Here is a 521,097-nt window from a genome sequence, read left to right as displayed (position 1 = left end):
GGATGGAAGAGATGGTTCTTAATTCAGATGAGTATTTTTTATTATTTGTTATTTAAATGTGTCAGGCTAGTGTGTGGAAACCTGCTTTGCACTTGGCCAGCTGGGATCTGTTCACAGGAGAGGCAGGGGGATTCTGAGCCAACTTAGAGCATCACGTCCCTTATAGCAGGGGTCTTTTAGTGGTGTAGAAATCAGTGGCCTTGAACTCCAGCAAAGCAGGATAAAGAAAATGGTGAATTTGTTAGGAAAGGGAAGTTTGAAAGACTGATTGGGAAGGGTTGAGAAGGCAGATCCAGCTGCCCAGTGGGCAGAGTTTGGATCCACTTGGGTCACCATTGGGGCATTTGCCCCAATGGATCTGGTTCTTTGTACACTTGGCATATATAGACATCTTTGTTGGAAGAAGGGCAGATTTCCACACATGGACAGTCACATTCTCACCATTCAATCATTGCCCTTTAGCATGATGCTCACGATAAGCAGTTAACAATACTATAATTCAATTAATGCCTTACCCACAGGTGCCATTATTGATCATCTGGGAGAAAGCAAGGGATTTTCTTAGAAGTTAAATCACCCATCATTTTGGTCAAATTGATTGACGTAGAATTCCCCTGGCTAACTGCACTTGGTTTTTAAGTTGAATCCATTTTGTGATTTGATTCACTTAGAACATCAAAGGTCCAGAATTTTCTTTCCTCCTCGGTCCAGGTTACAAAACAATCAGGGACAGGAAAAAAAAGGAAAAGATCGGAGAAGGGTCAGTACCCTCCTTCACTCAGCTTGAATGTGTCCTGAAAAGAGACGGCCATGTTCTGAAACTGATCATTAATTTCCAGGACTGCTTGAAAAATGATGGTGTATATAATCTTGCTCAGGGAGTTACTCAAATCATTCCCTCATTAATAGTGTAGGATAGATTGTTCCACAGGGCAATGGTGGAGCATTTGATTTAATTAGGTTGCAAATGCAACGCGCTTTTTTACTGCAAGGGCCCTTGTACCTCATTTTCTTTATGAGCTTTTTCCAGAAGAGGAAACCTGGGTCCTTATGTGGAAAGGTTGGCACCTTCCCCAGGAAACCTTTTCTAAATAGTGGCCTCTGCACGTGCTCTTGCCTGGTTCTTGCTTTTCTGCACCTGGATGTCCAGAGCAAGATCTTAAAAGCAGCCAGCTGCCAACTTCCACTTGGAATCCTTTGTAGAGACTTGTAGCCGTAGCTGACAGGAAGCACAGGAGGAGTCCAAGAGACTCGGTTCCCCTTCAGAATGCTGGCTCTACAGTGCACTGCTGCAACAATGAGAGCTGCTCACTTGATACTGAAAGGCCATTAGCCAAGCTGTGGTCAGTGGAGAGCCTCCCTCCACTGCTGAAGCTCCCAGCAATGAGGTCTTGAAGAATTACTCCCAAGAGTCTCCCCAGTCATTCTCTTATAGCCATCTGGGGAGGAGCCAGACCTTAATAGCCTCAGGGGCAGCTAGGTGGCGCAGTGGATAGAGCACCAGCACTGAAGTCAGGAGGACCTGAGTTCAAATCTAACCTCAGACATTTAACACTTCCTAGCTGCATGACTCTGGGCAAGTCACTTAACCCCATTTGCTTCAGCAAAAAAATAATAATAATAACAATAGCCCCACTTTCGCAAAGCATGCTTCGTAAATCTGTGCTGGTGTCTCCTATTTGTAGAAGAAGGAATTGAAGCTTAGCAGAGTTGAAGGAAACTTCCTGGCTTTCCACAGATACTGTTCAAAGCTGGATTCAAATCTAGATCTCCTGTGATAAAATCCAGCTCTTTCACACTAACCCATCTTGCCTGCCAAACCCTCGAGCACTTTGCAGGCTGACACTTGAGAAATGGTATTTGAATGTACTCATGGGCCAAAAAAGGGGAAAGGTTTGAACTTAATTGCAGATAATAATCCTGTATTATTCTGGTCGCTGCACGTTTGGCCCTAGTGGTCGGCTTGCCCAGTGGTTAGCCTCTTCCACTTATGGTCACCACGTGCCGCTCCTTTTGATGTGAGGAAATAGGAAAATAAAAGCAGTGGACTGTACCACCTCATTGGAGGGAAGGCGTTCCAGCGGCTCATTTCTTTGTTAGGAAGAACAAGAAGAGCTCGCTTATTGGTATGTTGCTCCAAGCCGGCCTGTGAGGTAGGGAACGGAGGTGCCATGCCCTTTTTATAGATAAGGAAGTAGAAATTGTAGAAATGATGCAAATTGCTGATGGTCACAGACCTCGTGTCAGGGGGGGTCCCCAAAACTGGGACTGCCCAGACCTAGTGCTTTTAGTAGCAACTTGGGGACAGCGGCTCCCTGGAGACATTCCATGCACAACAGTACCTCACTAACACGCACTGCCAGGAAACGGTAGCTGCTCGGGGAGGTTTGAGTCTCTAGGAAGGATAATAGTGAGGTGAGATGGGCAGAAAAAGGAGGGAAGGAAAAGGCCTTCCAGGGAGCCCTGTCCTGGAGCATCCCAGATTCCAGAGAGTGCAAATGACTTCAGCTCCCCCATCACAAGACTTGAGAATACCAAGCTGACATGGGGCCATCTCCATCTTTTCCCGTGAAGCTCCTAGTAACAGACAAAGGATCCAGTGGGAAATGTTTGAGGATCTTCCAGTGAGACCTCTCCTTTATACAACTCCCGTCTCTTTCTCCCTTCCTCCCCATCCTGTAGTCCACAGTCCAGAGACAGCAGCCTCCTTGCTCTTCTTTGCAGCCCACGAGCCGTTTCCCTTCCACTTCTAACCTGTATGGCTGCACATGGTGTCCTTCTGGCTGACTGGAGACTCTTGGAGGGCATCACCTATTTCCTTCTGTCTTTGCATCCATCCGGCTAATGATGTCTGCCATGCAGCAGATGCTTAAATACTTTTAGTTTGGCCCAGTGCACTAAGAGAAAGACAAGCCATGGCTAGCATCATCTCCTTGCAAAGTAGGGAAGGGGAGGGTGGAGAGAATGAAGCTGCAGAAAACTGAGGAAGAAGCCCCCTGAGCCATATCATCCCAAGAGCATTTGCTCATTTAAGTTTTTTCAATGAATAAAAATCAATTCTTTCTCCCTCTCAACCTCCCCCCTCATGCTGAGAAAATGGAAACCAGCCCTTGTAACAAATACCAAAAATGGAGCAAAACAGATTCCCTCCTTGGCCACGTAACATGTAAGTCAGTGACACCGGGCTCTTTGGTCTTTTTGTACAAGACCCTTCATCTCCTGGTTCGGGCCATTTTTACTGGTTGGCCCCCATGCTTGGAAAGCTCACCTCCTCTGCACTTCCTGAATCCTCTGACCTTGGCTTTCTTCATGGCCCAGCTAAAAATCTTCCTTTCTACAGGAAACCTTTTCTTTTTTTTTTCCTTTGCTGAGGCAATTGGGGTTAAGTGACTTGCCCAGGTTCACATAGCCAAGAAGTGTTAAGTATCTGAGACCAGGCACAGGTCCTCCTGACTTCAGGGCTGGTGCTCTATCCACTGCGCCACCTTAATAGCCTCAGGGGCAGCTAGGTGGCGCAGTGGATAGAGCACCAGCCCTGAAGTCAGGAGGACCTGTGCCTGGTCTCAGATACTTAAGCTTTTTCTCATCTTCCTCAATTCTAACACCTTTCCTGCATTATTTAAAATATATCCAGTCTTTAGCTTGTTTGTACTTGAGCATTTTTCATACCATCTCGTCGTCAGGCCGAGTTTCTTAAGATTGTTTTTTGATCTGTCTTTTTATTCCCAATGTTTAGCACTTATAATATAGTAGGCAATGAATCTTTAGCAATTGACTGACTATCCCCTCTCCAGGAGGTAGATAATATGCTTTAGCATAGGTCACGGGGAACCCTGCTTGGTCATAGATCAGTGTTGTCAGGTTTTTCAGAGATGTTTGTCTCGCCGTTGTTGTCAGTATTAAGGACATCGTTGGAACAGGAGAACATTTTGAGAGCTCCACACCTCTGCACAGACCATGAACCCCCCCCCCCCGTTCCTGGAATGTTCTCCTTCATTATTTAGGCTTTTGGGGGATCTCTGGCTTCCTTCAAGGCCCAAGTGGAGGACTGTCTTCTACACAAAGGCTATCCTGATCCTCCTGGTTACTGTCCTCCTGCACTCCTTTACTTTGTTTAGATTTTGCATTTAATTAGCTGTGTTCTTTGAATGGAAAGGAAGCTTCTTGAGGGCAAGGGCTTTGATTTTTGTGTTTGCCTTAGCACTAGCACAAAACCTTGGTGCTTGTTGCCCTGGGGTGAATCCCTTGCTGAGCCTCTTCCTCCCTCCCCATCTGGGGGCAGTGCTCTGTGAACACACATCCATTGCTTGCTTTGAATATTGGCTCATGTAGTACAGAGATTGCTGAAGGTGAGAGCGGGTAGAGTGGCCATGACCCTGGCCCATCCTGTGGAAGCCCCAAGCAGATTGTTTATGGGTGGATAGATAGAAAATTAAGTTCCTGTCTTTCAATTCACTTCAACCCGTGTTAATTGAGTCCTGTACCAAAAGTTGAAGTGAGATTTCCTGTCCTCTAGGAGGTCAAGGGGAAATTACCTACCAAAATATCAACCCGTTCCAAAAGTAGCCAAGTGCAGTCAACATACCTTCATTTTTGTCTTTAAATTTGAAGCAATAGCATTTATTAAAGTTCTATGGCGGCTAGGTGGCCCTGTGGTGGATAGAGTTCTGGGCCTGCAGTCAGTCTTCCTGAATTCAAATCTAGCCTCAGATATTTCCTTTCAGTAGGACCATGGGTAAGTCATTCCACCCTGTTTGCCTTGCATCAGTAAAATGAGCTGGAGAAGGAAATGGCAACCCAAGAAAATGGACTTGTGAACAGTCAGACATGACTTGAAAAATGCTGACTGAAGGTGATGGGCCAGGCGCTGTCCTAAGTGCTGGAGCTACAAAGACCAAAATGAGACATTTTCTGCTCGAAGGTGCAAAGGGTGCTGGGCTTGGAGTTAAGAAGACCTGAGTTCAAGTCCAGCTTCAGAATTTAACGATCACTTAATCTCCATATGCCTTGCTTTCCTCAATTCCAAAATGGGGATATGACGGTAACGTCTGCCTCCTGAGGTTGTGAAAATAAAAGGAGGAAAATAAAAGCACGTAGCATTATGCCTGACATGTAGCAGGTGCTTAATAAAGGCTCACTCCTTCCTTCCCTTAAGGAACTACTTGTACTTGGAGTTTTTCTACTTTCACTCCAAGCATAGGGTTTGCTATATGTATTTTTGAGTGAAATTTAATCGAGTCTGTGTGGGCTTGGTACCTGTGTGGAGGCGGGCTATTGATTGCCCTAGGAGGGCAGGGAAGGACAGGGAAGGTGAGGGATCCTAATGGGCTGGACTGGAATGGAAGAGAATACTCATAGAGGGTCCTGAACAGACCGTGAGGAATGGGTAGGACTTGGGTCCTGGCTTTGGGTCCCTGGGAAGATGGGCTTCCTCATTGAACCCTCCAACTGACAGTATCTTGAAAAGACGGAAGGCTGTGGCTGTAGAAGGATGAAAAGTGCCATCTTCTCAAGGCCATGCTCAGCTGAACTTTGGGATTGGGCCTGACTGAGCCCATGACAGCCCAAGAAGCTTTTACCATTGCTTTAGAGCAGGATTTGTTCCTCCAAAGATCTCTACTGTAGGCACTTGCAGTTAAGGAAAGCAGACCCTCTTTTCTCTGACTCTATTTTCCTTGTATCGCTATTACTCCAGAAGGACTCCCAGGAAATCAGAGCATTTGCTTCAGGGCTAATGTTCTTACTGTTCTAGTAGGGAAGAAGGCATTGAACATGGTGACTCATTTCCCCATTTTCTGGGCCTCCACATGAGCTTTTGCCAGCAGGGGAGTTCAACTAAATGGTGGTTTTGTTAAAACTAGAAGAGGAGAAAAAAACCCTCTTCTCTATTTATTGGAGGCATTTTTCTAACCCTGCTTAGAGACAGAACCAGTCTAGTGATGGTATCAAGTACGTATGTTTCAGTGATGGGTGATAGCCCATCCTCACCCTCACCCCTTTTTACACCTCTTGGGCTCACCCTTAGGTGCCCTGTGCCTCTGGTCTCTTGCACGACCAAAACCTGCTGTGAGGTGAGGTTCCAGTGAACCCACTCCTATGGATGGATAAATGGGTAATGAGCTGATCACTTCAAGCAGATATTTGTGTTCAATGGGAGACAGAGATCCCTTTGGGTAAAATCTTGAGTGGTAGAATTTCATGCAGCAGCAAAGGTATGGCAGGACCAGTGGGGGCTAAGGGGCCTAGCACAACTCAACCAGGCTTAAACACGGGCTAAACCACACATAGGCAAAGCTGGCTGTTAAGTGCTGGGAATCAAAAGGCCCAAATGAACAAAACCAGTTCTGCCTACAAGTAGTATAGACAACAGCCCGCTTTGCCAAGCCACCCTTGTGCTTCGCTTCCATCACTCACTGCACAGCAGCCGGAAGGGGGTCGTCCTCGCAGTGATCAGTGACTGGCTAAGTCTGTTTCTACAAACTTGGACTAGGACCCTTGTGGGCTAGCTGTTTCTATCACTTGGCTTTTTTCTTCAGATCCATTTCCTTAGGCCAGTTCCTAGTTAATTAAACCCAGCCTGCATGGAGCAAGTACCTACTATGTTGGTTTTCATTTGGGTTAACGAGGGAACTTGAACCCCAAAGTGAAGTGAAGTATTTGGAGTTCCCATGCCAAACAAGTCAGCTCTTTCCCCAATAACTGAATCACCTCAGAGTTACTGTGGAGAGAAATGGAGTAGAGGACCGGGGGGAGGGCTCCCAACTAGCCACCTTACTCTCCCTCTCCTACTCTTTCAGTGCCCCAGGAGAAAAGAATTTTGGAAGCGACTGTGTGTTGTGGCCCATCTTCTCTATAGCCTCCTGCTACATCACTGTGAGCATTCGAGGCGCTGTCCTCTGCTCCCGGCTTTTCTCCCTCAGAGGTACATGTACCCTTTGCCGATGATCCCCGAGTCTCCAGCTCTAGCTCTCACTCTCCTAAGCTCCAGACCCACTTGTCTGACAGCTCCATTTGGCTCAAGCTGGTTGAATCATCTTCCTCCTTAAGTCACCTCCTCTCTGCCATTTCCCAGGTCCTCTTAATGGCACCATGAGCATTTCACTTTTTTTCTCAATAGTATTTTCTTTTTCCAATTACATGTAAAGATAGTTTTCAACATTCATTTTTAAGGTTTTTTATTTATTATTATTATTATTATTTTATTATAGCTTTTTATTGACAGAATATATGCATGGGTAATTATTCAACATTGACCCTTGCAATCACTTCTGTTCCAACTTTTCCCCTCCTTCCCTCCACCCCCTCCCCTACACGGCAGGCTGTCTCATACACCAATATTTGTTTTTGTAAGATTTTGGGTTCCCAGTTTTTTCTCTCTCCCTCCTTCGCTTCCCTCCCCATTCCCCAAGACAGCCAGCAATCCGATACAACTTACATGTATCATCATTTAAAACATTTCCATATTAGTCATGTTGAGAAAGAAGAATCGGAACCCAAGGGAAAAACCACGAGAAAGAAAACAAAGCAAAAAGTGTTTTTCAATCCACATTCAGCCTCCATAGTTATTTCTCTGGATGTGGCTGCCATTTTCTAAATCGCGTCTATTAGAATTGTCTTGATTCATTACTGTATCGCTGAGAAAAGCTAAGTCAATCATAGTTGACCATCACACAATCTTACTGTTATACCACCTCCATTTTCAGTCACTCAGGCTCCAAACATCCAAGTTCTCAACTTCTCCCTCTCTTCAGAACCAAACAAGCCTCAAAGACATTTGGTTTCTTCCTTCCCTTCCATCCTGGCTGACTCCACTCTAGCTCTGCCCTTCTTCACTGACTGCCTGGAGGATTTCAGTGATCTCCATACTCAACTCTTGATTTCCAGAATCTCTCCTTTTACCTCATCCTGGGCAGACTAATCAGCCAAGAAAATGATAGAGGAAATTCTTTGGTTGTTATTAATCTCCTTGAATATCTGTACATTCCCTTTCACACCCTCAACTCATTTCACTGTTTTGGGAGCCAACCTTTCAAATAAAATCCTGTGATTTTATCCACAAAACAGACAAAAATTCCCGATAGGATCAAATCAGAGGGATTTTGGTCAAATGTAAAAACTGAACTTGACAAACCTCACATCAACATTCTCAAATCCCAAACCGCTCTCTTCTAGAAAGTACTTTGAGGATGCTTGTTTTAACAAAGACTTCTGATTTGCATTTGGGAGGAAGTATAGTTAATTGCAAGAAAATTCTGAAATAGAAAAGCTATGGAAGCCACCTCCACAGTGATATTTTAAGATGGTGGGATACACAATATAATTGAAATGAATTTTCTTTTGCAAATCTATTGTTTTCAGTGATGCCACTTTGAATTCTTTAATTCTAAAGATGTTTCTGTGTAAAAGCATGTAGCCATCCCTGCTGGTGTTTAACACTGCAATATTATTATGCAATGTCACAACCGGAAGAGTTCCGAGTGGCCATCTAGTTTAGCTCCTTCATTTGACCATTCATTAATTCATTGGTCTTTTCTCATTTTTTTTCCTCCCGAGATCCAAAGAGACTTTTTTGCTTGTTCTATTTATTTATTTTTTGCTGAGGCAGTTGGGGTTGTCCATGGTCATACAGCCAGGAACCATTAAGTGTCTGAGGCCAGATTTGAACTCAGGTCCTCCTGACTTCAGGACTGGCGCTCTAACCACTACACCAACTAGTTGTTCCCTTCGTTTTTTAAAATAAGTTTTATTGACAACTTTTGGGTAATGATGAAAATTTATGGATATATCCTTTCTGGTCCTGCATCCTCACTCCTCATATTGAATCTTTCCTTGAAAGAAGTAAAAAGTAGTGATCAGTGATCTCGTCCAACAATGTTTGCAATACCCTGTAATCCTAGTAATCCCCTGCCTCTATGCCAAGAGGACCAAAGGAACTTGAAGAACTTAAAGGAATGCTGGAGTCCATCTATAGTGCAACCCCTTCCTTCTCCCTTTTACAGGTAAGAAAACAGGGAACTTGTCAAAGGTCACACAGGAAGTAGGTTTCCCCACCTCTATTACTGTTACTGATTTTTTCAGTTACAGTTGAAGTTGGGCTTCATTTTAATGATCTTTTCATTAACATCACTGTCATTGTTGAGTATTGTGTTCTTTGGGTTATGATTACTTCACTCTGTGTCATTTCATACAGATCTTCCCACATTTCCTCGAATTCCCCCTAGTCATAGTTCCTTAAAGTATACTCTTTGATGCCATTCTATTCAGGAACTATAGTCTATTCAATTATTCCCTGACCAACAGACACCCACTTTGTTTCCAGTTCTTTAGTACCACAAAATGTGCTATTAGGGTGATTTGATCTATATGTTGAAAATGGGTTTCTACTTTAGACCTCCTTGGAGTAAAGATCTAGTAGTGATATTGTTACAAACCTTTCAGCTTCCAAAGGTGAAAAGTCAGTGAAGGGAAGTGCCTTGCCCAGGTCATACAGTGAGATAACAGCATAAGCCAGGACTTGGAGTTGACCTTGGCTTGACTTCCAGTTCAGTCTCTTTTCTACGTGACACCTTTTTTCATTAATTGCAATTTTCAATCTTCAAGTAGCGTTGCTCCTTTCCTATGTTGCCTTCCTTCCATACCTGCTCTACAAAGTCTGTCTGACATATTTATAAATTATAAAATGATTTGAATAGATCGGTTTGTAAACTTCATCACTGACCATCATCCCATGAAGATTTGATATAATTGGGAGCTTTGGAGTTGTGCTCCAGAGTATATTGAAAGACATGCTGGCCATGAAGAAAGAAAGAGGCAAGGAATAGAGTAGCTTTTCAGGGAGTGGCGAAAGAAAACAAAGAGAAATCATTCTGACATAATTGAGGCAGCATAGTTGATGGGGTACTGGACTTGGAAAAGAGGAGGCCTGAATTTAGTTTCCACCTCAGACACTAGTTACTAGTTGTATGATCCCATGGAAATCACTTAATCTCTCTGTGCTTCAGTGTAGACAAGGTTTGACTCATTGGTTTCCTAGGTTTCTTCTAGCTCTAGAAACCCAATCCAATGTTCCTGTTTTTGTTTCAACAAATTTTGAGGAATGGCCAATATATAGACATTCAGAGCTTGCAAACTGCTCACCTGACTCTATTTGCAACTCCCTCTTTCTCTCAGGGACAGTTCACTTCCATCTTACATCATTTTAGTGGAGTGCCGATTGTGACTGGTTAATTTGCAGTGAAAAATAGCACCCCACCAGTCCTCCCCAAAGCATTCCCATAAGACCTCCTGCTGTTTCTGACTACAGTCTCCTTTCATTGCCAAAATCAAATCTTTATTTGGAGCCCCCATTGGAAATAATGGCTTTAGGCTCAGATCACATTCATATGTTTTTCTGGGGGAAAAACACCACCATCACCAAAACAAAAACAGAAAACCAACAATAGTTCCATTAGGCTGGTTGGAGAGGCAATGATGGCTCCAGCTGGTTTTCGTTTGGGGGTTCATTTCAGTTCCCTAGGGAAAAATATGGTCCCAAGACTGCCTAAATGAGCTGACAGGCAGCTTCTTGAGCCAAAAAGCTATTGTGAGGAAGTTCGCTCTTTTCAGTGGGAGAGAACTGATTAATGAGACAGTAATCACCATGTTTGGTAGCAGAAACCATGCATTATATTATATTATATATTATATGATATCCTACTTTAGCAATTCAAACTGGGCTCTCAGTCTATAGACAGTGAAGATCATGGGGCTATGACTGAACCCACCAGGGAAGGAACAACTAACTCCAGCAGGTCAAGGGGCTGTGGCAGATTCAGAGATGAAATGGAGGGGAAAGCAAAGTAGTCAAAACAGGTTTTCTGAAGAGAGAAAACCAAGAAATGGAAGGTTAAATAAAGTCAGCGATGCTTTCAGCACCATGGATAGAGAGCAGACATAAAAATAAGGGTCTTAACCCAAGTCATTTCTACAGCAAAAGAGTGCTGAACTAGGTCAAACTGATCTGCCCTCCTTGTAGATATATGGGGAAAGATGGTATTGAAGAGGTTTGAGGAGAAGGAGCTTCTTGCCAGTAGTGAAGAAAATGTAAATGATTATAGCCCTGGGGCCGATTTGGTTGCTTGGAGAGAATGATTCAAACCCAAGATACCCACTTGAGTTTGGGAAGGAAGTGATGACGTTGTTTGGGATTCCCAGGAGCCATTGCTCATGTGGGCCTTTTTGTTGGTTTCTTCCAGTAAATAAAACCTTAGGGAGATAGCTGTGGGTACACAAATCTAATATAAGTGCAAGGAACTTTCCCAAATGATTTGCTTTAGAAGCCTGCTGTTTTGACTATTAGTGGGTCATAAATGGGTCACCATCCTCAATTTAGAAATCTTTCTGTTTGCACAAAGATTTTTCTTGTAATGCTATTTTCTGACCTCTAGTTCAGATAAAGATAAGGGCCATGTGTGCAATTATAACAGCTCTGAAATTTTGTTAACTGCTGAGAAAAAAGGGAAATGGGGAAAAGTAAATATTTTCATCAGTTTTGCGACGCCAAGTAGTTGCCACAACAGTGAGGCTAAAGCAGCCCAGAAACGAGCGTCATCTAGCGAGTACAGAGATGCACCGGTCCACAGCCACATTGCTTCAGGATACAGGCTCATTTACAAAATGTGACAGAAGTAGATTTTCAAATATTATGAGTATCTGTGGCTCACAACAGTGTCAGTAGTGCTGGAGAGAGGGACAAGACTCACAGAAAGATTTTCATGATACATAACTAAGAAACTTCATCCCAAGGTTATAGATGGAACTGGCAGGATAACAAATAGATGGGAAATGGATCCAGGATGCCAGTGTTTCAACAGTTTTAAAGACATGGAGGGATTCATTTTAAGGCCCAGAAGATTCCAAAGCATGAAAAGAGATCACTCTGATGACCATTATCACCAGCACCCAAAGGCAAAGGAAAAGACATTAAGAGACTCTTGTCTATATCTCTATTTTCTAATTTCTAGAAAATATTTATAAAAATGGTCTATGAATATATAATAGCCATGGTGAAAATAGGAGGATACAGAAAGGTTTTCATAGATGATTTTCCACAACAGATCCACATACTCAAAAACTATTCAGTTGACTAAAAGGTACATGGAATACATGTTCTAAGTCTAGGTTCTTTTAGCCTCACACAGCAGAAGCAAAGAGAACCTCACTATTTCCATATACCGATGCACAAAGTATTGGCAACAAGCCAATTGAATTAGCATTCCTCATGTAAGGAGACAAATATGATATCAAAAGCATTGCTTAAGATTGGGTGGGGTAGGACCTGTGGCTAGAAAATGATAGCGGAATAACAAAGGAACAGAGGAGTTTTGAGGGGATAGAATTACATATTCAGAAGGTATGCTCATGAGGCAATAAAGGAGCTAAAGGGGGAAGCATAGCGAGAATCCGGCAGAAATGGAAGCAATATTATCAAGATATGTGCTACAGGCTATCAAATCAATAAGAAATTTGCAGACTTGGGACAGAGTGATGATACAAATGATACATGATATAAAACTGGTACTGGATCAAGTGATGAGGCACTTGAATTATTGAGATATCTACCAAAGTGTTCTCTCACTCCTTCCTTCCTTTCCCCTCCTCTCCCCCCCCACTCTCCAGAAAAGGAATAATTAATAATTTCTTGACTCGTCTTTTTTAAAGAAAAAAATTAACAAGAAGTGCTGGAAAAAACAAAATAGCAGTCTTGTAGAAAATAGATTTATATCAGTTTTTATTCCATATAACAGTAAATTCTACATGGATGAACAAGTTAAATATAAAAATGTCTCTCATTAAAATTTTGAGGTGATATCTCTCATATCTGTGGGTGATAAATTTATAACTAGCCATTACAGAGAGAAAATAGACTACTCGAATCAGATATTTTAAAAAATCCATTTCAGAAACAACTTTTATTCATCTATAATAATTAGAGATAATATATAGTGGGAAAAATTTATGTGAAAAATCTGATAAAGCCTTGGCTTGCTTAATATAGTTTTATTCTTCAAAAGGAGGGATAATCAACAAGAGCTGTTAGAATTAAGAGTAATAGCGGTATTTTTGGTCATGGAGATTCGGTATAAAGAAAACCTGCTTAAAAATCAGAAGACTTGATGTCACATAGGATGAGGATTCTCATAGAATGAGAGTAGCATTTGTATGGGCAAGAATGGAAAGGGAGAGAGTCATCAGCATTTCTAGAATATTTTAATATCGTTATTTTTTTTTAAATCTTGAAATTTCTCTCCTGTTTTTGCATCTCAGTAAAGTCTAGAAATATTCTTCCCCATTCCCTCTAGGATAGACCCATATTTTGTAACAAAGATAAACACTGAGGCAAAAACACCCAAAGGTAACCATGGCTGTTTCTGTATCTGGTATTCTATCCCGGTAACCCCTCACTTCTCTATTAGTAATTATCTTCTGGGATCATGATTGGGTCTTCATTTCCTCAGAGCTCAACTTCCTGTTGCTGTTGATTGCACCTCATTATTGTAGTCATTTGTTTTCCCATTGATTCTGTTGATTTTCCTTTACTGCATCAGTTCATAGTCATTGCTTAATGTACCAGTTGGGCCTTTTCCTCAGCTTCAATCAATGAACATATATTTGGTTTTCAGTTTTTTGCTACCTTAAGCAGTTTTGAAGGTACTTTTTCAAAATTTAAACTTTTTAATTATAATTATTTGGGGAATTTTAAAAGTTTATGAAACACTTTTCTCACAGTAATTCTGCGATGTCCAAAAAAGTATTTATGTCCCCATGTTACAGATGAGGACATTGAGGCTCAAAGAGCCTTGCCAGGGTGACACCGCTAACTTCATAGCCAGGGATGAAATCTATGTCTTCTCACTCTAAGAATACTGCTTCCATTCACTCTGCCAATCTTTGTGGTCCCTAGGAAGTGCTCCACATAGGTTTTTGGACTTCCTGCTTACCTAATCATGACGTATGTGAAGGCTAGTGAGAAGCCCATCCTGGTTGGAGCCTGGAAATGAAAGCAGTGGTTTTGGACCAATGGGTGACTCTTGATGCACTTGTGGGAACAAGGAACCTCAACTGGCCCCATTCTGCAAGACACTTGGATTCTGGAATTCTGCGTGGGGATGCTCTCCCTATCCCTTCTGCTCCCCTTCAGCTTAATTGATGGAGACTATAGATGCATGTAGAGTATATGCCTGAGGGAGGAGAACTGGGATGTTTATTAAGAGACGCTGATAATTAAGATCTCTCTCAGAAGCATTGCCTTAACTCCAACTCTCTTGGGAATGGAGTCCTTTAGGGGTGATTGCCCATTCTCTGTAGGGAGGAAGAACTTTTTTCCTAGCCATGATTTCACAGGAGCATGTTTGGGGCTTAAAACATAAAAATCCCTATACATAGTTTTATTTTCATTACATCCCTGTATGAGAGTTACACTCCAAGATCAATGTAGTTTGGCCAGAAGTCATAAAAGAAATCATAAAAAGCAAGACTAAATATCATTTACACGGGTTGGTAACAACAATAAAAATAATCTACTACACTACTAGAGAACAGTCCCAGCCTATCATACCCAGAAGCTTCAGTGTCTATGACATGGATCTTAGGATTCTAGATTTAGAGCTGGAAGGGATCTGAGACCAAACCTGTCCTGTTTAGGAGGAGAAACTGAGGCCCACAGAGGTGGAGTGATGTGCCCAGGATCATTTGGGTACTAAGAATATAAGGCAGGATTTGTAGCCGAGATTCCCTAACTCCCAGCCCAAGGATTGAACAACTACATCAGAATCTCTCTCCAGATATTCATCTGACACTTGTTGGGTTACTGAGTCATTCATTTTCAGTAGGTTTTGCTTATGAATAACCCTGTAGGTTTCTGGAAGCCTGATGCTGTAGAGAACGAATTCCTTTCCGATCTCCTCATGGTATTGGGGTCCCCAAGCCAGGGATGGTACGTGAGTAATGACATGGCGATAATTCCGTGGTAGGGCAAAGGCAGTAAAACTTCCCAGAAAGGCCTTATCTTCTCCTTTCTTGGTTGAGGCACAGATCCTGCTCTCGGGGCCTTTACAGCTGGCTGGAGTTCCGGGAAACTGAAAGGTTGGAGTTCCAGAAGGGACACCAATGAAAAATCATTTTCAGTGACCTTCATTTGAGTTGGGAATGTCAGTGATACCAAAAAAGGTTAAATTAAGAGAGGGGAAGAGTCGAGGTGACTTGGCAAAACTGTGAAGTAGGGGAACTTTGCCACCTTCCTACCTCCCCTTCCAGTGCATCTGTAGCTCTTGATGTCACCACTGACCTTGTTTGTCTCCTCACAATTAAGAACTTCCTATTCTTTTGACCAAATCTCCCTTGTAGAATTTCAGGCCATCACATTTGCCCTCTCGTTCTTCTGGCTGCCCAAATCCATCCATGGACGTGTGGCAGACCATACCTGGCCTTTCTCTTCTTTGTTAGGGATTCAAAGATCCCCCCATGTTGTAGAGTACTGACTTGGGAAAGAGCAAAAGTGGAGGATGATTTGCCATAGTCTAATGTGCCAAGTCTATGAAACAACACTGTCTTGCTGGAACATCTTGGACTCCTTTCTCTCATCATGTCCCAAAGGCCACCATAGCCAAAGCTCTAGGGGTTTGGGGACTCTTCCCCATTCCACTTCAGACAAGTTGTCTGCTGCCCTGGCTTGGGCGTGGGCTCCTTCCCTGATATTGGAGGTGCTGGCTGATGCTCCTGGCCTGGGGGACAAATGGCTAGCCTTCTGTTTGCTTATTGGTCTCGCCTCCCTGTTTACACTCCTATCCATGGGTATTTCAAGGGGAGTTGAGTCACTTTTCCTTGTGAGGGCTAAACCATGCTGAGTGAGGGCCTCCTGTTTTCTTTCTTGAATCTACTTCTTTTGCAAAGTCCCTTCTAAGCCCTGCAGTGGACTGGAATGAATGTATTGAGTAGATCAGTGGAGGAATGAGAGAGTTTGGGCAGCAATACCTCCTGTGGATGTTACAGGGAGGATCGATCAGTCTGGGCCGTTAGGGAAAAGAACGATTTTGACAAGAGGAAATTTGTGTTTTCTAAACCTGACTGGAGACGCTGGGTAAAGTTGTCTGGGAAGGGCGAGTGGATAAGGAAAGGCGAGTTTAAGCTGGATTCTGAGCACCTGAAATGCCAGACTAAGGACTTGGTTTGAATTGTTTCCTGCAGACACCAGAGAAGCATTGTAGGCCCCAGAGAGGCAGCTGGTGGGTTCAGTGGATAGGATACTGCATGTGGGGTCAGGGAGACCTCCCGCCTCAAGTCCAATCCTGCCTCAGATACTTACTAGCTTGACAGCTCAAACAAGTCACTTCACCTGCCACTGATACTTCAGTTTCCTCATCTGTCAAATGAGGGTTATAATAGCATCATTCTCCCGGGGTTGTTATGAGAATCAAATGAGATAATATTTGTAATTTGCTTTTGCAACCTTCAGGTGCCATATCAATACTTAAAAATAATGATGCTTATCATACACGTGTATCAGTAAAATGATTTTTGGCCCCTGTGGGGATCAGAACAGGGACAAGCTGCCTGGGATAAGCAGGGCAGTTAAGATACGGGTGTTCTGCTGAGGAGGTTTCCCAGGTTGTTGTCACCGAGCCCCCAAGGGAGATGAGGAAGAGGCCACGGATGGTAGCAGGAGGTCAGAGGGCGCTGATGAGCCAGCACGAGGACTACTTCTGGATAACTGAGGCTAACAGACTCTTGTGACTGCTCTGGCTTCTGGATGCATATGTGTGGCTCATATCTACCACATAGGGTGACAAGGGCCAGGCTCTTCTAATTGCTTTCCTCCTCTGATGTCCTAGGCCTGGTACCAGATGGGCGGCAGGACACCTAGGAGAAGGGCAGGTGATCAATTCTCTCGTGGACGTGTTGTGTGTGAGGTGGGTGTTGGGGGGCCAGCCAGAGGGAGATGCTCAGTTAGTTGGTGGAGATGTCCATTGGGGCGTGCAACCTTAGGAGAGAGACTTCCATGATGCTGATTGCTCAGAAAGCCCTCTGGGGAAAAGGCCTCTTGCACTTCCTTTGGGGACTTAGCTCTTCCTCCATCCTTTGCTGGGGGCAAAGCACACACACGGCCAAGGTGAGGGAAAGTTATGCATAATGTATAGTGCAGCCGGCTAGATGCGGACACTCACAGTCCAGCTCCCGTGGGCCTCTGGGACATTGCCGTTATTGAGCAAAATCCCAAAATGTCTTGTCTTCCCATGTTAGACTGAGGCCTTCTCGAGGCCCTCTTGTCAGCGCCAATCACCACAAGCTTCATTCATGCACTGCATTTCCTGCTGTTTCCCTCAAATAGCAGACCCTAGAATATAGCCTACTCTCTGCGGCTGTTCAGATGAAACCACCAGTTTTATTTTTTCACTTGGAAACTTTGGCCCATAGAAGGTAGCATGTGATCCCTGTTAATGATTTCCAATTCTGGGCTTTGGGGCAGAGAAAGCATTTTGCTAAATCCCATTGTTTTGGGGATGGGACTCCAGAACCCTGCACTCTCTGAAGAATCCAAACTGTAGGTATCCTGAAGGGCGGGGGAAGCGTGCATGGTGGCTATACATGGGGGATGGTACGTGTGTGGGAGATCCCCACAGAACTGTGTGGCCAGAAAAGGAGGTGGGTGACTCACATAAGCCAAGTGAATGAGAGCAACTGGAGAGCCGGAGCATATTAGGTGAACCCCCTCCCCTAGAGGATTTCCAGAGTTGTCTGTTACCATCTGCCCCCATGAAAAGTGTGCCACTCCAACCGATCCACAAACGTCGATCAAGTGCCTACTGTGTGCCACCTAGCAACAAGAGATGTTCTGCCTGTCTCCTCTCCTTGGCACTTGGAGTCATCTTAGAGGGAACTTCTGAATGGTGGAACTGAAACCTACCACTCACCAATGACAGGTAGCTACTCAAAGTTTCTTTTCCAAAAATGTATTGATGTCTTTGGTTTTTCTGTGATGGTCATTTCTAGAAATAACCCCCCTCCTCTGCCTGAGCTTAACTGAACCGTCCCTTGTAACAAAGAAAAAAAATGAAACAAAAATACCAGTAGAGAGCCCATCTGGGGAAGTGTTGAAGGCCTTCTACCCTAGGGGGACCCCTAATACTCTGCCCAAAGACAACATTCTCTTTTCCTGGAGTGTCCCTGATGACTTTCTTCACTATTACATAATATTTTTCTTCTCTGGGCAATGTGCGGCTTTTCTCTCTCATCCCCAACCTCTGAAGGATCTCTTCTTTCTAGGGAAGGGTCCCTAACAAGTGCCCAACAAGTTTGCTCTCCCGTGCCTGTAGTTTGAAGGTCTCAAACTTGTCTCCTTCCTCACCCTGCACTACAGTGCTTCTGCCTGTGTTTAAGGAGGCAACTCTCCTCATGTATGGAGAGCCATGATGCTAGTCTGTCCCCAAGGAGCTATCTAGTCATTTCTCTCGGGGGAAACTCCCTGATCTTTCTTTCTTATCCCCTTCTAGCGCAACCTCCTGGAAGGGTAATTCCCTGTATCAGTGGAAGTTACCACCATCAGATCATCCAGAAATATTCTCCATCCACCTCAAAGTCTCAAGGTGACCAAGACATCAAGGAACACAGGAAAAAGAGTCCCCAGGTCAGCTCTGTCCTGAAGGAAGGCTCAAAGAATGCCTTTGGAACTAGACAATGGACTGATGAGCACCTAATCATGCATGAATAAAGCTTAATTGGGCCTGCCACTTAACAGTATCTATGAAGCCTTTCTGAAGTTGTCATTTGACAACTTCAATTTTGCATCTTCCATCATTTATTTATCTGTTCATTTATTCATTCATTCACTCATTCACTTAGCCCTGCAGCACTTCAGGATTTGCAGAGCACTTGAAAAACCTGGTCCCATTTGATTCTCACCACTGCCCTGCCGTTTTTACAGAACAAGCCACTGAGGCCAGAGAGGTGAGTAACTCACAGGTATTTCTGGGTTCCCAGAGTAGCACCCGTCACTACGCCATGCTCTCTTGTGTCCATGAGACTCTCCTGTGATTTGATTGCTCAAATGGAATGATGACATTAACTACCTGATTGGTGGCAGCATGGTGTCGTGCAGTGACTTCCCCTTAATCTATATGGACCTTAGTTTCCTCCACTGTAGATGAGGAGGGTTGGACTGTATGACATCTCAGTTCCCTTCCAGAGGAAACCTAGGGTTTTATGACCTACTTCCATAGGGATTAGCTCTTTGCATGCTGCCATCAGCCCGAGGAGATGTGCAGGGAAGAATTATCATCCTCTTTTGACAGATGAGGGAAGTGGGGTCCTGAAAGGTGGGGTGCCCAGCAGCTGAGGGGAGATGGGAGCTTGGACCTTTGCTTTTCTTTTCATGTTTCTAGTGCCTTTTAATCAGACTTTTTCTGAACAGGTCTAGCTTCTCCCCAATTTTGGGCACATCTCGGGGTCTTTCTCCACTTCAGCTTTGGATGTTTTTCTGGGCCTCCCAGAACATTTCTGAAAATAGTCTGGGATAAGATCAAAAACAGGTGTTGGGCCTCAGGAAACTGGCTCCATTTTAGATGTGATCACAAATCTCAAATTGGAGGTGGCTCTGTGAGCGCTGCAGTGAAAATTGGTTACATGGGCTGAGCTTCTTGTGTGATGAACCTGGCTCGTGGCCACTTCCTTCATTCCATGGGCAAACCCAGAAGCTTCTGACTACATAGAATGGGCACATCTTTATCAGACAATAGAAAGTGTTTGGAAAAGCAAAGGCTCTTGTACTCTTCATCCAAAGTCAAAATATACATCAGTTATTTTGTTGGCAGAATTATCAGTGATTTCCACTGTCTCTCAAATCTTACCTTTAGCCAGCCAGGCCTGCATAGCTGTGGTCCCAGTGTGAGGAAGCAGTCATCCAGATGTCTAATCTCTCTGGAAGGACATGCAGCTACAACACAATCCCAGGGGGCTACAGCTGTAGCGTACGTTAGGAGACAACGTGACCTGGAGGATAGAGGACCATATTAAGAATTCGAGTCCAGCCTTTGACATATACTAGTTGTGTGCCTTTGGCTAAGACAGAGTCTCAGAGTCTCAGGCAGCTCCTTAAGACTAGTTGTTAAGACAGGCCGCCAATCTTTGTGGATAGCAGGCAATGCTATGTTTGTAGTTCCCCACACTATTGAAATTGCATGTCCAGACCCCCGAATAACTAACAAAACCACCTCCAATAGCTGCCTGTGCAATTGTTTGGGGAAGGGGGTCAAGTGTCGTATGTGAATTATTGTGACTGATCCTGTCCATGTCCTCAAATGTGTCTTTAGAGTGACGGGGTAATCTCTTGGGAAGGACATGTCCTGCCCCTGAAAGGCTCCTCTGCTTGCAGTGATGTACCACAGGCATACCCAAGACGCCTCGCTCCATAGGGGTGACGAGTGGATGCTCTTTCCCCACATGTTCATGTGCTTTTATGTGAGTACACCAAAACAAGATATCCATGGAAGGAAAACTTCCTTCTGGGAGCCCCACATAATGTTGCTGCCCCTTCCCATACTCCGGGCACATGTGGATTTGGTCCTTATTCTGTGGATGACCAAAACCATCTAAAAGCATCAGGATCAGCCAGTTTAGTGATCCATAGTAACCCTTCTCCCTTCTCCTCTTCCTCTCCTCTCTCCTTTAGTGCATGGCAGGCTAGCTTCCAACTCCCCTTACTTCTCCCTGTCTCCTGAATGGGAATCCCTGACCATGGTGCTGACCACTTCTGGAACAATACTCCTAGTTTCCCGCTTTACCTACATGAAGATTTCCTAAGGTCTCTTCTGCTTTAAATCCTCAGAACCTATCATTTTATTGAATAATAGCAGCAAGTTCTCCAGCAAGCATTTGGGTGTACTTTGAGGCTTAGACTGCATTATGGGTTTCTGGCATTCTGGGAGTCCATCACAAGTCAAATAAAATTAGGGAGCTGCCACTGGGAAGATGTGTTTGCTCCGATGCCGAGAACTCAGAGGTGGAAGAGTGAGAAAATGTGGGGTTTTTTCTTCTTCCTTTCTTCTCTGTCTCACTGAGAAGTGTAAAAGTTTCATTCTCTCCTCACAGCAAGCAGCCGGTTGCTTAACTATTTATCATCTGAAAGAAAAGAGCCCGAAGTTTGGAGTCACAGTCTCTGGGAACAAATTCTGGCTCATGCTATTTGCGTGAGCTTGGGTAAGTGACTCCTCCTTTCTTGGTCTCAGTTTCCTTCTCTGCCCAGTGTGGATGAGAATACTTGCTTTCCCCCTCACACAAGTATAAGACTCAAATGAATTAATATATGGAAAGCCTTTTGCAAGCCATAAGGTCTGGTATAATTGTAAGTTATTATTATTATTATTATTGAGAAGGATACACTTGCCCCTAAAGTCATACGGTACTGTGGGCCCCTCTTTTTCTCCTGTATACTCTCTCTTCTCTAGGTTTCGGTGACATAGATTTTTCATGGGTTTCCTTCTCTTCTCGCTCCATCCTCTCACTTCGTAATCTCATCAGGTCCCCTGGGTTCAATTATCAAGTTTCTGCCTATGACTTGTAAGTCTAATCTTTCTCCTGAGTTCCTGCTTCATGGCCCAGACTTCCAACTGGACATTTCGGACTGAAGGTCTCATGGGCATCTCTCAGATTTAGCATGTCTTAAACAGAAGTAAAAGGAGATAGTGCTTTTGGAGTCAATGGACCCAAATTTGAATCTTACCTTTGGCTACTTCTTAGCTGTGTGACCTCAGACAAGTTCCTTTCCCTCTCTGGGCCTCAGTCTTCTCATCTGTAAAATGCAAGGGTGGTCCTCTAAAGGGTCCTTCTCACTCTAAATCTGACAGTTGTTTCCTAGAATTCACTTTTCCTTTGAGCTGCCCTATTACCTCAGAGAGTGCCACCATCTTTTGAGTCACCCGGACTTCTATCCTTGTTTTCAGCCTTGACTGAGGTCACTCAACCTTCCACTATACACCCAGTCAGTTGCCAAATCTAATGTTTTCCCCACCCTCCCTCTCTCTCATGTCTGTCCCCTTCTCTCTAACCCCCAGGTCGCCCCCTCAGTTCAGGCCCTCTGGACTCTGGCCACAGCCTGGTCTCTGCTCTAAGCCATCCCCTCTGTACAAATAGCTACCAAAGTGATCTTCCTGAAATGTAGGTCGGACCATGTCACCCCTCTGCTCATAACTGTGGCAGCTCCTTATTAATTGAAAGACAAGTAGAAGTGTCAAAAGCATGTTTGCAGACATTTCCTATGAGCACTTGAGCTGTGTGCTGTAAAGACAAAAAAAGGCAGAACTAGTCCTTGCCCCCAAGGAACCCACAGTTTAATGAGCTTTAGAATGTGAATCTAGCCCGGAACGTAGTAGCTCTATGCAGAACAGTCATGTCAGAGAAGGTTGTAGCAGCTGGGGGGGGTATTGTGAAAGGCTGCCTGCAGGAGGTTGCGTTTGAGCTGAGTCTCAAGAGGGAAAACATTCCAGGACTTTGGGACAAGTGGGGTTAGTGCACAGAGATAGCTCAGAGACTGTGGAGGGAATGGCCAAGTAGAAGGCTAGAGAAGGGGGCGGGGCTCTGTTGGGAAGAGCCCCAATCCCAAACAGAAAAGTTCTGGATTTGTTAGGGAGTCATTAGTGTGTGTGTGTGTGTGTGTGTGTGTGTGTGTGTGTGTGTGTGTGTGTGTTAGAGAGAGAGAGACAGAGAAAGAGGGAGAGACAGAGGGAGAAAGAGAGAGAAAGGGGAGGGAGGGAGGGAGAGAAAAGGTCAGATCTAGATTTGACAGCTGTATGGAGCATGAATTGGATGTGGGCAGAGTGGATGTTGAAAGACCATTTGGGAAGCTCTTACAATAGTCCAGGGGAAAGGCAATGAAGGCCTGAATTTGAATGGTGGCTGTGGGAATAGAGAGAGTGAGAACATATGAAAGATGCTGGGAATGTGAAAATGACAAGGTTTGACAACTGCATATGTGGGATGAGGGAGAAGTTAAGGATGGTCCCAGTGTGCCGATGCCATGGTGGCATCCCCCATGTTCACAGGAAAGGTGAGGAGACAGAGGACATGGGAGAAAAGCCAGTTGCTTTTCTTTGGGACATGCCTCTGGTATGTTTGGTTCAAGATGTCCCAAAGGCTGTTGGGGATGGAGCTCAGGCAAGAGGCCAGGGTTAATTAGGGGTCATTCATCATCGAGATCATAACCAAATGTATTGGTAGCTGATATAATCACCGATGAAATAGTAAAGGGAAAAGATAAGAAAGCCCGGGACAGAGCTTTGGGAGACTCAGGATGTCCAACAAGCTTGACTGTTTTGCCTTTAAAGTTTTTCATATTGGTTTCCATCTCCCTTTCCATGCAGTCATACTAGACTTCTTGCTGCGACACAAATATATCCTTTTATGGCACACACAGTCAAGAAGCTTCCTCTTCTTCACTTCAAATGTGGCCTTAGATGCTTCCTAACCATGTGAGCCTGGACATATCACTTAACTGAATTTGTCTCAGTTTCCACATCTCTAAAATGAGCTGGAAAAGGAAATGGGCGACCACTCTGGTATTTCTGCCAAGAAAACCCTAAATGAGGTCAAAGCGAGTTGAATATGACTGAAATGGCCCAGCAACAACAGAAATAATTCTTATCTAGGTAAAAAGTCTATTTGACTAATCTGGGAAGAAGGGAGTGATGAGTGCAAAGAGGAGGCAGGGCCAGCTGATGCTCAGACAGGATGGAGGGGGGGGCAGAGGAAAAGCCTGTTGGTACAGGCCCTGCAGCTTGCCAGCCCATCTGTAGTGAGATGATACTTGCCTCAGGACAGATTTCTGTTTGTGCTCCATAAACTCTTCAATTATTTCATTTGCTTTATTTCCCATCCCCTCATTTTTAGAAAAATAGCCGGCTTGTCTGGGTTGAATCAGAGAGATGGGGGATTTGGCTGCACCTGGGCCAGAGCAGTAGTGGAGGATGCCGGGAGAGGCCCAGAGGCCAGTCAGGTGTCTGCCGAAACATGCAGGGTTCTGAGCTGGGGAGGGAAAAGCAGATCCTTGGCTTCCACCAGGGCCGTTCCCTGATAGGCTCTAATTTAGACAGATCTCTAATGGGCAGTGCCAGGCCGGGTGGCCAGTGCCAGGTTGGGGGCCGCATAGCCAGGTTGTTGCATCCCTTCAGCCGCCCCCTCCCTCCCTCCTTGCAGTCGCCAGAGAGAATGGGCTTTGTTTCCCCAAACCTTCTTTCCCTCGTTACTTTCTGGGGCCTTGTTATTCTTTGGCTAAATCTGTCCAAGATGACTGTCCATCAGCAATCCTCTCTGGCTTTCCCTGCACTTGCTCTTTGTTGCTTTCATTTGGTGTCAGCTCATGGCAAGTTGTGGGTTCCCTAATTAAATGGAGGAAGGCAGCACCAGAGTCCTTGGGAACTGGTCTTAAAACAATCAGTTTCTTAGACGCCAACAGGGCAGCCCACTAGCCTTATCTGAAAGTAGTTCTGGACAGAATGGCTCCCCAGAACATAGCCCCCTCCCTTCTAGAGCTCCCCCCTCCAGCTGTGGGCCAGGGGCCTTGCTGCAGTGAACCACAAGGATGGCACTATGCTTCTGCTCCTGCTTCTTACAGGACTCATTACTTACAGACATCTCCCATATCACTCCCCTGGCTCAGCTCTCCCCTGTCTTCCCCCTGCCAGTATTCCTGCCCCAAGAAGAAGATAAGTTCTTTCCCTTGCATTTGGTATCTCAAAGCTTTCAAACTCAGCAGGGACAGGCTTTTAAATTTCAAAGCAACTACAAAAGCTATTATTGTTGGTATGATCGACATTTAGAAGGCTGGGCAAGGAATATTTGAATTTCTCCTGTAGTTATTGCTAATGGCTTTGAAACAGACTGTTCTTCGTTGTCCTGCAAAATCAAAGCTAAAAGGTTTTCAATTATGTTCATGTAGTATTCACAAATGGCGCATTGGGAAAAGGGAGGCCCTAGGTTCCAAATCTGGGTCTTGTATGACCTTTGGCTGGCTACTTCATTCCCTTTGGTGGGATTCACTTTCTTCCTCTGTAAAAGGAAGAATTTGGACTAGATTTTCTCTGAGGCATGGGGTCCTCTGAGATTTTGGTAGAAAACAATGTGAATCCCTTCTGAAAGCTTATCTAGTGGGTTTGATGGGGTTGCAAGTGCCTCTGGGAAGCGGCGGAAGCCGAGACCAGCCTGTGGTATATTGGAACGTCAACCCACAGGCTAACTGGAAAGATGGCTCACTTTCCTATTTGCATTCACCATCATCATATTTCCATTTTCATTGGCTATTTGCTATCATAAGTAAAAAAAAAAGGTGCCAGATTTCCAGGCATCTTCCAAATAATGTGTGGGCCCTTTGGAATGTTTACAACCTAAATGGGAAAAGAATGGTAATTTGCAGCAATATGAGGCATGTGGCGTTCTGCTTGGCCCCAGAGGGCAGAACTAACAGCAGTGGCGGGGTGGGGGTGGCAGGGGAAGAATCTGGAGAGAGATTTCCATTCTGTTGATTGTTATAAATATAAAAACAACATCCTAACAGGAGTTAGAATGGGCCGACTCAGGAGGTGATGAGCACACTGAGGCATAAAGAGTTTTATAGCTGGGAAGTGGCAGATGGGACATTCGAACCCGTGTCCTCTGGTGCCAAGGCCAGGTCAATTCTCTGTATTTCACCATAAGTCTTGACCACCCCTTATTAAGGATATGTGCTCTGGTAGGTCACCACTCTGGGACTCCATTTGGAAAATGAGGCCAGAGGCAGCCCACATGGGGCAGGTCAAATGAGAGGATGCAGCATGTTCAGAAACCATTTATCAGGAGCCATTCTCCGTGCCCAAGAAGCTTGCAGTTCAGCGTGGGGGCCATGGCAGTGTAAAAAATAGCTAGACTATGGTTAAAATAGTATCTGAGTAAAATGAGAGACTTGGGAGGGATTGAGGAGTCACTTCCTGGGGGAACAGAGTGGAGGATCAAGAAAGACTTCCTAAAGGGTGAGCTGAATATGGAAGGAAGGGAAAGCTGGGAAAGCATTTTGTTAAACAAATAAGCATCAGGGAGTCTATAACTGACTCATTAAATAGGCAAAGTAAGGTCACATACAGATGATTGAGTGGAGAACATGGATCGAGCTCTGGACTTGTAATCAGAAAGATTGTAGTTCAAATCCCATCTTGGATGTTTACTACCTGCAGCACTCTGGGCAGGTTCCTTGACCTCTGTGAGACTGTTTCTCCATCTGTAAAATGGGGATTATATCAGCACCTCCCTTGATTATGCTATCCTAAGTTACATGGCGTTGCCTTTAATTGGTAGGAAGCCATGGAAGCTGCTAGGGGGAGATGGGCATAATCGTGAGTCTCTTAGTTTTTGACTGTAGCCCACGTAATGTGCTGAACTTGAAACCTTTCTTTTGTGCTTTTTGCCCGGTATTCAGACTGTATTAATTTGCTTTTTTTCAGCCAGCAAGCCATGTTCAGCTGAGCCCTCATTACCTGCAAGTCTCCCTCTTCCTTATGCTTAAAACTAACAGTACATCACACTTATTATCAGCTCAGCTGGGAACACCTGGAGCCCAGCCAACTGGCAGGCCCTGCTAGCTTCTCTCTGTTCATCAGTCTCCTGCTGCTGCCTCCAAAGTTCAAACTTCTTTTGTGTTTATCTGGAGGCTCCTTTTGACTCACTCCTCCCAGGGGGACTGTAACATTGATGCTGTCATTAGGGGAACAGTTGTGCTAAGAATTCAGCCTTGCATGTGATGTGTGATTTCCAAGTAATTTTCTTCTGGGGGGTTGACTACAATGGGGACGTGGGGGCAAGATATGTCACAGAATCAAGAGAATCTCAGAGCTGAAAGGGACCTCAGATCAGGGACCACCCACCTTGAGACAAGGATCTCCTCTTCAGCATCCCCCAGAAGCAGTCCTTCTTCAAGCTTTTGCTGGCTTGATTATCTCCAGTGAGAGGGAAGCTACTCAGTCCAGTCAGGCTGTTGGTGAACAGCTCCCATTGGTCGGAAGTTTATGTTTTTGCAACTTGCAGTTCATCCTAGTTCAGTCCTTGGTTTTCTAGCAGAATGCATCTAATCCTTCCTCCACTGGCCAGCTCTTCAATCACATGACAGCTCTCATGTCCTTCCTCCTGTGGGGAATAGAGAGATAAGGTGAAGAACTTACAAGAATATGTGAATTCTTTTTCTGTATTTTATTTTCATTATTTCTGTGTTTCCCCCGTGACCTGTATAATGTGTGCAGGCCCATATTTACTTGAGCCTTGGTCAGCTATAACCATATTTACTGAACCTGAGCTGATGACATTTATCAGTATTTGACAATCATCGATATTTAGCCTATTAGCTGGACCACTATCTGCTTGATTAAGCCTGAGGGCCTGATTTTTCTGTTTTCTAGAAATCAGGAGATTTTGGGGAAACAGAAACCTTCCATTCCAATCTCTCCAGATAGCAACAACCAATGAGATGTCTCCCCCTCCCCTTCTCAGTGCTCTCTTCCTTGTGATGTAATTTCTTGTGTAAAAGCTGTGTCTCTTGACTCCTTCTTTAGCCCTCCTACCATGATCTTTCTCTTTCTTATCTGGTGATGGGACGGCTCATCCTCCGGAGGTTTTCAATAAACAACTTTTCTGCCTTCTACTGAGTGATCTGTGAGTAGTCATTTTGGGTAAGGGTCTTCTCCATCCCTCACGCTCCCCACTCTGATTTTCTTTTTTCTAGCCTAAGTATCCCCCAATCCATAAACCACATGAATTCCAGCCTCTGACCCATCTCGGTCACCCTGCTCTGGACACTGTCTCTCTAATCAATGTCCTGCTTAAATTGTGGTTGCCCAAACTGACTGTAATACTCTGGATGTGGCCTGCTCAGGGTAAAGGCCAGAGGATCGGGCCCCACCTTATTCCTCTATTAGAGTTCCTGATCATCTTAGCTTTTTGTAGATCCTGGACCTAATTGAATGAAATTTTAAAATTAATTCACTTTTAAATTCATTTTGTAGACATTCAATTGAGTTCCATTCAATAAGCACTTATTAAGCTCCTACTGTGTGCCCAGCACATAATAGTATGTGTTACACAAAGACAAAAAAGAAGATAGCCCCTGTCCTTGAGTGAATTATAGTTTCTTTTTTTTTGTGGGGGGGAATTCCAAAAAGTTGAGGTAAGAAGGCAGATAAGGGGTAAATGTATGGAAGTAGGAGGTTCTTGCTTATAGCCAACAGCTACTATTTTGAAGTGAAATATGAGTTCACAATCTTGGCCTTCTGGGACATAAAATACAGCATGAAATAAATCTATATTCAAATTGCAAAAGGCTTTAAATGTGAAACAAGAGAGGGTTTTTTTCCCCCCTAGAGGCAACAGGGAATCTTAAATGCTTTTTGAACATGGCTATATGTGTGAAGGAAAGAGACAAGCATTTATTAAGCACCTACTATATACCAGGCAGTGGGCTAAACAGTACCTGTTTTCACAAATATTATCTCAGCTGGTTGTTATGGTAACACTGGGAGGGGTGATAGCATCACCCCCTTTTATAGTTGAGGAAACTGAGGCAGAAGTTACATGAGTTACTCAGGGTCCAATAGCAAGTGTCTGAGGCCACATTTGGATTCCAGGTGGCAAGCTCTATCACTGGGCCACCCAGCAGTCGGTATTTTAGGAGTTCCCCTTTGGCAGCTGTGTGGACAATGGATTGGGATCTGTGGGGGGGGGAGGGGTATGAAGTTGGATGAAAAGAGACAGGTTATGAGCAATTAAGATGCAGGGTGATGAGGGCCTTGGGAGAAGAGAGGAGATGAATGGGAGCGATGTCCAGCTCATTCCCCCCCCCCCTTGGCCCTGTGCCTCGGGGCTAAGTGATCTGACTTGGCCGGGGACCCAAGACCTGCCCTATCTGGCTCCAGATTATGCTCGGGCCATCTCCCAGTTAGCCAGGTCTCCCTGTCTCCTTGGGCTGATAGCGATAATCAAATCAATGCTATCGTTGTTATTGAAAAGGGCTTCTTGGCTCTCTTCGTAATCCTTTCAATTGCCCAGAACAAAGACCTGGGTTGAAAACAGAGCAGGCGCTTAATGGGTGTTTATTGACTGACCCGTTCCAATCTCGCTTCAGACACTAGCTCCCTTGGACTCAAGATCCTTCCAAGTCCCTTCTGCTTGTGAATCACTGCTTCCAGTATGGGACGCAGCTCCCGGCTCTCGGGGGCCAGGGACAGCTTGGACTTCCTCTCTTGGTACCCACTCAGAGGCCGAGCGGGAGGCCTGGCCCCGGGGGAGGAAGAGAGGGGGTGAGCACAGGGGACTGGCGGTGTGGGCTTGGAGAGGAGGCACAGGGACCCTGAGAGCCCAGAGCCAGTCAGAGAAAGAGAATCACAGACAGAGAGACAGGAAGAGAGGGGCAGGGAAGAAGAGGGGGGGGTGGGAGGGACGGAGGATGTCTGTGTGCGTCTGTGTGCCCCCAAGCCTCTACCTGCCAGCCCCCTGTCTCCTGCTCTTCTCTTCCTCCCCTGGGGCTCTACTGCGACTCATTTCACTTCCCCTGCCCTTGTATTGGTTTTTTCCACACCTTCCCTGGGCCTGCGCTCTGTTCCCGCCTCCTTCCACCTACAGCCTCGTTCTCACACACATTTCCTTTCTGCTTCCTGTTCTCTTCCCCTGACAGACTTCCGGCCCAGGCTCGCGCGCTTTGCTGTTTCCGCCCCCCCCCCCACCTCTTTCCTCTCCCTGGCCTGTTCTCTTCCCACCTACTTCCTGTTTTACCTCAGGAATGCCCTTCCTGCTTCCTCCCCTGTCAGCTACTGGTGCCGCTTCCCCCGCACACTCCCAGAAGACCAGGCCCACAGGGAAGAGAGCCCAGGTTGGGACCCTGCGCCCCTCACTGGAAACAGGTGAAAAGTGGGAAGACATGGACCCCTCCCCCACCCCAGCCCCTCAGGTGGCCCTGAGGTGACACGGGCAACTGAGAGCCTGGGCCCGCCATTAAGTTAATTAGTTAAGTTCAATAATATGAACTAGTTGAATAATAAATAGAGAAATAAAGAAAGGAAAAAAGTAGACACACCGTTAACCAAGTTCTTTCCCCCAAACTTGCCTGCTTTTTGCTTTTCTTCCCTGTGAATCTGCCTGGGGGGCAACAGGGCAGCGGTGCCTGAAGATGTCTGTGCTATCCTGCCCGGGAGGCCGGGAAGGCGTGTGCCAGGTGACTGGGGAGAGCCCCGGGCTTTTCAGAGTTCCTCTTGTTCCTTCCCACCCGTGTGTGGGGAGTCAAAGTAGTCAAAATTGGACACTTAATCTCCTCAGGGTTTAGTGTCCCCTTTATTCCCTTCCCACTTCCTAAAGTCTGGCTGCTAAGAAAAAAAAATCTAGAGAATACCGATGTATTCAAAAATACATTTCTTCAGCCATCTAAAAAGAAATGCTCTGTCTTCTTCCCTGCCCGTTCTCTCTCTCTCCCTTGCCTCCTCTCCCCTCTCCGTCCTCTCCCCTTTTTCCTCTCTTTCTCTTCCCTTTCCCCTTTTCCCTGCCCTTCCCTCTCCCTCTTGTCCCTTCTTCTTTCCCTTTTCCTTCCCTCCTCTTCCCTTCTCCTTTTCCCCTCTCTCCTCATTTTCCCTTCTCTTTTTCCCCTGCCTCTCCCCTTTCCCTTTTCCTCCCCTGTCCTCTTTTCTCTTCCTCTCCCCCTTCCCATTCCCTTCCTTCTCCCCCTTCTCCCTCCTTTTCCCCTCCCCCTTTCCCTTTCTTTTCCCCTTCCCCCTTTCCCTTCCTCTTTCCCATCTCCCTTCTTCTGCTGCTTTTCCCTTCCCTGTTCCTCTTTTCCTCCCTCTCCCCTTTTCCCCTCCCTCCCCCTTCTCCTTCCCCTTTTCTCCCCCTTTCCCCTCCCTCTCCCCCTTTTTTCTCCCTCTCCCCCTTTTCCCTCCCTCCCACTTCTCCTTCTCTCTCTCCTTTCTCCCTCCCTTCTTCTTCCTTTCCCTCTTCCCCTAAACAAACAGATTTTGATAGACATAAGGCATCTCAGCCAATGGTCATCTCATCTAGCCCACAGGCCAAAGGAACATCCATTCTGACTCAGCCATCAGGAGGTAGGCCGGCCTCTGCTTGACTATGTACAAGAAGGGACACTGGCGTGAAACTTGGTCGTCCAGATTCCCCTTCCAGCTCTGGCATTTTCTACTTGGTGACCGTAAGTAGCCGCTTCACCTCTCTCCTCTGTGCAATAAGGAGTTGGTACTAGATGACCTTTAAGGTCTTATCCCATTCTGTCAGCGAGTGGTCTTATTTTGGGGGGGACCCTTCATTTTCCCTATTATTCTCCTCCATATGTTCTTCATTGTGGCAATAGTTTTCCCAAAATGGTGCCAAGGTATATGGCAAGTATGAAATACAAGTGCCTAAAAGTGGTTTGCCCAGGGAAGGGCAGTCACCTTCTGGTTCCTGACCCTGTGCCTCTCAGTGCAGCCTGAAAGCTCACAGAAGCCATGGTGTGTCATTGACTCTGATCTGTTTCAGATGTATTGCTGCCTAGCCAGGACTCTCCCCTGTTCTCCCATCTTATACTTAGACTAGAAACCAGTCCATCGATGATCCCAGGGTTGGCTTAGGGACTATCCATCGAAGTTTCCTAGAAACTTCTAGGATCTCTGGGGAGAATGTGGCGACTCAGAACTTGGGCCTTTTTAGTGTGATATATTTCTCAGATGCTTCGGTCAAAGTGGTGGTCCAAAGCCGAAAGGACTTGTCGCTCTGATATGATCCAGAAAATTCTCAGTGATTCCCTTGGCTCTGGTCACCTTGTGACGGTGGCAGGGGGTATGATACTGTATAAGTTGAAAGGAAAAGGGAGCTTTCTGCTGCCTCTCTTCTTTCAAGCCATGAAACTTCCATAAAATTCCATGGAAGGGCAGGAAAAGACTGACCCTTCTCCACCTGGTCGTCATGGTGACCCTCCCCACGTGGCAGCCACATGTGGGAACTTCAGCTGGATGTGTTTGGGTGCTGCATGTGATTTTATGTACTTTTCAGATCTGAAGGGGATAGCTAACCTGAGACTTGTACACAGAAGTCCTGAATCCTTTTGGTCAGAGGTAAATGGAAGCGAGGGGAAGTTTCTCATGGCTATCCCAGTGTTCCTGAAGAAGATGTGTACCGGTAAGAGGAGTACATGTCACAGACACATATTAGCTCTAAGACACTGAGCAGATCACTTCATCTCCCCATCCCCATGCTCTATTTCCTTATCTATAAAGTAAGGATACAGTAACCCTTCCAGGGCTGTGAGGACCAAGTGACATCATAATTGTAAAACACAGCACCAGGCCTGGTACATAGAAGGTATTATAAAATGCTAGTTCTTGCTATCATTGTTGTTAGTGGTGGTACTCACTGTATTGTTGATGGACCCATTCATAGCTCCACCAAAAGTGCATCAATGTTCCCATTTTCTTGCAGCCTTCTTCTTCCCAATATTTCCAATTTCCCTTTATAATCAGCTTTGTCCATCTCATCTTTGTGACGTGGAATCTCAGAGAGGCTTTAATTCTTGTTTTTCTAATTGGTAGTGATACGGAGCATTCTTTCACACAGCTGCTGATACTCTGTTCTTTGAAAATTGGACGTTCGTATCCTCAGACCATTTATAAGCTGGGAAATGACTCTTAGTCCTAGAGATTTAAATCACTGTCTTAAATATCTTGAAAATGGGAATTTATGTGAAAATGTTGCTGTAAAGGTGATTTTCCCCATTTAGTCATTCCCATTCTACTTTTAGATATATGGTTTTATTGATGTGAAATCTTTTAAATTTTATGTAATCAAAATTTTCCACCTTCTCTTCTTTGATTCTCTTTAATCCTTATTTTGTACATTCTGGAGTTTTTATCACTTCCCACTGGGTTTTGTTGATAATATACAGAACTGTTGATGATTTCTGTAATTTGCCTTTTTTTTTTTTTACTTCAGCTGAAGCATAATAGATTTTATCCCAATGCCTTCATTTTAACTATATGAATATGTTTTAAACATTTTTCTTGTGAACAACATAATGTTGGATTTTTTGCTTTATTGTTTTTATTAAATGGTTTTATTTTAAAAAACTTATGCAAGGATAATTTTTCAACTTGTAAAACCTTGTGTTTTAATTTTCCTTACCTCCTCCCCTAGATGGCAAGTAACCCAATATATGGTAATCCTAGTAAAATGTATGTCAAATCTAATGTAGGCATACATATTTATACAGTGATCTTGATGCATAAGAAAAATCAGATCAAGAAGGAAAAAAATGAAATAAACACAAAAAAGTAAGCAAACAAGAAAAAGAGTGAAAATGCTATATGCTGTGGTCCACACTCAGTCACCACTGTCCTTTCTCTGGGTGCAGATGGCTTTCTTCATCACAAGACCATTGGAACTGGTTTGAATCATCTCATTAAGAGAGCTGTGTCCATCAGAATTGATCATCATATAATCTTGCTGTTGCCATGCACAATGATCTCCTGGTTCTGCTCATTTCACTTAGCATCAGTTCAGGTAAGTCTCTTTAGGACTCTCTATATTCCTCCTGCTGGTCATTTCTTACAGAGCAATAATATTCCATAACCTTCATATACCATAATTTACCCAACCATTCTCCAATGGATGGGCAGCCACTCAGTATCCAGTTCCTTGTCACTACAAAAAGGGCTGCCACAAACATTTTTGTGGGTCTGTTTCCCTCCTTTAAGATCTCTTTGGGATATAAGCCCAGTAGAAACACTGCTGAGTCAAAGGGGATGCACAGTTTGATAATCCTTTGGGCATAGTTCCAAATTGTTCTCCAGAATGGCTGGACCTGTTCACAGCTCCACCAACAATGTGTTAGTGTCTCATCCTTCCCACATCCCCTCCAACATTTTCCATTATCTTTTCCTGTCATCTGAGAAATGTGTAGTGGTATCTCAAAGTTGTCTTAATTTGTATTTCTCTGATCAAGAGTGATTTAGAGCATTTTTGGGGGTTATAATTAAACATGGTTTTAATTTCTTCATCTGAAAATGGTCTGTTCTTATCCTTTGACTATCAATTGGCATCTCCCAGGTTCTTAGCAGAGTAGGCCACCACATTGGTTTGCTATCATCTAATTTCATCTTGTTGGGTCTCTATTTCATTACATCTAGGACTTTAGTCTTGGTTGCTCTATGATTAGAAATCTCCCTTTTGAAGACAATATTTACAGGAAGCAAACACTCCACTTACTGTCTGTGTGGTCTTGACAAGTCAGTTTCCATTGTCATATATGAGCTAATTGGCCAAGAAGCACTGGAACAGAACACTGGCACTCTGTGCCCCAAGTCCCTTCCTATGGGCTCAGGGCTTTGTTTGGGGCTTAGGATATGAAGAAAAATCCTGCTTTCAGACATCTAACCCAAGACATGTTGCCATGTTTCCTGACACCCTACTCTCCATCCTTCTCATTTAGAATGTACCCCCTGGCTTAGACCTCAGTTAATCAAATCCCCTTCCCTGGGGCAGTTGATCCCCAATAATCAATAAACTAGATTAGTTGATATGTTCATTCTTCCAGCCTCCCTCTTGATTTTGGACTTTATGATAGTGATGATCTCTGCTCACTTCTGTATACAGTGGGAGCAGAAAGTCAGATGTTTGACCTTGACTTTTTCCTTCTGCTATTTTCACAGCTCTGTCTTCTGTTTCACTTATTGGTACTTCCAGACTGGTGTGATCTGGGGAGAGGTCTGTTCATAGCTTTCCTGGTCTGAACTCTGCAAGTTCTTGATCCAGGTTTGAGTCTATTGTCCTGAGCGTAGTAGAATTTAAGACTATTGCTAGACTCAGTCATTGTATCCCTCTGGGAGGTTCTTCTGGTTCAGAGCAACTGACCTGCTAGCTTTCATTTGGTCTTAGTCTCTTGCCCTGGTTTATTCCACTGCAGAGTTATATGTGAAGCTAAAGATTAGAATTCTCCACTCTGCTCTTATGCTCAGAGCCACATAAATAAGTTTCTAGAATTTATTTTTTGCCCAATACTCAGCTGGAACCTGCATATAGTTCCAACCACTCCTCTCAGCCCTGGATCTATGACCCAGAACTGGGTAACAGATGACAGAGCTTCCAATTGCCATCCATTCCTTCCTTTGGTGTTAGTTTAGCAATAAATCTGAATCTCTTTCTGTCCCAGTGCTTCCTTTCCTGGTGTTCCTTCCGAGTTCCCTTTCTGTCTCAGGCTGCTGAAATGCTCCCCAGTCTTGCACTGCTGCTACCACTGCACTAGACACCAGTCCCCACTTTTTTCTTTTGTCTTTTGACTTTTCTGTCTGTCTTCCAAGCTGCCATGGGTTAGAAAAGTAATGCGATATGACTTTTTCTTGGCTTTCCTGAGCAGATTTCTGTCTGGTACATTTTGTAGATTGTTGAGAGAGCTCAGTAAAAATGTTTCCTCCTATTCCATCATCCTGATTCTGACTCCCTTCTCAAAGCACTTTCAGGTCCACCATATCAAGTCTTTGGAGATCCATGTTGTTGAGATCCATGTCTCTTAGTCATTCAGCTATACAATTTGGAATAGTGAGATTTAAAAGCTGAGCTGTTATTTCTGGGGAAAAAAAAACAAAAAATAAAAAACCCAAAAAACCCAAACAACTTTGGAATCATAAAAGGAGCTTTGCAATGAAGTGAAGAAAATCTATCTCCCCTACTTTTCTTCTTCTGTTTAGTTCTGTCCTTAACACATTGCCTGTTTGTCCCAGATACATATCACTCATAAGAATTACTCTATTGATGGCCCAGCCAATTTAATTTCATAATCTGGATAGTAGATGCTTGCCCACATGGTCTTTCTTTGGTTTATAATCAGGGCAAAACCAAAATTTTGAGGGGTTCTGGATGTCTTGCAGGAGGTCCAACAGCGTTCTGTGACTTGATGCAATCAACACAATGTCATCTGCCAATAGGAGCATCTGGGGAGGCTTACCATCCAAAGGGATTCCTCTTCAACTTGGACCGGTAGATCTCCATTAGAGAGGTACACCGTTTGTAAGTATGTGCCTTCCTTTTTTATACTTTACCTGATGTTTTTGCTCAGAGGGCTGTTGAGCAAGATTGATTCTGTTAGCCTTTTCATAGCATTTTGATTGATTTTGTTATTTGGATGGGAGACATCTTGTAAGAAGGCGGCCTGATTTAAGGCGACATTTTTGCTTTATTGAGTCAAATGATTTTTCATAATTAGTGAACAGTTAGCACAGTGAGCTCTTGCATTTTTCTTATCTTCTAGTCAATTGTGAAACAGTTAGGAAATGGTCTGTTAAAGAATATCACTTGTGAAAGCCTGCCCATTCCCCATTTGTATTCTCATGGGGATGTCTTTAATATATATGTAGATGAGTCTCATAAAGTTTAACATGGAAAGGTAGGAATATAGTTTTGCATTCTGAAATTCTTTTCCATGCTTTTTCTACCTTTGGCTCCTTCAGATACTTTGTAAAGTGATCCCTTGATGCCCTCACCATTGTGTTACTCTGATACAGATGTCCTTTCCATGCTGCTGGCCCAACCTGACTGCCTTTTTCTTCTCTCTAGTGCCAATTCTACCTTTGCTATAGGGAGCACAGTCAAAGTCCCGATATTGTTGTGGCTCTTGATGGTGAAAATAATCGGTCATAAAATTTTTGCAGATCTTTTCCATTTTTCTTCTATTTGTGGGCCTCATTCCATTTTCTTCCTTAAATGGCTTCAGAATTACACAATTACAGAATTACACAGAACTACACAATTTGGAATAGTGAGATTTAAAAGCTGAGCCGTTGTTTCTGGAAAAAAAAAAAACAACTAATGCTTAGTTGCATCAGTTGCCAAGCTTTCTTTAAACTGATTTCTAGCCTTCCCTTCTTTCCCCAGCCATTGAAATGATATTACTAGTAATCATTCATTTTTCTTTGTAAGATTTTACAGAGAAGATGGTCCTCCATGCTTGCCAAGGAAGCTGTTTTCTTGAGGAAAGTTTTCAGTCTTTTTGATCTCTCTGTTTTGTCAATTGATTTGCATCTATATAATTCTATACAAAATTCTTTCCCCGCCCCCCCCCCCTGAGGCTGGGGTTAAGTGACTTGCCCAGGGTCACACAGCTAGGAAGTGTTAAGTGTCTGAGGCTAGATTTGAACTCAGGTCCTCCTGAATTCAAAGCTGGTGCTCTACTACTGCGCCACCTAGCTGCCCCTATACAAAATTCTACATAAAACAATTATATTCAGTGTTGACATAATTTCTGCTGTCTATTATTTGTTTTTCATTATCATCCGCTTGATTAAGTAGTTCAAAATTAAGTTGTTTCATGTGAATACATTTCATTTTCTTATTCTTTCTTCTAGAATTTTGCTATCTGATCTTTGCTCTTATAATTTGTTAGCTTCAGTGTACAAACATAATTTATTCAGGAATGATTCCCTATCTAGCCATGAAGCTTCTTATCTGTTAGAATGTCATCAATTTTGCTTTATGTGATGATGTTTTTGCTCACCAGATCCAGGGTTTATGTAAGGTGGAAGATCTGTTCTGTCCTATTTATGCTAATTGGAGTGTGTCAGACTATCCTGAGGGATGGTCTACCTCATACTGACTACTGAAGAAAGAACGTCAGTCCATGTCAGCGTGGAAGTAAATAAATTTTATTGGAGAACTTACTCATGAGGCCTTGTTCTGGGCTATGGCAGGACAATAATGTATTTCCTCACCATACTTAGCCTAGTCCATATATTATAAAGAAACAGAACAAAGATGGCTTAGTGTTGAGAGATGGCCCATAGTCAGATGGATGGGCACACGTTATTTGACCATTTACAGTAACCATGGTGCACTAGGTCGTGTTCATGGGCTCTTGTTCCCATCATACAGATTACAAGTTCTTTTTTTGAGAACAGTGTTCATTCTAGAAAGGCTTTTGTGTAGTCTCCAAGTTTCGTTTTTCTCATCTCTTTTTCATGAGCCGTACTTCCTAATACATTTCTTACCATCCTCCATTATTGAGTATCAAAGTGGGTGTTGCTTAATGAATGGTCTTAAGCAAGTTCTTCGTAGAATTTCTTTAGATTTTTTTTCCCTCTGAACCTGAATGTTAGTGAATAAGCTTTGTTACCATTATTTGTATGGCCATTTTTTTCAAATACTTGTCATGAGTCCTGTAATGTGAGATAATTTGATATCCCATGAAATGACATCTCTTATTGCCTTTGGGTATATGATAAAGCTCCCTCTACTACCTCCTTTCTTTACCTCTCCAAGTACTAGTGAGCTACCTTTCCATTTAGTTGTGACATCCTTCTTTCTACCACCTTTGTTTGTAGTGAGAATGTCAAGGTTGGTATGTATGTCCATTGGTCTCTGGATGTGGAATTTATATTTCAAGTCGACAGATAGTCTCCCATTGTGATGATTAGCATTCTCTCCATCCTTTGCTGCCACTCTGCTGCCATTACCACAGAAGCAGAGGGGAACACCAGACCTGAAAAAATTTAAAAACAGGTCATTTTGCATTTGTCACTGAAATTATAAGATGAGTAGCAAAGGCGGGCCCCGAACTCTGGACTCTTGATCCCGATGTAGTCATGGATTCTTTCCACTGCTTCTCCTGTACTTCAGCAGTGGGAGAGATTGCTCGTGGCCCACAGCAGGGGCGCAGATCTCTTCAGAGGAAATCCCTCAACCTCCTGCAGCCCTTACTGAGTGTTGTGAACTCTGCAAAAATAAAGCAGAAAGAAATGGGAGTTATTGAAGGGAATGCTTAGCACCTCTCTAGCACCTTCAACCTATTTGCTCTCTCTTCTTCCACTGATACCATTTGGGCATTTATTTTCTTAAAAGGGTTCAAATCTTTTCAAACATCAACCTGCTCCTACCCAGCATTCCCTTGGCCTCAAGTGCCATTTTGACCTAGAAACCACAAAGGAGAAAAAGCTTTTCTTATGAAATGGGAGAACCTTGGAAGAATTCATTAAGCTAATTAGAGAAAAGGACCGAGAAGTTCTATCTCCATCTCATGTTTATACAGAACTAGACATTTTACTGATCTTTCGTGATCCTCACTGCTGCCACAAATGTCGACCTGGTTTTCTGTATTAGAGTTTAATTATTGAAACTTCCTTGTAAGGTAGGCTTTGTTATTTTCCTCATTGTACAATTGAGAAAACTGAGGTTTATAAGGGGACACTAACTTGCCTTGGTTCACTACCTGGTAGAAAGTGACACAATTCAAGTTCAAGTCATTCTGGCTCCAAATCTAACAAACCTCTCTCTGCTATAGCATGTTGGCTTTTAGGGCTACTTAATTAACTTTGTCTTAGACACATTTGCATTTGAGTTAACTTTGCTGGTCTAATCAGAAGGCTGTCCAAACTTCCCTATTGCATCCGAGATGTACATGTTGATTATGCCAAAAGAAATGATTGAAGGGGTATTCTCTCAAACTGAATCTTGGGAAAGATCTTACCTTAAAAAGACTGGTAAAAAGGCTGATGTCTCCCACTGTATCTGGGACTATCTTCAGACATCCTAATCTCTCTCTGCAGATCGCTCTGGAGGGGAAAGTGAGGCAGGTGACCTTGCCCAGCCCTACCAATTTGCTCTCAAGTCAGGGCATTTCCTCCCTCATGTCTTTGGTCCTCTTCCAGAACAAAGGGCAAATAACAATAGTAACAATACTAGATAAGGGCAAAGTGTTCTCCCTTTCCTGAGCCCCACTACTGAATTGGACCCCACGGCCTAGAGCCATCTTCAGGACCTGGCTCCACCTTTATCCCTGAAGGTGTCATTCAGTTTATGAGGTTTGAAGGTGACTCCTGAGAAGCGGACAGGAAGCTATCAATCTCGAATGTGACAAGTTCCCAAAATTGTACTTTTGAGAATTAAAACATCACAAAAGTCTATTGCAGCATCTCCTATACTCATCAAACAAGCAATGACCAAAAATAATTAGATCCTTCCTGTGTGCCAGGCACAGATTCAGGCACTGAGGATATGTGTGGGATGGGGTGCTAGACCCCACCTTATCCAAATTGATTATTCGGAGGCATCTTCAGATGCAAACAGAAAGAATTTAATCGGTCCTTGCAAGGAGAGGTCCAAGCACACCAACTGCACACAGTCCAGCATGACATGTGGCACATGGTGGAAAATAGGGAGTGAATAATATAACAAAAAGACTTGGGTTTATTGGATGGACTGAAAAGGAAGTAACCATTGACCGATGGTCAGCAATGCTTTCTACTTCCTGTGAGTCACATAATTTCCTGAAGCTTAGAACTATGGTCTGACCTTTCCTGCCCTACAGCCCTCTAAGAATAGGGATTATGTGACTTCCTGAAACTTGAGCCTAAGGACTGACTACTTCATCCCATAGCCTTTTTGAGAAATCTTCACTTGGTCCATTCAGGTACAATTAGAAAGGATGAAAATTCCCTACTTGTGGGATCTTACACTGAAATAATGGGATCAGCAAGTATCTATATTGCTAGGATACATATGCAATAAATGCAATATGAATATGCAATAAATGCAATATAATTTAATCCAGAGTAGTTGGGAGAAAGGGAACTCATAATTAAGTTGGAGGAGATTGGGTAAGGAAAGGCTTGATGGCAAAGCTGCATCTTGAAGGAAGAAAGATTCTGTGAAGTAGAGGAAAGGAAAGAGTGAATTCTGGGACTTGGGATGGAAGATTGTGCATGGCGTGTGAGAAACAGCAAGAAATCCATTTGGCTGCACCATGAGGTAGAAGGAGGGGAGCAATATAATATTATATAATGAGTCTGGAAAGTTAGTTTGGAGGAAGGGGCAAAAGGGCTTTCAAAGTCAAAGATGATCTGTTTGGGCTAAGAGACAATAGGGAGCTACTGGAATTCATTAAGTCAGCCCATGCCATGGTTAGATCTGGGCTGAGGAAGTATCACGTTGATGACTCTAGGAAGGATGGATTGGAATGATGAGAGACTTGAGTCGAACAGACCCACTTGGGAAGCAGTCGTGATAATCCAGGTGAGAGATGACACAGAGACTACAGACTAGAGAGAAGGGCGTACAGGAGCTACTGGAGACAGAAATGACAAGATCTAGCAACTGCTTGACACCAAGTCAGTGCTGCCTTCAACAGAAAGCTGCAACTCTGCAAGAGGCGTGACTTGAGGGAGAGATAATGAATTCATTTTGGAGGAGTTTTGGGTGAGATGTCCAGGAGACATCAAGTCTGAAATGGCCAAGTGGCAGTTGGTGATTCAGGACCAGAGCTCAGGAGAGAGCCTGGGGCTATCTGTTTGGGTCTGTGAGTCATCTGCATAGAGATAATTAAACCCTTGGGAACTAGTGAAGTCACCAGGAAAGAGTAGAGAAAGAGAAGGGAAGAGGACACATGACAAGGCCTTGGGTTTCACCCACCGTTAATGGGTATGGCATGGATGAAGAGTCAGTGAAGGAGCCTGGGAAAGAATGGGCAGACAGACAGTGAGGAGAACCATGAGAGAGGAGACCCTCCAGGAGGGGGCTGCTCAGCAGGGGCCAGTGCCGTTCAGAGAATAAGTAGAATAAGGATTGAGAAATCCCATCAGATCTGGCGGTTAAAAGATTGATGGGAACTTTGGCGAGAGTAGTTTCTGTGGGGCAAAGAGGTCAGAAGCCAGTCTTTAGAAAGTTCAGGAAAGGAAGTAGAGATACGTTTATAGTCAGCCTTCTCAAGGACATTTTTAGACAGCCTTTTCAAGGATGTTTGTAGGCAACCTTCTCAAGGACAACAATAGTGTAAGTGAAGAGGAAAGACTTCATGAAGGAAGAGAGGGAGGGCATCCCAGTGCCAGAGCTCTGAATGTCACGTAGGAAGAGCTAAGAGAAGTCCAGCTTGGCTGGATAGCAGGGTGAAAGATGAGAAGTCATAATGAGGCTGGAAATATAGATGAGATCAGGTTTACGGGCCTTTGAAAAGTTCAACAGAAAAATTGCAAATGAATTTGATAAGAGCCCAGAGGAGTAGCTGAAATTGACTGAGTGGGCCAGTGACATGCTCAGCTCTGTGCTTAAGGAAAATGACTTTGGTGAGTATGGTAGTTGGCGTGCTTAGGCACTGGAGGCAAGGAGACCAGTTAGGAAGCAATCCTCAAGTAGGGAGGTGATGGCAGCCTGAACTTAGATTTTGAGGGGTATGACTGATGTGAGAGATACCATGATGGCCAGGATTGGAGGGCCCCAGTCTCTGAGCCTCCTAGATCTAATGCTGGAAGGACCTTAGAGGCCTTTAAGTCTCACCTGATTTTACAGATATGGAAACTGAAGCACAAGGGTGAAGTTGACTTGTCCAAGGTCAAAAGCATCTAAGGTAGATTTTGAACTTGGGTCTTCCTGTCTTCAAACTTAATGCTCTGTCCATTATACGATTCTGTCCTTTCTCCTGGCTGGCAGAGTATAAATGTCCTAGATTCTTATCAAGTGGCTTTCAGGGCCTAGAATGGGAATTGCATGAGCCTTGTAGCTGATGTCTACCTTGCCAGTATAAAGATGGCTCTCCTTTTCTGCACTATACTAAGACCTGCAAATCTTTTCAAAGTAGACTGCTGTCTAGCTGTGGCTCCCTCCTGTTATGCTTCTGAACTTGCTGTTTTTGAATCCACAAGTCTTGACATTTATCTTCATTAAAACTTCAGCAGGCAACTCTCTAAGATTATAATTTTTAGAAGAGTTGCTGATGTACATGGGTGGAGGGAATTTCCATATCAGGAGTTCCCGGCAGAAGAAATCACCGACTTTAATAAAATAATGTTTTTAGCTGCAATCTAGGCCCTTGAAATCAAGTCTGTTTTTGAGCCAGTGTTCAAAGATTCATAAAAGCTACTCAACCAAAGTCCAGGCCCAAGGAAATGAAAACAGCTGATTTCTCAGCAGTTTTGCTTCCAAAGCATTGACCAACTTCGTCGTGACTCCATTTCTTTAGCCAGCTAAGATGGGCTGTTCTCAAAGAGGTCTGCTAGTCCCTCCCTCATTACTGGCCCCTGGAGCCACAAAGTATGTCTCTTCTTAAGTAGATCCTTGACACCCTAATAGCACCTTCTTGTTGGGATTCACCATTTCTCCATAACCCAAGGCTTATAGAGATAGGAAAAATCTAACAAAATTCATTTGGAAGAAGGAAAGATCAAAAATCTCCAGGGAAATAATGAAAACCAGTGTGAAGGAAGGGAGTCTATCTATGAGCACCATATCTGAAACTGTACTACTGAGTTGTTATTATCAAACTATTTGATTCTGCTTAAGAAACAGAGTGGGTCATTATCTCAAACATTTATCACTTTTTTTTTATCATATTAGCCAATATGATAGGTATGAAGTGGTACATCAAAATTGTTTTAATTTGCATTTTTCTAATCAAAAGTGATTTGGATCACTTCTTCAAATGTCAATAGATAGCTTTGGTTTTTCGTCTGAAAATTACGTGTTCATACCCTTTGACCATTTATTAAATGGGTTATAAAGGACTTATAAATTTGACTCATTATCTAAGTATTTAAAAATGAAGTTTTTATCAGAGACACTTGCTGTAAAGATTGTTTCCCATCTTTCTGCTTTTTAAAATTTTATTAAAGCTTTTTAGTTAAAAAAAAAAAAAAGAAACAGAGTGGGTAATCAGCAGAACAGATTAGGTCCTCAATGTACAGAAACAAATGAGCTCAGCAGCCTAAAGGTCCCAGCTCTTTCTCCCAGCACTGAAAATGACTCTTCCTCACTGCCCAGGCTGAAGCCCAGGCTTGGGGAGAAGCAGAAACAGAAAAAAGCAGAGGATTCTGGGTCCTGTTGGTTGGTTTGTTTTTAAGCATTTGTGATTGCAACTGCTGTGGAGATCTTGGGTCATACAAACATCGCATAGATGCTACTCTGGAGCTCTTGTGTCTCAGTCTTAAGAGAATTGCCTGAGAATATTTGATGGCAAGAGGCAGCATGGGATAGCAGTTAGGAAGGTGTCCTCAAAGTCTGGGTTTGGGTCCCCCTTCAGACATACACTGGCTGTGTGATCCTAGGAAGTGCTCAAGGCTAATGTTGTAAGAAAAGTGTGAGCTTACATCGATAGAGGATGTTCTGAAACATGGTAAATCCCAATACCAATTAAATCACTGGTTTATGCTCTATCCTTAAATGCAATCCCTTACATTTGGATTCAGAAAAATCCACCATTAGGAGAGGATTGAAGAAGCTTGGTGAGTCTGAGAATTTGGGGGCTTTAGTGATATGATACGGAAATCAAAAAACACTAATGTGATAGGAGGTTTCATTAAGAGAAGGATGAACCCAGTCACTTCTTTGTACTCATCCATATAGATGCCCAAAGCACAGGTCTGACCATGTCCCTTCTTTGCACAATTCCCTGTTGTCTCTAGGATAAATCTCTTTAGCTTGGCATTAAGGGCTGTCAAAATCTGGCCCCGAGTTCTATTTCCAGACTTATTAAAATTGTTCTCCTGGGTAAGGTATGTACCAACTCAGACGATGGGTTCCTGAGTTCAGCACTACATTTCCTGACTTGGTCCCTCTGCACACCCTTTTCCATACCTGTTTGGAATGTATTCTCTTCCTTGTTTTCATGTCTTAAAATCCTTAGCTTCCTTCAAGGCCCAGTTGAGGTGCCGTGTCCTGGTCTCCCTCATCATTCTTTCTCCTTCCTGAAATGACCTTATTGTACTCATTTCTGTGCGCCTTCTATCACCCAGGTGAAGATAAGCTCTTTAAAGCAGGGCCTTCTCTTTGTTTTGCCTTGGTATCCTCAGCGTCTAGCACAGAGTATGCAGCAGTTGTTTGTTACATGTTTGTTGAATTGACTGCTAAGAACACTTTCATAAAAAATTATTTTTAATACACATTGCTTTATTAATCATGTTGGGAGAGGAAAAATTAGAGCAAAAAGGAAACACCATAGAGAGAAAAGAACAGAAAAAAGAAGTGAACATAGCACGTGCTGATTTAAATTCAGTTTCCTTGTTTTTTCCCTGGATATAGACAGCATTTTCTGCCCAAAGCCCATTGGGATTGCTTTGCTCACTGATCCACTGAGAAGAACCAAGTTTTTCATAGTTGATCTTTGCACAATCTTGCTATTACTGTGTACGATGTGTTTCTGATTCTACTTGTTTCTCTCAGCATCAGTTCATGTAAATCTTTCCAGGCCTTTCTGTAATCAGCTTGTTCATCATTTTTAAAAGAACAATAATTCCATTACTTTCATGTACTGCAACTTGTTCAGCCATTCCCCAATTGATGGGCATCTACTTATTTTCCAATTCTTTGTTAACACAAATGTTTTGCACGTGTGGGTCCTTTTCCCTTCTTTATGATTTCCTTGGGATCCAGACTCAGGAATGGTATTGCTGGGTGAAAGAGTATGCCCAGTTTGAAAATCCTTTGGGTTTTCCAAATTGCTTTCCAGCATGGTTGGATCAGTTCATAACTCCACTAACAATGCATTAGTGTCTCAATTTCCCCACATCCCCTTCAATATTTGTCATCTTTTCCTGTCATCTTAGCCAATCTAAGAAGTATAAAGTGGTACCTCAGAGTTGTTTTAATTTGCATTTCTCTAATCAGTAGTGATTTAGAACATTTTTTCATATGACTAAAGATAGCTTTAATTTTGTCATCTAAAAATTGTTCATATCTTTTGACCATTTATTAGATGGACAATGACTTGTGTTCTTATAAATTTGACACAGCTCTTTCTATATTTTAGAAAAGAGACTTTTATCAGACATGCTGGCTGTAAAGATTTCCCCAGTTTTGTATTTCCCTTTTAATCTTATTTCTGTTGGTTTTGTTTGTACAAACCCTTTTGTAATTTAATGGAATCAAAATTGTTCATTTTGCCTTTCAGAACATTCTCTCGTTCCTTTGGTCATAAATTCCTCCCTTCTCCAAAGATCTGATGAATAAATTATCCCTCATTCTCCTAATTTGTTTATGGTTTCATCCTTTAGGCCCAAACATGTACTCATTTTCATCTTATTTTGGAATAAGGTGTGAAATGTAGGTCTATGTCAAGTTTCTGACATTATTTTCCGGTTTCCCCAGCAATTTTGTCAAATAGTGAGTTCTTATTCCAGAAGCTGGAGTTTGGGGTTTTATCAAATATTAGATTACTATAGGTCTTGATTATTGCATCATGCAGATCGAATCTATTTCACTGATTCATCACTCTATTTCTTAGCCAGTACCATTTTGATGACTGCTGCTTTATAATATAGTTTTAGGTTTGATACTGCCTAAGAACACTTTAAAAAATGAAATATGCAACTTGTTGGCAGTTGAAGGACTTTTTGTTGAACATGCCTGAATTGAAGCAGAAAGTACTGCTGTATTGAAAAATGACATCCTTAAGGTGTAGTGTATCTGTGACTTAGTGTTATGGTCTGAAGACTTGCATTATATTGTCTACAAGCCAAGAGATTTGTGGAAGAAAAGGACCTAGCATAGCTATCTGCATGTATTAAACATTAAGCTGTGAGCTGCCTCAGTTTCCCCTAGTTATAAGTTTAATGCTTAGGGGCAGTATCCTTTCTCTTACAGATGAATACAGCACAAGTGTAAAAGTAGTAGGAAGGAGGCAGCATTGCCTAGTGGGTTCAAATCCTTCCTGTGACATGTATGCTTTCATGCAAAAAAAGATTCATTGTCTCCTCCTCCTCTTCCTCCTCCTTCTCCTTCTCCTTTTCCTCCTTCCTTTATTTCTTCTTTATTTTTTTTTGATTCTCCATAATCATAGAATCTCAAATTTGGAAATTGCTTTAGTTTATGTATCCAACTCACCCTTGAGCCAGAATTTAGTTTGCAATGTAATGTCCTGTAATGGTCCTCTGGCCTTTACCTGAAGAACCTGGGAAGGAATTGTTCCTCCTCAGGGAGTCCACTTCGTTTTTAGACATCTCAGAATGTTGGGAAGTTTTTTGGTATTGTTTTGTTTTGTATTGTTTTGTTTTGTTTTGTTTTTCTGGCAGGCAGTCTAAATCTACCTCTTAGTAACTTCCATTGCAGTTCTAGGTTGTGTCTTCTGTGACTAAGCAAAATAAATAAGATTTGTCTTCTGTGTGATAGTACTTCTAGTACTTGAAGGTGGCTATCATTCTCCCTGCTTTTTTTTTCTTCTCTATGTTAAACATTGCCTGTTCATTTGACTGTCATGAAACGGCCTGTTTTCAAGGCTCTTCAACCTCCTCATTACTCTCTCCTAGGTGCTCTCCAGTTTTCAAGGGCCTTTCTAAAATATGATGTCCCAGAGTAGACATGTGACTAGAACATGATCCATTGATGCAAACACCTCCCTAGTCCTGGACAGTGTGCTGACTTAAGCCACATTAGCTTTTGTGACAGCTATATTATATTTTTGACTCATATTGAGTTTGCTATATACACTAATCTCTGATCTTTTTTACATGAGCCATTTTCATCATTTTGAAGTTATTTGATTTTTGAACCCCAATATCCCTATTTTTATTTTAATCCCTATTAAACATCATCTGTTTATATATGGTCCTAAGTTCTAGCTTATCAAAAGCTTGTTGGTTTCTGACCATCAATCCATATGCTTGCTATTGCTCCTACCTTTGTGTGATCTGAAAGTTTGATGAGTGCACCATCTATGCCTCTATTTAAGTCACTGATAAAAGTGACAGACAGCTCAAGGCTGAGCCCAGATTCCTATGGTGCTCCAACTTCTTCCAGGTCAACACGAAGATATTCCTGGTGACTCTGGGTTTGTCCCTTCCTTATGCTTCGGGTGCCACCTGACCAGCCTGGCAGTTAGCCCACATTTCCACCCGATAGATAGATGAGCAGTTTTATGAGATGCTTGGGTAAATTCAGAGGAAGCTGTATCTATAGCAGCTCTAGGAATTTTGACAATTAAGCAAATGACTCTCCTGCTTTCTATTCTGGATAAAACCAGGCTGGCTCTAGATGGTCACTGCTGCCTTTTCTGAATGAAACCCAGTCGCTGCCCTTAAAAATATCACATCTTCTTGGGGGGCACACAACACACAGATATTATGAGGAGAGGGAACAGTGATTGGGCAAGTTGGGGAAAGCTTTGCCAAGGACATAGCACTTGAACCGAATCTTCAAGGAAACTAAGGATTATCAGAGGCCTAATGAAGAAGGATGGCATTCCAGATTTCAGGGACAGCCCGTACAAAGATGCAGAGGGAGAAAATGAAGTTTGACTGCAAGTAAAGTGGGTGAAGCAGAGTGATGGGGAATATCTGCAAATCCAGATTGGAAAGAGCCTTAAAGCATCAAGAATTTTTCTCCCTGTTGATTACTTCTGTATACCTACAGATTTCCTACTCATGTGCCAAAGAATAGCAGACCCCAGCAATGAGATAGAATCCAATCACAAGGACCAGAGGACCCTAGAGCTGGCAGGGATCTCCCAGGTTCCTGTCATCTCACAACATCCAGAAAAATACTGGCAGAGGCATTGCTCACTCAGTCACAGGAAAAGGGATCTTTAATTGAACCATATCAAGACTGAGTCACCCAGTCCAAGCCCCTACCTGAGAGCTGAATTTTATTCTCCCCTGCCCCCAACTCCACTGTCTTCCTTACAATAGGAGGGCAGTCTTTTAAAATAAATTTAAATTCATTAAAAAAAAATATTGTGTGATGTTCAACTGTGAATGCCTTAGCTATTCTCAACAATACAATGATCCAAGACAGTTCCGAAGGACTTAGGATGAAAAATACTATCCGCCTACAGAGAAGAACTGATGGAGTCTGAATGCATATTGAAGCATACTTTTTTTTTTTTTTTTTTTTTTTTTGCTTTCTTTATTTTCCTTTTTTGGGTCTATTTTCTTTTGCAACATGGCTAATATAGAAATATGTTTTGCATGATGGCACATGTATAATCTATAGCAAATTGCTTGTCTTCTCAAGGAGGACGGAGGGGGAGAGAGAGAGAGAGAAGGAGAGAATTTGGAACTCAAGATTTAAAAAGACAAACATTAACAATTGTTTATGATGTGATTGAGACAAAATAAAATGAAAAATTTATATCGTGGGCACTAGAAATTTGTCGGATTCTTTTCTTCATAAAGAGAAGAAGAAATTGCTTATATAATAAAAATAACTGGCATTTATATGGGACTTTTCAGTTGCAAACTGCTGTTCCCTACCCCGGTTTTCAGTTAGGAAACTGTGAAATGGCTCCATTCTTGAACTGTATTCTTTTACCTGGAGGTATTTCTCTGCAACATGGACGTGGCACTGGAGTTTTCCTGGCAGTTCCCTGTGGTCTGCTTAGCTGAATTCGGCAAATATTGAATTCCCTATCATGGATAAAGGTTAAAGTTGGCTAATGATGGGTGAGCAGTGCCTGTAATTTAGAGCCCATAGAGTAGACATCAAGCCATTTTCCAATTTCAATTAATTTCCGATTGTATTTGCGGGAACACAGTGGTGTAAAATCAAATTCTCAGACTAGGGGAGCATATCATGGTGCCTAAGAGAAGTCATTTCCATGAGAATGGTTTAGGAATTCATTTTGTCGACTGCATTCCTCTTCATACTGGCCCTAATGCCTGTGGAAATATTCAAGGAATTTTCTTCTCTGACTTAATGGAGCCCACGCTCCCCAAAGCCCAGCCCATCGTTTTTCATAATTAATAGTCAAAATCACACCCTCGTCACTAGTAATGAGACTCCGGGAAGATGTCCTCTGGGTGGGCAATCGCCTGTTTCCCAGGCGCCTTTGTGGAGCTGACATGGAAAACTTCGTGGACCTGTCTTGCTGGAGATAAGACAGAAAAGCTAATTAAGATCTCAGCCCCTTCTGCGGGAAGTGATCGGAGGGAGAAGGAGCCTTTTAATTGGGGTTGGCTCTCACTCCATGTTCAGTTGGCTGTTGCTTGAACATCTCATCAAGTATTGCTGTTAGAATTCCATTATAAATGGCAAGTGGTGTATCTTCTTCATGCAAAAAATCAAATGAAGAAATCCAGAATGGCCACAAATATGTCATGTAAGAGAGTCTGATTTTGCCTACGCCACCTTCAGTACGCTCCTGGCAAATGCAGCGTCCCTGAGGCCCTTTGGCCTGTCTGTGGATTTGAACATTTTCAATTATAAATCACTTAATGTTCTATTTCCCCCTCTCCTTCCCTTGCAGTCGAAATGCTTTCCCTTATATGGCTCTGACAGAACCTCCCAAGTTGTGGCTCACTTCTGTGCATAGCCAATTGCAGATGTCTCCCTTATTGATCTCCCAGGTTCCTGTCATCTCACAACATCCAGAAAAATACTGGCAGAGGCATTGCTCACTCAGTCACAGGAAAAAGGATCTTTAATTGAACCATATCAAGACTGTGAGGGCTTTGGATAATTTAGACAGGAAAATTGGAACAAGTGTGTATTTCTTTAAAATGTCATTTTAATTTTCTGCTTGGTGGAAGTACACAATCTATGAATCCAAAAATAAAAAGATCCAGAGGTCTAGAAAATAAATGCTTTTTCATAAAACCTGAAAAGGTGCAAGTGTGTGTGCATGCATACACATACGCATGCATATCTCCTGAGATAAGAATGATGGATCAGCGATTTCCTTCTCTGGCTCATGAATAATTCATCTATGGACAGAGACAAATATAAAATGCTTTCCAACTATGTCTATGGGCTACATATTTATGAGGGCTATTGCCATTGCCACTAGCCAGCCTCTGGTGCTTCTCCAGAATAGCATTCAAAACATTTACAGCCCAAGATCTTTGATCTCGTACATGGATATCCTAATCAATGTTTCTCTCAAAATGGGTTGAAGGGACTTCTTTTATTTCCAGATGGAACAAGCAAGTCAAGGAAGAATGAAAATACCGTGGCAATGAAAGATTTTTAAATGCATAAAGTATTGATGGCTATAAAAGAAGCTGATGATGTTGAAATATGAATATCAAAAGATGTTCCTAATGATGTTCCAGGTCCTCACATTCAGAACCTCTGAATTAGCTTAATTTGACCCTCATAATGACCATGTGAGTGAGACAAGTCCTGTTACATATAATTGACCGACAAACCTTCAGAGAAGAGGAGTTCTATGCCCATGACTGGGTAAAGCCAATATGAGGACTGCCATTTTCTGAGTGGGATTCAGTGCTCTTTCAGCAGGTAAAGAGGTATTCTTTGACCTCCAACTGTCAGGTTTCCATGATCTTTGGCAAAGATATTCTTAGAAGATTTAAGGAAGGCTCAGGAGTTGTCAAGGAAACATATCCCACTACCTTGTTACTCAAAGTCCCTTATGCTCAAACCTTTCTGTATATGCTATATCTATGACCTTAGGCAATTAATAGAGCTGGCTCACTAGGTGAGGCTCTCTCCATTATATGTACCAGTGTAGACTCTGAGGATGCTCTCCAGCTAACTAGACCCAGCAGAATTAGGCTGTCCCACATGGAAACCTGAATGGATTTTTGTTTTGTTTTTGGACTACACAGATCTGTAGTATTAAAAAAAAATTGCTGACCTAGGAACCTGGGCTAGCCTGCTTTGTACAGGTTGTCTATAGTTGCTTAATGGATGATTTTAGGTTGATTTGTGATTCTGTAAATGACTGTTCAATAAGCTTTACCCCAAACCTCTGAGTTTTTTCCCTTTCTTGTAGCAATTGCCTCCTCTCTCCTCCTGTAATTCCAGCCTACCACAAGATGTTTGCTGCTTCAGGACTAGACACTCAAAATTGCTCCAGTTGCTAAAAGAACCTCAATGAATTAAGACATTTGTGTTTCAATTTTCCCAACATAGGGCCTTAGTAAATGGAATAAAAAAAAAACAAAAGTCATGACCCATAATTGTGTCACTGTGGGCAAGTTACATTTCTTATCTGTACCTCTGTTTCCCCATTGGTAAAATGGCAGAGTTGAATTAGGTAATCGTTAGGGTACTTCCTCTAAAGGACTGTATTATATAATCTATTATCAACGACAGTGACTCAGAGCCTCTTAATAATTTATACAGCAAGACCACATTTGTTTCCCTTGGTCATATAGTTATTATATAGTAGTTATCACTGGATTAGAGAAACAAATTAAGTAATAGTTTACATTTAAATTTGGACCTCGTGGTAGAAACTCATTTTAGGAAGCAAAAGTTAGTTTTTAAATGTTTTTTTCTCCATGACCTGTATCACCGTAATTTATCCAGAAAATTGCTGCTCATGCTATTTTACGATCTGACTGTCCCATCATTGGTGATGTTAAATGATCGTGATAATCCCTGAAGGAAAAATGGAAGCACATTTGTCCCTTCGATCTGTAATTGGCCTGACACTGCTATACAGATACCATGCACATTAAGCTATTTTCCACTGGTAATAAATTCTCTATGTATCATCACGTCAGTGATTAAATCGATTTCAGTTTTTTAATTTTAACCAATGCTATTTTTGTCACCTTCACTTTAGGTCCTCATATTTAGGTGAAAATTCAGGTGAAGTGCAAAGGGCCATTGTTAGGTTACCAAAGAAATCTTCCTTTCTAACTGAGAGAAAAATAGTGCTAATGTGTATGTCAGCTAAACACTGAAATCTGGCTAATTTGTACAATCAGGAAAAACAGTTAGCAAAAAACATACACTGTGTTTCTTTTTATACTTCTTTCCCCATGGTTAATTGTTGAAGTGTTAATAATAGTCACAACAATATCTTGTAATAATAACACTGGAATTCTTTATACCAAGGGCATTTTTGGTCTAGACCAAAAAGTATAACTCATATTTATATAACAAGATTTTCAAACTCTTTCATCATAATCATATAAGATAGGCAAGGCAAGTATTGTAAGCTCAATTTTACAGAAGAGGTAACTGAGGCTCTGAGAAGTTAAATAAGCTTTCCCAGGACATTAGATGCCAAACCTGGGTCTCCTTACTCAATTTAATATTATTTACCCTGCACCAAGAGGAGAATAAACAGACCAAGAGTGCGCAGACCTTTGTGAATTTCACAAGTGCTGCATTTTTATATACAGGTGAAGAGATCACCAACGTACAGCTAGGTGGAACTGCAATGGGTAGGACACAAGGCCTGAGGTGAGGAAGACCTGAGTTCAAATCCAGGCTCAGATATTTCCTAGCAGTGTGAGTCTGGGTAAATTACATAACCCTGCTTGTCTCAGTTTCTTCATCTGTGAAATGAGCTGGAGAAGAAAAAGGGCAACCACTCCAGAATCTCTGCCAAGAAAATTCCAAATGGGATCGTAAAGAGTCGGATGTAATTGAAAAATGATTGAACTACAACAAAGATCACCAAGTACTTTTTAGTACCACAATGCCAGGAAAAGAGAATTAATCAAATAATTAGTTTGGGGTCTAGAAGTGTAAACAGAAACACAGCTGACAAATTTCTTAATGCTCTGAATATAAAGCTGGAATTTGGTTGTTAGCTTTGACACACATACCTTTTAAAAGTAATTCTGAACATTTATGTTCCCTCAAAATCATTTTCTTACTCACAGTAGAATAAAAAATAGGATTCTATATGAAATCACAATTTTCTATTTTACAACATTTTTTTAAAAAAAAGTATATAATGGATTTAATATTAAATATTAAATCCATTATATACTTTTTCAGCTAGGTGGCGCAGTGGATAGAGCACCAGCCTTGAATTCAGGAGGACCCGAGTTCAAATTTGACCTCAGACACTTAACACTTCCTAGCTGTGTGACCCTGGGCAAGTCACTTAACCCCAGCCTCAGGGGGAAAAAAAAAAAAAAAGAAGAAGAAGGTACTGATTGTACTTATGATCTTCATTCTGTTATCTTCACTGATTGATTTTTAAAATTACAAGGGCCTCTTTCTTTACATTGCTATAGTTAACTCTGGCTTCTCTCCCATACAAAAAAAAAAAAAAAGAAAAGAAAAAAAACCTTGTAATAAGTAAGCATAGCTAATCTAAACAAATCTCCGGAGTGAACCTGTCCAAAAATGCATGTCTCTTTCTGCCCCTCACTTCTCTGACTCATAGGTCTTCTGAAGGTATGATTGTTCATCACATTGGTCTTAAGTCTCTTCAAGTACTTTTTCTTTATAATCTTTCTGCTTTGTCTGAATTGATCTCCTGGTTCTGCTCATTTCACTCCATCTAAGTTAATATTACTCAGGAGTCCCTGAAATTCTTCTTTGCTATTTCCTGTTGTTGCTCTGTCATTTCAGTCATGTATGATTCTTCATGAGCCCAATGGACAGACCTCTGTCCCTGGAGTTTTCTTGGCAAACATGGTGGACCAGTCTGCCATTTCTTTCTCCGGTGGTTTAACGTGAGCAGAGGTTATGTGGCATGCTGAAGATCATACAGCTAGAAAGTTTCTGAAGCTAAATTTGAATTCAGCTATTCCTGATTCTGGACTTGTGGCATTGTGCCATCTGCTTACCCCTACAATGCAGCAATATATTCCAAAACTTTCCTCTATCCCAAATTGGCCATTCCCCAGTTGTTTAAGAAGCTATCTCAGGTATCTCGTTAGATTCCAGTTTTACTTTGTTTTGTTTCATTTTCACCCTCCCATTCCCCTTTTAATCTCCCATTTAGGATCAGGAATGCTTTGCTTGAAGTGCTTTCATCACCAGTATTATCCTCCCTCTTTTCCCATCTACTTCTTCCTATCTCAGATTGTTTTCCTATTGAGTTCATTATATTTCTACACTAAACTGTTAGTATTTATGTGCGTGGTCAACCTTCCTTTGTTTCAGATAACAGTGAGATTCATCTGAAGTTCACTTCTTCCCTTTTCTTTATCTTTGGATACTTTTCTTCCCATGTACCCCAGTTATAAGAAATAGCCAGTTCCACTACCTTATTCCTTCTTTCTATAATAGCATATTCTTTTCCCCCTCCTTTTTTGTTCCCCCCTTAAAATCCTCAGCCTACCCCTCAATTACTGTTTTTCTTATTTAGCTCCCTCAATGTCATTTGAAAGGTTATGAAAGGATAATTGTTTCTTCTTCCATATTAGAACATTAACAATACATCATCATATAGCTCTTTCCAGGGGCTCAAAGAGATTTCGCTAGAATCTTGCATTTGTATTTTAAAGTTCCTACTCTTCTGATCTTTTCATCAGAAATGCTTGAAAGTCCTCTATCACTCTGAGGAGCCATTTTTTTTTCCTTCTGCAGGATTGTAATTCAGTTTTGCAGGTTAATTTATTTGTTGTTTAAGACCATTTCTTTTTGCCTTCCCAGTGTTGGGTTCTAAGATCTCTTGTCATAGTAAAAGTCCCCAGGTCCTATTTGACCCTGACTATAGAGTCTTGATACTTGAACTGCTTCTTTCTTGATGTTTACAGGATTTTTCTCTGTTGCGGTAGCTTTAGGCTTTGGCTATGATTGTTGTTCTTGGAATTTTCCTTTTGGGGTTCTTTTCAGGGGGTCATTGTTAGATTCTTTCCAAGCTTAGCCTATCAGTATTCCTCATTTTCTTTTGATCCATCCTTGCCTCTCAAGAGATCCATGAGAGTGTTTTGCAAAATGATACATGAATTTGGATATTTGTTGAGCCAGGACACTATTTGACAAGAAAGAATGGGAAGAGCAATAGACTTGGACTCCACATCCACTGGATCTGGGTTCAAGTCCTGTCTCTCCTCCTTACTATGAGCCCAGGTGGGTGATGTTTTAAGTAAATCAGTGGCAGGGCTGAGGTTCTGTCTCGGACTTCCTGAAGCCTCTTTGGACACCAGCTCTAATCTTGGGGGACTTGATTGTCTGCAGGTATAATTCCTCATTTGCTTCCTTTTGGCCTTAGGCTCATAGACTTAGAGGTTGAAAAGACCATTTGAATGAACCAGCCCAGTGGTGCATTCCACCCTAAAGATACCTTCGTTCTGTGGTGAATTTTGAAGGACTTGGTTTGGCTCCAGTGCCTCAGAAACGTTTTGCGTCTAAAGAAGTTATAATAGTCCCGCTTATCAAGCAGTCCTGAGCCATTGGCAGTCAGTCAGCAGGGTTAATTATCATCCTAAGAGATTTTGTTGGCTTCTTTCTATCTTCCCCGAGAAATGGCAAAGAGGAAGGAAAAAGAACAGTCCTTTGTGTTCTGAGCCTCTTGTTTTCCTGGGTCTTGGGTGGACCCTGAGAAATGATGCCCCCTCGACACCTTTGATCTGGAGCTGATGAAAAACCTTGATTCCCTGATCTGTAAATCTCTTGTCACATTTTTTCTCCCGACCTCAGAATCCTAATGTGCTCTGGATTTGCTGCCAGCCCTTCAAGGTTCTCTGCGTGGAAAGTCGTGTGATATGACAGCTCAGTGCCAAAGGAACAAAAAAAGGGCACTTGCCCAATGAAAACAAGATGCCTCCGTTATCATTATTTTTTCCCAGTGGGGGAGACTCTATTATAATGGACAAGGATGCTGCATGATTTTATGACTGGCCCTTGCTCTCTCTCTGGATGGAGAATCGTAATTCTCTCTAGCTCTTCCTGCCTGTGTTCTCTGATTGCCCTTTGTGGGGCAGCAGCTCATCTCTCGTGCTAGGGAGCAACCCTGAAATGGACGTGGTGCTGCCCAGTGGGGCACATGGCAGATGGGGTGAGAACAGTCTCCTGGAAGGGCTTGCTCCTTAGGTTTCAGGGAGCTTGGTGTTAGAGAAACCCAAATCCAAAATTCTCCCACCTTCTACGCCTAGACTCTGTACAGGAAGCTATGGAGGCAAGCCCCCTGAATTCAATTCAACGAGCTTTTAGGAACACCTACTATGTGCAAGTTATTGTAGATAGAAAGAAAAACCGAAACAATCCTTTCTCTTAAGCAGTTCACATCACAATCGGGTGATTAAATACAAAGGACTACATATTGGCTCTGGACATGTGATTTCGACGACACAGGAAACTCTCAGATGAGCGCACTCCTTCTACCAATGGAGGCTGGCACCTTCTCATCAATTTATAGTGTTAGTTGCTTGAGAGCATTGAGATTAGAGAAAGAGACTTCCTGGCATCGCCCTGCCAGGGTTCAGAGGCAGACTTCATAGCCAGATCTTCCTGACCTTGGTGGTCAGCTCTCTAGGCATTCAAGACCTGTCTGATATGCATTGCCTCTCTTTAACTACCAACATTCAAGACAAATATATACATGAAAACAAAGTGATTTTAAGTGGGAGGAGGGCTAATGATCGGGATCATGGAGAAATCACCAGTACTTTGAGTTGGAGCTAGTATCCTGACTGGGGGCTTTGAAGGATCTTGGTATTCTGGGAGGTGCCTGTGAAGAAGAGGTACATTCCTTATTCCAGGATGGAACATCGCTTATGTTAAGGTGCAGAGGTGGAAGGTTGCAATGTCATGGATAGGGCACAGCTAGCACATTGGTTTTGCTAGAAAAGAGACTGAATGAGTAATTAAGATCAAAAAGGGTCGTAGAGGGTTTAGGATATCAGGCTGAGGATTGTGGGTTTCTCCCTAGAGGCGATCTAGAGCCACAAAAGATTGGCTTGGAGAAATTGCAGTTCAGGGCTGTGCCTGCCTAGTGATTCTGTCACACAATAGGATCTTCTAAGAGAGGAGGGACCTTGAGCTCTATTGTTAGTTGGTTCCTAGTCTTCTGAATGAGCACAAGGGCAGGAGCTGCATTTGGACACAGTAAAGCTGTCAGTTGTCTTTAAAAATACTTTTTCTTTAACTTTCTATTATTATTAGAAGCTCCATTATGGTTGTTTGTTTTTTATCTTTTTCTGAGGCTGGGGTTAAGTGACTTGCCCAGAGTCACACAGCCAGGAAGTGTTAAGTGTCTGAGACTAGATTTGAACTTGGGTCCTCCTGAATTCAGGGCTGGTGCTCTATGCACTGCGCCACCTAGCTGCCCCAATTATGGTTGTTTTTTAAAGACCTCTCGATGATAATTCAAATTATAAAATGGAATATAGTTGTTTTATTATTCCTCACTTCCATTTGCCTTTTTTAGTTCACTCAAACACTTTGTTTTTCTTTGACTCTCCCTCCTTTTTCTCAACTCTTTTTTCCCTTCTTTTTCCTCCTTTTCCTCCCTCTTGTCATTTTTTTTTCCTATTGGCAAAGCTGGATAGTTTTAATAGTTTTAAAATTCATTTCACACTCACCCAGGTAGGCAACTCACATTTTACTGTTCCTCTCAGGTTTGTGAATTGGACACAAGATGAGAGTCTATTAGGGCAAATCCCGATCATTGTTTCTCTTACTTGGAAATGACTTTACTTTGAGTCCTCTTTGGTAGCTCCTTCTGGAAGAACCCTGCCCCAGGGTTAGCACAGTTAGGAAGGCAGGAACGTTGATCTGTAGGGAAAGAAAGAGGTAGTAACCACTGTTAATGCTGACAAGGGCATCTGCTTCTCTTCTGTTTTGAGGATGACTGAGTCAGCTCTAAAAGCTCCTTCCTCCATCCTCTTGCTCTAGCTTTTCTAGGCTGGCCTTCATACTACAGAGTAGTCTGTTATTGGGGAAACAAGAGAGCAAGAGAGCCAAGTCCTAACTGCCTGGTATGGCAACAGGACTCTGGAAGGTTTGCTTACTTGGGTGCCTTTCTCATTATGTCTGTGTTGGCGGTTTCTCATGTTGTGTTTGTGTCCTTGGGGAGAGTCTCATAAAGCACCCTTAATAACACCATCTGAACTCTTCTCCATTGTCCTTGGAATGTTAGTGCTAGGGGACATTAAACCCTGAAACATAGCTTGGCAAACTGTCTTTAAAAGCAAAATCTCCAAATTTGTGTAACTTGGAGGCCCGTAACTAATGAATCACATTCCCTTCATAGTAAATTGAATTCTGTCCCTTTACATTGAGGGGCGCAGTGAAAAGAATACTGTAGAACAAGTTACTCCACTCTAAACCTTTTTTCCTCATCTATAAAATTATGATAGTAATATCTGTGCTGTCTCCCTTATAGAGTTGGTGTTAGGGAGACTCAAATAATATATAATGAGCAAAATGACTATTAAATAACTGATTTTTTCCCTTTTTTTTTTCTTATTCTCTACTAGATCAAGCCGGCATGTGAGGGACATTGCTATTACCGTTAATTAGTTTGTATTAGCTTTCTCCTCAGTCTTGTTCAGGCCCCAACCGAGTGGGGAAACTCATTGTGTTCAACTCAAATTTGGGTGGGTAGGTAAATCCTTTGTCTAGATTCCCCAAGACTGGAGGTGGTCTGGGAGCAAGAATAATCAATCCCAGCCTCCCAGCTTCTCATTAGAATAGGTCCATCTCTCAATATAATATTCATTTTCTTTTTAATTGTTAATCAGACAGAGTTGATTGCTGCCCTCAGGAGCCCCGACTCTTCCAAGGACATATAAGTCTCGAGTGGGTTCCATGAGGAGATATTTGGTATTTAAGTGTGCCATTGACTCCTTTTATTAATTATCTGCTGGCATAATTAATTAAATGTTAACTACCCAGAAACTATGTCTCTCAAACTTTTTATGTCACAATAGCATAACCAAAGCATTTTGCAAACTTCAAAGTATTTTAGAAGTGTCAATGGTGGTTGTTATTCTCCAAAGTCTAATGTAAGGATGGTAGAGTTTGCAGATTTCCAGCCATAGGAAAATTCCTATTGCTGAAGTGTTTCATCTGAGTCTGCAGACAAACGTGTGCTTTGGGGTCCCTGCCATCAAAGTCCAGAGAACAGCTATTGACCTATGGACATCAAGTTCTCCATTCCAAATGGTCCAACAGGAAAAAGCTGAGCTGCTGCTTCCTGTTCAGGAATCTCAATGGCTCCCTTTGGCTTCTGAGATAAAATATAAGCCCCTTTGGTAAAGATTTTCACAGTCTGCCTCCCACCCAGCTTTTCTAGCTGATTCCCTTTACTTCCCCTTGAGCACTCAGCTTTTCAGCCCAATTGGTCTTGCTTTTTTGTTTCTTTCTTTCTTTTTTTTTTTTTTTCCCCTGAGGCTGGGGTTAAGTGACTAGTCCAGGGTCACACAGCTAGGAAGTGTTAAGTGTCTGAGACCAGATTTGAATTCGGGTCCTCCTGAATTCAAGGCTGTTGCTCTATCCACTGCGCCACCTAGCTGCCCCCCGGTCTTGCTTTTTTGGAACACAACATTCCATTGCCTTCCATGGCTGTGCCCAAGTTATCTTCCTTCTTCCTCCTCCCTGACATATTTTGTAACCTCAAGCTCCCTTTAAGGCTCAGCTCCAGTGCCACCTCCCCCAGTCCCTTTCTGATTCCTCAGGCTATGAGTGCTCCCCCCAAGCCCTGACTCCTAATTCCTCAGGCTGTTAATCCTCTCCTCCACCCCTCCACTCTTCCTGATTCTTCAGACAGTTCTCCCCCCAATTGTTCTGTCTTTATTCTGTCAATAGTTTTCGCTACTCATCTGTGTATAAAAGTCACAGAGTGGGAGGGATGGCTATCTCTTTTCTGTATTTCTGGCTTAGTACACTGTCTGGCGCATAGTAGGAGCTCAGTTAAACCATATTGGCAGAAGCATTCTGGCTCTGAGAGAGTGACTAATAGAAGCAAACAGGAACCATGGGGTCCAAGAAGCAGTCTACAGGTTCAGCATCCACACATAGAAATCCATCTCCACCTCTTGTAATCATAACTTAGTTATAATGGGTCAATAGGACTCTCTTTGAAACTGACCAGTGACGCTCCAGGCTAAATCATTGAGGCTGTGGAAAAGGAAAACTCTGCTGGGATATTTCTCATGAGAACAGGCCAAATACCACAGCAGGGAGGAACCATTTTGTCCCTTAATTTTTAATATTATTGAATATACTCTGTTCTCCTCAGGGCTCAAGTCTCTTCAGCCACTAAGCAGCCCCTGAGTTTCTAAGAACATTAGTGTACAGCTGGGACTTATGGAACATTATAATTAGGCTTTTTGAAAACAGCACAGTTACAAAACACTTTAATAGGAACTGAACAATGAATGGGGAAATAGGCTTACTTCCTGAGACACAAAAAACATCTACTCTTTCCTCTCCCAGTCTTACCTTAACCTTTGAATTAGAGCTTCCCAGACTCCTTTAGCATCATCTTGGAAACAGTGGTTTCCCATCTTAACCCCTACATCTTGGGAGCTAAAACTATCTTATCATTTCTCCAGCTCCCATATGCTCATTTTATCCTCCCTATTTCTGATCCTTGGGGCAGCTGGGTGACAGTGAATAGAGTTCAGGGCCTAAAGTCAGGAAGAAACCTAAGTTCAAATATGGTCTCAGACTCTAACTAGCAGTGTGACTTGGACTTAATTCTGTTTGCCTCAGTTTCCTCACTTGTAAAAATCTGAAGAAGGAAATGACAAACCACTGTAGGATGTCTGCCAAGAAAATTTAAATGAGCTCACAGAGTTGGACACAATTGAAAACAACTGAACAAAATTTCTGATCCTCATTGAAATAAGAACCAAATGACTATCACACACAAGTATATGTAGTGAAGGGTGATGGATTTGACTCCATCAATCAAGCGATAAATCAATGTCCATGTATTTAGTAGGTGTTTACTGTATACCAGGAACTCTGCTCAGCATTGGGGATTCCAACTTTGGGATGCTGAGCAGGCCATTTCCCCCCGGATTTGTGCATGTGTATATAGATGCCCATTTGTAGGCCAAACCTCTCGCCCTTAGATTTCTCAGTTGGTATGTGTCACTTCATAAATTTGACCCTGGAAATAGCACAGGATTATAAACTTACACCTACAAAGTCATGTTGGACCCTCTTTTTTTTTTTTTGTAAATGAGGAGACTGAAGACCAGTGAGTTTAAGTGCCTTGCCCATGGTTAAACGGGCAGTAAATCATAGAGCAGAGATTTGAATCCAGGTTTTCTGACACCCAGTGAAATGCTCTTTCAAGTGCTCATGCATTTCTCCTAGACATATGAAGGATTAGGGGCAAGGAAATATTACTTATAGTTGATGATTATTAAGGGAAGGTGCCTAAGTCATCACATTGCTTTCAATTGTTGGCAATTTCAGTAGCCCCAGATGGGCCAGTGCATTTAACGATTTTCATTTTATTCCCAGCAGAGAACTCAAGAATCAATAACTAACCAAGGCACCATTTATTCTAATGGGAGTGTAGGCTCTTATTGCCTTATGCTGCTGCTCACTTAGGTTATAGGAGAGCTGACTACATGTGCGCTCTTTCCTGGCTACCTTTGGGCCAGGTATAATGAGATTCCAGAAATGGGAATCACTGCTTATTTCAAATGAGAAAACTAGCCAAAGAAGTCCCATGTAATGTAATCCACTTCGACCGTCACCCTTCAAGTTCTAGGCATGTTTTACTCCTGCCCATCTCAGGCTCTTCTATTTTCCCATTTGGAGGGTGCTACTTGGAACTCAGAATTATGCCATTCAGATGTAACATGTGGCAGGATCCCTTTCCTCATCGCTTTCTCAATGTTGCAATTCCGGTATGGAGAATGTGTTACAGTTTAACCTGCACACAACCTTGCTTGCAAGCCGCATAAGCTGAGGGTACCAATCTCCATAATCCCCAACCCTCCAGGTAGCCATACTGAAATAGGCCTTCACATTACTGGAGATTGACCCTTAAACACAGCTCAATTTATTTAAAACATGTCACATTTGCACTCCTACTCTGACTTTCATCTCAGCATCTCCTACTTGCTCTGACCAGAGTGCTAAGTCTCTGCCCGTGCTACATTCACTACACAGTTCATCATAAATGCCCAAGGGCCAGATATGCTATTGATGTAGCCAGATGTGATCACCGGGGTCAAAAGAATATTCTGATACTGCCTAAATCGGTGGACAATTTATGGCTGCAACTAATGGCTGTGGGCAGCTGCATGCCTCTCCCACCTTCCTTATGTCATTATTCGATTTTCACTTCCAGTGCCCCTGAAGATTAATGGTCAGACATAATTCATACCTAGCAAACTAACCCACTTAGGACATAGAAGAAAAGACCTGGGAGATTTTGGAGTGTGTGTGTGCAATGTCATGTCTGGTCACTCAGCCAGTGACTGACTGAAGTAATAACAATAATACCTAACATTTATGTTATACTTCTATTTATACCAGGCACTGTACTTTACAATTATCTCATTTGATCCTCACAACAACTCTGGGAGGTAGGTGCTCTTATGTTCTTCATTTTATAGTTCATGATACTGAGGCAGACGGAGATGAAGCAACTTGCCCAGATTAACACAACTAATGGATGAGGTGATAGTTGAAGTCATCTCTTCCTGATTCCAGGCGTAGCTATCTATCCACTGAAGCGCCATCTAATGGCCTGACTTGTTGTAAGACACGAATCCAGGTCTCTGTACACTGTGGGTTAGGGCTTTCTATCCCACATTGTCTCCAGTCACAGCTTTTTATGTCATGCCTTACTAAATGATCTGATTTTGAGACATCTCTTGCTTGTTCTTTTTCTTGCTCGGCCATTTCTTCCACAACTTTGAGATGGCCTCCTCTTGGTTTCTGGTCAGTTAGCAAAGGCTACAAGATCAGCTTGCCCAAAATTCTGGGAAATGTGACCTTAGCAGCCAATGACAGCAGTCTGTTCTTTAGTTGCCGACGTCTGCAAAGACAGAATACAATAAGGCACCTTTTTTTATCCAGAGCATTTTGGGAAGTGAGAGGGCCAGGTTTTTTCCTCATATTTTTAAGGTATTTTCTAAACTCGGAGCTGGTAGGTGGGTGGGGATGAATGCTACTCACTTTGAATTGGTATCTTGTGACTTGTTTTGAGTATTAACGTTAGTATTTTTTAAGGTTGGTATTTTTTACTGCCTGTGATTTGAAGTTTTTAAAAATCATTTTCCCAGAAGTGATATTCTTAATTATTGAGGACTATAACTTGTCCCAAGTTAACTCTAATTCCTAAATGAAAATCAAAGGGGAAATGGATCCTATTCAGAAATGTAATTGATTGGTTGCTTGATTGATTCAATCATTCAGCAGCCATTTCTTCTGTATTTACTGTGGTAAAAGGAAACAACTTTCTGTCAAGCGTGACATCCTAGTATGAGAAGTCGGAGGAAACTTGTCAACCAAGAGCCTTCGGACAAATATTCAGAGGCTTCCTGAATGTGTAGCTATCAAGGGGATAAGAATCTATAGTTTTCCAGAGCAGGCTTCACGTAGTAAAAATAGTGTTCTGGTCCAGTCCAAATGAAATGCCATTCAGGAAGCATTTATGGAATTCATGATGGACACTGTGTTAGACTTGAGAATGCAAAATAATGGATGAAGCAAGACTTGACCTCAAAAAGCTTATGCTGTGCTGATGGGCAGCAACACATCTCACCTTCCCTCCACGTTTACCTTTCCTCCTTGAAGTATGTGGACTTTCTGCCTTTTGAAGAGACCTCAGCAAATGCTTTAAACACTTGGCTCCAGTGGACCATTCCACCCCCTCCTGCCCCTCTTATATTTCTATACTCTGGGCTTAGCAAAATGGCTGGCAAACCACAAGTGCTTAATAAATGCATGCCTGTTAATTTATTGAGAAGAGCACCCAGCAAATGCTTTAAGTACTTGGCTGCACTGGACCATTATATCCCTTCCTCCCTCTGTTACATGTATTCTCTGGGCTTAGCAAAGTGGCTGACAAACAACAGATGCTTAATAAATGCATGCCTGTTAATTGAATGAATAAACAAAATTCTCTACAAAGCCACTTGTGATATTTTTTAGTTGAGAAAGTGGGAGCACTGGCAGCTGGGACAGCCAAGAAAGGCTTCTTGTATGAGGTGGCACTTGAGCTGATCTTCAAAAGGGGGCTGGAGGACATCCCAGAAACAGAGGCTAACTCACGCAAAATGAGGTGTAATGTTGTCTGTGGGAGAACAATGGGTAACCAGGTGCTTCTGGAATATCCACGAAGGGGCAACAAACTTAAAAAGGCTTGTCGGGAATCAGATGGTTCAGGCTTTCCAGCATCCAATAGACGACTTGGTTTTTCCTGTGCAAGGTAAATAAGGAACCACCGAGAGACATTGTGGCAAGTGGAATGATAACTGGCCTGAATATGCCGCTGTTAATTTCAAAGGAGCCAAGAATCTGAAGGGAGTCAGCTCCGATGGGGACAATTTCTTGTGGCACCTGTGTTAGTGTGATGATCCCAGTGAAGGAAAAAGGAAGCTTCCCTACTGAGGCTGCCCAGACGATGGGTGCTTGGCGCTGAGCTGGCTGGGAGAGCAATGTGGCAGTTTTTCAATGAGCAAGGACATCTCGGGGCTAAAGGCAGGTTTGCACAGAAAAAGAAAAAAAAAAGAATCCCCGTGGCCTAGTTAAATGAAGGAAGCCGCAAGAACGTGGAACAAGCTTGCGTGGGAGGCTGCTGAAGGAGAGGGCAGCTGGGAAAGGGCTTGGTGAGGCCCGCACCAGAGTTTCAAACCAGGAGCAGCCAAGCTAAGCCTAGGCTGGAGGCTGATTGGACCTGAAAGGAGCTTCTCTCCTCAGTGAAATTAAGAAACCCTTGACTGGCTTTGAAGGGAGAGCAGAGCCGTCTGGGCCATAGGCCAATGGCTGCTGGCCCTCTGATGCTGAGAAGAGGCTGAGCTTGCAGAAGCTGCCTCTAAGTTATTAGCCCAAAAAGCTTAATATTATTTTGCTATTATTTCTTCTGGGTATTTTTTATCCATTTTTCATTTTATTTACTAATTGCTTTCTTAATGGTCTGTGAAGAAATAATGGTAATTGTAATGACTGGCATTGATATAGCACTTTCAAGTGTTATCACCATCCTCTCACTTGATCTTCACAATAAGTCTGGAAGGTAGGGGCTACAGAGATCATTCCCATTTTATACACGAGGAAACTGAGTCTTAGGTGAAGGAGGCTTCATAGTACAGTGGAAAGAACGGAGGCTTGGTTTAGCCATCTGTACAATGGGGCCTTTTAACTTTATAATCTATAGGGTCTCTTCTCTGCCTTTTTTTTATAGCCCAGCACAATGCCTAACATTCAGTACGTACTTCATAAATGTTTATTGATTCTGACTTTTCCTAACGTAAGTCTGTAATCCAGGAATCCCATTCCTTGCTCAGAGTCACAGAGCTAGTGAATAGCAGAAGTGGTATCTGATTCCAGGATTTTTTGACTCAAAAGCAATACTGTCTCTCTTGCATAACTCTTGTTCTTTTGTTTGTTTTTTAATTTACACTTTGAGTTCCGAGTTGTCTTTCTCCTTTGTCCATATTAGAGCAATATATGCATATCTATATCCATACCTGTGGAAGCATACAATAATACTTCCATAAATCACTTCTTTCTCTGAAAGCGGATAGCATCTTCCTTCATAGGTTTTCTGTACTTAATTTGAATATTCATATTACTCAGAATAACTTAGTCATTCAGTTATTCCGAACTTCTGAAAGGTATCGCAATTACTATATATAATGTTCTCTTGGTTCTGCTCATTTTACTCTGCGTTATTTCATGCAAGTTTTTCCACATCTTCCTAAAACCAGTTTCTTATAGCACAGGAAAGACCACATCCTATTTCACATCACCATCGTATACCAGAACTTGTTCAGCCATCTTCCCTGTTGATGGGCATTCCCTCAATTTCTGATTTTTTGCCACTGCAAAGAGAGCTGCTATAAATATTTTAGAATATATAAATTATTTCCCTTTTCCCCTGATAACCTTGGAAAACAGACCTAACAGTGGTATTAATAGGTCAAAGGGTATATATTGTTTTATAACTCTTTGGACACAATCCCAGATTATTCTCCAAAATAGTTGGATCAGTTCACAGTTATACCAAGAATGTGTTAAAGTCCCAGTTTTTCCATATCCCCTCCAACATTTGTCATTTCACCCTTCCATCATGTTAGCCAATCTGATATGTGAAGATGGTACCTCGGAATGATTTTAATTGACATGTCCTAATCAATAATGCTTTTTCATAGGATTGTAGATAGCTTTAATTTTTTTCTTCCCCAAACTGCCTCTTCATATCCTATATTTATCAATTGGGGGATGACTCGTAATTTTTTAAAAACTTTGACTCAGTTCTGTATATATTTGAATATGAGGGCTTTTCTCTGACAAACTGCCTGTACAATTCCCCCTCCCCCAGTTTTCTGCTTTCCTTCTAATCTTGGCTACATTGGGTTTTTTGGTACAAATTCTTTTTAATTTAATGTGATCCAAATTATCCATTTTGCATCCTTCACTACTGTGTTGTTTATTCAGAAATTCTTCTCTTATCCATAAATCTAATAGGTAATATGTAACATTCTCTCACAGTTCTTGCTCTTAAGCTAGAAGTCCATCTCTAACTCACTGCATTTTGGGGGTTTCTAGATGCCCCAGATCTCCCACTTTCCATTATCTGGTAACAGTGAAACCTGACAGTTGAGTTCCCATTCTTAGCTAAGACCTTAAAACCCCATTTTAGGATGACCTCAAATCTTCAGCCATAAGCATTTGAATGTCGGTAAGAAACAGAGTTATGAGCTCTGCACTATGGGCTGAGCTCCCATCCTGAATCTCACTGTTGGTGAGCTGCACTAATGATAACAGAATCCAAAGAACTGTTAAAAGTATGCTACATTTCTTATTGCCCTCAATTTACCAGGCTTGTCAGAACGTCCCAGAAGGAAATGAGATCTCTCTGCCCAATTAGATTCTTTGCAAAGCTAGGCTGATGGATTATCCTGTGGTCTTAGGGAGGTTCAGGAATTGATTGTCTTTCCCTCTAATTGATTCCAGGGTGTTTCTAGGTGTATACAAGCAGGGTAGTCTAGAGGGTAGAGTCAGTGAGGGCAAGGTTTAAATCCTGCCTGTCATACTTACCACCTCTGTGACCCTGGGAAAACCACTCAATTTCTGTGTGCCTCATATAACAGTTAGTTGACCTCTCTGGGTTTCCATTTTCTTATCTGTAAAATTAGGAGGTTAGAAAAGATAGTCTATGTTTCTTTTAGCTGTAAGTTTGTATGGCTTGCACTGGAGGAGGGAATCCTCATATTGGGAGTTCTCCATGTTAACAAACTTACAGATCCCTTGTATATCCACGTGTCTAGGTATAGAGGTCCCTTATAACTCTCTAATTCCAGGTTCTTGTTTCCCCCACCTCAAATGTTGTACCTTGCTTATGTATTAGGTTTATTCCTTGTTTATGAGATGTCCTGTATACTCCATTTCAGTGAGCAGTATTGTTAAGTGGCAGCTTGTGTCTTTGGTGTCCTGGCACCTTCCCTCGAAATCCCCTCATTCGGATCCAGCTATGTTTTATTTTCCCACTCCACCCCATCATTTCATTGAAATTTTTCATGAATCAATCAGTTCATAAGCATTTTTTGGTCTGCTCTGTGTCAGGCACTATGCTAGGCACGGGGAAGACCAAGATGAGAGTAAGACAGTCCTTGACCTCAAAGACTTACTATCCCATTGAGCAAGGCCAGATGTACATATGTACTTCTGTCTGTCTGTCTGTCTTGTCTCTCTTTTTCTCTCTCCATCTCCAAAGCAGACTTAAGGTACTTGGCAAGGCTAGAGATGAGGGGAGGGATGGGATAGTTCTTGAAGCTGGAGGTTCCAAAAAAGACACATATAAAAGGGGATCTTGAGGTGATTGTTGAAAAAATAAAGCAAGTGATTCTATGTGATAGGAATGGTAACGGGGCAGAGCATCCCAGATACGAGGGCCAGCTCAGAGAAAGAAAGGCACGAGCCACGAGTATCATGAACAAGGAGCTATAAAACCAGTTTTCTTGGACTGAGCTCAGCAGAATTTTCCATCTAAACTTCCCATTTCTGTGATCTCTACCCTGGGCCTGGGAGGTTGGCTGGGCAGACAGCATTGTCCCCATTTTACAAGAAAACAGAGCACTAAATGACCTTGCCAAAGGTCATGTAGCTCGTTGGTGATGGGGTCAGGTCTTTCCCCTTAGACTGGGTTTTTCTAGATTCTCTGGGTAACTCTGATTTCCTGCGGCCAGACCCCCCCCCTCTACCTGGCACACAACTCTGCTGTGGGGATTAACAGAGACCATATTTTTTCATCCAAATAACAGAGAGCTAGATGTAACTGAGAGATTTACAGAGAGAGCTTTTGCTACTCTATAGCTTGTAGAATCTTTCAGAATAGCTTTATAAACGATTTCATTATTGCTTGGTGGCAGCCTAATCAGAAATAACACTAATAGTGCTTGCCTAGGCAGAGAGACTGCAACTTTTAGCCTCTTGGTTACACTCTTCAGAAGCAGGAACTGTGTGTTTTTCTTCAATGTGGAGAAAAGGAAATAGTGGCCCTCCTGATGGCGAAGTGAAGGCTGGTGGGGAGAAGGCTAGGGCCTAGTCTTGGTTCTGGGATGTGACCTTGGGCCATGTACTTACCATTTCATGGAAGGAGTGGAGTGGGGGAGAATGGAATTAAAGAGGACTGCAGTTCTGGGACCTCTTGGCCCTATCTATATGCAAATGACTTCACTGTATGCAGATTATTTCACAGTAATTCAATCATACTCCCAAGAGTAAATAATTTATACCCAAAGCACTGTATTTAGCCGATTCCTGAACCCAAGTGACCTCTGTGTTCTGCACCATACCTTGTGTATGAAGCCCCTTTCTTATAGCTTGAGGATCTGATTTTTAGATGTAAGGAATATGCCCTTTTGAGTGGCTCAAGCTACTTCCTGGACATCCACCTCTCAGCACTCCACAGGGAAATAAATATGAGAGTCCACAACAATGGCAGGGTGATAGGGGCTTTGCCCCAGGGCACCAAAATTGAGAGAGTATCTACTGAGCCCATGCTCCTTCAAAGGGAGAAACTACTGAGTTGAGCCCTTAGAAATGAAAAATGCTTTGCTTTACCAGATCGCTTTCCTGGTGGAAATAGTCTCTGAAATAGTCTCATTGTCTTTGCCCCCAAGAGTCAGCGTCCAGAGTTGTCTTGCTCCCTCTCATCGGGTGGTGTTCTGGAGTGTCACCCTGATGAGGTTTGTATCCTCTGGATTCCTGGTGGTGATGAGGTTGGTGGCAATAATAGAGTTGTTAAATTCCCCCTCTGGTTAGCCTACAGGTTCAAAGCGTAAGAATTCACTTATTCCCGAATTATTATTGGCAAAATGAAAGTTTATTTTTGGATAGAAACCAGTTTGCTAAGAGACTGACTTCTATAGTGGCAGAGTCCTATTAGGGAAATGGAATCTGGCACTGAGAAGAGAATGCGTTCTCAGTGAGCAGAGGGTCCTAGCAAACTGCTTGGACCTTTGCAAGGAGGGAGTCCAGAAACTGCCCTTTAAAAGGGGTCTTAAGGGGGCAGCTAGGTGGCGCAGTGGATAGAGCACCAGCCTTGAATTCAGGAAGACCCTAGTTCAAATCTGGTCTCAGACACTTAACACTTCCTAGCTGTGTGACCCTGGGCAAGTCACTTAACCCCAGCCTCCGAAAAAAAAAAATAAAAAAAATAAAAGGGGTCTTAAGGCTTCAGGACTCAGGTTCCCAGGCTTAGATGCTTATCAGTATCTGGTCCAGATCTTCTATTGGAATTAACAACATTTCAAAGGGATGCGTTTTGACCAGGATTTCTAACTTGATTCCAAAGGCTCTGGCATCCTTGAAAGATAACTTATCTGGGGGATGTGCCTTCCCCAGGAGGGGCTGAAACTCCAAAAGGGATCACAGATCAAAAGGAAATGCAGTTTCAGAGTGATAATCTTAAAGGGAACACAGTTTCAATAAAGGAAATACAGTTGCAGGGTGATAATCTTAAAGGGAACAGTTTCCCTCCCCCTTCAACCCTACTAATGGCTGTCGAAGGTTCCTTCTCCCCAGTGGAATTTGTCTTAACTGGATGATTTGAGGCACATTTTGTGGTACTCGCCCATGGTGCAAAATGGATCATTGCTGCTCTGCTCGGCCTTCCTAGGACATATTCAGTTCAATTCAGCCACCATTTATTGTTTCCTCTGTTCCAGACACTATTTGTGTAGATTGGGGAGAAACAAAAATGAAAAGTTACACAGGTCTTGACTTTGTGGAGCTTACATTTCTGCTGGAGGGAAACAACAGATGTGCAGATGAATAGAAACTGTCTGCAAAACATGTCAGGATTGGGAGGAAAGGGGTGGAGGGCAGCAACAGCTCTTCCAGGAAGTAGCATGGGACCTGAGCCTTGGAAGCAGTGAAGGATTCCTAGAGGTACAGATGAAGAAGGATGGCATGCTAGGTATGGGGGCCACTTTTGCAAAGATATAGAGATAGATGGGGTGTCATGCTCAAGCAGGAGTGAGGGGGTTGATTTGAGCAGGACATAGGCTGTGGGAAGGGGAAGAAGAAGAAAGAAGTTCAGAAATCTAGCTTAGAACTAGACCTCAATTGATTAATTAATTGCTTAATTAACTAAATTGATGACCCTAAAGATAGAAAGAAACCACTGAAGCTTCTAAAGCAGAGGGTTTGAACTTGGCAGCTTTGTGGAGGAGGGATTGGAGAGGCTTATGCCCGCAGGACCAGTGAGAAAGTTAGTGCAATAGTCCATGTGTGAGGTGACAGGCCTTGAACTAGGGAGCCTGACGTGTGTAATAATAGCATCAGCAAGATTTGGCAGCTGATTGGCTGTGAGAGGCTAGAGAGAATATGGATTTGGAGATACCTTACAGGGCTGTGAACGTAGCTGACTGGAAGGTTGGTCATGCCTTTGTGAAAGTTTGGGGGAAAGCTAATGAGCTGTTTTTGGACATTCAATTTGGATTCTTGGGGACATCCAGGTGGAGATGGCCAGTGTGGATGGGCAGCTGGATCTCTGTGTCATCTCTGGAGAAATGGTACTTGAACCTATGGGAGCTGGTGAACCAGCTCCAAGGAGAGAAAATGTCCAGAGAAGAGCAAAGGACCCAGGATAAGGCTTTGCCATACACTCAGCAATAGGGGTAGGGCAAAAGGCTGAGAAAGTGAAGCTAGAAAAGTGGGAGGAGAATCAGGATGGAACAGTGTGATAAAAATTGAGAATCCCAAGCATAGCCCCAAGAAACTGGTCAGTAGTGCCAGGCTTTGCTGAGGAGTCAAGAAGGCTAAGTACTAAGAAGAGGCCTCTGGGTCGAGCAACTGAGACATCATCTGTAGCCTTGCTGGGAGTAGCATCCACAGAGTGGTAGCTTGGGAAGTCACATTTCATGGGGCTGAGGAGCAAATGGGAGCCGAGGAAGGAGATGCAAAGAGCTTCAACGTTCTTTCTAGCTGAGTTGCGAGGAGGCAGGATATGGTACAGAAGCTTGAGGGAATGGTAAGATTTAAGTGAAGATGGATGAAGGGGATCTAGACGTGTGGGTCAGAAGCAGAAAGAGAGAGAGATTGAGGATTAACAAGAGGGCATGATGGCAGAGGAATACTCCTGGAGGAGAGGGAAGTGATAGGTACAGTACAAGGCAAGGATCTTATCTTGACCTTGGCAAGACAAAGAATCACCTTTTCCTCTGAGACTAAAACAAAGACAGACAGAATGAAATTCCTGAAATTCAGGAGTAGCAGCCATGATGACTGGCCTCAATTTTGTGGGGAGGTCCTCTGTAGAAAGGGAATAGGGAAGGGATGATGGGATCATGTGTGTAGTTAAAAAAAAAGCCATTGGAACAAATTATGAGCTAAGTCAATTGGGGAAGAGTAAAATGGTTGGTATGCAGCGGTCAGGGTCCAGTTGAGATCAGGTGACATATATTTGTAATGGACATGGTCAAGAGGGTCAAAGGGTGACTTTCTCCAGTCACCTTCAATGGCTCCTGACATCAGTGAAGAAAGCAGATGGGGAGAGGCTTCTAGGGTTAGTGTTTGAGAAGGCAATAAGACAAGGGGACCCAGGGACTTGGGATATAGACCAGTGCCTATTTTTTCTGCTTCTCAGGCTGAAGTCTCAAGGCCTTTTTATATCACTTCATGGACCACGCCCTACTTTAGCCCAATTCCCTCTTTCTTTTAGCACTAGGACCTCAGGATTACCTGTTCCTGAAAGCATTTTCTAGGTGATAGGAGCAATGGTGAGTCAGCAGCAGCAGAGAGGCTAAAGCTCTGAGGCTGTATCTATCAGATGAAGACCAGGTGACATGGGATAGTTGGGGTTCTAGGAACTTAGTCATGGTAGCTTATAAGACTCCATCCAAAAAGAGAGGTGTTCTTCATCATGACCTCGTCTTCATATTGCTTGGAGTGGGGGCCCGGTTGGCCAGTGGCCCAGGAGAGGAGCCTATACATAGCGTACTCGACAAAACCCCAACTTGGATGGGTGGCTGCCTTTTTGGTGGTGCCAGAGGGCATAGGGCTTTGCCAGGCTGCAGCTACCCGGAGCATCTGGACTAGGTTACTGAGTGTGCTATGAAGATAAGTCAGCCTTTGGCAACTAGGGGCCTTCTGAGAATGTGGCAACTGAGGCTGTCTCTCTCAGGGGCCAAGTTGGAAGGAATATAGTCATGGTTCATGCTGTCATTCACATAATCTGAAAAGCTCAGAGTTGGAAGGGATTTCATTGGTGAGTTAGATATTAAATTCCCTCCATGACACACTTAACAAGGTGCCATGCAAGTTTTGCTTGAAAACCCCCACTGAAGGGGAGCCTGGTTCCCCCCATGGTTCACTCTTGAGGAAACTTTCCTCTTCTGTGTTGCACCTGACTTGTCACCTTTACAACTTGCTCCCAATCATTCTGGCTTCTGCCCTCTGAGGCCAAGCAGAACCCAGCTAATCCCTCTCCCCAAAATAACCTTTCCATTAAGCTAGGTCAGAGGGGATCATGGCCCAGACCATGAAAGAGCAGGTTCAACAAAGTGGAGATCTGAAATAGGGCAGATTTGAGTGATATCTTCTCTGTGGAATGATAAGTAGATCTCTGAGCAGTAAGGGGTGATGAGAAGAACTTTTCTGGGTAAAAGTAATAGCAGCAGCATTAATAATAGTGCGTTACACATATGATCTCATTACACACAGCAACCTTGTTATCCTCATTGTACAAAGAAGGAAACTGAGACTGATGGAGTTAGTCCTGAAGCGAAAATACGTCTTGAACCCAGATCTTTCTGACTTGCAGTCCAGCTATTTGGCCTTCTGTCCACCATCTCACACCTCCTCTATGGTAGTAGGTGTCCATGTGAGTTGATCATAGGATTTCAGTGAATTTCTCGACCTTCTGTTCTATCTCTTCCTTTTCAATTCTAAAGCCAGTCAAGGATAATTAAGTCCATGCATTTCCAATTCAGCTCATCAAGCTGGAGCTTTGCAAGATCTGTGTGAGAGCAAGCAAGTCTTGTCTTTTGTGTACTTTTAATTGGAGTTATCATCCTTTCCCTAATCAGGAAAATCTCGCTTCAGCAATAGGATGTAAGAGATAAATGTAGTCCCCAAGCCTGGGAGTTTAAAGACAAACATCCTTGGATATTCACATTGATCAGAGAAGATCATGTACATAAACACTTTGGAAAACTTTAAGCCCTGCTGAAATATGGGGCCCCATTCTAGGTCAAAGCCTAACCTGTGGCTCTCACCTCAATTTCTCTTAGCATCTTGGGTGCCAGAGTTTTGGGAGAGAAATGGGAGGTCCTCGTGGTGAGGGAATCAGTCAAAGAGCCAATCCTCAGATATGCTGACCATTCTGAACATATCATTCAATTTCAGTGCCCAAGGCCATCAGGTGTAGAGAACACTTGCCATTCTGCTTTGGGAAGGGCGTTTTCTCACCCGGAGCTGCCCACACTTATAAAATCCCAAGCCCACTCTTCTCCCCATTCCACACTCCAGTCTGCCAGGCCCTGTGCTAAATGCTGAAGACACAGTGACAAAAATGAAGCAGTCCTTACCCTCAAGAAGCTTACAGGGAAGGAACAATATGTGCAGATATTTCTATATGAAATAAATACAAACTAATTTGGAGAGGGAGCTCTGACAAAATGAAGAAACCAGGGAAAGACTTGAAGGAAACTAAAAATGAAAAGGCTTGTACAAGTCAGAGCTAAGTTATCAATACTGATTTCTAAATACTCTTAGGGGGCCTACGTCACTATCTTTGGATTGAATAGGGAAAATGGCTTTTCCCTGATTTGTCTTGAGCTTATTTCCCACATCAAGCAGAGACTGAGGCAAATTTCTGCTACTGAATGCTTGAGTTTAGTAAAGAGATAAAGAGAGAGAGAGAGAGAGAGAGACACACACACATACACACACACACACAGAGACAGAGAGGAAGAAGCGAGCAGTGATTCTGTCTCAATTCATGTGAAGGATGCTGGGATTTTCCACAACAGACTAATGACAAGGTGATTGTTCTGTGTCTAGAATCATTGTGACAGGATACAATCACGTTTATGGCCTCAGGACTGAAAACCAAGTCATTTCATCACATTCTAATTATGAATGAGTTCCAGGAAGAAGTCGCAGGACCAAACACTTCAAAGTGGGATGCTTTCTGGTGGCATTCTTGCCGGAAAGAGCTGGGAAGACCGTTGATCTTTGAGTGGAACCTTTTTCACACTGACACCTCAGACAGTCTTTTGATGTGTCATTTTTGGCCTTTATACCCTAGTCTTTTATTCTTCTATTACTGGGGTGGCAATCAAAAGGAAGATATTTTCCTCCACAGCCTTCATTGATTCTTGTGTTGACAAGTACCCAATGTAATAACATCTCATCCTATTCATCCAGGAAAGAATGATCAAGGCCTTTCCAAGTAAGAAATCATGGTCTTGAATTAAAGGAATGGACGGGGGAAGGGTTGGAGGAGAGAAGTCCAGCAACACACAGAGAGGAGGTTTTTTTTTCTGTGCAAACCTTGAGCTCTAGCCTAAGGAAGCAGTCTCAGGTGCTAAGCACTGCTTTTGGGGGAGTGTGTGTATGTGTGTGATATTTTTGTGGCATCCCACAAGGACTCCCTTGCCACTGATTATTAGGATGAAAGTTTAGAGGAGGCCCCCTTTTCTATTTCACTTAATAAATGCTTGTTGACCAATTAACTGGCTTGTGGTGCCTGAAGGACTTTTCTGATTGGGCCTGAGCTATCAGGTTTTTCTCACGCCAGGTCTTGATCCTCAGAAGCTGGCTCAGACATGATTATATGATTCTATATGACAGTTCAACAGCAATAATGATAATGTGTCTATTGCACTTTTATTTTTGTGAAATACTTTACAGATGTGATCTTATTTGATCCTTCCATCAACCCTGTGAGATAGGTATTGTTATCATCCTACTTTATAGTTAAGGAAACTGAGGCAGATGGTGATTAAGTGATTTGGCCTGGATCACACAGCTAGTATCTGAGATTGGATTTGAATTCTGAATTTTGTCCCCTTTCTAGCACACCAAACTACTTCTACAGAGTTGTTGTTGTTCGGTAAATTTTTTAGTTGCATCTGATCCTTTATGATTCCATTTAGAGTTTTCTTGGCAAAGAGACTGATGTGCATCGCCATTTCCTTCTTTGGCTCAGTTTACAGAAGGGGAAACTGAGGCAAACAGAGTTAGGTGACTTGCCAGGGTCACACAGTTAGGAAATGTTTGAGGCCAGATTTGAATTTAGTCTTCCTGCCTCCAGACCTGTTGCTCTATGCAGTACAGCCCCATCTAGCAGCTCCTCTTCTACGAATGACTAATACAGCCTAATCTGCCAGGTGAGAGGTAGCATGGAATGGTGTGGCCGGAGAGCCAGACTCAGCACCAGGAAGCCTTGGGCTCCAGTTGTACCTTTGACAGAGACTGACTATGTGACTTTGGGGAAGTCATTTCACTTGCATGTGCATCAGGTAGTTTTCTAAGACTAAGTTGTAAGGGAGTCACTCATGTGTATTAGTGGAGAGACTTCACATGTCAGGATTTCCCTAGCTGGATGAAAGCACAGTCTGGCCAACAAAAGCAGATGTGTCCGGCAATGGCCCCAGCAGAAGCAGAGCCAGAAAGAAAACCATTTTTGCCTTGGTGGATCTTCCTATGCATCCACAGGCCAGTAAATTCAAAGATGGGGCCTTTTTGAGAGGGTGTGGGTGGATGGGTAACTCCTGGTGAGGACACTCCCTGCACAGATGCAGATTTATAATCTTAGAGAGTTACCTGGGGTGTTGTGGTTTACTGGTAACTAGAGGTTAGGCAACTTCCTACCTGGGTGACCCTGGCAGGTCACTTTGCCGCTTTCTGCCTCAGTTTCTTCATCTGTAAAATGGGCATAGCAAGTGCACAAGTGAGATGACTGAGGCACTTAATAAATATTCTTTTCCTTCTGTTCCCTATCCCTGACCCTCATGGTCACACAGTCGATTTGTGGCTGAAGGAAGATTGAAACCAGGCTGGTTCTGCATCTTACCTCACTCTTTGTCAAATACAGAGGATATGCAAATTGTATAGAGCCATTTCAAGAAGAAGCCCAGAGAGTGTGCAGGAGGGAGCCCCAAGCTCTAGTTGTGAACACATCGATCAAACATACAGACCACAGGTCACGTGGAAGCCACAGCACTCCCCAATATGGCCTGAACTGGATGAAAATGCATTTGAGAAAGGTTTTACAAACTGAGTGAAAGTGGAATAAAACCAAGATAATATTACATTTGAAAACCATTTAAATATGGGGCCTGCAGAGAGCCTTCCATATACTTTAGTAGCCTCCATTTCTACGTGACTTGGACACCATGGGTTTAGAAGAAGCTAGGCAATGCATGAATTTCTGTGTCAGTTCCCTCCTTCCACACAGAAAAGAGGAGAGGGGTCTGAAGTTGGCCATTTGTAGGCTTGCCCATGGCTGCTGGCGATGTCGAGGGTTGTGAACTCCAGGCAATCGGGCCACGCTTGGGTTCTGAATTTCTCTGTCAAGAGTGACTGCCGCACCCCTGGTTCCCCAGAAAATTTCATTGAGCCGCGCCAGGCAGGTGGAACCTAATTAACGAAGCATTAGTATGCCTGAAGGAATGTTGCTAGGGCAGGCTAATAAAATCACACAATAAACAGATTAAAAAAGAAAAATTGGAGTTGCAAATGTGAGACCAAAATAGAACCTGGAATGAACTGTTGACTTCCTAGATGGGCAAGAGCAAGAGTGCCTTCTATGGCAGTTTCAGAAAAGAGGCATGCAGATTAAGGAGACAGAGCACAGCCCTCCATGGATCATCTGCTCCTTTCCCCCCAGGTTGGGAGGACACAGCCATGTGGCCAGTAGGCATGCGGGTTGCCCACAACTGTTTTCAGATAGAAGTGAGGCGGTCTTAACGGAAGAGTCAAGCTCGATCCTTGCCAGGGTGGTTGTTGCTTTTCCCAAACGATGGCCAAACGAAGGAAGCTTTCTCCTGGTACAGGACTCAGCACAGAGCTGGCTGGAAAGTTTGCTCTGTGACATATGTCCTCCAGGAATTGGACTGGCTGAAGTAAGTGAAAGGAGTTAATGTGATTGGGCACAGCAACTCAGTCTGCCATTGGGAGAGGTTAAGGCTGGCGGATTGCTTGAGTTCAGGAGTTCTGAGCTATAGTACGGTTCGCATAGATTAGATGTCCTCACTAAATCCAACAGTAATACAATGAAACCCTGAGAACAGGTGTATCCATGGTCTGCCTGAGAAAGGGTGAACCAGGCCAGGTCAGAAAAAATGAGCCAAAAGCTTTGGTTCCAATAGGTATTGGACTCTGTTCTGTAAGCGGTCATGGCATCTCCATCCTGAGACAGGCTAAAAACCCAGGCTAAAAACAAAGAAAGAAAAAAAGGAGAAAGGAAAAGAAATAATGAGACCTCTCTTCTAACCTGCATCTCAAATTGATGAGGTCTTGGGATCAAGCTCCAGCCAGTTCTTCCCCTCTAGTTCCATGATGCATTGGAAGAATGTAATGGGATTAAGCCAAAGAAGGGAGAGCCTACTTCAGAGCCCATCATTTGGCCTCTGCCTCAGTATCTTTCTATTTCCCCCAGCACAGAATGCTCTGCTTGGCCCAGTCTTATCTCAACCTGCCTTGGTCACGCTTATTGCACGTTATTCTTTCTCTTAATATTCCAGCTAAAGTGGCCTACTTTCCTCAGCCACAGCATTCTTCCTGCCATGTCTGGGATGCCCTCCCTTTTTCCTTTCATCTCTTTGACCCCCTTAATCCCTTTTAGGCTGAGCTTAGATGCCTCCTCCTGTAAGAGACCTTTGTGGAGTCTTCAAGTTTTAGTGCTCATTGCCCTTCCTCGATCCAACACAGCTTGTTGAATACGAGTGCTGGTCCAAGAGGTAGGAAGACTAGATTTCAAAGACCACTTCAGATGGCCATGTGACCAGGGGCGAGTAACAGCCTCATCTAGAGAATGGGGATAATGATAAACTCTATGTCATATGTATAGGACTTTGTAAGACGAAGGTGTTGCATAAATACTGTTATTATTATGAACATCATTTTGCAATTACTTTGTGTAATGAGGCAGTGAGATTTTTCACTGGCTAAAATAGACCCTCAAAGCTAAGAAAGCACTGTGGTGCAGTAGAAAAAAAGATTGGACTTATTATCAGGGGACCTGACTCTACCACTGACTGTGTAAACTTGAGGAAATCACCTGTTCTCCTAGCTCTGGTTTCCTTACCTTTACAATGAGGGAGCTGGGCTAGATTATCTTTAAGGTCCCTCCCTGCCCTAGATCCATGATTCTAAGATTCTAATGCAGGAATTGGGGCCAGGCTGATGAATAAAAATGACCTTGTCTCTCCCTTGTTGTTTTAAAATCTACCTCTTGCAGGCTCAGCTAGAGAGGGGCTTGGGAATTTCTAACCTTAAGTCAGATAGTTGTCTAAAACATGGGACTGCATTGTCTGCCTCAGACATAAAGGTTGTAAAAAGACTTAATCTTCGCTTTGAGCTACTCTATGTGTCTTGTTAGCTGAATATGGTGGCTATGGCTAAAGAGCAATTGACTTTCTGTTATTAGGGAAAGTCACGGTACCCTAGAAGACTAGAGCCTGTATGAAAGACGGTTGTCTTTGGAAGCAAGGAGCAGTGCCCAAGAGCCACCATGAGACCATAAGAGCTGAGACCAGGTACTTGGCCTTCACTAGCAGCCATTGAGAGAGTACTATACCCAATGAAAATGCCATCCATAACAGAAATCAGACAGGGATGTTTTCACCAGATATAATTTAGCCCTGTAGATCAAAGGTATAAGTTGCATTCTTGTGCATTCTAGTCATGTGACTTCTTTACTCGCTCGCTCCTTCATGATATGCTGTGACCACATACTTTTGCTGTATGTTGTGCCACTTGTGCGTGTATATTCATACTCTAGCTTATGTAAGTATTTGTAGAAGAGTATGCCCCAGCTTTATGGAAGAGATTTTTTACAGATATATATTTTTTCATTATTCTATTTCCTATCTTTGCTTTGAACTATTGTTTTATTCGAATTTGCACTACAATTTCCACTGGGCTGGAACCAATTAACTTTGAATAGTGCAAATTCAAATACATGTAACAACTCCAGGGGATTCATTATTCACACTAATTGGGCTCTAGCTGTAATTCTGTCTTCTTGCTGACTAGAAAAAATGGAAACACATTAGTGGGGGCTAGTGAGCTATGTTTTGGCTGATGGGTGACAGATGGATTGCGATGGGAGAGACTTGAGGCAGGGAAGCCAATTAGGAAGCTGTTTGAATAGTTTAGATATGAAGTGACATGGATCTGAAACTAGGTGGTGTCTGCATGCATGGAGAGAAGAGGGATGTAGAGGAGAGATATTGGGGAGGGAGGAAAAACAAGGGTTGGACATGAGGGGGAAAGACAGCAGAATTGAGGGCAACCCCAAGGTTGTTAAACCTTGGAAGAGGATGGCAAGGGGCAGAGATGTACATTTTTGGACATGGCCACTGTTTGGATCTGGCAAGCCAGATAGCCATATTATCTTTATTTTATTACATGAGGCTCTCCTTCCCCCCCCCCCAATTTTGCCTCTCTTGGTTTTTATTTGGATGTGGGGTATTGGAGGAGAGGGGTTAACTATAGTGATGCTGTAAAAGACAAGCAAAGCCAAGGCTATTATAACATTAAAAATAAGTTAAGAAATAACAAATTCAGGAAAATAAAGGAAATCCCGAAGGGAGCTGACAGGCATGGTGTGTTGTATAAAGGGATCTCCTGTTATTTATGCTAAGAAGTCTGCCCACCATCAATACATGTAAACAAACTTTATGGACTAGTCCAGGAGACGGACATTAAGGCCTCAGGGAGGAAACCACCATTCTGATTCCTAAAAGTGTTTATAAGTGCATCTTCTATTAGTGCTCATAACATGGATCCATCTCCACCCAGTGGGAGGTGGGGGAGACAACTCCCTCCAAGGTAGCATTCAGGCAGAGCTCTGTCAGTCACCACTGCTCTCCAGTGAACTTGGAGCCCTCTTTATTTCCAAGCACAGTGGGCCTGGTGTCTGCCCTGGAACAGGCTGGAGGTTTTGCTGGAGGCCCTGGCTAAGGGTGTATAATTACATCTAAGTTGTAATTGGTGATTGATTATACATTAGTAAAAGCTTTAGTTTCTTTACATCATTAGTCAATGTTTGTTTGTTTGTTTATTTATTTATTTATTTATTTATTTATTTATTTATTTATTTATACCAGATTTGGAGTGAGCACATACCCACCCTGCCCCCTCATGACTTTACTGGATTTGAGGGATACACAGATCTTTGCCCAACCATATGCAGTGGCTTATCTTATTACAGAAAAGCAACTGGGGGCAGCTAGGTGGCGCAGTGAATAGAGCATCATCCCTGAATTCAGGAGGACCTGAGTTCAAATCTGGTCTCAGACACTTAGCACTTCCTAGCTGTGTGACCCTGGGCAAGTCACTTAACCCCAGCCTCAAAAAAAAAAAAAAAAAAGAACCAGGAGATCATTATAATACATGATGATCAACTCTAATGGACGTGGCTCTCTTCAACAATGAGATGATTCAAACCAGTTCCAACTGTTCAGTGATAGAGAGAGCCATCTACACCTAGAGAGAGAACTATGGGAAATGAGTGTGGACCACAACATAGCAATTTCCTTCTTTCTATTATTGTCTGTTTGCATTTTTGTTTTCCTTCTCAGGTTTTTTCTTTCTTTCTAGATCTGATTTTTCTTGTGCAGCAAGATAACGGTATAAATATGTACACATATATTGGATTTAACATAGACTTTAACATATTTAACATGCATTGGACTACCTGCCATCCAGGGGAGGGAGTGAGGGGAAGAAGGAGAAAAGTTAGAACAGAAGGTTTTGCAGGGGTCACCGTTGAAAAATTACCCATGCATAGGTTTTGTAAATAAAAAGCTATAATAATAATTATAAAAAAAAGAAAATAATATGCATGATCCATTATGTACATTTCCTTCTTCAGTTCATTTGACAGATGAACAGATGGAGGCAAACAGGGTCTTGTCCAGAGTCTCAGAGCAGATGAAATTTGAACTCAGATCTTCCCGATTCTGGGCCTGAGCCTAGAGCTTTATTGCCAGTTAGCTGATCCTCACTGTTTGCCAAATTGAATTGATTTGGATTTGACAGTTGGAGAACTCTTTTATGAAAGACTTAAATACTGTCTTGACACATGAAGAAATGGAAATTCCAGGGAGGCAAGGGAGTTGGCCCAAACTAGATGGGTGACAGAGCTCAGGGTTCTTGGCTCCTCCTCCAGACTTCTTTCCCTAGCTCTGCTCTCCCCCTACCCCTAATTCATTGAGATGTCATTGAGCCCCAGGGGTCCCTGCTTTCAGAGCAGGGCAAGAGTCCATACATCAGTCAGTGAACTTGGGAAAGTGAGTTCGGGGAGATCTGGAGTGCAAATCCAGAAACAGGAAACTTGGTGGTCTGACAGAAGCAGTATAAGCTGGAGCTCTGGCTTTCCATTACTCAGGGACTAGCTTAGTCAGAAGGAGGCTGCCTGACTGCCAAGGTTTACCTAGGAGGCCCCAAACATCTAGAGCACGACTCTAGCAGCTCATGGCTTTAGAGATGTCTGTAAACAAGGGCACTGAGCTAAGAGATCTGGGGTCCTGGCACCTCTTTGGAAAAAGACTGTCCAGGGCAGCTAGAGCTGTGTACCTTCTTGGGGTGACCATGGCAATGGGGGCTCCTGGACAAGCTTAGCTGGTTTCTTCATTGCACCAATGGAGCCATTAACACCTTCTTCTTTAGATGATCAAGAGAATGTTTGCCTGTAAGAAATACCCTGAACACGATTAGGTGGAGCAAGTAAAAAGATGAAGAAAATGCTTCCATTGTCAAGTTAATTTTTTTTAAAATCAAAGTCTTTCTTCCTCTCCCCAATTCATGATGATTTCATTTGTATGAAAGAAAGTAAGAAAGCAAGCCCCATTCTTGGTTGCTATAAGAAGTGTGGGCTTTTTCCGCTCTCAGTGCACACTTCTGCTCCCTCCTCTTCACTCCCTCACTGATTCAAGGTCTCATTGCATCCACTAGACTAGAGTGATAACCACGGCTCACTAGATCCGCTTTGGGGTCATGGGCTAATAGGATCATAAATCTCTGGGTAATTTCTCACAGAGCCCGAATTGTCTCCCAGTCGCCCATTCACGATGCCATTTTCATGGCTTCCCCATTGTTTATGTGAAAAATGGATGCCTAGGTAATTGGCAAATTGTGCAAAATCCTTCCATCATGCATGTTATTCCTTTCCTCACTTGTTTACATCTTCTCTGCATAATTAATAGGCTGCATTAGGCTCCAAATTAATATCCTGAACCTCCTTAGCTTTGGCTGCCATTTGACTAGTTGACATTCTCTTGATGTTGCTGCCAAATATTGTATTGGGTAATTTTTTTTTAATTTAGCAAGTAATGCTTCTGTATGCTGGAAAGAACACTTGGGTCCCTCCTTCCCCACTTTATGACCAAAAGGTTGGAGCCTTCATTAGGGTGATTTTTTTCCTAGAAGTGACGGTTCTGATTCAGAGCTGGCATTATACCAGTGCTGCACACGGCACTATGAAATGAGGGAGGCTTTTAAAGTCAAAGATGATAATGGCAGAGGTGACAGATTGATTGACTTGTTGGTCTCGAACTGTGTGGCAAGGGTAGGAGAGTAGTGAACCCAAGCATTTTATTGTAAGGCTCAGCAAGCTGGGAATTGTAGGTAAATAGTGTGAGGAGGATTTAGGCAGAGGATCGTTCTTGCCATCTATCATCTGGGGCAACTATACCTGCCCCCCTTTCCCTGTGATCCTTTTCAATGCATAAAAATGGCATAATGTTTAGTATTTCGGCTGGGGAAAATTGGAGATTATCCTTTTGTCTGGGTAATGACGGGTAAAAAAAAACCAGAAAAATAATAAAAATAATACATTTAATCATTATTAAATTTATTTAAAAATTTTTTTCTGTTTTTTTTTTAACTAAAGGTTTTTATTTTCAAAACCAATGCATGGATAATTTTTCAGCATTGATCCTTGTAAAACTTTGTGTTCCCAATTTTTCCTGACCTTTTCCCCACCCTCTCCCCTAGATGGTAAGTAATGCAATATATGAAAAATGATTAAATTTAAAGAAGGCCACGGGACAAAAATAAATCTTCCATGAATAGTCAGGATCCAGATCAATCTTAACTGACTGAAATGAGGACAAATCTAATAAGATTAAATATATTAACAATAAATGTCAAGTCTTCCCCTTGGGTTTAAGAAATCACTTTACAAATATAGGATAATAGAGGTGGGGCCAAGATGGTAGAATAGTCAGGACTTGCCTGAGCTCTCCCCCAAACCCTTCCAAATACCTTTAAAAAATGACTCTGAACAAATTTTAGAGCCACAAAAAGATACAGGGAGTTAATTTCCCCCCTAAAGACAACTTAGAAGATTGGGAGGAAAGGTCTGCTACACCATGATGGGAGAGTAACACAAGTGCTGGCAGGAGTCACTTTGGGTGCTGTGCTATTGTCTCTTCCCATTGTGTTTATTTTTATAAGAAGGTTAGTACAAAATCCTGGAAGATATAGAACACGTTTGGGTACTCAGTGTAAATTCAATGCCAGTGAGTTGAGTTGAGCATCCTTTGGGGACCTTGCATAGGCCGTGCTATCACAGATTCAGTCCCAGCAAACCAGAAGTAGGCCTTAGGAACCATTGAATTGTAACAGCAGGAGCAACGGGCAGTGGGAGCAGCGGCAACAACTTCCGGATCACTCAGCCCACAGAGTGGAGGGGTCGAGCCGCTGGTGAGAAAGAATTCAGTCTCTTTACCAACACCAAAGAAAGACTGTTGCTTTGTCCATACTCAGGTCCAGAATGTAGTCCTGGCTCACAGAACCAGGGTCAGGGGGACTGTTAAGTACAGTATATTAGTAGACAGATGTCGCTAGACAGTATTTATCTGAAGAAGACTAGTTGACTCCTACTGAGACTGAAGTTTACTAGTCAGCTAATGAGACATAGTTGTTAATGACTCCTCCATTTCCTATTCTCCTGCATATATTTGTCTGTTTATATGTTAACATCCCCCCCCCACCAAATGTAAGCTGCTTGAGGGCAGAGGCTATATGTCTGTCATTTATTTCCACTACCTTGTACGTAGTAGGCACTTAATGAATGGCTGGGTTGGGTAGAAATGGATTAGGCTAGATTGCATTGGGTTAACTAGTGCCCAGGAGGAGGGATTGGGTAGGATGGGGAGTAGGTCCACTGAGCTCTGCCCTGAACAGACCACTTAGTCCAGGACATCATGGTTTAGGAAGGATATTAATAAACTGGCAAGAGTCTGGTAGAGGATTGAGGATTGCTTAAAGGAAGTGGGAGTGTTACTCTGCAGAAGAGACCTTGGGAGTCAAATGAAATTTCTCCTTTTATTACAGATTTCTAAGGTTGCTACTGGTTTGCAGGATCTGTGGCCCAGGAGCCACAGAGGGACTCCTTGGGGTGTCCGCAACAGCTCCGGGTGCATTCCTAGGGGTATCTCCAGCTCCGACATCTGCTCTGGAGCCAGCAGGTGCTTTGCTGAGTTTTCTACAAAGCATTTCAACTGGAGTAATTTATCACATCCATCCCTACCCCTCAATCGTCTGTGTGAAAATGATAAATGATTATACCTTTATTTTTATTTCTTTTGGAACTGCCAACTCTGACTATTTACAGGAGATCATTATATTTTTATGGATCTTAAGTGTTTCTGCTGAATCTGCAAAGCAAATGGTTCCAACAACTTGGTTTGCCTTAAAAAACCCTGCTAATATAAAAGCACTCAATTTTGGGTGTGGGAAAGGACCTTTACTCCCACCTTCTTGGAGTGCACACAGGATCCCAAAACAGTGATGATGTGTTGGGGAACAGGAATCCCATCTTTATTGTCACTTGTGATGAAAGGGACCCTCCTTTCCATTTCCTTGGCCCACTTCTCACTACTGTTTGCTTTGGTTAACTTTCTAGAGATAAATAAGAGTCTGCAGCCAACTTTAAGTCCTACCTCCTTTAGATTGTGAGCTCTTTGAGGGCAAGCACTATTTGTATTTCCAGAGCTCATTACAGTCCCTGGTGCTTAGTAGGTGCTTAAAGTTTGTATTCTTCACTTAAATTTGCAACCTTTTGGTACTTTCCCCCCTTTCCTGGCAGGTCCCAAACCCCCCCATCTCATTCTGTATTGTCTGACTAGACTAGTCTGCTGGGGTGTTAGCAGATTTGGGGTACCAAGTACGTACACCTGTGCACAGTTAACAGGCCCAGCCTCGTGTTCCCGAGACAGATTGATACAGGATTGCATAGATTCAGGAGTCACTTTGGGTGCTGTGCTATTGTCTCTTCCCATTGTGTTTATTTTTATAAGAAGGTTAGTACAAAATCCTGGAAGATATAGAACACGTTTGGGTACTCAGTGTAAATTCAATGCCAGTGAGTTGAGTTGAGCATCCTTTGGGGACCTTGGTTTGAGCTGGGGGGAGAAAAATGACCCAGTTTCTCTTTGTTTTCTTCTCCCCAAAATGAGAGCGACAGCTGAATTCTTCCTAGAGCTGAGGAGAGAAAGGTGAATGTTGTTCCTTCATTGCCTGTGAAGTCTCTGCCGAAGTTCTCACTCTGGCCCTCAGAGCTCTCCGTGGTCTGACTTTGCCTTCCTCTGGGACCCTCACTCTGTGATGTGCTCGAAACATTCTGGACTCCTTCTCCCATTCCTTCTCCTGCTCTCTTCTCACATAGAATGACTCCCTCCTTCCTGCTCTTTTGGACCCATCTCAAGGTCCACTTCTTCCATGGAGCCTTCCATGACAATCTTACAGCGCTATTTCCCCTTCTCCGACTCCCTTGCATTTATTACCTAGCTGTAGCCAGCTTGACACCAGATGATATTCTGACTTGGGTGGCTCTCAATTTGCATGGCTGGGGGTCTTGTCATCCCAACTGGATTGCAGTCGACTTGAAAGCATTGCCCTCGGTAGAATCAAGCTTGGACACAAAGGAGGCGAGTGGGAAAAAAAATGAAGCTTTGATTAGAAAAGGAAAGCAAGCAGAGACAAAGACTTTTTTCTTTGACTACCGACTAGCAATTCACTGCAGTCTCTTTCCTTTTTTCCTTTTCCTCTTCTTTCTGAGTCCATGAGCGTTCTCCATTGAAGCTCAACTCTCTTGGCTAAGTGTTGTTTTGTTATTGCTCCTTTTCAGCAACATTCACCTAGTTTGCCAAGTTGCTGAGACAACCCCATGCTGCATTGTTAATTTCTCATTCCCACTTTCAACCTTTCTCCCTGCTCCAACTCCTGAGAATGCATTTATGCTCATTTGCATTGATTTGTGATAATTTTTATTCTGAAAGAATCTTTGTATTTCAGCAAGCTTCCTTTCCAGAAACTTTCTGAGGCCAGAAATCCAAATGGAGAGCTTCTGAAAGTAAGCAGCTTGCTTTAAACTAAATTCAGAGTGAACACGGGAATTTAGCAATCCCGTATGGCTGTTTTCCGAGAAGAATTTAGAAATTCCTAGATGCTGTTTGTTTGTCTCGGGATCCACTTCGAGGATTCTCTTATGCGTCTCGGCCAGCCGAAGGTTGACTCTGAAGCCATCTGTTTCATAGAGTGGTAAACTGAGGCCTAGAGAGGCCGAGCCATCACATGTAGCAAGTGTCAGAGCTGTAGGACATTAGAAGGAAGGGTGTGAAGTTTTACAAACATTGCTGGCATTGCATTGGACACCCTAAGTATCTAATCGAACTGTATTCCACAGATGTGATACCAGGTGAACAGAGTCCTTTGGGATATCTGCCTGGTCTTGTTGCTTTGGCTAAATTAAGTCTCAGGAACTGAAGTTTCCAGAACCTCGAAAAGGATTTTCATTGATCATTGCTATGGTAGAAAGTGTGTTATTGAATAGGTATTCAATAATATGTAGATTTTTCCGAGAGTGACCTTTGAAGCAAATACCATTTGTTCTCGAAGGATTAGACGCAGGAAAAAGCCTCCTGCATTCTGTGTGGGCCATGCCATAGAAAGGTCTGGCTTGCTCTCTGAAGGACCCCATGGGAAGAAAGACATGATCAAGATAGGGGGTCAAAATGAGGCTGTGGGATCAGTTGGTAGTATGGCTCTGGCCCCATTCTTATAGTCAAAGAACTATCAGCCCACATGTGTTTGACTCAAAGCCTGATCTTGTGAGGATAGGGGTGATACACAGTGGAAGTCGCTTTGGATTTGGAGTCAGAGGTGAAATTTGAACTGAGTTCAAATCCTGCCTGTAGCACTTGCTCCTCCTGTGACCTTCAGGGTCTTCCATGTGGTCCAGACAGCATCTCATGCCTTTTCTGGCTCTATGGCTAACAGATTCATGTACAGCCTGAGACCATTCTGAGGAGAGATTAAAACTGCTCTGTCCCATGATAGAGTCCCCTCCTGTAGTCTAAGTGATGTGTTCTTGTTTTCCTCTCCCTCACTTCCTGAATTGCAGCTTCTGGCTTGCCTTGATTCTTACTACTTTCAGGATCTTTCTCTCTGCAATCTGTTTTTCTCGTAGACATCCTAAAGGACAGGTATGACCATGTCACTCCCTTGCTCAGGGAGTTCTAAGGGCTCCCTATTGCCTCTAAAACAAAATTGAACCTTTAATGTCTCGCAATGAAAGCTCTCTATGGTCTGATTCCAGCCTAGCTTTCCAGGCTTTCCTCATATTAATCACCTTCATCCTTTGCTTCAAGGCCTTTCCTGATTTCCCCTCCCTCACATTATTTTGTATTTACTTTGCACATATTTTATATTCATTTAACTTTGTTCTTGGGGACCCTCATCTCCAGTTCTTAGTCTTTACATTGTTGTTACAGAAATTGTTATACTGGATGTGCTCATTTTGTTCTGCATCAGTTCATACAAGTCTTCCCAATTTTATCTGACTTGGTGCCTTTTTATCATTTCTTAAGGTGCAATAGGATGTCACCTCTTTGGGGGCAGGGATAATTTCCTTTTCAGCTTTGTATCCCCAGAACCTACTAGCATCTTACCTGCCACATAATGGACACTAAATAATTGCTTGTTGAATGAATGGTTTCCAGATGCTTGGTTCACTCCAAGTCACCCACTGACTTTGGGCCTGAACCTGTGTCCACTCTCAGCCAGGGCAGCTAAGGTGTGCCACAGGGTACAGAGCTCTGGACCTGGAATTAGGAAGAATGGAATTTGGATTTGGTCCCGGAAGCTTCCTAGCTATGTCAGTCTACACAAATCACTTGCCTTCTGTCTGCCTCAGTTACCTCATCTGTAAAATGAGCCAGAAAAAGAAATGGCAAGCCACTCTATTATCTCTGCAAAGAAAACCCCAGATGGAGTAGACGAAGACTCAGATGGGACTGAAAAATGAACACCAACGGGTACTGCAGGGGTTTAATTTTTTTTAAATTTTGCTTTTGTTTTTAAATGCCTGCTCAAAAGGGCTTTGATGGAGATTGCACAAATGTGGTTTCTATGAAAAAAGAATATTTAGGAAATGCATTGATATAGGTTAAATTTGGTATCAAATCCACTTTTTTCTCCCCTATTTATACTGAATGTTTAGATATAATTTTTCATGACCACTAAAATATTAAAAATTCTTACATATCTCATTTTAGAAAGCCTTTAACATTGGAGTAAAAGGGATGTACCTCATACATTTCAAACTAAATACTCAGAAAAAATACACCATCCTTTTTAATTCTACTCAGGGTTCTGAAACCCTCCTATTACCACCTAAGAGTCAGGGGAGATTGGCCTGCTCTGCTGGCTCACTGTTGTGTAAAATGCATTAAAAGCAAAAAAAAAAAAGGCTCTTAGCTGCTGCCTTTGCAGGACTCCAAAGCCAGCCAACACCAGTGCCATTGACAGATCCACAGTTTATGTCTCAGGAAAATAACTGCCCTCCATAGACAGGCCAGTAGAACTGACCAGGATAGGGCCAAGAAGGGGCAGCTAATTGTATTTGAGCCAGCAAAAACCTCAAGCAAGAAATAGACTACACTCCCTCCCCTCCCCTTTGTTTCATTTGGAAAATAATTTCTACTTTGTGTCATTCTGAACTTCACAAACACCCACAAACCCAAACCTGAAAAGAATAACAAAAGACGATTGGAAACGCAACTGTGAATCTCAGTTATACACAGCTCATTTTTAAAAAGTATATAATAAATTCAGTACAGTTTTACAGCTGACCTGTTTGCCTGTATCTCTCGATTACCATCCTTCTGTTGTGTGATTTTTAAAAAATACTTTGACTTTTGTTTCTATAATCCTTTTTTCTGCCATCACTATCACTATTCCTATTATTATTATTATTATTATTATTATTATTATTATCCCCACTATTCTCATCCTTCCCCCCATCCCAAAACAAATTCCCTTGCAACTGGCCGTGGGTGAAAATGTCTGTCTCGTTCTTCTCTTTCAATATGTGGGTAGCATGATTCCTAAAATGGGCCTCTACACCTGTAGTTGGTCATTGAACCAATGACCAAAGTTCTTAAATCTTTCACAGTTATTACTCTTTACATTGTTGTTACAGAAATTGTTATACTGGGTGTGTATACTGGGTGTGCTCATTTTGTTCTGCTTCAGTTCATACAAGTCTTCCCAATTTTATCTGACTTGGTGCCTTTTTTTTTTTAATCATTTCTTAAGGTGCAGTAAGATTACCTTAGGTTTATTTATTTGCCATCGTTTTTTCCCATCATTTCTCAATTGTTGGGTACCTTTTTTGTTTTCAGTTCTTTGTTACAACAAAAGCACTGCCATAAATATTTTTGTCTGTGTAGGTCCTTTTTCTCTTTCTTTGATCGCTTTGGGATATTATAGCAGTGCTGCTGAGTCTTGGGTTATGTATGGGCAGCTAGATGGTGCTATATTGCATAGCTCATTGGCCCCAGAATCATGAAGAATCAAGTTCAAATTTGGCTTCAGACAGTTATTATATGTGTGATTCTGGGTAAGTCACTTAATCGTCATGATAAACTACAAATCCAAGAGAATGAAGCTGAAATATGTCACCTCCTGATTGCTGAAACTCACCTCCTGCAGAACACTGACGAATTTAAAATGTAGAAAGATTTATACTTTTTCAAACATGGCTAAAATAGGAATTTGTTTTGCTGGAGCAAGTAGATAAGAATTGAGGTATCTATTTTTAATTTTAAAAATTTGTTTGGTAGATTTTCTTCTCTTCTGATTAAGATTAGATAGTGGTTTTCTATTAACTTTATTTTTTAAAAGCTACTCATTTTATTTAATAGTTCATTTTTTAAACTTTCAATTTTGTTGATCTCTGATTTTCAGAAGTCTGATTTTATAGTCTAGTTGAATTTTTTGACTTTTTTTCTTTTTCTAATTGCATAATTTAGAAATCTTTACATTTTCTGTTTTTGATAAAAGGTTTTAGAGATAATATATTTCTCCCTAATTATGTTTTTGATATATCCCCCGAATTTTGGTATGTTACCTTCCTGTGGCCATTGTCTCTGATAAAAGTAATTGGTGTTTCTTCAGTTTATTCTTTAACCTACTTATTGTTTAGTATTAAATTTATCTAGTCTTTGTTTAAGTTCTTTATTGAGTATAATTTTAATTGTGCTATAGTTAGCAAAATATGTGTCTCATAGTTTTGCTTTTTGCCATTTATTTATGAAGATTTCATGCCCTAGAATACTGTCAATTTTTACAAACATAACATTTTGCTTCGGTCCCATTCTTTTAGGAACAGGCCAGCTAAATTTCTTTTCAAGGTTCTAGGATACCTTGAAAGGGTTTATAGATTTCTCTTTTCTTTTGGCTCAAACCCTAATTGGCTACATTCCCTTTTTACAAAGAAATATTTACTTCAAAAAGATATCAAGAAAACACATACATATATTTTTCCTGTTACATTGGAGGAATAATCCTCTCTCTTAATCCTTTGTGCTGGGGGGAGTTAGACTTACACTTAGCTCAGTCGACTACATAACTTTGGTCCCACCAAGTCCATGTATATAATTTTTGCATTATTGATGGATGAATCCATTTGATGAGCTGGAATTCCAAAGGACACGCCAAGAAATAGTTTCTTGCTCTTTTAGGCATCAGCGTTGGCCTAGTTACAACAACCAGCCTGTATTCTTCCTCCTAAATTCATTTAATTTATATTCAGAGACCAAATTGGACATTCCTTTCTTGGCACTTAGAATGTAAAAGAATGAACAAGAAATCCTATATGTCCCTGAGAAGTGGAATGAATGGAGGTTTCCCTAAAAGATCCTTTTTTTCTCAAATTTTAATTACATATAATAAGTGAAAGTCACCAAGTTTCCCTAAGGCACAAATGCAGCAAAAAGATGGCTTGCACTAATTCAGGACCCTTTGAAGACTCCAATAGTTCTAGCAATCCAGCCAATGAAAAAGGCTTCTCTTAACCACTTAGCAGGTCAACTGGAATGCCTTAGAGAATGTTTGCACATGTTTCAGTCTCTCTAAGCATGTCATCGTTATTCTTTAGGAAGTTGCTGCATAGCATCCTCTCTATAGGTATAACCATCTTTGCAAACTTATAGGGACCACACATGTGCAGAACTTCATTATATAAATATGTCATTCACAGCGGATAATATGTACATTCTTTTTGATTCCCATTCAGGGATAGCCAGAGATTTTTCATATCTACCTTTTATAAAAATATCTTTGATTTCTTAGTTTCTTTTTTTTTGTTTGTTTATTTGGTAGATTTGTCTTAGTCTGAAAGTGACATTTAAGCATTATAGTTTTGTCGTCTCTAATCATAATAAAATTGATTTTTCTTGTTAGTATTTAGATGCTATGCCAATTGGTACTATATATTGAGTAGTAATGTTATTTCACTATCTATGGTGCCTTTAAGTATAGTGTAGTTTCCCTGTTTACCTATTTGAACCCTGTCTATTTTTACTGTGGCCTTGCCTGAGACCATTATTTTTCCCTCTGCTTTTAAAAATTAGCCTGAAGCATACTAAATTCTGCTCCAATCCCCATTTCAACTCTTTTTGACTTTATGGTTGAAGTATCAAAATATGGAATGCTTTGCCAATTTGAGTATTATCCTGCTATAGTTGTTCTGTTGGTGTTGTTCAGTCTCATTTCACTCTGTAACCCCATTTGGGGTTTTCTTGGTAAAAGATACTGGGCTGTTTTTCCATTTCCTTCTGCTCATTTTACAGATGGGGAAACTGAGGCAAAAAGGGTGAAGTGACTTGCCCAAGGTCACATAGCTAGTAAGTGTCGGAGGCTTGTTTTGAATTAATGAAGATGTGTCTTTGTGGCTCCTCTGTGCCACCTAGCTGACCCCACCCTAGTATAAATGCTAATATTCTCTGTATCATGTTTAATTTCAGTATTTGAACTAAACACTCTCTCTTCCTTCATCTTATCAAGCAGAAAACAGGTTTTGAGAGGGCAATGAACTTGCTCCACAAAAATTTGTTGATTGAAATATAATCAAAAGGAGATGGTCTTTAATGAAGACTGAACTTCTTTCCCTGCCCCAGCCAGACTAAACACCAGCTGAGAAGATGAGGTTTCTGTGGGCTATATGGGACCTAGCCTTCTCTAATGTGACCTCATGAGGTACCCCCAGGGAGTAAATACCCTGATAGATTTGAGTGCTTTTAAGTTTTCAATGGACTAGGACATGGCAGAGGACACCCATGTTTGCTTGACCACAGAGTTGAAAGCAGGCCAGCTCAGATAAAAGCCAACAGGAAGGATGGAGGTGCCCAATTGAGCCATTATCACTGGGAGATCCAGGTTATGGTCTGCCCGCAAGCCAAGAGGATATGATTCACGTGCTCACCTAGCTGATCAAATTGTAAAAGTGGATCATCTGGCATGATGGAGAGCTCCACATACCAGGTTGGGGATAGAGAGGAATCTGAGTGAGGATTCAAGTCCCTAAAGCACTCAGTGCCCAGCTGGAATGGGCCCAAGAGCATATCAGGAAGTGGGTTGCCAGAGAAGCCTGGGATAGTGAATGCCCATAAGGCTAGGGGAGGAGGTCAAGGCCAAAGTGGATCAGCCTAGAGAGAAGGCTTTCAGGACTGCCTGAGATCCTAGCGACACTTACTGCATCACTTTCCAATGGCTAGGGGGGGCCAGAATCCTCTCACTGGGGTCCTACAGTTCCTTCCAATTACCCTCTACCCAAGAACCTTCACTGAGCCATGTGCCCCATCATTCACAGCCTCCCTCTATCACCTACTATTGGAGAACCCTTTGATAGACTTAATGACTCAGTTCCTTAGGAGCCCAATTTCTGCTTACAATCAGGGACGTGCTGGGAAATGTTGCTCAACTTGCTGTTTGGGGAAAATTGCATTACAACACACATTTAAGTTTTATTTCCCTTATTAACATTTTCTCCATCACTTTCTTATTATGCCAACATAATAATCAAGCCTATATTTGTGGCATTTGCCATTTTCTGAGGTGTAAATGAAGACTGAGCTATTGTCTCTCATGAGCCCATTTGAGCTGCCTCCAGCACACCCCTAATTGTCTTTGTAGATTTAGGCTCGATTCAACGATAAAATGAAAGCCTTCTTGCCTAGCAACAACTAACAAAGAAATAATGGCAATTCCAAAAATCTAGTTGGCTCGGTACAAAAGGTAGAGACAAACTTGCCGGTTTAAAACTCAATAATTGATTAACTAGCAGTTGAATTGGGACAAAGCACAGGAGCCAGTGGGGCCTAGTGGAGAGAATGTCACACTTGGTTCAAATTCTCCATCAGACAGTTACTCACAAGTTACTTAACCCCTCTCTAGTTTCTTCATCTATCAAATGGGCTAATACTGGTGCAAATTATCTCACAGGGTCTTTGGGAAGCCTACGTGAAATGATGCATTATAAAGCATTTGGCAAATCTTAAATTGCTGCATTTGTTATTGTTATTATTAAGGAAAACTAACCACCTCCAAGGTAGCTAAGCAAAAGGCTTCTCTGAACTACTCATTATTTTAATTTTAGTGATTCACTATACCTTGCTGCCTCTCCAAGAGACAGGACTATCACTGTTACCGATTAGATCATTTTCCTTTCTCTAAATGCTCTTTTTTACGTTGTTCTCATTCTTCTGGGATTTCCTTCCAGCCCCTCAGTAGACCCCTGTGGCTCCTACAATGAAACAAAGCAAATGAACACGTCAAGCCATGTCATATGGCATCCCACACTCCTCGTCTACCACATATCTGTTTTTCTTTCAGGCCTTTGGGATCACAAAACCGCCCCAACCTCCCAGGCTTTGCAGTGTTGCTTATCTTCACATCACTGTGGCCACCATGCCAGTTGCTCTCCTGGCTCTGCTTAGTTTGCTCAGCATCACTGTAGTAGAAGTCTTGTCTCACCCAGTTCCTCCAAATTCTACCTATTTGTCTTTTCTTATACTAGATTAGTATCCAGCTTCACTCTTGGATCAAAGCTTGTAGCTAGGGGGCACCAGAGTGCACCATGCTGGGCTTGGAGTGAAGAAGCCCCAAGTTCAAGTCCAGCCTCAGGTACTTACTATCTGTGTTACTTTAGACCAGCCATTTCACCTCTGTCTGCTTCAGTTCCCTCAGCTGGAAAATGAGTATCATAGTCATAATTACCTTTCAGGGTTGTTGTGAAGATTAAAGATGAAGTATTTACAAAACCTTTATTTTTCATAGTACCTGGCACATTGTAGGTGCTTAATAAATGCTTATTCCCTCCCCTTCAGCTTCCCTTTGTTCAGCCATTCCCTCATTAGTTCCAGCACTTTCCTTCCAGTTTTTTATTTTTTTATTTTTTTGCTATCACAAAACTGTTTCTCTTATAAATCACAGGCTCTCCCAATAATCTCCCTGCAGCTTTAAGTTTTAATAGCTTAAAGGATCACAGAGTTGAAAAGTCAACAGAATTTAGTGACTTTTCTCGTAAAGTTCCATGTTGTTTTTCAAAATGGCTGGACCAATTCCCAGTTCCCTTGACAGCACCTTAGTGCGCCTATGCTGGCTAGATCTCCTGCAGCTTTTTAATGACTGTGAAAGGCGTACCTTGTTTACCTCTAGAACACGTAGGAAGAAAGAGAACACTTGTTCCCCTGGGATGGTGACTGGCAGGCAGTGAGCGCATCTTCCATTCCTCCAGCTCGCCTGGGCTCCCTCCAGACGTTTTGACCACAGGAAAATAAATAGGAGCTTGTCTCCAAGTCTCCCATGTTGTACATCCTCATGTCTTCTCATGTCTCTGGGCCCCCTCGATCCTGAACTTTCAATTTAGCAAGTGCTCGGAGGATAAGTAATAGGACGGCGAATCCGCAAGTGACTTTTATTTTCATCTGACTAAGAGTTGGCGAAAAGCGATTGTTCTTTTCGGGACATAAGTGAGAAAACAACACATTAAATTGGGAGAGGGCAAAGTATTGCATTTCATAATTTCCTCCATCCCAATCTATACTTTTCAATCTACGTGTATGATGGTGGAGCCAGAGGTAGGGGGAGAGTGTAGACAGAAGGAGGGAGGAACAGTCATAAGTAGAGTGAGGCGCCAGAAACTTTTCCCCAAGGTACCAGATTTAGAGACCTTTAAGCAGCTAGGAACAATAGAATTTAGCAATTTAGGAGAAGAACTTGTTAGAATATAAAACTATCAGGGAGGTGGGCTGGAGTGAGCTCCCGTGGCAGCCTTCCAGCATGGTTTCAGAGTCTTTGTCTCTGTGCAATGGACCAATGGATGGTGTGCTTTGGAGCTCCTTTCTATACTTTTCTGCTTCTCTCTGCCTTGCAAAGGTCTTCCAAGGTCTCATCTTTCCCTTTTCCCTCCCCTAACCTGTGGGTATCCTTGGTGCTCTTAACTTCAGGTGTAGTTTGCAATACGGGCGATGGGCCCACAAAAGCAAGGAAGGATTGTCCGGGAGAAGCGGTGGACAAGATAGCAGCAGAGAGGCACATGACCCAAAGAGAAGGTGGGCCAGTTGTGGTGCAAGAGCAATGATTAACTAACTTGGACTCCACCAGTTGGCATCCACAAAGTGTCTGAAGATCACAAGGTAGGACTTTGTGCCACAGACCCCTTTGGCAGGAAGGCCAGGCATCTGGTGAAAAAGCCCCTGGACACGCCGACTCCTGCTCAGAGACAAGGTGTTAAATGAATGAAACACAATGGAAATCAAACACATTGGGAAAGAGTTATCAGAATATTTTTAAGTTCCCACAGACCCCAGGTTGGGAACCCTTGATTTAAAACAGTGGATCCCAAATTTTTGGGCTGAGGACCCTTTTACAACTCCTCAAAATATTGCAGACTCCCTAGGACCTTTTACTGATGTGACATATCTAGGGAGATTTACTGTATTAGAAATGAAAACATCTTAGAATTATTGTGAAATTGCTTTGATCTTATAAACTTTCTGAAAGCTTCAGAACCTCCAGGGGTCCCCAGGCCACACTTGGAGAACCTCTGTTCTAGAGGAAGGCTCCCAAGCACGTTGGGTTGGCCATCTAGGGAAGCATTTCTGAGAAAAGGCTTTGTAGAGGCTGTGGAGGAAGTGGCTGGATCTATAGGATCAGAGATCCACCGGTGTATCACAAGAAGAAGGATGAATGAGTTCTGCTGAATGAAGCCCCTTTTATGCTGCCACTGCCATGGCCATTCAGAGTCAAAAAGAAATCCTGTGTGCTTGTACACTCATCTGAAATAAGACTGGGCAGATACAGGATAGAGTAATGTTGAGTGCTCTGAACCTTTTAAAGTTCATTTCTTTCACATCAGCAAAGAAAAGCTCAATATGTGTCAATATGGCTCTACCAAGAGAGAAGGCATCCAAGAATAAGGTGATATTAGTCCCTTTGTTCTTTGGCCTGACTGGACTTGGCACCTGCTGTTTGGTCCTGGGTGCCACGACTTCAGAAGGACATTGGGAAGAGGAGGAAGACCACCATGGGGAAGGGTATTCAGAGAGTGACACATGAGAAGTTGTAGTGGGGTCTTCAAGAAGCAGGGTGGCTCAGTGGAAAGAGCACTGGATTTGGAGTCTGAACACCTAGCTCCAAATTCTGGCTTTATCATTTACTACATCCTGTTGGGCTTCCATTTTTTTTTTACCAAGTGGCCTCTGTGGTTTATGACCTGAGCCGTGCCAGAGTCTGTCATGTGGAAGGTTTTGGCTTGTTTGTTTTGTTACTGTCAGAAGAAGGATGGGCCTCCGAGGCAGGCAGGAGGCTTGCTCTCTCTCTTGGTCTCAGGGGGGATTCTGGATCGGGCTCAGGTTGGGCTTGGTGGTTCTGAGGGCCGTTCACAGCTAGGCCTCAGCCAGCTTCTCCAGCCTTTCCCTCACATAGCCGTGGCTCCACCTTGCACACAGGCTCCCCAGTAGCTCCACAGGAACTAGTGCCAGAGACAAAGGCACTTTGTGGGTGTAAAGTTTTGAGCCTATGGATTGATTTAAAGCCATTAATTTGGATTTAATAGAATAATTATTGAGATAAATGGCATGCCAGGGAAGTCATTCAATATTGCATAAACAAGATATAGTGGCTGTAATTATAGTCCTACAAACACTGTAATAGGTATATTCAGAGAAGTTAGTGAGCCACAAAGTATTTTTTGCCAAAGGTCAATATTTCAAACAGTTTGTTCTAAGATGTCCCTGCCTGTAAATCCCACCATTCTACTCTTTTGGGAGCAGATTTCGAGGAAGAGTCCCTGACGACACCTCAGCTGTTAGGGGCTCGCCTTCTTTCTCTTGGCCTAGAAAGCCTCTGAGTTCCCTTCCGGATTTCTGTCACTGAGTTGTTGTTCCTCTGATCACCCTTATTTTCTCTTGATCCCCAGAGGTCTAAAGACATTTATTGGGTGTCCATTGTCTGCATTAACCTGTGTATTTTGCCTTGGGGGTCAGAGGAATCTACCAGATACCCCACGGAGGTGATTATCAGTTGAATTCTTTTAAGGATTCTCCCCTTCCCACCACTTGGATAAGTGTTAAGTACTCCAGAACCCCCTTCAGTTACTTGAGGACATTAAGGACTAAAAATCTTACTTGTCCTTCAAGGCACAGCTCAAATGTTCTCTCTTCTCTGAAGGCTGCCCCCAAGCCTCCTCTGAACTCCCCGAAGCCGTTACACCTCTCTGATGCACACAGGCATATTCTAGCATGCAGTAGATCACCTTGTTCACATGACTTGTCTGCCATACTAGACTGAAAGCTCTGTGCAGCCATGGGCCATACCTATGGCACCTTTCCCAAACCTGGCATCAGCTGGTTCCCATTACCTGTCAGAGTTGCTCCGTGTTCATGGGAACATCTTCCCTGAAATTGTCATTGAAGCAGGAACTTTCTGACTGGTGCCCTAGCCCTCTGTAAGAGGTGGATGACGGGGCCTCAGAATATGTTCAGATCTCTGGCCAGATACCCAGTCCCACTTGGAAAACAAAAATGGAAGCTAAGCCCCCAACTGATTGATGATGATCACTTGTTTTTAAATGAAAGTTTCTGATTGCTTCTGTACATAAACCCCTGCTATTTTCCAGGACTATTTCTGTGAACTTTCTCATGACAAAGAAAAACTCTGTAAAACTGACCCCCCACATACACATGCACATTTCTTACAGGATCCCTCTCCCCGTTCTGCACCCTTGCAAATGGTCGCACTAGCAACCAAATCTCTGTGTATTCCTTTTTCACTACGACAAGGTTTTGGTATATACCTTGTCTAAGATTGTTCGACCTTGGGTCCTCTTTTATCTCAGCACCTCTAAAACTTTGGAAACCTTATTTTCTCAGACTAATAGAACTGAAATGACAGTGAATAGTCTATTAAACTAGATTACTGGAGTGTCAGGTATCTCTTTTATGCATGTCTGTAGAGGATGGTTCTGGTACAATTCCATTTGTGGGTATTCTGGGGGAGTGTTATTTGGTGGGGGGATTTGAGTTGTGCATAAGGAAAGTGAGTCTTATAGGAAATTGGGAGGGGGAGACATGAAGACAGAGAGAGACAGTGGGACGGAGCCAGGCAGCCTCGGCAGCAGATGGTAGCTTAGTAACTGGGGCAAGCTCAGCATCATGCCAGTGTGTGAGAGGCCACTCAACAAATTGGTGCCATGACTGAAATTTGTATTAATGAATTCAGGCCAATGTAAAACCTTATCAAGCCAGGCAGCCATCATAAGCTAGCGTGATTGCACAGGCCAAGATTAAGTCTATTCTTTTAACTGACCGTGACTGATGCTGATTCGCATTCTGAGGTCCCAGGTGGCTGTCTGGGTTAGAACATTATGATGAACTCCTGTTCCATCCCTAAATAGAATCCGGCACTCCTAAAACTCTGATTTTGGATTCCACCAAAAAAAAATCTAACCTATAGTAGCTATGTGGAAGTAGGACCTCCTAAGTCCTTCTTAGTCCCAAAGTCTTCTTTGATTGTCATGTGAAGGAAGTTGGAAAGAATGAAAAGAATTCAAGGAGAAGTCAAGGCCATTTCCCATCGCCCTTCTGGCTTAGTGGTCCTTCCTTTATTGTGTGCACCTGCCAGCGTTACCACCCTGGGTGTCCTCTCCTCCCCTAAACCTTCCTGTCTTCTGACACTGAGAATCTGGTGACTTACTCGGTGAACTATTCATCTAGAATTTAAGTGCTTGCAAAAATAAAACATTTTCACTCTTTGAGGAGACTGCATTCTATTGGAAGTCTTTTCTGTGAGCAAATGTAAAATCTACACCAATTTGGGAGGAGGCATACTAGCCGCTACAGGCCAGGTGGAAGCTGAAGGACGTAGGGATTCTCTAAAGTATAATGAAAAGGGGCATATTCTAGGTAGGAGGGTCAAACAGTAAAGTACACTGTTAAAAGAAAAATACCTATTAGGAAGGGATAGTGTTATAAAAATAAAACTTGCTTTCTCAATGAGGGAAAATGGAAGGAAGGAGAAAAATAATTTGGAGTTCCCAATTTTGAAATGAATGTTAAAAATGGTTTTTAAATGTGATTCGGGAAAAATAAAATATTAAAATTGAAGAAAAATATTTTTCTGCCTCTGTTCACTTTGCTTTGCATCAGTTCATGTAAGTTTTTTTTAAGACCATCCTAGTCATCATTTCTCATAGCACAATAGTATCCCATCACAGTCATATACCACAACTTGTTCAGTCATTCCTCAAACCGATGGGCATCCTATCGATTTTAAAACTTTTATTAGTGCTGGCTTTGATTTTTTATAACACTGTCCCTTCCCAATAGGTATTTATCTTTTAACAGTAAATTTGAGGCAAGCAAAACAACCTGGCACAATGATTTACCGTTTATCCAGTCTACCACCTCTCTACTAAGAGCAGGCGTGTTCTTTTTGGGGCAGCCAGGTGGTACAGGGAATAGAGCACCGCCTCTGGAGATAGAAGGACCTGAATTCAAATTTGGCCTCAGACACTAACTGTGTGGTCTTGGACAAGTCAGTTAACATCAATTGTCTATCCCTTCTCCTCCTCCCTAAATATTCTTTTCTTGGATGACATCCATTGTCTGGAATTAAGATTGTTCATTCCATGGACCCGAATTCTGTGGTCTTAGAGAGGAGTTTTCTTTTTCATTATATGTGATGTTCTCTTGGTTCTGCTTACTTCCCTTTGCATCAGTTCTTGCAAGTCTTCTCAAGTTTCTCTGAATTTTGGAACATTGTCACTAATTATGCCTTGAGTTCTAAAAATGAGCCAGGTGTGGTGCATACAGACTAACAATGAGGGGCTATGTCATTTGTTTTCCTACTTGGGGACTCCAAAGGATCCTCATTTTTCCATTTTCACTGTTCTAAGGTCCACTGTCATTTAACCTTCTAGGTCTCCTTTTTAAGGTATAAAATGCATGTGGTGGGGGTCAGGGATTGGACTTATATGACCTTCTCTAAATCCTACAATCTACTCGTGTCTAGTGTCCAATGTATCCGATTGGGAGCAGGGGATGGATTAGTGTGGGATCTCTTAAGTTTCCTTCTCTAAATTCCATGATCCATTTGCGTGTTGTCCAAAAGTGACCAATGGGGGAAAAGGTGGGGGAGGCTAGTGATCCCTAAGTTTTCTTCTCTAAGTCCTATGATCTGTTTGTGTATTACGTCCAGCATGCCATCATTTGTATGCAGAGCTGTCCTTGTTTCCAGGAGTATCCTAAGGGCAGATGGTCATGGTAGCTGGTGCTAAATTAAGAAATGCTGAGGAAGGGAGTAGCAGCTGTGCCCCTGAGGCTGCCAGAGCCAGGGCTACCACAGGCCCCAGTCACCAATCATTCCCTGAGCCTATTTAAGGTCCTTGGGAAAGATTCTCGGGGTGGCCTGGGTCAGAAATGGGCCGAAGCAAGAAGGATGGAGCATAGCTGGAACAGCAGCTCCATATAAGCTGGAAGGGACAATGACTCATCCCACAGCTGGAGGGAGTATGGTGAGCAAGGGAGGTGTGGGCAGGATTCTGGAGACAGAGGACAAATCTGGAGCCCAGGACTGAGAGAGAATGGAGGTGGTGGTCTGATCCCTCACGGCCTTCCCCATCCAAACCCATGCATGGCACTTGTGGCTGCTCAGCAACCCTGGTCTCGTACCATGGGGAGGCTCTTTGGGAGGTCAAGGGCCTAGAGCCTGGGCCGACTGGTCTGTGGGGGACAGACAGTGCCTGGAGGCCTGGAACCCTGGCAGCGCTCCTGCTTCTCCTATGCTGCATATTTCTTTTGCACACACACACACACACACACACACACACACACACACACACACACACACACGTCCACCTACAGTTTGGCTCCCTGCAGTGAAGTTCATTTCTCAAACTGACAAGAAGGCGCTTATCATGAAGGGGAGAAGCTTCCTTAACTTGAGAAGTTTCTTACCCCTAAAAACGTCTTCTCCTTCCATTGTCATGGAAACCCACAGTTACTAACTAGCTTTCTCAGTAACTGCTTTGTGCTGTCTTATAACACAAGATCATGAGTGAAGTTATTTTTAACCAAGAAGGGTCCTGACTCCAGCTCTCTCCTTCCCACACTCACTGAGCCACAGTCCCCTACATAAAATGAGTGACTGGCAGGTTGTCATTGGCCAGCTGGGGCAGCTGGGGCAGGAGCAGGGACAGCCGTGGTTTATAAGAGTCTGTGCTCCTGCCTTTCTTTGATCTCCCCTGCTCTGACTTCACTTCTACCATCTTCCTCCTTTCTCTGGGAATTCAAATCCAGCCTCTGACCCTTATTAGCTATGTGACCCTGAGCAAGTCACTTAACCTGTCTGCCTCAGTTGCCCTGGATAATAACATCACCTACTTTCCAGTGCTATTGTAAAGATTTAATGAGATGATATTTGTAAAGTGCTTTATGTAGTGCCTGGAACATATTAGGCACATGATCAAAGCTTGTTTCCTCCCCCCCTCCCTCTCTGGTAGGTAGGTACTATAATTATCTCTGTTTTACAGATGAGGAAACTGAGGTTGATTCACAGATGCTAGGCAGAGGACAAGTGTACTCAGGAAGACACCTTTATACTTTATTATTACTGGATGCAAAATCTTCCCTTTTTTGGCAGAGGATAGGGGAAGGTGGGTAGAAGGGGGTTTGGGAAGGGGAGAAAGCCATGGCAGCAATAGCTGACAAATTAATCATATGTTTAGCTTTATGGAGCACTTGGAAAAGTGCTGCTCTGACTGCTTTTAGTCCTGGGATCAGCAAAACCCTCCAGTCTGCAGGGAGCTGCAGGCGATTTTTAAGAGGCAGGTCCTGGATTTGTTTGTTTTATTCAAGAGAGCCATAAAGAACTGCCTATACCTCTGAAACTAGAGGCGGTGCCCAGTGGGACTCGGTCTGCTGGTGGGCAGCTCCTAATTATTACAAGGAGGCTTCTGGAGGCTCCTGTGGGTGAGGACCTGACCCATCTATTTTTTCTGATGTCTTGATTTTGCTCTGAGAAATATCTTGGAATCATCACTTTGATGGACTTCTTCAATCAAGTCCTACTGCCCTCATAGGCTGGGGAGGAGCAGGGATTTGGCTGAGGTCACATGGCTAATTGCTTCTCTTCCCTGCTCTTTTTTGCCTCTCACACTTTCGGCTTTCTCTTCTCCTTCAACCAAGGACAGCTCCTCTTACTTTACTGGGAGCATTGAGGTCATTCACACCAACCTTCTTCCTTTTATCTTCATCTCAGAATCCCCTAATATTGTTTTCCACTTTTTGGCTCCTTTCCTCTGTTCTTTAATGTCAACGCCAATGGCCAGTGCCTTTAAGGTGTGTCCTTGATCAAATACTTTCAGTGTCTCCACACAGACTTCTTCCTCAATCAATCATTTCCTCTCCCTAATCTTCCATCTTTTTCTTTCTGCTGGTTCATTCCCTCTTGCCTGTCCTGCCAACATACTCAGGTCTTCCTCTTCTCAGCCAAACTCCTGGAAAAAACTGTGTACACGCATTACCTCTTTTCCATCCTCTTAGCCCTCAGCACTTTGCAGTTTGACTTACAACCACATCACTCAACTGAAACTATTCTCTCCAAAGTTATCAGTTACCGGATGTGATGGCTTTGTCTCAGTCCTCATTCTTAATGGATCCAGCCATTCTGGAGAGCAATCTGGAATTATGCTCAAAAAGTTATCAAACTGTGCATACCCTTTGACCCAGCCATACTACTACTGGGCTTATACCCCAAGGAACTACTAAAGAAGGGAAAGGGACCTGTATGTGCCAAAATGTTTGTGGCAGCCCTATTTGTAGTGGCTAGAAACTGGAAAATGAACGGATGTCCATCCATTGGGGAATGGTTGGGTAAATTATGGTATATGAAGGTTATGGAATATTATTGCTCTGTAAGAAATGACCAGCAGGAGGAATACAGAGAGGCTTGGAGAGACTTACATCAACTGATGCTGAGTGAAATGAGCAGAACCAGAAGACCACTATACACTTCAACAATGATACTGTACGAGGATGTATGCTGATGGAAGTGGATATCTTCAGCAAAGAGAAGAGCTAATTCAGTTCCAATTGATCAGTGATGGACAGAATCAGCCACACCCAGAGAAGGAACACTGGGAAATGAGTGTAAACTGTGAGCTTTTTTTGTTTTTCTCCCCAGGTTATATTTTTACCTTCCAAATACAATTTGCAACAACAACAACAACAAAATCCGGTTCTGCACATATATATTGTACCCAGGATATACTATAAGAAATTTAATATGTATGGGAATGGCTGCCATCTAGGGGAGGGGGTGGAGGGAAGGAGGGGAAAATTCAGAACAGAAGGGAGTGCAAGGTATAATGTTGTAAAAAAAAAAAAATTACCTATGCATATATACTGTCAAAAATGTTATAATTATAAAATTAATAAAAAAAGAAAAAAAAGAAAATGAAGGATGAACAATCACATAGATTGGAATGTAAATATAAACAAAAAAACAAAAAAACACACAAAAAAACAATTTGCATCCTTGGTATTATCCTTGACTCCACCCTTTCCTTCACTCTACATATCTGGTCAACTGCCAAATCTTGCTGTTTCTATCTCTACAATATTATGCATAGCCATCTCCTTCTCTCTCCTCATAAGCTGACATTCTTAGTTACTTCATACTCTCGGCATTTCTTGCCCAGACTTACAATGAACTTCTAACTGATCACTCTGCCTCAAGTCTTTCCCTACTCCAGTCTAGCCTTTACTCAGCTGTCAACTGATCTTCCTACAATGCAGCTCTGACTGTGTCACTCCCTCCCCAGTAAACTCCTGTGGCTTCCTATCACCTCCAGGATCAAATATAAAATCTCTGAGGTTCAAAGTTCTTCGTAAACTGTGTCACTTCTACTTTTCTAGTATTCTTATATCTTGTTCTTCCCCTTCTATATTTTGGCCTTCTTACTGTTCTTCTCATTCAGCACTCCATTTCCCATCTCCATTCACCATGTCCAGAATACTCTCCCTCCTCCCCTTTGCCTCCCTGATCTTTTCTGTCAGTTTTTGATATGAAACCTTCTGCGGTTCCTTACTCCCACCCCCAATCCTAGTTCCTAGTTCCCCCTCCTAATGTCTCGTATTCCATGCGGAGTTGTCTCCCCTGAGAGAACATCAGCTCTTTGAGAATAGGGATTCTTTCATTTTTATCTTTGCCTCCTCAGGGCCTAACACGGGGCCTGGCACTTACTAAGTGTCCATGATTGCTTGACTAAAAGTGAATGAGCTAGTAGTGCTGGAGACCTGAGTAGCTACATGGCACATTAGGGAGAGATCTGGGGCTGGAGTCTGGAAGACCTGAATTCAAAATCTGTCTCAGACATTATATGATAAATATTTATTAACTGCCTACCATGTATCAGGAAGTGTGAAAAGTGCTATAAGGAAAAGACATTCTTTGCCCTCAAGCAGCTTACAATCTAATGAAGGAAAACAACACAAAAGTCCTTTTTTCTGTTGTCTTATATGTAAGATGAGGCAACTGACCAAGATGATCTCCAAGGTCTTTTGTAACACTGGCACTCTGTGCCCCCAAGTCCCTTCCTCCTCAGGGTTATGTTTGGGAGTCACGATAGACCCCTCATGACTCACATGAGAGTCTCTGGAGACATCTCCACTATGTCTCTAGACATCTCTATAGTCACTAGTGACAAACTGAGGCAGACGCAATCAAAATTATGTGGCCGAGTCCACATCAGGCCAATGGAGTAGAATGGAGAGAATATCTACTTATCCAAGTAATTCAGGGGAAGAACCGCTTTTACCTGCAGATACTCAATGCAGAAAGGTTAGGGAGACACAACTTGGTGAGGAGTGGTTACTGCTGGTTGACTCAGTTAGCCCCCAACACATTGTAGTGTGTAAGCTCCATATGGGCAGCTAGTGCAATATGGGCAGCTAATGCAATCCTGAGCCTCACTGAGGCAGAGAAGCCCTTCCAGGAGTTTCCGGGAGCCAGCAGGTGTGGCTGGTCCCTGTGCCCTTTGCCCCGGCCAGACCACATCCTGAGTATTGTTACTTCTGGGTACTAAAATTTAGGAAGGGCGTTGATAAACAGGAGAGCATTTAGAGAAGACTGGAGGGAGACTGGATCAGTATCATTTGAAGGAAGGAACTGAAGCTAAATATCCTGTGGGAGAGGGATTGAGCTTGTTTTGCTTGACCCTAGAGGGCAGCCATGGAGGGAAGTTGCAAAGAGGCCAACTGAGGCTGGATGTTGGGAAACATTTCTTGACAATGAGAGTCATTGAGAAATAAAATGGGTGGGCTGTATGGGGAGGTGGGAGGGTTCACAAATGCATGTTCATCATTAGCCCCCCATCATGTTCATTATTCCTCCAAACTCCCCACCCCTCCCTCCTCTAGAGTGCATATTCATCACGCCTCCCCCTCCTCAGGTACTTATTCATCAGCCCTTCCTCCCCTCCTCTCATGAAGAGTCCAGATGTGAGTTGCCAGATGTGCTGTGTAAAAAGTACAGTGTGGACCAGGCTTTCTCCATAGCCCCTCCCAGCTCAGAGCTCTGTCACTTTACGTTTCCTAGAATTGCAATGAATAAGATCCACAAGGAGACTCCAATTTGATGAGGTAGATTTACTTTATGTAAAGGAAGGTGAGTTTCTTGTTTCCATTATTTGAATGATCCCCGCTGATTCGATGGGATGCTGCTTCTAATTTCTGGTAGGAATTAGAGCTCCTTAACAATCCCCAGTGGGGACGCCAGTCAGTTCTATTAGGAAGGACTGGGAGTGGGTTTATTTTTATCTCATGATGTCACTTGGCAGTCCCACATTTTCTGGTTCAGCATTAATAGGCTCGAAGAAAACAGTTCGGAGCAGGAGGGAGCATGTCTCCGGAAGAGCCAGCATGGGGTGTTGGGGTGGGGGCTGGCCTCCAGTCTCTGATTTAGCCCCCCCCTGGAATAACCCTTCCTCTGGGACTGGTTTCGTGTAAGAAGACGGGCTCGGATATCTGCCCAGTCGATGGGATGCCCGTGGCTTTACATGGAGAATTTGCGTGGAAAAGAGTTGAATGAATTATTGCAGTGGAAATAGCTCTGCCTCTGGAGCTAGGAGGCCTGGGCTGCATCCCCAGCTGTGCCATCTGCTGCCTGTGTGAACTTAGCCAAGTCACTTCCCCTTGCTGGGCCTTCATTTTGTCCTCTTTGAAATGATGGGGTTGAACTGGGTTCCCTGGAAGGTACCTTCTGGCTCTAAAAGCGTGATGAGGATATGTCTTGGAACATGACCCTTTGTGCCCTGGTGTGGCCATTCTGCTGTCATTCTGAGTCCAGGGCTTTTCTGCCTTTCAAAATTCCTTCTCAAGAGAAATGCCCCTGGGCAGAATACCAGGATAAGCTTTTATCACCTAATACTTTTTGGGCCTATGCACTAGCTTAAATCAAGGCCCTTGGGAAGGCGCTGCTTGCTAACTTCTTTAAAGTCCTCTAAGTCCTCCATGCTATCTTTTATGTCTCAAGACCACCCTCCATGACTCCACTCTGCCCTCCCTGCCTCTATGTTGTCCTCCCTATCTCCACATTGCCCTCCCTTCTTCCAGATTGCCCTCCCTACCCCCACACTACCTACCCTTCCTGCCTCCAGACTTTCTCTCTGCCTCCATATTGCCCTCCCTATCTCACTGTGCATCCCTCCCCTTCACATACTCAGACTGCCAACCCAACAGGACTTCATTTGCCCAAGCTTCTAATGCATTCCCTCCTCTTTGTAGACAGTAAGCTCCTAGAGAGCAGGGCCTGGTTTGTTTTTGTTTTCTTTCCCCAGGATCTAGGAGCCTGTCTAACCCTCAATGAGAATGAATCCTGAATAGAATCTCTGCCTCCCACAATCCTCAGCTCAGGAGTCACATTTTCCATGAAGCCATTGGATACCCTCACTTGTTTGACCTCTCATCCATCCCAGAGGTCCCCAGATCCCTTCTTTGCCTTTCTCATTTCCTGTTGTGTGTTGCATTTATTTCTGTTCATGTTGCATTCTCACAGGAGAACATAAGCCATTTGAGGGTGGGAATTTTCTTTTTTTTTGGCCTTGCATCTCCAGTTAAGGGTAATGGAGAAGAAATGCACAGGGAGAATGAGCAGTTGCTACCATGTGCTTTTTAAAAATATTAATAATCTGTTAAAAGTATTTCCTAACAATTTCCACCTATCCCTTATCCCTCTAAACCTCCTTTGCAACCAAGAATTATGGGTAGGCAAAAAAAGCAACAAATTGGCCATGTCGCACAGTGATTACATTCTATTCCTATTGTGCTCCATAGTTTGAAGTCACAATTGGTCTTTGCATTGATTCTGATGTCTCTTAATAATGTTTTCCTTTGTGTTATTTTAGTAACTGTACAAATCATTCTCCCTCTTTTTAGGCCTACAATGGACCAGTTTTAATTTTTCTTCCAGGTTTTGGTTATCACCAGAGGTCTTGCTTTTACTATTTTTGAGTATATGGAAGCTTTTCCTCATTGTTGACCTCCTTTGGAGTATTCTCCAACATATTATAAAGGAAGAAATATGTAGGAGAAGTAACATGATCAATGACAGCAGAGAATTATGTGACCAGGACAAAAGTGAGCCCTTCATTTAACCAGGATTGTGGATAGCTGGTGGACAGCCCTTGTTCTGGGGGAAGGCCTCCAGCAAGTTAGGCAAACTTCTTGTGGTGAATGGATGAGGAGAAGACGTGAAAAACAGTACCTCAGGATGAGTAGACATGGGAGGACTGCAGTCAGTGTCTTTGGAGGGAGTGCTCACACCAGGAAGTCACAGATCCCATTAGACTGTTAAAAGAATCCCAGAATTAACAGTGTCTTGCTTATAGTAGGCATTCAAGAGGTGTCATAGAGGATTGACCAATGAGGTCTTAGATCTTAGGTCAGATCTTAGATCAGAAGTTTTAACTTGGAGTCCGTGCCCTTCCTTCTCCTCCTTCTCTTCCTCTTCTTCTCAGCATTTTAGCTGAGACTGAAAGGAAGTCTGGGAGGTCAGAAGACAGAGGAGAGACGGGAGGGCACTTCAGGCAAGGGGGACAGCCAGTGGAAATGCCTTGGAGTAAGGAGATGGGGTGTCATGTTCCAGAGATAGCTAGGAAGCCGAGCTCATTGGAACCAAGAGTATGTGGGCCTATGGGAGCAAAGATGTAATTCGTCTATTAGCAATTCTGAAGACACAAAATGACTCCGGGGGTTAAGAGTCATAAAATCCCCCTCTATCCTATACATTTCCTATATGTGCCTTCTTACCTCTGTATTCTATTTAGGCCCAATATCCCTAGGCATTGAGCATGTGTAGAGAAGAGATCATCCTCTTGCTTTGGGAGATGTTTATAAATTCTATCCTTGCTATATCTTCTCAGTAAAAATTTCTTTGTAAAATTTAATTGACATCGAGTGACTGACCAATATTGGGGGTCCCATGTATGGGAACTCATATGCCATAGTATTAGAAGCTATAATCCCTCAGGGTTACTTCCAAGGGGAGGAAACATCAGCTATCTTCTGGGGACCCAACCCTGTGATGTGTAAAAATTGATTGATACTGGAAGGAGACCCCCTCCCCTCCCAATCAAATGCTAGCAACTTTCTAAGTGTGTAGAGTTCCTCCTTCTCCCTGGCTCTTCCTGCCAGAGTTTGGATTACACAGAATCTCTCATGTCTCTTATGGCGTGCACTGAGTGGAGCACATGCTCAATAATGGGAAGTTTGACTGCAGAGAAAGTTTCAAGGCAGGAAGGTGCACACCCACGTTTTAGATCTATATTTATTCGATCAAATTACCTCCTGTTCAATAAAAAAAAAACAGATCTGATGCCCATTTCTTCTTAATATTTTGAGCATATGATCAGTGTTTTGCCTATCCAAGTATAATCCTTTTGGGAAGTGACTTCGTATATCCTGGAATCATTGGCATCGTGGTACTACTTCCTATTCAAAGCGTAGCTTAGTTGATAATCATATCAGTGGTGGATGCCATTTGGCTTCTTGATTCCCTGGCCATTGCCAAGCATAGAAAGGACTTGGTGAAGGTGATTCACAGAGGCATTTAGATGCCCTTCCCTTCTCCTGCCAAGAATCAAGGAATTGCATCTTCCCATGTTGAACTGAAAAGGGGCCTCTTCTTCCAAATCGATTAAATCTTATCATTGGACACACTGTGATCCCAATGGGCTCTTCTTCATTTTTCACAGATGTCCTTGGTGGGTCTCCGTCTGGTCATTCACTCCGAGAAAAGCAAGCCAGTAGGAAATAGTCATTTTTTATCACCATTGGTGCGAATCCAATTTCTGGGTAAATCGTGATGTTATGCTTGATTTACCTTCTTTGAATACTTAAGCACAGCTGTTCAGTGATATCTTGAGAAGAACTGGTGAACTCACTAACTGTGTGATCTAAGTCAAATGCCTCCTTCTCTCTGGACGTCAGTGTTTCATATGTCGATCGAGTAATTCAATTAATCTCTAAGTTCCTTTCTATCTTGAGATCCTGTGACCGCACAGGCCCTGTCTGTTGTATACAGCCTACAGGTCATGGTTGGGTGTGATCAGTGGTGATGGAATAGCCTTTGCTAGTTTTAAAAAATGTCTGCAACCTAAAACTAGATTCTCATCCTGATGTTTGTCTAGGATGGTTCTCTTCATGTCCATATGGTGGCGTACTCATTCACAGCTAAACAGCAAGTACTACTGAACAAATCCTGTACTCCTTTTGAGTTTATTAAGAGGTCTATTGAAGCAGGGCTAGCTGTGGGAGCCCTGAGGGGATGGAAATCATGGGAGACCTGGATTCAAATCTCTCCTCTAAAACTTATGGGCTGGGTGGGTAAGTTAGTTCCCTCTCAGAATTTGTTTCCTAATCTGTAAAATGGGGATAATAATTATCCGATATCCTTTATAGAATCATGAGAGTCAAATGAGAAAATATCTGTAAAATCATGTCAGGTAAGCAAGTATTTATTAAGCAGCTACCATATTACAGGCACTGTGCTAAGCACCGGAGCTGTACTCAAGACGTTCCCAGTCTTTTGGGGGAGCAACACAAATAATTATACTCTAACGAGATATAGACACAAGAAATCAGAATTAATCATTGCAATGAGGGTACTAGAATGAAGGGAGATTAGAAAAAGCTTCTTGTAGTAAGTAGCATGTTAGCTGAGCCTCAAAGGAAGTCTGGGAGGTCAGAAGACAGAGGAGAGACGGGAGGGCACTTCAGGCAAGGGGGACAGCCAGTGGAAATGCTTGGAGTCAGGAGATGGAGTGTCATGTTCCAGAGATAGCAAAGAGGCCGAGCTCATTGGAACCCATGAGTAGGTGGGCTAATTTCCTGGCGAAGGCCCTCTAGAATAGGCTCTGCTTCCTTTCCTGTCATTCTTTTTCTTAATTCTTTGAAGTCATAATTCAACAAGAACTGCTCTCTCCAAAGGTACTAATAATCTCTTTATTGCCACATCCAGTTGCCAGATGGCCTTTCCAGTCTTCATCCTTCTTGACCTCTCTGCAGCTGTTGATACTCTTGATGATCCTCTTCTCCTTGATAGTTTTTTCCCTCCAGATTTTCCTGTCGTTATACTGTCCTGATTCCCCTTCCCTGTTTTTCCATATCTTCTCAACTTTTTCTGCTGAGTATTCCTTCATGTCTCACTGGCTAATATAGGGTTCCTTCAAGACTCTATCCTGGGCCCTCTTCTGTTTGACCTCTGTACTATTTCACTTGATGATCTTATCAGTTCCTATAGTTTCATTTAGATTCATTTGCTTTTTCTTTCTTTTTTTCTTACCCAACCTTAACTACTGAATGGGTGCCGCCCAGTCAACCTGAGACCTACTAAAGATTTTTTAAGCTTAAAAAGGCCAAGGCCTTCCACTGCATCTGGGACCATCACCAGTTGTTCTGATCTCTATCTGGCCACTGGATCCAGATGGTTCTAGAAACATTGCACATCCCTCCTTCATCCAAATCCAATTCCCTTGCATGTTATGGCATCCACTGGCCCTCACCTCTCTACCTCTATTCTCACGTCTCCAACTGCTCGTTGGAGATCTGGAACTGAATGTCCCATGGACATCTTAGACCCAGCACGTCCAAAACTGAACTCGGCATCTGTCCTCCCCAAAACATCCCACTTTTCCTAACTTTTCTCTTATATATCTAGAACACTCCCATGTTTCCACTCATTCAGGCTTCCAACCTAGGTGTCTGCCTGGGCTCCCCATCTCCTCTCTCAACTGCCATATTGATTTGATTATCCAGTCCTGTCATCTCGACCTTTGTAACATTTCTCATATAATGCCCTTATTTCTTCAGATTCTGCTACCCCAGAGCAGGACCTCATCACCTCATACCAAGCTGTCACAAAATTCTGCAGCCCATCTTTCATTCAGTTGCCAGCGATCTTCCTAAAATGCATTTCTGACCAAGCCACCTCCTATTACCCCTGTGGTCAATAAACTCCTGTGGCTCCCTATCGCCTCCAGGATCAAATATACCATTCTATTTGGCCTTTAAAGGCATCTATAACTGGCTCTTTCCTACCATTCAGTCTCCTTAAGCCTTCCTCCTTTTTGTCTTCTCTGATCCAGAGATATTGACCTCCTTGCTCCCTCCCACACAATATCTTTCTTCTTCCTCTGAGGGTTTTCACCAACTGTTCCCCATGCCTGCTCTTGTCTCCTTCCTTATCTCTATGTTGAGAGACTCCTCTGGCTTCCTTCCAGTCTCAGATAAAGTCCAACCTTCTTTGAGAAGCCTTTCCCCATCCTCCTTAACCTTAGCGCCTTCCCTCTGGGGAGTATTTCCAGTATATCCTCTCTATAGTTTGTTTGTACACGTTGCTTGTTCGCGTGTTATCTTGAAGGAAGAGGTTGGGTTTTGGCCTTCCTTTGTTACCCCATCTCTTAACGCTGTACCTGGTATATAGTAGGTGCTTAATAAATACCAGTTGAAGAATGTGAATGGAGTTTAAGGTGTAAGAAAACCATAAAGGCAGAAGTAGACTGAGTTGGGTAGAAAGCCCTCTTCCTACCTTTAGTTTCGAGGCTGTTATCAACTCCCTTTAGTATGCCTTTTAGCCATTATACAGACCCAGGAGAGCTTCCTGCCTTAGACAGACCCCCACTGCCAGTCATTCCCTTGAGCCAAGGAGAACAGAATTGGGAAGAAATAGCCAGACTGTTGGCAAAGGCCAGTGTCTGCTCAGTGCCACTAGGACTGGAAAGTGACATTAGGGATTGGGCAGAGGAGGAGTCAGTGCGGCGTTAGCAAAACTTTTTGCTGCTGCTGGTGCTGCTGAGATTGATCAAACAGCTTGAGATGATGGGTGCTTTATCCTGGTGCAATTTCTAAGGCCATGGGCAAAAGCTTCTGTTGAGCTTACGTTCAAAACAACGGCTCCTATTCGCTTTTCCCTTCCAGGCCCTCCTCATCTTTGGGTTTTTTTCAGATGTTGTGCCAAGTAATAGCAGCAATTCATTAGTGAAGGCAGGGCTTGATGGCATTACCAATTTGCCATTAGCCTTCTGTTTCCTTTGCTACTGCGGGCCCAAGGCCATCCACAAACATTCTAGTTGATAAAGAAAGCTCTGTTCAAATATCACGGCTCTCCTGGAAATGGCATCATCTTTTTGGAAGTCGTTCTGAAGACAATGAGCAGATCATTAGGAGGGGATGGGAAAAGCCTGACAATGTCAGGGTAGAAGGGAAAGCTTTGGGAAAAAAGGGGGCAATGTCAACCCACCTAGCGAGCCACCCACACTGGAGATGTGCTGATGGAGAGGGATTGCAGTCCTTGGCAGAGCACAATGCTTCAGGCTAACCCTGTGACCATTACTTGGGCCCTTTGGTTCCTTCAACCTCGGTTTTCTCATCCAAAAAAGGGGATAATGATACCCATAGCACTTAATTCATGGGATACCACAGCTTCAGACACCAAAATCCGCTGGTATTTTTCCATGGTACCTTGCTGCCTCAGACTCCCACATTTGAAGTTGTATATATAGATCAAATGATGGAACAAGGAGTAGGATTTTTATTTTGCAAAGCACAGGAAGACAGAATACTTCAGGAACATTGAACCATAAACATGGCCTCCATTCTGCTGGGGGAAGACGAGTCCCAAGAAATCTACCATCTATGGTATCAGTTTTAGAAAGGAAGAGGCATCAAAATGTGAGCACTTGAATGGAAGTTCCTTTTTTTTGCTTTCCAAATTCTTAGCATGATGTCTTGGCACATGGCAAGTGCAGAACTTCACAATGTCCAGCATTGTTTCCTGGGTTCCTTCTGGGGGTGTTGGTTACCTCCCATGACACCCTGGGAGTGGGTGATGTCCATCTGGTTCGGCAAGGCTCCTGAGGCTCTCTGTCTAAATGCATACCCCATTTCTGGCAGCTCGTTGGATGGTTCTTTGGGGCTCCTCAAGGAAGTCTGCGTAACTCCAGCTTCTATGTTCTTCCACTGAGACATCCTGTATGGTTTCTTCTTATGTATTTTAGAGCACAGACAGTGGCTCCCTTTTGTCTGGAGCCTCTTGCCTATCCCTGAGCTCCAGTCAATCACTGCTGCTTCTCTCCCCTCATGTTTCTTTGCCCTCTGACCTCCTGACACAGGTTAGGCCTCTCTCCCGCAGGGATTTGTCTCCTTTTTACATATCATTTGGGGAAATCTATGGGGCCCCAACTCTGAATAGTTTTTTTGAATGCACAAGATAAAATACACAGTATTGAAAAGAAATTATTTTGAAATAGTTATCTAATTTCCATGAAGAACTTCTGCTTCACTGTCTCTTCAGACTACTCTTCCTTCATTTTGCTTCTTCCCTGTTATTTCAGAGTTATGACTCCAATATAAAGTCACAAGCTCTGGGTTGAAGTTTTAGCTTAAGTTTTCATCTGTAAAATGGGCACAATAAAATGTGTAATACCTACCTCACCAGGTTCTATGAGGATCAGATGTGAAAGCTGGGAATAGAAGGTTGTGTGCAAATGTTAAAGCATTAGTAATGGGTACATTAGGGGTAGGGAGAGAGAAAGGTGCTCACTGCAAAAAAAGGATTTGGGGGATTTGTGCTTCCGTGGCTGGTCTCATCCTTTCTCTGAAACAAAAGAATACTCTGAGGTTTGCCAATCACCATGACAAAGCCCTCATGCCAGCTGTTGCTTCCTCGGCTACCCTCCCATAAGGCTACAGTTCTCTTCATTAATTTTGCATCCCTAGCCATTAGATGATGATTCACCATTCATAATGAAAATCTATTTGGATTTGCCGTAGAGGCTCTGAAGATAATGAATGTGGATTAATCAAAGGCCCCCATGATGAAGAGTTCTTGACATTCTCCACCCCTGCCTCCTCCCCCAACTACCCCTGAAGAGTCAGGTGATAATTGAAGCCATTGCTCCCGTTTCCAGTAGCATTTTTTTTAGAACGCTTGGCTCTGACAAACTCATTGGAGGCTGGCAGTGTTTTTTGAACATTTCTATGTGTAATTGATGGCCTTCTTATAGCAAATAGAAGGAATGAATCCCTTCATATTTGCCAGAAGGAAGAAAATCACCAACAAAACCCAACCAAATTGTTGTTTCCTTTCCTGAGCATCTTTCTCCTGATGTTGGCAGAAATCCACTTTTTTTCTGCCTAAGATATAGAGAAAGCAGTTGACCCCTTAGCTGCCCTCGATGACTTCAGACTCATATGAAATACAGTTTATCATCTCCTCTGAGGTCAATATCGCTCTAAACTCATGACCCTATGACATCCTAGGATACTAAATGAATTGGGAGATATCATTGCTTAACCACCGCCAACAATTTTGGAAAGAGCATAGAGCATGGGGCCTTGATCAGCTGCAGAGCTTCCAGAGAAGGATAGAGGCCTTAATTTTCAAAAAGGGAAAGAAAATAGAGTCTGTGAGCTCTAGGTTCCTGAACCTGATTTAAATTTTGGGCAAAGTTAGTGAACATTTGGATGCCAGGATCAACTTATTTCTTGTGATTCTTGATTGGGTGGGAGCCCTGAGAGGGAGCAGTCTGATGCAGTGATTCTCAGGAGCCATTTTTACTGAACAATAGAGCAATAGAGCAATCATATCTCCCAATTCATTCAGTATCCTAGGATGTCATAGGGTCATCGGTTTAGAGCTATGTTGACCTCAGAGGAGATGATGTACTGTATTTCATATGAGCCTGAAGCCATCGAGGGCAGCTAAGGGGTCAATACGCACTCGGTCTATATGTCTATGGTTCTATGATTCTGTGTGATGCTGGAGATGACTTTGGAGCCATCCTTCACTCCTTCTCCTCACATCACTTCTCCTTAGTCAAAAAGTTTACAAAGCCCCCTAAGTGGGGACTAAGTGTTAATTTGGAATATATTTGCTTCCTTAATCATAATTAAGTCTTTTAATTACTCTCTTCTCTGATCATTTAAGTTGAATTGGAGAACAGTGAAGTAAAACAACTTCTGTGGAATCAATGGGGACTTGTTTTGTGTGTGCCTTCGTCTCATCACCCGGGCTATTACTGCCTCCAAATGCATTTGTTTCAGTAATTAGTTTCATCTCTTTCCCTTTATCATTCCCCAACTTACTATCATTGTATTTCTTTCTTCTCTAAAACCTGACAATTTAATAAAACATCTGGACGGGCCAGACTTGGATTCCTTTGGACCACCCCAGAAGTCAGAAACAAGCTTCCATGTCTTGGTGTATAATATGATTTTGATTTAAGTTGGGGATGAAATTGACACACATCTTTGGGATGTGACACCTCTTTAATTTAAGTTAATCGTGACCATTGGAATTTGATAGATATTTTTGGCTTGCCCTAGCAAGAAGAGAACAATTGGCGCTCCAAACAGGAGGCATGAGTTAATCGAAGCTGATAAGCTGATCTACACTGGGTGTTTTTCTTTAACAGCAAGCAAGTATAGTTATGTGAACAAAACAAATCTGTGTATTTGCCACATTTGAAAATAGTTTGTGTTCAGTGTCTTTTTACTAGACAAAGATGAAAAATGAAACTCAAAATATTAGTTGATACAGTAAACTTGATCTTTACCCCTTTCTTCTTATTTAAAAATTATAAACTAGAGAGGACAGATGGGCTTTCCTCAATTTTCAGTTCTCATACAAGTTGTCAACTGAGAGTGGATTAGTTCAAAGGAAGGAAGCATCCATCCTATATACAGGGACCCAGTGTGGTCTGTGTCTGGAACGTCTATCACTTTGTAGTCAGACTTCCTTTATATCTCTTAAGCTACACATTTCTTATATAGTTCACCTTTAACCCTGAAATTGATTATCTTTGTTGTTATAAAGGGATGATTGCTGGCTGGATACATCATATCCAAGTCTTTTTCAACTAAAGACTGACCCAGAGATTGAGTTTTGGGGTTTATTGGCAAGAAAATGAGCAGGAGATTGACCTGTGATGGCCTTGGACCATTAGAAAAAAAAACACCAAAAAAAAAACCCCAAAACCTTTCTTTAACAGAAAAACATGCTATGGTTGTTATCCTGTAATATTTTAAATTAAAACTAACATATGTAGAGGATTTTGTACCCCCTCCTGCATTTGAACTGCAATCAGAATCACATTTTAAAATTCACTTTTGGCTTTTAAAAAATCAGCACTATCTCTCTCCTTAGAGTAATTGAAACAGCTCGGAAAAAAAATTTAGCAAGTGATGATCTGTTCAGTACTTAGGGAATTTGTACTAGTTTTGGGAAAGGATTAATCAGAAAGCTGCTTTTACTTGCTTATCTGAGTCTAGGCCAGCAGAAAGAGCATTAGACTGCGTAGCCGTAGTGTTTTGGGTAGTGCCCATAGAACTTTCACGATGGCTGATGAGGAGTACTGACCATTAGGGCAATTATATATCAGTCTATTTCAAAGCTGTCTTTGTTAAAAGATGATAGAATAAATAAATCAAATGGGGTATCCTGATGAATTTGATGAAATATTTTAAAGTACTTTTGGTTGCTAAGGAAATCTATTCTCTTGTCTTTGTTGAATGTGGCTTTACTTTCTGCACTTTGATTTCTGGAGGGTGGATATTTATTCTGGGGGAAAAATTCTTTGGTAATAGTGAAAGAATAAGGATCCCCCAAATCAGTCACAGAAAAACACAGAGACGAGATGCGATGGCTGGTTTGAAGCCTGTTTCCTTGAATGGCATCCCACCAAGCCTTCGGCTTTAGAGTTTTTCCCTCCCACTTTTTTGCTGCCTTAGCACAGGGCTCGCCACATAGTAAACACTTAATAGAGATGTTTTCATTCATCAGAAATTCCCTGCCCCACTCCCATTTCTTGACTTGCTTGTACTGAGCCGATAGACTTTTATTGGCTGACTGATAGCTTGGTGCTCATTTCTTAATATGCTCTCACATACTGGTTAATGCTATGCACATGTTAACAGGTTATGGGGGTACGGAGAGTTTAGATTATGATCAAGCATATCCCCTATACCTGAAACTCCACTATTAACTATTCATTTCTTTGGGTTAAATGGTACCATCTTTCTGGTCTCTTGTAAGATAGAAAATTCTTTTTTTCCCCTTTTTTTCTCTATTAAATTTATTCATTTTTACCACACATTGCTTTATGAATCATGTTGGAAGAGAAAAATCAAAGTAAAAGGGAAAAACCATGGGAGAAAAAAAAAACAGAAAAAAGAAGTGAACATTGCATGTGCTGATTTACATTCACTCTCAATATTTCTTTTTCTGGATGCAGATGGCATTTTTTGTCCAGAGTCTATTGGGATAGCTTTGGATCACAGAACCACTGAGAAGAACTGAGTCTTTCATAGTTAATCATCACACATTCTTGCTATTATTGTATATTTATTCCTGGTTCTGCGTGTTTCTCTCAGCATCAGTTCGTATGAATCTCTCCAGGCCTTTCTAAAATCAACTTATTCATCATTTTTTATAGAACAATAATATTCCATTATCTTCATATACAACGACTTATTCAGCCATTTCCCAGTTGATGGCATCCACTCCTTTTCTAATTCGTGGCTACCACAAAAAGAGCTGCTACACTTTTACACATGTGGGTTCCTTTCCCCTCCTTTAGGATCTCTTTGGGATATAAGCCCAGTAGAAACACTGCCGGGTCAAAGGGTATTCACATTTTGATAACTTTTTGGGCATAATTCCAATTTGCTCTCCAGAATGGCTGGATCATTTCACAACTCCACCAACAATGCATCAGTGTCCCAGTTTTCCCACATCCCCTCCAACATTCATCGTTATCTTTCCCTGTCATTGTAGCCAATCTGACAGGTGTGTACTGATATCTCAGAGTTGTCTTAATTTGCATTTCTCTGATCAGTAGTGATTTGGAGCATCTTTTCATATGACTAGAAAAGGTTTCAATTTCTTCATCTGAAAATTGCCTGTTCATAGCCTTTGACCATTTTATCAGTTGGGGAAAACATAAAAAATTCTTAACACATCTGGCAAATGAGTTTGTCAGGTCTCTTTGTTCCTGGGCAATGGGATCCATGTTGCCATCTAAGTATTGAGATAGCTGCAGGATGTGAGGTACAGAGGTGGGAGGAAGGAAAGAACGGAGTCAATATAATCACAGACTCTTGAGAGTTGGAAAGGGCTTTGACAGAGGCCTATACTTCTAGATCCAACCTACACTTCAAAAGAAGCCTTTAGCCTCTGTTTGAAAAACCAATAAGGGGGAACCATCATTTTGAGGCAGCTCATTCCAAACAAAGATAGTTCTAATTATTCTGTAGTTTTCCTGACTCCCAGACCAAAATGACCTCCTGGCAGCTTCTTTCTATTGTTCCTTGTTCTGTCTTTACGGATAAAATATATGTGATATTCTCTTCAGTATGATTTTCCTTCATACAATGGTTGGCACATAGTAGATGCTTAATAAAGGCTTGTTCACTGATTGGGGGTTCAATAGTTATCCATGGGAGGATTCTGGGAAGATAGTGGAGTAGGTCAGAAAATTCCAAGCTTTCCATATCTCCCCTACAAACAAGACAAAATTACACTTCAGGGCAAACAAAGTGGTTAAAAAAATAAGCAAGAATTGGGGCAAAACAGTGGTCCTCCTGAGAAAACTGGAAAAGATCCAAAGAAAGATACCAGCACGCAGGTTTGGCTCATGTGAAGTGTACACACATGTAGGTTAACTTCCCTGAAACAGCAAGCAGGGAGTTGAGAGATCACTGCAGCCTCAGCCACAGCAACTTTCACTTCCCATACAGTGTGGGAAGTTGGGTCTGAGTAAGGGGAGATTGTTGTGTACCATGATCCCCTGGTCCTGCTCATTTCACTCAGCATCTATACATATCAGTCTCTCTAGGGCTCTCTGAAATCACCCTCGTGATTGTTTCTCACAGAACAATAATATTCCATAGCATTCATGTACCACAATTTATTCAGCCATTCTCCACTGGTGGGCAGCCACTCAGTTTCCAGTTTCTTGCCATTACAAAAAGGGCTGCCACAGACATTTTTGCACAATAGCATATACATTTAGAAGGGAATAAAAGTCTTCTAAATTTATAAGGAAATGATAGTGAGAGAATAAGATAAATGGGAGAATATAAAAGTATGTAGATTAATAGCAATGGGATAAGATAAGTAGATTAATGATAATGGGATAAAGAAGGAAAGTGTAAGGGGAGAGGTAAGGAAGTGATCCTTAGAGGGGTGGGGAAGTTAAGTAATAGGAAGACAAGATAATGGGTAGAAACTAAGTAGAGGAGTCAGGAGGGATGGGAAATAAGAGATACATTCAAAGATAAAATAAAGATCAGGAGTAGAATTTATTATGGAAAAAAGCAGGGGTAGTAATCATGATCTCAGAGTTAAAGCTAAAATAGATTTAATCAAAAGAGAAAAATAGGCAAACCGTACTATATGTCAGCCATATTAATCAATATTGTTTTAGACTATCTAAAATAACTAGACAGTGTAAGGTTGGAATATTGCTGTGGTGGAGGGAATGATGAGTTCATTGAGTTAGAAAAATATGAAAAGACTTGGACTTATGGTGATGCTATTTATCTTCAGAGAAACAAAGGACAAACAAGCATAATCCAGTCTTGCATAGGTGCATATGAATGTGTGTGTTTCATTATAGAAAGCTGTGCATATGTGTATATATGTTTGTATGTATATGTGTATATATATATATATGTGTATATATATATATATATATATATATATATATATATATATATATATATATATATATATACAGTTCTATCTGTGCTTAATTGTAGCCTTCTTGGGGAAGGGGGGAGAGGGATATCAGACGTGGAATCAGGAATCCTTGACTTCAAATCTGACCTCAGATAACCTAGCACTGTAATCTTGGGCAGGTCACTAAGCTCTCTGGACATCAGTTTTCCTATCTATAAAATGGAGATAATAGCACCTAACTCATAAGGTTGTTGTGAGAAATTTTGTATACACACACACATGTACAATGCATATATACATATTTGCTTGTATGTGTGTACATATAAATATGTATATGAACATGTATGTAAATATAGATACATGTATACATATGTGGTATGTATGTCTATTCAAAGAGACTCTAAGTGCACAGGCAACGTCTAAGACTGGAAGGCCCCCAAATGTTGCTGGTCTGCATCTTTGGAGGGAATTTCCCTATTGGGTGTCCCTTACACATATGTACTAAAAAAATCTGATCTTCCAAAAGAAGTTAAAAGAATTCTTCATATTTTCTTTCCTGAGGTGGTTAGTAATGCTTCTCTGGCTTTCTAATGGAATGGGGGACGCAGGAGCATGACTGTGTCTAATTGGAGGATCATTTCTCCACTGCTGTGAGCAAATGAGTGCACGTGACCATGGATTCCCACTAGATGTACCCAGGGCTTGACTGAGGCAGGGTCTTGGTTTGAGATTAATCAGAAGAAACTTCAGTGAATGGTTTCCAGTCTGTGTCAGTGCCGAAGTCTGCAGTGCACACTCAACACACACTTAAATCAACCTGACAAGAGAAAATGAAAGGAGAGCGCGTGGAACCAATTACCGATCCAAAAGCGAGTGTGAAAGAACTAATTACTTGAATTTGGATAAGAATTTCAATCCGTCCATTGTTAGGAGTTTCCAATTGCATCTAATAAGGAAGCTGGGCCCTCAAATATGGTATCTGTAAGAGGAGTTTTCTTGGGGGGCAGGAAGGAACTGCCCATCTGGCCTGGGGCACCCCCCCAAAGGTGTCATCCACCAAGCCATCTCTAGGAAAAATTGTACCTAGTGTAACAAATTCTTCCTGTCCTGGAGAATGGGGCAGCAGGGCCTTATTATGGAGGAGCCCACCTCAACCTGTCTTCTGGAGTTTCTTGAGACATAATGATTGAATGAAAAAAATTGATTAAATACGTATACTACCAAAGCAATCTGTACGAGACTGCTAGATTTAGCTAGTGAAAGTTGATTCGGAAATGAAGGAGGGGTTCTGACAAAATATGGTGCTCTGGGTCCAGCATAGGTGGGGAGTTCAAGGTATCTTCTTGGTGTCCCTCCATTAAAAAAGGAAACTCTTTTGAATAGCAATGTTTAAGTAAAATAGACTATTCCTAAGTATGGGATGAGATTGCTTAAAGTAACTTTTTCTATAACAGATCCACTATTATTTGTGTCTTTTATCATTACCTGATTGCAGTCATGTTGCAGGCTGGGGGTACCTGTTCCACCTGTTATTAAGAGGACAGAAACGGCCATAATTTGCCCATTGTTTACATTGTTCCAGGTGCTACTGCCAATCAGTTTCCAAATCCTATTTTGCTTTCCACACTGCCTGTTATCTTGGCTGCACAACACATGGTCCTGTCTCTGTAGATGTTTCCCAGTAGATCAGAGTGTGTTACCACATGAAGCTGGCCTCTGGGAACAGCAGTACTGGGTTTCCCCATTGAATCCCCCGGAGATTCACATGCGAGCAGCTTAGCCCTCTCCAAACTGTCCAGTGTCTTGGCCAGAGTTCTGACTTCTCTTCGCCTCCCCGGTGTTTCAGGTGCTATTTTAAGAGTTGTTTGCAGGGGAGTGTTGGGAGAGTTAGCTGAGTGCTTTCTCTACTCTTCCATCTTGATTCTATCTCCAGATATCCTAGCCTTACTTTGCTTTTAGCAATGGTATTTCCTAAGTCGGTATCATAAGAATAGTGGGTTTGCCCCAAGCTGGGCTTTTGTTCTCCCCTGGCACATAAAACGTTCCCGAAAACAGTGGATTTAGTCTATTGGTAGTGAGGCCCCTCTGGGCTACAACAGATCATCCCTTCCCCCAGAAACCCTTTTCTTCATTGATATAAAGCTCTAGAATTTTTCCTTGGGCACAGTTATCATACTGGGCAGACTGCCCTTCGCTGTACCAACCCCCTGATTCTGCTGGGGTGATGAGGAGAGAGTGTTGGTGAAGTAGGTAGAATCACCTAACTTTGGCCTGACTTCCTTGAAGGCCTCAGATGCTTCTGGCTCAGGGCCTAGGGCCTAGACCACTTAACCTGGTGCTTTGCTACCTCTCCAGACCTTGCACCTAATTGTCAGATCTTGTCTACCTTCACAACATCTCACATCCAGCCCCTTCTCTCTCCTTTGACCCTGGCCCATCCTGATGCAGGCCCTCAGCACTTCATGCCTGGATCATTGCAACAGCTGCTTCTGAGGCTGCATGCCCCAAGGCTCTCTCCATTTCACTTCATTTTCCACTCAGCCACCAAGGATTTTGAATGCATAGACCTAACCGTGTCACCTCTGCTTTCAGTCAACTCCAGAATGAACCCCAAGATCCTCTGTATGGTATTTAAAGGTCCACTTTCTACACTTTCAGTTATTTTCTCCTTTACTTTCTACTTTACTATCGTTCACACATTCTATGATCCAATTGCTCTCCATCTCTTAGACATACACAACAATCTATCTTCTGCTTCCATACCCTTCCCTTGGCTGCCCCCAGTGCCTGGAATGAGCACACTCTTCCTCCTCATTTCTGCCTCTTAGTTCTCCTGGTTTCCTCCAAGACTCAGCTCAAAACCTACCTTCTAGGAGGCCTTTCCTGGCCTCTTCCCTTGCCCCAATTAATGTCTTCCTTCTGAGATTATCTTCCATTTACACACACTTTCTCTCTTTAGAAATTTATCTTATGGGCACATAGTTAATTGCCTCTCATCTCCCCAAATAGGATGTCAGCTTCTTGGGGACAAAGACTTTCTTTTGTCCTTCTTTGGATCCCCAGTGCTTGCCATAGTTTCTGGTTCCTGGTAAGTCTTTAATAAATGCTTGTTGCCTCATTGCCTAACCTTGCAGTGTTCATGAGATGGCTGCCTAAGAGCATTCACCTCAAGGTTGCTCTTTGGTCTCTTCCCAACTTCTGGAGATGGCTCCTGCTACGGCCTCCAGCGAGCTACTGCAGACTCTGGGTCATTGATGAGACCTTTGGATTTCCTTCACTCACAAGTTCCTCTAGATTCTCTTTTCTTAGAATTCCCATTCACTTAAGATGAGGAAAAAACGAACACATTAAAACAGAGGTGCCGTGTGCTCACTGTCCCAGGGTGGCCAAATGGGAAGATTTCACCTGCTGGCTCTCTTGTATCTCACAACTCAAAGTGAGCTTAAGATAGCCCACCTCATTTGAGGTCTCTAAGGAAAGAGTCTGAAAGATAACAACAGCAACAACAACAATAATAATAGCATTCATATAGTATGTTTAGATTTGCAGTGTTCTACATGTTTTCTTATTTAATCTTTACCACCTTGTGGGGGAGATCCTATTATTATCCCCATTTTATACATGAGGAAATCAAGGCCTAGAGAAATTAATGACCTGTCCAAAGTCACAAAGTTGGTAGGAGTGTCAGGAGGCTTCCAGCTCAGACCTTTCTGACTTCAAGTCACCTAACTGCATAGACAGGTCACCCTTTGTATTCACACTCTTCCAGTGCTGAATCTCTTGAATTGAGTTTTTCTAGCTCCATTGGCAATTCGGAGTTTTTCTAGCTCCATTGGCAATTCGGAAACTTTTTAGAAAGTAGATTTCCTAAAGTTTCGAGGACTTTGGATCAGAAAGAGACAGAGAATGTCTTTGTGTGCCCTCGGGGCTGGCCCTCGTGGACCTGTAAACTTAGGCTACCCATGCTGCCATCCCTCTTAAAAGTACAAACTGAACTGAGCTCCAGAAGGTTATACTACCATTCTTGTCAGAGGCATAAGGGAAAAGTGAAAATGGTGAAGACTATTTAGGGACAAAGGTTCCAAAAGAGTCTCCTTGCCATTTGTAGATTACCGTGGAGAGATTAAACCATAGATTTTACTAGCAATTTTGTCTTCTGGAGAAAGCATCATGAAAGTTGTCTTCAAGTTAAATTTTTAAAAAATCATTTAGGGGTGGAGAAAGACCATGGGACAAAAGGTCATTTTGGGAAAGAGACATACTATCAAGAATCTGCTAGGGAGGCCTTTGGGGGAGGAAGCAGAGTTGGAGCAGGCTGGAGTGGATCTCACCTGGCATGGGGCCATGAGTGAGGGGTAGGGGAAGGAGAATGTGTACCATCTGGTAGCTTCTTATTTTAACTAATTGCTGTTTTTTGCAAACTGGGTGCTAAACTCAGTCTACACTCTTGAAGGAAAAAAGTGCTAGTAGCACCCTTTAAATTTTAACACCTGAAACAAAGTCCAAATTCCCCTACTCTAGTTACAGAAATAGCTCTGAGAAGATGGGAAACAGAAAGGAGACAAAGGTCCTTAGTAGGCCTACTTACATTATTGGGACCACTTGGTCAGTGAGTGAAAAGGGTCTTTGAGCTACCAGAGGAGTCCAGAGGAAAAAAAAAGAAAAACTGCCCACAGCTGGCATGGGGCTCAGATGTCATGGGAAGATTCACAATCCCCCCTTTTTTCCCATTTCCCCTTTTGACTTATCCTTGAACTTCACATGCCTTCCTTTATTCACATTCAATTTGTGGATCCACATTTCCTGTTGTTTTTCTCATTTAGAGGTTTTATTGAAATCAATGTCCCTTCAAAATGATGAAAGGAAGCGATGAATTTTAACTATGGAAGTAAATAGCCAATCACTGCTATATCAGACAACATCCCATCATCCACTCAGGAGCCTCTGAAAAGGAAAATTACTTCTGTTTTATTGGATGGCTGACTTGATGAAAATATTTAGGAGGGTCCCATTCAAATACATTGCCATCATCAACGATAGAGTGAATATTTACGTGCTTATGAAGGTAAAAACAGGCATTTCAGCTTTTCCCTTGTTTTGGAGCTTCAGTGGAACCACAAAAGAAATCAAGATTGGGATAGTCTTGTCTTTTCTTCCCTCCGTCTTCTCAGAGGCCCGATGACCAGTGTCTTTTGGTCATAGTAGCAGAAGGAGCCATCACGGGAAGAGGATCTTTACTGATAAAATCATGAGTCTGGGAAAATGGGAAATAAGTTAGTTGTTACTGATGACTTCTAAACCTCATTAGTTCTTGTTGAAATAGCAAGGTCTGCAAATAACTGCAGGCTACTGAGTATAATTCAGCTGAGCCACTATAGACCTCCTAAGTTACCCCAAAGCTGTTTTGTCCTCTCCTCTTCCTCCCTTTCCCTGCTCTCCCCTCCCTCCCTCTTTATTCTGGTTGGTTCCCATTCCCATGATGCTTTTCTTCCTCATCTCAACCTCTTAGGTTCCTTCAAGCCACCTCTTCTAGGCAGCCTTTCCCAGTCCCTCCAAGTCAGTGCTTTCACTCCCCTGAGATAATTTTGTATCTTTCTCTGTGTATGTCAGATCCCCCAGGACAAAGTATTCTGCTTGAGGACAGAGACTATTCTTGGTTTATTTTATATTTATTTCCTTTTGTAGCCCCAAATTGAAGCAAGTTCAGCACTTAGAGAAGTTTGTGCCCTCTCTTTTAGAGGTTTGCCTAGTTGAAATTTCTTGCATCTCCATTGGCTAAGAGAGATCATGGGATATTGTAGAGAGAACAAGGGCTTGAAAATCCAGAGACTTGGGTTTGTGTTTGGACTCTGTAACTGCCTAAGTGTGGGAACTAGGGCCATGTCACTTCACTGTTCTGAGCCTCAGTTTCCTCATTTGTATGAAGAAAGTGTTAGACTAGATGATGAATAAGGTCCCTTCTAATTTGAGTATTCTATGATTCTATGTGACTTACTATTCTGTTGACCAGAATGTAGAAATGGCCTCATTAAAAAGAGCTGCCTGTTCTCAGGATATTTGTTAAAACTGGATTTTGTCTGTCTCACTTCTACCTGACAGAGCGTGCTAGCACCATGGGCTTAATTTGACAGTCACTGTCATACAGGGTAGTCTTGGAAGGGCCTCGCCTGCCTTTCTGCTCAGCCAAGTCATTAGACTCAGTTGTCCCTGGGCTTTTTCTTCCAGTGAGAGCCCCTAAGGACACTTTGGTACCAGGTCTAGCTAAGTAGCAGGGAAACTTGAGCAGGGGTTCAGGTACTACTGGACTGGGCCATCTCTCTTCTATAGACCACTGAGAGGGCAGTGACAAAAGTGATATCTGGAGATGTCGAATACACTTTTCTCCATCTTCCTGCCTCCAATTTCTCCTCCACTCCTCATATATACTATATTCCAAGACTGGACTAAACTTCTTAAGTGTTGGTTTAATCTTGTCATTCTCTTGCTAAAGCTAAAACAGCACCACCCCCTTTAAAATTTTTTAATAGCTTTTTTATTCAGAATACAGGCAAAGACAGTTTTCAACATTCACCCTTGCAAAACCTTGTATTCCAAATTTTCCTTCGCTCACCCCTTCCCTAGATGGCAAGTAATCCAATAGAGTTTGAACATGTGCAATTCTTCTATGCATATTTCCATAATTATCATGGTGCACAAGATTTGATTAATCTGATCTGACTTGCAGATCAGATCAGAAAAGAAAAATGATAAAGAAAACAAAAAACAAAGAGCAACAAAAAAAGGTGAAAATACTCAGTTGTGATGCACATTCAGTTCCCACAGTCCTCTCTCTGAATGTAGATGGCTCTCTCCAGCACAAGTCTCTTGGAGTTGGTCCAAATCACCTCCTTGTTGAAAAGAGTCACATCCATCAGAATTGATCATCCTATCATCTTCTTGTTGCCATGTATAATGATCTCCTGGTTCTACCCATTTCACTCAGCATCAGTTCATGTAAGTCTCTCGAGCCTTTCTGAAATCCTCCTTGTGGATTCTTATAGAACAATAATATTCTCATAGCAATAATATTCCATAACACTCATATACCATAACTTATTCAGCTGTTCCCCAACCTATGGGCATCCACTCAGTTTCCAGTTCCTTGCCTCTACAAAAAGGGCTGCCACAAACCTATTTATTTGCACATGCACCCATAATATTTCTAAAAAACCAAGAATGCTTTTGTAAGAGGTCAAAGTCAAATGTTTACAAGTAGCTATGATCCAATGAGAAGTAACTTTCTTTAGTGGCAGTGTAATGATGGGAGCCAGAAATAGCTCTTTTCTTGCCCTTGATGAACAATTTTTGATAAAGTCACAAACCATCACGGGCTGACCAGAACATGACCTTAAAGTCTGGGGAAAGGAAGTAGAGAGAGAGCTCTTTTTAGTTGAGGATAGACTGGCAATTTTATTGCACGTAACACCCACTGTTCTTTTCACTTGGCCAAACTTTATGATGGTATCAAATACCTGTAATACAGAGCAATCACAATCATGCCTTGATCTTGGAGTGAAAGTAATTACTTATTGTACAAGGTAAGGAGGGTTAAAAATGGGTTTAACAAACATCCCATATGTCATGTACAAGCTACCTCATCCCATTTGTAACTTAGTGGTTTCATAGTTGCTTCCTAATGTTTTCTGTACAGTAATGTGCAGGGAAATGGCCTAAGATTTATCAGAAAGCCATGAAGAAGAGTGGGTTCTTTCCATAAAGCTCAGGAAGTCAGCACAGTGTCATGGACAGAATGAGGCATTGGAATCCAAGGGCAGCCCTGCTACTAGATTGCTTGTGTGACTTTCTCTTGCCTTTTTCCTTCCTTCCTTCCTTCCTTCCTTCCTTCCTTCCTTCCTTCCTTCCTTCCTTCCTTCCTTCCTTCCTTCCTTCCTTCCTTCCTTCCTTCCTTCCTTCCTTCCTTCCTTCCTTCCTTCCTTCCTTCCTTCCTTCCTTCCTTCCTTCCTTCCTTCCTTCCTTCCTTCCTTCCTTCCTTCCTTCCTTCCTTCCTTCCTTCCTTCCCTCCCTCCCTCCCTCCCTCCCTCCCTTCCTTCTTTTCTTCCTTCCTGGCATTATGTTAAGTCCTGGGGATACAAAGAAAAAATGAATCTCTCCTTTCCCCCAAGGAATTTACATTCTGTTCAGGTAGGGTATAGGCAGAGAGACAAACATGCCACATGTAAGTGAAAATGATTAAATAGTATTTTGGGGAGGAAGATAGGATTAGGGCGGCAAGGCCTTGGGTAGGAGGTGAGAGGTGGAGAAAGGCACAATGCTCTCTAGGCATGGGAAACAGCCTTAGGCAAATGCATGGAGATTGGAGATGGAGGATCTTATAATAGACTGGTTTGTCTTGATCATAGTTCATGGAGAACAATGTTCAATAAGTGTGGGGAAAGACTGCAAGTAGAATTATTGCCCTCTCTGGCCTTCAGTTTCCTCCAGTGTGAAAAAAAGAAGGAAGTGAACTGCCTGATGGGTAAGGTCCTATCCAGCTCTATAGTTCATTAGTTGAAAAAATGTAGTGGTGGGGGATTAAGGGGTTGGCAGAAAGACATGGGAATTGGTTGGCAGGGGGGTTGGGAGGTTTGAATGGGGAGATAGAGCACAGGCTCTGTTTGAGCTGGAGCTGAAGGAGAGCAGATGGTTGAGGGGAGGACTCCTTGGGGCCTATTTCCAATAACTTCAGATGCCCTATAACATTATCATTCCTTTTAACAATGGATAAAACTTTTTTTTTCCCCCCGGAGAAGGCTATCATGTTTCCTTATGGGTCTTCTGGGACCGTTATTACTGGTTTTAATTCACTCCATGTTGTGTGGCCTTTTAGCAACCTTTTCATCTACATTGTTGTGATTATGAGGTGCAGAGTATATCATAGTCATTAGAGTGGCCGAGTATCCATCCATCAGAAAGTAAACTCCCTGAGGGGAGGAAGCACATATGGTTTTGTTTTTATATCCTCTGCAGGTACCACAGTGCTTAGCACATAACAGGTGCTTAAGAAATACTTGTTGGATTGAATCACATTATTCTTTTGGTTATAATTACTTCTCTGTATATTATTTAATGCAAATCTTCCCCTATTATTGCAGTTCCTCATATGCATCCTTTCTTACTGCACAATAATATTCTGTTATAATCATATGCTGGAGTTTGTTGAAGCCATTGTGTAGTGGGGGTGACATCCATTTTATTTCTGGTTCTTGCCTGCCACAATGAGTTGATGCTATGAATATTTTGCTATATATTGCAAAACTTCCTAAACATTTTTCACTTGCTTTTCACCCAAGCAATTTTTACATATCCCAAGTATATAAAATGGGTATACTAATCAAGCATTTGCCAATAATAAATCATAGTTTTATGGCCTCTGGTTTACAAAGTTTTGGCAGACTATCATGTCTTTCCCTTACCTTCTTTTCTTTTCTGTAGAATGAGAGGCTTGGAGTAGGTGGCCCTTGAGGTCCTTTCTAGCTGGAAATCCATTGCCCTCCAATACTTATGTCAGGATTACTAGGTCAAAGGATATAGGAACAGCCTAAGGACTTTTCTTCTTGCATTGCCTTTCAAAGACAGAATATAAACCTTTGGCTCCATCTCCATTTGAGAAAACTAAATCGAAGCTTCCAGACTCCCAGCCTAGTACTCAATAGGAATAGCAGAATTTAAAGAAAGAATCAATTTTGACAGTAAAACCGAATGACCTGTGCCCCCATTTTTGGCCCTTTGTGTCAAGTGAGAAGGATCTTCTCTTTAGGGCTCCAAGCTGACCTGTCCAGATACACCGGAGTGAAAGGGATGCCGTTGTCTCACTTCATTTTGGTGGCTGAGGTAACTAGCTTGGTGGCTGGTTTGGCCACTATTTGACACTTTCCCTTCTCCAGTCTCACCTCTCATTCTCTTGTCTCTACCACTCAGGCAGGTTCTATTCGGTTGGATAAATTCAGTTCACCAATCTCAGCAGTCTCTGTGCTTGAAATGGATTTTTGCATGTTAATACCCTCTACCCTCTATCCTCCTTTAGTTCAAGTCCCTTCTTGAGCTCAAGACCCAGTTCAGGTGCTGCCTCCTTTGTTGCCTATCCCCATTTTTTCCACTTGTTGTTCCCCCCTCCTATAGCTTTATTGAGTTTTGGACCTTCCAGCTCCCCTTACTCCTTGGATTGCCATCTGTGTCTTGCTATACATATGCTGCCCCTACACTGTATGCTCTGAGTAATAATAATATAATAACACAGCTAGTGCTCTATAGCATTTTAAGTTCTGCAAAGTGCTTTATGTATGCTTTCTTCTGATCCTCATAATAACCCTGTGGGGATAGTATCAATGTTTTACAGGTGAGGAAACTGAGACTGAGGGAGGTTAAGCTTTGTTTACTCCAGCTAGTCTACATCCCAGATGGTTTTTCAGACTCCAGGTCCAACACTCTCCACTACATTGCTGAGGGTGGAAAAGTAGGCAAAAAGGAATGAGTCTTTCTCTATTTTGATCCAAAATTCCCACAAGGAAAAGGCAATGGGGATGAATCTCTGATATGTTCTATCTGTAGAGTTGGTTAAGTGATTTTTCTGGGATGGGCAGATGCTGCTAGATGGCTAGGCACAGGCAATTCCCCATTCTTAACTATTGGTCTGCCTCCTTTTCCCTGCTTACATCTCGTTGACGGTATCATAGGCTCCCAGCCCCAGATGGATCCATCTAGTTCAAAGCTTCTTAAAGTGTAGCTTGTGACCTCATATGGGATTCCATAACTTAATGTGGGAGTGTGAAAAATTTGGCTACAATAAAAGGTTTCACATATTCTGCCAAGATTGTATTCTTTATGATTTTTATATAAACAAATCCATCCATCCCATTAGTGTTCAAATTGGTTTTCATCTTTAATAAATGACATTGTTCTGTGTCTACCAAAGAATTGTTCTAAAATAAATTTATGATTTTTTATCTGCAAATGTTTGATTTGGATGTTTACTTTATATAGCTATATATTGAGGTGGCCCATGAATTTCTTGGGTGAGAAGGGGTTGTGAAAGGAAAAAAGTTTAAGAAGCTCTGGTCTGGTAAGAAGTGACTTGCTAAGATATTATACAGACTGTAGATGATGGAAGCAGAATTTTAAGCAAGTTCATGCTCTTTCCACCACAGACCTTAGGAAGCTTTCTTTGGTGCGGATTTTACTTGCTCACTATTCGCTCCCAATGTGTCTTTGTGTTGCACATTGAATCAGCTGTAACTTGAATTTTCAGGGGTTTGTGTTCCCTAATTTTGCTCCAGGTGAAACTACAGGAAAACTACACATCTCATCAGAAGGATGGGCAAAGCTTGGGAATCATTAAAAATAGTGGGTAATTCCCAGTTCTCAGTGAACCGAGACTTCTTCCATTCTGGCCCATTTGCAGCATCTGTCCATGACATCCATATTGATGAATGGACTCTTTAGGTAGTCCATCTAACTGCCTTTCAGGGACTAAGTGGACAGTCTTCTCCTACTGAGATTTTCCGTTATAGATTGTGGCTTAAAGATGAAAATGAACTCTTCTCCAGCCACATGCAATTGGAGGGACGGCCCAATATGGCAGTCTTGGTATTGGATTGTCAAGGGCTTGTCACTTCTTGGACACATAGTGGCTGTAACTGTGGCCTGGAATTAGGTCACTTAACCTTTTGGGGCTCTAGGGCAATTTTATACTTCACTCTTTCTGTGAGCTCACATAGGCAGCCCTTCCGGTAATAGCATTTATTTCCGTGTGCAAAGCCTAAGTTATTTCATTTGCCCTACATAGGTGTTATTATTATCAAGGGAAACTGAGGCAGAAATTAAGTGACTTGTCTTAAATTCACATAGATAGTAAATGTTCAAGAGGGTCTGAATTTAGGTCTTGCTTACTCAGGGGCTAACAATCTTAGCTACTTGAGGGCACGCCTTCTGCAGCAGGGGGCGGAGTTCTGGGGAATGCCCTAGGAAACCCCGGGGCGATGGGTGGGACGGAAGTACTTCCACTCAGGGAAATCATTTCCGCCAGGGCAGCTGAGGAGGTGGCCACAGAGACCATGGAGAAGCCGAACAAGGAATCTGAGGAGGAAAAGGCAGAGGTACTCGAGACCGCTACACAGAATGGGGACCAAGAAGGCAGGGAGCTGGAGGCGAGCAGAGAGGCGGCTTCGGAATCTGAAATGGACCTGGGGGAGGCCGAGGCGGAAGCGGAGACTATAGAGGAGTTGTTACAGTCTACAGCCTCGGGACTAATGGACACAGCGGAAGCGGAGGCATCGGTGGTATCAGAAGCTATGACAGTAGTAGTACTGAAGGAAGAGAAGCCAGGAGACGAAACCGCAACAGAAGCCTTGAGCTCTGAAGCGGGAGCCAATAGGGATGCAGCCCCCAGCCCTCCCAATGTGGAAGTGAGGGCTTCTGTCTCAGCAGATGATCAGCCCGCAGCCGGCAGGTCAGACCCAAATGGTGGAGGTGGAGGTCGAGGGGACCCGGGGGTCTTTGCCACACGGCTGGGCCAGCGAAGGCGGGCCGCCATTACGTCCGGGGCCTTTGGAGTTGGGTTGGAGGCAGGATTGATAGGCCGAATAGCCGCCTCCATTGGCCTCAGGCCTAGAGTCAGGCCTGTTCCAGTTCCAGAGTCAGTCCTGGATCCTTTCCATGTCCAGGTGATGAGATGGGCTCCCATGTTTACAATAGATTCTATCCCTGCCCCAATTCCAACTCAGGCCATACCCCTTGGCCCTTCCCAGAACCCAAACCAGGCCACAGAAGCAGTCCAAGTTTCTACTCCTGCCCCTGCTCCGGGCTTGGATCCAGGTCAAGCCACTCCTCTTCCAGGCCCGGTCTCACCTCCTGACCCAGCTCTCAACCTGGTCCCTGCCCAGGTTACAGACCAGCTCCCAGCTCCATCAGAACACCACAGCCCACCCCACCCTCCCACTTCAGCTCTGATTTTAAGATCGACTGTAACCTCACCTCTGACTCCTGGATTCCAGGTCCAGACTCCACCCCATTCCAAGTTCTAGTGACAGCCAGGGCTTCCCCACAGCCCAGGTGGGGTGCTCCTGAGACACTGGCCCAAGGCCCAGACTCCTTGGAGGAATGTCTTTGTAAGTGGAATCTCTGCCTAAAGAGCTACCACCAGTCCCACTGATTCCTGCTGAGCCTCGGGCTGGGTAGTTATTATTGCAATAAGGCTCAGACTTGCCACACTTACAGAGCACTGTCAGACTGGCTTCTGCCACTGTAACTCTTGAGGACTCTTGCAATTTTGTCATTTTTAGTGGTGGTTCCCACACCTGTCAACTCAAGGCCAGCCCAGAAACCAAGCAGCAGGATTGGATTAATGCCTTGGAGCTGGCCAAGACTGTTTAAGATGCCCACTGTTTCTGATGACTCAGAAGAGGAAGCCTCCGTTCCATCTGGCAGGCAGGCAGGTTGGTGTTGCACAGTACCCTGCACATCCTCATTCCAAAAGCAGCATACATGGCCATGTACCCTACCTTGGTAGGTTCATGGGGCTTTGTTTTACAGAGTGCCCTCAGGGAGCTGGGGCCCATCAAGATGCCTCCCAAAGGCCATGCAGAGGTGGAGCAGCCCACTGAACAACAAGAGAGGCAGATTTGACTGAAGGAGACCTTCCAACAGCTGGCAAAGGCAAGTAATCATCTGCAAAGATGCTTGCAGAGAGCAGCAGTGACAGCAGTAAAGAACAGAATTATTTTGACAAAGGAACTATAAGGGACGGGGATAAACAGGAGAATAGCACCCTTGCTGAGGTCGGTCGAGTGCCTGAGGACCTGGGTCAGGAGCGTACAAACACTGATATTCATGGGGCCAGCAGCGACATCAGTCAGTGGACCATACAAGTTATCATCTGAAAAAACCTCAGAGTCCAAAAGAACTCACCTTATCCTGTGGAGCACCACAAAGAACTACTCTGGCAAAAATCCCATTGCTGGTAAACTTCAAGGAGCCTTTTCCATGCTTTGACACCTCACTGAAGACCTGTAATATCAGAAGTTGCTAAACCAAGTTGCTAAATGTGAGAACCCCCTAGAATGGCCCTGCCACATGGCAGCTTTTGTCATGTCCACCTACCCCACTACCAGCTTCCATACCCATAAGTCTTTTGAACCACTTCTAGGGAAGATTTTTGAAATGGAAAAGAATGGTTTGCCTTCTCTCTACAAGCTGGTGAGCCATCATCTGCCTGACACAGCATACCGTATGGATTCCAGAAATTGGACATTACACCAGCAAATCAAAATTACCAGTGAGTTTCATGGCAGGTCACCCCCACTGGTACTGTTCATTATCTCTTCCATGCCACCAGTCATCAGTACACCTGGAAAAAAGCCATCCCCAGAGTGAACAGTATTATTGTAGGAAAACTATGGACAGATCACTCTGGTGAGATCAAAATTACAAGTCACAAGATGGACTGAACAAGACTGGACTAGTGACACATCCTTCCCAAAAGGTACGCCTTGTCCTTCTAGGAACCTGGCTTGAGGAAATAGTGTTTCCAAATGCTTCCTGCCAATGACCATGTTGGGCAGGAGACTTAAGAGAGAAACCAAGAAAGACAACATGGATCAACTCTAGCAGAGGAATCCTCTACCAGAGAATGCAGAGAACATGTACTGCTTCTCAACATTTGCCCTGACTGGATGCTTGGAAAGGTGGCATAGCATCTACAGATAGCCAGCTGCCACCTGGTCAAAGACTAATAGAAAATGGACACCGAGCCTAGAAGAAAAATAGCACCTTTCCAGAAAGAAGAGAGAAGCCAAAGCTCTGAGAACCACAGATTCTGGGACTGATAACCCTTCCAAGACATTGTGGTTTGAGCAGAATGAAGACCTCGTTCCCAGGGATTTGATCCATATGTATAGGGGAGGATATACTGGGAGTGTAAAGAAAAACAGGACTGATCCTTGTGCCCAGACATTTTCTAAAAAGGAGGTAAAGGGGGATCAGAGGGAAAGGAGAAAGGTCAGGAGAGGACAGGCCCTAATGACTGCCTTATTTGGTTATTTTTCCCGGTTTGTCTTTCTTAGCCAATCATTTGTTCCAAGTCAGTCACCAGAAACGAGCCAGTGATAATACATGGCTAGGTTACTTTAACTCATTGGAAAGGAAAATGATAAAATGGATAGGTGGGTTGGTAAAGAAAAGGATGGGGGACTGAAGGGGACCAGTTCATACCTGCAAGACATTTCTATACTTAGCCCTTTTTTTTGTCCCTCATTTTAAATGATTGGCTTTCTGATCAATTTTGTTTCAGTACATAAAAGAACTTTTTTAAACAAACCACCCACAAAGTACATTCCTCCTAAATAGTTAAGCAGAAGCGTGAGTTATTCCAACTGCTATTTCTTGTAAATTTAATATATCAAATAAATAATTAAAGTCTTGTTGTTCTGTGTTCTGGTAGGCCATATCTGTAATGTATTCTTTTTAGTTGGCACACTTCAGAAGTGTCCAGAGGCACCTGACCTGTGATCAGGGCCCTGTAGACCAGGCCGTGCAAGGCTCCCTACTGATACTTAACCTGAAGAAGACTTCAGGAAATTACCTCTAAGTGTTGGAAGCGTTGATTATCTTCCAAGATGAGATTTGTTCCTACAGAGGGCAAATAGGAAACACTGAGGGAAAGTAAAACTTCTCAATGATTCCCAGCCATCCCAAATGGGGATCCTAAAGCAAAGACTGGTTGATAAACATTAGCTGTGAATTTTGTGGGAAATATTCCTTGTCCCTTCTGCCCTGGAGATTCTGCGCTTACAGCACAAGGTAGCTCTGTGAGTTAAGGCGCATCCACCTCCAGAGCACAGCGAGGAGGGGAGCAGATCTGGGGGTTGCAGATTAAATCATAATATAGAGGGTCTTGAATGCCAAAATGAATGGATTTGAGCTAATTGAAAAAGTGAAGCTGCTCACTGCAGGGGCTCCTAACAAACAAACAAAAACTCCCCACCTTTTGGTATAAAACCACTGTGATTTCTGAATGTATGTTTCCAATTCTGAATTCTTTACCCAGAAGCTTACTTCCTTACTTCCAGAAGCAGCAGCAAGTGTCATGTTACTTGATGTGTTCCAGTTGAGGTAAAAGCAATCGCTATGCCATAGGGCAGCTTTATGGGTTTATGTCTAAAGTTTCTTCCAGTGCTCAGTCCTGTGAGTCTCTAAAATGTTATAGCTGTTTAAATGATAGGAAAAGTTATTAAATTAAAATAAAAATGGCCAGAGGCCTATTCTTGCTAGAAATATATAATTGCCACACCTGGGGCAGCCCATTTGATGGAGCGCAAGGTCAGAGGAAAACATTACTCAGAAAAGAACGAGAGTTGTTATTGAAAAAGTTTTCAAGGCCCACAAACACCATCAGAAACCACTATTTGGATTTCAGGTTCTTGGAAATGTTCTGAAATGTGAAAAATGAACATTTCTACCCCTCTCATCTCTGCCCAAGGCTTCCTTCTGTGTTGTCTTCCAGGGTACAAATCAATCTCTTCTCCCTCCAGTTCAAATCGATTCAAATCGAGCGTGGAGCTAGAACAGGTGGCCCAAGGGCTCTGCCCACTTGTGAGTCTACCCTTTGGTATTTAAAGGGTAATTCAGGCTTGGCCTTTGGCCTTGAGACATGACTTCATTAGGGCTGGGCAAGCCTGTTTGGTTCTATAAGAATGGATCCAATTGTTAGATTAGCTGGGAAGAGTGGGCAATCGCAACAGTCAGGATTCTCAGCCTTTGCAATTCTAAGGTGCTTTGTCCTGCCCGGCCAGCAAAGAAAGTCCAGCAGCATTTTTGGAAGGAGAAAGCCTTATTCTGCTTGGAGAAACTAAGGATCTCCTGCCCAGCAGTCCTGGTCTGATTATTCCAGATTCTAAAACAAATCTAGGGGACTCGTGGGATAGGCATTCGGAACACTCTGATTCCTTTGAAATAATATTATTTGATCATTCAGTTCAGTACAAATTTGCTAAGTGCCTGATATGTGCTATTTACTGGGAATACAAAGGCAAAAAAGATCCTGATCTCAAGGGGCTTACTTTCTACCTAGGGATCCACTGTGTACCCATGAGAAAATGCAACATAATAAGAGAAAGGATAGAACGCCAAACAGTTGGGGGAGGCAGAAAAGCTTCAGTTTTATCAACTTCCTTCCTAAATGGTAACGTTTAGAACAGAGGCTGAAGCTTTGCACTGAGCATAAATGCTTTGACGGGAACACAAGATGGTAGGACTACCATGTCCTGATTCCTAAACTCTGCCTCTCTCAATGCAACTCTGGATCACCTTTGCTTTTTGGTTGCCATTTCACACTCATGTGTGAGGATACAGTTTGCCCAAATCCCCAGTTCCCTTTTGCACAAATTCTTTGCACAAACAAAAAGTCTAACTGACTTGTACTTGTAAAATTGAGTTTTTGAACCAAATGAAAGATTTTCATTTACTCCTACTGATTATTACACTCTGCGAATGGAGAAAGGGAGGGCAGGAACAAGTACTTATGAAGCACCTACTGTATGCTAAACTTGATACAAATATCTTATTTAACCCTCACAACAGCCCTTGTATAGTTGAGGAAACCTAGATTTGACTTGCCCAGAGTACAGAGGTGATGGGGTGTGAATGAGTGGGATGGCTGAGTGAGGGAAGAGAATGGAAAGATGTCATGGGAATGAGTTAGAAGGACTTCAGCTGGTTGGCTATGGATAGTCTGGGGAAAGAGATTGGGGGAGTTGGGGAGTCAAGAATAAAGCTGGGTATGGGAACCTGGATGGATGCCTGAAAGATTAAAGGCATCTTGGATGGAAATGGGGGAACTTGGAGGAAGGGTGGAGAAAGGTTGAGGAGGAATGGGGAGGATGATTGTAGATGTGTACGTAGTTAGGTTTCAGGAATTAGAGGCTTCCTTTAGGAGTTGGGGCTATCATGGCAGGCCTGAACAGTACAACAGGCAGGTGAAAGAACCTTGTGGTTGTTGCTTAATATTTCAGTGCTCAGTTTCCAGAACCTTCAAGAGAGTCTCTAGAGCTGAGTTTATGGCCTTCAGGGCCTCTGTCAACAATGGATTTCCTACTGAAGGAGCCTGTTAAGTTTGGCAGAATGCCATCTTGACAAAGGCCCATCTTCCCTGTAGCTCCTTCCCAAGGTGATTGGAGCTAGTCTGTTGCATGATCTTATTTGTTATCTGCTCCATGTGTAGCCGTATTTAACAGCACCCCAGCAGAGCCTCAGTTTCCACACTTCTTCAGGCTTAGGGACATGATTCCAATCTTTCCAAGATCTCTGTTCCCAGAGGTATTCACGGTCTTGGAGTTATCGCTGTCCTCTCTGAATACTCTCCTCCATCTAATAGCCCTGAGTGGCGAATTTAATGAGCATTAGAGTCAATTCCTCAAAAAGCCCATTTACCCAGTTTGCCCTAATATAGTGACATTTTCAGAACTGTATTTTTTCATTTTCTAATTACTCCCAGAAGGACATCCTTGAACCACGGTCATCTTCCCATCCACACTCAATGGTTAGTGTTGTCCCAATAAACCACAAACCCTCCATCTACCAGAGAACAAGACCTCTTCCACCTGTTCCCTTTTCATTTCCCTACATCTTCAATCACTTGTGTCTCCCTCTATCACCTCTCCTGTTTTGAAGTTCACTTAATCCCTATTGATTGCCCCACTCAAATTCTTGGGCCTCTTCTTTCTTGCTAGGTTCAGAAGCTAAATCACTAACTCTTTGTCTCCTCCCGTAAATGTTCAACAACTAGTTTCCTCCCCCCCCCCCCCAAAAAAAAAGTATGGCATGCCTCTATTTTAAGCTTAGTCTTCATTATTAGATTTTAATCTAGAGGCAGCTAGGTATGTTGGGCGTGGAGTCAGCATGGAGACTTGAATCAAATCCAATTTAAGGCACTCACTAGCCTGGTGACCCCAGCCAAGTCATTTACCTTTTGCTCTCAGTTTCCTCATAAGTAAAATGGGAATAAGCTCCCAGGGTTGTTGTGGAGATCGACTAAAATAACCTTTTTTTTAAATAAAGCTTTTTATTTTCAAAACATATGCACGGATAATTTGACAACATTGATCCTTGCATAGAAATAACTCTTGACCAGCAAGCAGGGGCATTTCAGAAAGGCCTGGAGAGACTTGCATGAACTGATGCTGAGTGAAATGAGCAGAACCAGGAGATCACTATACACTTCAACAATACTGTATGAGGATGTATTCTGATGGAAGTGGCCCTCTTCAATAATGAGATGAACCAAATCAGTTCCAATAGAGCAGTAATGAACGGAACCAGCTACACCCAGCGAAAGAACTCTGGGAGATGATTATGAACCACTACATAGAATTCCCAGTCCCTCTAATTTTGTCCTCCTGCATTTTTTATTTCCTTCTCAGGTTAATTTTACATCATTTCAAAGTCTGATTCTTCTTGTGCAGCAAAATAACTGTATGGGTATGTACACATATATTGTACTTAACATATACTTTGGCATCTTTAACATGTATTGGTCTACCTGCCATCTGGGGTAGGGGATGAAAAGTTGGAACAGAAGGTTTTGCAAGGGTCAATGCTGAAAAATTACCCATGCATATATCTCGTAAATACAAATCTATAATTAAAAAAAGAAATAACCATTTCTATAGAGCTTAACACAATGTTCAGCACATGGTGGGTGCTTAATAAATGCTTGTTTCTTTCCTTCTCTGACATTTCTTAAGTCTAGACCAGGGGATGGCCTAAGGGACATCTGGCCTACTGCCTTTTTTTTGGTACAGCTTGCAAACTAAGAATGGTTTTTACATTTGGCAGTGGGCCTACCGGCTGTAGTTTGCTGACTCTTGGTCTAGACAATCAGGGCAATAAATCAAGCCCCAATTTGTAGTGTTTGCTGATTTATGAGGTGTAAATGCTCACATTGAAAATTTAACAATTGGCTGTTCCTATCCTGAGCTCGTAGTAGCTAGCACTCATGCCCTCTGCTTGTTGGAGCTAGCATTCGTGTACCTTGTTTATTGGAGCTAGCTCTAGTGCACCCTGCTCACCCCTGGCTCTTGGCCTCATCTTAAGAGACTTCAGCACGCTCACTGATGTTCTCTCAGAAATCCTCCAATTCCTAATTCCTCACTCTGCTCAGTTCTCTTGATCTGCTCTTCTGTTCGACCTCAGCTACCCACAGAAGTGGTTATATCCTTAAGCTTTCCATCACCCACTAGTGTTTCACTTTCAAGGACATAAACTCCCAAATCCCTCTTTCTGATTAAAATCTAGCATCCATCTTTCAGTATGTCTGCTTATCTGCATTTCTTTCTGAACTTCCTTCTCTGAATGAAAAAAAAATGTTCCAATAGCCTTCCTTTTCTTCATTTTTGTGCAGTATTATTGCTAACTTCCTCTCTGTTGCTTGCCTGCCCATGAAAAAAAAAATAAAACAAACAAACAAAAAAAACTCCATGACAAATACATGCATCATTAACCAAAGTAAATATAAAAATTGCATCTCCATCTTATTCTAGACCTTGCTTGATCATTTCATAAAAATTTTCTATACCTTTTTATTGTATAAGTAGTTCTCTTAGTTAACGCTCACTTCACTCTGAATCATTTTATAAAATCTTCCAATGCACTCCCAAAACTATCCCTTTCATCCGCATCTTATAGCATTACAATATTCCATTAGGTTCATGTACCATAACTTCTTCCACCATTCTCAAATTGACGTGCATCCCCTTTGTTTCCAGTTTTTCCTTGCAAAAAGTAGGGCTGCTATAAATATTTTTGTCCATATCGGTCTTTTCTCTCATTTTTGGATCTTTTTGGAGTGTAGACTCCTAGTGGTGTCACTGGGTGTAAGAATACACCGTGCTTTCCAGAAGAGTTGGGCCCATTTGCAGTCCCACCGATTGGTGCTTATTTTTGCTCTGCTCTGTATTTTCTTTCTTTCTTTTTTTTTCCATCTGTGCTGATCTGATGGTTGTTCTGTAGAGCCTCAGAATGGTTTTAATTTGTCCTTCTGTAATTATTAAGCGACTTAGAACACTTTTCATAGAGCTATTGCTAGCTTGAATTTATCCCTTGCAAATAACTTAAACATATCTTTTGACCACGTAAAGCTCATAGGAAATGGTCTTTTATTCTTATGAATTTGAATCAGTTCTTTAAAATTTATCAAAGGAATTTGCTACAAAATTTTTTCCCCTAGTTGTGCCACTTCTAATTTTAACTACATTGGTTTGGTTTGTGGAACACCTTTTTCATTTTATATAATGTAATTCTCCATTTTATGCTTTATGATACTCTTTATCCCTTGTTGGGTCATGAATTCTTCCACAATCCATAGTTACAAAAGATATTTTCCTTTAAGACAATGACATCAATGAGACAATATACTAAAACATTTTGTATGTAGCAGAAACAATCCTTATGGGAATTTATATCACTAAACACTCTTAATAACAACAACAATTTGTTTATGATATGATCTTTTCTATCTTAAGTCATGTCTCCATTTGGAGTTTATTTTGGCTTTCAGTGTGAAATCGTGATCTAGTATCCAATATCTACCGACTTGTTTTCCAGTTTTCCCAACAGTTTTTGTCAAAGTCCTTGCTCTAGTAGTACAGTCTTCAGGTTTATAAAACACTGTGCTATGAGGTTCCTTTATTTGCATATGCTGTGAGCCTAATAAATTATATTGACTTACCTGTCTTTTTTTATTAAAACCTGTTCTGAATTGGTTTGCTGGTTACTCTTTTATAGTATAGTTTGATATCTGATATCATGACATCTCTTTTTCTCACCCTCCCCTTTTAATTTTTCTCTTGAGATTCCTGATCTTTTGTTCCTTCAGATGAATTTGGTTATTATTTGTTTTCTAGCTATAAAATCCTGCCTTGGTAGTTTGATGTGACAGTAATTGGTAAATTAATTTAGATAGTATTAACATTTTTATTATATTTTCTCCAACAGCCATGAACAATTACTATTTCTTTAGTTATTTTGGTCTTTCTGCTTTTCTGTAAAGAGTATTTTTTTTAGTTATGTTCATATAGTGTCCGTGTATGACTTTTCACATATTTTACATACTCAGTAATTATTTTAATGGAATTTCTCTTTCTATCTTTTCTCACTGGGTTTTGTTAGTAGTATTCAGTAAAACTAATGAATTATGTGTGTTTATTTTATGGTCTGCTACTTTGCCAAAGTTTTTATTTCAATTCTTTTTGGTTGAATCATTAGGATTCGCTAAATCAATTATCATATCATTTGCAAAAAGTCATAATTTTGTTTCTTCTTAGCCCATGCTTATTTCTTCATTTTCTTTTTCTTGTCTTATTGCTATAACTAACTTTTCTAGAATGAATGAGTGAAAAAAAAAAGCATTCAAGTGCTTGCAATGCTTTTCTGAAATTGGATTATTTAAATTCTCTATATCCTCTATTTTATATTTTGGTAAATATTAATCTATTCAAGTTATCCATAATGTTGCCATATAATTGGGCAAAATGATTTCTTATAATTTCCTTGATTACATTATTATTCCTTGTAAATTTTTTTTCCATTTTTAAAAATTGGTGATTTGGCTTTTCCTTTCCCTTTAACAATATAAGATCAGATAGTTTATTTGTTGTATGGTTTTAATTTTTTTTCCATTTTATTTATCAATTCAGTTGTGTTTTTGTTCTCAGCTTTGTTAATCTCTTATTTGATTTTTAAAATTTCTGTTTGGTATTCAATTGTTTTGTTTTTTAATGTGTTGTTTTTCTAGCTTTAGTGGTTGAGAGCAGCATATGCCCAAATTCATGGAGCTTTTCTTTCTCTTTTGTTGTTGTTGTTAAGTGCTGTTAGAGTTGGTGCTATAAATTCCCATAAGGACTGTTTTGACTACATTCAAAAAGTTTTGATATGTTGTTTCATTGTTGTCATCACGATGATGATTTTTAATGATATCATCTATTGTTTCAATGGTTTATTCTTTGACCCATTGCTTTTTCGGGGTCAGATGTTTTAATATCTAAATAATTTTTAAATCCTTGCTTTAAAGGAAATTTTGAATAGAATTTTTATAGCATTGTGATTTGCAAAGGGCATATTTAATATTTCTGATTTTCTACATTTATTTGTGAGGATTCTTATAATCTTTTGGTAAAGTTACTATGGACTGCCAAGAAATACATATTTTCCTTTCTATTTCAATTCATTAATCACCAAAAACCTGTTATATGTAAATTTTCTAACATTTTATTCAGGTCCTTTACTAACATGTCTTATTTATATTTCTTTTTTTCAGGTGTTTGTGTGTGTGTGTGTGTGTGTGTGTGTGTGTAAAAGAGGTCCATTGAGATCTCTAGCTATTATTGTTTTATTATCTATTTGTTTTATTATAAATATATGTATTAAATATTGGCATTCATTGTCCCTGGTACTTTTCCTAATAATGTCCTTTCCCTTATACTATGTCTTTATTGTGTCTATTTTGACACTAGCTTTTTCTGAAATCATCATTGCTACCACTGATTCTTTGAATTTACTCGAAGCCTAATATATTTTGTTCTATGTATATTTTTGTAGTATCTTTTTTTGGGAAACAAAATATTGCTGAATCCTGCTTTCTAATCCATTTTTCCCTCTTCTTCCATTTTAAGGGTGAATTTACCATACTACTCACATTCACAATTATATTTGCTAATTATATATTTCTCTCCAACTTAATTCCCTTATGGATTTTCATTTCCTTACCTTCCTCTACCTGTGCTACTCTTTACAAAGAAGTAAGTAGTAAGAAAGAATCTCCTAATCTCCCTAGTGATCTGCTTCCATTTCCCATGCCCCTCTTCTCTTCTACTTGTCCAATCCCTGATTACCTTTAACTTCTTTTAAAAAATGTTATTCTTTATTTCTTTCCTTTTAATCACCCCTTCATGATCCGCCTTCCATAGTTAAAAGTTTCTTGTGCTTATGGCTAATCCCCTCCTTTTATTCTGTTTTCTTTCTTAACTTAGCTTCCCTGTTTCTACCTGTATCCTTGTTTAATTTGATTTATTAAAATGAAACTAACTCTTCACATGTGTGCATCTGTGCATCTGTGTGTATGTATGTTTACCCTTCTGCCTGATTGAGTTGAATTTTAGTTTTTTGTGATGCTCACTTCCCCTACTTTTTCTTCCATATTTATATAGATGTGTTTTCTTATATTCCCGTTAAGTGAAACATATCCCTTCCCCAGTGTATCCATTTTCCCTTCTTTTGTCTTTCTTCACTTAATAGTGTCAGAACGGAGCCGAATCATTCCTAGGCTCCCTATTTGTCTTATTTAACTTTAGGACCCTTGAAAACATTATGGCTCTAAGAAGTAATTTATTTCTTCTCCCCCTATGAGAATGTAAATACTTCCTTATTTCTAGGTTTCTCTTGGCTCCTGTATTTGCCCTTCAAAGATTCTATTCACTTCTGGTCTTTTCATTAGGAATGATCTTTTCCTTTATGGTCATCTTGTGCACTGCAGACTATAGTTCTTTTTATTGGAATTATTTATTTCTGGGTACTTTCAGTATTTTTATTAGGACATAGGGGTCGAGGAGTTTGGGTATGACATTTCATTTAAGGTTCATGTTAAGGCCAGTGAATATTTTCTATTTTCACTTTGCCCTCTGCTACTAAATGAAAGTTTGGACATGTTTTTTTCATTTGTGATTTTTAGAAATATGCTTTCCAGGCCTTTTTTTTTTTGTTTTCATTGTGACTTTCAGGTAGGTAGTCCAATGACTCCTAAATTATCTGTTTTGACCTGTTTGTAGTTCAGTTGTTTTTGTAGTAGATATCGCATATTCTCTTCTATTTTTCAGGTTTTTTTTAATTTTTCTTCTCCTATTTCTTATGATTCCATTGACTCATTTTATCCCCTTCTAATTTCAGCATAATCTCTTACTTGGGTAAGATTTTGTGTCTCTTGTACTAAGATGTTCATTCTTTGCAACTAATTTTTTCTAGAGTTTTCATTTAATTTAAAAAAAATATTTCTTTTTAAAAATCTCCTTCTGCATTCCTCTCAGCCATACTTTTATCTTGATGTTCTTCCTATATACTCCATGGAGTTATTTCTTTTTCTAGACCTGTATTCGAAATATCCTTAGATCTAGAAAATTTTATATGTATATATATATATATATATATATATATATATGTATGTGTGTGTATATATATATATATATATATATATATATATATATATATATATATATATATATATACATACATACATATATGTGTGTGTGTGTGTGTATGTGTGTGTGTATATGATAGCTTCTTTTCCAAATTTTTGGAACTTTTTGTCAGGACTGGGTTCCCATTGCTTTTGCACACTTTGATAGGAGAGGGACCTCCCTTTGATTTTGATCTGTTCCGTCTCAGCTTCTGCCACTGACCATTCTTTTACTACTGTCTGCTGTATACAGAACACTGGTAAGCCCCTGGTTTGTCTGGATCTCAAAATATAGATATTCAAAGACCTTAGGAGTGGCTCATATTCATTTGCTACAAACTTTTATGGTACTTTAGGGCATGTGGATTGATAGCTCCCCTCTTGACTGACAAGGGTGGTACTTATTTGTCAGCTCACGTTCCCCATATTTCTTCCTCAAGCTCTGCCTTAGGACATCTTTGTTCCTGACTTCTGCTCTAGTGCTTCTGGTCTCACAGTATGAATATGGTTAACAGTCCTGAGATTTCAAGTGTGGAGCATTTTGAAACTGTGGGAAGGTGGCATAGACTTCGCAGTACTGTCTTGGTTCCCTTGCCTGTGTCCCCCCTTATTCCAATAGACTTTGGGGTGTCCCTTTTGTCAAGTTAGGCTTTGGATGAAGATATTAACACACTCTCTCTCTCTCTCTCTCTCTCTCTCTCTCTCTCTCTCTCTCTCTCTCTCTCTCTCTCTCTCTCTCTCCTCTGTTTCTGTTTCCCTTCTCTTTCTCCTCTCTTTTTCTTCTCTCTCTGTTTCTTTGCCTCTCTTCTCTCTCTCTCTTTCTCTCTCTCTCTCTTTCTCTCTCTCTCTCTGTCTCTCTCCCTCTCCTCTCTCTCTCTCTGTCTCTCTGTCTGTCTCTCTGTCTCTGTCTCTACCCTCTGTTTCTGTTTCCCTTCTCTTTCTCCTCTCTTCTCTTTCTTCTCTCTCTGTTTCTTTGCCTCTCTCTCTCTCTCTCTCTCTCTCTCTCTCTCTCTCTCTCTCTCTCTCTCTCTCTCTCTCTCTCTCTCTCTCTCTTACATGCTCATGGGCATAAGCAAATGCATTGCAAATAAGGACCAATTGAAAAAAGTACATAGGATGGTATGTGATGAGATTATAAGCCATAAATGGGGCCTATACTTTGTGAGAGTCTCAGAGTGTCAGGAAGAAGGCCCTTTAAGCATGCTGGATGTCCTTGTAGTAAAATCCTGAGTGAGCACAATTAAGAGGAGCACAGTGTAGACAGGCACCCCTGGGGAAAGTGGCAGCCCCTGTGGCTGAGCCCAAGGTCTGTTGGTGGGTTAGGATATGAGCCTCAATGCTTGGTGTCCTTAGCCTGAGCTAATGCCCATGGTGGGGGTGGGGTGGCTGGCTCATCGGGCCCTTAATGGCCCATAGCCATCAGAGTACTTGCTTAGGGCCTTGGTTCCAACTATCTGGATGAGGACCCATTTGTGGTTCCATTTGGAAGTCACCGGGCAGATAGAGACTAAGGCTCACTCAAGCATCTTCCAAGCAGGAGGAATCGGAGAACGCTTGTATGGGTTTAAAGGAATTGAAGTACGTTGTCACCTACAATGTGACAGGCCGCGGGCTGGGTCCTGTCCAAACAGGCAAGCGTAGTCCTTGTTCTCAAAGTACTTAACTCTCCTGTGGGGAGGGGGATACAGCATGTAAGCAAATGCTAAATCTCAGGAAGGATAGAGGAAGGACCAGCTGGAGCTTAGGAGGGAGGACATTCCTGTTATGGGCAAAGGCTCAGAGGCAGCAGACAGGATGTTGTGTACAAGAAAGTTGTACGCCCGCTTCATTGTGGTGAAGAAAGGAAGTATACAACAGATCGAGTTCAAAGTGACAGAAGAAATGAAGCCCAACTAAATGTGCTGTTCATGCCCCATTTTTCCACTCTGTTACATTTCTGGGACTTTTTATAAGGGATGGACTTGTTAATTCTTATAAGGAGAATTGCTGGGAACCAGAAAGTGTCAGAGCTGTTAGGTGCCTAGGAAATCCTTCCTTTTCAGAGGAGGAAACTGAGGCACAGTGAGAGGAAACCTCCCAAGTGGTTTCCTCACTTCCATTTTCTCCTCTCTCAAATCTAGCCTCCACTCATCCCCCAAATAATCTCAAAACTCAGGTTTTATCTGGGAGCATCATCCTGCTTAAGGACCATCATTGGCTTTTTTTTGACCATAGGAGAGATTACAAACTCCTCAGCTTGGCGTTGAACATTCTTCCCAATCTAGCCCTAGCCTAAATTTCCAAAATGACTTCCTGTCACTCCTCCTCATTTCTCTGTATTCCAGTTGGGCCAACTTATTTGTTCCCCAACTTTGGCATACTCTGCCTTTATGAGGGCCCTTTGCCAGGCGCTCTTTCCTCACCTCCTTCTTGGAATCCTCTTCTTCCTTCCCTGCACCTCCCTGAAGTTCTCTCTCCCTCTTTATGCTTCTTTTCCTTTGTTATCGGTGTTGTATTTACTTTTCAGGGCCCATGGACGGCTTCCCTTTTGTCTTTGGATCCTCAGCTCCCAGCACAGACCCCGGCACATAGTGGCCCGCTCACAAAATGCTCATTGACTTTAATTGAGTTGGATGGGCCCGGTCGGGGCCCCTGTACAGGTTAGTGACAGGCCCTGGATTGGAGCCTGGGCTCCTGCCTGCCACTTAATCCTCCCTGTGTTCTCCCTACTATACCATCCTGCTCCTTTGATTGTACTCTATTGTGGCGCTTTGCTCTGCCCCTTTGTTCTCAGGGCTCCATCTCTTTTCAGCCCAGTAGACTCCCATGCTTTGTGGGCTGCCAGCTGCCGGTCCATTAGGTAGTGTTTGCCCCTCCTTTCTATTTACTCTGCCTTTGTTCTCACCCGTCTTCTGAGCCTCTCTGCCTTTTTTCTATCACAGAGTTTCTTTCTGTTTGTTCCGCCTTTGAAAGCGAGAGATCTTTCTTTTCCCCTGTCTCCGGGTACCTGGGACTTCCTCTGGATTTTTATTCATGTCTGATCTCCCCTCTTCTTTCTGTGGTTACATGTTGTGTTTACTCTTCAAAAGGATCAAATCATTCTTTCTCTCATCATCAAGAGGAATTACACTCGTCTGAGATTTTTTAAGAACTAGAAATCACTTTTATGTAAAACATACTTCATTAGGAGCTGCATCCAATTAGGCAAGATTTTAGCTAGTGTCTGCTCTGAGTGTTAGGCCCCGGGCATCCAAGGAGGAAACAAAAGAGGCCCTGACCTCAGGGAGCTTACATTCTACCATTAGGCTGGGCCAGAACGATAGAAACAGATCACTGGTGGTCTGTAAGTTGGTACAAGTCAGTAAAGGTACATTGCATATGGAGCAGTTAAAAGGAGGAGATCATACCGATAACTTGGTCAGGGGAAGGAAGTAGCAGCAAAGGCTTCATGGAGAAGGCGTCCCCTGAACTGTACTTAGGAGGAAGCCAGTGATTGTGAGAGGCTGCCATTCTTTCACTGGCTGCTGCCCCCACCTCCAGCAAAGGACTGAAGGCTCCCAAGGAGCCGTCTGGAAACCTCCAAGGACTCCTTCCCTCTGATGTTAAGGTGACAACATCATGTCTTAACTCTGGGAGCTACCGATGGCAGATTACACCGCCGAGTCATCTCATTGCAGCCAATCGCTAATCAGTGATATTTGCCCAGGATGTCCTGTCCATTTCGTTCTTCCATTTGTAAATACCTGTGCCATTTACACAACTTGTCTCTCATTCGTGGCATAGACTAACGAAGGGGGTGACTTGTGGACATTGGGATTGGCATGGAGCAGACGGCCTAGCCAAATGAGCAGCAGGAAGAATCCCTGATGCTCCTGAGCCAAAGACACAAATGGCCTGAAAGTCTCCATTTGGGGGGAGGAGAATGAAGAACCTAAAGGGTTTAAGTGCCTCATAATGTACACATAGAAAATCTGCTTATAATAAGTCGCTATTCGCAGTGTGCTTCTGGTGGTGGGGGGGGGGTCTGACAAGGAGAGGGAGGGAATCGTGCAAGAGGATTGCATTATATAGAAAATGACTTACAAAGAAGGAAACTGAAAAGTAGTCCGAACAAAGGAACGACGACTGCGCTTCTGGGCTGACCTAGTTTTACTTGAATGCTATTTGTTGCAAAGTAGAGGAACAGGTGGACTGTTCCTGGCACCCAAGGAAGAGCAGGACCCCTCAATTGGGCATTAACTTGCCGGCTCTTTAGGTGTGGAATTAATGGACCCTAATTATTTCCTACACTAAAGGAAGTGGAGAAAAGCAGAAATTACTCAGGATAATTCAAGCCCCAAACCTTTTTGCCATGAACTCTGCAGGTAATTGGGAGAGAGTGGGGGGTTTTGCTGGCATTGTCACTAATTGCTTCATTGCTCCCTTTCACTGTGTGCGTGTGGACACGGCCCCCATCCATTAGTCCTCTTAAGACAAGAGCTGGCCAAATCCAAAGTGAATTTGTAGATACGGCCGGCTGCTGTGTTCCTTTCCTGCTAATTTTGGGGAGAAAGGAGTCACGTGGGCTAGTGAATATTGTGCTCCCTCTTGAGCTCAGAAGATTTCTCCCCCTCAACAAATTGATTTGATGCAGGACCCTGCGGGGGGTGGGGGGGTAGGTGCAAATCACTTCAGCCCTCTGCCTCAGTAACTCCCTAAGGCCTACCAACTGAGTCCTATTCTATATTCTGTGCCAGTGGAAAGGTCCATTACTGTTTAACTCTGAGGAGGCACGTTTGTTTCCTGTTTTGCATAAATGTGGCACCTGATTTGCCTAAGTATGGCCTTTCCCTAGAAGTACCAGTATGTCAGCTATGACCCTTTGTGTTACCCACTCCAATTATAATGAGGTTCAATATTCAGGGCTGACACAAACACGGCTTATGGATTAGGGAGTTATAGGTCTCGGTTCAGTTCAATTCAGCAAGCTTTCATTAAGCTCCTACTCTGTGCCTAGCACTATGTTACATGCTAGGGATGTGGATGAAGAGGGTCAAAGAATTCTGGCCCTCCAGAGTTGCATTCTCTGGGATGTCAAGTGCAGTCCTGAGGACAAGTCACAGTCAGGATCAAAATGGAGGCCGTTCTGGAAAACAAGGGCTGTCTTCAGAACTAAGGGAACAAGGAGGAACCAAAGCATGAAATTGCCTGGCTCTGAGTGATAAATCAATAGATTTGGAGTTGGAAGGGATTGCAGGGGTTCTGTGGATGTACCCCCCATTTTATAGATTTTGAGGCTGAGGCCAAAGGGGTCAAAGGGTGAATGTCTTTAGCCTCGGTCATTCTGGGGTAAGTAGCAGCACTCCTTCTACACCTTGACTAGACAGCTCTCTCTCTCCTGCCTTATCCTTCCTCTATTGGGAACATTGAAAAGAAGGCTAACCTGACTTCTTGGGTCCTGTTTATAGTCAGCAATAAGCTATCTGGCTGGGAGGGGGGGGCCCATCTTTATCTGACCCCATACAATGGAACACACCCTTTGAAAGTGAGGTGCTCAAGGAACCCAGGGCAAAGCTGGTTCTCATGGTAACAAACATCCACCCCCTGGTTTACCCATTGCTGCTTAATCTGTTCCTCTCTGTACCGTATCTAATTCACTGGGGTTTATTTGCTATCCTTTCATTTCTCTGCAGATTTCAGGTTTCTCTTATTTAGCTTTTGCAGACTGGAGCTGTCAGATTACTGAAAACGAAAATCTCTTTTGATACTTAGGCTGCAAGGACTGAGATACTGAATGGAAATGATAGTTGCAAATGGGTATTTCTTAAATTCATTTCTATGATCTTGGAATCTGATGCTCCACTTTGCACACAGTAGGTGTTGGGGAAATGTGAGCTGAATTGCACGAAAATGTATGTAACAAATAGCCCGGGCCCAGCACTTGGCAAACTGTGTCAAGCTAGACTTTGGACCCAAGAGTGAAATGGCTTGCCATTTGGTAGGACTCCTGATTCCTGATTCCTTTTCTATATGATTCAGAAAGAGGGTAAAACATTGGAAGCTCTGGGCGTTCAGTGTAGACAGTTCCCAACAGGCCTGTGAATGGATCCGATGTGTCTGACTTTCAATCATAAGTCAGCTGCCCCAGGACGAATGAGAAGCCTTCTGATGAAATGCTAAAGTAGTGCTTCCCCCCCTCAGCCAAAGTCTTAACTCTGGAGTAATGATTAAGATTCTGGGCGGGGAGCAAAGGGCTAAAGGTGGGAATTGGTGTGGGTCAAAAGGTTCAAAGTGTAGTGAAGACAACTGAGCAGTTTGAGAAGCTGAAGTCCAGATAGTGGAACCCAGGGATAAAGACAATGGAGTGTGCTAGGGAGGCGAAAAGAACTGACTCTTGTTTCCTCCTTAGCTTTGTCCTCTGGCACGATTACTATCATTTCTCTGAACCTTGTTTTCTCAGCTGTGAAATGGGACTGCTGATGCTGTAGTACCTAGCCCAAAGGCTTACTGGAATGCTGAGAGGAGATAATGCTCTGGAAACACTTTATAGAACTTGAGGATTTGTTATTACTGAAAACAAATGGACCCTGAGGTAGCTCAGTTCCCTCTCCTCTCCCCGACCTTCCCTCCTTTTCAGTAAGCCTGAAGAAAACAAGAAATGCAAGGAGGGCTGGTCATTTCAGTGCATTTAGTGAGACCTTGTTAACAAAGCTCAGGTCATCTGTGACTCTTGGGAACCCGGGACCTTTGCACATCTGGAGACAGGATATCTTGTCACCTTCTGTTCAAGCACTCATATGCATGCGCACACATTTCTCCTCAAAAAGCTCACAGACTTAAAGCATATATTGATTACTTTGAGGAAATCTGAGCTCAAAAACAAATATTATCATTTGCCAGATAACTTCCTTTTATAAAGGAATTCTTAAAAAAAAAAAAGGAAGAAAGAAAAGAAAGAAAGAAACCTTTCCTGAAGTCAAAAAAATTCAATCACATCAACATTTATCAGGTGCCTTCAATGTACCACGCACTGTCCTTGGTGCTGGATGAACAAAGACCCCAAATGAAACAGTCGCCGCCTTCAAGGACTTTATGTTGTTCTCTTGTTTGCAACATGTACATAGATAAATGGATATGAAATAGATTTAAAGTAAATGCCAGATGAGTTTTGGAGGGGAGGTACCAGTCCCTGGGGGATGAGAAAAGACCTGTTCCTATAGAAGCCTGAGACAGAGCAGCTAGAACTCTTTCCATAGGCTTAGCTAGCTATCATTATGGGTCTTTATGATGGGAAGAGGAAATGGAGCCATGGAAGAATTCCACTGGCTTTGGAGGGGGAAGGAGTGACTCGGAATCCCTACACTGTCACTCATGACATGGGTGACCCTAGCCAAGGGAGTTCCCCTACTATGGAGGTGCTTTCCCCCCTACTGTAGAGTTCCTTTTTTCTTCATCCGGGGGTTAGCAGCATAGGAGAGTACCAAGAGTGATGGGTCAAAAGCCCATTCTTCTATTTATAAAGCAAGTGACCTTGGACAAGCATCTCTGTGTCTTGGGGTATCGTTTCCTCCTCTTCGAACGAAGGGGCTGGGATAGATTCCCTGTCAGGAAATCCTGGCTCAGAACTGCAGCCTTCTCAAAGCTGTGGAGGTTTTTCACACGTTCTGGTAGGGCCCCTGATAGATTGCTTCTTGTAGATGAAAGTGCTGTTAGCTCCTGAGAGGTGCTTTGCATTGTTTCATTCTAGTAGTGAGGATGGGTTTCTTCTCCCAGAATCCCACATTTAATGGGAAGGAAATGGAGAGGCCAATTAATCCAAACCCATTGGATGAACAGTTTAGGGCTCAGGGGGCTGACAGAGGCAGTCTTGCCAAGTTTTGGAGCACCTTCTCCAAGGTCCCCCAGGTTGAAAGAGTAGCCAAAAATTGAACCTGTGGCCTCTGAGTTTGAATTCACTGTGTGTTGCTGCCACTTCTCAGGCTCAGTTGGGGAGTTTATCTTGAGCCTGCCCATTCGCTTTTTGGCTGGCTGTAAGTAATGGCTCAGCTCATAACAGCTGTCTGGCACAGTGGATCAAGCACTGACCTGAAGGTGGGGAGATCTGAATTCAAATATGGCCTCTAATACTTCCTAGCTGTATGATCCTGGGCAAGTCACTTTACCCTGTTTGCCTCAGTTTCCTCATCTGTAAAATGAGCTGGAAAAGGAAATGGCCAACCACTTCAGAATCTTTGCTCAAAAAACCCCAAATGGAGTCATGAGGAGTTGGACACGATTCAGTGACAAAGCACAATAGCTACATGGAGATTCATTGTAATGGCCCCAGAAGCACAAGGTCCTAAGCAGTAAGTCCATGTATTTGTTAATGAGAGTCATAGAATCACAAATGTTAAAGCTCAAATGTAACCCAAGGGCCATCTAGGCAAAGCTCCTTGTCTTCTAGTGGGGACAGCTGAGCCCGAGAGGAAAGGACTTGGCCAAGGTTACAAAGTCTTTGATGAATGATGGACACAGTATTCTGTCTTTATAACCTGTCCTGTTCCACATACCCCCTCCCTCACTTATGAATACAAATGTGCACATACAGAGACACACACACGCATCCAGAACAGGCACATACACACTCATACACGTACACACACATGCACTTGCAATGCCCGCCCCTTACATGCACACATGTGTGCACGCACGCACACACACATAGATAGATAGATAGATAGATAGATAGATAGATAGATAGATAGATAGATATACCCTTCTCTGTGTCTCATTTTCCCTTCTCCCAGGCCATTGCTGGCTTTCCAATTACTCAGCATTTGGCTTCATTTTAATAGAGTTGGTGTTTGGCTATAGCGTTCTTCTGGTCTTACTTATTTTCTTTATCTCTTCATACAGTTCCTCCCCTGTTTCTCCGAATCCTGTACATTCATCAACTTTAGCATCCCATGATATCTACTTCTCCCCCTTTCTCATCATTTGCCAGCCAATGGGCAGCCACTTTCTCTCTCCTTGCTCCTGCGTCAAAGGGCTTCTGTGAATATTTTGGAGTTTGTGGAGCTTGCTTTATGTCTTGGAATCCCTTGAGGTATATCTCAGTGCTCCAGAAGGCTCTCGAGCAGGGAGAGAAACATGATGAAGGAGGCATTATGGGAAGCTTCTCTTGTGGCATTGGAGCAGAGAGTCGGTTCCAAAAATAACCTAGGGATGGACCAGAGAAGGTCTAGAGCCATAGAAATGGGCAAGGAGCAAGGACTACAGCCAAGTGACCTAGTTAAGATCCTCAAAACATAAAGTATCTGGGATTATATTTGCTCTGTTAGACAGTCCTCCTGCCTAAAGTTCTTTCTCTTTTGGTCTTAAACCCTGCAAGGAAGGAGGGGAAGAAGTCAGTAGAAGTAAATGACAAATAGAGCCAAGCCAACTCTCTCCCCGTAGTGGCCACAGGGACTCACACATGAGTTGTTGGAACTTTGCCTTTGGGGATGAGAGTCCCAGCATACTTGGTTAGTAGCCACAGAGATATGGGCCCATATTGGACGGGTCCGTCTCTAAGTCAGTGGTTTAAAATGCAAGCATGAGGATGGTGGAGAGAGGAGGGAGACTTGAAATAAGAGCTCTATGCCCAGATCATGACACTTTCCAGTTTGCCTGTCGGCAAGACAAATCATCTGGAAGATCAGTGAATTTTGTCCTGACTTCCCGGAGGATCTCTGCTACCCTGATGTCATCTTGCTCTGAAATGATCTGTCACTGCCATGGAAACGGTGCATTTGGCTAAAGAGATTTCCAGGAGTGCAATGGAAAGGTTGGATTTGGGGTCCTGCTTCCATTATGCTCACTCATCCAAAGGCCATTGACTGCAGGATTGAAGTGACAGGCTTGAGGGCCCAGCAGCTCTCCTGGATGTTCAGCACTGGGCTGTGCGCTGTGGAGACTTTCAAAAGTAATCATCCAAGCTCCGAAGGAGATAGCTACAGAGACCAACAAATTCACAAGACGCAAGAAGGCTTCGAAAACAACAACCAAATGCATGAGCATGATTACCTTTAGCATAAGCCAAGTATATGAATGGGAACAGGCCAGAGCTACATTATCCTTTTCTTTTGTAAAATTAATTAATGTATTTAATGCTACATTATCCTTTAATGTTTACCAGGCACTGAAGAGTTCTCGTTTTTAGTTGGGTCTGCAGACAACCCCGAGAGCTAATTCTTATAACTCTCCCCATTTTGTAGATGAGGAATTGAGGACCAAAGAGGATGGACTTGAATTCTAGCTCTGCCCCCTTGGTGGGCTCAGGCTGATCACTTATTTCATTCTGAGCTTCTTTTCTCCCACCCATAAAATGAGGAGGATGAACTAGATCCTCTCAAAGTCCCTTCTAGCTCGAAGTCTCCATCTCTCTGACTTGCCTTGACTAAGGTAGCTAGTGAGAGTCTGAGGCAGAATTCCAACCTAAGGCTTCTAGACCTCAGCTCCAGCCAATATGTCATCTGGCTTCTCTAGGTGCTGAGGAAGCGGGAAAGCGTGATCAGAGTTTAAGTTGGAGTACTTGGCAAAGGTCTAGGGGTCATCGATGTCAAGGTGGAAGGGAACTTAGAGGTCCATTTCATGACTGAGGAAAAGGAGGCATTTGTCCAGGGTTGCACTGAGGTAGCTGAGGAGGCATTTGTGCCCCTGTCATAAAATCAGAGAATTTCAGGGGACCCACCCCTGCTTGGACAAGACTCCTCTCTTGCAAGTGGTCATCAAGCCTTTAATGTAGAGGACACTCCATGTCTCTGAGAATAGCCCCATTCCAAATTTATATTCAGGTTTGGAAGAAGGTGCTAGCCAGACTCTGTGGAGAGGCAGAGAAAGGAGGCTGGCTGCAGGTCTAGGCGTGGAATATGCCTTAATAGGATGAAGGTTCTGAGGAATCATTTCTTCCATGAAATTTATAGCCCTAGGGAAATTCATGCTGTCTGTTTTTGTCCTTTCTGGATGGCAGAGCGAGGCTTCAGATACTACACCAGAGAGTCTTTCCGTCTGCATCAATGGCCAGTTTCTGAGGCACATCAACAGAGAGCTTTGGAGTTCTTGCTGAGTTTATAAACTTTTCTGCGACTTCCTCTTCTCAAGACTTGTTTCTACAACCAGCATTCCACAGAGACTCCAACACAGAGCAGTTTCTCCACTCAGAACTTCAAGATTTTTCAAAGGAAGGGCTTTCTGTGATTCCCTGGGTAGACAACAACACAATGGTCTTTGAAGTCACTTGGAGCTGTGTGGAGGATTGAAAGACAAGTGTTTTTAGTCTCTGCAATTTTCTGATCTAAGTCTTTGAGTCCTCCTCTGGGGAAGCCAGATCCCTTCGGCCTTTATTCCCCTTCAGGCCCTCCCTCCTCTTCCTTGTTCCAGGCTGCCATGGCTACTTGACTACTCATGCAGCTTAGATAAGAAGAGAATTACCAATTCTTTCTGGTGAAATGGAGGGCCACCAGGCCTTACCATCTGCCTTGGTGCTGCCTCCTGAGGTCTTCCAGGACTCACTAACTGCCCAGCCTCTGTACCCTCTAGACCTCTCCAGGAGTGCCCTTTGTCCTATTGATATAACCTAATGACCCTTGGGCCTTGCCATCTGCATTGCTTTGGAAGCCTTAGGACTTCTGGGACTTTGTAGCTGACCAACTGCTGATTTTCTTATGTGTGTTGACTCCCACAATTAGCGTGTAACTGTGAGAGAGCAGGGATGTTTCTGCTTTTTTAATTCACTAAGTGTTTATTAAGCACCTCTAATATGCCAGACACTATTCTGAGCACTAGAGATACAAAAGAGCTTACTGTCTAGTGGGGAGGGGGGACAATATGCAGCCAAATATATACATAAGAAGCTAGATATGGAATAAATGGGAAGTAATTAATAGAGAGAAGGTGGTAAAACTAAGAAGGGCTAGGAAGTCTGTCTCTATATTCTATATATGAGTTCAGATTTTAGTAGGGACATAAAGGAGGCCAGGTAGTGTCACTAGTCAGAATGCAGGAGGGAGAGTGTTCTAGGCATGGGGGAAAGCTAGGCAGAATGTCTCAAACTGAAAGGTAGAGCTAGTTGAGAGATACTTGAGAGATGTTACAATGGTCAGCAACAGCTTGGATATGGGTGGGGGACGGATGAGATAGTGGGGACGGCTCCTAGGTTGGGAACCCAAAGGACTGGGAGGGTGGCATTTTCCTCTACAGTAATAGGGAAGGTAGGAAGGGGAATGTTTAGGGAGAAAAATGATGAGCTCAGTTTTGGACATATTGAGTTTGAGCTGTCTACTGGACATTTGGTTCAAGATGTTGGAAAGTCAATTGGAGAAGTGAGAGTGGAGATCAGCAGAGAGATCAGAGCAGAAAAGGTTGATTTGAGAACCATCAGCATAAAGATGGCAATTCAGTCCATGGGAGCTGATGGTTTTGATAAGCAGAGGGAGAGGGAGAGAGGGCCCAGCCCCAGCCTCAGGGACACTTATAGTTAGAGATGTATTCTGGAGGAAGATCCAGCAAAGACAACAGGAAACAGTCAGAAATGGAGAAGGAGAACCAGGAGAGAGAGGGGTGGCCCATTAACCTAGAGAGAAGAGTGAATCAAGATGGAGAGAGTGACCCACAGTGTCAAAGGTTACAGAGAGGTCAAGGAGAATGAAGACTGAGAAAAGGCCATTGAACTTGGCAATGAAGAGAGCATCAAAACTGGCAAGAACAGTTTCAGTAGAATGATGAGGAAATAGAGAGTTAGAGGAGAGGAGAGAGAGAGATAGGTGGAGACCCCCATGGCAGACAGTCTTTTCTAGGAGTTTAACTATGGAAAACAAGAGAAATGGGCTGATAGTGGGGAGGGAAAGATCAAGTGAGGGTTTTTTCAGGATGGGAGAGACAATGGTCTGTTTGCAGGCAGTCGAGAATGAGCCGGTAGGCAGGGAGAGATGGAAGCTATTATGTGACAGAGCAGGGACATCAGAGGGGAGCAAACTGTCCACATGGAATGGGGTTCGCTGTGGTTAGGTTTGCTTTTTCTATTTGTAGAACAGCTACCATGGAAATGCTTTTTCATTCATTAATCGAAAGCTCTTGGACTTTTGACAGATCTAGTCGTCCCTTCAAAGTCTTGGTGTACATTTTGGCACTGCCGTGATGATGCAATCAGCTCACCCAACTAACCTAGAGGAATGACTCGGGCTTAGGGAAACTAAGTCCAGAGGGCAGCTTCTCCCCAACCCACTGTGTTCTCCATTCCCCCTCCTACTATGTTCCGCAGCTTTCCTGCCTGAGGACTGGAGACGTGGCTGGTCACAAAAAGCATCCCCCATTGGGCCTCCCCACTGTGAGGCAGGATTGCTTCTCTTACCTCATTTATGGGTTCTCTTGCTATCCTGGTTGACCCTGTCTTTGCGTCCCCACCCATCATACACAAATCCATGCTCTAAAGTGGTATATGGCCGAGAGCCGAGGGGACTGCTGTACCCGGCCGCACTGATTGATGTCGCAATGCTATTCAGGCGTAGGAAGCATTTTGTTGACATGAATGCCTTTGAGCCTCACTATATGCCCTTCTTCTCCCATTTTCCAGAAACAGAAACCAAGACTCAGAAAGATCAGAGTGGTCACTGAGGTAGGGCCTGAAGGAAGCTTTGAACTCTAGTTTCTTGATTACAAACTCAGCACCCTATCTCCTACTCTATATGGTCTTTCAGTAAACACTGTAAGAGACTGGGGGGGTGATCCTTGTGGACTGGACCAGATCAGAGATTTTGAGTTAGAGGAGTAGATGCCATCTAATTTAATCACCTCATTTCATTTCCCAGTGAGAACAAGCGACTTGTCCAAGATCACCCAGGTAGCATTTCCTAATTTCCTAATTTTCATTGTGCTCTGTGGCAAGTACTAAAGTGCAAAGTGCCCCAGAGCCAAAGCATGACCACTATGCTAGGTGTGATTTCGAATCTGGATCTTTTCAACCATATTTTGCTGAAGTGATAGCCATGGATTGGTGCAGAACAAATCCAGAAAGCTTCCTGGAGGAAGTCGGACTCAAATTGGATCCCAGAGGATGGAGACAGTTTGAAAAGGTGGGTAAGATCGAGTAGCAGGGCATAACAGGGGCAAAGTCATGGAGGTGAGAATGAGCGAGAGCCACCCGGAGGATGGCAGACACTGATCAGGCTGGGTAGACATGGTGAATGACAAGGCTGGAAACACTTTAAGGATTTTGCTAAGAAGACTTGATCTAGGCAGTAGGGAGGCTCAGTAGGAATAGCTCCTGTTTATATCATGCTTTAAAGTCGGCAAGTTTTGCATTTAAATCATGGGCCAATCCCATGAGCCACCTGAAGCCCAGAGGGATCAAGTGATTTGCATGGGATCATACACAGCTAGTAAGTGTAGGGGACAGGATTTGAATCCCAGGTCAGTCTTTGTGATACCAAGCCCAATGCTCTAGCTACTCAACTTTCCTGCCTATTTGCCAGAAGACAGTGTTTTTGCCCTCGGATATCAGATGATCCCAGTCTGTGATTATCTTTGGTCATTGAACACTGAGCAATGGGAGCTCATATCTACACATAAATGTGTGTATGTGTATCTAAGGGATGGTATGATATGAGAAAAGTTTGAAAGAGCATTAATATTCATCGCCTGCCACATTCCCAGCTGTACTTCAGCTCTTTCTTTGAGTCTTAATTGACTCGAGATACTTTGAGCATGAACTAAACGGTTCCAATCCAAAGCAGAGGCCATAGTGCATTGGTGTCCAATTTGCTGGCAAATATGAACCATCTTTGCAATGGATCTGGGAGAGGGAATCCATCCCTTCATATTGTCCTGATGTGCTGACTGCTGCTAAGTACTGGGAAGCCAAGGGAGAAAGCAGTGGCAGAGGATCCCATCTTTATTGTGTCTCACTCATCCCTTTCCAGAAGAGGGAGTAAGCTGAGGCACAGACTGTTGGGATGATGCTCTTCATCTAGGCCCACTGTAAGAGATGTTTGCCACCACAGAGAGGGAGGTTGTGTTCACACAATACTCATTTTATCATCCAGCACTTTTCTGGAGATTCCCAATGTCTGGGAACCACCTAGGTCAAGTATTTGAGAAAAAGGGTACGGTGAGAATAGCTCTGGATTTGGACCCTGAGAATCTGGGTTCCAATTCTAAGGGTGCTCCTGATTTCCTGGGTGATCTTGAAGAAGTCCCCTTCTCTTTCCTGTCTTCAGTTTTCTCCTTTGTCAAAGGGCAGGGTTAGACCAGATGACCTGTAAGGTTGCTTCCAACGCAGAGTCTGGAATTCCAGCTGTATGACCCTGGTGTTCTCCTTCTTCCCTAAACCCCATTCCTAGGAGCCCAAGGTTATGTTCTTCAGAAATATGACAAAAGCACCTTGATCCAGCTTTGAATCCTACCTGCAACAGTTATTAGCCAGAGGATCATGGGAAAGCATGTCACCCCACCTCTCACAACTTCAGCTTGCTCATCACCTTTAGTGCCTCATTTCAAGTCTGCTGTAAGTTTCAAACCCTCTCATTTTATAGATAAGGAAACTGAGGCCCAGTTTTGAAGAGACACATCCAAGGTCATACACGTGAACTCAGGTTTTCTTACTCTGGAGCCCCAGTTTTTACCATGTGGATCTAAATTCCTGCAAGATACTGCCAATTCTAAAATATATGGAAGAAGTCAGACTTGAGTCATCAGATAAAGGTGGGAACTCACCCATATCAAGAGCAATACCTCCCCACCATAGTGTCATCTTGAGAACTTTGAAATCTTCAAGCCCTGGACTTCATCTTACTGGGGAGATCCTTTTTGGAGGTCTCATGGACATACTCGGACAAAAGTTCCATGGAATAAAGCATGGTTGGGTTACAATATTCCCCAATAGAGGGAGGACCTGCATCCAGGAACTCACATAGTCACCCACATATTGAGCTGGGGGGGGTCACATAACATTTTGGTGATATATGAAAGTTGTGGTAGATTGTGGAAGGAAAATAAAGATCCTAGAATCAGAGCAACTCTCTAGGATCGCAGCCAGGGAAAATGGCCACAGCCAACAAATAGTGTCTTGTTTGGGGAACAGCAACTGGATCAAGTGAGGTGTAACAAGATTGGAAGGGGAGATGGGGACCATGTCATGTAGGCCTTTGAGTGAATTGTTGTTTTTGATCCTGGAGGTAATAGGGAGTTCATTAATTAGAGGTAACAGCATTGAACTCATGTTAAATCACTTTCGCGACTGCAGGGAAGATGGACTGGAATGGAGAGACACCTAAAGAAGGCTATAGCCGCCCTTCAGCAGGCTATTATAATAATCTGAGTGTGAGGTGATGAAGGCCTATGCTAGGGGTGCCAGTGTCAGAGGAGAAAAGGGGCGTATGCAGGAGATAGTGTAGACCTTGGCAGCAGATTAGACGGGGGCGTCATGGTGGGAGAGATAGTGAGCAGTGCAGAATGAAGTCTTGATTGTGAGCTTGGGGAACTGGGAGGATGGTGGTGCTCTCGACAGTAATAGAAAAGGTGTGGGAAAAGGAGGCTTGGGGGGTAAAGATAATGAATTCCGTGCTCATGTTGTGATAGAATAATAGAAATATTATCTAGATAATAAGATAAATGGTGTTCTGAGAAGAGATTCCGTTTTCACCACACTGCCAATGGGGTCTGAGACAAAACAAAATAGGCTCCAAATCCCTTTGCTTTTGCAGGGCTGGGGAACATTTTTTCTGCCAACGGCCATTTGGATTTTGATAACATCATTCACAGGCCATAGAAAATTATCAACTTATAGAACTCCAGCAGTGGGTGTTTGTTGCACCTAGCTTCCAGCTCATCATCCCCTGCAGTTGATTATGGAAATGATTCCATGGGCCTTCCATGGCTTGCCAGCCAGAGGTTCCCCACCTCTGCATTAAAAGCACCTTTTTCTTAACTGGGAAGGCTTAAGAACTTTTGAACATAATGATTATTATTGTTTGCATTCCCCAAATACAGATCTGTCCTGAGAAACAGTTTATGCCAATAATATCTCTGCTCCAGTGGATGAGAAGTGGGTCTAAACTATATTCTTCTCATTCAGCTTTGGAGAAATCTCTTACGTTCCCCAGTCACCGAACTATCGGCCCCATGGGGCCACTGATCACTTGGCCAGGAGGGGGACATTTATCTGTTCTGGGCTAAGCCAAGATTTTTCTCTCTGCCTTGCTCTGATTTGGGGAGTGGGGGAGGAGAGTGAAATGTTCCTAGGATCGGCCCAGCACTACCTAGGCACAAAGCGGGCAGAGGGATCAAATTCCTGGTGCCCAAGAAATTCCCTGAGTTCTTCTCTTGACTCCTGCTACTTTTTTCCTTGAGAGATCTCTCTGGGCCCTCCTTTAAGGAGTACCTCAGTGGAAGGGAAAACAAAGACCTTTTCATCATCAATACGATCCTTCTCCTCTGACCTAGCAGAGACTTGAGGATAGAAATGGATGAGGGAAGTTCCTGAATTCTTCTGCTCATAGGCCTTAAGGTGAAGCTGGGGTTTCTTCAGCTTTTCTCATATAGAGGGATTTCCCGTGGCCAGGGTTATCAGACTGGAAGACCCGAACAATCTGCCAGACACCGTCTTCTCACTTTATACAGATAGGGCTGAGGAGTAAGGGGTACAGGGCACATCAGGCACAATCACATGTCTTTACCACCTCCAAATTGTGGAGCCAGCTCTTGGGGCTTGTTGAGGACAAAAACTGACTCCTCCAATCTATGTCTAGAGTGCACTAAGCTTTACAATAGTCCTGCAAGGCAAGAAAGAATGGGCTAGATCTACCCCCCCCATCTCTCTGATTGATTGAGACCTTTATCTGCTCGCTGTATAGATTTGCGCCAGTGGTGGTGGTCATGTATCAAACTGACTGACATACTGCTACCCATTTATTTCCATAGTCCCGATGCTGCCTGATGACTGGGGCTTCCATAGGCAATCAGATTATCGAGGAAGGGCACCATTAAATAACAACACAACTGACCAGGGCTCTTTTGTATGGCCAAAATTTACTGCATGGGAGGCCAGCCAATTTACTACGTTTATGAGGATCAATAACCCGCTCCAGATACTTGGTGTATTGCAGACAAAATGAAACCTTATTAATTCAAGCCATTCATTGCGCCAAAGGAACAAAAATGTCAAAGTTTTTTGAAAGGCAACATGGATCGAACAGATTTTCCTTCCCCTTACCAAGCAGCATTTTAGCTATTTTTAATTAGAACTGGCTAAATATAGCCCTTATCTTGATGGAATAGGGATGCAGTTGACATTTTGTTAAACCCTTTTCAAATACAAGCCTTATTAATAAGTTATGTTAATTGCTGGGGAAGAAGAAATTAAATGCTCAGACTTTGAACTGACCTAGTTTGAGTCAAATGGAAGGCTCATCGAATATAATTGGAACAAAAGAGGCGCAGGTTTTGTCATTTTCTTTGGCTTCATCATAGCCTGGAAGTTGATGAGAAGCCATTACCGACTGTCCCACTGGACATGCTTTTTGTGTGTTGGAGCCAAGCTAGAACTTTCTGATTCCCACACAGGATCCTATGGACAGATGTGGGATTGTTTTGTCAGCTCCTACAATTACAGTCACAAGTCAACTTTTCAAACTTTCTCATTTTCTTGATAAGGAAACATGCCAGGAGAGGCTGCCCCAAAATGTCACAGCTGAATTTCCCATCCAGATCCTTAGATTCTAGATCTAGGGATCTTAGGAACTTGTTAGTGCACTTCCCTGATAGGAAGAGCAAAAAATGGCCATGTGTTCCCAGAAGGCCCAGTTCCTAGAAGTCTTACAAATTTAATCCAATCCAAGGAGCATCGGGTCCAGATTTTGTCAGCCGCTCGAGTGGGGAAGGGGGCTACAGAGTTGAAGGGGGAAAATTCTCCCCCTTAGAGAGTCCACGTATTCCTGTAATCTGAGAAACTGGTATGTCGTTATTTGGAAAATGAGCAAGTTCTAACAAGCAGAGGAAGTAGGAGAGCCATGCAACAGGAAGAGAACTATGAGCCAAGCCTTGAAGGAAGTTAAGGTTTCTTGAAGGCTTAGGAAAGGAAACAGGGTAGCCTTGTCCCAAAGATGTTGACAATTTGGTACCTCGTGAATGGCATAAAGGGGCTGCTGTTGTCTAGGGCTTCATGGATGGTGACAGGTGAAGTCCATGAGAAGGAACAGTGATGATTTCTCACACTAGTGTATGAGAACATTTTAAACATTGATCTTCTGTTCAACTTTTCAAGCTGTGTTTTGTGGGTGACTTTTATTCTTTCCTTAGGGAAAAGACTTTTGGTAGGTATTTTAGCTTTCATTCCCAGTCAGATGCCTGGAAATTTGGAAATTTGGAAAAAAAGGACTTCACCCTCTATGTGATATCCAGCATGGTGAATTGTTTAGAGTACTGAATCAGCAGTCACGGAGCTGCCTGGATTTGAATCTCATTTATGACACATTATTTGTGGGACTATAGACAAGTCACTGAACCCTCGTTTCTTTATCTATATAATGGGAATGTTAATGATAGTGTTTCTCTCTCATGAGATGGTGTGTGTTAAGTGTATAATCCTTTGTCCTCAAAGAGAACCAAAATTACATCACTACGTCAAGCGTATAAATGTTAGCCATCACACAGAATGGACTCGGCGTTGATGCGTGGCTATAGTTAATGGGTATCCTGTTATTCTGGTTCTACTTTTTCACTTTGTATTTTTTTTTCAGAAAAGTCTTTCCAGATTTCTTTTTATCCCTCTATTTACCGGCCTTAATTGTATTATAATATTCTATTCTAGAGGAAATGATTTATTATGGAATACCACAATTTATTTTGCTATTTTCCTATGGTTAAATATTTAAGTTGCTTTCCAGCTTTTAAGATTACAAATTATGATACTATGAAAAACTTGTCCCAGATTACGTTTTTGTTCATTTCTGATAATAGTTTCAGGCTATATTCCTAAGAATGGAATGATGAGATCAAAGGGTATGATTGTTTCTGTGACTTTCTTTCATACCGCTAGTTTGTTTTCCAAGAAAAAAAATTCCACCAGCAATGAATGAACAAGCAAAGGCTTTTTTTACACTTTGTATGAATCACAAAATTTGAGATCTGGAAGGCAGTGTGTTTAGTGGAGCCAGATATGTATGGTATCGAATGGGGCTGACATGGGGTATTGATTAAGCTAATGACTAGGGTGGTGATAGTGGAAGTGAGAGAAGAGGGACATCAAAAAGCAATGGTCTCCTGGAAAAGAGTTGGAATCCAGATTTGAAACCCAAAGGTTAGCCAGCTTAGAGACTTAGAGTGTCTGCAGAGTGCCTTCTTCAGCCATATTTAGCTCCACAGGGCCTGCATCTCCTCCCCTCTGACAGCTTGGAACGATTCCTCCAAGAAGTGAACTCCCGTGGACAATTGGAATGTACCTGAGCTCAGTCCTCAATGATTAAGATGCTTCCACTCCCTTGTACCCATTGCCTGCCAGTGATCCCGAGTCTCTGGTTGCCATTATTCAAACATTGCTCTTGCTCATTGACCATTTCCTTATTCTCAAACCCCTCAAACCAAAGTCCCCAACATTCCCATGTTAAGGCTGCCTGACCCTTCTACTGTGCTCTCTGGAATGCCTGTTCCATAGGTACCAAGCAGGATTTCATCTGAAACCTTTGTTTTTTCTTGCTCCTCTCACCTTCTTTTCAAATAATCATTTACTGGACCTAGTTCCTTCCTGATGACACAGTTTAACCAGTCACTTTTTCCATCATTGCCTGTACTGCCATTCATATCCTACAACTCACTGGTCACGGTAGAAGAGCTGAATTACTCTTTGCTCCCCATCGCCACTTCTGGGTTCTCCCTCCTTTACCATTTCTCCCTTTTCTTCCCTATTCCTAAATTCAAATATTCAGGTGACTGCTACTATCTGTTCTTTCATCCCCATCTTTCGTTCTCCTTGTCAGAACGAATCCTTCAAGATGCACGAACTGATCTTCCTAAATGTAAGTCTTACTCTAGCCCTCCACTATTTTACCAGACTCTAACAGCTCCTTGGTACCTCCAGGAGCAAATAGAAAACCCCCTGTTTTGTGTTCCAAGCTTTTTATAACCTGCCCTTTTCTCATTTTCCAATTTTCTTACACCTTACTCTTCTCCACATTGCAATCTAGTGACAACCCAGCTCTTGACTCTTAAAGTATTTTTATGGACTGCCCCCATGCTTGGAACTCTTTCTTTCCTTAGCTAGATGACCATTGAGCCCAAAGTAAAAATGACTTGAATTTGCATGTAGTCTTAGATGCTCATTAGTTGTATGACTTCAGACAAGTCACTTAAATTCTGGCCACCCCACTTTTCAGATCTGCAAAATGGGGATAGTATTATCTACCTCCTAGGGTTATTTGTGGGGATAAACTCAGATAAGTTTAAAGAGCTTTGCAGGCCTTAAAGCACTATATAGATGCTGGCTACTATTATTATGAAGATAAATATTATGTCTGATTCCTAGTTTCAATGGCTTTCTTCAGATTTCAAAGTATCACCTTCTGCAAAAAGCTTTTCTTAATCCTCTTTTATCTTAGAGCCTTCCCTCTGAGGCTGCCCCAATTTATCTTTTATGTTTATCCTCTATATATCTTATATATACACCTATGTATATATATATATATATATGTATGTATGTATATATACACCTACATAGATGTTTGAATGTTGACTCCCCTATTTAGTTGTGAGCTCCTGTATCTCTGGTACTTATTATAGTTCCTGGCACCCAGTGGGTGCTTATTAAGTGCTTGTCGACTTCCTGATTGACCATGATCCAAGGGTTTAAGAAAAAGAAGTGTTCAGAGGTCAAGAGCAAAATCAGGCAAGTCAGTATAGGAGCAAGCTGTGATACCCCGCCTAACGCTAAACCTATGGACCTTTGTCTTAGAGTGGTGATATGAAAACCCGAATCCCTTTTTGAGGCAGCAGCTGTTCGCTCACAAATCTTCCTCCTTCTTCCAAGGACTTGTCTTTTATAGGAAGCTATAGGGAAAGCACAACATGGTTTCTTAATAGCTTGACTTTCTTGTCCAAGATTTTCCTCTGCTTTGGAATGCTTTCTAACCATCTCCAGGAAAATTCTTGGATCAGACTTAGAAGGGAACATGGAAGCAGATGAATGAAGTCAGGCCCAAGAAGGTGAAAATATTTGCCCAAGATCACTTAGAGAGTAATTAGAATCCAGGTCCTTTGCCTCTAGCACCAATGCTCTTTCTGTTTCATCAAGCATGCCATCTGTGCTCATGTGAATCATCAGATTTGGACAAGGCTTGACAAGTTCCCTGTAATGTCCTGGATACTTTTTCAGAAAAAGAACTGGACCTCCCTATTTTATTATTGGGTCACTAAATACAATTATCAGGAACTTTCAGGAGCAAGTCATCAGCCATTATTCCACGTCTCTCCTTCCTCTGAGCATTCCTGGGAATCTTAGCAAGCTGACTGTTAGACTCAGGCTCTCTCCCCAAAGCTTTTGCTTTAGAGAAACAGCATGGGGTGCTAGATTGGAACTCAGTTCATATCATACTGCTGTCATTTAATAGCTGTGTGTTGGTTTTCGGGGTGGTCAGGGAGGACTAAGACCTCTGGTGCGAAACCTGGCCGAGTGAGCCCTTTTCAGGACAGTTGCATCCAAAGATACCTTTGGTGTCCAACCAATCACCCAACTTTCACCTGTGGATCCAAGAAGCTGTGTAGTGGTCACACCCCCATAAAATCTGTCAGATTTTGACAGTTTTGACAAATAAGCTAAACCAGGTTGAGGGTAACTGATGGGCTTTAAGCCCATCAGTGAGTTAGGGGAATATCTGCCCCAAATATACAAAGACTTTCTCCAGTGGGTGACAATGATTTGTTCGAATAGCCATAAACGAGGCTGAAGCAGGCACTGGGGAGTGTTTAGAGCTTAGGCAGACATCAAGAATCCCAAGGTCACCTATCTCATCCTAGCTCATCACCAGTTGTCTTTTGTCCTGCCACTGGACTTTGATGGCTCTGGAAAGAGAGAAGGAGACTAACAACTTTGGGCAACTCTGCCTCACTTAAATCTAATTCATGTGCAAATCAAGACATCCTCCATGATGTCATCAGTCCTCTTCAAAAAGGAAAGGACCAACAAGCTTTGACTTGGTTTCTTTCCCTGTTAAATAAGAGGGCCGGAGCCTGTGGTCTCTAAGGTTCCTCCAGACTTCCAGTCTTTGATCCTTTCATGATGGCTACACATGTTCGCTGTCACTTTGCTTTGTGCTTATTTGAGCCCTCGTCATCTCTGCTATACTCTGTCCTAACTTACTTGGCCCAAGGAAGTGATGCTGTCAGAGAAGCAGTATTATTCTCTGGTACCAGAGAGAGTAGGAGATAACTGGTGTGTATGTATTTCAAAGGGCAGGAGGCCTTCCAGTGCCTTGGAACTATTGGGAAACCCCTTCCTTATTTGGCATTGCTTTCTGGGTATCACACAGAAGCCAGGGGAGAAACAATGTAAATGTAATGACTTGAATTGTCTCCATCCACCTTGTAGTCCTTAGGTTACTCAAGATGTCGAGTAGACATCTGACCATGAGGAAAACGGGAACTTATTAACACAAAAACATCATGGAAACAATCTTGGAACAACCTAATCATCTAATCTATGAAATAGGTTATGAATAAAATAGGAAATTGTTTTGAAAATGAAATAAAAAATGAAAAATGAAAAATAATACTTGGATAGTTGCATCCTAAGAGATAAAAAGGATGATCTCATTATTTTTATGGTAGGTATCATGAAATTCTAAGCCCTGCTCCCCCAGGCTCTGCTTCCGACTTTACAGAACAATACATTTTTGTTCATGTCATGTTCATTTTTCCTTCCTTTTCCCACTTTCTGGAAATGTCATGGTTCATCGGGTTGAGTGGGTGTTGGAACAAAACACCAGGGGGAGTCCAGACAAGAGACTGTGAACTCATCCCTTTCATGGCCACCACCTGGGAGCTAAGATGGGAGGAGGAGAGAAGAGGAGAACATTTGCTCCTTGGCTATGTGTCCCTGACTCCCCGCTCTCCTTAGAAATCTTTCCTTCCTGTGAGTCATCTAGAGCCTCACACTGAGCCTTTAAAAAACCACTTTGGATGTAAACAAAACCAAACCTGAATTGTCACTTAATTACGTTGTGAGAAATCTTGGGACAAATCTTGATGGGCAAACAACAGTACATTGCATAGTTAAACGAGTTCTTTTGTGTTGAACTGAGGACATGCTTTACTTGTGTCCTTGCTTCTGGATCCCTGTGGTCCTTTCCTTATGCAGTGATTCATCATCAATAGTGATTCAGGCCTCTCCTGATTTCATTCCTCATTTCAGTATCAGAACTAAAGTTATTCTCTCATAGATCCCCTGCATATCCAAGAAAGTCCTTCTATTAGAGTTCTCCAGGCAGTGTTGTGGCCCTCCCATTACAGAAGCCTTCCTGACCTGGATTCCTGAGTCACACAGCCTAAAAGGTCCCAGTCTTCCTCTTCTTTCCTTGTAATTGGAACTCAGTTCTAAGCTTCTTCTCTACTCTCCCTTCTTTGTTCTGCTACACTCATTCCTCTACTGTCTTTCTTGTCTCAGTATAACCTCCCTCTCTCCTTGTGGTCTCTTGTTTATCTATCCCTCTCCTCAGCTAGTATGCACCAATTTGTCCATGTTATTTCTTCTTCTTCCTCCTCCTCCTCCTCCTCCTCCTCCTCCTCCTCCTCCTCCTCCTTCTCTTCTTCCTTCTTCTTCCTTTTTCTTCTCTTCCTCCTCCTCCTCTTCTTCTTCCTTTTTTTTTAACAGTAAATGTGCTCTATTTAAAAGATAAAAACATGTATTATACCTATGCCAAAGTATACTTTCCTTTTGAATGATTTATAAGTGAACTTAGTAGTCACAAAAAGAGAAAATAGGTTGACATTTTTTCCCATCCCTCTACAAGTTCATCTTATAATACCCCTTAGGCTACTTTATTTTTTTCTTCACTAATATTTCATTTTCTCTAATATATGTAAAGATAGTTTTCAACATTCATTTTTGTAAGGTTTTGGGTTCCAGATTTTTCCCTCCCTTCCTTCCCTCCCCTCTTCCCAAGACAGTAGGCAATCTGATATAGGTTATACATGTGTTATCCTTTTAAACCTATTTCCATATTAGCTATGGTGTGCAAGAAAAGTCAGACCAAAAGAGAAAAAAAAACCACGAGAAAGATAAAACAATCAAACCAAAAAATGGTGCTAGTACCATGCTTCGATCCACATTCAGTCTCCATGGTTCTCTTTCTGGCTGTGGACGGCAGTCTCTATCAGAAGTATTGAAATTGTTTTGGATAATTATATTGCTGAGAAGAACTCAAGTTTTATAGCTGATCATCATGCACTCTTGCTGTTACTGTATACAGTGATCTCCTGATTCAACTTACTTCACTCCGCATCAGTTCATGTAAGCCTCTCCAGACTTTTCTGAAACCATCCTATTGATCATTTTAATATTCCATAGCACTCATATACCATAACTTATTCAGCCATTCCCCAACTGATGGGCATCCATTCAATTTTCAGTTCTTTGCCACCACAACCATTTTTACCAACGTGGGGCCCTTTCTCTGCTGTAAGATCTCTTTGGGATATAAGCCTAGTAGAAACACTGCTGGGTTAAAGGGGATGCACAGTTTGATAGCCCCATCATTGTTCTGTTTCCTGCCCAAGTAGTTCACCACTTAGCCAATTTGGAATTCACAGACAAAAAATGGGGATACTGAAGTCTCAGAAAGCCATCTCCTTCACAGTTTTGCCACCTGCTGGCCTGGCAGCTCATTTTGTCTCTCACCCTTCAGTATGTAACTTTTTTTGCCTTTGTGCTAGCCCATGGGGCTGTGGAGGATAGAGAGCCTGTGCCTTCACACGTCCAGATGCTTTTCAAAAAACTCTGGCATGGCAGAAAGAGGCCAGGTAAACTTTGGGACATTTTCTCACTTTTATCTCAATCTAAGCAACCTGGCCAAGGAATGCAAGGCCATAACTGTGACTTCTCCCTTGCAAGCCTGAAGTTCATAATGATACAGAAGCAATTTTTAGTGAATAGAAGAAGCAAGCAAAATGAAATTCCTAGAATGTGCAATCATCAGTCCTAAAGAGGCTGGAGAATTTCCTCATTTTTTGGCACATTTGTTTGTTATCCCATCTGAGCTTGTCATCTGCCTCCAGATAACACTGTGGAGCTCCTTTTGACCTTATTGAAATTTAGCCATTCTTGTTCCTTATTAAATGTAGAATGAAAGGCATTAGATTGCTTTGTCGAGGTCTTGGATAGGTGCACATTTCACTCCATGCATAAAACATGGTGTTTTCCTGTCAACAAATAGTGGATACCTATTAATACTGTCTTGATGAGTAAAGCCATAACTAGGGTTTTTTGTCCCTAGAACAAAATAGGGCAAGTAGGAGGGATCATGATTTGGGATGGAGCTCAGCTGGGTATGGCCCTCAGGGGGAGGGAGAGCATATACCCCCAGATGGTGCTGAAGAGCTAGAGAGAAGGGGGAGGGTTGGAGAGAGCTGCGGGATGGTGGCTGCTAGGAGATGGAGGATGATGCTGACTGCCAGGAGATGGAGGATGATGCTGGCTGTTCCCTTTCACATTTAGCTTGGTCCTTCCACCCTGGTTGTGGAACTGTTGATGAGTGCTGCATCTGCAGATCGATGATTCATTATTCGATCAGCAATTTTCTGTTAACCATTTGAAAAACAGCCTTATCATTAACAGCATCCTATTTATATGTCAGCTTGTTTATACTATTCATTCCTCATCCCTTCTGTTAAAGGCTTTAGTGAACTGCTTGTGGCAAGTATCAAAGAGGTAGCCAAGCCCAGAACCAAAAGCCACTCAAATTTAAGCTCAAGTCTTATCTGTTATTCTCTTTGGAACTCTGCAGGCGAGAAAAGCAGCCATTATAGAGAGCCAATGGGAAGGAGATCTTGACCCCATTCACTTTAGCTCATTTGAGTCAGACTTACGTCATTCTGAGCAGCTATTCATTGGGGGGATTTTGGCAGAGGGCTGAAGGATTATTAGACCTCCCTGCCACCCACTCATACCCACCAGTCTACCAAAGGAATAAAAATGCTGTTAGCTGAGATGGAGATTTTAGGGGGGAGCTTTTTTCTCATCCCCAGTATTCTCTACCCTAAAGTCAATAATAGTCAAAACAACTGAAAATTTTGTAACCTTCAAGGTTTACTTACATTATTGATCTCATTTGATCTCCTGCACAGCCCTATGAAACAAATGCTACAGAGAGATAGATACAGACATATACATACTGTTAGGCGTCACAGTCCCAACTCCTGAGTGGAACAGACCTTATGTGACCAGCACTGCCTGCCCACCTGAAATGGCGAAGACTGTGAGCAGTGGGGGGCAAGAGCCAGGGTGGTGTGAGACTCCGTTTATTACAAAGACTGCAGGTCCTTTTATCATCTTGGTGCTTATTTCTACTTCCTACTTCATATGTAATCACATTCTAGCCTTTAGTAGATACATGATTCTCTACAGGAAGGTACATGTAGATATGATGTGTGCATTCCTTTCCTAATAAGGATATTCAAGATACTCCCTTCCAAGGTCTGGTACGCCTCTCCTGGGAACTGCCACATTGCTCCTTAGGGTGGGACTCCTTCCTCCCAGCGCCATCTTGTTCACCCTTACAAGGCTACCCTTGGATTACCTGAGCCGTGTGATGTCCAAGGCTGGTGGGGGGTTGGCAGGCCCTCTTACAACATACATTAGCTACCTAGATACCATTGACACATGCACACACACATACACTTACATATACATTAAATTCTATGTAGACAGATATTAATTCGGAAATGTAATTTTATTGACGTAGGGAGCGTCTAGTGAGCCTACCCAGGTTCTCAGGATAGTTACTATGGAAATGCCTTTCCCTTTCCCCCAATCCCTCAGTCCTTTCCTTTCTTGGTTACCCCCCTTTTTTCCCCCACAGTCTCTTTCTGACTTCTTTAATCTTTCCCAGTAGCTGGCTGCACCCATCATCTTACATAGGTCCCAGTGGGCACAAGTATTTTATTTCCTTCAGCTAATCAGAGGTAGGGAGAAGAGGCAACTATCTCAACACTGGCTATGCAGAATAGAGTAACACAAAATTGTGCCTGATCCGTGCATCAGAGACATACAGGACAAACTATGAGATTGGAAGGGGAAAGGGTCAATGATTAACTGATGGAAGAAAAGCATGAGGTGGTATTTGAAATGAGTTTTAAAAGATAAAGAGGAATTCCCCATAAAAAGCAGTGAAGGATGAACATCCAAAGTTCAAGGGCCTACATGAACAAAGGCTGTGTGAGAATGCTTCTAAAAAAAAAATCCCTCTAGTCATATAAAGGAAAATGTCAGCACTGGGCCTGGCAAATGATAAGCACTTGATAAATACTTGTTGATTGGTTGAAAGGTCTTTGCATTCTGTGGCTTATATGTTTCTTTTTAAGTAATAGCTTTTAATTTTCAAAATACAAAGATGGTTTTCAACATTCACCCCCGCAAAACCACTGTGTTCCAAGCGTTTCTCCTTCCCTTCCTCCACCCCCTTCACTAAACAGTAAGCAATTCAGTATATGTCATAACATGTGCCATCCTTCCACACATATTTCTATATGTATCATGCGGCACAAGAAAAATCAGATCAAAAAGGGAAAAAATGAGCAAGAGAGAAAACAAAATGTAAACAAACAACAATAATAAGGTGAGAATACTGTGTTGTGGTTCATACTCAGTTCCCACAGTTTCTTTCTGGGTATAGATGGCTCTCTCCATCATAAGACCCTTGGAACTGGCCTGAATCAGGTCACTGTTGAAAAAAAGTCACATCCATCAGAGTTGATCTTCACACACTTTTGCTGTTACTGTATATGGTGTTTTCTTGGTTCTGCTCACTTCCCTCAGCATCAGTTCCTGTAAGTCTCTCCAGGCCTCTCTGAAATCTTCCTGCTGATCATTTCTTATAGAACAATAATATTCTATAACATACATGCTTATATGGATTTTTAATATAAATGAGCATCTTACTTTTGTTGAAGCCTTTTTCTGCATCAATTAATATAATTATGTAATTATTATTATTTTTGTTGAGATGATTATTTATGCTAATATTTTTCCTAATGTTGAACTATCTTTGCATTCCTGGTATTAGTTCACTTTTATCAAAATGAATTGTTTGCTATATATATTCATATGCCTTTTTTTTGCTAATGTTAGAGGAAGCTAAATGACATGGTAGATAGAGCACTGAACCTGAACTGAGGAGACCTGGAGTCTAATTGTAGCCTCAGACACTTATTAGCTATGTGACCTTGGGTATATCATTTAATCTCTGTTTGCCTCAGTTTCCTCATGTATAAAATAGGGATAATAAAAATATTAGTATAAGGTTTGAATGAGATTATATTTCTTTTTTTATTAATAATTTTTATTATATATATATATTTTTATAATATTATCCCTTGTATTTATTTTTCCGAATTATCCCCCCCTCCCTCTATTCCCTCCCCCCGATATCAGGCAATCCCATACATTTTACATGTGTTACAATATAGTCTAGGTACAATACATGTGTGTGAATATCATTTTCTTGTTGCACAATAAACTTTAGATTCCGAAGGTACATGTATCCTGGAAAGACAGATATTAGTGCTAACAATTTACATTCACTTCCCAGTATTTCTTCTCTGGGTGTAGCTACCTCTGTCCATCATTGATCAACTGGAAGTGAGTTGGCTTTTCTTTATGTTGAAGATTTCCACTTCCATCAGAATACATCCTCATACAGTATCATGGTTGAAGTGTATAATGATCTCCTGGTTCTGCTCGTTTCACTCAGCATCAGTTGATTTAAGTCTCTCCAGGCCTCTCTGTATTCCTCCTGCTGGTCATTTCTTACAGAGCAATAATATTCCATAACCTTCATATACCATAATTTACCCAACCATTCTCCAATGGATGGACATCCATTCATCTTCCAGTTTCTAGCCACTACACAAAGAGGGCCGCCACAAACATTTTGGCACATATATGTCTCTTTCCGCTCTTTAGTATTTCTTTGGGATATAAGCCCAGTAGTAACGCTGCTGGGTCAAAGGGAATGCACAGTTTGGTAACTTTTTGGGCATAATTCCAGATTGCTCTCCAGAATGGCTGGATTCTTTCGCAACTCCACCAGCAATGTATTAGTGTCCCAGTTTCCCCACATCCCCTCCAACATTCATCATTATTTGTTCCTGTCATCTTAGCCATGAGATTATATTTCTAAAGCATTTTACCACCTTAAGGTTCTGTGTAAATGCTAGTTATTGTTATTTTAAACATAATTTAGCATCTATAAATCTTATTGGTATTGTTCTATAGGTTTTTTTTTTCTTTACTTCATCTGCCCTTCATAGAAGGAGTGTGACAAGGTGCATTTTTGTTCGATTTTTGAGAAATTTATATAGCATAAAGATTACTTGTCTAAAACAATTTACTTGCTCAGTGTAAAAACTTCTAGATCAGGAGTTTATTTATAGCTTCCTCAATTTCTTATTTTGAAATTAGGTTGTTTGGTACCTCCAAACACTTTCTATTTTGTTAATCTGTTATACATTTTAAAAAATAAATACTGATGCAGTTCACTTAATTTTTCATTTTTGCTATGTATAGTAATTTCTGATAATTTAAAAAATTTTCTCTCCATTTTACTTTTTATTTTATTTTTTTTTTATTTTGGTAATTTGGTTTTCTGTTCTCTTTTTTTAAAAAAGTAGGAAATAGTTCATCAGTTTTCTTAGCCTTAAAAATACAGACCCTTGCTCTGTACATTAGATCCGCAGTCTTTTTGTTTTTAACTTTGTTTACCCCTCCTTTGAATTTAAACATTTCTTCCCTGGTACTTGTTTAGGGATTATTAATTTGTTAATTTTTTACCTGTTTAATTATGTGCTCAATTCACTACTTTTCTCTTTTTCTTTTGTTATGTAATTTTTTGGGAATACTAAAGAGAATGATAATAGTGAGACTGCAAAAATTTATGAGCTGTAACTAAAGTTCATAGAAGAACATTTATTTTGACATCATAGAATCATAGATCATGGATCATAAGATTCTCTGATAAATTTTCTACATAAGTGCAATTCCTGCTTTTTTGGATTCAGCAGAAGCACAAGAAATTTTATTCCTGGCACTTATTTTAATTCCTATGATCCTGTGATAAGTTTTCCTCTATGGACCTTCTTTGTTGAAACCCATAATATTTTCTATATTGCAAACAAAGAGAAACATTCTTTGTCATTGTAACTTCTCTACAACCTATAGCTTTTTAGAGAGATGCTGGGGCACTCAATTAAATGACTTGCTTGAGGCCACATAGTATTTTTCAGAGTCAGAATTATAGTTAAGGTCTTTTTGACTTTGAGGCTAGTTCTCTATTAACTTTATGCGCTGTCTTGCATCTTCCACCAAATAATCCTAGATAATCATTTTTCTTTCTTTTTTACCTCAGTGAAATTTATAATTCAGTTATGTTACATTATATCAACATATGTATTTGATATTTCTGCCTTTCTATATTTATGTATGACTTTTTATGTACTAACACAAGATCACTTTTGTAAAGTGGTTATGTAAAATCAGCATTATTTAAAAAATTTTCATTCATAAATCATCATACAAAATTTAGTTCTTCCAATATTCTGTTGTAAGCTCTGTTTTCCTTAATTTCCTGGATTTGTCAAATCCTGAAGGAGGCTCGTTCAAGTAAACTACCATTATTGTCTTACTATGTATATCTTTTAGCATTTTAATGTTTTTTTTTATTTAAACATATATGTATATAAAATACTGTTATAATTTCATTATCTGTGTTATCTTTAAGCACAGTATATTTTCATTACTTGTCTCTATTGCTAAGATTTTTACTTTTACCTTATCTGAAATCATAATTACAATGCTTCCTTTTTTGTACTCATCTGAAATATTAAGCATTTTATTCAAGACACTCATTTTAACTCCTTGTGTGTCTGTGTTTTAATTATATATCTTGTATGTAGCCAATTTTGGGGTTCTTTTTCCTTGTAAATCATTTAATGATTGAGTTTAGTCTATTAACATACAATTATAATTTTAAAGTTTGCTTTTCTCTCTATCACATTCTGCTTTATGATATTTTTAAAAATCAGCACTAGATACCTGAGACATTTATTTTTGCTTGAAACAATCTTATAACTTATTTCTACTAGCAACCATAGACGTCCTATCCCCCATCCTCTGGTAAGCCAAGACTCAAATCCTTGGATATTGCCTTTAGTATGTGATACTGATTTTGTTAGAAATCCTCTAATTCCATTCTTCCTTCTTTCACAACACCATTCCCTTTTTTCCACCTTTCCCATACTCAGATACTTTATATAAGCCTTTTTTTAAATTCCCATACCAATTCTGGATAAAATTATGGTTCTCCTCCTCACCTCATCTTCCTACCTTTTTATTTCAATGACAGTCACTTGAAGTATCCTGCTTTAAAGAAATAATCATTCATTTCTTCACTCTGTCTTCTTCCTTCTTCTAGGATTTGATTCCCCTTTATGGGATTAGACCACACATTTTATCTCTTGACCTTCAGACAAAAGTAGACTTCCAAGGCTTTCCTCCTCCTTGAAGTATGTAAACAGTGAGTCATCAGTTAATTTTTTTTAAAGCTTTGGGGACTTATTTACCTTTATTAAATTTCTTTTGAAATACTACTGGAGGAATGGGATGCTCTCAATTTGATATTCTTGCTATAAATGAAAACAGAAGAAAAAAAGAAGCCTGAGAGGTTCTCCTTGGAGAGGAAAACACAGATAATTATGAAATTATAAGGGATAATTTCAAAGAATACTTGGTCATGTAGTGTTGCAATGCTCATGATAAGCATTTGCAAAGAGACCACTATAAAGATGAGTGTAGTGAATATGTGTGTACAGTTTGTGCCATGAATGATGATGTGCAGAGATCTCAGGAAGTACTTAAGGAGGCTTTCCAAATTAAATCAACATATAGTTCAATGCTTGGTATCTTCAGTACAAAAATGAGCATAGGGAAGGGCAGTGACAGATATTCTAGAAAATAACCTTCAAAATTTGGAAAGAAAAGAGAACAAAGGTTGGTAGTTTATATTGAAGCCTCAAATGTTATTTTTTCCATAAATGCTTTTTCCAAAAAAGAGGGTTTAAAAGGTGCCAGACATAGTGAGTACTTAATAACATCATTAACCATAGCAAGAAATGAAATTTGCTGCTTTTAACAGGTAAAGGAATGACTCATCATCAATATGGGAGTCATTTCTGAATCAATTATCTTTATAAAGTCAGACCTGTGACTTTGGGCACGATCAAAATCAGTATCAAAGAAGAACAAATAGAAATGAGAAAAAAATCGAATGCAAAACCTCCCAGCACTAATGTGACATTTAAATCAATTAAATGGAAAAAAGGGAAGTAGACAAAAGAAAAAATATAGACCCTGACTCTCACTATTTCTTAATTCATTTAAATCAACTGCTACACTAAAGTGACCATAAGGCCCTCAAAATCAGCCATAGGTCAGACTGGTTTAGAACACATATTTATTTATAGAATGTTGTGGAGCAGAATGGAGAATGATTATGAGTATCATCACTTCTAAGTGCTAATAATTAGTCAAGGGACAAACAATTTATGACAAAAAATTTGATGAAATAACCACTTAAACAAACCCTAAGAGCATCTTTGGGGGAAATTATGAAGAGAATAGCAAAAGGACAAAAAATGGGAAAAAAATCTGTCAAAATACTTGTGCCTAATTTCTTAGTCATTAATGATGGCGGAACTCTCTTATTAGAACTATTATCTCATAGTCCCTATACAAAACTGAATGAATTGAGCCTGAGTTGTAATAGGAGGAAAAATGTAGACTGGGTTGTCTTTGAGCAGTTAGCTGGCACAATGCCACAATGTCCTATTTGGGGTCAGGAAGATGAGATGAATTCTTGTCGCAGATGCACTTCTTGGCCATGTGACCCTGATAAATCACTTAGATTCTCCAGCTTTAGTTCCCCATCTGTGAAAAAGGGTTGACACAAGTACTTACCTATTATGAGGGCTAGATGAAACCACTATGCAAACCGTTTCTCTGAGCCTCGGTTTCCTCATTTGTTAAATAAGAAGGATGGACTAGCTGATGTCCAGCTCTAAATCTCTGACCCTATGCCTACGTGAGTACACAAAGACGATTATTGGAAACGGCAGGATGCAGGAGTGGGAAAAATGGTTAGGAAGCTATTATAATAGAGCAGGCACGTAGATGGTAACAAGGGCCTGTTCTAAGATGGTATCTGAAGGAATAAAGAGGAGGGGCCACAATGCCAACATTAGTACCTTGTGCGCTAAAAGAAAAAGAAACCAATTCATTTTGAGTTTCAATCGAAAATGTCTAGAGGCGTTCCTCCTAAAATAGAAACCCTTTCCATCTTGTGGAAGGTTTTGATCATAGCCTTTCAGCTCCTGACCCATCAAAAGTAGCTTTTATAAAGGTCTGCTACATGACAAATATTTCCCCCAACTCTGTTAATGTAGCTTTGTTCTGAGACACTGGCCTGATATTTGATTTTGTGCATGTCCTGTCTCCCCAGCTAGACAGGGGCAGCTAGTTTTAAGAAGGATGGGGCATTCGTCTGCTATCTCTCAGTATTCAAGGTCCACGGACCCAGGCCAGATGCTGCAGGCTGTGCACTCAATTGGTGCTCGATAAACATTTGTTGACAAGATGATAGTTTCCTTCCAAGAAAATACTTCAATGGGTCTAAAAATCATGGTATGTTATGCCCCATTCTTTTTTTTGGCAAAGATAAGGAAGAAGAATGAATTATCCACATTGACTCCAACTGCAGAGCTAATCTGTGAACTGATTTGGCCATTTAATGTTATTTTCAACAAACCATTCATAAAACTCATGGCTGCAGCTGTTCCACATTATGATGTTCCTCCTTGCAAATTTTCTTAACCAAAGGCCATTTCTCATTTTTATGATACTATGTATGAGAGAGTAGTGAATGATGAAAAGGACCAGAAAGAGCATCAAGGTGGGGGAAAGACATATGCATTTTCCCCCTCATAGTTGAAGAGCATTACTAAAACAGTATGGTGCAGACTACCATCAGAATGTTGAAGACATTTATATTGTCTGGCTAATCCAGTTCCATTTGGGGGGGAAATAAGTCCTTTAAACCTAGAGTTGCAGAGCTAGTGGGTCTCTTAGATGTGTCCTCTTGAAACTTTCTAACTTTTTTTTTCATTTTAAAAATAGGAGTTTAACAGTCCATTTACATTAAAAACTATAAAATAGGCTTTACAGAAGGGAAGTGACTTGACTAGGATCCCTTAGCCAGAAGAACTGATGCTTGAACATAGGTCCCTAGCTCAGTGCTCATTTGCCATAAGCCCATGTCATACCTATCAGTATAATGGTCAATAGGATCATTGAGTTTGAGGTGGGAGGGACATTAGAGGTCATCTCTCCATTTTCCATCAGTGGTTATGATTCTACAGAACTTCATGGCTCCTTCAGTATAAGCTGATAACTTGAAATTTTATCACCTTCTCAATTCTATCATTTACCTCTTCTCTCTGATTGGAAGACTGGATTATTAGGAGCATCAAACTTCTTTCGGAGGGCTTACAGCCTTCCAGGTAGGTCACCATTTCCCATCAGGGACTCTGCTTGGTTTTGACTCCATAGAACAAGATGTCTCTGTCCCCAGTAACTCCTGGTGCCCTTGTTCTTTTCAACTTCCTTTTACATGTTAACTTTCCTCATTAGATTCCAAGTTCCTTTAAGGCAGTGATTGTCTTTCTCATAGGTATCCCCAGCACATCATATACTGAAGACATTTAGTAAATGTTTATAGACTTGAATCATCTAAATGGATTTAGATGGGGGAAGGGGGAAGGAAGTACCTTGCTGAAGGTCACAGGAAGTAAGTAACCAACTCAAGGCTTGATTCAATCCAACTCTAAATCCAGGAGCCCTTCCATTACACTTTGGCCTCACTTTTTTCTTATTGGAAAAGCAGCAAAAATACCTGCTCTGAGTATTTGTTCAGCAATGCGATGAGATGGAGGCCCATCAGACTTCACCATATGTCCCATTATATGCCCCAAAGTTCATCCACGTCTTACCTTCTGCTCTTTGTCTATGTCATTTAGTCCCCCTGGAATTATCATCTCATATAACTTAACGACATTGGGCCTTGCTATCCATTTACGGCAGTATCCGTAGGACTTTATGGACTTTCCTTCTGCCCTGCAGAGGTACTTTCTTTTGTGTTGTCTCTCCAGTTAGAATTCTTTGAGAGCAGAGATTGTCGCATTTTTTTCTATTCCTATCTCCAGTACTTAGTACAATTTTTGATATATGACAATAGATTGAACTGCATAAATGCTTTCTTCATTCATCCAAGTTTCCAAAGTAGTTTGAGAAAAATTCAACTTGTTTTTGCTAAGCTCTCAATGGCCAACTAGAATGGAAGGCAGTGAAGTGGAAAATACACCAGCCATGCAATCAGAAGACTTGAATCCTATTATTTTCATCTACTAGCTGTGTGACAATCAGCAAGACATTTCCTCTTTCTGGTTTTCAGTTTTCTCATCTGGTAAATTAGGGATTTGGAATGGCGTGGGCTCTAAAATAGACTTCTAGTCTAAATTCTTGTATTCATTTATTATAAATATTGTAGAGTAGGTTTTTGTACAAGAATGGGGAGTTATTGATTTAGGCCTAGAAGGGACCCTAGCAACCATCTAATTCAATGCCCCCATTTTATAAAAGAGGAAATTGAGGTCCAGAGAAGTTAAGTGTCTTGACTAAGGTCATATAGAAGGTAAGAGGAAATTTTGAGGTTTGGGTACTTTTCATTTTTACTCTTGTTTTTCAGCTGGGGAGAAGGGAGGCTGGGTCATTGTTGGAAACTAGAGTGGATAATGGTTTTTCCCCTAGTGGAACATATTCAAGTGGTCAAACATTTTGAGACTGTCACGATTTGGGTTTCACAAATCATTATGTTCTTGTGTTCTTGTTACTCCAGCCCAGCCCAGTCTGGCTCATTCAGCACCATACTTTCTGTGTGGATTTCTCAGCTGTGGATGATCCAGGCACCAAAAATGCTCGGTATGCCGCCAAAGCTGAGTAAATGCATTTCTGAAATTACAGGGGAAATCTCTGGATTATAGATGGTGCATTTTGTTGCTTATTGATTGACTTGGGTTGATATTAACTATGTTTTGGCTAATATCCTTCATAGAATAGAACAATAAGATAATTCATGAAGTATCTTGGTATGGTAGATAGAGTGCTGAACTTGGAATCAGAAAGATTTGGACTACAGTTTCATTTCTGACATTTGACAGCTGTGTGATCCAGAGCGATTCCCCTTTTTATCTCTGAGTCAGTTTCCTTATCTGTAAAATAATTATCTGCATAATAATAACAACAACAATAACAATACCCCTACCACTTTTCTTAGTGTTTCAACACTAAAGTGAGATTATATATATATATATAAAATTAATTATGAAATTTGTTATGATTATTATTTGTTCTTTTCATTTTTATGGGATTCAGATGAAAATGGTCCAGGGACAAATTGCCATTCTGCTATTATTTAATTATCTTTAATGGTCTATGAACTGTGGCACAGGTGGATAAAGTAACTGATTTTTCTAGTTGAATAAAAGTATTAGGATGTAGGCTCATCCTCCATAGGCTCACTGAAAGCATTTTTGATATGTTCCAATAGTGTACCAGATGGATATGAAAATGATAACCCTAATCTTGTTCCCGTGTGATTTTAATCTCGATCATCTCTTTATTTTGAAAGGCTTTTGTTCCATGTAGCTTGGACATTATGAGTATTTTGGGATGGCAACATCTATTAAATGTTGATTTTGAGGTTTTCTGAATCAATGTTATTTATATTCAGATCTATGAGAAGGGTACTTCTAGTGTAGTGTATCGTTTGAATTTTGAAGAATATTTTGAAATCTTTATTTGTAGTATAGAGAAAAATTCCATGAAATGAAGAACTATTTAATAGGTTTTTTAGTGGTACCTTATAGCTTGGTGTTATTTTTATACTTCAAGCAGTTAATCAGATATTCTAGTTCAACTTGCTCTTTAATTTGGAGTCATATTTAGGAGAGATGAAAATATATTTCGAGTTGGGCAGAATCATAGAGGGCTTAAATTGTAGCCTTGAAAAATGTGTTGTATTTGAATTGTTCTTGACATTATGTCGCTCACCTGTTTTCAACAAAGAACAGTTTTCCATGTGGACATTGAATCCTCTTGTGTTTTCACTATATTTAGATCCATTTTATATAGTTGCTATATATGAACCAGCCAGGAGTATAGAATTTGTGATAATAACGATAATGTCGGCTTTGTGGCATTTTTAAGAAGCTTATTCAGTGATTACTGATTGGATAAGAAATTCTTCTTTACTCCCCTGGTAGCCGTTTGGGCAGAGAGCAGGGTATGGATGTAAGAGATATTATGGAGGCACAAACAAGATTGGGCAACTGATTGGTCTTGTGGGATGAGACACAGTGAACTGTGAGGAATAATATCAAAATTACAAGCCAAGAACAATGGAAAAATGGTGGTGCCTTTGATAGAAATAGGGAAGTCGGAAAGAAGGGAGTTTTGAAGAAAAGCAAATTAGTTCTATTTTTGACATATTGCATTTGAAATGTCTCTACAGCTTGCAATTGGAAATGTCCAGAGGCAGTCGATTGGAGATATGGCACTGGTGCTCCAGACTTGAGCTGGATTAGACATTTAGAAGTCATTATCATAGGGGTGATCATGTAGCCCATGAGAGCTGGTAAAGTCACAAAATGGGTCTAGAGTGAAAAGAACAACACCGAATACCTATAACTATGTATGTATCTACAAGTGCTACTTATCAGATGGTACTTTAGATGAGTTTGGAAGAGGCCTGGAGGAACACCTTTACAAAGACAAAAAGATGCATGAGGAAGAGACAAAAAGCAAGCCAGGGGCCGGTATTCAATCCTTAGAGACAATAGGAAGCTACTGGAGCTTATTCCTCAAGGATAGACTGAAGAAAGGAGAGACTGTGTGCTTTTCCACATGGGTATCTGGAAGAATGGTAGTGCCCTTAGCAAAAACAAAGAGGTCTGGGGAAAGAATGGATTTAGGGATAAGGATACTGAGCTCTAGTATAGATATGCTAAGTTTGAGATACCTATTTACAGGACATCCACTTGAAAACATCCAACAGGATTAGAACTCAAGGGAAAGATTTTTGCTGGACTAAGTAGCCTCTCAGGTCCCTTATAACTCTAAGATCCTGTGACGTTGGGGATGTAGATGGGGAAGAAGTGGTGTTTTTATTTTTCATGTGTCTTGTTTTGTAATAGTGTTTAATTTTGAAAGCTATCTTTAATCTGCTTTGTAAGTACCTGTGGTGTAAACCCTAAATAAATATAATAAGAGCTTCTTGAAGGCACTTAGAGCTCCCCCTGAGTAGCAGAAGAGAGTTTTTAAGAGCTAATAAACACTTGTATTGTAAATTGCAGCTGAAAATTAAAACAGCCTTGGGACACTGCCTCATGCCTGTCAGATTAGCTAAGATGACATGAACACTAATGCATTTTTGGTGGAGTTGTAAATTGATCCAACCATTCTGGGGAACAATTTGTAACTATGCCTAAAGGGCCATCAAACTGTGCGTACCTTTGATCCAGCAGTGTGTCCGCTGGGTCTGTATCCCAAAGAGATCACAAAAGAGGTAAAAAAAAAAACCCACATGTGCCAGAATGTTTATAGAAACTCTTTTTGTGGTGGCAAGCAACTGGCAAGCAAGTAGATATCCATCAACTGGGAATAGTTGAATGAGTTATGGTATAATGTGATGGGATGTTATTGTTTTCTAAGAAATGATGAGCAGGAAGATTTCAGAGAGGCCTGGGGAGTCTTACAGGAACTGATGCTGAGGGAAGTGAGTAGAACCAGAAGGACATTGTACACAGTAACAGAAGATTATGCAATGATCAACCATGATGGACTTGGCTGCTCTCAGCAAGATTCAAGACAATCCAGTAGACTTTGGATGGAAAATGTCACTTGTATCCAGAGAAATAGAGAGAGAGAGACAGAGACAGAGAGAGAGACAGAGACGAGAGAGAGAGAGAGAGAGAGAGAGAGAGAGAGAGAGAGAGAGAGAGAGAGAGACAGAGACAGAGACAGAGACATGGAGATTGAGTGTGGATCCAAGCATATTATTTCATCTTTATTTCACTGTTTTTTCTTTCTTGTATTTTTTTCACTTTTGATTGGATTTTTCTTGCACAACATAGCTAATATGGAAATATGTTTAAAAGGATTATACATGTGTAACCTATATTAGATTGCTTAATGTTTTGGGGATGAGGGAGGGAAGGGAGGAAAGGAGAAAAAAAATGGAATTCATAATCTTCCAACAATAAATGTTGAAAACTATCTTTATGTGTAAATGGAAAATAAAATGCAGCTGAGTTCAAATTGGGATGGATAGGCTAAAATACTTAAAAATATCTGGAGGTAAATTATAAATGAATAGTAGCTATCCGTACCACTATTTTAAGAGCGGTTAAGTTAGTAACCAGCTATCCAATCTGCTCAGTATATTTTTAAGATACTTGTTCTAATATATTTTTTAGCTTTCTAAAGTGCAAATGAAATAAACCAATTTATATGATGTTGTTTGAAAAGTTATAAAGTTTTCATATAAAGCATTATTGAGAGTATTGAATGGTAGTTATCATCTTTTGTTTTAAGGTTAACTATTAGACCTGCACTGATTACCTGCTAGAGGCATAGTGCCATACAGCAGTGTGTCAAACTGAAATGGAAATGGACCCAGTGGGCGGTTTATTGATTTTGACAACCATAATTTAACATTATCCCTATGGTTTCGTGCTTTTTGTTAAATATTTTGAATTACATTTTAATCTAGTTAGATGAAGTTGGGAGTGTTGTGGGCCTCATTAACCAACATTCAGTATGTTTGACAACATTGCCTTAGAAGAATTGAAAGTCCTTTAGGGAATTTTTCTTCTTGAAGATGTATGATATTCATCTATTAAGCACCTTCTTATTATTTATCTATTATGCTTCTCTGCTAGGAGCTAGGGATAAAAATAAAACAAAATAATCCCTGACCACAAGGAGTTTCCATTCTACTGGGGAGATGGATTGTTGTGGAAGTGATTCTTAAGTCAAGTTCATGTTAGACTAGATGACCTTAGAGATTTCTGCTCACTAAGAATCAGTGGAATATAATTTTTTGAGAAAGTTTTTGGTTTTCATTATTTCCTTTAATGAATATGTGTATATCTATATACATATATATATATGATATATGTATATACACATTTATATTATCACTAATGGGTCTAGACATTTAAGCCTATTATGAACATGTGATCTTTGGAATGAAATCCATTCTGAGCATTAGGAGGATTTTCAGTGTAATTCTTTAGTAAAGCATGCTACTCTAAAAATGTTTGCATCACTCAAAAAACATCCGTGGCTCACATTTTTGCAAAGGATTTTAAAGAGTGGGGTCATAATGAAGCCAGACAGAGCTTTCCCATGGCGTTACCCCTGTGAGACCTCTGGATAATGCTGTCGGGCCATTAGGTTGATTTATAAATTACTATGGTGATGCATTACTTCAACCATCAGGGTTCACAAGGAGTTAAATCTCTTCTGAACACTAGAGAGTAATTTATAACCTGAACAAGTGCAATCTGATGTGCTTTAATGAGCTTTAAGCATTCAAATCAACTTTCTGTAGATCTTTGCAGGAGTGGGATGGAGAGGAAAACAATTTGGGATTTCTGTCTCTGTAGCATACTAGAATGCTAACTTCTCATTCTTTGAAATTGAACAAAAATGATGGTCCTTTGACCTTTTGGAGGAGTTATTTGTTTTTGCAGGCTAATGCTATTTTCCTCTGTTAAACAGTTTCCTAACAAGGGAGAAAGAGGCAGAAGGGGCGGTCAGTCAAGATGCAGAGCAACAAAAATGTCAGATGTTGAAACTGATGAAATTAGGAGATGCTTCTCAATTTGAAATCAGATAAATAGAGTTTGGTATCAACATATACCATTGTTCCAATAAGACTGTACAGTTGTGCGACTGATTCCCAAATGATGCAGTGCTGCTGAAAGGAGGTAGCAGGATGAGTCGGTCGGTTTTTTGTTTAGAAAATGTCCTTCCAGCTAGCTGTTCTCAAATTTCAACCTGAGTTTACTCCATTTAATAGCCTTAAAACCATGATGTGTTTCTAAAGTGATATTTTACCCTTCATTAAGCCTTGTATTCCAAGACAAGTGTCCTCGTGACATTTAACTGGAGCTATGTTACCATGATATTTAAAGCTGAGAGACAGGCCGAGTTCACGATGAAATAATCTGTGAGCCATGTATAATCAATAACATTAAATTAGTGGGAAGAGAGAAATATCCCTGAGTAAAATGTAGAAGTCTTAGAATTGGTTTTGGTTGCTGAATTAGGATAAGAGGGATAAGTAGTACAAGAGGTAAATTCACTTTTTTAAGACATATATGTATGTGTACTTATATGTGTGTATGTGTATTTATGTGTGTATATATGTATATATATATATGTATATATATGTGTGTGTGTGTGTGTGTGTGTGTGTATAATCTATACATCAGATGCTCTGTTACCTTTCCTTTATTTCTTTTAAGTTAAAATGTTCTTTTATAACTCAATAAATAGCACAAGCAGTCATAAATTGTTATTTAAAATAATTTACCTTCCAAATACAGCAGAGTTCTAAATATAAATTGAATATTCTTACCATTGATGCTAACTGCTATAAGATCTACTTAGCTGAGCATTTGTTTGTATAGAACTATGTTAATATTTTTCTCCCTCTTCATCTACTAAGATGCCTTGGGTTCGCTTCATGGGTCTAGACCTGTTTGTTTTAGCCTATTATTTCTACTTTTTAGGCTGAAGATTCTAATTTGCCTTCCTAGTTCAATCAGTTCTGCTGTAGCACATGATTTGAAATCTCAAATTTGTTCCAACACTATTGATATATTAGGGAATATTTGAGCATGATGTTCAAGTTTGCTGCTGCCTGATTTCTTCCCCAAGAACTAGTTTAAATGCAGACAACTGCCCCACTTCACAATAACTCACAATCTGCAATACTGACATCCATTCTACAAGCAAATTTCAGGGCTTGGTCAAGGTAAAATGTTATACATATTGTATATTTTTCTGGTGCAGTAGGAAGAGTGAGCGGGGAAAGGTTGGTCTGTACACACGGTCTCCCTTCATGCCTTTCTCTGCCACTTGCTTCCTTTACTCCCTCACTCCCAGGCCCAAAGTTTTGGTCTGTCCCTGCCCAACTTGTATGAGATCTTACAAGGCTGAGTGGTAAGACCTGGGACAGAGAATAACAGTAGCCCCAGCCCAAGATTGCTGTTGCCAATATTTACTATAGTATTTATGTAATTCTTACACATTTAATATTTAGAAAATTGTTACCTTTTCTTAGGTTTTTCTCTTTTTTATATGCCACTGATGAAGCTTTGGAGTATTGTACTCCATCCATATTTTCCTTATAAATTTGGTGATTTTTATTGTATGTAAGTTATTTTTGAGACTTGAGATCCCTTTAAAAAAAAAAGTATTTTATTTTCCCTAAATACATGTAAAGACAATTTAAAACATTCATTTTTTTTAAAAGTTTAAGTAAATTCTAGATTTTTACCTCCTCTCTTCCTAAGACAGTAAGAAATTTGATATATCACATATGTGTAATCATGTAAAACATATTTCCATAATATTCATGTTGTGAAAGAAGAAACAGACCAAAAGACAAAAAATACAAAAAATAAAGAGGAAAATGGTATGCTTTGAGTTTAATTTAGACCCCCATCATTTCTTTCTCTGGAGGTAGATAGCATTTTCTATCATGAATCCTTTGTATCTTGTATCACTGTACAAGAGAATAACTGAGTCATTCCTAGTTGATCCTTATACTGCTGTTACTGTCTGTGTACAATCTTCTGGTTCTGATCCATTCACTTTGCATCAGTTTGTGCAAGTCTTTCCAGGTTTTTCTGAAATTGGCCTGCTTGCCATTATTATTATAGCACAATAATAATCTCTTACAATCATATACCACAGCTTGTTCAGCCATTCCCCAATTCATGAACATATTCTCAGTTTCCATTGCTTTGCCACCACTAAAAGAGCGGCTATAATATTTTTGTATATATAGAACATTTTCCTTTTTTTCTTTTCCTAATCTCTTTAATCACCTAGTAGTGATATTGCTGGTTAAAAGCACATGCACAACTTTACAATCCTGTGTGCATAGTTCCTAATTGCTCTCCAGAATGCTTGGATCACTTCACAACTCTACCAACAATGCATTAGTCTCCCAGTTTGCTCACAGCCCCTCCAACATTTCTCATTTTCCTTTTCTGTCATATTAGTCAATCTGATATGTGTTAGATGGTACCTCAGAATTGTTGTAATTTGTATTTCTCTTATCAATAGTGATTTAGAGTATATTTTCAGATGACTATAGATGGCTTTGATTTCTTCATCTGAAAAATGCCTCTTCACATGCTTTGACCACATTATTTGTCCTAATTGGGAATGCCTTGTGTTTTGATAAATTTGATTCAAAGGAGGCCTTTATCAGAGACATTTGCTATAGAAATTTGGTTTTCCATTTTCTGCTTTTCTTCTAATCTTGGTTATATTAGGTTTTATTTGTGCAAAACCTTTCTAATTGAATATAATCAAAATCATACATTTTACATCTCGTAATGTTCCCTGTCTCTTATTTGGTCATCAATTTTTCCTTCTTTCTAGCTCTTTTAATTTGCTTATGATAAACTTTTTATGTTTAAATTCTTTGACCTTATCTCAGTAGACAGTATAAGATGCTCACCTATATAGCTAGTTTTCTGATTTGGAAAGTTACTACTGTTTGTTATAAATAATATTCATCTTTTCTTTTTAGATATATGTCTTAAGTCACATTAAGAAAAATTTTTTTCATTCTTATGATTTCTAATATTTTCAATATCAACGGATTCAGTATTCTGTTGAACGGTTTTCTGTATTTATCAATATCATTATGTAATCTTAGTTTTTTCTTAGCAATATGATTAATTTCCCTACTAGTTTCCTTCATATTGATCCATCATTGTATTTTTGGTATAAATTCACCTTAGTTATAATGACTATTTTTCTGATATATTGCTTTAGTTCCTTTGCTATCATTTAATTTAATTTTTTGCATGAATTTGCATTAGTAGTTAGTGGTTAGTGTATCATCATTGTTATCTGATTTCTCCCTCCATTGTTTGAGTATCAAGAGCATATTTGTTTTATAGAGAGAGTTTGGTAAGTTCCCTTCTTTCTCTGTTTTTGATAAAAATCTACATAAGCTAGGGAATTATTATTTATTCTTTAAATGTTTTGCAATTGGTTTACAGATTCCTTTCTAGAACTTAGCTCTGTGAGAAAATTTGGTCAAAAGGTAGTTATTTTAACTTCTCTCTTTTGACTTTGATGTCAAAGGGGTGTCATTTTTTTTTACTGAGCTCTTTAAGAAGACCCTAGCATCAACATCAACACCTCCAGGATTTGTGATTGCATCAGTTATGGGTACTGTCTCTGTCAACATAGAAAATAACTTCCCTATATGTTCCCTATGAACAGTTACTGTGATCCCCCAAATCATCACATTGTATGCAGCTTGATGATCTTCAGCTTTGCTGGACCCAGTGATAGTACAAACATAAGTCCACATGGACATCCATCTGAAAGACAGAAACAGAAAACAAGGCTTTTCATCATGATTATGGCTGTTACTACATCACCACAATCAGAGGAGCAGGACAGATGAGCTTTGGTGGCAAGAACACAAAGACTATACAGCCCATTGCTCTAATGAAGGCAAAAGTTTCCTTCATTTTCTATCAGTCTGCAGGCAGCATATAAAAACAGGCAGACCTTGAATCTTTGATGGTTTTAAGCTGTATTAGATATTGTGGTTATAGAGCTGATCATCTCGGAAAGATGTAGAAGGGAAAGAAGAAGCAAAGGTTCCTTGTAACCTGGGGATATTTCACTCTTTGTATCCCCAGTGCCTAGAATAGTACCAAGTACACAGTGTGTTCTTAATGAATGTTTATTGATTGATAGAGGTACATACAGAAGAACCAAGACGCAACCCTAAAGAAACATGGGAAAGGAGGGAATAGCAGAGAAAAGAAGTCTAGGGAGAATTCAGTATGGCAAATCAGTGTGGCTTCGGGAATTCATTGTGCCCATATGTCTCAGTGTTACCTTGCGTTGGTTATGCTTCTGGGAATAGCTTATTGCTCCGACTAATGTAGAAGCTGGCCGCCCATGTTTGAGGCACAGAGAAAGTGTAAGGGCATCTGCCTATGTGAGTTCAACCTTGTTCTCCCAAGCATACCTAGGTCAGAGGTTCTGGGGTTGTTGCCAGTCAATTGTTCAATGTCAACATTGAGCCAGGACTGGGAAAAGAGCCTGGAGCAGCGTAAAGCTGTGTGAGAAAGAAAGATAAGGGGAATCTTATAAAAAGCAATCACTGGCCTGGAAGGCTTTGATACTCAGGCCCGGTGCCCTTTATGTAAATGACCTGGATGATAGATGGGCAGCGAATACTGCCCCTCCCCAGCTCTGTGCCTCTATTACAGCCTGTGATTCTAATCTGTGATAATGGGAGAGAGCTAGAGGGCTGCTCTCCCACATCTGGTGCCTTTTAGCAGTATACTCCACAAGGCTTCCATCCCAGTTCTGTTGTCATAAAATGGGGGGGGGGTTTCAAGGGGAGATTTGAGGGAGCAGTGGAGGGATTGGAGGGGTAGGGGAAGTCACCTCTCCCAGAACACAGATATTTTCTACTGCTTATACCATTCTTGGAGAACTAGAATAGTACTTGGTACTTGTGGACCATACATAACGACAGAATCTCCAAGCCCATCCACTGAGCTTGCTTATCTCGGAGACCTGGGGTGCAGCTCATAATCAAACCTTTACCTGGGGATTTGCAAAGAAGATCAGCACAGTGTTTGGAGTGTGTGGCTACCTCGTTTGGGCACCAGGCCCACTATGGGCTAACTTGGGAACACCTCTCAAGGGTACAATTTGGTAAACTGCCCTTTCTGCAGTGATGATGATGATGATGATGTCTCTACATAGAAACAGTAGGTAACTCAGTGGATGGAGGCCTAGAGTCAGAAAAACCTGTATTCAAATTCAGTCTCAGATACATCACTAAGTGAGTTTATCTCAGTTTCCTTATCTAGAAAATGAGCTGGAGAAGTGGCCAACCACTCCATTATCTCTGCCAAGAAAGCCCCAAATGGAGTCATGAAGAGTCAGACCGGACTGAACAATAGTGACAACAAGCATCTATATAGTGAGTGCTTTAGGATTTGCAAAGTGCTTTACAAACATGTTCTCACTTTATTCTCATGATAGTGGAGAGGTTGGTTTCTCTGCAGCATCTCTTCCATTTGACCCCTCTAAGTTATCATCCAAAGCCAGGAGTCTCTCTCTTTATCTCACAATGTATAATAACACATTCAGTGCAAAAGTCAGTGTTTCTCTTGGACCTTATTGAAAGGAAGCAGGAGAAACCTTCTTTGTGGCAAAGGCTGGATGGGAGGACAGAACTCCAAAAGCTTGTCTATTTACATTTCATAGTATCAGGACAAGAGAGGCCAGAAGGATGTTACTTTGGAGAAAAGAGAACCAGGTGGGAGGCAACAGCGAGTTTTTTTGAAATGAACTGCATGAGGTCAGGAGTGGAGTCTCATCCCCTCATTGTATCAGGTACCCTGTGCAGTGCTCGGCACCGGATGGTGGTGTTCAGTCATGTTCCACTCTCCATGACTCCAATTGAGGGTTTCTTGGCAAAGATACTGGAGTTCTCCAGCTCATTTGGACAGATGAGGAAACAGAGGCAAACAGGGTATAGTGACTTGCCAAGGATCACACAGCTAGTAAGTGTCTGAGGTCAACTTTGAATTTAGGGAGATGAACTCAGGGCTGACTCCTGGCCCAGCACTCTGTGCACTATGGCACGACCTAGTTGCCCAAGATTAAGTGCTTACAAAGTGCTTGGAATTGCAGTTGGAATTTGGTTGGTTAGTTTGCAAAATTATAAAAGTTTCTAGAGTAGAAAGTCCTCCTAAACCTGTGCAGACCAAAAGAATGGAAGCAAAGAGCTCTATGACACTTTAAGGGATTATTAGTCTTATTCTACAATGACCAAAATTTATCCCAGTCTTAGAATTTAGTGTTGCAAGAGGCCTTAGAAATCACCTAGTCTGTAACCCTGACAGAAAATGCTAGGGAAGCTGGAAAACAGGCTGGGAAATTAGGTCTACAGCAATCTCTCATACCGTATCCTGACTTCGACATAAAGGGTGACATTAGAAAGAAGCAATAGGACAAAGTTACCTTTTGGCTTTGAATCGAGGAAGGCCTTGTGGCAAGGTGAAATGAGCTGCAGAGAAAGCAACAGAAGATAAAAAGGACAGTTCTTATTTTATAAAAGTAAGCAAGTGTTTGCACAAACAAATTTTGTTAACATAGGGTAAGAAACTGGCTGCTGGAGAAAAATCTTTGCAGCATCAAACCCTCATTTCCAAGATGTAATAGGATTTGATTCAAATTTATATGAACAAGCACCATTCCACAATAGATAAGTGGTTAAAATATATATACAAATGCTTTCCAAAGGAAGAAATTCAAGCTATCAACAACCCCATGACAGATGTTTCAAAATCACTAATTATTAGTCAAATGCACATTGACTGAAGCAACTTTCAGACCCTACCTCATACCCATCATAATTGCAAAGATAACAGAAGAAGCTGACAAATGTCAAGATTGTAAGAAAACTGGCGCATTAGGAACTATTGGCTCAGCTGGGAACTGATCCAGTCCTTCTGGAAGTTCCAAATATCAGGATTTGGCATATACTTTTTGACTAGGTTATATCACTACTAGGTCTATCTTGTAAAGAAATCAAAGGAAAAAAGGAGCTCTACACACACACACACACACACACACACACACACATACACACACACACTCACACACTCCTCGTCTTCTGGGTCTAAAGCCTTAAATTATATTTGGCTCCTTTTCATTCATTTTATATTTTCCCTAAATCTTGTCAATTTTTCTTTCATAATAATCTCTCAGATGGAACCTTCCTCTCCATTCTTACTGCCAGAGTCCCTGCCCCAGTCCTTCATCACTCTCCACCCAGATTACTACAATAGCTTTCCAATCCATCTCCCTCCCTCATGTTGCCCCTTCAATCCATCCTTTAGACCTCTTCCAGAATATCGGGGCTCATCAAACCATCTCTTTGCTCAAGTACTGCTTGGATTTGGCCCTGATCTTTGGGAGATACAAGAAGGCATCCTTTTAACTGTCCTTGTTCATTCTGGAGGCCCCACATAGGGCTTTTTTTTTCTCAAAGGCAACTCTTGCTTGGGCCTCTGACTGAAAAGAACCAAGACTGGTACTTCCCTTTCCCTAACCATTTGGAAAGTTTTCTGACAAAGATTATTCCCTTGAAAAATGCACTGCTTCTCTGAGTCAGAGCAAAGCTCCAGTTCTCTGAATATGCCATTGCCGCAATTTCTCTGTGACATGAGTCCATCTTGATGTGTGGGCTAATTGATAGCTTACAGGGCACTTGTGTTTTCCAGTCTGTTGTTTTTGCTCTGAGCAAAAATTTACTCAGCTGATGAGAATATTTTGACAAGTCTGCCTATGTGTGTCCAGGAACGGCAATTTGGGGTGAATTTCTTGGCTGCAATGACCCAGTTTTAAGATATGAAATAGGATGCTCCGAATTTATATGGAAATAATGTTACTCACCCGACTCCCTCATAAGAAATAACAAACATAAGAGCATGCAGAGCGCCTAATATATAAAATCACAGGATGGCAGCATGAGGATTCTAGCCTCCTTATCTCATTGGCAAAGAATACAAATGTTGTTTACATAAGCTCCGCTCTAACAAATAGATCCATGGTTAAAAAGGACTATGGTTTCTAGCTTGGGATAATGGGATTCATTTTTTGGCTAAGTTTAATTGATTTTTTTTAACACCACAGATATTTACCAAGCTCCCAACCCTCTACCATAGAACCTTTGCAGGTAACCAAGACCACCATGGAAGCCAACCTGATGGACACAGTTAAGCACGTGTTACAGCATATGATGCATTCTGCTCCCGATGCTGTTGATCTTTCTAATGAAAGGAGAGAAGCATATTTCACCATCTCTTCTCTCGTCCGGAATTGGTCATCAGAACAGATATGAATTTGGTTGCATTTTACTGTGGTTTCCTTTCATATTATTGCTATCTTGTATTATCGCAAAGTATGATGCTGTTGAATTTTCAGATTTCAATCAGTGTTTTATGATATTTTCCTTCCAGAATGCCTTTTCTGTCTCAAAAAATCCTTATCTTATAGTTCAAAAAGTTTATGTGCACAAATAATTAACTTTCCACAATGGAAGTGTTTGGTTGCTTTTTTTTTTTCTTTTGTGTTCTATATTCCAATAACAGCCTTTTAGAATTCAGCGTGATTCATATCTCACTGCTTTCATTGCTTGGTTCATTTCTTCTTAAGATTCTAGTCACAGAATGAAATGTACACTGGATTTTATGGATGACCAAAGAAAACTAATCTCTATAATGTACAAAACTGACACATCATTTGCATAGGTGTTTTGTGGACTTTAATTTTTAAAAACCTGGAACTCAACCAATATCAGTCCTGAACTGTCATTATTTATTAAAGATGCCTTTACTATGGGAGTCTGGAAAAAATGGTATCCTATATAAGCTGATGGAACATGCAGAGTAATCTGTATCTTGGAGTTGCATAGTACCTGGGGATTGTTCTTGTGGGGGCCCGAGGCTGGGTTGACTCAATCGATTGGGCTGGCCACTTGGGGAAAAGATCGCCAAACTATTGAACGGTTGACCAGATGGTTCGACTGTGATGATGGCTGCAGCAACTAATTCAGCCATGAAAACAGTTGGATGGATGGGGCTGTGTTAATCTAGCTCAGCTCCACAAAGTAGGAGCTAATATAGCAGCCTCAAAATCTGATTTTAGGATGCCACTGAGGCCCTTAGGCCTGATTGGCAGAATAGGGTTCAGTTTGCAGAAAATAATTCTAGCTTGGAGGCATTTTCAAGATTCCCATGATGCTAATCTATATCCAAAGGGTAGGCTGTGAAAACCACCTCCTCAGAAATGTGTTTGGCACAATTGAGAAGCCCCGAGATCAAGTAAAGCTATAATGGTGACGAACCACAATATGATAATCTATAATGAATTTCTAGGGAATGATTCATGACTCATAAATTCTCTTGTTCCCTTACATCCTAAAGTTAAATGGTAACAAGCGTCAGGCCAAAATGAAGGACACGGAATAGGTGATGAGTAATAAGTGAGGAAAATAGTCTAAGGGCTTAATCTTCAAGGGCCATCTAGAGACTGCAGTCCTATACTTCACAGCTTCAGCTTCCTGGATCTGTGCCTTTTTCCCAATACAAAAACCAAAGGTCAGAACACAGAAGAAATGGTTCTTGTGACAGAAACAAGTAGTTGAAAAATTTGCTTCTTCAAGTAGGTACACAAAGCTAGAGCTCGAATGGTCCTGAGACGTTGGATTCCAAACCAGTCCTTTTAAAGATTAGGAAACAGAGGTCCAGAGTGCTGAAGTTACTTGTCCAAGGTCACCCAAATAGTAATTGTCAGACCTGGGACTCCAACCCATAGTCGCTCGCTGCAAGGTCAACTCCATCCCACTGGCTTTGCCATCCTTGTGCATTTCTCAGTTGAGACTCTTGCATCCAAAAGGCATTTGATATTCTCGTGCTTATTTTAGAAGAGTCTGAAGACTTCTCTGTACCTGTCCAATTTTTGAAGCCTGATGAATCAATCATTGAAATCACCCTCCTCGAATTTGCCTTTTTATCCCAATTTGGTTCCAGAATGGAATAAGAAAACTCCGTGATTAGTTGAGCAAAACCAAGTAGGGTCTGGGAGCTACTCATCTGGAGCTCCAAGTGAAGCAGGCAAAAATGGCAATTTTATTCAAAAATGATTGAGTTGGGAGCTTAGTGTGATTGGGGAAATTGTGGAAGCTCAAGTTTCGATGTTCTGGAGGATGATGAGGGACGCTGACAGAGGCATAGGCTCTGTGAAGTTCACTGGATTGATTTCAGTAGCCAGGAGCAACGGTAAGTATGTGGGGTGGGAGACAATCTCTGGGTGTTCTTGGCTGGCCAAGAAAAATGATTAGCATATTATAGGTGCATCCTGAGGCAAATGCAGCAAATGACAACAATAACAGAGTGTTCATTTTATGATGTCGGACGCATCTCCAGGAGCACATTCAATTAAAAATCCCTTTAGAAAAAAATGTTCAGCTTCAACGATGGCTCCGCCTGCCCAGCAGCGCTATCTGAACAAAAGCTATCTGTGTTGCGAGTTGATGAATTGTCGATTTATTTCTTATTTGCAAATTGCCAGCTGAATTTGGAATTAAAAGCATCCATTTTCTCAGCCATCCTCCATTATGAACTGTTTCTAGTGTGTTCAGTAGTTGAATAAGGTCTTTTGAGGCAGGATGTACTTGCCCTGGACTATCACTAGATGTCTCTTCTCATTATTGCTCTCTTGTGCATATTCACATTATAATGTGGCCATTTGGAGGGAAAGGCGTTTGGACTAAGAGAAGGGTTAGGAATATGTGGTCTTGTACGGCTCAGACTGTTCCGAGGTCTGCAAACAATAAACCTTTGATTCATCTGAATTAACTGGAATGGCCAAGTGGTGAATGAAGAAGAGGCAGCAGAGATGAGATGGAAAAGACATGGACTTGAGAATCAGGGCTTTAGGCCTTTCTTCCCAGACATTCAGTGTGTGACCATAGGCAAGTGATTTGATCTCTCTTCTATTGTTTCCTTAATAATATGGAGGGAGGTTGGGGAGATTATAATATGGGGGGGATTTTGGAGGGATGAGGTAGTAACCCTGTCCAACTCCCAGGGTTATTGTAAAGATCAAATGAGCGAATGTATATTAGCGAGCTTTCAAGTATGCTTTTCACCAAAGAGACTTTTTACTCTATAGCGCTGTTCAAGAGCCTTGTTAGATTCAGTTTAAAAGTGTTTTTAAACTGTCTGTTCTATTATAATTGAGATTTGTGTGACTGCAAGCTATAGCAGAAGCAAATTTGTCACACCAGCTGGGGAGGGTGTGTGATACTGACAAAGAGACCATTTGGTTCCTGGCAGGCCCCCTAGCTTCAAAGGGAGAAGAGCTAAGAGGGAAAAGAGAGAGAGAGAGGGCTGGGGACACCAGACTTACTGTTCTAGGCACTCTTGGAGCAGAGGAGCAGCAGTCAAGAAAAAAACCACCAAACAACAGCCCTTAGTTTAAGTGTAAGTGAGTTATTTACCTCTGCATAGAGAGATGAACTAATCCTGGAAAGGTTTTGACAACAGATGAAGGTGTAGAAGCACCATGTTCTGTGTGTGTGTGTGTGTGTGTGTGTGTGTGTGCGTGCGTGCGTGCGTGCGTGCATGCGTGTGTGTGTGTGTGTGTGTGTGAAAATAATTTCCCAGCCAGTATACTTTTGACCCCCAGTGAAAAGATTCAGGTTGAATGAAAAGAATTCTCCTACTCCAAACTAGAGCTAAAATGAGAAATGGATTAAGAAATGAAATCATGAAAATGGAGAACTAAGAATTAGATTTTGTTCTAATCCTAAAATCTTGATTTTAAAAATGTGATCTATGATAATGTCAGTGTTTATGGTTAACCACTTAAATCAATAATCTCATTTTTTGCTTAAAAAGCATAATTGCGTGGGGATACAGTATCCTGCTACATGGAGGTAGAGGCTCTAAGAGGAGATGGCCTCCTAAATGCTAGACTTCGAAGCCTAAATGTGGAAAGTGACAGTAAACATAATACTATCATCCACATGGAAGGTATTATTATTATTGATTCCCACCAGACTGATTCTGTTTCTGCAAAAGCAAAGAATACCTGTGAATGATTATAGTTAAACAATGGTCGAGGCTTCTAGGCAAAGTTAGGAAGAAGGATGAACTTTCTAATTTCTATCATGTACATCTTGCCCTTTTATAAAGACTTCAGGAAAATCCTTAGGACATTGGCCCTTTCCACGTTACTCAGTGCTAGTTAGCTCCTTCCCAGCAAACTCCATTTTCTGTAACTGCTTCCCATCGAAGTATTCATATATTCTTTTAAATGGAGGCCATTGTCTTTCAAATAGGGATCCCTGTGCGAGCTCTAGAATCAATTTTTTTCCTAGAATGATTAAGAAAATGAGATGGACTGTGTTTCATTTAGCTTTAGTTCATGGAATCATGGGTCCAGGACTTCATAAAGTCTTGAGTCACAGATCTTCCTTCCACATCCCTGATCCCAGCGCCAGTGGGGTATAGAATCCTGGAGAAGACCCAGGAGCCTTGGGGATAAGGGAAAAGCCAAATTGAGAAGAGACCAAAATATACTTAGAGTGTCTGGGATTTTCTAAGGAGATGGCCTTCAAAGGGTCATGAACAAATGGGAACTTGTTCACTAACATTAGGGAACTAGATCCATTCTAAACTCGAGTACTATACCTGGGACTTCTGACAGGTCCCATGCTTTCTCTGTGGAGGACGATTTTGGGGAGGTCTGGATGAGGTTTACACTGGAGGAGAAGGCTTGTATGAGTCACGATCTGCATTATTGGAAGGAGTATCTCCACTGATGAGATCATCAATCTGTTTTCTCTGATGAGGGATGCATATTTCAAGCTAAGAACTACTTGGAAAATGGGGGTCGCTGACTGAGAAACAAGTAGTAAGACAACAGTAAGAACAGTTTTCAAGCAGAGAGGCCAAAGTTTTATAAAAGGAAGGAAAACTCTACTTTCTTCATCTCAGTTGCAGAGAGACCTTACCCATGCTTTCTATTTGGACTCATGAGCCTTATTTCCCAAACTCCTTTGAGAGAAAGAGGAGTAGCTTAGGATCCATATGGAGCTCTCTTCTATTTCATAATTATAGTAATGACCTGGCTAAAGCTGTAATTGTTATGCTTTTCAAATTTGAAGATGACATCAAGTTGGATGGGGTAGCTACTACCTTGGATGATAGTGTCCAAATAAGATCCAGCATGAGCTTGACAGAAAAAAGCCCTGGGCTAATTATTTTAGAATGAGATCCAGTATGGAAAAATGTAAAGTCGTAACTGGGTTCAAAAATTCAGCTTCCTAAGAATAGGATGAAGGGAATCATGGTTAGAGAGCAATTTGTCTGAGAAAGAACCAGGGATTTCAGTGACCACAACTTCAATTAGAATCAGTAATGTGATGCGGTAGCTAAAAGAAAGAGAATATGATCATTAGCTGTCTTAAGAAAAGCTTTTTGTTATTGTTCTGCTGTTTTTCAGTCATGTCCAACTCTTTGTTACCCCATTTGGGGTTTTCTAGGCAAAGAGACTGGGATGATTTGCCATATCCTTGTCCATTAGAGGAGCTAAGCTTCCAGGAATTAGACGGTAATGGGCCCTTTATACCTTACCCTGGTGAGGTTATATCTGAACCAACATTTATGCATAAGCAGAACAGTGAAGGAACTTTGGGGCCATTTCCTTTTTTATTTTATTTTATTAATTTTTATAATTATAACTTTTTTTTGACAGTACATATGCATAGGTATTTTTTTTTTTTACAACATTATTCCTTGTACTCCCTTCTGTTCCGAGTTTTTCCCCTCCTTCCCTCCACCCCCTCCCCTAGATAACAGGCATTCCCATACATATTAAATATCTTATAGTATATCCTAGGTACAATATATATATGTGCAGAACCGAATTTTGTTGTTTTTGTTGTTGTTGCAAAGGAAGAATTGTATTCTCAAGGTAAAAATAATCTGGGAAGAAAAAACAAAAAAAAGCTCACAGTTTACACTCATTTCCCAGTGTTCCTTCTCTGGGTGTAGTTGTTTCTGTCCATCATTGATCAGTTGGAAATGAGTTGGATCTTCTCTATGTTGAAGATCTCCACTTCCATCAGAATACATCCTCATACAGTATCACTGTTGAAGTATATAATGATCTCCTGGTTCTGCTCGTTTCACTTAGCATCAGTTGATGTAAGTCTCTCCAAGCCTCTCTGTATTCATCCTGCTGGTCATTTCTTACAGAGCAATAATATTCCATAACCTTCATATACCATAATTTACCCAACCATTCTCCAATGGATGGACATCCATTCATCTTCCAGTTTCTAGCCACTACAAAAAGGGCTGGGGCCATTTCCTAAGGGTGTAGGCTGAAGGAGATGGGGCTATTTAGGAAATTTAGGGGTCTGGGAATGGGAATAGATATGGCCTCTCTGTGTAGATATTTGAAAGGCTATTATTATGTGGAAGAGAGATTTGAGAGATAAGCCTCAGAAAAGCAATGAGTAGAAGTTACAAAGAGGCAAATTTAGGTTTAAGCCCCAGGAAAAAAAATTTCTTAAGAATCTGAGTTGTTCAAGAAATAACTATACCCAGAGAAGGAACACTGGGAAGTGAATGTAAATTGTTAGCACTACTGTCTGTCTACCCAGGTTACTTATACCTTCGGAAGCTAATAATTAATGTGCAACAAGAAAATGGTATTTACACACATATATTGTATCTAGGTTATACTGTAACACATGTAAAATGTATGGGATTGCCTGTCATCTAGGGGAGGGAGTGGAGGGAGGGAGGGGATAATTTGGAAAAATGAATTAAAAAAAAAAAAGAATCTGAGTTGTCCAGACATGAGATGGACTACCTTAAGAGGTTAAAGCATCACAAATTTAGAGCTGGGAGGTTCTCTCAAAGCTATTGGGTCTAATATCCACATTTTACAAGTGAGGAAATTGAGAAAAAAGAAAGGTTAAATGACTTATAGAAAAAGAAATAAAGGCAGGATTTGAGGCTAGGTCCTCAGACCCCAAAGGCATTATGCTGTCCCCTCTACCACAGAGCTTTCATTCTCTTCCATTCTCCTTACTGGAGTTTTTCAAGCAGAGATCGTACAATCACTCATCAGATTCTTTTGGAGTAAGAGTTCAACTAGTCGGTTGAGGAGGGCCCTTCCAACTCTGACTGTGACTTGTCTGTTTCTTTATCTTTTATTCCTATCTGGATAAAAAATAATTTGTTGTTTCAGTGCTATTTCTTGTCCAGGTCTGTTACATATGGTGAATACTGAAACTGGGGCTATCATAAAAACTTCTAATTTTCTAACTGGGCAGGGATAAAATGGTCTAGATAGATGTTCATCCCACAATACAAACCCGAGTCCATGAGGATCTGGGACTGGTTGGACCTTTCCACTAAATAAAATTAAACAGCTCTTAAGCACATGCAGATAACCCTGTATCCTTTCCTCTGAGATCCAGCTCTCAATCCTCTTCCTACTATGACATCTCCTCTACTATGTCCTTAACAGTCTCTATCTTTGGGCATGAAAGTCTCCTTCCCTTAGCCCATTCCTTGACCTTTTACTGTATTTTATCAGCACCCAGTGATCTTATGGTTCGATTGGAGTCAGAAAGACCTGAATTCTGACCCATACTCAGACATTTGCTAGTCACTGACCCTTTTTGGAACTTCTTCTCCTCATGTATATAATGAAGGAGTTCATTTCCATAGTCTCCAAGGTCCCATCCAGCTCGATATCTATGATTCTATGATTTTATCAATATCAGCCATAAAATGAAGTCTCCCTGCAAATGGAGAGGGAAGACAAAAAGAACAATGGCTTAGGTTTTTGCCTTGATTCACATGTTTTTCCTTGCAAACCCTGTGTGTAAAGGATCTGAAGTCCCCTGGATTCCAAGCCAACAGGGGGATTTTCCCTGCAAGTACTTAAAACCCTCTAGATTCATTGAACGCTGTTTATAACTCCCTGTGTACATTTTTTGTTACTTCTTTCTGCTCTTTGCTAACAAACAATGCTCATTAACATGCCTGTTTCTGGAAACCTCTTGATGCTAAAACCAGCATATAGAACCAGGACAAAGCCTCCCCAGGAGAAAGTTTTACAAACTGATCAACAGACAATTTTTTTTTATCCAGGAGAAAACTCCTTGACCCGACATTTGGAAGCTCTTCAAAATAATGAAGCAAAATTTCAAGAAATTATTTGGTAAAATGTCACTTGGATGAAAGCTGTGTTTTACTTGCACCTTTGCCTCACCTCACATTTCTCTTCTCCCTGTTTAGAAAAAAAATTAAGATAGAAAAATGTCTTCCCTGCATAATCCCTTTCCCCCAGCCCTACACACCCATGGTCTGCAGGTTCATTCTTTTTCCAGTGTACTTCCATCATAATGGGCCAAGAGGACTTGGAGCTGCAGTGATTTTCTGGTCCTTCTTCCCTGACACCCAGTGTGTAAGCTATCAATCTATAACTTGAAAGGAAAGGAGATCCTAGATCATAGCACCTTCTGCCAGTATAGTGTTCTAGAGTTGGCAAACGGGGCTTTCACACCACATGTTATCTCACTAGACTTTTGTAAAATCCTTTCAAATCATTTCCCTCGTGCTTTTTTATATTTCATATATATATATATGTATATATATATACTATTATATTATATATTTTTAATATTTTTTCTATGATTTGCATCCCAGTTCTCTTATTTGTGGCCTCGCAGTGGAAGGAGAGATCATTTAAACCTGCTTCTATGTCTCATAAGCTCTATTCGTTTAATAAAAATGATGTGAACTCTTGCTTTGTGTTAAGGCCCTGTGTTAGGTGCTCTGGGAGAGACAGTGATAAATAAGACAGCTTCGATGGGCCACAGTTATACAGCAATGAGCAACAATACTTGGGCTCTCAGTCTCCCATGATTTGTCCATTCCTTTGGTCATCCTTTGCTGCTTAGGCCAGGCTAAAATGTGACAAAGAGACAAAAATTAGGCCAGGGAGATGATTGGAAAGGGCTTGAAAGGTGGCCCTTTGGCCTATGATTCAGAAGAGTCAGGGACCAGAATCCAAATTCAAATTTTGAATCCATTATTTACGACCTATATGACTGAGCAAGGGAATGGTTGGGCAAAAGGGAGAAGGGAATAATCATTTATGTAGTACGTACTATGTGCCAAACACAGTGCTAAGTGCTGCTTTACCAATTTTGGACTCCTTTGATCTTTCCAGTCCTGGGAGGTGGGTGCTATTATGATCCCTATTTTACTGTTGAGGAAATTGAGTTAGATCGAGGTCATTAAGTGACTTGTCCTGGTCCTACAGCTAGTAAGCTGGAGCTAAGGTTCTGGTGCAAGAATTCCTTCTCCTGACACTTAGTAGATCATTTATTTTAAGCTTGGAGAGCAATTCAAGGTAATCTTGGCTAATTGCATTATTTTACAGAAGATAAAACCAGGGTCAGAAGTCATTTAGGGAATAAGTGATGCAGTCAGAATTTGAACTCGAGTCCTTTTCCTCACAATCCATGGATCTTTTCCATTGTACCACAACAGACACAGTCCAATGCCTTCATTTTACAGGTGAGGAAACTGAGACTCAGAAGTGAAATCAGTCAAAAAAGGTCATATAGATAGTGAATGGTAATTTGGATTTGAATTCAGTTCTTGTGGCTCTAAGTTCAGTCATCTTTCCATTTTAAGCAGGAGGGATAATGAAGAGAGGGTCCTCCAGTGCAACAGAATATATGTGGCACATGGCATGTAGTACAAAGTACATACTAAGTGATTTGCCTGGAACTACTAAGTATCAGAAGCAAGGTTTGAACTGAGCTCATAACTCCCAGCATGCCATGCTTCCTTACTCTGAGAGACCATCCAGTTCCAGGTTATGACTTATATCATTAGTGTTTGGGGTTTATCCAAAGTTGGAAACATCGTTGGAGAAGTGACTGGTTACACTCATTTATGTCGTGTTGGAAAAAAAAAATTTGAAAATCAACGACTTAAGAAGATTTGGGAGCACCAAGATTCTGTATTCATCTCCAAGTCATAAGCTGTCACTGGGGTACAGCTATCGCGCTCTTTTTCATTGGTTCCAGTCCTTAATTAAATCCCAAATCGAAAATGGATCAAGGCATAGGGAGGGGGAGAAGAGGCGGTGGGCATAAGGAAATGTGGTGACTGCCAAGAGAAACCAGTCATGAAGCAGTCTCTGTAGCTATGGCTACCAGACTTCAAAACTACCATTTTCACAGGAAGAAAATGGAATCCAACAGTTGTTTTGGTTCAAAAATATTTGTGACTAGCCAGTATATTGTTTTATAAAATAACAGTATCTGGAGTCAGCGTAGTGTGTTGGATAAAGAAACACCCTCAGAATCAAGAGATCCTGGGTTCACCTTGCCTCTGATACATTGGCTATTTGACTTTGGCCAAGTCACCATTATCTCTTCCTCCCCCCACCTCACCACAGACAACTCTCTACAATGGTTCTTAACCTGGGGTCTATGGTATTTATTTTTACAAATATTTTGGTAACCTAGTTTCATTATAATTGAATTTTTAATCCTATATATTTTGTTTGATTTGGTTTTCATTCATTCATTCATTCATTCATTCATTCATTCATTCATCTGATCTGTTTCTCCCCTCTAAACTCCTTGGGATCCCTGCCTAGCAGAATCACTTTGAGGGTCGTCCCTAATTTTGAGTGATTCTGGAGATACTTTTGATTTCAGGGGCTCCTGGGAATTAAGATTCTTAGTTCGTCAGCAATTCCAGGTATCTTATCCAGTCTGGATTTGCTGAACTTCTGAACGGACAGAGTCCATGACTATAAACATAACAGAGACACTGGAAGCAGCTGCCTAGTTGACCAGGGAAGAAGGAGGCAGCATCTTAGAAATATTACTCAGGAAGCTGGCGTTTAACTTTATCCACCCTTTGCCTACAGAGACTTTTAAGTCTGTTTTGTAGGAGATTCCCTCATATCTCAGAAATTTTATTACTACCCACTGCCTTGACAGCATGTCTTCAGTCTCTGCTTCTGGGAGAAATTAAGGCTGGTGATCACTTGGGTTCAGAGGTTCTACATTGTAACCTGCTAACGCTGATCAGGTGTTTGAACTAAGTCTGTCACTAATATCATGAGTCCCTGAGGGCAGAAGGCTACCAGGTTGCCTAAGGAGAAAAATCAACATTGGGTTCAAGCTTGTGAATGGTCACTGAATTTCTGACCCAAATGAGAGAGAAGAGAGAGAGAGAGAGGGAGACAGACAGACAGAGAGGGAGAGAGACAGACAGACAGAAAGAAAGAAAAAGAGACCCCCATCTCAAAAAGAAAAAAAGAAAAATAATGCCCCTCCTACTAGTTGGAAATCTTTACTCAGAATCCTAGATATTCTTTCTTTGTCCAAGACCTTGGTCCCATGTTTCCCCCCTCCTCATGCAGTCCTATCAGTCCCCTGTATTTCATGCCCGTGTTTTAACCTACCTGTAGAATACTGAGTGACCTACCTCCCAGGGTTGCTGTGAGGATCAAAGAGAATAAGATTTGTTAAGTGTTTTGTAGGCCTTAAAGAACTATATAAAGGCTAGGTACTATTATTCTTTTTTTTAATAGTTTTTATTTACCAGATATTCATGGGTAATTTTACAACATTGACAATTGCCAAACCTTTTGTTCTCATTTTTCCCCTCCTCCCCCCCCCAGATGTCAGGTTGACCAATACATGTTACATATGTTAAAGTATAAATTAAATTCAATATATGTATTCATGTCTAAACAGTTGTTTTGCTGTACAAAAAGAATCGGACTTTGAGATAGTGGTACTATTATTCTTTAAGAGATTTTTGTTTACAAACTTTCCATGAATAAATTGATTGTCTCTACTTTTTGGCAGCATTAACAATTTGCTGGATGTGAGGGGAACCTCCGAGGTTTTTAAAATGTTTCCATTTCTTTTATGATTACTGATATGGAGAAATTTTTCTTTTGGATGTTGGTGGTTTATACTTGTTTTGAGCCTAATTTGGTCATATTCTTTGGCCATTTATCCATTGGGGACTGATTCTTGATCTGAGGTATTTATATGGGTTTGTTATATATTTGGAACATCAGACTCTTGTCCAAGATATTTGATAAGAAAGGTTTTCCATTTCACTGCTTTCTTTTTTATCTTAATTACATAGATTTTGTTTGCACAAGACCTTTTCAATTTCATGTAATTGCATTTATCTATTTAATCTTTTTGCCTCTATTACTTATTTGGTTAAGAATTCTCACCATAGCCATACCTGTGAAAGATGCGTGATATAGTTTTCCTCGATTTTTTAAAATAGTGTGACTTTTAATTTCATTCATTCAATGAGTATAAAGCACCTAGTTGTCAAATGCTGAGTTAAGCACTGCAAATACAAAGATGGAAGTGAATCAGGGCCTATATCCATGTGAAGCTTATCATGCTATGTGGTATAAGATGTTCACCTAAGCCTAATTTCTGCAAAACTGCTATCCAATTCTTCCAGCAGTTTTGGTGAAATAGGGAGTTCTTTCTTAAAAACTTGTTTCGTAACCCAAGTAAATCTTGGATTTATCTCATACTAGGCTATTGAGTTTATTTGCCACTGTATGAATTTTTAGATCAGAGAAAGAAATCAAAGACAAAGAGACAAAGTTATCCATATTTGTTGATGATGTGATGATTTACTTAGAAAATCCTAGAGAATCAATAAAAAATTGGGACTATAATTTCAGTAAAGTAACATTATATAAAATAAACTAAATGTAAGCATCCATACTTTGCTTTTACTTTTGAAATGCTTCTAGTGTTTCTCCATTGAATATGATTGCCAGCTTTTAGTTTTATCTTTTTATCATATTAAAATGATTCTTCTTAGCATGTTTTTGTAGTATTTATAACATAAATTCATATCATCTTGATATTGGGCCTTTTCATTAGCTGTCACTAAGGTTTGGAACCCTTTTCCTCCTTACTTCTGTCTCCTGGCTTTCTTTAAGATTCAGTTCATAGCTCATTCTCTGTGAGAAGCCTTTCCAGATCCAGCTTTTCCCTCCTTCCTCTTGCCTTTCCCTCTGAAATGACCTTTCATTTATACTGTCTGTATGCAGAGAGCTGGCCATGTTGTTTGAATGCGAAATGTATGCTTACCAAAAAGATTGTTTTATGGAGAATTCACACATGGTAAGTGCTCACAATGTGATCAGAAAAAGCCATACAAGGACAATCTCAATCTCTTAAGAACTTTAGAACTGACTGTATGACATGGGAGACACTGGCATGGGACTGCCCAGCATGGTGTACCCTCATCAGAGGGTGCTCTAGGAGCAAAGCAGAATTGAATTAGCTCAGAAAAAATGAGAGATGTATAAAGTTGGAGAAGCGCCCCCAATTATTTATAGGGACAATTTGTGTCCTACTGTAGCAGAGCATTCTGAGCTCGTATTGGTGTGGTCATCCACAGCCGGACATACCATAAGTCAACTCTTAACATAGTGATGTCATTTTGGTGCTCTTGGACAATGAAGGACAACAACTAACCTACCAACCAATCTTGTATGTACATCATTGTTTACATCTCGTTTCTTTCCCCTTTAAAAAGGGAGCTCCCTGAAGGCAAGGACTACGGTTTTGCTCTTCTTTGTATCCCCATTGCTTAGTACATACAGTTCCTGACATATGGTAGGGGCTTAAATGCATGTTGACTGATAAAGGAGCTGTATGTTTGTCAGAGATTCTTTCTGCATCTACTGAAATAATCGTATTCCTTTCCATGATTTTGCTTTGTGTGTATTGTTGAACCACCCTTGCATCCCTGGTAGAAATCCTCCTTGGCGTGGCTACATTGCAGTCATCTTTCTTGTCCAGATGAAAAAAAAATCCCTGTTCATTAATGATATTTGGTCTCTAGTTCTCTTTCTTTTGTTCTAGTCTTCCCTAGTTAAGGTATTAGCAGTACATAGGGCTTATAAGAAAAATTTTGCTAACTCCCAGTGTTTGAGAATACTCTGTCTAGTGGAGATATTAATGAATCTTTACATGTTTTAGGAAATTCTCTTGTAAAACCATCCAGATCAGATTGTTTTGTTTTGTTTTTCCTTTTACTAGTTCCTTCACAGCTAGAAGGAACTAGTTTCCTTTCTGAAACTGGATTGTTTAAAATGTGTATTTGGAGAAAGCGGAGCCAAGATGGCAGAGTAAAGGCAGGGATTCACCTGGACTGTTGCCCAAACCACTCCAACTACCTTTCTTTTTTTAAAGCTTTTTATTTTCAAAACATATGCATGGATAATTTGACAACATTGACCCTTGCATAGCCTTGTATTCCAAAATTTCCCCTCCTTCTCCCCACCTCCTCCCCTAGATGGCAAATAATCCAATCTATGTTATACATGTTAAAATATATGTTAAATCCAATATGTGTAAACATTTATACATTTCTCTTGCTGCACAAGAAAAATCAGATCAAAAAGGAAAAAAATGAGAAAGTAAACAAAATGCAAGCAAACAATAGCAAAAAGTGAAAATGCTATGTTATGTCCCACATTCAGTTCCCATAGTCCTCTCTCTGGGTGTAGACGGCTCGCTTCATCACAAGGTCTTTGGAACTGGTATCAGTCATCTCATTGTCCAACTACCTTTCAATAATGACTCTAAACACAGTTTAGAGCATCAGAAACCGCAAAAAGATGGAGTGGAACAATTTTCCAGCTGGAAAGGTCTGGTGCACCATGGTGGGACTGGAACATAGTCCTGGTGCAGCAATGGCAGCAACTGGAGGAGGATGATAGAAAAGAAGGCATTTTGGGGGAAGAGAGTGGTGAGAAGTAAAACACTTTTGAGGAGAGACAGGGTGAAAGGAGAGAAAAAAATAGAATAAATGAGGTGGGGAAATAGCAATAGTAATTGTGAAAAGAATTTTGCAGCAAGTTTCTCTGCTGAAGGCCTCATTTCTCAAATGTATAGGGAGCTCAGTCAAATTTATAAAAAAGTAAGAGCCATTCATTTGCCAATTTACCCAGACTACTCTGAAGGACTTATGATGAAAAATCATACCCAGAGAAAGAACTGATTGTTCTTGCATCCAGATGAAAGCATACTTTTTAAAACTTCATTTTTTCTTGAGGGTTCTTTTTTGGAAGTGGGGAGATGTACATTTTGTCTTCTTCCTTCTTAAAATGAATGTGTAGACTGACCTGTAGACTCCTGTCCAGCTCTAAATCTTGATCTTGTTTTTCTATTATCCAAGACTTTAGTCCTGAGTTCCATCTCCTCAATTCTGTATATATTTCAATAGGACTCACTAAGGTGAAAATGCAGCTCCATTAATTATAAAGGTTTATGTTGGCAACCACTTAGTTCCTATGGTTACATCTCAAAGAAATTGTAAAATAGCCTCTTCAAGGCTTTGGGAACAGGAACAAATTGGCTGTTATAGAATTCATGAATGCTAATAACTCATTTACTTATAATGCTTATAATTAATTGGTCTAAAATCATCTACTGCAGGCTTAAAATGAATAGGATATTTAAAGGTCATCATTTCTCTCTGCTCACATTGAAGACTCAAATTCAACAAAAAATACTTTGCAGATACCAGTACAAATATTTCCAATTATTTTCTAACTAATCTTGAGCTAGCATCGTAAGTGATCCCATCTATCCATCCATCTATCCATCCATTTCTCTTTCTCTCTGTCTGTCTGTCTATCAGTCTGTTGGTCTGTCCGTCTATCTGTCTGTCTGTCTACCCCCCTCTCTTCAAATAGATAAATGTTCACTTGTTATGTCTTAAATTTTGTGATCCATACTGTATGATTAAGTTATTACACAATCCCACATTCTTTAGGCTTAAAGATCACATGAATTTGCCAGTAATTTAAGGGATAAAGAGAAGCAGGATGAATCATTTACTCACTAAGGAAATTTCTTTCAAATAGCAACAAATCTTCATAGGGTTTTTTTCTCCCTCACTAGAAATTGTGAATCGATATCATGTCTTAAATCATGTTTTGACACTGAAGATATGAAATCTAATGAGAACGTCCATTTGTGAGTGGCCGTCCAACATAGAAGATCAAGGCAATGTGGCTGCCCCTCCCATCTCTGCCATCAGCAGTCTCAGTGAGGATGCAAAAAGGAACCATTTTAAACACAAAAGAAATGAGGGATGTTTAAAGCCTGGCAAGTTTGCCATTGCTTTATAGACTTGTATTTGCCAGGTTTGTCCCATGAGGTTGCCCATTTCCTCCTAGCCATGTGGCCTTCATTGTGTGGAAGCTAGGTATTGATGGAGGTATTGGTGCCTTGTCTACTGCCTCTTTGTCTGAACCCTCAGGTCCCCAGTAAATGTGGATAATGGAGTCAAAAATTATAGCACACCCTTTTCACCTAAATATTTCTGTACTGGTTAAGAACAAAACAAAACATTATTAAAGTAGCTAAGCATAAATATTTTTTAAAATATTACACTTACATAGGATACAAGTTGGTGCAAAACTAGGAGTTAAGGTACAGGGATGAAATTAGCTATCTTCTTTAATAATCTTTAATACTATAAAATCACTACGACTGCTTCTAGGCAGTAGAGGTTTTATATTATAAATTAAATTATTATTAAAATTATTATTTATATTTATATATTATTTATTTTTATATTTAATATTTAGAGGTTTCCTTATTCATGTTGGGAAAGTCACAACCATTCTGAACTTCAGCTTCCTTTTCTGAAAAATAAAAGCAATGTTGGATCCCTGGCCAGTCTTTCCAGCAGGTTCTGGCAAGGGAGCTGGAATAATCTTTGCTCCTCATTGCAGTTTTCTGACTGTCTCTCTGCCATCATCACTCAGCAAGCTCTCCTCACTTGAGGTTCATCTCTTCACATTTATCACCTCCTCTCTCATCCATCCTTCTCACATTTGCCAAACAGATTTTCCTGTTACTTACTCAGAAAATTCCAAATGTTTCCTGTTCCCCTTATGATAAAATAAGAACTCTTCTTTTTGGCATTTAAACCCCTTAAAGCAGACCACAAGTTACCTTTCTAGCTTTATGGTATATCGTGTCTCTCTATTCTCCACACTTAGGTGGTTTAGTTTTTTGGTATTCCTTGTACATAACACTCCATCTCCTACCTCTGTGCCTTTGTATTGACTCCCTCCTCACCCCTCTCTCTCAGAATCTCTAGTTTCCCTCAGACCAGCACTTTCTACATGAGCCTTTCATGATCCTCTCAGCTTCTGGTATCCTAGGCACCTTGGATCAATTTTGTTTATACCTCTGTATATGTACACATCATCTTCCTTGGCTAGACTATAAGCTCCTTAAAGGCAGGGACTGTTTACACTTCTTATTTGCATTTCTAGCACCTAGTATAATACCTGGCACATTGTAAGAGTTTAATAAATGTTTGTTGATTGATTAAGGGTAATTCTTTCCTTTAAATTAAAAAAAGAAAGAAAGAAAAGAGATGGATCTTTGAAAAGATAAATCAAAATTACATAAACACAAACGAGCACTGATCTAGAGAAGTTCATTTGAATTTTAAAACTTCCTGAAAATCCTTTGGAAGATATTAAAATTTGTTTGAGACTCTAATTATAAACAGCATTAGAAAATAATTATGGTAACAATACCGCAATTATTTGCATCAGTAGCTCCCAACCTTTTGGAGTATTGAGAGTCTTTTTCAATGCCAAAAAATGTTGAGGATCTGTCCTCTGAGGAGAATGGTTATGCTACCTAGTTTTTAAACGGAGAAAATGTGGAAGGACAAAATAACTTCTTTTGGTCCACATGCCAATTTGCAGAACTATCACAATAACTCTGTGGCCCTCCCCAGGAGTGCCACGGTCCATGGGTTAGGAACCAATACGATAAATTGCTAAGTTAATTGGATGACTCATGATGCGATCTGCTGCAGAAAATCACCTACAAAAATCTTCCAGTTGCCTTCTTGTATTTCCCAGGAGACCATCTCAAAGGCTGGGGAGAAAGGAAGTGTTCTTCCTTGTCTTCTCTAACTCTTCTACAACTGCATTAACTTCTGAGCTTCCCTGTGCCTCCTGCAAACTCTCTTTTATGTTCTTGGAGTACCATTGGCTTCCCCCACCCTCTTTGAGAAGAAGGGCTTGTAGCCTGGAGGCCTTTCCACATCTCTGACTACTTTTTCTTTTTTTTTTCCATCATTTGGGGAAAGCCAAAGAGCTGTTCTCACTGTCAGACATGTTAGCTTTGACCTTATTCAAGGAAGGCACTGAAGCAAATCTCACTTGCATTTCAGAGGGAAGTTAGTGTCTGGGTTTTTGTTTCTTGTGTATCTTCCCTCTTTACACTGGAGTGTTGACTTAATCTCCCTTTTTCTAAGGCAATATGGTTGTAGCAAGAGTGTAATAATGGAGACCAAAGGGAACCTAAAGAAGGTGGATTTTTGTTAGTTTTATTATTTTGCTGTTGAAGAAGATATATGCAGGGAGCTATTAGAGGGAGAGAGACCATTGAAAAGCCCTGTGGAAATTCAGGTGCAAGGTATTGGGTGCCTTGATGAATGAGGGTTGTGGGACTGGGAATCAAGGGGCAAATTGAAAAATGGTCATGAATCTTAGCTTTTTAGGTGTAAAAGGCACAGAGACTGCCTGCTTTTGAACTAGATCATTTTCCTCAATGGAAGTTTTTTGGTAAAACTTTAGTTTGACTGTAGAACCAAGGTGGGTGGAGCTGATACTTACTGGAGACTGTTCTAAGTCTCTGTATTTTGGGGATGTCTTCTATTAGGTGGATGGCACTGACTTGGAAGAGAGATGATAGCAGTCTCAACACAAGGGCTCCTTGGAGAAACTTGGGACTTCTCTGTTCATGTGGCCATCATGCCAGCAACCCATTGTTATAGAGATGCCCAGAGACTTTGGAGTCTATTAATAGAGTGACCATGCTGAGAAGGAAGTGTTCCCTATGCTACTACTATGCCAACATGACTGTGTAGAGCCTGTTGAGGTGAGTTGCTCTACCTATTATTCATGAGTGTGTCAATGTGTGTGTCTCTCTCCTTCTGTACTTAGAGTCTAAGGGGTTAGTTGGGAGGCAAGAGTCATACTTCTGGGAGATGTGGAAAGAGCAGCTGTCTTGGATGTAGTTGATTTGCTTACTTGTTATTACTTTGTTCTTGTACTTCATTTTGCATTTGTGTTATCTGTCTTGAACTTATCTGAGGAGATAATAATCGGTGGGGGCTCAGAGCTCAAAATTTGACGAGATGAGTGTTCTCAACAGAACTATGAACTCTGGTGAGTCTAGGGGGCTGAAGTAGGTCACATACATCTAACTTTAGGGGGCAGTACAGTCAATAGAGTATCAGGCCTGGAGCATGGAAGAGCTGAGTTTAAATCCAGCTTCAGATACTTAATAGCTATGTGACCCTGGGCAAGTCACTTAACCCTGTCTGCTTCAGTTTTCTCTTCTGCAAAATGAGCTGGGGAAGGAAATGACAAGCCACTCCAATATGTTTTCCAAGAGAACCCTGAAAGGGAAAAAGAAGAGTGAGCCACAACTGAAAACAACTAAACAGATGATTAGGAAAGAAGAGAAGGGGTGAATAAGCATTTATATAGTACCTATTATGCACAAGATTTTACATTAGGTATTTTACAAATATACTCTTATTGGAACATCACAACAATCCCATGAAGTGCTATTATTGTTCCCATTTTATAGATGAGAAAATTGAAGCAAAATAATTTGCTCACAGTCCCATAGCTAGTTAGTGTCTGAGGCTAGATTTTAATTCAGATCTTCCTGATTTCAGACTCTACTCACTGAGGCACCACCTTGCTGCCTCCCATATGCAAATAGGGAAGTAATAAATAAGTAACTGAAGAAAAATCAAGCTATCAAATAGAAATTGAACACCTTTTTATTCTGTCTCGGATCAGAACGAGGAACAGAAATTCCAAAAGTAATGGCTTCTTAGATATGCCAAGTGATAAGTAAATTAGGGGAGCATGGAAAAATGTACCTGTCAGATCAATGGGTACTGGAAGAGTTTATGGCCAATCAAGAGATATACATGATCACTTGAAATAAAATGGATCATTTTAAATGATCAATTAAATTAAATTTAAATTAACCTAAATTTAAAAGCTTTTGCATAAACAGAATGAATGCAACCAAAATTAGAAGGAAAACAGGAAAATGGAGGGGGATTTTAAAGTTTCTCTGATAAATCGACTTAATTTCTCAAATATATATAAATCTGTGCCAAATTTATAAAAAGAATAACCATCCCCCCGCTGATAATATGGTCAAAGGATATCAACAGGGAAAGAAGAAATCAAAGCTATCAATATTCTCATGAAAAGATGCTCCAAATCACTGCTGATTAGAGAAATGCAAATTAAAATAACTCTGAGAGACAACCTTACACCTATTAGATAGGCTAATTCTCTGCTAGGAGCTTGTGAACTATAGTTTTAGAAGGACGGACACACACAATACCTTGAATCTGAGGTAGTCCCCCTAGGAAACTCAATTTGTGAGTATGAGTTAAGGGGCAGCCCAGAAATTATAATACAAATGTAAATACGTAGAATTTATTTCTCTGTGTACGTCTCATTTCTACCCTATCAATTATAAGCTCCTTGAGGATAGGGACTAATTTATTTTTGTCTCGAAATCTATAGGACCTACCACCTAATAAATGGTAGGCATTTAAGAAATGCCTATTGAACTGAATTGTATGACTCTGGACAAGTCACCACTTCTCTGCACCTTACCTCCTTCCTCTTAGGGATAATTAGACTTTCAAGACATAGGGGAAAGTATACAGAAAGTGCTCTATAAATGTTGGTGATAATTATAAGGTCATGTAATGTTTGCTTTTATTTTTTTCTAATATATTCTTATTTATTGCATTAAATATTTACATTCATTAAATAAGTTTATTGTATTATTATTATTACTAATTATTTTCATTTAATTATTTAGTATTATTAATTATATTATTGTCCCCTTCCAGCACATGATTTGGTATCTTTCTTGATATAAATTTTGTTATATGCTTATACATGCTATTTCCCCCATTAGAATATAAGTTCCTTGTAGGAGAAGCTCTCCTTTGTGTATCTATAGCCCTGGTGCCTTACGTAGGGCCTGCAATGTAGTGTGCATTTAATGTATTGATTGAAAAGGCTCCTGCGCTTACCCTAATAACATAATAGGTTCCTAGAATTCCTTGTAATGCTACACTTGGGCAGGTCATCCAACCCTCTTGATGGATAAACAGTTTCCAGAACAGGGAAAGAGGAAGGGAGGAAGAGATGCCAAACATTACCAGTCCATTCCCCTCCTCCCCATCCCCTTTGAAGATGACAGCAGGGAAGGCTACTTGCCATATATACTGATTCCATGGCCTGTTTTCCTGCGCATTACAATGGATATTTGGTTGAGAAACCACTTGGGAAGCAGCACTGAACCTGAATTCAAGTTTGCAGTTCCAATTCCGCCTCTCTGACACCTGGGTGCCACATGAGATTTAACCTTTCTGCCCTTCAAGTTTTCTTTCTTTCTTTCTTTTTTTTTTTAAAGCTTTTTATTTTCAAAACATATGCATAGATAATTTTTCAACATTGATCCTCGCATGGCCTTGTGTTTCAGATTTTCCCCTTCTCCCCTCCATCCCTTCTCCTAGATGGAAAGCAATCCAATATATGTTATATCTATTAAAATATATGTTAAATCCAATATGTGTAAACATTTATACAGTTCTCCTGCTGCACAAGAAAAATCGGATGAAAAAGGAAAGAAAACGGGTAAGAAAACAAAATGCAAGCAATCAACCACAAAAAGTGAGAATGCTATATTGTGATCCACACTAAGTTCCCACAGTCCTTTCTCTGGGTGCAGATGGCTCTCTCCATCTCGAGATTATTGGAACTGATCCGAATCATCTCATTGTTGAAAAGAGCCACATCATCAGAATTGATCATAAAATCTTGTTACCATGTATAATGATGATCTGGCTCTGCTCATTTCACTCAGCATCAGTTCCTGTAAGTCTCTCCAGGCCTTTCTGAAATCTTCCTGCTGGTCATTTCTTACACAACAATAATATTCCATAACATGCATATACCATCACTTATTCAGCCATTCTCCAACTGATGGGCAGCCACTCAGTTTCCAGTTCCTTGACACTATGAAAAGGGCGGCCACAAACACCTTTGCACCTCAGTTTTGTCCTCTGTCAAGTGGAGACTTAAATTAGCTGAGCTCTGAGATCATGGAGAATCTGGAATTGATGTGTCTTCCCTAGCACCCAGCACAGTGCTCTGTACACACAGTAGGTGTTTCCTCAATGCTTGTCACATTCTATTGTATTGGGTTTTTGTATTATAGTCTATTCAGACCAGGCCACTTCACCACCCAACATCAGTCTCCTTAATGGAAAGGCCTGCTCAACATTACAAGTAGTCACATGGCAAAGTCTCATCATCACCTTAGACCTCACTCACCTGTACCTCCTTTAAAGAGAGCAGTAATCTTGTTTCTATGTCTCTTTCTGGAATGGTTTTTCCCTTCTCTGAGGGATTTTTTTTGTCATGATTGTTATTCTTCTAATTCATTTGGTTGTGCTTAATGTGTTGTAGTATTATTTTGACATTGGTCCCAGAGTCAGAGGATCTGAGTTCGTCTCTCCTCTGATGCTTACTATTTCTGTGATGTTTTGATCTTACTATGGGAAAAGTCTTTCCATTACTATAGTTCTCAGTGGTTCTTAATACAAATGTGTGTCATACTTTATCAAAGGCCTTTTCTGCTTCTATCGATTTAATATGGAGTTTATGGTTTTTCTTACTGAGATGATTTATTACATTGATTGTTTTCATAATATTGAATTACCCTTGTATAGCTGGTATAAATCCTATTTGATCTTAATGAATTTTTTATATGTGATGGTATTCTATTTGCCAATGTTCTATTTAACTTTTGAGAAAGGAATTAATTAACGAGATCGCCAATCGGTTAAGAAACATTTTAAAGCACCTACTATGTTTCAGGCACCGTGCCATAAGAATACAAAGAAAGGAAAAAGTCATTGCCCTCAAGGAGCTCACAGGCTAATTAACAGGGAGACAATGTACAGACAATGATGCACCACCAATAAGCTATGGAAAGAATAAAGTGGAAATACCTAACTGATACTTTTCTGTCCCTTCCTTCTCCTTACCAGGAATGGGATCAGGACCATATTTGTCTCACAGAAAGAATTAGAGAGATATGCTGTATCTACTGTTGAAATAAGTTTACATAATATAGGGATTATTTGTTTTTTGAAATGTATGGCAGATTTCACTGGTGAACCCATCTGGTCCTGTTACCCTTTCTGTGGCAGTTTTTTAATAGCATATTCATTTTCCCCTGCTGATATTGGTTTATTTAACTACTTTATTCCCTATTTTGGCCATTTCTTTTGTATTTTCAGTTGTTGGGTTTTTTTCTGAAGGATTGTGGGTGACATTGGTGAGATAAAGCAGCATAATATCTAGTGCATAGTAGGCATTTAAGAAATGTTTACTGACTATTGACTGACTGATCTTTTTTTTTAAATTCCTTTATTTTCTTTTCCTCATTTCAGATTTTGGTTATTTTTTTCTTTCTCTTCTCTTGCATCAAATATAGCAATTTTATTGGCCTTTAAAAACAGATCTCCATTTCATTTATCTATTCAATTATTCTGAAGTCATCTGAACTGATCAAAACAAGTTTGTACTAGGGAAAAAAACTCTTTGAACCTTCTGCAGCCTGTCAAAACTGGCTTGCACCAGTATGAGCCCATTTTTGGTCTTAGAAAATATTTCAGACAGGAGAGGTAGGTGATGCAGTGGATAGAGCATCATTCCTGAAATCAGAAGGAGCTAAGTGCAAATCTGGTCTAAGACACTTACCACTTCTTAGCTGTGTGACCTAACCCCAATTGTGTGACCACTTAACCCCAATTGCCTCAGCTTTAAACAAACAAAAAATTATTTCAGAATATGTAGAAAAAAACCTATGTATAAATAGATATTAGGAAAGCCATGTAGGAGTGTGATGATTCAAAGAACTAGGGGCCTTTGGATTGGACTTGATTTCTACTTTAAGGTCTTAACTCTGCAATGCCCATGCATCTTCCAGATGAAAACATAGGTCAGCCAATTTTCCAAATCTCTTATGTACTCAACGAGCACTTTGAGTATTTGGTGAAGTCCAGTTGGTTGACTGAAGATGATACAGACCCATAGATTTGGCTTCCCTCCACTATCCTGTCATGTGCATAGAGACTGAGAGTTGAAGAGGGAGAGTAACTTGATTTGTCCGAGGTTGCATTTTGAGTTAATGGTGGAGCTGAGACAAGAATCCACCTCCCAGGCCAGGCTATTTTTCTCCTGTTTCCTTTTGCCATTTTTTCCTCTTGATGATTTGAGGATGGTTTAGACAATGTTGTTATTACCACATTTTTTATCCCTCTCTAAAATTCTGGAAAATTTGTTCAACCGTTAGCGTTAAATAGAAATTGGAAAACTCATTTTTTTTCCTTCCCTATAACAAAGGTGTTTTGATTACTGCTGGAATTGTTTTATTTCTTTTCCTTGTGGGATTACTCCAGAATAAGCTTTTTGTGCATTGTGGGAGAAAAGAGGACACTAAATTGCTTTTAATAACAATCATGTTCAGCAAAATATATTATTTTGAAATGTCAGTTGTCAGTTGATCAATCGGGTTTAGCAAGCTCCTTCTGCACAAAGCGCCATCCAAGGGCTTAGGAGGAGGTATATTCTGCAGAAAACGCTGGCGGTCCTAGGAAGGTGGTGGTTGGGTTTTATTGGCAGCATGAGGTGCTTTGTCAAGTGAGCATCTGTGCAGAGCACTTTCTGACTGACTTTTCCCACTAGGTGTTGTTCCATGAATATTTGATAGCAGTGCCCGATCAGATTGTGCTGGGTTGAGAGATGGTCTCATACTGCCGTGGGGAGTTGGTGATGGGGGGGGGGGTTGGTGGAGGGCAGGGGAAAAGTAGCGGGTGACTAGGCTAAATCTTGCTAAAAGAAGATCTGAGGGAGACTCAGATACACGTAATGAGAGGAAACAGCCCTTGAGTCCATTCCCCTTCTCCCACTTGCCATCCCTCATCCTCCATCATCAAAGGGAAACGATTGGGATTGCCCTTCCCCTCTGTCCAGTGGCCACAGCACCCATATTTTACCAGATGTTAGCTACTTGTGGGACAGCCATATTGGAAGGAAGGATCAGTACGTTACTACCCCTAGGGTCAGCTCAGCTGCTGACTGAACACAGTCATTAGCTTAGAGATGTCATTTCAATGAGCAAAAGACTTTGGTTAATATCCAGACTTGCAGCAGCCAAGAACCTCACCCACTTGCAGCTAACCTGGTGATAAGCCTCTTTGACCTTGGCTGACCTAGTCTTTTTGTGACCTATACATCACCGCAGGGCAGATCTTAAGCTGGATATGACCTGGCATAACCTGCCTTCTATCAGCAAAGTGCAGAAGGGCCTGGGCTGGGGGGGGGGGGCGGGCGCAGCACTGCTGCTGACAATCAACTTAAAGGGCTTTAGTTCGACTAGACTCTTCCGTAGTTGGAAGAGGTGGGACGGAAACACTGGGAATTATGGGTGAATCCATAGGTCAAACCACTGAGTACCAGAGGAATTGGACCAAGCCATTTTTTCTATTTCACCCCAGGAATCACAGTGGCCTCTGAGAAGCCAGCTTTGACTTTATCTTGCCCTAACTCATGTGTCTACTCCGTGCCATAGCTCTAACTTTCCCCATCCTCTACTTTTCTGCCCCCATCTTATATTTTGTCTTTCTCCATTAGAATGTATGTTCCTTGAGGGCGAGGACTGTCTTGCTTATATTTGTATTCTATTTGTATCCCCGGTGTTTAACAGTACCTGGCCCATAGTAAACTGATAGTCAATGATCAGTATCATCTCAGTCTGTCTGTCTGTCTGGGGTCTGCTGGCCCCAAATGCCAAATTTGGAAACATCTCCAGCCTCCCTTGTACTATACAGTCTGTGCTATAATTGGGGGCAGCAGCCAGGCTCTTTGCAGATCCCTTTCTCCCCCCTCTTCAATCTCTACCTCTGTAGATGGCCCACTTCACACTTGTGTGGGGAGGAGCTATAGCACTGGAGAGGGGTGAGAGATGGAGACAAAAGCTCTGTGCCCGCTGTGACTGGAGTTAGAGCTGCCTCTGCCCAGCGGTCCAGGCCCATGAGGCCTTCTGAAGTGATGTGCACTGCAGCTGTGCAGCCTCATTGGCAGTGCTCAGAGCGTGCGGAGGGGGCTGAGGAGTTACAGTGGCTAAACAAATAGCAGACATACTTGAGTGGTTGGCTTTTCTTTCTCCTGCTAGTTTACAAGTGAGGAAACTGAGGCAGACAGGTTAAAATGACTTGCCCAGGGTCACACTGCTAGTGTGTGAGGCCATGTTGGAACTCAGGAAGTGTTCTATCTACCATGGCACCCCGTAGCTTCCCACCCAATAGGGTACAACAGTTTCAACACCAATTTTTAGGAATCTTTGGGATCCTGATAGAAGTGAGCTCCTTGATTCAGTGACTTATCCAATATCAGTACGGGCTCATCTCTGGCCTGGGTTTCCTGGCTTTATTCAAGACTTGTCTCAAACTCTTTCTCCTTCACATCATCTTTCCCTTCCCTCTTAAGGCTAGTAAGTGCCTTTTCTCTGGGTTGGCTTCCAATTCACCCTATCTCTATCTTGTACCTGCATGTATGTGTATGTGTGTGGGGGGGTGGAGATAGGGGATGTTGTCTCTCCCACTAGAATGTGAGCATCTTGAAGGCAGGAACTATTTTTACCTTTTTCTTCATCCCCAGGGATCAGCATAAGTGTCAGTCACATAGCAAGTGCTTTATACGTGTTCATTGACTTGACTTGGCAAGGTTCTGACTGTATCCATTTTTATCAGGAAATTAGAACTCAATATGTACCGTGTGGTTCTTCTGGAACCCATGTCAACTTCAAAGATTTTCCTTCCAACTCCCTCTCAAACAGAGGAGTCTGGGGTCCCAGAGGAAAGCTGCATTGGCTTCCGTACACCGATGTCTCATTTCTATTACAGTTTTGTCCCCCATGGAGTATCAAAGTCCTTGGGTTTTGATTACACAATCATATATTGAACTAAAGGAAAACTGGCCCCTTTGGATTTGTCTCTAACTCAGCCAGTTTGGCTTTCATTTCGATAGAAACACTCTTTGTCTGGTGGTGCTGTGTTAACAGTGTAATCTTTGACCCCAGATGTAGCCTTTGAAGAACATATTAAAATCTCAGTCTCTTATCAGTTCTGATCTCCATTAAAAGAAATAGAAAGAATACGGTTTTAGAGCCCAAATGACAAGGGTGTGCCTCTCTCCCCCCACTCCTGCCCCCAGAATTCAGAGCTCTTCCCGTAGCCCTCGGAATAGTTGTTTGCAGTTGGGTGAAGCCGATGGGCTCCACAAATCCTCACAGGCCCTGAATGTCTTGTTGATTCTTAAGTAAAATCCTGGCTCGGCTCAGAAGCTTCTTACATATTTCTTACTGAGGCTGGAACAAATCCCAAGGCTTTGGGGCTGGGATAAGGGCAACTCAGATTTTTCCAGATCAACTGGAAAAACATACTTTTAAGGTGGATCTGTGTATTTGGAGGGAGGGGGCCGAATACTGTGGTAGTGCTGTGATTAGATAGATCTAAAATAAACACAGATGAGCTTTTCTTCCGATTCTCTGGCCCTCTTAAAAGGAAGAATTGCTTTGAGGACTGAGCTCATTTTTATAAGTCTTTCCAAAAGCCCTCTGAGCAATGCCTTCTTTTGGTGAGCCCCTGGGTTGTGGGGGATTGCTTGCACCTTGAAGTCTTGACCTGTCACTAGGTGGCGCCACGGATAGAGGGTTGGATTGAGAGTTTGCAAGCCCTGAGTTTAACTTTTGCTCCAAATATTTCTTAGCTGTGGGACTCTGGACAACCTCAGTTTCCTCCTCTGTAAATAGGTACAATGGCTTATTGTGAGGTTCAAATGAGCTAACATTGGTAGAGTTTTGCAAACTTTAAATAGCTCTGTGTAAATATTAGGATTATTGGTAGTAATCGGGATATTCAGCACACCATTTGTCCCTGACAACTAAGCGGGACTTCTTTCACAGAATCGGTGAATCCAGACATTCACATTGGGAAGGGGTCATCTCCAGCAGAGGTGTCTAACTGTGGCCAGGAGGAGTTCACCAGATTCCAGTGCCATTAGGAAATGTCTCAGTAAATTAATAAAAATGCCAGACAGCGTAGATAATGTCAGTCACGTGTGAATGTGATTTCCTTGTCAATATGCAGCCCATGAGGATCTCTTTGCATTTTAATATGACAACACTCCTCTAAATGCACTTCCAATTCAGCAAAAATCCTTTCTCATACCTAATCAATGGTCACCCAGTCTCTGTTAGAAGCCCTTCAAGGGACTGCAATCTCACTGCCTCTTGGGCCACCCAGTCCATTTCTAGACCATTCTGACTGTGAACAAACGCATCCTTCCTCGGGCCCCAGTCTCCGTTTTGTAGGGCCAAGTAGAACCAATTGGGTACCTCTTCCATGGGATGCTTCTTCTTGGATCTGAAGGCAACATTCATCACCTCTTGATGATGTCTTGGGGAAAACAAAAAAACAAAAAACTTTTTTCATACTTTCTACCTGGAGATTCTGGCTTCGTATTTGGAATGTACAAGTGTGGAGGAGGTCAAAGGTCCATGAAAAGACCATGTTTTGTCACTATCTTTGAGCCAATCTTATCTAAAGAGCATCTGCTATGTGCAAGGTACTTTGCTGAGCCCTACGAATATAAAGATGAAATATAAAATAATTCCTGCCTTCAAGAAGCTTATATTCTACTATAAGAGTCAATCTACAGCAGCTATTAGGATTCCTTGGATGTAAGCCAAGGACCCCCATTTATACCTCGACACAACTCGGGACCCTTTTGGTCATATGAGTGGTAGGACCCAACGGTAGCACTAGTAGGGGATACCTATGACTACAACCTCCCCCAGGATTCATCAACCACAGCTGAGGGGCTCTAGCTTATTCTACCTAGGACGATTTTACTACATAAAACTAATAAGACGAAAGAACCTGGGTAAAAGGGCATAGACAGATTGGGATTTTTCTGTGGTTTTTGTTCTCCTCTTTTTTTGACCAGACAGAAAGGAATTTAACATACAGGCTAGTCTGGGAAGAGGATCTGAGCTCACTTGCTTTTTGGCTTCTGTATGTTAAGATTACTTTGGAGAGGGCTTAAAGGTTGAAATGAACTATAGATGAAAAATGAGTCTGGGAATGAAAATTAGGAAGGATTTATGAACGACATAAAGTGACTTTTTAAAAAACTAAATACCTTCCTAACCAGAAGCCCCAAATTAAGAAAATAACAAATCAAGGCATTGAAACAGAGAACCTTCAAACAAAAACTCATTGGCCTGTGTTAACCACAGTAAACACACAGTAAAGTAAAAAATTACTTTAACAGTACCTTGGACTAGTTTTCATAGTGTTCTTTTTAAGGGAGGGGGAAAGAAGTGGAGAGAAATAATTTATTGGAAGTCTTTGTTACTTTCCTCTTAACCTTCTCTCAAAATCAGTTTTAACAAAAGCCTGGGTCCTAATTAGTGATGGCTATGTCCTTGGTACTACCGATATATTCTCTGTGGCAACATGAAAACCTGTATTGAGAGAAAAAAAGGAAGAAGGAACCAATAGGAGCAGCTTCTGAAAAAAAAAAGGACAGATGATATGTTGGAGCAGACAAGGGTTCCTTTTCATTTCTATGTCTGGCCAGGGTCAGAGCAGGAATATGGAAAGACAAGCGTTGTATTAGTTTTTGAAAAAGAAGGGCAATAAATCCCATTAGAAAGTTAGAGATTCTGGGAAAGTTTTCTTTCAAAACAAAGCAAGAGAATGGTGCTGAATTAAGATGCTGTTAACTTTGGTCCAAAAGCTAACCAGAATCCTTGACAAGTCCATCTTCTCTATATACACGAATGATCCCATTCCATCTTCCCCATCTGATTGTCTCCTCTATCATCCCCACTCTCACTAATCTCCGATCTCTCCCTGCCTACTGGCTGCTTCCATATAAACCTATCACTGTTTCTCCCACCCTGAGAAAAAGCCCTTCCTTGATCCATCCATTTCTCCCAGCTTTCATCCCATTTTTCACCTCCCTTTTGTGCCCAAATGGCTTCAGAAGGCCATCTACAATAGGAACTGGTACTTCTTTTCCTTTCATTCTCTACAGTCTGACATCTGACCTCTTCAAAATATTCTCTCCAAAGTTGTGAAAAATTTCTTTTTCAATTTAAATAATTTATTTTTCTTTTTAAAGCTTTTTACTTACAAAACATATGGCATGGGTAATTTTTCCAACATTGACCCTTGGAAAACCTTTTGTTGCAAATTTTTCCATCCTTCCCCACCCCTTCCCCTAGTTGGCAGGTAGTCTAATACATGTTAATTATGTTAAAATACATATTAGATCCAATATATACATGCATATTTATACAGATATCTTATTGCACAAGAAAAATCAGATCAAGAAGGAAGAAAAAGAAAAACTGAGAAATAAAACAAAATGCCAGCAAATAACAATAGTGAGAGTGAGTGATAATGCTATCTTGTGTTCCACACTCTGTTCCCATGGTTCTTTCTCTGGGTGCAGATGGCTCTCTTCATCACTGCATAAGTGTAATTGATTTGAATCATCTCAATCTATAGTCTTGCTGTTGCCGTGTGCAATGACCTCCTGGTTCTGCTCGTTTCACTCAGCATCAGTTCCTGTAAGTCTCTCCAGGCCTTTCTGAAATCCTCCTACAGAGCAATAATATTCCATAACATTCACATACCATAATTTATTCTCAAATCTACTTATCCAGCTCTGAATTTGCAGCTGATCTCATTTTGCATCTTCAGTTGTCTACTGATTATATCGAATTGGATATTCTTGCAATTGGGGTTAAGTGACTTGCCCAGGGTCACACAACTAGGAAGTGTTAAGTGACTGAAGTCAGATTTGAACTCAGGTCCTCCTGAAGTCAATGCTGGTGCTCTATCCACTGCGCCACCTAGCTGCCCCCCCCATAAGTCTCTTTCTATGACAATCCAACCTCCACTCAGCTGTTGAGTGGTCATTCCAAAGTACAACCTGACCATATTGCCTCCCTTCTCAATAAGTTCCTTATTACCATCAGAATCAATTATAGTGTCTTTTGTTTGGCATTCAAAGCCCTTCATAAATCTGCCCTGCCTTTTCCAATTTCCCTGTACTTTATTTCCCACCCCTTTTACACACACACACACACACACACACACACACACACACACACACACACACACACATACACACACAAACTGTATAATCCAGTACAAATTCCCCAAAAAAGAAACTCCATTTTCCAAGTCTGAGCATTTTTTCTGTTTGCCCCCCCATTCCTGGAATGCTCTCCCTCCTCATCACTGCCTCTTGGCTTCCCCAGATTGCTTCAAGTGTCAGCTCCAGGCGCACCTTCTGCAAGAAGCCTTTTCTGGTCCTCTTTGGTCTTTCCCCTCAGTTGATTATTCCCATTATCCTGTATATAACTAGTACTTGTATGGAGGTGTTTACATATCTCCCCTACTAGAATGTGAACTCCTTAAGGCCAGAGACTGTCTTTTGCTTTTCTTTGTATTACTAGATTTTAACACAAGTGTCTAGCTCATAATAGATACTTAATAAATGTTTGACTATCACCAAAAGGTATCCGTTTCAAAATTATACATATCTCATTGAAGAGCTAGGAACTGGGGACTGAACCATCTTCTTTGTCTTTACTTACCCCAAGTTTAAAAAGGCCCCTCCTCATCTTCCTGTTTGTATAGCCTTCCACAAGATACAAACACCTTGCATGACAACCACAGCCAAGACAGTGAAACCTTCTGGCCAATAATCACTTACCTCTGATCTCAGAGCTAAGCAAATCCTGCACTGATTGGTCCTGTTGACTTATAGAATCCCTGGCTTCCTGTGAAGAAGAGCTCAGAAATGTAAGAATCTTAAGGAGAGAGACTATTTTGTCTTTTTTTGTTTTCCTAGCTCCAGTGCTTAGTATGGAGTAGGTACTTAATAGATTTTTATAATTTAGTAAATTCTAAGTCGTAAAATGTTGGCTTCCTTTGGGCCAATATGACTATTATGATAGAAGGTACCCCCCTATCTTCTCTATCACAGTACCAAGCCTTGACAGTAGTGTGATGTTAGAAAAGTTTGCCCCTCTCACTTCTTCATTCTCGGCTTTTTCTTTTTCTTTTTTTTTTAAATTTTTATTTTATTTTATAATTATAACATTTTTTGACAGTACATATGCATGGGTAATTTTTTACAACATTATCCCTTGCACTCACTTCTATTCAGATTTTTTCCCTTCCTCCCCCAACCCCCTCCCCCAGATGGCAAGCAGTCTTATACATGTCAAATATATTACAGTATATTCTAGATACAATATATGTGTGTAGAACCATTCTCAGCTTTTTCTACCTTCTCTTCCCAGAAAGAATCATCTCTTTACTTCAGGCCCTCACTGGTTTGGTTCAAGCTGCTTTTTCTATTGTTAAACTTGCTTTTATAAAGCAGATTTGTCAGATTTGATTGTACCCACTTACTGGCCATGAAGTTGCTGACTCTGATTTTACCTATCCCCAAGCTCACGGTCCACTTGTGTGCGTGCCCTTCCCTCCACTCAGATACTCTCTCTTCCTAGGGGGAGGCTGTAAGATACTCAGAAATATGAGAGATATTCAGAATTAGGAGAGATACTCAGAAATATGAGAGACTCAAAATTATGAGATTCAGAAATATGAGAGATTCAGAAATGTGAGAGATACTCAAAATTAGGAGAGATATTCAGAAATATGAGAGACTCAGATATATGAGACATACTCAGAATTAGGAGAGATATTCAGAAATATGAGCGATACTCCTCAGAAATACTGAATCTTGTCGAGCATTTGCATTGTTGCTTCCAAACTGCGAGAGAGGGCCTCCGTACCCAAAGAATAGGCCCCCACCACTTGATGCATAATGAAGCTTGATAGTTTGTCCATTTCCCCTCAGTACTCTCTTCTCTTACACCCTGTCCTTCATGTCAAGGCCCAGCCCCCATCTCTCAATCCCTCTGCAGCTCTCCTCCTTTGCTCTAGTCTCTGACACAGAAGTGACCTTTCTCCTTTTCAAGTCCAAACCCTTAATCCGGTCCTTAAGAGAATCATTTCTTATAAGAGTTTTACCTTTTGATAATTTTATTTTCAACCTTTCCTTATCTCCTTTTTGTTATATTTGCAGATTGAATTCTCAGACATCAATTGACTACTTCTTCCTTATGGGGTCCAAGGGTGACCCTGAGGAGTTGAGGAGTTTTCTCCTACGGTTGTTCACAAGCCCCCACCAGTGTGTTCTCCATGGATTATCAATTAGGCGGCCTGGGACAAGTAGCTTTCAGAAATAGGTTTTTACTAAGTTGGATAAGAAGAATACTCTCTTCCAACCCAGAATGCATTATCCTCTGAGAGCATCGAGAGTCCAGAAAAAAGTAAGCTCAAGTTTAGAGAGCTCATGTGGCCGAGGATAAACTCACACCTTTAGATTACTTGGATTCTCTTTTGCACTTCTCTCAGGTCACACTGAGCTGAAGCTGTCTTTCCTTGGTGTTTCATTTGTTCTCTCTCAGCTCCTGGTGGTATGCATTGTTTTTTTCTGGCCCAGTTTCTGTTGGGGATGGGATAGAGGAAGGAGTAAAGGTGGGGAATGAAAGAGTGTGTTACTGACTCTGTCATTAAGAGGTACAAGGATCTGGCTTCTGTAAGATTTCTAATGGAGTGCTGATTGTTAAATATTCACAGAGGAAACTAAGGTGATAAAAGTGTCTTAAATCTACAAATTCATGCTTGATTTACTATACTATTGATAAGAAAATGCTAATAATTGAGTCAAATTGAAAAATACATGTATTTTTCTCTGTCTCCCTTCCCCACTCCAAGATTGTTAAATTTGTTCCCACACCCCAAAGGTTATTAGACTGGCATGGCCCTGGGTACACTCCTTAAGGGCCAATTCTTTTGTCTTTATATCTCTAGCACAATTCTTGGCACATCTGAGGGACTTCATAAATGCTGGTCAATTAGGATTGAATCAAATGTTCCCTGGACACCCCACCTTGGGAGCTTTTTTTGTGGATTTTAGGATACGATCTGATTTTTTTTAAAGCTGCAAATGGTGCCTTATTGTTTACCATATTTGCAGATGTTTAGAATGCAATGATGTTCACCCCATGTATAAATTGGAAACCATAGAAGCTTTGGGCTTTATTTATTCACTCTCAGCTCAAGCTGAATAAAGACAGCCTTTCTTCACCTCGCTTTCTAGTGACAGAGAGTCCTGAATAAAAAGCATAATGCCAAAGATCTTGTTATCTGATGCTTTGGAGAGGTTGAAGAGATTCAGAAATATAGTTGTCTTCAGATTTCAGACACTTTTTAATGTTTTTTGACAGTTATTAAATACATTAACTTTCTGTTGGTAATTTCTGTATAATAACCATATGAAAAATGTAATTCTTGTTTTCCCATCAGTGGGGGGAACCTCAGAAGTATCCTGAGAGACATCAGTCAAAGTGGGAATGAAGCTTCAGATGCTGCTCTAGAGGACAGAGGCCACATTTCTGCATCTCAGAATTGTCATGAGGTAAAAAGTGATCTCATTCACATCACCGAGTACTTCTGGTAGTTTTCTCCTTCTTCTGGGAGGAAAGGTTTAGGGGTCTTACCCCAATGCTTGATCTGCAAAGAATACATCCAATTCAGGAGGAAACAGAGACTCACAATATCTCATGTTCTACTTGAACACAGTCTGCCTCCAACTAACCTTTCCATTCCCCTTCCTTCCCTCTCTCTTCCATATTTCATATGACACTTCATTTTCCACCTCCTTGCCTTTGCCCAAATCAAACCCCCCCACACATATCTTACCTGGAATTCACTTTTTCCTCCCTTCTATCATCCCTGTCCTTCCACGTAAAGCTCAGGTGTCAATTCTTTAGAAGGCCTTTATTATTTAGTTTTTATTCCCCTTTATTATTTAGTTTTTTCTCACTCTTGTTCACATTTGCTTTGTGTTTGTTCACTTGTGTTTGTGTTTAACCTCCCTCAGAACTGCTTTTTCCAACAGAGTTTGAGCCCTTTGAGGAAAGAGATGCTTTGTTTTGGTCCTTGTATCACACAGAAAACATTTATTATGTTCTTGCTGAATTACCTGGAAGCTCACTATCCAATGGGGCAGCCCGCTCTGATTTTTGGAATAGGTTTAATCTGCCTTTGACTAATTAGCTCATCTCTGTTCCTTGGTCTCAGACTGTTTGTCCACCATTTTGTAAATCTATGATGTTGGCCCTGTGAGGGAAAGTGGAAAAAGAATACAAATAGCGTGATGTAAATCTTTCAAGTATATCGTGCTTGAGTGGCCCTCTGTTACTGTGTGGCTCTCTGATCCTTAATTTCCTCAGTTATAAAATGAAGGGAGTGGGCTAGATGCTCTTGAAGGTTCTTTCAAGGCTCAAAGCTTATGATCTCATCCCCCCCTACTGGACAACATCCATAGACTCTTTGTAGAAGGGACCTTAGACAACTAACTTCCTTATCTTACAAATGGGGAAACAAAGGCATGGAGAGGTGAAATGCCTTGGTGATAGAGACACCTCCCAGCCCGTGGTCATTTCCATTGTACCATCTTCCCTCTCACGTGTCATGTCTCAAAGAGCACGTCTTCTTCTTAGGTGAAGGACAATATGTTAATAGTAGTAAAATTGCTAAATTTCCTCAGAGGAATCCATTCTAGCATACTGATATTAAAAGCTCTGAATGAGCCTCAGGGAATACTGGGAGCCAAGTACAACAGGATACTTTTTGAGGTTGGCTGGTATCATTATCTTAATCAATTGCCTTAAAAGCAAAACAGGTTTCTAGTTCATTCAGTAAAATCTTTTTTGTCAGCCACATCTAGGCTGGGACAACATAAATGGTTTCTTTAGGTTTATAACAGTCCAGCGCTTTCAATATGGTGGGTGAGTTTACATGCTATTTTCTTTGTTTATTTCACTTCATCCCAATAGGCATTTGTTTAGTGACTACTGTATGCAAGTTTTTGTTTTAGTCCCTCTCCTCAAGGAGTTCATATTCTAAGTAACTCTGATCATTCTCTGGCATTGGGAGCTATTATTCTGCTACCAGGTCAAAAAGAAAGATAAGAAATTGGGGGATCCCAGGAGCTTACTTGGGACTACTCTTCCACCCAGCCCAAATGGAATGTCTGGGGAATCATCAGATTCTTTGTGATTCTCAGAGAGTAGATGAACTCCTCTCCCCCAGATTAGTCTCTCGTGGGTGGCCATGCCAACTTAAGATTTAGGAGTTATGGGATCCTTATGGATTTAGCCAATCAGCATTGGCTCTTGAGCCCCCACCTCTGGGCTTTTTGTATTGAACTGAGCCCTAGTTTCATGACCTTGGCTTAATGCAGTCGCCTTCCCACAGGAACAGAGAAAACATGTTTGGATAGTGTGCAGTATTTCTTCTTGGCCTAAAAGCTATAAATGATACCTAATAAAGCATCTACCACTTGGCTGGGCCTCCAAAGACTTTCCAAGACCCAAACAGTTTCCAGAAAAAATATAGGTCACTCCAAACCCAGGAGTTCTAAGAAATGCACAGTTCAGTTTGCTTAGCAAAGGAATAGAGACAAGCCATCACTATTTGTGACTTGCATTTCTTTCACTTGAAGATTTGGGCACTTGGGTCAGCACAAGAGTGAAAGGGAAAAGAGGCAGCTAGAACAAAGGGCGATTCATAAATATATCCTCTGCAAGGCCGTGTGATCTGAAGAGGTTACTGATACGGGGAGGTGGTCAGGAATGCAGGAAAGGCCTTAGGTACAAGGCACTGCCTGAGCTTTGGAGGAAAGGAGGAGATGAGGAGAGAGAATGTTTCAGACTCGGGGGACCATCCTGGGCTCCGATGGCATGAAGGTCAAGGAACAATTAGGAGGTCAGTTGGACTGGAATGAGACTGTGTGAAGGGGGAAAAATGAAATAAGACTTGAAAAGTCAGTGAAAGCCAGCTATCAGGTTTAGAATTTCTCCTTGTGGACTTTGCATTTTATCCCTTGAGCCTTTGAAAGCTTTCTGAGTGGTGGGAGCGGCAGAGTGCCAGAGCCAGATGGATATTTTAGGAACATCACCTTTGCAGCGATGTGGAGCAGGAGGTGGGAAGAAACGGGAGGCAAGGACGTCACTAATGAGGCTGTCGCTGTGGAGTATTTGAGCAGTGACAAACTAGGATAAAGGCAGTGTGAGTGGAGAGGAGGGAATGGCTATGAGAGGTTGTGAAGGTTGGATTCACAAGATCTTACAGCTGATAGGAGAGAGTGCAAGAGAAGAGTACGAGGAAATTCAGAGTCTGGATAGATGGCAGTGCTCTCAACAGAAGGAACAAAGTTTAGAGGACAGAGGGATGAGGTTTTGGTGAAAAGATAATGAATTCTCTTTGGAATGTGTTCATTTTAAGATGCCCATGTGACATCCAGGTGGAGGTGTCTTGCAGGGAATTGATGATGGGGGTTATAGCTTAAGGAAATAATGATATATCCATTTGGGAGTCTTCTGCAAAGCAGCCATAATTGATCACCAAGTGTTAGAATGGTTGAGAAGAGGGTCCCAGCTCAAGCTTTGGGGATGCCAGAATTTGGAGGAAAATCCAGCAGAGATTAAGAAAGAATGATCGTACAGCTGGGAAGACGACGGGATTAAAATTAGAGAATGGCATTAAACAGTCACAGAATCTTGCAAATCTCAGAACTGATGATTGACAGAATTCTCCATGATCATGGGGCCCAACCCATAAGAAAGTCAAGGAGACAGAGTTCAAAGAGTGGAGATGTTGAATCAGGTCAAAACCTGGAGAGACACTAAGCAGGATTGGACTCAGCTTGAAGAGGTCATGGTTGACCTTGAAGAGATTCAAGATGTAGTTTGGCTGGTTGGAAGTAACCAAGAAATGATTAGGAGATAAATAGAGCAATCCCACCTAGACAACTCTTTTGAAGATTTGGATTATGAAAGGCAGTTAGAGAACCAATGCTTGAGGAGCAAGCAAATGGCCCGGTTTTGTTTTTATTTTTAAAGTGGAGAATGCCTTGAAATATTGCTGGGTCTAGCAGGTGGCTAGCAAGGCATGTGGGGCACAGGCCAGAGAGGCTGGCAGGTAACCTTCAGCTATCCCTGCCCTCCAGACTCGCCTTGGAGTCCCTGCTCAGGAGATGGCCGTTTCCTTAGGAGGGGAGCCCAAATCTACTCCCATTTTAGATTGCTGAGGAACAATTCTACTAATGGCTCTAGTCTGAGCAGTTCTGTTTAGTGGGAATGGGAGCGGAGGAGGGAGAGAAATAAAAATAAGTACCTAAAGTACACACATGAATCAGGCAGACTTTTTTTTTTGCCTCCTCTCAAAGAAAAGTAACTGCTAAGTAATAAAAATTCATAGAATGATTACAGTCAGTTAAGAGGCTAAATACGGCCTTTTTGCACCTTTTGAGGTGGGCCTGCTCTTTCGTTCTTTTGCATTTCACCTATACTGAGTGACAGTACAGTGACCAAGTGGTCGCTTTTATTTCCAGTATTTTGTCTCTATGGGCGACTCTTTCTTTCTCGGCTAATTCAAAGCTTCCATGGACCACATTTGGGAGTCTGTGAAGAGGGAAGATACCGACCACACAAAGAGATCTCCCAAGACTTTGTGCATGGGGAAAAAAGATAAATTGGAGGTTGCCCCATCCCATGCGTAGGCTTGACTAGGAGGCTACATGCTCATGGAGGGAAGAGTTGTTTTTCTACCTTAAGGCCGTCTCAAAACAGGCACTGGGCTTTGTGTATATCAGTAGAATTCCAGTTCGTCAGCCAAGTAGGCTATGTGACAGACAGAAAACAGAAAGAGGAGATCTTTGGGAGGGGAGGGAGGGAAAACTCTCCATCACCCATCCCCAAGGGGGAAAAAAGGGACAGAACCACTGGAGAAAGAGAGTTTGGAGATGAGCAGTAAGAGAGAGAATGATTGAGAAAAGAGCAAAAACAAACAAAAACAAAAAATCTGACAGTTTGCAGGTGGATAATCGGGTAGATAAAGTGCTTCTCGAAGAGAGAGATGGATGAAATGTGATGACAAAGAGATAGTCTAATCTAAGACAGAAGGAGGATGCTTAATTCTCTTTTTGGCCCAAGAGAAGCACAAAGAGAACCCAGAGCCCAGGAGAAAATGACCAGATGCAGAGATGCCACAGTCCCTAAATGAGACAGAGAGACTGATGTAAAAAGATCTAGGGTCAAGGGGCATTGGTTAACAGGAGCATGAGGATTCCAGAGGACTCCAAAGAGGAGTCATTGATCTATAGCTAGAAGGCAGAGGATGATACAGATCAAAGAGGGGTAGGGATGGAGTGGATAAGAATGAGAGTGTGGGAAGAGAGGCTTGTTCCCCAAGTATATCCCTGAAGCCCAGAGATAGAGTGGGATTTGGGAATTGATCCATTGATAAGGAATGAGCAGAGAATAAGGGCTACCCCCTCTAAATCCTGTGACAACTGAGCCCCAAGTCAGTGTGAATCCTCACTCTCTCTGCCTTTCAGAAGGTGAAAGGCTTTTAAACATCAGAGACCCTGCTGGTAAAGGAAGAATAACGTGGTAATTAGATCTTCAGGGCTTGGGCCAGGTCCATGTTCCACACCATTTCCAAGTTGGACCAAGGTGGCTAGGGATGAAGGGAAGTCATATAAGTGGCCCAACCAGCAGTGTGGAAAATGGATTGGAGTGGAGAGAGACTTGAGGCTGGAAAGTCAATGGAGAGGTCATAGCAATGGTTTGGATAAGATCCAAACTAAGGCAGTGGCTAAGTAGAAAGGGGGATGAGATCTTGTTGAGTTGGAAACAGCAAGATTTAGAAATTGCTTGGATATATGGACTGAGGGCAAATGAGGAGTCGATGATGCTCCAGAGGCTCGGTCTGATGTCGCCAAAGGGGATCTGACCCCTTTCCCAACTGAAGGAATGGTTAGAATACCTGCTCCAGCTCCATCCACAGCAAGGTCTCAGTTCAGTTTCCTGTATGATTAGGAAATAGCTGCTCCATGGGCGGCCCCATGCAGCCTTGCACTATCTACTAAAAGGCAAACTTATTCTCAGAGTGTACTTGAGTGATTTCTATTTCTTGGTTTAAATGTTCTCTCTCCTCCTATGAAGCTCCTTGAGAGTAAATACTTGTTAATTTTTGTTTATAGCTCTCCAGTGCCTAGTCCAGTGCTGAGGTCAAAGTGGGTACCTAATAAAGAGATGCTCATTTAATTGCCCACTTGTCCTTGCACTCCTACAGCAGATATAGATGTAAAGCCTCATTTGCTGGAAGGGCTACTTTTCCAAAGTCAGAATGGGGGTCAGATGGCACCATGAAAATTGCATGAAACCCTTCATTAAAAGCAGCAATTCACTGTGACTTGAAGCTGTGGGTCATTTGAATTTGCATGAAAAATAGAGACGACTCCACAAATGTTCCTCCAGATGACAAAGGTTTGCCTTTAGAGCTATTGCCAAACTCATCGCTTTCTGTATTTTTGTTTCCCTGCTGAGAGCTTTGTGCGTGTGTGCACATGTAACATGTGTGTTAAGTTGTGCAGAGGGGGTATGAACACATTAACTGCTTAGCTCTCTTGAAAGGAAAACTGTAGGTGGATTTTGTTAAATGAGTTTTAAGACCTCGTGAAGACAAAGGGAGCATAACTACCCCTGAATTCTATTGGTTAGCAACATCAGGCCAAGGGTGGGGAATGGGTAATCTTAAGCAATTTGATGCAAATTATTTTTTCTAGCAGCAACAAAAAAGCAAGGAATTAAGCAAACAAAAGTGAGGTCAGGTGGAGAGAAATCATTTATTTGGAAACAGGATGATCATAGGGACGGTAGATGCGTGAATTACAACTGTTCTTTTTTGTTTAATTTTTTATTATTAAAGCTTTTTATTTTCAAAATAAATGCATAGATAATTTTCAGCATACACCCTTGCAAAATCTTGTGTTCCAAATGTTTCTCCTCCCGTCTTCCCACTGAGAGAGAAAAATGAGCAAAAACCAACAACAAAAAGAGTGAGAATGTGTGTATCCACATTCATTTCCTATAATTCTCTTTCTCTCTCTCTCTCTCTCTCTCTCTCTCTCTCTCTCTCTCTCTCTCTCTCTCTCTCTCTCTCTCTCTCTCTCTCTCTCCCCGTTTCTCTCTCTCCCCGTTTCTCTCTCTCTCTCTCTCCCCGTTTCTCTCTCTCCCCGTTTCTTTCTCTCTCTCTCCATCACAAGATCATTGGAACGGATCTGAATCACCTCACTGTTTAAAAGAACCACATCCATCAAAACTGATCATCGTATAATCTTATCATGGTTCTGCTAATGTCACTCAGCATGAGGGATAAGAAGAGGGAAGGGTACAAAGCTGGTTAAGGGCCCTTGCCTCTAAAGCTGTCCATGGCATTCTGGGCCCCTGGCTGAGTGGCTCCCGTGATGCCCAAGCATTCTAGCTGAACCCCACATAGACAAGTGAACAGGTGAACTTAGTTTTATATAGAGCTCTGGGTTCATCCAAATAGATCTTATATGTGGCTCGTTTGCTAATGTAAAGGATCTCAAAGATTGCCATCATGACTGAAGTGAACAAGGGCAGCGACAGACACGAAAGGAGTAACCTGAGTCCCAGAGAGCAGAAAGCAGGATTTCCAGTTATTGTTTGATGGATTTGTGATTAGAAGCTTATGAACATCTGAAGTTTGTTCCCTAGGAAGTTTGTTTATTTTAATACACATTACTTTATGAATCATAATGGGAGAGAAAAATCAGAGCAAAAGGGAAAAACCCTAGGAGAGATAAAAAAAAGCCAGAAAAAAGAAGTGAGCATGTGCTGACTTACATTGATCTCCATAGTTCTTTTACTGAATGCAGAAGGCGTTTTCTGTCCTAAGCCTATTGGCATTGCTTTGGCTCACTGAACCTCTGAAAAGAAGCGACTCTTTTATACTTATACTCGATCATGGCACATTTTTGTTTTTATAGTGTACAATGTATTCCTGATTCTGCTAGTTTCACTTGGCATAAGTTCATGTAAAGCTCTCCAGGCCTTTCTCAAATCAGCTTGTTCATCATTGTTTATATTACAATAATATTCCATTACCTTCCTATACCACAGGCTGTTCAGCCATTCCCTAATTGATGGGTATCTGTTCATTTTTCTAATTCTTTGGTACCACAGAAAGAGCTGCTACAAATGTTTTGTACATGTGGGTCCCTTTCCCTCCTTTAAGATTTTCTTGGGATATAGACCCAGTAAGGGCACTGCTGAGTCAAAGAGTATACAGTTTTATGGCCCTTTGGGCATACTTCCAAATTACTCTTCAGAATGGATCATTTCACAACTCCACTAACTATGCATTAGTGCTGTAGTTTCCCCACATCCTCTCCAACCTTTAGCATTATCTTTTCCTGTCATTGTAGCCAATCTGAGAAGTGTGAGGTGGTACCTCAGAGTTGTTTTAATTTGTATTTCTCTAATCACTAGTGATTTAGAACATTTTTTTTTCATATAACTATAGATGGCTTTGATTTCATCCTCTGAAAAATGTCTGTTCATGTCCTTTGACCACTTATCAATTGAGGAATGACTTGTAGTCTTATAAATTTGACATTGTCCTTTATATATTTTTAAAATGAGACCTTTATCGGAAATGCTGGCCGTAAAGATGTTTTCCCAGCTTTGTATTTTCCTTTTCATCTTGTTTCCTTTGGTTTTGTTTGTGCAAAATCTTTTTAATTTACTGTAATCCAAATTGTCCATTTTGTCTTTCATAATTGAACATCTGAAGTAGCATCTGTCCCCCAACTCCTGGTTGTCTAGGAGGCTCCCTGGCAGAAGTTCCCCCCACCCTCACTCCTGCCTGCTATCCTTTTGCAGCTGAGCCAAGGAAAACCAATGTCCTGCCGCCCTTGTATTTTCTTGCTCCCTGGTCTCTGCTGAGACCAAATATTCTGCAGTCAGCACATTTCTATTCCATTGATCCATTGGGAGAATGGACTGTTCTTTGCCGGGATTTGTCTGACAGCTAAAGCTAGAGGCTTAGGCCTTTCCATGGCCCACAGAGCTCTGGTCTCCTGGAGCCGCTTGCACCTCAGCCGCTCACCACCGCTTTCTCGGGTCACTCTCTCCACTGGCTTTGTTGGCTCACTGGCTTCTCTTCCCAGGGAAATGTTCAGCAGCAAACTAAAGGCTTGGGGAACTTTTCGGGGGGAGATCTTTGACTGGAAATATTGCTATTTATGCAAATGCAATGCATTCACCTAAGAATAATGGCACCAAAGGCAAGGAGCTGCTTTTGGAAGGAGGGGAGAACAAACAACTCTAGCAATTGATTGCTTGGGTGAACACAATTTGTACTAAGTTTGTCTCTCAATTGGACTTGTGACAGCTTTCAGCAATGTTGGAAACACTAGAGAAATTTCTCTTTTGTCCCTTGAAGGGGAAGTGGCTAAATTGATTTGGGTTATTTGTCTGGAAAACTCTCTCACTGGGTGTATGAAGCAGCCTCCTTTATTAAGATGGAGCTCTGGGCCACGGTGACCGTCTATAATTACAAATTGCAGAAAATTTATCAGAGAGAAAGAATTTATAGTTTCTCTTTAAAAATGCCCAGGATGGGCAGCTACTATTGTTTAGCCTTATTTTTAAATCAAAAGCTCGAGTTGGGCTGTGGCAATTGCCAACGGTTGGTGTTTTTAATAAGGAAATGAGAATGCTGTTAGTAACTAGAACAGAAGGCCTGTGTAGACAGTCTCTCCTGTCCACCGAGCCACAAGCAATGAAGTTGAGAACAGGCCCCTATAGAGAATGCCTTCCCTTTGGAACACCAGAGATATGGGTAGGGTTGGAGTGGGGGCTGAGTGGAGCTAGCTTTAGCTGATAATTCCAGAGAATTTGCCTATTCCTTCTCAATGCTGAATTCAAGTACGCTGGGGGGACACTTGCAGTATCTTGCCAGAATCCTGGAAAAGGGCTGCCCAGTCTGATTGTGGGGAAGTTGGAAGGATTGCAAGGCTGAGGTGAAAAGTCAGTCAGCCTTTGTGAGGATATGATGGTTGATTTAGGCTCCTTTACAATCCAGACAAAAAGGGACGTTCTTGGCTCATGCTCTTGCTAGCTGGGTGAACCTGGGCAAGTCACTTAACCTTTTTCTGTTTCTGTAAAGGGAGGATCCTAAAACCTCCTGGGATTGTGGTGAGGGTCAAATGAACTAATGGATGCAAATCATTTTGTTTACCTTAAACTTGTTCTAGGCCTGTCAACCATTCTTCTCCTTCCCCATCCCAGAAGGTAAAGCCCTTGAGGGTAAGGACTGGTTTTCTTTGATTTATCTTTGTATTCCCAGCAAACGAAGTGGCTCTTGACTTTACCCTCCACGAAAGTGAGGGATTTTCAGAGACAGCCGTGAGAGTGAGTGTGTTCAGAAATGGGAGCTAGGCCGGAAAGGTATGAAAATCAGAGCAGCAGCAAAAGCTACTTTGAATAGATGGGAAGAGGCTTTGCTGGTCACTGTTACCAGGGTTTGTTTTCTTCCTCATTAGAAGGTAAGCTTCTCTAGGGAAGAGACTACCTCATTTTTTGTACTTGTGTCCTACTCAGGGCCCGGTGCAGAGAAAACACTTAGTAAATGCTTTTGTTTGGGATCTTATAGTATCCCCTTAACAAGCAAATATAGAGGAAGCATTTCAGAATAGAGAGAGAACTGGTCTCAGGGCCAGGAAGATGATCTGGGTTTTAATTGTGTCTCTGACACATATCATATACTTAATCTCTGTGCTCTAGGCAATGTTACAAAACTTCTAAGTTGCAGAGAACATGGTGACTTGCCCTGGAAGGAGCTTCCTCATCTAGTCTCCATCACTGCTCATCATCAGCCAAATCCAGAATCCCTTTCTTGTGCACGGTGAGATGGGGGGGGGGGGTGTCACACAACTTCCATGGACAACTAGGCCCTTTATCAAGCACACAACAGCCTTTCCAGGGAATCAAATGCTTTTCCCAGTTCAATTCCAATTCCACAGTGTGCAAAACTCTTTCTCGACCTTCCATGTGTTTCTCTAGCACCCTTCATTGTCATATCATGGTGCTTTAATGAATCAATTGAGCAATGAAATCGATGGGCCATCTACCATTCCGCAGTCTACTGGAAAGCAATGTCATCACCAAGTCTCTCTAAGTTCTAGGAAGGTGCTTAGAACATGAAGGCATTTAATATGCGGTTAATGACAACATAGATGAACTGGTACATTCAAAGAGGATCGGAATATCCCTTTGGATTGATTTTCTAAAATGTTTACTATACCTACTTTGAGAAAATCTAAATCTAAACATTGGAAGCACTTGTCACCTCATTAAGTGCTATATGAATGTTGTCTATAATGAATTAGAGGCGATCTAAGAGCCAGGAATACTTGGGTTCAATTCTGCCCATGCCTTTTTTGACCATGTGCCCCTCTCAGTGCTCTAGACAACTCTCTAAAATTGTAGTTCGCAGAGATTCTCGCCAACAGAGAGTGATTCCTCATCTGCCAAATTGGGCCAGATTCCCGTACTTTGCCTTGGACCTGCTCTGGTCCCCAAGTCCTATTCTCTGATTCGACTGTGGTCAAGAAGGACTTGGGACATATGTTATAGTTTCATAGTAAAACCTATCCGTTCACTCCCCATCCCTGTCTTGTTGTTATTGTCATCTTCCTCCTAATCATCACTGCCAACATTCTCATTATTATTCTCATTAGTGTTATTGCTGAGTATCCAGATTGAGGCCGTTTGACCAAGGGGCAAAGAGCCTTGAGAGATCCTTCTGTTAGTCTGGCCTATTCTTCCTGTCACTCCTAGCTAAACAACATGGTCAGATGTGGTCTAGGAATATCTGTTTGGCAGCTGTGGAAAGGGGGTTGGAGAGGGGAGAGATTGAAAGCAGGGACAGTAATGAGGGGACCATTATAATTGTTCATCCTTGAACATATTTGTCTCCTTTGACTCTTGACTAACCCAGAAGGGACACTGTTGCTACTACCTTTTTCTGTATTCTTGCTCCTCCTGTGGCATATGTACCAATGTTCTTTCTTATTATGTTTCATTAGGTCAACTCTGTTATCTCCTGCCTCCTTAGGGTTTCTGTTCTGGAACCTGTTCTGTTCTGTTTCACTTGACGATCTCATCTGCTTCCTTGGGTTCCGTTACTATCCCTAAGCACATGCTTCTCACATCTATACATCCAGCCCTAGTTGCTCTCCCAAGTGCTAATCCCATTTCATCAGCTATCTATCAGAGATTTCTACCTGGATGTTGGGTCTGTATCCGGAACACAGGCCCAGAAGAGAAACTAATCATTTTTGTCCCCAAGTTATCCCCTTCTCCATATTTCTGTATTCCTCTTGAGGGAATTACTAGCCAGAATTTTCATCTAGAGCTATAAGCTGGGGGTCATTTCCTCCTCTTCTTCCCCAAACTCCCAAATCCTCTTTCTTTTTCACATCATCTCTTTTATTTCTACCCTTCTTTCAACTCACGTGTCTCTCATCATTTCCCCACTTGGGATGTTGTTAGAGCTGTCTAAATGGTCTTTCTTCAAATTCACACAGATGAGAAAAGAATCTTTCTAAGCCATATAGGGTACCATCTCATCCTCCACTCAAAAGCTGTCCTTGGCTTCCTAATACATCTAGGATCAAATCTACACTCTTCAGCCTGACACCTAAGCTCCAGCCAAATCTGGCTCAAAGCTACCTCCCTCTTCAGGTTTCTTTAACATTACTCCCCTTCACGTACTATTTTCCAGACAATCTATACTATTCACTGTTTCCTGAACTTTCCTACTTATTACTCTGTCTATGTATATAAACTGTGCCCTCATCCAGAATGCATTCTCTCTTTATTTCCAATACGCAGAATCCTGATAGTCTTTCATGCTCAGTTCCTTGGAGCCCTCGTTGGATCACCCAGCTTTTGGAGCACTCTCCTACCTCTTAGAGAATTTTGTCCAATCTCTTCTTTGTCCTTCTTGGTCCTTCCCTCCCCACTCTGTTATACTTACCCATTTCTGAGTAGTAGCCTTCTAGTAGATAAGCTTCTTGAAAGCAGGATCTGATTCACTAATCCTACTTTAGCATGGCAACATGAATCTAATTGCATTTATTGTTGGATTGACACAGAATGAGCATGGAAACTGTCTTCCCATATTTGAATTTGGAATGAGGATCAATGTATGGAAGTTGTAGTTGGAGGCAAATAAAGACCTACAGAAGGCAAAGAACAACTTCCCAGCAAGTAGAGTGAATGGGTTACCCTGACCCGGGGGACGTGGATGCCTCCTTCTTGGAAGTCCGTCTTGTAGAGGAGATTCTCGGTCAGGTGGCTGTTGGCTTGGCTGCCTGCCCTTTGAGGTCCTTTCAGCCTCTGACTCTCTATGATCCTGTGCCTTGCCACCCTGGGGTCACATCCACAGGGAACTAATGATGATGTGCTACACTTGAAGTTTCTTCATGAAAACTTAATTCCTGCTACTGAATAATTCATTGACTAGCTTCTAGTTGTTAGTGAGCCAAACTGGCTACGATTTCATACAAAACTACTTGCAAAAATTCATATCACAGTTTTCTGTTGTTTATTTAAGGTCTTGGTATTTTTCCTTCAGAAGCTCCAATGTTAATAATTTGTCTTTGCTGGCTCACGAGGATTTACTGGGTTTTTTTTCCCATCTAACTTCGACCTATCCTTCAAGATCCAGCTCAAAGCTCTCCACCTCCCCGGTCCCCTGAGATAAAAGTAATCATTCTGTCTCAGGAATTTCCAACACACTATCTTTGGACTTGCCTCAAGACTTTTTCATTGTAAATAAAAAGCTTTAATAAAAATTAATTAATTAAAAATTTTTAAAAAGACATTTCAAAACTTCTCCATTGTATTTCAGTTAGTTATCATTTCAGTCATTTTCTGATCTATCCTATTAAAGTGTAAGTTCCATGAAGTCAGGAATTTTCTTTTATTCTTCCTTGTATATTCCTTTCCTTTTCTTTTCCTTTCCCTAGCAATGGCTAGCATAGCACTTCCCATATAATATATAGGTCAAAGAAGAAGAGGTAGGTTCTTCATTGGGAGAGCTGGGCAGAGATAATCTGAAAAAAACCAGCCCGGGGCAGTTGCTGGGGTGTTTGGGGAACGTTCATGAGTGTGAATGACAACTGTGGAGTCAGGAATTCAAAGCTGAAAGTTTGCAGGCAATACAGAAGCCAAAATGGTAGGGGAGGGAAAGTAGCAGACCTATTCTGACATGACCTGGTTCCCAGCAACTGGGGGATTTTTATTTTGATGGCTTTTGACAGTTTCCACTTGGTGCTGCCGTGTCTTAGTGGTCATGGGCAGGGTTTTCCCCACTTCCTACTGACTCGCCTCCTCCCCTGCCCCCAAATTTTGAGTTCATCCAGGTTAAGTCCATATCACGGGAGGCTTCTTGCAAGGTAATTTTTTTTTCTTTTTGGGAGACCCTGGTTTGAAAGTCACAGTAGCAAGTGTTTTCCCACATGGATTCATGTTCTTTTTTCCCCAAACAAGGAGGCAAAAATAAAACGACTTTTAACAATAATTGAATATAATGTCACCCTTTAGCGGCCTGCCTCAGTTTGGCTTCTCGGGTTGAGTTTCTGCATTTGTAGATGAAGCAGCATCATTCTTCTGTATGATGAGAGATATTATCAGTCCTTGAATGAGAAATAGAAGATCAGAGGCAGAGCAGATAAAGAAAAATTGAGTCACTTATTTACAAAATTCTTTCCTCTCTGTGACAACCAACATTTGCCTCTCAAATTAATAGCATATTTTAGAAGTCAGCTTTTATTCTGTGGATACTCCAACTCGGCAGCTTGGATCGACACTTAGGAAAGAGAACAAAGTATTTCCGAATACTAATTCCAGGAAGTCTAGTTATGCTTTCCATCATTTCTGACCACACTTCTGGCCTCCGGTATTCCACCACAGGTCCGGGGCCTCTTCACGTTTTCTCTTTCAGGTTCAAGTGTCTGGAGGCTCTTACTTTCATGTATGAGCTATGGCTCGAAAGTAAGGAAACCGATTGTTTAACAAACACACCAGAACTTATACATCTTACTGTCATCTTGGGAGGCCGTGCATCCCAGCCATGCAACCATTATTTTTTAAAATGTGTTATTAATGTACTTAAAAAAATACATAGCTGTCACTTTCCCTGCCCACCTCCCTCCACCGCAGGCCCACCAAGATTAACAAAGTAGAGTTAAATGAGACAAACCATCGCATTAATTATGTCTAGCATCCTTTCTGCACCCATAAACCACCATCTTTCTGCCAAGAAGGTTCACTATCACTTCTCCCACGTGGCTGTTGTTCCCAATGCTTTCATTGGAATTCAAGTAGGGGACAGTGTTGGTCATCCAAACCATCAAGCAAGGGAAGCATTTGGGAATGAGGGCAGCTTATTATTAAGGATACCTCTCCCTACAGAAAAGGTCATAAAGGGCTCACTCTCTTAGACCACCGAAGGGCAGCACCTTGAGAAAGCATGTCTTTCTGAAGCTTGGTTGACCATTTTCTATCAGGATGTTATCCTAATCTCAGAAGCCAAGTCTGAAAGGTATGGATGCATGAGTGGCCTCCTTGGCAGTACCCGTCACATGCTTGTAGCAAGCTTGCCTTGTTGATCGGGTTCAACCCATCACATTGATGTGGTTCCTACCTCTCCATCGACCTGCTTTGTGCACTGACATGGTATTGTTCATTCTAAACATCAAAGTGAGGGAGCTAGCTATTTGAAGAGAATTGACTTCATTGTTTTATTCTTTCCTTGTCATTCCTCAGCTGTGATTTCATCAAACTGGGAAATTCCCCCCTTCCCCTTCCCTACATCTATTTGTGACTTAAAAGCTCCAAGAGTTCCAGTTCAATCCCATTTATTGAGTACCTTCCTTACATGAAGCACTGAACTTGATAAGCCCTGGAAACATCTAGGTTAAAAACTCAAAGCAATTTCTCTCCTCAAGGAACTTATATTCTACTGGGTGGCTGTTGGGGGGTGGTATGGGCAGTTGGTATAGCTTATATAGCAATAAGTCAATACAAAATATATACTTGAGCTGAGCTTCAAGGGAGCTGGGGATCCCAAGAGGGGCTTTGACTTGAACCTAGGCCTTCCCAAGTCAGGGTCCAGCTCTCTGCCCGCTACTCCATGTTTTCTCGCTAAGTTTTACATTGGTTTACATTGATAGATACTGGATCAGTAAAAACTTACTGTGTCATGGGGTTCATGTCCTTTTCGAGGTCATGGACCCCTTGGTTCATGTCCTTTTTGAGGTCATGAACTCCTTTAGCAGTCTGAGGAATTCTGTAAACCTCCTTCTCAGAATATTTTAAACACATCAATTAAATGCATGCTATTAGAAAGGATTACATTGAAATAGTTACCAAATAAAAAGTTTATCTAACCCCAGGTTAAGAACCTATACCATAGAATAGTATGGAAGTTTTTGTTTCTTTGTTTTTGTTTTTTTCCAGGGTGGGAGTGTCATCTCTTTTTGAGTGTTATTTTTTTGTTCTAGTGTGATTTTGTGTTCCATCCATAAAGTGTCTCTCAGCATGGCCATATTTTTTTTTATTAAATGTATCTTATAAGATGAGATACTATCTCAGACTTCTGCATTTTTCTTACTAAAATGTTTGAAGGAGAATAAACATTGAAGCCAATAAAAAATGGATGAAGTTTGACTTTTACAATGTGGGTAAACTTATTTACTTGGTCAATCCATTTTGATGGTCTTAGATTTAGGAGCAAAACTCATTCACTTGGTGATGATAAAACACCACATACATAGAACAAAATAAACAATGGCCTACTGAATAACTGGCTAGTAAAATACTGAAAGTTGAAATTGTGCATTTTCTAGGAGATGTCCATGATGGATAAAAGATGAAATGACTAAGGAAAATAGAAGTTTGATCTTCTGAGCATATTGATTACTTAAGCAGCACATGTCAATTGCCTGACGGATCGGAAACAGGCCCCTTCCTCACCTTAGAATGAGAAGCGAACAAATTTTTACACATTAAAAGCAATTATGCAAATAAGCCCTATTAATTAAAAGAAAACCATTAACCAGGATACAATTTTAGGTAGTCTGATTTCTAATTGGAGGAAAGATTAGATACTTTCCAAGTTGGGAGAGGGAGAGTAAATGAGAAAAGGAAGTGTCTTCCTGTCTCCAAATGTCCATTTTCAAAGGAACATGGGAACACTAACTGATTGACTAGTATGGTACAGTTTTCAGATAGGACTTATGGGTGGCTTGAGATGTACAATTGTGAGGAAACTCCTTATGGTTTCTGACTGACATAACTTAGGTCCTTCATTAAGAGTTTCTGAACAGCAGAGAGAGGCGATTTAGTTTCCGAGCCACACAGGGCTAGGTTCAAACAATACAATAAAGTTCTCTTCCAATTTCTACAATTGAATAAACTTTTCTCCCAGAATTTGTCCTAGACCCATAATTGAATCGAAAGAGAACTGAGCTAGCCCCAGAATTGAATCACCGAATGGAGCCTGTGGTTCACTCAGTTCCCACAATTTAGTCCCTTGCTGGCCTAATCCCCTCAATTCTCTCACATGTAACTTCTGGAAAATAACTGTCTTTTTCTGTCTTTCTTTCTCTGAAAAATGTGCTCATTTGTTGAGAGTGAAATCCAAAGGACTTAAGGGTTCGATGATTTCAAGACCCTCTGATGCTAATGAGGATATGATTATATATATTTTTCAAAAGCTCTGGTTCAGGTCTTCCCTAATGGGCGCTACTAAGATTCCACAGGGGATTATAAATATAGTACTTCCCTTCAATTAAACCCCAAATATGAACTTGGGGGCTTCCTAAGCCTTAAATATTTGAAAAGCTATCTTACAGAAGAGGGATTGGATTTCTTCTGACTTGGGCAAAAAATAGGAATGCTGGGTGTATGTATGGAGGTCCCCAGATTTTGGCTCAATTCCAGGGAGGACTTCCTCATAATTTGAACTTCGCCTAAATAGAAAAGACTGGGTTTTTCTGCGTCTATTGGATATCAGATGATTGTAGGATTTCAACTTAGAACGGATCTTTGGAATTGTTTAGGCCAGCCCACTCAATTTACTGAAGTAGAAATAAAGGCCTAGAAAGCTCAAGGGAGCTTTCCATGATCTTAGAGATGGTAAATGACAGAACCATGATTGGGGCCCAGGTCATCTGATTTCAAATGAAGAATTACTTTTCTTGAACCACCTTTTCATTAGAATCAGAGGATCCAAAGTTTCGATCCTTAGAGTCCAATACCTTCATTAATAAAAATTATATTGCTATCTTTGGTTTTTCTATCTGGTTTGTCTAAATTGCTCTCTATATTCCCTCCAACTCTCCTGGCAAGGGACCCCTTATAAAGAGGGAATTTTTTAGACAATACTTTCCTTTTGAGGATAAAGAAGCTGAGACCTATAAAGGACTAATGACTTTCTCAGGATCACACAGGATCATTAATGTCATCAAAGAAATCTTTGCTTTATAGAAATAATTCAATAGTGGATTTCTTTAAAATAGTCTCTTCCCTTGGTGCATGAAAACTTATTTTGCCATTCCCTCTCCACTAAAAGAAAAGACCTTCACTCAACTTGTCAAGGTCTCTTTTTGGCCCCTGTAATTAGCCAGAACTAGTGACTATTCTTTGAGTTTTAATCTGACTTATTTCATGAGAGCATCTGGCGAAGCAGTATCCGTTCACCCCCTCTTCTCCCTTCCTTGTCTTCTAAGTCCTCTTTCTGGCATTTTTCCCTTTGTGTCCACAAGTAAAGAGCCCCTAGCCTTCTCAGTAAGCCCCATCACAGAATGGGTAAGGCTGTGTAGGTAGTACTTTTCAAAGGATTTCCATTTCTTCTACGTCATCAGAGGAAGAAAGTTGATTGGACAGAGCCATAGGCCTCCCAGCTCTTGCTCTGATTCTTGTCTTGGGGACCTGCCTCAATCCCTACACAGAGTAGATTGCCACCTTGGCCCAGAGTGCTGAAAGACCATGGAAACCAAGAAACCCTTAACATCCAGGACTTCCACGGTCCCACTAAACTTTGGGGTCAACACTGAGCAAATGAATGAGCTTTTCATTGTTCTTATGCTATTAATTCAATAAGTCTTTAGTAATAGTAGCTGACATTTATGTGATGTTTTATGAAATTATAGTCTTGAGTGGAGTAGGAATAGGACTCGATCTGTGCTGGTAATACTTACCTTCAGGGGCTGACTTTGCCAAGTGAATTCATTGCTGTGGGCCTGTTTGTGTGTGGGTGTATGTGTATATACGTGTATGTGCGAATACTTATATATGTAAATGTGTATGTGTATATGTGCATATCCATGTATATGTTAATTTCTATGTATAAATATTTGTGTGAATGTGTGTTTATATGCACGTACATGTGTATAAGTATGCATTTATATATGTATATGTATGTTCATGTTTGTGTGTATATATATTTGTGTACACAGATATATGTATGAATGTTTATGTATGTACATGTTTGTATGTATGTGTGTAAATCTACATATATTGTGATATCTATATGTGTATATATGTGTATGTGTGTATAACTCTTGATTATAGGTTTTAGGGTTTTTCCTATAGGTTTTTGGATTTAGGATAACCCTTTAGAGGGGAGAGCTTAGAAGGCAGTTCGCACAGTTATGTGTTGTTGGTGGCTATAGGCTGCAAGCCAACTTATCATGTTCATTGTTAATTTGAGACTGTCCAAGGACTGCCCCTCATGGACACTACTGTCCTGTGTGTACTGCTGTGTATTGCTTGGGATTGGGACATTATGGAGAGGAAGGTGGCAACCTCCCCCCCCCCAAAAAAAAATAAATCCAGGACTACTACATTGAGGAAATTTCTCAACACTCTAATCTTCCTTCCACTCTAATAGCTATCAGAAATTGGGGATTTAGACCAGTGTGTCCAAAGAAAGCCTGATTTAATTTGTAGGAACTGTAAATATGTGGCAGAGCAGGGCTATGTAGGAGATTGATCAGAGAAATTGCCTAATCAGCTTAATCAGTTTGTTGGGTGGTGAGCCTTTGGGATTTGGGTTGGGTTGGGTTCTCCTTCCCTCTTGGAAAATTCTAAAGGTCTCGTTTCACCGATGGGAAATATACTTGAGATGAATGAATTCATTCAGATTCCCGAGGGATGAATGTTGTGGGTAGAGCCATCTCTCTGTGCTAATATATTCAGGAGAGCCAGATGCACAGGTTTTCTTCCCTTTTATATACTGTTGCCTGAAAGTACAGCATAGCTAGGGGTACAATTGAGTCACAGGGGGTGGGAGTGGTAGGTGTCAGAAGGTGTTTTTCCCCCACTGGAAGTTGCTAGCCCCTAAGATCAAAGGCATATATGGGAGTTGCTAGTGCTTGCTCAAGGGGCCTGAGATGAGAGTTCCTGAAAAATGCTGAGGAGAAGTTGTAACTTCTTGACCATGGGACAGCCACAGAGAACAGAACTATGTAGTCCAAGTGTTGACAATCCCTGACCTCTTGCCCCTTGGATAGAAGAGGACCCTCCATGGCAATTGATCCCCAAATCTAGCTTTAGAGCAAGAAAAAATAGATTCCAGACACATTGCCCTTCCAAGGATTGAGTGTGGAGGATGTCGGGGCCTTGAGCCAGTGAAATTTTTTAGAGGAGGAGCATTCTACTGATTTTTATGAGCCACTGGCAGTCCTTGCACTGGTTCTGTATTTGTCAGCCCTCTATATATTTCGTGAGACAAAATCAAGGCTGTCCTTTGCTATACTTTTTGACCTCGGGTGCTTGTATAGGATCTGGGAACCTCTTTTATTTACATCTGCATAAACTTAAAAGTCTGAGAGTTTCCAAACCAGGTCAGGCTTCTGACTCCAGAACCTGTATTTGTAGATGGCACCAAAGTGAATTTTCCTCTAAGTTTACTCTCCAGATCAAATCTAGTTTGTTTAACCTCCAGGTTTAGAGGCCTGGGCCTGTGGATTATATAATCTATTATGGGAGGTAGGAGAGAAGTGAATTATGGCATATTTAGAAATACGAAGTAGAGACTCTTTACAACTGGGCCAGGGGAGTACAGGGCAGAGGCAAGAATCAGAAAAGGCAGTTAAAGATGGGCTTTGAAGGGAGGAGATGAATAAAGGAACAGTGCTAATGGCAACTAAAACCCTAATGTTTCCTTCTGGATAATAAAAGAAGAAGCTGAGGAGGAAAAGGACAAAAATCAATAGTCTGCCTTTCTCTTTGTGCATTCTATCCTGTTTGGGTGGTGGATGCATTTGGCCGTCCTTTTAGATCTCTCGCTTTGTAAAGTTCATTGTCTCTTGCCTCCATTAAATATAGGGATATAGATTGGACAGTGAAATGGGAAAAACCTGCTCAGTGACAAGGCTCTAAGTGACAGGAGCCCATGAGGCAGCTCCCAGGGGGCTGAAATGAGGCTTCCACATTAAGGCGGCAGTGCAACTTCCTGCTCAAGCTGGCAGGGCCCCGCATGGACAGCAGTGTGTCAACTCTACTAGAGGGCCTCTTTTCTTATGGGTTCTGGTGGGTCGTTTTGGAATATTTCCTGGAGACCAAGGCATGAGCTCTTAGCCTAGATGGAGCTCTTCAGGTGTGGGAGGCAGTGCTTTCAGGCTTGCATGTCAGGTTAGAGGTCTTAACTTTGCAGATTAATGCTATCCCATCCTCAGTACTCAGCATGGCATAGTGGCTAGAGTGCTGGGCCTGCACTCAGGAAGCCCCAAATCTAAATGGGACCTCAGATACCTCTTAGCACTTTGTCTCTGGGCAAGTCACTTCATCCTGTTTGCCTCAGTTTCCTCATCTGTAAAATAAGTCAGAGAAGGAAATGGGAATCTTTGCCAAGGAAACCCCAAATGAGTTATAACAACAGCATCCTCAGCCTACTTTTGAAGCCTCCCAGACAACCTCCATTTAGAGAGTGGGAGCCCATGAGGTCCACGAGATTGAATTTCCAGGGTTGCTGTCCAAAAGGCCCCAGAGGATCTTCACTGGGGATGTTGGGCTGGGGACCATGTGAGAGAGGCCCTTCTGCTCTCATTTGTGATTACGTCAGGTCCCTGTATCTGAACTCCAGGACATCTCCTGGGGCTAGTTAAGGCAGCAAAGTGATGAGTCCAGGTCGCAAGGTCCAAGGCATTTGATATTACTCCTAAACTCTTGAAAGGTGCATTATTCTAGACTTTTTTTTTTAGGTGGTGGGGGGACTGGACTCATCCTCTTGGTGTCTTTTTCCACCTCCTGCCTCCTTATATAGTTTCTTTGTGGAGTCTAGTCTTGTGTGAGGGCCTGTCACTTCCTTTGACTTAACATATTTAGTCATGCAAACCTATTAACCTTGCCGCCTTCCCATGTTCCAGTTGCCATCAGGACTCCAAGTCTTAATTCTTTGAGTTACCTCTTTTTGCCAGGGAATGAATACAAATGAGCATCACTTTACAGTCATGATAGGGGCTCAAGCTAAGAAACCAAATTTTCTCTGTCATTTGAATGAGACCCAGCCCTGGAGGATGCTGTTGCTGAGCACAGCTGCTCAGATTAATTGTCCTACTCAAAGTCAATTTTTCTCGCTGCAAACAAACAAAAAAGAAAATCTCTCCTTTGGCTTTCAGTAATGTTTGCCTTTATTTATTGGATATGAAGACCCAGAGCCTGACTAAGTGGGGGCCAAAGAGACTTTGCCCCCGTACTCTGACTTGTTAGGCAAGGGCATGCTTCCTCTCCACAGCAAGCGCCATCCTTATACCTTAGCTAACCCTTTTCTTCTCCTTTGTCAACTCTGTCTAGGGGGAAGGCTACATTATTTGGGGGAGAATGGTTGTACTGGGTTTTTATTGATATGGATCTAGTGAGTTCCTATAAGATGTACCAGCCATCTGTGGCTAGGTTCTAGATTGCTAGGCTTTTATCAAATCCAGCCTTGGTATCATGTTTTATTTTAGCTTTTCCATTTAGTTACTAATAAATTTCTTTTGGAAAAGTTCAGCCTTTCTTAGGAGTAATCTAAGAGGAATAATTTCAGTAATTCAGTAAATGCTGAAGTTTAACCTGCTTGATCCCTGCAAGGGACCATGTTAGGCAGAGGGACCAAAAGGGCAAAAGTGAAACAATTTCCACACTCAAGGAGATTCCTTTTGCCCCCCATGCCTGGGACAAGGGATCTGAGGGAACTAAGCTCTAAGTATAGCAGTGGGGAGAAAGAGAGATTGCTTCCTAATATTCTGAAATGTGGGCCTATTAAATGGTGAGGAAAACCCAGAAGGCATACATGATGGCAACAGTCCTTTGGAGATGGGCTTGAGTGATTTGATTCCTTGTGTTTGCTTCGAATTTGTGGATGATTTAGTAAAAGAAACATTGGTGGGGGCTCGTGAGTTAAAGATTGGAATTCCCTCAATAGAATCATTGACTTGGGCCAAGATAAAAACAGGACTCTATCAAAGGACCTTGGGTGCTACCTAGGAAAAATCCAAATAAGATCTAAGAGACCAAAAGGACAAGATGCTGCCTCAGGAGGTGGGGAGTTCTCGATCATTGATCTGATGGCCAACATCAATTGTAGAAATGATTCCTGATGAAGTAATTCATCAGATTGAAGTAGCTTATCTCTAAAGTTCTTCCCAACTCTAAGAATATCCCTGTTGGTTTAGATGCACCAACACTATTACCAGGGATACTCCCCCCCCCCAAAAAAAAAGCCACACTGGGATTAATTTGCAGGTTAATTTTCCCTCTTATTTTAAAGTAACGTGAAGTTGTAGAGCTCAAATTCCCATGGGATTCCATTTCTACCCAACACATTTAGTGAAGTATTCATCTGATCCCATGATTGCCTCTGTGCCTTAAGAAGGATTTAAAACAAGATGATTTCCTTTTTAAGGTGCCTTGATCTCAATTTGAATGACCGTGATACTGAATGTTTCCCCCTGATTGATATCATTTGGTGGTGGGGAGTCCAAACTTGTTATTTCATTGGTCTCGGGAACTTTCTGTGTGGAAATTCCCTTTTTCAGTACAGTTCCGTAACTTTTCAGTCTTCTCATCTTACAGACTTGCTTGGAGACACTGAGAGGCAAAATAATTTGCCCATGTTCACATAGCCAATGGGTGTCAAAGGTGGGACTTGAATCCAGATTCTCCTATCTCCAAGGCTGACTTTGTCTCCACTCTGCCATTCTCCTTTTCCTAATACACATTTACAAGAGGATTTATCAGTGTTTAGGGAGGTAGAAGTCATTTGACCAGATATCACATTCAGGTAAAATAAGGGTCTGTGACCACACATTTAGCAACTGGGAGCATTGCATGCTTAATTTCACAACTCCTTCTCAGTCTTCAGCTACTAGAAAGCAGACTAAGGTGCCCTGAAGCAGCTTTCAGATAAGCTGCAAAGAGCAGAGATGGTATAGACTATTGCATCATTGCTCTTTCAGAGTCAGAAAGTCCTTCCCTGGGCAAGAAATCCCCAACAACATCCTCCAGAAGTTCTTCATGAGCCTGTGCTTGAATACCTGTAATGATTTTCACTCCCTAGGTACCCAGCTGTACTTTGGGAAGAAGAAAATTGGTACTGATAATATAAGTATTAGTACCTCACTTTGTTTCTTCATAGTTACCACCACTACCCTCCCAATTCTTCTCTCTAGGGCCAAATATATCAAGTCTTGACCCTCTTCTTTGTTATAGTCCTTCAGAAACTTGAAGACAACTATCCTGTCCCTAAGCCTTCTCTTCTCCAGACTAAACATCCCCAGTCTCCTGAACCAATTGTCACGTGGAACCATGTGGATGTACTATCACCTGTGTTAGATGCCCTTACTTAAGAGTGGTACCCCAAACAGAGCACCAAGCTCCAGATATGATCTGAGCAGGGCAGCATAGAGACCCTCACTGCTTTGGGTCTGGATGCTATGCGGCATCTCCCTTCATTTAGCTTCAGATTACTTTAGCTTCTTTGACTGCTTAGATCACCCGGTAGTTTACATTGAGTTTGCGATTCATGGAAACTGTCCAGCCGTTGCTGTCTGGCTTTACTTTCCCTCTCTTGCACTTGTGAAGTTGATTTTTGTGGAACCTATGTATGGGACTTTCCATTTCTTCCTATTAAATTTCATCTTGTTTGAATAGGCCTAACCTTTTGGATCCCCACTCTCTCATCTGGTGTGTCAGCTTTCCCTCCCAGCTTGATGTCATCTTTGAATCTGATGAGCATACCATCCCTGCCTTTATCCAAGTCATTGATAAAAATGTGAACCAGCACAGGGCCAAGAACAGATGGTGAGAGGCTGACTCATCACCAGTTGTCACTTTGACTCTTAGCCAGGTCACAGGGGCACAACGGTCGTGCCTGATGAGTTATTCTCAGAAAATGCACATCAACTCGCCATGGAAATTCATTTTCAATTAGGGGAGTTTTTCTCCTCCATTGGAGACTGACTTCCCATTGATGGTTTTGGTATTAACCCCTCCTTTATCCCCACCTAGCTTAGAGGACCTGAACTGAGACTTTTCACAATACTCGCTACTTCAGAAAATTGCTCAAACCATTTGATAATGAATTGTGGACAATCAACTTCATCTGGAACAAGTTCAAATTTTTCATTTTTCCAGAAACTTGAGTTTCCTCTGGATTACTTCACACACACTTTGTTGAAAACAAAATTGTAGAAATGTCTTTTGGATGTGTCCTGTCTTCCTGGGTGTCTACTGCCTTTATCCCAGATGATCACTTATCAGTAGGTGTGTGGAGCCCCCAGGTACAATGATGGCAGACTGCCACATTGCTAGCATTAGCCTTTCTTGCTCTACTCTGGCTTTGCTAACCATAGCAGTGTACTATTGGGAACCAAGGAAGAAATCAAGGTCTTCAGGGGCCTCTGGAGAGAGACAACAATCATCAGATAGCTCCAGTTCCATATTCTCATAAGAAGTTTTCCTTTTGTTGGTATGTCCCGCCTCTAAATTTCTTTTTTGTTTTCCTTAACTTTCTTTGCCAATCTCGGCTCATTCTGAGTTTTAATTTCTTTTTTCTTTTAAAGCTTTTTAATTTTCAAAACACATGCATAGATAGTTTTCAACATTCACCCTTGTAAAACCTTGTGTTCCAAATGTTTTTTCTCTCTCCCTTTCCCCCACTCTCTCTCCTAGACAGCAAGCATTCCCTTATTTGTTAAAAGATGTGCAATTCCTCTTTATGTATTCCACAGTTATCATGTTGCACAAGAAAAATCACATCAAACAGGAAAAAAAATGAGAAAGAAAACAAAATATGAGCAAACAACAGAAAAATAGTGAAAATGCTCTGTTGTGGTCTATCCTTAGTTCCCACAGTCCTCTCTCTAGGGGCAGACGGTTCTCTCCATCACAAGACCATTGGGACTGGCCAATTGTTGAAGAGAGCTACAGCCATCAGAATTGATCATTTTATAATTTTGCAGTTGCTGTGTACAATGTTCTTTTGCATCTACTCATTTTCCTCAGCATCAGTTATGTCAGTCTCTCCAGGCCTCTCTGTATTCATCCTGCTGGTCATTTCTTACAGAACAGAATGTTATTCCATAACATTCATATACCACAGTTTATTCAGCCATTCTCCAATTGATGGACATTCACTCAGTTTTCAAAAAGAGCTGCTACAAACATTTTTACATGTGTAGGGTCCCTTCCCCTCCTTTAAGATCTCTTTGGGATACAAGCTCAATAGAAGCACTGCTGGATCAAAGGGGATGCACAGTTTGATAACCCTTTGGGCAGAGTTCCAATTTGCTCTTCAGAATGGTTGGATCAGTTCACAACTCCACCAATAAAATATTAGTGTCCCAGTTTTTCTATGTACCCTTCAAATTCATCCTTATTTTTTCCTGTCATTTTAGCCAATTTGAGGCCATCTCTAACTTTCAAAACTGAAAATTAGACTTAAGAGGAACGGCTTTCATTGGCAGCCTCATAATATCAGGAGAAAATGAAGAAGGCCCCCACAAAGTCTCGCGGGTTTCCCTTTCATGTGCTTGTAGGGGGGTATGCTCAAAGGTTACACAAGAAGAGCAAAAATGGAGGGCTTTTCATCATTGGTGGGAGTTCCAGCACTGATGAAATCACAGACCCCTTGGAATCATAGAGTAATAGTAGAAGTAGAAAAATTATTTCCATGTACTAAAGTAGAACTCAATCCAACAGGTTTGAATTAAACATCTACCATGTATAAGGCAGTAAAAACAATCGAGAAACAGTCCCTGTCCTTAAGTGGTGGTGTGCCCTGCTCTTGTGGGGTAGAATGGTTATCTAAATAGGCAAAGTACAACAAACACTGAGAATAAGTTATAATGAGGTCGCGGGGAGGGAAGCTGAGAATCACAGAAGGCTTTATGGAGGATATGGAACCTCATCTGACCTTTGAAAGAAGCAGGTGATTTGGTATAATGAAGGAATACATTTCACGCACTGGAATCAGCAAGAACATTGTGCTGGGATTATAAATTCTGGGGTCAGTCCATCCACTTAGTTGTCCAATAAACTTGGGCAAATCCCTAAACTTCCTTATTTCTTCACCTGTACAATTGGAAGAAAAAAATGTGATTTGATCTGCATAGCCTCACTGAGGCATTGTGAGAATCAAAGGAGATAACGTAAGTGTGAAAGTGCTTTGTAATCATAAAGTGCTCTCCCAGTGTAGGATAAGGGCCACTTTTTTCATACTCTTTCTGCCTTCCTTTCTTCCCTCTCTGTCACTTTCCTCTTTTCTTCTTTGTTCTTTTCTATTACGTATCAGAACCACAAACATGAGTTCTTTTTCTCTACTCTGTGCCCACGAGACTTAAATAATGCATTCAAAAAATTCATTCAATACACATTGTGCTTACACTGAAAACAGAAGTCTGAAAAGAAGCTGGAGGAAAACATTTTTTTTTCATAAAAGATGGGCCAATAACTCTTCTGTGCTGATGGCTCTCTGAGGGTTAAGAATATTCCACTGGGTTGAGAGCCCTTCAGTCAAAGACAATAAATTGCTAGGTGAGGTTTTGAGACATCTACCATGGGGTCACAGCTTCAAAGATCTGGAATTGCAACTGCCAGGGATCTTACAGACCATGTCCCACTTTCTCAGGTCCCATCGTTGGCTGTGAGTGAACAAATACATCCAAAGAACTTAATACTAAGGGATGCACAATAAAGTTGCTTTCTATACTCCTTGATGTCAGAGCCTAATAATGCATTTTGCTTTGCTTCCCCATTTGCTTAGTAGGCGCAGTTGATTGACTGAAGAGACCCCACCAGTTTTAGGTATACATCCATAGCTACATTGAGAAAATAGCCTTTCTCTGCCTTGGGCATAATAACTGCCCCATAGCCTGATGACCAGCACTCTAAATCAGGAGTCAGAGAGTCCGTCTTTGAATCTCAGCTCTGCTCCTGTTTGACCTTTTTGACCTTCACTTTCCTCATATGCAAAATGAGAGGATTTGACTAGATGGCCTCTGACTTCCCTTCTGGCACCAAGGGTATGATCTTTGGATCTTCTCTTAGGGAATAATGAGGAATGGGCCACATTGGCCTCTAATGACATTGTCTGGCTCATTGGAGTCATTAGGAATCCCAAGCTAATTAGCTTGGGTCCTTTCAAAAAGGGAGCACCTAGTTGGCCCATTTTTCTTCATTGCCCATACAATTAGCTGTCTGCAGAAAAAGAAAAGTCTAGATGGAATTTCTTTTTTTTCCTTTGTGGAAGGATCATGAGTTAACTCTGCTTTCCCTACGTGAGGGAGACAGGAATCTGCCGGAGAATGCTGTATCAGCCTCGATCATTAGCTTAAAAGATCACGGAGGGAGGTCTGCCTCGCCTCGAAAAACCTGGCGTTTGTAAATTAGGGGGGCATCCTCCCTGTGATGAAAGGCTTCTTTGTGATATGAGAAGATGACAAAGAATTCCTTGCAATAAAGAGCCCCCGATCCATTTTTTAGCATTATTTACAAATTATTGACTTGTTGGACAGAGAGGCTTGAGAGGCAAAGCCACTCAGGGCTAATGCATCCAGAGCCACTATTCACTGATGATCAAAGAAAGGCAACCATTTCTGGAGTTAAAACGTAAAGCCTGAAGAACCAGAGCTTGCCTCAGAAACATTTCCTTACCAGACAGCTCAATGAATTGGAAATAGCATGAGACTTAAGAGTCAGGCAACCCCGGTTCACATCAGGACTTTGTCACTTGCTACTTGTATGGATTTAAACAACTGTTTTATTTTCCTTTTTCGTAAGATGGAGTTGGACCAGATGATTCGCAAGTTCCCTTCTCTGCTAAACCTATGAATCTATGAATTTGGGGAGTGTTCATTTGCTATACTCAACCCCCCCTCCAGATTAGAAAGTAGTAATGAAAAAGACAGTCCCCCAAATATACAAGACAAAGGCACATGTCTCATTAGAATGATGTCAGGGTAGAGAGAGCCTCTGTCAATGCTGGTAAATGGGTCTGCTAATCTTGATATAAAGATCCCATTGGCTGCTTATTGGCTTAGTTTTCAAATATATGATTAGGTTTTATCGGGTTTGCATTTGTTTCATTAAACATTTTCCAGTTACATTTTCATCTGGTTCTGGAAGCCCTCAAGGGTGTTGTGGATCCCATGCAGCCCTTGGACCTCTAATGACACCTCTGCCTCATGTGCTTTTTCTCTCTCCCTTCAGCCTCTTGCAAGGAAGAAACAAAGCCCCGAGACAAGAAGAGCCGTATTCGGAAGAGAAGATCCTTCCCAAGTAGACTTGAAGCAGGCAGACCCACGAGCAGCTATGGCACTCATCCAGAGCTGAGGTGAGGAGGGCCCGGACCAGAATGGTGGCAGTATTGGAGGAGAGAAAGAGGTGGCTTGGGGGTGTGTTGGAAAGGTGAAATTGTTCAGTAGAGACATACAGAGACAGACAGAGACACGGATAGGGAGAGACAGAGACTGAGAGACACACAGAGACAGAGAGAGAGAAAGAAAAAGACAGAGATGTAGAAAGAGACAGGAAGAACAGAGAAACAGAGACAGACAGAGATAGGGTGACACAGAGAGATACAAAAAGACAGAGACAGAAACAGAGAGAGAGATGGAGACAGAGATAGGGAGAGACAGAGAGACACACACAGTCAGAAACAGAGAGAAAGAAAAAGACAAAGACCAAAAGAGAGAAAGAAAAAGACAGAGAGACAGAAACAGAGACAGATAGGAACAGAGAGACAGAGATAGGGTGACAGAGAGACAGACAGAGAGACTGAAGCAGAAAGACAGAAACAGAGAGACAGAGAAAGACAGAGACAGAGGGGAACAAAGACATAGAGACAGAGAGAGAGAGACAGAAACAGAGATAGAGATAGATAGGGGAGACAGAGAGACAAAGAAAGACGAAGAGACAGAGAAACAGAGATGATAAAGCCCAAAGCTAGATTGTAAGGAGTTTAGCTACAAAATGTAGAAAAGATAGAGGATGATAGTGGGGATGAAAGGATCAAGTGAAGTTTTTTCAGAATGGAAAAGACAAAAGTTTGTTCATAGTAGGGAATGATTCAGGAGACAGAGAGAGTAAAAATGAGTGAAAAAATGGAGCTCCTGGGGAGGGGCGAAGGGAGCATTCTGTTGGAGAAGCCATGATTGAATGGGATTCCTTGACCAAGTCGAGGGGTTAGCCCTAGGCAGGAGTAAGGACACATCGTCATCTAGACAGAGGTTAAAGGAGGAGAGTTGCAGAAGGCATGGGAGCCATAGCAAGCAAGGAAGAGGGGGAAAGAAGGTGTTCATGGCAAATGACCTCAAGACGTTCGGTAAAATAGAAAGCAAGGTTCTTGGTTGAAAAGGGGATGGCGTGAGCCATGAGAGGTTGGAGATGGGATGAGGGATTTTTTTTAAGAGCTGCTGTGGAGAGTGTGATGGGGAGTTAATAAGAAACGTCTAAAGGATTGGCTAGCAGCAGTGAGGGACCACTTGATCTTATGTAACAATCTGTAGTGGACCCAGTCCAAACAGTCACATGAGTTTCTCTACCTTTGTTCAGCAACACATGTATAGGAGTTAAGGCAGCAAATAGGGGGAGGGATCCAAGACTTTCCTGGGTATGATTGGTAATACAATAAGGAGGCAAGAGACTCAAGAGGTCATTGTAGAATTGAATTAATTCACCAAGGGGTCACGGTGTGGAGAAGAGGAGAGAATTGTTAGCACCGACTACCTTAGTATGCTTCAGTGTTACTCAGCCTTCTTCCTCTGACCCTTCCTGATGATTTCTCTCCTGACATCACCTGGGGAATATGTGGAAGAGCTTTGATTTCATTTTGAAGAGAGGGGAGGCAGAGAACTCCTGATGTGGAAATTGTTTTCAGCAACATAGATTGCAACCCATCTCTGACTTACTCGATGGACTCTACAGAGTCAGCACATGGAGTCTATTAAGTGACTTGCCAGGGGTGCCACGGCTATCGGACATGTTTATGGAATGGGGAGAAAGCTGAGGAGTGGCTCGCTGGGAGGATCCTGTTTCTGTACCGGGGTGGCTGCAGGTACGAGGCTGAAGAACAATATCTTCCTCTCTAGAAGGGAGGCCACATTTGAAGGCCTTAGAACAAATTGTGCAGCTTCAGTCTCGGGTCCAGTTGTTCAGTTCTTCTGTTCACACAACTCAAAGCGGAGCAAATTAAACCAAGCCAAACAACAGGCCCTGAGCCATTATTCTTCCTAGTGATGATCAGGTGGGTTCCCAGAGGTTAACTGCTATGGAAATAGAATGATGCTAAATTGCTAGCATTAATTTTAATCCTGAAAGGTTGGGTTTTTTTCTCCTTGCTACAACTGAATGGGATTTTCTTCTAGACATCCTTAACAGGCTAGGGTTTAGATTTAAATTTAGATACCTTGGACTAGAGAATCAGCTCCTTATTAACGTGACGTATTCTCATCTATTAGTCCTAATACTGTAATGTCTTTCCGGTGAATGGTATATGAGCTCTTGATAATGATGCCCTTTCCTCCGTAGCCTTCACATATTCTCTTGTCACCCTCCTGAGAGGAAGAGAGAAATAAAGAACCTTATTAAAAAGAATGTTCTCTTCTGCAATTGCCCTTCTCTCCCATCTCCCCTCCCTGCCCCGATGTCTGGCCATATCTGCTGGATTTTACGCGGGATAACGATAAACAAGTTTCATGCACAGTTCCCTGGTCCTTCACCCCATGAGGCTTCTGGAATGGCCTGTGCTCTCTTTTCAAGGCTTAATGGCATAGTTCCATCTGACTGTGAGTCATTCCAGCCTGCTTTCTTTGAGGCTTTTAGAAGACTGGCTCCAGTTGGGTAGACATGGAGTTCTAAGCCTCCCAGGACATTTTTGTTCCTCTTCTCATAACTGTGATCTGGAGAGTGCGCTTATTTGGAAGAATCTCCAAGGGGTTTCATTACAAAAGAGGATGGGCTCCATCGTCACATTCATTTTTTTGTCTGAAATGTTATCACCAGAGCTAGAGATAACAGGGGAGACATAAGGAAGATTTTCATGATGGAGATTTTCCTTCTGTCTGTTTCTGTCTCTGTCTCTGTCTCTCTCCATCTCTCTCTGTCTCTCTCTGTCTCTCTCTCTCTTTCTGTCTCTCTCTCTCTCTCTCTCTCTCTCTGTCTCTCTCTCTCTCTCTCTCTCTCTCTCTCTCTCTCTCTCTCTCTCCCTCTCTCCCTCTCTCCCTCTTTCCCTCTCTCCCTCTCTCCCTCTCTCCCTCTCTCCCTCTCTCCCTCTCTCCCTCTCTCCCTCCCTCCCTCCCTCTCTCCCTCTCTCTCTCTCTCTCTCTCTCTCTCTCTCTCTCTCTCTCTCTCTCTCTCTCTCTCTCTCTCTCTCTCTCTCTCTCTCTCTCTCTCTCTCTCTCTCTCTCTCTCTCTCTCTCTCTCTCTCTCTCTCTCTCTCTCTCTCTCTCTCTCTCTCTCTCTCTCTTCTCTCTTCTCTCTTCTCTCTTTTCTTTGCTGTCTCTTCTCTCTCTCCCCTTCCTTCTGTTTCTCTCTCTCTCTACCTCAGACATAGCAGAAAGCAACTGGGGCTTTGTCCCAGCACGAAGCGTCCCCATTTCATCTTCCCTGGGTTCACTTGTCATCTCTTTCAATGGCTCTCAAATAAGTGTCAGCAGAGCCCATCTCTCTCCTGGATACCAGGAGCACATTAGCAGCCGCCCATTGGCTATCTCCCTCTGGGTGTGCTCTTACTGTTTCACACTCAACATGCCTAAGAGGAAAATTGGATTCCCTTTCAATCCACCTCTTCCTACTTTCCCTATTGTTTCAGAGAATGTTGTCATCCTCCTACTTACTAAGAAGACAGAGAGAGACATAGAGAGGGAAACAGAGAGAGACAGACACAAACTGAGACAGACAGACACACAGAGAGAGTAGAGACTGAGAGACAGAGAGAACAGAGACAGAGACAGACAGAGAAAACACTGACTCGGCCTCTTGTAAGAACTGTCTCCTAACATGTACTTGGAAAGAAGTTGGGGATCTAGGCAAAGATGCTGGGAGGGCACATTGCAGTCATGAGATGGGGGGAAGGGAAGCTTTTAAGAAGGTCTAGAAGCAGGCCAGAAGAGGAGGAATAGAAAATGTGCAAAAAGGAGTCATCCAAAATAATAACAGGGAGGACAGTAGAAGCTAAATTGTGGAAGGCTTACAGAGGGTGCCAATGATTCTCGGTGTGAGGTTTTCCTCCTGGGTGGTTAAGGGGAACCTTAGCTACAATGCACCCATTTTGGCATTCCCCAAAACTTGGGTAAGATGCCATGATTTTTCCATGTGACTCTCATGCAAAATGTACCAGAGGCTATTGTCACCTTGCTTTCCTTTCCTAGAATAAGTGAGGAGGAACAACGATTACAACCACAACAAATGATAGAGCCCCAAGCAGCCCCACAATCGCCCTCCTGCAGAGTCAATTATAATTTTCATTCTCACCACCCTAGAGAGTACTCTTGTCCTGGGCTGCCCGGGCCAATAGGTTCTGGAGCTGTGGATGTGGATGAGGCTCTGGGTACTCACTCAGCTCCCTGGGCTCATGGAGGCCCACGCACACCCCTCTGTTCCCCGGGCCCAGCCTGCACCTTGATGGCTAGTGGGCAGAGGATCTTCCTGTGTAAAGGAAGGCTATATGGCTCCCTGTCTTATCCTCAGGAGCATCCTGAGGCAGAGACCCAGGGCAATGTGGATGAGGATGCCTCTGGGCAATCCGGCATCTTCCCTGCCTTACAGCATAGATCAGTATTGATGGGTAAGCCTGTCGCCTTGCTGCCCCATGGCTGCTGAGCTCTGTGGCCATTTCAAATTCAATAAAGTGTGGGAGTCATTTTTACCGACTGCCATTAATGATTTGTACTTAGCCCCTTCTCAGAGGCCCGCTTCTCCTCCAAGTCGGAGGGAGGGCAAGGGCTTCGCTTCTTCTGTTCCTTAATCTACTGCTTTGGGAAGTAGGAATGCATCTTTCCAACCAAATGGAGTCTGTGATCGTAGAAAGATGGTTCTGCATGTTAGAGCATCAGCGACCCATGACACAGAAGTACTTAACAAGTCTGTGAGTGTGTTTGTGAGTGTGTATGTATCTGTTGATGTCTGTGTGTTTGTTGGATGTGTGTATGTGTGTTTGTGTGTTTATGTGTTTGTCTATGTGTCTGAGTGTGTGCGTATGTGTGTATGTGTGTGTGTGTCTGTATATGTCTATGTGTGTATGTTGGGAGGGTGTGTGTGTGTGTATGAAGGCAGAATGTGGCACAATGGGTAGAGCTCTGATACTGGGACCAGTTTTCAAATCCTCCCTCTGGCTAGTATTAGCTGTGCAGCCCTATGTATGCAAGGCTCTCAAAACCTTCAAGTGCTACTGAAATGTCTTACAGATAATTGCTGGGATAATAGTTTCCATTTTTAATTTTGCAAAGTATTTTATCTTCGTACCTTAATTATCTTAGGATCCTTTTAACCGCTCTGCAAGGGAGGTGTTCTACGTGCTTTTTATCCCTTTTACAACTAGAGAAACTAAGGCTGAGAGACAACACGTGGCTTCTTGCCCAGGGTCCCCCAGCTAGTAAGTGTTGGAGATGAGATTTCTGAGACCTTTCCTGACTCCAAATCTGCCCTTCTTCTTTTGGATCCCTTGGACTCAGTTGTGAAATTTGTGGACTTTGGTTTCTCTGCCCTCCAGTCTCCACTGGCCCATCCCCCATTTGAATAATCTTCATGATAGCATGTATATCTTGCTCTAAAGCCTTCAGAATGCTTTTCAAATATTTCATTTTATTCTAAGAATCACCCTCAGATGTAGATGTTATTATTGTTCCCATTTTACAAATAAGAAAACTGAGGGAGAGAACAGGCATTTATTAAGCTCCTACTATGTGCCGGCCATTGTACAAAGAGCTTTACACATATTTTTTCTTTTGATTTTTCACAGGCAACCCAAAGAATAGGTACTATTATTACTCCTCTTTTATAACTGAAGAAACTCTGACTGAGAGAGGTTAGATTACACACGAACAGCAAGTGTTTGAAACCAGATTGGAAGCAGGGCTTCCTGACTCTTGGACCAGTGCTCTTTCCAGTGCAACCCAAGCTAGCTGCCTCTTGCTTTCCTCCTGCAAGTGCTCCGTCCCTAGATAGCTAGCCTCTGTCCTTCCTCCCAATGTCTTCCTCTTGGCTATCAACCGAATAGTCTTTAAACTAACCACCCAGATGTCTTTAAAGTCATATTTATTTCATGTTTAATATTTGTATATTTGATCAGCTTTGAGGCCCCCCTACCTGCTTTGTTTTTTGGTAGGCACATTTATGACTAAAATAATACACGTGTTTAAAAAAATAATAATACAGGTGTTGCCCTTGATGTGGAGATTGGGCAAAATCCTATCTCACAAGGACATGAGATCAGAGAAGCAATGGGGAGAGTGCTAGTGGGTGGTCAGCCTTCTGGGTTTCCAAAAGCCTATAGTCGTTCACTGCCCTAAATTTCTTCACTCTCTGTATTCTCTCTCCTGGCTGGGTCCCTCTGTTTCATCTCCCTTCTGTTTCAGCATGGTGAAAACTACTCTCTTTACTTTCAAAAAATGGCCGTTTTTTTCAACAGGTATAATGTTCTTCTGCAGTCATTTTATGTCATTTTTCTCAATGGATATCTCTGATTCCCTTATAACAGAGACCTAATTTTCGGAGTACAGCCTATTTTCAAGGGAATGTTATATATAGACAAATGTGGCATTCAAAAATATTACACTGATAAATGGAACTCGAATGCTGTACGGCATGTGTAGTCTCACCAATGGGGAGAGTCCCTTCAAGAACCCAACCCTTCAACCCATCCTGTGCTACTCTTGTTCATGTCCTTCTCTACATTCAGTATAGAATCTGTTTGTTGTTGTTCAGTTGTTACAGTTGCAGCTTACTCTTGATGATCATTTTTGGCGGTTGTGTTGGCAAGGATACTGGAGTGGTTTGCCATTTCTGTCTCCGGCTCATTTTTACAGATGAGGAAACTGAGGCAAAAAATGGAGTTAATTAACTTGCACAGGGTCATAACTGCTATTAAGTGTCTGAGGCCAGACTTGAACTTGAAAATGAGTCTTCCCGCCTGTAAGCCCAGTATTGTATCCACCGCAGCATCACCTAGCTGCTCCTACGGGTCCATATTTAGCTTATTGGGATCCTCCTTACATTTGTCTATACTGCCTGATTACCAGTGGAACACAGCGAACGGCCTATCAGTTATACCCAATCCCGGCTGTATTATTGACTCTAGTTTTTTTCAAATCAAAAGTTTTTCTGATGAAAGCCTTTGTGTTAATTCTCTTGCCCAGATTCTCATTTATAATGTATTTAAGCTGGGTCATCTCCACCATGCCCAGTTCCAGCGCTCTCTGAGTGAAACTCATCCTGATCCCCTGGACACTAGATAATTGTTTGCCGGCTAGCATCTCTGGAAGAATGTTGACACTAGGAAAGGTAATTATATCAAGAGAACAAAAGCTCTGGTGAAACCTACCGCATGTGCAATGTATATACGAGGCCAGTGCCGTCCTAGGTGACTCAGAGGCTCAGCGCTGGGTTGGCCGCAGAACATTAACATTTTTCATCCACAGCAGCTCTCCGAGACCATTTACTAAGTCTACTGAGTCATAGATGGATCACGATCCCCGGAGGAGATAGAAGTACTCAATTTGACAAGATTACAGACCGTGGAGATATTGAAAAGTATATTTTGGGGGACTGAGGTACAGGTACTGGAAGTTTATGGCATAATCTTGCCACAGGGCAGTCATATTTAATAGATCTTGAAGAGTTATAGCCTAAAAACAAAATTTTAAAAATTCACATCTCAAGGGAACATGTCTCTAATGATACAATTTCAAGCGGCACGACAAGAGGCAAAAGTGTGTGTGCACACATGTGTGCATGTGTATGTGTGCATGTGTGCTGAGCTGTCTAGCGTTCCTCACATCACCTTATACCCCTTAGCTCGGGGATGTTGAAAATTACAGCTGTTTCATTTGCATCCAATGTGGCCACATGGCTGGAGAAATAGCTTTCCTTGGGTGAAGGCAATGGAGGGCTCGGCATGGATGATCTTGAAGGGCCCTTCCAACCATAGCCTTCTCCGATTCAGAGGGCCCAAGCGGGCCTGGACTGGAGGAAAAGGGCAGTTGGAAGCTTCACTAACTTCTGAATCGCCACCATTTTTCATTCGTTTACTTTTTAAATGGGTCAAGGGAATTCTCCACTGACTGAGTGTACTGGCTCCCTACCAGACATCATTATAGCTAAACTTTTTCTTCTCTCCTTTAATGCCTAAGGAGGTGCTTTCTATTCAGTGGACTTGTCTCTGGCTTTATGAGCAAACCACTGAGTAATTTCCGTGGCTCTGCTGTTGTTTTCAGAAACCTGAGTAAAGTTACCGGAGGTGTTCTGATGCCATATAGAAGTGTCAAGAGGTGATTGAAGGGCACCATTTGGAGCATGAATCACTGTTCACTCTGGAGTTTTACAGAGCTTTTCTCTGGCCTCGGGGTTCAACAAAATTAGAGCTTCTTTCCTAAACAGAGATTTTTCTCTCCTAAGTTTCTCCCAAGCTCTGTCCTTCACTGCAGCCCAAAAGCGAATGGTTAGCTTGTTATTGCCAAATTCTTTGTGTATTGCAAAAATCAGGAGGAGATGGGGCTGTGAAATGATAGCACATCATGGGAGGCAGAGAAAAGTAGCCTCATCAACAGATGCTCCTCAGTAATTAACATTCCCAAAGAAGGCAAAGAAAATTAGAGACGATCGGTTTGTGTTTTTAAATAAAACCCCAACATGGCCCTCCCTCTAGAGAAGAATGAGATAGGAAATTCTATTTCTTTATCAACTTTTTCTAATGATGGGCTCACCACCCAAAGTCGACAGAATGTTGCTTTAGATTGGATATTTACAGCCATGTCTGAAAACCCATTTGTCCTCGGGAGACTAGTAATCAGAAAAGCCAATGAGGAAGTCATTAATTTGTGGAATTCCATTGCCAAAGATCAGTGTCTCACCAAGATGGGAAAGAAATGAATTCTTTTACAAGATGCTATTGATGAGCTCTCACAATTGCCATTTTTCAAACCCTTAATCGACACGGTGAGTCGGCTTGATGTTTTCCAGAGCCTTTGTCATAAATAACACCTCACAAAAAGACAAAGCCGAAAAATGAAGAAAGGTTGGAAGAGGTTTCACTTTAAATCTTTCCATTTGTATATTTTGAAAGAGACTTTTTGTATTTTTGATCTTTGCCCAGCTTCTATATGTATGTATGTCTGTGCCCAAGAGGCAAAAACGATATTTGTATTAAACCTAATAAATCGAGGCAACGGGATCTCTTTGTTCTTCAGCCATCCTTCTCACCAAGGGGTTACAGGTAACTTCAGAATACTAAATGTTAGAGTTTCGGTAGTCAGGCACAGGAAGAATGTGAGCCCAACTTACAGATTCACACCCTTGAAATTTTAAGATGGTGTAATCATATTCAGTGTTTTGCTCATGGTAGGAAATTCTTTATAATATATTATTGATTTTCTTCTATCACAAATTTACTTCCCCATAGACAGTTTCTCCCTCCATGGTACTTTCCTCTCAAAAAAATAAGCAAAACAATATTATGTAGCAATAGCAACCCAAACAGTCAGGAAGAATATATTAGACACCTACTGTGTGCCAAGTACTGTGCCAGATGCTAGAGATAGAAAATCAAAAGAGCCACAAAACATAGAAGATTCCACTCGATTTCTTAACAAGGAGAAAGAAAGTATTATTTATCTCATCAATCATCCAGCACCAGCACTGGTCAATGTATTTGGTTAATATACTGGAGTCATCTTCATTTACATTACTATAGCATGTTGCTTTCCCACTTCTATTATCAGAGGATTATAGAGTCATAGATGTCTAGGTGGAAAGGGCCACATAGGACATAAAGGTCTTTCATTTTACAAGTGAGGAAATTGAGGCACAGAGAGAGACTTGTCCAGGGTCACATAGCTAGTAAGTGCTTGGGGTACATTTTGATTTCAGAACATCATGACTCTGAGTCCACAGCCATGTTTACTCTATCAGTTCATATTGAGTCTTGACATGTTTCTCTGAATTCTTCACATTGGTTGTATCTTATCATGCAGTAACACTCTGTGACAATCTTTTTTGAATGTTTGATATATGTCTTATCTTTTATAGTAATAGTTATTTCCCAGTACATCTCCTTATCCCAAACAATGGCACAGAGAAAAGGCAGTTGAGAAAAATCAATGACTTGGATACAACTGACAGAATATATAATATTCTCTACTCGTAATCCCCCACTTCTCTAAAAAGAGAAAGGAAGAATGCTCTCCTCTTGACACCAGAATTGGACATTACATTAAATATGAATGCATTTTTTAGAGTTGTTTTCCTTTGTGGTATGATAGTTGCATATATGATTCTTCTTCCTTCTTTCACTAGAAGGTCTTCAAGCAAAGTCTGCATAATAATTTATCAGGAATGTTTTGAGAGATTCTTTTTTTCATGCCTGAGCTGAATTAGATGTCCTCTGAGCTCCCTGCCAACTCTGTGATTACCTGGTAATAGAAAAGTAGCCAACGAATAGGAATGATTTTCAAAAGAAGAAATGCTAACTATCAACAACTATATGAAAACACTCTCCAAATCAAAAATAGTAAAAGAAATGCAAATTAATTAACTCTGAGACATCTTTTGAAACCCATCAAATTGGTCCGGATGATGGAAATACTTATGGAAATTTCCAAATGGTAGAAATACAAGATAGAAATACTTATGGAAATTTCCAAGTGGTAGAAATACTTATGGAAATTTCCAAATGGTAGAAATGTAAGATGGAAATATTTACTGTTGAATAAACTGTGGGAAGACATCTAAGCTTTTTTTATACTTTGTGTTCATTATAGCACCTTCCTGGGTATGTAGTGGGTGTTCATTTGTTGATTCTTTTAAAATCATGATTTCATTTTATTTTCTAATTAACACACATTTTCCCCCTTCCTCTCACTTCTTTATGACTGAGCAGGGGGGGGAACTCATGGCATAATTTAAAAAGTGTTTTTCTAGTTACATGTAAAATGTATTTTTTGAACATTTGTTTTATAAAAATTTGACTTCCAAATTCCCTTCCTCCCACCTTTCCCTCTCTCACTCTCATTGAAAAGGCAATCAATTTGATATATGTTATACATTTGTAGTCATGCAAAATGTATTTCTATATTAGTCATATTGTAAAAGAAAACACAGACCAAAAAGAATAAAGTTAAAACAAGTTTGCTTTGGTCTGCATTCAGACTCCATCAGTTCTCTCTCTAGAAATGGATAGCGCTTTTTATCATAAATCTTTGAAACTGTCTTGGATAGTTGTTTTGCTGAGAATAACTAAGTCACAGTTGATAAATTGTGTATCACAATGTGTAGAAGATCACAAGTTGTACAATATTGCTGTTACGATGTATAATGTTCTCCTGGTTCTGCTCACTTCACTTTGCCTCAGTTAGTGTAAGTCTTTTCGTGTTTTTCTGAAAGCATCCTACTCTTCAATTCTTTTTTTTTATTCTAGCTTTTTATTTACAAGATATATGCATGGGTAATTTTACAGCATTGACAATTGCCAAGCCTTTTGTTCCAATTTTTCCCCTCCTTCCCCCCCCTCCCCCAGATGGCAGGTTGACTAATATATGTTACATATGTTAAAGTATAATTCAATTCTTTTTAAAATATCTTTTTATTTTTCCAAATGCATGCAAAGATAGTTTTTAACATTCACCTTTGCAAAACCATGTGTTCCAGGTTTTTCTCCCTCCTCTCCTACTCCCTCCCATAGACAGCAAGCAATCCAATGTAGGTTAAACATGTGCAGTTCTTCCAAATGTATTTCCATAGTCATCATGCTACACAAGAAAAAAAAAGCAGATCAAAATGAGAAAGAGAAAAAAGAAGCAACCTAACAACAACAGTAACAAAAAAAGTGAAAATACTCTGCTTTGATCCACATTCAGTCTCCATAGCTCTCTCTCTGGATGCAGATGACTTTCTCCAGCCCATATCTATTGGAATTGACTTGAATAACCCATTGTTGAGAAGAGCCAAGTCCATCACAACTGACCATCACATAATCTTGTTGTTGCTGTGTACAGTGTTCTCTTGGTTCTGCTCACTTCACTCATTATCAGTTCATGTATGTCTTTCCATGCTTTTCTGAAATGTCCCTCCTCACCTCCCATATGTTCTATACTTGAAAAGTTTTTTTACACCTCTTTTAAGCAAAGTATTTCCCCCCCCTTGTGCCTTTCCCTTTACCATTGTCCAAGCAGATCCCTCTTTCTCACCCCTTAAATTTATTATTTTAGATATCATCCCATAATAGTCATCCCTGCTTATGAGTCTTCCTTCTTATTGCCCTAATAGTGGTAATATTAGTGTTATAACTATCTTCTTTCCATGTAGGAATGGAAACAGTTTACGATTTCTTTTATGATTTATGATTTCTCTTTTTAAGCTTCTCTTAGTTTTGTATTTTTGAAAATTACATTTTCTATTCAGTTCTGATCTTTTCATGAGGAATGTTTGGAAGTCCTGCATTTCAGTAAATTTCCTTCTAAAAGCTTATACTTAGTTTTGCTGGGTAGGTGATTCTTGGTTGTAATTCTAGATCTTTGTGTTTTCTAATATATTCCAAGCCCACTAATCTTTTAATAGAGAAGCTGCTAACTATTGTGTTATCCTGATTGTGGCTCCATGATATTTGAATTGTTTCTTTCTGGCTGCTTATAATATTTTCTCCTTGACCTGGGAGCTCTGGAATTTGGCTATGATATGCCTTGGTTGTTTTGAATTTGGATCCTCTTTCAAGAGGTGCTCAGTAGTTTGTTGTTTTTTTTTTTTTTTCAATTTCTATTTTGGTCACTGACTCTAGAATATTTGGGTTGTTTTCTTTGATAATTACTTGAAAGATTACATCTGATCTTTTTTAATCATGGTTTTCAGGCAGTCCAATAATCCTCAAATTATTTCTCCTGGATTGATTTTTCAGATCAGTTGTTTTTTCCAATAAGATAAATTCACATTTTATTCTATTTTTTTCATTCTTTTTACTTTGTTTTATTGTTTCCTGATGTCTCATAGAGTCATCAGCTTTCACTTCCCTGACTCTAATTTTTAAGGAATCACTTTTACTTTGTTCAGTGAGCTTTTATGCTTTCTTTTCCATTTGCCCAGTTCTATTTCTTTTCTTCAGTATCTTTTTCCATTTGATCTATTCTAATTTTTTAAGGTATTGTCTTCGGTATTTTTTGTGCTTCCTTTCTCGAGATGCTGACTCTTTTTTCATGATTTTTTTGCCTCACTGTCATTTCTTTTCTCATTTCCCCCTCTTTCTTATTTGAGTTTTTAAATTTTTTTTTGAGCACTTCCAGGAATTCCTTTTTGGGGCCTGTGACCAATTCAAATGCTTCTTTTAGACTTTGGCTGTTTTGACTTTGTTGTTTTTTCTGAGTTTGTGTTTTGACCTTTACTGTTTCCAAGGTTATAGTCTACGGTCAGGTTCTTTTTGGTGGTTGTTTGCTCATTTTTCTAGCCTATTTCTTGACTTTTAATTTTATGTCAACATTGGGCTCTGCTTTTGGGATAAAGATGATGCTCTCCCAAATTTAGGTTTTTCATGCTGCTGTGGTCAGAGGGTCTGAGGGTCTGCAAGTTTACAGTTCTTCCAAAATAGTATGATCTAAGGAGATGCATGTTCACTGCTTTCCTGGTCTATGCTCTGGTCTGTGAGCAACCACAAGCACTCTTTTTCACCCTGGATCTGTGACTATAGTCCCTGGTCCCCTTCAGCTGTGAACTCTAGCCTGCTGGTGCTTCTCTTTGCCTTTATTTCCAACCCAGGACAATTGATGAGCATTGCAACAGAATCCCATACCCATTACTAGTAAAGAGAATTCTGTAGGGGCAGCTATGTGGTGCAGTGGATAGAGTACCAGCCCTAAATTCAGGAGGACCGGAGTTCAAATCTGGTCTCAGACACTTAACACTTCCTAGCTGTGTGACCCTGGGCAAGTCACTTAACCCCAGCCTCAGGGGGAAGAGAGAGAGAGAGAGAGAGAGAGAGAGAGAGAGAGAGAGAGAGAGAGAGAGAGAGAGAGAGAGAGAGAGAGAGAGAAATTCTGTAATTTCCTTTTGCCCAGTTGTCCAACCTCCTTGCCATCTGTGGGCTGAGGACTCCAAAAGTTGCTCTTGTACAACAGTGAGACAAACCTTTCCTGCTTACCTTCTAAAGTTGTCTTGAGCTGAAAAATCGTCTCACCCCTTCCTTTTGTTGGTTCTGTCATTGCAGAATTAGCTTTGAGAATTAGAATTATATTGAAGTTGTTTGGAGGGGAATTTGAGAGAGCTCAGGAGGCTCCCTATCTTTACTCTGACCCCTTGGTTCTTCTTCTCTTATTGTAACATTATTTGTTGGTTCTTACATTGGCTATTATAAAAATGGAAAAATGGCAGTCCTAAAGAAAAAAGTATTCTAACAACCTCAAAATGCCATGAATCTTTTATATGTTAATAAGACTGTGAATTGGTTCAATCATCCTGGAAAATAATTTGGAATTTTTGGAGGAAGTCTTCCAAACTGTTTATATCCTTTGACTCAGATTCCTTCTTGGGGCTTCTCCCCCCTGGATGTGACTAATAGAATGGTCTCATATATACCAGACTGTTCATAAAGCACTTTTTGTAGTTGTAAAAGCTAGAAACAAATTCTGATCCTGTTCTTTGGGAAAAGGCTTAAAAAACCTCTAGTATGAGTAATAAGATATTTCTGTCATCAAAAATTCAGAGAAACATGGGAAGATTTATCCCAATTGATGATCAGTTAAGGAGACTCTACAATGATTCCTGTTATTAGATGTTGTCTAATGTTCTAGTCCTCCCGCTTTGGGAGGACTCTCTGCCTTCCAATTTGGTGATCTGTATGCTTTGGATAAGAATGCCAACTATAGCACATATACCATTGTCCAATAGGTATCTCAAACTCACCCTGTCCAAAGCTGCTCTTCTTGTTTTTTCTCCCCAGGACCATCCTTTCTTCTCACTTTCCTCATGCCTCAGTGTCCCTCCTCATTTCCCTCACTTCCCGTATCCAATCTCTTGACCAGTCCAATTGATTCTATATCATTTCTCATATCCTCACCATTTCCATTCACAAAGCTACCCACTACCCTTGTTTCTCCATCACCAGTCTTCCCTTTCAGGAATAAATCCTCCACATAATATCACATTGGTATTTCTGAAGCACAGGTCAGATTAGGTTACTTCTCAGTTCAATAAATGACTCTTCTAGCTTCTGGGATCAAATGGAAACTCCCCTGGTTGGCATTCAAAGTCCTTCACATCCTCGTTCCAAACTCTCTCTCCAGACTGATTTTATCTTCGACCCCATCATTTACCCTGCCGTAAGCTGTACTTCTCGATGCCTCTGCACAGGCTGTCCCCAAGGAGCATCAGGATCTCCCTGCTTCTCCAATTTCTCAATGTCCCAGAAGATGCCCATCATGATTCCCTAGCTCTCTCTCATGTACCTTGAACAACGTCATTTCTAACTTGCACATCTCTGGTTCATGTGATTTCTGCTTCTCTTGGTTCACATAAGCTCCTTGGGTGCAGAGACTATTTTAGATCTTTGTGTTTCTGGTGCTGAGTGCAGTGTCTGGAATATCGGTGGAGTCTCATAAATGAATCCTGAACCATGTGAAAATGCTATATCGTGTAGTTTTGCCTATTGATTTCAGAGGAATGTACCATAAGAGGAAGGCATATCTCTGGTTCATGTGATTATAGGGTGTGATTATGGTATCGAAACAAAATCTCTTAGTAAAATACATCTGAATGAATGAGTGAATAAAGTTAGATTTAGTAGACTTTGAAGTAGACCTTGGAAGTCCGCGGGGGTATGCACGTTTGAAATAGAGCAAGGGAGAACCCTCCCCCCGCTTTGCAGGGTGGTGTCAGGCAAACAATGGCAGGAATGTCCAAGATATATTTGGCAGCCTCTAGGAGACGGGAGCTAAAGAAGAAGGGAAGGAGGGCACAATGGTTTGCAAGATGTCTCACAGTTCCTTCTCACAAAATATCAGACAAGGGCATCTTAGATTGCCACAGCCCGCGGAGCCCTTGGAGATTTTCCAGTCCCACCCCCTCATTTTACAGATGAGGAAATCTCTTACTCATGCAGTAATCAACATGTACTCCAATTTTCTCTTTTCTTAGTGTTAGAAAATAGAGCCTTTTCCAGGTTGCTTGCCATTTCTCCAGGCTGAGCTTTTACAGCAATGGAAGAAGAAAGATCTTGGTACTTCAGATGCATGCCGGCTTCTTCGTTCAGAACAAAAAAGAGGAAGAATTATTTCTGTGTAGCGTCCTCTTCGTGGAGGAGAGGAGACGTCCTTGGAAGGTCTGAAGAAGCTACCAAAAGTGGCAAGCCTTTCCAAGGACTCCTTCCAGTTTGGGACAATGTCTCTTCCTTCCTGCTCAATGAGTCATTTCTTAATTTTTATCAACAATAATTTGCTGGAATGGAATCTCTTATTTGGCCTTTATTGCTTGTTATAAGTTACAGCCTATTAATCTGAAAAAAGAGGGCTCAACTCCTATGGGCATGGATCCTGAATAAGCCAAATGGGTTTTCAACAAAGATTGGAATAAATTTTGAGAAGAAACTTCTGGCACTGAGGCAGCAGTGAAGGGCAGTGAATGAATATAACATTGACCAGATAATTCCATATTGGAAGGAGAGAATCAATCAGCTGCTGCCCCAGGTACCTTACTGCTCTAACCTTCTGGGGTCTTTGTTCTATGTTGAGAAGGGATGTGGCATAGTAGAACTGGGTTCAAATATTGTCATGGATGTTAGTTGGGTGGTCTTGGAGAAATTCCAACCTCCCAGCCTCAGTTTCCTTGTGTCTAAGTTGGGGATAGCCCGAGGCCTGATTCCACAGGGTTCTTCTAAAGATCAGATGACATCATAAAACAATTTGCAAATCTTCCATGCTCTATACATAATTATTATCGGCATTATTAATCCTGGTATTATTCTGTGACATTTGGTGACCCCAAAGATACTCTAAATGGCGTCTTATTTTCAGCAGCAGCATTCAAGTCTTTTTTTCTTAATAGCAATCCATATGCATAAATCAGTGACTTTGAAACAGCTGAGAACCCGGTGAGGGAGTGGAGCTGAAAAAAGCTATTTTCAATAATATGGAAACAAATTCAAGGAAATAAGAGCCAGCAAGGTCTGGTTATAGCTTTCCCTTGCAGTGATGCAGATCCCAGCCCTGCCTGGGGGCATCTCATCCTGGCTCCTTCCTTAAGGGCGCAGATGAGGTCCTCAGGAGATAACCACCTAATCCCCTCTTCCTTGGTCATCTTTTTATACCTTTATTCCCCAACACATCCTTTCTTCCATCCAGTGATGCTGCCTTCTTTACTGCCTCTTGAATGAGACCCTCCATATCCCAACTCCAGGTATTTTCCTTGGCTGCTCCCTTTTCCTGGAAGGACTCCCCCTCCTGGTCTCTTTCTCCAGCCTCCTTCAAGTCCCTGAAAAAATCCTACCTTCTATAGGAATTCTAATGTCTTCCCTCAGCCAAGTAAGTCCCTTTTATCCTGTTTATAGCTCTTTGCACACAGTTGTTTGCTTGGGGGCTTCCTCATTAGACAGTGAACACCTTGAGGACAGGGATTGTCTTTTCCCCCTCTTTATATCCTCAGGGCTTCTGGCAGCCACTCCATAAACCATGTTTGTTGATTGACAGATTGATTGTCAGAAAGAATTCCCTACAAAACCAAATGTTTTATTTTATATATATATATATATATATATATATATATATATATATATATATAAATTCAGTTTGGCCCAAGATTCTGACCTGTGTAGACTATGTCAGGTTCTTAGGCAAAGCCCGGCAGCACCTTCAGACCTGACTAAAGCGCACGCTGAAGGGATCTGATTCCCAGCATGAACTTCTGACTGACTCCCACGGGATTTCTTCTGGTGGCTCAGATTGTTGTTCCCAAAGAGGCCTGCTTGCCTGGCTTCTTGCTTGCCTCATCACAGAGGGTTGGAGTTTTCAAAGAGGCCTCCTCTTTGGCAAAAATAGCTTCTGTTTACGTAGGATTCTGGTACCTCAAATGGTCCCTCCTTCTGCTTCTCTCCCCCACAACCAGGTTAGACACTACTAAGCTTTTGGTTAAGGGCACCCAGAGAGGGATTAGTCTGCTCTCTCTCTTTCCTATCCTGAAGAAGGATTGGGGGAAAGAAAGCCCAACCAGAACCCCAGCTTCCCCCTGCCCTTTGTAGCCTTTCAGCTTCATTTCTCTCTCAATTCAAACCTGCTAGGAGAGCAGCACTTTGGCAATAGCCACAGGCAAATGGAACAAAGCCAATCACCTCCACCAAACCTTTCTGGTCTGGCTGGAGGGATGCACTGGCCCATTGGTACGGTCTCCTGCTTAAAAACTTTTAAAGTTTTTAAAACTCAGACTTTCCAATAGTCACTCCACTTGTTATTTAAACCTAGGAGCAACAGATCCCGAGTATTTCTCAAATTTGGGAGCTCTTTTCTCAAGTAAGATACCAACTTAGTACAAAGGGACTCTCTTACTTGGGAAAGAAATGACCAATGGCTCTACCCAATTCCTGCAAGCCTGGCCCCCACACAAGGAAAATGAAACTGATGCTCCTGTGAAAATGAAGCATCACAGATAGGGTGGGTAGTACTTCCTGCCCATCTCCATCCATCGGGCACTCCCTCTCTCTAGGATTGGCTGTAGACACATCTAATCATGTCCATTAACAGTGGGAGGGAGAAGAAGGATTGGAAGCCCATGGATCACGGAGGCCCACTGCACTGGTAATGGCTTTAGGGGGGAGGGCCTTTTGCGTCTGAGAAGTGAGATCACAAGGACCTATGTTTAGTATGTCAGCTAAAAAAATAGGAAACCTTTTATTCAAAAGAAACAGTCTGCAATGGCCCTTCCTTCCTCATCTGGGCTGTCCCCTCGGGACACTCTCCAACTTAGCGCTATTCCTTCCACCTAAATGGCAGCACCTGGAACTAAACACATACCTGCCTCCCCAAAAAGTCTGACCGAGGGCTTCTCACTTTCTTATTCCTGTAAGCTCTCTTAATACTGTCTAGCTCCTTCACCCCCATTTCTTACTGGTGAGTTGCTTTTTTGGACATCATACTTTCTGTCTGTCCTTAAGAAATTTCATAACCAGGCAGGACAAATAGACAAGGGAAATCCCACTTCAAAGAATTGTAGAACTCATAAAGCATCTAGAAGTCAGCCTCCTAAAGCACTCTCAGGCCCTGCATAGACACAATTATAAAATGCTCCTTAAAGACATAAAGAATAAGTGAAGTAATTGGAGGGATAGTCGTTGCTTATGACTGAGTTGAGCCAGTTGAATTAAAACAACAATAGTATCGGGACTCATTTACAGGGTTAGTGTTATACCAGTCACCAAGGGCTGATGGTACTGAGCAAGGCACAATAATAGCCACTCCTTTGGAGGTACAAAAGATTTTTAATATCAATGGAGACAATAAAAAAATATAAGAGTGGGGAACAGAACTCCTAAACCTTGAACTAGATTACAAAGCAGTGATCATCAGAATCCTTTTGTGCTGGTTTAAAAATAAAAAAAGTAGATCTAAGAAACAGGCTAGCCAAGAAGAAATCAGAAAGAATGGAACACCGTAATCCATTATGTATCTAAAATGGCCACATGCTTTGTCCCAGGCATCCCCAAACTGTACATCTACCTCAAGGAGATGAAAGACAGAAAGGTCTGTTGCGTGTACATCAAAATATTGAGAGCAGCACTTTTTGGCAGGTGATGGAGAATCAGGAACAAAGTTGATGCTCATTTGCCGGGGAATGGCTAGATAAGTTGTGGCACATTTATATGATTGAATAATATGTCATAAAAAAGAATAAATATGCATGGAAAGCTATACTCTTGATTGAAAGTGAAGTGAGAAAAACCAAGAAAGTGATATGCAATGGCTATGACACTGAAAATCAAAAAACAATAAATCAATCAAAACACTAACAAAAAAATCAAAACAAAATTATGACCGAACAATCCCCCTAACAATAAATAACAAAAACTACAATCTGAATGACTAAATTTGGCCTCACAGAAGAGCTGGGAAAGCCGCTTCCCTTCCCTTCTCTGCAAAGGTAGGAGACTGGGTGAACGCTGCTGTGAACAATGTCAGTCTCCCGATACTTTGAATGAAACTCTTTTCCTCCTCTTTATTATAAGGAAATGCTTGGTCTCTGGGAGAGGGAAAGGGAAGAAATATACTAGATAGAAAGCGGGAAGTAAAGTTGATAGAAAAATAAAAGAACAACATTTCTATAAAAAAATAAAAAGATACCAGGAAACTCCTTTTAGTATAAATTATCTCTGAGTCCCCATTCTGTATTGGGAGGAAAAGTTTCTATATGGGGAGTTCCTTATTCTAATGAAATCTTAGGTTCAGATTTTTTTGTAAATCACCCTGGTTTGGTTTGGCCAATTTCCTGATTTGTCATGGCTAGCCCCGTGACCAAAGCTCGGTGACATCTCTGAAGTCAAATGATGCAAATCCTCTGCTGCCCTTTCCCATTTGCTGGGAGCCTACTCCCATTGCACCTTGCCTCTCTGTCCTATTGCTAAAGAGATCCACTAGTTTGGAATCCTCTAGGCCTTTTCAATTGCTTGGAGCCAGAGTCTTCCTGTTCTTATACAGGTTTGCCAAGCTAGGCCCAGGTCCTGACTCACTGGATCTCCTGATTCTCTAAAAGTTCTGCAACTCTAAGTGACATCCAGCACCTCCATTTAGCCCAGCTGATTGGAGCTCTGGTCTATGTATGTGTCTCATCATCTACATTTTATACACATGCCAGGGGAGCATCCATTTGAAGGCGACTGTAGGGACCCAAGCCATGGGTGGCCCTTCTCAACTTGGAGATATCTATGAGAGGCAACCTTAACATTCACTTACAAGGTGTGCTGTTCATAACTCATCTTATTTGGGTCTCACAGCAATAATATTCTTCTCATTTTCTCGAGGAAGAACTGAGGCTCAGAGAGGTTGAGGTTTGAATTTCAGTCTCTCAACCCCACGTAGAACATCTCGACCACTATACTGCCCTTCAGAGATCTGCTCTTTTCATCTCACTTCCCAGATTTTACCTTTTTTTATGAGATAAAATAAATGAGATGCAAATACAAATATTTGATGAAATACCTGACAGCAATTCAAGGGAGCTCGGCCCCCCAGCGCTCTGTCTGAAACCTGCTGAGCACCTGGAGGGGGAGCAAAAAAAAAGAAAATCACCTTCCCCTTATCTTGCTCTGGCTTGGCTGAGACGAATGTGTTTGATCTCCATCTTTGGGGAAATGAGTCTTAGTCAGATTCCGAATAAAGATCGCTGTCAGGAAACACTTGTTTTTGACAAGCCCGACCAAGCCCCTCTATTGCCGGCACCCTGACCTCGGGTGGCAGCTGATGAAAAGGACTCAGATAATGACTGCTGCCTAGTTGGCTGATAGAAATCCGAGCCAACACAAAGAAAGCTCCGGCATCGCCTGCTCTCATCTCCAGTGTTGCTGGGAGATGAGAGTGCTGAGACTATTATTAATTGTGTTCGGAAGCGTGTGGGCACCGGAAGGCAACTTGGAAAGCTGACGGCTCCCCAAGCAGCTTCTAATGGGGGAGGACAGATGAGAGTTTAACAGGACATGGTGGATAGAGCCAGCCTTGACCATAAGCCCAAGCAACTGGATAGGAGACATTCTCAGAAAATTCTGATCCAAAAGACTCCCCCCACCCAAGTCAGCCTAGGGGGCTGAAATTCTACTCTTAGAGATGGCTTCCTTTGAATGAAGGAGAGTGTGGCCGAAATCCACCCCCTCTATGGTTGGAGATCAAAGGGGGAGTAAGGATGGGGGAAAGAGGGGGCTTGCTGTAGTGGGCGGAGTATTGGCCTCCAAGTCCAAAAGGCCTGTGTCATGATTCCAGGCAAGGTACTCGCCTTTACTCATCCTGTGTAAAAGGGAATTATAAGAGGATTGACTTCTCGGGGCTGTTGAGAAGTTCAAATGAGATATCTTTAGCGTGCCTTACTAGCTCTTAGCAGAGGCTCTCCAGTGGCCACATGGGGTCTTGAGCGCTTTGGGGGAAAGGCAGTACTGGAGTGTCCAAGGCAGAATCTTGGCTTCCAGCCACCTACATCACAGGATTTCAAGGTAGAAGGGTGCTTGGAGACACAGTAAAGTGTGACTCCCTGAGAAGGAGCGAGGTCAGCCATGGCTGCTGGAGGCATTGAGCTAGTGATAGCAAGGGAGCCTGGTGAGGGGTTTAGGAGCCTTTTATTGGAATGGTGAGCCCATAAAAAAATGAACCACTGAGGTAGAGCAAAGGATCATGGTCAGTAACAGATCCTAAAGAGCTCAGCCAGGAGATAGGATGGACCCATCTGAGCTGAATGTGTCAATAGGGACTGGGAACAGCTCAGGGATGAGGAATGACTAGTCCCACATTTCTAGTCGACCAAACCTAAAAATATCGGCTGAACTGGCAAATCATTCATCCCATGGGCAACTGATGATGTCCTAGAGCCAAAGTGGGTGGAGTTCAGGGACAGATTTTTTGGGGGGGACCTTTGTCTGGCTTATCAGTAATGTTCCCAGGTGGTGATGGAAGAGCCAGAGCAGCAGGCTGCTCCTGATTATAACTGAGCTGGGATGAAGCCCAGCTGGTACTGAGGATTGGCAGTTTCTTACAGGCCTTGGCACCTTTTCTGGCAGCAGTTATACATCAAAGGCACAGAGATGACAGGAAAGGCCCACCAGCTTCAGGACAGGCCCAGACAGTCTTGATGTCCTTGATATCCTAGCAACCTGGGGAGGATACAAAGGTGCCTGTCCCCAGGCTGACTTAGCCAGAACTACAGCCAAGTTCAGAAGCCAAGCTGGGGAGATCATTTAATGGAGTCAGGGGTATGCCTTTGGAAAATAGGATCCTGACCTCAGGGGAGATTGGAGGCCTCTCAGCAGGACCTGCTTCTTGCCTGGCCTGGGCCAACTACCTTGGTTTCCCATCCTGTAGCCCTTATCAGTGGGTCCCTGTGGTGTCATCACCATTCTCCTCTTCTAAGGGCAGGAAAATGTCATTCTGAATGGCTCTAGCCCCCTAGGTCTTGACCTTCATGTTTTTTGAGAGTCTCATTGCTGGGTCTTGACTTCCGTGATTTTAAGGGTTTTATTGCTGGGCCTTAACCTTCCTTGTCTTTTGAGGGTCTCGTTGCTGGGCCTTGACCTCCATGTTTTTTGAGGGTCTTGTTACTCTGGTTGAGGACTTGAACTAGAACATGGAAGCCAAGCCTGACAAAGTGAGAAGAGAGAATAGCCCAGGGATAAAGATATGAGGTCAATGGAAGGCACAAGAATAAGGAAAAGACGTTGAGAACATTGGCTAAGGGCAGAGCCAACTGGGAAGCCATGGCTTGTCTCAACTGCCCAGGGTTCGTACCTGAAATTCCCTGATACTGTGTATGGGAAAGCTGACGTGCCTTGTGGTGTGGGGAGAATTGCCACTAGACATGGCAGGGGAGGTTGTAGGCCCAAGGGTTGGGAGTGTTCTCCTCTGAGCCCTACTTCCTATCCCCAATGAGAGCCTGTAGGCACACTACATGAAATCAGTGTCTTTGGTGGACTTTCCTGTCTTGCTCGGTTTCCCCTCCCCAGTGTTATATTTGTGAATTTGGGGTTTTAACTTTTCCAAGCCTCATCTTAAACGGGCCGTTTTATCCAATTGTTTTTAAAGTTCAACGAACCCAGAGCATCACAGAAGAGTTGGTCCAGTATGTTTCGGGGTTTTGCTCACATATTAGGTTGCTTTATGAAAGGAGACCAATGCAGAGGAGCTTTGGCAGCCCTAATTCAGTTGAGTCTCTGGTCCCATGGATGTGTAACCGTTTGAAGCTGGAGGAAGCCTGTTCTCTTCCTTTGACCATCTGATTCTCCCAATCCCACCGGGAGCTAAGCAGGACAGTGGTTGTCATTCCTAATTTTTTACATGAGGAAAAAGACTCGGCTTAAATGATTTACCCAAAATTGTGCTGCATGATGATATGGCATCCAGAACCTGAACCCAGATCTCCTGACTCCATAGCCTTATTTGTTTGTAAGTAAGCTCCTGGAAGATAAGCACTGTTCCATTTCTGCCTTTGGATTCTGAATATCTAGAGAGGCAGTATGGTACAGTAGGTAGAGAGCTGACTTCAAAAGCAGGAAGAACCAAGTGGCTTCAAGTCCCTCCTCTAACCCAGACTGTCTGTGTGACTGACCAAATCACTTCTCAGTGTTCTAGGCAATTCTCAAAGATGGTGGGGGGCAGGAAGTTGCTATCCCAAGTGCTAGGGATGGGCAGCTAGGTAGCACCATAGTGCACTGAGCCTGGAGTCAGCAATCTTTCTGAGTTCAAATCTGAGCTCAGACACTTACTGACTGTGTGATCCTGGTCAAGTCAGTTCATCCTGTTTGCCTGAGTTCCCTCATTTGTAAAATGAGCTGGAGAAGGAAATGGCGAACCGCTCCTGTATCTTTACCAAGAAAACTACACATGGGCTCATGGAGAGCGGGACATGATTGAAACAACTGAACAACAAAGATTGGTGGGGGTGGGAGTAGGGATTGGATTGAGGTTTAGGATTTCCTCAACCAGACAGCTCCTTGGATGAACTAACGGGACTTATTTTCAGCACTTAACATAGTCCCTGACACATAATAAAGCAATCAAGAAACTTGGATTGAAATTGATTTTGTTCCCTTCTTTCAGGAAAGCCTCCAAATTTGGAGAGGTCTCTATGAAGAGTGGAACCTTCCTTTGCGTGACAGAATTCAAGCGCTTGGCATTTGGGCTAGCATGGAAATGACAGAGAGACTATGAAGGCTGACATCCTTGAATACATTTTGAATGATTCCACGAACACGCTTGCCTGTGAGTATTTCCATTTATTTTCAAGGAATAAGTTTTGCTTTGTTTTGTTTTAAAGTCATCTCCTTGTTCGGGGAGTTGGAACCTTTACGATTCACCCTTTGGTTGGGGGGTTCACTTGTACTGTCTGTGCTCTGAACACGGAACGCAAACATGGCGGCGATCAACCCCCCAAATCTTCGTGACTCGGATTTTCAGGGGGAGGATGCTTTGGGGTTTCTGTTGCCATGGAAACTCAGATTTTTTTTCTTGTAAAGTGTTAAGTGTTTGTATTAAAAATTAGAGTCCGAAAATGGAGTGTACTACCATCATTTCAAGTACTTTTAAAGGCAAGCATATAGCTCCCTTCAGAGCCCGAGCTCTATTTTTAGGGCCTATTTGCATGGTGTGTTGGGAGAGGAAGATTTCCAAACAAGAACATTTTTGTTTAAAAAATATACATACACACATATGTGTGTATACACATATGTGTGTATATATGTATAAATATATACACATGCATACATATATACACATGGTTGTGTGTTAGGATTACTAAGTGAGAACTCAGGTTGTCTGGAGGGTGACAAGGTGAGAATTCAGGTTTTCTGGACAATTACAAGGTGAGAACTCAGGTTGACTTGATAGAGGGGGCAAGCTCATTGGCTGGGGTGGTTCTTCCCAGAAGCCCTTGCATTATCCCACGCCCATTCTCTGGGAGGATAAAAGAGATAGCACTGGGCCCAGAGAGCAGATAGGCCTGGAGAAGGATAAGAGCTGGAGGAGATTCAGAGCCAGGATTCAAGAAGAAAGACTCTGCATTGCATCAGGCTTGACGGGGCTCTCTGCAGGAAGGGAAGTCACTTCTAAGGACAAGAGTTAACAGCAACTGCCTGGAGACAACGGTTCATTACAGGAAGAAGAATCTGTCGGAGAGATTTGAGTAGAAGACACAGCAGATCTCTTCCCAGAGAGAGATCCAGCAGCTTCTGGAGACGATAGCTCGCTACATTTGGCGTCCACACGTGGGGCAAGGACTTTTGCTTATCCTGACAAGAGGAGCTAGACCAGACCTTCGCAATTTGGCGCCCGAACAGGGACAGACACGGTCCTGATTCCAGTGGAAAAGCTTCCGATCTAGATCTCAGTCTCTCTGACCCAGAACCGTGAGTAACGAGGAAACTTTGTTAAAGATTAATTGAGTGTGCTAATAGATAAATAAGGAACTTGTTAAGGGCTAAACCAGCAATATCTTATAGTGAAATGGGGCAAACACCTTCTGTTCAAGGAAAATGTTTAGAGAGCATCATCAAGGTTATGAAAAGCCAAGGATTGATTATAATTTTAGAGGAGATTACTGAACTTTTAAGAACTGTGAAGGTTATATGTCCTTCTTTTTCTCTGGAAGAAGAATTGGATCCAGATGAATGGGAATTAGTAGGAAAGCAATTAGGTGAACACTATAATTCCAGGCCAAACTCAGTTTCCAAAGATACAATTCATACCTACAATTTAATCCAAATGGCTTTAAACAATGTTATTCTAAAGGAAGAGATGAAGGAGCAAAATGGGGAGGTGTCAACTAAACTAGGTGAAAAGGATGAATCAGATAACAATGAAGTTAAGTACAATTCTGAGCAACAGCAACAGGAGCACCTCCCATCTCCTCCCTCAATTAACCCTTCAGAGGTGGAGGAAGAAGGAGGAGGGGAAGAGACAGAAATTCAAACAGAATCTCCTGAGAAGCAGCCTAAGCCTATGACAAGATTAGAAAAAGCATTGGTTAAAGCTAAGAGAGAAGGACAGGATATAAGTGATTTTATACATGCATATCCTGTGATTGAAAATATTGACTCTGTAGGTAAAAAAAAAAAGGAGAAGATATGCACCTTTAGATTTGAATAAAATTAAGGATTTGAAAAAAGGTTGTACCCTTTATGGGGCTACATCAGCTTATGTTAAAATGTTACTAGATGGTTTGTCTTATGAAGTCCTAACCCCGAATGATTGGAAATCCATAGCAAGGATATGCCTGGAACCTGGAGAAAATTTATTATGGCTTTCGAAATTTCATGAATTATGTAAAATTCAAGTCAGATGCAATTTGGAAATAGGAGTTAACACACAATTCACTTTTGAGCACTTAGCTGGTGAAGGTCAGTATGGAGAGAATTCGGAACAGATTAATTATACCATGACAATATATGAGCAAATTGCTAAGGCTGCAATAAAAGCTTGGGGTGTCCTCCCTGGACAGAAAGATCGTGGAGAGGCTTTCACTAAAATAGAGCAAGGTCCCAATGAACCTTTTGCAGATTTTGTGGGACGTTTGCAAACTGCTGTCAAAAGAACTATTGGAGAAAATGCAGCTACAGAAATAATGACCAGACATCTGGCTAAGGAAAATGCCAATGAGATTTGCAAAAGAATTATATGGGGATTAGACAAAGATGCTCCTTTAGAGGAGATCATAAGACGCTGTGCTACAGTGGGAACAAATGCTTTTTACACCCGGACAATGATGAATGTGGAAAGGCAGGGTCCCTCCTGGCAAGGGACTTCTAGAGAAACTCGGCGATGTTTTCAATGTGGAAAAATTGGACATCTAAGAGCTCAGTGTAGATATGGAGATACAGTGAGAAGACAGGGTGAAAGAAGACCCAAAACTCCATGTCCAAAATGTCACAAGGGCCTCCACTGGGCCTCCGAATGTAGATTGACCCAGGGAAATGACAGGTGGGGCCCAGCTTCAGCCCCCCAAGTGGGGCATGATGGCAGCCGAAGTTACATCCAGAGAATTTTAAGACATGATCAATCAGCCAAAAGGCAATCAGATGGAAGAAAGGGATTGAAATTAGGAAAAATAGAGTTGTGTGCAGTAGAGACTACCGAGATACTCCCTGGAGAAGTGAAATCTGTTCCTGTTGAGCCTATGGATCCTTTGCCTCCAGGCACAGTAGGCTTGACCATTTCACCTTCTGAGAGTGCCTACAAAACAGTGTCTATCCATACACTGATGTGGGAGACTGGAGAAAGTGTATCTAATATCCCAGTCACTAACACAGGCAGACAACGTGTGATTTATCAACCAGGAGAAGTAGTAGCATCAGGCTTATTGTTACGGACCCCTAATAAGTAACCTAGTGATAGTCGCCTAGATTTTGACTCCAATGAACAAAATCCAGGAATATATTGGACAGCAGCTGTGACAGCTGACAGACCTATGCTTACTATTTATATAAATGGAATACCATTTGAAGGATTGGTAGACACGGGTGCAGATCGTACAGTTATTAGAAGTGCCAATTGGCCCGGTCACTGGCCAAAGATTAAAGCAGACACCTATATGTCTGGGGTGGGAGGATCAATAGCAGCAGAAGTTAGTGCTAGGCCTTTGAGATGGGTATTTGAAGGAGAAACAGGAGCTTTTACTCCTTTTGTGGTTGAAAAAATCCCCATCAATCTGTGGGGAAGAGACATCTTACAGCAGATAGGATTACAAATAAGCACTTCGGCTTTTTAGGCAGGGCTGCTGTTGAAGGCCTACCTGCACTTTCACCAGTTCCTATTCAGTGGAAGACTGATTCACCAGTGTGGGTAGAACAGTGGCCCTTAAGAAGTGATAAAATTCAGGCCTTATTAGACATAGTGCAAGTACAACTTGACCAAGGACACTTGCGGCCTTCTCTAAGTCCTTGGAATTCCCCAGTATTTGTGGTGAAAAAGAAATCTGGAAAATGGAGGATGTTAACTGATCTAAGAAGAGTAAATGAACAGATGGAAACTATGGGAACTCTTCAGCCTGGACTTCCATCTCCTACTCAGTTGCCAAGAGAATGGCCTCTATGGGTTATAGACATTAAGGATTGTTTCTATTCTATTCCTCTAGATAAGGAGGATATGAAAAGATTTGCTTTTTCAGTGCCTAGTGTTAATTTGGCCGAGCCTTATAAAAGATATGAATGGACAGTTTTGCCACAGGGAATGAAAAACAGCCCTACTATGTGCCAAATGTATGTTGCAGCTGCTCTTGCTCCAGTAAGAAAAGCCTTTCCAAAAGTAATATTGTTACATTATATGGATGATATTTTGGGATGTGCACCTGAGGAACAAATGTTAGAGGCATGTCTACAAAGGACCATGGAAACACTTAAGTACTACAAACTGCATATAGCTACAGAAAAAATTCAAAGACATGCTCCTTTTCAATATTTAGGATATGAAGTATATCCTAAGACACTCACAGTACAAAAGCTTTCTTTAAGAACAGAGAAGTTGAACACCTTAAATGACTTTCAAAAATTAATAGGAGATATCCAATGGATGCGTCCAGTGTTAGGCTTAACTACCAATCAACTACAACCTCTATATGACATTTTAAGGGGAGACAGTGCTTTAAATTCACCACGCCAGCTTACAAAAGAAGCACAAAAGGCTTTGAGAGAAGTTGAACTGGCTTTATCCAATGTGGTTGAAAGAGTCACTCAAAAACCCTTGGAAATATCAGTTTTTGCTACAAAAGAGGCACCCACAGCAGTCCTTCACCAAGGAGACAGTGTGATTGAGTGGGTGAACCTCCCAGCACAACCAGAACAAAGCCTTACACCTTACCCAGTGCTTGTGGCTAGGATTTTATTAAAGGCTATTAAGAGAGTAACACGATTATCTGGAGTAAGTCCTGAAAAAATATACACATTCTATACTAACGCACAAATTAATGTATGCTGTGAGACCATCCCAGAATGGCAAATTTTATTGGCCACCGCTCCAAATTTTGCACATGGATCTCCATTAAAGATAACCCGGCTACTACATAATTGGCGGTGGATTTTTGAAGAAAAGGTTTCTAAGGTTCCTCTTAAAGGACCAACAATCTTTACAGATGCCTCCAAAGAAAATATTTGTGCCATATACTCTCATGATTTAACTATAAAGAGAGTAATCAGGACTCCTTTTCAATCCACTCAACAGAATGAATTATTTGCTATCATGCTAGCTCTCACTTATTACCCAGGAGACGTAAATATAATTACTGATTCAGCCTATTCAGTAGCTGTAGTACAAAGAATTGCCACAGCCCAAATAAAATTTGCAGCCTCCAATATTTATCAGCTCTTTAAGGAACTTCAAGAGCAAGTGAGAAAACATCCAGGCAAGATTTATATCTTGCATGTCCACTCACATAGTGGACTTCCAGGTCCCATTTTTGATGGAAATTCAAAGGCAGATAGCCTTCTAACCATGTTAGCCAGTAGTCCTTTATTTCAGGAAGCACAAGAATCTCATTCTAAATATCATCAGGCTGCTCGAGCTTTACGTTTACAATTTGGAATCACAAGAGAGGAAGCTAGGGGCATAGTAAAAAGCTGTACAGCTTGTCTTCCTTTCCATGCTCCTACACTCCCTCCAGGGAAGAATCCTCGTGGTTTGAGACCCAATGAAATCTGGCAAATGGATGTGACCCATTATAAATCTTTTGGTCGTCTATCTTTTATCCATGTAGTGGTAGACACCTTTTCAGGATTCACATTTGCAATGCCAGCAGCAAAAGAGACAGCCCGAGTGGTCACTGAATTCCTTATACAAGCTTTTGCAATTATGGGTGTGCCACAAGCAATAAAAACAGACAATGGACCTGCATATACGTCCAAACATTTTACACACTTTTGTGCACAGTATAAGATTTTACATACCACGGGCATACCCTTTAATCCTCAAGGGCAGGCAATAGTAGAGAGAAGAAACAGAGATATTAAGACACTCCTCCAAAAACAAAAGAAAGGGGGAGCCACAGGTAGCCCTAGGGAACTTCTAAATTTAGTTCTCTATACCATTAATTTTCTAATTTTTGACAAAGATGCACTGGCTCCAGCAGACAGGTTTTATAACCCACCAGAAGGGCAGTGTCCAGTGAGAGCATCTCCACTGTCCTTAGATAATCGCCAGGTGATGTGGAGAGATCCAGAAAGTGGTGAATGGAAGGGACCAGATAGGTTAACTGCCTGGGGGAGAGGGTTTGCTTGTATTTCTTCAGCAGGAGAAGGAATCAGATGGGTGCCAACGAGTCATATTCGCCTTGTCCATCAGAGAGAGACAGAAAAAGAGAAAGATCTCAAAATAAAGGAGAAGATCTAAGAAACATCTGACACTGAAAGAGCCATTGGACTTCCTCACACAAGATGAGACTAATGGACAATGGACTTATGGACATTTATAAATTTTCAATTTATGATTATGTTATATACTTCTAGCATGTGTTATGTTACTATGTTACTATGTGCTTATGTAATTCATGTAATTATCTGTAATACTTCCCATATTGATGGATTTATGTTTCAAGGTCATTTATGTAATTATCTGTAATACTTCCCATATTGATGGATTTATGTTTCAAGGTCATGACTGTCCTATGTTCTAAATCAAAAGAAAGGGGGAGATGTTAGGATTACTAAGTGAGAACTCAGGTTGTCTGGAGGGTGACAAGGTGAGAATTCAGGTTTTCTGGACAATTACAAGGTGAGAACTCAGGTTGACTTGATAGAGGGGGCAAGCTCATTGGCTGGGGTGGTTCTTCCCAGAAGCCCTTGCATTATCCCACGCCCATTCTCTGGGAGGATAAAAGAGATAGCACTGGGCCCAGAGAGCAGATAGGCCTGGAGAAGGATAAGAGCTGGAGGAGATTCAGAGCCAGGATTCAAGAAGAAAGACTCTGCATTGCATCAGGCTTGACGGGGCTCTCTGCAGGAAGGGAAGTCACTTCTAAGGACAAGAGTTAACAGCAACTGCCTGGAGACAACGGTTCATTACAGGAAGAAGAATCTGTCGGAGAGATTTGAGTAGAAGACACAGCAGATCTCTTCCCAGAGAGAGATCCAGCAGCTTCTGGAGACGATAGCTCGCTACAGTTGTGTGTATGTGCGTGCGTGTGGAAGTTTCCATTAAAAAGTAGCACTATGTGTAAAAAGTCTGTGGAGTTCAAGCCCATCCACATAAGCACAAGTAATGGACACACTGACTGAGGGGGTTATGGTAGGGCACTCGTGTTGCTCCTCAGAGGAAATCTCTGGTGGTAATCAGCTTGAGACTTAAACCTTAAGAATCAGAGGACTTGGCTGTGACAACTAGTCAGGTGACCATGCTCGATCATAAGATCTAGGAGCCTGTTTCTTCATCTGGTCAAAGTCACGTCATAATCTCAGTCCGCAAACAAAAGAGATTGCTGGGGGAATATGTGGAAAGGTGAAAGGCAAGGGAAGAATACTGTGCCAAGATAATGAACCCTTCCTTGAGGATTCCATCTGGACCAAAAAGCCGAGGCTCTATTTGCTTGGGGCACGATTGTCCTGTGGCAGTAGTGGTAGCCAGGAGGATTTTGCTAGGTTTGCCCATGACTCTTGGCAGGATGTCAGTATCTTTCTACGACCATTTCAGCTGCTCTTAATAAACCCAAACTCCTTATTTGAAAAACTGGGCAGTTGCTTATAGACAGTCCAAAAGAGATTTTGAAACAGCTGCCAAAAGGCTTCCATGGACCGCATGTTCTTGTGTTTATAAGCCAGTCCAATGGATGGAGCGCTGAGCCAGTCCAATGGATGGAGCGCTGAGCTGGGAGTCAAGAAAAGCTGGGTTCCCATTCTACCTCTGATATGTCTTACCTGTGTGATTCTTGGCAAGCATGGAAGGAAGGAAGGAAGGAAGGAAGGAAGGAAGATAGGGAGAGAGAGGAATGGAAGGAAGGAAGGAAGGAAGGAAGGAAGGAAGGAAGGAAGGAAGGAAGGAAGGAAGGAAGGAAGATAGGGAGAGAGAGGAATGGAAGGAAGGAAGGAAAGAAGGGAGGGAAGAGAAAGGAAGAAAAAAGGAAGAATGGAAGGAAATAAGGAAAAAAGAAGAATAGGAAAAAGAGAGGGAGGTAGGAAAAGGAAGCAAGCAAGAAAGGAAATGTTGAAAGGGGATAAGTGGTAAAGAAAACAACCTCTTGGAGGCTGCTGTTGAATCTTGCCAGGCTCTACGATGACCTGGTTTTTCACTACAAAGCTTGTCTTTTTTTTTTTTTGAGAAATCAGCTCTCTTTCATGAAGGTTTGTTTTTATTGTGTTTTGGGAGAGAGAAGATTTGGGATAACAAATCTCTTTCCCCAGGATCTCTACTAAGGGGAGGTTGTTTCCATATTTTTGCCTGCCATGTTTTCATCTCCACATCCATTCCACATAATTTCAATTTCTTCTTTATCAATATATTGTTATAGGGAAGCAGTCATAATCTGTGGAAGAATCAGTGAAAGAAATTTGGGAGACTGAGGAAGATCTAAGAAAACAGATTTGGTTTAAAGCCTAAGCCCCTTTGAGGAGACTTTCTCTTTCTCCCTCTCATTTTCTTTTGTTTACTCTTCACATGTACATTTATCTTTCTGGTGTTCTTTCACATGGGCTTTTATCTTCTCTTGTTTTAATCTCTGTCTTTTTAAAATCAAAAATTATATTTTAATCAAAATGATCTCATTTCCTTCCTCTTTACAATGTATGTTTCTGTTAGAATATCTTTGTAGCACCTGAAAGTAAGCTGTTATCTTTCAGAAGAATCAGAGACCCAGTATAAAGATGTGTGATAGGTGTTCAATAAATATTTGTTGATTACTCAGTGAACAAGTCAAGGCTGGCTACTGATGATCTTATTGTGTGGCATTTGAGAAAGCAGGGACAAAGTAGTAAGAACTGTTTTACTGGGAAAATGACTTTTTGTAAACTGGCTATACCCTTTGACTCAATGATCCCAATCCCAAACATACACCCCACAAGGACAAGGAGATCAAGAAAGGACTCGTGGACAAGGTATCCAAAGTCTTAGTGCAGTTCTTAAGGTTTAATGGCTTCTGCTGCTCCAAGTACCGACTCTAAACAAATTCCATCATTTATATATATATATATATATATATATATATATATATATATATATATATATATAGAGAGAGAGAGAGAGAGAGAGAGAGAGAGATTGCTAGGTTGCTTGGTCTATATTTATTTGCATGTAGTTTCCCTCATCAGACTTCTTGAAGCTTCTTGAAGGCACAGACTTTGTCTTGCCCCTTTTGGTATCTTCAGCACTTAGCACAGTAGCTGTACCTGGTATATAATATTAATTTATTGATTGACACCTTATATACCAGTATAGCATTTGTAATACTTTTGTGCTGGTAAAAGAGAGAGAGAGAGAGAGAGAGAGAGAGAGAGAGAGAGAGAGAGAGAGAGAGAGAGAGAGAGAGAGAGAGAGAGAGAGAGAGAGAGATTGCTAGGTTGCTTGGTCTATATTTATTTGCATGTAGTTTCCCTCATCAGACTTCTTGAAGCTTCTTGAAGGCACAGACTTTGTCTTGCCCCTTTTGGTATCTTCAGCACTTAGCACAGTAGCTGTACCTGGTATATAATATTAATTTATTGATTGACACCTTATATACCAGTATAGCATTTGTAATACTTTTGTGCTGGTAAAAGAGAGAGAGAGAGAGAGAGAGAGAGAGAGAGAGAGAGAGAGAGAGAGAGAGAGAGAGAGAGAGAGAGAGAGAGAGAAACCAAGGGGAATGAACAAATCCTGATTTGAGAATATTGCAGGATGAAGTAAGCAGGTGAATGGCTCAGTGGTTAGATAGATTCCTGGCCTGGAGTCCAGAAAACTCATCTTTCTTAATGTGACCTCAGACACTTACTGTGTGGACCTGGGAAAGTAACTTAATCCTGTTCACCTCAATTTACAGTGAACTCAGGAAGGAAATGGCATACCACTCTAGTATCTTTGCTAAGAAACCTCCATGTGGAGTCATAGAATCGAACACAAATAACTGAACAACAAGAAAATGAGCAAAAAACAAGCTACACAATGACTAGAACAATTGGAATGAAAACAACACTTAAAAGGCAGCTTAAATGCTAATCAAATGCAAAGACCAAATTTGGTCTAAGAAAAGAGATCTCCTTTCTTCTTTGCTTAGAGAGTTTGGGTACATTATAGGTGCAGAGTGTCTTATCTGTCTTCAGATATGGTTGCTTTGTCGGTCAATCTTGCTTAACTTTTTCATTCTCACAATGATGATGTGCTCAATGTGAGAGGAGAATTGGAGTGGGAAGAGGGAGAGGAAAGCCAATATCAACAAATGTTTGTCATGCTAAAACAAAAGAGATCAATGAGCCATTTTTGAAATGGCTCTCTTATCCACTGAAGATGAAGCAGTAGCAATTGTGTGTATCACAACATTAGCAAAAAAAAAAAATACAGGGCTTGCTCTGGCTTTTTATTCTGGCCTGCCTCTGATACTTACTGAATATATGATTCTAGGCAAGTCATGTAATTTACCAGGACAAAAGGGAGTTGCTGGCCTGCATTGGTAGAGAGAGTTTCTTCCCTAGGAGTTCTCTAAAATAACAGGTCTGATTCCTCTCCTTGTTCTTCATTAGGCCTCTACAAGGGCATTTGGCCTTTCTGGTTTACTACGGAGATGGAACGCCCCTTTAGAAATCTAAAGTAACAGCACCATTTTGAAGTTTTCAATTCTATCTTGCTGTTATTGAGTTTCAGCTGATTGTGCAGGTCAAGGCTTCTTGCCATTTGATGGCTGGGAACTTCTAGAAAGAGGAAGCTGGGACTTGTAGCTTCTTGGCAGTGCTCAGTCCCAGTGTGACCTGGGCCAGAATCCTCCTTCCTGGGCTTCCACTTGGTCTTGGTGGCCTTGAAGGTGCCTTCCAGCTGTAGATATTCTGTGATCTAGTCCTGTGGCTGCCTCCAGTGCAGTCAGTAGTAGAGAGCAGCCTAGAGAGGAGGTCTGTGATTAATCTCTTGTTAGATGATGAAAAATGTTGTTTATTAATGTGTGTGTTTTATGATGCCTGAAATTTGGGTGCCTTTTGGTTAGGTTCCCAGGGTATTGTTTCCACTTTGAAAGCAGTTTGCACTTCTGTCTCTGTTACTCAGTGATGAATTGAAGTTGATTTCTTTCTCCTCTTATTGACTTTTCTCAGACAGGGGCATTAATTTTGTTTGGCTCGGCCCTAGGGAAGCAGTACATTGAGGAAATGCTATGGCTGAAGTGACCAACTCTGTGTATGTGTTGATGGTGGGGGGAGGCTGCTGAGTACAGTAGAAAATGGGGGAGATTGTAGGGGCTTCAGAGAGAGACAGCCTGAGACAGTGGATAGAGCATTGGGACTTGGAATCAGGAAAACTCGCTTTCAAATCTTGCCTCAGACCCTTACTAGCTGGAAGAGACTCAGGGCAAATCACTTTACCCTTTTCAGTGTCGGGTTCTGGATCTGTAAAATGGATGTAATAATACTAGTAAGACCTACCTTCCAAGGTTGATGTGAAACTCAAATGGAAAGTGCTTTACAAATCTCAGCTATTATTGTTGGGGAAACTGTTCACAATGATGAGAACCCGTTCAGTTTGTGTTTAAGGGCACATGGGGCCAACAAGGAGGGCGTCTCTTGGTTGTAGTTTTATCACAATCGGGACTGTGAAGGGAGGGGAAACAGCAAGCCTTTCAGAGAACCACATCCTCCAGGATGGTGCCAGAGGGGAAGAGATACAGGAGAGCCAGACACACCTGCGGAGATTTGGCGGGGTGAGGACTGCTTCTTCTGAACTGTTCCAGGTACGGATAGAGACAGAAAGCAAAGAGGTGGCTCAGATTTTCTGCGAGGGCAGCAAGGTCTTCAAAGAAAAGGCCAGTATACCGAGTCTGAACTCAGGACATTGGGAGAAGGCCATGGCTTCCAAAGAAGAGGTACTTAGCCTGCTTTTGTGTGTGTTCAGGCTTGAGGACTCCCATGCTACACATTTGTTTTATCTGAGAATTAAATTCTATATATTAACAAAAAGGAAGAGTTTTTCCTTGGAAAAGGAAAGGCAAGATAGGCAATGGGAGGTCAAGGAGAGAGTAGTAAACTGAGAGGCAAATGATTGGGAAAGTGCTCTGAAAACTTAGAGGATTCTCTTTGTGGCCTCTGCGACAACACGTTACACCCATTCCTATACATTTAGACAGCAGAGCTACCAAACGCTGTTCTAATGTTTTCGGGAAAAAGGAGGTAATAGTTTCCCTGGATCCTGCTCTGTCAGAGCAGCCTAAGAACTGCAAGTGGTGTCAGAGGCCCCATCCTTCTATTTCACCCAATATTTCAAAGGGAGTCATCATCACAGGAAGCATTACAACTCATGTCCTTAGTCCACATTAATGCTCATTACATGAACATCATGTTTGTTTGTTTTGGGGCACCACAATTTCAGAAGGACATTGATTTTTTTCTCAATCGTATTTTATTTTTCTAAGTACATATCAAGGTTGTTTTCAACATTCATTTTTGTAAGATTTTGAGTTCTAATTTTTCCCTCCCTCTCTTACTTCCCTCCTCCCCAAGACAGCAAGCAATCTGATACAGGTTAGTCATAAATAGTTATTTTAAACATATCTCTCTATTTTTCATGTTGTGAAAGAAAAATCAGAACAAAAGGGAAAAACCACAAGAAAGAAAAAGAAGACAAGCAAACAAAAACCACATGAAAGTACTATGCCCTCTCTGTGGATGCAGATGGCATTTTCCATCCCGAGTCTGTTGGAATTGTCTTGCATTTGCTGCATTGCCGAGAAGGGCCGAGTCCATCACAGTTGGTCACCACGTGATCCTGCTGTCACTTTTTACAATGTTCTCTTGGTTCTGTTCCTTTCACTCGACATCAGTTAATGTAATTCAAGGTTTTTCTGAAACTGGCCTGCTTGCCAACAGAAGGATATTGATAAACTACTGTGTGTCCATGGTATGGCAGCTAGAATCCTGAAGGGACTTCGGGTGAACTGGGATTGTTTTACCATCAAAAAGGAAATTTGGGGGAGAACCAAGAGCCGTTTTCAAGCATTTAAAGGGCTGTTTTATGGGGAAAATTGAAGCTAGATTATTATTTTTGGACAGAGAGCAAAACCTGGAGCAGCATTAGGGGCTGGGATTGTATACTGTTTCATTGAGGCTCTCTGTCCACGGGAGCCATCCCATCAAGGAATGAGTCAGTGGGCTGCCTCCACAGCAACAGTGGCGGGTTCCTCCTCCTGGGAGATCTTTGGTCAAAGGATCAATGACTAGTCATGGGGGTTGTTGGAAGAAAGGTCCTCGGGCAACTCTGGGTTAAAGTCTGAGGTCCCAACTCTCAGACATGGGGAAGTGCTTCAGTGAGCAGCAGTCTATTGTAGTGTTTGCTGTAGAGTGAGCTTGACAGTTAACAAGCTCCTTCATGTCTTGCTTCTGACATACTGGCTGTGCAACCCCAAACCAGTCCCTTTACCTCTCCATGGCCCTGGGCATCTCCTTAAGGAGAGAGGATATAGGTGAGCTACTCATTTACCAGGAAGAAGGAGTTTCCATCCTAGGAGTCCCTTCTCAGCCATGATTATCTTGTGCACCAGGCTTCCTTGCCACTGCCTGGTATTAAGGACCAATAACGGACATGGTAGGAAATGACCCCTTTCTAGTTTATCCAGGACCTTGGCTGAGGGGCGCAGCTGAGGAAGGGTTCTTTGTCAACATGGGATGATGCCTCATGTGACCCACAGCTTATCTCGTCAAAGGATGGCATGAGCTTCAGACTGGTACCTGGGACTCTCTGTGCATGATGTTTGACATTCCAGATCCATGGACCTGTCCATAAGAGGCAGCAGGTTATGAGCGGTATCGTAGCATCCTGGAAGTTCCACGTTGGAGGCTTAGGTCAAAGGATCTCAGCTCTAGAACTGGAAGGGACCATGGAGGACAGCTGGCTCAATCCACTTATTTTACAGAGATGAAAACTGAAACCCAAAGAGAGAAAGTGATTTGTCTTTGATTATCAAGGCAGTAGATGACAGAGCAAAGGCTTATAGCCAGGTCCTCTGACTCCCAAACTGGTACCATGATTCTTGGCTGTCCCCTTTGATGAGCTTTGTGGAATGGCTCATATGTTAAAGATCGGGACGTCTCTCTGGGGCAAATGTATCCATCCGGTCTCAGCCCAGCAAAGGAGAGGGTTTGCTTCGTGAGCTCTGATGACCTTGAATGCCTGAAGGAAGCACCAGAGCTAGTTCAGAGCAGCAAGAAGCCTGTTTTCTCATGACCAGATCAGCACAGGCTTCAGGCCCAGCAGTCCCCCCAGAGCTGCCATAGCTGGTGACGTTTTGTCCGTTGCACATTAAAACTCCAAGTTAGTTCCAGGTGATGGAAAGGACATTTCACTCAGTGCTGCCAGGTAGCTGCAGCAGCTCCTGAATCCCCAGCAAAGCTGGCTGCTGCTGTTTGTGGTGTCTGAACAGGGCAGGATCTGAACTGTGGGCAAGGCTCATCTGGAGAGAGCACTAGGCCAGCCTTAGTGTGACCAGCTCAGATCAGGCTAGCCCACTGTGACTCTCCTTGCCCCTTCCAACACATGCATTTGACAGAGAAGTCAACTGATGCCCAGGGAGGTGGCCCAGCTTACTGAAGATTGCACAGCAGGCTAACAACATATCTGTCAGTAAGAATCTGGCCGCCATATTGCCTGATTTTAAGGCCTTCGGTTATATCTCAAAGAGGTAAATTCTGGGGGCATGCCATTGGGCAGGAGAGATCTGATGAAAGAGAAAATCCTGAAATGACCCAGAGTCTCTGAGTTTTCAGTTTTAATGCAACAGGCATTTGTTAAAAATCTCCTATGTTGCAAGACCTGAGCTAAATGAACTCTGAGGACGCAAGGAAAATAGTGCTCTCAAGGAGCTTCCTTTCTACTAGAAAGGAACAGGAGGTAACAGTCATTGCAATCCTAGTTCTCTTTTTTTTTCCCAGAGCAGTAACTAGCAAGGGGAGGTCAGACCTTTGGACCAGGGCACTGAAATAGGGTAAAAAAAACATGGCCTCTCTGCTTCTTTTGTCATGGCTCCCTGCCATCCTATCTAGGCACAAGCTCACCTCTCTGCAGGCTGGCTCAGCCTCCTCCCATCTCCATAGATAGATTAGTCTCTGTGCCTTTGCCTCCATCTCCCCATCCCAGATGAATTTGCCCCATATGCCAGCGTTCCTAGATAGAAAATGTCATGGCCTTTCCTTCCTTCCCCTCTAGATTTTCTCTGTTCTTAGTTTAAAAAGAAAGAGACAGAGACAGAGACAGACAGAGATGGACAGACAGAGACAGATGGAGATAGACTGAAGGCCTTAAAATCAAGCAATATGGTGGCCAGAGAGACAGAGACAGAAACAGACAGACAGAGGGAGGAAGGGAGGAAGAGAAGGAGAAAGGGAAGGAGGGAGGAAGAGAGAGAGAGAAAATGAGAATGAGAATGCTCCCAGGTGATGAATGTCGTCAGGTTTGGAACAATCTAGCAACTCAGGATTAATGGTCCTTGCAATTGAAATCCTGGAGGGGCTAGTCCTGGATCCCACTGCCACTTCCTTTGCGTGCTGCCCTGCTTGTCTATAGACAGATTTGTGGAGAAGCCGGAAGATCAGCCACTCTCCTGTGTCCCCCACCCTGCTATTTCAAAGCAGCAAAGAGCCAGGCTTCAGCCAGTCTAGGGGCTAATTTGAAAGTCTAATAAGGAAATTTGGGCAGATGAATACCAAGTGGAAGGAGATGTCGCTCTAGCTGAGTGCTCCAACGAATTAAAAGTTGATGGGAAATCACTGGGCTTCAGGGATGGGAAAAGAGACGGATTAGTGCATGAGGCAAGGATCAATATTGAAGGGATAAAATAATTGAATTAGCAGATCTCTAGGACAAATATGCCTAAGGTAATGATCGGTGGCTGAACTCCAGACTGACACTTGCCAGGGAAACCGGGGCTTAGAGAAGCCAGGGAGAAAGGTAAACAGGTGTCTTTGAGCACTGCCCACCAAGGTGGGCTGGAGGGAGTTATCTGGTCCATTTCACTCCAGCACCAGTGCCAGCAGAGGGGCAGAAGCCACGGAGACTGGGCTACTTTGCTCGCTGTCCATGGTACGAGTCGGTGGAACTTGCCTAAGCCTTTGGAAAGGGCAGCGTCTTTCAAGGACCCTTGCCTCCTACCACGAACTTCAGCAGGGAATCGTCTCATCTTGGAAACTAGAGCGAGAGAATGGTGTCTGCCGAGGATGAGCAGGTAAGTAGATCCCACCTAGAGGAACGAATTTATCTCCAACCTAATGATCTGTTGGTTTAATGGACGATGATTTCCTTATAGGTTTTAGATGAGTTTCGGAAACACATTCTCCAAGCATATGGTTCGATCTGGGGACAGAAGAGTAAAGGCAAGAACATTATTTAGCCAGGTTCGATAAATGTTCTCTAGTTGTTGACTAGTTTTTATTTTTACATCCATCCCACAAACTTTTCTTAAGACGTCAAACATCAGGAGATGGGCATGAAAATAAGAGCTGCTCCTTGTCCTCAAGGGGAGCAGTCTCTGACAAGATTTTACCTTGACTTCTGGATCAAATGAATTAATTTGAACTTGGGCAAAAGATTCTTGGCAGTAACATGAAATGATCACTGGAAGACTGGTCAGTAAGTGTCCTAATGATCAGGTGCTGCGCACACGTCATGATTTTCAGCCTAGTCTGCTCCCAGCTCAGGGCTCCGTTAAGGTCCTCGAAGGCTTTGGCTGGACCCACTCAGAGCCTGGCAGAGCTGGGAGGCATTTTCTAGATCAGCTAGTCTTCATACTTCCTACTCTCATGGTTGTTCTAAACAATTATGTTCAGATATTTTCAGTCATGTCTGACACTTAGTGGCTCCATTTGGGATTTTCTTGGCAGAGATACTAGAGTGGTTGACCATTTCCTTCTCTAGCTCTTTCTACAGGTGAGGAAACTGAGGCAAACAGGGTTAAATGAATTGCTTGGGGTTACACAGCTAGGAAGTGTCTGAGGCCACATTTGAACTCGAGATGAATCTTCTGATTTCAGGTCCAGCACTCTATCCACTCTGCCATCTAGCTGTTCTACCCCCATAGTACAGAAAAGTAAACTGAGTGTTAACAGAAAGTCCAGAGTATCAAATGGATTTAATTGAAGTGAGTGTCCTGGGCACTTCCTGACCTCAGGAGGCTGGCCCATGCCAGCTTCAGCTCTCCATCTAAGCCACGCTCTTCTCCATCCTTTCTAGTGGTCTATTTGAGTCAATGCTGAAGGATGATAACAAAGAAAATGGGGGTGATGACAATGTCTGTCCTGCAAGATTTGATTTCAGGACCAAGAACTTGGCAGCCCAGTAGAACTTTTAAAAGAAAAAGGCTCCTGGAGTGCTCTTTTCTTCAGGATAAGGGAGGCTCCTCTTGTCTCTCTGTGGAAGCCCTTTGGCAATGAAGAGGGGTCCCCCAAACTCTGAAAATCCTTGAAAGAGAAAATCTCCTTCAACTCTGCCTCAATAAGGGACCTTGCCCCAAGGGACAGTTTCACCCTTCTTATCTGGGTGGGGTCAGCTCAGTCCAGAAACTCATTTAATTCAATTCAAATTCTAGCTCAAGCTGAAACTCAGCCAGGAGCCAACTTGGGACTCCACCTACAGGCCTTTTTCAGCTAAATCTCTCATTATAAAAGAGCCAAACTAAAACCCTCTCTTTGCAGAGGTTCCAAACATATCAGCTCCATGCTTGGCATCCCAAGGAGCCTCTTCCCACTGGAATACTCTTTCCAGTGCCATCCTCTCTTTACCCTCACCTATCTCCCTAACCAGACTTTATGCCTCTCTATCAGGATTTCTAACCTTACTTCCAATCCCCATAATAAACCCTTTTTTCAATCTAGATTTTTGGGTCTGTAAATTCTTTTACAGAGAACCTCTGCGCTGCCAGAAGAGAGTCCCCAAAACTCCCTACCTTTGCGCCGAATCCCAAGGAGTTGCAGGGGAGTCAAACCTCTCCATTTGGTTCCCTGTAGCCCGAACCTGCCATTAGACCTTATCATTTAACTCCCTGACCACCAGAAACCCTCATTTCATTTTGATTCCCCAAATCTAAATCTCAGCAGCATCAAAGGTTCAACTTTGCAAAAGAGTAATTTGCTTTCTGCCTTTGCTTTCTTCCTCTGGTAATCCAAATCGCCCTTAATTCTAAATTCAGTATGTATACATATGTTGGACCTGCCATCTCGGGGAGGGGGTGGGGGGAAGAAGGAGAAAATTTGAAACACGAGGTTTTCTGCAAGGGGCAATGTTGAAAAATTCCCCATGCATATGTGTTGTAAATAAAAAGCTTTTATAAAAACAATTAAATTCAGAAATGCCACCCTGGAATCCTAAGTTTGGGAGACTATGCTAGTTCAAACAACCTTGACACCCCCCACTGATCTTCTCTGTCAGTTCGTCCCATTCCCCTCTCAGTCTCTTTTCTCTTGCCTCAGAGGCCCGGTGTCTAGTCATACCTGCCGACTCTTCCCTTTGGCAAGTCTGACTCTGCTGCTGAACAACACCTGGAGGATTTCTGTGTACTGGGCCTGGTCATTTAATGACATACAGTGATGCTGGCAGAACACTCAAGGCGGCAGAATTCTGTATGTGGTGACTCATTTGAGTCTCACCGGAGCTTTAGAAGTGAAATAGTCCACTGACTTTTTTTACAGATGGCAAAACGGAGACCCCAAAGAGTTCGATGACCTGCCTGGATGATATAGCTAGTAAATATGACAAGCAGATTAGAATCTGGCACCTCCTAACTCCAGATCAAGCATTTTCTCTACTCCCTTACTTCATCTCTCAAAAAATGGTTGAGATTTTCTATGTCAAATTTCATTTTGCAGGATGCAGGAACTCTTTATGGCTGGTACTTTTCTTGTAGGCCCATAAGAGGTCATTGTATCTGGTTTGTAAAATGCAGATCTTCTTGAACAGAGCTGAAGCTAACTGTTTTTATGTTGGGTTTTTTACACTTACAAAGGTAGCATGAGGTTTCAGAATAAGTATGTCTACAATCCTAAGCGGTAGGATGGGACGGTGATACCTACTCAAAGCCAGGAAGAACTGGCTGTGTTACAGTTAACGTCTCGGTGCTCTAGGTAACACTAATAAAATACTTTTGGGGGGTTTTTTGATTGGCAAATTTTTTATTTTCTCTCCTTTCCTCCACTGGGGAGCAAACTCTTGTGACAAATGTACAAAACAAAGTCTAGCATCAGCTCTTGTAAGTCTCTCTAGGTCTTTCTGAAATCATCCTGCTGATCATTTCTTATAGAACAATAATGCCCAAAGCAGGTTCCATTTGGTTACTTGAGTTCTAGGCAATTCTAGGAGTTTCTGTGTGAGAGTGTGGGTATGTACCTGCATTTGTAGATCACCTCCAATACCAAGGAAATCACAAGAACCAGGCCCAGGTAGGCACAGACTCGAGGTGCTCTTTTCATCCAATACCTTCTTTTTCCAGAGAAGGAAACTGAGGTTTAAGGATGTTTTAGTGACATGTCCTATATCACATAGGTAGTAAGTTGATTTGAGGGGAGGCTCTCAGACTCCAACCTAGCCCTGTCCACATTGGACCACCTCACTGCATCTACTCTATTTTACACCCAGGAGAAAATTAACAATCTGTAGGAAAATACCAAAAAAAGAGGGGGCTTTCTGAAGTCTTAAAATCCAAATGAGATCAATGCAACTGCTCTCTTCCTCAAGACTCCAGACATCTGAGAAAGGCAAATAGGCCCACCTCTCTCCTCTGGAACCAGGCCTTTTTCCTGACCCGAAGCAACTGTATCAGTGAGAAAATTGGCCAAACTTCTTAAATCTAAAGTAGAGACAATGCCCGCCTCTCTAGAGTTGGGAAGTTTGTGGAGTTCAAAGAGGGGGCAGGCTCCCCATAGAGAGACCAGAACTGGAAGCCAGGATGAGATGCCTACTTCTAGTCCCATCACTGACTACTGTGGGACATTAGTTAAGGACTTCCCCACTCTGGGCCTCAGTTTTTACACAACAAAATGATGAGGTGGTTATAGATTAGGAGATCCCAACCTTGGTTTACCTCTGGGCTTTCAGTAATTCTTCCTATACTTAACATCTAAGAGAAAAAGAAGTAAACTTTCCAGTTTGCTATAAATGGTCATAAGAAATCAAATAAAGATATGAATTTCAGTAGACTAATATAATTATTTATCGAGTTTTCCCATACTCCCTTGACAAGTTCTATTTACTCCAGGTTAGGAACCCCTGTGCCAGATGATCTTGAAAATCCTTTCCATTTTTAGCATCTCCTTCCAAAAGCTCCTTTCTCTCTCCCTTTCTCTGCCTTCAATGTCCTGACTAAAGATGATTCTTTAACCCCAAGGAATATTTTTAAATAATAGCTATTTATTTTCAATATACATGCAAAGATAGTTTTCAGCATTCATTCTAGCAAAGCCCTGTGCTTCAAGTTTGTCTCTCCCTTTCCCCCACTCCCTTCCCTAGATGGCGGGTAATCCAATATAGGTTGATCATGTGCAGTTCTTCTATACATATTTATACAATTATTATGCTGTACAAGAAAAATCAGATCAAAAAGGAAAAAATGGGAAAGATGCAAAGCAAACAACAATAAAAGTGCACAGATACTACATTGTGATCCACCCTCAGTCCCCACAGTCCTCTCTTGGGTGTAGAAGGCACTGTCCATCACAAGTCTATCGGAATTGGCCTGAATTATCTCATTGTTGAAGAGAGCCACATCCATCACAGTTAATCATCATGTAGTCTTGTTCTTGCCATGTACAGTGATCTCCTGGTTCTGTTCACTTCACTCAGCATCAGTTCATATAAGTTTCTCCAGGCCTCCCTGAAGTCATCCTGCTGATTGTTTCTTATAGAAAAATAATATTCCATCACATTTATATACCATAACTTATAAAGTCATTCTCCAATCAATGAGCATCCACTCAATTTCCAGTTCCTGGCCACTACAAAAAAGGCTGCCACAAACATTTTTGCACATGAGGATCCTTTTCTCTTTTTTATTCTCTCTTTGGCATACAGGCCCCATTGAGACACTGCTCAATCAAAGGGTTGGAAAGTCCTTTGAGAATAGTTCCAAATTACTCTCCTGAATGGTTGGATCCATTCACAACTCCACCAACAATGCATCAGTGTCCCAGTTTTCCCACATCCCCTCCAACATTCATCATTATCCTTTCCTGTCATCTTAGCCAATCTGAGAGGTGTGTGGTGATGTCTCAGAGTTGTAGTAATATGCATTTCTCTGATCCATAGTGATTTAGAGCATTTTTTCATTTGACTAGAAATGGTTTTAATTTCTTCATCTGAAAATTATTTTCATATCCTTTGACCATTTATCAGTTGTGGAGTGGATTATATTCTTATAAATTTGAGCTAGTTCTCTATATATTTTAGAAAGAGGCCTTTATTGGAATCCCAAGTGGTAATTTTAAAAGTGGACAGCCAGCGCTGAACACTAGGCCTGGGATGTAGGTAAAATGCTTAATAAGTTAGGTGCTGGCAATTTGAAGATGTAAAGAATGTCTTAGGTTCACTTTGATTAAATCTAAATATTATGGAAAGGAAAGACAATGAGGCTTATGGAGAAAAGCTGGGAGAAAGTGGCCTTTTGTTGTCCCTTGACCCATACCACTGGGTTAGATACCCCCCTACCTAAGCAGCCACGTGATTGTCCCCAGGTAAATGTAGGAGACGGAAGATTGCCAGCTACCTCAAGGGAATGGATGATGGATCAGGGTGAAGGACACAGGCAACTTGGGAGCTGAATGTTCTTGGGCAAATCACCCTCTTGGTCTCAGTCTCTTTGAACCAAGGATCGTGGGCTAGAACAAAGCTTCTTAAACTGTGGGTAGGGATCTCATACGGGATCATGTGACTCAATGTGGTGGTTGTGAAACTATGATTTGTTATCAGTACGTGTTCGATTTGCGTACCTGTTTCATGTACCTGTAGACACATAAAAATTTCCTGGGCAAAAAACGGGTCAGGAGTAGAAAAAGCCCAAGAAGTCCTGTAGTAGGAGACTTCTGAGCTCCTTTCTATCTCTAACACCTCTATACAATGGAAGTGACCAAAACCATCTGGTACGTGCATCCAGACAGGTGTATTAATTTGGAATGGCGAGGATGGGAGGTGTATCCCATCTGAGGGTAAGATTAGGGTTCTACCCACATTGGCAACTTGGGGGAAGGTATGTTTCTTAACCAGAAGCCCGCTAATCTCTGTGATTCTTAAGGTGGTGTGAGAGATCTTGCGCCTTTTTCTGAGAATCTTGGATTCTCTGTTAGGATCTCTGTTCCTACTGGCCAGTCTCGTGCTATTTCTTGGGCCCATCTTGTGTTGAGTCTGACTTGAGACCATTTTCCATGGCTGCGTGGAGACTAGGTAATTACTTGGCCACCCAGCAATGACAGTGGAAAAAAGTTACCCTCTTCCTCTATAGACCATGCTGGGCTCTGGGCCTACTTCTGGATCATAGCCCTGGTGCCTTCTCTCAGTAAAGTCCTCTCAACTGTTACATTCCCAGCTCAAAGATTAAAAACAAGTTAAAGACTAGCCAAAATTCTGTAAATTTCCAGCAAAGGTGAAAGTCTGGGACGCACCAGAAGCCACTGAGATAATTTCCTGTTATTAAGAGTTTATTGTCTCTTTTTCCCTCAAGTGCCATCACTGGAAGGACAGTGAAATGCACTCATTGCCCTTCGTCTTCAAGAAAAGACATTTGAACTCTTCATTTACAGACCGGTGCAGACCCAGTACATCAAAGAGGACTTTCTTCTAATAATGAAAGGCTATAATTAGTGAGATGGTGTTTTCATTTTCCAGCTGGGATAGCTTTTACTAGCCTGAGTAAATGTAAAGCTTCTTTGAAATGTGTTCATTGTGAATAAAATCCCCGAAAAGCCTTTTAGAGACCCTCATTTATCCAAACAGAAAATCATAGCTTTAAAAGAGATGACCTATTTTTTCTCTTCCCCCTGCAATGTTCATAAGCAAATAACATTACATTTGACTAAAGTCAAGTTGAAGAAGTTGCAGTGGATTCTGCACAGGAGACCAGAGCAGACATTAGCTTAAATATTCACAAAGAAATGTCAGCTCATAGATCAGGTGCACCCTGGGAGTGGGGGGAGGGAGAGTAAAAATCTACATACATCATTTATGGGAATGGGGAACAATCCACCATCCTGCCCAGAAGATTCTTGAGGATATTTGTTTCAAAACAAGGCCAAAATTCATTTCCAAATCAGGGAAAGGGGAAACAAAAACCCTAAATAACTAATAGTGATGCAAAAAAGCTGCAGATTTGGAAATCTTGCAGCTCTGGAAGCCTTTTCTAGTTAATCACAGGGCTGGGAAATTTTAACTGTGTGGCTGAAAGCCACCTTAGAGGTCATCTTGACCGGTACTCCCAGTTTCCAGAAGTAGGACATCGAGGCCCAGAGAGGGGTGACTTAGCCAAAGTGGCAGAAGTGGGATTTGATCCCAGGACCTCTACTGTACCATGCTGGTTCTTACACAGGCAGCTCTGCAGATCAGAGGAGTGCATTGCCCTTGCAGGTATAGGCCTTCCTGCCATGTGTTCCCCATGCAGTCTCTGTTTATATTCATGAGATAATGTGTGTAGCGTGCTTTGCAAACCTTAAATTACTATAAAAATGGCAAATTTTCTTACTGATACCATTATTTTTTCTTCTGAAGACATCTTTGTGAAAGAGTGAGCTCTGGGTTTACAAGAGAGATGTTCCATTGTAACTTCTAATACTGTGCTATTTTAATTAATGTCTTTGTTTTTGAACTATATGGATTTTCTACATATATCATAAAAATAAGCACATGGGGGTTAATGAGCTATGGGTTGGATAGCAGTCTAGATGCTCAGAATATTCATAACCTGGAGTAACTTTTTTAAAAAGATTAAGTTAAAAGTTAAAAAAACTTTTTAATGAAAAAGTTTACTTTGACTTTTTTTAGTTTTCAACATTTATTTTTGTAAGACTTTGTGTTCCAATTTTTTTTCTCTCTCCCTCCCTTACCTTCACCCTCTCCAAGGCGGCAAGAAATCTGATAGAGATATAAATAGCAATCCTTTTTTCCTGTTTTTCATGTTGTGCAAGAAAAATCAAACCAAAAGGGAAAAAATTATAAGAAAGCAAAAGCAAACAAACAAAAGGTGAAAATACTATTCTTTAATCCATATTCGGTGTCCACAGTTCTCCTGCTGGGTATAGATGGCATTTTCCATTCCAAGGCCATTGGAATTGTCTTGTATCATAACATTGCTAAGAAGAGTCATCATGGTTGATCATCGTATAATCTTGTTGTTGCCATGTACAATGATCTGGTTCTGCTTACTTCATTCAGCATCAGTTCCTGTCAGTCTCTCCAGATCTCTCAGAAATCAACTGGTGGGGCAGCGAGGTGGCGCAGTGGATAGAGCACCAGCCCTGAAGTCAGGAGGACCCAAGTTCAAATCTGCTCTCAGACACTTCACACTTCCTAGCTGTGTGACCCTGGGCAAGTCACTCAACCCCAGCCTCAGGAAAAAAAAAAAATTAAATTAAATATAAAAAAAAGAAATCAGCTGGCTCATTATTTGTTATAGAAGAATAATATTCCATAACCTTTATATACCATAACTTATTCAGCCATTCCCCAATAGATGGGCAGCCACTCAGTCTCCAATTCCTGACCACTTCAGAAACGGCTGCTACCAACAGTTTTGCCCATGTGGGTCCTTCTCTCTCTTTTATGAGCTCTTTGGGATATAGACCCAATGGTGAGATTGCTGCAGCAAAAGGTGTGCACAGTTGGATCACCCCTTGGGCAGAGTTCTGGAGTGACTTTCTAAAGGAGCCATGGCTTACATGGAAGCAAACCAGGCAGACCCAAACTTGACAATAACTGAATTCATTTGACGCATGGTTTTAGAAGAAAGAGATGTTATTTCACATAAAATGCACATCGGTAGGGAATTAGGAAATGGGCTATCCTGGCTTTGTCACAAACTGTGACTACAAGAAAGCTACTTTCTCTCTTTGGTTTCTCTTCCTTCATCTGAGAATTGAGCAGACTTGATGATCTCTAAGGGACCTTCAGACTCATATTACTCCTCCCTCTCCCACCCTAATAGCTCAGTACCTCATTCCCTCTCTTGTTCTAAGGGAGCTAACCAGAACTTCCAGCTCCATTTTCTGGGCAATTATGGGCCTGCTCTACCCAACAGGCCCTTTCTAATCTTGAAATGCTAAGTCTGATCCCATCCCATCTCCCAGAAGAAATTGTATTCTGTCTTGTGGTACCGAGAAACCTGTTAAGGAAACAGTTTTCAAGATGAACTATTGAGATCTCTTCTAGGAAAATGTTGGGCTCCCACCAACCCCACCCCTCCTTAAGCTCTCTGTTCTCATTTTTGGGGCATTCTCATCATGGCAGCAATACCTCTGCGGACTGAGCTCCAAAGCTCAAGTTTTTATTACCGAGGGGGAGAGAAATAGAAATTCTCACGGAAGGCCGCCTCCTAACACACCATCCAGACTTCTAGCACAGTGCCAATCAAACTCCACAGCGTTTGAAAGTTAAACTGTCAATGAATGAAGACCACCACACCTGCTTTAAGGTCTCTGGCAAATCTGTCTGTTCTCCAAAGTGAGTATACCAGGATCAACAACAATAACCTTGGCAAAATATAAAACCGGGGGGAGGAAGGCTGAGTGTGAATAATGAAAATCCCTAAGCCTCGGGGAAAAATGTTCCAGACTATAGGTACACAGAGCAAAGCAGCTTGCTGATAATCATCGGTGACTTGAATAAAGGCCCTTGGGCACCATCATCACATTTTAGTATCCAAGGCAACTGGAAACAGGCCACATGTGCAGGTTGAGGTAACCATTAAACAAGATGGCAAACAGTGAGCTGAGGCAGATTTCTGTTCACAGCAAGTCTTAAAGGACCAACATAGCAGCTACGACTGCTGAGAAGCCCCAGTGCCATTCACTCTTTGACCCCTTTCTCTGTGTTTTTTTAGAGGAGGATGAACAAGAAGACTCCTATGCAGAAGTGGTCATAGCTGGCAGTCTTTTGGAGCTCTTCGTATCTGGGTGGGGGACAGAGTAGAAAGTGGTTGGGTTGAGTTTTTCCCCCACATTTTCTCCTTTCCCCCATTTCATCTTCTGGATGTCTGTGCACATCTTTTTGTGAGCTAGTGAAAGGGTCGCCTTAAACTCACTTGGCTCACGTCTTTCTTTTCTGTATGTGAGTGATTAATATTTATTTAGCCCAGGAGCCCCTTGAAAACTACACTCGGGTTCAAGATACTCTTTGTGTCAAAGGAAGGCAAGTGGCCTATGAGTTCAAAATTTAAAATAAATTGTGAATTCGCAAAGTGAAGTGATGAAACAGAATCTGGATTAGAAAGTGTTTCTCCTGTGGCTTCCACCCCTGCCTCTAAGAGAAGATTCCCAGTTATCTCCCCACTCCGTCCCTTCTGTGTCCCAAACACAACTTTGGTGAATGTATTCAGTTCTCTCGCATACAATACTGCTGCCTGTTTAAGTCCCAATTACTCTTAGGGGCTGGACATGTAGAACTATCTGATTGAAAGCCATACCTACTTCAAAGTTCAGCTGAGATGCTTGAATACAGGACAGCTCTAAGGGAGCTAACCAGCACTTCCAGCTCCATTTTCTGGGCAATTATGAGCCTGCCCTACCCAACAGGCCCTCTCTAATCTTGAAATGCTAAGTCTAACCCCATGCCATCTCCCAGAAGAAATTGTATTCTGTCTTGTGGCACCGAGAAACCTGTTAAGGAAATAGTTTTCAAGATGAACTATTGAGATCCCACAGATCTCCACAACAGATCCATCTCCTCTCCTTCCTTATTGCTTCCCCATTTTCTCTCTTCCTCTTTCCTCCTCTCCAGATGAAGCAGCCATTTTGTTTCATCTCTGACTGTGCCTCAAAAACTAGCTAGCTTTTACTTGTAAAACTATTATGGCTTTATTAAATACACAACAACAAAAACAAAACAAAATAAAAAACAAAAACAAATGAACAGCCAGAAAAATCCCTAGTCAGCCAGATTGTAGCCAGAGGTGACATTACTACTTGTGAAGCCCATGCATAGCCTTGTGGGAAATGAGGTCCAGGGACTCTGTCAAATAACAGACTCCTTCCTCAGGCCTCAATCCTGTGTGAACATGTAATTCCTATGGCGTTGTCCCATATGGTTATACTTAATTAGATAATTTTATGCAAAAGGCAGTTCTGATTGGCATTACAAAATTGTCTTTACTTCACTCAAATGTTAGTGGCCCAAGTGGCCCAAGATTTATTTGTTGCTTTCCTAAAGTGAAATTTCCCTCTTTTGTGTTCAAAGGACCACCTTCACTTCTCTTTTTTTACTGTGTAATTTTTGCCCACTTGAAGGTTTGGTTGTCTGCTTTCCTGCATTATCTGGAAAAGTCCACAGACTGTTCATTTCCTCTGGATGATATTAAAAATGTATTTCGTGATCTTCAAGAGTCTGGAGGCTAATAGTGAAAAAGAAAATGTTTCTCTCTGAAACAATGACATCTGTAACAGAGTGTTTACTTGAATACCTTATCCCTTCAAGCTGTTGGCATTTCCACTAACATAACCCCAATTTTGAGAATTGGGGAGCGAGGACTGAGTGGGATCTAGAGCTCTGATTCCATGGTGTGAGAAAGTCCTAATGTGGAAATTCTTCCCGCTGATGCAGATTAGCAACTCTGTCAGCAATCTATAATCTTTAATGAGAGTTGCCTGACATTGAGCAGCAAAATCACTTGTTCTCCTCACACAGCTATTGGATATGTTAGAGGCAGCATCTGAATCCATGTTTTCCTGACTCTGAGGCCAGTTCTCTATCCATTGTGCCATTCTACTTTTCACTCGTTGAGAAGATGAAGGGTTTCTCTTTTGTTTTGGGCACTTTCTTTCCCAGAATGTTGCCTAAACTTTCTCCATCAACATAATCATTGATTTAATGCGAGGAGGAATCTCAGACAAGATGGAGTCCTATCACCTTTGGCATCCTGGTCAGTCTAATGGTTTCTACTTATTGTGGAATTATTTTTTAGCACTTTGCTCATCAAATTCTGACCAGGTTCTCCTTTTCCTTTACCTAAGGGGTTATGTGACAAACTATGTACCCAGATTTCTCTCTTCCTTTGGGCCTAAGATAAGAATTTCTTTGAAAGCTGGGTGTCCTCACCAGGAAGCAGATCACATCCCCTTCCAAGCTTTGTACACAGTTTCTTGAGTTAATTGTAGCCAGAAGAAAAATCATTTATCACTTTGGATCCATATTTCTGGTGCTAGAGAGACACACTTATTGATATGTGGTATAGAAAGCCTTTCTAATTTGGAAAATAAAGAGATCCCTGAGGCAAGTAGGAAGCTGAGTGGCTAGAATGGCCGGTCTGGAGTCAAGAAGACTCATTTTTCTGAGTTCAAATCTGGCTTCAGACACTTACTAACTGTGTGACTCTGGGGAAGTCACTTAAGCCTGTCTGCCTCAGTTTCCTCATGTGTAAAATGGGCCGGAGAAGGAAATGGCAAACCATTCCAGTATCTCTGCCAGGAAAATCCCAAATGGGGGCACAAAGAGTTAGTCATGACTGAAACCTCTGAGCAACACAGCCAAGATGTTTTCTCCATCCTTTCCCTACCCCCTCATCTCCCTCTCTTTTCACATATTCTCCCATCTCCATGGAGGCCATTAACGATGGCTAAATAGCACTGGTATTATCCTCAAGTTTCCACTCTTACAAATGGCAGTTGCTTAGCTGACTATCATTTGCATTTTTAGTCTGTAAGCTCCATAGTATTTGTCTCCTGTCAAAAGAATTTTAAGCAGCAATAGACAGGGCATTTTCAGGGGCAGGGGATGGGGGTAAAATGGGGGCCTCAGAAATAATACAAGATCAACTTGTAAGATTAGGTCCTAAAGCAAACTCTCATTAGGCATTTTTCAACAAGTAGGGGAGCCAAGTGAGAAAGAGTCTGTGTTTCCCCCTGCCAGCCTCAGGAAAGTATCCAGATCTGAGCAGGTCCTGCTTTCCGGAAACCAAATCCCTGGCTACTGCTGGGGTTAGAGGCATCCCTTCGTGAGGAGAGTCCACTCTGCCTTAGTACAGGCCTGTCTGGCATAATTAAAATCCAACCCAAGTGCTCCTTCCCCCCTCCCTGCGACCCACGACTCCCTCCTAGTTGCATATTTTCCATTTTTCCAGCCCATTGGATGTTATTTTAGTTAGCCCTTAATGGCATTTTGGCACCATAAGTCTCCCTTTATCTGACATCCTGAAACAGAGCCCTCCACTTCCCATCTTGCTTCTAATGCGGGTAAATGAGATCTCTGCCAAAGAAGTCTGCCCTTGGAACACCTCTTCTTTGTTCATCTCTCACATAGCATGGATGGCTGAACCAGTGAGCTTCGGATGCCTCATTAAAGAAAAGGGGCATTAACTTGGAGAAAGGCCCAGAGCTGCCTGCTGGTCCAAGGTCACAGGCTCAATGGAAGTCAGATAGAATCCTGAGTCTGGAGCAGAGAATGCCAGTTCAAATCCCGGCTCTGACGATTACTATTCAGTTGAGCTTTATTTTCACAGAGCTCTGCTTCTCTGTCATATCATGGGCTTGGACTAGCTAGCCTCCGAGTTCCCTTCTAGCTCCAAATCAGTGACCCTGTAATGAGAGATAGTCCCATTTATTTCTTGGGTGGCATTGATGGACAGAAGCACCAGTGAATGAGGAGAGGCTTCCACTTCAGAGGTCTAACTGGTTATTTTCTCTTCTTGTTCCTGTGGGACTATGGGAGGGTGGGAGACTTATTTTTTCTCTTCTTCCCAAGGCTTGCACAGTGTGAATCCTCATGAGTCCCGGCAATGATCGGCTATTAGAAGTGGGCCCGCCGTGTCCCTTTGTGTTCTCCTTTTGGCCACACTGAAGCAAGAGAGAGAGATAAAGATATGTCTTTGTGATTTTTCTGTTGCTTGGAAGGATTTTGTTTGTTTTTAGATTTTTTTTCCACAAGGTAAAAATGAAGCATGATAATAAACTCTGAAAAAGCTATGTCAGCTACAATTTGGTGGCTCACTAAGGGTAGGGAGTACCTCCTCATTCTTTTATTACTAAAGGATCTTACTTGTTGTAAACTTGAACTCAGTGATGCCCTGTTGTCACCTGGCTTCTCCCTCCCTCCATTCTGTCCTTCTCCCAGAGCCTGGACCCTAACCTTTGAATCCCTGCAAGTCATTTCACTGCAGCTGTGGAGTGCTAATGAATGTGGACCGTTTGCTGATCTGCAGCATAGTTCTGGTTGGGAAACAATATACTGCAGTCTATCCATTACTGTCTTGGTCTGGAGAGAGAGAGAGAGAGTGGGTTGGTGCCTACCCAGAGAGCCATTCTTGTAGAGAAAGATGCAGAGGCCCTATGCCGGAAACTCCCTGGAAGAAGGGCAACATCCAGGATCCAGGTACTCAAGCGGGATGTGAGTCACATTATTATGTACAGCAAAAACAAAACAAAACAAAAACCAACAAACAAACAATAACCAGAGAGGTCAAATCTTGATAAGACTTTTCAGAGTTATTATTCCCATTTTCTCAGTGAAATGGGAGAAAATGAGAACCTGGGTCTCTATTGTCCAAGGGTTAGCCCTACTGAGATTATAGATGTTTATCATCAGATTACCTATGGGATGATGATTCTCAAAGACTTTCCACTAAGTTCAAATGGAATTGAAGACTATAGAAACCCCTTTTCCTCCCCTTCCCATCTCCAGCACAAACGAGAACCTTAGTTCCTTTTGATTCCATGCTCTAGAACAGTGGTGGAGAACCTTTTTTCTGTGAAGGACCATTTGGATATTTATAACATCATTCGTGGCCCAAACAAAATGATCAATTTATAGAAGTCAAGCAGTGGGAAGAGGTTGTTGGACCTAACTTTCAGCTGATCATCACCTGTGGTTGATTATACAAATAATTGTATGGGCCTTATAACGCCTGCTGGCTAGACATTCTTTAGATACTCTAGAGCTCTAGATACTCTCATAGGCTCATTTGCTCCCATTCTACTGGAAAATCTCCACTACCTCTAAAAGCCCAGATGATATTTACCAGTTACTTTAAACTCCTAGGGTGGGAAGGGGTGGAGCCAAGATGGCAGAGAAGGCACACGCGACTTTCTAAGGTCTTCTCTACCCTCATTACCAATTTTTAAAATCAGCCTCAAAAATAGGACTTGACTGGTAAAATTCATGAAGATTGGAAGTACAACAACTCACCACCCAAAGATAATCTGGAATATTGCCAGAAAAGGTTTGTCCTGAGCAGTCAGAACAGACCAGTGTAGGCAGGGATAGAACCAGGAGCGGGGGCAGCCTCAATGGTTGGAAGGTTTACAGAGAGCTCTCTGCCATAGCCTGACTGCTTTGCTTTGGACCAGCAGAGAAATTAGAGCCTAGGGTAGAAGGTACTCTGAAGGATGCCAGAGCCTAACAGAATCTGGCTGTGCCCACCCAGGACCAAAAGTGACTCATCGCAGACCAAAACACAGCTCTGAGTGCCATTCTGCAGCAGGGGCTTTCAAATCTGCACGGCAGGGGGCACAGCTTGGGGCAGCCCCTCATCTGCACAGTGGGGGGGCTCAGCCTGGGGCAGTAGAATTTCCCCAGCTTGACTAAGCTCCCCAGGCAGAGACATTTCTGGTGCTAATACTCAAAGTGGGCTTTTGGGGGGCACAATGATACTTTTGCTGCTCAGCCTTTAGCCCCAAGGCAGTCGCTAATTCTCACAGAGGGGCTCTTCCGAACAGTGATATCCAGGCCTAGTCACTTTCGGTGTGGAGCTCTTCCCAGAGCACTCCCGCAGCTCTGCTGCTCCTTGCGGCCCATTGGCAGGACAGCTACTGTCCATATATGTATCCCTGCTATGTAGGCAGACCCTAAAGGCTTTTTAAAAAATGAGTAAAAAAATAAAAAAAATCAATAACTTCTATACAGAAATAGAGCAGGTTTTCAACCACAAGGAGACTAATAGCAGACAGGCTCCTGACAATACCACAAAGGGGGATGTAACCTGATCCCCAACACACAAGGCTCTCCTAGAAGAAACTATGAAAAATCTTAATACAGAATTATAAAGGGCTAAAACTGAGCAGATGCACTTAATATAAGATAACCTAGCACTTAAGGCTAATTATCAATTGGACAATTCTCTATTAACATATGCTTGGAGGATGACCCTACTCAACTCTGTTCTGGCTAGATCTGTGGGTGTGGACAGAGAAGGGGAAGAGAGATCAGAGGGTGGAGTAGGACAAACAGGATCATTTTTTGGCGGTGGCTGGAGAGAGAGGAAAGAGGTGTGGAGATTCCTATATCTAACCCCCTGACAGCGACCCCAAAAGACCAAGAATAAAGACTTTTGCTTATCCTGACTCTGGCTGTTTCTAAGATATCTAGGGTCACAATACAGAACTAGAAGAAAAATGGGGAAAGGAAAGAGAAGCTATGCAAAAGAGCAACAACTTCCTGAAATGTGAACTAGAAAAGGTAAAGAACTTCCAGGATGTACAGGGAAACAGAATTTGAGAATTGGAAAAGGTAAAGAACTCCCAGGAAAGCAGGATTTATGAATTGGAAAAGATAAAGAACTCCCAAGAAAGTAGGATTTGTGAATTGGAAAAAAAAATAGTGAAATGGAAATAAATTCCATAGAGTAAAATAACTCATTTAAAAACTCAATTGGACATATACAAAAAGAAGGGGAAAAAAAGCTAATGAAGAAAATAACACATTAAAAATCAGAACTGAACAAATAGAAATGAATGATTCATTGAGACATCAAAAATCAGTCAAGCAAAACCAAAAAAATGAAAAACTAGAAAAAATGTTAAATATCTACTTGGGATAGATCTAGGAGACCTGGAAAATAGATCTAGGAGAGATAATCTGAGGATCACTGGACTTCCCAAAAATGATGATGAAAAAAAGAGCCTAGATACTATTTTTAATTTTTTAAATTATTATAGCTTTTTATTTACAAGATTTACAAGTGCAAAGATTTCTTGTACCTACCAAATCACAACTCTGAGCACTATTGGAAAAGTACAGATGAAGACACTGAAGTTTAAGCAGATCAAGGGGCTTCCCCACAGTCACATGGCTCACAAGTGTGTTTCCACAGAGCTGTTGAGCCCCTACTCATTTAGGCCTTGTAGGGAATGTAGCGAAATAAATGCAGTCCTCAAAGAATTTACCATCTTGTTGGGAATACATAGCCTGTTCCTTTGAACCAAGTAGTACACAGGAACAGACAGAAGTTAAGCAAGTCCTGGGGCTTGCAGACTACAGGAGCTCACAGAAAGGTGAAGCTAATGAGTACTTCAGAGACATAAGCTTGGAGCTGGGCCTAGAAGAATGGACGATTTGAAGAGGCAGAAACCAACGATTCCAGATTCAGAGGTGGGGAGGATAAAGGGACGGTACCCCCACTGATCATTCCACCAGGTGCTCAATTTTTCAGCTGCTGCAGAGCTCCAGAGCCTTTCACCACCTCAAATACTTTTCACGGAGCTATATGCGTCTGGTTGTATAAACAATAGGCTATATGGTGGGCTTATGAAGTACCAGTATTCAATGAAACATAAAGAATATACATTTATTAAGCAAGGATTTCCAGGGGTGGGGAACCTTTTCCTGCCAAGGGCCCTTTGGATATTTATAACATTGGTGAGCCATACAAAATTACCGATTTTATAGAACTCAAGCAGTGGGAGTTTGCTTTCAGCCCAACGTCTCCTGCCATAGCCTCAGCATCTGAATTTGTGGGCCCTATATAGCTAGCGAGCCAGACATTCCCCATCCTCATTTAGATTGTCTGATCTTTCGCCTTTCTCCATGAGCTCTAGGCTTCTTTGATGTAGTGACTGTTGAATACATGAGTGAGTGAATAAATGAATTAATGAACAAATTTTATCTTGGGCCACCCTGATGCAATTGAGAATACTACATAATGAGTCAATCCTCCTTTTAACCACATTAATTTGAAATCTTGCCTACATTATTTCACAAGGTCTGTTATGTATTTCCATTTGCATGAATGAATGAATAGTCCCCAGATGATCTATTTGAAAATGGGCCATCAGATATAACTTCTATTAATATAGCAGATAAACTTGATTTAGGACTGTGAAAAAAAAAATTGCTTGCTAATCACAATGAGGGAGTGTGTGAAACAATCCAAATAATAAAATCGTTCAGATCACAGGAACTCTGTGACCTTTTTCAAAAATGAATTTTTACTCATTTAGTTGTTCTTAGAATAAAAGTAGTTTGTTTGGTTTGTAAGTTAATTGAATTGTTTGGTTTGTAAGTTAATTGAATTGTTGGTACACCCTGAGATGACTTTTTCTCTTCCCATAGGCAGGTGCTGTGGACCTTTGCAGATGGCCTAATCCCTTCAGAAAGACAGAAACATGTAAGTGTATCTAGCAAATGAGCCTCTCTCAGTGTTGGTTGTATTTACCATATGACTAAATTTCACGTTGGGAGGTCCGAGAGCGCTTTTTTATACTCGTGATACTCAATGCACCTGTGATCTCATCAATATGGCTATTATTTTAAATGATGCAGGCAGTCCCCATGCATTTATTACATGCTTACTATATGTCATGCACTCTACTAAGCCCTGAGGACACAAAGAGAAGCAAAAATGGGGTCCCTGCCCTCAGCTCACATTATTATGTGGGAGGCCCACATTTTTATTATTTTATATATATATTATTTTATATATATATATATATATATATATATATATATATATAAAATGATAATATATATTATGTATATAGCCAATATAGATAGTGCAAATGTAAAGTAATATCAAAGGAAAGACATTAGCAGTTGTGAGGACCTGGAAAAAACCTTCTGCAGAAGGTGAGTATTAAAATAAGTCAGGGAAACCGAGGTAGAAATAAGGGGATAAAGTATTCCATGTATCCGAGATAGCCAATGCAAAAGCACTGATACAGAAAATGGCATGCCATGTGAGAAGAACTGCAAATAAGCCAGAGTAGCCTGGAAAGGAGGGGAGAAAAGTGGAAAGGAAGGGAAGAGGTCGGATTGTTAAGGACTTTCAATGCCAAACAAAGGTCTCCATATCTCTTGGAAATGATTAGGAGCCGCTGAAACTTACCAAAGAGAGTAGTAATATGGTCAAATCTCCACTTTCAGAAAGTCACTCTGGTGGCTGAGATGAAAGACGGGAAAAAGTGGAGCCAGGGAGACCAATCAGAAGACCTTTTTAGTATTATTTCAGGTGGGAGATGGAATGGGCCTGAACTATGTGATGACTAGACAAGGGGGGATCTGTGAAGGTTAAAAAAAAAAAAAAAGTTTGGCCTTGGTGTGGGGAGTATGAGTGAGGAGTCCAGACTGACATCAAGGTTGGCATAGTAGTTTCTTGGGCAGTAATAGCGAGGTTTGAAAGAAAGGATTCTGGGGAAAAGTTAATGAGTTCGATTTGGACATGAATTAATGATGCGAGACTGAAGCCCAAGAGAGAAATCTAGACAATACGGAGAGCTCTAAGAATCATCTGCATAGAGAGGATATTTGAAGGTCTGTGAATAAATGAAATGACCAAATACAGGAGTATATAGAAAAAAGAAGAGGGCCTAGGACAGAGCCTTGGGGGGAATACCCACAGTGGGGCCTGATATGATTGGAGATTTAGCACAGGAGGCCAAGAAGGAGAAGTCAGATAAATAGGAGAAAAACCAGGAAAGAAAAGAGAGTGGGATGAGAAGCTATTCAAAGTGTTAAATGTTGCAGCTAAACTTTCAGAAGAATGGGGACTGAAAAAGGCCACTAGACCCATCTGGGCCCACCCATTTTGTGGGACTCTTGTCCTCATCCTCCCCTTAGTTCCACACAGGAGGCCCGTTCATCATGTTAGTGGCCCTCTTCATGTTTTCTAGCATTGTGAAAGTACACATGGAACCCACAGGAACATCACTTGCTACCTCACCAACCCATCATTTAAAAAAAAAAAACCCTTTTTGTTTTCTTTTTCATTTTTCCCTTTTTGAACTGATTTTTCTTGTGTAGCATAATAATGTATAGAAGAATTGCACATGTTTAACCTATAGTGGATTAATTGTCATCTAGGGGAGGAGGTGGGGGAAGGGAGGGAGAAAAAATGTGGAACACAAGGTTTGGCAAGGGTGAATGTTGAAAACTATGCATATATTTTGAGAATAGAGAGCTATTATTTTTAAAAAGTATTATCCTTTATTTTGTTCAACATTTCACAATTATATGTAAAATGCTTTCCATCATTTTTTAAAATTTGAGTTTCAAATTCTCTTCCTTCCTCCTGCTCCGCCTGCCTCCTTGAGAAGGCAAGCAATTTGATATCAATTATACATGTGAAGTCATGCAAAACAGATTTGCATATTAGCCATTTTGCAAATGAGAACCCAAACAAAACAAAAGGATAAAAATAAAAAGAGTAAAAAGTATGCTTCAGTCTGTATTCAGACTTCATCTGTTTTTTCTCTGGAGGGGGAGAACATTTTTCATCATAGGTCCCTTGGAACCGTCTGGTAACCCACCATTTTAGTTGTATATTTCTACTCCAGCTCTCCTTTATAATCCCTCATTTGTTATAATTGTCTTATAACTATAAGTAGGGACTTATACATCCCATGGGGCTCCATATTCTTTCAGAATTATATTTATTAATTCTTCTTGAACAATATTGTTCCATCATTCATAAATCCAAACCACAATACTGTTCAAATATTAGTATTAAAAAGATAGATCTTTGATTCAGGGGAAAGTTGTGGTCGATGAAGACCTTTGGCCTTTGGCAGAGGTAATTCAGTCTGTGCTCCTCTCCTCTTGTAGACCCAATTTGTTGTCCATCTCCAGTATCATGCCAAGATAGATAGACAGACAGATAAACTCCATGAGTTGTCCATCTAACTGCATGTTGTAATCTGGACAATAGACACTCTTCATAAACATAATCCTGTGTGAACGGATGAGACAAATTCTGGTGAGTTGTTACAGTTGCAGAGGGTTTGGGATTCTGAGGAGCTTGAAAACAATCAGCACAACACCATTGGCAAACAGGATGTTCTGCAGATCCTCATCATCCACAGACTTTGAACCAATCAATAATCTTTTGTAATCTTAACACCTACTATGTGCCAGACCTTGTGACAGATACTGAGGATATAAGAATAGTTATGATACAGTTTGTGTCTTTAGGGAGCCCATATTTCATTAGGAGAAACAGCATGCACATATATACAAAACATAAATAGGCAATGCGAGGCAATTTCAAGAGAAAGGCACTAGTAATTGAAGGAAGGGGATTGAGAGACCTCATGGATGATATAGTTCATGAGCTAGGCTTTGACATAAGCGAGTGATTCTAAAAGATGAGGATAAGGAGAGACATTCTAGACAGAGAGGCAGTTTGTGCAAGGGCAGGAAAATAGGAGATGCAATGTTATATGTAAAGAGCTGCAAGAAGGCTGGACTGAAGAGTGTATAGAAGGAAAGGAATGATGTATAATAAACCTGCAAAGGTAGGCCGGAATGAAGTTGGAAAAGGCTTTCAAAGTCAAACAAGAGTTCATATTTGATCCTAGAGGTAACAGGGAAAGTCTTGAGTTGGTTGAGTGTCAGGGTCAGATTTGTGTTTTAGAAAAACCGCCAGGAATGTTGTGTGAAAGATGGTCTGGAGAGAGGAGAGACTGGAGGGAGGAAGGCCCAGACTATCAGGAGGCCATTGCAATAGTGTAAGTAAGAAGTGATGACAGTGTGAACTGCGGTGATGGTTTTGTAATTAGAGAGAAAGGGACGGACCTAAGAGATTCTATGGAATTGTAATCAACAGTTTGGCAATTGACTGGAGAGAGGCTGAGAGAGTTAGCTATAGAGAGTGATTCCAAGGTAACAAACCCAGAAGAATGGAAGATGGTGGTACCCCTTGTTTGAAATAGGAACAGTTGGAGGAGAGGTTGGTTTCAGAGAAAATAGAATGTTTTGTTTCTGTTTGTTTTGTGCATATTGAGTGTGATGTGCCCATTGGACACTCAGTTTAAACTGTCTGCTAGGCAGACAGAGCTCAAAAGAGAGGCTAAGATTAGATATTGAGCTTTGGGAATCATCTTTTTTTTAAATTTTATTTATTTATAATTTTTGACAGTACATATGCATGAGTAATTTTTTAAACATTATCCCTTGTATTCATTTTTCCAAATTATCCCCTCCCTCTCTCTACTCCCTCCCCTTGATGACAGGCAATTTTGGGAATCATCTGCATAAAGATGATAAACACATAGGAACTGACGAGAGCACACATCTTCCTGTTTTATGCTTCCCTTGATTTTCAGGGTCAGTGGATATTGAAGAAGGTCATTGTCACATCCTCCCAAAAAATCCCTTTGTTTTGACGGATGCATAGAAGACACCTCGTTGGAAAAGTCACTAAGGTTGCCTTTTGTTCTACCCAATCGAATGCTTTTCATAGTCCTTAATAGGTATAGCAGGGCTTTGTTTTTCATATATTTAAGTCATTTGTGTGATAGTTCAGAGATGGACCGCTACGACACATCGCTTGTAAAAACGTGCTTGTTCTCTCCTAATATTCTCATCAATGATTCCCTCCGTGCCGATGGAGATCATTCTCATTAACATGTGTTATAGATGGGGAACTAGGTATGTTGGTGAGTCATCATTGATGTTCTTTTGATTTATTTTGGGGTGTTAATAAGTTCTTAAGAGTTTCCCCTCTACTTTTGGTATTTTCTCTGCTTTAAGATATCTTGTGAATATTGTAGTCCCTGGAATGTCTTCCCAATGGCATTACCACTAGTATGGGTCTCCTCTATATACATTTGGTATAATTCAACCTCTTGTCTTGGCTGTGTTCCCTTTGGCACCATTGAAACCTTCTGAATGAGCACATCTGGAGCTGCAATATGGCATTCAAAGATCATGGAACCACATACCTTGATACTGAAAAGATTTCTTAGAAAATCTTTGCAGATCTTAACTATCTTTCTTCTTGCTGTCTTTCACAAAACTGTGAAGCGCTTTAAAAGCCAAACAACAAAAAAATTGCATTTGATCCTGGAGGTCACAGGAAGAGAATGAAGTCAGTTGAGGGTTACTGTTACATTTACATTCATTATCCCTGGGATGACCTTGCACGCTTGGGTCTCTCACAAGCTGTCTTTTTTAAATTTAATTTTAAAGGTATATTATTTTCCCAATTATGAATAAATATGATTTTTTAACAAAATTCATTGTTACAAGATTTTGAGTTCTGATTTTTTTTCTTCCTTCCCACTCTGACCTCCTTTTTTCCCAAGACATCAAGCAATCTGATATAGGTCATACATGTATGATCATTTTAACGTATTTTTGTTGTTGGGAAAGAAAAATCAGAAAAGGAAAAACGAGAAAGGAAAAACAAAACAAAAAGATGAAAATTCTCTGCTTTGATCCATGTTCAGTCTCTATAGTTCTCTCTCTAAATGTGGATGGCATTTTCCATCCTCACCAGGCTTTTTTTTAAAAACATCTCTCACCCTCTACTCTTCAGATCTATCTTAGGAGATAATAGTGCTTAAGGTTTTCGACCATTCTTTGACATCAGATTATGCAAATTTATCTTGTCCCCTGCCATCATCTTTGTCTGTCATCTGTTTTCCATGCTACAAGTAAGTCAAACATTTGCTGTTGATGATACTTTTTTGGTTCTTTTGGTCTCTTCTCGATAGCAATAGATTGATGTTGGTTAAACTATCTAAAAAGACTAGAAAGGTTCTGGATTTTTTTAACCCACTCTCCCTGTTTCATTTTCAATAATACATTTAAGTAGGGCAAATCGGAGTTGTTTTAATTATGAACTCTACAATTTTCTTCTTTCTTTTCTCTGCGTACCCATTTTGATCTTTGCTCATTCAGGCAGGTAGTTTGACTGTACACAGCTGATTAAAGGATGACTCCTACATGCGTAATGAGATGTGTCCCATCTGTTCAAATATAATCAGTGTCATTTTTGTGATGTTATTCAGGATTGACCATGTACTATTCCTTCAGATTCTCTTATTAATGAATGTATTCAACCTGTATCATCTATATGTCTTTGACCTCTCTGATTTCTTATTCCGTTTCTCTGCTTCCCAATCTATTGCTTGTCCTCTTCACCCGTTATTCCCACTCTGCATTTCAATGACTGAGTCTAACAGTCCATGCTGATTTAATTAGGGGGAGAGTGGTTATCGAGTTTGGGTAGAATTTCTCTGCCTCTGCTTCTTCTGCAATAGTTATTGGTGCCAAAGCTGCAGAGAAAAATGGTACCCCACCCTGGTAGCTTTGCCAAGGAAACTCTATGGACAGCACTGGTGTGCTATGGTCCATAGGGACATGAAGAGTCAGATACAGCTGACGAGAAAAAGCTGTGATTGCTTTTTGGCAGATAATTATATGAAAACTGAAATAGAAAGATGACCAAACATTCAATTAACTCTATCTAGTATTGTCTCTGGATGTGCAATGAAACTCATTTTGCCAGCTTCTTTTTTTATCTCTCCAGGGAGTACATATGGGCTATCCTTCCATCTAGATGCAGCTTCCTTCTCTTTGGAGTTTCATTCATTGTAAGAATCTCAAGATTGAAACCATTCCCTTCCTCTAATAGTAAGTCCACTAACTGGTCATTAGATGATATTTGTACAATATTCAGCACAGTCCCTGGCACATAGTAAGATCTATATAAATGCCTATTCTCTTTCCTTCCCTTCTTTTCATGGGCCAAGGAGCTCACATTTAAGATGCCAGAATCCCAGTTAGTTAATAGATGGTCTAAAGCAGTGATCCTCAAATTTTTTAAATAGGGGGCCAGGTCACTGTCCCTCAGACTGTGGGAGGCCAGACTATAGTAAAAACAAAAACTCACACTCTGTCTCTGCCCCTCAGCCCATTTGCCATAACCCGGCGGGCCGCATAAACGTCCTCAGCGGGCCGCATCTGCCCCATGGGCCCATAGTTTGAGAACCCCTGGTCTAAAGACTACGTAAGTTATCATATTCTGACCCATTTTCTGCCTTTGTGCTCTTGCCATTCACTGTAGAAGCAAATGGGGCTGCCCAGGCCCAGGGACTATTTTGTATCTATCTTTGCTCCATGGGTTGCCATCATAGTATTTATCATAGCATGGCCAGGTTCCTGGTTATGAGTCTCTCCAGACTTAGCTGGGCTGGTCCTTGACCGTGATTGATATGGGCTCTGTTGTTGGGCCCATATCTGAAACCTTCTCAGCAAAGTAGATCCTCTCTGAGTCTGCACTTTGTGGGTGAGCTGTCTGTCAAGAATATAAGGTTTTGGGAGAACCTCTTGGGTAACTCCCAACAGTATCTAATAAAATATTATTCTTATGTCAAGTTTTTAGTTTATGTTCACTGATTAAATGTTGGGAATTGGCAGAGACACTTGTGGTGGGAAGACATTTGGTTGGGCCTGGCAGGCAGGATGTATTGGGTCTGGAGAAGGGGAAAGAAGATGTTAGAGCTCATTGCCACAGCCTGGAGTTCCATCTGCTTGGCATTTTAGACCAAGATGACAATTTTCTTTTGATTTTATACAATCCTATGGAATATCAAGATAATCCTGAGCATTGTTTCCATTTTTTACTGATGCTTGAGTGTGGTCCCTATTCACTGTTACTGATTTCTGCTCTGGATAGCCTCCATAAATACTGTATATAAGTTAGTCCTTCTCTGCCCCCTGTCCTTCTTCCCACTGCTGGTACCTTCCCTCTGAGGTTCCTCCAGACTTAGCCTGTATATATTGTGTTTTTTTCCCCCATGTTGTCTCTCTCATTAGAATATAAATTCCCTGAAAGCAGAACTTTTTCGTATCCCTAGTGCTTAGCACAGTACCTGGCACATACTTATTGACTGAATGACTCAGATGGCCTTCATGTGTCTTTGTCTGCCATTTTGCAGTTGGGGATACTGCATAATAACTAGGGGAGGAGAACTTTTCTCTTCTTGAGTCATTAGGCATCTCATGACAGAGTAGAATAACTCTACTCATACCAGCCATGACTTTACATCCTTTGAATATTATTTTCAAGGAGCTGCTATGCATGCTCACTCAGCAGTTGCAGAATTCCACCACACAAAAATGGGAGCTTAGGCACCAAACTACAAATATGATTTTATCATTGAATATTTTTAATACTAGATGTGCGAAAATGGAGAAAATGAGATCAGGGGGAAAAGTCCGATTCCGATCATGTGGAAAAAGAGCAGGAGCTGATTTCTCCATAGGGTGGGTTACTTAAGAAGCCAGAAGAAGGTTTATTCTCAGCAAAGGGGGAGACAAGTCCAAGCGATTGATGGTCACTCATTTGTAAACTGGAACATTGTCATGTTCTTTTTAGATGAGGCCCAAAAGAAAAAGACCCTGATTCCCATGGATTTCTAATTGTGCTGTCCCAAACTTGAGTCCAACTCTATGAAGGAAAAGCTGTTTGTAATTAGAAGGATTTCCTTAAATGAAAGACAATTTCTAGTTAGTGCCAAACAGCTGGATGGAACAGAACAATTCAACAATTCAATTCCCAATCTGGGGGGGGGGGGGAAGGCGGGGTGGAGATTGTTTTTTGGTTACCTGAGGTTACCAGATGTTTGGAAGCACCCAGATGTGTGTCTGAACATTTCCGTTTTCAGTTGAACCGCCAGTTTCGTGTGGGAAACAATCTCCTTTTGGCAACTGCGGTCATTTGCACTATACCACCGAGAATATGTCGGCAGATTCTAAATCCCCCAAGAGAAGTTTGGTGCCTTCTTGTGACTGACATCCAAAGCTCTCAGGTAGGGTGAGGGACCAAGGTCTGACAATCCAACAACCTGGTTACCCCTTGCCCTTGTCTCCTGGCCTTGACTTTACATTGCTACCCATGGGTTTCAGGTGTTTGGAGTCTGTGCCAGGTTTCCAGAGAAGTAATCACATCAGTCTGGTAGCAGAAAAGCCTGTCATTACTCACTATGCTAATGAAAAGTATGATGCCACCAAGACAGACTTCCTGGAAAACCTAATTATGTCACAGCACCATAGCAGAAAGCAATTGGAGGCATAATGTTCATTGTCACCCAGATCAGGCAATAAACAGCGTGAACAGGTGATTGAATATCCCAAAGGCTTGGCAACCTTTGATCACCAGCAAGGCATCTTATTGCAAATCATCTCCAGCCTGAACATTATTCATCGCCTATGACAAGGGAAGGATGCTCGGCAAAGCTCGGGACAATTTTCTTCCATTTCCTTAATACCTAAGAGTTTAATGTTACTTTCTGAGCTACATCTAGGAAGACTATTGCGGCATTTCAAAGCCTGCTCACGGCTGCCCCCGATATGTCCAGAACTTCCACTGAGCCCAATGTACCACCGTGGTGGGTGCCCGGTCAATGTGGTAAATATCTCTTAAACTTTAACGAAGTCCCAAGCTTCATTCATCTTGGGATGTTGAAGACAGAAATGGAAATGAAGGATTCCTGCTCTCAAGGAGCTCAGGTTCTACAGGAAGTGGGGGGGATGTGGAATCTAAGACGCACAGAGATATAAACCAAGTCAAAGGAAACAATCCCAAGAGGAAAAGAACGCTTTGTCTTACCAATTATAAACATTCCACCTCACCAGAAAGTACTTCGTTGTTCCCTCTTTCTATATTGTTTTGCCTGTTAAATAGAAATTTCTTGAGGGAGTAGACAGTTTGAACTTTGGATTTCCAGTGACTGGTATACTGCAGGTGCTTAATCAATGCTTAATCTGTACATGGGTCTGTACATGGGGTACAATTAAATTGAGCACAGAAAAAGGAAAGCCAAAGCTTCAGACATCGGGGAAGGTTTCTTAGAGAAAGTGACACTGAGATGGGTCTGGAAGGATGCGTAGATTCCAGCCAAATGGAAGAGTGAAGGGAAAAAGGAGAGGGGCCCTTTGCTCTCTGGCCAGTTAGTTTCTTTTTCTTTGAAATTTCATTTAGGCTTTTAAGTGTATTTTATTAATAGTTTTTTTTAATCATCTGAATCTCTCCCTGGGAGGCATTTCTTATAAGAAAGAATAACAAAGAGAGTAATTCACCAAAATTAAGCAGTGAGACCTCTGGATCAAAGGGTGTACACAGTTTAGTCACTTTTTCACATAGCTCCCAACTGCTTTCCAGAATGGTTGGACACAGTTCTACCAGGAGGGCATGAGTGTGCTTGGCTTTTTTCAACTTCGAACTTTCCCATCTTTTAACAAAAATCTTTTGCCAATTTTCTGGGTCTAAGATAAAGCCTCCGGCTTGTTTTAATGTGCATCTATCTTATCAATAATGATTTGGAACCTTATTTCATATGGTTGCTAATTCTCTTGAAAAGTGTTTGTTCATATCCTTTGACCACTTATTTATTGGGACATTGATTTTGGTCATATGCAGTTGCTTAAATATCAGAGATTTTATACAAGGCTATTTCCCAATTGATCACTTCCCATCTTATCCTACTTGCATTGATTTTGTTAATGCAAAAACTTTTCCATTTCACACAGTTGAAATGATCTGTTTTCTCTTTTGTAATTGCCTCTGGCCCTGGTTTGATTTAGAATGCACTCCCTTAACCGTAACCACAAGAGGTACCAGGTCACGTTCTCATCTTTTTTTTTTTAATGGTGTGGTCTTTATTATTCTTTTTCATTTGAAAACAAATGATTTTACACAGCAAAACCACATTATAATGTGTCTAACTAGTCCAACTCAACAACACACATTTATTTAACACCTACAGTGTACAAGGCCCTGTGCCCTAAAGGCCCATGTGCCATAGTATTGACAGGACTTTGCCTTCACTTTAACCTGAGCAGTCTGCAATTTGGCCTCAACCCCAGAGTCTCCTTGTGTAATCAAGCTTTTTATTCCTCTCCCTAATAGTAGCCAGCTACCAAAGCAATGGCTTGGATTCAGAAAGATCTGGCTTTGTATACTGCCTCAGTTTCTCCTCTGCAATATGGGGATGTGTTGAGTAGACAGGCCCCTGCTGTTTTTTGATGCCGCACTTGACTGAGCATTTGTGAACTGCATAGTTTGGTTCTCTTTGATCCCCCATTCACATCCTGTTCTAGGCATTTGTTCCCCTGTTATTATCAAGACCCAGTTCTTCTCTTTGTTTCCTGCCATCCTTTGCTGTGGTAAACCTGGTACCCAGTACTAGATGTAAATAATTATTAGGGGTGCCCACTGAAATAATCTCTTCCTATTGCTCCTATCAATAAACATGTGGCAAAAGAAGGTTGACTTTTCCCTCAGTAAGGGAAACAACTCGTGGCTCTTAGCAAGCCCGGGATGTAATCAGGACAGACACAACCATCCACTGAGTGATGACCTAAGCATGTGTGTGATAAAATCAGGGCCCTTCTGGTATGATCTTTACCTCCCAGAGATGGCATATTTTCAGAAATTTCAAAACTACGGGAAGGGAAAGTTTTTGTTTTGTTTTGTTTTGTTTTGGGGGGGGGGCGATGCTTTTTCTTCTCTGAACCCATTTCTCCCAGAATTATATCAAGAGGCTAGGCCTAGCCTTCCAAGAGTCATTTTTGTCAGGTGAATAGCAGGAACAAAAGACTTCCATAGTGCTACAGAGGCAAATTATAGTCATTCAAAGTGAATACATGGGGTGTCTGTTCCTCAGTGTCTCAAATTGAGGCCTGCTTTCAGTCTCGTTCTCAGGGAGGAAATGGGTCCAGTTTTGACCAATATCATTCTATCACGGATTTTGAGATGATCAAGTCCTACTGAATCGGAGAAAGCTAATCAGCCTGAAGAGATCAAGGAAAGGGGGTAGCATTGGGATTTGAACTCATATGGTCCGACGCCAAAGCCAGCACTCTTTCTGTGGCTTCATGTCGGCCCTTTCTGTGATGTTTAAGCGGTACAGCAAAGTCTCCAAATCCCCCTTCTATGTCAAAGGGCCCATGCAGTTCATCAATTGAGCTTCATGTGGTCCTTTCAGCCTCCCTGAAAATGATCATGACATTTGATGTAATGTAGCACACTACAACATGGACTCTCCTCAAGAGCAAGTGATTGCAAAATCCCGACACTTCTGATCCATAACCAAGAGGGGCTTAGGGAAGTTGGAGCCTGCAGCACCTTCTGTCTCAGTTGGCTCTGAGGGCTGAAGGTGACCTTGGCCTTCTCAGCCTGACTATTCTATGTCATTCCCCGATTAGTATAATAGTGGGCCTCTCTCATTCCTGGTGCTCACAGCATGACACATCTAAGCTGGAAAGATAGAAGAATCTGGATTGACCTGGGGAGGATCTTCAGCAAAGAACTAGAAAATGTTCTTGGAAACACTTACTAGACTTCCTCTCTTCCCTTCCTCAACCATATGCTTCTTTTCTGCTTTCTATGCAGACGCTCTCCGCTGACCCATGCTGCTGTCCTGCCACACATTTGGGGGGGACACACTACAGCCTCTCCCAGCATGACTCTCTCCATGGCTGGCATGTCTTCTCTGCAATTTACCTGTCTTCCTCCCATCTTGGTGCCGGGTAAACAAAGATTTACTTCCAGGTCCCCTTCAGTAACCGGTGATTTCCTCAGTAGATGGGAGAGGGCAGCCAACTCTGCCGACCCAGATTAGCCTTCCTCAGTGTTTGAGATTTACTGTGGCCAACGGGGTAACAAGCCTTTCTGACCTTTGATCTTGGATCAGGTACTCCTATTACTAGCTTCTATGCATAAAACATTCCAGCTAAGTAGGGTTAGTAGCCGAGTTCACTCTGTGCTTTCAGGCCTCTGTGCATTTGTATTCGCCAGCTCCACCATCCTGGAAAACTTAGGGAAAGTTGATGTCATCTTCATGTCATGGACGGAGATGCAAGGGGAGGCAATCTGCGTTGCCCTCTTCAGATCCTGCCCAGTCCCACCAGACCCCATTTCCACTCTGCTGACACACCTTGCTTCTCTCCATCTTATCCACAACCAATTTTTCTGGTCATTCCAGCATCCACGTGGTCAGCTCTGTAGCCATTTTGGTTCCCTGCAACGTCTCTAAGGGTCTGCACAGCGTGACCTTTGGTGTTCTCCTCTGCTTAAGTTTTCTATCCTCCTGGGTGGTAACCTTTCCAAGCTCTCTGAGTTTGGAACCGTGGTGAGTTAAAGCCCAAAGAGTGGGAGGGGGGGAGAGTTGACATTTTTACTGGTCTGAATGGAATGAGTGGCTTGTGCAGAGAAAAATGGAAAAATTGACTTCCTGATTTCAGAGAATTTAGAGTTAGGTTGAGAATGGTCAGGAATGCCAGGATAGAGTTTGGATTTTATTCTGTGGGAAATAGGAAGCCATTGTAGATTTTTGAACAGAGAAGTCATCTAATGAAAGTAATAATAATAAGGCTTGACATCTAACATTAAGATTTGCAAGTACTAAGTGCTTTATATATTCTCACTTAATCTGCACAATCCTTTGAGGTATTATTATCAACATTTTACAGATTAGAAAACTGAGGAGTGGGGTAGGAAATCCGTAAATCAATGAATATTATGTTTTTGCCTTTAGAATATGCTCAGCACCTAGCCCAATGCATGGCACCCAGCAGCCACTTAAATAGATACTTGCTGGATTTAATGAAGATCGAATGAGTTAGCCAAAGTCCCATAACTCCCCAGTGTCAAGTTTGATTGGTACCTATAATATTCCTGACTCCAGGTCCAGCTCTCTGTTCCACTGAGCCAGATGAAGAAATGCTAGAGCCAGAGGTGCTGGGTTCAAACCCCAATTCTTTCATTTGTCATTTTTGTGACCTTCGAAGGAAAGTACCTTCCTTTCTCTTTGGCTTTCTATTTCTTCTTCACTAAAAGAAGGGCTCCAAGGTCCCATCCAGCTCTGTAGGGAAGACCCAACATCTGATCTGTTCTTCGGACAGAGGAAGGCTAAGGAGCCCCAAATGGGAGGCCTGTTGTTCTTCACTCAGTCACGTCTGGTTTGCTGTCAGCCCGACTCTTCGCCCACCTTCTCCTGACCTTCCCTCCCCTGCTGTTCCTTACATTGAACAGGTTCCATGTTCACTGAAGCCACAAGGACATTGCTGTGATCACTGCTGATCCTTTGCAGGCACAAATTTGTACAAAACAAAAATGTGAAGAAAAAAAACACACAATAAACTAAAGAACTGGGTTGCTATGAAGACTGGCTATAAAAAAAAAATCCCAGCATAATATAAACCAGGAAAATTCCAAGCTGCAAATATGCTCAGAAAATTCTCAAGGTCCATCAAAATTAATGGCTCTGTCTCGCTTTGTTTTTCTAATAGGAAATGGTAATGATGGACTCGGTGCCCCCTCCCCCCAATCTCCCCTCTTTAGCTGCATTGATGGCTTGCTGGCTTTGGGGACGGATCCCTGGCAGCTGCTCCTTGGGCCGGGTAGCCCCCTGACTGGCCTCAGCCATTGCCCAGGATGGTTTAGTAGGGTGAAAGGAAGGGAGGGGCTCCGGGATGTTGTCCCAAAGAGAGATGCAGGACTGTGGGGAAGTGGTGGGTGGGAAGACCTAGAGAGTGGATGGAGGCAAATGCCAGGGCCACCTTCCTTGGCCTTTCCAAGAGAGCATGCAATGTCATAATCAGCTCAGCTCCTCCAGGGGGCAGGAGCCACCTGACTTGCTCAGGTGGAGGAGGCAGTTGTGTTCAGAGGCTGGTTTTAAAGAACGCTAAGAAAATCCTTTCCCTCACCCATGGGAGAAATGGGTCCCTTGAGTGGTACAATTCAGGTCACTCCAGCAGGCATTTAGGTTAGGTGCTAGTGATCTAAAGACAAAAACTAGACAGTCTTTGCTTTAGAGAATCGGTGGGCTACTATGGGGTATATTATTGTAGGTCTATGGAGAATTAAATCCAAACTATAGAGAAAATAACTCCCCAAAGGGGCAGACTTGAGAAGCGAGGCATTACAGGTGTAAGAGACTACCTCTACAAAGGCACACAGGTTGGAGATTGAGCGTCCTATACAGGGGACAGCCAAGTCAGCCAGGTGGTCTGTGATGTGCATTGATTGAGGGGGTGAATGCATGTAATCAGCCAGGAAAATAGGTTGGAACCAGCTAGTTAAATGCTGACTTTCAGGAAGCACGAGAACACCGACTTCTTGGGGATAGAAGCAGGGATAGGGAATTGGAAATGCAAAAGAGAAAAAGCAGAAAAGAAAATGAGAGGTATCATTGCCACAGATATCCTTGACCTCCTTTCCAGCCTATTTAATAGTACTGATATAATAGCTAAGGAACAAGACTTGGAGCCAATAAGACCTAGATTCAAATCCCACCTTAGAAATGTAGCTTTGGGACTCTGACCAAGTTGCTTAACGGTTGCTTCGTTTTCCTCGTATATAAGATGATGGCTCTGGATTCAGTGGTGTATAAGGTCCCTTCCAGCTCCAAATCTAGGATCCCATGATTTGAGGCAAGTTACTTCATCTCCCTGGGTCTCAGTTTCTTCATCTGTACATTGCTGGGATTGGGTTAGATGATCCCTAAGGTTCCTTCCTATTCAAATCTATGATCTATGGGGTTGAGAGAAACCAGTCTACCTTCTGCAGTTAGGGATGTAATTGATATTCTGATCTGTTTTGATAGTAAACCTGGTTTGCTCATTTGTCTGGGATTGAAAATATACGTATGCAACTTAACTACATATTGAAACCATATTTATCTAGCATGAAAGGAAAAATAGATTCTTCTGACAGGGCACACTCCCCAAATTCCTAAAGCTGAGCCTTTTGATGTCTCCACTAAGCTATAGGTACTATGTGCCAAGGACAACAACTTTCCCTTGTCTTAGACAAGTGGAAAAACCATGCATCTTCTCAGCGTCCCGACTATTGGTTTCCCATACTTGGGAAAGGGAGAGAGGTTGATTAGGGTGTCATACCCTATTGACTTCTATCTGCCCTTTACATCCTGTAATTTTATCGAATGGATTGGGAGGGTCTCAAGGAAGTCCCCTATCACTCCTTCCTAACCCCACTACATATATGATCAAATGTAAATATGTTTCAACTTGGGGGGGGGAGGGCAGGACTTCATTCATAATAAAATACCATCCAAAAAATGCTGTCAATAATAGCCTTGTGTCCAGAGTTCACAGGACCCTTCATATCAGACAGCTTTGAAGTTTGTTCTATGTTTCCCACTTGTAGGAGAAAGAGTCAAAGAGGGACCAAAAGTTTTCTGTATTAACTTGGAATCCTTGTTTGCCATCTCAAACTCTTCAGACAAGAGGAAAACACTCCAAATGCCCCCAAACTTGCCCAAGTACAAAATAACACGGCTTTGTTGCTTATGGATGTGCCAAAGCATTATTTTCCATTTCACCAAGATTTTTACAATGACTCGATGATGTAATTACCTGTTATAGCTGCTTATGCACGCTTCCACTAATTATGTTAATAAAGCATAACGGTGCTAATTACATAAACAGATGATCAACTAAAAATTAATTTTCTAGAACCCAAGGAGGCTCACCAATGACAAAGTTAAGAGCCTGTTACATAAGCCACCAAAATTAGCCGATTCTTTGCTTTATTCTGACCATGGAAAATCCAGGGATTTGGTTGCTGTCATCTCTCAGCTCTCCTGAGCCCAAACAATCAGTTGGGTACACCATGAAACCAAAAGCTGTCAAAGAAACTCAAGGGCTATGCAGCCAAATAAGAGACTTCATAATTTCCCACCGTGGAGCTAAGGAGACTCCCTAGGTAAAGATGAAGATGGAGTGCATCCCAGGCCTGGAGACTACTTGTAGAGGAAAAGTGTATGTACCTGTACAGAAAACACTTCATGGGCAGTTTGACTGCTTGATCTTGTTTGGGAGTGTGTTGGGAAGAATGTGTTGGGAAAGAGCCAAGGGTACCAGATTGGGCAGGGTTCTAAGCAATATGTCCAGGAGCTGGTATTTCAGAGGATTATAGATGGAGAGTTAGAAGCAATGTCCGGGGTTGTCTAATCGTGATCTAATCTATCATTTAAACCAATCAAAAATTGATGAAGTGCCTATTTCCCAGGAATACATACAAAGGTTGTCCTTCTCCAAGAGAGCGATAACAAAAGGGAGGGGATGATATGCAAGGGAACCAGATTGCTGTGAGGGAGGTCTGGCCAAGGTCACCCGCCTCACTTTCCCTCCAGAGCTAGATACAAATCAAGAGGACTGCAGAAGGTCCTGGATAGATAGTAAGGCTGGAAAAGATAAGATGGGGTCAAGTTGGAAAGAGTCTTAAATGCTAAACAAAGGAGTTTATCTTTGATCCTAGAGATAATAGGTGCTCAGGAGTTTACCAGTGGGGGCTATAACATCGTCAAATCTGAACTTTAGGAAAATCAGCAGATTGAAATGGGTCAGCAAACCAATTAAGAGGTTCTCAGAGCCGTCTAGGTGAGAGGTAGTGAGGGTCTGAACTTTGGAGTGACTTCAGATCTGGCTCTGAACTCATTTGTAAGTCCTTCCTCTACTATGCAGAGGTGGCTATTTATCTGCCACTTCCTTTTGCTATTATGTTCTGGATGGTACCTTTTAAAGAATGAAATGAACAAAAATAAAATCCCTACTTGTAAGGAGCTTATGTTAGAATGAGCGAGTCAGATAATATCAGAAATACATAGCAAAAATATAAAGTGGATGATACCCATGTACATAAAGTAGTTGTGGAGAGAGTGGGAGGGTCGAGTCACAAAAGTTTTCCTTATATACTAAGGAAATAATGATATAATTTATATAAGTTTTCCTTATATAACTTCCTTTCATAATTAGAAATGATGATGTTTGAGTTGCAACTCAGAGGAAAGGAAAGACTCGGAGTTCAAGAGAAGGAAGGGGCTGCACTCCATCCAGCCTCAGAGTTCAGGCAGCCAGTACGAAAGCATGGGGAGGGAAGCTGGAGTGATATGTGGGAAATTCAGAGCAAGGGGCCCTTTGTTTGGCTCGGGGCACACAAGATGGTGAGGAATGTCCAGGGAGCCCATGATTGAAGTTGGAGCTAGATGGTAAGGGGTTTTAAGAACTAAACAGGAACTTCTGGTTTTTTCCTAGAAATAATCTGAAGTCCCTTGCATTGGTTGAAAATTGAGTCTTCTCTACATAAATTTGTGCTTACAAAATAAATAAGTTAGGAGTGACCCCTTGCTTGACACAATGAATTAGTGTTCCCTTAAGTAGTATAGAGGTCTTAGTTCAGTGACAAAATGTTCAATTTATAGAGTACTTCATATAAACTAGCACAGAGATCACATCATCAGAATGGGAGCAACAGTGTGTAAGATAGACTTGAGGTAGGGAGGCCAATTAGGACGCCATTGCAGTAATCTGGGTGAGAGGCAATGAGGGCCTGAACTAAGGCTGGAACTGTGTGATGCAAGAGAAGGGGTCACAAGGCAGAAAGAGGAAGAGAGAATCAGTGGGATTTGACAATTGATCTGAAACATGGGGTGAGAAAGAAACCGAGGGTCAGAGGGAAGTGGCTTTTACAAGATCCCACCAGTTAGAAGTATCAGAGCCAGCTTTGCCACCTAAGCATTTGGGCAAAAGTGTTCTTTGCTCAGACCTGTGCTGAAATATGATTACTTTGGAGAGGGGAGAGCCTGGGTTAGGAAGCTCTTGAGAAAACAGAATCAGCTCCACCTTCCTTTAGGAACTTCATATGGTCACTCCACTGGTGATTCCTCTTCCTCCTTGCTACTTTCCATAGGGCAGGAGCTGTTGAAAATGTTAGTGCTCTAACTTGTAAAGTTTCAGCCTCCTTTACAGCATTGTCTCTTTGGTGAGGACTTAATGTGTTCACAAAAGCACTTAAAATACCCATCAGTCCCTTCTTCCAAATACGGGAGTTGAATGGGGAAGAGTGGAAGGAGAAGGGTGAGGTATTCTTTGCTTAGGCTCCTTTCTCCTCAATTGCAATATTTATATGGGATCCACTCAGGATGGGAAGTGTTTTCAACAGTTCCCGATGCAATGAGATCATTCTTTTACCCAAATTCCTTGGAGCCTCAAGACTGCAGTGATGACTGCCATGATGACGTCCGTGTTGGCTGTTGGGGTACACAAGGGAATGGATGTTTATTAGGTGCTGAGTACTATAGGGTATACTTCCTAAGCATCTCATTTTATCCTCACAACAAGCCTGGGAGGTAGGCGCTATTATTTTGACCTATTTGACAGATGGGGAAACTGAGGCACAAGTTAAGTGGCTTGCCCAGAGTCACACAGCTAATAAGTATCTCGGGTCACATTTGACCTCAGTTCTTCAGGCCCAGTGCTCTCTTGACTGTGCCATCTAGTTGTCTCATTGTACTTAGCAAAAGTTTGGAATGTCAATGTCTTCGTGTTCAGTTTAGGATGTATTCCTCATGGGGTTCTTTTATCTCTTTGGCTCTAATCTCTGAAGGTGGGCGCCCACATCTGCTTTTTTTCTTGGTCCTGTCCAAGGGAGCCAGCTATTGCCCCTGAAGCAGGGAATAAGGGAGCCCCACCAGTTGAAAGTTGATAGACTTTGCCCTTTGGTCGGGATCCTACCTTGGGGCCCTTGGCTCTGACTTGCCTGAGCCTGGGGCTCTTGGTTTTAATGCATGACTGTGCCCTTTCACTTGCCTCTTACTCATTCCCAGGCCTGAAATTGTGGTTTTGCCACTGGCCCCATACTGGCCTCTGTGAGGTACCCTGTTGATGTAATATGGAATAAGTCAAGGTCTAGCTACTATCTGAAGGAGTGTTGCAGTAGGACATTGGGTAAAGCAATGAGTCACCGCTAATGTATGTGTTTGGAAGCACCAACTTGTATATACAGTAATACATTTTCAGAAAATGACAAGATAGAAAGCAGAGCTGCAACTCTGCAGAGCAGCAATGTTTTGGGTGAGCTGCCATTTAAAATCACAATTTTTAAGATGTTGTGCAATTTCAGCATTTGTTGCATTTACGTGTTTATAGCACTCTTATTCCTTGAGCAATAGGGAAGCTGGGTTTTTTTTTTTTTTTTTTTTTTTTTTTTTTTTGTATTGTATCCTGATGACTTCACCCAGCTAAGTCAATCATGCCCTGCTCCTCTCCGGGCAGCAATTGCCCAGCTTCAACCTCAGACTTTCCTGGGATCTCTTGCTGTGGGACCTCTGTCTTCCCATGGGGCTAGTCTCTCAGTGTTGCTAGTCACATCTCTGCTTAATAACAATATGGTTCCAAGTTTGGTGGAAAGGTTGATTCTTGCTTTAACTAAGACTTTTTGAGAGATTCATCCTCCAAATCCAGAGCATTGCTGAACTTTTTGGGAGACTACACACTTTGCTCAACATTCTCAGCAGTTGAGATCGTCATCCCCATTTTCCAGACAGCTGCTTGAAAGTGACTAGCCATGGCCCTGGGTTATTTGAGGTTATCCAGCAGTCCAGGTCTGGAATTCGAACTCTTACCCTTACGGAGAGATGCGTTCCAAAAGAGGCCTGCAGATGTTGGGAGAGCTCCACAAACCCCCCTCTCTCTGGTTGGCTCACCCAAAGAGTTCTGAACTCCTGAGCGAGAGACAAATTCCAGTCTTCACCACAGTGGAAAGTCTGCAAGGAGAGAAATACTCAAAGACATTTCTCTTCACAGATCGGTGACATGATAGACTGTACACAGCTCTTACTGAAAGAATGGGAATAGCTCCTGCCAAGACAATAAAATTAGCCGCCGCAAGAGAAGTCTGAATGCTTGTGTAAGTGCCCCTGCTTTGAATGCCAAGTCCATCCAAGTAACAGCCCAGCAGGCATTCACTTCAAGGCCTGATGCTATCTTTGGTGAAAAATGAACGGTTTCAAGGAAATGGTTTTTAGGACAAAATGTGTCATTTTGCTTTTAATTTGTCTCAAGAAACTCCAATCTGGCGACCTATTCCAGTGTGATGTCCTCTCGGCAGGTGTGATTTTTTTCTGGCCAAAATGCAAATTAAAAATCGGATTCTGCCACCCTGTTGTCACCATTTGACCATAGCCATAAATATTCAGGGAGTATTACTCTGGCTCCTTGGAATACATTCAAAATGGATTAGGATCTGAGATTTAGATCAAGGAAGTTTCTTAGAGGTCATTTTGGCCAATCTCTTTATTTTGCTGATGAGGAGACTGAGACCTAGAAGGGATGTCAATTCATGGAGAAGCACTGGAAAAAAGAGGCCGTAGATTTAGAAATGTGGTTTCCCTTTAAAGATGGGATGATGGTGCCCTTTTGATCACACCCCTAAATTGAAGGCTAAGGTGAACAGCTCATGTAATATAATATTATTATATTAAGCAACTAGAAATGTAAAGAAATCAGAAAAAAATAGCTACTTCTTCCACAGACTATGTCTGTATCTCTTACGTACAGGTTTTTCTAACCTGTTCTTTTTCCCCATCAGGCCGTGAGGCCATGGACTGACTTGCATTTTGTATTTGTACCCCCAAAGCATAGTACAGTGCCTGACATATTTAATAAATAATGCTCGTTTGCTGGTTGAGAACAAAATAAGCAGAACCAGGAAAACAGCATTAATATTACTACACTAGTGTCAGCGAATAAAACATTAGGGAAGCAGAGTGCAGTGATTATAATCACCAGTCTTTGTTCCAGAGAAAAGATGAATAAATATGTCTTCCTCTTTTCCAGAGAAGTGGGAGCTTATGGGTACAGAATGTTGCCTATGCACTTAGCTATGTCTGCCATGTAAGTTTTGTGGAGCTTTTTTCTTTGTTATTAAGAATGGTTGGATGAGTAAGGGGTTGAGAGAGGTATATAATGGGAAATGACTAGATGTAAAAGCATAAGCCATCAGTAAAACTTTGATGTAAAAAGAATCACTTTAGAACTCTGATTAAATCCAAGTTTAATGCTGGATCTTCTGCAGAGGTGTCATACGCCCCAGGGCTATTGGTAAAAGGGTAATTAGGAAATGCTTAAATAAACATTTAGCAAAATAAACACTTATTAACATAGCAAAAGAAAAATGCAAAAAGAACAAGGATAAGATCACATTTTCAAAGTAACTCACCACATATCCTTAAGTACAGATTAGTGGCCCCATTTTTAAAATTTTTTTTTTCTTTCTTTTTTTAATTATAACTTTTTATTTACAAAACACATGCATGGGTAATTTTTCAACACTGACCCTTGCAAAGCCTTGTGTTCCAAATTTTCCCCTCCTTCTACCACCTCCCCTAGATGACAAGTAATCCAATGCATGCTAAATATGTTAAAATATATGTTAAACTCAAATATACAAAAATATATATACATATATTTATATAATTATCTTACTGCACAAGAAATATTGGGTCAAGAAGGGAAAAAAAAACTGGGAAAGAAAACAAAATGGGAGCAAACAACAGAGTGAAAATGCTATGTTGTGGTCCATACTCCATTCCCACAATCCTCTCTGTGAGTGCAGATGGCTCTCTCCATCATAGAATTATTGGAACTGATCTGAATCATCTCATTATTAGAAAGAGCCATGTCCATCAAAACTGATCATCATATAGTGTTCTGGTTCTGCTGACTTCACTCAGCATCAGTTCTTGTAGCGTGCTGTTGTCTCCAGACGCTGCCGATCGCTCTCTGGGAAGAGATCTGTTGTGTCAACTCAAATTTCTCGGACAGATTCTTCTTCCTGTAGAGAACCGTTGTCTCCAGACAGTTACCGTTAATTGTCGTCCAGAAGAGAGCCGCATCAAGCCTGATGTAGCACAGAGACTTCTTCTATCTCTGGAGTGCTGTCCTCTTTTATCCTCCCAGAGAATGGGTGTGGGATAATGCAAGGGCTTCTGGGAAGAACCACTTCAGCCAATGAGCTTGCTCCTTCCAAGCATGCAAGCTCTTCCTTAGGAATTCACAAGTCAAACTACCATGAAAGGCCGGAACTAGAGAATTGTCAAGTACCGACTTAGCACTTAGTAAGAACCTAATATCTCATTATCTCATTAGCACTTAGTAAGAACCTAACAAGTTCTTGTAAGTCTCTCCAGGCCTTTCTGAAATCATTCTGCTGATCATTTTTTATAGAACAATAATATTCCATCACATTCATCTACCATAACTTGTTCAGCCATTCTCCAACTGATGGGCAGCCACTCAGTTTCCATTTCTTGAGTGGCCCCATTTCTATTTGAGTTGGACGCTACTGATCTAGAGAACCAATTTGCCTCCTCCTGGTGGAGAGGTGGTATACCGCAGATGTAGAATGGTACATATGCTTTCCCAAGTATGGTTTGTTTTGCTTGACCATTTTTCTTTACAAAGGAGTATTGTGGAACAGGTGTCAGGGGATGGTATTAGAATGTGATGATTCTTTCTTCTTGTTGTTGTTGTTTGTTTTTTTTTAATTGAAATACTTTTTAGAAACAAGGAGAAAGAGCTGTGATGGTAGAAATCTTGAGACTTAAGGATTGTCCTTGTGATGCAGGGTTTACACATGGAATTATCTCTATATTGCTGAAGAGAGAACTGAGGTGCACAGTGGTGAATCACTAACCTAGTGTCACAGGAGGAATTTCAATTCAGACCTTCTAACTCCAAGCCATGCTTTTTTCACTAGGTCGTGAGAAAGATACGTATGTCTGAATATTAATATTAATAATAATAATAATAGTAACTGTTATTTTATTATTCTACAACTCAGGAACCTGTTTGGCCAGGAGGGACTCTTGGGTAGACTGGAATGCTATTCTGAATGTCTGTCTTTGGAAAAACAAAGTGATCAGAACTTTGGAAATGCTCGCTCCAAAGTCATCAGGGCAGTTTGAAGGACTTGCAGAATATGTGACAGCTCCAAAGACCTGAAATATGATGCCCTGGAATATTTTCAAACTTCATTGATTCGTCAATTAAGCAGCAAAGTTTCCTTTAAAGGAAACTAAATGGGAACGGGCCCTAATTGGCGACTTAGCAATTAAGACCCAGTTGCTGGCACTTCCTCAGCTTGCTGTGACCTGCTGTATCATTAACAAAAGCCATACTTAGTACTTTAATGCAAGAACATTAAGGATAACTGAAATCCTCTGGTGATGGCTCAAGTTGGGTGAAGGTGACCCCACCTTTGTGCTAGCTCCAGCTTAGCGGGATTCTGGCCAGCTCACTTTGAGTCCAGAGCATCAGTTCAATTCCATTCAATTCAATTCAATTCAATTCAATTAACAGTTTATTAAGCCTTGCCTTAAAAGTCTGGTCCTAAACGTAGAGTTGGGATATAGATAAAGAAGTATAAGGCCTTGCCCACACAGTAAAGGAACAGGAAGGAATAACATGTACATAAATAGGAAAGATCAAAATATAAGCCAAGTTAATTGTAAGTCATTCAGTTTGATCGGTAAGCATTTCTTGAACTCCTACTATGGGCTGGTCACTGTGCTAAGCTCTGAGAATGGTGTTTGTCCTTAGTTGGAAAAGAGGTCCGTTACCTCAGAAAGGTGATAACATGACATGTAAGGGAATTGGATTGAAGCTAGGAAGAGCTGGGAAAGGTCACCTGCCTCACTTTCCCCTCCAGAGTCATCTGGATCTAGTGGCCAGATAGAGATCAGGAGGACTGGAGATGGCGCCCATGAGTAGGAGACCACAGCCTTTTTGAGCTAAAGTCTTTTAATAGAACTCAGTTTGCCTGAAGCAACACCCATTCTGCGATTAAGACTAAGCCACAATAGGCAGCCCTCTGTAGTGGCTAGAAACTGGAAGTTGAATGGATGTCCATCCATTGGAGAATGGTTGGGTAAACTATGGTATATGAATGTTATGGAATATTATTGCTCTGTAAGAAATGACCAGCAGGAGGAATATAGAGAGGCCTGGAGAGACTTAAATCAACTGATGCTGAGTGAAATGTGCAGAAATAGGAGATCACTATACACTTCAATGTTGTATGAAGATGTATTCTGATGGAAGTGGAGATCTTCAGCATAAAGAAGAGCTAATCCAATTCCAACTGATCAATGATGGACAGAATCAGCTACACCCAGCAAAGGAACACTGGGAAATGAGTGTACACTATGAGCATTTTTTTGTTGTTTTTCTTCCCAGATTATTTTTACCTTCCGAATACAATTCTTCCTTTGCAACAACAACAACAAAATTTGGTTCTGCACATATATATTGTACCTAGGATATACTATAACATATTTAATATGTATGGGAATGCCTGCCATCTAGGGGAGGGGGTGGAGGGAAGGAGGGGAAAAACTCGGAACAGAAGGGAGAACAAGGGATAATGTTGTAAATAATTACCTATGCATATGTACTGTCAAAGAAAATGTTATAATTATAAAACAATAAAAAAAAAAGACTAAGCCACAATAGAGGCAAACAATAGCCTCTTTTACCTAGTCAGTATCTACATTCATACATACACACATACATTCATACATATGTATGAACCTGAGAGGGGAGGACCCTCAGGCTTCCAGTCCAAAACAGAGACAGTTGCTATTTACTTTCACTCTGAGTCAATCTGGACCCAAACAAATAAGTGAGGATTGGGCCAAGACCTGTTGTTGGGTGTAAGGAATAAAGAAAAGAAAGAAATCCCAAGATACCTTGCAAGATTTCTGCTATTAAAATTTGCATTCCTTTGAGTAGAGCATCTGCAGGGAAGGGTATGATTCCTTATGTGGACAGAGGGAAAGGAAGGGAGAGAAAGGAAAGACACTGTGCTAAGCTCTGAGGATACAAAAAGAGGTAAAAAACAACACATCAATGTGAGGGATAGAAAATCCTATCCAAAAATGACTTCTCAGAGACCTCTCAAAGTAAAAAGCAGAAAAGTTGTCTATTTAACAAATTCTCATGAGAATGAGCAATTCCACCGGGAGGAGGGAAAGAAAGAAAGCTCACAGTAGAAGGCCTAAAGAACTAAGGGAAGATATACAGTTTTTATAGGTTTAATTGCAAAAGGATTGCATCATGAGTTTGGGGAACATTAAGGGATAGGTGCCCCCCTCTTCCCCACCAGTTAATTAGATGTTATTATTCATGTCAAAAACAACAGATTCTCCAGTTCAGGGAAGAACCATACATTAAGCAATTAGTCGCCTAAACATTGATAGCTTGGACAGACATAAATGTCATCATATATCTTAAAATCTAAGCAATTAGTCGCCTAAACATTCAACATACTTATGCAGGTCACAGAGACCTAGAGAAGGGAGAATACAGAAAAGGAGTTTAACATTCCTGTAAGTTCTTCACCATATCTTACTTCATACTTGTTCCACACACCAACAAGTACATATGAACAGGCTATAGACAGGATGCCCGCTAGGGAATGCTTATTGCTGACTGACAGTGAGACTAGCTTGAACTCACTTGCTGGGGGGCTTGTCACCTGACTCCTCACTCTAGTCCTTCCTCCATCTGCTGCCAGACTCAGTTGCCTAAAGCCTGTGAGAAGTGATAATGGCCTTCCCTAGAGTGGTGGTCACATGAGTGGAGACAGGGATGGATATAAAAGAGGCCCAGAAGGTAGAAATGGTAAGGCTCAGCAATTGCTTTGTTATAGGGGTGGGGGAGAAAGAAGAAAATTGAGAACAGGTAGCATCTGGCTATCTGAATTCTGTCATTCACTCAGGGACCCAGCTTTCCTGACTCTGGGGGAAACAATCAATTTGTCCAGTTCAGGTTAGAGGTTGGGTTAATGAACTCCCTCCTATTGGAACCAAGAGGTGCAATTGATTAAATTAGTTGCCCTTGAGTGCCCACTAGAGGAAGACTGACTAGAGTCAGAAGTCTCTCCAATTATCCCAGCCCATTTATCTTAGTGGTCAATCCTTAAGGATTTGTTGGCTCCGGTAGCATGCCAACACCACAGTAGGTCAATATCGGATACATGAAATACTCTCTTACCCAATGAAGAGAGAGAGATTTCTCCTGCTCCTTTATTCTGCATTTCTAGATGTGTCATCTAGAAATCAATAAGAGTTGTTATTACTAACGAATAGGATGTGAGCATTACTGAAGGTAAATGAACAATGTATCTCCTACCAAGAATCACTTCAACTGGGCTTCACTGACCATTTCTGGTATGGGCAATAGTAAAAATCTGCTCCTGTCTTGAGGATGTGCCTCAATGGTCCAGAGTGAGACTTCGAGCCCAGAATATCACCTGGCACTTTAGGGAAGAAGGAGGCCCCTTGTTTGGGCTTTGAAAGCAGGGAAGGACTAAACCAGGCAGAAATGAGGAACAGCCATGACAGTGAGAGGCTAACCATCTGGCCTCTACCCAGTATTGAGAAGCATTTATTTAAACATGTCGGAGCAAATGACTGCTAAATAGGAAACTTTGCTACCCAAAGGTGAGACTCAAGGAATAGGGAATATTTAGTGAAGAAAACTTTAAGACTCAAATTTTCCAAGTGGTTAAATTAGCAGCTGTGTTTAAAAAAAAAGCCTGGTAACCTTGAAAGCTATCTCAGTAATGTCCTTTGAAAAGAAGTGCCATCTGGTCCATGTTTCCGCTTTGGGAGATGCGTTTGATGCCAGTGACGTGGTGAAAAGGTGTATGCTGTGCTTCTTCAATGATGACAGCGTCCAGGCTGGAACCCAGTGCTTGTGGTGACACCTGCTTAGGGAGCTCACACTCAGTTGGCATCTGGGAGTTCTCTCATGTAAGACAGATTGTGATTGTTCCCAGATCTCCTCAGCGGGCTCCCTCCAGAAGCAGTGGCCCTGGATGATTAACATATGTTGAAAAGGGCTAACCAGCTCTCCACTTCTCAGTTGCCCCAGGTGTGACAGTGCTTGTGAACCCGCCTGCCTCAAGGTACATTTAGGTCCCAGAAGCTTTTGCTACTCTTATTAAACATGTGCAAAAGGAAACTCGTTATCCCCTCCCCCAATCCATCCCTGTACCCGGCTTCCTTCCAGTCACTCAGTCTCCAAACTGTCATCATCTTTGACTGTTTCCTCTCTCTCCTTCTGATCAGTTGCCAAGTCCTGTCCATTCTACCTCCACAACCTCTCTCCCATCTGTTCTGAATCTCCACTCACACAACCACCACCCTAGGCTGAGATGCCATTGCCTATGGCCTAAATTTGTGTAATTATCTCCTAACTAGCATTAAAAACCATCATGAGGGCTGGACACTCAGATCTTGTCCTAAGGTACTAAATTTGATAGAACAGTAATAACAATCTCCCACTTTAGCAACAGAATGATGACTGAGCTTAGCACCTTCTGACCTCCATGGCTTCCTTTTAGATCCACCTAAACTCTCACTTTCTACAGGAAGCCATCCTCAATCCTTCTTAATTCTAGTGCTTTCCCCATGTTTGTTATTTCTTATTTATCCTACTTATAGCTTGCCCTGTATATATTCATTTACATATTGTCTCTCCACTAGATTATAAGCTCCTTGAGTGCAGAAACTGTCTTTTGCTTCTTTTCTGCTTCCCAGAATTTAGCAGAGTTCTTGATACATGTTGATTGATTGATTGATAGGAAAAATAATTTATTACAAGTAAGAGGCTTCTAGATGGTTTGTACTTCCTCCCAGGGTGAGCTCTCCCTTCACTCTGTGGCTCCGGAAGAGAACAGCCTCTGTGTTTTCCAGTTTCTCTATTTTTCTGGAATGAGTATCACAGAGTGCCTGTCTATCTGTACTTTTCCCTGAAAATGAATCTGAATGAAGTAGTTGATTTGAGGGTCTTATTCATGTTGCTTGTGCCCTGGCCACATTTTTTCAAAATTTTATTTTTTTCCAATTATATGTAAAACTAACTCTTAACATTAAAAAAAAATTGGGAACTACATTCTTTCCTTCCCTTCCATCTATCTTCCCTTATTGAGAAGACAAGCCAATTGATACAGTTTATAGATATGGAATCATGTAAAACATGTATTTTCTAATCATGTTATGAAAAAAATAACCAAAAAACTCCAAGAAAAATAAAGTAAATTAAAAAAAAAGGTATGCTTCAATCTTCATTCAAACTCCATCAGTTCTTTCACAGATTGGATAGCATTTTTCATCATAAGTCCTTTGCAATTGTCTTGGATCTTTACATTGCTAAGAATGCTGTTCTTCACATTTCATCATACTAAAACATTGCTGTTACTGTGTACAATGTTTTCCCGGTTCTTCTTTCTTCACTTTGGATCAGTTTAAATAAGTCTTCCCAGGGTTTGTTTGTTTTTTTTTGGAAAATATCCAGATGTTCATCATTTCTTATAGCACAATAGTATTCACAATCCTATATCACAACTTATTCAGCCATTTCCCAATTGATGGGATTTTTGCCACCACAGAAAAACTGCTATAAATATTTTTGCTCATAGAGATTATTTTGCTTTTTCTTTGATCTCTCTGGGAGACAGACTTAATAGTGGTCTTGGTCAAAGACATGCACAATTATATAGACCATTGAGGATAGTTTCAAATTCCTGCAGAATGGTTGGATCCATTCACTACTCCACCAACAGTTTTTCTACATCCCCTCCAACATTTGCCATTTTCCCTTTTTTATCATATTAGCCCATCTGACAGATAAAAAGTGGTATCACAGATTTGTTTTAATTTGCATCTGTCTAAGATTTTTTCATATGACTATAGATAGGTTTGATTTTTTTCTTCTGAAAACTCTTCATATCTTTTGGCTATTTATCACTTGGGGAATGGTTTGTATTCTTATAAATTTGACTTGGTTCTCTGTATAGTTCAGAAACAAGCAACAGTTATTAGTCAGAGAAATTTACTGTCAATTTTTCTCTAATTTCCTGTTTTCCTTCTACTTTTGGTTGCTTTGGTTCTGTTTGTGTGAAACCTCTTTAATTTCATGTAATCTAAACTATCCATTTTACAATGCTCTTTCTCTTGTTTGGTCATAAATACCTACAAATCTTATAGCTAAACTATTCCACATTCTCCTAATTTACTTCTAATATCACCCTCTATGCTGAATCATGTACTCATTTTGATTTTTATCTTGGTATATAATGTGAAATAGATATTGGTCCTGGACACATTTTCTGGAGTTGGTCCCCAAAATGAAAAGTATTAATATCAACCCTGCTGGTTTACCTACTTCTAGTCTCTCCTCTCTCTAATTTAGCCTCTATGTACATGCCCAGATAGCCATCTTAATGCACAAAAAGGCTGACACTCACAGAGCCTTAATGGATCCTTTTTATGTCTAGAACAAAATAGAAACTCATTAGCTTGTCATTAACAACCTTCTACAATTTTCTTTGAAGTCTCAGCTTATACTAGTCCCCTTTACATACTCTTCTTTTTGCACACCAACTCAGCGCACATTTATTAAGTATTTATTATCATGAACAGGTGCCATGCTAGATGCTTATAGTACCAGGGGAAAAAAGGAAGAAGGCCTTGCTTTCTAGGAGCTTATATTCTACTGAAGACTATGAATAAACAAATAGAGAAGAGTGAAAGAAAGATAATAATTGGAAGTTCATGGAGACTTCGTGGGTTCCTGAACTCAGCCTTTAAGTATAATAAGGATTCTACTTCTCAGTGAGTTTTAAAGAGTAAGGTTAGCAGTCCAGGAGTTCAAATGGGAGTTCTGTCTCCTTGACTCTTCCTGTTGAAGACCCTCCCTTGAAGGCCTAACTGAAGCAGAAATGTTGAAGTAGTATATTCAGGTCAGGCACCTATCAGAAATTAATAAGCTATCATTGTGTGTCAGGCACTGAGGTGAAAGAAGGACAAAACTATCATCCTACCCTGAGGAAGCTTCCATTTGAATGCAGAAGACAATATGCAAGCAACTATGTACATATATGGTGTAACTAGAATGAAATCTCCAGGGGAGGATGCTCACAGCTGGAGGAAGCCAAAAAAGGCCTACTGTAAAAGGTGCGGTGGGAGCTAGGTTTTGAGGGAATTTGGGACTAGATGTTACAAAGAAGCCATCTAATTTCTTAGTGCTCTCTCCCTTCACAGATTTTTGGGGGGTTCATCAGAGTTCCATCACTCTTTCCCTACTAATTACTGCTATTTATTTCCCTGCTCTTGATATTAGTCTTATGATGAATGTTAATTACATCTCATTCATCATTTAATGTAAAAAGTTTTATTTCTGGTATACCTTCTGAGAATTTGTAAATCAGATTGTTAGTTTTTGGGTGAGATGGCAGGATGATTAATATTTATTAAGCAAGTACTATGTGCCAGACAATGTGCTGAGTGATGGGGACATAAAGACAAAAGAAAAATAGTGCCTGTCCTTGAGAAACTAATTCCTCCCGATGGAGGGGATGGCCTGTGCTAAGTACAGGAATGTGGGAGCATGACTGATGACCTCATGAATACAGGATTCCATTTTTCTTGGAACATTAAATATGTGAACACAAGTAATGTGGTTAGAGAGCCGGGAATATAAGTAAGAGGTGAATTGTAGAGGGGCTTAAAAGTGAAGTTTGTATTTTACTCTAGAGGCAACAGAGAGCTGCTGAAAGATTTTAGGCACATTTTCAGAACATTGATAAGAGAGTGACCTATGCCTTCACACTATCCATAAAACATCGCTATAGAAGATGAAGTGGAGTGGGGAAACCAGTAGTTTAGGGAAGAAGTGCTTAAATTAGATGGGGATCTCTCTGAGTAGATCAAAAGGGACAGATGTGAGGTAGTCTCATATTTGGGTTCCAAATATCCCCCTCCATGCAGTACACAAGTACAGGCTTTACAAGCACAGAATAGAGAAAGCATCATTAGCTAGACAATAGCTGATCTGAAAAAAATCTAGGCATTGTAGTGGTCGGCCAGCTCCATGAAAGTCAGCAGCAGGACATGGCTTCCAACAAAGCAATATTAGGAAATGTGAGCTTGTGGAAATAACAAAGTGACCTCATTTCAGCTGGAGTATTGTGTTCAGTTCTGGGTGCTCCAGTTGGCAAAAGACTTTTATTGATAAACTGGAGAGTATTCAGAGGGCGAGGAGACCAGGATGAGAAAGGACCCTGAGTCCGTGATTGATTGAAAGAATTTGGAGAAAACTCAGGGTGGAGCTTCTAGCTGCCTTCAGAGCTGCCATCTGTAAAGGGGTTCTGGTCTCTTCTGCTTGGTCATGGCAGAGGAGGAAGCTGCAAAAATGCTGACTTTTGATACATATCAAGAAAACCTTCCTAACAGAGTATCCAAAAGTGGAATATGCTGCTTAGAAAGGTGTTGGGTTCTCTTTATTAGAGGGCTTCAAGCAGAGTCTGGTTGGCCCTTTGGTCACAATGGAAGTCATTCCTTTTGTGATGTTATTCTGGATGATCACAGGGGGTCCCTTTCTACTCTCAATTTCTGTAATTCTATGGTTTTGAGGGCTGTTATGAAGAAAGAATTAACAAGATTTGGCAAGTGTCACCCAGGAAGAGAGAAAAGGGAGTCCATGACTGAATCCTTGGGTTCACCCACAGAAAGGAGCAGGAGCTGAAGAAACAGTAAAGGGGACTGAGTGGGAGTTGTCAGGGAGATAGGAGGAGATTCATGGGAGCTGAGAGTGGAAAGCATTTCCATCAAGAAGGAATAGTTGAGAGCAATCAAACCTCTATGGAGCCAGGGGTTGTTATTAATTTTAAAGCAATGCTAAGACTTACATATTGGACATTTCTCTGCTGGTTCCCTTTGCAAGCATCATACATCCCAAATTAGATATAAATGTGCTTTCTGTTGGAACCTGGAGTTCCAATCCAAGTTTACCAGAACATAGCTTTTAAAATGCATTTAAATAGAATAGAAAATGTTGGGCTTAAAAAATAAACCCAGGGATACAAAGTGGTTTCTCCACAGGTACTAAGGATTTTTTTCTCTTATCTGAAAGCATTAAAAATCAAACTTTGAGTTCCTTTTTGTCATTTAAAATTTACCCACGCACAAAACAACCACTTTAGCAAAAAGAAAAAGAAAAAACAATCTTGAAAAACAGGTGGGTGCCCATCAATTGAGAAATGGCTCAACAAAGAGGGGGATATGAAAGTTATGTGCTTCAATAAGCTCTGGGGGGACTTATATAAACTAAGAGACATCAAAGAAAGCCGAAATGTAAGAGCAATCAACATAATGCCTACAATTACTAAAAGGGAAGGAACACTAAATGGAGCCCAACTCTGTGTAATTGCAGTGTTCAGGCTTGACCCAGAGAAGAGATGAGAAAGTTGAGGAACTGCTCCTCCCTTTTCTTGGTAAACAGGTGGGTCACTCTGGTCCGGACATGTGGACTGTCAGTCACAGTCCCAGCACTGGCTTATTTTTAGGTGAGACAAGGGAGGGATTCTTGGGTGACAGAGAAGCCTTACTGATGGCAGGGAAACTGAATGTGATGTGAAAAAAGGCACTGATGCAACTTTTAAAATAAAACTTTCAAAGAGAAAAGAAGTCCCAAATTGCTGGGGTAAGTCTAGTCACAGAAGTAAAGTAAAAACCACATTCAAAAGATGGTAGTTGTCACAGTGGATCTCCCACAAGAGAGATCTGGACCCTTCTTCCTCTGCCTTCAGGGATCTTGGCTTTGGCTGAGCCCTCCCCTGTACCTTTGGCTTTTGCCAATCTGCCCAACCTACCTTCATCTAAAGTCTCTCTTGGATGCCTTCTCCCTTGGGGAGCCCCAGGAGGTACAAAGAGCTGTACCATCCCTGGGTCCCTATATTCAAGGAACTTAAAATCATTTTCCCTTGCTTGACATTGGTGTTATCTTTAGCCGTCCATTAAAGTCCAGTTGAAATGTTACTTCCTCCAAGATTTCCTCCCTCTATTCCCTATTAAGGGTGGTTTTCCCCCCTCAGACCACAATTAACTACTTCTAGCAAAACTACTTTCTAAGGTACACATTTCATACTAATGGTACTGCTCCTTATCTAAATGTTCCTCAGTCCCTAGCACAAGATAGGTGATTAATGTTTGTTGGAGTCATTCATGTTGAATGGATTTGTTGCCTAGATTCTCCTACGTGGCAGACTTGATAGATCTCTATCTTGGAGAGAAGACCTGGGTTCAAATTCTGTCTCATACCATGTGTGAGCACGTGTGTGTGTGTGTGTGTTTGAGATTAGCACAGCACTCAATAGCTTAGCTCCTCCTGACTGTGGCGTCTCATTTAGACAGTGGTAGATTACATTTACACTAAGTCTTATTTTTTTACTTGTGATATGACTAGTGTGGGTCACATGACTTCTACAGTAGGTCCTTTCAGCTCTCATTCTGGGGTCCTCCAAGTCATGGGCGATGACCTGGACAAATACCCGGAGGCAGGCAATGGACAGTTGACAAGGATTAGAGGACAGGTACCAATCTGCCTTGTCAGAGCCCAATTGTGACGGGCCTTCGATGTCAAATGTGTAATGATTTGCTTGGAGAGTGAAACAGAGCGCACCTGGGTAGAAAGCAGCTGACCTTGGCACACTGCAGTACCAGATGATCAATGGCTGCAGCTCCAGCCCAGTAGCTGGTTTTTATGAAGAAATATGTCTCGTTCTGGAAGCACATTATGTTGTTGTTTGTACTTGATGGCATCATTAATGGTGCCAACTGGGAGGGTAAAATAAATGTTTTCCCAGAAAATGGAAGAACAAGACGGTTTCAGATGGAAACAGAGACGAAAAGTACAGTGTGTCTGGATCACTATCATTCCTTATTGTATTAAAACCCATCAGCAAAGAGGTGCATGATGGGTATGAGCAGCCTGCAGCCCAGAACACACAGAAATCCATGGCGAAGAATTTGAATAAAGACTGCTATGGGAGAAATGGAACATGGGTTGATTATGTGACAGGAGGCGGGGCAGACCCTTGGAGAACTCACATGGGCTGCTGGTCACTTTGTGATGTCAAGAGAAAGAAGGCCCCAGTGTATGGACTAATTACAAGCGATGGCAAAACATTACTAATAGCGAGCTTTTGCTCTCATTGGATCCTCTCAACAACCCTCCAGAGCAGATGTAGTTATTGCCCCTGTTTTAAAGGTGAGGACATTGAAGCTGAGAGGGGCTGAGTGATTTGTCCAGTGTCACACAGCTAGGAAGCATCTAAGGTCAGTCAGATTTGAAGCCGAGTTCTTGGTCTGGTCCTTTAAACACCGTGGCTCCCCCTAGCTGCCTTACAAGAAAATTATTTATAAAATTAAAAAATAAAAATAAAATTGATAAATCTGTCCCGATGTGGGCATCCCAGGCTGAAGAGGGAGGGAGGGAAGTTAGGAACCTCAGTTACTGAACAGAAGGGCATGTCCTCATCCTTGGTAGTTGACCCCCTTGGGAATAAACCAATTGGTGAGTCACAGGAAAGAAAAGAGCCTGCTGGGCCCTGGCTGGGAAAATTTCCTTGAAGAGCTAAAGGGGCTTAATTTAAAGCTCTTTGAGTGGCTTGGGATCCCTTGGCCATCTCAGAGTCGGTCTGGGCATGTCAGCTGGTAGCATGGCCTGATCTGGTCTATGAGACTGTCAAGACTTCAGGACCAAATAGAAGATAAATAGTAACTTAAATAGCATGTGAGATGAGAACTCTTAAAGGTCTAGGAAGACGCTGGGCGTTTAGCCCAGGAAAAGCATGAGACCAATCCAGAAGGGCCAATTGGGTTCTAAAATGTAGATTTACTGCAATGGTTTTTTTCATGACTACTGCTTTGACCAAGCCATTAACTGTTGTGTGCTCTGGAATATTTTATCACGGTCCATTTTCATGGAAGTCATTTTTAGCCCAGTCTAAATTATATGTGTTAAAAGGATACATGAATTCATTAAATTATTTATAACTCATCTCATTATTATACCCAGCTTGACATCTCCGACAGTTGCTAATTTTTAACCAATTTAACAGAATGTCCTTTGTTGGGAATTAGGCTGCAGTACTTCCAACTAATCAGAGGTGAAATAAAAGAAAGCCTTATGAAGAAATCTGCTTGGAGCGCCTTATATGACTTGCCTGGAACTTGTTAATAATGTCTTAAATTTCTTGTTGAACCTGAAGAAAGAACAAGGAATCTTTCATTGATTCAGTCACCAAAACATTTCTTGAGCATGTAGCCCTCTGCTAGGCACAAAGGGGGAATTCAGAGATGATAAAGAGCTATCCCTTGTCCCACCAAATTGACTATATGAGAGGGAAGATAAAACATCACACATAATTTGAGGATCAAATGAGATCATGTAAATGAAACCTCATTGTAAGCTCTAAAATTCCATGCAAATTAAGGTATTATTCCTAGGCAGCCGGAGGCAAATCCACCTTTAAATGCAAAGTATTCTTCCCCCTTTGGAAAGGACCTTAGAGATCAGAGAGGCTTACTGAGTAACTAGTCCTAGTTCCAAGGAATAATTTTCTGGCAAATGCTCCCAAGCCATCTATTGAAGAATCTGTTCAAAGATCAGCACTCTTTATCAGTGATTTTTAATGAAGGCACAAAGATAGTGCATCTATCCCTGGAAGCTGGGAAGGATCCCTAATGAGCTGAACATCAGGCTCTAAAAAGATATTGACCAGCCAGAATCTTGGTCCAGATAGAAGATGAAACTATACTTAGATAAATGTAAAGTTCCATACTTGGGCTCCAAAAAGTCAACCACAAAAGTATAACGTTGGGGGAAGAGGGAAGGAGGTTTGGCTAGACAAAAGCTAGGGGACAAGATCTGGTAGTTTTAGTGAATTGTAAAGTCTGTATGAGTTCATGTTGTAATATGTCGAGCTCAAAAAAATAACACCTTTCTTGTCTGTGTCAAAACAAACATACTGCACAGGAGAGAGGTAATAGTGCCTTTGTACTCTGTCCTAGTTAAGCGAGGAGTGACATATTCAAATGTAGGATAATTAAGGGTCCAGTCACCCATCAGAACAACCCTAGTGAGAACTTCCCTTCAGTAAACTCCATGTTGTTTTTTCTTCATTAGTTTTTGACCAAAACTGTTCCATTCTACGACAGTGGGATCTAGAGCAGACTTCAGTCCTAGAGACAGCGGCAAGTGATCAGTGTGCCAATGTATAAGATTCTTCACTGGACAGGCTGCTGAGATTTTGGTATTTCCTCTCCTCTTCCCTCATATTTCACTTCTTACCCTTGCAGGTTTACAATAAATGTTGTGCTAAAGACTACTTGGACTAATGTTCATCGGTAAGGAGCAAGTTCACTTATCAGTCTGAATTATACTCATTTGTCAGTGCAAGTAAAACTCAATCCTTTGCCAGACCCATCAAGAAGAGACTGACTGAATGCACTGCGCAATGCTAGGGTGAACAGGTACTACCTCTCTACCAAGTTTCTCCATTCTCTCCTTTCCTGAGGCAGGTAATGGCATAAAAACAAGAAAGCTTCCAGTGAAAAAAATGAATGATTGCTATTTGTAATTGAAGTGTACAAGGGCAGAGCCCGGCTTTAACCCTGACTTGGAGTGGAGCATCTGAGATTTAGAGCTATCAGGGACCTGGCAAGTCACCTCCTTATTTTCAGAGGAGGAAGCTGAGGCACAGAGGTGGTCTCTTTCTGAAGTCACACAGATGGTAAGCAGCTTGGCTATGATTTGAAAATATTACCTGTGAGACTTGGAAGGAGCCCTTTAATCTTCAATAAACTGAGTGGGCTGAACAAGCTAATTTTTTGAAGTCCATCACAATAAGCTAGGTGGCGCTGCAGGGAATAGAAGACATCTTCCTGAGTTCAAATCCAGCTTTAGACACTGGGTATGTGACCCTGGAAGTCACTTTATCCTATTTGCCTAAATTCCCTCATCTGTAATATGACCTGGAGAAAGAAATGGCCAGCCACTCTAGTATCTCTGCCAAGAAAACCCCAAAGAGGGTCACGAAGAATCGGACATGACTGAAATAACTCAACAACAACCAAAGAAATCCATCGCTCCCTGCTTCCTGGACTTCCATCTTGATGATAGCCTCTAACCTTATTGCTTAAACCAGAAGCTGTGCCCTGAAATTTTAATCTGAAAATTGAACTCAAAATGTCCAGTTTAGGACCCTCTTGCCCTCCTTCATGATTGCCACACCTGGACCACTATCTTAGGCAGAACAGGTGCTGATTGACATTGGGAAAGGGGATTTTCCTTACCAGAAGTACCCTATGTGGATGAAAGCCAAGAAGCCTAGGAGGAAGCACAGTGTATTTTATCTGATCTCTGAGGGCCAAGATTCAAATCTTCTGCCTTATTGGGTCTGTTCCTTGGAGCAAGCCATCATCCCTTCTTGCCCTTAGTTTCCTCATTTGCATATTGAAGGAATTTTACCACATGATCTCTAAGGCTTGTTCTGACTGAAGATATAATAGATGAGCACCATTCCCCACCCCCACCGCTTACATCTTTGAGGGATGTTTTCAAACGATCGACTTATGGCTGCTTTCATCTAGAATATGTACAAAAATTCTCTGAGACCAAAATTTGTGCCCACCTGGAGCAGCAGGCCTCAGGAAAAAAAAAAAAAAAGAAAGAAAAAAAAACCAGAAATAAAACTATTCATTTAAGACTTCATTTCTTTTTCTTCATCCCCCTGGTAACCAAACATTTTATGCCTAAAGATGGAAATGCATCATTAATTAAAGAGAGGAAGGACAGGAAGGGAGACTCTCAGCTATAACTGAGACACTTGCAGCCCAAATGGAGTTTTGAATATAATGAAGACTTGAAAATGAAGTCTACCTTATCTAGGGAAAAGCTCTCGCAGCCACTGAAGATATAAATAGGGGAAAAATCAATTAGTGCAGACTCGAAGTGAAAATCATGTGGCTTATTAGATAATGAAATTGTTTTTGGTGATGGGAATGAAAACGGATTCATTACCAAGGACGATAACACTAATATCCGTCTCTAGCGGGATGACGTAAAAACAAATGTGAACAGAATGGCAGGCACTCTTTTCTCCTCATTAATTGAGTTTCCTCCTTGGGTAGGAAAAAAGGAGAAGACAAGACATACTTCTCATGCCCCAAACAGAGGATGGGGAGGGGGAAACTACATTAATTCACATTATGTAGTTTAAGGAAAACAGTTTAAAGAAATTCAGAGGCCAAAAGGAAGGATCCCAAAGGAAGAAAGGGGCAACATAGTTCATGATTTCTGAGGGTTCTTGTGTGTACACTGGGCTTCTCTGAGGCCTGGATGCCCCATTGTGCTTCTTTGAATAATGAAAAATGGATGCAAAGTATTGCTTTGCAAATAGTTCCATCCTTTCAGCATGGTAGAAGCTTGAGAAAAAAGCTGAAAAATTATCCATGCCTATGTTTGGGAAATAAAAAGCTTTAATAAACAAAAGATAATTGCATTCTTAGCTGCACTTTAGATTCACTTTTGATCTGACTGCTTGGATGAATTACTCTTAGGAGAAGTAGCCAGAAGAGTACCTGGAACAAAGAAAGGGAGGTTTACTTGGGATGTAGCTTGGTGGGGGAGGGAGGCCAGGAGAGTGTAGCTGGGGAGGACCTGAAATTTCTGCCGCCTTAAATTTGTGAGAGGAAGAAATACATTTTAACTACCAAAGTAAGAGCTGGACAGAGAAGGGTTAATGGATGAAGCCATCAGTGACAGCTGATGCTCCTAGAGGTAGAATGGATAGGGGAAGAGGTGGCCATGGAGATTTTGTGCCTTGGAACAAAGTTCCACTTGCCCTCTTAGTTACAGCTGTAGAACTAGATTGACTAGGAATTAACTAATGGTTAGAAGTAAAAGCATCAGGGAAAAGCCTGAAGGAACATGATGAGATATTCAGTGTTCCTTCCAATAAGCAGAGGCTTGCAAATCATCAATAAGGTTCAAAATTCCAGTTACTCTTTCTTTGTCATTGCTCTTAATAGAAAGAAATCCTAAGTATCAGGAAAGAATACACAGAAGGCATTGGTACACTCCTCACATTTACCATGTTCATTTTTCAGTCTGACTTTTTGGGTCCCCATTTAGAGTTTTTTTGGGAAAGACAATGGAGTGATTGGCCATTTCCTTCTTCATTTTACAGATGAGGAAACTGAGGCAAACAGGGTAAAGGGACTTCCATAAGGTCATGTAGCTAGTAAGTATCTAAGGTCATATTTGAACTGAGGAAGATGAGTCATCCTGATTCCAAGCCTGGCATTCTATCCACTGCAGTGCCATCTGGCTGCCCATATACGAGGTGCTAGCCCCTGAATAAGACCTCAGCAAATATAAAGTGACCAACCAAGAGAAAAGGAGTCCAGGACAAAGCCTCAGTGTGCACCTGCTATAGCGGGATATGTTGGCAATGACCTAGGGATTGAGACTGAGAAAGTGCTCAGATAGAAGAACCAGTAGAGAGCAATGTAATGAAAAGCCAAAGCAGAGAACTCCCAGGAGGAAAAGATAGCAGGGGCCGGAGCTGGAGAGCTCAAGATGTATTGATCGGATTTGGCAAGAAAGAAGAAATCGTTCATAACTTGGAAGAGAATAGTTTTAGTGGAATGATGTTGGAGGAAGCAGGGAAAGAAGACCTGGAGGCAGCCAGTGGAAACAGATTTCTCCAGGATTTTGAGAAAGAAAGGTAAGAACAAGGATGAGCACTTGAGGGAATATGGTAGGGCAGAGTGAGGGATTTTTCAGGATAGGAGATTGGATTGTAGATTAGCAAGATGGGGTAACAGGGTGATCTGCTGGAGAAGATGAAGGGAGATAGGCTCAGAGATGCATGGAAATAGTTTGCCCTAGTCTTCATTAAAGACTCCAATAAAAGAAAGGAATTATCTAGAGCCCACTAAGCGTCAGTCTCAGGGGTTGGGAGTATGGGGACAAAAATCAAATGGTCTCTGATCTCCAGGAGCATACATCATCCGAAGGAAACAACATGCACAAATATGAGTAAATACCAAATCTATGCAGGGTAAATACGGGGTAATTTTGTCAGGAAGTGAGGAAGGAGAGCCCTACAGAGGCAGACGTGAGAGATGGAGTGTCATGTATGAGGAATAGCAATAAAGCCAGTTTGGTTGAGTGTGAAGAGGAATAATGGATAATAATATTAAAGGAAGTAGGCTGGAGCCAGACTGCGGATTGCTTTAAATGCCAAATAGAGAAGGATAGATCCAGAAGCAAAACAGAAAAGAAGCCAACAAAGGATCTGAGCCAGTCTGCCAGCCCATTATTTAAGTCAAGACAAAGGTGTGACTTCTTACTGGAATCTGAGCTAACCAAATCATCTTGGGGACAGCTCCCATCTCAAAGGTCTCAATTATTGGCTCTAGACAGATGAATTCATCCTGAGGAAGGGGACAGATGCAGTCCTTGGGATCAAATCAGGACTTGTTATTTGTAGAGGGAACAGCCCTACCCTTGGGGTAGTGATACGAACAATCCAATGGGTTCACTGAATAAAGACTCCTTGCCCAATAAACTCATGGAGTTCTTTGGGAGTCCCCCTGGCTAAGCCCTTACATGGGAGCTTGGGAGTGTTCTTTTCACCCTCCATTTATTTGAGTTTTGCTGGAAAGGGAAGAAGGAGGCTTGTCAAAAAATGACTGGCTTGAACTTGATCTCTTTTTCTTTAGAAGTGATGAGGGATTGTGCAGTGCCCATATAGGGAGACCTCTCATCAAGGAGAGGGGGGAGAACAAGCCAGCATCAGATGAACTACCCAGGGGCAAACAGGAGATACTTTTTTTCTGGATTACAAGTCCTTTTTAAAAAAAAAATTCCATGGGCTACCATGAAGCAAGTGGATTTGAAGGGCCTGCCCAGACCTGTTTTCTTCACTGCCAACCCAACGGAAATCTGCTAATAAGAAAAGTGGGGAGCTGAAGTGCTGACCTACATTAGCCTAAACGATAACAAACGACACATCACCATTCATTACTTTGGCCATCAGAATCAAGCCGAGTGCCTGAAAATTGCTATGCTGCACACTCAGAAATCCAAAATGGCCCAGGAAAGCTCTTAGGATAGATTGGCCTTGCTTCCAAATAAGGCTGAATGCTTGGTGACCCAGAGAAAGAGGTTCAGTTTATTTCTGTGGAGATGTTGTAATACCCTCTTGCCACTTGTAGATGATATTAGTACTTTCACTTCTAAACTATTAATGTGAAACCAAGTGTTATATGTTGGGTAAACAAAGGGCCACCATGGCAGTGAGTTTTGTCAGAAGGAGATAAAAAGGCGTGTCATGTTCATGATGAGGTTCAGAAACAAGGTCTTCTGTTTCACTGATTCTCAGAGAACTTGATTCTCCACATGAGCCTGTGCCCAAATAGAAAAGAGTAGGTTTGGTATATTGGGATTAACTCTTTCATGTTATTGTGATAATCATTATTTCTTTTTTTAATTAAAGCTTTTTATTTTCAAAACATATGCATAGGCAATTTTCAATATTTACCCTTGCAAAACCTTGTGTTCCATTTTTTTTCCTTCCTTCCCCCCAACCCCCTCCCCTAGATGGCACATAATCTAACATGTTAAAGATGTACAATTCTTCTATACATATTTCCACATTTCTCATGCTGCATAAGGAAAATCAGATCCAAAAGAAAGCAAAATTTAAGAAAACAACAATAAAAAGATGAAAACACTATGTTGTAATCCATACTCAGTTTCCATAGTCCTCTCTCTAGGTACAGATGGCTTTCTCCATCACAAGATCTTCGGAACTGGCCTGAATCATCTCATTGTTGACAAGAGCCACGTCCATCAGAATTGATCATCTTATGATCTTGCTGTTGTCATGTATAATCTTGCTGTTACTGTATACAGTATTTTCCTGGTCCTGCTCACTTCATTCAGAATCTTTTCATGTAAGTCCCTCCAGGCCTCTCTGAAATCCTTCTACTGATCGTTTCTTATAGAAAAATAATATTCCATCATATTCATATACCTTAACTTGTTCAGCCATTCTCCAACTGATGGGCATCTACTCAATTTCCACTTTCTAGCCATTACAAAAAGGGCTGTCACAGACATTTTTGCACCTAGGGGTCCTTTTCCCTTTTTCTGATCTCTTTGGAATAAAAAGTCATTGCTGGTTCAAAGAGTATGCATAGTTTGATAGCCTTTTCGGTGTAGTTCCAAATTGCTTTCCACAATGGTTGGATCTGTTCACTGTTCCACCACAAATGTATTACTCTCCCAGTTTTCCCACATTGTCTCCAATATTAGCCCTCAGAGTGTTCTTAATTTGCATTTCTCTGATCAATAGTGATTTAAAGAACCTTTTTATATGACTAGAAATGGTTTCATTTTCTTCATCTGAAAATTGTCTGTTCATATTTTTTGATCTATTTATCATTTGGTGAATGGCTTGAATTCTTATAAATTTGAGTCAATTTTCTATATATTTTAAAAATGAGGCCTTTATCAGAATTTAAATGTAAAAATTATTTCCCAGTTTATTACTTCCCTTCTAATCTTGTCTGTGTCCATTTTCTTTGTACAAAACCTTTTTAACTTAATATAATCAAAATTATCTATTTTGATGTTCAATAATTAGTTCCAGTTATTCTTTGGCCACAAATTCCTTCCTTCTCCACAGATCTGGGAAGTACACTATCCTTTGTTCTTCTAATTTGCTTATAATAATATCACTCTTTATGTCTAGACCATGAACCCATTTTGGCCTTACCTTGGTATACAGTGTTAGGTATGTGGTCAATGCCTACTTTCTGCCATATTAATTTCCAATTTTCCCAAAAGTTTTTGTCAAATAATGAATTATTTTCCCAAAAGCTGGGATCTTTGGGTTTGTCAAACACTAGATTGCTATAGTTACTATTTTGTCTTGTGAATCTGACCTATTCCACTGATTGACTACTCTGTTTCTTAGCCAATACCAAATGGTTTTGATGACCACTGCTTTATGATACAGTTTTAGGTCTGGCACAGCCAGGCCACCTTCATTGGCATTTTTTCCATTAATTCCCTTGAAATTCTTGACCTTTTGTTCTTTCAGATGAACTTTGTTATTATTTTTTCTTGATCTATAAAATAATTTCTGGGGAGTTTGATTGGTATAGCACTAAATAAGTAGATTGATATTGTCATTTTTATTATTTTCGCTTGGCCTACCCATGAGCACTTGATATTTTTCCAATTGATTAGATCTTTATTTGCGTGGAAAGTGTTTTGTAGTTGTGTTCATTTAGTTCCTGACTTTCCCTTGGCAGAAAAATCCCCAAAACTTTTATATTATTGACAGCTATTTTAAATGGAATTTCTCTTTATATCTCTTGCTGTTGGACTTCGGTGGTAATATATAAAAATGCTGATGATTTCAATGGATTTATTTTGTATCTCGCAACTTTGCTAAAATTGTAGATTGTTTCTAGTAGGTTTTTAGTTGATTCTCTAAGTATACCATCATATCATCTGCAAAGAGTGATAATTTGCTTTCCTCATTACCTACTCTATTTCCTTTAATCTCTTTCTTCTCAATGCCAAAGCTAGCATTTCTAATACAATATTGAATAGTAATGGTGATAGTGGGCAACCTTATTTCACCCCTAATATTATTGAAAATGGTTCTAGTTTGTCCATGTGAGCATCCAAATTCTTTAAGTAAAAGTTAAATGAGTTATAGGAAAAATAGACAACAAATCTGTGCTAGTTTTGCTTTCCCTCTTCTAGACTTGGGTAAATCTTTTTAAAATTTTAAAAATAATTTTAATTTTTGTGGTTTACAGTTTTTGTTTAGATATCTTGTTATTATATGTTTCTTAATTTTTCACATTTACTTTGAGGGTAAGATTTTGATTTTCATTTTTTTCTCCTTCCCTCTCTTTCCTTCCCCCTCCCCAAGATGACGAGAAATCTAATATAGGTTATACATGTACAGTCTTATTAAACATATTTTCACATTAGTCATATTATAAAAGAAGAATCAGATCAAAAGAGGAAAAGCACAAGAACTTAAAAAGCAAAACAAATTGAAAATAGTGTACTTTAATCTACATTGACTCCATACTTGTTTCTCTGATTGTGGAAAGTGTTTTCCATCATGAGTCTTTTGGAATTATCTTAGATCATTGAATTGCTGGGAAGAGCTATGTTTTTCAAAGCTGATCACACAACATTGCTCTTAGCATGTGCGGTTTTCTCCTGGTTCTGTTCACTTCACTCAGCATAAGTTCATGTAAGTCTTTCCACTGTTTTTTTTTTTCCTGAAATCTTCTTGCTCATCATTTCATATAGAACAACATTATTCATATGTCACAAATTGTTCAGTTGTTCCCCAATTGATGGACATCCCATCAATTTTCAATTCTTTGTCACAATAAAAAGAGCATCTATAAACATTTTGGTATATGTGGTTACTTTTCCCTTTTTATGATCTCTTTGGGAGCAAGTATTAGTTATATTGCAGTACCAAAGGGCATTTCAGTTTCATAGTTCTTTGGGCATAAGAACTAGGTAAATCTAATTGCAAAATAAATAAGAAGTTAAGGAGATAAAGAAAATCTTAGAAAAATCAAAAATGATAGATCTCTAGAGAAAATTGAATGGGAATAGAAAGGAGTATATCTTTTTCTCAGCTACACTGTCACCTACAAAAAATTAACCACTTATTAGGGCATAAAACCCTCACAACTAAATGCAGAGAAGCAGAAATATCATATGCTTCCTTTTCAGACCCTGATGCAATAAAATTTACATTCAATAAAGAGCCTTGGAAAATAGATTAAACATTAATTTCAAACTAAATAATTAATTCTAAATAATGACTGGGTTAAATAACACATCATAGAAACAATAAATAATTTCATTAAAGAGAGTGCCAACAATGAGATAACATACAAAAAATTGTAGAATGTAACCAAAGCAATACTTAAGGGAAAATTCATATCTGTAAACATATCCATCAAGTAAAATAGAAAAATAGCAGATCGATTAATTGAATATGTAATTAAGAAAAAAAATTTAAAAATAGAACAAATTAAAAATCCCCAATTAAACACTAATGGACATCTTGAAAATCATGCCAGTCAGCCTGCCAGAAATTATTTTCTGTAGCTAGAAAAAATATTTTTGAAAAGGTTTTAGCAGCATTTTTTATGTTGACAAAAAATTGAAAATTGAGGGAATGTCCATCAATTGGGGAATAGCTGAGTAAGTTGTGGTATGTGCTTGTGATGGAATACTATTATCCTATAGGAATTGTTTTTTGTTATTTGTTTGTTTGTATTGCTGAGGCTATTGGGGTTAAGCAACTTGCCCAGGGTCCCACATCTGGGAAGTGTTAAGTGTCTGAGGTCATATTTGAACTCAGGTCCTCCTGACTTCAGGGCTGGAGCGCTACCTCCCTGCCCCTACTATAAGAATTGTTGAGCAGGGTGGCTTCAGAAAAGCCTGGGAAGACTTGTATGAAATGATACACAGTGAGGTGAGTAGAACCAAAAGATTGCTGTATACAGTAACATCAATATTGCATGCTAATTAGTGTGAATGATCTAGCTATTCTCAGCAATGCAGCGATCTAAGTCAATTCTGAAGGACTTATGATGAAAAATGCTCTCCGCCTCCAGAGAAAGAATTGATGGAGTCTGAATGCAAATTGAAGCATACTTTTTTATTTTTTAATTTTTTTTGGATATGTGTTCTCTATTGCAAAATGACTGATATGGAAATTGTTTTGCATGTCTGCACATGCATAATTTACTTCAAATTGCTTTCCTTCTCAAGGAGAAGTGAGGGGAGGGAAGGAGGAAATTTGGAACACAAAAATTATTAAAAATGGAATGTAAAAAATTACTCTCACATGTAATTAAGAAAAATGAAATAAGAGAAAAATACTAGTGTTCCCCATGTACTTTTAGAAAATCCAAGTTATTTTCACCAAATTATTGCAAACTAGGTTGTAAATTCAAAATCAACCCTTTCATTTTATCAATGAGGAGACAGATCTGTGGTCACAAAGATAGTAAGAAGAAACAGAGGCAGCATTTGAACTCGGATCCAGGGCTTTTTGCACTAAATAGATTAGAACTCAGCAAGACTAAGGAAGGAGATAGAGAGGGAGATACAATGCTAATCTGTGGAATTTTCAAGGAAATGAGAATGAAATTTGGTATAATGGGAAATCTTTAGGGTTTTCCTGTTCAACTCTTGGCCTAGGGAAGGGGAATAGTGGGAGGGTAACTTGTCAGCCCAGAGAAGGATTTTGCCTCTTTCCAAGTAATGCTTCTCATCAATGAGTAGTAGTATCCTCATCATGTGGTTAATGGGGATGGGAGAACACACTGGATAATAAAGTTTGTGATTTAAACACCAGATTGTTAAATGAAGCCTGGTTTTCACCTGTCATTTAAAATCCTTTACTCTGAAGAATGGGTAGAATTCAGGTAGGCCTAGATGGAGATTAAGGGCATTCTAGGGGACAGGAACAGTGGGATGGAGATGAGAATCTGCCATGTAAGTTTGGAGAATGATCTTCCCTGAGAAATATAAACAGTGAGATCTGAGTTAAGCTATATTATGTCTCTAACTGATTAAATAAGTCTCTTTTAATCAGCCAATCAACAAGTATTTTTTTAAATGTACTATGTGCCAGGCATGGTGCTGAGTGCTGGAGGAACAGAAAAAGTGAAAATACTTCCTGCCCTCAAGGAGCTTATGTTCTCTTTTGGAAAAAAATGAAGTTGCTTGATATCATCTGCTTTCATGTCATCTATAATTTCTATATAATTTTATACCCCCCAGAGAGCCATCCCTTTAATAAATTAAGCCAAAAGGAAAAGTGACTCCCCCAAATCAACATAACTGAGCGACATATCAAAAATGTCTGATGTCATATGCAGTATCCCTTACTTATATTCGACCCACTTCTACAGAGAAAAAGTGAGAGTCATGTTCTTCAATCTCTTTTTTAGGACCAAGCTTGGTCATTATGCTTCCATTAAGTATTCAGTTTTGACTGCTTTGTTTTCCCTTCAGCTCTCATTTCCACTGCAGTAGTAATCATCTTATATATCGTTTTCCTGGTTCCGCTAACTCTCTCCATCTCTGTGTACCAGGCTGCCAAGGTCTTTCAGTATTCATCATCTTTGCCATTTCTTCTAGCACATTGCTATTCTATTATACTCATGTACCACAATTTGTTTAGCTATTTCCTAATTGATGAGCATCTGCTTTGCTTCCATGTCTTTGCTATCTTGAAATGTACTGCTATAAATACCTTGGGTATATATGGAGCCTTTCTTTTTCTCATTGACCTTCTAGTGGAATCTCTTGGGGTCAAAGGGTAAAGTTATTTTGGTCACTTTATTTGCATAATTCTAAATGGCTTTCCAGAATGATATTAATAATTCACATCCGTGTGTCTGTTTTTCCACAACCCTAAAGAGCTTACATTTTCACGGGGCAGACTATGTCTAAGTACATAATTGGATACAAAATATATACACAGTACATGCAGAGAGAGCGAGCAGAACATTGGCAGCTGGGACGGGGATAGGTTTCCTATGGACAGTGGGACTTGAACGTAGTCTTTTTTTAAAAATTTTTTTTTCACTTCTTCAGCCCTCACTAGGGAAAGTCACTATTTGAAACATGTTTATAAATATATGTAAAAGTATATGTGATGTATTTCTTTGTACCAGGTTTTATCCCCAGCCTGAGGATTGACCCATGTGAAGTGCTAACATCTTTGGATTAGTTCAGCAGAAATAGCCACCAGGAGCCCTGGGGCTACCTGGGTTTAGCTGGAGTCTGAATCATAGGACTTTCACCTCCCGGATGTGGATAGCATCTTGCTTCTTAGGTCTTTTGTAGCTGATTTGAGTATTTATAATATTCAGAATGACTAGGTGGTTCACATCTTTGAACAATATTACTATTACTATATACAACATTTTCTTGGTTCTGCTCATTTCACTTTTTTTTATTTCAAGCAAGTCTTTCCCTGTTTTTTTTTCCCCTAAAATCAACCACCTCATTGTCTCTTACGGCACGGTATTATTCCATCACAATCATATACCACAACTTGTTTAGCCACTTCCATTTAATAAGCATTCCTTTAATTTCCACAAGAGAGCTGATATAAATACTTTAGAACATATATATTTTCCCTTTTCTCCTCAGTCCCCTTGGGAAACAAACTTAACATGACTATTGCTCAATCAAAGTGCATAGAGTTTTATAACTCTTTGGACATAATCCTAGATTTTTCTCCAAAATGGTTGGATCAGTTCATAGTTCCACCAGAAGTGTACCAGTGTTCCAATTTTTCCACATTCCCTCCAACATTTGTCATTTTCCCCTTCTATCATTTTAGCCAATCTTATAGGTATGCGATGATATTTCAAAGTTATTTTAATTTATATTTCTAATCAGTAAAGATTTAAAGTGTTTTTTCATATGCCTTTGTGGTTTTTATTTCATCAAAAAACTGCCTGACCATTTTGACCATATCATCTCTTTTGACCATTTATCAATTGGTAAATGACTCATATCATAAATTTCACAAAGTTCTCTATATATTTGAGATATGAGATCTTTATCCAAGCAATTTTAATAATCTCCCCTCTCAGGTTTTTGCTTTCCTGCTAATCTTGGCTTTATTGATTTTATTTGTGCAAAACTTTTAAAAAATTTAATGTAAGTGAAATTATCCATTTTACCTATCTCTTGTTTATTCATAAATCATTTTCCTGTCCATAAGTCTATAGGAAACATGTTCCATGTGCTTTTAATTTTTTTGTGATAGCTCCCTTTATATCTGGGTCACGTATCCATTTTCACCTTGTCTTGGTAAATGGTTTAAGATATGGCTCTATCTCCATTTTCTGACAGATTTCTTTTTAGCTTTCCCAACATTAATATATATATATATATATATATATATATATATATATATATATATATATATATATATATATATATATATATATATATATACATTATATATATATATAATGAATTCTTATCGCAAAACCTTAAATCTTTACATTTGTCAAATACAAGGGAGGAGGACTCTGGGAAGATGTTGAAGTAGGTCAGTAAATTTCAAACTCTCTAAATTTCCCTCATAAACAGAACAAATTTGTGGCTTAGTGTAATGGCCCAGAATTCTGGAGAAATATACTTAAGGCTCAATATGATTGATTTAATCCTACAACTGGTTGTTAACTCAGTGGAACTGATAATACAATGGTTATCTCATTTATATATACTTAGTACTTAGCATGGTGATGTAATAGTTCTACAGTTGATGTAATTGTAATAGAGTATTTAAACTGAGGACAAAGTCAGCCATAGAGATTCCATCTTTGATCAGCCTCCTGATGGCTCTTCTGTCTCTTGCATTCCTCCACTGAAACCAAGACCCATCCTGAAGGTCCCCCAGAAAGCTAGCCTGGCCCCAGGCAAAGGATACAGACTGTGAAGGAGACAGGATAGCCACCACAAGGGTCTTTATCTTCCAGTCAGTCTCCCCTCCCAGATCTCTTAGTTCTTATATGCTCTAAGTGCATTGTCATAGGTGTCAATCTTGTAGAATAGGTGTCATCTTGTAGACCTATACTAAGGACTTGTAAACTATAGAATCATTATTTCAATTCCACTGAGTTAACACTTTGTTTTAGGATTAAATCAATCATACTGAACTAGAGAACTATTAATCACCATGCTAAACTAGAGAACCATTGTCTCCTCACTTCCATTCAGTTAGCACCTTGTTTCAAGTATGCTTCTCCAGATTTCTGGTTCTCTACACCTCAGGGCGAATATAGACTGGTGAAAAAAATCAAGAAGACTTGGAGCAGAACAGGGGTCCTCCTGGTACAACGTGAGAAGACCCCAAGAAAGCACCTGGCCCAGGGATTAACCCATGTGAAGTACTAACACCTTCAGGTTAGTTCAGCAGGAACAGCCAGTGGAAGCCCTGGGACTACCTGGGTTTGGCTGGAGTCTAAACCATAGGACTTTCACCTCCGGGACAGTGTGCAGAGTTGGGAGTCTGAGTCCTGGCAGACAGAGGGAGCTTTGGTTAATTAGGAAAGTCTGGCCCAGTTGTGCTGCAGAGAGGTGGGGCACCACCACTTTGAGGCTAGCCCCACTTTTGGGGTTGACCAATACATGTTAAATATGTTAAAGTATAAATTAAATACAATATATGTATACATGTCCAAACAGTTGTTTTTCTGTACAAAAAGAATCAGACTTTGAAACAGTGTACAGTTAGCCCGTGAAGGGAATCAAAAATACAGGTGGACAAAAATAGAGGGACTGGGAATTCTATGTAGTGGTTCACAGTCATCTCCCAGAGTTCTTTGGCTGGGTGTAGCTGGTTCAGGTCATTACTGCTCTATTGGAACTGATTTGGTTCATCTCATTGTTGAAGAGGGCCATGTCCATCAGAATTGATCATCATACAGTATAGTTGTTGAAGTGTATAGTGATCTCCTGGTCCTGCTCATTTCACTCAGCATCAGTTCCTGTAAGTCTCTCTAGGCCTTTCTGAAATCCTCCTGTTGGTCATTTCTTACAGAACAATAATATTCCATAACATTCATATACCACAATTTATTCAGCCATTCTCCAATGGATGGACATCCATTCATTTTCCAGCTTCTGGCCACTACAAAGAGGGCTGCCACAAACATTCTTGCACATACAGGTCCCTTTCCCTTCTTTAAGATCTCTTTGGGATATAAGCCCAGTAGACACACTGCTGGATCAAAGGGTATGCAGTATTTGATAACTTTTTGGGCATAGTTCCAAATTGCTCTCCAGAATGTCTGGACATATTCACAACTCCACCAACAATGCATTAGTGTCACTGTTTTCCCACATTCCCTCCAACATTGTGCATTACCTTTCCCTGTCATTCTAGCCAATCTGACAGGTGTGTAGTGGTATCTCAGAGTTGTCTTAATTTGCATTTCTCTGATTAATAATGACTTGGAGCATCTTTTCATATGGCTAGCAATAGTTTCAATTTCCTCATCTGAGAATTGTCTGTTCATATTCTTTGACCATTTATGAATTGGAGAATGGCTTGATTTCTTATAAATTAGAGTCAATTCTCTATATATTTTGGAAATGAGGCCTTTATCAGAACACTTAACTGTAAAAATATTTTCCCAGTTTATTGTTTCCCTTCTAATCTTATCTACATTAGTTTTGTTTGTACAAAAACTTTTCAATTTGATATAATAAAAGTTTTCTACTTTGTGATCAGTAATGACCTCTAGTTCTTCTTTGGACATAAATTCCTTCCTCCTCCACAGGTCTGAGAGATAAACTATCCTATGTTCCTCTAATTTATTTATAATCTCATTCTTGATGCCTAGGTTATGAACCCATTTTGACCTGATTTTGGTGTACGGTGCTAAGTGTGAGTCAATGCCTAGTTTCTGCCATATTAATTTCCAATTTTCCCAGCAAATTTGTCAAACATTGAGTTCTTATCCCAAAAGCTGGGGTCCTTGGGTTTGTCAAACACTAGATTATTAAAGTTATTGATTATTTTTTCCTTTGGACCTAACCTATTCCATTGATCAACTAGTCTGTTTCTTAGCCAATACCAAATGGTTTTGGTAACCGCTGCTTTATAATATAATTTTAGATCTGGTACAATTAGGCTAACTATTTGATTTTCTTCCATTAATTCCCTTGAAATTCTTGACCTTTTGTTTTTCCATATGAACTTTGTTGTTATTTTTTCTAGGTTATTAAAATAGTTTTTTGTCACCTCATATAAACTGAGCAGGTCTTAGAAAACTCCTTGAAACTCAGTGAGGAAAATTCACTTTGCCCATGATCATGCAGCTAATAAGTCCAGGGCAGAACCGAAAATCAGGTCTCCCTGACTTCTCTCTTTCACAATGAGGTTGAATGTGGTGAAAATATCCTTTGAGAGAAAAGGACCCCCACGTATAAAAATGTTTGTAGTAGCTCCCTTTGTGGCGGCAAAGAACTGGAAATAAAGGAGATGCCTGTCAGTTGGGGAATGGATGAACAAACTCATATATAATTGGGATGGAACATTATTGTGCTGTAAAAAATGAAAGTTAAAAGCTTTAATTTAAAAATAAATAAACAAACAAAAAATAAATGTTAGGGGCAGCTACCTAACACAGTGGATAGAGTCAGGAGCACCTCAGTTTTAATCTACCCTCAGATACTTGATATTTGCTACCTGTGTGACCCTAGGCAAGTCATTTAACCCCTATCGTTAAAAAAAATTAGCTAAAAATTGTCTTTACATGTAATTGGATAAAATAAAATGATATTTAATAAGTGAACAAATATAATGCAGTTTATGGTATTTTGCAATCCTTAAAATGCCATGCTTTTTTAAAACTCAAGACCCCTTCACATTCTTAAAATTATTTCAGAGCTTTGGTTTATGTGAGTTATAATCTATTGATAGTTGTCTCTTCAAAATTAAGATACCTTAGTGATATTATGGAAACAATTTTGACCTCAGAGACTCTCTTGAATGGATCTCGTGAAGCCCCAGAAGAACCAATAGGTTCCTGGAGCCTTTTCTATCTTTTCTTTTTTCAGTGGAGTTCAGATAGAAACAGTCAGAGCACAAAGTTCTCCCTTCTGGCTTTCATTCCTGAATATTTCATATTCTGTAGACTGTTGTGCAGATAGATAAATGACTGCTTTTTATTACTGAATGAGAATATTGAGCTATAAGCTCTTCTACCTCCCTCCCTTCCTTCCTTCCTTCCTTCCTTCCTTCCTTCCTTCCTTCCTTCCTTCCTTCCTTCCTTTCCTTTCCTTTCCTTTCCTTCCTTCCTTCCTTCCTTCCTTCCTTCCTTCCTTCCTTCCTTCCTTCCTTCCTTCCTTCCTTCCTTCCTTCCTTTACTTTCCTTCCTTCCTTCCTTCCTTTACTTTCCTTCCTTCCTTCCTTCCTTCCTTCCTTCCTTCCTTCCTTCCTTCCTTCCTTCCTTCCTTCCTTCCTTCCTTCCTTCCTTCCTTCCTTCCTTCCTTCCTTCCTTCCCCATAACCATATACTTAAATTAAATTTGGTGGAACTGGATTGTTCCTCCCCTATTCAAGATCTTCCTAGCCTGCCAAAATCTGAATGAAATTTATACACAGACACACACACACGGGATGAGTCACAATCACTAAAGAAGGAAGCTGTGATTTGATTTGTCTAGATGGACCCGATTCCACTTTCTTCATTCATTCCTTTGGGTAGTTTGACCTAGAAATCGACTTTTTGAGCATATTACCTGGTTTCTCCAAATTTAGCCTCGGCCTTAAGGCATACCCACACATATGAACATACACAGACATTCATATACAATTTAACATTTTGAGAACTGGTCAACAACAACAACAACAACAAAAAAATGCACTAGCAACAATTCGTATTTCGCAAGAAAAGCTGGATTTCAATCCAGGATGAAGTTCTTAAATTCTCACACTCCATGAAAAGTAGACTAGGGGTTTTGTCCAGGAAGAATCGACTACCCAAAGGCAAGTTCTCCTTCCTCACTGGCCCTGAAAAGCAGTGTAAATTAGAAAGAGTTGAATGAAGAGGGTTGGTCTGGACACCTGGTCAGGCAGTGCCTTGTTCTAGGAATGGGAGTCTTCTCTGGAAGGTGGATATTTTCTTTGTTCTTAGACACACACTTCTGGAAATGTGTTTGTGTATACACACACCCCCACACACAAACATATGTTTGTGTAGACACGCATATACATTCATATGCATATGTATATATACTTAGAGCTCTAGTACCATTGGATCATAGCATCCTAGACTTTGAACTGGAAAGCTCTCCTGAGGTCATCCATCCATTTTGACACATCCCAGACTCCTTGTAAAGAGAAGGTTTCTTGTCTAGGAGCCTTGGTTAGCAGATGACTTTTCATGAAAAATGGTTCCCAAATGTAATGGTTATTGGTCCTGTTTTCTTGGATACCTTCCATAAACTTATTGCCTATTCTTCTCTAAGTCTTCTTTGTAGGAAAAAAAAAAAAGTTTTCTTTTAAAATGGGGCAGTGAGTGGTTCTTTCCAGTACTCCTGCCTGGGCTTATCTCTTTGCCTTTGAAGTAGCAATTACCAGTGGAGAAGCTAATTAGCATGCTGCTATCTCTAAGTGAACAGGGAGCAATTCGCAGAGAGAAGCCATTTGACATGACTTAAAGGGTACCATTGTTAATAATTAGACCACAAACAACTCTGTCCCCATAATGGGAAGCATCCAGCTAGAACCCACAAAAGGAAGCTGTGTGGTCAGAAGTCTCGGGTCAGCCCTTTCCTTCTCTGCCCCGAGCTAAGCTTTGGCAGATTCCAGGTCTAGATCTTGTGACTTCATTAGTGGAGTGAGCCCGTGGTGTGGATATACCTTCTATAGACACACACTGGAACCGTGACCCCAATTTACAATCTTAATAGTTATAATAATAGTAGCTAATGTTTTATATAGCACCTACTGTGTGCCAGGCACTGTTGTGAAGCACTTCAGCAATATCCTCTCCTTTATTCTTCACAACAATACGGGGAGGCAAACTGCCCCTTCTGCTCCTCACTGGGCCAAAGGTGGTTCTCAGAGTCTGAGGGGATTGTACACTGAATATGTGAGTCAGCAATGTGAAATGGCTGTCATTAAGAGAGTGTAGCTACCCCCTCCCCAAGACAGCATGTCAAAGAGCATGACTTCCCAAGCTTTGCACAGTCAAGGGCAAGTCCTTGAAATCTCTGTTAAGTTTGTAAATGGAAATAAAAGGGAATGGGAAGGAGGAGAAAGTGGGCCTAGAATGGTGATTTGGGTTTTTACTTTTTTCCCAAAATGAACATTTGCTTTCTTTTCTGGTCTTTTCCCTTCCCTTCTAAGAGTGCCTGCTTGAGATCTGAGAAAGTCCATATGGTACCAGAGAAATGCACGTCCTTTGGTTGCCAGTAAACCAGCTGTATGGGCCCCTTTTCTAGCCAAGCCTGGAGTGACTAGGAAAGATTGAGGAGAGTGTGGCTGCCCTTATCCTTTACAGGAGGGGACTCTGCTTTTCTCCTCTCCAAGAACAGCTTGGCCTGGATGAAGAAAAGGGACAAATATTGATTTCTTTGCAAGTAGGATAAAAATCGCAGTGAGCCCTCACAGGGGCATGCATGTATTTAAAAGGGTTAAGAAATGTCTCTGAAATGTCCTGGCTGTGTGACCCTACGCTAGTCACCTTACCCCTTAGTGCAAAGACTCAAAGTTAGAGATGCTGCTGATCAGCAACAATGCAGGGAGTTACACATTGAAAATTGCCCACAGGGATAAAATAGCCTGAGAGGGGCTGGAATATATATAATATATATATAGTAAGAGTGTTATTATGTTTCCAAGGTCAGTATTACAGGTGTAGACTCATAACTGTAAGTACTGGGGTGGGAACGGGGAGGAAATTAGCATGAAACAAATCCTTATATTTGGGGGGAACAGAGCTGTCATCCTCAGGGATGGAGCTCCCAGGATGCCATATAACCATTTACAGTGAGAAGATGTGACAGGTTGAGCCACAACTGCAACAAATATTAGCAAGCACCTACTGTGTGTTTACTAGCACTGTGCTAGATTCTGGGAATATTAAGAATATAAGAAAGGATATAAAAATATAAGAAAGGCAAAAACCATGGGTCCCTGCTCTCAAGAAGCTCATCATCTAATGAGAAAAATAATATACAAACACTACAAACACTATATATATATAATATATATATATATATATATATATGTGTGTGTGTGTGTGTGTGTGTGTGCAAGAGATATAGTATGAATGGGTATATAGATATGTTTATATGTAGGTAGATAAATATAGATTGTATATGGATGTATGTTTGTGTTTATATAGAAGAAGGTCTGAGAGATGAGACCCTGACTAGTGCTGGTCAGGGAACACTGGGGAGGAGCTGCTGCAAGACAGTTTCCACCAGGGGGGAGCAAATAAATATACACTTGGAATCTGAGGGCTTCCAATTCTAATTATTCCTGCTAACTACTCTAAGTATTAGACAGTGTGGTGGTGTCTAGAAGGCTGGCTTCAGGGATCTGACATCAAGGTCTGCCTCGGACACATACTATCAGTGGGACTCTGCGCAGGTCTCTCAGCCCCTAATTTGCTGATTTGCACTGGGAGAGGACGCTTACACACCAGAAGTTCCCTTCTGTGACAAAATTGCAGTTCTAAACAAGCAGAATCAGCATTTACAAAGTCTCGTGCCCCTTTGACACAGTCCTTATTTCCCCACCCTGGTTACAGCTCTGTCAGGGTCAGTAGAGTCGCCGATGATTATTTCTTGCGCTTGCACAATCAGCATCCCCAAAGTCTTCCCAAACTTTCATCCAAACTTTAAGCCTTTCAAACATACTTGTGACCCAAATAAATTAAGGTTCTATCTATGCTGGGCCAAAAGAGGCAGCCAATTCATTCAATCATTGAGATGGTTTATTTCCATGACTGCAAACAGCCGGTTTGAATACATTTTTGACTGAGCTGACTGATTATTTTGGCATTGTAGAGGTACAGCCTCAGAGGTGGGGGCGGCCGGCTGACCCAGCGGAGAGCCTCCTCGGATTAACTTGGAAAGAGGGCCTTCCCAGTGTTAAGAACAATAGCAGAGAGCAGGGGAGGGGTGGTACTGTAGAATCCATCCTTGATCCAGACCTTTAATGGGGGAAAGAGCGGAGGGCACTTAAGGAGAGCAAAGCTCATTGAGAACTGAGCCATAAAGGGTTCCGTTTTGTCTTTGAAAGCCAATGAACAACTGGAAAAAAGGTGTCAGAAGTGACACACTCTTTGATCTTGGGGTCACTTGTGCTCCCAAGAACTTAGTGGCACAAAGCCCTCCCGGAGAAGTAAGTTCCTCCATATAGTCTCCTTCCAGAATATTACCTTGTCCCACTTAGGAGAGAAATTGCTTCTGAGGTGCCTTTGTTCCAGATCCCTCTGCCTGGTTACCCGCGGGTGATGGATTCTTGGTAATGGGAAGCAGAGAGCCCTGCGGTACATTGCAATGTTTTGCCCTGGACTCCAGCTGAGTGGGATCCTTGGAATGTGTTCTAGAATTCTAGCCCTGACTTTCTAGGCTGCAAGTCTATATTGCCGTCCAGCTTCATAAAACCTTCAGAGCACTTCCAGACGAGCATCAGATTCTAGATTAAAACCCAGAAGGACCCTTAGATGTCACCAAATCCAACCGAGTCATTCTATAGAAGAGGAGATGTTGTTGTAGTCCTGTCATCTGGATCAAAAATGGACTCCATCCACTTGGATATAAAGCCAGTGGTCTTGAGCAGAGGAAATAGGCCTAAGTTGATGGAATAACTTCTTTGTGGTCATACAATCCTAAAACAAGGATTTATATGCAGATTCTATGACTTTGATCTTCCCCACCTGAATGCCTGAGTTCTTCTTTGCCTCCGTTTTTTTGTCCCATTCTTCTCTCCTTTCAAGGCTAAATATCTTTCCCTTGATAAAGTGGTACATGAAAGTACTAAGGGAAGTTTACGTAGACCTATGTGCGGTGGGCTGCTGGGGTAAGACAGGAGAATAACATATCTGCAGCAGCTTGAAGCAGAAGAACTGTTCCATTTGGTCACAATAAGAGCCCAACATTAACAGTGACCCACCACTGATAGGTAAGAGAGACTGCATTGGCCTATAGCCATGCCAGTTGACCAAAACCAATCTGCCCCGTTGCCTAAAGGAAGTTTAATGCACTTATGCTATATTTTCTTAAGACTTGGTGTTGGAAAGGAAACTCATGAGTTGTGCTGGATAAGACCCCTGGTTTTCGATGAAAGTGAAGGAATGAGTTGGGAATATTTTGCCGACTCAGAAAACTTAAACCACATCAATTGTGCTGCGAGTGTGATCTATTAGAAAAAACACACTTGATATCCCATGACTTGAATTCAAATCTTACCCCTGAAATAAACAACCTCTGTGATCTCGGCAAGTCACTGAACTGTGGGATTTATTCTTTTCTTCAACAAAATTTTGAAATTGGACTAGTTTGATTAGGAAGTATCTTCTGGCTCCAGATCCATGATCCTGGCCACTAATATATATTCCCATACTTTTTCCTTATTTTTTTTATCCATCTTGAGCCTCTTGGGCTTAAATCTTTCTTTGTGCTGTATTTTGTTAGGGCTTTGTTCTTGTTTCTGGGGATCTGCTTGAAGAGGTCCTTTGCATTCCTGCACTATGTTTGTGGGCTGTCCAGGGCGCAGCTGCGCTCAGCCAAGTCCAGAATTGGAGGAGGCCACTGGGCAGTCTTTCCACAGTAACCCAAGGGGAACTTTTACTTCTTCTCTCTTCTCCTTATGTCCTTTCCCCTGCAGCCAGGAGAGTGGAACTTGGAAGCTTTCCTTCTGTTTGTCTGAATTCTTAAGACCACAGGGATTTAAAAGTGCTGACCTTAGAGGTTCTTTCTATAGCCACTCTGTTCATTTTACAGACGAGGATACTGAGGTCCCAAGAAGTCACACGGCTTGCCCAAACTCATGTAGATTTCTCTTCTCGAGGGTTCCTTGCCTGCTTCCACTGTCCACCAGCCGATTTCATATTATAAAATGCTTTTAAAAGAATAACTGAAGTAATTGGGCTACAAAGTCTCTTCATTTTGCATTCATGAGATTTAAAGAATAACATTATGGTTAAGAAGGAAGAGGATTGGACTGTGGACAAGGAGAGCTGGTTCTGATCTGAGCCATGCCAGTGACTCCCTGAGTGATCTTGGACAATTCACTTTTCTTCTGTGAAGGGGGTGAGAGCCAGGGGCTGGAGATGATAGGAGGGAGAGCTAGACTAGGTGATTTCTGAGCTCTCTTCTGTCTAGGATCCAATGGATTTTGTTTTCTTTTCTCTCTGCCGTATTCTATATAGCTCAAAAACTGCACCCCCCTCCATATTTTCCTAGCTACCCTGGCTTCCCCAACAAAGCTCCATCTACCCAATGGAAATGACAAAGCTTAGCTGATTTTGGGCCCAAGCCAAGACTTGGTCAGAGTTCTTCTTCACATTGGAATGGACCTGGGGGGCCATGTCTGGTGGATGTAGGACTTCCCATATCAGGTCAGTCTGTTAGTCCCTGGTAGAAAGGCTCACAGTAGGAAGTCAGGTGTCAGACTGTGTACCTGCCTTCCCATACCAGGTCCATCTTGTAGCTTTTGGTAGGCTGAGCCGCAGTTTCTTGGCTACTATTGGCTTGCCCTCTATGTATCTCCCCATGGTAGGATCACAGATGTAGATGTGAAAAGAATTTTAGAAACCGTTTTACAGATGAGGAAGTTGAGGTAGAGAAGCAACATGACTTGTTTGTATAGTTTGTACTGGCAAAGATGAGATTCGAACCCAGAGGTTCCAGAATTAGGAAACTTCAGGGCCTCCAGAGTTATGAATGCACCATGAGTACCCCCTGAATAGAGGGACTTGGAAAAAAAGAAGATCTGGGGAGCTAATCCACTTCTGAACCCACCTTAATGTTCTCCGCACCCAGTACTCTTTCTCATCAAAGTGAGACAAATTGTCTCCCAAATAAAGTTGTCAGATACGAATATTCCATGATCCGTGGATTACACAGGATCAATTCTTCACTGTGATCCTGCTGATCTAGGAACCCCAGCCCAATGGTCGCTGAGGCAAATGAACCTTCACCCACAGTCAGCCCAGGACAAAACCCTATAAGAAAAGACAAATGAGTCAGTAAGCAAAGAACAATCCCCCAAAGGCCTTCTGAGGTGGCAGGGAAGGAAAACAGGAGCCCATCCTTTCCTGCTCAGTCCCTGCTTGATTTTCTGTCTCTGATCATTAAGGTCTTGTTACTTACAGCACTAAATGGAGTTAAAGGGGATTAGATGGAATTGATGAAGTGATAATTATCTCTCTGTGGTATGTGATTTGCATTTGGTTAAGAATATATTTATGTTCCTTGCAAAAGCAGGAAATTAAAGAAATTAGCTTTTATGTGGAAATGTAAATCTGACTCTTTGGGTCCGATGTTGAGAAAAGAATTGTTTTTCAAAGACTTTGGGGATTTCCCATTTCTGCCTCCTGGTCTATGAGTTCAGACCTTGAAGGTAGTTCATGGGTTCACTGAATTTAATACAGTTGAACTAGCATTTATGAAGTCCCAACTATGTGCCAGACATTGTGCCAGGCTGAAACATGAAAAATAAAGACAATAGTGGCAATAGTGCCCACTTTTTAATATAGAAAGCATTTTCTTTTGTATTTAATTTTTTTTAAATTATAGCTTTTATTTTCAAAATATATACATGGATAATTTTTGCTGTTCTCCCCTTCAAAACCCTCTGCCCTTCCCCCACCCCCTCCCCTGATCAGCAAGTAGGATCCAATGTATGTTAAACATGTGCAGTGTACATATTTCCACAATTATCATGCTGCACAAGAAAAATCAAACCAAAAAGGAAAAAAAATGAGAAAGAAAACAACAAAAAGAGTGAGAATGTTATGCTGTGATCCACACTCAGTTCCCATGGTCCTCTCTCCGGGTGTAGATGACTCTTTTTATCACAAGATCATTGCAAGTGGTCTGAATTATCTCATCGTTGAAGAAAGCCACGTCCATATAGTGTATAGTATCATTGTTGAAATGTATAATGATCTTCTGGTTCTGCTCGTTTCACTCAGCATCAGTTGATGTAAGTCTCTCCAAACCTCTCTGTATTCCTCCTGCTGGTCATTTCTTACAGAGCAATAATATTCCATAGCCTTCATATACCATAATTTACCCAACCATTCTCCAATGGATGGACATCCATTCATCTTCCAGTTTCTGGCCACTACGAAAAGAGCTGCCACAGTTTTGTACATATAGGTCCCTTTCCTTTCTTTATGACTCCATAGAGATATTGCTGGATCAAAGGGTATGCACAATTTGATATACCTTTGGGTGCCTACTCTTGAGGAGTGCTATTCTAGAAGGGTATCATTTATTTAGAGTTGGAACAGCTCTTAGGCAAGATCTCTCATTTTACAGATGAGGAAACTATAAGTTTCAGAAAAGTGGAAGGATTAGGTCAGAATCATATAAGTGGAGATTAGAAAGAGGGTAGAATTTGAACCTGTGTCTTCTGGCTTCCAATCTATTCTTCTTCTATTGCTTCTGTTATTAAATATGTGATGACGTTGCTTGGGAGGAAAGGACTGGTTCCAGGAAAGAGAAGGTAGAAGTTGGAGCGAATTAGCAGGCAAAAGCATTCCCCTCACTCCAGAAGTCTTCACACGCCCCTGCTGGACACATGCACTATTGTAGTAGGTGGTCAGGAAGACAGTCCCAGTGGCCATGCAGAAGAACCCAGGGCAGGAAGCCCATGGCCAGGACCTGGATCCCTACTTTAAGCCGTCCCTCTCCACACCCAAGGGCCTACAGCTGCTCCTTTTCAATGGATGCCCCCCCCACCAATGCAGTTGTGGACAGTATGGAGACTTACAGTGGCTATTGCAAGGCCAGTCTTTCTCCATTTGGCCTTGTGGAGGAGGTCAAGTGTCAAGTGTACAGCTTCTTGAGCTTAGTGATTTCTGCTTCATCCATGCCCTCCATCTGTCAGCTAACTCAAGGGGGCCCAAAGGGCATCTTCTACATTAGTTTGTTTTCTGGGGAGAGAAGATGGATAGATTATAAACCTCAATTGGCAGTGTATCACTCCAATTTCCTTACTTGTGAGAACCTCTCTGTGTGATCTGAAGGAAATTGCTTGTTCCAGATCAAGCACCAACTCATCCCAGTCTTGTTTGGGGAGAATGTGTGGTTCCAAAGTACAAGCCTAGAAGGCCCTCCTTCCCCCATCTTCAAGTAAAGGTCAATACGTCTTTCCTTAAGTGCCCAAAGTACCCATCAGAGAAAGATTTTTCAGCAGCAGGTCTGGTGTGACCCTCATTTACTTAGAAAACTCATTTAGAGACGTCTATTCCGTTGTGGTGGATAGTTCCAGGCCTCTAGGCAGGAAGGCGTAAGTTCAAACCTCGTGCCTGTTCGCTGGCTCTGTGACCATGACATAATGTCACTTAACTGCTCTGAGATTCAGTTTCTTTATTTCTAGGTTGAAGATGGTGATACCCCATTGCCATTTTGGATATCTTGTGTCCATTTTTGTGTGGGGGAGTTTACAAGGATCAGGGGGGATACACAAAGCCCTTGGCAAAATTGAAAGTCCCCCATGAATGGCAGCTGCCCTAATGACCAGAAATTGCCATGGCTCTGGTCTGTGATGGAAGTGAGGTTCCCTCATACTTTCTGAATCCTGTGAAAACAAAGAGTTGAAAACAAGAGGATTTGAAAGTCTTCCCTACCACTTGACTGGCGGTGTGAACTTAGAGGAACACACTGAGTGGTGGCACAATCCAGTCCTGCTCCTAGGGCTGCCAGCTTGGATTTGGTTTCCCCACTGCCCAAGGCAGCCAGACCCCCTGCAAGGTGAGCCCTCCCCAGCCATAACCAGGCCATAGCAGGGGGCGGAAGGAGCTCTGAATTTGGATTCCCCTCCACCCTAGGAGGCAACATTTGCCTGATAAACTCTTCTCAGACAAATCAGTTTGTCCAAGCTTGAGCTTTAACTTTTATTTAAGTTTATTTAAGCTATTTAACTCCCTGCAGATGAATGAGCATGTCAGCACAACACTGGGATACTTTGTGCTTCTGTTGTTCCCTTCCATGTGTCTGGTTCCTTGTTAACCTCCTCCTGCCTTTGGTCAAGACGTCTCTCCCCTTCCATAGGCTCCTGCTCTGCAGGCCACAACCCCAGGAAGTTCTCAGTAAACAGAGTAAATAACCTCCCCGCCCCAGGGATCCTGAAGGAAGACACTCAGCAGGGTTGGGGGGGAGGGTTTGAAGGAGGACACTCAGCAGGGGGCGTTAGAACGCTGGACAGGGGGCATTTGAAGGAGGACACTCAGCAGGGGGCGCTAGAACGCTCAGCAGGGGGCATTTGAAGGAGGACACTCAGCAGGGGGCGCTAGAACGCTCGGCAGGAGGCATTTGAAGGAGGACACTCAGCAGGGGGTGCTAGAACGCTCGGCAGGGGGCATTTGAAGGAGGACATTCAGCAGGGGGCGTTAGAAAGCTCGGTAGAAGGCGTTAGAACGCTCAGCAGGGGGCATTTGAAGGAGGACACTCAGCAGGGGGCACTAGAACGCTCGGCAGGGGGCATTTGAAGGAGGACACTCAGCAGGGGGCGTTAGAACGCTTGGTAGAAGGCGTTAGAACGCTCAGCAGGGGGCATTTGAAGGAGGACACTCAGCAGGGGGCGCTAGAATGCTCGGCAGGGGGCACTTGAAGGATACTTGGCAGGAGGCATTAGGAGGTTGCTGGAGGGAGTGCAGTGCACCCACCAGGGGGATTTCGGGCACTGTTGCACTTAGGTGAACATTTGGCATGTGGCAATGGGAAGGGGGAACTCCGAGTCCCTCCATACTTTCTTGGAGTAAAACTTTTTATTTTCAAAACCCAAACTCCAGATAGTTTTCTGCATTCATCCTGGCAAAACCTTGTGTTGTAATTTTTTTCCTTCTTTCCCACCTATGCCCTCCCCTAGAGGGCACCCTCTTGACGCTTTGCCCCTCTTTGGGGCAGTGACCTGTTGTACCCGTGCAAAAGCAAGTTTGGACTCCACTGGAAGTTAAGGAACTGTTCCCCCTCCTCCCCATCGGGTATGAAATGTGGGACTCATGCTACCTCATCAGTGAAAAGATTGGGGTTCTCCTTTAGGACTTTGATGTTACAGAGCAAATAAGTTCATCAGAAATGTATGCTGGGATGGGAAATAGAGGATAGCCCGTTAAATATAACTAATAATGTTTATTTTCTCTGGATAAGGACTTAAGCAGGATCATGTTTTTTTTATTATATATTAAACCCTATGTTCAGGGGTGGAAATGTGCATCACGTGCAGGGGAAGACTGATGTATAAGTTCTGTTGTCTTAGGGATCTAAGTAGGGACTAACAAATGGGAAGTAGAGGGCAGGAGAAGGGGAGGAGCCAAGCCCATTTGTATTTTCAAAATGGGATTAAGACATTGGAAACTGGGCCCCGGGCAGGCTTCTGCCAGAAGCACATTTTCTAAGGGGACCAAATTGAATGGAGCTTGGTTTGGCGCAGGCCGACAGAGAACAAACAGGCACAGACACACTGGGTTCAGTGTTATCTTTTATCAGAGTGGTACAGATAGGAGGAAACAGAAGACACAACCCCCCACACTCCATCTGCCCATGGACAAAACGCCAAGATGTTGCGGCTTCTGTCTGCAGGTGTCTCTTTCTGGGCTGTGATATCGCTCTTGGAGTTGTTAAGATGACTTCTCGGTGTTGCAGCGTTGAGGTGGATTTTCCAGAAGGGGGCTGAGGGTGAGAGCCAAAGAAGAGAAAGATGGTTGAGCTTTAGGTCTCCCCACTCTCCCTTACGGTTGTCCCCTCTTCTTCCCTCTTCCATGGGATAGGGTCAGCTTCCCTGTTCTCTTCCCCAGTCAGCCCCACAAGATCAGCCCCCCGCGCCCCGCCCCTCGCCCCGCCCCCTCCCCGTCAGCTGTACCCCCCATAGGGTTAGCCCCCCATTAGCCATACCTTTTGCAGGGTGAGCCCCCCCCCATATCCCCCACAGGGTGGGCCCCCCATCAGCCATATCCTACCAAGGTCAGCCCTCTCCCATCCCCCCACCTCAGGGGCAGGCCCCCCCCCCACCCCATCATCTCCACTCCCCGCCACAATACTCACTTCAAGGAGTTGCTTGGTGACTCCTGGCGGCCTAGGCGCCTCACTTGGAAACGTGCATCTCAAAGACAGTTTCCTCATCGCTGTCCAAGGAGCCCGTCTCCAGGCGATCTTCGCTGGCGACTAGGCCGTACTTCTTGCTCGAACGGACCTTGAAATTGTAGGCCCTGACCAGGAAACAGATGGTCGCGATGCCACAGCAGCCACTCAGCACGAACAGGAAATGGCGGAGCGTTCGGCTCAAAGTGGGCGGCAGGTGGCCCAGGCGGCCCAAGACGCCCAGGGGGTTGAGGTGACCTGAGCGGCCCAGGCTGGCGCTGCGGTTGGAGTGCACCAACACCTTGGCCTCCACGTATACCGTACCATTGGAGGCTCTGGCACTGTCGTTGGCGGCCTGGAGCTCGGCCTCCTGTTCCTCCGGGGGCAAAGGCAGCCCGGAGACCCAGGCCCAGGGATAGACCCTGCAGAGCAGCACGAGCAGCAGGATCCGGACAGCCATGGCCAGCACCCAGTGGCTGCGGCTGCGGCAGCGACGGCCGGCCAGGGCCCACCCGAGGCTCATGTCGTGGGCCTGGGCGGGTCGGCACTGGCCGGGACCACAGTGCCGCGCTTGGCCACGGGGCTGCCCCGCTTCAGATATGTCTGATATAGGTTTGCTCCTAGGGAGCCAAGGGAGCGCTGGCTAGCTGACTGCTCCGCCACCGCCACAGTAGCCAACTGTCCTCGAGTCACTGGGGCAACAGATAAGATACACGGGAACGCCCCCCCCATTGGCTGGCCCTCTCGACAATTATCCTGGCTGACCAATGAGAGGTGGCGGAATATTGCCTGAGAGAGTGTCTGCCTGTTGCCTAGGTAGCACTCCCTAGCCACTTGTGATGCTTAGACCCCACTTGGCCTAGGGGTAAGCTCCACTGGGGAGGGAGGGGTTTGCCTCATAGTGGAAGGCACCACTTTGGAAAGAGGGGGGGCTGCCCTCCCTTGGAGTGCTTCCCACTGGAGCTGATAGCTACTTGGGGGGGTGGGGCTTTGTGGAGACGGTTCTTGGGCCTTTGACCTTGCCTTGTGATGGCCTGAGTCCCTGGGGATGGCCAGGGGCATTTTGGGACGGCCTTCTCTTAGTCATTCTTTCCCAGAATGCTTCAAACTGCCTTCCAAGGCTTCCAAGGAATCAAGTCCTGAGTTCAAATCAGCATACACTACTTTCAGTGACTAGCCCAACCCATGTTCCTTGTTTTATCTTCTTGAAAACACCAAATCCCAAATGGCAGAGTTGAGAGTCCCAGGGGCCATCCATTGCAAGGCCTGGCTGACAAAGAATCATCTCCAAAGAAGTAGCCATTCAGCCCCTGTTAGCAGGACCCCAAGGAAGGGAGGTCCCCCCTCCTCCGCCCTCTTAACCAAGGCAGCTCCTTCCACTTTGGATCAGCTTTAATTAGTCTAAATAAATAAATGAGTCTTTTCCCTAGCATCTTAATCAGTCGACCCCTTTTGTCTTAGTTCTGACCTCTGGGGCTAAGCAAGGAAAAAAAAAATGGAATCCCTCATCCATATAAGACCCATTTAACTAGTAGGAGACCATACTTATGACCCTGGCCCAAGTTTCCTCTGAGTTCCATCAAGTCAGTCTGCTTTCTCTGTATTAAATACACAACCATCATGGAACAAGAGGTTCCCCAATCTCTCCTCACAGTGACTGGGAGTCTTCTATCTTTGGGAGTCATCCAATTTGCACTTTGAAATAACTCTCATTATACCGCGTCTCTCAGACACATCCAGTGCTCCCAGCTCTGTCCTGGGGCAAAGATTCCATGCGCCCAAAAGAAACGCCATCCCTCTCCCAAAACAGAAGTGGACAACCCGAAAGCCATATTGATTTCTTTCTTTCTGTACCACAGCCATAACAAGTATCCTGATGCTTTCTCAGCGTCTTCTAGTTGTCATTTTTCAGTCATGTCGCACGCTTTCTGATCCCATGGGAGACTTGACAGAGAGACTGGAGTGGTTGGCCATTTCCTTCTCTGGTTCATTTTATAGATGGAGGTATTGAGGCAAACAGGGTCACGCTGAGGTCAAATTTGAACTCAGGGGTTCCTGACTCAGCTACCCCACTTTCTTATAGTCCGCGTCATATATTGGTTCACAACATACTGGCAATATGAGGGTGAAACACACACGACTTCCCCGGTATTTCTCTTTTGGTGAATAAACTCAGCGTGTGTCAGAGAAACTGCACTAACACTTTTGGGATGCCTCCTATATTGCGTGCTGAATTTGGGAGTGTGGAGAACCTCTAGGTGCTAATCCCGCCTCTTACATTTATGTGATTACATCTTATATAATCACATATAATAGTTGTGATGTATTATATTGCATTTATGTTTAAATACATTTATATTTCCATGAACTAGTTTCGTGACAGTGGGCCAGTTACTAAATCTCTCTGAACCTCAGTTTCCTCATCTGGAAAATAGAGATGAAATCTATGTAGCACAAGTTGGGTACTTGACAATGCTTATTTAATTGAATCGAATTAAATAATGCCCATGGTACCTTCTTCCAAGGTTGTTCTGAGGTCCAAATGAGATAATGTAGATAAAGGGCTTGGCTGCTCTTTAAAAAGTGCTCTAAAATGTCCATTATTATTATTATTGATTCTTGTCTCTTTCAGTTTATTCTCCCATACAGCTGCCAGTCCTCTTTCTACTCAATTCAATAATTCAAGGGCCCATAATTTCTCCCACAAGGGCACTCCTTCAACTTTATATCAATTTAAAACCTTTAAATGTGTTTTCAAAAATTACATTCTGGTTGTGCTGAAGGGACTCTGTGTGTGTGTGTGTGTGTGTGTGTGTGTGTGTGTGTGTGTGTGTGTGTCTGTGTGTGTGTGTGTGTGTGTGTTTTTAATGTCACAGTTTCTGGTAACTCCACGTCTTTAACAGAAAATCATTTCTGTTTGGTTTTATGAATTAGGAACTGGTTGAGAAGGGGCCCAGTTGTTTATATATGCAACTGGGAATCGGACTAGAGGTGGAGAAAATGGGCAGATTCCCCCCAAACCAAACAGACCAGATACAACCTTGCAAGTGGGGAACGAAGAAGTTATAGAAGAAAAAATAAAGCTTGGTCCCCAGCTGGAAAAGTCAACCCCATTTCTCTGTGTTCTGAATTTACCACCCTATCTGCCAGGCTCCTTCTCTCCATGTCTTGGGGCTCGGCAAGGAAGTTCGAATACCCACTGGACTAAGGCGGACTACTCAAGGAAGCTTCATCCTCCTCCTCCTCCACGGAGTCCCTACTTCTGGGTTAGTGGCTGGACTTCAGTTGAGGCTAGAGCTCTGAGCAAGAGCAAATTTGAGCAGGACTAGCAAACACTGAGAAACAATGTTAATTGTAAGAAGGAAGAGATTAGAGGATTCGATCCAGGCCATCAAGACTGCAGGTATCTCTCTGCCCCTCCTGATCCAGGCTGTTATTAAAAGTAACATGTATTTCTTTGTGGCTTGATGCACAGGCCCATTGTAAATAAGCAAAATGATGGATTTGGGGGGAGAGGACTGAGAGAGGCCCCAGAGATCTGTGGTGCTTACCTTCCCTTCCAGACTCCCGCCTACCCAATCTCTGCAAATACTAGTGCTCCCAAAGGCGCCAGGGCCTGGTGAGCTCTGCATGCTAATAGAATGTCTTTTTCTCCAGTGGGTCTCCATTGTTTGCATGACAGAAACTTAGCCTGGCCAGCCCAGTAATTGCTCAGTAGCTTCTGCTTTTCAAGCCTAGTAGAAAAGCAGGGTGTGAACATGGTTTACAGGCCTCCCTCGGGAACCAAACAGCTCAGGTACAGGGAACAAAAGGCGGGCTAGAGGCTTGAAGCTGCCATTCCCTGGCAGGCTGCGGCACAGTTCCAGATCAATAAGTAGGGATTGGTAGGACTCTCTGACAGCAAGCCACCGCAGCAGCTCCACCCCGCTTCTGGTGGAGAAGACAAAAGAAATCCGCAATCTCTGGCCAGCCAAAAGCTTTTGAGCTTTGGGGGGACCATGGAGACAGTGGCTGGGAGACAACAGGGGACTTGGCTGGGGTCAGGCAGACCTGGGGGGGGGGTCAGTGTCTGCCTCCAACCTTCACTCGTGCGACCATGGAGAGGTCATTGCACCTGGTCACCAGTTTTCTCATATAGAAAATGGGAATAATAATACCAGGAGCAGCTATCTCACAGGAAGTCATGAGAATCAAAGGACAGAATGGATGTCAAGGGCTTTCTAAACATTAAATTGCTATAGAAATCCCTAGATATGTAATCATGTACCCACATATATGCTGCCTTGAAAGGCAGAGGGCCGTTTTCAGCTTAATAAGCTTTAATTGCAAATATCCATGAAATATGTGGACACGTAGACACATGGATATAGGAACTATAAATCCACATGCAGTATATATATATATATATATATATATATATATATATATATATATATATATATATATATACATACACACATACATATACATATATATATATATACATACACATATATGTATACATGGAATCTCTGGCATTTATATTCATATATATATATATGAAATATAAAGTGTATAATACACATGTATATATGAAATTTAAGCTTATTAAGACCATTTCAACAAGAATTCTGGGTTGCTTAAAGACTTTTTGGCATGCACATGTATATACACACACGTGTGCATTCATACAGACATATGTGCATTCTCTACACAATTATGTCTGTATACATAGTCCAGATTTGTAGGTTTTTTTCCCCACTGTGAAACTATGTAGGAATAATAGCCTATCTTTATGGGTTACTGCAGTCAAGATAACAAATGTAAAGCACTACCCTTCCAGGGAATTTGGCTAAGTATTCTTATCCCCATTTATTTATTTAACTATTTATTTATTTTGCTGAGACAATGGGGATTAAGCGACTTGCCCAAGGTCACACAGCCAGGCAGTGGTAAGTGTCTGAGGCCAGAATTGAACTCAAGTCCTCCTGACCTCAGGGCGGGTGCTCTAGCCACCTAGCTACCCCTCTTCTCCTCATTTTAAAGGTCAGTCAACTGAGCCCCCAAATAGAGAAAAGCCCAAAGTAAATCTAGTGAGTATCAGATTCAGGGCTAGAAGCTCTGATACTGTGACTCCAAGGCCTCCGCTCTCTGCCCTGCAATGCTCTCTTTCCAGAGGAGTCTCCCTGTGAAATAATCAGCTTCGGAATTCAATCACTGGGCATATTGTCTTGAAAATTGATTAATGCAGAAGATGACTGGAATTGATTAATGGAGAAGAAAGGCTTTTGCTCCAAAGCCTCCTGGGTTGAGCGGATGAAGGGGTATGTGTGGACTGCATTCTGTTGATTTTATTCTTTCTGGAACTGAAACCTGGGGAAGAAAACAGCCCAAGAGCAAACTCACAAACCCTTTCCCTAGTTCACAAAACCAAGTGCCCACGACCACTTCCTTCTGAGAACTGATACAAGGAGCAAGCTGGACCATTTTGCTTTGACTGAGTCTGTTTTATAATAAGAAACTTTTTTTTTAGTCCATGAAAACCCGTGAAGATGTTTTCGACTACCTGCTATCTGATCCATCAGGGAAGAGGTACCAGAAGTGCCCTTGAACACAGGCAAACCTTCCTGTGCTGTGTGCCCTTCTGACATTGTCTCTTGGCACTGGTTGAGGCAGGAAGGGCTTAGAGGAAAGCTGCTGAAGCCCAGAGCCCCAGGGAGTCACCTCACCAGACCTGCACAGCTGTCACCTGGGAAATCAGAGTGGTGATTACCCAATCTGGCTCCAGTGCTGTAGCAGTACCTGGGGCGGGTGCCAACATTGAGAAGAGCTGATGTTTTTGTAATTTCGTATCCAAATAGCCAAAGCGATATGGCGTCCACGAGGAGAGTCAAGCTGTCCTTTCTCTCATGGATTTGCATGAGATTTGATAAAGGAATTGAAATTTGTGTTCCCTGTGATACTGACCTTTCTCCTTCAGGGGGGCCAGATTCACTGGACCCATTTTTCACCTCTACTGAAATTCAATTTTCTCTTCTGTCCTCTTCCAAGTGCAGCCTCCATTTTACTCACTGTGGAAAGATTTGTTCTGGTGACATTCATCGTCTGTTTGGCCTTGCACAGTTCTCCGGGGCCTCAAGGATGAGTTTCTTCATGAGGGGGATACCTTCAGTCTTCATTGGTACTATTACTTTCCCCATTTCTCATCCACTTCAGGAAACTTCAAGGAGCTAATGAGAAAGGGGACCAAGAAATACTTGGGGGGAACTGTGTGGTGACACTTAGCATCTCTCACTGGGCCACAAATCTATTGGGACAGTAGCTAGACAGTAGCAGTATTTGCCTTTCTGTTTCCGATCTTTCTTCTCTCCAATCTGTCCTGTCCATAGCTGCCAATCTGATATTCTGAAAGCATAGGCAGTTAGGTGGCACAGTGGCTAGAGTCTACAGATGGATTTCTGGGGGGCCTTGAACTTAGAAAAGGAAAACAAGTACCTTTTTTTTTTCCCCTGAGGCTGGGGTTAAGTGACTTGCCCAGGGTCATGCAACTAGGAAGTGTTAAGTGTCTGAGATCAGATTTGAACTCAGGTCCTCCTGAATTCAGGGCTGGTGCTCTATCCACTGAACCACCTAGCTACCCCCTACCTTCTTTTATTTTTACTATCTTCTGACAATTAACTTTATTTTATTTTATTTTTATTTTTGCTGAAGCAATTCTCATAGGGAAAAGGGGAATAATAATACCCAGAGCAGCTATCTCACAGGAGGTCAAGAGAATCAAATGACAGAAGGCTTTATAAACCTAAAATTGCTATAGAAAACCCTAGCTATGTAGTCATGTACCCACATGTATGCCGGCTTGCCCAGGGTCATACAGCTAGGAAGTGTTAAGTGTCTGAGGTCACATTGGAACTCGGGTCCTCCTCACTTTAAGGCTGGTGCTCTATCCACTGGGCCACCTAGCTGCCCCCAATTAATTTTTTTTTCTTTTTTCTTTTGATTTTTTATTAATTTTATAATTATAACATTTTTTGACAGTAGATATGCATAAGTAATTTTTTACAACATTATCCCTTGTATTCCCTTCTGTCCCAAATTTTTCCCCTCCTTCCCTCCACCCCCTCCCCTAGATGGCAGGCATTCCCATACATATTAAATATCTTATAGTATATCCTAGGTACAATATATATGTGCAGAACCGAATTTTGTTGTTGTTGTTGCAAAGGAAGAATTGGATTCCGAAGGTAAAAATAGCCTGGGGAGAAAAACAAAAAAAGCTCACAGTTTATACTCATTTCCCAGTGTTCCTTTTCTGGGTGTAGCTGATTCTGTCCATCATTGATCAATTGGAATTGGATTAGCTCTTCTCTATGTTGAAGATATCCACTTCCATCAGAATACATCCTCATACAGAATCATTGTTGAAGTGTATAATGATCCCCTAGTTCTACTCGTTTCACTCAGCATCAGTTGATGTAAGTCTCTCCAAGCCTCTCTGGATTCCTCCTGTTGGTCATTTCTTACAGAGCAATAATATTCCATAACATTCATATACCATAATTTACCCAACCATTCTCCAATGGATGGACATCCATTCATCTTCCAGTTTCTAGCCACTACAAAGAGGGCTGCCACAAACATTTTGGCACATACAGGTCCCTTTCCCTTCTTTAGTATTTCCTTGGGATATAAGCCCAGTAGTAGCACTGCTGGGTCAAAGGATATGCACAGTTTGATAACTTTTTGGGCACAGTTCCAAATTGCTCTCCAGAATGTTTGGATTCTTTCACAACTCCACTAACAATGTATCAGTGTCCCAGCCTTCCCACATCCCCTCTAACATTCTGCATTATTTGTTCCTGTCATCTTAGCCACTCTGACAGGTGTGTAATGATATCTCAGAGTTGTCTTAATTTGCATTTCTATGATCAATACTGATTTGGAACACTCTTTCAGATGAGTAGAAATAGTTTCAATTTCATCATCTGAAAATTGTCTGTTCATATCCTTTGACCATTTATCCATTGGAGAATGGCTTGATTTCTTATAAATTAGAGTCAATTCTCTGTATATTTTGGAGATGAGGCCTTTATCAGAACCTTTAACTGTAAAAATGTTTTCCCAATTTGTTACTTCCCTTCTAATCTTGTTTGCATTAGTTTTGTTTGTGCAAAACCTTTTTAATTTGATGTAATCAAAATTTTCTATTTTGTGATCAATAATGATCTTTAGTTCCCCTTTGGACACAAATTCCTTCCTCCTCCACAAATCTGAGAGGTAAACTATCCTATTTTCCTCTAATTTATTTATGATCTCATTCTTTATGCCTAAATCTTGGACCCATTTTGATAGTATTTTAGTATGTGGTATTAAATGTGGGTCCATGCCTAGATTCTGCCATACTAATTTCCAGTTTTCCCAGCAGTTTTTTGTCAAATAATGAATTCTTATCCTGAAAGTTGGGATTTTTGGGTTTGTCAAACACTAGATTGCTATTTTTATTCACTGTCTTGCCCTGTGAACCTAACCTATTCCATTGATCAAGTAGTCTATTTCTTAGCCAATACCAAATGGTTTAATAATATATAAAAATATCATAATATAATAATAATAAATATAAGTGATGTAATATATATCATTTATAATTATAATAGCAATCTTGGCCATGGAGAGGAATTGAGAAAATTCAAGTCCCTAACTTTATCACCAAGATGATACTCTATGGGTGTGGAATATTGTATATACTGTAAAACAAAATAAATATTTATTTATTTTATTTTATTTTGTTTTATTTTATTTTATTTTGCTGAGGCAATTGGGGGTTAAGCGACTTGTCCAGAGTCACACAGTTAGGAAGTGTTAAGTGTCTGAGGCCAGATTTGAACTCAGGTCCTCCTGACTTCAGGGCTAGTGCTCTATCCACTGCATCACCTAGCTGCCCCTATTTGATTCTGTGGAGCTGCTTTGATTTCTCTTTTAGAATTGGTACAAAGCAGTCATTTGGTACAGTAGAAAGGGTGCTAGATCTGGGACCAGAGTCCTGGATTCCAGTCCAGGTTCCTCCATTTCCCAGCTGTGCGTTGTTAGGTAATATACTTAATCTCTTTTGGACTGTTTCCTCAACTCTAATAATGTGGGAGCTAGATTAGATGACCTTATCATTCTCTTCCAGCTCTATGTCTGCAGTCTTATAATTCAATGATGGCTCACTGGGGAAGCAAAGGAGAAAAGATACATTAAGAAATGGGAAGGATATAAAAATAAAAGACAACAATATAAAAGACAAGATGTTTTCTAAAAGAAAAAATACTAGGCCATTGTGAGAATATAAAAACTCTAAAAACTCAGTTTTTTCTGCTGTAAAATGGGAGTAATAATAGGTATAACATCTACCTCAAGGTTGCCATGAAGATCAAATGAGATAATGTAGAAAATATCAGTTATTCTAATCATCCCAATTTGACCTTTCTGATGGACTTTAGAGAGAAGTCCCAAGATAAGACATGCCATTATCCTGCTCCTTTTCTTTGTATTTAATGTTTTAGACACTACTGAATGGGGGGTGAAATCACTGCATTTGATAGTTGAACAAAAGGGATGGTTTCCTTCTCTCTTATGTCTTCAGTGCTCTGAACTGTCCCCACCATGCAGAAAATGCTTAACTGACGCTTGTTGATGGATTAAACCAACTCCCAGAAAAACGCCATGTATCATGTCTCTTGTCCTTGACATTATGGTAGAGGTACCAAGTTGTAAATGGGGAACACTTTTCTGTGGGGCCATTGGATCATCTAAACTTCTCTTTATACTTGAGCCTATTTTAATATTTACGGTATATGAATAAGCCACAAGTATGGAACTGAATCAGTTTTGCTCTCATCAATAAAGGCAGTGTCACAGAGCTTTGGTATGACTTGTTACTCATGTCCAAATTGATGTGACTTTTTAACCTTGGACCTTTTGGCTCCAGTCTTTGAAATTCCTCAGCCAAAATATTGTTTCTTATAAGTGTTTATGATTTTAAAAAATAACTGTTAATTCTTGAATAAAGTACAAACCATGTAATTGTCCTAGAATTGGAGGGATTGTTGGCATTTTTTACTTTTTTTTTTTTTTAGCTATGATATTTTTTGTTAGAAAAGAGGATCAAAATTGCACCTAAGAGGAAGATGGTAACATTTTGCTAGTAATTCATATGCCCTGTGAAGCTTTCAGAGCAGGAATCAGAGATTTTCTGTGGCCCAATCACTTACCATTTTTGCAGAGAAGCTAGAGAGTTTTAATCTCTCCCCTCCATGTCATTCATCATCATCATTATCATTATTATTATTATTATTATTATTATTATTATTATTATTATTACTTAGGCAATTGGGGTTAAGTGACTTGCCCAGGATTGCACAACTAGGAGATCAGATTTGAACTCAGTTCCTCTTGACTTCAGGGCTCTATCTACTCTATCGAGTAGAAGCTGCCCCAAGCATTCATTATTTTAATGTTGTTCAAGTTTTCCATTTTTATTGGATCAAATTTGCTTCTTTGATTGTGTCAGTTGTTCAGGCCCAGCTAGATGACCAAACATTTTCTACATCCTCCTTGGCTTCTATCTGGACTGTTATTTCTTTATTTTCCATGTATCTGTAATAAAGTTTTTGGTTTATGTTGAGTTGCATGTTTTGTTCTCTGAGTTACTTGGGCCCCTTGTATTGCCTAGATTGTTGACCCTTGTTTTTGATTGCTGAGTGAGGAAATCTCAAATTTACTCATTTCTGTTCCATATACTTCTTTGTTGTTGCCTTTAATGGGGTGAGATCCTGTTCCAGTTTTCCATGATGAGTGCCATCTAGATGTTGATGTAATCTTCCCGTGCCTTGCCAACAAATCTTTGAGTTTCTTTTAGCTCACTTCTGCCACGATTGGATTTGATATCAGTTCTTAGGGACGGCTCACTTCACTTTTTCTCCTGTTCTTCCCAATGTGCAGTGGCCATTGTATGCAAATCCTGAAATGGTTTTCTCCTTTCTGTGTAATCTTGTGCCAGGTGCACGTTTATTCAGGTTGATTAGAGCACCCTTCAGCTTTTCAAGGTTTCTTGATTTTTGATAGAGGTGTTATAACCCGTCTAGACCCATTGTACAGTTTGTATTATTTTATCGCATCATTTGCAATGAATTTGTAAATCTGGAACCCTTCAGGAGGTTTTGGAGTAATTTAGGGTACTTTTGGCCTGCTCCTGAATTGCTATGTTCCTGCTGTTTTTATAAACAATCTGCATGGTTCAGCCAGCTTTTGGATCTTTATCCCTATAATGTTGGTGGAGCTCCTGCGAATCTCTCATCAACTCTGTGATGCCCTTTGTCAGTCACTTGACCCGCATTTATCAGACGTTTACTGTGTGCCAGGCATTGTGAAAAGTCCCCGTCCTCAGGGGATTGGTAGTTTGGAGGAGGAAATAACATGGAAAGAACTAGATATTTGCAAGACACATACATGTGTACATACATCTAGACTTTATATAAGCATGTTTGCCTATCTTTTATGTATGTACATGTGCATATGAGAATCCCTGGGGGCCGGGAACCTCTTCTTATTAATTAGCTAATTAATGAATGAAATGGTCGTTGGCTTCCTTAACCTCCTGGTAGTGTTGGAAAGTGAAAGAAATACCCCCAAAGTTAACTCTCCCTGGCTTCTCGATGGGATTTAGGGTGTCTAACAAATGCCTTCCATCCACTGTAGTGTGTACTGGTGGGGGGGATGCTCAGCTGGCCCTGCTCTCCCATTGATGGCTTGCAAGGGAGCAGCTGGCACTTCAAGGCCCAATAAAGGCTTCCGCTCCAGTGCTGCCTTGACGCCCCATGGAGTGAAATGTAGGTTTAAAAAGAAGTTTCCGCTCTTGGCTATTCATACCTCCCCCACCAGGGTGAAATGAAGGGAAAGAATTTCAGGGACATAACTTCTGAGTTATAAATTATTGGGTATCTCCTGAAAGGTATCGGGGGGTGGGGGGTTTGGCAAGAGTCTCAATTAAGTTGGATATTGCTTGGAGTTGCCCCCATAAAGCTGCTGTCTAAAAAGGGGGAGTTTGACTGATTTACAAACATCCCTCCCCCCGCAGACACAAACACACCTTCGGAAAGCATTTCAGTGACTTTGTTTTGGAAGGAGAATCACTAACCCAGAGCGGTCCAGTCAGGTGTTGGCAAAGGCTCCCTACTGGGTAAATCAATTGAGGTGGGCTTGGCCCTGCTGCTCCCTCTGTGGGCCCCAGGGTGTTGTGTAACTCTGCTCCCTGCTCATCCAGCCAGCTGGAAATAAGCTTTCTAATACAGAGCTTACTATTCCAGAGAACAATCCAAGCTTGCTGCCCAGATCCCCTGCTTGCTGTTTCCACTTATTGAGCTGCAGAAGAGAGGAGGAACAGGGAGGAGAGAAAAGGGCAAAGTTGAGGCAAGGGTTAATTCCCCAAGAATGATGGAGCCAGTGAGTGGTAAGCCTGGCTAGGTGTATTGGGGAGGGAGGGGCGGGCATTAATACAATACTGGGCCAGCTGGGGAAAGGGCATTGAGATTTTGTGCACAGACAGCATGGCCCTCAGTGGTTTCCCAGGCACTTGAAGACATTCTAGGCTGATATTTTTCATCTTCTCATGGCCCACAAAGCCAGACTTGGAGGCGGCCCCTAAATCCTTGAGTCTTCCCTCTATTATTATACTGCCACCAAAATGTGGATCCAAGGTGTTGCAGAATTTGGGAGTTGGAAGTTAGATGGCCATCTAGTCTGGGGTGTGTGTGTGTGTGTGTGTGTGTGTGTGTGTGTGTGTGTGTGTTGAACTCCTTTGGCTGTCTGATAAAGCCTTTGGACCTCTTCTCAGAATAAGTTTTGAAACACAAAAATAGAGAGATAGATAGGATTGTAAAAAAATATATTGAAATAGTTATGATAATACATTTTTTAAAGTTAATGGATTCCAGATTATGACCCCCCCCCCGTTCTAGCCCAATCCATGTTCAAAAAGGAATCCTTCTTTACAAAATCCTGGGAAAGTGGCCATCCCCTCTTTTCTGGAAGAATCCCAGTGAAGGGGAAGCCCCTACCTCCTGAAATAGCCCCCCGCCTTGTACTTGAAGATAGCGCTCCTTTTTAGTAACTGCACAGAATCTCACACATCATCTAAATCTGCCTTCCACCTATTGGTGGTAGGCCTGCTTTCTGGGGCCAAACAGAAAAAAAAACTCCTTTTTGCACATGACAATCCTTAAAAACATTGAAGATGGCTCTCATGTCCACCATGTATCTTCTCTTTTCGGGACTGTACATCTCCTGTTTCTTAAACTAATCCTTATGTGACATGGATGTGATCTCTTTCCTTCTCCTGGTTCCTTTCTTCTAGTCCCTTTCCAGCTCATCAGTGGGCTTCCTAAACTGTGGAACCAGGAATCAAGCATAAAACTTGAGATGAAAAATCCCACAAGAAGCGATTCCTGGACACAGAACTGGGATGTGACAGCGGTCAAAGACCTACTTAAATGCTGTCTACACATACCAGATATATTGAAGATTATAGAACCTTACCAACCACTTTGTGAAACATCTTTCATCTTTGGTATTTCACCGGTCTTAAGAGGGTGGTTTCCAAGGCTTCAATTCCAGGCCTTTGTAGTCCATTTGGCTTTTGCCTGGTTAGGCTCAGCCTCTGCCTTTCTCGTTGGTCCCCTTAGCCATATAACCAAAGCCTTCCCCGTTTTCTCTCCAGACACAGTATGTTAGTCCTGCCTGTGCGCTTTGACCTGCTTGACTGGCCTGGCTCCCTTTCCTTTAGAAAAGGCAAATTGAATTCAACTTTTCATCCCATAATGGCCATCTGCTCCTGAATGTCTGTTTAGCTGTTTGAGAACCAAGGGCACATTGAAAGCCAGCATTCAGCTAGCAGGGCATGTCCAAGCTCCAGGATACTTTATACTGACTCCATGATGGCTGCCTATGGAAACGAGGAAGATTTGAGTCTCTCTAGTCTTCATTGGGTGATGGGGGAGAAGCATCCTCTGCTTGATTGTCAAGCAGAGAAGCAGACGTTTAGAGAAATCAATTTATCCCTTTTACTCTCTGACAATCCTTCCGGCAGGCTTCCTCCCCCAATCCTCGGATCCCACCCTTAAACTCCTGCCTGCCCCATCTCTTTTTACGTGTATAAAGAACTCTTAATTTTCCATCCCGAGAGCTTGACATTTCATCTCGAATGATCTTATCTTAGGCACTTTATCAAAGGATGGCTGGCTTGACCTTCAAGCGCGAGTGAAAATCATTTCGTTTTAGAACCTGTCAATAAGCAATACACCCAGGCCTTGTACGTTTAATAGCGTCCATGAAACATTTTCCCTTAAGAACTTGCTGACCTTCGGAGAAGAGGGCATTTGGCTGAACACACAGATTTGATTCATCACGTTGATCAAGAAGATCTAACTCATTTCAGGAGCTAAAAAATCAACAGCCATGGCAAAGTTTTCAAAGTTCAGTGAAAGAGACGTTCTCTATTAAGCCCAGTCTATCAGGCAACCTTCAAGAGCTCAGTATATTTAATTGAAGTGCAGGAATGCTGGGACAGGGGGCAGCCCATCCTACCTTTTCCTCCCCTGAGGGCTGCCTCCCAAACCTATGGGAGTGAGTAATAGGTCTTCAGACCACTCTTGGGAGAAAATATGCCCAGCACCCACCCCCACTTTCCCACCTTCCCACCTTCCCACACCCATTGGCAATGGGGGAAAAATACAGTTTACCACACCTTAGTTACAGTACTATTTACCTGAGTTTTGACAACAGAAACCAGAAAATTCTTCGGCTTTACTAAAATGTACATATTCTCTTTGTTTGAGGATCAACCAAACAAAAACAAACACAAATCAGTCCTGCAGAATTCACCATTACCAACTGCCCAACCAGGCTCTTTTTCAATGATTTAGTTGTGAAATTATTTTTCGGCTTGACATCCGATGGAAAACAATGTCATGGAAATTTGAGCAATTCTTCATCTCGGAGCTGGCGAGTTAGCTTGAAAGAATGCATTTTCCAAGAATCTGGAAGTGCCTCAGATTCAAATTAATCTCCGGTCTTTAGGGAATAGACATTTGAACTGTTTGGAAAAAATGCAGTCTCCTTTTTCTAAGGAAGAAAAACTACCCCAGATATTGAATTAGAAGCTTGAGGATGTCAATGGCTTCATGAATACCGAGAAGCCCATTGCCATCTCTGAAGGAGATAAACAGAAACAGATAAACTACACGGGAGTTGAAACACTGGAAAATGAGACTGCCCTAAATAGTTATAAGTCCCGGATTAGCCCGCATTTGGATTTCTCAATTAATAGTTTAAGAATATGTGCTCCAAAGTGCCTCACCAGGCCGCCTGAAAGCCACATCCCAGATTTCAACTGTAGTGTCAAATATAGACATGGTTTCAGGGTTTCTGAATTAGGACACTTAACATCAACAGAGCTGACAGAAGGAAAGCAACAATTGCAAAAATATTACCTTCTTTTATTGAGTCAAATGCACTCATTTTAGTCTAAAAGCAGCATGTGGCTTCTCAATGGCGGCATCCTTTTGAAAGACGTCAATCTTTTAAAATATTCTGCAGTGCCGCAGCCCCACGATCTCCCTGCCACTAAGAAGGAACTTACAGATGCACACAAATCCTGAACAGATGGTATGCTGGAGGAGTTTTGAATATTGAAGGGCCTTGCAGAATAAAAAGAATTTTTATGAGTCCACTATGAATTAGCTGAAAGGGCAATTAATTTTCATTTATCATGCATTTTATGTAAATATATTGAGTTTCTGCATATTGCCATTGTGCCACAGGTTCGTTTCAAAGAAAAAAAAAATCGGAAAGTATGACTTAGATGTTCCTACTCCAATTAGTCTCCAAGAACCAAGATAGACCAGATTCTCTGTCTAATCTATTCTTTCAAATCCTTCCATAAAACTATTCTCCTCCTTTGAAAGACTATTCATTTCAATCTGCTCCTTTTGTGATAGGCATCCAAAGCCCTCCATTTTCCATCTGTATACAACATTAATTCTTTCTCAAGAATATCTTTCAAAAAAGAGTAACAATATTCTAGATGCCAGCGTTTCCATAGAAATGGTTGAAGTCGATGTATATGTTGCCACTGAAGGCTAAACCATGAATAATATTGAGACTAGCTACTATTCTCAATCCCCGCTCTATTTATTTGTTGGCTAATGGGCAGAGATTCAGAAATTCAGTGTTTAGCTATTTGAGGTCAGTTATTTCACTACCGTTAACACTGTCAAGTTAATGTCCCTTGGTCTTATTGAGGTCCTGTCTTAATTCAGCACACATTTAATGTCACTACTCCTAAAACAAAGACTGCATTTCAAGGAATTTTCCAGGATGTTAATAAATTTCTCTTAGGCACTGAGCCTCCCGATGGGAATAGTCACTGTTGGGCATTTACTATTAGGGTTGCAGATGGTCAACGGAGAGGTGTCATCTCTAGGCCCTCTTGGTTGATTGATTTATACCATGATTTACTCAGTTTCCTTTTTAAAATCTATATACATATATCACATGTTTATATCTATGTATCAGATAAGCATCTGTGTATCTCTGTAATATTTATGTATATGTAGCACTTGGGTATCTATGTATCATATGTATGTACAAGATAATCGTATCTATCTATTGTGTCTGTGTATCGTGTGTGTGTATCTCTGTATCATATAGGTGTATTGTGTATCGTGTATAGTTCAGATATTTGTATCATGCATCACGTGTATCTATGTATCCATGTGTATCCATGCACCACCCGTATATGTTTGGAAATCATCATTTGCTACTGAAAATCTCACACTCTTCTACAGACTAGGGATAATGATATAGCACCGATTTCATAGAGGCATTGTGAAGATCTGAGCAGATAATATATATGACACTATACTTTGAAGCCTATATGAACGTAGCATTGGTAGCAGTAAAACAATAGGACTGAGTTCCTTCAGTCCTGGAAGGGATAACTAAACCTATAAGGACAATAAGAAGCAAGATTTAAAAGAAGGAGACATCCCGAAGCAAAATATTATTTTTGCTCACTAAAAATCCAATCAATGGCCTCTCGATTTAATCTTGGCTTACAGATTCACTCGCAAGCTTTTCTTCGGATTGGAGGGTCTAGAAATGAAAGCAAGTTTGCTGATCATCTGGTCTAATTCTCATTTTTCAGTAGCCTTCTAGCTCTGCTAAGCAGGTAGAGATCACACCTTCCCCAGTCAACTTTTCACTTCCTGGGCAGAGCAGAGATTAAGGGAGCTTTATTTTTCCCAAGATAGCTGCTGCACCAGGAACCTTTGCAATGAAATAGCTGTGTCTCTCGATAACTGCAAATTAAATATAAAGCTTCCTGATGACACAAGCCCAAAGCTGCCCCATTCTGTAATAGCACAAATGCTCTAGCTTCTGCTGACATAAAGGAATTTGGAGCAATTTCCTGTTGGGCAAGACTCAGTTGTCTGCATGCCGTTTAATAAAGATTAGAAAAGCCTGTCTGCAAGAGGCCCTACAGTGAGGGGCCTCAGTGGTGTCCAGCACACACAAAAAAGTTTCCCATACTGCCAGCTCCAATTCACTGGGAAATGTTGGACAGAATCAATAAAAATACAAGACAACATAGATGATGCTGATCTGTGATTTTCCCAGTCACTGTGTAGCCTGGAGGGGGATCTCTTTTGATTTAAGTTTGACACTCTGGCTGGGCCTGATTTTACCCCTTTTAAGGTGTCAGGAAAACACCCCGGTAATCTGATGCTGTTCAGGGCCAGTTTTATTAGAAATTCCATCGGCTCCATTGCTGAGACACTTCTTAGTATTTTGAGTATAATGTCCCGGAAGGGCTCTGGCAGGGAAAGACCCCCAACTACATAGCCCTGTTCAAGTGGACTCGAATAAACCCCCGGAGGATGCCATATTCCAGGCTCAATTCTGAGCTCATCCTTGACTCCCAAATAGCATTTATCTTTCTTGCAGGTTACATAAGTTGTGTCAAGCTGATTTATCTTTCTGTCTCTCTGCTTCAGACTATTAAGAAAGAAGACACAGATCTGAGCAAGAATTCTAGCTCTCGGCAGCTCCATGGTACGTCTGGAGTCTAATCCCTTGGAACTGATGTTTTCCCTGGCTGAGCAAGGCTGTGAGTCATCTCCATCCCCTATCCCTCCCCCTCCCCATCCCCTCTCCCTCTCCCTCCCTGTCCCCTATCCCTCACTCTTTCCATCTCATATCCCTCATCCACCCCGTCCCTCATCTGTCGCTCTCCCCCACTTTGGTCATGTAGCCCTGCAGAGGAGCCTATTCTGGGCCCTCTTTGGCAGTCTCTCATTTTTCTTGAAGCAGATGAAGTAGTAACTAAAGTGATTGGAAGTGCTAGGAAGAGTCCTGGATTTGGAGTCGAGGATGGATTCAAATTTGGCACCTATCCCTCATCCTTCCTCTGGAAAATAAAAGGGTTAGACAGGTTTGAGGTCCCTTCCAATCTGAAATCTATAATTCTTTGCTCCTATGACACCGTGCAAGACTCTTGACATGCAGTTCGATTCAAAGCAGCAGACATTGATTAGATGCCAGCTGTATGCAGACACCATCCTGTGCTAACATAGGTTCTGGCTATATCCCTGCCTCTTTGGTCTCATCAATGAGAAAATTCCCTCCTGGGCACCTTGGTTCATGTTTGCCCATTGGAGCTCCTGGCAATATAAAGACAGATGCCCCAATGCTTCCTTTAGCAATATACAACGTGGACCCCCAGAAGCAAATGACTGAAATGTCTTTTCAAGAGGGAGAAAACATTTGCAAATGGGGCCATTTGCAAAGGCCCGGCATGGGGTGGGGGCTCTGGAATGAGCCTTTAAGGACAGGAAGAGATTCAGGAGGCGGTGTGCAGGGGGAGACCTGTGCAAAGCCATAGACAGGGGGAAAGAAATGTACTCAAAGACATCTTAATAGGAGATGTCTGAAGATCCAAACGCTTTTCAACAAGAAGTGACTCAGGAGAGACACTGATCAATTTGATGATTTCTGTGATCAGCTTGATAAAATCGTTGGCTAGGGGCCTCTGTTTGAATATATTTGAGGGGCACCTCCCATGGGCAGCGTGGACGTGCCTCCTAGCACTTTGTGGGGAAGAGCACAGGGCTCCTGATTGTTTTTGCAATGGCTTGCTAGGTCATGTCTTGTCAGAAATGCTCCCCCAACCCCCTATATGAGGTGACAAACCAGGTTGGCCCTTTTCATGGCTTTCTTTTTTACTTTTCCCCGTTCAGAAGATAGAGCAGTATGCAGTTGGGGGGAATAGGGACCTGCCACATCACACCATCTCCCCTCCTCCTGGGACCTAAAAGTGGCTATGGTGGCAGCAGAGGCACACGGTAGTGTTACTGCTCACAGGTAATTCTAGCCTAAGAGAAAACAGCTGCTGGAGGGTGAGGGCCAGGGCACTTGGTACAGAAGCACGTGACCCAGACAGATGCGTGCACCCTTGCCTAGCATGAAAGGCTAATCCATGGACAATGTTTGCAAAACGCAAACTTATGTGGAGAAGAAGGGATTTGGAATTGCCAAGGTGGCGGGATTCAGACTGCAACTTTCTATCTAGAGAAGGCAGATTTCCAGGGCAGTGGCAGCCTTGGAGATTCTTTTATGGGTAACCCCCAGATCAAGAGTTGGGGATTTGGATCATCCAAAGAGAAAGGTAGATTTCCCCAAACTTCCTGCTCCTTAAAGAAAAGAGACCACCTACAGAACTGCTTTGCAGCAGCTTATTTGGAGGCCAAAGCCAGGGACTTCTTTAGAAAGGTAGGTCTGCTGGGGGAGGGAATTGCTTATAATGTAGCAGCAGCAGCCTCAAAGGGTGATTGTCTTCTGGGGGCAATTCCAAATATAGGGTGAAAGGATGAGTCTGGGAGGGCCTGTGTAGGACCCTGCAGAAGGGGTAGAGGTCCCATGGAATTTAAAAGGGAGACCACAAGTTATTCAAGTGCTTTATCTTTTGGGGGGCTCTTGTAAGTCCTTTGCGTGTTCTGCATTTTGGGGAGAGGGAGAATAAAAGTTACGTTCCCCATATATATTACTCCCATGCTTGCCTAGATTAGAGTTAAGAACCCAAATTCAGGGAAATCACAAACCAGACAGAGGTTAGACGTGGAGCTTTTTCTGCCATAACTAGCTGGGACAACAAGGCAAAGAGAGAAAATGATCCTCTTGGGGTCACCTCCAGGACCAGTTGAGGGTCAGGGCCCCTGAGCCCCTAGACCCCAATGTTAGGTTCTTACTAAGTGCTAAGTTGGTAGTTAACAATTCTCTAGCTCAGAATTCACACCCCAAGGACCGAAGCTTTCTGGATTGATATTCTGACACTTAGGTGTTGCCTTTCCTTCTCCTGAAAGCCCCTTCCCATAAACCACACCATGTAAATAAGTAGCTCTCAACTCTGTCTACTCACACGTCTGTATGGATTGGTGCAGTCAATTGCCCCTGTTTCCAAAAACGACCTCTGGTAGCTGCACATGGATTTACAAGCGAGGAAATCAAAGACTTTCCAAGCTATTTCACTTTTCTGGATCTAGGTAAAATTTCCCCTTAGGATTTTACAGAGAACGATATTGGCTTTCCTCGGTAGACATTCTTGAGCCTTTGTGTGTCTAAGAATTTAGACAAATACATTTAAATTAAGGAGAAATGGAAATTTCCAAATGAAACAAACCAGAATGCATTTTTCCCTAGCAGAGGCATCTGAGAGGTGTTTCTTTTCTTTGTTCTTCTTATAAAAACTCCTTTACTGCAAAACCACTACATACTTTCTGGTGGGAAAAGCAGGTTGTCTTCTTGCCTCCCGATCAGCCTACCACCTGGGATTGGAAATGTCCCCAAAGAGGAAGGGATTTCTCAGCAAGGCGTGTAGGCTTGAACAATAAATGGGTCTTCTCGGTGTGATCCAATCCATGTCGGTGTAGAGGTGGGCATGCTCTACCCTGCAGGGGTATGACCTTCTCTTCACTTAGGATCCCTGGGGTGACATAGATGGGCTTGTTGAAAGCTCAGATTGCAGCTCATTCCAGTGCTGAAAGCCTTTGTTGTTCTTTTGATTATGGAAATCTTCAAGTGCCGTATGGATGTGAGCAATGGGAGAGGAAGAATATCGCTTGCAGGAGAAGTCCAAGTCTGAGTGATCTAGAGAAATAAAGATCAAAAGAGTGAAATGTCCCAAGTTTGTGTCTGTCATAGCAATCCTATCCATCCGTCCTTCAAGGTCTTCCCTCACAGGTACTCTCCTCTGGGAAGTGTAAACCAGGGGGACCATGTGGGGGCCTTGCTTAGTCCTCAAGGAAGGCAGGATCAAACTTAGTAGCCCCACCTTGATCCTTCTGTCTTGTTAAGAAAAGTTCCCAGAGGAACCTGGCCTGGACAGCAACTTATGGGATTTTAGTGTATGTTTTTCACTCTGATTTATTTTTTAAAAACTTTTTTTTTATTTTGAAAACATATGCACAGATAATTTTTCAACATTGACCTTTGCATGGCCTTTGTTTCAGATTTTCTCCTCCTATCCTTCACCCCCTCCCCTAGATGACAAGCAATCTAATATATGGTATACCTGTTAAAAATATATGTTAAATCCAATATGTGTAAACATATTTAGACAATTCTTTTGTTGCACAAGAAAAATCAGATCAAAAAAAGAAAGTAAGTGAGAAAGAAAACAAAATGCAAGCAAACAGCAGCAGAAAAGTGAAAGTGCTCCGTTGTGATCCGCCCTCAGTTCCCACAGTCCTCTCTCTGGGTGTAGATGGCTCTCTTCATCACAAGATCATTGGAACTGGCCCGAATCAGCTCATTGTTGGAAAGTCACTCTAATTTAAAAAACAGTAAATTCAGAGTGGTAACCGAGGCAGATGGAAAAGCAGATAAAAACACAGAATGAATGTCCGAGGGCTGCTCTGGCTGACTCTCTGTGAAGAATAGCAAAAGAACAGAGGTAGAGTCCCAGAGACCATGTACTAAAAGAGCTGCTACACCTGTCCTGCATAGCCACTGCAATTCAGCAAATAAACAGGAGAGGGCAGTAAGACCAGCTGAGAAATACTGAGGCCCAACACCGAGTAATGGCAGTAAAGAAGAGAACAAATTAGAAAGGGCTTCTGTGGGGATACATAAAGCAGATCACAGCTCGGTGCCATTACCAAGCTAGCCAATGTGGTTCTGGGAGTGGGGGAAGGGAGAAGTAGAAGTTATTCCAGCAGTGAAACCCCCCCCCCAAAAAAAAAAATGTAGCTATATTTGTGTTTAGATCACAGTGCCTTCCCTATGCGTGCTTCCAGTAACGATATAGTAACTGGTCGGAAAGAGTACCATTCTGGAGATAGGGAGAATTTTGTTGGCCATGGAGTAAGTGAATATCTTTTGTTCTGAAGTAGTACGGCACCCAAAGAGTCCAGTACAAGAAACATCAGGGGAGGCCTTATGAGATGCGTTTTCAAATGAATGTCTCCTTTGACATCCCAGGAGAGAAGCTCATATGTTAAGAGTTTTTTAAAGACATGATTATTGTGGTTAGCATATATCCCAAAGAGGATTTTCTTTATTTTTTGCTAACCCAGAGATCCAGAAAGAAACTGTACGTTTATCTATGAGAAATAGTAGCAAAGGAAGTCACGGTGACTAAGTCATTAGGAACGGCATTGGAGACACCGCCTAAAACCCACAAGTATGATGGCTTTGGGAGTTAATCTGACTGTCCCTTGCACTCATTTCTGTTTCAACTTTTCCCTTCCCCCCACCTCCTCCCCTAGATGGCGAGCAGTCTCATACATGTTAAACATGTTAAAGTATATCTTAAATACAATAAATGTGTACATATATTGTTCTCTTGTTGCACAAGAAAAATCAGATTTAGTAAGGTAAATAACCTGGGAAGAAAAAAAAATGGAAGCAGTCCACACTCATTTCCCAGTGTTCTTTTGCTGGGTGTAGCTGGTTCTGTTCATCACTGATCAATTGGAACTGATTTGAATCTTCTCATTGCCGAAGATAGCTACTTCCATCAGAGTTGATCATCATCTGGTATTGTTGTTGAAGTGGCATCCATTCGTTTCCCAGTTTCTAGACACTACAAAGTGGGCTGCCACAAACATTCTGGCACATACAGGTCCCTTTCCCTTCTTTAAGATCTCTTTGGGATATAAGCCCAGTAGTAGCACTGCTGGATTACAGGGTATGCACAGTTTTATGGCCTTTTGAACATAGTTCCAGATTGCTCTCCAGAATGGTTGGATTCTTTCACAACTCCACCAACAATGCATCAGTGTCCCAGTTTTCCCACAGCCCCTCCAACATTCATCATTATTTTTTCCTGTGTATGAAAGCTATTATTTACCTGAGAGGGGAAGAGAAGCCCTGTAAAAAGCAAACTTTTGTGCAGAAATTACAGATAATTGAGACAATCCAGTTGTGACTTTCAATGGATAGCTCCCTCAGAATATTGCAAACAGGTCCTTAGGCAGGATCTCTTTAACCATGAAAGTCAGTTAAAATTCAGTTGTTAGACTATCCATTTGAATGATGATCAGTTTAGCTCTCACTTAAATTAATTGTGCCCATAAGAACAAGACCTGTTGGGGCAAGGGTGGAAATAGTCTAGAGAGAAATAGAAAGGGCCCCAAATTTGGACTCCTAAGACCTCAGTTTAGATCCCGGCTCTGCCCTTGATCAGATGTGTCAGGTTGGTCAAGTAATTTAGCTTCTGTGGGCCTCAGTTTGCTCATTTGTAAAATGAAGGGCTTGAACTTGACCTCTCCTGTCTCTTCTAACTCTCAATCTATGATGGGATAAGAAATGAAGGGAGAGCCAAATCTTACTCCAATTCAATCCGATTCAGTAATGATTTAACGCGTGTCAAACATCTTGTTACCCGGGGACACAAAGATTGACCCACAGTGTTCCCTTCCCTCTAGCTTAGAGTCTACATAGGAAACAGTGTCATAGTCAACTATCTAGAAAATACATACCCAGAGCAATGCAGGGTTATCAGGGTCGGGGGGGGGGACTCACTGACAGAAGGAAGGGATCCCTTGGAGGGACCTGGGGTGCCAGGGAGGAGAAGTGCCTAGGCAATCATGTTCCATTGCAAGGACTTTTTTGAGAGAGTATTGAAAATCACCCTGGTGACAAGGCTGGCATTGGTGTTATTAACACCGATTAATGGGCTGACTTCAATTCTTGTCAAAGTGGCGAGTCCTGGCCATCCTCCAGCCTCTTACTAGCTTTTTTGCCGTTCTCTCCATGTCTAATATTCATCAATCTCTACTCAGTTATAAATAGAACCTGCCCTTTTTTCCAATTCACTTCTAGAGTATCTTTTAATACATCCCTATCTGAATATGAGACTGAATTTCCCTGATTTTTGTAAATATTCACAGAAACCAATTTTAAGACCAATTGGGGATTAAATACTAGGAGGCAAGAGGAGCTAGTCAAGGAGGGTGCATTGGAGAGGAATCCATTTAATTGGCAGAGGAGTGCTCATTGCTGCGGCTGTTTTAAGTCTGCTCTCTCCCTGCCCCTCTCTCCCCTGCCGTGACTGATGGGGCAGGCCTGGGAAATTTGTACTCCATGAGCCACCTCCCAGTCTGAGAAAAAGCTGCAAAACCTCGATGAAGGAGGCTACAACTGGGGCCTGGAAAGGACCAAAGGCACTGAAGTTCTGACAATTATCTAGATCATTTGATTAACGCTGTTGGAGGATTCCCGCCATAAGGCAGGGCCTACCCTCAGCAAAATCATAAAATGAATCAAGTGAGTCTTTTCTGTCCCTCTTTCTACTTTGAGTGGTCTTTCTAACCCCTACTTTTAGGCATCAGTTTGCCTTTGTTTCCCCATTCTGAGTCACAGACAATAGGAGTCAGATAAATTCATTGCTTCTGAGATCTAGCCCTACTTAGGAGAATTGAAATGGGAAACAAGTTACAGGGACAAGGATGTGTTTTAACCCGAAGGAACTAGTTACCAATGGTGGAGTTTCAGTGGGCAGCCAATGGGAGGCAGGGGCAGAAAGACATTTAGTATTCCTGGTACCCAGGATTAGCAGCATTAAATGTCTTCCTTAAACCCACCTTTTCATGGTGGGCCTCGTGTGGATGGGCGGACAGGGGAGGCACTGATACTGGGGGATTACCACCTGATAAAGAACAGTATGGGGCCAAGCCATGTGGTAGCTCCTGAGCCTAAGAAATCATTCTCGCTAACTGATGAAGGAAAGGGCCATTGGGGGAAAAAAAAAGTAACAAATAGTACAGATTTCACAATCGTTCTTTTCCATTTTTGCCCATTAAATTTTAGGGCTCTGGGGTAAAGCCCCACCCATTCCACCTTAGGGGTGGCTTTGGGCAGCTAGCTTTTCTGTTGCCCTTCAGATTATACTTTAGAGGTCAATAAATATCTCTTCCACCTCACATATGGCCAGTCCATTTTAAGGTTACCTTCGTTCTACCAGATTTGCTGTGTGTAGGGTGGGGGGAGAGAAACCAGCATAAACTCTTGTAAAATAGATATTAACTGTAGTGTCAAGTTACCTTCAAATGCCTAAGGACCCAAGGTATTTATTTTTATAACGGAGGAGTTATGATACATCAAAGTGTCTCCTTTCCACAAACCACCCAAAGCGGCTTACTTTGTCACAAGGCAGAAATGACAGCAACATTTTTCAACACAGTTAAGATGATTATATACTGACTTTCACTTCTAACTGACTTAGAACTTTTTAAAAGTCACAGTCATTCTTCATTGAAGTATCTCACAGGAAACCTTTAAGGTGGGCTTCTGCAATCTCCTGTCTGTCATTTAGATGGCGCAAAAGTACACACTGGACCCTAAACCACATGGGCCTGGGCAATTGGAATTTGGAGCCCTGCTGGACCTACTAGTCCCACAACTAGTAAGGGGCAGAACTAGAACTAGGATCCAGGTCTCTTGTCTTTCAGACGATGGAAGTGAAGTCGAGCCTATAAAATACGTTGTATACGTGTTGGCTATCACCTCATGGAATGGCACTTGTCTCCTCCGAGCAGATGTGTCTCATCTGGAACAGATGTTCCAAACAAACAAGCTGTTTCAGCCCCACTGCCTTCAGGCCACATGGCCCGCACTTCCTTCCTCCTGCCACTACGTAGGATTTGCTTCCTCTTCTCCTTCCCCTCAGCAAGACGGAATCATAAGCTTTCCGAGAGCGAGTATCCAGCCTTGCATCTCTCCCAGAATCTCCTCTGCAGTGCACAATTCTGGAAGTGAGAACACGAGACGGGTCTCATAGAGTAGTATAGAAAAGTAACCGATGGGTATCACTTTGTAGTTCTGGGCAGTGGATTCTGAGGTCCCCACCGCTGACTTCCCAACATGAGCTCTGTATGCACTAGTTGGGACTGCTTATTTCCGTGAAGGGTAGCAAACCAAGCCGAGTCCGGGATTCCTTGAAGGTAGAGAAGCTCTTGGGTGGAGTTTCTTTGGAAGTGAAAATGGAACTAGATCATCTAACAATCAGAAGACCTTCTCTTGAGTAGGTCACCATTTTGTGGCCCATTCACCTCCTCATCCTTTTTTTTAAAGGAAGCTTGTTTTACTCTTGTTTTTGTTGTAACATCATTTACATTTCCCAGTGTCGCCCTCCCTTCCCACTCACTCCTCCAGAGAGCCCTCCCTTATAAGGATCCTTCCTAAGCGGCTAAATCATCCAGCCATGGAATGAGCTGCTTCATGGGGTGGCTGGTTCTCCCTCACTGGAGCTTTTCAAGTCAAGGCTGGGTGAGCAATGGTTCTGATATCCTAGGAGGAATTTTTGCTTGGCAGGGTGCACTGGGTGGCCCCTGGGACCCAGAACATTCGGCAAACAATTAAGAATGCCCCTTTGAACTAAGGGACCTTGGGATATTTCCTTTCTTAGCCTCTGAATTCGCACATTAGGATAACCATAGAGTGGTTCAGCAATGTGTTGGCAAGAAAAAGCTGTTTAGTCCTTTATGTAACATGCATTTATGGAGCACCTACTGTAAACAAGCCCACATGATCATTGTTTGGGGAAACAATGCTGTTTGAGAAGTGCCCCCTACCTTCCAGACCTACAGTCTATTGGAGGAGGGAAGAAAGGAGAGAAAACTGTATATGCTAAAAGCTAGAAGAAAAGTATAAACAAAATATGGAAAGAAAAAAAGAAGGAAAGGAGGAAGAAAGGAAGGAAGAAAAGGTAGAAAAAAAGGAAGAAAAAAGGAAGGAAGAAAGGAAAGAGAGAAGAGAAGGAAGGGAAATAAGCATTTCTTAAAAACCTACTGTAGTTATCTCATTTAATCCTTACAACTACACTGGGAAATAAGTGCTATTATTATCTCCATTTTACCAAGGAAGAAATGGAAGCAAACAGGGCACTTACTCTGGGTCATATAGTTTGTAAATGTCTGAGGTTGAATTCAAACTCAGATCTTCCTGATTCTAGGCTCAGCACTGACATTTAGCTGCTTCTCACATATGGGTTAACATATACAAAGTGCTTTGCAAACCTAAAAACACTTCATAAATTTATTATTGCCTGGTCAAGGCTGTTAGGAAGCAGAAGTCTAAGGAAGGAAGACTTTGGAGGCATGTGTCAGGGAGCAGTAAGAGATAAGACTCAAAGAGACTTTTGGGCGAGAGCCTGGAAGACCTTGAATGCCAACCTGTAGGATTTGGAATCTGCTTTATGGACAACTGAGAATTCCTAACAGTTTTTAAACATGGGGTTTGAGCTGTACTTTAGGGAAAAGAGTTGGTCTAAAGGAGAATCTAAACTCCTCAGAGGCTTAAATAGGATCTTCAGCAAGTGGCACAGGCATTTCTGGCTGTGAGATGGCCTCTCCCCTGAGGTTAAGTGTCATGGGGAGGCAGCCCATCCAGAACACCTAGGAGGAGAGAATGGGCCTAAGGACCCCTGGATGTTCTTCAGCACCCCAAGATGTAGCTCCCTTTACAGATAAAGGGAGAAGAAGATGGTGAAAGGAGGAAGTGACCCCCAGTTCAGTGCCATGACAGTTCATCAAGGGCCTGCTTCTTCCCTGTTTCCCCAGCAGCTCTCATGGAGCCCCTGCTGCTCACCAAGTGGGACAGCGAAATAAGAGCTTTAAGTCAAGGTCACCAAATAAATGAGAAGACTGCCTTGAAGTTGGAGCCAGGAAGGAACTCATTATAATTGTGATGAGTTATCAAAGCTGATAAGGAACATATTTACTTTTCTCTCTGAATATTAATAGCTCTTTAGCTGACACCCTTTATAGGATTTGAAAGATTTCGAGACAATTAAAGACTATGTCCAAAAAAATGACATTATTATTTATAAATCAAAATTCTAAGTGGAAGCCACATGCTCCCAAGCAAAATCCCAATGGCAGGCAATTCTAGGCCTTCCCTTTTGCCTTTAGGGCTGGTGTCCATGTTTGGACCCATTTGTCTAAATTCATTGGAACCTCATTGGAAAAACCCCTGATGCTGGGAAAGATAGAAGGCAAAAGGAAAAGGGGATGGCAGAGGATGGGATGGATACTGTCATGGAAGCACCAAACAGGAGCTTGGACAGACTTGGGGAGATAGTGCAGGGATAGCATGCTATGGTCCACGGGGCGACAGTGATAGCCCAACACCGAAAACAGATGAATACCGTCTACTCGCATTGGACAATCTGGGACTCGGAGAAGAGGGAACACCCTGATCCTTGGCGTAGAGGGACAGAGGGGATTGGACATGGAATGGGACTTGGTTTTGCTGAAATTTCTTTGTTACAGGGAAGGGCTTGTTTGCTGGGGCTTGTATATCAGGGTTCAGTCAAATCTTTTCTTTCTTAATATGCCTTAAAAACTAGGCTCCAATAACAACGAACAAGAAATAACAATCCACTTTGTCCTGAAAGCCCAGAGGGAATCCACAAAAGAAGCTCTTGATGGAAACAAATATCAGAACTGGAGGGGGCTTTTGAAAGCATCAGATGCAAGCTCCAGTTTTATAGATGAAGAAACCAAGGCCAAAAGAGGACAAATGATGTTGCTCCCCAAGAGAACCCTCAGGAGTGTGAGATTTGGAGTCTGAAGAGCTGATTTGAATCATGGCTATTACCCAACTGACTGATAAGCCGAGGCTAATGCCTGCTCCCTTCTGAGCCTGTTTGTCACCTGTGTGTTGAAGTAACTGAGCTCGGGGGTCCCTCCTAGCTTGGCTGTTCTTTGAGACACCAAGGCTGGGGCCCATCCTGCAGGTTGGGCCTTGGGCACAAAGCCTGCTCCCTTCATTCTTTGCCATTTCACTTCTCATTCGAGCACCGTCAACAGGATCATCAACATTCAAGCTGTAGAGGCCATTGTGTCCAAAAGCATCTCACTTGGCCAGCTGTTTGCAGTGGAAGAAATTCCATTAGTACAGAGTAAGCACCCTTGAGATACACATAAATTATAGTTAGACAGCTTCATTACTGAGTCCGTTTCCTTTTCCTGGCCCAGCTCATCTCTTTCCTGGTCCTCAGGAGATCTACTTTCTTTCCTTAATTCCTCTTCGACCCCAGGGCCAACGAGAACTTTCCCTCAAAGCAACCTCTGGGCTGTGGCCCGTCTCTTTCTGGTGCCTTCTCCAGGCACTGCCCTTGTCATCTCACTGGACTGGGAAGTCCTTGAGGACCAGGGACAGTGTCTTGGGCCATTTTTGTACCTATCCCCAACCATACCCTACACTTGGTGGATTTCAGGTATTTAAGAAGTGTCTGTTGAATGAATGACTTGAGCACTGAGATTCAGAGGGAGCTGGAAGGTTCCAGGCAAGTCTGTTGTTGTTCCTGCTCCTAGCACTTCAAGCTCTTTTCCTTCCCTTCCCAACTGATCTGCTACTTATCTTAACTAAGCTGAATCTTTCCTTTGCTGATTTGTCCTTAATTACTTCTCTTTGTCTGTCTCTCTGTATGTCTCTCTCTCTCTTCTCACTTTACCTCCCTTTTCTTTGTCTCTTTGTCTCTCTGTCTATCTCTGTCTCTATGCCCCTGTCTTCTTGTCTCTTTGCTGAGTCTGGGTCTGTCTGTATCTCTCTGTGTTTGTGTCTGTCTCTGTCTCTGTCGCTCCCTATCTCCTTTTCTCTCTCCTATGTCTTTGTCTGTCTGTATCTGTCTCTTGGTGTGTCTCTCTCTGTCTCTGTGTAGGTCTCTCTCTCTCTCTCTCTCTCTCTCTCTCTCTCTCTCTCTCTCTCTCTCTCTCTCTCTCACACACACACACACACACACACACACCCCTTTCTCCTGCTATCCAAAGTTGTCAGTCATTAATTCTGTTTTCTATCCACTGGTCGCTAATCCATTCTAAAATAAAAGCCTTTGGTAGACCCAAGATCAGTCAGTCAGTAAGCATTGACCAAGCGCCTACTATGTGCCAGACACAGCATTTCTTTGAGCTCCAAAGGGAACTTCTACAATACAGGGACAGTCGCCTACTGGGCACAGACACCCTGAGGAGAGCTCTTCTGTTTAGAGGGGCTCAGTGGATGGGCAGTGGCTCCCCAGAGCAAGGCCGACTGGCTTGGACCGGACTGGCTTGAGCCGGGTCTTTCTTCCGGACTGTTCAGACTTGCACTTTCTACAGCTGTGAACTGGATGTAGACTACCTGATGTGGGAAAATCTGAACTTGGGAAAAACTAATCTATTGGAGGGCAAGTACTATCATTAGGATAAGATTCTTTACTGTAAGGAATCAAATACCCCAGGGCTCCTTTAAATAGCAAGCTCCCTTCATGCATTGAAAATGGAATTCTATTTATAAAACTTCAATTTAGACACAATTCTGCAGGAACGCATCCACTGTGTAAACCCAGAGACACCTGTATTGTATTTGCATAACATCCACCTGTCTGTGCAAAATACAGTCATTAGTTTAGGGGAAATGAGGCACTTTTTAGAAATGGCATTTCAGAGTCGGCCCGTTGCTCTGGTATGGAGCAGTTCCACTTGTGCGGGATTGCTGACCTCTCAGAGTTAGTCCAGTGGGCACGGGCTAGCCTCCGTTTAGCCTCGGCTTAGTGCCCACTTCTGCTAGCCCCAGATCAGCTCCCACGATAAAAGTGTGAGGAGGCTAGAACCAGCTGAGTAGGCAGGCTACTGCAAAGACCAAACCAATTCTTTCCACTGAATCACAGAACAGGAGAGCTGGCTGGGACCTTGGTCAAGATCCGAGTCCAAAGCCATTGGAGATGAGCTCATTTGGCAGTGGACCCAAGTTCTTTTCATGAACTGAGTCCTCCCCAGGACTTCAGTGGAAGGACCATGAGCTCATTACCAGGCCCATGTCCATCTTTTACAGTGAAAGGGAACTTCCCGAGAAAGGGAGCCTACTCACTGTTAAGTGAGCCACATCCTTATTATGAGTGCTGACTGTGGATCCTACAGGAGGCCGGAAAACTCTGAAGTTGTTCTCCTGCCTGCCTCTCTGCACTGAAATGGCAGAAACGGTTCTATTTACTTTTGAATTTTCAAAGTGCCAGTGATGATGCTGAAACGGGCAACATGTGGATGCTAAAATAAATTTCCATGCCCCTTGGAAATCTTTCTATAAGTTCCCTTGTTCTCCCAGATGCTTCTGTGATCACCAGTGCCCAAGACACTGGAGTACTTCCATATATTCTAGGTACTTAAGCAGTTCCTCCCTCCCAGGCCAATGCTTGGAGACAGATTTCTATTATCTTTTCAATATGTCCCTCCTTTTGAGAGTAAATAGGATGAACAGAGAGACTTGAACAGCAGGGTTCTAACAAGAGTGGGGCAACTGGGACCTTGCCTCACGGTACCAAAACTGAGGAGAAGCCAAAAGGTAAATGAAGTTTCTCTTTAGTGCCCTTTCATTGCCTTCCTCCCAACTTGAGAGCATACTTGGGCATCTGGCATGTTATGTTGGCCCTGGCTACTCAGAGTCATTTGTGGTACCACCGCACACACTCTGGCCTTTATCCTATGCTCTAAAATGACCTCTGTCCTCTACCCAGCCATTAACATCCTCATTCCCTTCCTGCCTCTTCTGGGTTACCTTTTAGAGTTGCAAGCTAATCCAATTACTTCCTCTTAAAGTGTGAAAGATTAAGAAGAAGGGCATTCTTTCCAAGATGCTCCTCTGGGTCAGGGTGCAGTTTACCAATGGGATTTGGCCCATCTTCACTACCCCTTTCATAGATAAGAAACTTCGCTGTTGTAGCCCAGATCCAGTCTATGGATGAAGGCTATCACATACTGAGATCTTGGGTATGTAACCTGATGTTCATGGCTTCACTCAGAGCTTACAGAAGAGCATTATGGGCAGGGAGCAGAAAGTAATGGTAACTGTTGGGAGGCCTCTGGGATGTTCTTTTGCCCTGACTCTTCTGGGAAACACAAAAGTTAAAGAGGCTAGCTGATCTCTTTCTTGAGTAAGGGAAATTCATCTAGATATGTTTTGAGTTGTTTTCTGAGGAGCTAGCTCCCCAGCAGAGGGGGTACACAACATGGACGGGAGGAAGACAGCTCCCCGCCAACGCTGGAGATTACTCAGTGCAGAACAAATGGGAGTTATCTCACCTTGCTCTTGATAGGAGGTATGAACACAAGGTAGGAGAATCAAAAACACCACTGGCTCCAATATTGAGAAACAAAATCCCTCATCCCTCAAACACTCCCAGATTGAATGCCTGCTCCCCATTAGAGTGAGAGATGAGGACAGACACCATTGCTCATCTATTAAAGAAAAACGTTAAAAATCTGAGGATGAAAGCTGCACATTTGCATGCCCTGATTACTCATCATCGGAGAGAATACTGTATATTTTAATATATAATTAAATTCAGCAAATAACACAGCAGATGAAGAAGGATTGCGTGTTCTCATCCTGGTGGGAAAAAAATTTCTAAAAATACCCAAGCCTGATGCTGCCCTCAGACATGTGGGAGATGCGTTTCTTCCCCTTCTGAATCAGTGATTTCCGTCTCAGGCCATCACTACATGTATGTCCACATGAGCTAAGTTTAGGCCCAGAGGTCATGACCCTACGCCAATCCATTCCTTCTACTCTAACCAGTTGACTTAAAGAAGCTCCTGACATGCTGTGTAAGTAACTGGAGGGTGAGGTCATGGCTTTAGTTCACTGGCAGAGCGGACTAAGTACCCACGAGGTAGAGAAAACCTTCTTTTTTCCTCTTTTAGTATCGACAGAAACATTTTCCCTCTAACTTTGGATGTCTGTTGGCTATAATACCTCTCCTGGGAATTTCTCCTGACTTCCCATATTTATCCAAACACAACCTAATCGGATACCTCCTAAACATTGGACTCCATGAGGCTCAGATGAACAGAACTGAGAAACTGCCTGAGATGGTAAGAGAACTGGAAGAAGGTTAGGAAATGTATATTTTACAATATGTAAGCAGGCTGGCTTCACTAGAGCAAGAGTTCTAAAGTCAGAGAACTAAGGGACACTTCTGAGGCCTGCATAACTAGCCAAAACTAAAAATGTTCGGGGTAAATACCATGAAACTCACTCTCAATATGAAATGTGGCAAGACAAAAACTCTGGGATCCAATAGCCTAAGGCCACTTGAGGGGCAAGGGAAGAATTCAACCCTGTGGCCATCTGGCCGCCTCCTATGACTAACTTTGGGCCAACTTTTGTAGCTATAGTTCTGCAAATGTCAGTACCCTCTCAATTTGATGTCCTGAGGCAAAACTCTGGTTTCCCTATCCTGGTTACACCTCTGCCTGTGTACCTCAGGAATTGTTGGGAGTTGGTTCACCTGAGCTGGGAGGGGACAGGAGATGAGCACTATTTGCCACTGGTATATGTAGGTCATTTTTTGGCTTCCTGTTCAGAGAAAATTGAGGAATATTTCAGGTTCTCTCATGTCACTTAGTAGGCCAGATCACTGATGGACTTAGTAAGGAGACATTTACGTGGTATAATGGATTGAGGGCTGGGTGCTAAGTCAGGAATCCCAGAATTCAAATCCAATCTCAGACACTGACTAGCTGTATGAATGGAGCAAGTCGCTCAACCTTTCTCAGCCTCAATGTTCCCAAGTGGATAATAATGGCACCAAGTGGTGCCAGAGTGTAGCATCTGAAATCAGGAAGCCTTTTCTTCCTGAGTTCAGATGTAACCTCAGACACTTCCTAGCTGTGTGATCCTAGACAAGTCACTTTACAGCATTTCCTCAGTTTTCTCATCTGTCAAATGAGCAGGAGAAGGGAACGGTGAACCATGCCAGTATCTTTGCCAGGAAAACCCCAAGTGGGGTCACAAAGTGTCGGACATGACTGAAATAACTGCAAAGCAACAACCTCACAGAGCTGTTGTGAGAATTAAATGAGATAATCTAAGTAAAGTGCTTAGTAATGCTCAAGTAATATACATAGTGATAATGATGATGATGATGATGATGATGATGATGATGATGATGATGATGATGATGATGATGATGATGATGATATCAACTGGGGAAGGGATTGGCGGCCCTCAGGTTGAGGGGCAGGAAGGCCATGTAGGTTTCAGTCTCTCTGGACAATGAGCTTTCTGTCTTCTCCAAAGGTTTTGTGTGAGCAGAGCTGGTTAAATTGCAAATGCCAAGGGATCTCTGGGCTGCTGCCTTATTTATTGCTCGAGTTCCAGGAGGCCTTGGAGACCCTTCCAGTCTTCCCTAGCCACGTTCAGGAGTACCTTGGGGTGCTAAGAGAGGATAATAGCTAGGAGAAGACATCAAAGATGTTGGCAAAGCTGACCACGTCATCCAGGAACCATAAGCCCACCAGACCAGCAGAGGGTGTGCTATGTGGCAGATTTTGTGGCAGATGCTCATAAAATACCTGGATGGAAAGATTTTCCATCCCAGGCCTATTGAGGAACATTCATCATGGTATGCTGACAAAATCAGCCTTTACTATTTGAAGTTGCTTTCAAAACCTATGGATACCTTCCAGTGTGATCTTGGGCAAGTGCTTTCCTTTCTCTTTTTTTCCTCTCCTTTTCTTTGTCCATAAAGTGGGACTAAAACTATGAGTCTTAGAACATGGGATGATTTTTTAAAATAAAAGAACATTTCTGATATAGATATTCTACTTACAAGTGAGAGCTCTTGATACTGGGAGGTTGGGCTGGCCAGTCAGAAACATAACTGGGTGAGGTGATTGGGGCAGACTCCCCAGGGCCTGGAAGTTGAATGACTTCTGATAGCCCTGATCCTCCTTCAGCAGCATGATAACAATTGAGTTTATCATGTGCTTCTCAAGAACAATTAATTTTTTTTTCCAATCCAATGGGCCTTTTTTTTTTATATTATTATAGATTTTTATTTACAAGATAAATACACGGGTAATTTTTCAGCATCGACAATTGCAAAACCTTTTGTTCCAACTTTTCCCCTCCTTCCTCCCCCCCCTTCCCCCAGATGGCAGGTTGACCAATACATGTTAAATATGTTAAAGTATAAATTAAATACAATATATGTATACATGTCCAAACAATTATTATGCTGAACAAAAAGAATCAGACTTTGAAATAGTGTACCATTAGCCTGTGAAGGAAATAAAAAATGCAGGCGAACAAAAACAGAGGGACTGGGAATTCTATGTAGTGGTTCATAGTCATCTCCCAGAGTTCTTTCCCTGGGTGTAGCTGGTTCAGTTCATTATTGAACAAATGGAACTGATTTGGTTCATCTCAAGAACAATTAATTTTAAAAGGAGGCCGCCAGTTGGTTATTTCTTCAATGTACTTTTCTGACCCCAGTCTTCCACTCCGGGGGCACCCCCTTCCAAGGAGCGCCTCCCAGTGGCTGCCAGTGGAAACTGCTGTGTCAAGCCCTCTCCCTCCAACTGAATTTGTCATAAAAGGTCAAAGTGAGGTCACAGTTCACTTTTTTTGCCCCGGGCATCTTTTGCAAAATTTGACCAGGGTACCACAACTATTAGTCATTGGCTTTGAGTTCACAGAAGTGATTCTTTTCAAGCCGTGGAGTGGAGAGGCTAGACGAATGTCATGTGACCAACCTCCTTCCCACTGGGAGGAAGTAAGCTGGACCTTGCGCACTAACAGGGCATCCTGATCCAAGTATACTGTCCCTTTTTCCCATAGAAACTTTGACAGACTGGCAAGTTTCACTCCTTCCAGTGAGACGCTAAGTGGATATTGCTAAACCTAATGATCAAACAAAGTAGTGATTGGGGAAAACCATCTTATTTAATTTCTAAGAGTTATGTTTTTCAGTAATTCAAATTAGCTGATTTGGGAAAGAAATCTTCTCAGAACTCGAACTGCTTTTATCTAATCAGATCCCTTAAGCATGATTCAGAGAGAAAGATGATGATTCCTTAATCTATATGAAAATGATGAAATACTAATAGGGAGCAAAAGCTGACCTTTGCCAGAGACAGCTTTGGTTTTCAAATGATTCCGAATATCTGTTTGGTATCCTCTTGCCCTGAGTCAATTATCAGTTTTTTCTCAGATAGACCACATGACCCTCCTCCTCTCCCTTTGCCAGCCCTCCCCTCGCCTCACTTCACGTGGAGATCTTTATTCCAACCACGTACATCAGAGAAGTAAAAAAAATGACATGCTGATGGAGGATGCACACAAGGTTAGCATTTTTACCATATCTTCTGTGGATGCTTCACATGGCTCAAACTTTGGCCTTCTTCCTTCCTCTTGCCTTCCCTTGCCTTACTCCACCCTCTGCCTTCCCCCTTCCCTTCTCTTGCCTTCCCTTCTCTTCCTTGTTACCATCCTTCCCCTCCCCTCCCCTTGGTGAGCTCATCCTCTCCCAAGGTTTCAATGAACATCTCTCTGGAAATGACTCCCAGATTGCCATAGCTAGCCCTTATGTCTCTTCCCGTCTCTTGAGCCGCAGTCCTCCATCTCCAACTGCCTCCTAGCTGCCTCTACATGGTTGTTTCATGGACATTTCAAACTCAGTGCCTTCCCTTGCTGCCTATTTCTGTTGAAGGCGCACCATCCTTCTGGTCATCCAGATTGGATTAAACCTGTGCAGATTGTTGTCACAATCTTGACTTGCCCTTCTCCCTCCTCTGCCCCAGTATCCAATTGCTCATTGAGTCTTGCTGATTCCACTTCCGAACTTGCCCGTCTGTTCCTTTCTCTCTTTCATGTGAACAACCACCTAGTTCATGACCTTATCCCTTCTCTCCCAGCCTGTTGCAGTAACTTCTGAACTGGGCTGCCTGCATCCAGTGTCTCCCCATCCTACTTATCCTCCACTAAACTGGCATTATCCTCCCTCAGCCCCTTTTCTGGCTTTCTAGTGCCTCTGGGCTAAGGCTGCAATCAGACTTAGTGTTTGTGATTCCCTTTCCCACACACTGTGTTTCAACACAAGCTGACCCACTAACTGTCCTCCAAGCTTACTATTCCATCTCGCATCTCTGACGCTTTACAAGGGGCATCCCTCTGCCCCAGAGTGCACTTCCTTCCCATGTCCACTTCCCACAATCCTTAGCTTTCTTCCAACCTCAGCCCTTCCTGATTCCCTATCCCCTGCTCAAACTGCCTTTACTCTACTCAGCTCTCCACCACTGTAGTAGGACATAAGATCTTGGAGGATTTCGTCCTCGTATCCTCGGTTTGCCTGACATAGTAGGGGTCTACAAAATGTTTGTTGAATTGCTGAACTATCAAACGTAGCAAGAAAGCATTAGGCCCCTCTGGATTAAAAATGCCACCCAGGGCTTTTGATTGCATTTCGTGGCTAAAGAAAGTGGCTAAACTTTTTGTCCATGGGGAGCACCTTAATCCCATTCTGATCACCCGTGAAATGTTTCTTGCCCAATGCAGCCTTCCCTCCCTGGCTATTCCACTAGAATCAGAACCTGTGGAGGGATTGCTTTAATATTTTCCCATCTGGCCCCCTTGTTACATATCTCCTCTCCAGTACATTCTCCACACATTCAATATAATCTCCTTAATGCATAGGTCTGGCCCTATCATTCTCCTGCTCAAAAGCCTTCCACGGTCCCCTATTGCCTCTCCGATAAAAGGCAAACTTCCTGCTGAATTACCAAAAGCCTCATTTCTTGCACTCTACGCTCCAACTGTCTCCCTTCTCCATGAAATCCCTAGATCTGGACTGCATTCCCTATCTTTCCTACTGGTTTATTTATTAAATAGCCTTTGAAGGCTCGGCTTGCACACCACCTTCTTCAAGCAACTTGGGAGGGGGGTCTCTCCATTCTCCCATTTTCTTGGTGCATGCAAGTCCAGATCATTCCTACATACATCACCACAGAGTTAGAGCTGACCCTAGTGGAGCCTCCACTGTTGGAACGCCACACCCTGATTTTATAGAGGATAAAACGGGGATCAAAGGAGGAGTTAAGTAATTTGTCTGAGGCTGTGCGAGTAAGGTAGGATTTGAACCCAGGGTCTTGACCTCCAGTGTCCATTTTCCAGTGTGCCAGGTTGGCTCACTGCGACGTAAGCACTTTGAGAGCAAGGATTCAGTCCTGTTTTTCCTTGCAATCCTCATTTCTTGTTGAGAGGAAGTTTGTTGAAGTCGCTTGTTGTGTCCTGCTCCTTGGTGGCCTGGCTCTGCTGGCTTCTGGGCTTGGCAGAGGTCATGTGGGAAGCCAGCTGAGGTCAGCACTGGCCTGAGCACAGTACATGGCCCTCAAGGGAGCAGGCCAACCGAGTGAGGGGTGTCTACTTATGAATTGGTAGCCAGCTTTAACTGTAATCTTGCAGGGGTCCGGCATTGGCATGGGGTGTACAGGGAGCATTTTGTGGGCAAGAGCTGAAGAGTTGGGGCTGCTCGGGCTTGCAGCCACTGAGTCAGATACCCACGTGTAAGGAGAGGCCACATCACCAGAACTGTGTTTTAGTCAGAGTTTCAGGTTAAAAGGGACAAGAACTTAGATTTGAGACCCCCCCCCCAGATGACTCATTGCTTAATACCTCTCCAGTTTTGTGATTTAAATGTGACAACACAAGCCTTCTCATACAAATTCGGACCATTTTTATTCAACACCCGGCCTAGCCCTTCCATCAGATTTTCTTATATGAGACTCAGGGTTTGAGCCCACTCCATCAGTTTTCTCAGCTCTCTGGTTCACTAAGCCCACCCTAATTGGGTGGCCATCCCCACCAAAGCACCTCTCCGCTCAGGTTCTTGTCGCCTACCACCTTCCCTTGGAACCACACGCAGTCGTGAGATTCAGCAGAACAACACTTTTTACCAATCTGTTAAGAAAACCCAAGGGAAATGCCTATCAGAGCTGTTTATGGAAAAGATCCATCCTCCCAAGAGCACAAGCCCTCTCAGCACGGCCTCATATACACCTGCACATAGTCTCCCATGCTCCCACTGGCCACCAAATATGGTCACATCTAGACGGAGGCAGAGACCACCATGGGCCTGGAAGTCTCCCAGTCAGAAATGTACATCTGCTGTGATGAGGTCATCATAGTTAACACCCCGGGGACTGGCACTTGCTCCCAAGATTATTCAAGAGTAGGCTCTGTGTTTTAGAAGGCAGATCCTGGTGTGTTTGTGTGCATCCTTCTGCTTTTCCATCCTGCTGTCTCGGACACAGATCTCCATCCCTGGCCTGTCTCTCCGCTGAGCTTTGGTCCCAATGGCTTATTGGTCATTTCCAACACCAGGATCACCCGGAGACATTTCAAACTCTAGAGGTCCCAAACAGAACTGATGTCCTTTCTCCTCAAATCTACCCATCTTCCTGATTTCCCTAATTATTTTAATGACCTTATTGTCATTCTTATTATCATCTGTCCCGTATACAAGAACATCTTCCTTCCTCCCTTCTGTCTCGTAGAATCCCTCTTTTTTTTGGACACAGCCCAAAGGCCACTTCCGTCTGAAATCTTTCCATTTTCTAGCAGTTACTGGTGCCCTCCCTTCTAAACTATCTTGTGTTTATTCTGAATTTCTTCTCCTCATATTCTGTATATAAATAAATCTATACCTTTTCTGAGAGGATGTAAGATTCTTGAGAGTCGAGATTGTCTCATTCTATGTATTGCTCTGCCCAATACTCAGCAGGGCCTGGAACGTAGTAGGCAGTTAAACGAACATGTGTTGATTGATAGATACTGGGCTGCTTGTCAGCAGAGAAGGGTTGGTGAGGAGAGGGCCCATCTCAGTATATTGATATGTAAATAAATATATGATCTCATCAACGTGGCTACTCCCTCCAGTTGTGAAGCCCACAGTCTTTCCATAAATCTAGCACAGGGGCTCCAGCTACTTTCCTCTAGGTCTCTTAACATTCGGTAACCCCAGTGGAGCACGTGCTCTGGTCCATCCCTCGTTCTTTGCTCTTGCCTCTTGATTGGGCCCCCTTCTTTTCTGATCATCCATCTCTCTGATGCCCTCCTTTGCAGAGCTTTTCCTGTATAATTCATGGTCAGTCTCAAAATCAATTTGCAAACTACTCTGGGCTCATGTAATGAGACATTCCATGGACCAGTCCAGTCGATATATGTATAGGAAGAGAGGGGGGAACATAGGGAACCCTGTATATTCTTCATTTGAGTTGCCAAAATCCCTGGGCCCACTCCATGAAGGAGACATGGCAAGTGATTAATATACCAACATTCAAAGAAACCTCCAGGAGCATTTCTTATACAATGGCTTGGAAGACTTTCATTTGCTGCCTGAGCTCTCATATCTGTGCGTTACCACTTGGGCATTCCAATTGAGATATCTAAAGATCATCCTTTTGCAGAAAATAACCTACCTATAAGAGCAAATATTTATATAGCACTTTAAAGCTGGTAAAACTCGTTGTCATCAGATCTCATTTAAGTTTCACAACAACTCTGTGACATAAGTAAGATAGGAATTGATCACCATTTTACTACTGGGGAAACTGAGGCTCCTAGAGGGGAAATGACATATTCACAGTTGCATGGCTAATAAATAATGGATATGGGATTTGACCCCAGGACTTCCGAACTCCAAACCCTGTACTTTACTTGCCACCCTGCACTACCTTGAACTAAGTTCAATTATCCTTTATGATAGAACATTTTGGAGTTTGCATATAAATTGAGGTACGAACCAGTCCAATTGGGGATGGAATTGAGTGGTTCTCCTTAGAAGATAAGCATTATAAATCATGTCACAATTGAGTCGATACTTTTGCCTTTCCTGCTATTGATTTTGTGTAAGCTCATTGCCTCATTTCTGATGCTCAGTAATTAGATGACTGTTTGCCATTTTCTTGGGTTCCCCCAACCCCCACAGATTGCTCAGCAATGTATTTCAGTTACTAGGAGCAAAACAAGGTCTTAGGTTTCCTGTATGGCCAAGGCTTTGTAGTACCATGTATAGATTATATATAATGCCATCAATGAAGAGTACCACTTAGTGGTTTTCCTGATGTCGGATTAGACTTTTACACCCATTGGGATGTTAATCCAAGCCCATTCAATAAGTATTTTGAAGCACCTAAAGTACAAAACTCTGTCCTTGGTGCTAGAAATAAAAAGATGAAAACAAACCATCACTGAGCAGACAAGCCTTTTAAAGAAGAACTCAAGTATAATTGTACCCATTCGGTCTGACAATGAGAGGCCCAAGCTAAGAATCCCCATCCACGATCCCCACCAAGCTTAGTGGAAAGAGTGCCAGTTTGGGAGTTAGAGGACCCACATTCAAATTCTGGTTCTGATCCCTACTAGCTGTATGATCCTAGCCAAGTCATTTTCCTTTTTCTGATCTTTTGCTTGTAAAGTTAAGAGGCTGGACTAGTTGATGGTCCATCCATGGACCTAATAGGCCTGTAGTTATTAAAATAATAAAAGTATCATTGCAACTCATATGAGTGAATTGGGGATAGCTTTTAGCATATTCCTTGATGAATGAATGACCCAGCAAATGAATTCAAAAGCATATATTAAGCACTTACTTTGTGTAAATCACTGCGATGCTTTACTGCTCAAGGGAAACACCTTCTTTGTAGTTCTATCAGTTCTGGTCATTTTCTTTTTCTTTCCTACAAAAGTATTTAATAAAAATATCTCCACAGTGATTAGATATTACAAACTTTAAAAGCAAAATTGTTTATACAGCAATAATATACTTATACAAAATACATTGCTGAAATGTTCAGCACATGAACAACCCAACCAGCAACACTTTAGGGACAGCATGCCGAAACAGTTGCAGACCGTCTTTTGGATTTAAAAAAATTGGATTTTATATGATTCAAGGATGGAACTAAAGGAAAAAAATATTAATATTAAGCAATCCCAAAAGCTTGTGACAGTTTGTATCTGTAAGTGAACAAAACTGGGTGAATGGTGATGTATTTGGAACCATTGACAAATTCCAGTCCAGGCAACACATAGATCCTAAAATCCCAGAAGCCTCTTTGCTTCCTCACTCTGGGCCAAGAGGGTTTCACTGGCATACTTTTGCAGGTGTTCCATCTTCTTTCTTCGTACAAGAGCTTCGTACAAGATTCTTTATTGCTCAAGGGAAACGCCTTCTTTGTAGTTCAATCAGTTCTTGTCATTTTCAGCTTTTACCAAGTGAAAAAAAACATTGCTTGAGGTTGGACCCTACCCAAAAATATGAGATAAAGAAATACTTGCCAACCGGTCAGCAAGTGCAACAAAGAGTTAAAGATAAAATCATTTTTTAAAAAAAACCTTCTTTTTCCCCTAAAGCTTTGTGGAGCACTTTCCATACTGATCTCATTTGGGCATCGCAGCAGCCGCCTATGGGATGGGGACTACAGGCATCATTTCCCCCATTTTATAGATAAGGAAATTGAGGTTCACAGAATTCTCCATGGACACATAGATAGCAAGTATTGGAGGGTGGGTGTGAGTCTAACACTTCCTGCCTCCATGCGAGGTATGAAAGTCACATTGATACTTCATTGGATCTGACATCTCATCCCTAAAAGAGTGCAAGTGGCAAGTTGCCCGTGCCAGTAGGATTTTTATCCAGGCCTCCCTATAAATTCTCCCCAGGCAATCTATCCAGTATGCTAGGGCCTTCCTTGGTCTTGTCTTAATTTTGCATGGATTCCATGGGAGTGCGCACAGGGGCTCTTAATTGAGGACTCTGTTCTCGGTATTTCCTGTTTATGGCCAGGTGGCCAATTCCCCAACGCATCAGAACGCATCGTTCCCTGCTCTTGTCAGAAGTTTGATGGGGAATGATTCTGTAGGATTCAAGATGAAACTAACTGGCCGCCTCCTAAGAGAGATGGGAAAGACTCAGGCTGCAGATGGACACATATTTAATTTGTACATGGCCAGAGTGTGAGAATTTGTTTTGTTTAACTATACATGTTTATAACGAGGGTTTGGTTTTTGTTCTTGCTTTCTCATGGGGAAAGCAGGGGGAAGGAAGGGAATGCAGATCTGAAAATAAAATTGAATTTAAAAAATTAAAGAGAAGCATAATGGCAAAAACAGGGTCAAAGGAAGATGTTTTTGTTGTTGTTTTCAGAGTGAGGGAGATATAAGAACATTTGGAGATGGAAGGAAAGGCGTCATTGGAAAGAAGAGTCAGAAGGTGCCGGAAAGAAAGGGGAGAAGTTTGGGACTAGTTGCTGTGGGGAATGCTATAGGGAGTCAACAGAAGAGATAAACAAAAAGGATTGCCAAGAAGCAATGAGGGAAAAGCTGAGAGAAAAGACCCTGAATTTGGAGGGAGCCCAGTGAATGCAGCTCTGTGCTTTTTCCCAGCAAACGGCCCCAGCATCCTGACAGGCTCCTCCGTCTCCTTCTAGAAAACTTGAGCCTGAATTGATTGTCTTAGATCCCACTGTCCACATTTCTGCCAGTTCTTCCATCCTCTAACATTTCGGGCTCCAGACCTGCTTATAGAGCTGGCCACTTTCGTCTGGATGAATCCATTTTGGGCAGCTCCCCAGTTCCCCTAAAATGGGCCTGGATTCTGAACACCCCTAGCAAAATCTCTGGGATCGGCTTCCTCTCCTCAGCCCCAACTTAGAAGGGAGCTGAAATTTATGAAATCCTAATTTGTTTTCATTGTCAATGTATTAGTGCAGGAAGCATTAGGGAGAAGGGGATGTATGTTTTATAAAGAAAGATCCCAAAGGAAATCTCCTCCTGCCATTGACCTCTTTAGCTATCACTATAGTATAATAAGTATTAACCTTCTGAAAACACGATGTCCCCAGTAAGATAGTATCTTTGCAGCCTTTATGTCCACGTAGTAGCTCACCTGAAACAACACGAGGTTATGTTTATGCCGAAATAAAATGCTTTCTGAATTTGCAAAGGCATACAACCAATAGCAAAGACAGCAAGTGATCTGGGAACCAGGAAGCGCTGGGTTCAATTCCATCCCTGAAAGATGCCGGCTATATGTTCCTTGATAAGTCATCTAGTCTCTCGTGGCCTGAAGACTCTCTAAAACGCAATCTGCTTGGGATGAGGGAGTTTCCTCTTCTCAGAGTCCCCTAAACCAGTGAGATCCCAAGTCCGATCCCAATTTCAGCCCGGACTGGGTCAGCATGTGTTAATAGAACCAGGTAACTTTCCCTGCAGGTTCTTCTGCATTTGCAGCAAGAGTAGATCTTAAAAGATCAGAACAGGAAGGGCTATCGGAGACCATCAGATGCAGCCCTCTCATTAAGAAACCAAAGCTGGATACTCACTAATAGACTCTGACTCATGTATCACATGCTTCTATGTTGATTAACTCATCCAACTTGTTATAAATATGTAATGGGGATGGTGTGAGGGCAAATGATCATGTGGGGGGGGGGAACACTTTGATTTAGGCCTGGAACTGTAGAAAAATCTGGTCAAATTTTTGCAGTGTGTCTTTGAGTAAACTCCCTGTTAGATTGCCGGCGCGCACCCCAATCTTACACCTATTAGCATCTCATTTTCTGTTTTACTGAGGTGCAAAATCAGTCCTCCTTCCCTGTCCTCACATGTATGGATGTGATTATGAAAACACGTAGGGAAGAACCACTCGGGTATCTTTGTGAGCACTAAGTAAGGCAATCTGTTCCAACTGAAAGTACTTCCTAGCGAAAGCAATACTGCTGCTGGGAAGGAACTTTGCCTTCTGCAGAATTGGCTTCCATGCATTTCATAACCAAGGAATAAAATCCAGACCCTGGGGAGGGAAGAATAATCACATGTCCTGCCCTCCCCCCATCACAACTCTCCCAATTCTCTCATCCTTCCCCGGGGGCTGTCCCTGCCATTCAGCAAACAGCAGAAGAACCTACAGCAGGGTGAGCAGGTTGTGAGCGCTATGAGCTAACAGTTGAGAAGAGCAAGTCTTCTTAACTGACAAGAAATTCTGGCTTTGAAGCCTGCCTCAGACATAGTCACCTTTCTCCATTTGTGTTTCCTCATCTGCAAAATAGGAATAATCTCACAGTCTTCTGGTGAGGTTCAAATGAGATACATCAAGCACTCTATAAACCTTAAAGAACTAGAGAGATGTTAGTTATCATTATTAATTACAATAAGAGACAAAGCAAGAAAGAGTCAGCCCCGTGATTTTACTGTCTCAGTGGCCAAATGAGATGCACGGCCCAGTGAACTAGCTGATCTCCTGATGAGCAGGCAGTTGGTATGACAGCCAGGAGGCTCTTGGGAATGATCACACTATGCAACATTAATAGATTTCCATTGAACTCTTCCACAGTAGCTGACTATTACAAATGGCATTTCCTAGAGCTATGGATTTATTTTATTCACAGTAAACATTATTGAATTCTAAGCAAGGTCCTTTTGCTACCGTGTTTTATTAGTTATTAAATGCTTACTTTAAAAAAAAAAAATCCAGTTTTCAGATCTCTGGTGCCTGCCTTTCTGGCAGCATTGGAGAAAACTGCACAATCCATCCTTCAGTGGACAGTTGTCATCTGGTCGAGTTTCGAACTGTGCTCTGACGGTAGCTTTGCACCCTCGTACGCGCCTCGGTCCATTGTCTTTGGAACCAATTGGGATCACTTTGGATTGATGAGCGGCAGCCGTGGCCTTGGTACCCTTGGAGGATTGAGTTATGGGCCTGGTGTCATGACAACCAGCCTGTCCCTTTTAAGGGAAGTCAGCTGAATCTGCCTCAGACATCTACAGAGATGGAGCTGAGACCCAGATAGTTGAGTTAGCTCAGGTAGCCACTATGGGATTTTCCTGTGTGACCCAGAGCTTTATGCCCCAGTAGGCCTGGATTTTGTCCATCTATTTAGCTTCTTTACTGCAAGTGACTCTTGGTTGACCAATGTCAGCCCGCGCTTGGCTGGCGCTACCCTGAAATCTGTCTCATGGCCGCAAAGTGTGGCAAATTCCCTGGGGGATGCACTGACAAATGGCACATTTAAGTGTATGGGATTACTCAAGTCAAACTGAAGTCGAAGGAAAGAAAGCAGCATAGGCTCCATAGCCCAATCCCATCAAGGAAAGGGAAGCTCAGGTCTTGTCATGGGGAAGGCCTGAACTCTTACAGCCTCCCGATGGTGCCATTTGGTGAATTGCTGCTCTAGTGGCTTCTGCACTGTCAGTTTCAGGGCCCTAAGATCCCATCTCATCTCCAGACCCCTGGGGTCACCAATTTCAGCAGCACGGCTAATGATGGGAAAAATCATTTGAAGGAACAGGTGGATAATGGGCAAGGATATCACATGAGGGGGCAGAGAGAAAAGGCTGCTGATGAGATGCAATCAAGAAAGGGAGCAAACAAGAAAAAGCAGCCACTCTGGCTGCTGGCCTCATTTTCCTTTCTTCTCTTTAAGGATACAAGCAAGGAAATTCAGGTTTTGGAAGGTACTTCATGGCCTCTCTGTGAAAGGAGGCTTTCCATTTAGATGTCCTTGACAACTGCTGCTTTCTTACTACTTGTAATGTAGGCAGGGCAAAAGGAGAGAGTTTCCAACCAGGACAACAGATCTTAGGGAAGGGGGTTAGTGGCAGTGGCTTGTGGGTAGGAATGTGGGGTTCTGGCTGACAGCTTGTAGTGACTATCAAGGAATGGGGCCTGGGTGCTAAAAGGATTTGGAATGATATTAAATTTAGAAGGCTAGGTGGAAGGAACTGGGGATACTTAGCCTGAAGAAGAAAAAATTGAGTGGGGTGGCTATGTAAGCTATCTTTAAGCACTCTTAACCCTTTAGAGGGCTTTAACCCTTTAGAGGGCTGGCATGTGGTCCTAGGGCTCAGAATAAGGAGGGAGCAGGCTCAGGCTTTAATGGACTAAAATCTTCCTATTCTGTATGGCTGCAGAGGACAGCAATGGGTGGGAAAACCGATTTGGGTTCAGAACAATCAATCAATCGACAAGTATTTATTTATTCAGTGCCTACAAAGTGCCAGGCACAATGCAAAGTGCTGGATAATGGAGAATTGGCGGAAGAGCTGTCCAGAAAGCGGAAAGGGTCATAGTGAGTTCCTCAGTCCCTGGAGATGCCCAAGTTTGATGGCCTGGCCTTTCTTTGGAAAGAAGGAGTTCAGAGGTGAACATGGACTCTGTGAGCATGCACGTAGGATGGAGACCTATTTTGGCTCTAGCCACTATCTGAAGACATGTGGCCTAGGCCCAGGTTAGCTACGAATGACGGCTGTCTGGCCACCCATTGAATCACTAGTCACTGGGTTCCAGAAGCACGAGGAAGGTGGTGATAATGGCTGACCTCTAAGCCACACTGATTTGCAAAGTGTTTGACACTTTTCAGTTGATGAATGTAAAGAGTTATATGGCCACTATGCTTTCTTTTCTCCTTTCTTCCTTATGAAAAATGAAATGGGCTAAAGACAAAAGTTACCACCCTTGACTTCATACTCTCCAGTTCCTTCCCCATCTTCAGCCTCTTACATTTGCCTTCGATTGTTCCAAACCTGGATAGTACAAAGAATGCCCATGACAGAGGGCTTTGCCTTCCCTTCATTGGCTTGCCATGATCTCAAGATAACCAGTCTTGAATGAAATCTTCCTCACAGATTAGTTAAGTGATTTTCCTGAGGCAGCTGGAATAGAACTTAAACACAGGGCTTCCCAGCCTTCCCTTTGGCCCACTAGTAATGACAACCACAATGGTACTCCAGATGCAAGAGTTTTTTTTCCAGGTGACAAAAAGGGGGAAGATGCAGTTGCTATAACCAAGGCCCTTTTCTACTGTAAATTCTACCAGAAATCCCAACACTGAGATGGGAGTGCTAATGGAGGATAGGGCTGGTGGCCATGATTACCCCAAAGCTAGCTCCATGAGCACAAGGTTCTTTGCTCCCTCCCACCCAGGGCACTTGTACAGAGATACAACCCAGCGCCGGCAGTGCCTTGCCTCAGACATCTGCAGGGTCTACTTTCTTTACCACCAAAGGCACATCCATCCATGCTCTGTTCCCCCGGAGCCCCTTACAGTGAGCCTATATGAAGCACACTGCTGTTTCCAATGGCCTGGCCTATCTTGTGCAACTCAGGTTTGATGGCAGAGTCCAAGAAAGGCCTGTGTCCCAACACCCCCCCAAAGTTGATGCTGCTGCAGGCCGTTAATGAAGACCAAGGAGGGAGCCATGGAGTGCAGCAGCAGGGAGCCGTGGAGTGCACGGCCATTCCATAGCATCAGGGATGCCAAGCTGAAGTTGGTCCAGCCAGAGCCCTCCAAATATTTGCATCTCGATGGGAATCAGACCCTCGTTCCACCCTGGACCAGGATCTGGGTCCACTGTGGAGCTGCTTCACCAGGCACAAGAAGGTGCTCTTACACACTGGCCAATCCTAGACTTGGGGCTGAGACCTTCACTGGGCACCAGGACACCACACAGCACTACCTGGGCACTCTTCAGAAGTGGGTCTAATGACTGGGCTCATGAACCAGTTGCCAAAAGATTTCTAGCTAGGCCATTGTGACCACCGCCAGCCAGCTTCGATGGAAGAGAAGCCCTTGTAGACACGCGATGGAATCCTGACAAAAGGAAGCCATATATTTCATGCAGGCCATTTTAATTCTGCCCATCTCTACTGCAAAATTTCCTACGTGCTGTTTGCCAAAAGATAAATGCTTCTTTCCCTTGAAAATCAAACCCTGCTGTTTTTCATACGTACTCTAAAATAATTTTCCCTGCTAAAAGGGATATTTTGTTCCACTTGCCTGAGGAAATCACTTGGCTTTGCCTATTAGATGTGCCCTTTCCTCTCCTGTTTGCATTCTCTTTCTACCGTCCAGTGTTCTTCAGTTTAACTAGAAAACTCAAGACTTGGAGCAGAAGAGAGAACCCCCACAGGTGGAAAATCGATCGACTTCAGCAGCAATCTTTAAAGCTTTCCACACCACAAGGATTCCAGCTTGGAAAGACTTCATTGGGATGAACATATCGACCTGCTCAAAGATAACTTTACAAAAGTGAAGCTTGAGTTTGAGCTAGAATCTCGTTGGCTTCCTTCTTCTGCTGTAGTCTTCTCTGTTATCTGGAAAAGGATGGATCCATTTAAAGCCAGACTTGGAAGGTTGCTGTCAGATTGTTCATTTGGACACCGGTTCACTTATTCGCCTTATTTGCTTTTCCATCATAAAGGAAGACTCGCTTCAGCAATACCTTTGAGAGTTCTGCATGGCAACTTTGACCAATAGGATTGTAATAAATTCTTCAAAAATAATCTTTGTTTTGATGAAATCAAACTTGTGGTCAATTCGGAGACTGTCCCATTACAAAGAGACCATAATGGTCTATACCAATAATTAACTGTGTACAGAGTTAGCACTTTCACAGATGGTGGATTCTCTCTTGAAGGGGGGGGGGGATTGGCTATACTTGATCTTCTCCCTGGCTTTGTATTCATTTGCCTTTATTTGCGATCTATGCCTCATCTAGTTAAGTATTTCAGCACCTAGGCTTCTATTTACTTTGCTTGACGTGAATCCCTGGTAAATTCAGGCTCTGAACCATTTTTCCTTCAGCAATAAAAGCTTAAAAGGACAAGTGCAAAAGTGGGCTGACCATTTGTCGGGGATATATTGTAGAGGAGATTCTTTGGGGGCATAGGTTGAACTCAATGGTCACTAAGGTCCCTTCCAACTCTGTGATTCTGAGTCATTTTACATCTCTGTAACCTTTACAGCCTTACCACTTCATGTGTATTAAATACAGTGGTATAATACAATATATATACATACATACATACATACACACACACACATATATATATATATATATATATATATATATATATATATATATATATATAATACTAGTATTATTTGCTTGACACTCTTTATATGTAACCATGGCAACATTTTGACCTTAAAATATATTTCTGTTGACTTTAAGGTTCTTAAGGGCTAGCTTAAAATTGGTCTCTGCCTTATGTATGTCTTATGTTTCTGCTGGAAGTCAGCTTCATTTCTCCATGAATTTAGACATCAAAACTAACTTTTTCTTCATCTTGACATCCGTCACATGGAATAGGTTCCCCCCTGCCCCAACTAACATTTCAATAAATTAAGAAATAAAATGTTACAAGTTTGAAGGGTCTACCAGAAGCAAAAAAGGACTCCCCATTTCTGCAGGAAATGGTGGAATTTCTAATGTATCATAAATTTGAATCTTTTTCTTCAAATTTCAGATTGTTATTAAATATTAGTTTACTAAATGGGTGCTTTTGAGCAATTGCAGATTTTGGCTCAGAGAATCTGGGGTCCAATCCCAGTTTGGCCACTTACTACCTCAGTGACCCTGCAGAGGTAACGTGTCCCCTCATTTGTTAAAAGAAGGGGTGCTGTGTCATTTTGCTGGTGCTAATATCTCGGTGATATCTTACCTGACCTTTAGGGAGCGCCGTAGGCTTGCACTAGTAGGCAATCTTTTAAAATGTCGAAATCTGCCTTATTGCCATGTGAGAGCGGCCTGATTCTCGGCTTGGCTACCCCTCTGGATACATTTGTTGGGCTAATAATTAGCATAGGGTTAATCATATTCATTTGGATTAAATAGCAAAATGCCCTCTTACACCTAAATTTGGACTTAAAAGACTGAAGTAAAATCTTTCTCACTGCATATGTCGATGTTAGTCCTTTCTCTTCCCTGGACCTCAGTTTGTTCATCTGTAAAATGAGGGTATTAGATCCGATGGCCTCCATTGTCCATTCTTCCTCTACATCTACAATCACCTGATCTTCTAACCACAATCTTCAAGAATACGTTTCATGGATTACAATGTCGAGAGAATGTTCTTCCCAGGGGAACCTGAGGATTGTAGGATGCAAAGCGTCTTTAGACATTTTATAATCCAACCCCCTTATTTTTTCACAGAAGGAAACTGATATTCAAAGAGATTGAGAGCCCTACTGGAAAGTGTAGTCTTCTGGCCTAGTGAGCCAGAGGATACTTCACTACAAATGAAGAGCATTTATTAAGCACTTAGGAGATTTTACATCTTGAGGTGCACATGTCCTCAACCTGAAGAGGCTTATGTTTTAATAGAACTGGACAACAAATAGAAGGACGTTGTGATCAGAAATGGATTCTTTTGAGTTGGGCAATCAGAGATAGCGAATGGAACTTTAGGAAAGCCAGCTGACATTCTTCCCAAATGCAATCAATTTCCAAAAGCTGCACTCTCTTTGAGACTCAAGTCTTAATTCAAGTCAACAGATATTCATGAAACATCAGCTGGGTGCAAAGTACAGCACTAGATCCAGGGAATCCAAAGACCCTTGGTCTTTTTTTCTATCATACCATGTCTAACAGTGTTTAGTACTTGGGAGTGGGAGTACAGTAGTGGAGGCAAAGGATAAATCCAAGAGAATGGCCCAGGAACAAGTTGAGGAATGAGATAGCACTAAAATCTTGGGATAAGGGGTAGGAGAGAATTAGAGAAACTTTCATTGAGATGGCCCCTAGGCAGAGTTTTGAAGAAGGATCTGAAAAGTAGGGGCCAAGAGGGAGTACATTCCCAAACTACAATTTGGGGACTTCTCGTGCAAATATATGGAAGCCAGGGATGATGTCCAGAACCGTTGATCCTCTCTATGGCTCCATACTTCTCCCCAGGAGAGCTCACCATTTATGAGATTCCAGGGATAAGGCGATGTTTTATGCAAGAGAACGCATCACTGATGATGCTATTTCAGACATCGGTTAGGGAGCTATTTAGGGAGAAAAATGAAGGACTTCCTGGTACCCCTAAAAGCCTGCCACGTGACTAAATGGTTTTCAGAGAATATACATTCATTCCCGGCTATGCAGCCAGTGAATTGAAGAGCTCCAAATAGTGACTTTTCCTATCAAGTTCATGTCTCTATGTCCCCTCCCTTTCCTCAAAACTCACATCCTTTGGGGACCTTTCTGTGAATGATCACTCGGAATTCAGAATTCAGTTTAGAAGGATCCGTTAGGGAAGTGAATGGTAGAAACAAGATTAAGAAGCAACTGGGAGAATGAACTGATTTTCAGCACCCAGAAAGCAAATAGTTCCATATCAAAAGGTGATTCGGATTCAAAATCATATTTGATGACTTAGGTGAATTCAATACAGCTGTTGCCTAGATTTTAATATGAGCTTGAAAATAGGATCACAGGGTCATAAATTTAAAAGTTATGACTATTTAGTACAACCTCCTCTCCTCCTTTTACAGACAAGTAGACCGAGACCCAGACAGATTAAGTGACTTATCCAAAGTCATAAACCTAATAACAGAGCAGGGATTTCAGTTTATGTCCTTTGATTCCAGAGGAAGCACTCTTTCTACCACCCAACAAACTCCATTTTAAAAAGGCCTTCCTGATATCCTTTTATACATTCCTATATAAATATTAACCCCCACCCCCCCTATGGAACTTTCTCTTCTGGGAAAGGAAAATGGGCAAACAACATAATCACAGGATCTGACAGCATATGTAATATTTTGAACGCACAGTAGCCCGCCTTTCTATTGCCAGGAAGAAAACGTGTTTCATCCTCCTCCTTCTGGAATCAAGATTAGTCATTGCTTTTAATCTGATTTACAATACCCTTTGTAATATTTATTTTTAATGACTTACTTTTTCCAATTAACAAGCATTTGTTTTCTCTCCCACTTTCCTCCCCCCTGCCATTGGAAAGAGAAAAAACCAGAAAGAAACCTTTAAAGATCCCAATATGCTTGGTCAAGCAAAATAAATTCCCCACATTGGTCATGTACAAAAATATCTGTCTCATTCTGTATCTTAAGTCCATCATCTCTCTGTCAGAAAATGGATAGCATGCTTTGTCCTTGACCCTCTGGAATCATTGAGTTGATCTGAGTTGTGAAATTTTTCAGAGTCGCTTGTCTTTACAATATATTGTTCTTATTGTACAAGTTATTCTCCTGGTTCTGCCAGCTTCATTCTGTATCAGTTCATACAGGTGTTTGTCCCTTTCCTAATTTCTTACGGAATAATAAATAGTCAGAATAATATGGAATAATAAATAGTCAGTTACTGTGAATAGATCTGTATTCAGCTTTGCCATTCAAAGCTACAACTGTTTAAAATATAGTATTCAATTCCAGTCCCATGGAAATATGAGGGACCAATCCAAATAATATACTTCACAGAATTTATTGATTGAACTTATTGGAACCCCTGTTATATTCCTGTTATATTCCTGTATGGTGATTTTATGTCATTTCCATCTGACATCATCCTGGCCGTCGTATATGTTGTTTTCCTGGTTCTGGTTCCTTCATTCTGAATCCAGACGAATCTTCCCTCACTTTTCTGAATTCTTATTGTTGTTCTCCCCGCTCCATCCCTACAGTGGGTCTGATACTCAGGAAACATTTATTAAGACTTACCTTGTACCGGACAGCATGATAAGCTGTCCACAATTTGCATTCCCAATCAATGGGCACCCATTTTATTTAAAGTGTTTTGCTACCACAAAAAGTCAAAGTGTATTTCCTTATCAAATATGCTTTAATTTTTATTTCTCACTCCCTCGCTCCCTCAGATTGTTTTTCCTAATTAAAGGAGGGAACTCAAATGTCTGTTTTTTCCTTAGCATCAGGCCTTCTGATGAGGAGGGTGACAAAGGGAACGAGGCTGGTGCTTTCTGGTCACATTCAGAAGGGCTGAAGTAGCATGTAAAATCCTTGAAAGCTAGAGCTGGGAGGGGTTGCAGAGGACATCTATTCCTCCCTCCTCAATCAAAAGATGAGGATATTGAGGTCCAGCAAGGGGAAGGGACCTCTCCAAGAGCACACAGTCAGTGGCAGAGGCAGGTTGTGAACCTAAATTCTCTGACTTTGGACAGTATATTTTCCATTGTACCACCAAGGTAGGGGAACCCTCCAGCAAAGGTGGAGCTTGAGTTAATGGATTGGTTTTCCACATTGTAATTCTCATTGCCCTGATTTCCTCCTCCCCATGGTCCTTGATGTAAATCCACAGAGAGAGCCTCCAGCCCCTTCCAGTAGCAGCTTTCCCTTGGGTGGTCCTTCAAGGTCAGGAAGCTCTCACAACCATCGCTTGATGGTTGGGTAAAGGACACGTCCTGTGCAGAAGAGACATACACTCTCTGTCAACTGCACAAACCAATAAACACACCTTTATTGCTAATTACCATTTTCATTCTGTGCTGCTCTTTCCAAATGGCAATGAAAACCGAAGCCCAGATGCTCATTAACATGGTACTTGATTTACTCACAACTCAGCTTTGACAGTTTAATAAGCCTGGGCCTGGCCCAGAGATCATTTGTCAGTGTAATCGGCTGGGTTGGGGGCATGTAAAGGAGGGGAAGGAGGTGCCTTTGCTCACCTCTTCAGCTCAACAACCTGTCCGATTGAACACGATATGTCCTTTTTTAATAATGTGACTCCTAATACTTTGTTTGTTAATGATCTTTCTTTTGAAGAGCTCAGAGCATCCCCTTTGTTTAGTCTCTCTTAACACTACTTATCTGGGAGACCTTCTTATTAAGTGTGCTAGCATCCAGAGAAACTGAGGCACAAGCCAGTGCCCTGCCTCAGGACTTTTGCAACAAGCTTTTGCCCCCTTCTTGATTTACTAGACTGGGCTAAGGCTAAGAGAGGTTTGATACCATTTTTGCCCCTGTCCTTGTATGTGGGTTTTGCGTATAAACTCATAATAACAAAATCTGAAGGGGATGCGCCACAACGGAGGAGTCAAACTGATCTATTCCCATCTCCCCCCATTCCATTCCATCTCCTGTCTCTGCCTTTGTAGCCTTTCTGGCTTCCATCAAAGTAAGGCTCAGGCTTCATGTCCTTCCATGACCCCCCTCTTTCCCCCAGTCATTAGTTCTCTATATTTGTGCGAATGACTTTTGAATCATTTGCTGCATGTTTTTAATTGACTTTTTGGAATCCATTTTTAGCCTTCCAATAGATTGTAAGCTCAGGGACAGGGACACTTTTTGTTTTGTCTTTGTATCCCCAGAAAGAAGAGGAGAAAGTCTACTATCTCCATTACTCCATTAGTATCATCTATACTACCCCCAACTACAAAAATAACCACTGACATTTATACATTGTTTTAAAATTCACCAAATGCATTACATATGTAACAAAGAACCATTACTATGCCCGGGTGGAATGGGAGGCTCACCCCCTCTGTCCCCACTAAGGGCCCTCTCAGCTCTGTACCCATGTGTAGGATCTGGAGTTGAGCCCTGGGGATCCTGACCTTCACAGAAAGGGGTCGGGCTCCTTTGTCTTCTCATCTCTGACTTTATACACATGTATCCCAGAGCCTTGGAAAAAGGACCTAAGGCTTAGGTTTGCTTCATACCTATGGTCTCCCTGAAAGGAAAAGGTAGAAAGGTACTGCAAGTTCAGGCAGGCCTAGGACCCCTACTTATTTCCTTCACACGAATGAAATGTTGAACACACGAGACATACAAATGAACGTCGCAGAGAACGTAAAACATGAAGTGGAAACTTACACCTCCTACTCTCTTCTCCTGAGAGGATGAGACATAAACATGTGAAAATGAAGCAGCGATGGGGACTCCTGACGAGGCATTTTGCATTTCATCTTGGCACTGTGTCGTCCAACCAAAAGTCGTTTCCTTTCTGGTCCATGGCTTCTTACAAACCAGGCCAGGAGTTGGGCTCCTCCTCCTGTGGGTGGTGCTCTTCTCCAACAAATGCTGGAGTGGTCGCCACACGCTCCACCCACTGCCAGGTAGCTTTAGCACAGGGGCCCAAGGCCAGCACACCTCTTGGAGTCACGTGCTTGCCTCCATAGCTAAAACTATCTGTCACAGGTTTGATGGCTCACCTCTTGAGGGATATATAAGCCTCTGTTCTTCATTTCACCAGAAGTAGATGATGAATTTTTCTGGAAACCTTCTAAGATCAAACAATCAGAGTTGGACTAGACAGTTCCAGAAATAGGGGGAGCGCTCCCATCAGTACCACATCCAATTCTGTCACCCCTGCCCTGTCAGTGATTTGGGGACCATCTTTAGCAATAATAGTAGAACTTTCCCAGGAAACAACAGCTTATACAACTCTAATACACACACACACACACACACACACACACACATGCACAAATATGTAATGGATGACCTCCTAAACTACTCTATGAACCTGCAACTAACCCACATCAAGAAAGAGCACTATGGTTATCAAGAGACTGGCGGAACTCAAATAATTCATAGCTCTCAGTGATGTTCATCTCTTACACAAACAACCTGGGTAATTCAGATTTTCCCCTGAAGTACTCTTTTTTCTTTCCAGGGCTCTGGTTACCCAGGCTTTCTTTCCCTTCTGGGATTCTTCTCATTTTAAGTATCCTTTATGTTGCTATTGTGGTTGATTTGTATGGACGAATGAAATGATATCCTGCTGGTTGAAAGACATGCCATCCTCCCCAGTTCTGCCTAGCAGCTACTCTAGCCCCTCCTGAACGGTATAGACAGTATAGGAGCTTTAAGATCCTCATATAAATGACAGGATGAAATTCAACATCATTGGGAGTATAGGAGCTTTGGGATCCTCATATAAGTGACAGGATGAAATTCAACATCATTGGGAAACAAAAGTGCAAAAAAGCATGTGATGGGAAAATCAATCGATCAATAAGCTGATGAGGGGACAACGAAAGAACGCGTCAGTGGGCATCTGATGGCTCGCCATTCTTTTAAATTTATCCTGTCTTTAACACAGTTGTTCTGGGGAAGGAAGTGACAAAGCATTGGAGCACCTTGGCAGAGAACATTCTTAGCCAATATGGTTCCCGGGTTCATGAAGAGCCAGACGCAACTGAATGACCAAACAACAAAAGCACAGCTGTTCCCATGGGGTTTCCCCCATTAGACGGGGAACTCCTTGAAAGTAAATACCGTCTTTTACCTTTCTTTGTATCCCTGATTGTGCCTGATTTAAGCTATACATGGGAAAGTAACACAGCAGAACAGGAAGCCCCAAACTCAGGTTCAACCTGCCTTAGATATGACGTGAACTTTTGCTACCATATGCTCATGGTGTCCCTCACCCCTCCGGAGAGGGGGTCAGTAGACCTAGACAGCGAGACAGAAGGTGTTGTCCCTCCCTTTTTCAAATCTCCATGAACTTTGCCAGAGGAACTCTGAGTCCCACTCATCGGATGACTCATCCTCATGGACCTTCAACAGCGTGTAATCTCTGCCACATATGCTCAGAGCAACCATGGGGGATAGGTACTGGAGGACTTAGAATGTAGTTTTTCATTTGCATCTAATGGTGAGCATCTCTTATTTCCCTTGGGTATCCATCCTTATTCTGCCCCACCCCTCCTACTCTCTAAGCTCAATACAGTTCCATCACAGTCCCTGTGATTGCCAGAATACAGGCCTTCCTCAAAGTTATCCGGGGCATGGGTCTCCCCCAGGAGTCCCGCAGAGACTTCCTGCTGGGTCTGTCAGAAGGAGCTGAGGAGAAATGATGTCCCTTCCCACGCAGTGGAGGTGAGCTTTGATTAATGAACCAGTGGGGGCGACAGTTGCCATCTTCTCAAAGAGCAGTGAAGGAGGTCATCCTGGTGATCCAAGCCTTCAACACCTGTCCCTGTGTTTCATGAATATTTTAGGTGCGAGTATGAAGGGCCCCAATTACGAGTTCCGGTCTCCACTCGCTGGGTAATGAAGGTGTCTGAAGACTCAGCCGGGAGAAGTAGTTTTATCAGACGCTGTCACTGAGACGGTGGAGCTTTCCCTTCCTATCTAATGCCAGATGTCTATGAGAGCGGGGGCGGGACATACCCTACCGTGCCTTCTTCTTCCTTTCCCTGTAACTCTCTATTACAAGAGAAATCAGCTGGAAAAGCATATCCAGGCCTTTTTCAATCAAGGGAACTGCGGATGTAAACATGACGCTCTGTAGAGAAGTGAAGCAGATGAAAGGGCATGAGCACTTGCTGATTTGGGTCTCTATATGTGTATGCACATCATAAGCGTTTACTGAAGGCTTGACTCAAATGACTTGTTGAATTGAGAGGGACATTGTTACCAGGCGGTCACCTTAACTCTACTCCTAACTGTGTGACATTGGGTAATTTAACTTCTCTGGGCCTCAGTTTCCTTTTCTGTAAAAGGGAAGTCCAGATGATCTGTACGTTTTGTCCCAACTTTAACTCCATGATCCTCCAATCTTTCTGCTTTGCCTCAGTCGCTGTAGGAGATAGGTGGGCTATGCTGATTGCACTTTAGACAGTTCTGAGTGGTACTGTGCTCACATTCAGGGATGCTCTGGGTGTCTGCCTGGCACCAGTGTCCCGATCCCCATAGCAGTGCAGGATGGGGAGGCTCACTCTTATTTGCAAATTCTATGACGTGCTGGGATGCACGGCAGTTAGAATGTTGGCCCTGGTAGCAAGAAAGGATGGCCAGTGCTCTGGACCTTCCAATTTTGTGACATTAGGTGAGAAAGCTCTCTCTAAGAACTCCAAGAGACACCTTTCTGGTATCAAGGCCCAATCTCTCTCCACCCCCACCGTGCTTCCTCTCTGAATAAAGTCCTTCAAGAACTTTGAAACACCGTATAGAGACCATTGATCATGAAATAAGAAGTCCCATGAGGACTTTTTCACAAAGTGGATGAACATGCTCTCCAAATCAGGTCATTCTGAGAACAAACATGGACCAAAGTTTCTACCTAACAGCTCATTTCCATTTGGGGACTCCTTAGGACATTTTGAAGGTGTAAATATGCCAAGAGACACTTTTCCTCTACTGGTCTCTCTGTTCCTAAATACCACACTCTGTTCTGTCTTAGTCCTGACTCCCAGCATCCCCAAGAGAAACCTGCGTCCAGGTTTTCTGTCTTTACTTCTTTCTTTGGCGATCCTGTCTCTGGCTAAACCCCACTGGAAGGGCGCTACTCTGCTCTAATTGATCTTGGAGTCTAGAAAGCCATCCCACTCTAAAACTTACTGGGGTACTCTGGCTAAATCACCTAACCTTTCTGATCTTCTATTTCCCCATCTTTAAAATGGAGAGGCATGTCCCGGGGCCAGTTACCTGCAGGGTTGTTGGAAAGAAAGTGCTCTGTAAGTCTTGGAGTGCCAGGACTTGAAGACCATTGGTATTCTTCCTTCTGCTTCCCAGCATCTGCTTCATGGAGCTGGAAGAACTCTGAGCTAGCAGGTTTATTTACAGTGAGATAAAAGGGAAGGCAAGGTAAATAATGTATATGAGATCATTAGCAAATTTATGTAAATATTTCATGTACTATATCGTAAACACTGAACATATTTAGTAAGCCCCTATGAATATTTCATGGGCACCCGGGCTCTCAGGAGTTTGGGTGTAAATCACGTTGTGACTGTACAGGAGGGAGGCCCTTTTCCACGAAGCAGGCAGCCCCGACTTATAGAGGCAACACAGGCATGAAGGAAGGCCTTGGCCCTTAATCAGTTTAAGTTATTAAAGCTTCATGTTTTCTAAAGCATATAATGTGACAACAGGTGCTTTGAGATTTTATGTCCCGAGTCATAAAATAGTAGGATATCAGGCCTCTTAGAGCAAACTAGTCCAACCCTCACATTTACTGATGGATAAACCGGAGTCCCAAGAAATCCAGTGACTTGCCCGTGGTCATACACAAATTAGTGATAAGGGCAAGGGGCAAAGCCTCCAAACTCCAAGGTCAAGACTCCCTTCACCTCACTACTTTATTTCTCAGAGCCATAGCTGGCCATTTGGGCTCCTGAGATGAGCGGCAACAAAAGACAACTGGGACAAGCAGCAGGAAAAGTATCTTGAGTTGGATATTGTAATTCTTCTGTTTTATTTTTTTTGATATTGTGATTTTTAATTTGAAAATAATATATGTAATTAAGTCAGTTTCATTTGTGTGAGAGAATTCATTGTTCCAGTGAATTCTATGCTGCTGCAAGAATTTACGTAATAAATACTTAAGCCCAGTATGTCTTGACACTCTAGGACAAAGCACCAGACACCACATCTTGGTTATGGCTTTGGCCACCCTCATGGGGAGCAATAACTTACTCATTCACCAAATTCAATGGCAAGATAAAAGCCTGAAAGCAATTATAGCCAAATTCAAACATCGCTCTGGAGGTGTTTCAAATATGAATGCCAGCAGTTCTTGCCTATCTTTCTTTTTACCCTAGATCCAAATTCTAGAACTTTTCTTGAGGCCTCCCAGGCCACAAGAGGTGGAGTCTAGCTTAGATTCTTCATACTTGACAGGGAAACATGCCAGGGGAGCTCCCAGTTGCTAATGAAACAATGTCCACTTAAAGTCCATTTCCTTCAACTGATCTTGACATGGCACATTTTCCATTCCTCTCAACATCCTGGTCCTCCTCTTCCAGACATTCTCTCGTTTATCAATATCCTTCATTCTGGCCCAGTGGAGCAGAACTAATACTTCCCTTCCTTCCTCTAGACAATCTTCCTTTTTTTTTTTTTTTTTTTTTTTTTTTTTTGAGGCTGGGGTTAAGTGACTTGCCCAGGGTCACACAGCCAGGAAGTGTTAAGTGTCTGAGACCAGACTTGAACTCGGGTCCTCCTGAATTCAACGCTGGTGCTCTATCCACTGCGCCACCTAGCTGCCCCTAGTCTTCCTCTCTTTAAACAGCCTATGATTACCTTAACTTGTTCAGTAGTCCTTATCACCCTTTGGCTATAACCGAACTTGCAGTCTGTTAAAACCTTGACAGCTTTTTCATATGCCACATTGCTTATTTGTGTAAGTGACTTTCAAATGAGTCCAAGTATAGACTTTCCATTTATTCTTATGAAATTTTAGCAACCTTATTCAAACCTGGTACTTAATTTTAAAGAATTCACAGGAGACTTTGCCCGCTCCTAATGGTTTGGAGGGTCAGTGGTGAGTCTTCTTATTCTGGATGCAGAGATACACACACACAACATTATTTGTCCTAATTTCATGGCCAAGAAGTATGTCCAATTTGAATGAGGTTGATAGAGTCGTTTATGATTCTAAGAAAATACGGTGGAGCATTTGGGCAAGATCTTACTCTTCTGTGAGATTATGGGAAAAGGGAGAGATCCTCGCAATCCTGAGAGTAGGTCAATAGGCAAGAAGTACCATTCTCCTAGATTAGTTCTTTCTCTGCAGGCTGAAGGAAATTCCAGGCTAGACAACCTTATTTGATATCCAACTGGGCCGATATTCAGAGGGCAAGAAAAAAGCAACTCAACTTGCTGAGTGCTCGTTGTGCCCCCTTGGCCACATTCCTGTGTGTCTCCCGAGAATCCCCACCATATTCCTTGATTCTCCTTTCTCCAAATGCTCCCCTGGCTTGAATTCTCAGACTCGCCTACCCTAGAGCAAGTGACGTCAAACATCCTTAGCTGAGAGCACAGGAAGAGGACTAGCTGACCTGAATCTTCCATCTTGTAGCTTCTTATATGATCTAGTGATTCTGGCTACTTGGGCATTAGGCTCTGTTGTTTTGACAGTACTAAAGGCCTATGGGTACTTTACATTTAGAGAATCTGCTGATGGTGATATCTTCCAACTTCCCCACCCTGAAGCAAAGCCCCGGCTGCTCTATTTCCATTATAGCTCTTAGCATCATCCTGTTCTTATTCAAAAATCTGGCTTCTCTCCGGCTTTTGATCACATCGTCTCTGGGCCCAAAAAAGAAACAAATATTTCAGAGTAAGGGAAAAGTGGACCCCATTCTATGTCCCCAAAGTCCCCCTATTTGTACTGTCTCCTTTAGCACACAGACTGCACATGTGATACATTGATATAGAAAACGACCTCTAGCAATGCAAGGGAGCCTAGTCTATAGTACTTCTGTTTACATCTCCATATATCCACCACAGGAGGTCCATCTAATGTGCTGAGAGTTAACTTCGGGGATGAAGTGACTTTCCCAGAGTCACACGTCCAGTATTTCTCACAGATGGGACATGAGCTCAGATCTTCTTGGCTCCAAGATTAGCTTTTTATTCACTATACCATATTATCTCGTTTCAACTTCAGCACAATTTTAGAGGGGAAAAAAAGCATTCAAGCCAAATTGTGGCTGACCTTCACCCTTCACCCCTTGTGCCCCTCCTGACAAGAGAGCAGTCTCAGGACCCCTTTTGTGAGGGTATTTTGGGGAGCAGTGTGTCTGAAAAGGAGAATTTGGAAAGAAGCAACGTGAATTGGAGTGGGGGAAACAAGAGGCAACCTGGCTATTTTAGAAGAAAGGAAGTCAGACTGGAAGTGGATCCTGGGGTTGATTCCATTGCCACAACCCTTGAAGTAGCTGTAAGCCCTAGTTTGTGATATCTTGCCTTGAAAGAAAGTCAGGGTAGAAATTTAAGCCATCAAAATTATTCCCACTTGAAGGAGCAATTTCACATCTGAGGCTGGAAATTGCAGCCTACGATTACCAGCCAATTCTCAAAATAAGACGTGAATGTGGCTTATTATTCGCCTCGTGTCATTTTCCCAAATATGTCTGACATTTTCAGCGGCTTAGCCATTCAGCTCTGCCTTCTCCTGGCCCTGGCGGCCTTTCTGTGCCAGCTTTCAGCATAGCCAGTGTCTCCAAATCGCTCTCCCTGCTCCTTCCAGTCTGTTGGATGTTTTCTACCATTTGGTTTCATGCTTTTAAATGGGTATCTGGAGGCTAATATTTCCACCTCTAGTAAGAAATGGTAATTAAAAAATATGTTGCTTTTATTATTGTGTGGTGATGGGAGGAAGCCAGAGTGAGACAGGCCTAGCTTCTGTTTCCTCAGCTTGGGAGCTGCACAATTTCATCTGACTTGCCGTTACTTGGAAGTTTTTATTCTTGGGCAAACGCAAGCCAGTGCGCATAGAGCGGTTAATCGTGAAAAGCAGAGGACGAATTGTATCATCTTGGATGTCTCTCTCAGAACTCTTAGTAGGTCAGTAATGGGGCTGATGATGGGAAGTTCTCTAGGGACGTTATTCTTCCCCTGGACACCCTACTTTCGAATCACGTTATGCTCGTTTGTTTTCTCTAGCAGTGTAGGCTAATGAAAACGATGCTGTGTTTTTGAACGGAATAAACAAAAAGCCGATGGGAGGGAAGGATTTCTCCTTATGGAATAGAGACCAATAAAGGGTTGAGATTAGCTACCAGTTGAGTTTCATTCTTCCTGTGTAAGCAGGCCATCTTTCTTACTCGTGAATTTCTTCGATGACATCCTTTGCTCCATTTCTCTTTCAGAATTTCTTGTTTGTAAAATTCTGCAGCCTGCTCATATCTATCATTTGTCTTTCCATTAACTTCTGAGCGATGTTCACTTTTTGTCCTTCAAAGACTATGGTGTTCCCTCATTCACAGATATATGATACCTAAAGTAATTTTAAAAGATTAAATTCATGTATCAGGTTATAGAAAGTGAGCTTTCTTTTTAATTTTTAAATAATATTTTTTTCACAATATTTTCATTTTCATTTTTTAAATGTATGCAGATAGTTTTCTTTTCTTTTTTTTTTTCCCTGAGGCTGGGGTTAAGTGACTTGCCCAGGGTCACACAGCTAGGAAGTGTTAAGTGTCTGAGACCAGATTTGAACTCGGGTCCTCCTGAATTCAGGGCTGGTGCTCTATCCACTGCTCCCCCTAGCTGCCCCCAGATAGTTTTCAACATTCATTCTTGTGTTCCAGATTTTTCTCCCTTCCTTCCCTCCACCACCTCCCTTAGACAGCAAGTAATTCAGTACATTTTAAACATTTGCAATTCTTTTCTACATATTTCCACGATTATCATGCTGCACAAGAAGAGTCAAATCAAACCAGAAAAAATGAGAAAGAAAACAAAATGCAAGTGAACAACAACAAAAAGAATGAGAATACTATATTGGGGTCCTCACTCAGTCCCCACAGGCCTCTCTCTGGGTGCAGATGATTCTCTCCATCACAAGACCCTTGGAACTAGCCTGAATCACCTCAATGTTGAAAAGAGCCAAATCCATCAGAGTTGATCATCATATAATCTTCCTGTTGCTACGTATGATGATCTCCTGGTTCTATTCGTTTCACTCAGCATCAGTTCATGTAAGTCTCTCTGAAATCATCCTGCTGATTGTTTCTTATAGAACAATAATAATTTTTCATAACCTTCATATACCACAACTTATTCAGCCCTTCCCCACTTGATGGGCAGCCACTCAGTTTTGATTTCCTTGCTGAAAATGAGCTCTCTTTAATTAACCTGGGTGGCGTTTAGTTTAGGATTCCTGGTGAGGGACTGGGTAGTGTAAGACATCCATACCCTCACCAAATTAAACCTCATCCGTGCCCGAATGAAGCCTCGGGCCCTATCAAACCTGAATTAAGACAAAGATTCTATCTTAAATCTAGGGCTAAGCTTAGAAATAGGTAGGTGCCCAGATGGACTGCCTCCTGGGGCCCAGATGAGGTCCTGTTGCTTTCTCTCCATCCTTTTTTCACTCCCACAGCTCTCCTACTGCCTTCCCAGATGACTATAATTTTATGTTTAAGGCTTTTTGCTCATGATTTCGATGTCTGCGTGTTTTATATGACCTTTCCCTGATTTCCTCATCTTTCAAATGAGGAAACTGGACTAAGTATAATCCTAGCTTCTGTTGTCCTATAAATGGTAACTTACTCATCTATATTAGTAATTTATACCATCATGTGAATTAGTGTAGGAGTTACTTTCTTGAAAACAAGGAGTTGCGTCTGCAAAGGAAGAGGGAATGTGATCTCCCACAGCGCAGGGTGTAGACCCAACAAGCCCAGCCACATAGCCAGGATTTTTAGGGAAGAGAGGCCATTGAGGGAGACTTAAAGGAATTGAAAAGGGAGGCTGAAGGCTGTGGAGGCTAAGTTCTACTTTAGTATCATTCTCATCTTCATGGGGGCAGATGTTTGTCAGCCATGTTGGTTGCTTTGGCTCCTTTTATTATCGGCCAATGGAACTAGGAAGGGGAGTTGAGAAGCCGAAGAATAAAACGCTGAAAAGTTCCGAGATACAAAGTCAGAGAGGCAAGAACCATCACCAATGGTGCTTAGAGTTACCTGGCTCTTATGAAGGCCCCTTTTCCTATGGGACCAGACCCTCATTTGCCTTCTTGGCACATCAAGCTGCACCTTTCTTCTCATCCCTGAGGAAACTCAGATTTCTTCAGTACTCCAGGGCAGTGTAACAATTACCCTCTCCACCTCTGTTGCCTCTAGTCCCTCTTCTTCTGCAGGCTTAACCCTACCATAGACTCTGGGACCAACACTGACTCTTGAAAGGGAAAAATGAAGGAATTCTGGACTGTTAGTTCAGTGACAGCATCAAGGCAGCCTTCCTCTTGGTCTTGCTTGCCTTTGTACCCTGGTTCTAGCCACAGGACTTGATATCGTTGTCCCAGGACCACGGTTGTGCCTTCCCTTCCCAATCCCTCCTAGCTTTAAAATACTACTTCTTAACTGCAGTCCACATGACTGATTTACCTTGACCTCTCCAATCTTAGCAGAATTCTTGCCCATTTCCTGTTTCTGTACTGGACCCTAAATCCTGATTTCTCCCTTTACCCTCAGCTCCATGATCTGTCTGCCTGATGTGACTCCTTCTTGTGCTGACTTCCAGATCTCCTCAATGCCATCTTCTTGTGTTTTCCTATATTTCAGCCCAATCTCTGGAAGCTGGCCAGGTCTAGTCTCATTCATCTGGCTTCCAATAAATAGGCCCTTAATTATGGCATGTCTTGAGAGAGAAAAAAAGAGCAAACTATGAAAAAAGGAGATCGAGTGAAGAGAACTATGTATCATCCTGAGCCAATTTTGACTTTCCAATTCAAATTTCTATCTGGATTGGCTGGTTGGTAGCAAAGACGTGACAACATAAATTGTCTGAATCTTTAATTCTAAGTTCCTATTAATCTAATATTGATAGGATAGACAACAAAAATTCAGCCTCCAGAGGTCTGGGAAATGGGGGTTAAAAGGTTTTCCCATGTTAAATACACAACACTGCAGTTATTGAACCGATTCCTTTATTTGTCAGGGTCCCCACTTCTTTTTCTGAAAAAAAGAGGGCTGTATGGTGCCAGATGGTCCTTCCAGCCATAATGCCATGTGATCACCTGCCTTCTTTTCATCTCTCGTCCACATTGAAGTTCCAAGGCTGACAGACCTAAACCCATCCAGGCTTTTGAGTAAACAGATGATGTTCTACAGCATGCTTGCTTAGATCTGGACCAGATGACCTGGCTATAAATCCTAGCCCTGCTGCTTCCTTCCCTCTCTGGGCTTCAGGTTCCTCCATGCTATATATCTCTGTTCCTGGGAATTGATATGTGTGGGGGTAGGAGTTGTAAAGCTGTCCTGATACCCGGCAGTGTGGAGCCAGCCAGACTGATGTCTCTTAGTCTCCTGGTCCCCTTTGCTCTTGGGCTGGTTCGTTTTTTTTATTCATTCATTTCAGTCATGTTTACTCTTTGTGTCGCCATTTGGGGTTTTCTTGGCAGGGACACTGGAGTGGTTTGCTTATTTCCTTCTCCAGTGCATTTTACATATGAGGAAACTGAGGCAAACAGGGTAAAGTAACTTGCCACAGCTAGGCACTCGCTGCCTGAGGCCAGATTTGAATTCAGGAAGATGAGTTGTTCCCATTTCAGCCTTGGCACTCTATCCACTGCAGCGCCACCTAGCTGCCCTGGGCTGGTTGCTGTGGCTAAGCTATTTGTAACTGACATTCAAATCCTGGGGATGAGGCTGTCTACTTGCCCTCGATGTTAGGAACTCAGCCTCCTGGGCTCTCATGGTGACAAGTCATATATTGTGCTGTGGGCAGATGCTCACCACAGAAGCTCATTATTTGGTTATTTATATGCCTGGGAGAAACATTTGGAGACAAAGGGAAATGAGATTATTAACACCTTGTTTATCTCTAAGCTGTATACAATTCCAGACCCAAAATTAAATTAGAAGGAGACACATGTTTTCCAACTCAAAGGCATAAGTTTGGCTCGCATCTAAGAGACAAAGTCCCCAATATTTCAAACTCTGCCCTTGGCTCCTGGCTCATCCCACCAGGGTGTCCCATTGTCTCTCAAACTGAATGGGGACCCAGACTGATTTATCTTTCCTCCCCTTCCTTGAAAGACAAACAGCAGATAGCAGACTGGCCCCACTTCCCAACAATCGGGAAAATGGGGTTTGAGTAAATGACCTCTAAGGAAACCTTCAGCTCCAAATCTAGCATTTGTGACACCATTTTTACTAGGGCTAGCACCATTCCCCAGACTTGAAACCTGGGAGACATCTTTGGTTCATCTTTTTCCTTTATTCCCTATATCCAGTCAGTCATTAAGGCTTATAATTTCTTCTTTCTATATAATTGCCCCAATTGTCTTGCCATATTTATCAATTTTATATTGACTTTACTGTACTCCACAGAAAATATATTCATTGTACCTACCTTCCTTTGCTTCCCTTCCACTTAGAGTAATCTTTTTGCTACTTTCTGCCGGTGCAAATCCTGCCCTTGCCTCATTTTAAGTCATAATAGATCTGTAAAGCCTTCCCTCACCACTTCAGTCTCCATTGCTCTAGTGGATCACTGTTACCTGGGCATCTGTAGGCCTCTTAGTGAATGCCCTCTCCACACCTCCCGACACACTTAAATTATTCGTATTCATTTTGTTTCCCTAAAACTACACGCTCTGCTCTAGTCTACCCTTCACTTGGCAAACTCTTGGTACTAGTTTAAATTCCTCTTATCTCTTTCAATCATCCTTTCCTTATCATCTTCATTCCTAGCTTATTTATTCCCCATTGTGTCTAGGAATCGTTTATCCTCTCTAATAAATTAAAGCATAGTGAGACATTTCTTTTTTGAATGAGCAATAAAGCTGGAAATCTCTTACTCACTGAGTCCAGCTCCCTCCTGTTAGCCCAATTAATCCCTCTCTGTCGGCTTGCATTTGCTGCTTTCTGCTCAGGCAGGAAAACAAGTATAACATTTGCCTTAGATATCCTTGGAAGGTATAATTTTGCAAACGAAACATCCAAATGATATTTTGCAGGAAATTTAAGGATGGAGAAAACCCTAATGGCCGAATGAACCCACAAAAGGATTCACAGGATAATTGAGTCTGAACAAAGCCTGAAGGAAAATCAAGGACTCTAAAATGTAGAGATGGGTGCGCATCGGGGGAAGCCTGTGCAAATGTGGAGAGGGGGGAGAAGAAAGCTAGATGTAATAAACTACTGATTAGATTGGGGAACAGCTAAGCATGTTGGGGTCTATAATCGTGATGAAATATCATTGTACTATTAAAAATGATAGTAGGAAGCTCTCAGAAAAACGAGAAAAGACTGAGATGAACTGATGCAAAGTGAAGTAAGCAGTACCACGAGATCATTGTACACAGTAACAGCAGTATTGTATGGTGATCAACTGTTAATGACTTAGCTATTACAATGGTCCAAGATAGTTCTACAGGGCTCATGCTGAAAAACCCAATCTATTTCCAAGGAAAGAACTGATGGAGTCTGAATGCAGATCAAAGCTTTACTAGTTTTCACTTCCTTTATCTTTTTCATTTTTTCTGGTCTGTGTCTTGTTTCACATATTTCTAATGTGGCAATATGTTTTGTATGACTAGATATATATTACACATCAAAATTTTACTGTCTCAAGGAGGAAGGAAGGAAGGGAGAGAACTGAAAATTCAAAAATATTTAAAGTTAGTGTTAAAAAGTTGTCTTTACATGTAATTAGGGAAAAATAAAATATTATAGTAAAACAATAAACAAAAAAGAAAGGATATGCAGGATGTCTTTAGGAAAACTTGGGAAAGATTTATATGAGTTAATGCAAAGTAAAATCAGCAGAAAGAGCAAAATATTGTGCAAAGTAACAGCAATATTGGATGAGGATCAACTGTGAAAGACTTCACTGTTCTGCTCAGTTTCCAAGATGAAAAAAAAAATTATCTACCTTCAGAGAAAGAACTGATGGTGTCTGAATATAGATTGAAGCATTCTCCTTTCAACTTTATTTTTCTTGGTTTGGGGAAAGGGCTTTGTTTTCTTTTGTAACATAGCTAATAATGGACATTTTTTTTTTATAATTTCACATGTATAATTTATATCAAGTTGCTTGCTTTCTCAAGAGGTGAGGAGAGAGAGAGGGAGGGAGGGAGGAGAGAGAGAGAGAGAGAGAGAGAGAGAGAGAGAGAGAGAGAGAGAGAGAGAGGAAGAAGAAGAAGGAGGAGGAGGAGGAGGAGGAGGGAGGATTTAGAACTCAAATTTTTTTTCTTTTTTTATTAAAGTTTTTTGTTTTCAAAGCATATGCATGAATAACTTTTCAACATTAACTCTTGCAAAGCCTAGTATTCTAAATTTTCTCTCCCTTCCCCTCACTCCTTTCCCCAGATGGCACATAATACAACATATCATATATGTTAAACATGTTTAAAAATACAAAAACTTTTTTTTCGCAAGACTTTGTGGAACTCAAAAATTAAAAAAAAACACAAATATTCAATGTTTTTCATATGCAATTGAGCAATATTAATGCAATAAATAAAATTTATTGGGGGTAAAGAAAATCAAAGATTTGTATACTTTGACTGGAATATAGAATGCAGAAAGGGAGATTATTGGAAAGAGCCCGTTTGTGTCCTTTGGGCACTATTGTAGTATTATGATTACCTTCACCACTGTCTCTAGTCACCTTTCAATTCTGGACTAATTTGATTCTGTCCATCTGAGTATCCCACTGTCTGTCTGTCTGTCTCTCTCTTTCTCTCTCTCTCTCTCTCTCTCTCTCTCTCTCTCTCTCTCTCTCTCTCTCTCTCTCTCTCTCTCTTTTTTCTTAAGGAGACAGTAATAGCTCACTCCCATATGGCCTTGAGGTGCTATTGACTTGACCAACATCATCTGCAAAATGATATTTATGACTAGAATAGTTTCTTTCTCATTTCTAGGATATTTTTAATGGAAAATTTGTGTTCTCACTGGACTCTTCTGTGGCTTTTGCTTCTGTTTGTGACCTACCCCACGTGAGACCCTGCCAATTCATTTCACTTCCCAAATCAGTGCTCCGGCTTACCCGTGCGCTGTTTATGATTCAGTGGATAAATATCCTCCAAATTGCATGACATTATATTAATATATTCTTTCTTCTGATTTCAAATAACAGTGTTTAAAGACAATTACAGGAAGCCAATTGCATTGGAAAGCCAACTGTTTTGCATATGAAAGCTAATTATAAGATTCTTAATGAGAGAGTTTATTGATCCAATTCATTACAAATGAGTCCACCGTGATCTGGGATTTTCCTGTACTTTGTTTCTTTTTATTTAAAAAAAAAAAACTCTGGATAGCTCATTTTCATACCAAATGTCTTCTAATAAAAAAAATTGTAATATCCATAATGAGCATCAGTGCAGCTTCCATCAGCACAAAGTAGTCACTTCCAGAAGTCCATACAAATGCATGGATAATGAACTAAATTCTGCCGCAAAGAGCCGTCTCGAGTCCCAACTTTGACTCAAGTTTTCTCCAATAATGAGCTGCTTGTTTCGTAGAACACCAAATGGGGCATACCTTCCAAATGGTTCTTTCTGGAGAAAAGAGTGCCCCAGAAAGAGAGAGAAAACACAGTAGGAACCCATTGATTTGGGAGATGGCTGAAGAAATTATGGAGTACAAATGTGAGGGGATCTGATTATGCTCTAGCAAATTCTAAATAGAAGGATTTCTGAGAGAGAGAGAGAGAGAGAGAGGGGGGGGGGGAGGGAGGGAGGGAGGGGGGGAGGTGGTGGGAAGCCCCTTTGAACTGATGTCAATGAATAGAGTAAAATCAAAAGACGTAAATCAACAATAAGTGGGCTGGACCCAGAATCTCATCAGTCTCGGGAACTCCTTTCATGAGAAAGCTCCTCCAGTTAATACTGATGTACACTTTCACATTAGGTCATTTCTACCTCTAGATCATTTCTTAATCCTGTAATGGGCCAGAACTCTGGAAAAATGTACTTAAAACAAGTATTCTTACAACTCAGTACTGTTACAAGTGAGTACTGTTAACTCAGTAGAATTGATGAGACAATGGTTATCTAGTTTAGCATGGTGATTAATAGTTCTTTACTTCAGTATGATTGAATTAATCTTACAACAAATCATGGTTCCCTAGTGATATAATTATTGGCTTATACTCAGTGTACTGCATATAAACTGGGACAAATGCAGCCAGAGAAGGGCTTGGAGACAGACAAGACAGAGGACTAGAGGTGGGAGCTCAAGCTCTCAGAGCCAAGGAGAGAGATTCATTCCATCTCCCAACTTTGTGGTGGCTGGAGGCTGGAGCACAATCCCTCAGACTCAGAGATACTTCAATACAGAGACCGTTGTGGTGGTCCTCCTGCCTCCCCCACAGAAACCAAGACACATTGTGCAGGACCTCCAGAAAACTGGCCCAGGCCCCAGGCAAGGAAACAGACTATGAAGGAGATAATAAAGAATTTGGACTTTATCCCTGGTTATTCTCCTGGTGATTACTCTGCTGAAATGAAGGCTGGTCCCAAGACCTCCAGAAAACCAACCAGAACACTACACAATCCCTTCTTGCTTTGTATGATCCTCCTAAAGTTCAGGTCCTTATCACTTTTCACCCTCCCAGAATAGCCTCCTAAGGGTCTCTCTTCCTCAAGCCTCTCACTTTTCTAATCCATCATCTTAAAGAATTGCCTAGAATTCTGGGAGGTTAACTGGCTTAGCAAATTGACTTGCTCATTATGTGTCAGAGCTAAGTCAGGTCTTCCTGCTTCCCAGGCCAGCTTTTAATCTGCTTCACTACATGGCACTACTGTGAGTGAAAAGAAAAGGAAACTGAGAGTGAATGCTGAGAAACCAGAGTGGCCATGATTGGCCCCAGAGATTAAATAGAGGAACATTTCTCTACTTTCTCTGCTTACTGCTCCCATATCATCCTGCCCTCCCCTCCTCAGCCAGCCTCTGGAGTACCAAGAGATGCAGGCTTCATGCCTTTGATTCCACAAATACCTTTTTTTTTTTTTGTAATCTACTGTGGCAAGAGCTTTATAAAGCTTAAAGTATTACGGCCATGAGTTATTTTTTATGATTATTATGTTCTGTCTTAATTCATCACCCTACCCCTTCTGCTGACTGCCCTGCTACCTTTCCAGAGCCATATTTTAACGTGTGCAGGATGTTGTCAGTCACTTCTCTTTTCTTTTTATACTTTGCTTTCTCATGTATCCTCAAGACTGAATACAGTCAGAGACATCACTAGGGTAGGAAAACTGGCTTTTCTTCAAGGTATCAAACGTAAAGGGTGCTTACAGCACTTGAAATCCTCCCCCAACATGTAAGTAACAGTTCCTCGCTCCTAACTAGTAAGACTAATCAGTTTAAATTGGATGCTCCTTTCTCGTTCTGTCCCCTTCTTTTATTTATTTATTTTTTTATTATTCATTTTTCCAAATTATCCCCTCCCTCCCTCCACTCCCTCCCCCCGATGACAGGTGATCCCATACATTTTACATGTGTTACACTATAACCTAGATACAATATATGTGTGTAAATACCTTTTTCTTGTTGCACATTAAGTATTAGCTTCCAAAGGTATAAGTAACCTGGGTAGATAGACAGTAGTGCTAACAATTTACATTCGCTTCCCAGTTGTCCCGTTCTTTTAAACCTTCTTATTACTACCCTATACTATATACACAGAGGCCTCCCGAAGAGAAGCTTTGAGCCAGTATTCCAGGAGCTCTGCCTCTGGCATTGTGTAGTGTCCCACAAGTACCCTTCCACGAGGGTCTACATTATTCCACTTTTCCTAGGCCTTGTCAGACAACGAAGTCTAAAGACAATGCCAGTCACCCACGAACCATTAGAGAAACATAATTCCTCTGCATAATTTGAGGGGAGAAATCTCACAAGTTCTCCCTTGGTCATCTGGATGTTTCCAGCAAATAGTTCTTTGATAAGAAAGTGGAATTATTTTAAATGTTTGCCTCAGCTCTGCCATTTGGAGATCACTTTACCAGAACATCAAGGGGAAGATTGAAAATTGTCTCATGGTCATCTTCCCATCCTCCTGTCAAACAGTATTCCTGGGCTAAGGCAGATGGCAAGGAACAGATAACATTTCTCCAGAGTATCGGTTACTTTGCAAACACCTGGGGCTTCCCAACTGTGCCCTAAACCTTCAAGGTTGTGTAATGACATGCTGTAATTGCACGACTCTGGGAGATTGGCCACACCGATGAGAAGAGGACCGATGTCCAAATCCACAAAGAGAATTCTGGGGAATACAGAAACTTGTGGCTTTCTGCTCAAGGTTGGCCTCCATTCTGAAGGCTAGCATTTCTACAAGGACTCATGGGGGCCCTTGACACCCCTTTTGAACAATGGAAAACACATTGAAATATCAAAGAGACTCTTAATTGGGATGAAAGAAGGGATGGGAAGTGAGTTCAGTCTCTTTTGATAAGGTTAGAAGAAGAAGATGCCTGAAGCCACATGTCCTTTTCTTCCCCTCAGGAAAGATACACTTGAATCATCCTCCATTTCTGAAAGGGGAGAAGCACCAAGCAAACCCTCTAATGATGTGACCTTAGATGTCATTTAATTTTCCTCAGTTCGCCTCCCATTGCCCCTGTTCAATCCCTACTCACCTCTCTGTTGGACTCTAAATGTTAACTTTCTCTGTCACTTAAAGGGTTGTGAAATACTATGCATTTTCGATCGGGTTTGATCTTCACAACAACACTGTCAAGTATTATATGAGGAAACTGAGGGTGGCCAGTTAAGGGGCTTGCCCAGTGTCTGGCACCTCAGAGGTAGGATTTGGTCCTCTGATTCCTAGGCTAGCATTCATCCCTTTCTCTGAGTCCACAGTCATCCCCTCTGTCTGTAATATTCTGCCTCTCCGTAACTATTGGTTCCTTCTCTCTGGGCCGTCAGGTCTCTCCTGTTTTATAAGTCCTTGACTTGGCCAAACCATCTCCTCAGTCTATGGGTACAATGTCTCCTCCCCTTTTTAGCCTGGTAAAGCTGGCTGTGCTTATTACTTGTCTTTCTTCTGCTCTTAGTTACTCCTCAACCTTCTGCAGACTGACTTCTGACCTTATTTTTCAACTAAAACTGTTCTTTCCCAAGAGATCAACTATTCCTTAATTTCTTTTCTTAGGTCAGAGCTATCTTGATCTGCCCTGGACATTGTGATTCTTGAATATTTTCTCCTCTTTGGATTTTCACGACACCGGTAGCAACGGGAGACAGTGTACTATAGTGGAACAGTGGTCCTGAGTTTGAGGTCTAGCTCTCCCAGTTACTGTTGTGGAACGTCAGGCAAAACACTTCATCTCTCTGGGACTCAGTTTCCTCATCTGTAAAATGAGAGAATTGAATTAGAGAGCCTCTAAGATTCCTTCCAGCTATAAATCTATGATCTTATTATCTTGATAAATCATTTATGCTCCTGCCTCCTAGGTATCTCCCCATTTCATCTGTTTTTCAGCCAGCATCCCCATCCCCATCTCCTTGAACACATGGATAATTGCTTCACATCTTCACTTTGCCCAGGAAGACACAAACTACCTTTCAGAAGAAATCTATGGGGCCAGAATTTTTTGTTTTAATAGCTTTGCTAAAAGAAATAAGTTTATCATGAAATTGGTATATGGGTCAGTTGATATACGGCTGATACATTGTCAAAGAAGCCAGCATTTTTTTTTAATATAGTCAGTTGTTTTTGTTTTTGAGGCATTTTATTGTCTAATTTTTGTGCAGTGTGTTGGATGACATTCAAGGTTAATCTGATTCAGTTGATCTAAGTAAGCAGGCTTATTTTTGTGGTTGGAACCAGCTTTTAAAATTCTGCTAGAAACAGAGCAAATGAATGCATATGGCTAAGTTTTCAGTATTTTTCTTTTAATTCCCTAAATCTATAGATGAAAAAGGGACTATGAAAATTGTCCTACCAAAGGACTATAAGAACTGTGAAATTCAAACCTCCCAGGGACCAAACAACATTTTAATATCCAGCAGGGATAAATAGTCTTCCCCTTTAGAGGGTTTTAATAGACTTTGGCTGAGTAGACTTTTAGCATCTAAGAAGCCAGTATCATAAAGGCAATATTGCCTAGTAGTTAGCGGGCTCAGGAAATCTTGATCTGTTCCCAGGTCCACTATTCACAATTTGGCAACTTTAGTCAAATCGCATCAGGTTTCCTAGAAGAGGGAATTATAACACCTGGATGACCTACTTTTTCCAGTTGGATTTTTAGGGAATTAATAAAAGAAAAAAAAACTATGTAAATATAAATGACCACCAGTTCTTCATCCCCATCCCTGCCAAATACCATATATATTTATGTGGCCAAAATTGTTTGACTCAAACGAAGATTACTTTCTTCATAGATAGTAGGGGATTGCTCCTGCTCCACACGCCTGGGGAGGAGGGATGCCCCCAAAGCTTGACCTACTCCCTACATGCAGACTTGATGGGAGCGCTTGGTTGCCCTCCATGAGAAAGGGATTGATGTTGATATTATAGTTGAGATAGTTTAGAATTTGTCCTGCCCTACCCCCATGATCCTATCATGGTCCACTTTTATGGACCAGTCTAAAACTGTAGAAAGTTATCTACATAAAATATATCAGAAACTTATCCCAATTTTGGCTCATTACTTTGTCCCCACCCAGTATTCCAGGAAACTTTCCAAAAATATGGCTCATTCCTTATTTCTCATTAAGATTCTCACTCCCTTTCCCACTTTGCATTACCCAAAAGGAAGCACACTTCCATTATAGCTTGGGACGGATACATTTACTGTATCTATCCATCCATTTACAGTAAATGTAAGCAATCATAACTCAAAAGACACAGTGGTGAAACTTAAAACAGTGCTCAACACCATGGCAGCTGCTGCCCTAGTAATGACTAAGTTCACACACTTACTTTTCCCCAGGGAAGAATGGTTCCTCAAAACACCGAAGAAGACAACTCCCATTGGTTCTTGTAGTATCAGTCAGAGCTATAAAATGGTGGAATATCCAGACTCAATTCACTCCACGTGGCTTCTTCAGCAATTTCTCAGAGCCAAGAGTCATCCTGGTACTGTTTGTCATTCCCACCATTACTCTGTCCCTCCCCACCCTCTAAATCCTCACGAATTTAGACCCTGCTGAGTTGTCATGTCATCCCTGCTGTAGTTGTTTCCTTTTTGGCCTCCAACCACAGAGATGAGACAGAGAGAGAGAGAGAGAGAGAGAGAGAGAGAGAGAGAGAGAGAGAGAGAGAGAGAGAGAGAGAGAGAGAGAGAGAGAGAGAGAGAGAGAGAGAGAGAGAGAGATAGGGAGAGAGAGAGAGAGAGAGAGAGAGAGAGAGAGAGAGAGAGAGAGAGAGAGAGAGAGAGAGATAGGGAGAGAGAGAGAGAGAGAGAGAGAGAGAGAGAGAGAGAGAGAGAGAGAGAGAGAGATAGGGAGAGGAGAGAGAGAGAGAGAGAGAGAGAGAGAGAGAGAGAATGAGAGAGACAAGAGAGAGAGAGAGAGAGAATGAGAGAGACAAGAGAGAGAGAGGGATAGGGAGAGAGAGAGAGAGAGAGAGAGAGAGGAGAGAGAGAGAGAGAGAGAGAGATAGGGAGAGAGAGAGAGAGAGAGGAGAGAGAGAGAGAGAGAGAGAGAGAGAGAGAGAATGAGAGAGACAAGAGAGAGAGAGAGAGAGAGAATGAGAGAGACAAGAGAGAGAGAGAGAGAGAGAGGGAGGGGGGGGGAGGGAGGGGAGGGAGGGAGGGAGGGAAGAAGGAAGGAAGGAAGGAAGGAAAGAAAGAAAGAAAGACAGAGAGAGAAAAAGAGAAAGAGAGAGAGACAAGAGGGGAGGAGAGAGGGAGAGAGAGGAAGCGAGAGGGAAGAATTTCTCTGTCACATCAGATTGTCCAAATGGGTTTTCCATAGCATGGCTTCCTCTCTTATATACGAGGTTATTGTAGTATATCAAAAAGCTGAATAGTATTCCAGTATTACATTTTTCAAGTACAGCTCAATGGGATCCTCATCACTTTACAGAGCCAGGTAATTCCTACCAATTCCCTATTTCCACTTCCCTGATGGATGAAAAGCAAATGAATGCTATGGAAAGCTCCAGTCACACAAACATTGGCCAGATAAAGATGTCATCCAGGAGATACATGATCAGAGAAGAATATGGACTGGTCAGATAGCAAATGCTGTTCCCCATGCATGTCATTCTACCTCCCACTTCCAGGCCTTTATATAGGCTATAACACATGCCTGCAATGTTCTGTCAAGTCCTTCCCAGTGTTTGAAGTTCCTGAGTTTCTTCATGCCTTGCTTCAGAAGCTTCATTTCAAACTCCTCCATGGGACTTTCACTTGTCTCTGCTTTTTTAAAAGTTCTGTTTATTAAAAAAAAAACAGAATAGAAAAAAAGAAAGACAGAAAAGGAAAACAAAATAGAACAGAACAGCACATTGTCATGTGCCCAGCAGAGTATCAGGGAGCATTCAAAATATAATTGCAATCTACTGTGCACTTTTAAAAATGTTATTCTTTTTATCCCTTTTCATCTCCCCCACTTTCCCCCTCATCCATCAGAATTGATCATCATATAGTCTTGTTGTTGCTGTGTCCATTGATCTCCTGGTTCTGCTCATTTCACTCAGCATCAGTTCATATAAGTCTCTTCAGGCCTTTCTGAAATCATAGCATGGATATATTTAATGGATACACACAGACACACACATACACACACAGACACACACACATACACATACACATAGACATTCACACCCCTCCACAGAACCACATACATGTACATATATATACAACATGCATATATATCTACATATACTCCCCCACTTCCCCAAACAATCTATAGTTTAGCATGGATATATTTATTTATTTATGTTTATTTTTTTATTTTATTAAAGCTTTTTATTTACAAAACACATGCGTGTGTAATTTTTCAGCATTGACAAATGCAAAACCTTCTGTTCCAACTTTTCCCCTCCTTCCCCCCACCCCTCCCCTAGATGGCAGGCTAACCAATATATGTTAAATATGTTAAAGTATATGTTAAATACAATATATGTATACATGTCCATACAGTTATTTTGCTGTACAAGAAAAAATAAGATCAAGAAGGGAAAAAAAACTTGAGAAAGAAAATAAAATGTAAGCAGACATCGACAGAAAGAGTGAGAATGCGGTCCATACTCAGTTCCCACAGTCCTCTCTCTGGATACAGATGACTCTCTCCATCACAGGATTATTGGAACTGATCTGAATCATTTCACTGTTGAAAAGAGCCACATGGGTCAGAATTGATCTTCATATAATCTTGTTGTTGCCGTGTACAATGATCTCCTGCATCTGCTCATTTCCCTCAGCTTCAGCTCATGTACGTCTCTCTAGGCCTCTCTGAAATCATAGCATGGATATATTTAATAGATACGCATACATTACACACACACACACACACACACACACACACACACACACACACACACACATAGACATTCACACCCCTCCACAGATCCACACACATGTCCATATATCTGTATACACAAAATGTACAACATATATCTACATATATTCACACACACATATGTACACATATACATATACATTTACCCATATTTAAACATTAATCTATAACAATATTAGTATGGCTGACAAATAATGTAGTTTTCTCTCTTGATTGAATCTTTAGGTTTGACTTTGTCTAAAATCAATAATTACTCTGCATACTTTTTTCCTAAAAAACTTAACTCTTGAGCCTTATTGTATTTGTGTATATCTCTTCTTTCCTATCCCTGCTAGCTCTTCTACTTTAATTGTTCACCATAATTTGTCTTGCTATTCGTTAACCTCCCTCCACCCTTGTTTTCTTTTTCTACCCTTTGCTTTGCCCTTTACCCATCCCTTTCCTTGTATTTCCTTATAGATTTTGGAGGATTTACCTTTAATGGTATATGCGTAGTGTTGCCTATTTAACCCATTCTCGATGTGAGTAGGTTTTTAGAACTACCAGGTCTCTTCCCCACCCTCCCTCTAATGCCTCTGTGTTTATTATTCCTCTTCATTTCATTTGTATAAATATTTTTGAGCTTCCCAGTGTTAATCTTAAGCATATGGCATACATTTCTATGTAAAAGACATAAACAATCTGTCCATGTTAAGTTCCTTGAAATTAATCATTGGATATTGGCTCTTAGGTGTTAAATTTTCTATTGTGTTAGGGTTTGGTTGAAAGAAACTCCTGAAAATCTGCAAGTTTGTAGAATGTCCATTTTTCATTCGAAAATATCCCTAAATTACCTATGCATATGTACTGTCAAAAATGTTATAATTATAAAATTAATAAAAAAAGAAAAAAAGAAAGAAAATATCCCTAATAATTTTGTTGGATATGGATATTTTAGATGCAGGCCTAGTTCTTTTGGTATAAATGATTTCAGGATTCGCAGTCGTTTATGGTGGCTGCTCTTAATTCTAATTGTAACTCCAGCATATTTGAATTGGTTTTTGCTTGTCTCTTGCAAATTTTCTCTTTGATCTGGAGCTTTTGAAATTTGGCAATCACATCGCTATGTATTTTCCACAAAGGATCTCTTTGTGGTGGTGATGAGTAGATTTTTTTCTATTTTTAATTTCCCCTCATGTCCTATCACTCCAGAACAATTTTCTTGGATTATTTCTTTCAAGGTTCTTTTTTTGATCACGACTTTCAGGTAGTGCGATTATTCTTATATTTTCTCTTCTCAATCTGTTCTCCAGATCTGTGGTTTTTCTTATGTTTCACATTGTTCTATTTTTTCATTCTTCATATTCTGTTTTGTTATTTCTTGGTCTCATAGCTTCACTGATTTTCCCTGGCACAGTTCTAATTTTCAAAGAGTTATTTTCGAAATTAAGAATTTTCTAGTTGGATACCTTTTTTCATAATCTTGTTTTTCTTCCCAGAATCCTTCCCCATCTCTCTATTTCTTAAGGCTTTCCTCCTCTCCCTCCCCTCCCCGATATAATTTTGTAGCTTCTTGGTATAAAATTGGTACTTAAATATCTTTCCACTTGTTTTCCATACTGTAAGACTCCAAGCATTCTTGGAGCAGAGCAAAAGCCTATTTATGTTTTTGTATCCCTAGTACCTAAGAGAGTACACAGTGCCTGGCACATAGGAAATGTTTAGCGAATCCCTCCAAAATTGAATTGAGTGAATAGTAGCAGCCCTCCATGGAAGGCCAAAGTGCTAGAGGATCTCTGTGAGGATATTTGAAATTTCTGAGCTTTTATTTCTTCATCTGTAAAATGAGAGGATTATATTTGATCATCTCCAAGAAGTCTCTTTCGCCTCTAAATTTATTAGCCCAAGATCTTTTGATATGAACACAAGCCAAACAAGACGTAAAGGCCTAAATGAGTCATGATTTGCATTACTAGAGAGAGTAGCCACATCACATTGGAGGGAGTACCCACACCAATGAGGGCACAGACCTCCTCGGTATTGAAGTATGACATGTGAGATCATTTGAATGCCCTTTCATACTAGGTAAATAAACAAATGGGATTCAACTAACCATGGTTACAGTAACATGAAAAATGGCTTTTGCATTAGGATCCAGTTCTTCAGATTCAGAAGCTCTAGGTCAATTGGGAACCCGCATGCGAAGATTTCTAATGTTACCTCAACTCAGGATGGGAATGTGTTTGTCACACTCCTCTAGAAAAATTCAATGAAGAAAAAGTCCAAAGCAATGGCAACTAACAGGAACGCCCAGCATCGGCTCACAGAGGAAACTCAGCCTAAAGATACAAGTTCCCTCCCATGGTGTGCTCTTCTGAAAAGTGTTTTTAAATCAAAGGAGCCGCCTTTGTCCTCAACATTAAAGAAATCTCTCTGTTTCGGTCCTGTAGGTAGCAGAACTTTCTACAAAGAAAGGTGAATCTTTATTAGGAGGTTAAAGAAAACTGTTGAAATAGCACTGTAAAAATGACAAGAAACCATGAAGGTGATCAGGGGTCCCCTACGTGACGCTTCATGATGCCTTGTTGAACAATGAATTCAGCGGCAAAAGGAAGAACTTTTTTTAAAAAGTAGGTCATTAGTACACCATGAAATAGATCAAAAGGCAAAAGCAGGCTAGAATGCTCTTCAGGGCTCTTAACAGAAACCCCAACAGTGTCCTCTGGCCCTTCCTTTCCCCCACCCCCCCACATTACTGAGATTACCCTCAGCTCACATCCTCTAGACAGACTTCCTGCAATGACTAGAAAAGAATATCCCATTGCACTTCTTTCTCCCCTTTTGCTCATCTCTGCCAATAGCATTCCCATTTTCCTCACCAGGAGGCATATTTAGCTCACTCATCCACTATACCTTTACGAGCCCGGTTGATTCTTCTTTGGCAATGTTTAGGATCTCACTCCTTTCTTGTCTAGTCTCATCTCATTCTCATATTGCCACAGTGTGGTTACCTAACTTGTCTCCCATTATTTCCCTTGTCCAACTGATCTGATGGACTAAAATTTTAAAACATTATGTTCATCATGTCCCCTTTTCTGAAATAATATACATTGGTGGGGGCAGCTAGGTGGCACAGTGGATAGAGCACCAGCCTTGAATTCAGGAGGACCTGAGTTCAAATCTGACCTCAGACACTTAACACATCCTAGCTGTGTGACCCTGGGCAAGTCACTTAACCCCAGCCTCAAAAAAAAAAAAAAAAATATATATATATATGTATATGTAAATATATATGTATATGTAAATATATATATATATATATATATATATATATATATATATATATATATATATATATATATATATATATATATATACACACATGTTGGTTCTGTCTGTCTGAAATGCCTCCCCAATTCCCATCTTCTCTAAGGAGCTCCTCCTCCTCTTCTTTCTCTTCCTCCTCCTTTGTCTCTTGATATTTAAAAATACACATCATTTGTCCTGAAGTTCAGAAGTTGTCTGCTTTCTACCTGGGTGGAACTGGAAAAAAAAGTTGGATTTTTACCTCTGGGCTTATGAACTTAACTAAAGAAATGATGTCCACCCATAACTTCACATTTTTCAGCGATGATTTTTATAGGACACTGACTGCGTTGTGGTGATATCAGTCACTCAATCCAAATAGGTAGATTAACAGACATATTGACTGATGTCTGCAGGAGGTGCCGGTGGGAGAGAGAACTCCCATCTAATCTCACCACTCACAGCCCTCCCCCTCCGCCTGAGATGTAGGGCTCATTCTTGCTGTATTGTCCTCTGAGAATTCTCATATTTAACAAGAGACTTTTTTCATTATGAAAATAATAGCAAAAACAGCAGTTTGCATTGTGGTCAACTTAAAGATGCACCAATTTCCCGAATAATTATTGAGTGAGCCTTTGTGTTTTCCTCTTGTGGAAAAAAAATCCTTTCTGCTCATTAGACTGTTTTTATCAAAATTCTCTTTCACTTTGTTCAAACAACAACTCCAATGCTAGTTACTAAGCTAAAAAGCAGAATAATTTCCTTTTAGTCTATGTAGCATTGTAAACAATATACGATGGATACCTTTCTTGTTAAATTAACAAATACAATACCCAGATAACAGTTATGTTATAATAACATACAATATAAATAATGTATGACATTATTTGTTGGCTTTCTGTGTATTTTGGGAAGAAGCACTACCCTTTTGTAACAATCTAATTGACGAACTGGAGTTTTCACCTTCATATAAATTGCCACAAAGAAGATGGGCAGAAGTTTGGAAAAATCAAGAATTTAAGTGGAAAATGTCTTCATTAGAAAAGCTGAAGGTCTTTTGGAACCATTAGCCAGTGTTCATAAAGCCAGCGTTCTGTAATGATTGGGGCAAGCGGGTGAGGAGCCTTCCGAGGTGGGACTGGCACATCCTGTTCTCAGACACCTGGTAAGCCTAGAGGATATTTACTAAATTAGCACTTTCCAAAATCACCTAAGAGTTGCCAAAATATTGACAGCGAGGATTTATCTTACTTCCACCATTTTGGCCAGCTTCACAAACGGCTGTCCTCTTGACCTAATACCTAATGAGAACCTTCAGCTAGCTGACTTCTCAGTCTCCTTCAAGCCCTAGCACATGCTGATCTGGGACCATAAATATGAACTCAAATACTCTAGAAATGAAGAGAAATGGGTTAAAATATAAAAGCCAAGAGGAAAATGCATGCAATGTGGTCATGAGATTGAAAATTAGGAGAAGATGCTGCTGTTAACAGATGGCCTGTTAACATAAAGGGAGGGCACATCCAAGGAAAGCGGGAAAAGGTGAGTGACTCGAAATGAAGGCTGAGACAATCTCTTTACCAATGGGAAAAGAGATTCTGCTCAAGGGGTCTTGTTGTGCTTGACTACATGGCTCAGAAAGAAGAATACATCTGGAAGAACTTGTTCTCCCAAGTCAAAGATTTTAGATCCTCGCCATTGTCCAGAGCTGTTATTCCACTAAGCCTAGCGGTGGGCCATCTTTGCCTGGCAGAGAAGAGAGTTAACTAGGAGTTATCTTGAGGGATAGAGAAGGTACATGTCTAATCCATCAGGATTCCTGTGGGGCTTCTTGGGGAGTTTTAGCAAGTGTGTCATTCTGGCTTCCATAGACAGACTTAGAGGGGGTAATTATTAATATAAAAAATAATGGCTAACATTCGTATAGCATGTTTAGAATGGTCAAGTGCATATATATATATATATATACACATATATGTATATCTAAGGGAGGTAAGTGCTATCATGATCCCCATTTTACAGTTGAGGAAACTGAGACAGACATAGGTTAAATGACTTGCTCATGGTTGCACAACTAGTAAGCATCTGAGGTTTGTTTCCAATACATATCTGCCTGACTCCAAGCCCAGTACTCTTTCTATTCTGCCCCCCAGTCATTACCTCAAAAACTTAGAGTAAAGGTACCAGAAGATAAAGCTGAGGCCCCACTTCCCAAGTGGATCCAGAAACATCCAGCAGGGCCCTAGAGAGAATATCTCTTGGCCTCTTTCTCTAGCTTTCCTCAGGGCAGGCAGTAGCATAGGCAGGAGAACTGGGGCTTTGACCTCCGGAGGCCTGAATTTAGAGATTGCTGATAGAACTCAGTAAGAGAAAAGCAACAGGTCATAGAGAGAAGAATTTCTTTTTCCTCTCTTCTCCCACATCCAGTCAGCAGCACCCCCAGTGATAGCCCAGCTTCGCCCGAATCCCCCCTTGGGCTACATCAGACATGGCTCGGTGATGCTTGTCTAAACCAGGCACAAAATCTCCTGGTTATGGCTCTGGTTATTTGTCTCAGTCTTAGAACTTCCCCATGCTGGGACAACTCCAAGGCCTTACACTAACCGTCAGTGCATCCCGGCACCATGAGTTTCAAGCACAAAGGGCCTTAAGAGCTAGCTCACTGAACCCTTTACTTTTATTGGCAAAGAGTCTGAGGCTCAGGGATGTTAAGTGGCTTTCTCAAGTTCATAAGTCCTGTCCAAACGAGGATTCACACCCAAGTCCTCTTTGGTCTCCAAACTCAGTGTTCTTTTTGCCTGCTAAACACTGGGCATTGTAGATAGGCAGCCAACGGTACATCATGGGGCAGCTTGGGACCTCATGGTTTCGTGAAGCAAAGAGCTAGCCTGGAGAAATGATCTCCCTTTGCAGTGTGTCCTTTGAGCTGAAGAGCATTTAGTCCCATGGCTTTCTTGGTGTCCCAGAATATTCGTCCCCTAGTCTTCCACTTTCATCCACTTCTCTCCCTCACCCCCACACCTGGTTCTCCTCAAGACTCCTCAACATTCCAGGGGGAAAACAGACCGAGGGAGGGATTGGACAAGAAAACAATGTTCCACTTCCTTCAACCTACGTCCCTGATTATCTCTAGCCCAGGAAACCAGCCAAAAGAAGGAAAGATCTTCGGACTTAGAAAATAACTCAGTCGTTAGTGAATGAGGAAAGCCACCAGGATGGGAGGAAATATGAAATTCATGAGTAAAAGAATATAGAAAACAGAAGGAAGAGATGGCAAGGAGCCCTGAAAGTCTTAACTTGTACACTGAGGGTGATCTATAGTGGAAGAGATGCTGGAAGTCCCCCCTTCCCAACTGGCTCGCAAGGGGGTGGGAATGACAAGAAGAGACTCAGACGAGACTCCTCTAATCACTCACCCCTGTCACAATTGTTCCCAGAGACCACAAAGAGCAAAAGATGTGGGTCTGAGCACTCAAGGGAACGCCAAGACTCCTACATTATTAAGAGTGCCTCAACAAGAAGTGTGTGTGTGTGTGTGTGTGTGTGTGTGTGTGTGTGTGTGTGTACCTAGATGATAGATAGATGGTTAGAAAGATGAATAAAAAAATGGAGGGATGATAGATAATTAGATGGATATAGAGATGATAAATGAATAGGTAGATAGATAGGTGATGGATGGATGGATAGATAAATATACATGAATATAGATACAGATGTACATGTTTTGATACATATACATGTATCCCCCTATTGTGTGAATGTATGTATGCTGGAATTAGGCTGGGATAATACGGTAGGACATGCTTGTGTAGGGCTCTAAATGCCAAAAAAAATGATCCTGGATATAGTAGGGAACCACTGGAGTTTATCAGCGAGGTGACATTGTTGGACCCACACTTTTGGAAAATCACTTTGGCAGCTGGATAGAAAATGGATTGAAATGGAAAGATACTTAAATCAAGGAGATCCATTGGAACAGTCCATTAAAGAGGTTATACGGACTTAAATTAGGATGGTGACTTTATGAGGGAGAAAGAAGATATCGTGAAGGTGTAAATGACAATATGAGCAGTGACGGAGAGCCAAGTGATGGTGACTCATTTGCAGACCCGAGTGAAGAGAAGCGTGGTGATGGCCTTGACTAAGATAGGCAGGTTTGGAAGAGGACTGGGTTTGAAAGGAAAGATAAGTTCAGTTTAGGCATGTTGTTTTGAGATACACACAGGCCATCCTGTTTAGAATGTCCCAAAGGCAATTGAAAATGTGCAACTGGAATTCAGAAGAGAGATTAAGAATCTGTCCCTAAAGCTGGGAGTCATCCTCGTAGACACTCTCATTCAGCTCATGGAAGCTGATGGGGTCAACAAACATTAAATGGAGAAGAGAAGAGGGCTCAGGAAAGAGCCCTGGGAAACCTGTGGTTAAAATGATGGGAATAATGATAGGAAGGATACACCTGAAATGGAGAGAGAATCCAGTCACAAAACCCAATGAGACAAACTTGTCCAGTAGGAGAAAGTGATCCAAATGTCACAGGTCTCAGAGATGTTCAGAAGGATGAGACTTGAGAAAAGGTCCCTGGATTTGACAACTTTGGACAGAACAATTCAGCTGAATGATGAAATCGTGAGCCATACTAGAAAGGGGGAGAAGTGATTAAGAGCAAAGGGGAAGGTTAAGTGTAGACATCTTTTTTTCCCAGAAGTTTTGCTGCCACAGGGAGGAAGAGATCTAGTCTGAGGTGATGCTAGGATCTCAAGATTTTTTTTTCCTTTCAAAATAAGACTCGGCTGTGTTTATAAGCAATGGAGAGGGATCCACTGGATAGGGAGAGATTGAAGGTGGGAGAAGAAGTGTCAGATACTCGTGAGAACAATCTGTTGGAAATGATGGGAGTGGATAGGATCAGAGGCACGTGTAGATAGGTTAGCCTTGGGAAGGAAAATGGAACAGAATCAGAGACTAGCATAAAGGAGAGAATGGAGTATGATGTCAGGGCCTTGTGGGTTATAGAAAAGGGGAAAAAAAGGGAGCTCACAACAAATGACCTCGATTTTCTCAGCAAAGGATGAGGGGAAGTCCTCATCTAAGAGAAGGGACAGTTGGTGGTATGAGATGCTTAAAGAAATAGGAAAATGTTTTTGAATAGTCTCTGTATGGAATTGGGGCATGAATCACTTAGGGAGTAGTAAAGGACTACTTGACTTCTGTGAGGGCACAGTTGAGAGTATAAAAGATAAATCTGTAGTGAGCCTAGCCAGCACTGGTTTCCACTGAACTATGTCATTTTTGTCACTACACCTGGGGTTTTATTATTATTTAAAAGTAGGATGAGCATTTAATAAAGACAGGGGAATAGACTAAACTTCAAGAAATATGCGAGACCGTCTTGTATTTCTGACTACTGATTCATGCCCTTTGCTGGATCATCATCCAGGTCATTCCCAGTAACCATAGGCATCTTCCACAAGTTAGTCCTGGACCCTCTGCTTGTTCTTCAGGGCTAACCCTAACCTCATTAGCTGCCATAGATTTAATTATCATCTTTGTGAAGATGGATTTCCATATCTGTATATCCAGCCCTACCTTCTCTACTGTCTTCCAGTCTCTTCTTTCCAACTTCATGTTGGACAGCTAAAACTGACATCTTAAGCCGGACGCTACCAAAACTGAACTCGCTCTCTTTCCCCTTCAATCCTGTCATCTTCCAATCTTCCCTTCTATTATCAAGGATGGCACTATTTACCCAGGTTCATGACCTCAGTGTCCTCCTTAACTCCTCACTCTCTCATTCCACCTATCCGACAATTGCCAAGACCCATCATTTCTATCTTCATAACATCTCTTCTTTAGATCCCTTTTTCTTTTCTGATACAGCCAGCACCCCGGTGTAAGGCTTCATTATCTCATGCCTGGACCATTGCCTTCTGGGAGGTCTACCTGCCTCATACGCTCCCTATTTCCTTTCTCTGCTCAGCTGTCACTTTCCTAAAGCACAGAGCTGCTCTCTCTCTCTCTCTCTCTCTCTCTCTCTCTCTCTCTCTCTCTCTCTCTCTCTCTCTCTCTCTCTCTCTGTCTCTGTCTGTCTCTGTCTCTCTCTCTCTCTCTCTCTCTCTCTCTCTCTCTCACACACACACACACACACACACACTCAGCAAGCTACTATGTCTCTGTTATGTCCATGATCAAATATAAAATCTGCTTTTCTTCAAAAAGCCTTTCCCAAGCTAGCCCCTTCCTCCCTTTCCTATATTCTTATACTTTACTTCCCACCACATACTCTGGTTATTTTGTGATTCCTCACACAAGATACTCCACTTCCCTTTCTTTCCTGGCTTTCTTCAAGTCCCAGGAAAAGTCTCATCTCCTGCAAGATGCCTTAATGTTTATGCCCTCCCCCTAAGATGATCTCCCCATTTACCTTATAAATATCTTGCTAAATCACATAGTTGTTTGTATGTTGGCTCCCCGGTAGACTGTAGACTCCTAGAGGGCAAAGGCTACGTTTTCTTTTTCTTCGTATTCTCAGCACTCAGTACAGTGCCTGGAACATAATAAATAATTAATAATTGCTTGATTTGAGGGCATATGTGAGGATGGGTCACCACTTCTTGGGGTTAGAAGAGACTTGACTCTATACCTTACTAAATAGCCCATTTGGAGCATGGGATACCTGACATGTGGTCATTGATGCTCTTGCCTTGAGACTTTCAGGGAAGGGGAACTTCCTTCCTTCCAAATACAATCCATTTCTGTTTTGTTAATGCCCTTATGGTTGGGATGCTTTTTTTTTTCTCCCATCAACTCCAAATCTGTCTCTCTATAACTCCCATCCATTGTTCCCCTTCTGTCCTCTGGAACCAAGCAGAACATACCCTCAGCCCCCTTGGAGAGGTTGGCCGGCCTTTCACATACATGAAGACAGCTATTTTGCGTGTCCCACTCTCCCTGCGTCCAAATCTTCTCTTCTTTGGGCTAAACATTTCTACATCTTTCAAGCTTTCCTCATATGGCCCAGCCGCAGGGCCCTCTGACTTTGTTTGTCTTTAATCCTTATGTAACATAATGCTAACATCCAATGGTATCTCCCTGATATTTGTTTTCCTGGCGTGCTTTAAAATTCTTATTCTTAATGATTGAGCAGTTAAGCAATGAACAGTGTGTATAATTATTTGTTTGCTCCTGTCATCACAGCATCATTATTCTGCTGCTAGGAAATATGGATTTTATCTCCTGCTCGAGCAGCATATGCATGCAAATAACTTGTGCATATTTGTAGAAGGATATTAAATTCAAGTACTCCTCTGGTGATTTAAAATGGATTAAAACTCCACCACAAAATGTCTTCCCAGACAAAGGATGGACTTGAGAAAAGGACAAAAGTTGATCGGAACGTCACCATCTGACACTTTAAGGTGGGCACATGCGATCCCACTCCCATGGCGCCTCTGAGTATGAAGGCCACCCTAGGTTTATTGGCAAAGTCTATGGATACTCGTGGAATTCTAGATGCTTTCCAGATAGATGGACTTTTCTTAGAGTCCCTGTAATGGACTCCATGACACTTGTCCAAGGATTACCCTAACAGGCAACTTTGGAAGACTGCTGAGTCACAGGAACACTGTCACCTCAATGGGTTGAATAGCTACTCCGATGAAAACAAAAGCCCCTGAAATGGATTCTGTTCACTTCTTTTTTATAACTTTGAGTTAAGATAATATTTCTAAATATCAGCAGAATCAAATAGCTCTTTTTGACATTTGATTTGAGCAAACTCAAATATCAAAAATTCCTGGCTATTGTTCTTATCTCTTCCAACAAATGTGATAAGTGTTTAAAGTGAGTAGGGACCCTTGAGATTATTTATTTTAGTCAATTTACTTAAAGATGGGGAAACTGAAGCCCAGAGTACAGGGATTACCTGCCAAAGTCATATAAGTCAGGTGTCCTGGAACCAGATCCGTGATTCTCTCTAATACATGTCCATATTTCTTTCTGACTGTGCAACAACCTTCAACTTCTTCATTCCAACCATCAAATATGTTTCTATCTTGATTATTCATGTGTCACCAGTAATTTCCAAACACAAACTGATGCCAAGGGCTTCTGGGTACTTCTGACATTAGCCAGAGTTTGAACATTAGACACTTGAGATTAATTTGTCTCTGAGTCAGATGCACACAACACACTAAATTTACTTTGTTTGAAGTGGTGTTGCAAAAAGGGAGGCCTGGTTGGGATCTGGCATTGTCCACAGGTATTTGTTAAAAAACAAAACAAAACAAAACAAAACAAAACAAAACAAAATTACCATTTACTTCTTGCGTTTGCTTTGATAACATCATTATTCTCCCTACCCCAAAGATAGGGTTGAGCTATTTTTGCCTGTGTCTGAATGGTGCCAGCCTGCCACTAGTAGAGAAATATGGCAGTAGGATAGTTTGACGTGCCTGTCTCTGTGATGTCAACTGACATTTGTAGCCGTTGAAATCTATTATTTGTATATTGCAGGTCAACTGTTGGCTTGATGGGTGAAGTTCTCCACGAGCTGCAAACTTTGTTAACTGTACTTGAATGTAATTGGTCTTCTTTAAGTTTTTAAATGATTTCTTTTGTGATCCTGTATATTTTATTCTATTATTATTATTCTATTATAGCATTATATATCATTGTATTATTATATTGTGTATTATATCTGTGAATTGAGAAGCATGATTCTGACAGCGATCTGGAGGCCTACCCAGACTGGGCATGCCAAGCAGGCCCAGGGCCCAAAGCAGAGGAAGAAGCCTTGGGCTCGGTGCTTCGGAAGGCTCTGTCCAGCTCCCAATCCCAGACTTATTCCTTTGGGTCTCAGCACTTCTCAGTTTCTTCTATTACAATAGAGTTATGATGTCCCCAGGGCGGGGAATCTCCAGTCTTTCACTTATTAGTCCCTTCAGGAGGACCGGGGAATCAGGGGGGAGAAGAGGCCCACAATTTTGATCTCTCTGCCTTTCTATACTAGCTTGGGCTCTGACCATCTAAGGACAGCAAGGCTCTTTGGAGATAGCCCCAGAGAGCAGGATTGGTGGGGAGGGGAACTGCAAAATGGGGTGGCAAATCTCCCAACCTTGGCCAGGGATCACCCCTTTGTTGAGCTTCCTGTCTGGACACTAGCCACCCAGCCGGTGCCCAATCGAATGATTGATTAACAGGAGGGGTATGTGTTCAAATGTGTCCTGTTTTTCTTTGGTCTTTAATGGATAGCTCCTTCCTGTGATGGCCTCAGGTACCTGAAGGGAGCTCTGAAATGAATAAATGGCTAAGTGAGTCACCAGTCCTTGATACACCCTGGATGGGGGCCTGTGGCCCAAGCGCTCTGGCTCTGCCCACTTAGCCCAGCAGAATCCAATGATGATAAATTGAGTTTAATACTTGCAATTCCCAGGCAAGAAAAACATGCCACATTTAAATGGAAAACTACCCAGAGGGCTGTTGGGTTTGAGTTGTTGTTTCTGACTGGCAAACTCCTCCAAACATGATTTATAGCAGGAAGAGAGCCAGCACAAGCCTTGAACTTTTCTTTTTGCTGTTCCTTTGTCAAAGCTTCCTAAGTAAAGCCGGCTGCCGGGAACCTTCGAGATCATGGCCACTTGTGCTCTCCTCCACGGACAAGGACGCCAAGGAACGGAGAGAGCTCGTGGGCCCATAGCTGTGCAGCAGCACGGGGCCTTGGCAAGTATTTGGTCTAAGAAACAGAGGCTGAGAGAAATGTCGTGATTTAGAGTCACACAAGTAGTAGGTAGAAGACCCAGAATACAGTGCAGGGTCAGCTGTCTCCCGTCCCAAACATGCAGTGCCTTGTTTTGTGTCCATTATGAATTTGACAGGCATGGACATTTCCATATGCAAAGGACAGAAAAAGAGAGTTCTAGATGAAACTCTATTACTTTTCTTCAGAGAGGATACTGAACAGTCAGACTAATGCTTCTCTGTGTCCCCTTCTGAATGTTCTTCTGCTCTCTCCAAAACCTTTTTCAAATACTTCCTTGCCTCGCTTTTATTTATTTATTTTTTGTATCATGCTCTTTATGCCCTCACTCCCTTTGTAACTCTCTCCCCACCCTAACCCCCAGAATGAAAAACTGCCCTGGTGGCCAAGGAAACAGTCAAGCAAATCCGAGTCACGCGAAGAATGTGTCTGAAAATGGCAGTCTCCTTCTGCACCTACCTGGGGGTGGCGAGCATTCTGAGCCAGTAAGTAGTCGATTCGAACCCACATTTCCCTGCCTCTGATTCAGCTTTTTTCGGATGCAGTTCCCTGAAATGAAATGAGCCAAATGGAGGTTTCCAAGTCAGTCCTAAAAGTGGTGTCCAGGGAGGGGTGTTTTGGTCTACAAAGCCGCTGGAAAATAGTGAGTGGAGTCTGTGAGAAGAGATTGGCAATTGACTGACCTCCCCCCCCCTTTTCCAGAAATGATTGTTTTGATTTGATAATTAAGTAAAAGCTATTTGATTGTGTCCAAATTTGATTGTGTCCAAATCTTTGTGACTGCATTTGGGTTTTTCTTGGTGTGATTTGCCATTTCCTTCTCCAACTTATTTTACACATGAGGAAACTAAGTCAGAGAGGAGGAAATGACTTGCCTAGGGTCATAAAACTAGGAAGAATCTAAAGTCGGATTTGAATTCAAGTCCTCCTGATTTAGGGGTGGCACATCCATTGTGCCATTGAACTGAGTAAAGTGAGAGATGCAAAGAGAGGTACGCTTAGGCAGTCTGGGAGAAGACTACAGTGGTGTCTACCTAAGGGGCCTTATCTGTAAATCGAGCTAGATTAAATGACTTTTAAGAGCTCTCCTTGCAGCAACAGCCCTGAAGTCAGGAGGACAGAGTTCAAATCTGCTCTCAAACACTTAACACTTCCTAGCTGTGTGACCTTGGGCAAGTCACTTAACCCCAATTGCCTCAGGAAAAAACAAAACAAAACAAAAACAAACAAACAAACAAAAAGAGCTCTCCTTGCTCTTAACCCAATAAACATGTGTGGTTAAGGGTGAGGAAAGATGTAGGAGTTAAGAATGAAGAAGGAAGGGGGAGAATTGGTGGGGCTGAGTGGGAAAAAGGAGGGCATGAGAGGGAAGAAGGAAGAGAGAGGGGGGAGGAGAGAGAGAGAGAGAAAGGGAGGAAGGGGGAAAGGGGGAAGGGAGGGAAGGAAGGAAGGAAGGGAGGAAGGAAGGAAGGAAGGAAGGAAGGAAGGAAGGAAGGAAGGAAGGAAGGAAGGAAGGAAGGAAGGAAGGAAGGAAGGAAGGGGAAGGAAGAGAGAGAGGGAGGAAGGGAGGGAAGGAAGGAAGGAGGGAGGGACGGAAGGAAGGAAGGAGGGAAGAGGGAAGAAGAAAGGAAAGAAAGTATTAATTCCTTACTATGGTCCAGGAACTCTGGTAAGTGCTAGAATTACAGATAACAAATACAAGTCATACAGTCAAGGAAGAGAACATTCTCTTCTCGTGGGAAACAGCCCATCCAGGGGAGTGGTAACTGACCAGGGAATATTGTCAGTGGATTGACATGTCCTTTCTGGGACTGGAAATCTTGATTCCATTAGCAGTCTCAGAGCTCAAGTTGGACGTGGCTCGTGCAGATAGGAGGTGAAAGAGCCAGAATGAAAAGCAGAGTTAGTGAGAAGAGATGGCTGAGGAGGAGTGGAGGGAGGTGATACCAGCCCCAAAGTGAGGGAGTGATTTTTAATCATCTCAAGGTCCAGGCCGCAGAGAGCATCTTACCATGGAGAACACATTTGTTTGCTTTTGTTTTTAACCCTGCTGTCGAGGGATTACCTGGGATACCAGGAAAAACACCCCTGTTGTTTTTAAGTGTTGATGTTTATGTTCATGCTGTAGAATTACAGGTTTCAGTTTTATCCCAAATGGTTTTTGAAAGGAACAACAAAAAGTTTCAGCCCAGGGAGGGATTATAACCCTGTTTCTGTCCAAGTCTGGGATGGTTTTGTGGAGGGAGAACTCTTGTGTATGAATGCAAATAAGGGAGATGTGCCTCTGGATTGGCTAACAGAATGCTGATTATGGCACTGTGTGCCTGGGAGAAGGATTTAATTAAGTAATTTGGAGACAGAAGTAGAAAGAGTTTGGGGTGGGGTGGGGTGGAAAAACAGAGACAGACATGCAGAGAGAGACAGACAGAGAGACAGAGACAGAGACGAGACAAAGACAGAGAGGGAGAGAGACCATTAGAGAGACAGAAAGACAGAGATCTTTGAATCATGACCTGAAGCCACTGGAGGCAGAGATATGAGTGGGAGCCAGCCCCATCATGTTCCCTGACCTTTGAGGCTTCTAGTTCTGGAGAGTACTGTAACTGCTGCACACCTCCCTTTGATAGCTCATTCTCTCTCTCCTGAGATTGAGCTTAGATATTATGTCACTTCCACATGAAGATCCCATTTACTCTTTTTTTAATTAAAGGTTTTTATTTTCAAAACATACGCATAATTTTGAACATTCACACTTCCAAAACCTCGTATTCCAAATTTTTCCCACCTTTCCCCCTCATCTCCTCCCCTAGAAGCAAGAAATCCAATACATGTTAAACATGTGCCATTCTTCTATATATAGTTCCACAAATATCACGCTGCACAAGAAAAATCAGATCAAAAGGGGGAAAATGAGAAAGAAAACAAAATGCAAGCAAACCACCACAGAAAGAGTGATAATGCTATGTTGTGATCCAGATACAGTTCCCACAATCCTCTCTCTTTTTTCTGGGTGTAGATGGCTCTTTTCATCACAAGATCATTGGAGGTGGTCTGAATCATCTCATTGTTGAAGAAAACCACGTCCATCAGAATTGATCATCGTATAATCTTGTTCCTGTGTACAGTGATCTCCTGCTTCTGCTCACTTCACTCAGCATCAGATCATGTAAGTCTCTCCAGGCCTCTCTGAAGTCACCCTGCCAACCATTTCTTACAGAAAAATAATATTCCATAACTTTCATATGTCATAACTTATTCAGCCATTCTCCAACTGATGTGCAGCCACTCAGTTCCTTGCCACTACACAAAGGGCTGCCACAGAAATGTTTGCACATGTGGGTCCCTTTCTGTCCTTTAAGATCTTTTTGGGATACAGGCCCAGTAGAAACACTGTTAGATCCAAGGGGATCAACAGTTTCATAGCCTTTTAGACATAGTTCCAAATTGCTCTCCAAAATGGCTGGATCCATTCACAACTTCACCAACAATGTATCAGTGTCCCACTTTTCCCACATCCCTTCCAACATTCATCATTATCTTTTCCTGTCATCTTAGCCAATCTGAGAGGTATAGAGTGGGACCTCAGAGTTGTCAGAATGTGCATTTCTCTGATCAATAGTGATTTAGAGCACCTTCTCATGTGACTAGAAATGGTTTCAGTTTCTTTGTTCATATCCTTTGACAAGTTATCAATTGGAGAATGAGCCCATTTACTCTTGTATGTTCTTTCGTATATTCTAATCTGTGGAATTCTAGTTTCTGTTTGCCATTTTACTTGGTTATTTTACTTGCTATTTGTGAGGCTCTCTCCTTATTCTTCACAATATTCTATAATGTTGATTTTCTTCCAATTTACCACTATCATCATGGAGTCTTACTGTTCATCAGCATCACTCCATTATTTTTCTTTTTAATAGTATTTTCTTTTTCCAAATCCATGCAAAGATAGTTTTCAATATTCACCTTTGCAAAACCGTGTGTTCCATGTTTTTCTCCCTCCTTCCTACCACCCCCACCCTTATTTCCCACCTCCTCCTTACAGCAAGTAATCCAATATAAGTTAAACAGTGCAATTCTTCTAAACATATTTCCACATTTATCATGCTGTGTGAGAAAAATCAAATCACAAAAGGAAAAAAAGGAGAGAAAAAAAAACAAAGTAAACAAAAGCAAAAGTGAAAATACTATATTGTGATCCACATTCAATCCCCACAGAGCTCTCTCTAGATGCAGATGGTTCTCTCCATCACAAGTCTATTGGAACTGGCCTGAATCACTTCATTGTTGCAAAGAACCACATCCCTCAGAGTTGATCCTCACACAATCTTCTTGTTGTTGGGTACGATGTTCTCGTGGTTCTACTCGCTTCACTCAGCATCAGTTCAGGTCAGTCTCTCCAGGCCCGTCTGAAATCAGCCTGATGATCGTTTCTAATTGTTCTATGATATTTCATAACATTCATATACCATAACTCATTCAGCCATTCCCCAACCGAGGGGCATCCACTCAGTTTCCCGTTCACCACTACAAAAAGGGCTGCTAGAAACCTTTCTGCCCATGTGGGTCCTTTTCCCTTTTTTATGATCTCTTTGGGATTCAGGCCCAGTAAAGACTTTGCACAGTTTGCTAGCCCTTTGGGCATAGTTCCAAATAGTTCCAAATTGCTCTACAGCCGTGTTGGATCAATTCATAACTTCACCAGGATTATATTAATGTCCAAGTTTTCCCACATCCCCTCCAACATTCATTATCTTTTCCTGTCATTGTAGCCAATCTGAGAAGAGTAAGGTGGTACCTCAGAGTTGTTTTCATTTGTATTTATCTAATCAATAGATTTAGAGCATTTTTTGTATGACTAGAAATTGCTTTAATTTCTTCACCTGAAAATCATCTGTTCATTTCCCTCTGCCCATGTATTACTTGGCTTGTATTCTTATAAATTTAAGTCAATACTCCATGTATTTCAGAAATGAAATCTTTATCAGAAACACTGGCTATAAAAATTTTTTCTCAACTTTCTGCTTCCTTTCCAATTTTTTCTGTATTGGTTTTGCTTGTGCAAAACCTTTTTAATTTAATGTAATCAGAATTATCCGTTTTGAATTTTATAATGTTCTCCAGTTCTTTTTGGCCACGAATTCCTCCCTTCTCCATAGATCTGAGAGGTAGCCTATTCCTTGCTCTACTGATTTGCTTATAGTAAACCATGAACCCAGTTCGACTTTATCTTGGAATAGGGCGTTAGATGTTGGTCAATACTTAGTTTCTTCCATACTATTTTCCATTTTTCTCAGCAATTTTTTTGTCGAATAATGAGTTCTTATCCCAGAAGTTGGGGTCTTTGGATTTATTAACGTAGTCTTTGACTATTGTATTGCATCCATTTATACTGTTTGAAACAAAGATTAGGGAGGGACAGTGTCCCATTTGATTTCCCCTTCTGATAAGGTTCACTTCTCATGGTTGATTCCCCTCTCAGCTGTGGTAGGGTTCTGAACAAATCCAAGAATATCTAGCGGAGGGAAAGAGGGATAGGATGGTAAGAGAAACAGACACTGCATGGTGTAAAAATCAGTCAAAGGACCTCAGAATATTTAGTCTACAAAAGAAGAGTATTGTTTGGGGAACACGCTGTAACTACCTCTAAATTATTTGGAAGGTTTTTAATAGGAGAACTCTTTGTTCTTGAATTCAGAGCAGAACACTCCGTGATGGGAAAAGGTTCCAGGGAACCAGATTTAGGCTCAATGACAGTACAAACCACATCCTAAGAACTCTCCTCAAGTGCAGTGTGGGGAGTCGGCCACTAGTGGGTCCCCTCGTGCAAAGAGCACTGGGCCAGGAGTGGAGGCCTGGACTCCAAATCCTGCCTCACATACTAACTGGGCCAGTTAGTGTGACTCTGGAAAAGTCACATTACTTCTTCCAGCACCTCACAGCATTGTTGTAAGGATAAAATGAGATAATCATTGTAACATGATCAGCACAATGGCTGCGCTAGATAGATGCTGCTTCTCTTCCCTTCTTCTAATGGATTTTTCACTTTTTCTAAAAAAGCTTCCAGCATCGATTGGATAATCATTTATCCAGGTTTTTATGGGGGACACGGAGGGAAGGGAGGCAGGGTTATTCAGGTATAAGTTGAAACCTCTAATATCCCATCTAGCTGGGAGAATCTGAGATTCTCCTAATCACCAACTCTGCTCTGAGAGTCAGACATCTGCTATTGAACTGCCTTCTTTAGAGGAAGCACACAGGAAGATTCTGGGTGTGGGAAGCATTAGCCTTGGTTGCAGTCAATCAAGGGGCCTCCTCAGCAGCTACAGTTAATGACCCAGAACCCAGGAAGGTCAATAAAATGTCTAACTCTGTTGTTAGTCTGAATTCTCCTGCTGATGTATTCACGATCCTTTTTCCTGATGTCACCTGCTCCATCTTTTTACAAAAAAAAAGATGTCAGAAGAATTGTAGATGGACAGAGAGGGAGGGGTGTAAGGAGGAAGGCCTTTATTTGCTTTTTAGTAAATGAAAATACAGGGCCGGTGCTGCTTTCAAAGAGCCAGCTCAGGTAGCAGATTGTAGTAATTTAAACTGGAAAAGAAATTGGAAGTCATTGAGTCATTTCCCCTGATTGAACAAAATGGGAAACTAAGGTCCAGAGAGAGGAGTCACCAGAGTTGAGGAACGGTGGATGCCAAGAGTCATTTCTCATTCCCAATTCACCTCAGGAAGAGTCCATGAAGTACCTCTGGAGCCAAAGCTCAGTGCTAGCCTTTAGTTGCCCTAGAACGAAACGGCCCCTGCCCTCAGGGAGCTTCCATTTTATTAGGAAATATTACATGCTAACAGCTAAATAAACCAATCACATGAGTAAGGCTAAAACATGAATAAATAGGAAAGTAGTTTATATCCTGGATGTGAAAAGCTTTGGTAAAGATCAAACTTTCCACTATACTTGGAAGCTTAATAAGAATGGGGCCCCCAAGGCTTTGTCCCAGGACATTACCATCCTTGCTGGGACATTGAGGAAGTGGGGGAAGGGTTCTTCTTCAGCATGGTAGTCTGAAAACTACCTTTCTAGCTGTACCAGCACAATCCCTTGCCTTGCCCAGGACTGCTACGGCCAGTATCCTGTTGCTATGGTAACCCTCTCCCAGGGTCCCCTTTTTCCTCTAACCCCTGCAGAGGGGCTGTCTAGACTCCAGGAGATAAGCCACCCCTTCTTCCAACATGATCACACCCATGATTGGACCATCCATCATAGGGACAAATTGCCCTCTCCTCCGGCCCCCCACTGTTGTCACTGCTGCCTTATCCCATTGGGCTACCCTCTTTTATGGCCATTGCTCTTTGGCCCATGCTGTCACCCAGAAACTGCCCCCCACCCCAGTGGAAAAAATTGAGTATCCACAATCAATCGGCCAATCGATCAACAAGCATTTATCCAGATCTCACCATGTGCCAGAGCCTGTACCAAGCTTTGGGGACACAGGGACAAGACTCTTAGATCCTGTCAGGGAAGCCATGTGGACATAGGTGACCATAGAGAGTTTCAATTCAAGGCCATTGTGGAGGAACAGGAGGCTGCTAGCTGCTGGAGGGATCACCGAGGTAGATCTAGGAAAGATCTTAGAGACTAGTCCTCTTTCTTCATTTTCCAAATGAGGAAACTCAAGCCCAAGAAAGTCCCATGATTTCCTCAATGACACAAAGAAATGTCCCATTCTCTGAGCCCAGAGCTGGTACTTTCCCAAGGAAAGGAGGGCTGTGAAGGCCACAGGGGAGGAGGGAATGCTCTGATCTTGGACAAAGGCACAGACAGAAAAAGTTCCCTGTGAGAAAAACAGCAAGCTGACTGGCCTAATTCTACCACAGTTCATGCTAAGGAGAATTATATCTAACAAGATTAGAAAGGGAGGTCGGGTCCACTGTGGGAAGGGCTTTAAATGCCAAGCACAGAACTCTCTTTGATCCTGAAGGCAATAGGGAGCCACCGAAACTTATTGAGTAAGGGAGTGGTCAGATGTACACTTCAGAAAAATACATTTCTTTGATTACTGTGTGGGTGATGGGTTAGATCTGTTTGTGATGGGCCAGCTGAGAGATAAGAGAGACCCGAACTATGTATAAAAGGGGAAAGTGCAAGAGAAATCAAAATGCCCAGTTAGCCGGAGCTTGGTTGTATGGCGTAATAGAGAAAGAAACGACAAATCACTCAGTATCTTTGCCCAAATGGGGTTGCAGGGAGTCAGACTTGACTGAAGCAGCAGAACAACAAATGTGGGATGGAGAAGAATGAGTAGTTCAAGATGGGACCACGCTTGCCAAGCTGCAAAGATAGCATTGCATCTGATAGTAATAAGGAATGGTGGATTTGGGGGGAAAGATACATTTTGTTTTGAATGTATGGAGTCTGAGACACTTACAGGACATCCAACTAACCTACTGAGTCCACTGTTATCTCATATAAGCTCCAGTATATAGAACAAGGGCATCCACTCTTCTGGGTCAGGGATCTTATTTCTTAGTAACATTTTTGAATGTGTGAAAACACTATAAAAGTATTTAAAGAGATTTTGAAGGAAAAAGATGCTGTCTGACTTTGGGCCTGTACTTTCCCTTCTCTGAAAATTATGTTCAACCCCTGAAAAAATGAAGATGTTGGACAGAAAGGGCTGCCGCAGACATTTTTGCACATGTGAGTTCTTTTCCCTTTTTAATGAAGATCAGGGCTTCTTAAGCCAGAGTCTGTGAACTTTCTTTTTAATAGGTTACCTAATAGTATTTTATTTATTTTTCTAGTTATATGTAAAATAATTTTCAACCTTCATTTTTGTAAGATTTGAAATCTTCCATGTCCTCAGGAAAAAGGATTCTATGTGGTGCATATAGATTGAGGAATATGATAGAGCGCCAGCTGAGTTCTTTCCCTTGATTTGGGTCTTGCCTTCCTTTTCATGTGGGTATTAAGGCCTTCTTTTAAGATTAGAAGAAATAGATTTGTGATTTATTAGATTCTGCAGATAATAATTTTTTAAATCACAATACAAAAGGGCGTCTGGCATCCGGGGCATAGTTGCTTTGAATGATTTGAATTATTTTGAATAAACCAATATCAACTGATTTTACTGTACTCTGCTTTCTTGGGCACTATAAAATAGAAATAGCAGCTCATGTGAGCCTTTGAAGCTTCAGAGTTGCCCTCTTTTTAGTCCTGCATTTTGGGTTTCACTGTAAATTGGGACAAAGCTTGAAAGGAAGTGCTGTTAGAATCAAGACCTTTGTAATAGCTTGGAGAGAAATGGATTTGTACCTTCTCCTCATCCGTTCTTTTCAACTGGGTACCCAGCAGCACTGCTTTAAACCTCTCTCAGCAATCTTCACACACTGAAGAAGAATTAGCTGCTCTCTGCTTGGCCCTAGTGGGTAAAATCAGAAGCAACGGAGGGTACGTGAAAGATGAGAAGTTAGTCTTGATGACAGGAAGGCCCTTTCTAAGCATAAAAGGTGTTCAAAAGTGCCTTGGGAAGTGGCTGGCTCCCTTAGCAGAGGCTGGATGGCCACTTGTCAGTAATGCTGTGAAGGAAATTTTGGTCACTTATGGATTGGTAGAGCTCACTGATTAATCATCAATAAGACCAGGAGTTCTTTTTTTTTCTTTCATTTTTATAGCTGTTTATTTTACCAAATACATGCAAAGACAGTTTGTAAAACCTCGTGTTCCAACTTTTTCTCCCTCCCACTCCCATAGACAGCAAGCAATCCAATATAGGTTAAATCTGCACAGTTCTCCTAAGCATATTCATCATGCTGCATAAGAAAAATCAAATCAAAAGGTGAAAGAAAAAAATGAGGGAAAAAACAAGCAAACAAACAACAGCAATACCAAATAAGGAGAAAATACAATGCTTTGGTCCATATTCAGTCTCCATAGTTTTCTCTCTGGATGCAGATGGCTCTTGGAATTGCCTTGAATTACTTCATTGTTGAAAAGAGCTGAGTCCATCATAGTTTATCATCATACCATCTTGTTGTTGCCATGTACAGCGTTCTCTTGGTTCTACTCACTTTGCTAAACATCATGATATTGATGGGATTCTCCCCAACCTCTTGGAAATCATCCTGCTTGTCATTTCTTACAATAATATTCCATCACCTTCATTCACCATAACTCAGTCATTCCCCAACTGAGGGGCAGCCACTCAATTTCCAGTTCCTTGCCACCGCAGAAAGGGCTGCTGCAGACATTTTTGCCCATGCGAGTTCTTTTCCCTTTTTATGAAGATCAGGGCTTCTTAAGCCAGAGTCTGTGAACTTTCTTTTTAATAGGTTACTGAATCTTAATAGACTTGGTTTCTTTTGTAATCCTCTATATTTTATTTTATGCACTGAAACATGTTCTTTTAAGAAAAGGTTTTTAGGCTTCAGCAGACTACCAAAAAGCTTGGTGATAACAATGAATAATAGTAATAATAATATGTATATGATGCTTTAAGATTTATAAAGCTTTTACATTATTATCTCATTTGACCCTCATCACAACCAAGGGAGGTAGGAACAATTACTGACAAACACACCTTGAATAATAAATTCATGACTCTGGAATTCTATTATTTAGATTCAAAGTCCCGTCTGTATATTGTATTTTTTTCAGACATTAGTGTCAAGGTGTCCTGGTTCTGGGGTTTAGCCAGTGCCTGAACGTCTGGCTAATCTATGAGGAAGTGTTTGGCTTGAGGATTATGTGAAATGTTTATGATGATTGTGGCTTATACATGTGCAAAACACACTCAGCTGTGATTGACCAAGATCTCCTGTTGGCTGGTACTAAAGTGCTTGATCTCTATTGGGCCACTTATTGATTCTCAGACTAATGTTTGGGGAGTCCATTTGCTCAGTGTAGAAAAGCTCCCACTCACATTCATTGCCCCATCCTCAAGCCACATGACCGATCCTTTCTAAGACATCTCATGGTTGGTAGCAGCTCTAGCAACATCTCTGTTCCCATGTGGCCCAGATTCAGCAAATCTGGATTTGAATCTTGGCTTTGTCACAGTACCTGTATGTCCTAGGGAAAATCATTTCACCTCTCTGGGTCTCAGTTTTCCCATCCTGTTTTTTTTTAACCTAATTGTATTTTATTTTTCCAGTTATATGTAAAATAGTTTTCAACCTTTATTTTTGTGAGATTTGAAATTCCAGTGTTTTTCTCTCTTTCTCCTTTACCTTCTCTCTCCCTAAAACAGCCTATAAAAGACCATACATATACAATTATTTAAAATATATTTTCATGTTCGTCATGTCATAAAAGAAAAATTAGAACAAAAGGGAAAAGTCATAAGAAAAAACAAAAAACAAAAGTGTAAAGAATCTGCTTTGATCTGTATTCAAACTCCATAATTCTCTCTCTGGATGTGGACAGCATTTTCTGTCCCAAGTCTGTTGGAATTATCTTGGGTCATTGTATTACTGAGAAGAGCTAAGTCTGTCATAGTTAATCATCGCACAATGTTGCTATATTACTATGTACAATGTTTTCTTGGTTCTGCTCACTTCATTCAGCATCGGTTCATATAAATCTTCCCATTTTCTTATCCTTACACTGGTGAGGGGAGAGTAGATGGCCTGTAAGGTCTCTGGCAGCTCTTTGATTTCTGATTGTTTTTGATAAGGTGATCCAAGATTCTAGCTTATAAAATTTGTGCTTCCATTGGTGAGGTAACAGTAAGTCATTTTTGTGTCTTTAACTCTTTAGCTCAAATTAGTCATCTGTCATCGAGCATTGACTCTGGCCCTGAGGAAGCAATCTAGGCTATTAAATTACGTATATGAAGTATATGAATATACTTATATTAAATTATTTATATGAAGTATATGGATATATTTATATTAAATTACTTATATGAAGTATATGGATATACTTAAATTACTTATATGAAGTATATGAATATATTTATATTAAATTACTTATATGAAGTATATAGATATACTTAAATTACTTATATGAAGTATATGAATATACTTATATTAAATTACTTATATGAAGTATATGGATATACTTAAATTACTTATATGAAGTATATGAATATATTTATATTAAATTACTTATACGAATATGTTATATTCTAACATAATCGAAGTTATGTCAGAACACACTTGAATTGGTTGTGTACGTTTGCACGTCCATAGGCATATGTGGAACAGTGAAGTGTGCTAGCTGTTCTACCGCTCATAAGCTTAGAGAGTTTCCTTGGGACACTAAGGGATCGAATGAGTTGCTGAAGTCCACAGAGCCAGTATATGTCTCAGAGATAGGATCTGACTCCATCTTCCTGACCCTGAGGTCAATTCTCCATGTTCTCTGCCACGTTGCTTCTCTTGGCACATGGAATCATGCATGACATTAGGAGTTGGAAAGGCCTTGGAAATGATGGAGTTCAAATCGCTCATTTTTCACAAGGAAAAGTCAAAACCCCAAAAAAGTTTTTCCCAGGATGGCAAATGGCAGAGCTGGAATTTGAATCCAGGTCCTTTGATTCCCAACACAGTGATCTTTCTACCATGTAGATGTAGATATTTCAGTGTTTCATTGAAGTATATGTTTAGATACAGATACACATCTGTGTAGCTAGAGATAGAGTTATGTGTATACTATATACGTTATTATATATTGTATCCTATATAACAACATAATATGTTATAGAGTAATAATGTCTATATCACATATATACTTAATTATATATCTCTATATCCATCCATTCTATGACTAGAACTATATTAGGGCCATAACATGCATGTTTGCCTTTCTTTGTATACCCAGCGCCTGGCCAGTTCATTCATTGCTGCAGAGCGGGTCTCATACCCTTCATCCTAAATTGGTGATGGCTGTTCCCAGCCAGAATCCCGATTTAAGGCAAAAAGTTTAGCACAAGCTCTTTGAAGGATTAGCATAAGAACAGTGTCCTTGGTAAAGGGGAATCCATTGCTTTTTACTGGATCATTTCACTCAGTTCGGGCCTGAGAGAATAGCTCTGCTCGGTACATAGTTAAACCCCTCTAAACAACATACATCAGCTAATGAGCTGCACTAAACTAGGGACCAGAAAGCAAAGAGAAGCCCATCTCAGGAGAGAGAAAAAGAGCAGAGCTCAGAAACAGGACATCTGAATTTATCAGTATGGCCTAAGTGCACTTTCAACTTGGACAATCTATTGATTTAGTGGCCCCCAAATTAAATCAAAACTGCATTTCTCATTTCAAAAAGTCTTTTTCCATTTAGCCAAGCATGCATGACTTTGCTCCCAATACCTCGTTATCCATTACAGGTTGGTGTAATGTAATGTAATTTACAGATTGGCCTCTCGGAACATGTCGGACTGTTTGGATATTTTAAGACATTAGGAAATTACATTTGTGACCAGAGAACCTCTCCATATTCATCATTAAGACAGCTACTCAGAATGCCAGCCGGATTGGTCTTTCTTACAAGATAACCCGACTAGAACTGGGTTTTTTTTAATAGGACTTTGTTCAACACAAGACCAGGACGAGAGCTTGGAGGAAGTCTGGGTGACAGCTATGTCTCCTACTGCTCTTATCCAAGGAAGCAAAAAGATGGTATAGTAATGGTTTAGTAAGCATGGGGATTTTCTGTGCTTTCCTTCGAGGATGGGTGCTAAGTTGATCTCCTAATTTTCAAGAAACTTGTATCACTGGCTTACTGCAAGTCCAAGTAAATCCAAGAACTCCTGATGGGAGTATCATTGTGATGAGCTATTTTACCACAGTGCCCTGGTGACCTTCCCTCCACCGACTGGGCTTGTGTGGCCACCTACTGTTCTCTTCCTCCCTGCAACTTGAATCCTCCATCCACCTCATTGCCATAGCCTATCCTTCTGCCCACTCTGATGTCTTCACTACGTCTTCTCTCCATGTGAACTAAGCAACATAGTATGGAAGAGACTGAGACAGAGACATAGAAAAACAGAAACAGAGAGAGAGACTTAAGATCTGTATTCTAGACTAGGATTCAACACTCATTCATGGTGGAATTTAAGCCAAGTCTTTTAACATCCTGCTGTTTCTGTTTCCTTATATATAAATTAGGGCCAAAGAGTATCTGTGTATCCTACTAAATGGGTAGAAGCCCACTTCCTTCAGAGGGGAGTTGAAGGGAAACATATTTTATAAATCTCAAAGTGCTTAAACAAAATGAGTTCCAAAATGAGATCATATTAGAAGCAATATGGCACACGGGAAAAAGCCTTGATTCCAAGGTTCAAATTTGACCGCGTCGGTCTCTGAATGATCTTAGGCAAGTCAGTTTACCTCGCCAGTTCTCACTTTCCCCTTTTATGAAATGAAGGAATTTCCTTTTAGATCTTATGAGCCTGAGTGAATATACTTTATAAATAACAATGCTTATTGACTAAGGAAAAAACACCAAGAAAAGAATCCAGCAGGCCTCAAGCTAGCAAGTAAGCAAGCAAATTAATAAATAATAAAGATAATCTTTGGAACACTTAGAGCTTCACCACAAAACACACAGACACTCAGAAAAGGTTAGCACGGCACTGTACCCAGGGCAGCTCCTTGGGATAAACGATGCACCTTGCCCAGGCTTTGACATGGAGATCCCTCTGAGCTCTGCTGGCCTTGGCCGGGCTCCAAAGATGGACAGTGGGATGGAGAGGGACCTGGAACTCAGTTAAGAAATCACCCAGAGAATTGAATGTAAACTGTTAGCACTACTGTCTATCTACCCAGGTTACTTATACCTTCGGAATCCAATACTTAATGTGCAACAAGAAAATGGGATTTACACACATATATTGTATCTAGGTTATATTGTAACACATGTACAATGTATGGGATTGCCTGTCATTGGGGGGAGGGAGTAGAGGGAGGCAGGGGAAAATCTGGAAATAGGAATACAAGGGATAATGTTATAAAAAAATTACTCATGCATATATACTGTCAAAAATGTATAATTATAAAATTTAAAAAAAAAAAAAGGAAATCACCCAGCACTTTTGGTGATTCTGAGTAACTTGGAATCATTGTAAAAGCTCATTTTAGCAGCTGTATTCTTCCAGTAATATTGTGTTATGTTTACAAATCACCAAATTGCATGATCTCAGAAGAATAAGCTTGACATTGACCCAGAAGCCTCCTGGTTGGTACAAGGCCACTAGGTGATGCCATGTGTCATGTCTACAGATGTCAAGACGCTCAATCCCTAGCTGTGTGACCCTAGGCTGGTCACTTAATTTCTGTGTGTTTCAGTTTAATCTTCTGTAATCTTGGATTTAATCACTTCTAATGTCCCTTCTAGTTCTGACCATATGATCCTATAATCCTCCTCCTCCTCCTCTTCATCATCATCATTGTTGCTACCATTTATACAGCACTTCCCATGTGCCAGATTCTGTGCTAAGTGCTTTATAAATAATCTCATTTGATTCTCACAGCAGCCCTGGGATGGAAGTGCTGTTCTTCTCCCCATTTTAGAGTTGAATAACTGAGGCAGCCCATAAGTCACCCAGCTAGGAAGTGTGCTGTGATTTAAGGGATATTATCCAAGACACATATAAAAGATCACAAGAGGAGATTCCCTCTCTCTCCCTCATTCTTATAGTGTTCCTCAAGGGGTTTGTAGTTCACTGGCGGGGAAAGAAGACAATTAACTGTCCTGGAAAGGACAGTGCTGTCAGTCCTAGGTAGGGGGCCACACCAAATGCAGTGAGAAAGCTAAGGAGAAACAGACCCCTTTCTAGTCAGAGACACAGAAGAAAAGAAGGCCAGGGCCCACCCCTTCATCATTTCCATCTGGACCCTGCACTCAGTGCTCCCTTTCACCCCATCCTACATCTCATGTATCCCCTGATGTCACCCCCCATCTTCTCCTTCCTGTGGGTCTCTGCTGCTGAGTCCCGCCTTTTGTCGCCTTGGTGGGCCTTCCACACTCCTTGGATCCTGTGCCATCTCATCTTCTTCGCCACCTTCCTCCCTCTCCTGATCTTCAGTCTCTTCCTTTCCCTTGGCTCCTTTCTTCCTGCCCACAAATGTACCTATCTCTCCCAGCCTTAAAAACCCCAAACCTGAAAAATTAGAACAAAAGGTTTGGCAATTGTCAATGTTATAAAATTACCCATGCTTATATCTGGTAAATAAAAATTATTTTAAAAAAACCCAGACCTTTGCTAGACTAGCCTAGGGCCAGATTTCTTGATCTTTCCCCCCTCACATCCCTTTCTTTGCCCCAGAAATTTTAATGCATCACCAGGTATACAAGTATAAAAAATTAAGTATCCCAAGCCAACATTTACCCCTACACTCAGTTGGAAGACCCCATATTGGGTTAAGAACCATGGCTTGAGAAGCTGGAAACCAGAGCATCCCCTCCCTCGCGCCCAGGAGTTATCGTTCTATACTATCCCCTCTTCTTCTCAGCTAAACCTCTTTGAGATAGCCTTCTATCTACTTGGTGCCTCCATTTCCCCTCTTATTTCTTCCAAACCCTCTGAAGGAAGGATTTCCCCATTCAACCGAAACCATCAGCTCCAAAGGGACTGAGGATCTCTTAACTGACCAGTATAATAGTCTCTTTTTTAGAATCAGAAGAGACCTCGGTTTGGCTGGAACGTAGAGTACCAGAAGCAAAGTGAGACAAAGCCCAAAAGAAAGTTTGGGACAAGGTTGTAGAGGGCATCGAATGCCAAGTTCCAGATTTTATGCTTTGTTTGATCAACAGCTGAGAGGCAGTGAGAGTATCTGGGCGGAGGACTGACTTGTTAGCAGGACGTGAAGAAGATGACTCAGTTGGCAGTATGAAAGATGGCTCTGAGAGGAACTGGGCAGCCACTTAGTAGGCTATTTCCATAATCTAGATGATGAAGAAGGAGGACCCAACCTAAGGCAGTAACAGAAGCAGAGGCAAGGTAGTAGATGAGATGCCAGAGTGATGTCCAAGTAGAATCATCAGAACTGGTTGGGGCACAGGAGGGAGATGGTCAGGAGAGGAAGGAGGCCAGTATGACTCCAAGGTCATGGGGCCTGGGTGTCAGGAGCATCCCCCCAACAGAAAGGCAGAATGGAGAAGACTGAAACCAAGGAGGTGCTCCGTTCATCTTCCCCCTTTTGGTGATGAGCCAGCCATGGCCCCAAGATTAGCCGAGATGGGGAGAGTCTGCCCAAGGGGCTCTGCTCCTCACAGAGGCTGTGTTTTTACTGGCTCTCCCGAATTCTTTCCTTGGCCTCTAGTGGGAGTATACTCTGGATCCGTTTCTTCCTTCCTTCTGTTTGCCTGGCAGACGGACGGCCACAATCAGAAGAGAAGGGCAATTGATCTCCAGGCTGGGAAGGCGACAGCTGGTGCCAAAAGCCCTAATGAGGGCAGGAGCCTCTCCCCCTCAGAGGCTGCTTGTAGGCAGTGGATAAAAGCATAAGAATTTCAGCCTTCTGGACTCCTTGGAGGCTGGCTCATTTTCCTGCGGTGATGGAGTTGTGTGTTTTGGAAAGCGGGTGAGGGAGTGAGCCAGGTGAGCCTTTACCGAGCCAGAACGGGGCAGCTCCGAGGAGTCTGGTAACCTGGGTGGCTTAGCCTGAGTGTGGGTATTTGTGTTACCCTGTGCTGTGGAAAGTCTTGTGCACAGGAAGTTCCCGGAGGCCCTGGGCCCCACACACACCGAAGAACAAGGCTGTAATGACTTGGTTGGCAAGCACGTGTGAAGTACCTATGACCTACTAAGGACTGGAGAGATTTACGATGTCAGTGACGGCCGAGTCCCCAACACCAGTGTTTAAGTTCATAAAAGTGCCTTGTCCCATTCACTCTTTGTGTGTGTGTGATGGCTGGGTGGGACGGGAATATGTGTCCCTCACTGGGAACCGTGACCAGCTGTGAATGTTGACTTCTGCCGTGAACCATTTTAATATTTGGTGTTTCATAGAATTGTAAAATTGGAAGAGATTCAAAAGGCCACGTAATTTCACATGTATTTGACCCCAGATCCCTCTATCTACAACAACCCCATCAGATGGTCATCCAGCCTCTGAAGACCTATAGTGATGAAAAGCTCACTCCCTTCTGAGGCAACCCCTTGCCCCTGTGGACCGCTACAGTCAACAGATTCTCCCTAACTTCAAGGCCCAAGCCATTGTTTCTAGTTCTGTCCTCTGGGGACTAGCAGAACAAGGCTAACCTCTCTTTCACAGGATAGCCCTTTGGATTTCTTCAGAATCTTGTAAGTCTATTTCTTTACCCATACACGCATCCCCTGACCCCAGTCTGCTCATCTCCAGGCTGAAAATCCCCAGATCCTGAATCTTGATTGGTCCCAGTATCTCAGCATTCTAGTGGTCCTCTTTGAGTCACTCTTCAGCTCATCAATATATTCCTTAAAACCTGATACCAGGAGAGAATCTGGGATAGGAGAAGTCATCTGCCTGGGGCAGAGTAATATAACACTATCTCCTCCTTTGCCATGAATACTATGGTCCTCTTAATAAGACTTCCAACTTACTGCGTTAGTTTTTATACTCTGTTCTCTTAAAACTTTGTACTTACTACCTTAGTTTTTGCTCAGTCAACCATGTCCCATGGGTTAATCACAGTTTGTCTGCAGGCCAGTGAAAATTCCACTTTTTCCTAGGAACTACTGCCAAGCTATCCTCCCCGGTTTTGAGAAATTGATCCTTGGAATCCAATGTAGATCTCTACATGTATTCTTGTTAAAGATCATCATTTTCTACTTAGTCTGTCAAGAATTTTTGGGATCCCAATAATGTTATCCAAAACTATCCCATCATTCTCAGCCCCGTGTCACCTGCAAATGTGACAAACATATCTTCTCTTCCTTCATCCAAGTCATTAAAAAAAGTTAAGAAGCACATGCCCAAAGAAGAGATTCCCCTGGGCATTCCATTCTAATTAGATTTTCACATCCCACTTTAATTTCAGTACCCTCTCTAAATTAAGATAATAATCCCTACCCTAATCCACAATTTTTTATGAGTAGGTAAAAGAGGCCATTCTTCACCTCATTTCTTACCTAATCTTAGTCACCGAATGGGTGTTGCCTCAGTCAAATGGAGACCTGGGAAAGACCTGAATTTAAAGCGGCCAAGGTCTCCTACTACATCCGGGGCTCTCCGTTTTATATCTTTGCCACTGAGTCCTCTGAAGAGAGTTAGCCTGATGACTTTACACAACTCTCCCTGATTTCAATCCAATTTACTGGCAAGCCATGACATCACCTTCCTGATATCCTGGTCCTCACAGAGAACAAAAGACAAACAAACAAATGAACAAAATAGCTTTAAGCTGTTGTCCAAATCAAATGAAACAATATATTGGCGAGTGCTTTGTAAACTGGCAAGGACTATATCTTATTGGAAATGATGATGTTTTCCATGTTCAGTTACACCTTCTTAATTTGGGAAATTTAAGCCATTTATGCTTTTAGATTACAATTAGCTGTGTTTTTCCCTCTTTAAATTATTTCACGTATTCTGTTTTTCCTTCTCTTAAGCCCCCAGGACTGGCTTTACTTATATTAGCTCTATCTGTCTTCACCCACCGACTCTTGCTCTACCCGCTCCATTACTCTGCTCAATTCCAAATTCCTTGAGTTTACTTTTGTTGTCATTCTTTCTCCTTTTTTTAACCTTTGCATTTCCCAACCCAAATAAGAAGATATGTGTTTCTGCCTGCATATAGTACTCTCCTTCCTCATTAACTGCCTTAATATAAGCAGGGGTCAGCATACTGGAGCGAGCTGGCTGGAGACCCAAATCTAGTCTGCCTTTCTATTTGTATTAAAACCATAGAAACTCTCAAACCATAGAAAAACAGGTGTGGTCCAAGGACCATAGTTTGCCAATTCCTGATTTATAATATTTTTCTGTAGCATTGATTGCTTCTCAGAGAACTTTTATTTCTGACCTATTTTAATCCTTATTTTTCTTTTAATTCTTTGCTTTTTTGTATTAAAGCTTTTTAATTTTCAAAAGATGTGCATGGATAATTTTTCAACATTAACCCTTGCAAAACCTCGTATTCCAATTATCCCCCTCTTTCTCCCAGCTTCTCCCCTAGATAGCAAGAAATCCAATATATGTAAAATGTAGTAAAATATGTATATATAAATGCAATTTATGCATACATATTTATACAATTCTCTTGCTGCACAAGAAAAATCAAATCAAAAAGGAAAAAAAAATGAGAAAGAAAACAAAATGCAAGCAAACAACAACAAAAGGAGTGAAAATGCTGTGTTGTGATCCACAGGCAGTTCCCATAGTCCTCTCTCTGGGCATAGATGGCTTTCTTTATCACACAATCTTTGGAACTGGACTGAATCAGCTCATTGTTGAAAAGAGTCACATCCATCAGAATTGATCATCACATAATCTTCTTGTTGCTGTGTATAATGATCTCCTGGTTCTGCTCACTTCCCTCAGTATCAGTTCCTGTAAGTCTTTCTAGGCCTCTCTGAAATCATCCTGCTGATTGTTTCTTACAGAACAATAATATTCCATAACTTATTCAGCCATTCTCCATTTAATGGGCAGCCACTCAGTTTCCAGTTTCTTATGACTAAAAAAGGGTGCCACAAACATTTTTGCCCATGTGGGTCCCTTTCCCTCCTTTAAGATCTCTTTGGGATATAAGCCCAGTAGAAACACTGCTGGATCTAAGGGTGTGCACAGTTTGATAGCCCTTTGGGCATAGTTCCAAATTGGTCTCCAGAATGGTTGGATCACTTCACAGTTCTACCAACAATGTATTAGTGTCTCAGTTTTCCCATATCCTTTCCAACATTTGTCATTATTTTTTCCTGTCATCTTAACCAGTCTGAGAGGTGTGTAGTGTTAGCTCAGAGTTGTCTTAATTTTCATTTCTCTGATCAAAAGGGATTTAGAGCACCTTTTCATATGACTAGAAATAGTTTCAATTTCTTCATCTGAAAATTGTCTGTTTATATCCTTTGACCATTTACCAATTGGACAAAGGCCTGAATTTTTATAAATGTGAATCAATTCTCTCTATATGTTAGAATTGAGACCTTTACCAGTACCTTTAAATGTAAAATGTTTTCCCAATTTATTGCTTCCCTTCTAATCCTGTCTGCATTCGTTTTGTTTATACAAAAACCTTTTAACTTAATATAATCAAAATTATCTGTTCTGCATTCAGTAATGCCCTCCAGTTCTTTGGCCACAAATTCCTTCCTTCTCCACAGATCTGAGAGGTAAACTACCCTTTGTTCTTTGAATTTCCTTATAATATTACTCTATGTCTAGATTATGAACCCCATTTCGACTTTATCTTGGTAGAGGGCTTTAGGTGTGGGTCAGTGCCTAGTTTCTGCCATACTAGTTTCCAATTTTCCCAGCAGTTTTTGTTAAAGAGTGGATTCTTATCCCAAAAGCTGGGGTCTTTGGGTTTGTCAAACACTAGATTACTATAGTCTGACTATTTTGTCTTTGCTTTTTGAACCATTTTTGCAGTTGTTCTATTGTCGTTTGGGGGAAGGGGAAAAAGGAAGAATCCTTTGGACGTGTTTCAATAGTTTTACTTTCCTTCCACGTGTTTTATTTGATTTCCTTCATGACGTGATAGATGTTCATTGTATTTATTCTTGCATTATTTGTTTTTTTCTTCTTCTTTATTTCCTTAGTCTCTGTGCTGTTTTTGTATGATATCCTACCTTCAGTCAGCACTGGTATAGGATCAACACTATGGTGTTCCTCCTCCATCTCGGGACACTCTTTCCTTCTTCTGTTTACATCTCCAGGCCTAGGCAGGGCCTATAACCTCCCTCCATTCAGGATTCTGGGTCACTTCCCAATGGAAACTCCAAGAGACAATGACAAATGCTGCTGAAGCTACATAGTGCAGATTCTATGAAGTGCACATGGTGCAGGGCCAGGCCACAAGTACTTTCTGGGTAGTGCTAGGCAGTAGTAGTTCAGTGACCTGGTATCACGGCCTTCTGCTATTTTTTAAAATAGGAAATTACCTTAGAGTGGCTTGTTTCTTTTTTCTTCTTCTTGACATTGCTTTTTATTGCTTTTTCTGGCTCATTTCTTGTTGTTTGAAAGTTGTGAGTGGGAGCTGGCCTTAGAAGCAACCTCTTTCTCTGCCCCCCACCTCCACTTGAACTCCAGAACATCGTCCAATTTCCCAAAGACAAGCCACTCTCATCACCTCCCCCTAGTTCTCTTTTGTGGCAAAGTGTAATTCAATTGGATCTACACCGAATTAAATTTCCCTTCACATCAAAAGTAGCATTTCTGTATTTCAGAATGCAGAGAGAGCAAAACCGAAGGCTTCTAAAGGTCTTGGGGAATGATAGCAAGGATTAAGTTCACCTAGCCGATTATGTCACTCAGATCAAAATGATTTTATGGAGCTTTCCTGAGTGTTGGTTCCCTTTGTTTTATATGAACCTGGAAAAAAAATGATGTAAGATCTTTCAAGGTGGTTTTTGAAGCTTTGAGCCAGAAGCTTCAGGAAGGGGCTTTTGAATTCAGTGGATTTCTGAGGCAGGGCTTGTTTGAAAATTCCCTTGTATTCTTCCCTCCCTTGTCCACATTGGCTGCCCACCCATGCTGGCTAACTGTGGTATTGTTGTACTGGTTCCTAGAACATTTGGAATGATAAGTGTTGGTTTTGGTGAGGGCTTTATAGACATGTGGCGGGTGCTTATTCCTTTATTAAAGGATAATCACGAGGATGGAAATGAGGTTTTTTAATATTTTCCTTTGGTTTTGTTCCCTCTGGTAAGCTTCCCTAGAATGGTCACACGGTCACTCTCATGAAGAGGAATTAAACTAGGATTTAATTAAGCAGCTCTTTTGAACTTTGTCGACTGCAGTGATAAAAAGGCCTAATTATTTCCTTAGTACTTCAATTAAAGATCTTCCTAACATTCAATAAGCTTTGTAAATCTTGATTTAGGAGAGCACCTAAAAATTAAAAATGTGTCTGCCCGTGTATAGTTAGTTGAAAAATAATGCTTCACTCTGAGTTTGGAGCATCCAGGTCTGGATGTTGCTGCCGTGATAGATCATTTTAATACGTTCATCTTCTAAGGGAGTGGTGATGGAGTGAGTCCCATGGGACTTGCTACTAGCACACAAGAAATCAAGTATTGACTGAGTGCCTGCTCTATGCCCAGTACTGTATCAGAGGCGGTGGCCGATGCAAAGGCAGCGACACGATCCCTGCCCACTTGGAAGTTATGGTCTAGGTTGAATAACCAGACTGACATCGATGAAACGATAGCAGATGAAATAAGGCACTGTTGAATAGCGTGTGATGCTGTAAGGAATCACTTAGCAGGAGAATAGGTAGACCCCAACAGTTGGAGATTGGACAAAGTCAGCCAACTCAGTGGGGGGAGGGCAGGGAAATTACCTGTGAGCAATAGCAATCATAGGGCCTGATGGTTTCGTAAGATGGCCAGAAGGTCTGGGTCAAGTTAGATGTGCCTCAAGGTTTCACTGGTGTGTGATATATGTGCTTACATATGTGGAACGGCTTCATTCTGCTCAGAGAAGTGCCTTTGTAAAGGCTACCTGAGTAGTTCATTTACTCCAAGTATCAAAGACTCAGATAGAGTGGCTTAGGGTGTTCACGTAACCATTGGCAAGCACAGCACCTGGCACAGAGCTGACGTCTGGGAAATGCTTGCTGAGTTGACTTGAATCTCTAGGCAGAGCTGACGCCTTCTGGTCCTGGGTTATGCATGTGCTGTATGCTGTACCAAGGTTGGGACTAAGGAGCTGAGATGGCTGTATAACCAGTGCAAGTGACCATCCTTTGGGCCTTTATCTAGAAGAGTGCTTTAATATCAATAAATCATAGTAGAATAATGTTGCTGAAGATGAAGCCTTTGTTTTTCTGAAAAACCCTAGGAACAATAGAGCACCACGCATGTGCCCATGGATGGCTAAGGCTGGTCTATTCTTTGGCAGAGTTTCTACCAAATGACTCTTACTTGAAGGGATGTTGGCCCTATTCACTTTTATTCTAGCTCACCTCTAGAAAATTGTTAGTCTTCGGATCCTGACATGGTTTAATAACTGTATTCCATGGTTTAATAACTGTATTGCTTCATCTTCAGCAACATTATTCTACTATGATTTATTGATATTAAAGCACTCTTCTAGATAAAGGCCCAAAGGATGGTCACTTGCACTGGTTATACAGCCATCTCAGCTCCTTAGTCCCAACCTTGGTACAGCATACAGCACATGCATAACCCAGGACCAGAAGGCGTCAGCTCTGCCTAGAGATTCAAGTCAACTCAGCAAGCATTTCCCAGACGTCAGTTTTCTAACAAAAACTTCAATGCTACCTTGCCATTCACCCTGGTCTTTGCACAATTGGGAATCAACTGAGGTTGGGTATCAATGCCCATTGTCTTCTTCCTGGGCCCACCTCCCTCCAACAAGTCTCCTAATTCCATAATGCTGCTTGGTGTTTCCAATCAAAGAAAAGAAGGAATTTGTTAATCGCATACCTGATGGGGAGTTAGGGACAATGGGAAGAGTCTTCCCAGGTCATCTGGTGTCCATCTCTCATTTGGCAGAGGTGAAAACTCAAGCCCAGAGAACTTAAATTGGTAGGAGTCGGTTTGAAATAAATGTGATGGAGTCACAACGGCTGTTCTCTTTGGCTAAAGTAGATTTCTTTAGGGGGAAGAGGTTGCAGACAAAATGAAGGGATACCATAGACACCAGGAATGATAAACATGAAATAGAGTTGGGAGAGCATATAGTTAGCAAGAAAAAAACGAGTTCCCCAGGGGAATTCACAATTAAAAAGGAGAAAGGAAATGTTCCATGGGTGGGAGAAAGCCATTGACTGGCAGGATCTAATCAGAAGTGCTCTAGGAACTGAGGATCCAAAAACAAAGAACTTAACAACCACTGCTACTTGCACTGAGCTTACATGCTCCATCTCCCATAATCCTCCAAGAGAATGTGTGTGTGTGTGTGTGTGTGTGTGTGTGTGTGTGTGTGTGTGTGTGTGTGTTTTTAGAGGGCAAATGGTTAACTATGTGCTCCTAGGCCTTATTGAGGGAAAGAGCATGTGTTTTAGGAGCAGTGTGGCTTAAATCGCACCATGATCCATGATCTGCTATACCCATCTGGGAGGTTATTCCCGTTGGTGGACTCCAGACATTCGACTCATTGAGATGTCCTGGAAGAAATAGGCTCTTTTCTGGCCCTTTGCTTCCTGTTCTTATTGGAGAATGGAAAATGCCAAACGATGGTGATTATGGTTCCACATTTAAATAGACAATCATAAAATCACAAGTTTCTGCATTTTTAATTATTTTTATACTCATACTGGGACACTTACATTTGGACCATTCACTGGATTGGCTGTTGGACTTCTAACTAGATAACTTCCTATTTATGACTGTAAATTGAGGCAAGTTGATATTGATATGAGAATCGTGTTTGGATAACCCCGCGTGCTTCATTTTGCAACCTTAGCATTACATTAAGATAGTCTTTACAAAATTCCATTAGCTCCTTTTCCAATTTGACTGTCTTCAAATCACAGAATAAAAGGCTCCAAATTAAATAGCATCTCCTAAAAGAACCTCTACAAAAAAAGAAGTGGAAACTAGGAGTCCTGCTTAAGGTGCCATCTGCCCCATAATTAACTTTTGCCCTTTAGAAGTCAATAAAATGAGGCACGTTTGCCCTTGACATGTTGGAGGCTTTAAGAAGCTGGTTTCCACATCGCCGTTGCATTCTCCCAGGACGTTGAGCTTTAATTCTCTTGAGCATCGCCACTCCCCAACTCTATAACTTCCTAATCAATGGCTCCCCCTAATTGCTACTATTGGGGCTTCTTGGTTAGTAGAGCATGAAAGGGCTCTCAGTCACTCACTCAGGCCATGCAGTCCAGCTCTGCCATTACACATATGACAGGAGAGAGTTGAGGAAATGAGACCTACCCTAACCAGAGCTCTCGATGACAACCCATTGAATGGATTCATGAGGGTTTCATAATACTAACCAGAGAGGCTCAGGATATTTACCCTGAAAGGTGCAAGAAACTTGCCCAGGGAGGGTTCTTCTTCCTCAGTAAGGGTCCTGTGTCTTGCCCAGTAGGGGTTCTGAGATTTGCCCAAAAGAGGTGCTGGGTCTTGCCCAGAGATGCTTATAAGACACAGTCAGAAGGGCTCATGACACTTTGCAAAAAGGTTAATGATTCTTACCCTCAAGGACTCACAACATTTACCAAAGGGTCCTTTGAAACCAATCTAGAGGAGCTCATCCCATATACTAAAGGGGCTCATGAGATTTCCCAGAGTGCTTCATGGTCTTTATCCACAAAGTTCCAGAGACTTGCCCACAGTAAGTCCATAGTCTTACCCTGAAGGAATCCAAATACTTGTCAAGAGGGGATTCTGTGTTTTGCCCAGTAGAGGGTCCTGCCTATTGCCTAGCTGCCATCCTGCCTATTGCCCTATTGCCTACATTTTGCCCAGTAGGGGGTCCTCCATCTTACCCAGTAGGGGGTCATGCCTGTTGCCCAGTAGGGGGGTCCTCCTCCTTGCTCATTAGGGGGTCCTTCTTCTTGTTCAGTAGGGGTCCTGGCTATTGCCCAGTAGAGGTCCTATGTGTTGCCCAATAGGGGGTCCTAAGTCTTGCTCAGTAGGGGGTCCTCCTTACCCAGTAGGGGGTCATGTCTGTTGCCCTGTAGGGGGGGTTCTCCTCCTTGCCCATTAGGGGGTCCTCCTTCTTGTTCAGTAGGGTTCCTGGCTATTGCCCAGTAGGGATCCCGAGTGCTGCCCAGAAGGGTTCCTGGGTCTTGCCCAGAGAGCTGCTTAGGCCTTTCCCAGAGATGCTCAGGAGACACAGCCAGAAGAGTTCATGACACTTTGCAAAGGGGCTCATGAGTCTTACTGTCAACGATTCACAACATTTACAAAAGGAGCCTATGAAACAAATCTACAGGAGCTCATGTCATATACCAAAGGGACTCATGAGCTTTCCCAGGGTGCTTTCCCCAGAAGATTTTAAGAGACTTGCCCAGAGTAGGTCTTTAGTCTTACCCTAAAGAATTCCTGATGCTTGCCCAAAAGGGGTTCTGTGTTTTGCCCTGTGGGGGGGTCCTCCTTCTTGCCCAGTAGGGGTCCTGCCTATTACACAGTAGGGGGCATGCCTGTTGCCCAGTAGGGGTCCTACGTCTTGCCCAGTAGGGGGTCCTAAGTCTTGCTCAGTAGGGGGTCCTCCATCTTACCCAGTAGGGGGTCCTGTCTGTTGCCCTGTAGGGGGGGTCCTCCTCCTTGCCCATTAGGGGGTCCTCCTTCTTGTTCAGTAGGGGTCCTGGCTATTGCCAAGTAGGGATCCTGAGTGCTGCCCAGAAGGGTTCCTGGATCTTGCCCAGAGATGCTCAGGAGACACAGCCAGAAGAGTTCATGACACTTTGCAAAGGGGCTCATGACTCTTACCCTCAAGGATTCACATTTACCAAAGGGGCCTTTGAAACAAACCTAGAGGAGCTCATCCGATATAGTATAGGGGCTCATGAGCTTTCCCAGAGTGCTTTCCCTAGAAGATTTCAAGAGACTTACTCAGAGTAGGCCTTTAGTCTTACCCTAAAGAATTCCTGATAGTTGCCCAAAGAGGGTCTGGCCTATTGCCCAGTCGGGGTTCTATGTCTTACCCACTAGAGGGTCCTGCCTTTTGCCCTGTATGGGGGGTCCTCCTTCTTGCCCATTAGGGGGTCCTCGTTCTTGCTCAGTAGGGGTCCTGGCTATTGCCCAGTAGGGATCCTGAGTGCTGCCCAGAAGGGTTCCTGGGTCTTGCCCAGAGAGCTGCTTAGGCCTTTCCCAGAGATGCTCAGGAGACACAGCCAGAAGAGTTCATGACACGTTGCAAAGGGCCTCATGACTCTTACCCTGAAGGCTTCACATTTACCAAAGGGTCCTTTGAAACCAATCTAGAGGAGCTCATCCCATATACTAAAGGGGCTCATGAGATTTCCCAGAGTGCTTCATGGTCTTTATCCACAAAGTTCTAGAGACTTGCCCACAGTAAGTCCTTAGTCTTACCCTGAAAGAATCCAGATACTTGCCAAGAGGGGATCCTGTGTTTTGCCCAGTAGGGGGTCCTGCTTATTGCCTAGCTGCCGTCCTGCCTATTGCCCAGTAGGGGTCCTACGTCTTGCCCAGTAGGGGGTCCTGTCTTTTGCCTTGTAGGGGGAGTCCTCCTTCTTGCCCAGTACAGGGGCCTATGTCTTGCCCAGTAGGGGGTCCTGTCTGTTGCCGTGTGGGGGGGCTGCCTTTTGCCCTGTAGGGGGGGTCCTTCGTCCTGCCCAGTAGGGGTCCTACGTTTTGCCCAGTAGGAGGGTCCTATATCTTGCTCAGTAGGGGGCCCTCCATCTTACCCAGTAGGGGTCCTGTCTGTTGCCCTGTGGGGGGTCCTCCTTCTTGCCCAGTAGGGGTCCTGCTTTTTGTCCTGTAAGGATCCTGAGTCCTGCCCAGAAAGGTTCTTTGGTCTTGCCCAGAGAGCTGCCTAGGTCTTGCCCAGAGATGCTCAGGAGACACAGCCAGAAGAGTTCATGACACTTTGCAAAGGGGCTCATGAGTGGATTCACAACATTTACCAAAGGGGCATTTGAAACAAATCTGGAGGAGCTCATCCTATATACTATAGGGGCTCATATGATTTCCCAGAGTGCTTCATCATCTTTATCCACAAAGTTCCAGAGACTTGCCCATAGTAAGTCCTTAGTCTTACCCTGAAGGAATCCAGGTACTTGACAAGAGGGGATCCTGTGTTTTGCCCAGTAGGCAGTCATGCCTATTGCCTAGTTGGTGTCCTGCCTTTTGCCCTGTAAGGATCCTGAGTCCTGCCCAGAAGAGTTCCTGGGTCTTGCCCAGAGAGCTGCCTAGGTCTTTCCCAGAGATGCTCATGAGACAGAGCCAGAAGAGTTCATGACACTTTGCAAAGGGGCTCTTAACTCTTACCCTTAAGGATTCATTACATTTACCAAAGGGACCTTTGAAACCTCTCTAGAGGAGCTCATGATATATACCCAAGGGGCTCATGAGATCACCCAGAGAGCTTCATGAGACTTACTCAGATGGTCTCACGGGATTTTCCCAAAGGGCTTCATGAGTCTAACCCAGAGGTGCACAAAAGAGATTCCCCATAGGTGTTTATGAATGTTACCTAGTGGTACAGAAGACATTCCAAGGGGATCATGGGACTTCTGCAGATTGGATCATGACACTTTGTAAAGGGGCCTTTGAGGGGTTCATGACAAACACCAAAGGCTCCTTTGAGACTTGTCTAGAGGAGCTCATCACACACACACACACACACACACATACACACACACACACACACACACACACACACAAGGGGCTCATCAGAGTTACCCTGAGGTACTCATGAGCCTTACCCTGAGGGCCTCATGATATTTATCCTGAAAGGTTCATGACATTGAATCAGAGTGAGTCTTGAGTCCTGCCCAGAGGGTGTCCTGGGTCTTGCCCAGAGATCTACAAAACATTTACTTAAAGGGTGTCCTACAACTTACCCAGACGGCCTCATGAGATATAACCAGAGAGGCTTCTGACTCTTACCCTTAGGGATTCAGGACATATACCAAAGGTGCCTTGGAGCCCTATGTAGAGAAGCTCACAACATATACCAAAGGGGATCATGAGAGTTACCCAGAGGAGTTCATGAGTCCTACCCAGAGTACTTCATGAAACTTAACCAGAGAGACTCATGGCACCCTGCAAAGGGGCTCATGACTGCTATCCTGAGGGGTTCACCACATATACCAAAAGTGCCTGTGAGACTAATGTAGAGGAGCTCATGATGATACCAAAGGGGCCATTTAGAGTTACCCTGAGGGGTTCATGAGACTTACCCAAAGGGCCTCATGTTATTTACCTGGAAGAATTTGGTATATGTGAAGAACTCCTTAGGATAGGAGTCATGACACTTGCCCAAAAGGGATTCTAAATCTTATCCTGAGGGTTCAAGAGATTTGCCCAGAGAGGGTCCTGGGTCTTCACAGAAGGGGTCCTGGGTCTTCCCAAGAGGGGCTCATCAGACTTAGCCTGAGGGGTTTATGAAACTTAGCCAGAGGGGCTCCTGAATCTTACCCTGAGGGATTCATGACATACCAAAGGTGCCTTGGAGACTTATCTAGAGGAGCTCATAAGAGATAGACAAAAGGGGCCTGTGTGACTTACCCAGAGTAGCTCTCAACAGTTAGCAAACGGACCCATGAAATTTAGCTACAGTGACTCATGAGACTTACCCAGGGGTGCACAAGAGAGTCGCCCAGTGGGCTATACACGGGCTCATGTGAGACATTCTATAGGGGCCCATTAGACACAGACAGGTTCTTTCCACTTAGGAAAGGAAGTCATGAAACTTACCCAGCAGGGCTCATAGCTGCCAACCAAAAGGAGGCCTGCATCTTATACAGAGGGGCTCATGAAAGTTACAAAGGGGCTCATAAGTTTTACCCTGAGAGGCTCATGATATGTACCAAAAGGGCTCATGAGAGTTACCCAGAGTGGCTCAGGACACTTAGCAAAGGGCCTCATGAGACTCACCCCAGAGGTCATGAGTGTTACCCAAAGGGGCTCACGGATCTTACCCAGAGGTGGTTTTGACCCTTATGAAAGGAGTCCATGGGATTTAGCCAGAGGGGCTCTTAAATGTCACCCTAAGGAGCTCATGACACACCAGAGGGCCCCCGAGACTTACCTAGAGTTGCTTATGACACACAACAAATGGGCCCTTGAGACTTATCCAGAGGAAGTCATGGCATCTAGCAAAGCACCCCACGAGATTTACCCAGTGTGGCTCAGGAGACTTAGCAAAGGGGTGCTTGAGATTTAGCCAGAGGGGCTCATGAGCCTTACCCAGAATGGTTCATGAGACTTACCCAGAGGTGCTCAAAAGACTTACCCACAGGAAATTCTGTGTCTAATTCGTGACAGACATTCCAAAGGAGACCATGAGACTTACTCAGAGGGACTCATGACACTTAGCTAAATGGCACATAAAATGTAGCCAGAGGGGATCATGAGAGTTAGCCCAAGGGGCTCCTAAGACTTACCTCAAGAGGGGGCCTCAAGAGTCTTTCCTAGAGGGGCTCATAGCCCTTACTCAGAAAGGCTTATGAGACTACCCCAAACGCCTCATGAATCTTACCCAGAGGAGCTCATAGCTCTTATCCAGAGGACATCAGGAGACTTAACCCAGAGTGCCTCATGTGAGCTCCCAGAGAGGCTCATGGGAGTTACCTATGGGTAGTTCCTCAGTTTAGGATTTCATTCTCCTTTCTAAGTTCAGTGCTTCCTGAGAGTCAGCTGATGAATCTACAGGAGAAATGGTGGGAGGTAAATGAGAAGAATTTCCCCTTCCTGTGGAGCAGATGGTGACAGACGTGCCATCGAGCAGACATGACTCCCTGCCTCCATTTGAGGTTTATTTGCTGCCCTTTGGAGGCCTTCATAATAATTGGTGTGTAGAGCTCTGAACTTCCCGCCACCTCATTTGAGCTTCCTCTGGGAAGGAAATGTTCCAGATATTTTTCTCTCTATTGATGCAGAAAGGGATTTCAGATAGAACTGGTTGAGTTTTTCAGCATCCTGTACCTAGTGAGTATCTGAGGCTGAGGTTCAAATTAAGTCTTGATAGTCAATATGGCTAGACTGGTAGAGCATTAGGACATCTGCAAAGCCCTTTACACGGGTTTTTTTCATTTGCTCTTTATAATAACACTAGGATGCTCTTATTTTCCCCACTTTATGTCGAGGTCATCAGGGCCTCAGCGGAGTAAAGTGCCCAGCTCAGGGTCACACAGCTGACTTCAGGGGAAAGAGTCGAAGCCAGGCTTTTTGGACCCTAGGATTTTATCCATAGTCCAGCAGTCTGCTTTGGTGGCTTGGCAGCCTGAATGGGGTTCCTTTTTCTACTGTTGGTGAGAGGACGGCCTTTAGTTCTATCATGTTTTTGTCTTTCCCCCAAATTGATGGGGGAATGCCTCTTTAATCTGTCCACCTAGGGTTCCCCTTGTGCCAGCCCCGGGACTATTCTTATTGCATGATATCATTGTTCTCCTTGAGGCAGTGAATGGAGCAGTACCCACAATTCCCTTAATAGATGGCCAAGCTTGCCCCACGTCGGAACATGTAGAGAGTTGAATTGGTCAATAGGACGACAGATTTAGAGTTGGAATGGACTTTTGAAGGTCATCCAGTCCAATCTCCTCATTTCACAACAAAGAAAATGAAGCCCAGAAACAGGAAGGGACTTGGCCAAGATCCACCCAGCTAAAAAGTTTGATCCCTACCTAGAGAGACTTTGGGGGTTCCAGAGATACATTTTGGCAAAAGGGAACATTGCCATCTAGAAGTTCTTCTTTACCCATGAGCATCCTAGGCTTTTGGTGGAGACAAAGAGCAAATGGCATGACAGAGGCAGAAAGGAGAAAAGGAAGGTGAGGGAGAAGCATTATAGCATTGCCTATTTCAAGATGGAAGGACCTTTGGTCTAATTCCCCTTATTCTACATGTGCGGAAATGGGCCCAAATGGGGAAGAAAGACTAAGTAATACTAATGTAAAGTGCTTAAAGCTTTGCTTTGCATGCCTTAACACATTTGGTCTTCAAACCAGCCCTGTGGAAGAGATGCTGTTACTACTGACATTTGACAGTTGGGGAAACTGAAGCTTTAAAGAGGAAGTGGTTTCCATGGTCCTGCTACTACTAAAAGCCTGAGGCTGCATTAGAACTCCCTTCTTGACTGTCAATCCATCACTTCTATCCACGCAATCCCAACACAGTTTGAAACGAGCTCCTCTGATCCCATCTCCAGCACTTGCCACTGAGCGACCCTGCCACAGTCCACAGGGATGATTTGATTGTAAGCCTCATTGACTCCCAGAGCGCCTCAGAGGATATGTCCCTGCTGCTGCTTCTTTTGCCAAAGAGATGGTTTTCCTCTCACTCCAGTGCTCCAGGAGATTTATGTTCTGTCTCTCTTATATGAACACAGTGATTCAGATCACCACCTACCATGATGGCACCTTCCGTCCGTGTCTTCCCATAAATTTACCAGAGGACATCTCTTCATTGTTTTAGGGGCCAGGGGACACTTCTTCCCTTTCTCTGTGTTGTGCTAGGAACCATAGTTGTGGCATATCAGGTTAGCCCTCTGGTGGTCTTTGGGCTCCATGGGGAGGACGTTACCCTCAGCACTTCTGACAAGAACACTTCTGGTTTTCTTCCCAATGTTTTCTTTCCTGAGACGTAACATCAGATTCTTAATGACTTTATTGAAATTCACTCCGTTTCACTGGATCAAAAAACTGACTTAAGTGAAGACATTCTTTCCCATTAGCGGCTGGTACTTCCATTTTGTTAATTTTCTGAATTAAGCAGATCTGAACCATCTGCAGTGACAGATACATGATTATGCCTTGTCACCGACCAATAAGCACATGAGAGACTGATTGAGGTGATCGTCAGTTCCAATAAACGGCCTGCAGTCAGGAAGGACAGAGGACAAGTTGTCATCTTCATTGTCTCCTTTTTGTAGTCAGATGCATGTGAGACCACCCAGAGATATGTCAATCGAGGAGACGTTTTAACTGCTCATCCAGGTGCTGTTCAGCACTTTGTTAGTTTGCAGCAATCCACCATGCTGAGTATGGTGAAAGATGCTGACTTGGACTCTAAGAACTGGAGAAACGGTGGGTAGGAGGGGAGAAGGATTTCTAGGGAAGGAGAGTGTGGAAGGCAAGGATTAGAGTCAAAGGCCTTTTCCAAGGGAAGGTAGCGTGGCTTCACAAGATCAGAGAGGAACGGGTATATTACAAGAAATTGGGCCACAGGCTGAATGAAGAAACACATGCTTTTTTCCCATCCCTATCCTGACTCTCCCCTCCCCACTTCCCCACCCCCACACAGACACCAAAATAAAGCACCTTGCAGGAGTCACAGAATCTCGAAGCCAGGATCTTGCCCAACAGATGGTCAGCGGTTTAGCCTCCACTTGAATAGACCTCAACTTAAATGGAGCCCATCACTTCTAGGGAAAATCCACTTCTTTAGATTATTTGCATTAAGCTTAAATTAGCCTTTCTTTATTGCTCCTACTTGGGCCTTCTGGGAGCAAACAAAACTCAAACCCTAGTTCCACAAGTCAGACCTTCTGATTCTTTAAGACAGTTAGATAATTCTAGTTCCTTTGGTTGATCTTCACAAGTACTTTTATTTTCCCTCGTTCCTTATTCTCTAGTCTTCTCCTTCTTGACAACTGCCTTCTTCTTCCTTCCCATAATTCAAGTTTTAGAACCTCTGTTCCATGATTGAATGAATTGTTCCTGGTGGGGTATGTTCATCTCTTGCCTATGGCCTTATTCACCATTTTCCCCCCATTTTTGCCACTCTGCTGGATATGATGTGAAATCTCAGAGGTTTTTGGATTTACATTTCTATTAATAGTGATTTGGAACAATCTTTATGATGGTTTCAATTCCTTTTTTGAGAACTATGTAGTCATATCCTTTGACCACCTGGCAAAAGGGTCTTGTTCTTACATATTCGTATTAATTCATTATGTGTACACTTCCTATGTTGCCCTTATCTGTCTTTCTGTTTTTAACAAGTTCTAAATAGTTTTGATGCTTATTTCTTTATGCTGTGATTTGAAGTCTAGCGATGATGAGATTCTTCCTTTCTTCCTCTTTTTAAAAAATGATTCCCCTTCACAGTCTAGATCATTCTTCATTCTGAATGAAAATTGTTAATATTTTTTCTCCCTCTATAAATTATCCCCTTAGTATTTTTATTGATTTAGCACTAAATCTCTAAATTCATTTACGTTTATGCTCATTTTTAAAAATTTTCTTGGCATTGTCCAGTAGGTTGAATATAAGCAATGAATATTACTCCAAATTATAAATGTATCTATCTAAATACCAAATGTGATAGTAGATTGAGTCTCAGATAATTATGCATTTTAGAGTTACCTTTATCAGCTTTCCCTTTTATTTTATTTGGATTTTGTTGTTGCTTTAGAGAAATGGTGGTGATTTTGAGGGTTTACTTTGTATCCTCCTACAGTAGTGAAGATATTGTGGGTTATTCTAAGTAAACCAACATACAGTCCAAAAATAGGGGTAATTTTGTCTTTGTTGCCAATGTTTATGCCTTTAATTTCTTCCTCTTGTTTTCTTGAAATCATTTGCATTTGTAGATTCAGGTCAAATAATAATGAGGAAAGTGGGATATCCTTGTTTTACCCTTTGTATTTATTGCAAAAGCTTCTTATGCTTCCTCCATGCAAATGATGCTAGCTTTGGGTCTTCTCTATGAATACTTTTTTGTCATACTAAAAGGGATGCTCTGATGTCGATTCTTTGCGTGGTTTCTAGCATACATGAGGATTGTACTATGTCAAAAGGTTTTTCTGCATCAATTGGCCTATTTTAGGATATTTTTTCCTTTTAAATATGATAAATGATATTATTTTCCTAATGTTGAATCATCTTTGCACACATGATATAAATCCACCTCGGTTTTTAGGGTTTTTTTTTTATTATAATCCTTTTATACATCACTTTTAGAAATGGCAGTTCTTGAAGAAAAACAATAATGAAGGAATATCTGTGGCACAAGGGGAGGAGGAAATCCTAGGAAGTCGAACCTAGCTGTCTGGCAAACATGGTCTCCAAAGGGGCAAATTTTCCTCAACTAAAACTCATTATGAGCATAGTGGGCTTTTGGAGACAGATTTCTGTAAGCAGAGATCCTAGATCTATGAATTTCTGGGAAATGTGGTTTTGCACTGTTGCTTCCATCCTGGGAATGACTTTGCCATTATTTTAAATATTCAGTTGAGTAAGTCTGCCCAGCAAGAAATGGTTGGAATCTGGGGCTTTGGTTTGGAATTTTATAGGGAGAGGGAGATTGCATGTGCCCATTCAGATGAAGAGGAGAGAATAGAGGCTAGATCCAGATGGACATTGAGGACTGGGCTGTTCCTAGTGCCTTGAGGTCTTGACAGCTCTATCTGCTGAATAGGAAGGAGGGGAGATGGAGAGAATATCCGAATCTTGGGGTCCATCTCTCCTGGAGATCTAAGACAATGAAATGCTTTTCCTCCCCTCCTCTCTCTTCTTCTGGTCAGAGACAACAGCTATTTACTGCAGTGTTTCTCTGTTCTTTTAAGTTTCTTCATAATTCCTGATTTAATTAGCACTTTAAAACTGGCTTACTCTAGCTATAAAATGATAATATATAATAAGTCTTTATGTCTATATTTTATTATTTGGTTCCGGGTGGGGGAGAGTAGCAAAGGAGACACAGTGACTCATCAGTATATGGACAGAGACAAAGGGTTCACTTCTTTGTTTAAAATGTGAAGATTCTATCCTAAGTGGGCCTCAGAGAAAATGAGAAAAAGCATCAATGTTTTGGATTTATCGATTTTCTTTCTAAATATCTCATAGCCGCTCAAAGTGTACCAGCATTTTCTGCCCTTGGGCTAAGGTGAGTCAGTTGCCATTGCTGTGTGGGTGGAAGTTGGGGCCTGTGTCTCTCTTATTTCCCCTTTTCTCCAAAAACCTGCACAGAGAAAACTCTGCAGAGGTGGAGGTGAGGGCTGTGACTCAGGAGTAGGACCTGCGCAGAGGAAGGAGAAAAGAAGTGGCCGGATCTGGCAAGTGGCATCCAACTTCCCTCTCCAGACCAGAGCAGCACATTACCAGACATATTGCATCTTTGGAAACAGCTCGATGGATAGAGCACCATGTCTGGAGTTCAAATCTAGCCTTATGATGCTCTCTGTTTACCTCAATCCACTGGAGAAGGAGATGGCAAGCCAGTCCAGTATTTTTGCAAAAGTAAATAACTGAATGAATGAATGAATGAATGAATGAATGAATGAATGAATGAAATCCATGTATTATGGATCCACAGGGTCACCAAGAGTCTGACCAGAATCTAGGAGAGCTGGAAAGGTCATCCCCTGAGAGCGTGGACAGAGAATAGTGAAGAAGGCCCAAATCATCTACTTAGGCATTTGCGTGGAGTCTCTTGACCTAGAATGTAAGCTCCTTGAAGGGAAAGGACTGTTTCATTTTTGCTTTTTATCACCAGCACGAATTCAGTGCCTGGAATATAGTAGATGCTTCAGAAACGTTTGCTTGGTTGACATGGGATATCTATTGCCACCAAACGGCTTTTCGATGTTCCTGGCAGCTCTTATCAGAGAGAACTCTTCTTCCTTCAGTAGATTGTATTCCTAGGTTAGTGCTTTTATTTCCTGGTTATCTTGTCTGCTATTCTGCTATACTTTTTATTTTTAACTAGTACCAAATAGTAACGAAGACTTATGCTTTATAATTTTGAGATTTGACAATGCTTGGAATCCTTCATTCTTTTTTTTCCCCCTCAATTATTTCCCTGAGTACTCTTGAGCTTTTATTTCTCCAAGTGAATTTTGTTCTTTTGTCTATTTTGATAAAGTATATCCTCAAGTACTCACATTAGGAAAGTACTAGATCTATAGATTTATTTAGTTGGTATTGTATTTTGGGGCAGCTAGTTGATATAGTAGATAGAGTGCTAGTCCTGGAGTTAGAAAGACTCATTGTCTGAATTGAAATACAGCCTCAAACACCTCTTAGCTGTGTGACCCTGGACAAGTCTCTTTACCCTGTCTGCCTCTGTTTCTCATCTATAAAAAGAACTAAAAAAGGAAATGACAAATCACTTCAGTATTTCTGCTCAATTTCATGCCCCAAATGGAGTCACGAAGAATCAGACATGACTGAATTACAACCTTGTCATTTTTATTACATTGATACAGCTCAGACAGGAATATTAAATATCTCTCCAATTATTCAATAATCTCCAATTATTATATAAGTCCCTAATGTGTCATAACATATACTAGCATCCAGCAATATGATATAGTAAAAAGAACATGAGAGTCAAAAGGACTTTGGTTCCATTTTCACATTTATATCCCAGCACTTAGCATAGTGCCTGACACATAATGGTCATTTAATGTTGTTCTTTATCCTTCCTTGTTCAAGAGGACCACGACATCAGTCAGGGAGATGATAACATGACATGCAAGTGAATTAGATTTCAGGGAGGAAGGGCTAGGTAAGTTCATCTGCCTCACTTTCCCCTCCAGAGCCATCTGGGCCCACTGACAAGATATGTAGGACAAGACGACTGGAGTTGGCCCCAGATGAAATGGGAGACCTCGGCCTTATTGAGCTAAGGTCTTCAAGAGGTCTCACTTTGACTGAGACAACACCCGTTCAGTGATCAAGATAGCTGTCTGACTGACCTGACATTTTTAGTACCTGCGTGATATTGATCAAGTCATTCCAGGTATATGTCATCTTCTGGAAAACGATGGGAATAGTAGATGGGATGACATATGGGATTGTTTCCAGCTCTGAATCTCTATGACAAATTTGATAGTTACTTTGAATGGAATTTCTTTCTCTGTCATTTCTTCCTCATTTGTATCTATGCTATGCAGAAATGCCCGTTATTTAAATATGCTTGAATATTTCTTTACCAAACCGATTATCATGTTACTTCATTCTTTCTGATTACCTAGGATTTTCTAAGAAAATGCTCCTCTCCTCTCTCTGCAAATGGGGATCACTTTGCTTCCTCTTTGCTGATATTTATTGCTTTAATTTCTCTTTTGTCTTATTGCTTTGCCTAATGTTTCTAGTACTATGTGGAATCATAGCCTGGCAAAGGGGCGTACTTGCTTTGCCTCTAAATTTATTGGGAAAGCTTCCAGCATTTTTCCATTGGGGGAAAAATGCTGGCTCTTTCTATTAGATATATGCCTTTGATTTCATTAATGAAGGGTCCTTCAGGATTATGCTTTTTAGGATTTTCAGCACAAAGCAGTGCTATATTTTGTATAAAGTGTTTTGGGGTTTGTTTAGTTGTTTTCTTGCTCTAATCAGTCAACATCCATTTAGTAAAAGCTCGTTATCTGCAAAGCACTGTGATAAGCTCTGGGGTACAAAGAAACTTCTCTTCCTTGAAAGAACTCATTGTCCATTTGGGGAGACAGCATGTGAACAACTGTATTTGTACACAGAGAGAGCGGATAAAAGCTAATCTCAGAGATAAGCTGTGGGCTCCTTCCGAAAAGATCTGTTTGAAAAGATGGTGTTTGACCTGAGTCTTGAAGGAAGCCATGGGATCCAAGAAGTAGGGAGAGAGCATTCTGGGCCTGCAGATCAGTCAGTAAAAAGGACAGAATTGAGGAATGCATCTTTCAATCAGTAAGCATTTATTAAACATCTACTAAATACTAGGCACAGTAATAAGCACAGAGATGGAGTGACATATCCAGGAAGTATCAAAAAGGCCACAGTCACTGGATCATAGAGTGTGTAGAGAGGAGTAAAGTATAAAAAGAGTAAAAAAGAAGAAAAGAATCAGATTTTGAAGGCCTTTAAAAGCCAGAAAGATAGATTTATATTTGATTGTAGAGGTGATTGGGAGCCAGTGGAGATTATTTAGTATAGTGCTGATGTGGTCAGACCTGCCCTTTAGAAAGTCGCTTTGACATCTGAGTGTATGAGGGACTCAAGTGAGGAAAATTTTAGACATGGAAATCAACCAGAAGGCCATACAAGTGAGGGGAGACAGGTTTACTCCTTGGTGGAAAGAAAGGGCCATGGATGAGCCATGTGGAGAACGTCAAAAGGACAACACTCAGTAATGTATTGGTCATGTGTAGTGAGCGTGAAAGTGGAGTCAAAAATGTCAGCAAGATTGTAAGCCTGGGTGACTGGGGGGATGGTGGTGTCCTTCACATTAAGAGGGAGTTTTAGAAGCAGGGAAGGTTTTGGGGATGAGATCACATCTTGACTTTGAGGTACCTATAGAACATCCAATATTTGTATGATTTTTGTTTGGTGACAATTGTTTGTAACAATTGTCTTAATACTTTCTTATTGTTGGCCGTTCCTATGTCTCTGCAATAGATCCAGTTTGATTATAACATGTGCTTTGAGCACATATCAGCTGTCTTACATTTTCTCCCATTTTTTTCAGTCTCTATTTTGTTCTAAGATTTCTCACTTTCTTGCGAAAGCATTGATTTCTGATTGTCCTAGTCTAGTTAGGAGGGAGTCCATTTTTGTGTAGTTTGTCATTTTCTCTTCTAAGCTATTTATTCTCCTCCCAATTCCTTCATCCATAGAGTAAAAACAATCTCTCACTTTGTTTTAAGCATTTGTGTGGTCCTTTGGGAAAATTCATTTTTTCCTTTGAATCTCTGCTTGCAGATGTTATGGCGTTCTCCTCTCCTTTATGTGTGGGTGGGGACATGGTCCAGGCTCTCGATTTGTAATGTTGTTTGATACCAGTCAATAAGTTTCCTTATCTTGCCACCTTTAGATCTTCCTTTGGCCTTTATGCCAAGGTCAGGCTCTGCCCCTTTTTTATGTTTGTACATGGACCAATGAGCCCTGCTTGGTTTCACTCTGGGTACATGATGAGAGAGATCCTACATTCAGAGCTGCAAAAGCCATCCCAGGATTCTGATTTGATGACAAAAAAGCCATAATCTTATGCAGTGCAAAATAAGACAGAGAATGATCATCACAACAGAATGAGCCCAAGATGGTAACCTTTCACAGGCCCCGTTCTGTGAGGACCCCATAGGAAAAGATGAGAGGAGTGGGATGGAAAACAAGATGCTGATATTACAGTCTCATGGCTACAAATTGTCTAGGATGTAGTTAGCATAACTGCCGCAATCTCTAATTTAAAGTCAAGAGAGCTGAGGCTGTGATCTAAGCTAAGTCCCTCCTCGCCCCTTAATAAAACCCAATGCCCTGAGCGGGGGCTGGTAAACTATGGCCCTGCAGACCGGATTTGGCCATCACCTGATTTCATACAGAGCTTGAGCTAAGAAGATTTTTTTACATCCCAAAATAAGGTTTTGTTGTTTTTTAAAATGTATAATATGTATATATTTATTATACATTTTAAATATAATATGTATGTTTTAAATATATAATATGTATATACAATGTTTAATTTTTGGGCGGTGCAGAAACAGGTGGCAAACTGGATTTGGCCCAGCAGAGTTTGCCAAGCTCTAGCCCAGAGCAGTCAACATCTTAATCAAGGTTTGACAAGTAGAAAGTCTGAGAGCTCTGGTACAGTTCAGGCCACGCAACCCCCCCACCCACCCCACCCCCGTCCAGCACTCCTTGAACTCTATACTTTGCTGTTATTTGGGCACATACATATGTGTATGTGTATATGAGGATGTATATACAGCACACAGCACAATCACTGTAATTATATAGCATATATATGAACCTATGAATGTGTGTACCATGGGTGTGCACATGTGGGTGCATGGATTCGTAATGTGTGTGTCTACATGTGTGAACATACATGTGTTATTTTTAAATGTTTACAGGCCTGCAGGTTGTAAGTGACAGTGATGTGCTTCAAATCCAGGTCCTGTGACTTCCAATAAAGAGCCCTTTTTACCGTACCAGTTGTACCATATTCACACACATATAAATCTATCTTTCTGGCTTTTAAAGGCCTTCAACATCTGATTCTTTTCTGCAGTCACATCTATGTATATGTACCCTTGCTCACATACACATTCGTACATCCACACAGATGGGATATTGAATCGTCTCTTTTGAGATGATATAAGGGGCTCCTTCCCCATGTTCTCATCCAAACTGTTGCTTCCTAACCTTTTTTTTCAGCTCAGACTGTTTGGCTTCCTTTTCCGGGTTCCCCGTCAGAAGGGGCTCATTTCTTTGAGTAGCCTTGGAAAACAAATGGCAAAAAGATTTGGCAACAACTGCCCTCCCTCTCCCTCCCCCTGGACATATTTGACTGCCTTTTACCCGTTGAGAAAGCTAGATTGATTTTGATTGCTCCAATTGCCACAAAACACATTGTGTTCCTGTCAGCCTTTGATCAATAGAAAATTCATTGTGCCATTACTCAGAATCCTCCTCTGCAGGAGGAGGGCGCTTTGGGAAGAACAGGGTTGCTGTTGGCAGGCAGGACAGGGCAGAGCAAGACATGGAGGGAGGAGAAGGCAGCTGGCTCCCTCATTCTTTGGGTCACGTGTCATGCGAGTGGTAGTAGGGGTGAGCTTAACCTTTGCTGCTTCAAGACAGTTACCAGGGGGATTGGGATCCTGCCAGCCCCTCTGTAGAAAGTGATCTTGGGTAATGGGGGGAGGCAGCTCCATTCACAGGCCTTCTTTCCTCTCTCCCGGGCAAGATTTTCAGGTTACTGAGCCTCTTTGGGGCCAGACTCACTCTAATCCACTTCCTGAACTCCTGCTTGACCCAGGACCTTCCCAGCTCGCTGGCTGCCCTCCAAATGGATTTTTCTAGTTCTTAATTAGCAT

The 521,097-nt window shown here is 41.9% G+C and overlaps 1 long non-coding RNA gene across 1 annotated transcript; it reads left to right on the top strand.

Annotated features, from left to right (window-relative positions):
* The first annotated feature begins 232,742 nt into the window (after positions 1-232,742).
* LOC141548206 (uncharacterized) lies at positions 232,743-479,102 on the top strand. The gene is made up of 6 exons (XR_012483847.1): positions 232,743-232,856; positions 262,087-262,210; positions 286,839-287,000; positions 321,366-321,420; positions 404,704-404,816; positions 478,988-479,102. It is a non-coding gene; the product is annotated as an uncharacterized LOC141548206 (long non-coding RNA).
* Positions 479,103-521,097: the final 41,995 nt, after the last annotated feature.

Source organism: Sminthopsis crassicaudata, chromosome X (genome assembly GCF_048593235.1).
Source record: "Sminthopsis crassicaudata isolate SCR6 chromosome X, ASM4859323v1, whole genome shotgun sequence".
NCBI classification, from domain to species: Eukaryota; Metazoa; Chordata; class Mammalia; order Dasyuromorphia; family Dasyuridae; genus Sminthopsis; species Sminthopsis crassicaudata.
This window is presented reverse-complemented; position numbering and strand designations above follow the sequence as displayed.